Source organism: Ovis aries, chromosome 14 (assembly GCF_016772045.2).
Source record: "Ovis aries strain OAR_USU_Benz2616 breed Rambouillet chromosome 14, ARS-UI_Ramb_v3.0, whole genome shotgun sequence".
Classification (NCBI taxonomy): Eukaryota; Metazoa; Chordata; class Mammalia; order Artiodactyla; family Bovidae; genus Ovis; species Ovis aries.
In genome coordinates this window covers 35,079,738-35,534,294 of record NC_056067.1, presented here as the reverse complement: position 1 = coordinate 35,534,294, position 454,557 = coordinate 35,079,738, and the positions used below count along the sequence as shown (strand labels likewise).

The window sequence follows — 454,557 nt, the reverse complement described above, 5'->3', positions numbered from 1 at the left end:
AATGGAGGCTGGGAGAGAAGATTCCAGAGTTCGAAGCCGTGGTGACACCAAAAGGTGCGAGGCAGAGGTGGTTGTTAACCCCATCATCTCAGGCAACCTCCCCACAACCCCCCTCCCCGTCACATACATAATTAATTTCTCAACTTGTGAAAACGCAAATAAAGGTATTTTAAAAATCGCGACTGTTTTTGTTGGTCTGCTGTATTGAGTATAATCTAAGTTAAAAGTGTTGGCTGCGCGGAGCAGCCTTTCCGTGAACCTCCCTTCAAAACAGCTCTTCTGCATCCTTCCCGCGAGCAGACGGCGGAGCTGGGCGGGACTCGTCTCTCTACTGCACACCCCAAGTGCCCTCCCCCTGGCGACACGCAAATGGGCCATGGGCCCTGAAACGGTCCTGACTCAGTCGCTCCACAGTGCACGCCGTCTCCGCACCGAGCTGAGCTTTCCCGGCCAGTCCCAGCCTCTTGTTCCCGGAGGCCTTCCCACTTTCCTTAGCTGTCTTGAGAATTTCAGGCTGACTCCTCATCCCTTTTCTCCTCCCCATCTCACATTCAGAGGTTTGAAGAAGAGAGACTGGAGTCTCTAAGTATAGATTTTTTAATTTTTTTTTTTGGCCCTCGAAGGCTAATCTGGAAACCTGCCTGTCTTTACCACCAAGCCTGCAGCGAAGAGGAGGTCGTTTTGCGTTGTGACGGTGGGAGTTCTCTTTCAAAACGATCTTTGGCTCTGGGGGCGCACCGTCTGCGCTTAAGCCGGGATTCCACCACTTACTAGCGCGGTGGCCTCAGGGTAGTGAAAAAACACCTCTGAGCCTCAGTTTTGCATGCCTCTAGTGGGGCTATTGTGCTAACTGCTCTCTAAAGTACTAGGATTGAATGAATTAATGCAAATAGAAGAGGATTAAGTTAAGTAACACGTTTAAAATGCTAGACTCAGCACTTGGCATAGAGCAAGTGCCCAAATATTGCCTGATATTATAGCTTTAGGATCCAGCTCACTGGTCCCCTTCCTTTGCCTCACGAGCCGTTTATCTCTGTAGTACCCTCAAGTTCCCCAAACTAAGAGAATAAGAAACGCTGCAATCCTTCAAGTTCACGACTGACGGTAAAGCGAGCCATTGCATCTGGTATCAGGGGAGCGCTCGGTTATCCAGCCTGTGGACCCGGCAGCTGGTGGTTGGGGAGAGACCACGCGCTGTTAAAACCCAAATCCATTTGCTGAGCACCAGCCCCCCTTGCCTCGCGCCTCTCTCTCCCGCAGGGGTCGCTTTCCGTGCCCGAGGGGAGGTTAGATACCTGAGCAGAGGCTTTTCCAGGCGGCGCCAGCCCGAGACCGTACCCGGGGGGCTTCGCCTACCCTCGCCTCGCAGGTTCCCCCGCGCCCGCCCGGAACCAGATGAAGCCATTAGGCGGACAGTTAAACACCAACGAGCGTCGGGATACAGGCCCTAATTAAGTAAACACCCGACTGGAGGGCTGTTGAGCGCGCTCATTTCCGTCTCCTTCCAGAGCACTCAGCATTCCGGGCGGGGAGAAGGGGGGCAGCGGGGAAGCTGAGAGTCAGCTCTTCTGCCTGCACCATGGACCGCACTGCTGGCTTCCCTGTAGCTCCCCTAGTCGTCCGTTCGTTCATTCATTCAATTAGGAGATACTTGCTGACGGCCTGCTGTGGGCCAAGCACTGGAGATACAACACTGAATGAAACAAACACACCTGCAACCTTGGAGCTTCCATTCCAAACTGTGAGGAAAATAAGTAAATATATATATATATATTTATATACTTATATAGGAAAATAAGTATAAACCTATAGGGAGGAAAGTAATATAAGCAAAATAAGTAAATATATAGCATGTTAGTCAATATGTGCTATGCAGTAAAGAACAGAATGGGAAGTGCCAATTCACAGGACAGAAGGCAGAGTTGAAAACTAGGAAGGTTGTGATCCAGAAGGTGGTTTTAGGTCAGGATCTAGCGGGAGACAGAATCCAGCTACATGTTGATTGAAGGCTTAGTGAAGGGACTAGAGGAATGGGCAGGGTTCAGGGGTGCTGGAGGTCCGGAGATAGCAGCAGCAGAAAGGCAGCTACAACTTGGAGGGCTGGATGGCAAAGGGAGGAAATGCTGTCACTGGGAGTAGGGGGTTGGGGAAGGGGGAGCTGGAGTGCAGAGGACCACCCCTCTCAAGTGGAGCTGCAGTCTGGGAGGCACAGGACACTTGCTCAGAACAGAGCAGGGAGGATGTGTGTGTGGTGGGGGAAACAACCCAAAGTGTCTCTCCTTTCACCTTTCATCTTCTGACATTGCCTCCCATGAACTAAACTGATGCAGGAGCCTGAGGGCAAGAAAGCAAGAGAAAGGCAGAAAATGGAGAAGGGGCTGATTAGCAATGGGGAAAGCCCAGAGTCCTCCTTGAGGAATACAAACTTTAAGGCAGTGGGGAGCAAATTATACTAGGATAGCTGAAGTACGAGGATTGAATGAATTAATACATACAGATGAGAATTAATTAATATTTTTAAAACACTAAATTCAGCACTTGGCACAGAGCAAGTGCCCAGATATTGCTTAGTAGTATTTCCAAGCAGAGAAAATAAGGTGAAAGGACCTGAGGCAGATTACTTTGGACAGGGTTAAAAAAACACACACAAAAAAACAGTGTGGCTGGATTGGAGTGAGCTAGTAGGAAATGAGTCAGATTTGGGAGAATGAGGAGCAAATCTTGTAGAGCCTCCTAGGCTGTTGTAAGAATTTTAGCTTTTCTCTGAGAAGGAAAAGAGGAAGGCCCAGGAGGGTGTGAGCGGAACAGAGGTATTGTAAAGACTATAGGAGATGAGGGCAGAAGCAGTGAGGTCAGATGGGATTCCACTGCAGTCAGTCAGGCAAAAACTGAAATGGCCTGGTTCAGAGTGCTCCTTGTGGAAAGGGTAAAAAATGATCAGATTCTTAAAAATTAATTAATTTTTAATTGAAGGATAATTGCTTTACAGAATTTTGTTGTGTACTGTCTTTTAAAAAAAAGAAAAAGAAAAAACAAAATAAAAAGTACTGGTGAAGAAGTGAAGAAACTGAAACACTTGTGCACTGTCATAGGAATGCAAAATGGTAGAACCACCATGAAAAATAGTAAAGCAGTGACTAAAAAAAATTAAAAATTGAATTACTGGGACTTCCCTGGTGGTCCAGTGGCTAAGACGCTGCACTTCCAATTCAGGGGGCCTGGGTTTGATCCCTGATCAGGGAACTAGATCCCATGTTACATGTCACAACTAAGACCTGACACAGGCAAATAAAAAATAAAAATTTTAAAAGCACAACTGCTGTAATGATCAAGCAATTCCATGTCTAGCTGCTACTGCTTAGTCGCTTCAGTCATGTCCAACTCTGTGCTACCCTATGGACTGTAGCCCGCCAGGCTCCTCTCTGTCCATGAAATTCTGCAGGCAAGAATACTGGAGTAGGTTGCCATGCCCTGCTCCAGGAGATCTTCCCAACCGGGATTGAACCAGGGTCTCCTGCATTGCAGGTGGATTCTTTACCAGTCATTCACTAGGGAAGCCCTTCCACGTCTAGGTATAACCCCAAAAGAATTGAGTGCAGGGACTGTAACAGATATTTGTACATTCATACTCATAGCAGCATTAGTTACAACAGTCAAGAGGCAAAGGCAACCCAAGCGTCCATCAACAGATGAATGGACAAACAAAATGCTTAACAGGTACAGAGTTTCAGCTTTGCAAGATGGAAAGAGTTCTGTGGATGGATGATAGTGATGGGCACCCCAAAATGTGAATGTACTTAATGCCAATGAACTGTATGTTATGTGTAGTTTACCACAATTTTCAAAAGTTACTTTAAAAAAAAGTGATCAGACTCCGCATGTATCTTGAAGGTATTGCCAACGAGATTGGCTAAAGGATTGGATGGGGGTGTGAGACAGAGCAGGTCAAGGATGACTCCCAGGTCTGGGGCCTGAGCAACCAGCAGGATGCCAATGCCATTTCCTGAGATGGGTAAGGCATGTGTAGTGGACACTGTCAGGGTGCTGCCAGGTCCCCTGGGATCCCTTTGATGGCTTCTGAATGCCCCGTTTGGCTTCTGTATGCTGATGCTCCCAGAAGCCTGCACATGTGAAGAGCTAGAGGCTTGGCCTTTAGTTACTGGGATCCCTTTTCCCTTGCAATGAAGTGCCCAGGAGTTCACTTTCCCAGCCCTTAGCCAATAACCAACTGGTGCTGGAGTGTGGAAGCTGAGTGCCCCCACCCCTAAACTCCCAGGGGTGACTTACATCCAGCGTTCATTCCCCTGCTGGATCAGGATGAAGCTACTCTCCAGGGGCTTGGTCTGAAATCATACCCTTACTTGGCTTCTTGCCCTCTTTATCCTGTTCCTCCACTCCTTCACCAGTTCCTCCTGGGAGCCCTTCCATATTTAATAAGTCCTTCAGGGTTGGCTTCTCAGAATCTCATTGTAGGCAGAGCAAGTTCGGGACTGGGGGAAGAAGATCAGGACTTCAGATTGGGGCATGTTTAGAGGTGCCCAGTGGTGGCATGTTGAGGAGGCTTGTGGTGGGAGACACAGGTCCAGGGGAGACATCTGGCCCAGGATATACCTTTGTCACAATGAAAAAGCATCAATTTGTGGAGAAAGACTTGCCCAAGTGGAACCCTGAACCTCAGGAGCGTCCCATCCTGGCCAGAGCACAGCCTTCCTCGACACAGATACTTGCTCTGTCCCTGATGCCCTCCACCCAAACAGGGCTGAGATTCTCACTCATTTTGCTCTTTCATAAAGAAGTACACTTTCCCTGTGCTTTTTGTCTGCATTTCACATTTAAATACATGCTACATGCTACTTACTGCCTTGTGCGATCTCTGGCATTATTCCTTTCCTTTACTCAGACACTCTTCTTCTGCCTCACTGTCCACTATCTCTTTCCCCCTCCTTGAAAGCTCCTGAGGTCAGGGATCAGGACACGCAGAATATCACTTCTGTAGATTTCTCCACAGCACACTACCAGCCAACAGGCTGTGGCATTTAAGTTAGGGTTGGAAGACATACATCTGAACCTTGCCTCTGAAAACGACTGTTTGGGCGATCTGGGGTGAGCTGTTTAATCTCTCGAAGTCCTCTGGAATGAGTAATTTCTACTTGGTGGGTGATGGTGAGAATTATCCCAAACTGAACTGGCCTTCCCCTGCAAACCTGCCCCTCCCACAATCTTTCCATCTCAGCAATTGCATCCTTCCAGCGGCTCAGCATGAGCTGTCTTTCAGGTTCTGACTCATCTTCTATCACTTGGCCTCCCTGTGGTTCTCTGAACACACCAAGTGTGGGCCTTTGCATGGTGCTTCTCTCTGCCTGGATCACCCTTCCCCAGATGTCCACCTGCCTCTCTCCCTCATCCCTTCAGGCCCCTCAGAGAAGCCTTCCCTGACCTCCCTGCATAGAGAGCCCTCTCCCATTATCCTCCTCCATTTTTACCCTGCTTTATTATTTTTTTCATAGCACTTACCACACCCTAATCTATAGGGTGTGATAATCTATTAGTACATATATAATTTTTTTAAGAGGTAACAGTAATGATTAAGAGCAAGGACTCTGGAGTGATGCTGTCTGGCTTTGAATCATTAATTCAGCTCTTCTGAGTTGTGAGACCTTGGCCAAGTGACTCTCAACTCCCTTGTGCCTCAGTACCCTCATCTGTAAAATGGGATAAGCAAAATAATACCCTCCTCACAGATTATGAGTCAATATTTGTAAAGCAAGTTGGAAGACAGTAAACCTAAGAATTCATTCATGTATTGATTGCCACTCTCCCCCTCACTTAGTGTATCCTCCCGAGGCAGGGATTTTTGTATTTGTTCATTGCTGTACCTCCAGGACACAAAACAGGCTGGCATAAAACAGATACTAAAATATGTATGGACTGAGTGAAATCAACAAGATAATAACTGTTAGGCATCTGGCAGGGTGCTGGATGCAAAGTAGATGCAAAATCAATATGGGTTCCCTGACCTGCCTCACAGAGCTGATGTGAAATCCAATGAGCTAACAGAGGGGAGAGTGTTTTGCAAAGTGTCATACAAATAATACAAGCCATAATAAAATGAACTACTACCATTTCCTGAGCACGCTCTGGATTCAGATGTTAAGTATTTTCATGCATTATCTCATTCTCATCCTCCCAACTCTACACACTATTTCATATTACATATTCCCTTTTCACAGCTGGGGGGGGGGTGGCGGGGGGTGGGGAACTGAGGTGAAATCCCTTGCCCAGGGCCACACAGCTAGGACAGAGGCAAAGCCACGGTGCAATCCAGTTCTGTCTCACTCTAAAACTCATTGCCTGAATCACTTGCCAACCTGCTATCCATCAGTGTTTGCTGAAAGAATGAATCTGAGGAGCAGGTCTTTGGTATATTAGGAAGAATCCCACGATATACAATCTTTTCTCTTAAGAAGCTCTTAAAATAAACATATTTGCCTCCGGTCCAAGGTTAAATTCTGAGTCCTCCAAGAAATATTTAGAAGGAGCTTTTCTGCCCATTTTTGGTAGCAAAATTCCCAGAGCTCCACTCCCACATAGCACACTTACAGGGATATGTCCCAAAGACAAGCGGGTGTTCTGCAGTCTTTTCTAGGAAGTATCCTTAAAATCGGGTGAGGTCCTATTTCCTGCTCCTCCCCTCCCCTGCCCAGTGCCCCGTACAAATGCTTCCACAGTCTTACTTCTTTGTGTCTCTTCTGGAGCTTTCTGGTACCCTCTTTCTTCCTAGTGATATCTCTGGCCAGCTTCCCCATTTATCACTTCTGAATCCTTAAAGGTGCTGAGGCAGCTAATGCCCAGCCAGAAACCTGATCCACATACCTTCCCTTTCCCTGAATCTCTGGCAGGGCTCTGCTGCCTTCGGCACTGGTGAATGATCGTCAAGACCTGAGTTGTCAGTTTCCAGAAATCAGAGGCCAAGCATTTATGTATGTGTGTACATTGAAGGCATGGAATTGATTAATCAATAAGCACTCATGAAGCCCTGAATCTCTGTGGTTGGCTAAGGTCTAGAGACTTTAAGATCTTTTCAGTTCAGTTCAGTTCAGTCCCTCAGTCATGCCCAACTCTTTGCGACCCCGTAGACTGCAGCACGCCAGGCCTCCCTGCCCAGCACCAACTCCCGGAGTTTACTCAAACTCAAGTCCATCGAGTCGGTGATGCCATCCAACCATCTCATTCTTTGTTGTCCCCTTCTCCTTCTGCCTTCAATCCTTCCCAGCATCAGGGTCTTTTCCAAGGAGTCAGTTCTTTACATCAGGTGGCCAAAGTATTGGAGTATTAGGAGGCCCCAAAAGACCTTAGAGAAAATATTAACAACAAGATAATGACAATCTGTTCTCAGAGTCATGCTTCATTCTTCCCTTGAAAGGCAGGGGTGACTTCTGCAGATGGGGTTTCCCAGGCTCACGTGAGAGATATTGGTTCAGCCAATAGGAGGCACTAGAGGGGGACTGGAGGGTGGGACAAAGGGAAAAGCCAGGGTATTCCTGCTCCTTCAGCTGTCTTAACATGGCTGTGTCTAAGCTACAGCTACACTTCCTGCTGTGGGTCCAGGTCCAGCCAGACTCTGGGCTCCAGAAACACCACCATTTCCCTCTCTTCTCCCTGTTAAGGGGTCGAAGACTTCTTGCTGCCTAATCTCTACGTTGTCTCACTGCCTCCTGTTTGGCTTCTCAGCCTCTCCGTCACCTCTGCACTAAGTTCCCTCTGCTTTAAATATGAACAGTGGTTTGTCTTCCAGACCTTCACTGACAGAATAGTTAAAACTTACCCAGTACTTACACTGCCTGGAGCACAGACACTGCTCCAAATGCATGATGTAAATTAACTTATTTAACTGTCTAAGGAATCAGAGGAGAAAATTGAGGCACAGAGAGTTTGACCTACCCTAAAGAGGTCGGCTTCCCTGGTGGCTCCTTGCCAATGCAGGAGACACAGGTTCGATCCCTGATCTGGGAAGATCCCACATGCTGTGGACCAACTAAGCCCGTGCACCGCAACTTCTGAGTCTGTGCTCTAGAGCCCAGAGCCGCAGCTACTGAAGCCCGAGCACCTAGAGCCCGTGCTCTGCAACAAGAGAAGCCTCCGCAGTGAGAGGCCCACACACCGCATAGAGCAGCCCCAACTGCTGCAACTAGAGGAGCCCTACGCAGCAACGGAGACCCAGCACAGCCAAAAGCACATAAATGAATACATTTTTTTAGAAAACAGAGGGAGGTGACAGTTGCCATTCCAGCCCCACTGAACTGGATCCGTCAGGCCGTGAGGCCCAGGAGCCTGGAGGCTTAATAAGCTCCCTAAGAGATTCTGATTACACTAACCCGGCACCCCTCCGCGAACTGGCACTTAGGAAACCCTGACCTCACCTGTTGATGAGGACACCAAGATCCAGATCAGTCGTACAGCAAGCTCTGTGGCAAACAAAAACACCGCCAAGGACAGCGCTTTCTGCTACTTCCACTGCCTTCTCCTTCAAGGTCACATGGCTGGTCCTGATGTTTGCACTTGCTCTCCCCGGAGCCATCTGAAGGCACTTCTTATTAGAAATGTTTTGGAAAATTCAGTATACAAACAGATGTGTATGCAGGACTGCTGAGTGGTTAATCAGTATTTGGGAAGATAAATAGGGAGGTGGTTTAATTCACTTAATCTCTTATTTTCAGTTTTTTCTGAATCACTTCAGGGAGATAGTTACCCCTCCCTTCATTCTACCTCCCCTATTCTGACTAAGACTGTGGTCAGGCCAATGATCTGTATTTTTCAGCAGGGGCCCAAAGTGATCTGCCAATTAGAAAAATACAGTCAAAATCCAAAATGTTCAGGGACTTCCCTGGTGGTTCAGTGGTTAAGAATCTGCCACGCAATACAGGGGAAGTGGGTTTAATCCCTGGTTGGGGAACTAAGATCCCACATGCCACAGAGCAACTAAGCCCAAGCACTACAACTACGGAGCCTCAGCGCTGCAACTGCTGGCACTACTGAGCCTAAGCACTGCAACAAAACATCCTGCATGCTACAACTAAGAGCCAGTGCAGCAAATAAATACTAAAAAAAAAAAAAATCAAATCCCTAACGCCCAGAATCTGAATGGACTTCTTCAATAGCATCAGCCCCACAGGGTTGAATTGTTGCTTTTCCCCCTGTGCCACTGCCATAGTCCCAGCACCATCAACAGTGCCTGTCACACAGCAGGTACTTAATAAATATTTACTGAATGATATTTTTCTTGCATTTAAAAAATATTTTCTGTACAGCTATTCACTGATCTTCACGATGGACAGAACAGATATCAGAGTCCTCATTTTATAGAAAATGAAACTGAGTTCAGAGAGATGAGCTGACTTTCCAGGCCACACAGTTAATGCAAGGTGTCAGAAGCTCTCTCCATGAAATTCTTTCTTCCCAGCCAATGGTGGCGAGAAGGGACACAGGCGGAAGAATGCAAATATGAACACAGAATGAGTTACCATTCACTGATAGAGGTTAAATTAACTCAGTAAGAAGTTCTATCACTTATCACTGTAAAAGGTGATTAGAGATTCAAAGATTCCAGGGGATACACAAGTCCCTCTATCATTGGACTCAACTTTCCTGTCATTAAATTCAAGCAGTCCTCACTTATCTGCTATATTGGTAAAAGTAACCTGACCACCCCCATTCCTTATGGTTAAATGCTAAGCACTCTATACATCTTATTCCATTCAACCCTGTCATCTCTCTCACCTGGACCATTGTAGTAGCTTTCCTTGGTTACCCTCCCATCTCTTTTCACCACTAAGGTCAGACTGATCGTTTACTACTGCCAAGCCTGATCACTTTGCATCTATGATTAAAATCCCAAAATGCCTCTCCATGCTGCTCTGTCAAGGGCCTGTTTGGTCTAGTCTCCACCTACCTTTCCATTCGTTACATTCAAGAAATATTTACTATGTGTCAGACACCATTCTGAGCACTGAGGATGCAATGGTGAATTAAATAGACAAAATCTTTTATTTTCATGGACTCTAATAAAAATGTAGAAAAGTAAACAAACAAGATAATTACAGACTATTGAAAGTGCTAAGAAAGAAAAAAACAATAACATAGCCACTGCTGCTGCTGCTGCTGCTAAGTCACTTCAGTCGTGTCCGACTCTGTGCGACCCCATAGATGGCAGCCCACCAGGCTCCCCCGTCCCTGGGATTCTCCAGGCACTAGGGAAGCTCATTTTTGATAGAATAGTCAAAGTAGATAGTATGAGGAAGCAGCAGTGAAGCTAAGACCAAGACTGAGAAAGAGTTAGTCATAGAGAAGCTGAGAGAAAGTACTCCAGGTGGAGGGAACAGCATGTGCAAAGGCAGGCAACTGCTAGAAACCAGGAACACAGAAGTCAGTGTGGCTGGAGCAGAGTGAGTCTTCAGGGAAGGGGAGATGAGGTTGGAAACAGGTGAGAGTCACAGATCATATAGGGTTCTAGAGCCATGAGTAGTCTGACTTTTACTCCAGAATAAAAAGAAAGCTACTGAAGAATCTTAAGCAGCAGAGGGATATGGCCTGATTCATATTTTATAACAATCCTCTTGGCTGCTGTATGAAAATGAGAACTGGGGCAGGGGGAATGGAAGTAAAAGACAATTGAGGGGGCTGGTGCTATGTCCAGATGAGAGATGGCAGACCGGGCAAGAACTACTGCTGAGGAGACGAAGGAAAATGGTCAGATTCTCAACAGAGCGTGGAGTAAAAGTCACAAGACTTGGTGATAGACTGATTCTGAGGCTGAAGGAAGGAGGAACCAAGGCCTTCTCTTAGGTTTGGGGCTTGGATAGATAATAGTGGAATTATTGGAGAAGAATCAGGTGCTGGAGGAATCAAGAGTTCCATCTGGAACATGAAGTTGGAGGAGCTGTGAGCTAGCTGGGTGCAGACATTAACTTGGTCATGGGCTATTTGTATCTGGTGCTAAGAGGTTAGGCTGGGTCAGAGATACAAATGTGGGTATCTCCAAACATGATGCTTAAATTTATTGGATGAGCCCCGAGACACTCTGACATTTGAGGGCTGAGTGGAGGAGGAGGCACTAAGACTAATCAAAGGAAAACCAGAAGATTGAAATCAACAGAAGAAAGATTCAGAAAAGAAGTGGTAGGCTGGGTCAAATGCTGCTAAGAGGCTATGAAGGATGTGGTCAGAGATGTGTCCATTAAATTTAGCTCTTTGAGGTCATTGGGAGAAGAGTTTCACTGGAGAATCAACCCAGAAACCAGGCTGGATTAAATAGAAGAGGTGGGAAAGCATGTACAGTCTTGACAATTCTTTTCAAATTTTCTTTTAACAGGAGTAAGGAAGTGGGGTGTAGCTGCAGGTGTGCATGGAGTCAAGTGAGGGTGGCTGTTGTTTTAAGATTTTTTTATGTGGACCATTTTTAAAGTCTTTATAGAATTTGTTACAATACTGCTTCTGTTTTAAGTTTTTTTTTTCTTTGGATGTGAGGCATGTGGGATCTTAGCTCCTCCACCAGGGTTGAACCCACAGCCCCCACACTGGTAGGTGAAGCCTCAACCACTGGACCACCAGGGAGTCCCTGTTGTTGTTTTTAATGGAATTTACTAGAGCCATTTTCTCCAAACTTCAGTCATTGAAGAACCCTCTGTTTTGGTCCCATCCTTATACCATGGGTACTCTATACTTAAAATTTTTCTTAAAATCAACTCACTTTTAATTTAAACAAATTTACCTAGAACACCTTTAAGAAGCAATTACTACAGTACATCAAATGGGAAACCAATATCTCTTGCCATGAACAAAAGGTAACTGATTTGAAAATCAGTAAAATGAAAATAAAGCACAATGTCAGTAAACTAAGTGGTTATTATTGCTTGCTGAGGACTGATCCTGGGACCAGCTCTGTTTGAAAAGGGAAATCATGAAGTGTTAGACATTAAAGACATATCGACATCAAAGGGAAACTTTCTCCTCAAAGGACTGAGAGAGAATTGAAAGGAAAATAATTGTTTCTCTGTGTGATTTAAAATCACCTACTACCAGACCTAACCTCTGGGAAACACCTCTTAGAACACTTCCTTTTTAAATTAAGATATAACCTGGACTTAGTTGAGTGCACAAATCTTAAATGTACATCTTGATGAATTTTTACATACATATATACCAATGTAGTCACCACTCAGCTCAAGACATAGAACTGTCCAGCAAGGCCAGGGCCAGGCTTAAAGCATAACAGACAAACGCTGTGTCCTCGTGGCATTGACAGTTTGCTCCTCCTGGTACACCTGGTGCCTAGTACAGTGCAATACAGTACATAGGAGGTGGTCTGTCTCTTTTTAGCTTATTTATCTTTTTTTTTTTTTTTCTGTAAGCATTCTATAGTGAAAGTGAAAGTTGCTTACTCACATCCAATTCTTTGTGACCCCGTGGACTATACAGTCCATGGAATTCTCCAGCCAGAATACTGGAGTGGGTAGCCTTTCCCCTTCTCCAGGGGATCTTCCCAATCCAGGGATAGAACCCAGGTCTCCCGCATTGCAGGCAGATTCTTTACCAGCTGAGCCACAAGGGAAGCCCAAGAGTACTGGAGTGGGAAGCTTATCCCTTCTCCAGTGGATCTTCCCGACCCAGGAACTGAACCAGGGTCTCCTGCATCGGAGGCAGATTCTTTACCAACTGAACTATGAGGGAATGCTGCAAGTATTCTATAAAAAAAAATATGTATTATTCGTGAGTTAAAAACCAGCCTTATCTGAACTCTAATTTTCCAGAGGGTCTAATCCAGAATCTGAACTCCAGTTTGCAAGAGGGTTTAATGTAGAATCTGAACTCTAATTTTCTAGAGGGTCTAATCCAGAACCTATCAGTCAAAATCTATCAGAGCAACATCGGGATCTCCCTCTGGATATAAAACCCAGAATGAGGAGACAGAAGTGTCCAAACATAAAGATCCAGGAACAATTCTGTTTGCGATGTAAACGATTTCTCTTGCTACTCCATTTCCACCTGGTCCCCCACTAACCTGTTTTTGCTTTCACACCCTCATACACAATAGCTGAGAACACCAAAGCCGATTTGTCTGCTCTCCTCAATAAAATAGTGACAGCAAGACAAGTCAGTCTTTAAAAATTTAAAGAGCCTGCTAAGTCCTCCATTCGGCATCTGCCGCAGAAGGAAACGGCCTCTGGCATATGCCTCTCGTGCTCCCCCCTTCCCCAGACGCCTCCTGTCCAAACACCTCTCTCCATGGCTTATCCTCAGCTGCGTGCAGGAGGGTGCTAGGGCCCCTTGCTGGGGGAGTTGGAGGAAGGGGAACCCCCTTAAATTCAGAGGAGTGAAACTAAGAGTTGTTCTTCAAGCATGTTAGGGATCAAAGCCTGAGATCTGAAGCTTTGGCAAGAAGACAGCCATCTGTGGGCCTGGGTGGGCCCCAGCTGGGGGGCCCTGGATAGCAGTGCCAGGTGCTATCCACACCCAGCTAAGCCTGCTTGTGGCAAGGCGGGTGTCAGGACTGGCCCAGGAAGGCCACAGCCTGAGCAGATGCTGCAGGAAAGGAAGTATTCAGAACCATTGTGATTAAATTAATACAGGAATTGGGGCAGGGGGTCGGGTAGTAAAGAAAGAGGATGAGGAAAACAGTTACCAAACCAAATTAACCCACGTTGCCATTTTAACTTCTTTGCTTCTAGTGTTTTTCCTATGCATAAGGTTAAAAAAAAAATGATACAACTAGTATCCTTTTAGCATAATAAGTAAGAAGAACATTGTAATTAGAACCAAGATCCTTTTTGATTCCTACTTAGGCATTCCCATCTCCACCTTCAAAGAGGCAAAGACTCTGAGGTGCCTTCCTCTGCACATTTAAAAAATACTTTTATATAAGTGTCATAGTCCTATAACTTGCTTTTTCCAGATGATCATATCTTTTTCAGTATTATCCAAGTTGTCATTGTTGTTCAGTCACTCAGCCTTGCCTGACTCTTTGCGACCCCATGGACTGCAGCACGCCAGGCTTCCCTGTCCTTCACCATCTCCCAGAGCTTGCTCAAACTCATGTCCATTGAATCAGTGATGCCATCCAACCATCTCATCCTCTGTTATCCCCTTCTCCTGCTCTCAATCTTTCCTAGCACAGGGTCTTTTCTAGTGAGTTGGCTCTTCGCATCAGGTGGCCAAGGTATATCCAAGTTGATACACATGAAATTTACTCCTTTGTTGCCTTCAGCATGTATATAACCCTCATGTTGCTGGTAAGCATACCAACAGCCAACACTTAATAGCATTCCTCTCTACCAGAAACTATTCCAAGTATATTAACTCCTTGAATTCTTTTGAGACCTAGGAGGACAGAGGGATAAGTCAAATAAATTTCTTGTCACACAGCTGCTAAGTGGCAGGGTGGGATCTGATGCCCAAGTCTGAGGTCGAAGTTGACTCTTACCCACTACACCATCCAACCTGTATCTGCGTCGCTTCCTAGTTTTTGATTGTGCAAATGAGGTCCCAGTGTTGGATCAGTTAGGCACTGCTGGGTAGCCAACCATTCCTAAAATGTAGTCTCCTAAAGCAGTAACAGTTTGCTATTTCTCATGAATCCATGAGTGGATAAGATGGTTCTTCTGATCTTACCTGACTCACTCAGTGGCTGCGGTCAGCTGGCAGCTTGGCAGGCTGGCCCACAGTGGCCTCACTCTCATGTCTGGAGCCTCAGGCCGGATGCCTGGCCCTCTCCTTCCAGCCAGACTATATCATGTTGGTAGAAATGTTCCAAGAAAGTAAGGGCAGAACGTCCCTGAGATCTAGCTCAGAACCTGGCAATAATCACTTCTGTTGCATTCTGTTGATTAAAGTGAGTCATGAGACCAGCTCAAATTCAAAAGATGGGAAAAGATACCCCACCTTTTGATAGGAGGGACTGCAGAGAATTCATGGCCATTTTTAATCCATTAAAGCAACCATCTTTATATGTATTCCCGGTGCACAGGGAGTATGTATCTCTAGGTTGTGTGCCAAGAAGAAGTAGTGCTGGAACAACATTATTCAACTTCAGTTCTTTAACTAGTCAAAGAGATTTTTTTTTTTTACTGATACATAATTCATATACCATAATATTCACCATTTTTAAGTGCAGAATTCAAGAGTTTCTATGTTGTGCAACCATCACTATTATATAATACCAGAATATTTTTATTAACCAAAAAAGAAATCCCTAACTCATTTGCAGTCAGTCCCCATACCTCCCTCCTCAGCCTCTGGCAAGCATCTAAGCATTTAACTGTTTTGGACATTTCATAGAAATAGAATTATACAATATGTAACCTTTCATGTCTGGCTTCTTTAACTGAGCAAAATGGTTTCAAATGTCATTCACACTGTAGCATGTATCAGGATGTCATTCCTTTTTTTGGCTGAATAATATTCCACTGTGTTGATTAACTACATTCTATTCAACCATTCATCAGTTGATGGACATCTCTGTTGTTTCTATTTTTACGCTACCATGAATAACCCTGCTAAGAACATTGATATACAAGTTTTTGCACAAGCGCATTTTCAATTCTCTTAGATATATATACCTCAAAATGGAATTCCTGGGTCATACTGTAATTCTTTCTATGTTTAACTTTGTGATGAAGTGCAAAACCTTTGTCCACAATGGCTGGACTATTTTACATTTCTACCAGAATGAATGAAGTTTCCATTTTCTCCATATCTTTGCCAACACTTGTTATTTTCCATGTTAAAAAATTAGTCATTTTAAAAAACAGCCATCCTAGTTGATGTGAAGTGGTATCTCATCGTGATTTCAATGTGTGGTTCCAGCTGGATGGCATCACCAACTTGATGGACGTGAGTTTAAGTGAACTCCGGGAGCCAGTGATGGACCAGGGAGGCCTGGCATGCTGCAATTCATGGGGTCGCAAAGAGTCGGACAGGACTGAGCGACTGAACTGAACTGAACTGAATGACAAAAAAGATCTTCATGATCAAGATAATCATGATGGTGTGATCGCTCACCTAGAGCCAGACATCCTGGAATGTGAAGTCAAGTGGGCCTTAGAAAGCATCACTACGAACAAAGCTAGTGGAAGTGATGGAATTCCAGTTGAGCGATTTCAAATCCTGGAAGATGATGCTGTGAAAGTGCTGCACTCAATATGCCAGCAAATTTGGAAAACTCAGCAGTGGCCACAGGACTGGAAAAGGTCTGTTTTCATTCCAATCCCAAAGAAAGGCAATGCCAAAGAATGCTCAAACTACAGCACAATTGCACTCATCTCACATGCTAGCAGAGTAATGCTCAAAATTCTCCAAGTCAGGCTTCAGCAACACATGAACTGTGAACTTCCAGATGTTCAAGCTGGTTTCAGAAAAGGCAGAGGAACCAGAGATCAAATTGCTAACATCTGCTGGATCATCGAAAAAGCAAGAGAGTTCCAGAAAAACATCTGCTTCTGCTTTATTGAGTATGCCAAAGCCTTTGACTGTGTGGATCACAATAAACTGTGGAAAATTCTCCAAGAGATGGGAATACCAGACCACCTGACCTGCCTCTTGAGAAACCTATAGGCAGATCAGGAAGCAACAGTTAGAACTGGACATGGAACAACAGACTGGTTCCAAATAGGAAAAGGAGTACATCAAGGCTGTATGTTGTCACCCTGCTTATTTAACTTCTATGCAGAGTATATCATGAGAAACGCTGGGCTGGAAGAAGCACAAGCTGGAATCAAGATTGCCAAGAGAAATACCAATAACCTCAGATATGCAGATGACACCACCCTTATGGCAGAAAGTGAAGAGGAACTAAAGAGCCTCTTGATGAAAGTGAAAGAGAGTGAAAAGGTTGGCTTAAAGCTCAACATTCAGAAAACTAAGATCATGGCATCTGGTCCCATCACTTCATGGCAAATAGATGGGGAAACAGTGGAAACAGTGTCAGACTTTATTTTTTGGGGCTCCAAAATCACTGCAGATGGTGACTGCAGCCATGAAATTAAAAGATGTTTACTTCTTGGAAGGAAAGTTATGACCAACCTAGATAGCATATTCAAAAGCAGAGACATTACTTTGCTAACAAAGGTCCGTCTAGTCAAGGCTATGGTTTTCCAGTAGTCATGTATGGATATGGAAGTTGGACTGTGAAGAAAGCTGAGCACCGAAGAATTGATGCTTTTGAACTGTGGTGTTGGAGAAGACTCTTAAGAGTTCCTTGGACTGCAAGGAGATCCAACCAGTCCATCCTAAAGGAGATCAGTCCTGGGCGTTCTTTGGAAGGAATGATGCTAAAACTGAAACTCCAGTACTTTGTCCACTTCATGCGAAGAGTTGACTCGTTGGAAAAGACTCTGATGCTGGGAGGGATTGGGGGCAGGAGGAGAAGGGGACGACAGAGGATGAGATGGCTGGATGGCATCACTGACTCGATGGATGTGAGTTTGAGTGAACTCCGGGTGTTGGTGATGGACAGGGAGGCCTGGCGTGCTGCAGTTCATGGGGTCGCAAAGAGTCGGACACGACTGAGCAACTGAACTGAACTGAACCAAACTGAATGACTAGTGATGGTAAGCATTTTTTCATGTGTTTGTTGGCCATTTGAATGTCTTAGAGACAGATCTATTAAAATCCTTTGTCCATTTTTAAAATGGGTGCTTGTCTTTTCATTGTTGAGTTGTAAAAGTTTTCTATATATTCTGGATGCTGCTGCTAAGTCACTTCAGTCGTGTCCGACTCTGTGTGACCCCATAGACGGCAGCCCACCAGGCTCCCCCATCCCTGGGATCCTCCAGGCAAGAACACTGGAGTGGGTTGCCATTTCCTTCTCCAGTGCATGAAAGTGAAAAGCGAAAGTGAAGTTGCTCAGTCGTGTCCGACTCTTAGCGACCCCATGGACTGCAGCCCACCAGGCTCCTCCGTCCATGGGATTTTCTAGGCAACAGTACTGGAGTGGGGTGCCATTGCCTTCTCTGATATTCTGGATACTAGACCCTAATCTAAATACTTGAATTATTTGATGTTCAAATACTTTCTCTGTGGGATGTATGTTCATTTTCACAATAGTGTCCTTTAAAGAACAAAAGTTTTTATTTTGATGAAATCCAATTTATCTATTGTTTCTTTGGTTGCTCATGCTTTTGGTCTTCCGTCTAAAAAATTGTTGCCTAATCCAAGATTATGAAGATTTACACCTATGTCTTCTAAGAGTTTTATAGTTTTAGCTCTTACATTTAGGCATTCAATTCAGTTTGATTTTGCTTTTGAGGATGGTGTGAGGTAAGAGCTCAGCTTCATTCTTTTAGATATCCTGTTGTCCCAGTACCATTTGTGGAAAAGATTATTCTTTCTCCATTGGGGCCCTTGTTGAAAATCAGCTGCTACCATTACAATATCAAGTAGTAAGAATCACAGCATCCGTGCCTTGTTCCTGGTTTGGGAATAGTTCTATTGTTTCATCATTAAGTTTGGTTTCATGTCAGTAGGGAGATATGTCAAGAAGAGGAATTTCCCTTTAATTCTGATTTACTAATGTTTAATCATAAACAAGAATTTTATCACCTACTTTTTCATGCAGGTATTGAGATGATCACATTTTTCTCCTTTAATCATACAGTGTAGTATATTACATAAACAGTTTTTTTTTTTTTTTTTTTGGCTGTTGAAATGCCCCTGCATTCTTGGAATAACCATTTGTGATTATTTTCTGCCCTGAATTCCTTTTCTAGCTCTATGTCTTAGATTATGCTTTGGAGGGGCAATGGCATTTCCTGTCTGGGTCCTCATCAAAAACTCCAGTTTCTTAGTTGAATGTTCTTCCAGGAGCTTCTGGAAGCTTGGATTTGCTCACTAGTAATGTGGTGGGGGTGGCCAAGAGGCTCCAGGGCAAAGCCAGTGCTTTCAGCTGTGTGAGTATTTGCTGCAGAGGAATCAGGTGAAAGTTAGGTGGGAGGCAAGTAGCAGTCTCCCAAAGTCACCTACTTTTGTCCTTAAGCAATGGAATTTAAATTCTCTGTCCTTGTCTCTAAAGTTTATCCTGTCTCATGAACATTTTCTTCCTCTGAAAAGTATAATTGAATCATTCTGTGTTCTGAGCGCTTTCTATATGCCAGACACGGTGCTTAGGGCTCTCATATTAAGACATTATTAATAATAATTCCAGCTACCATTGGCTGAGACTTTACCTGTTTCTAGGTAATTGTTTTACAAAAGTATTGCATTTAGGGACTTCCCTGGCAGTTCATTGGTTAAGACACCGTGGTCCCAATGCAAGGGGCATGGGTTCAATCCCTGGTTGGGGAACTAAGATCCCCTATGCCCCACAGTGTGGCCAAAATAGAAAACAAATTAAAAAAAATTTCTAAACAAAGTATCATCTCTAATTTATAGATGAGGAAGCTGAGACTGAGAGAAGCTAACTTGCAGAGGTTAGGTTCAAAATCAGACAGAGCTGAGGTTCAAAATCAGGTTTGTCTCACTGCAGAACCCATGCCTTTAACCACTGCTGGACACACTGTGGGTAATTAATTAGCTCTGTCAGCCCAAACTCCCATGATCAGTATTAAGCATCAAGAGTGCCCTGTGACCAGCGCATGACTGAGCAGTGCCACACGTGATAGGCTGGAATCATCTGTGGTCTAACTGGTCTCAGTGTCAAGCAATGACACTTGCTCACATGAGGTGTTCTGCAGTAACATCTCCCTTAGGGAAATTAGTGTGCATATTTTCATAAAAGCTTTTACAAAGTAACAGCTTTGAAATGTAATGTATCTACCACACAATCCCCCAATTTAAAGTGTACAATTCAGGGGCTTCCATGGCAGTCCAGTGGTTGGGAAATGAAGCTTTCATTGCTGGGGCCTGGGTTTGATTCCTGGCCCAGGAACTAGGATCCTACAAGTTGCATGGCATGGCCAATAAAATAAAAGATTTTGAAATAAATTAATTAAGTGCACAATCCAATATTTTTTGTATAGTTACAGACTTGAACAACCATCACCATGATCAATTTTAGAATAGTTTCATCACCCCAAAAATAAGTTTTAAATTCTTTAATAGTTATTCCTAATTTTCTCCCAAAGTCCCCACTACTGGGTAACTGCCAATCTGCTTCTGTCTCTACAGATTTGCCTTTTCTGAGTATTTCACCTAAATGGAATTATACAGTATGTGGTCTTTAGTGACCGGCTTCTGTCACTTTGAATAATGTTTTCAAGGTTCATCCATGCTGTAGCATGTGCCAGTAACTAATTACTTTTTATTTTCAAGTAATATTCCATTGTGTGGATATACCACATTTTGTTTATACACTCATCATTTGATGGACACTTTTCGGCTATTGTGAATAATGCTGCTATGAATATACAGAGAAGTTTTTAGGTGGACATATGTTATCAATTCTCATGCTTCATTTTTTGCATGGCATTACTTATTTTAATACAATCTTTGTCCATGTCCAATTCAACCTCTTACAACTTAAAATGCTCAAAAACATGGATAAAGAAATGGCAACCCACTCCAATTTTCTTGCCTGGAAGATCCCATCGACAGAGGAGCTTGGTGGGCTACAGTCCATGGGATTGCAAAGAGTCAGACAACAACTGCAATTCCCTGGTGGCTCAGACGGTAAAGCGTCTGCCTGCAATGCAGGAGACAGGGGTTCGATCCCTGGGTTGGGGAGATTCCCTGGAGAAAGAAATGGCAACCCACTACAGTACTCTTGCCTAGAAAATTCCATGGATGGAGGAGCCTGGTGGGCTACAGTCCATGGGGTCATGAAGAGTCGGACACGACTGAGCGACTTCACGACAGACAGCAACTGAACAACTGAGCCTGCATGAAAGGTGTTAACAGCCTAATCCCTGGAACTAGTAACTATGTTACTTTTCAAGGAACAAAGGATTTTGCAGATGTGATTAAATTAAGGATATTAATTTAAGAGAAGGCAAGATTATCCTTCACTCAGCAGTGGCCACAGGACTGGAAAAGGTCAGTTTTCATTCCAATCCCAAAGAAAGGCAATGCCAAAGAATGCTCAAACTACTGCACTATTGCACTCATCTCACACTCTAGCAAAGTAATGCTCAAAATTCTCCAAGCCAGGCTTCAACAGTCATGAATGGTGAACTTCCAGATGTTTAAGCTGGATTTAGAAAAGGCAGAGGAACCAGAGCAGAAAAGGCAGAGGAACCAGAGCTCACACTGCCAACATCTGTTGGATCATCAAAAAAAGGAAGAGAGTTCCAGAAAAACATCTACTTCTGCTTTATTGACTATGCCAAAGCCTTTGACTGTGTGGAACACAACAAACTCTGGTAAATTCTTCAAGAGATGGGAATACCAGACCACCCGATCTGCCTCCTGAGAAATCTGTATGCAGGTCAGGAAACAACAGTTAGAACTGGACATGGAACAACAGACTGGTTCCAAATAGGGAAAGAAGAACATCAAAGATGTATATTGTCACCCTGCTCATTTAACTTCTATGCAGAGTACATCATGAGAAACGCTGGGCTGGAAGAAGCACAAGCTGGAATCAAGATTGCCAAGAGAAATATCAATAACCTCAGCTATGCAGATGACACCACCCTTATGGCAGAAAGTGAAGAGGAACTAAAGAGCCTCTTGATGAAAGTGAAACAGAGAGAAAAAGTCGGCTTAAAACTCAACATTCAGAAAACTAAGATCATGGCACCTGGTCCCATCACTTCATGGCAAATAGATGGGGAAACAGTGGAAACAGTGTCAGACTTTATTTTGGGGGGCTCCAAAATCACTGCAGATGGTGACTGCAGCCATGAAATTAAAAGACACTTGCTCCTTGGAGAAAAGTTATGACCAACCTAGACAGCATATTCAAAAGCAGAGACATTACTTTGCCAACAAAGGTCCATCTAGTCAAAGCTATGGTTTTTCCAGTAGTTATGTATGGATGTGAGAGTTGGACTATAAAGAAAGCTGAGCACCAAAGAATTGAGGCTTTTGAACTGTGATGTTGGAGAAGACTCTTGAGAGTTCCTTGGACTGCAAGGAGAACCAACTAGTCTATCCTAAAGGAAATCAGTCCTGAATATTCATGGGAAGGGCTGATGCTGAAGCTGAAACTCCAATACTTTGGCCACCTCATGTGAAGAACTAACTCATTGGAAAAGACCCTGATGCTGGGAAAGATTGAAGGCAGGAGAAGAAGGGGATGACAGAGGATGAGATGGTTGGATGCCATCACCAACTCAATGGACATGAGTTTGGGTAAACTCCAGGAGCTGGTGATGGACAGGGAGGTCTGGCGTGCTGCAGTCCATGGGGTCGCAAAGAATCGAACACGACTAAGTGACTGAACTGAACTGAACTGAAGATTATTCTGGATTATCTGAGTCAGCCCAATGTCATCAAAAAGTCTGTTCATGAGAGAGGGAAGGCAAGGGATGGAGAAGGAGATATGATGTAGAAGCCCTGTGATGCCCCGTGAGGAAGGCTCAATCAATCATTGCTTGCTTTGAGGATGGAAGGATGTCATCCTCAGAGAACATGGGCAGCCTCCAGATGCTGGACAAAGTAAGGGGATGTGTTCTCCCTGTCAGCTTCCCTGTCAAGAAGGCGGCCCTGTCAACACCTTGATTTTAGCCCAGTGACACGTTTTGGGACTTCAGATCTCCTGAACTGTAAGAAAATACATTTGTTCTAAGTCACCAGGTTTGTAGTCATTTGTTACAGCAGCAATAGAAAAGTAAGACAATACACTTCTGCTTTCATTCATTCAACAAAACTGTTATCAAACACCTTCTATGTGATAGGTAATAGGCACAGGAGATGCTGGAGTGAACAACCAGATGATGTCCCTGTCCTCATGGAGTTTATGTTCTAGTGGGAGAAAGTAGATACAAAACAAACAAATAACAATGTAGTATGTCAGGTGGTGTTAAATGCTGTGGAGGAGGGTGAGAGCTTTAGAAACTGACAGAGCTCAGGGTTGGGTGGAGATGGAGGAGTGGGCAATAAAGGAACATCTGAGCAGACATAGGAAGTGAGTCCATTAAGTCTCTGGGGGAGACCATTTTACACAGGGGGGAGCAAGTGCAAAGGCCTGGAGATAGGAAGGCACTTGGTGTGTTTAAGGGACAGCAAAGAGACCACAGTGGCTGAAAATGAGTGAACCAGGGGCAGAGATGCAGAGTGAGATTATAGACATGGGCGAGAGAAGAGGGCCAAATCATGTGGGGTCTTGAAGCCTTAGTAAGGATTTTAACTTTTACTCTGACCAAAATGTGAAGTCCCTGGAGGCTTCTGAGCAGAAGAGTGATGGGATGCGACTTAAAACTCTAAAAGGATCGCTCACTGCCGACTGGAGAACACAGTGGGGCCAGGAAGGCAGCAGAGGGACCAACACCGAGGCCCTGGCAGTAATCCAGGAAAGAGATGACGCAGTTTGGCCCAGTGTGATAGCAATGGAGTTGGTAAGAAGTCAGAACATATTTTGGAGGTGATGATACATAATTTGCTGAAAGAGCAGATGTGAGTGTGAAAAAAAGGAGGAGTCAAGGAACTCCACATTTTTTGGCCTAAGCAACTGGAAGAATAGAGGTAATATCTAGAGAGATGAAGGCTGTGAAGAAGAAGGTACAATGGGAAGACTGGTGTTTCAGTTACCTATTGGAACAAAAATAAATCGCCCAAATGTATTAGTTTAACAATGATTTATGATCTCTCTTGACTACATGGGTTGGCTGCCTGGCTGTTCTTTGGCTGATCTAGCCTGGGTTGAGTCAAGTGGTTATCTGATAGCCCATCTGGGGCTAGAAGGTCCAAGACGCCTCCCCGACATGGCTGGATCCATGGCCAGCTGCTGCATGGGCTCTCATTTCTAGTGAGGTGAGTCTGGATTCTTTTCCATAGTGGCCGCAGGATTCCAGAATGAGAGAGTAAAAGCTGCAAAGCCTCTTATGTCCTAGGTTCTGAAATTTCTAATCCATCACTTTCTACTGATAAAAGCAAAATACAAGGCCAGCCCAGGTTTGGGGACAGGGTAGGGATGTGTGTGAAGAAATTAATGCTCACATTGCAAACAGGAATGGACACAAGGGTGGGGTGATTCACCAGGACAATTCTTATACCAGTTACTACAATGAGGAATTGGTTTGTGGGCACATTAAGTCTGAGATACCTCATAGACATCTGGGTGGAGATGTTGAGTAGGCTGTTGGATACATGAGTCTGGAGTAGAGGAGAAGAGTTTAGGGAGAGTGTACATTTGGGAATAATCCTATAGTAATTAAATCCACAAAACTGTAGGAGAAAACCAAGAGAGAGAGAGAGTACAGACAGAGAAAATGGTTTAAAAATAGAGTCCTAAAAAAAAAAAAAAATCGAGTCCTGATGCATTTCAGCATTAAGAGGCTGGGTTGACAAGGAGACATCAACAAAATTGACTAAAAAGGTAAGAAGAAATGGAGGAGACAGTGCCATTCTGGAATTAAGGAAAGAAAGTTTTGTAAGGAGCAAGGAGGAGTCAAATTCTGCAGCTGACAGATTGAGCAAGGCTAGGGACTGATACATGACTGTTCAGTTTCCTACAGTGGAAATCACTGGCAAGCTTTATGAGAGACATTCTGGTTTTCCACTGAGGCAAAAACTTGATCAGTTCAGTTCAGTTCAGTTGCTCAGTCGTGTCCGACTCTTTGCGATCCCATGAATTGCAGCACGCCAGGCCTCCCTGTCCATCACCAATACCTGGAGTTCACTCAAACTCACATCCATCAAGTTAGTGATGCCATCCAGCCATCTCATCCTCTGTTGTCCCCTTCTCCTCCTGCCCCCAATCCCTCCCAGCATCAGAGTCTTTTCCAATGAGTCAACTCTTCGCATGAGGTGGACAAAGTACTAGAGTTTCAGTTTTAGCATCATTCCTTCCAAAGAACGCCCAGGACTGATCTCCTTTAGAATGGACTGGTTGGATCTCCTTGCAGTCCAAGGGACTCTCAAGAGTCTTCTCCAACATTACAGTTCAAAAGCATCAATTCTTCGGTGCTCAGCTTTCTTCACAGTCCAACTTCCATATCCATACATGACTACTGGAAAAACCATAGCCTTGACTAGACGGACCTTTGTTAGCAAAGTAATGTCTCTGCTTTTGAATATGCTATCTAGGTTGGTCATAACTTTCCTTCCAAGAAGTAAGCATCTTTTAATTTCATGGCTGCAGTCACCATCTGCAGTGATTTTGGAGCCCCAAAAAATAAAGTCTGACACTGTTTCCACTGTTTCCCCATCTATTTGCCATGAAGTGATGGGACCAGATGCCATGATCTTAGTTTTCTGAATGTTGAGCTTTAAGCCAACCTTTTCACTCTCCTCTTTCACTTTCATCAAGAGGCTCTTTAGTTCCTCTTCACTTTCTGCCATAAGGGTGGTGTCATCTGCATAGCTGAGGTTATTGATATTTCTCCCGGCAATCTTGATTCCAGCTTGTGCTTCTTCCAGCCCAGCGTTTCTCATGATGTACTCTGCATAGAAGTTAAATAAGCAGGGTGACAATATACAGCCTTCGTGTACTCCTTTTCCTATTTGGAGTTGTTCCATGTCCAGTTCTAACTGTTGCTTCCTGATCTGCCTATAGGTTTCTCAAGAGGCAGGTCAGGTGGTCTGTATTCCAATCTCTTTCAGAACTTGATAGGAGTTGGTAAAAGAAAAGATGGGACACATGGAGACAGATGTTCAGACCAGTTTTTCAGGACTTCCACTGGGAAAGGGAGCAGAGAAATGAGGTAACAGCAAGAGGGAGATATAGGTCAAGATAGAATTTTTCCCCCAATATTTTATTAATGAAAAATTTCAAACACCAAGGCTTGAAAGAATTTTACACTGAACACATAGAGCCACCACTTGCATTCTTCTGCCCACATTTTCCTAGACTTGCTTTATCACATTATGTCCATCTATCTACCCATCCCCAAGATAGGCTTTTAATTTTTTTTTTTAACACTGATACATTATAGCAAGACTGAAGGTTTCTGGGAAAATCCAGTAGGTGGAACAAATTGACGAGGCAAGAGCAAGTCGGGGGAAAGATTATTAGTACAATGGGCTGGGTGGGAAAGAGAGGCTGCAACTGAGTGCTAAGGAAGGGGTTGGCTTTCAAAAAAGAGCACAGACAGAAGAGCCATGGTTACAGGAATGAAGGTGAGGCACGGATGCCAGAAGGTAGGTGCATGCAAGTGTGGGAGCTTGTGGAAGTTCTCTCCTAATGAAGTCATCCACTGAGAGTGAGCACCGGGGGTGGAGGAAGTGTTGTAAATTAGAAGAGAAAGGAAAGAGGTGTGCAATAATCTTCTAGAAGAGTGGGAGGGTGATTTGTCTCAGAAATACAGGAAGAATGCCAAGCAACCCCACGGGTCCATCTGAAGTTAATGGGCAGGCATTTGAAACGAGACAACACGGCTTTAAGTTTTCCTCAGCCTTGTTCAGCTGCATGGGTGTAGGTACAGCAAACGAGTTAGAGGTAATAAATTTTTTTCCCAAGTGAGTAGAGCAGAGGGGCAGAGAAATTGAGGATGTACGCGAAAGTATGACAATAATACTGGAACATGGACTTAAAGCCACACAAAGAGGGCAGTGAGGAAATGATAAGGGTAATAGATAAGGGAAGAGTGGTGGGATCAATGGACTTCAGGTCCCAAAAGGGTCAGAAAATAGATAGAGTTTTGGGTGGCAATTAGTGAGCAGGATGCTGGAAATTGAGATTATGGAGGGGCTGAAATTATTGGAATGATAAGGTCAAGGGCATATTTACGGGAGTGAGTGACTGAGGTGAGGTGTAGCGGACAGAGTATTGGGGGAAAAGAGATCAGGGAACTGAGCAGTTTTCAAAAACAGCTTTCCTGAGATAAACCTCTCATACACTTTGCCCATTGAAAGTGTAAAATTCAATGGTTTTTAGCATACTCACAGAGTGGTGAGAATCCATCACTAAAATCAATCTTAAAAACATTTCTTAATACTTCCTAAAGAAACCTATACCTTTTTGCCATCAACTCCTATCTCTTCACATTTCCCAGCCCTAGGCAACCACTACTCTACCTACAGTATCTATGGATTTGCCTCTGGACATTTTACACCAATGGAATCTTATTTGGGGAGCAATTTCTGGCTGTCCCACACCTCCCCAACCATCCCGGCAATAAAACCTCACTGCTCAGCAGACAGGAGTCAGCCCTGCTGCTGGAGGAAGCCTGACTAACACACTCTCTTCTCAAAAACCAGCGCTGGGGATTTGCTGAGGCTTCTTCCTCACATTTCACAGAAACTTCAGGAGAAAGAAATTTCATCAAAAGAGGTCAGTGCAACCACAACCCTGCCAATGCCCTGAGCTGATCTGCATGGAAGAGATAGAAAGGAAAATAAGAACAAAGGAAAGAACTCTCTGAATTTGAGGGGGAGAGGAGTTGAAGGTTATTTTATTTTTAGAAAGTATTATGATTAAAATAAATAAACATACAGAGACAAACAACACAATTACTGAAAATAAAAATACTCTAGAAGAAATCAATAGCAGAATATCTGAAGCAGAAGAACAAATCAGTGAGCTGGAAGATAAAATGGTGGAAATAAATTCTGAAGAGCAGAATAAAGTAAAAAGAATGAAAAGAACTGAGGATAGTCTCAGAGACCTCTGGGACAATATCAAATGCACCAACATTTGAACTATAGGGGTCCCAGAAGAAGGGAAAAAGAAAGGGTATGAGAAAATTTATGAAGAGATTATAGTTGAAAATTTCCTCAACATGGAGAAGGAAATAGTCCATCAAGTCCAAGAGGTACAAAGAGTCCCACACAGGATAAACCCAAGGAGAAGCACGCCAAAACTCGAACTAAGCAAACTAACAAAGACTAAACATAAGAAACAATATTAAAAGCAGCAAGGGAGGAGCAACAAGTAACAAAGAAGGGAAACCCCATATGCTTAACAGCTGATCTTTCAGCAGAAACTCTTCAGGCCAGAAGGGAATGGCAGGATATATTTAAAGTACTGAAAGGGAAAAATCTACAGCCAAGAATACTATACCTGGCAAGGATCTCATTCAAAATTGATGGAGAAATAAAAAGCTTTTCAGACAAGCAAAGTTAAGAGAATTCAGTACCACCAAACTAGCTTTACAACAAATGTTAAAGGGACTTATATAGTCAAGAAATACAACAGAAGAAAAAAGATCTACAAAATCAACCCCAAATAATTAAGAAAATGACAATAGGAACATATATATCAATGATTACTTTAAATGTAAATAGATTAAATGCTCCAACCAAAAGACACAGATTGGCTGAATGGATACAAAAACAAGACATGCTGTCTACAAGAAACCCACTTCAGACCTCAAGACACATATAGGCTGAAAGTGAGAGGATGGAAAAATATATTCCATGCAAATGGGAAGCAAAAGAAAGCTGGAGTAGCAATCTTCATATCAGACAAAATAGACCTTAAAATAAAGAAGATTATAAGAGATAAGGAAGGATACTACATAATCATCAAGGGATCAATCCAAGAGGAAGACATAACAATTATAAATATCTATGTACCCAACCTCAATACATAAGACAAACACTAACAGACATAAAAGGAGAAATTGACGGTAACACAATAATAGTAGGAGACTTTAACACCCCACTCACACCAATGGATAGATCATCAAAACAGAAAATTAATAAGGAAACACAAGCGTTAAATGATACATTAGATGAGATGGATTTCACTGATAACTTCAGGACATTTCATCCAAATGCAGAGGAATACACCTTCTTCTCAAGTGCACATGTAACATTCTCCAGGATAGACTACATCTTGGGTCACAAATCAAACCTCAGTAAATTTAAGAAAATTGAAATTGTATCAAGCATCTTCTCTGACCACAATACTATGAGACTATATATCAATTACAAGACAAAAAGTGTAAGAAACACAAACACATGGAGATTAAACAACATGTTTCTAAATAACCAACAGGTTACTGAATAAATCAAAAGGGAAATAAAAAGATTTCTAGAAAAAAATGGCAATGAAAACATGACAACTCAAAACCTATGGGATGCAGCAAAAGCAGTTCTAAGAGGGAAGTTTATAGCAATACAATCCTACAAGAAGCAAGAAAAACATCAAATAGACAACCTAACTTTACACCTGAAACAACTGGAAAAAGAAGAATAAAAAAACCCCAAAATTAGTAGAAGGAAAGAAATCATAAGGATCTGAGCAAAAATAAATGAAAAAGAAATAAAAGAAACAATAGTAAAGATTAATGAAACTAAAAGCTGGTTCTTTGAGAAGATAAACAAAATTGACAAGCCTTTAGCCAGACTCATCAAGAGAAAAATCAAATCAACAAAATTAGAAATGAAAAAGGAGAGGTTACAACAGACAATGCAGGAATACAAAGGATTATCAGAGACTATTATGAACAACCATATGGCAATAAAATGGATAACCTGGAAGAAATGGACAGATTCTTAGAAAAGGTCAATCTTCCAAGACTGAACCAGGAAGAAACAGAAATTATCAACAACCCAATTACAAGCACTGAAATTGAAGCTGTGATCAAAAATCTCCCAAAAACCAAAAGCCCAGGACCAGATGGCTTCACAGGAGAATTCTATCAAACATCTAGAGAAGAGCTAATGCCTATCCTTCTAAAACTCTTTCAAAAAATTTCAGAGGAAGGAACACTTCCAAACTCATTCTACAAGGCCACCATCACCCTGATACCAAAACCAGAAAAAGACAACACAAAAAATAAAACTACAGGCCAATATCACTGATGAACATAGATGCAAAAATCCTCAACAGAATTTTAGCAAACAATTCAGCAACACATCATAAAGCTCATACACCATGATCAAGTTGGGTTTATTCCAGGAATGAAAGGATTCTTCAATATACACAAATCAATCAATGTGATACACCATTTTAACAAACTGAAAGATAAAATCATATTATAATCTTAATAGATGCAGAAAAAGACTTTGACAAAATTCAGCACCCATTTCTGATTCAAACTCTTCAAAAAATGGGCACAGAGGAATCTACCTCAACATAGTAAAGGCCATATATGATAAGCCTACAGCAAACATTATACTCAATGGTGAAAAACTGAAAGTATTCCCCCTAAGATCAGGAACAAGACAAGGGTGTCCACTTTCACCACTATTATTCAACATAGTTCTGTAAGTCCTAGCTACAGAAATCAGAGAAGGAAAAAAAAAATAAATAAAAGGAGTCCAGATCAGAAAAGAAGTAAAGCTGTCACTGTTTGCAGATGACATGATACGGTACATAGAAACCCCTAAAGATATCAGAAAATTACTAGAGCTAATCAGTGAATTTAGCAAAGTTTCAGGATACAAAATCAATCCACAGAAATCACTTGCATTTCTACATACTAACAATGAAAAATCGGAAAGAGAAATCAAGGAATCAGTCCCATTCACCACTGCAACAAAAAGAATTAAATATCCAAGAATAAACTTACCTAAGTAGACAAAAGAACTGCACACAGAAAATTATAAGACTCTAATGAAAGAAATCAAAAGTGACATAAACAGATGGAGAGATATTCCATGTTCTTGAGTAGGAAGAATCAATATTGTGAAAAAGACTATACTACCAAATGCAGTCTACAGATTCAATGCAATTCCTATAAGACTACCAAAGGCATTTTTCACAGAACTAGAACAAAAAATTTCACAATTCATATGGAAACACAAAAGATCCCAAATAGCCAAAGCAGTCTTGAGAAAGAAGAATGGAGCTGGAGGAATCAACCTTCCTGACTTCAGATTATACTATAAAGCTACAGCCATCAAGACAGTATGGCACTGGCACAAAAACAGAAATATACACCAATAGAACAAGATAGAAAGCCCAGAAATAAACCCATGCACCTATGGGTACCTTATTTTTGACAAAGGAGGGCAAGAATATACAATGGGGCAAAGACAGCCTCTTCAATAAATGGTGCTGGGAAAACTGGATAGCTATATGTAAAAGAATGAAATTAGAACACTTCCTAACACCATACACGAACATAAACTCAAAATGAATTCAAGACCTAAATGGAAGACCAGAAACTTTAGAACTCTTAGAGGAAAACATAGGCAGAACACTCAATGACATAAATCAAAGTAAGATCCTCTTTTACCCACCTCCTAGAGTAATGGAAATAAAAACAAAAGTAAACAAGTGGGACCTGATTAAACTTAAAAGCTTTTGTATAGCAAAGGAAACTATAAGCAAGGTAAAAAAACAACCCTCAGAATGGAAGAAAATAATAGCAATGGAAACAACTGACAAAGGATTAATTTACAAAATATACAAGCAACTGATACAACTCAATGTCAGAAAAACAAACAACCCAATTAAAAAGTGGCAAAAAGACCTAAACAGACATCTCTCCAAAGCAGGCATACAGATGGCTAACAAACACATGAAAAGATGCTCAACATCGCTCATTATTAGAGAAATGCAAATCAAAACTAAAATGAGCTATCACCTCACACAGCTCAGAATGGACATCATCAAAAAGTCTACAAACAATAAATGCTGGAGAGGGTGTGGAAAAAAGGAACACTCTTGCACTGTTGGTGGGAATGTAAATTGATACAGTCACTACAGAAGATGGTATGGAGATTCCTTAAAAAGGCAAAAATACAATTTAATGAGACAAAGCAAGCATCAGAGCCGGATTCAGACTCAGACATGATAGGGATGTTGCAATTATCAGACCAGGAATTTAAAACAATTATGCTAAGGGCTCATGGATAAAGTAAACAGCATGTGAGAAAGACGGGCAACATAAACAGAGAGCTGGAAATTCTAAGAAAGAATGAAACAGAAATGCAAGAGATCAAAAACACTGCAACAAAAATGAAGAATGCCTTTGGTGGGCTTATTAGTAGGCTGGACACAGTTGAGGAAAGAATCCCTGAGCCTGAAGATATTTCAGTAGTAACCTCCAAAACTGAAAAATCAAACAATGAGAAAACAGAATGTAATAATGAAGAACTGAGAAGGCAATGGCCCCCCACTCCAGTACTCTTACCTGGAAAATCCCATGGGCAGAGGAGCCTGGTGGGCAGTCCATGGGGTCGTGAAGAGTTGGACACGACTGAACGACTCCACTTTCACTTTTCACTTTCATGCACTGGAGAAGGAAATGGCAACCCACTCCAGTGTTCTTGCCTGGAGAATCCCGGGGACAAGGGAGCCTGGTGGGCTGCCATTTATGGGGTCGCACAGAGTTGGACACAACTGAAGTGACTTAGCAGTAGCAGTAGCAGTGGGACAGTTACAAAAGGTGTCACATATGTGTAATGGGAATATCAGAAAGAGATGAGAAAAAATGAACAGAAAATATTTGAAACAATAATGATGGAGAATTCCCCCAAATTAATGTCAAGACATCAAACCACAGTGCCAGTAAGCTCACATAACATCAAATAGGATAAATGTTGCCCTACTCCCACACTTCACTAGGTATATCATTTTCAAACTATGGGAAGTCAAAAATAGAAAAATCCTGAAAGAACAAAGAAGGAGGAAAATTACCTATAGAGGATCAATTAGAAACCATTTAAACAAGAAAAAAAGTGGAGTGAAATTGCTGAAGTGTTGAGAGAGAAATTCCACCAACTCAGAATTCTATACCTTGTAAAATTATCCTTTAAAAGGAAAGGAGAAATACAGATTTTCTCAGACAAAAATCTAGAGAATTTGTTGCCAATACATCTAACTATATGTTGTCTATAAGAAACCCACTTTAAATGTAAAGACATATATAGATTAAAAGTAAATGGATGGAGAAAGATATACCATACTGACACTAATCAAAAGAAAGCAGTGGCAGCTATACTGATTTTGGACTTCAGAGCAAGGAAAGTTATCAGGGATAAAGAGGGGCATTGACAAAAGGGTCAATTCTCCAAGAAGACATAACAGTCCTTACCATGTAGATGCCTAACAACAGAGCATCAAAATATGTGAGGCAAAAACTTATAGAACTGTAAGGAGAAATAGATGAATCCACTATTACAGCTGGAAACTTCAACGATCCTCTATCAGAAATAGACAGATCCAGCAGGCAGAAAATCAGTAAGGACATAAACTCAACAACACTATCAATCACCATCAATAGAGACTACTTCACCCTCACAAAGCAGAATATACATTCTTCTCAAGCCCATATGAAACATTCACCAAGACAAATCACATTCCAGGCTATAAAATATATCTTACTAAAATTAAAAGGACAGAAATCATACAATGTCTGCTTTCAGACTTCATGGAACTAAACACAAAATCAATAACAGAGAGATAGCTGGAAAATCCCTAAGTACTTGAAGAAAAAACAATACACTTCTAAATAACACACAGGTCAAAATTCAAGATAAATTTTAAAACATTTTGAACTAAATGAGAATACAACTTATCAAAAGGTGTGGGATGCAGCAAAATTCATGCTTAAAGGGAACTTGGAGCACTGAATCATGAATTAGGAACTTGGAGCACTGAATCATCCATTAGAAAAGAAGATTTCACTTCAATCATCTAAGCTTTCACCATAGGAAACCAGAAAAATGAGAGAAAATTATTTTCTTTTGTCTCAGCCATGCCATGCTACATGTGGGATCTTAGTTTCCCAACCTGGGATTGAACATGTGTCCCCTGCAATGGAAGTGTGGAGTCTTAACACTGGACCACCAGGTAACTCCCTAAGAGAAAATTAAACCCAAAATCAGCACGAGAAAAGAAATAGTAATTAGGGCAGAAATCAATGAAATTAAAAACTGAAAACCAATAAAGAAAATCAACAAAACTAAAAGCTGGTACTTTGAAAAGATCAATAAAATCAGTAAACTTTTAGCTAGACTAAGAAAAAAAAAGAGAGAGAAATTTCTAATATTAGAAATGAAAGAGGGAATATCACTATAGATCCCCAGGACATTAAAAATAATCAAGGTATGCTATGAACAACTCAACGTCCACAAATATGATAACCCAAATGAAATGGGCCAATTTTCTGAAAGAAACAATCAAAACTCACACAAGAAGTAGACAATCTAAATAGACCTGTATCAGTTTAAAAAATTGAGTAAATGATGAATAACCTTTCAAAACAAAAAGCATCAGACCCAGATGGATTCACTACTGAACTCTATCAAATGTTTAAGGAAAAAATTATACCAGTTCACTACAATCTCCCTCAGAAGATCGAAGCAAAGCAAATACTTCCTAACTCATTCTATGAAAACAGTATTAATCTAATACCAAAACCAAACAAAGACATTAAAGAAAAGTACAGAACAATATCTCTTATGAACACAGATGCAAAAATCCTCAACAGAACAATACCAAATTGTATCAAATAATGTATAAAAATTATACATCATGACCAATTGGGATTTATCTCAGGTATACAAGGCTGTTTCAACATTTGAAAATCAATGTAATCCATCACATCAACAGGTTAAAGAAGAAAAATCATATGATAATATCAATAGATGCTGAAAAAGCATTTGGCAAAATTCAACACAAATTCATGATAAAAGTTCTCTGTAAACTAGGAATAGTGGGTAACTTTTTCAACTGAATAAATAATTATCTACAAACCTCCTGAAGTTAACATCATGCTTCATGGTAAGAAACTTGAGGTTTTCCCACTAAGATCAGGGACAAGGTAAATGTCCCCTCTTACCACTGCTTTTCAACATCATAGTAGAAGCCCTGAATAATGGACTAAGGTCAAAAAAAGGAAATAAAAAGGATTCATACTGAAAAGAAAGAAATAAAACTGTCTTTGTTTACAGATGACATTATCATCTATGTAGAAAATTAGAAAGAATCAAGAAAAAATTCTGGAAATAATAAGTGATAATAGCAAGGCTGCAGGGCACATGGTTATTACTTTTTTTTAAAGAAAATCACTTTCCAATATATTAGCAATAAACAAGTGGAATTTGAAATTAAAATCACAATACAACTTACATTAGTATCCCTCAAAATGAAATACTTAGGTATGAGTCTAACAAAATAGTACAAGGTCTAAATGAAGAAAACTACTTTGAAGGAAATCAAAGAAGTTAATAAATGGAGAGAAATTACATGTCCATGGATAGAAAGATTCAATACTGTCAAAGTGTCAGTTCTTCACAACTTGATCACTAGATTCAATGCAACCCTTATCAAAATCCCAGCAGCTTATTTTGTGAACACTAACAAACCTCTCTAGAGTTTATATGGGGAAGCAAAAGACCCAGAATGGCCAACACAATACTGAAGGAGAAGAACAAAGTTAGAGGACTGACACTACCCTACTTAAAGGTTTATTATTAACCTACTGTTATCAAGACAGTGTGGTACTAGCAAAAGCACAGACAAATAGGTCAATAGAATAGAACAGAGAGCCCAGAAATACACCCACATAAATATAGTCAACCAATCTTTGACAGAAGAGGAAAAAAAAATACAATGGAGAGTAATAGTCTTTTCAACAAATAATGCTAGAACAACTGAACATTCACATGAAAAAAAAAAAAAGCATATAGACACAGACCTGACACTGCTCACAAAAATTAACTCAAAATAGATCACAGACCGTAAGATAAAACACAAAACTCTAAAAACTAGTAGAAGATAACATATGAGAAAATCTAGATGACCTTGGGTTCGGCAATGACTTTTTAGATACAACACCAAAAGCACAATCTCTGAAAGAGAACTAATTAGTTGGAGACTTCATTAAGATTAAAAACTTCTGCTCTGTAAAAGACACCTTTAAGAAAATGAAGACAAGTCACAGACTGTATTTGCAAAAGATGTCTCTGATAAAGGACTATTAATGAAAACACACTTAAAATTCAACAACAAGAAAACAAATAACCCAATTAAGAAATGCACAAAAGATCTGAGAAGACAGAAAGTAAGCATATGAAAAGATGCTCCACATCATATGTCATGAGGGAAACGCAAGTTAAAACAATGAAATACACACCTATTAGAATGGCCAAAATCCAGAATGCTGTAACACTAACCGCTGACAAGGAGCAACAGGAATTCTCATTCATTGCATGTGGAACCCTATGGGCAGGGAAGTCTGCAAAGTGTAGGATTTAGCTTTCTTACATCAATAATTAGAAGAGGGTGAATGACCCAGGTGGAGAGGGCCAATCCATAGTATTCACTTCACCCTCCACAGAGGCGTTACCAAATTTCACTCTCAGCGACACAGGATCTTAACAATACTTTGAGCTTTGCCAATTCAGCAAACGAAAAACATCACCTTATTGTTTCAATTAGCACTTCTTCCCAGGTGGCTTACTGGTAAATAATCTGCCTGCCAATGCAGGAGACGCAGGAGACAGCTGGTTCGATCCCTGGGTCGGGAAGATTCCTTGGAGGAGGAAATGGCAACCCACTCCATTCTTGCCTGGATAATCCCATGGACAGAGAAGCCCGGTGGGCTACAGCCCATGGGATCTCAAAGAGCCGGACATGACTGAGTACATCTCTTCCTTTGGAAGAAGGTGAGGATCCTCTCACAGACCACTACAACGTGCACCTCTGTGAATAGAATTCAATGGGAGTACTGCCCTCTGCTGCTGTGCAACAAGGTGAGCCTGTAATATAGTTACATACAACTTTAATTTCCTTTTGTGAATTCTTTAGATCCTATGCCCACAAGCTGGCTTCCCGCCACCACCCCCCCAAGATATATTTAACTGAAAACATACATTAGGGCCTGAACATATGGCATCTTTAGTGTCACAGATTTCCAAACCTACACCTCAGTGTAGGTTAATTTTGTGTCAACGTGCCTAGGCTAAGGGATGCCCAGATAGCTGGCAAAACATTACATCTAAGTGTTTCTGGAATAGATTAGTATTTATACCAGAATGAGTGAAAAAGACTGCCTTCATCAATACTGGTGGACATTATCAAATCCATTGAGGGCCTAAATAGAACAAACAGGCAGAAAAAAAGTGAATTTGCTTTCTGCTTGAGCTGGGACATCCATCTTCTCCTGCCCAGGAATACCTGTACTCCTGGTTCTCGGCCTTTGGACTTGGACTGCCTTCTACCACTACCCCTCCTCCTCCGCCAGGCCTCTGGGTTTGGGCCAGTACTACATCTCCAGCTTTCCTGAGCTGAATTCTCAGTCTCCATAAGTATATGAGCCAATCCCTCACAGTAAGTCTCGTTCTATATGCCCATATCCATCCTATTGGTTTTGTTTCTCTAGAGAACCCTGACTAATACACCAAATGACCACACAACTTTTCTCCCTTTGTGTCTTCTCCCTCCCCAGGGATGGTTCTGGTGAAGGGTAAGGGAGGAATAACCTCAACTTGAAATGTCACAAGCATTTCAACGTCTGGAGCTCTCAGAACTTTAAGTTGCATTCAAAGTGCTTCTCCCAAACAGTTTACATGAAATTCCCTTTCACCTCCTGCCTGCTGCAGATTTAGTAATGAATCATGCTGGACGGACCCATGAGGACACAGTGTGCCTAGTAAGCTGGGTGGCCTTTCCTGCCTGCTGGGCTTGCGTTCTTGAGGTGTATAATGTCTTCTCGGTGAATAACAGCCTTGTGTTCATGCCAAGGCCTTTTCGTCTTTGCTGACCAAAGAAGATGGAAGCCTGAGATCTCAAATTCATCAGCAGGCCTTTTAAAACTGGTCAATCAGGCCACATGGAGCCATAGAAAGTACAAACTGCTGATGCAGAAGGACCCAAGCACTCAGGAGAACACACCATTTGCCTGGAAGTGTGGGGCTGAAATTTTTTTCTCTGTAAAATGTCCAGTTGCTAAGGGGCTTCAGGTGCTCAGTGGCAGGGCCAGCTAGCAAGGAATGTACTTAACGGACTTCCCTCTAAGCTCTGATCTGATGCACCAGATTCCATCGTTAGATATTCATTTCTTTGGCCTAAATCTTCCCACAGTAACCCAGCAGTCTCTCCTGACTTGCTGATTATTTTTCACTTGATCAGTCTCAAAGCATCCTAGTCATTTTTAACCCCTTCCTCTTGGTCCCGTCCTCGCATCCTCCATCCAATTAATGATGGAGGTGCCTTGATTATTCCTTCAGTGTGTCACTGGGGAAAGTCTACTGGAGTGGGAAAAGTATTGGTTGTGTGACCTTGAGCAAGCGATTCAAACTCTCTCTGAGCTTCAGTTTCTCCATCTGTAAAGTGGCACTAATAACATCCTACCTCATAGGGCTTTTTGTAAAGATGAAGAATAATTCATGACTTTGTTAAAATACACACACACACAATGCCATTTCCCCAGAAGCCTCTTCGGTTGGCTAGTGTCAAGCCTAGTGATTTATAAGTCCCTTTGCATATATTATAGGACACACAAATAATACATGGTTTTATAAAAATGAGATCAGAGGTCATCTTTTGAAAAGAGAAATGTGGCCCACGTTGTTTTTCTCCTTTCTGTTCCCTGCTCTATGACCCTAATTCTGGTCATTACTACTTTCTGCAAAAGCTTCTTAATGGTCCTTTCTATAACCATCTCACCCAAACCTGCCCCATGTGAAGATTCCCTCTCTCTAAAACATCCTCTTCCTCACTGATGCTGCTCAGGTAATTTTTCTAAAACAATCTATAGATTAGAACCTCCTCATGCTCAGACACCTTCAATAGCTCCCACTGCCTTTGAGTGTTGAGTCTAAACTCTTTAGCCTGGCAGTGAGGGTCTCTCCTGAACTGACCTAAATCTCATCCAGTTCAGCAAGCATTTCCCCAGGGCCCATTGTGTGTCAGCCTCAAGCTTAGCACAGGGATGGGGATTTGAGGCTTAGATATAAGCCTCAAATTGCCTACATTTGTTGGATCATGGAGAAAGCAAGGGAGTTCCAGAAAAACATCTACTTCTGCTTCATTGACTATGCTCAAGCCTTCGATTGTGTGAATCACAAAAAACTGTGGAAGATTCTTCAAGAGCTGGGAGTACCAGACCACCTTACCTGTCTCCTGAGAAACCTCTATGCAGGTCAAGAAGTGACAGTAAGAACCAAACATGGAAGAACTGACTGGTTCTTTTCCAAGTTGGGAAAAGAGTATGACAAAGCTGTATATTGTCACCCTGCTTATTTAACTTCTATGCAGAGTACACCATGTGAAATGCCAGGCTGGATGAATCACAGGCTGGAATCAAGATTACCAGGAGGAATATCAACAACCTCAGATATGCAGATACTCTGATGGCAGAAAATGAAGAGGGTGAAAGAGGAGAGTGAAAAAGCTGGCTTAAAACTCAATATTCAAGAAACTAAGATCATGGCATCTGGTCCCATCACTTCATAGCATATACAAGGGAAAAAGTTGAATCACTGATAGATTTTCTTTTCTTGGGCTCCAATCACTGCAGACGGTAACTACAGCCATGAAATTAAAAGACATTTACTCCTCAGAAGGAAAGCTATGACAAACCTAGATAGTGTATTAAAAAGCAGAGACATCACTTTGCCAGCAAAGGTCTGTATAGTCAAAGTATGGTTTTTACAGTAGTCATTTTCAGATGTGAGAGTTGTATAATAAAGAAAGCTTAGCACCAAAGAATTGATGCTTTGAATTGTGATGCTGGACAAGACTCTTGAGAGTCCCTTGGACTCCAAGGAGATCCAATCAGTCCTAAAAGAAATCAACCCTGAATATTAATTGGAAGGACTGATGCTGAAGCTGAAGTTCCAATACTTTGGCCACCTGAGATAAAGAGCCAACTCACTGGAAAAGACCCTGATGCTGGGAAAGATTGAAGGCAAAAAGAGAGATGGTTAGATAGCATCACCAACTCAACGGACACAAATTTGAGCAAACTCCGGGAGATACTTATTGTAGAGGAGCCTGGTGTGCTGCAGTCCATGACTTAGCAATGAACAAGATTTACTCAGCTCCACCACCTAGTGGGGAGGGAGACAACCAACAGGTATTTTCTGTAAGGTAACAGTAGGATAAAGGTAATCAATCCCAAGGAGCTCTGAAAACTTGGGAAAGCACCTGACTACCTGGTCATGTTCTCATCTCTCATCTAAACCCTCCCTATTCTGAGTCCAACACATATCAAGGCAATGTTTCACCCTCCAGGTGGGCAGGGCCTGGTGACTCAGATAATAACACTGAAAAAGCATCTGCTGTCCATTATTGCTTTCATTGATTGCACTACTGCCAAGACTGCATACTCTTCAAGGACATCAACATTAGAACAGACAAATCAACTGATAGGCTCACCCAGCAGAACACTAAACGGTAACGGGAATGAATAGGCTGGAATGACACAGCCAACATGGATGAATCTCATGGACATAATGTTGAGTGAAAGCATCCAGACACAGGGACCTCCTCGAAGTCCACTGGTTAAGAATCTGCCTGCCAACGCAGAGGACATGGGTTTGATCCCTGGTCCGAGACGATCCCACATGCCACGGTGCAATTAAGCCCACGCACCACAACTACTGAGCCTGCACTCTGCAACAAAGAGTAGCCCCCACTCGCCATAACTACAGGAAGTCTGTGCGCAGCAATGAAGACCAAGCGTAGCCAAAAATAAGTAAATAAATAAATTTTAAAATGCTTAGCACATAGTAAATGTTGAATACATGTTTGCTAAGTCAGGATTCTTTCCTCTAGGATACTGGAGTCACCTCAACAGCCTCCCACTTCATTTCCACTTTAAAGGGCTGTATTAGTTAACTGTTACTATATAGTAAACCATCATGAAACTCAGTGGCTTGAAAAACAATTGCTCATGTAGGCCAGATGGGTGGTTCTGCTGCTCTGAGCAGGCTTGGCTCATCTCACCTGGGCTCATTCATGTATCTGTAGTCAGTTAGCTGGCAAGTCAGCAGGTGGCTGGCGGGGCTAGGACGGTCTCATTCATGTCTGGAGTTGGCTGGCTTCTGTCTGGGCAGCAGGGGTGACTGGGCCATGATGATCCAGCAGTCTAGCCTGGGCTTGCTGTCATGCATGCAAGGCTTCTTGGGGCCTGAGTGTGATCCACCATCACTTCTGCAGCACTCTATTGGCCAAAGCAAGGCTGGTCCCTATTCAAGGCCTGGGGAACTAGACCCTACCTTTTAGATGGAAGAGCAGCAAGGTCATATTATAAAGGGTATGGAGATGGGAGGGCTGAGTGTGGCTAGTTTTGATATAAAACTAGCACTAGAGCATTGATGCCTGGTGTGGGGAGTTCAGAATATACTTGGCAGTTGAGGAAGTAGGAGTGTCGCCTCCCAGTTTTAAGGCCAGATCAGAGTGGATTCAAATGCCAGCTCCAGCAACCATCTGAGAGGCCTTTGGGTGACTTACTCCACTTCCCCGAGCTTCAGTTTCCTCATAGGATTGTTGTGAAGGTCAATCAAGGGAACGCAGGGAAGGTGCTGAGCACAGGCCAGTGTACCTGACGCTCACAGAGTGAACAGTCAACAACTAGAGCTCATCTCATCCTTCAAACACAGGGTTCATCCTGGGCTCTGCTGACTCCTGCCTCGGCTTCCCAAGGCTGAGAAGGAGATGGAAACCAGGCCATATGGGAGCATGATTTCATATTGAGAACCATGAAATGTCAGTTACAGAGTAAGAGTTTCATTATAGTTCTTTGGGAAAAGAAGTAAGGAATGTGATCTGGTGGGCAGAAGGGAGGGGGCTGAGGAGGAGGATGGGGGCAGGAGAGATAGATGGAGGTCCAAGAGGGAAATGCTGAGCCATCGGAAAGGAGTCTCCCCTCATCCCCTAAAAAATAACGTGAATGACATTTTTACTTGATGTTTTGTTTTTGCTCTGATTACAAAATTACTGTGTGTTGACTTGACAGTTTTAAAAATGCACAGACCGAGAGCATTACGCTAAGTGAAGTAAGTCCAACACAGAACATGTGTGCTCACTTAGATATGAAATCTAAAATCAAAACAAAGAACCCAAATTCACAGATACAGAGAACAGATGGATGATTGCCAGAGGTGGGGGGTGGGTAAAATGGGTGAAAGGGGTCAAAAGGAGGAAACTTCCAATGATAAATAACTCATGGGATGTAATATACAACACGGGGACTATAGCTAATTATACTATAGTGCATATCTGAATGTTGGTAAGAATAGATCTTAAAACTTCTCATCAAATGTGTAACTATGTGTTGAATATGTGATGAATATCAACTAGACATACTGTAGTGATCATTTAACAATATATGAAAGTGAAAGTCACTCAGTCTTGTCTGATTCTTTGAGACCCCATGGACTGTACAGTACATGGAATTCTCCAGGCCAGAACAGTGGAGTGGGTAGCCTTTCCCTTCTCCAGGGGATCTTCCCAACCCAGGTCTCCCCCATTGCAGACAGATTCTTTACCAGCTGAGCCACAAGGGAAGCCCAATATATACAATATAACAATATATATATAGTTATATATATATATATACAAACAGCAAATCATTATGTTGTATAGCTTGAAGTAATATAATGTTAATGTCAATAAAAACAAAACAGAACCAGGTATCAGTGGCTGATATTTACAAGAGCCTCAGTGTGTGTGCCAACACTGTCACAAATGCTTCATACTCCCATGACTCTTGTGGCAACTCTAGGAGCTGGATGTGCTGGCCCCATTGCACAGGGGAGGGCGGATGGGAGCACAGAGAATGTAAATCACTCACCCAGGCCATCAGCTCTGGTGAACAGCAGAGCCTGGATTCCAATCCAAGCTACCTAGGGGCTGAAGTCTTGCATGCCCCCACAGGGCAAGGCACCACCTGGGCACGGCTGACACTTGGTATATTTCCCTCTATTTTCTTTCACTTTCTGGAAATTGTACCACTACTTTATTACTTTTTCAAAGGCTATTTGAAAAATGAGTACTTGTTAGATATGGCTGTCTTCCCCTTCCCTTTTTTTTTTTTTTTTGTAATTTGTAATTTTGATATATAGTCATCCCTCTATATCCATGGGTTCTCTAATGAAGGATTCAACCAACCACGGATTGAGAATATTTGGGGAAAAAAAAGTCCAGAAAGTTCCAAAAGCAAAACCTGAATTTGCCACGTGCCCAGCAACTACTTATATGGCATTTACATTGTATTAGGTATGACAGGTAACCTAGAAATGACTTAGCATATAGGAGGATGTGAGAATGGTGTTATATGTAAATACTGTGCCATTTTCTACAAGGAACTTGAACATTTGTGGATTTCAGTACCTACAGTGGTGGGGAGGGCAGGGGGTGATACTGGGACCAATCCCCTGTGAATACCAAGGGACAACTGCGACTTCAAACTTACAGAAGGGTTGAAAGACTAGTATAAAACACTCTAAATCAACCAGTTGTTTACCACATATTTTCTCATTTTCTCTCTTCACATAATTATTTATATGTGTGTATGCATTTTTCTGAACAATCTGACATTAAATTGGAGACATCATGGTCTTTAACCCCTAAATGCTTCAGTATGCATTTCCTAAAAACAAAGACATGTCCATTCATAACCACAGTACAAAGAGCAAACTCAGGACATTTAACACTGTAGCAATGCTATCATCTGATTTATGGTCTGTATTTAAACTTATCAATCAGCTGTGTGTGTGTGTCTATGTGTGTAATTTTTTTCCCCAGTCCAGGATCTAAACCAGGATCCCGTATTGCAAGTAGCAGTCCTGTCACTTTAGCCTCCTTTAAACTGGAATACAGTCTCAATCTTTGTCTTTTTTCTTTTCTTTTAAATGAAGTATATTTGATTTACAATATTGTGTTACTTTTAGATGTACAACAGAGCGAGTCAATATTTTTGCAGGTCTATGCCATTACAGGTTATTTCAAGATAATGGGCATAATTCCCTGTGCTGCACAGTATATTTTGGCTGTTTTGAATAATGCTGCTAGGAATGTCTGTGTGCAGATTTTATAAGGACACATTCTCCTTCCTCTGGGGCATACACATGAGAATGGAGTTGCTGGGTCACATGGTAACTCTACATCTAGTCATTTGAGGGACTGGGAGAGTCCCTCCGTGGCTGTTCCATTTTATCTTCCCACCAGCAGTGTAGGAGGATTCCTTTCAAAACACTTCTACAAACAGAAACATCCCCAGAGATGGGCATCACTACTCTCATCTTCCCAACAAAGACTGAGGGGCAGAAAGGGGATGTGACTTCTCAGAAGACACCCTGCCACAAGAACTGGGCTCCAATCCTGGGACTGCCCTCCTTCCTTCAGGAAACCTGGCTTTCAGGCCAAAACAGTAGGTCTTTGAGAGGTGATGGGGTAATGGACAGAGAAAAGGAATCTGTAGGTACCAAGCCTCACAATGGCGATGGAAGTTTCTGGTTTTAGGAATGGAGATATCAAAGTCACTTTTGTTTTTGTTTTATTAGGTGATAGCCAGAGCCAGGTTCTGACTAATTAATGATGATCAAAGTGCTCTGGTAAGATGGAGTGCTCTGCAAACACCAGCCATGAATTATTCACAACTGGGTCTTCTTAGCTGGAGGGGAGGAGGCTGCCAAGGAGTAGATAAAATCAAGGTCCTCACTTCCCCCTCAGCTTGCATGAGCCTGAGCCCTCCTACAGGACTCAGTTTCTCAATCTAGAAAATGGGTCTAGGTATGAGCTCTCATTCCTTTACATTCCTAGGCCAGGATTTGGCAACCTGAGTCCTGTTCCCATCGAGGCAGTACATACCAAGCTACCTCCACCAAATAATAATTAATAATACCACACAAAGTTCAGGGGTAGACAAACATTTTCTATAAAGACCAGGTTTTTATTAGGTCTTTGGGCTAATTAAACACTTGGGGTCTGTCACAGCACTCAATCCTGCTTTTGCAATGCAAAGGCACCACAGGCAATATATAAATGAATGAAACCAGCTGTCCTATGAAATTTTCTTTGTACACTGAAATTTGACTTCTGTATAATTTTCACGTTATAAAATATTATTCTTCTTTTTATTTCTCCCTACTATTTAAGAATATAAAAACCATTCCTAGCTCTTGGACTATATAATAACAGGTGTTGCCTCAAAATGTTAAACATAATTGCTGTTTAACTCAACAATTCTACTCCTAAGTATATACCGAAAATAAATGAACATATAAGGGACTTCCCTGGCAGTCCAGTGGTTAAGACTCCACACTTCCACTGCAGGGGATGCAGGTTCGATCCCTGGTCAGGGAACTAAGATCCCATATTCTACGTGGCCAAAAAAACCAAGTAGAAGAAAAACACAAATGTCCATCAACTGATGAATGGATAAACAAAATGTGGTATATCCAGTGAAATATTGTTCAACCATAAAAAGGCCCAAAGTTTTATATACATATGTTACAATATGGATTAGCCCTGAAAACAGTCAGGCTTTCAAGAAAGCCAAGGCTCAGAGAAAGAACGGACAAGGACACAGGTAACCAGTGGTGAGGTGTGAGCAGAACCAGGTCTTTGAAATCCCTGTCCAGTGCTTGCTGCAGCAGATTTTCCCAGAGTTACATTCAGAAACCAGTACGCCACTCCTCAAAGCCCCAGGGGAGAAGAGATCTAGGGAGGGGACGCCTCTCTAGACCTGTCCCTCCCTCCTATGCCTCGCATCACCCTGCCTGTTCCTCATGCCACCTTCCTCCTCTCTGCCCCTGGGCTCCTCCCAGTCCTTTTCTCTCCTTTCCTTCCCAGAACCACTAAGCAAGGCTGTCCCTCCCTACTTCTTACTCAGGGTGCTGGGGAGGGGGGCAGTGGGAAGACTACAGGGAAGCTTCTCCAGAAATCCAGCCCATGTGACGCATCTGGAAAAAGGCTCCATAAGGGTGAGAAACAAGTCCAGGTCACACAGCAGATAGGGAACATTTGAGTTCCTTGATATTTTTGAGAATGGAGAGAGAGGGTTTGGGGCAAGGATAGGGTTTGCCATGAGCCAAGCTCCATCCCATTCCTGATTTTTTTCCACACAACACATACCCCCATAACTTCCCCCCACCCCTGCCCTGCTTCACACTTTCAAAGGCACTAACTACTACAAGAAGGGCTTTTAAAAATAATAAAATACCAAGTGTAGAAAAAACCCAGCACCTGGATTCAAATCCTGGCTTCTTCACTCACCATATGTGTGAGCTCTGGCAGCTCATTTCATATCTCTGACCTCATTTCTTTACCTATAATATGGGAATGATAACAGTACCGATTCAAAGAGTTGTGTGACAAGTAAACGAGGCTATAAAAAGCACTAAAAACAAGCGCATGGCCCTAGCAAGCACTTAATACATCATTGCATTTTCCCAGTGATTTCCTTCATACATTTTTTTCCCTACAAAAATGAAATCATTCTGTATTCACTATTTTATAATGGAACTGAATTAACATCTTTCCATAGCATTACAAATTTTCCTATAGAACATCTTTCTTTTTCCTTTTTTTTGGCCTCACCATGCATGGCTTTTGGGGATCTTAGTTTTCTGAACAGGGATCGAACCCAGGCCTTTAGCAGTGAGAGTCCTAACCACTAGACCACCCGGGAATTACCTAGAACATCTTTCTTAAGATAGCATATGCATATGTGGTATTCCATTTCCTGAAGTGGGATCCTTAGTATGATCTTTGTTTTTCCATGACCAAACATGTTCTTCCTTGTCTTTGACCAATTACTGCTTCAGGGTAAATTCCTAGGGGATTGGCTGAGTCAAAGGGTGTGCAGGTGTTTTAGGCTTTTGGCCCATAATTGTCAAACTGCTCCTAAGAAAAGTTCACAACTAGTTTCACTTCCACCAACTTGGAAAAGGCGGCTCCATGCTCTCCAAGGCCTTGTCTCCTCTTACCATTTAGAAACATCATTTCTAACTTGACCCAAGAGAAGTGCTATTTGCTGCCATATTTTGATCTGCAGCCCCAACTCTTCCTAAAGGAACTCAATTCTGGCATCTGCTTAACCTTATGATTCTCTGGATGGCTCTGGGCTGGTCATCAACTTCTCTGAACCCAGAAGTCTCAGCTATAATTCACAAATAAGTCCTTAGTTTCTCTCTCACACTCTTTTTTTTTTTTTTCCTACACCAGGTCTTACTTGCAGCATGTAGGTCCTCAGTTGCGGCGTTATGGATCTAGTTCCCTGACCAGGGGTCGAACCTGGGCCCCTGCTGAGTCTTAACCACTGGATCACCAGGGAAGTCCCCTAAGTTTCCTACATAGCATATGTAAAAACTCAACCCCAAGTCACATTCCAATTATTTGAAACATGGCTGTAGCAGAAACAAGGATGGCATCTCAGGACACCCCTGTAGATAACTGTGGTGCACATGGGGAAACTGAGGCCTGGGATGCGGAAGTTTTCCCAATAAGGAAAAATCGGAAATATCTTATAGAAAATGGGTGAAAACATGACTAGGCAATTTAGAGAGGAAATCTAAATGTGTGCTACTAGACAAAGAGATGTTCGAACTCATTAGTTATCAGGAAAATGCAAGCCAAACAAAGAGAAACCAAGTCACAGAGTAGCAAACATTAGGAAGTTGGGTAAAACCAAGTGTTGCTAGGGTATAGGGAAATGGGGCTTTATATACCACTGCAGAAGCAGACTAAGACCGTGAAACCCAGCAATTCCACTTCTGGACAAATATCCCAGGGACCTTCCCACCAGCCAAGGATGTTCACTGCAGTTGCTGTCTGTGGAAGCTAAATAGTGTAGAGTTAGTGGCTCAGTCATGTCCAACTCTTTGCAACCCCATGGGCTGTGGCCCATCAAGCTTCTCTGTCCATGGAATTCTCCAGGCAAGAATACTGGAATGGGTTGCCATTCCTTTCTCCAGATGATTTTCCCAACCCAGGGGTCAAATCTGGGTTTTCTGCACTGCAGGCAGATTCTTTACTGTCTGAGCCACCAGGGAAGGAGATAAATGCCCCTCACTGGGAGCAGATATGCAAAATAAGATAAAGGCATCTTATAGAATAATTATGCAGCAATTCAAAACAATGAAATAGACTTTGACTCAACAAACAAAGGCCTGTGGGCCAAATGTGACAAGTCACCTGTTTTCGTACAACTTCACTCAAGCTGAGAATGATTTACATTTTTAAATGGTGGAAGAAAAAATAATATGTTGTGACATATGAAAATGAGTAAACATATTATCTCCCTTGACTCCTGTGGGTCAAGAGTTTGGGAACGGCTTGACTGAGTGTTTCTGACTTGGGGTCTGTCACGAAGTTGCAGTTAAGATGTCGATGGGGCTATAATCATCTGAAGGTTTGCCTGGGGTGGGAGAATCACTCAAGATGGTTCACTTACATGCCTGGCAAGTTGGAACTGTTGGCAGGAGGCCTCAGTTCTTCTTAGACCACTCCATAGGGCTGCTTGAGTGTCCTCACAGCATGGCAGCCGGCTTCCCCTAGAGTTGGTAATCAAGGGCAGCAAAGAGGATACTGTGATGTCATCCATCCCCAAGCCCTGGAATCTGCATACTGATATCCTTGCCAATAGCCTATTTGTTGAGTAGGGTATGCACTTGCATAAATTGCATACAATTGCATACAACTGCAATGCAACTGCACTGTATTCAGTGCAATTCAGCAAATGTTCAGCTCTCTCCAGGGACTGCTCAAAGATATGAATACTGGGAGATCTCACTGGGGGCCATCTTGGAGGCTGGCTACCACAGTAAGAAACACAATGAGACCTACAGTAGATCCTTTTTAATTAAAAAATTAAATTCACAGTCACATAAGACAACACTACACACTTGACAAAGCTATGTACAAATTCAGAGGTATTTATTATAAACGGAATGGGGGAGGAGGGTAATGGGATTGGAGGGGAGGGATGACAAGAAATGAATGAAAGAGTGAATTAATAAAACCAGAGAAAAGCCTTTCACAAACCAAGAATGGGCTAGGAACTGAGATGATTAATTCAATTCTCTTTATTCAAGCCCCCATCCTACTCCATACTGCTCCCACAAAGGGAAGAGAGATGAAGAAAACAGTTTCCTTGATTTCTTAGATCACAAGAACCCAGCCTCCCTCATTAAGCTCCCCTTTCTCTGCCTGACACACATTATTCAATTCATGGTTGTCCTGCAGGGTCTCCAGAGTTCCAGTTCCTGGTTAAATAGAGAAGATTTTTGCCTGCAGGAAGGGGTGCGGGGACCAGCAGAACAAGCCTGGGAAGAAAAGCCCTAGCTATTAGCCAAATAGTGGTGCTGGTGCATTGCTCACCCACCCTTCTTGCCAGGGTTCTTCCTTCTCTGGAGACAAAGGGCTTTCAGAGTGCAGAGGTCTGCAAATGCCCTGAGGTCCAGCGTGTGGGTGGTGGGAGAATCGAAACTCTCATTTCTTTGAAAATATATCTTGTGGCTCTAGGCCTTGTGACTTATTTCTTTTAATCTTTGTAAGCTCACCAAGCAAGAATTGTTAAGATACGCAGAGAAGTTACATTGTTTTTAACTGTTTTACCTTCCTGTGATGTCATTCATTCATTCATCCAGCAAATACTTATGGAGAACCTACTGTGTGCCAGTACTAGCCATACAGCAGTGAACAAAGCAGGCAAAGGCCCCGTCCTCGTAAGGGGGTGGGGGAGTAGTGGGAACAGATATGAGGCAGTATACAAACAAAAAATACAGTACATAAACTAAAATCAGTTAAAGAGACAAAAAGCCATTGTGTTATTAGGGAATTCTTGTATTTTAACTGAGACCTGAAGGGTAATAAGGAGTTAGCCCAGTGAAGAGATGTTTTGGAGAAAAAATAGCAGGTGTGAAGGCCCTGAGGTAAGAATAAACTTGTGTTGGAGGTGATAAGGAAGGAAGGCAGGACTCATATCAGAGAGGTTATGGTAGTTCTTCGTCTAAAGAACTTGGGCTTTATTCTGAGAGGGTCAGATACAAATGACTCCACCATAATTAGCTACATGACCTTGGCCAAATTACTTCACTCCTCTGAGCTTAGTTTACCTATCTATAAAGTGGGTAATATTCAGTTAGCCAAAAAAGTTCCTTTGGTTTTAAAGTAAAAATAAAAGACACATTTTCCATTTTCACCAAGAACTTTATTGAACGTATTCACCATTTTGTTCTACTACCTTCTGCCATTTTTCAGGCAACTTCATAATCCCATCTTCCCAAAACTTTTTGTCTTTTTGAGCAAAGAACTGGTCCAGGTGCCTTCTACAGTCTTCCAAGGAATTGAAACTTTTTCCATTAAGAGAATTTTGTAAAGAACGAAATAAATGAAAATCCGAAGGTGCAATGTCTGGTGAATACGGTGGATGAATCAGAACTTCCCAGCCAAGCTGTAACAGTTTTTGCCTGGTCATCAAAGAAACATGTGGCCTCGCATTATCCTGATGGAAGATTATGCGCTCTCTGTTGACTAATTCTGGACGCTTTTCATCTAGTGCTGCTTTCAGTTGGTCTAACTGGGAGCAGTACTTGTTGGAATTAATCCTTTGGTTTTCTGGAAGGAGCTCATAATAAAGGACTCCCTTCCAATCCCACCATATACACAACATCACCTTCTTTGGATGAAGACTGGCCTTTGGTGTAGTTGGTGGTAGTTCATTTTGCTTGCCCCACGACCCCTTCTGTTCCACATTATTGTACAGTATCCACTTTTCATCGCCCGTCACAATTTGTTTTAAAAATGGAATGTTTTCATTACGTTTAAGTAGAGAATCACACGTAGAAATACGGTCAAGAAGGTTTTTTTCACTTAAGGTACGTGGGACCCAAACACCAAAGCGATTAACATAACCAAGCTGGTGCAGATGGTTTTCAACACTTGATTTAGACACTTTGAGTATGTCAGCTATCTCCCTTGTGGTATAACGTTGATTGTTCTCAATTAATGTCTCGATTTGACTGCTGTCAACTTCAACTGGTCTACCCAACCGAGGGGCATGGTCCAGCGAGAAATCTCCAGCACGAAACTTCGCAAACCACTTTTGACACGTTCGATCAGTCACAGCACCTTCTCCATACACTGTACAAATCTTCTTTTGTGTTTCAGTTGCGTTTTTTCCCTTCTTGAAATAATAAAGCATAATATGTGGGAAATGTTGCTTTTTTTCTTCCATCTTCAGTATTAAAATAGCTACACAAAAATTCACCAATTTTGGTAAGTTTTTTTTCTTTAATGCACGCTAATATGACAGCTATCGCAATACAATCTAACAAAATAGTTTCCAATGAAGTTAAAGACAACTAAGCACTACTAGATAAATCTTGCAGAAAAAACCAAATGAACTTTTTGGTCACCACATCTTAAGATTCCCATGATGGAGGGAATTAATTACTGGTATTTGCAGAAGGCAATGGCACCCCACTCCAGTACTCTTGCCTGGAGAATCCTACGGACGGGGGAGCCTGGTGGGCTGCCGTCTATGGGGTCTCACAGAGTCGAACACAACTGACGCGACTTAGCAGCAGCAGCAGCAGCAGACAAGGGGTAGAAAAAATGGCTTCAGTCGATCTGAGTTACTCCAGTTTTCTCCATCTTCTGCTACTCTGCGACCCCACCTACCCTTCCTCCACTTACTGCCCTGAGCACCAAAGGCCCTTTTTTCATAGCTCTGCTTGAGGTCTCCCTCTATACTGGATTTCCCTCCTACCAGCCCCCATCTTTTTCCACCCTCTCCCCTGAGACCCTCCTCCTCTCGCTTGAATTTGAGCTACAAACACTTCCTATTTCTAGCCCCGCCAACTTTCTGGGACACCTCTACCGACATCTCCTCTCTTTCCCATCCCTCCTCCAAACCACGCTCCCCTCAACCCCATACACACTTCTCTCGGACCTCTCACCAAGCTGTTTAACCCTTTCTCCTATCTTCCAAAGAAACTACTCTTTAAACTGCCTCCCTCCACCCCTCCACCAGTCCCGAAACAGTCTTTGCAAACTGTTCATTCCTCCAAAGTTTACTCGTGAAACGTTATTCCTTTACCACCCTCATCTTCCAAATCGTTCCCTATTTCCCCCAATTCTTAAGTACTTCGCTCCTCAGGACCCGACTCCACCCCACTCTTCTCCGGCCTCTCACTCCACCCACAAAAGAAGCTGGATCACTCTCCAGACAGTCTCTTCCTTCCAGTCACCGTCCCAACTACCTTTCCCAGCAGCCTCTCCCTCCACCACTTAAAACGTCCCCTCGAAGGAGCCTCACAGTCCTACCCTCCGCTAAGTCCCCTCTCTTGATGTTCCCGCTATTTCCTGAGTTCCAGGTCTCCCCCACTCTCGCAAGCATCACGCGCTGGGCTCCCTCCCCACCCAGGGAAGAGCCCCTTCCCGCACATACCTCGAGGTTCCGGCGCGCGCCGCCCCCTTCTCCGTCCTCCGCCCGCGCTTGGCCACTCTTTCCCGGTTTCTCCTGCTCCGTCCCGTTCGCCCCCTTCCATTTCTCTGCCTTCCGACTCAAAGCCACTCATTTCCCACTCCACAAAGGGGGGGGGGGCTCCCTACCCCAGGGGTCCCTCTGGGGCGCCCCTACTTCTGCGCACTTCCAGCCTTGCGCGAGCACTTCCGGGGCAAAGCACGCGAGGGCGTGCACGTGGGGCCGCGGCGCAGAGGATAGCGCCTAGTGTCAAATCTACCAGCTGTAGAGCTAGGGAAGGGGCGTGGGGAACTGGGATGCGCCGGGGATGGGGAGTGGTGGTGTGTGGAGTTCGAGCGGATGCAACTTGCAGTGGGGCTAGTGGTTGACAGATGCGGGACCAGTCGCGTCAGAAGCTCTGGGTTCTCCCTGCCCCATGAGTCCCACCGTCACTACCCACTACCGTAGTTGAGTCTGTGATCTGCAAACTTGGCATGCAATAGAGATAGAGATGTTTGCCAAAATGCAGGTTCCAAGCCCCCAGCCCCAAAAGATTGAAATTCTGGAGCCATGGAATAGGATCTAGAATCCTGCGTTTTTTTAAAAATCATTTTTTGACATTTTGATGCAGAAGTCTGCGAAACTGACTTTGAGACTCAAAAGACTGTCAACATTTCTTGTTTCCTTAGACTGGTCATAGTATTTATTCTCTTCAACAAACCCATCCCTACCCCTCAGAAACCTCACACACAAAAGGAGACCTTAGTTCTGCCTAGAATACAACTGGTCAGCTCCATGTGGGTCCACGCAAACGCGCACTCACAGTTAGAGAATGAGGTTATATTCAGTCTTCTGCTCCAAGATCGTTTTAGATTCTCGTCCTTCTTTTCCTAGACCACTTCCTTCAAGCAGTTGGCAGGACTGCTAGAAGTCTGGGTGATGCTCTATGTCTTGATATTTTAAATATTTTTTGCTGAATTTTGATAGAACCTGTGTGTGCCATGAAAGCAACATTAGTTGAATATTTAGAAATAAACTTCCGTTGGACTTCCCTGACTGTCCAGTGGTTAACGCTCTTTTCCCTTAATGCAGGGGCCCAAGGTTCCATCCCTGATCAGGGAACTAGATTTCACATGCCACAACTAAGGGTTTGCATGGATCTAAATAACCCGAAACTAGCTCTCAGGGCCCGGAGAAGGCAATGGCACCCACTCTAGTACTCTTGCCTGGAAAATCCCATGGACGGAGGAGCCTGGAAGGCTGCAGTCCATGGGGTCACTGAGGGTCGGATAAGACTGAGCGACTTCACTTTCACTTTTCACTTTCATGCATTGGAGAAGGAAATGGCAACCCACTCCAGTGTTCTTGCCTGGAGAACCCCAGGGACTGGGGAGCCTGGTGGGCTGCCGTTTATGGGGTCGCACAGAGTCGGACACGACTGAAGTGACTTAGCAGCAGCAGCAGTTCTCAGGGCCTCTATCCGCAAGGGATGCACCTGAGGGGAGGCGATCTGGAGTACCTGGCGTTAGGGCAGATCAGCGTCAGCGATGTTAAGACACATCCAGGCATCCCTGCAACAAGCTCACCTGGTGCAAGTTCTGCAGCCTCCAGGGCACCCTCTGCGATGTGACACCGCCCTCTGGTGGCCACAAGCATGCTTGCGACGTCCGGGAAGGGAGACGGACGGGACCCTGCAGCACTAGCTCTCATTGGGACCCGCTTTGGGAGAGTTCCCCACAAGGGCCGCGTCCCCGCAATCCCGACTTGTTCACCGGGGAACCAAACATTTTAAAGAACACCAAATATGAGCCGGCACAGGGCAAAGCGCGTTACAGATATTAACTCAATCCTCACATAAATCCTAACAGGTAGCTTCATTTAAGAGTTTGCTACAGGTCACTCAGAGAGCAAGTCTTGACTGTTTTTGCTACTGCTAAGTCGCTTCAGTCGTGTCCAACTCTGTGTGACCCCATAGACGGCCTCCCACCAAGCTCCCCCATCCCTGGGATTCTCCAGGCAAGAACACTAGAGTGGGTTGCCATTTCCTTCTCCAATGCATGAAAGTGAAAAGTGAAAGGGAAGTCGCTCAGTCCTGTTGGACTCTTAGCGACCCCATGGACTGCAGCCTACCAGGCTCCTCCATCTATGGGGTTTTCCAGGCAAGAGTACCGGAGTGGGGTGCCATTGACTGTTTTTAGTTGTATAAAATATATTTGTGTCTCCATTTCTGAAAGATTTTGCTATATACAGAGTTCTAGGTTGACAGATTCTTTAAGCACAATGAAAATTTCATTCCCCATTCATAGGGGTTCCACAGACGCTATTGAGAAGTCAGAAGTTGTTTTGTTTTTTTCCTCTAATGGCTTATTTACCTTTTATATACTACTTTTTCACCATGATGTATTTGTCATGGACTTACTTTTAGTTATCCTCTTTGAATTTCATTTGGTTTCCAGAATCTGTACCTTAGTACGTCTTTCATATACCTTTTTCTGTATTTTTCTTCTGGGAATCTGATTAAATCTATGTTGATCTTTCTGCCCAACAGCTTAAGGTGTTTGTCTTCTGTACTTCTCTATGCACTAGTTTCTGATTATCACCTATATTACTTTTAGTTATCCTCTTTGAATTTCACTGGGTTTCCTGAATCTGTACCTTGGTATGTTTTGCACATACCTTTTTCCATATTTTCCTTCTGGGAATATGATTAAACCTATTTTGATCTTTCTACCCAACAGCTTAAGGTGGTTGTCTTCTGTGCTTCTCTGTGCACTAGTTTCTGAACAATTTATTCTCACCTATATTTCAGTTCATTAATTCTTCTTTTATATTTAATTTTCTGTCAAACATATAGCTGTTGGAGTTTTTTTCTTTTTTTAGCTTTTTAAAAAAAATTCCATTTGGTTATTTTCTCAAAACTCCTATGTCAATTTTTTAAGGTTTGCCTTCATAGATGTTTTCAACATCTCTTTAAAAATACTAAGAAAAAATCAAGAAGTGCAATCTTATACTCTGTTAATCCCAATACCTGATGTGTTTGTGTATTTGTTGTCTATTATTTCTGCATGTTCTCTTTCACCATTTATTTCCTTGAGTGTCTGATTATCTTTGAGAATGTGTTGGATTTTATTTAAAAAAAGAAGGGTGTGTGTGAATACTTTAATGTCTGAGACGATAATGTCTTTCTCTAAAGGATCATTTTCATTTGCTTTTATCAGGCAACTGAGCGCACCACTAGGTCAGTTATAGTGTTTGAAGGCTGAGGATCTCTACACCTCCAAGACAAGCTGAATTTGGGAGTCTTGAGGGTGTCTTCATTTGGGGTCCCAGTTCAAATGTGGGACTCCCACATGGTGTTCATTCCCTTTTGAGAGAGTGCGGAGGGGGCAAGAGCTTGGGCACAGGAGCTGCTCCTCCTGTGGCCTCCCAGCTTTCAACATATTTACACTTGTATCTCTTATACTGTGGGACTCCCAGCTTTCAACATATTTACACTTGTATCTCTTATACTGCAAGTCCACCAACCTTACAGCTGGGTTTCAAAGGTGTCTCTTTCCACCAGCAAATGCCTTCAGGCAAAAGTAGCTTTGAGCATTGGGATTATGATTTAGTCTCTTGCTTCTCCTAGAGTTTGATCCTTAATTCTTTACTCTCCTCTTAGCTCTTTGGAAAGCTTTTTTTTTTTTCAACGTTTTATTCAGCTGAAGTTATTTTCCATGGAAGAGTCGGCCCTAATTAAGTAGACTACCATTACCATTAGTAACCCTTCAGTCAACGCTTCCTTACTCTCCCTCCGGCCTACCTGCACAGGACCCTTCCTGTCCCGAGGAAGGGAGCTGACTGGAAGAGAGAAGAGGAGATGGTGTTTTTAGTTTTATGGCTCTGTTTCAAAGTAGAAAATCACAGTTCTTCTGGAAAAGCCACATTTTTTCCAGAAAGTGGAGATAATACCTTAAATTTCTCCACTTACCTAGACTACCTCCTGTCATAGGGTAAGGGAGTTAGAGAAGGCGAGGTTCGGGAAAAGAAGTAGACCCGCAGTTTACAGGAACAGATCACCTGTAATGAGGCAAGAAGGGGCAACAGTATTAGTGAGCTGCTGCACTAACCCAAGAAAAGTGTAAGTATATATATACATATATATGGAAATCTACTGTCTTAAGGGGGCCAGCTCTTCTCCAAAGTAGTTCAGATTAGTTCTCTCTTAAAGGGCTGGGGCAATGAATTCTGGAGATCTGCCAGAGGCTGGGCCTGGCTGGGAGCTGGGCGTAATCAACCTTAAGGTCCATTTTTTTTCTTCGGGTGAGAGAGTTCTTTGTTTTGAATAGAATGGTGGGGAGGCTCCAGAGGGGAGTTTTAACTCCAGGCTATTTTGAGCGGTGTAACTTTCCTTCAGTGTGATTCAACGTCTCTCAAATTATCCAGATCAGGTGACAGAGATGGCAGTTTCCGGCCAATGGGCAGAGCGCGGGAAAACAGGACAAGGTCCCGGACTTGGGTGTTCTAGGATAGCCCTGGGACACGGGCGGTTGTTGGAGGCCACAGGAGGAGGGTAGCCTGGCTCTGGGCAAATATCATGCGCGCACCCAAGCTCTTGCCTCCTCCGCACTTTCTCAAAAGGGAATGAACACCAGATGCGCTGCAAACGTCCCCGCGCAGTTTGAAACTGGAGTCAGGCCGGGGTCAGACCCACGTTCCTCTCGTAACGAGCGCCCCCGTCGGCGGCGGAATACGTCAAACCGGAAGCAGAAGTACTCCACCGCCAAGGCTTTCGGGAAATGTAGTCTCCAGCCACGCGACGAGTCCCGGGCCGCTCCGTCCGCACGCTTGTGCCCGAATTCCGTGAACTACACTCCCAACCCAGAGCTGGTAAAATGTTCCGGGGTGGAAATGGGCTTCCTTTCTTTTTTCTGGCCTCGCAGCATGCGCGATTTTAGTTCCCCAACCAACACCAATGGAACCCGTGCCCCCTGCAGTGGCTTCCTCACAGGGAGATGCGCGCTGATTGGGGGGTTGCGTGCAGCTTCATCCCAGCCCACTGCATTCATAGAGGAGTGGTCTACTTCAGTCCTCACCTCCAACCCCTCTCCAGGTGGGTCACACGCGAGTTTGGTGAGGTAGCCCCTGGGACACAGTCCAATAATGGCTCCTGCCCACCGTCTAACTTCTTTCCTTGCATGAGCTCATGCACAAGATAAACACATGTCCCGGTGTGCCAGCACAATCCCAGCTTCCCATCTAGTTAGCTCCCCCTTGAGAATGAGCTCAATGGTCCTGGTTTAGTGGATCAATAACGCGTGAACACGCACTATATACAGTTACCCTACCCAAGATCCACTGAAATCCTGGTGGTGTAAACGCTGACGGCAAAGAAGTAGGAGAGAGCGGGCTTGTCTGACCCCTGACACTCAGTTTTGAACTCCGCCTAGGAACAACACAAAGGCGGGACGTCAGAGGGCTTCACACCTTCAGAAATCTCCAGACTGTTGCAGGCACCTATCGGTGTTAGATTACTCCCCACCGCCTTACCACCACATACACACGACATGAGTGCATGGCGAGCTCTCCTAAGAACTCGGGGTAGTAGCCGCGTAGTGGGCCTGTGGTTTAGCTGGGGATAAAGACATAAGCTCCAGCTATTTCAGATGCTCCTAATATCTCTTGGTGCCTGATATACCTAGTGCCATGCATGGGGAGGGATAGAGGCCTCACCCTATGACCAGAGGTACCATCTCCTCTGGATACGACTCTCTTCCGTGGTTACACGTCAGTGGGGCCCTAAGAGTGAAAGGCTGTGAATTCCCCACCTCCTAATGAATCCTGTGGGGAGCATCTGCCCAGTTCTTGTGGTGCCCTTTAGAATGTAGGGGAACATGACATTTTTCATCTTTCAAACTTTAGCAGCAATTCTAAGCTAACAGAAAAATCCATGCCAAAACCCTGTGACAACTCCTAACTTTTGAAAATGAATATTAAAATTTGAGAACTGGTAACTGCTAGTTTCTTAATGCACTTTTGTTTTAGTAAAACAAAAACCCCATTAATCATTACAGCTAATACTTATCTGGTCATACCAGAATAAAATACCATCAATGTTGGCTTCCATCTATGTTATCAGGTCCAAATTTCTTGGCTCCTTTATCCATTAAAATGTTTACCAAAAAAAAAAGTTTTTCCAAAATTATAGGGCTTTCACTAAAATTTGCTAGCAAAAATTAGCTCTTTCCTTCCACCAGCACCTGCCAATAATCATTTATGCTGCTTATCTATAGGAAGCCCTCTGCTCCCCTGTCCTCCCCTTCTTTTTAGTTATTCCCTCAAATGGCATTTCTAGAGAGTGGAACTGCTCTACTTGATTTTGACAGTAACGAGACATCCCTTTCTTGGGCCTGGATCAACTTCCCATCCTTGGAAACATGATTGCCCATTATTCTTTTTCCTAAATCTTTCAGGCATGCTGAATAGGTCAGCATAGGTTCATGATACCAAGGGGGAACCAAGCTTGATTCCCCACCCAGCTTGGCTGTGTGTGAGGAGGGACCAGATTAAGAGCAGGGAGACCAACTAACTATAAAAGAGTTTAAAATTCAGAGACACATATACAACAAATATGCATCACCTTCTTTTAACAAATATTTTGAGTTTTATTTTTAAAAAATGTAAAAGTTTGTCTGTCTTTATCCCTTCCCATCCCTTTCCCCTCTAGCTCGAGGAAACCACTACTCTAAAGCTGATATTTTAATACTTTGCTATATTTACTTCACAAGTTGATTTTTAAGAAGGTGATATGGACCTTTAATAAGTTTTATCACATTGTGTATAATCCCTCTGTAACTTTATTTTCAATTGTTTTTGATGTTAGCCTTGTTAGTACACGTACATGCAGTCCAACCATTCATTAAACATTTGCATTATCCTATACTGTGGAAAGGGCACTGAGCAAGATATGTAAGTTGCTGTTCTCAACCATCAAGCTGTTCACCTATTTTTGTACTTTAAGAATGTTATGTTTCAATAAAATTTACGAACACATCCCCCCCCCACACACACACACAAAATAGAAGGGCATATAAAAAGGAAGTAAAATGTTTACTATGTCAGGTGGTGGTAGGTATTGTAGAGAAAATGAAGCTGGGAAGGGAGATAGAAGTGTGCCATGAAGGGGGACTGGTTTTTTACTATTATTATTTTTGGCCACACCACACAGCTTGTGATATCTTAGTTTCCCTGAGCAGGGATTCAACCTGTATCTTCAGCAATAAAAACAGAGAGTCCTAACCACTGGACTGCCAGGGAATTCTCATGAATTGCTATTTGGGTACAATAGTCAAGAAAGGGTTCACTGAACAAATATCTGCTGAAGGTGAGGAACCAAACCAAGTGATATCTAGGGGAAGAGGATTCCAGAAAGAGTGAAAAGCAACAAGATATGGTCATCCTCATAGATCCTGCAAATTATCAAACAGAACTTAATGAACCTTGGATGTGGGATGTGAAAGAAAGGAATCAAAAATGGTTACCCAGTTTAGGGCTTGAGCAACTGGGGTTACCTTTTCTCAGATGGGAGGTTTGAGGGAGGAACTTGATAAAAGATGAGACTGGGATGGGGAGATCATGAGTTAGTTCATCTTTGGACATATTAAATTTGGGATGTCTGTTAGAAATCCAAGTGGAAATGTCAAGTAGGCAGTTGGTTATGAGTATGGAATCCTGGAATGAAGATAAAATTTTCAAGTGGGTATTTAAAGCCTTCAGTCTGGATGAGAGCCCCAGTGAGGGGGGCTGTAGAAAAAGAAGAGATCCAAAGACGGAGCCCTGTAAGTCCTATATCAAGAGCAAGGGAAGATATGGAACTTCTCTTATACTGCCAACAAAGTACAAGTTCTCATTTTCCCCCTGCCAGACTTCAAACTTTTTGCCAGCCTAATGAGTATGAAATATCATCTCACTGATTTCTTTTGCAGTATTCTGATTTCAAGATAGAACATCTTTTCATTTTGAAAAGCCAATCTTCTTTGAGTATCAACACATCTCCACTGTACTGTTAACAAGACTACATTAAGTACCTATTGTGTCCCTGGCATTGTGATAAGCAACGGGAACAAAAAAAGTTAGCCAAATGATGTGGACTCTGCCTTCCTCGAACTCACCATCTACTTCGGGGTGGGGAGAAAAACCAATCAATCAAAAGTGCAAATCATGGTAAGGTGAAGGACATCAACATAATCTATTAGAATTTAAAAGGAGACCAATTTAGCCGGCAGTCATTAAAACCTTCCCTGATGTGACATCTGCGTTTTTAACAAAAAGGAATTAGCCACAGTATCTATCAAGGCCCACTGTAGCTATACCTAAGCACCAGCATCAGTATACCTAATAACAGAATTGTTTTCTTATCCACGCTTGCACAGAGAAATGCAAGAGGCTTTGCAGGACATAAGGCCTGCCCTGGGGCCTTTCCCCACACATACCCAGGCAGCAGGAGTGGAAGATTGGTTTTTTCCTGTTTCTCTTTTGTAATTTTGGGACAATTATTCCTGCACTATTATATCTAGTTCACTCTTATATGAACCTCACACCATCTGGTTATACTTACCTATACATGCTGACACAGTAACCCCATTCTAGATATTTATCTCACTATGGGTATTTTAAGAAAGAAAATTCCATGGAAATAAAAAGGCAAGGGTGCTTCAAAAGGTATAAATATTCAATGTCATTATTATAAAACCAATGCCCCAAACTAACCAAATATTACTGCAATAGTAGTGGATTTCTTAAGGGGATCATGACACTATGTAGCAATATGAAAACATTTATAAGAAGGTTTTTTATTTAAGTATGATACAAGATTTTATCTACAGTACAGGCAAATACAAATAACTGATATATTAAGGGGTGAAGGTTGTGGGTGAATTGGAGGGACTTAATTTGCTGAAATAGTCAAGAAAAACCTTCCAAGGTCCTTCATTTTGTTTCCACTTGGGTCTCCAGTTTAAACTATCACCATATCCCTTCTTCCATTCACCCTCAAAAGCCTGTTATATGCAGCTCCTTGAACATAATATGGCTCTGAAGACATGATGAAGATTAGAGGTTAAGAGTTGTGCCTTTGCAGCCAGGCAGTTCTGGGCTCCAAGTCTGATATCTCTCTGGGTTTTTCTCCCCATTAGAAAATAAAGATATAATACATACACAAGAAACATTCAAGAAACAGAAATATAACAAAAGGGGAATCATTCCATTGGTCGTGGGAAGCCCACTGAATCCCAGGAAGAGCTTCAGAAATTGAATCCAGTCCAGGGACTTTAGGAATGAAAAATGAAAATATCATCATGTCGCCTCATCCTCTACAACAACAGAAGACCTGCCCTCTTTGGTAAGGAATAAGGTTCCAAGCAACTTTAGGCCTTCACCTTACCAGCCTAGCAACCTCAAATCAAAGTATCCTTGCTAAAGTCTGTTTTGAAAAAAAATTCTGTTCAAAGACTCTAATTGGCTCAACAGTCCCTGAAATTATCTTTGAGCTCCTGGATGTCCTGACTTGTGTTCTTGTCATGAGTACAGTAGGGATTATTACAAAAGGAAGAGGGGGGCAAAGGCTGGGCAAAGACAAGATACCACAAGATCTATTAGGGGAGCTGTAAGGATTAAATGAAATGATGGCTGTAACGTATTTAGCAGTGTCTTTCAAGAAGTAAGCATTCAGTAAATGCTATTATTAACTCACCTGGCTGTGATGAGTTTAGCAGTTAATCCCTCTTCCTTTGATGCACCACTCTTTAATCTTAGCCAAGTTCTGAAAATGGAAAAAGACAAACTGACTCCCATTCAACTAAGAAGGCTATTTATTGAAATAATACAATGACGTTCCAAGGATGTAATTCATATTGCCTAGAAAGCTCGGTGTTCGTAAATGCATGGTGTGTGGTTGCTGGGACAATCCTCCATTCATGCATACATCCTGGGTTCCCCCTGCCAATGACGATGTGCTGAGATTCAGGGACTGGTTGGATCTAGGCCAGACTCCACACACAAACCAGTGGTCTCCTTTAGGTATCCTGGAACCAAGTCTTTATAAACTTCCGTAACAGTTATGTTGCACTCAACTGGTTACAATCCATGACATTCTTGCAAACAGTCCACTATGGGGACCCCCAATCAAAAGCAAAAAAGAGTTTCTGATAGGCTTCCAGATAAGAAGCCAATCAGTGGAGGAGGTTCTGAGTAGAATTACTGACAATACAGGCACGGTCTTGGCATCATGTGTGCATGAAGGACTAAGTGGTGAACATCACAGAAGAGGTATTTTTGAACAGTTAAAAAGTCTTGGGAGGACAGATCTGCTACAGAATAACCCACCCTGCTTCACGTGTGATAAATGCACTGGGCTAGACATCCCACATTTCTGACCCCACACACATTTTTCCTGCAGAGGATTATGAAGAATGTTTCGGAGCTGCATCACATTATCCAGGATGAGACAAAAAGGATAGCTCCTGCTACCTGGCATGCAGAGAAGCCAGTAAGAAAGGATTACTATCAACACCAACCCTTATCACTCCTCCCCATGATTCATCATTAGGATGGAAAAATCTGCTTATCTTGGGGGCAGGGGCAGAGGCTTTCATGAAAGGTGTCAATTTCCACAGTTGCTCCCAAGTTTATCTGGCACTACAGGTACCAGTGAATGAACAAAGATTCTGGAAATTCCTTTAGAACAGCCCATGGGAGACTTTAAAGGATATTAATGACTAGAGTGGGCTCCTGACGCTTACCTCATGCTTTACTGATGGAAAAGCACCATAGAGCCAAAAATGTTAATTTTTTAATGGTGAAAATTTCCTTGGCACATAAAATGACCCGCTATATGCTGATTCCCCTAACTGATTTAAAGGCAAATTTTATGGCAAGAGATAACTGGATTCATACTTTAGAGTAAAATTAAGTTGGAGGATTTTTTTTTCCTCTATGGTTCTGTGTTGTTTTCCCATTGATCAAATCAATATAGGAAGCTTGGTGCAGTGCTTTCCCATGGGAGAATCATGAAAAGCACAGCAGGAAGACTTAATAAATTCTATGAAACTGACCTTATGTTTCCTGAAGTATGATACTTGGGAAAAGGAAAGAAGTCATTAGTACTTCTACTATTTACAACTTTGGTTGTAAGCTTCCAACAAGCTGCTTTAAATGACAAATTTGCATATGTCTTGCTGCCTCTTATATTCAACTCCTGAGTGCTTGTTAAATATCTGTGCATTTGTTTTAAAACTTATTTTAAAGCCCTGAATTCCAAAATATCTTTTCAGTGGCAAGACCACGGGGCCAAAGATCCAGAAGACCTGCATTTTCCACCCAGCTTTACTGTTATAAACTGTATCAGGCTTGCAAACCACTTCACATCTTTGGCTTTCAGTTTCATCTGTACAAGGAAGAGGCTGGACCAGCTGATTTAATTCTTTGAATGGTGACTTCCTGGAGGTGAAACTGGTTTCCATGGTAAATTTAATGTAAGAGCTGCAGTTGGATTCATTTGTCAAGCAATTTAAAAATGAGTTTTGGTCATCACTGTGGGAGTTTTATTTATTAAAAAAGGCTGTAAACACTGAGAGTTACAAATCAAATTGTTGAACGTTGGCGAGTCCCTGCATACATATATTCAAAACTTTACAAAGTCCAATATATAGGCATGTCATTTCTAACAGGTTATATAAGACGTCTGTAGTTGTTTTCACATGTATGTAATCAGATCTGAGAATGTGGCTTTTATTTAAAAAAAAAAAAAACACTGCTAGTACAGAGATTTCTCAACACACAATGCGCATAAGCATACACACCTGCAGGCATGTGTGCATGCACACACACACAATTCATTATATCCTCAAGCTTCCTCTCCTGTAAGAATCTTGATACTGAATATTTTAACTAAAGCTTTCTTCATATTTCTTAATGTCAAGGGTCCTAGAGTTTATTTCGTGTATGAATTCTCATATGTTTAGTAAGAGCTGAGCTTCGACTGAAGTTTTTCCCACATTCCTTACAAGCATAGGGTTTTTCTCCAGTATGGATCCTCTGATGATCATGCAGATTGGTTTTCTTTCGGAAAGCTCGCCCACATTCATTACATTCATAGGGTTTTTCTCCAGTATGAGTTCTCTCATGCTGAATGAGGGATGAACTCTGACTGAAGGCTTTCCCACAGTCGATACATTCATAGGGTTTCTCTCCAGTGTGGGTTCTCTCATGTTGAGTCAGTGATGAGCGTCGACTGAAAGCTTCTCCACATTCATTACATTCATAGGGTTTTTCCCCAGTATGAATTCTGTGATGCTCTATGAAACTCGTACTCCTTTTGAAAGCTTTTCCACATACATTACATTGATAGGGTTTCTCACCAGGATGAGAAATAGGTTGTTGACTGAAGGCCTGCTCACAATCATAGGGGTTCTTGTCTCCAGTGTGGATCCTCTGATGGTCAGAGAAGTCTGCAATGTGACTGAAGTCTTCCCCACAGGCATTGCAATGATAGGACTTCACTTCAGTGACATTGCTTTCATCTTGAGTAAGAGATGAGCTGTGCTTGAAATCTATGCTGTAGTTATTGCTTTGGTAAGGTTTGCCTCTCTTATGAATCCTCATGTGTTTGTAAAGGGATGGGCTCTGACCAAAAGCTCTCCCACATATGCTACATTCGAAAGGTTTCTCTCCCGTATGTGTCCTCTCGTGTTGGACAAGAGAAGAACATCGACTAAAAGCTTTCCCACATTCCTTACACTGGAAGGGTTTCTCTCCACTATGTGTAACCTCATGCTGAGTGAGGGATGTGCCATGCCTAAACGACCTCCCACACAAATTACATCGATAAGGTTTTTCTCCTGTGTGAATTCTCTGGTGCTGAACAAGAGAGGAGCTGCGCTGGAAGGCTTTCCCACAAAGACTACACTGATAGGGTTTCTCTCCGGTATGAGCATTCTCATGCTGACCTAGGGAGGAGCTATGCCTGAAGGCCTTCCCACACACATTACATTCAAAGGGTTTCTCTCCAGTGTGAATTCTCTGATGCTCAGTAAGTTGTGTCTTCCAGAGGAAGGTTTTCCCACAGTCAGTACATTCATGGTGCTTCTTTCCAGGATAAATTCCCTGATCTGTACCATTGGGGAAAGCTCCATCTCCTTTATGAGTTTTCTCATGTTTAGTCAGAGATGATCTGTGAATAAATGCTTTTCTACATTTATTGCATTTATAAGGTTTCTTTTTTGTAAGGATATTATTCTGATTAAGCAAGTCTGAATTATGTTCCAAACTGCTCCCAAGGGTATCACATTCACTAGAGCCTGGAGGAATGTTCAGTTGTGTAATCAGGTCTGTGTTCAATCTACAGTTTTCACCAAATGTATTTTGCTCACAAGTTTCCTCTGGTGTGATTATTTTCTTCTGGGTGGATGAATCTGGCCCCAGATGTCTCTTCCAGTTTTCCTTATGCCTTTCTAACTGGCCACTAAGGTCCCAAGCATCTTCTCCCGTGGTATGTGAGAGCTCATCTGTGCTAAGGGATACTTTAGATATACTCTGCTGCAGATGTGAAGATTTGGCTTCAGGCCTGGTCTTCCAGTCTGAAAGAAACCCAAAGTGCAAACATCCCCTATTCCCTTCTGTTAAAACAAACTGCTACAGTAGGAAGGAAAAGACAGCAATTATATATCATTTTGTTTTGAAATTAGTCCAATAACTTCAAAAGAAGACTCTGAATGGAGAAAGGAAGAGTGGAGAGAGATGACAGAGCTATCATTGCAGAGCTATCATGAAGGATAAGTCCATAATGAGAAAACCCACATAAGGGAGTAAGGGAACCAGTTAGCATGAGAGAGTTAGGCACAGATACAAACAGAATAGGATCACAGTCTTTCATGCAGAGTCCTATCTGCTATTCATGCTTCTTTGTCCATTTTACAAACTGCCATGGCATCTATCTTCCTAATACATTCATTTCATAATTTCTTTAAAGTCATTTCTGAGGCTTCAGATCTTCAAACCTTGCTGAGAAAATCTGTAGCCAGTGAATTAACTGAAATGATTCTTTGACATAACTGGAGATAGAGGGCTATAGTTCCCAAGCAGATAAAAAGTAATATTTCAAGAGGCAAATCATCCTTGCCCTTACAACTAGAGCTGTGGTTTTAGTCTATTTGAGTTCTGATTGTACATTAATCACCTCTCTTAACCAAAAACAATTTATTTTAATCTGCCTAAAAAATTGACCTTTAAACTTTTGTTTAACCCCTGAATACTAACAGCAGAAAATTAATTACTGTCTAGGTTTTAAGAATGGTAATCTTTTAAAAACTAAGGGGAGGGAGTTTTCTGGAATGCTGGAGATGTTCCATACCAATAGAAGTTTGGGTTAGACAGGAGAATGCAGTTGTCAAAGTCAAATAGATGGTGCTTATAAGAGGTGTAAATTTCACTGTAATGTTTTTTTAATAAAAAAAAAAACTATGAACAAATATTGAACTCCAGTCAACTATATACATGCTGAAGTATGCAGGGGTGAAATGTACTCATGTCTGCAACTCACTAGGAAAGGCATCAAAAGACAGACAGATTAATAGATGGATAAAGAGATATGTGATAAAGCAAATATAATAGGTTACTATATAACATAACAACAGGTCAACAATTATAGCATCATGGTGGTAGTATACGGTGTTCACTGTATAATTTTTTCAACTTCTCAAATGTTTGAAAATTTTCATATAAACATTAAAAGGGGGAAAAAACCCCAGCAACTAAAGAACCCTAAATTCCCAAATTCCTTACCCTGGAACAAAACTCAATTCTAAATTCTTGAAGACAGAGAATACTTTGTATTCCTTTTAGAATATTTCTCAGTGGGACATTCAAGAAATGTTTGGCGAAATTAATGAATGAGAAAGTTCTTTCCCCAGCAAAATTCCATAACACTCAATAATTTTCTGACTGCCTTCTATACGCTCTGCAACACAGAGGGAAGATATTTAGAAACATAATACATAGACACTCCAGGAGGTTAAAAATCTAAGAATAAAAACAAGACAATCTTTTGATGACTTAAAGAAAAACCCAACAGATGGTATGTAGTAAATTTGATTTTGTGTGGTAGAGATGATATAAATGGTATTTGTGACAAGGGAAGAAAGAAACAAGTATATTAGCATATATTAGGATTTATGAATTAGAGAGACCTTGACTTTACAGATGGCTTTGGACAGAGAGAAACTATTATCTAATGAGGGAAATTGTATACTTCTTACAGAGAACATCAGAAAGTATGTAAGGGTGAAATGTACTCAGGTCTGTAACTTCAAAAAGAAATTCAGCCTAGGTGGAGCTCTCTTTGGCAGGAACAGAAAGATATTACTGGAAGGTACGATGGGGACCTTTAAATCAAGGGAGTTTCTCCTTCCTATAATGAGGTAAAAGGTTCTTTCAGAGAATGGTAGTTTATGAGATAAAGCATTAAAATCCAACATGGTCCATGACGTGATGAATAAACAAAATGTGATATATCCATACAATGCAATATTACTCAGCAATACAAAGGAATGAAGTTCTGATACATGCTACAACATGAATGAACCTTAAGCTAAGTGAAAGAAGCCAATCACAAAGGGCTACATATTATGATTCCATTTATAGAAAATATCCAGAATACGCAAATCCATAGAGACAAAAAGTAGCTTAATGGTTGCCAGGAGCTGGGGGGAACAGAGGAGTAGAAAGTGACTGCTAATGGGTATAAGATTTCTTTTTGGAGATATTGAATATGTTCTGCTTAATTAGATAATGGTGATGGCTGCACAACTCTGTATTTATCCCAAAACCACCATTGAAGTGTACACTTTTAAAGGGAGAATTTTATGGTATTTCAATTATACCTCAATTAAACTATGATTTTAAAAACCCAATATGGATTACAAAAAGATAAGATAGAGTGAGCAATTTCAACCAGGAATTATAGTAATCTAAATCTGAGGTGTGGTTTAAGATGTCACCAGTCCAATTTAAAAGGCAGGAAAATCTAAGATACTTCTCAAAGGAGGAAAATAACTTGGATTGAAAGAAAAAGACTAGACTGACTGTGGTTTCTGGCCTGAGGGACTGGCAATCTGATAATTCCTAATGGGCAAGAGGAGAAATGGGTAATAGGTAAGGTAGCAAAATGGGCTGACTGGGGATGCAAGATGATTAACTTAGACTTTACATCTTTAATAAGAACTCTGTGGGACTTGCATTGGAGGCATCCTGTGGGAAGGGAAGAGAAAAAAGAAAAGTAACCAGGGTTACTAAGTAAGGACAGTTCTGAATCTATGGCACAGAATAAAGACCTGTGACTACCAGAAGGCAGGCACCCTTTTATAGGGAAGAAACTCCAGTACTTTGGCCACCTCATGAGAAGACTTGACTCACTGGAAAGGACTCTGATGCTGGGAGGGATTGGGGGCAGGAGGAGAAGGGGACGACCGAGGATGAGATGGCTGGATGGCATCACGGACTCGATGGATGTGAATCTGAGTGAACTCCAGGAGATGGTGATGAACAGGGAGGCCTGGCGTGCTGCGATTCATGGGGTCGCAAAGAGTCGGACATGACTGAGTGATTGAACTGAACTGAATATAGAATGGGCTTCCCAGGTAGCTCAGCTGGTAAAGAATCAACTTGCAATGCAGGAGACACCGGTTTGATTCTTGGGTCTGGAGAGTTCCCCTGGAGAAGGGATAAATTTACACACTCCAGTATTCTTGGACTTCCCTGGTGGCTCAGACAGTAAAGAATCTGCCATGCAATGTGGGAGACCTGGGTTCAATCCCTGGGTTGGGAAGATGCCCTGGAGGAGGGCATGGCAACCCATTCCAGTATTCTTGCCTGGAGAATCCCCATGAACAGAGGAGCCTGGCAGGCTATAGTCTATGGGTTAGGAAAGAGTCAGACATGACTGAACAACTAAGCACAATATAGAAAGAACGGAGAGGAAGCCAGAAGGCAGGCTCCTAATCCTAAAGACAGATTCACTAGGAGGGAAAAGCAAGAAAAGCCAAAGACCTAAAGCCAAGAAGCACTGAACAAGTGAGGAAGTCAGGAGAGGATACTCTAGGAACTTTGGAGGGTGGAAATGATCAGATGGGCAGGAGTGCAAGACAAGAGGAAGATAGCATCGCTCCCCAGACAGGTGGAACAGGAGTGCAGTCAGGGAAAGAACTCTGGAGGGAGGGAGAATCAAGATTATGGTTATTCCCTACAAGTCTGGGGCATTGACAGTGAAAGCAGCAAGACGAAACAAAGAGGAGACATGGGAGTTCAATTAATGTCTGAATGAGTAAGAAGAGAGATCTCCAAACAGTGCAGGGAGGCTGAGGATACTAGAGAAGAAAATGATCCAGAAGTAGGATTACAAGACAGGGAGAGATGGCATTCTGACTAAGACAAAGGGCTACTTTCAAAAAGGAAAAAGGGGTACTTTTCCTCTGAGACCTATCAACAGCAACACACCCTACTGGAGAAGGGAGACACACAAAGGTATCATCCAGGAGACGGTGCAGCTCTTCTACGGATGGAGGAGCTCCCAAGGCAGCAAAGTGAAGGTGCTTCCCTCTCCCTCAGCTGTGCCACATTCTGCACTGATTCTTGGATTCTCCCTCATTTACCTGGATAGACAGGTCTTTGGATTTCTCCCTCTGCTATCCACGGTTCTTCTCCTTGCTCCAATTTGAAGATCACCTCTGGCTTGGAAACTTGATATCCTGCTCAAAGGTAAACACATAAGATTTGGTTGTTTATGCAAATTGACAAAAGAACCCTCTACAAGTCAGAACTAGGACTTATCCTCAGCAACTCTGAAGTGAAAAAAATGGTGCAACTTGAGGAGTCATGCAATCAAATGGCCTATTTCTGGTTCCTATTTACCTAACAAGCAGGCTCAGAAACCCATAAAGCTGGGTCTCAACAAGATGAACAAACTCTAACCCTGAACACTCTGCTCACAGTCACCCAAACTGTGAGCCCCACAACCTGAGCTTCTGAGAAAGGGAAGACCTGCCAATACATAGACAAGAAAATGTGGTCCTTACCAAGAAAAACCAAGTGGCTATAGTTCTCCAGCATCACATCCCTGTATAAGCGCCTCTGAGCAGCATCCACGTGGTGCCATTCTTCCTGGGTGAAGTTCACAGCTACATCCTTAAATGTCAGTGATTCCTGTAGGAACACATTCTTGCTCAAGTAGGGATCAATCCCACAAATGTTCCCATGGCAATACTGGGAACCTACTATAGGGTCCATGAGAAAAGGTGATCACGTTTGATATCCTGAGGGGGCAAAGTGGGTTAAATACAGTAGTTGTTATATAATTTTATAGAGAATCTAATATGGCATGCAGGAAAGTCATGAGGGGCAATATACTCCACAATCCTGTACAACTACTTAGCTTTCTTCTTGTTCCCTTCAAAGCCTAGTCTGTATATATTATCACCAATTCCTCACTGCCCATACAGTGTCTTTGTTACAAAACCCAAATACAGCAGGGAGTAAAAAGTGACTGCATCCCTTCACCCCCATTGTCAATCCCACTAAACTCCCTACAAGTAACTACTATGAACAGTTTGGTGTATATACTAAGCTGTCCCTTTCCATGTTTCCTTCACCCCCTGCCCTCCCCCACACAGTCTTACTATCATTTATATTGTTCTACATCCTGCATTTTACATTTAGCTATGCATCTTGGAAGTCTTCCCTTAGTGCTTTGTATACTTTCACCTCATTACTTTCAATTGCTTCACAGCACTCCAGAGTACATTTGGAGTACCATCACACACCCATCACATAAAACTCACAGCACTCCACCGTGCTAAGAATAAGATTCAAGCTTGCCCATCCCTCACTGGGCTCTGGCCCTGCTGACCTTGCTAACCCCTGAACACATTAAGCTTCTTCCCACCCTGAGTGCTGGACTGGCTGACAACCAGTCACTAGTCCTTTAGGTCTCACATCCAGAATTGCCACCTGAGAAAAGGTGTCTCAGCACCTCCTTCTAATTTACCACATATCACATCACTATGCTTAATCTCCTCCGAGCACAGACAAGTATCTCTCACTGTCCAAATTCCTGCCACCTGAACTTTAACTCAGGAACCAAACAGATGCAGATTTAAAAGGATGCTTGTACTTCTAGTAATTATCTGGAATTTCTTATTAGCTTTTCTGTCTCCCTGACTGCATACTCTGTGAGAATAGGGACTTTACTATCTTATCCACAGTTATATCCCCTCAAGTGCCTAAAGTGATACCCAGCACATAGTGGATGCTGAAAAAAATACTTGGTGAATGAACAAATGGACCAATTCCTTTTGGATATTTGTATTAATTCCAATATTTTGCTATTACAAGCATCACTGCAATACACCCTTTGGGCAAATACGCTAGAATTTCTGTAGGCTGGCTAGCTAGAATTAGAATTGCCAGATCAGAGGAATTTTGCAAGCTATACTCCCCTTCAGTCACTCCTTCCTTACCCCTCACTGAAACCAGGCTGGCTAAGGACTCCCATGCCTCTGAATAGTCAAGTTCTGTTGTTCACGTGTTGATTTCTGTCTTGCCTCACCAAGCCTTGTTAAGACAACTGTCATCATGCTCAACATCAAATAAGTCCTTTGGTCTTGGTGAAACCGATTTCTACCTCAAGAAGTACATAATAAAGTATGTAAAGACGATCAGCAGGAAAGCAAAGCCATGAGATTGCTGGAGCAGTGAGGGAAAGTTACATGTTTTCTGCCTGATTTCATGCCCTCCTTGTGTGCTGAGCTATAACTGAACAAGAGTTCTTAGGTTCCTGGAAGACATCATCCTCTCCCCACCCTCCTGTCCATCTGTCCCTCGCTAATTACATTTCACACTTTGGAGGTAGATTAGCACATCTTCACAGAGGTCTTCTATCTCCCAACAGAGGGTCAATCCCCATATGATGTGCTTTAAGCCACTCTGCAAATCCACAACTATTTAAACAGATCTAGTAATCTATTTAATCCTTGTTACCACCCTTATGGCAGAAAGTGAAGAACTAAAGAGCCTCTTGACGAAAGTGAAAGTGGAGAGTGAAAAAGCTGGCTTAAAACTCAACATTCAGAAAACGAAGATCATGGCATCTGGTCCCATCACTTCATGCCAAATAGATGGGGAAACAATGGAAACAATGACAGACTTTATTTTTGGGGGCTCCAAAATCACTGCAGATGGTGACTGCAGCCATGAAATTAAAAGATGCTTGCTCCTTGGAAGAGAAGCTATGACCAACCTGCTGCTGCTGCTGCTGCTGCGTCGCTTCAGTCGTGTCCGACTCTGTGCGACCCCATAGACGGCAGCCCACCAGGCTCCCCCATCCCTGGGATTCTCCAGGCAAAAGTACTAGAGTGGGTTGCCATTGCCTTCTCCAATGCAGGAAAGTGAAAAGTGAAAGTGAAGTCGCTGTGTCTTGACTCTTAGCGACCCCATGGACTGCAGCCTGCCAGGCTCCTCCGTCCATGGGATTTTCCAGGCAAGAGTACTGGAGTGGGGTGCCATTGCCTTCTCCATGACCAACCTAGACAGCATATTAAAAAGCAGAGACATTACTTTACCAACAAAGGTCTGTCTAGTCAAAGCTATGGCTTTCCAGTAGTCATGTAGGGATGTAAGAGTCAGACTATAAAGAAAGCTGAGCACTGAAGAACTGATCCTTTTAAACTGTGGTGTTGGAGAAGCCTCTTGAGAGTCCCTTGGATTGCAAGGAGATCCAATCAGTCCATCCTAAAGGAAATCAGTTCTGAATATTCATTGAAAGGACTGATGCTGAAGCTGAAACTCCAATACGCTGGCCACCTGATGCGAAGAACCAACTCATTGGAAAAGACCCTGATGCTGGGAAAGACTGAAGGCAGGAGGAGAAGGGGACGACATGAGATGGTTGGATGGCATCACCGACGCAACAGACATGAGTCTGAGTAGGCTGTGGGAGTTGCTGATGCACAGGGAAGCCTTGCATGATGTAGTCCATGGGGTCGCAGAGTCACACATGACTGGGCGACTGAACTTCTTAATTAGATGGTGAGCATTATGAGGGCAGGGGCCATATTTTTTCTTTTTTTAACTCTAAAATACTAGTGTCCAGTAAGTATCTGATCCAACACTAAATATCTGTTTCCGGACTGAGCTGAGCCTTAAGGAGATGGCTGAGATCTGAATTTTAGAGAAAAGGGAGTGGCCCCCATCTCCTAGTGACTGCGTGCATGATCACATTCATAAACAACAATGGTTCCTCCCTAGCATATCTCTGCTCAACAGTGCAGCTGTGTCTCCACAAGAACAGTGAAGGGCTGAAAATGTGGTAGATTTTTCTGATAGAGGTCAGGAATCTGACTGTGCCAGGTAAGATGACGCTAGATTAAAAAAGAAAAGAAAGACAATAGATATGTATTAGGTGCCTGGCTTTACCATATGCACTGTGGTAGAATAAAAATGCAAATGAAAATCACTGCAGTCCTTGAATAGGTTTCAGTTTACTTTAAAATGTTATTTATTAAAGCATGGTATGAGACAATACACAGTAAAGTGAGGTGCTACCAATGTTCTGGGCACAGGAGAGAAACTTTAAGGAAGCTTATGTACTGGGCCTTAAGGGGTAAGTACTAGTAGGAGGGGAGAAGACAGAATGGGAATCCAGTCCTGGGACTGACCAATGAGAGAAGGGAGGCTGGTCTTGGGATGCAGATGACCAGCAGGGAAAAGGTTTGGACCAAAGCAGACATTTTAAGTTAGGTTGTGAGAAGTGACACCTTTCCATTCCTGCTCTGTCCTCTAAACATATAGCCCTCGTGGTTTAGGAACAGAGTTGCCAACCAACCTGTATTCCTTTGTTTAACTGGTTCCCTATGTTTAACACATGGACTCTTGACTTTTTTCTGCTTCCCCAAATAGGCTGAATGAATGGTAAAGTATTTGCTGACCAGTAAACACGTCTAGTCCATGCAACTCATCACTTCTTGCCGTGGTTGGACAGCTAACCTGTTCTATTACTCATGATCTCACCGATTCTTTCCTATGTACTATCAGAGTCACTTCTCCAAAACACACATTTGATCATACATACAAACCCTTCATTTCTTCCCACTTTTCCCAATACTTACTGCCCTCACTCAGCACACACCACCATCATCTCTTACCTGGATCACTGCTACAATCTCCTACCTTGTCCCTCCTTTTCCACTCACACCCCACCCCTCCCAAGTCTGTTTTCCATATAACAACTATACTCATCTTCTTAAAACCTTTCAGAGCAGGTCATTCCTTTGCTTAAAAGCCTCTGATGGCATCCCAATCCACCCCAAGTAAAAGTCAAAGTCTCTACAGTAGCTACACAGTCCTTCACAATGCCTTCATCCTAAACCTCACCTCCAACCTACTGCTCTCTTACCTTCACTCACCCCATCTTCCTAACAACTGGAACACAATGCACATGCTTCCACCTTCAGGTCTTTGCTTTGCCTGTTCCTTGACTTGGAAGTCTCTTCCTGCAGATATACACATGGCTCCCCACTCACTTTCTTCAGCTTTTTGTTCAAATGTCACTTCACCAGAGCAACCTTCCTTGACCACATCATATAAAATAGCACCCCCCCAACCCTCAACTGTCATTCTCTGTTCTTTTCCCTTTTCATAGTCCTTATACCTGATATGTGACATTTTCATTTGTTTACAGGCTGCATCCCACAGCAGAATATAAATTCCAGGAGAGTAGGAATATTACCTATTTTCTCTATAGCTAATAAATATTTAATAAACTTTCCTTGAGATTAAAAATTAGACTCCTTATTGTGAACTCCTGAGCCCTTCCTAATCTGCTACTGCTAAGTCACTTCAGTCGTGTCCGACTGTGTGTGACCCCATAGACGGCAGCACACCAGGCTCCGCCGTCCCTGGGATTCTCCAGGCAAGAACACTGGAGTGGGTTGCCACTTCCTTCTCCAGTGCATGGAAGTGAAAAGTGAAAGTGAAGTCGCTCAGTCGTGTCTGACCCTCAGCAACCCCATGGACTGCAGCCTACCAGGCTCCTCCGCCCATGGGTCCTCACCTAATCCCACAGCCTCAGCTCTGGCTTCTCTTCCCCTTGTACACCATGGTTCAGTGTGGAGAACATTTATACCTACCTCCTTGACACAAAACGATCTCTTTCTCTTCTACAAGTTCTGCTTTAAAAGGCTGGTCTCCCCTCCTCTGCCTAACACTCTCAAGTTCTCCCCTCAGGGCTCTATTCCTACCTACAGGTCTGGGCTAAGTCCACCCCCAACACAGCTCCCTCCCTGGGTTTCTCTTCAGCACAGCTCCTAAGACTACGTAAATTATGGTGACTGTTACCTATTGTTCAGTGGTCTTCTAGGGGGTCAAGTTCCTTGTCTTAGGAACCGTCAAATCTTCAGAGGCCAGAACCATTTCGGGACATAAGGACAGTCAAGAGTTTGCAAGATTAAATAGGTAAAAAGAGCCTTGGTGTGAGTTAGCCACTATGAATTAGATCACCTTTAGGGCATTCCAATGCAAGTCACACCTCAGACTGTAATGATCCAGTGATGTCTTACAAACACTGCTTATCCTTCTTCCAGATATAACTGGAACTCATAATCAATACCTTTTAAAAATTAACAAGGAGTATTAAATATTTCCCTCCCTCATGCTGACATGAAGAGGACCTTGGCCAAAAGATGGAGCCCAAAGCAAAGAACTGGAACAGTACATGCTAAGTTGAGAAGGCCCAATGTCATGGGCCCCTAAAAGGCTCCACAACTAATAAATGTGTAGTTTCCTTAGGCAAATCACACACATCTCCTGGAGATCCAATTTTCTCATCTATGACACAGACTCCCTGAACTGAAGAAATAAGAGTTTTACCAGTGAAAGGGTGAAAGAGTATATCCAGAAAGGACATTTACAACTGCAAAGCGACATGTTCCTCCAACTACACCCTATACCAACCCTGTGGGAGAACTCCCCTAAAGCTAATACTCAGGAAACTTTGTAGTTTTAAAACTTTGCAAAGCTGAAAACCAGAGTCTGGCAGCTAATGAGTAAAAATAATGTTAGTTATTTGTTATATATTTTAAAATATTGTATTTATACTATACATAATCTTTATTATATTTAATATAAAATGTATTTAGTTATGTATATTATATACAATTGGCTACCTAATGCCCTAACACTCTAGATCTATGCTGTCTAATACAGTATCCACTAGCCACATGTGAATACTGAATACTTGTAATGTGGCTAGCCCAAATTAGGACATGCAGTTAAGTGTGAAACAATGGATTTCAAAGACTTAGTACAAAAAAAAGTAAAACATGTCATTAACAATTTTAAAACGTTGATTCATGTAGAAATGGTAAGATTTTGGCTATATTAGTTTAAATAGTATACATTACTAAAATTAACCTCACCTGTTTTTTTTAACATTGTGGCTACTAGAAAATTTTAAATTATCCATGTAGCTTGTATTATGTTTGTTTTGGATAACACTGTTCTCAAATTGTTCTAGATCTCCACCTCAGGTCATTCTCTCTAGGTGACTGAATCATCTTTCTAATTTTGCATCCTGCCATACATCCCATGCTTTCCACAAGTGGACTCTTTGCCCTGACTATATTATTATTCTTTCACATTTCCTTGCCTTTGCACATCCTGTTCTGACCGTTGTTTATTTTCTTCCCTCAGCTCTAGACGAAAAATTCTGACTCATCCTTCTAGAACTAGTTCAACAGTCTCTTCCTTTCTGAAGCTTTTCCAGATCCTGCATCCTCCCCCTGCCACCTCTGGTATTTGGTCTCTATCTCTATTTCAGAACTGTAGCTATATTTTCATGTTTTTCTCCCTCAACAACTTCTCAGATTACTTTTCACTTCAGTATTTTCAAAACTATGTATGTTGGAATTTTCCAGAATCACACGGGCAAATTAGAAAAATTGGCCAAGCGTGAAGGGCCCTACCAGGCAACATTTAAAAGCCTCTCATGTGATACATCATAAAAAAGCAACAATTAACATTTATTGAGCATTCACCACAGCCCACACACCCTCTCACTCAATTTTCTCACTGACTCCTTACTGCCAGCCCACAGGAAGCAGGCACCTTCCCTTGACTGGTTCTGAAGGGCGACTCTGGCTAAGAATACCACCTGGCATAGAGCAGGCATTCCAAAAATGTCTGCTGAGTAAATGAATAGGGTCTGGGTAATTCTTACCAAAGGAAAATGAGGAGTCATTTTGAGGATTAAAAAATACAAAAATTAGCAAATTCTGATCTTGAATTATAAAAAGCAGGGGTAAATGGCAAAATGATGGCATTAATAGCTAAATCTAAAAGCTGGCTCCTCTGAAATACTGGCCAAACAGAAAAATCTCTGACAAATCTAGTGAAAGAAGAAATAAAAATAAATAAAATTTAAAATAAGGGGATACAAATGTCTATTGCTCAGGCATATACAAACTAAGGAAGATTTTTAGCAAGAAGACCCACCAGCAGGATTTTCCGATGTCCAAGTGGACAAAGAAAGATATCTTGGTTTTGGTGATATATATAGGACAGGAGCCTGCCAGCAGAATTTTTTTTGAATAATCCTGAGGCAGACTAATTTTGAGTGGCCTGTTCTGAAATGATGGACCAAAGGGGCAATGCAGGTTGCCTTGAATGCGACAACTAGGTATAGTGAAAATGAGTATGGAACACAGTTTCTGCAGTACCAGTGTTTAACACTTTGGCCAAATGCCATCCGGCTGTGAAGTGATTTCTATCACCCAACTTTACTTTTGCAGATAATTAACAGGTTTCATATGTGATACAATGTTTTGGTTTTTTTTTTGAAAAGCAGAATACTTATATACAAACATATACACTAGATGGAGCTTTAAAAACACAAATAGAGTCTACCATGGGGTAAGATATAGTAGTTTGCAGCAGACCAGAACAACAACAAAAGCATTCACAAAAAGCATCTAGTTAAATACAACCTATTGGTGTAGAAACAGAGAAGGCTAGAATGTTAAAATTCAGGAGAGAAGTAAATCACAGAAAGGATATGGGAAAATATAGTTGTTTTTCCTGGGGGCACTTGCTGATTTTGGCTACAGGAAAGAACCTAAATATTGAGCTTTTCTCAGGCAGAGGGCTACAGCTTGCAGGGGTCACAGATGGGGGTTAAGGGAGATCAGAAACCAGGGAATGGCAGAACTTTGGCAGTCAAGGCTAGAGTGAAAATTTTTTAAACATAAGTGGCTTCAAACACAGCCAGTTTCTTGAAATTTTCGGAATACTGACACAGGGCAGGAACTTGAAAAATCTAAGTTGAAAAACACAGTATTGGGGGGAAAAAATGAACAGAATTCACGAACTGCCAGTAGAACAGACTCTTGGAGAACACAGCATGCTATCAATAAAAGCACAAGGTCATCCCAGAGGTAGATTATATCTTATCAAAACTGCAAATAATCCATGACTCATATTTAAAAATCTACCTAGAAGGAAAACTCAGAAACAGATGTCTTCACTCACTATAGTTAATTCTAAATTTTTAAAAAAGAAAGAATAGCAAACCTTTATAAACTTTACAAGAGAAAGGAAGGTGGAACATCTCCTGTTCATTTTATGAGGCCAGTACAACCTCAACACCAAACCCTTTAAGACACTTCAGTAAACTAAAGTTATAGATCACTATCTTATGAATTTAGACGCAAAATCCTAAAATCAAAAAAAAAATTTCAGCCATATCAATGGACAATATACCTTGACTAGACTAAATGATGTTTATTAGAGGAATCAAAGGATGGATTTAATATTTAAAATTCAACTGACTTAGCCTTCTACTCCTCTTTATCTCAGATTCTCCTTTCTCCCTTTGCATTTTGTACATTTCTCTTTTGCCTTCCCTTCTTAGAGTTGAAGAGTCAGAACAGCCCTGCCTTGGGAGATGAGAAAGGTGGTGTGGCAATGTACCCACCTGCATCAAGAGTGCTGAGGGCAGGTGGAAGAAATGGTTAGCATGGCTGAGATACCAGCAACACTGAGCAGATAAGTAAATGTACTGAGGATGTTGAGAGCCTGGATTCTCACTGCTGGAAAAAATTATCTAATAAAATTGAAAGGAGAGAAGCTAGGAAAACCTCCTGGAATACTGGACTGGAATGTAACTCAAAAATTTAAATACACAGAAATAGTTATATTTAAAAAAAAATAAGGGGATAAACCAATAAAATATCCAACAGTGTGTTAAGAAATGTGAAAGATCTTAGTGAAGTGGGTAATTTTAAAATCCTAGGCCACCAATGTTGACAGAAAAAAGGAGAGACAGTAATTGAGGAAGAAATAGAGAAAATCATCCTTGCTATAAAAAGCCTGGATCCAAATATTTTATAGGTAAATTATTTCAAAAGACAGAACTGAAAAGCAATCAAAATATTTCTACAAATTACTGTGAGCATGCCACCAAAACCTGCCAAAGATCTACCTCTTGCTCTGAGGGTTGCTTTACTTAAGAACACAGATTCTTAAAAAAAATTGTTTTAATCATCTATTGTAACCAATAGGATTTTATCCCAGTATTAATAGTAGAAATGTTAGGAGCAATTTAAATGTTCTATGAGAAATGGTTAATTTTGGCATATCATACTAAGCAACATAAAACAGCCTTAAAAATGATTTTAAAAATGAAAGATTCTCTCAAAAATTATACTTAATGTTTAAAGGAAGTGTTTAAGGGAAAAACATGCATAGGGAGAAAAGAAGGAAATTCATGAGAATAAATAAAGAAGCGCTAAAAGATTTTTCTACTAAGAAGTCTGTATTAAATATATGTTCACATACTTTGATAAAATGTATTTTAATAAAGGTAGTAGAAGTCACAGAAAAATCAGGAAAAAAATTGTATGTTTGAAATATGTCTTAGAGGAATAGGTTTTGACATACTAACACTGTCATAACAACAAATTTCTTAAAACTGTTCAGTGAAAGTCACACTGTTTCATGCAGTTACTTTATCAAAAAATGAACATCACCACAACTGGAAAAATTACATTTTTGCTATGTGAGGAGAAGAAAATGCAGAAAGCATAAAATGATTTCTTAGGGTTAAGTGATTATTAATGTTCGTTCCCATAACAGCCACTTAAAGCATGTGTACTCTGGAGCAAAGGATGAAAGAAGTCAGGTGGCCCTGCTTCACAAAAGCAGGAAGCCCCGTACAGAGATAGATGGGTAAGCACATCACTCCGTGACCTAAGAGAGCACTGCGACAAGTACGCATAGTGCATAGGAGAGGCACTTGATCTTACCCAGGGGAAGCAGGGTCTGGATTGAAGCTTAAAGACCGGCACAGTCAGCTCAGGAAGAGGTTAAGAAAGGGGGCCTCCACACAGAGGGAGCCCGAATATCCCTGACCACAAATATCCTGACCTGGTTCAGCAAGTGGCTTGGTTTCCCTGGAGCATCGTGTCTGAGTTGCAGGGACCTGAGACAGCTTTTGCTGGGTCTGTTCATCCTGATGACCGAGCCACAGAGCTCTCGGGATCTAAAGTCAATAGACATCAGGCCCTGGTCCCTTTGCATTGCCTCCCCTTCAAGATACAACACCAAGAAACCTGGTCTCCACAAGCAGCTTTTGCTTATAAAACCTTCCTCATTTCTTACTTTTCTGGTGGCTTCAACTTTAAGAATGGTAAACAGCTTTTCAAAATCCTAACTAAAAACACAGTACACATATAATGGAAAAAAAAAAAGAATGCATAGTGTTTACACAGCTATGGTTACTAACATCTATACATAGATCTCCAAGATTTGGGGGTATCTCACTTGACCCATCTCTGCTCCCACTGCCCTCCCACCATAGGGCAACTTCAATTGTTTGTTAGCCAAGACCTGGGAGAAGGTCTTACCTGCAGGAGCCTCAACTTTCAAACTCTTGCTCTTGCACATCATTCACAGCAATCTTTAATTGTACAGTTCACTGCTTAAAAACATGGGCTCAAACTACAACAGTCTCCTCGCAGCTCCCTGAACACACCAGACACACATCCCACTGTTTCTCCTAACCAGAGCACTCTGCCCCAGACCTGAATGTTAACTCCCACACTTCCTTCCATTCATTCATTCATACAGTCATTGAGCAAATAGTTAATGAACCCCTATGATATGTTAGGACACTTCTAGGCAATTGGGAAACATTAGTAAACAAAAAGCAGAGACCATTACAAATTTTGTTCACTAATGTATCCCAACCACCTAGAAAAGTGTCTTGGGCTTCCCTCATGGCTCAGCTAGTCAAGAATCCACCTGCAATGCGGGAGACCTGGGTTTGATCCCTGGGTTGGGAAGATCTCCTAGAGAAGGGAAAGGCTCACTCCAGTATTCTGGCCTGGAGAATTCCATGGTCTGTATAGTCCATGGGGTTGCAAAGAGTAGGACAAGACTGAGCGACTTTCACTTCACTTCTTCAGAAAAGTGTCTTAACACAACATAGGGATTCAGTGACTATCTGCTGAATGAATGAATGGATTACCAAGGCCAAAAAGAAAAAAGCCCAAACTCCCTTGTATTCTCATCTTCCCACACCCACTGTCACACAGGACAACGGTTTCAGGTGTAGGCCCCTCATCCTCTTGCCTCCCAACCCGTGTGCCCAGATGCTCAGTTATGTCAGACTCTTTGCGACCCCATGAACTGTAGCCTGCCAGGCTCATCTGTCCACAGGATTCTACAGGCAAGAACACACTGGAGTGGGTTGCCATTTCCTTCTGCACGGATCTTCTCAACGCAGGGATAAAACCCACATCTCCTATATTGGCAGGTGGATTTTTTTTTTACTATGAGCCACCTGGGAAGCTCCTCAACCCCTGACCACAGTCAGTCAGCTCTACTCACACTCCCTTCATTTTCACTTGCTTTGACCCTGCTCCTATTCACACATACAATCTTCACTGACTCTTTCCCACAGGCACCCTTTCCTCCCCCTTCTGCACTTACAGCAGGCTCTGGATCTCTGCAGCAACACTTGATACCACCTTTCTAGTGCTATAGTTCTAAATGAGGCTGTCTTTCCCACTAAATCAACTTCCTGGATAAGTAGTCACATGACTCACTATTCAACTTTTGTACCCCTAACAGAAGCAGAAGATATTAAGAAGAGGTGGCAAACATACACAGAAGAGCTGTACAAAAAAGATCTTCATGACCAAGATAATCACGATGGTGTGATCACTCACCTAGAGCCAGACATCCTGGAATGTGAAGTCAAGTAGGCCTTAGGAAGCATCACTACGAACAAAGTTAGTGGAGGTGATAGAATTCCAGTTGAGCTATTTCAAATCCTGAAAGATGATGCTGTGAAAGTGCTACACTCAATATGCCAGCATATTTGGAAAACTCAGCAGTGGCCACAGGACTGGAAAAGGTCAGTTTTCATTCCAATCCCAAAGAAAGGCAATGCCAAAGAATGCTCAAACTACCGCACAATTGCACTCATCTCACATGCTAGTAAAGTAATGCTCAAAATTCTCCAAGCCAGGCTTCAGCAATACATGAACTGTGAACTTCCAGATGTTCAAGCTGGTTTTAGAAAAGGCAGAGGAACCAGAGATCAAATTGCCAACATCTGCTGGATCATCAAAAAAGCAAGAGAGTTCCAGAAAAACATTTATTTCTGCTTTATTGAGTATGCCAAAGCCTTTGACTGTGTGGACCACAACAAACTGTGGAAAATTCTTCAAGAGATGGGAATACCAGACCACCTGACCTGCCTCTTGAGAAACCTATATGCAGGTCAGGAAGCAACAGTTAGAACTGGACATGGAACAACAGACTGGTTCCAAATAGGAAAAGGAGTACATCAAGGCTGTATGTTGTCACCCTGCTTATTTAACTTCTATGCAGAGTACATCATGAGAAACGCTGGGCTGGAAGAATCACAAGCTGGAATCAAGATTGCCGGGAGAAATATCAATAACCTCAGATATGCAGATGATACCACCCTTATGGCAGAAAGTGAAGAGGAACTAAAAAGCCTCTTGATGAGAGTGAAAGTGGAGAGTGAAAAAGTTGGCTTAAAACTCCACATTCAGAAAACTAAGATCATGGCATCTGGTCCCAACACTTCATGGCAAATAGATGGGGAAACAATGGAAACAGTGTCAGGCTTTATTTTGGGGGGCTCCAAAATCACTGCAGATGGTGACTGCAGCCATGAAATTAAAAGACGCTTACTCCTTGGAAGGAGGGTTATGACCAACCTAGATAGCATATTCAAAAGCAGAGATATTACTTTGCCAACAAAGGTCCGTCTAGTCAAGGCTATGGTTTTTCCAGTAGTCATGTATGGATGTGAGAGTTGGACTGTGAGGAAAGCTGAGGGCCGAAGAATTGATGCTTTTGAACTGTGGTGTTGGAGAAGACTCTTGAGAGTCCCTTGGACTGCAAGGAGATCCAACCAGTCCATTCTAAAGGAGATCAGTCCTGGGTGTTCTTTGGAAGAAATGATGCTAAAACTGAAACTCCAGTACTTTGGCCACCTCATGCAAAGAGTTGACTCATTGGAAAAGACTCTGATGCTGGGAGGGATTGGGGGCAGGAGGGGAAGGGGACGACAGAGGATGAGATGGCTGGATGGCATCACCGACTCGATGGACGTGAGTTTGAATGAACTCCAGGAGTTGGTGATGGACAGGGCGGCCTGGCTTGCTGAGATTCATGGGGTCACAAAGAGCTGGACATGACTAAGCGACTGAACTGAACTGAAGGGCCATGCTCACAGAAAGAGAACCACTGACAAAGGGAAATTTCTGCCTAAAAAGCCCCATTTGTAGGGCGAGTGTTCTGTCATGTACTGTCCTCCATCCAGTCATCAAACTGCAGCCTGAGGAAGGTAACCCAAGTGAACACTGTCAGGCCATTCTAGGAGAATACAGCTGAACCAGAGTGCTTTAGGGAACACAGGCTTAAAAGTGAAGTTTAAAGAGGTCCCTAAGTTCACTGCTCAGAACACAGATCCATTTTCACCATCAAAATGTAATCCTACCCCCAACGTAGAAATGATCATCACCTCCATGATGTGTTAAGTATGTTAAGTCATCTGAATTCTCACAAGCTGCTGAGGAAACACTTTATATGGAAAGGTGCTGATGACAGTGATTTCCATGACAGTGATTTCCTCCAGCTCTCCTCAAACCAAGTAACTGTTTTGTTCTAGTTTTGTTACTTGTCTTACTCCTGAAGGCTCACTCATTAAAATGAAAACATATAACAAGAAGTAAAATAATATAAAGGCATGATACACTGTTTCAGTTCAGTTGCTCAGTCGTGTCCGACTCTTTGCGACCCCATGAATTATGGAGGCTGAAAAGTCCATAGCCTGCTATCTAATTTACTGTAAACTGCTTTTAAAGAACATCAGTAATTTTTATCTGATTCGACTGTCTCCTGCCCTAGCAACTAGAATTTGTGACTTTTTTCCCCCTTAACTGTAAGGAGAGTGTGGATTAAAACACCAACTGAACCTTGTTATATTTTCACGGATAGACTCTACGTAATTCAATGGGTAAGCTCAGAGTTAGGATGCTTCTAGGAAGTGCCTCCTCTCTCACAAGAATAAATAGGTTCACAAATCAGCATCATATTAATTAAGTTGAAGGCTGGATATCTTGGGACGTGCATTACTATAGCTGTTAAAGCAGAAAAGAACACGAAAAGCTACGGGACAATCTTCCTTTGTTGTTTCCCTCCTTGCCCGGGAAGAGACCATCTCCAGCCTCTTCCTAAGCAAGTCCAGACCAGGCTTCTCTGGCCCCTGGGTCAGAAGCTGGGGCTCCTCTCTCCTTCACTCACAGTCACTTTCTCCTTTACAGTTTTCTATCCTGTCACCTCACCCTCCAGATTCCTAATCGAAAGAGTTCAAGGAACTGGCTTGGCACTCGGGAGTCTCAACACTGGCACTCCCCAACACTCTCAACTCCTCCCACAAGACCACCCCTCGCTGGTCCCCTCCTTCCCACAATGCAGGCCCCCTTCGGAGAAGCCTGCTCCGCCCAGCTCTGGACACTCTGGTTTCGCAAGGCTAGGAGGCTCCGAGGGGGCGAAAGAGCCGGAAGCGGATTCGCTCCAGTAGGGAATAAAGACCGCTCCAAATACGCCCCGGGGTAGCTACGGGCTGCTCACCTGGTGCCTGGCCGTCGGAGGCCTCGGGGCCATCCCTGCGTCGCCGGGCAGGGCTCCCAGGGACAGGGTCTGGGGAGAGAGAAGAGGGCCCACTCAGCCGGCTGTGACCACCGAGCCCACCGCGGCCCGCCCGCCTCCGCCGCCCCCGACCCCAGCCACTTCTCCAGAGCAGAGAGGTGGGGAAGCGCGCGGGCCCCGCCAGGGCCTGCCTCCCAAATCTGAAAGACTCGTCGCGGCCAGACACCCTCCTCCGGCCACGCCCAGTCCCACCCGCGGGACCGTGGGCGCGGCGGCGCGCACGCACGCCAAGCCCGTGGGAGGAGCCGCCCCGACCCGCGCACTCGGAATCACCGCGTGCTGGGGCTCCCGACTTCGCGGCCTCGGGCCCACACGGGGCTCCGGCCGGCTCCTCCCGCCCCCGCTGCAGGCCTAGTTGTCGGCAATTCTGAAGCGCTCGGGGCGGCCCAAAGTGGCCTTAGCCGCACCGCGGCTGGACAATGGCCCCAGCGGCCCGGTAGAGCGGCAGGTGCGCCTGCGCACTCGGAGCCGGGCTCCCTCCACCCCCGGCCGTGGCGGGCGCGCGACTACACTTCCCAGAGGCGCCCGCGCCTGGGTCCCACCGAAGCTGCCGGGGAGGACGCGCGTTTTCCCGAGGCGCCCGGGCGGGGACTGCTGTCAGGGCCCAACAGGCCAGAGGGTGGAGCTTGAGTACTCCTGCGTCCGAGTAACAATCACCGAGGGTCTTCTCTGTGCCAGGGGCGTGTTGCTTGTGGCAGGATACTGCGATAAATCGGGCAGGAAAGATCCTGCTTTTGGAAAGCGAGCGTACCACACTCCTGTGACTAGGCAGTAAGACGTAAATATATCAACAAGACAATTTCACTTACTGACTTCAGCCATAGCAATGAGAAGGGCACGGGGCAACATCGTCTCTTCTATGCCGTTTTCACTCGTGGGTCAGTGCTGAAGGCTTGGACACGGACTCCCCAAACCACATATACTACGACTAAAATATCTGATGAAATAGTTGGTACTAGAGAAAGAACAGAAAGCCTTCAGATGAATCCCCTGGTAGCCTCCTGAACCGTATTAAAAAAAAACAAACTGTACTGTGGTTCTTGTGGTTTAGTCGCTAGTCCTGTCCGACTGTTGCCATCCCATAGACTGCAGCCCACAGGCTCCTCTGTCCATGGGATTTTCCAGGCAAGAATACTGGAGTGGATGGTCATTTCCTTCTCCAGGGGATCTTCCAGACCCAGGGATCCAACCGGGGTCTCCGACGTTGAAGGTGGCTCCTTTACTTGACTGAACCACCAGGGAATTACAATGTTCAATCAGTTCAGTCGCTCAGTCGTCTCCATCTCTTTAGGACTCCATGGACTGCGGCACGCCAGGCTTCCCTGTCCATCAACAACTCCTGGAGCTTACTCAAATTCATGTCCATTGAATTGGTGATGCCATCCAGCCATCTCATCCTCTGTGGTCCCCTTCGCCTCTTGCCTTCAATCTTTCCGAGCATCAGGGTCTTTTCAAATGAGTGAGTTCTTCACATCAGGTGGCCAAAGTATTGGCGTTTCAGCTTCAGCATCAGTCCTTCCAATGAATATTCAGGACTGATTTCCTTTAGGATGGACTGGTTGGATCTCCTTTCAGTCCAAGGGACTCTCAAGAGTCTTCCCCAGCACCACAGTTTGAAAGCATCAGTTCTTTGGTGCTCAGCCTTCTTCATGGTTCAACTCACATCTGTACATGACTACTGGAAAAACCATAGTTTAACTGTATGGACCTTTGTTGGCAAAGTGATGTCTCTGCTTTTTTAATACGCTAAGTTTGTCATAGCTTTTCTTCCAAGGAGCAAGCATCTTTTAATTTCATGGCTGCAGTCGCCATCTGCAGTGATTTTGGAGCCCCCAAAAATAAAGTCTGTCACTATTTCCACTGTTTCCCTATCTGTTTGCCATGAAGTGTTGGGACCAGATGCCATGATCTTAGTTTTCTGAATGTGGAGTTTCAAGGCAACTTTTTCACTCTCCACTTTCACTTTCATCAAGAGACTCTAGTTCTTTTTCCCTTTCTGCCATAAGGGTGGTGTTATCTGCATATCTGAAGTTATTGATATTTCTCCCAGCAATCTTGATTCCAGCTTGTGCTTCATCTAGCCCAGCGTTTCTCATGATGTACTCTGCATAGAAGTTAAATAAGCAGGGTGACAATATACAGCCTTGATGTACTCCTATTCCTATTTGGAACCAGTCTGTTGTTCCATGTCCAGTTCTAACTGTTGCTACCTGACCTGCATACAGATTTCTCAGGAGGTAGGTCAGGTGGTCTGTATTCCCATCTCTTGAAGAATTTTCCAGAGTTTGTTGTGGTCCACACAGTCAAAGGCTTTGGCATACTCAATAAAGCAGAAGTAGATGTTTTTCTGGAACTCTCTTGCTTTTTCGATGATCCAGCAGATGTTGGCAATTTGATCTCTGGTTCCTCTGCCTTTTTAAAATCCAGGTTGAACATCTAGAAGTTCATGGTTCATGTACTATTGACGCCTGGCTTGGAGAATTTTGAGCATTACTTTACTAGCACAAAGATGCGTGCAATCGTGTGGTAGTCTGAACATTCTTTGGCATTGCCTTTCTTTGGTATTGGAATGAAAACGGACCTTTTCCAGCCCTGTGGCCACTGCTGAGTTTTCCAAATTTGCTGGCTTATTGAGTGTAGCACTTTCACAGCATCACCTTTTAGGATTTGAAATAGCTCAACTGGAATTCTGTCACCTCCACTAGCTTTGTTCGTAGTGATGCTTCCTAAGGCCCACTTGACTTCTCATTCCAAGATGTCTGGCTCCAGGTGAGTGATCATACCATTGTGGTTATGCACAATGGTCGTGAAGATCTTTTTTATATAGTTCTGTGTATTTTTGCCACCTCTTCTTAATATCTTCTGGTTCTGTTAGGTCCATAGCATTTCTGTCCTTTATTGTGCCCATCTTTGCCTGAAATGTTCCCTTGTTATCTCTAATTTTCTTGAAAAGATCTCTAGACTTTCCCATTCTATAATTTTCCTCTATTTCTTTGCACTGATCGCTGAGGAAGACTTTCTTATTTCTCCTTGCTATTCTTTGGAACTCTTTCAAAGGAGTTCAAAGGAGTTCAAACTCTTTGAAAGGAGTTCTTTGGAACTCTTTCAAAGGAAAGGTATATCTTTCCTTTTCTCCTTTGTCTTTCACTTCTCTTCTATTCACACCTATTTGTAAGGCTTCCTCAGACAACCATTTTGCCTTTTTGCATTTCTTTTCCTTGGGGATGATCTTGATCCCTGACTCCTGTACAATGTCATGAACCTCTGTCCATAGTTCTTCAGGTACTTTGTCTATCAGATCTAATCCCTTGAATCTATTTGTCACTTTCAGTGTATAATCGTAAGGGATTTGATTTAGGTCATACCTGAATGGTCTAGTGGTTTTCCCTACTTTCTTCAATTTAAGCCTGAATTTGGCATAAGGAGTTCATGATCTGAGCCACAGTCAGCTCCTGGTCTTGTTTTTGTTGACTGTATAGAACTTCTCTGTCTTTGGCTGCAAAGAATATAATCAATCTGATTTCAGTATTGACCATCTGGTGATGTCCATGGGTAGAGTCTTCTCTTGTGTTGTTGAAAGAGGGTGTTTGCTCTGACCAGTGCATTCTCTTGGCCAAACTCTATTAGCCTTTGCCCTGCTTCATTCTGTACTCCAAGGCCAAATTTGCCTGTTACTCCAGGTATTTCTTGACTTCCTACTTTTGTGTTCCAGTCCCCTATAATGAAAAGGACATGTTTTTTGGGTGTTAGTTCTAAAAAGTCTTGTAGGTCTTCATAGAACTGTTCAACTTCAGCTTCTTCAGCATTACTGGTTGGGGCATAGACTTGGATTACTGTGATATTGAATGGTTTGCCTTGGAAATGAACAGAGATAATTCTATCGTTTTTGAGATTGCATCCAAGTACTGCATTTTGGACTCTTTTGTGGACTATGATGGCTACTCCATTTCTTCTATGGGATTCTTGCCCACAGTAGTAGATATAATGGTTATCTGAGCTGAATTCACCCATTCCAGTCCATTTTAGTTCGCTGATTCTTAGAATGTTGATGTTCACTCTTGCCATCTCCTGTTTGACCACTTCCAATTTGCCTTGATTCATGGACCTAACATTCCAGGTTCTTACGCACTATTGCTCTTTACAGCATCAGACTTTATTTCCATCACCAGTCAGATCCACAGCTGGGTGTTGTTTTGTTTTGGCTCTGTCTCTTCATTCTTTCTGGAGTTATTTCTCCACTGATCTCCATCCAGTAGCATATTGGGTACCTACTGACCTGGGGAGCTTATCTTTCAGTGTCCTATCTTTTTGCCTTTTCATACTGTTCACGGGGTTCTCAAGGCAAGAGTACTGAAGTGGCTTGCCATTCCCTTCTCCAGGGGACCACCTTTTGTCAGAACTCTCCACCATGACCCGCCTGTCTTGGGTGGCCCTACATGCGTGGCTCATAGTTTCATTGCTGTGGTCCATGTGATCAGATTACAATGCTATTTGATTACTTATGATAGTTCAGTTGGTAAAGAATCTGCCTGCAATGCAGGAGACCCCAGTTTGACTCCTGGGTCAGGAATATCCGCTGGGGAAGGGATAGGCTACCCACTCCAGTATTCTTGGTCTTCCCTGTGTGGTTCAGCTGGTAAAGAATCCACCTGTAATGTGGGAAACCTGGATTCAATCCCTGGGTTAGGAAGATCCACTGGAGAAGGGAAAGGCTACCCATTCCAGTACTCTGGCTTAGAGAATTCCACGGACTGTATAGTCCATGGGGTCATAAAGAGTTGGACACGACTGAGCGACTTTCACTTCATTTCTTGATTCCTTAGTATCAATAGCTTCGTATACCATTGCTTACTATCCCCATTTTGTACTTGGGGAAAGATATAAATGGTGGAAAATTTCGACACAAAGAATTAGGTTTACATAATTATGTTTTGTTGGGAAGATCCCCTGAAGAAGGAAATGGCAACCCACTCTAGTATTCTTGCCTGGAGAACCCCATGAACAGAGGAGCCTGGTAGGATACAGTCCATGGGGTTGCAAGAGTTGGACACGTCTTAGCAACTAAACCATCAATTATGTTTTAGATATCACAAATAATCTTAAAACTTACTAGAGACTTAGACTTGACTTTTTGACATTAGACAATCACACATTCATGTGGTAGAAAATAATTGCAAGTAAATGTTCCTTACATGCTTTATCAAGAGGATGAATATTAAAAAAAAAAAAACACTTTCCACCACTGCTGCAGGAATATAATGCTCTGGAACAAAGCAAGCATCATTCAGAAATATGAGTGGTCTAAGGAGGCTGCTGTGAGGCAGGGACTCAGTAGACTGAGACTTAAGGAGGCAAGTGCAGGGACATGAGAGAGAAAAGAATTTCAGGCTGAAGGAACTGAGGGTGCCCAAGTCCCACGGTGGAAACAAACTTGATGGGTTTTCGAAACTGATACCTAATGGAGCTGTAGCAGAGTGAAGGGGAGGGAGAGTGACACAGAGGTAAGACAGTTAGGCTGGGGTTTGATGAAGTAAAGTTTTAGACGCTATGATAAGGAGTGTGGATTTTACTTTACGTGTGATGGGAACCACTGAATTAGCAGCAGTGGAGTCACTTACTGCTATGAGGGGATAAGAGAAATATTTCCTGTTGTTCCAGAATTGGTAACCAGGCCTCAGAGCTGAGATTAAATTCTTTTGCATTGAAAAGAGAGACAAGGGACTTTTCTGTTGGTCCAGTTGTTAAGAATCTACCTGCCAATCCCAGGTCCTTCCCAGACCTGGTTCGATCCCTGGTCCGGGAAAATTCCACATGCCACGGAGCAACTAAGCCCATCCGCCACGACTACTGGGTACCCTGGAGCCCGTGCTCTGCAACAAAAGAAGCCATCGTAAGAAACCTGAGCACCTCAACTACAGAGTAGCCTTCCCTGCGGCAACTAGACAAAGCTCTTGCACAACAACGAAGACTCAGCACAGCCAAAAATTAATTAAAATAAATAAAAATAAATAAAAAAGAGAGGGACACATGGCGTTTTTCACGGAACTAAAACAAATTATTCTAAAATGTGTATGGGAACATTAAAAACCCCGAATAGCCAAAACAATTTTGAGAAAAGAAGAACAAAGTCGGAGGTATCACACTTCCTGATGTCAAGTTATCTGATGAAGCTGCAGTGATCTAAACGGTATTGGCACAAAAGCAGACACATACATCAAGGGAACAGAATAGAGAGCCCAGAAATGAAGCTACACTTATATGGGCAATTAATCTATGACAAAGAAGACAAGAATATACAATGGGGGGAAAAAGATAGTCTCTTTGATAAACAGTGTTGGGAAAACTGGACAGCTACAGACAAAAGAGTCAAACTGATACTCTCTCACACTGTGCCCCAAAATAAATTCAAATGGATTAAAGGCTCAAATGTAAAACCTGAAATCATAAAACTTCCAGAAGAAAACATAGGCAGTACTCTCCTTGACAGAGGTCTTAGTAATATATTTTTTGATATGCCTATCCAGGCAAGGGAAACAAAAGCAAAAATAAGCTAATGGGGCTACATCAAACAAAAAGCTTTTCCCCAGCAAAGGAAATATCAATAAAATAAAAAGACCACCTACTAATGAAACAGGACACCTACTAAAGAAAGAGGAAAAAAAAATCTACTGAATAGAAGATACTTGTAAATGATATACCCAGTAAGGGGTTAATATCCAAAATACTCAGAGAACTCATACAACTCAACATAAAAAAACAAACAACCCAATTTTTAAAATGGGCAGAAGATCTGGACAGACATTTTTCTAAAGAAGACATACAGACATATGCTCAACATCACTCATTATCAAGGAAGTGATCACTGCACACCTGTCAGAATGATTATTATAAAAAAGACAACAAATAAAAAATGTTAGTGAGGATACTGAGAAAAGGGAACCCTCATGCACTGTTGGTGGGAATGTAAAGTGCTACAGCTACTATGAAAAACAGTTGGAGATTTTTCAAAATATTAAAAATAGAACTACCATGAGCCAATAATTTCACTCCTGGGTATTTATCCAAGGAAAACAAAACCACATAATTACAAAAGATATATGTACCCCTATGTTCACTGCAGCATTATTTACAATAGCCAAGTGCCCATCAACCCATGATGGGCAACCCAAGTGCCCATCAACACACGAATGGATAAAGAAGATACGGTATATACACAATAGAATATTAGCCACAAAAAAGAATGAAATCTTAGCATTTTTGACAACATGGATGGACCTAGAGGGCACTATGCAAGGTGAAATATGTCACAGAAAGACAAATACTGTTTGGTTTAACTTGTATGTGGAATCTGAAAAACAAAACAAATGAAACATTAAAACAGAAACAGAGTTACAGATACAGAGAACAAACAGGTGGAGAAATAGATGAGGACGATTAAGAGGTACAAACTTCCAGTCCTGAAATGAGCCACTGGTATAAAATTACAGTGCGGCAAATATAGTCAGTGACAAAGTAGTGATGTACTGTAACTAGGTGATCATTTGATGTGTAGAGAAAAAACAATCACTGTGTGTGTAGCAGCACTAACAGTGTTGCAGGTCAGTTGTACTTTAAAACCAAATAAACAAACACACAAAGTCATAGAAAAAAAAAGATCATATTTGTACTTACCAGAGGCAGAGGGTAAGGGGGAGAGGAAACTGGATAAAGGCAGTCAGGAGATATAAATGTCCAGTTATAAATAAGTACTAGAGATGTAATGTACAACATGAGCCATATCATTAACACTGCTCTATGTTATACATGATGGCTTTCCATGGTGGCTCAGGGGTAATGAATCCACCTGACAATGTAGGACACTCAGGAGAAACAGGTTTGATCTCTGGGTTGGGAAGATCGCTTGTAAGAGTAAAAAGCAACCCGCTCCAGTAATGGCTGGGAAATCCCTTGGACAGAGGAGCCTGGCAGGCTACATACAGTCCATGGAGTTGCAAAGAGACACGATTTAAGAGATTGAGCACACCCACGTGAGACTAAAGGAAGAATTCTTCAGAAGAGCAAGCCCGCCACCTAGTGGGAAATATGAGGGCCTACACCTTCAGCCAGAAGAATGTGAGAAAGAAAACACTGAGAGCCCCTAGAAGGGGAGGGTTTATAAACTACCCCAAGGCCTCCCCAAAGCAAGGGAAAGGGGAATTGGAGATCAGGATGACGGAGTGCAAGGCGAGCAGGCTGAATTTCCATTATTCGTGTAGTAAGTGGATGCAGTGGAAAAACGACTGGGTTCATTCCCGGGGGCGGTGGGGCATGGGTGCAGCTCACAACAGTTAAGAGGCTGTGGAATTAATTGATTATGAGTAGAAGCTGAGGAGCTAGAAGAGGCCGAAGCAGAGTCGGAGCTCGCAAGCCTAGTATTAGCGGGTTTCCTCTAAAGAACTCACGAACACACGTCCATTTTATCGATGAAATATTTTTTAAATCTTTTAAAAGGCACTGGGGAATTACAAAATGGGTAAGGGACACATAGAGCCAAAATGAAGCAAAACTAACTCAGAGTGGTAGACAGACCACGGAAAACTAGTTTTCACCTGGAAGTCATTTGCCAACCGAGGCAATCCTGAAGTTTGTTTCATGGTCCCGTAAGTACTGAGGCCAGGTGATGAAACTCAAACCCCATCCAAGGATGAGTATCTAACAGAAGACACACAAACACACCCCAATTCAAACTGGGACCCCAAGGGTGAACACCCTCCTGGTAGAGACTAAAGGTAAATTGCTTGTTTCAAATCTTGGCAATGAGTGAAAGAAGTGGAAAATATCTCCCCTGAGAATTTGTAACAACAACAAGAGGGCGCCTATGTGGATTTGCAACCTGAATTCACAGTCCCCGCGTGCTCTAAAAAAATGCAAGCTAGGGGCTTCCCTGGTGGTGTAGGTGGTTAAGAATCTGCCTGCCAACGTGGAGGACACAGGTTCGATCCCTGGTCTGGGAAGATCTCCGACATGCCACACAGCGACCAAGCCTGTGCGCCAGAGCCCGTGAGCCACAGCGACGGAAGCCTAGGAGCCCAGAGCCTGTACTCTGCAACAAGAGAAGCCCGAGCGCTGCAACAAAGGGTAGCCTCTATTTACCCTGACCAGAGAAAGCCCGTGTGCAGCAACAAAGACCAATCACAGCCAAAAAAACCCTCGCAAGCTAAAACCTTAGTTTCTGTTGGTCCCAGGTTAATGGAGCATTGGCGGAAGTAAGCACAAATCCTACCTGGAGGAAACTACGTTCCCAAGAAATAGAAGCTCACAGTCTTGAATCACAAAATACATATAGGAAACAAGGAACAAAGAATGACAGACGGTAGGAAAAAACTGTATAGTCAGATTTATAACAATGTCGAATAGAGGGAGTTTGCAAACAGAATTAACAATAATATGTCTAGTATGTTTCAAAAATTATTTTAATAAATTCAAGTACGGGTTGAGTGTATGAACAGAGATCAAGATTTTTATAATCTTATAAAACAGAACTGAATAAGATCCAAGTAGAACTCTTATAAATGAAAAACCATAGTAGGTTATGGGCTTCCCTGATAGCTCAACTGGTAAAAAATCTGCAATGCCAGAGACCTCGGTTCAATTCTTGGGTCAAAAAGATCCGCTGGAGAAGGGAAAGGCTACCCACCCTAATATTCTTGGGCTTCCCTTGTGGCTCAGCTGGTAAAGAACCTGCCTGCAATGCAAGAGACCTGGGTTCAATCCCCTGGAGAAGGGAAAGGCTATCCACTCCAGTATTCTGGCCTGGAGAATTCCATGGACTGTATAGTCCGTGGGGTCGCAAAGAGGTGGACACAACTGAGTGACTTGCACTTCACTTTCATGTAGGTTACATTTAAAACTTCACACACAGAGTTAACAGCACATTAGGCATAGCTGGAGAGAAAACCAGTAAGCAGAATCTAGACCTCAGGAAATTATTCACAAAAGGACAAAGAGAAGGATAAGATGGAAAAAGCAGAGATCTATAATATATCTGATCTGAGTTTCACCAGTGGCTCAGCAGTAAAGAATCTGCCAACAAGGTAGGAGAACCAGGTTCGATCTCTAGGTCAGGAAGATCCCCTGGAGGAGGGCATGGCAATCCACTCCAGTATTCTTGCCTGGAGAATCCCATGGAGAGAGTAGGCTGGGAGGCTACAGTCCAAAGGCAGACAAAGAATTGGACATGACAAGTGACTGAGAATGCATAATGTATTTAACTGGGTTCCAAAAGAATAAAAGAAAGTAATGGGTCTGAGTAATATTTGAAAAGACGAAGGCTCAGAATTTTCAGAACCGATGAAAGCTACAAACTTACAGATTCTGGAATACCAACATCCCGAGCCAAATAAATAAAAAGACACTTACACTGAGACACATCTTAGTGAAATTAAAAAAAAAAAATCTTGAAAGTAGTGAGAAAAGACAGGTGATCTTTGAAAGAATCAGATGTCACTCATCGCAGTCTCTAGGGATCAGAAGGGATCTCTGAGAGGCAGGAGAGAGACGAGCTGGGCGGGAGCTGGGTGTGCTCAGCCTTCGGCGCTCTGTGGCAGTAGGATAGCACAATGGTGCAAAGATGTGTTTATTCATTTTTTAACCGAAGATTTAAAAGTCTTCAAATGTCCATTTCAAGGATTATTTATAAAACCTGAGAAGGGACCATTCGGAGATTTTAGAGGGCAAAGCCCCTTGATTCACATCGCTCTGGTGGCTGGCTTGGATTTCTGCATAGACAGATTCACAGACTGACGCACACACCCGGGAGGAATCTCTGATTCCTCATGTTCTGAAATCCTGCCCCAAACCCGAGTTACCCCTAACCATTCTCCCAAACCACTTCACCCAAGGTCTGGGTGGTAACTAGTGCCTGTCAGCTGACTGCTGCTCCGGATATCCCATAGGGCTTTGAGCCCTGGGGAGGAAGCCAAACCCACTGAGGAATGGGGGGATGGTCTGCGGGGAGTCCGAGAGCACCCTTCAGTAGCTCTAGATGGTGGCCCCTGGGTCCCAGGCACGGTCCCCTTCCTTCTGCTGGAGGTCTGCACTCTGGACGGGAGGGTAGGGGCACCTTGCAGGGAAAGTGAGGCCGTACCCCATCCGGCTCTGCTGCTGGAGGTCAGGGGACAGTTATAGACTGGCCACAAAGCACAGACATCCGAGTGGCCAGTTTCCTCGAACAGGTTCATACCTGCAGGTAGACTTCCACACCAGCTTGCAGTTACAAGCCCCCCAGCCAATCAAGAGTCACTTTCTTCTCTTTATCCTCCTGTCTCCATGACAACTACCTCAGCATCTGCTGCAGACTCACAGTTCTCCTGCTGAAAAGACCTTCCTGCAGGTCCAGTCCAGGTTCCCTGCACAGGGGTTGGGCTAGGGAGATTATGGGGGGGACTCTAAGAGTGCTAGTGGTACCCTAAAGCCTCTTCACACCCTGAAACCTGGTGGGAAGGGTGTTGTGGAGCAGAAGATGCTAGATTCAGTGGGACTCTGTCTCAGCCAGGGCAGAGGTAATGTGCTTTCTACGTCACCTGCTCTTTTACTGCCCACATAGATTTGACCGTTAACTCTTCACTCAGTCTGCCAAGAGTCTAGGTTTCTGGCTGGGGCCTCCCCTATAACACAAGCATATTCAAGTTCCAGTCATTTTGAAACATTCATTAAAATGTCCCACTCTCCAGTTTCCACGAGAGGATAAGGGTCCCGGAAAAAGTAGCTGGCCCAAATCCAACCCTGTTAAGTCAGAAAACCAGGGAACTCAGGTCCCCTGACTATCTTCCGTGTGCACACTTGAGCCAGAAAGACCAGACGGGGGCCCTGAGTCGGGGCTGTGTATCTTCAGCCCTCCACTGCAAGATCTTTGGCTGAGCTTTCAGTCGGACTCGAGGAAGCGAGTCTCAGCACCCGGGTCCTCTACTGCAGATAAGACCAAGCACTTGCATCAGTCTGCGGCTTCCAGAGCACCTTCGGCGGAGCGTGGGCTCGAGCGCCACCTGCCTACCACTGTGCATCTGTTGCTGTAAAGATATCCGCAGAGCGATAACGCAGCTATTGGAAGCTTCTGCCTGGCTAGGTGCCTCACATTCACTGCAGCAACTGAACTTAACAACCTATGAAATAGATATTCTCATCCCGATTTTACAGGTTCAGAGAATTTAAGAAACGTGTCAAGGCCACTTAGCTACCAAGTGTCAGATCCAGGATTCATCCTATCTCAGGCATGCTCTTGAAAAGTGAAATGTTAGTCGCTCAGTCATGTCCGACTCTTTGCAACCCCATGAACTGTAGTCCGCCAGGCTCCTCTGTCCATGGAATTCTCCAGGCAAGAATACTGTTGTGGGTAGTAGCTATTCTCTTCTCCAGGGGATCTTCCCAACCCAGGGATCAAACCTGGGTCTCCCACATTGCAGGCAGATTCTTTACCGTCTGAGCCACCAGGAAACCCTGTGCATATACTCTCCCATGTTACAATTGAGTCCCTGGTGATCCTGTTCTGAGGGCCCTCCAATGGGGTCTTCTGCCTGCCTCTGACCCTATAGGCTCAGCACAGTTTCTCCCCCAGAGCTCTCATGCCCCTCTGTGGATCACCACCCACTAGTCATCAGACCAGAGTCTGGCTGGCACTGAGACTCACCTGATGGTCACTGTGCATGTAAGCCACCACACCTGTACCTTAAACTGTACCACCGAATTTTTTCCCTATTGCCCGTAGATTCAGGGGCTAAGTTTTCATTCACTACTAGGTTAACCCATTTAATATGTTGTAATGGATATCTTTTTTTCCCTTTCTGCTCAACATCCCTTCTGTTCTGTCTCAGTAGCACCCCCCCCCTTCTTGAAGGAATTTCTTCTCCCTCCTCTATGAAGGGATGGGTGATGGGGGGTGGGGGTGGGAGAAGGGAATGGGAAAGGGGGATGCGAGAGAAAACATAGGAGTGAAAGGCCGTCTGAATGAGTCCTCACTAGCTGGATCTGTGTGTGCAGCTGTTGCCCAGCTGGTCCATAGTTTGATCACATGCACCAATAACTTCCTTTGTTCTATGCCAGTTTAAAATGACTTCTCCATCTCTTGCCCCTAGAGTCCTAGATACTACATTACATAAACCACCTCTCAACTTGAAATATGCAAAACAGATCAAAGCCACTCACTAGTCCTGTACCCAGTTAACTGGGCTGAGTCCATGAAATGAAGGCGTTGCTTAATTATAGACGGCAGTGGATTTTGAAATCAGCCAAGCCAGCTTCTTCATTTTATAAAAGCAATAGAAGCTCAGACAAGGAAAGACACTAACTGGAGAGGAAGAAAATGGTATAGGAAGGAAAAGATGCATGTGATCAGCTAAAGGAGATTCTTAAGTTACACTGTAGCATTGTATGTATGCATACACAGAAGTATATTTAAACGTGGGGTTTAAAAAATTCTAAACTAAAAAACGGACAATAAAAAATGACACGTTGCCGTGTTGGTCTTCCTCTTCAGCTCCATTTACAGGACTGCTGTTGTGTGGTCTCCTGCACGTGTCTTTCCCTCTCTGGGTTTCTATTTCATCTTTAAAAGGAAGGCTCTGGTTTGGCTGAGCCAAAACCGATTTTATATTTCTTCCACAACTGCTGTGCCTGGCTCAACCAGGAAAAGTATGACCTGAGTGGAGGTGAGGAAACAGGAAAGTGAAAGTCACCTGAGCCCCTCCTCCCTGCCTTTGCCTGGAGGCTGATGGCCACAGATGCGGGAGCTTGGGCGTTCTCTGCACCTCCCTGCCAGAGCAGGGATAAAGCAGCAGTGGGCTCTGCCGTTACCATGGCAACTGACGGCTGGCTTATCCTCTGTTGCCCTCTAGTGGACATCCAGGATACCTACAGCTCTGTCATTTTCCCCTTGGGCGGCCTGTTCCGCAGGCGGCTGTCCAGGGAGGAGGCTCTCCTACAGGCCCTCTTCTGCTACGCTGTTCTGAGCCCTGGCTTCAGTGGGCCCGGTACCCATCCCACCAGTTCAACCATTCCAGCTTTTCTCCTAACCTCTCACCCCTTCCAGCCAGAGTCCTGGGGTCTCAAGGGCTCTTACCCAGGGCACTTCCAGAATTCCCCTAGAAAGTGCAAAGTCCAATGTGACGTGAAATAAAACACTCTTCTTTCGGCCAGACCCCACCTCTCACCTCAACAACCCTTAATTAGAACTGCAGCTTCTGGAGCCACTTTTCCAGATGGACCTTGTCTTCCTTAGGATGGGGTCCCATAGACACAAGGGTCTGGCCAGGGTCCAGGAAGGGACCAGTGTGCTGTAGTCATTACCAGAGCTGTGTATGGCAGCCTCAGTTGGGAAACAGACAAGCCTACAGACAAACTAATCCAACATGGGACTTGGCTGCGGTGGCAGGGGGTGCAGATTTCCCTGGTGGTCCTGTGGCTAAGACTCTGAGCTCCCAATGCAGGGGGCCGGGGTTCGATATCACATGCTACAACCAAGAGTTGGCATGCCACAGCTGAAGATCCTACATGCAACTAAGACCCAGAGCATGGGTCTTTAAAAGCATGCTGCTTTAAAAGTATATGCATGAATCTTTTAAAAATGTGACTGGGGATGGCAGTGACAAGGCTGGTGGTGCAGGGTACACTGGGAGCAGGTGTGGGGAAGGAAGACTCTCCCCAGTCTGAGCCAGAAAGAAAAGCTTCTTGGTGGATGCAATGTCTGAGTTGAAGCTCCAAGGATGAACAGGCACATGGGCTAGGGTAGAGATATGAAGGACAGTTATTAGTGGACTGGGAGGTCTTTGGAGTTTGCCTTCCTGAGGATGCTGTTCCTCATCGGGGTCCATGGATCCTATGCTTGTCCTTTTCCTCTTCTCACCCTGCTCCCTCTCCCTGGGCAGTCTCCTCCAGCCCCAGGATTATAACCAGCATCCCTTTGCTATCTACCTCATCACATGCAATCCCTTCTACCTGGACTGCCCTTGACTTACATGGCTCGCTGGGGAACCCATCGCTCAAGACCCACCTTGATATTCCCTCCTTTTTGGTGCCTTTTCAAAACCAATCTTTCAATCATACATCCATTCTACAAACTGCTATTGAGCACCAAGCATTAGGTCCAGAATGGGTCCCTACATTGTAACTGTTCACCTGTCTCTCCCCAGCTGACCAGGATCTCTTGGGGGCGAAGGCCGGCTGGATTATGTTTTTTATTTTCCTAAACCTCAGCTTTCAAGATTCATTCCCTGTATGAATGGCTGGCTGGCTGAATGAATTTAGGTACAGCATCTCCTTGTAAAACCACAAGAAACACCCCAGCTACCAGAGCTGGAACCCTCTGACTCCCAGTTCTGTCTCCTGACACTGTCCCCAAAGAATGTGGCCATATGTTATTAAACTGAAGTGAATTAAAATTTGCTTGAAATAACCACAGACTCCCCCGCTCCCCTGAGCCTGCAGTGACCATATTACATCTCTTCCAGGCACAGAAGTTTGACATTTCATTGCAAAGTCATTTTCTTCTCATTTCCTTATGTTGCTAAAATATTCTATTTCTCTTCACTTCCCCTTTGTGTTCCCATTACTCACATTTAGTTAAATTTATCTGCTGCCATTTAATCATCTGAGATAGGCTTGCTGGTGGGGACATTCTTAGGGCACTGCCTAGTGCCAGACCATCTGTCTCCTCTGGGGCCACTCTGAAAACAGGACCCAGATCCCTGCCCCAGGGCTTCTAGGCTGACCCTCAGACCTCCAGTTTGTCCCCAAGGCAACTCTGACTTGAGTCCCCTCTCGCTCCCATACCTATAGCCTTCCTCACCCTAGCTTTCTCCTCTTCTGCTTCCTGGGGTCTGGTTTTCATTCTGCCTCTAAGCCTGGCATCTTCTAAAACCCCTTTGGCCACCCTGAGCAAGGGGCCTCATTACTGTTCTCTCATTGGGTTTCCTGAGTAAATCTTTAATGGTACAAGGTACCCAACAAGGCAGCCAGTGTGGGGGGTGTTTGGTGCCTGCTTGGGAGTCAGCCATATCCACCATGTTTCTGTGGCTGCTGGACACCTTTCTTCCTACCTGCCCACCTACCCACATCACGTAAGTGTGGGGAGTATTCTCCCTGGAGACAGTTGGCAAAGACCAGGAAGGCAACTTTGGCTTGGAGTGGAATTCCAGTTTTCCTTCTCAGTAACTGTCACTTAGGGAGCTGGGGTTGCCCTTGGGACTGAGGGCTTAGAACTGCTCAGGACAGGGGTGGTCAAGGCCCATGGCCACAGAGCCCCTGCCTGGGCCCTGGCAGAGGTCAGGACCAGGAGCCCAGGATGGCTGCCATTTCCTGGGCATTTGCAGTGTGCTGGTTGCTATGGGCACATCTGGAGAGCTGGGGCCATGGATCTCCTCTTCCCAGGGGGATAGTGAAGGATGCTCGCTCCCCACCTCAAGCTTGGGGAAAGATGCTTCTGGGAGACCACTGCAGAAAGCTCAAGACATGTTCTTTGGAGCCTCAGGGACACAGTGAACTGGGGCGACTCATGACAGAAAAATCCTGATGGCAGGAGACAGGCTGGCCAGATGGCTTCGCGGTGCAGCTAGGAGAGTAGTCATGTCGGGATCTGCCTGCCCGCCCAGAGATCAGGAGGGCAGAGGATGAACGAACATTTGCAGAGGATGAGAGGTGGCCGCTGACAGGAGAGAGCCAGCATGGGGCTGTCTCACGGCCTGATCAGAAAGCCTCCGGGAGGAACAAAAAGACATCAGCCAAGGGGTGAAGAAGGGGTCAGAAGGCGATTTAGCTTAGATTTCACCCAGGGGCTAGGGAAAAGGTAGCTTCATAAGTACGTTTAAAGGGCAAAGGGAGACAAAGATAAATTGTTTTATAGTTAGTTCTGTTTTATGAGTCATATCTGTAGGGCTACACATAAACTACTTTTTCCTTAATGAAATGTACGTCATTCTTGTGTCAATTCAAAACATCTTCATCTTTCTAGAACAAGGTCATATTTCCAGTCTTTACTCATCTATATTTTCTATGGTCTCCGGTTGCCCTGAGGTTAAAAACATCTATTATCTTTATTATATCTGAAATAGTTTATGCCCTAGAACTCTTATTTCAATTTTCACAACAACCCTGGAAGGGAAGGGCTCATGTTAGCCCTGTTCTGTTTTCGAGGGTCAGAAATTCAGAGCGGGGCTAAAGGGTACACAGCAGTGAGTGGCAGAGGTGAAGTTTAATTGGAAAAGTCAGGCCTGTATTGGGGTGAGGTTGCAGGCAATGGTGGTGCAACAGGGGACGAGGGGCAGCCCTCCCCCGAGCTCCATCCCCACCCTCATTATATATATATATATATATATATATATATATGCATATACATATTTATTTGGCTGGGTTGGGTCTTAATTGTGGCACACGGGAACTTCGTTGTGACATGTGGGCTTAGTTGCCTCGAGGCACGTGGGATCTTAGTTTCCTGACCAAGGATCGAACCCTCATCCCCTGCATCGCCAGGCAGATTCTTAGCCACTGCAGCACGAGGGAAGTCGCCCCACTTCCATCTTAAGTATGCACAGCTGTTGTTGAGATGCCCTCTGAGGATGTTCTGGGCGGGGCTTCCTGACAAACACCTATAGGACAGGGGCCCTGGCTGTTCAGGACTTTCGCAAGAGTGCGTGAACCACTCTGTCCCCTGGAGACCACCCCACGAAGGAGCCAGGAGGTCTCCTTAGCTGATAGCCGCTCTCACACTACTGGATCAAATGGGATGGCTAGAATTAGTGAGCCCAGAGTCATGCTTGTGTGAGTTCAGGTTTTAGGGGGAGTAGGACCCAGAGCTGGGAGATGGGTGAGCAGCCCCAGGTCCACACCGGGAGATGCTGCCTGTGACTGACAGTTCTGGGAGGCTTGGAGGGCTCCCACGTTTGGTTCCAGCCCAGGATCTCCCTGGATCCCTGCAGGGACACTCCCCCTTGTAACTTTGGCTATTGATGGTTCTATTCTCACATCAATAACCCCCCAAGTAAGAAACTAAAAAACTGGCTTTCACAAAAAACTTACAATTCCCTGCCTTCACTGACCCACACTAGATTCCTCCTTTCTTAATGCCACTTATTCATCAGCACTGTGTCTCTGAGAATGCTATGTGGTCCCAAGAAGGCCACTAGCCCTGCCTTGGTCCCCTAGCCTCTTTTCTGCCACTTTGTTTCCCTGGACTAGATGGAGAAAAATGGGAAGACTGGTCTAACACCTAGCCCTTTGTCCAGCATGTGGCTGTTGCTTGCAGGAGGTCCCATTGGTTTTTCTCAGCCCAATCTCACCTGCCTGGTAGGTCAGAGGGGATGTCTGCCAGAGGCTCAGATGAAGCTGGCATCAGACTGGTTCTGAGGCGGGGCAGGAGGTGGGGGGGTGGCGGGGGAAGGTGCGGGGTTGCGGGGAAGGTGCAGGGCAGGGGTATCTTGCCTTTCACTCTTTCCTGGAACTTCACAAGCGATTTAAAGTGACTGTGGTGGAGGCCACACTGCGGGTATTTGGCAGGTGCTATTTTCAATCAGAAGCTCCTCTTTCATTTTTTCTGGTGAGGGGGTTTCAGCAGGTGTTGAAGAGTCTGAGGCAACAGAGGGTGAGCTGCAGTAAGCAGCGTGTCTGGCATCTAATTTGATTTGACTGTTTTCCTGGCCATGCGAACCTGGAGCCAGGAATAAAAAGCACAGGCTGTGGGGGTGACAGCTCCCTGCCTCGTGTCTCTGGCTCCCTCCAGCCCGAGGGCTCGCTCTATAGCTACAGGGCCATGCGAAGGGAGCACAGCCAAAGACTCCTGCTAGGCATACACAGCCTGGGAGATTGTTTTTGATTATGTTTGAAAAGCCCCAGAAAAATCTCTTCCCCAAACTTTCTGCAATTATGCAAGGAGGTGATTTATGAAGCATGGGTCAGACTGGGCCAGCTCTCCTGGTTGGCTAAAATTGGCCTAAAAAATAATGTGTGGTTGTCAGATCCTAAATTAAATGATTCAAATACTACTGCGGCTGATTAAAGGACTTTATTCAATTTCCTCTTGACCACATGCTCTTCTGTGAGGGCAAGAGAGATACCGTTTCTGGAAGAATTGCAATGTTCAGAGACCGTTGATCTAATGTAATGGATGATGCTTATTAAATATGGCTCCTCCTCCCTTCTTTGATGAAAGGTGAGACTAAAGAGGGAAGAGGAAATGACTTCTGTTTGTTTTACTATGAACGACCCTCCCTCTGCCAGGCATCTGGTTAGGAGCCTCCAGAGTGAACCAAGGCTGGGTGGCTGAGGAATTTTTAAGGATCCTTAAGAGACATCTAGGCAATAATAACAAAGGTCAACAAATGAAACTCAAGCATGAGTAAACAAATTAAAACAATGAATGCATCTGGGATGCTAGCAGACAGTCTTTAGTGGTACCTGCCGCAGGACTCTAAAGAGCACCCAGAGACTGGCGGGAGAGACAGCCTTGTGCTGGCCCGCCCGTGTCCTCCCTTCTTGACCCCGCTGACTGGACCAGGAGAGGACTGTGGCCCCAAGCAACCCATCCAGAGACACACAGCACGCTGTGGCAAACAGCAGGTGAGCGAGCTCGGGAGCGTGACGGCGGAAGTCCAGCACTGAGGCGGTGAGCGGCTGGTGCAGACATGGAGAGGAGGAAAGGCAGAGTCAGGAGTTGGGGTCGGCAGTATGTTCAGATGTGAGAAAGCATCTATCCGGAAGCGGAAGCTAGGAGATAGGAAAGGAAGCTCAGAGTGAAGGAGAAACCAAGGATCTGCTGGTCAGGAGAGAGAAGAGAGCAAAGCAAGCTCAGAGGCTATGTGAGCCTGAGAGAGACAAGGAGAAGCCCGCTGGCCCCGGAGTGGCCCTTCCCCCTGGCTGCCCTCTGTTCCGGGCTCTGGCCCAGTTTATGCTCGTCTTGAAAACCCCTTGGTAAGGTGGCCTAAGCAGGACTCTAAAGAGCCCAGGGGGACACAAGAATCAACAGAAGTTTTCAGCACTGAACAACAGGGCAGTTCACCATATGAAACACAGGCAATTTATAGAGAGTGAGTCATCTAATCTCAAAGGGATGTGATGAGGCGAAACCAGCAGGGAAAGGAATGGCCTTTCGGCCGCGGCAAGAAGGAGAGTGGCAGGCACTAGGCAAGAACTGGGTTCGCCTCCTCCGGGGCCACCCCTGACCCTCCTTTGGGCTTCTGTCTCTGGAGGAAAATAGGCCATGCAGACAACAGTCATGTCCTGGCCCTTCTACTCCAGGGCAACAGTCAGGGACCTCACTGAAGGGAAGTTCGCTTGTAAATCCCAGGTGCTGCCTAGATCTGGAGAGGCAGAGAGACCATGGAGGCCTGGGCACCCACGACCCTGAGGGGCCCATCAAGAGGTGCTCCCTGTGCGGGCCGCTCCCTCAGAGTCTGGGGTTTGGGTTGGATGGTCCCCTGGTCATCAAACCTCTCTCATCGCATTTCACAGGGCTGACTTTTGCTGCCATCCCAGCTGAGAAGGGCAGAATCTGGGTTAGTTATCTCCACCCAAATATTCGTGGGGGCTTCGCTTCCCCACATCACACCCTCCTCTGCTGAGACACATGGGGTCAGCTGTCACATGGGACATGCCCAGGGCATTTTCCTCACTTAATGGTTAGCAGGCAAGTCCTCCCTGAACACCTCCCATGGCCTGGGAACTGGTGATGGACCAGGGAGGCGGGACAGGAGCCCACCACCTCCTGTCCACGCAGACAGCGCCTTCAGCACTACCCTCAGGGACTTGACCAACACTCCTCCCGCTGACATCCACCAGGCTCCCTCCTTCTCTTTCTTTAGGTCTCAGCTCAAGTGTCACCTTCTCAAAGAGGTTCAGTTGATGCCTGATTTAAACAGGCCCCCTCCTCCCTACCCTGCTTTTGTCCCCCATGCCCTACCCCACGTGCCATAGAATACGATTTCATGTTCACTGTCTGTCTCTTCCCACTGGAGTGTAAGCTTAAAGTTTTGTATGTTTGGGCATCTATTCCCCTGCATCTGAAATAGGGCCTGGCTCACAATAGGCATCCAATAAATACTTGTAGAATAAATTAATTTACCAAATAGTTTTAATTTACACTTTACTTTTTAGCCAGAGTGTATGTTTTTCATATGCTGAGAAACAATCTGGTGCCGTGAGAAAGGTCCTAGACTCTGGTGCCAGGCTGCACGGTTAGATACTGGCCCTGCCACTTACTTTATAACCTTGAGCAAGTCACTTAGCCTCCTGTGCCTCAGTTTACTCATCTGTGGGATGGGAATACTCCCTAGTAACGCTTTTGAGATTTAAAGGAGTTGATGCATATAAGGGCTTGCAACAGATCCTGCCTATGTAAACATCACCTTAATGTTTTATTGGGCGTTTGTGTTTCATTTCAAATGTCTCTGTTCCTGTCCTTTGACCACATTTATGGGGGTACTTTTTCTAACTGATGGGCAGGCTCTTTAAGCCAGTGCCCTCCTGGGTGTGTGCTGCACATTCAGGCCTCGCACCGCCTCCAGAGGGCGCCCGGGTCCCACTGGCACTGGGACACAGAACTCCAGAAGGAGCTAAGACCTGTGGGTTCGTCCCCCTGGTCTCCACCCTCTTCCCGCTCCCCGACCCAGGGACAGGGAGCTGGCGAGGGGTCCAGCGTGGATGGCTGGATGCATCGTCTGGGGAGCACAGCCTCCCAGATCGGCCCCCACTTTGGGTGATATCACCACCCACCACCCCCACTGCACCCCGCAGAAGCAAGCAGGGATGCCCAAGGGTCTCGGAGGACGACCCTGCAGGTTGCCCACAACTCAAGCAAAAGGAAGCCCTGGTTATTTTCCTTGGAAGAATTTGTACATTAACATGTCTTCATGGGCGTCTCACCGTGATGGGAGAAACTAGGGACAGAAGCGGGGGTGGAATGGGGTCGGGGGAATGGGAGGGAACCAGGGTGGGGTTCCTGCCAGCCTGGCTAGTGGGGTCACCAGGCAGCGGCTCCCTGCCCAAGCAGGGGTCTTAGACCACAGCGCCTGGAGCCAGGGAGGCAGATGAGGGGCTTTAGGGGCCCCAGAGGGAGGTGATGGGATAGACACAGGGTCCCAGCTGGGAACGAGGGGACATGAAATCCTCAGGGCTGCTGGCCAGAGACCCCCTGAGAGACACAGGGTGAGGGCTGTGGCCAAGAGTGGGCGAGGTCCAGTGTGGCTCCGGCAGCCTGGAGGCTGCAGCACGCGGGGGTGGGGGGGGACGGGAGGCGGGGATCAGGGCAGCTTGTGACCTGAATGGGGGGAGGGGGCGATCACACCTCATAAAGGTTACCCAGGATGAAGATGGGTCTTTGAAGTGGGAAAGTGTGAGTCAGGGCCCAGAGTAAGCACTGGGAAGTGGAGGGAGAGCATGAAAGAGCCTCAGAGGTAGGTTTGGCGTTTTGTTGGTTTGGAGCTTTGTTTAAAGGCCCAGGAGCCATGGTCTTCAGGGGTGTTTGGGGAGGGGGGCTGGAGAATGAGCAACAACCCCCAGGGGTTGTGGGGAAGCTGTGGTGGGAGGGGGCAGGTTAACAAAGCAGGAGATGGTCAGAGAGGCGAGCACGCTTCCACGGGATGGGGCGTGTGGTGGGAGGACAGCAGAGGGGAGCAGGTGAGAAGACAGGAGACTTCGCCGGCTGGGGGTGGGGTGGAGACTGGGCAGGCCCCAAAGCACCCCAGGGCCTCTGGATAGAGGCCACGACAACAGAGCCCTCGCCAGTGCCCCGACCTCCCTCCACTGCTGCTGCTTCTTCGCAGGACCCCTCTCCTGCCAAGAACCCCCAGCACCATGACGGGGTCCTTTGGAAGGAGGGAGCCTTGGGCTCTCAGCACACACCCAGGAGCTGCACATGTGAGAAAGCTCCCGGAAGCCTTTAGTGCTTTAAACGGCCCCGGGCTTGGCGTGCTGGTCCCATTAGAGGGAACATTTTCTCACAATGGAGGCACAAGTAGGTTGTTTGATGGTAATTGCTTTTCTAACCCATAGAGAAAGTGCATCACAAACCCACCGCAATTAAGTGAAGTGGTCACAGTCCTCTTTCTTTTTTGATTTAGAGCTATTTAGAAATATAAGCAGCTGACTTTGCTTCCAGGGTTTTGTTTTTTTTTTTTCTTTCCCTCAACTGAATTTTTATTTTTTTTCTTTTGAATCCCATTAAATAATCTAAGTGCTCCAGGAGGGAAGAATGAAAAGATGTTTGCGTTTCCAGCTCTGCAGCCAACCACTGTTCAGATAATACCCTCAGTGCATAACCTGGGAGTTTAATATCCTCAAATATTTATAATTATGTAAAAATAGCCCTAAGAAACATTCAGCTTACTCACAGCTAGGTAATTATCTGTATCCAACGTTCACAGACTCAGAGCTGCTTCTCAAAGTTCAGGGGCATTCCTCTGCCACCTGAGGCATTCCGAGTACGTGGAATCAGTGGGCAGATCCCTAAAGGGGCAAGGAGATGGCTTGTGCAGGTCCCTCTCCCGGGCACACTGTGGCCCCCTCCCCTGATAGGTTTCAGATCCCTTTTCCTGGGTTGGGAAGATCCCCTGGAGAAGGGAACAGCTACCCACTCCAGTATTCTGGCCTGGAGAATTCCATGGAATGTATAGTCCATGGGGTAGCAGAGTCAGACATGACTGAGAAACTTTCACTTTTCCTTCGTCAGAGCAAGAAAAGTCCCAACGTGCAGAGCAAATGGCACTCAGCCCCTCTGGTCATGAGGAAGAGTCACTGCATTGTACAAACACGTACAAAAGGAGGACTCAGTCATTCCCAAGAAATCATTTAGTCAACCCAGAGATGAAGTCCCACACCAGGAGTATCCGCGGAGTCTCAGATGCCACCTGGAAAAGGATGCTCCGATTAGGTAAGCAGGGATAAGCACGCTCTACTCCGTGGTCCTTTGGAGAGGCACAGTGCACAGCCTCTATTAATACATTTCCCCTTTCCTGTCGTCTCTCCTGCTGTTCTCTCTGCTCCACGCACATTTCCAGAAGAATATCAAGAAAACTATTTTCCCTGCATAATTACCCGCCTCCTCCCCACCCACCTACACACATCTTTCCTGCTTTGAAGTGGCAGCTGCTCTGATATCTTTAAGTGGACTGCACTCTGCATTTACCAGTCAGGTAGAATTAAAGGAAGGGAGCCCCAGCCAGGCTGGAGGTTGAGGGACCTCAGCACCAGCCCTCCCCTCACCAGACCCGCTGCCCCTTGGTTCCTCTGTCTGATTAAGGGCACTTTCCCACCTCTCCTGGGCTGGTGGTGCAAGGCTACGGGTCCCTGAATGGGTCACCAACATCCTGAACCCAGGCAGCCCTAGTCCTGACCTTGCAACCGCATTGGAACTTCCTGTTTAATGAGATCAGCTAGCATGCTCTCAGCTGGAGGTGACAGATAACCCAGCCCAAACTAACACAACAGAGTGGGGTGGTTCACGCAGCCTCAGAGTCCAGAGGTAGCTGATGTTCCAGCTGAGCAGGGCAGTGTCTCCATCACCCCGCTCCTATCAAGCCTGCTTGCCTCTGGACCTCATCCCCAACCTGGCCACCCTCAAAACCGCAAATGGGACAAATTTGTTCCAAACCCATGCCCCCATGTCTGTGCTCTGACCACTCAGAAGAGTCAGTAGGTCTTTCTCCAGATGATTAAGATAACATGTGTCAGGGGCCCTTCAAAAGTTCCCCTGGTCTGGTAGACCCAGCTTGGGTCTGAGGTCCACCCCTTAGCCAATCACTGGGGCCAGGTGGACAGATGTGCTGACTCATTTCACTCAATCAAGGCCCACCATGCAGCTGGGGGTGGGTGGGAAGTCCACAGGCTGCCGGGGGAAGGATGGGCATCCCAGTAAAATGTGGAAAAGGGTACCAAGGGAAGGGAGAATGGATGCCAGAGGCCACAGTGGTGAATGTCCATTTCTCTGGGTAACTCACCTTATCTCTTTGAGAAGCAGAGGTGAACCTCTTTCTCTGTGCACCTCAATAATGAGATTTCCCAAGTAGGATCCTTGCCTCTCTTGTGTCTCTGGCGCCTGGTGCTCTAACCAGTATGAGTGGAGGAAGAGATCAAAGGGAGGGAGAAACAGGGAAGCCAACTCCCCGCTGGCTTGGTGTGGCTGGCTCTGGGCTCTGGGTGAGTTGATGGACTGTCAGCTGTGGGATCAATGGAGCTGGCTGGCTGGGGACCCACATGCCTTCTCCACAGGCCTCGCTTCTGAGGTGGCCAGGAGGAGGGAGAGCTTTCACCAACAGATCTGTGTGTGCCTGGCATGTAAATATTCCACGACCCAGGCTACAGGGGCAATTCAATAAAATTCTGGAAGCATCTGTGGAACATCTACTTAGGCCAGGTCCACGAATGGGTAGTGCAGAGCTCATAGCAAGTGGACAAGACACAGCAAGCCTGTGCCTTGTGGGTGTACAGCCTGGTGGATGCAGGCCACAATAAAGCTGGCATAGAATCAGGGGCACTCCATCACCAGAGGTGGGAGGGGCCCCTCAGGACCCCCTCTGTGTCACCTGAGGTCTGTCTCTCTGCAGCCAGGAGGAGCCCCTAGGTGCCCTCGTACAGATGCTGGGTGTGCTGGACATTTTCCTTTTATAAACACACGGTTTGTGAGAAATCAATCCAAACCTGCATGTTTTCACCTTAGATGCTAAGGCTTGAAGGGCAGAGCGCCTCTCCAACTTTCCTTATGAGGAAGTTGGTACCTTGGACATAATGTTCAGCTTCCTTGAGAGCTCTTCTTAGTAAGAGGAATACATTTATTTCTTCAGGAAAATAATCTGTTGCTCTAAATTTTTGAAAACTGCCTTAATTTCTATGCCTAATTCCAGAGTGGATGTGTGTTCAACGTCAGGTGTCAGGAGACAGCCCAGGTCAGGTGTTGGAGCAGTGGCGAGAAGGGATCCTGTGGCCTTGCAAATCCAGCTCCCATTTTCCAAGAAACAGAAAGAGGAATAAAATGAATAAGCGGCACATGCCAGCATGTAACATAAGGGATACGGTAGGGACTTTGTTAGTAACCTTTCTGGCAGCTCTTTCCTGGAGTGACCCCTTCACTGAGACCCCTGAGATCCCCCGGGTCTGGGAGTAGCTGGGTCACCTAAGAGGGGCACTCTTGGGGTTGGGATCCGTGGTGTGTTCAGTGGGAGTCCATGTTGGTCACCCCCAGCATGGGGGGGAGGGCACTGCTTCCCCCTCCCTGGCTATTCTGGTGCATTCACCAGACAAATGTGTCCATTCACCTTGCAGATAAATGTGTGTTGGGCATCGTCCATGTTTCAAGTTCTGTTCTAGATGCTGGGTCTGAAATGCTGGGTGACCTAATTCTCAGGACTGAAGAGGGTCTCCGTGTTCTCCCCGTTTTCTCAGCCCTAAGGAAGAGGCGTGGCTGAGAACAGGTGCCAAGGAAATTTCCAATCCAGGCTTCTCCCCGGGCAGACTGTTCCTAGAATACACGTGGGCTTTTCTCACTGACATGTCGAGCAGGCAAGTGCATACCTATGCCATCCACGTTCAAGGCTGCCTTACCAGACACTGGGAGAGCACCCCTGAATAAATCTCACAGGCTTTAGTGGGAATCCCCAGTGGATCTCAAGTTCTTCTCTCTTGTTTGATGGGTGAGCAAACTGAGGCCCAGGGAGGCTGGAGGTTTGCCCAGGAGCCCACTAAAGCAGGACGGGGATGGAGTGGTGAACCGAGTCCTGGACTCCTGATCCCCAGGGTAACATTTCTATCAGATGGATTAATCAGGAAAAAGCCCAGTATCTGCTGAGAATGAGGGGACTCAGGTGAACTGCCTGCACTGGGATAACTGCTTTCTGGGCATTATGTCATTTTCTAGGGTGTCCAGCTGTCCTGGTTTGTCCACTACTGAGAGACTTCCCTGAAAGTGGGACTTCCAGTGTAAAAATGGAAAAGTCCCAGGAACCTCCCTGGTGGTCCAGTGGCTACCACTGCACTCCCAGAGATGTAGGAGGTCTGGGTCAGACCCCACATGCCACAACCAAGAGTTTGCCTGCTGCAACTAAGAGTTCAACTAAACATCCCGCTTGCTGCAATGGAGGTCAAAGGTCCTGTGTGCTGCAGTTAGGACCCAGCACGTCAAATAAATAGATAAAAATAAACAGTTAACAATAATGAGAAGTCCCAAATGGGACGAGTTAGTCATCCTACATTTAACCCTCTCAAAACCTTATGAAGGAACCACCACTGCCGCTTCCATTTTTTCTTTTTTTTAATTAATTAATTTTTTATTGAAGGATTATTGCTTTACAGAAGTTTGTTGTTTTCTGTCAGACCTCAACATGAAGCAGCCATAGGTTTACATATAATGCCGTCCCTTTTGAACCTCCCTCCTATCTCCCTCCCCATCCCATCCCTCGAGGTTGATACAGAGTCCCTGTTTGAGTTTTCTAAGCCATGCAGCAAATTCCCATTGGCTATCTATTTTACACATGGTAATGTAAGTTTCCATGTTACTCTTTCCATACATCTCACCCTCTCCTCCCCTCTCCCCATGTCCATAATGCCGCTTCCATTTTAAAGATAAGAAAACCAAGGTTCAGAGATAGCACGTGACATGTTAAAGGTCTCACAGTCAGTAAATAAAAGCAGCAGCCTTGGAATCCAGAAAATTCAACTGCAGAGCCCACCAGCCTAATCACCAAGTCAAATCAGGGACCTTTCCTAAAGGAGGAGGAAACTTGCAAAGTTTGGCCTGTGAGCACATGTATTTGGGAGACTTTCTTTTCTGGAAGAAGAGTCTAAGGCACTGATCAGATGTTATAGGGGCTTAGGACCCCATAGAGGCTGAAGGGAAGGTCTGGCGGAGGCATCACAAAGATTCCTATGCCAAGTTCACTTCCCTTTTGCTCTGAAGACCAGAAAAGGACTCACGTGTAAGATCAGGCCTCTCACGGTTCATGTGCAACCACAGGAAAATACAGAAGATGTGGGCTGCACAGTTCTGGATGGGGCCTGAGGAGTTGTGAAACTGCCTTCCTTGGAAGTGTTTGCAGAGGGGAGCGGAGAAGGCAATGGCACCCCACTCCAGTACTCTTGCCTGGAATATCCCATGGACAGAGGAACCTGGTGGGCTGCAGTCCATGGGGTCGCACAGAGTCTGACACGACTGAAGCAACTTAGCAGCAGCAGCAGAGGGGAGAGTCCCTGCTCAGTGGCTATGACTCAAGCTTGACCTCCACCCAGCTCTGGGGGCTCTGGGGATGCTAGCCCTTGGGTGCCCAATCTGGGGAGGCAGGAAGGAGCTCCCAGCTTTTCCAGCTCAGCAAGTCTGCTTGCCACTTCCTGTCCTCCCTGCTTTGGTCAGGTCAGCAACTAGTAGGGGGCCTTAGGATTCCCCTGGGAAGGGCTTTTCTAGAATACACCATGTAAGCTAATATTGGTGCAGTGGGTATTTACAGTTTGAAGTACTGTGCTAAGTGCTTTACGTGAAAGAACTCATTCATTCCTCACCACAGCCTTATGAGGTAGATACTATTATCATCCTCATTTTACAGGGTAAACTGAGGCTCAAAGCTGGTGATGGACTTGCTGAGGTCACCTGGCTGGTAAGAACTGGCCCTGCGTTGGAATCCAGGCAGTCTGATGCCCTCTGACCACCCCTCTACCAAATGCCTGGCTGTTTGCTTCTGCTGCCATTACGGTCTCTGTGGCTTGTTCCTCCCCTGCTGGGTGCACAGGGGCACTCTGAATGTCCCTCCCCACAGCTTGGTGCTTAACCTGTTTACAGACCCCTGGGGAGACGCTATGGACATCAGCACAGTGACAGAGGTCAACACACCTGCGTCAAGGATGGAAAGTGAGAGGAGAGAGAATGAGGCTTCCTCACCCCGACCCGCGTGGCATTCCCCAGGATGAGCCCAGGGAAGACAGGAATGAGGGGCCCACAGCCACTCAGCCTGGCAGGGCAGCAGCGGGGCCTCACCTGCAGGACGAGAAGGAGAGCTCTGACCTGGAGAGGAAGGCTCTCATCCATGTAGGCACACCCCTGGTCCTTCTTCCCCACGTTGGCTGGGGAGTTTTTTCCCACCAGCATCCAAATAAGCATCCCATCAGCTGTGGCTCCTCCACAGCCCCACATGCTCCCCTGAACTCCAGGCCTGTGAGCTGCCTCCGGATGTGAGCTGTCGCACAGAGCTCTGGACTCTGTTTACTGCACAAGGGTGGGTGGGTGGCCAAGGGGACCCACGGGGCTGAGGTCCAGCTGTGCTCTGCTCACCCAGCCGTGTGCCCTGGCAGGAGGCCACCTTTGCCTGAAGGAAAGGATGCCCTTCCCTTCTCTGCACAAAGGCACCGTATGGGCTGGTGGAGGCCTTGCATTTATATCAGCCTCCTGATAGTTCCACTAGGTACCTGACAGGCCTCTCAAATGTTGCAGGATCAAGACTTGAGCCCTTGATGTCTGCCCCTTCAACCTGCTCCACTCTGGACTTCTTCTTTTCAATGACTGGCAGCTCCATTCACCCAGTTACTCACCCAAAACACTGGACTCTTCTCCTCTTGTTGCCCCTCACATGCAAACCAGTGGCAATTCTATCAGCTGCACCTTCAAGCTGGCCAGCTCTCCTGTCCTCCATAGCTCCGTCCAGGAGAAAGGCCACTGTCTTTGCCTAGACTGGTCTGTCATTTCACTGCCCCGCCTCAAACCCTCTGGGCGATTCCCCACATTCTTAGAATGCTAACATCCAAACCTCTCACAGTGGCTGACAGATGCCTAGAAAGTATGCACTCCATACTCCCAAATCCTCAACAGAAGGGAGCTGGCCTGGGCTCATCATAAAGGGATCTTGCCCAATAGAGCTTCCTTGCAGGTGAGGGGCAGTGACAGAAAGAGTCTGGCGTAGGTCACAAATGGCCACTGGAGGAGGTGAACGCCATTCCAGAGAGCTGCATCTGGAGGTTCCTAGTGGGGAGGGCATGAGGAGGAGCTCTGAGAAACCCATGCAAGCGCCCAGCTGAGAAAGATCCAGAAGTTACACATCAGTCACAGAGAAGGTCAGGATGTTGGATCCCAGCTGCAGCATCAAGAAAGACCTTCTTGGGACTTCCCAGCGGTTGAGAATCTCCCTGCCAAAGCAGAGGACACCAGTTTGATCCCTGGTACTGGAAGATCCCCCATACCATGGAGCAGCTAAGCCCTTTGCCCCAAATGCTGAAGCCAGCATGCCTGGAGTCCATTCTCCGCAACAACAGAAGTCCCTGCTTGCCACTACGGAAAGCCTGCATGCAGCAATGAAGACTCAGCACAGCCAAAACTAAAGAAATAAATAAAAATTTAAAAGAAAGTCCTTGCTTCTCTCTCCACCTCACACTCCCTCCCTAGTCCATCCCCAAAGAGATGGACTACACAGCATCGGCAAGTAGAGGGTGAGCTGGAGCAAGAAAGACAAGACAGGCCCCCCACAACCTCCTTGTCCCACTGCAGGGTTCTGTGGTGAGGCCAGACGAGGTCAAAGTAGGACAGATACTTGATTACATGAGTGTGGCTGGAAAAGATCTGGAGCATGCTTGAGAGGTTTTCCGACAGGTGGAGGTGAGACTAGGGAGAAGGCGGGGTTTGCAGAGGCCAAGTCCAGCTCGTTTAATAAACTCCATACAGGAAAGTTGAAGACAGAAAAGTGCCAGGCGGTGTCCAGGGAACAAGTCACTCCATGTAGCTCCTACGTGGCGCATGCTGAAGGCAGCTGTGGGAACGGTGGTGGGGAGCAGGCAGGGACAGGTCATGCTAGCCTAATAGATCAGGTCAAGTCCTCTGAACCTGCCCCTGAAGACAGTGGGGAGCCAGAGACAGTGGTAGGCAGGGAGTCCCAAGCTCTGATTCATATGTTATAAAGTTCATTCTGAGTGTGAAGGGTCGGAACTGACGTCTAAGGGGCCTGAACAAGGTCAAAGGAGATGGGATTGGCAGGGAGGGGGTGGACTGGTGAGAAATCAAGGAACTGAAACTGGCAGCCCATACTATCCTGGTCCTAGGGCCCTTTGCTACATTAATGAGTCACTGAGGCCTTGGGGGAGGAGCTGAGCATTGTAGCATGCCAGCCCCAGGCTGGGTCTTTCCCTCTATCTCCCACTCAGTCCTCAAATGACCCTGGAGATGGGGATCACCACCCCCACATGGCCAGTGTGGGCACTGGCTCAGAGAAGCCCAGTGATTTGTTAGAGGCCATACATTTGGGTAGTGAAGCAGCCAAGACTGGCCTCACTGCTAGCCCTGAGGCGGGGGTCCTTCCTTTCCTGCCACTCACAGGGGAAAGGGGGTCACAGAAGACCAACTGTCCTTGTCTGCTCACTGAGGGACAGAGCAGGGCTGCGACCAGTCTGAGCCACAGGGGTCTGCAAAGTGTCAGGTAGGGTTCTAAGTGTTTCCCACTTAATTCTTTTAACCTTCTCAGTGGTCCTTGGTGTAAGTTACTATTATGACCCACATTTTACAGGTGAGTAAATGGAAGAACAGAGAGATTCTCTAACATGCCCGAGGTCACACAACATCTGGTAATTGACCAGGCTGGGGCTTGAACCCAGGTGGTCTGGCTCAAGCCTAACAACAGGGTACGCCCCACCCGCATTCCTCCAAAGTCCCTCCTGGCCCTCTCACCCCCTGCATGTATCCTCTCCTGAGCTTTTCCATCTCACAAGATGTTCCTACTCCCTCGGCCCGAGTGACTTTGATCCAGCCTCAGCCTCTCATCATTACCATGGCTCCTGAGCCAACCCCTAAGCATCTGCCTTGACTTGCTCAAGTGCCTCAGGCCAGGACCTCTGGATGGACCTTCCCTGTCTGTTTGGCCTGAGGGGAGTCAGGCAGACCTTCGGGGTGGAGGAAGGACACCACCCCTGCAGGCATGACCCTCACAGGGTCAGATGAGGGCTGACAGCTGGGCCCACTGGCGTCCCTCCGACCACAGCCTCGCCATGTGCACAGGCCACAGGCCACAGAGACACCGAGTCCTTTGTTCCACCCAGTTTAAAATAAGTCCAGCCCTGCTCCACAGCGAGGGTGTCAGGCCACCCTCCTCAAAAGGACTTGTGCCTAGGGAGCTTTGGGACTGCAACTCAGTGACCACTATGACCATCTTAACCCCTTTCTCTCCATGGAGACAGTTTCCGGTCCAGACGGTAACCCTCTTGTCTCTACTCTGGGCTCCTCGCCCTCCAGCGGCAGTGGTAACTACAAAGAAGGAGGAGGGGCAGTGGTTCCCTGGACCCCAGAAGGCCTGGGGTCAGAGGTCCGGGGTCCAGGGCAGGCAGAACCAGGCCTCAGCCTCTCCTGATCCTTTGGTGTTTCTAGGGGGACTGTGCAGCCCAGCCTACCAGGAAGCTGAGCTGGCCTGTGACCCCATTTTAAAGATAAGGTAGTGAGGCCTGGCCCTGGAGAGGGGAATGGCAACTCAATCCAGTATTCTCGCCTGGAGAATTCCATGGACAGAGGAGCCTGGTGGGAAACAGGCCATGGGTTGCAAAGAGTCGGACACAACTGAGCGACTAACACAACCGCAGTGAGGCCTGGAGAGGTAGGAGCTACCTCAGGGCAGCCAGGGAGCCAATGGCAAAGCAACGGTTCAGGCTCCAGCCAGTTCCCATAGCTGTGGGCGCCCTGCCCCATGAACACTCCATAACCACGCCTGAGAAAGGCCGTGTCTTGTTCTGACGCCCTAGGACACCTCGGCCATGCCAACAAGGCAGTGACCTCAAAGCCTGTTCTCTCCAGTAGTTTTTCCTAACCACAACACCATGATTTTCCCTTTCATTTATTTTCTCACTCATCCACATGAAGAGAACATAAAGAAAACATAATAAAAGAGCTCCTTAATTAGAGATGGTCCATAATGGTAAAGAAGTCTAACTATAAATAGAAGAAATCTGACCTCTCCAAGCTGCCCCTGGGATTAGGCAGAGACCTGCACCCTCTCATTAAGCAGCCCCTCCATCCTACCTCGGGCCCTGGGAGGCAGCTGGGTGGGGCAGGGATGCGGGCGGGGGGCACCTATGGGCCGTGTTGCACACACTTCGAGTGTGGGGGCTTTGGCATCTGTTGTGCGCAGCGTTTCCTCTGCGGGGGCAGGAGGCCGGGGACAGATCTGGGGGTAGTTCATGAATGGCATCACCTGGGCTTGGACAAGACGCCTGGCCACTCTCTCAGGACACATTCTTAGACATGGATGATGGACGTTCAAGGAGATTCAGAAGCAGCTGGTTCAGCACCGCTGACGGCTAAACTTTCTTGAGTATTTAGTGCCAGGCCCAGCACTCCCCACACATGAGCTCATTTAACCCTCACAACAACCTTGTGCTGTAGTATTATGACTGCCTCATTATACAGAAGATGCACAGAGAGGTTAAGCAACTTGCCCAGGGTCACCCAGCAGATAAAAGTAGAGATGTTTGAACCAGGAAGCTGCCTCCAGTGCCTGTAGGTCTAACCACAACACGACCCTGCTTCTCGGAGAGGGCTGGGGAAGAGATCTATGTCAGCTTGGAGAGGAGTCTCTGATGCCTTAGCCCCATCTGGTTTGACCGGCCCCGGATAAGGAAAGAGCTAAGTAATAGACTGGCTATGATAGAGGATGACAAGGAGCCACGAGGGAGAGAGGAAGGGAGGGGCGGCTGACGTGAAGGAGGATGTTCCTGATCCTCAGAGTTACCTGGCAGGAGCTACACACCACCTCCATTAGAATGAAACATCCCTCAGGGGTCGTGGAGAGCCGGGAAACAGGTCCTCAGAAACAGGAACCCACGTGGAGGGTCATGTGCCATGTCCGAACAGCAGTGCATGCCGCAGGTACCCATCCAAGCAGGTGGTTAGAGAGGCCAACAGACTAGAAGCTGGCCCAGGGTCACAGGGCCCAGGGTCAGCAGTGACTAGGTGTATGGGGGCCCTAGGTCAAAGACAACTAGGGCCACAGTTACCCTAGGCAGCAAATCCTCAAGACCATGGGCCTCCAGGGTACCACGTCCCCAGGCCTTTGAAAGCACCCAGGGCCACAGATCCTGACCCATACCTCCCTCTACCTCCAACCTCCCTGGTCAGAGAATCATCCCAGTAATGGCAGATGGGTTTGTGGTCCCAGTGTCTGAGGGCAGCAAGGCTCTGAGAGGGGAGGACAGTTCTGCTCGGCATGAAGATGCCCAGCATAGACAGGGGCCCTGGAGGCTGGTGTGAGGTGCTCTTGGGTGGGCGGCCCAAAGGGTCAGGTAGTCTGAGGACCCACCCTTGGGAGGATAGCACCAGAACACAGGAGGAGAGAGGCTGTGCCATGTGGCTTTGGGAGAACTCACAGCCCGCTAGGGGAGGGTGCTTGAGGGGCCAGGAAGGAGCCACAGACGGGGAAGGCCTGAGCTAAGGCAATGCGGAACAGTTCCTCGCTCACAGGCTGCCCTGGGCTGAGGGCAGAGCCAGTCTTCCATTCAGGGCCCCAGAGCCCTGGCTATGTTCAGTCCTAGGAGGCATGCCAAACACAAAAAGCAGGCCATCCGGGAAGACGGCCAGGATCCTCACCAGGGCCCCAAGATTTATGGAAAATGAGATGCCAGATGCCACCTTCTGTAGGCCTTGAGGGACCCTCACCAAGACTGCTGGGGGCGGTCTGCCTGATTGTCCTCTGCAGACCCCCATCAGAAGCCTGGCCACAGCACTCAGGGTGGCCACCCGGGACCCCTGGCCCAGTCCAGACCACTCAAACCCTAGGTGTGGCCTGGAGAGCCAGACAAGGGGCCAGGAGAGAGCTTCGGCCTGGCCTTGACACTCTGGGACCAGTGTCTCCAGCAAAATAAGGCAGCGCTAAGAAGGCTGGCTTCTTTCTCTGGGGTAATACGCTGGCACTAATAAGGCCACTGCTGTGCACATTTACAGAACCTCTGATTTCACAATCACTGAGGGCTTTGCAAGTATTAATTAAGGCTCAAAGCCCCTGGAGCCTGGAGCAGATTCTCATTAACCTCATTCTGCAGAGGCTATGACTGCCTCTACCCCCCAGCCTCATGGATGTGGCAAGAGCTCCAGCCCTGGGAGCTGGGCTGGCAGGGCTTCCTCCCCGTGTCTCAGGGTGGCAGGGTGGACAAGGCTCTGGGCTCCTGATGACTTTGTGACACTCAATGTCAGAGCTGGGTCTAGATCAGGCAGATCGCAGCTTCCACTAGAGTAGCCGACACAGAAAGGATTTCTCTCCTTTTGGCTTTTTTTAAAAAACAACAGCTTTGGGAATTCCCTGGGGGGTCCAGTGATTAGGATTCTGTGCTTTCTCTGCCAGGGCCCAGGTTAGATCCCTGGTCTGGGAACTAGATCCCACAAGCTGCGTGGTGCAGTCAAAAAACAAAAAAACAGCTTTATTGAGATGTAAGTCAAACACCACATACTGTGCCCACTGAAAGCGTCCAATTCAATGTTTTCTAGTATATTTGCAGAGTTGTGCATCCATGACCACAATCAATTTTAGGGCAATTTCATGACCACATTCTCATGACCACAAGAGGAAACTCGCACCCCTTGGCCATGACCCCTATTTTCCCAGTATCCTCCCCAGCCCCAAGTAACCACTAATCTACTTTGTGTCTCATAGATTTGCCTCTTCTGGCTTGTACTTATCTATTTTTATTAGGGGAAAATATGCATAGCATAAAATTTACCAATTTAACCATCCTTAAGCATCCAGCTTAGTGGCCCGAGATGCATTCACGCTGTAGTGCAACCTTCACCACCATCCGTCTCTGGAACACTTTCATCCTTCCAAACAGAAACTCAACACCCATTAGACAATGGCTCCCCGTCCTCCTTCCTCCCAGCTCCACTGTAACCACTGTTTCTCTCTTTGACTCTGAATTTGTACCCTTGCTACCTTGTGGAACCATATACAATAACTGTCTTTTTGTGTCTTGCTTATTTCACTTAGCGTAATGTTTTCAAAGTTCATTCTGGCTTGTTTACTTATGAACTACTTAAGGCAAAGGTAGAGAAAACAATTTGCAGCACAGCTCCCTTATTTAAGTCACATATCTCTGATCTGTTAAATGTGTTTGTTAGCCTTTTGCTATATTTGCTGTTTTCATCTCTTTTTGCTATTGTCTTCCTCAGAGCTAATCCACTTGTATCTTTCTCGTTCATGTTTTCATATTTTCATGACCTAAATTTGTAACCATAACAACACATGGTACTATTCTGTGTCTTCACAACATACTTAAACGGTGTCAGATACTGTCCATCTTGCCATTTTCCCGCCACTCCACACTGTCTCTGAGACGGAGGGGTGTTGGTCTGGGCGGCTCTGGTTTGCTCATTTCTCCTCCTACACAGTGTTCCTGTGCACTGTGTACCCCACTCTGGCTTTCTTCAGGGGGTTCCCACGTTTAGATTCTCACAAGAGAAGCTAGGGCCGCTCCCATCTAAGCTGGGCAGACACAGACATGCTCCCAAGCAGTGGAGCAGCCACCCAGCAAGAAAGCTGAACATGGCAGTGGGCCCAGAGCCTCCACTATTCATACCAGTGCAGGCTCTGGGCGTGGAGCCATGAGGGCCCCGGCCTGCCCTCCTGTGCAGGGGCCCGCACCACAGAGATGGAGCAAGGGTCTCATTCTTTGTTCCATGACCTTGGTTTCTCTTTCTGGGTTGCAGACTCCCTTGAGAGGTTCACAACGCCAGGATTTTCTCTCCCCATGGAAATGCAACCACAGAGAACCTGCAAGCTCAATCACTGGCCCCCAGGGTTGGGCTCTGGTCACCTCTTCCCACTGGCTTCTCTACACAACTCAGGGAGCCGTGTGGCTTGAAGGTGTTAGGGAAGTTTGACTGGACCTTGTAGAGATGCTCGGTAACTGCTTGCTGATCAAGTGAATGGATGGATGAGAAAACACACAGAGCCTCTGGCACAGTGCCTAGTAGGTGCTCAGAAACAGTGGCTGTGATTAACATGTGTGTGTTTTTAAAGTTAGTTTTAATGAAGTATCTTTTACATAGAGTGGAATCTACCCCTTGTAGTAAACAGTTCTAGGAGTTTTGATAAATACATAGTCACATGATCACCATCATAGTCAATGTATAAAATATTTCCATCACCCCAAAACGTTCCCTTGTGCCACTCTGTAGTCAAGAGCCCCAGCCCACCCCACCCCAAGGCCCCAGAAACCACTAATCTGTTTTCTGTTCCTATAATTTTGCTTCCTCCAAAATGCAGATGACATCAATAGCATGAAGTCTTTGAGACTGGCTTCTTCCATTCAGCATAATACACTTGACATTGACCTCTAGTGCCACTCATATCTGTAGTTGCTTTCTTTTTATTGCTGAGTAGCATCCTGCTATGTGGATATACCACAGTTTGTTTATCCATTTGCCAGCTGAAGGACATGTGGGTTGTTGCCCGGTCTGGGACAATTAGGTCTAAGGCCACGATAAATGGTGGTATACAGGCTTCTGTGTTAGGTTTCTAACTTAATTTCCCTTGGCTAAATATCTAGGAATTAGGGTTTCTGGGTCATACAGTAAGGACATGCTTAACTTTATAAGAAGATACCAAAGGGTTTTCCAAATTGGTTGTGCCATTTTGCTTCTCTCGAGCTATGGCTCAGAGTTCCAACTGCTTCGCATCCTAACCAGTACTTGGTATCGCCAGCTTTTTTCTTTTGACCATTCTAGTAGGTGTGTGATGGTATCTCCTCATGACTTTAATCTTCTTTCTCCCCATGACTAATGATGATGAATCGATATGTTTTATTGCCAGTCAATCCTGTGGCCTGTGGTGTGTGGCTGACCAGCCTCCAGGTGTAGATATTGCAGGGGGAACGCAGGGAGCACCCCGGTCACCGTGAGGCCCAGGTGGGGACAAGTGGCAGGACTGGACCTGTGCCAAGAGCCCCATTTTGCTCAAAATGAGTGGGACGCCTGCTGTCTCACCACACTCAGCTCCTCACCTGGGATGGGCTGGCTGGCGGGCTGGTAACTTGGCTCAGGCTGTGACAGCTGGTGCTGAGAACACCTTCAGCTATCCACAGCGGCCCCACTTGGAGCACAAATGCACTTGTGGTACCAAGAGTGAGGGTGAAGGATGGGGCAGAGCTGCCCACGGCAAAGGCTCATTCAAAGGCCACACTTGCTTCCCATGAACTCCACTCCACACCTGTAAGGACCGAGGTGCTGCCCCATTTTATGGGTAGAGCTCCATGAATAGGGGTATCTAATTCTGTACCCAAATGAGCTCTCAGTGTCTCCCAATCAGATCCGGTCACCCTGCCCCATACCCAGTTTCTGCTGCCTGGAGTCCCAAGGGAGAGGCTGCAGGTAGTAGGGCCTCAGCTTCACCTCACCAGCCAGAGGTATACAGACCCAGGTCTCCTGGCCGCCCCCATTGTCCTGTCTTTTCCATTGACCACTCAGCCGCAGTTGGTTCCCTGAGTGAAGCACCTGCCTGGTGCCACCAGCCCAGCTCTCTGACCAGGCCTCCACTGTTCATCTACCCTACCCATCCTGGCAGACTCAAGAGAGATGCTTTCCCCCTCAGGCCTAGTTCCCTACGAGTCCCGGTGGCCTCCAACCTCCACTCTGGCCCCACCCAGCTGTAGATCTGCTGGTCTGGGTCTTGCTCACCTCCCACTTCCTTCTCTGGCAGCCTCCCTCACTGGCTCCGCACCCTGCCTGAGACCGGTAGTGGGACAGGAGTAGATAAGGCAGGAGGTCCACAAGGGCTGGGGCAGCAGGGAAAGCTTCCTGCAAGACCTGGGGGACAGAGCAGGCCTGGGAGGGAGCAGGGGAAGTTTGGAAGAGGGAGGAAGGGATGTCAAGGAGCAGGAGTCGAGGTGCTGCTGGGGGTGAAAAGGGCGTGTGGGAAAGGGTGGAGGAGGGTCTGCCACATCTGAAGGACTCTACGTTTGACTCTAGAGGAGCTTGGTGACCATCAGGAAGGCCAAGGTCAAGGGCTTACCCAGCCCGTTCATTTCTTCCCACCATCCCCCCATCCAGACCTGCTGGAGCCCCAGTCGCCCTCCCTCCCATGCTAACTGGTGGAAGGCCTAGAGGCTGAGGGCCCATCTGTCTGGCCACTTGCTCTTCCCCTTCCATCACTCACTCAGCAAGCAGCCAGGGACATCTCTTCTGCCCCTGAGCAGGCAAGGCCTGAAGGACACGGAGAAAAGCCCGGACGAGACTTTGTGGGGGTGACTTGTGCCTTAGGGCAGGGCCATGTCCCTCTGGACTGTGTACCCCACATCTGCAGTTCCCAGGTAGCACCAGGAGGCCTGGGGAAGTGTTTGCTGCACAAACACAGCACAGAGATCACAGTCCCCCTCCCCGGTGCATGCCCTGCCCAGTCCTTCCACATTCCTCCTCACTCACCCAAGGTGGGAGGGCAGCCACCCCAGGTGGGCCCCGCTGGCAGTGCTACAGAGATTTACAGAGTGCCCCTCCTCCAAGCTCCCCAGTCATCAGCAAGAATTCATGCCCTGGGTCCTGGGATGCCCAGCTTGTACCATCTGGCCTGGGGCCAAACACCTCATCACGGGCCTCCTTCTGGGGTTTCTCAGGCTGGCACCACCATCCAGTGGCTGACTCTGGCCTTTCCCATCAAACCAGGGGAGGGCCACCCTGGACTGAGAATAATAACACCTCTGGGCTCCTGCTCTGTGTGCCAAGCACCGCCCGCTCAGCACAAGCCTCATCTCCTGGCACTGGGCCTCTCCAGCTCCATCCCGCCCGGGGCTCCTCACCTGTGCTGTCCATGCCTGGACCACTTTCCCCACACCTACTGCTCTCATGGCAATTGTCTGGTGGACAGGAAGGCCCTATCCCCAGCAGGCCTGACTGGGTAGGCCCTGAGAGGAGTCTCAGTGGTTCAATGGGCAAGGGCAGGAAGGCCCTGCTGGTGGTGCTGCAGCACAGGGAACAGGCCAGTTGTGAGTCAGTGACCACTGGTATCCTGTACCCCACAATGCCAAACACGGAGGACCCTGGGGAGCCCTCAGGGCCCAAGTGAACAAGCGTGGCCATATCTGCCAGTGCCTGGACTCCTCTTCCAACCTCTCCAGGCCTCCATTTCACCTAACATCAAATAGAGGGTTGAGTGGCCACCTCTGAGTGCCCTCCCAGCTCTGATAAACTAAGGTTCACTCACTGTCAACCCTCAGCATCAGCTAGTCCACAAGTTGCATCCTGAGCAGAAGAAGCAGGAGTAAACATCTTGGACCCCCTCTTCCCAAACCCAATTCAGAGGGTCTGTGCCCAGTGTCTTGACCCTCACAGGGTCCAGATTGAGGCCGAGGGAATGCAGACACAAATACCAACTTGCAGACCCCGTGACTGGGGTCCGGATCATCTCAGAGAGGAGAAGGGACTGTCTCCCATGGTCACCCAGTGAGGGTGGTGCAAGGGATTGAACTCAGCAGTCTCAGCTTTTCCGGCATGACCCCCATGCCCTATCCTCTACACCAGACACACGCACCGCTCCTGCCCATGACCCCTCTCAGGTCTCCCACCTGACTCCACCCATGCACACATTTTGAAGATGAACTCTGGTTGTGGTGAATGCCATTCTGAGGTCACCTGGGGACTGAACTCTCTGCAGGTCAAAGTCACAGAAACATGCCAGGACAGTGCTGGACTCATGGTGAGTAACCAGAAAAAGGTCACGTGGCAGCAAGGCTCAGGGACTCCAGCAGAGACGCAGCCCCTCGGGGTCATCAAGCTGAGTCATCAACCTCCCCGCCAGGCTCGGGCTTCTCCTCCCTTCCCCTCCTGCCCCCAAGGATGGGGACTCCATGGGAAACTGAAGCCTTTCCTTCCAGAAGTTCAAAGTTATGGTCCTTGACTGCCTGAGGAATCCTGGCAAGAAAGGACAGCAGGGCTCTGTTTCACAGGTGACTGATAGCCTCCAGGAATCAGTTTATTTGCAAGCTATCAGATAGGAATCACTAATATCCTGCTGGGCCAGGGAGACACCTGCAGTCCCCACCTTTGTCTCACTGAAGGATGGCTGCCCAGGCAGGAGGTGATGGATGGGTGGGCAGGAGATGTGTGCCTTGACTCGCTCCTGAGCCAAATGACCATCCCTCTATCTCTCCAACCATCCTTCAATTTATTTTTTATGCATTCTGGGTTTTGGAGGGAGCCAGGCAAGAGAAGTGTCACTGAAGCAGAGACAAGAAAGGGCTGGTGGCCATGGGGAGTGAGGACTCGCCTCTCCCTACAAGAAAGTCCCTTCCTTGTCCTCTCACCACCACCACCCACTCAGATCCCCCGCCATCTCTTCCTAATGACCTTCCTGCCCAGGGTGCGTCCATACTCAAATCCATCCTCTGCTTTGGCTGCCAGGGTCCCTTTCTAAAACACAAGCCTGATCTAATCACCACTTGTGCCCCTCCCATAAGTACCATCCGCATCCCTTAGCAGGGACTGGAGGGTTTCACAACCTGACCCCAGCCTGCCTGAGTCATCTCTGATTCCGAAGAGGCCCTGATTAATGTTGACAAATGAACAAATGGACAAACAGAGAGCACACTCCAAAGTCTGGCGGGGCTCACTCACACCATACAGACATCAAGATTCAGAAAGGCCGGGCCCCCGCAGTGACCAAAGGGACATGGACGTCAGCCTTGCCTTCTAGGCCTGGATGCTGCTCCACAGCTCCTGCCTGCGGGGAATGGGCCAAGATCAGCAGCCTTGACCTAGGTGGTCCCCAGGGTTCTAGAGCCTTCGGTTCTATGGCTCTTCCTAGGGAAGTCTGTCCTGGAGGCTGCCTCCTTGGAATAGGGCCCTGAGCCAGGGGCCAGACCTCTCCCACAACTGACTGGGGCCCTGACACCAGCTGAAATCCCTTATTAACACAAAAATGAACTTCTGTGGAAACTGGGCTGTAACTGTTGGACTGTGGCTCTTTGGGCCCAGAGGAATTTTCTCAAGTGCTGAGCTAGAGATGCCTTAGCTCATTACCCTCAGGTCCTGTTCAATTCCTCCAGCCTCTGGGGCAGTATCATTGACAAACAAGCCTCTTAAGATGATGCCAAATCTGACACCATCTTCTGGAAGGATTTCCAGGAGACCTCTCCCTCCCTGTCTTGGGCCTGAGGGGTGCATGTCTCAGGGATTCAGTTGTACTCACCAGCTAGACAGATGCAATGGAGATTCTGTTCTAAGGGTCCACCCGACATTTCATAGCCAGTCAAGAAAGGGTATGTGAAAAAGTCATATATTGTTCACGGGAATGTGAAATCAAACAACCACTTGGAAAATAGTCTGGTAATTTCTTTAAAAGTTAAACATATACCTATCATACGACCCAGTCATTCCATTCCTAGCTGCTTACCCAAACATTCAGATGCAGATATTCATCAGCTCCAAACTAGAAACAACCCAAATGTCCATCAGCAGGTGAAGAAATAAACAAACTGTGGTATAACCCATGCAATGAAATACCACTAAGCAATGGAATTAATTATTAATATACACAACATGGATGAATTGCAAAACAAATATGCTGAGTGATAAGAACAAGCAAAAGTAGTACATACTGGATGAGTTCATTTCTACAAAATTCAGAAACATATAATCTAAGCTGTAGTGACAGAGAGCAGAGATGGGTGGTTGCCTGGAAACAGTGGGGATGGAATGGAGGGATAACAAAGGGACACAAGGAAACTTCCGGAGGAGATGGATGTATTCATTGGTGGTGGGGATGGTTTCACATGTGTACACATATATCTGTTATTTACACATATACACTAAAGCTCACTAGACTGTACACATTAAGTAAGTTCAGTTTATATATGTCAATTGTACCTTAATAAAGCTATTTTTGAAAAAGAATAAACAGGTGAGTCTCCGGACCTTCACTGCAGCCTTCAGGACAGAGTCCCCACTCAGCTTGGTCTCCAAGGCCTAGGTTCCTGCAGCCTGGCTGTTCTCTCCAGCCTCTTCCCGTGTTTCTCTACTGCATGGCAACCAATCAGCTGTGGCTCCCTGAAGGTGCCAGGCCCCTGTGGCTTTGTGCACACCATCCCCTCCAGCGGCTGGGTCATCTGCTGCCTCATCCACACAGAGGACTCCTCCTCCTGTGTCAAGCCCTGCTTATCTGTGCCCTCTCCGGGGAAGTGGGTCACAATGAACAGCTCCTTCCTCTGCATTTCACAGCCCAGGTACACAAGCTGTCACCAGCACTTGTCTGTCCCAGCCAGATTGGGGGCTCCTGGAGGCTAGGGACACCGACACGTCCATCCTTATCTTACCAGCGCTAGGCACATGGACAACCATGGCTTTACTCAGAAGATTCCGCTTGCCCAAGAAGGTGAGGTGGGTCAGCATGGGGGTTCAGAACTAAGGAGCTAAGAAATGGGGGAGCAGGGCAGAAGGAACAGCTCCAAGGAGAGGCAGGGTGTCTCCCTGGGAAGGGAAGTCTGCACTGCTCAGCCAGCACCTCAGGCAGGTGGGGATGGGTGGGTGCACCCCTTCCTCCCTTTCCAAGGGAGCACAAGCAGTCTTGACAGAGGAGAAGTACCGGCTCTGCCTCTTGGTCCTGGGATTCATCGAGAGCTTCCAAAGTCTGTTTGTGCCCCAAGTCGGGTGGGAAACACAAGAAATCCCATCTGCAGCGAGCAGCTCAGAGGAGCAGAGTGGGTGGCAGGCTCTACAGTGATTCCTGGACACAGTGAGAGAGAAACACCACAAAGGGACCCACAGGAGGGCCCCGCGCTACGGGTGACTGTCAGCCAGTCCTGACCTCATCCTCCATGGTGCAGGGGTCCTGAGCAAGTCTCTGGCTGGACACTGTGCCAGGGCGACCCCTTTGCCACACAGCCCTGCAGCCTTGACCTTCCCGTTTAGCGTCAACCTTAGCTAAGCTAGCTCATCTTTGTGTTGGGAGCCAGGCCACGCAGGCAGATGAGCGCTCCCACTCAGCCTCATCAATCAGGGAACAGTGCAGAGGCTGAGCACAGCAGGCCCGGGGGAACTCAGTCTTCAGGGTTCAAATCTGGGAGACTAAATACCCAGAAATGATGCCCCACAAGCTTCTAGGCTAGTAGCTAGAGACACAGGTGCGCTTGTGGCTAAAATTCCTGCACCTGAGCAGCATATTAGGGAGGAAGTACAGTCATGAGCCAGAGGCACTGCCCAGGGTAACAAGCCTGGGCTGGAGGCAGAATGTTGCTGTTCCAACCCTGGTCAGACTAACTCCTGACACCACAGGCAGACAATCATAAACATCACACTTCTCTCAGAACTCGAGTATCCCTGTGGGGAACTGCTCCCATTCGTTACCCCTCAGGAGAACCACCTGTGAGCTGGTTGTTCTTGGGTCCCATCCTAACTGGAGTAGTAACTGGTTTCCCACCAAAGGGCTCATTAAAGTTCAGTCTGTTCTTGAAGGTATTCTGTGACACATCCCTCAGAGATGGACCTTCTAATGTTGCATTGCTCAAAAGTTTCTCAAGCTGGTATCACCAGGTGAGGTCCTATAAACTCAATCTTAAGTCCACATACTTTGCTTTGGAAAGTTGCCAAGACTTTCAGCATCTTAGCATCTTCCATTTCAAAGGGCCTGCAACTCACTCCCTTTCTTTCATTTCACAAGTACTTTGAGCATGCCTGCTAACATGAAGCCCCATACTAGATGCCTCAGGGAAGACAGATGAACACCCTTTCATGGAGGTCGCAGCCTGCATTCAGAAGCTCAATGACCCATAAAGCCTACAGAGTCTGGTCCAGCTAGCCTGGACCTGGGGATGTGGAGAGTAGGAGTGAGGGGTAGGGGAGCACTTGGCCCTGTAGGGGCCTACAGCCCAGTGGGGGAACCAAGAAGCCAACACGATCCCAAGTGCTCTGTGAACTGATCAAAGAATGTTCCAAAACAGGTGTACCAGGAAGGAAGGTTGGGAGTAGCACTTGTTTTTTATATATTCTCATTCAGAGCTCACTCTCCAGCAGAATTAGATGAGCTGTATCTTTCGATTGGGAGTGTCAAGGGTCAGGGCCAGCTTGTGGGGAGGTGCTGCTTGAACAGTCTCTGAGTAATAAACAGAGGTTTGCCAAGTATGTGAAGGGTGAGAGGGCAGCCCAGGCCAAGGAAACAACACAAGTAAATCTCCGAAAAACATCTTATGATGTGAGATAAGAAGCATCTTGAAAGAATTATAAACTTTGCTATGGGAGTTCAAAGAATTCCAGAGAAATTCCCAGATTAAAAAAAAAAAAAATGCAGTTATGTTTGCCTCTCGATACAAGAATTGGTGCCTGAGTCTGGTGCTGGCCTGATTCTCCTCCCTCTGCTTCTGTAGGGAATGTCTTGGAGACAGCTCATGCTAAAAGCCCTTAGTAATGTTTTCCTCCGAAGACACACCGATTCCCCACTGGATAATTAGGATAGAGCTGACCCTTCCAGGAAGGTTCGAGAAGGATACTGCTTTCCCTAAAGGGCCTAAACTGCCGCAGCCCAGGGACCAGGGCTCCTTAATGATGCATTTTATCCTCATTTGAATCTCATTTTCCATTTTGTAAGGGCTTGTACCTTTTTTTAGCTAGATGAGCTTGTTTTAAAAGCTGTCTATTTTATGCATGTGAACAGGTAAAAATGGAAAAAAGGGCTGCACTTGATAAGACAGTGACTTCCTTCTATAAAGTATTCTATAATGAGTGAGGACGGTACGACTTTTCATTCTTACAGAGCTGGGCTGCTCTATAGCCAATGCAATTGTCTCTAACCTGCTCCCACTGCACCTGACCCTGAGATCAAGAAGGATCTCTCTGGGCTGGGATCCTGCAGTGTGCACCATCAGAGTGGATATCTGGGAACTGGTGCAAGGGCCATGGGGACCAAAATGACTGAGGTTAAGCTCAGGGAAGGACAGGAGGGTCCCCAACTAACACCAAATGGGGCTGAGAGGACAGGATACTGCAGTGTCATCTGACCCTGAGTTTCAGAAATTCTCTTTGGGAATTTTATGTTATCCATAGAAAGCAGTATCTATGACCTTGGAAACATGTTAAAACCCTCTGCAGTCAGGGAGAGCTGTGGTGACCCAGGCTAACACTGGTGGTGGGGTGGGTGTGGGTGGGAGAACTGTAATGGCAGTGGGTGGAGGGGTCAGAATTGACTCTGGGGAGAGCCTGCACAGCCTCCAGGGGACTCCTTTGTTCCAGCTCCTCAGGTTAGAGAGAAGCACTCTGATCTCCTGGCTCCAGAAACTGGTTCCTCTGGGAACGAACACTTCCCAGTGATCTTTTAGACCCAGGGGATTTTTTTTTTCACCGCCAGAGGCTAGGTTCACAAGCTAAGTGTGAACAAACCGTGTGCAGCCAAACATCCTTGGAGGCCTAATAGGTATCATTTCTGGGGATGCTGCTGAAGCTGTGGGTCCAGACTTCACCAGGGGCCCTTCATACTCCCCAGCACTGAAGCTGGTAGTCAGGGACCTCCTCTATCACTGGCACCCAGCCCAGCTTGGCTGTGCTATAGACCTTCATGTGTGGGTCAAAATTTAGCTGGTACCTCAGGGGTTGAAAGAGGATACACAACTTTGGGCTTTAGCCCCCCCAGAACCTTCGGCCTCAGACTTAATGACTGGGCTCCCGCTTTGTCCCAAGGATCCAGCCCCACCAAGACATAAGAGGAAAGGGAATAGCTGTTTACTATGCCAGGGACAAGCACTATGTGCAGAGTTCTGTCTTTACCTTCATTTTCTCATTTAATTCTCCCAGCCACCCTTTGAAGTAAATAAGACTGATGTCCAGAAAGGAAACCTGACCTACTCAAAATCACACAGCATGAATATATTGTATAGCACAGGGAAATACAAACATTATTTCGTAATAACTTTAAATGGAACATAATCTATAAAAATACTGAATCACTAGGTTGTACATCTGAGACTAATATTGTAAGTCAACTATACTTCAATCTTTAAAAATCAAACAGAATGAGAAGCCCCTCCAACTTCTGTTTCAGAGAAAACAGATGCTGAAAACAACCCCAAATACTAGATGAGACATGAAAAATCCTTTTTAAAAAGCATCAAAAAACGGGCAAGAGAGAAAGGAATAAGGTCAAAATCAAAGGAGAGGCAAGAACTGTGGAAAGTAAGGAACACCAAAGTCATTTTGGCTCTGTGGGTGTTGGCAGCTACAGGTATATGTGAATCTCAGTCTGACTGGCCTTGAGGCACAATGGGGACAAATGTTAAAACTTGGGGCCTGTCACAAGTCGGGGACCTACCAGGAGACCCTCTTAGATTAAGCCGGCACCCTAGAAAGCCTTACTTCCAGAGGAAGGCAAAAGAAGAGGGGAGGGTATGTCCCTGAGCACTTGTAACCACAACCTAGACTCCTTACAGAGTAGCTGCCCAAATTCATATCACTGAGTGGTTCAAAATGCCTCATGTCATGAATTTAGTTCAAAGCACTCCTGGACTGCTGCCTGGCAGAGGATAAATCCTCTCTGGAGGAAGGCAGCTCCACCCCAGGCTTCAGCAAATACCCATCAATAAAATTTCAAGTAACTCTGATCAGTACACAAGTTAAAAGTAACCAAGTTCACAAGGAAACAATAAACAACAACCAGCAGAGACCACAGACATGGATGTACAACAGCTTCAGATAGTGAACAGATTATAAGCCAATCATACCATGTTTAATGAAATAAAAGACAAGCTTGAAAATATCTGCAGGAAGTAGAAAACTATAAAATGTGACAAACCAATTTGAGAAAGAAGTGAATGGAACTTCCAGAAATACAAAATCACATAACTGAAATTTTAAAATGCAATGAAAAAAAAAATGTATGTATAACTGAATCACTGTGCGGTAACCTGAGACTAACCCAGCATTATTGATCAACTATATTTCAATACGAATTTTTAAAATAAAATGCAGCAGAAGATTAATTTACGAAAAAGGACCACTTGTGAACTGGCAGGTGGATTAGAAATAAACAATAGAAAACAGCACAGTTCAGTTCAGCCACTCAGTTGTGTCCCCATGAATCGCAGCATGCCAGGCCTCCCTGTCCATCATCAACTCCCGGAGTTCACTCAGACTCACGTCCATCGAGTCCATGATGCCACCCAGCCATCTCATCCTTGGTCGTCCCCTTCCCCTCCTGCCCCCAATCCCTCCCAGCATCAGAGTCTTTTCCAATGAGTCAACTCTTTGCATGAGGTGGCCAAAGTACTGGAGTTTCAGCTTTAGCATCATTCCTTCCAAAGAAATCCCAGGGCTGATCTTCAGAATGGACTGGTTGGATCTCCTTGCAGTCCAAGGGACTCTCCAGAGTCTTCTCCAACACCACAGTTCAAAAGCATAAATTCTTTGGTGCTCAGCCTTCTTCACAGTCCAACTCTCACATCCGTACATGACCACAGGAAAAACCATAGCCTTGACTAGATGGACCTTAGTTGGCAAAGTGATGTCTCTGCTTTTGAATATACTATCTAGGTTGGTTATAACTTTTCTTCCAAGGAGTAAGCGTCTTTTAATTTCATGGCTGCAATCACCATCTGCAGTGATTTTGGAGCCCCCAAAAATAAAGTCTGTCACTGTTTCCACTGTTTCCCCATCTATTTCCCACGAAGTGATGGGACCGGATGCCATGATCTTCGTTTTCTGAATGTTGAGTTTTAAGCCAACTTTTTCCCTCTCCTCTTTCACTTTCATCAAGAGGCTTTTAGCTCCTCTTCACTTTCTGCCATAAGGGTGGTGTCATCTGCATATCTGAGGTGATTGATATTTCTCCTGGCAATCTTGATTCCAGCTTGTGTTTCTTCCAGTCCAGCGTTTCTCATGATGGACTCTGCATAGAAGCTAAATAAGCAGGGTGACAATATACAGCCTTGACGTCCTCCTTTTCCTGTTTGGAACCAGTCTGTTGTTCCATGTCCAGTTCTAACTGTTGCTTCCTGACCTGCATACAGATTTCTCAAGAGGCAGGTCAGGTGGTCTGTATTCCCATCTCTTGAAGAATTTTCCACAGTTTATTGTCATCCACACAGTCAAAGGCTTTGGCATAGTCAATAAAGCAGAAATAAATGTTTTTCTGGAACTCTCTTGCTTTTTCCATGATCCAGCGGATGTTGGCAATTTGATCTCTGGTTCCTCTGCCTTTTCTAAAACCAGCTTGAACATCAGGGAGTTCATGGTTCACGTATTGCTGAAGCCTGGCTTGGAGAATTTTGAGCATTACTTTACTAGCATGTGAGATGAGTGCAATTGTGTGGTAGTTTGAGCATTCTTTTGCATTACCTTTCTTTGGGATTGGAATGAAAACTGATCTTTTCCAGTCCTGTGGCCACTGCTGAGTTTTCCAAATTTGCTGGCATATTGAGTGCAGCACTTTCACAGCATCATCTTTCAGGATTTGAAATAGCTCAACTGGAATTCCATCACCTCCACTAGCTTTGTTCGTAGTGATGCTTTCTAAGGCCCACTTGACTTCACATTCCAAGATGTCTGGCTCTAGATTAGTGATCACATCATCATGATTATCTGGGTCGTGAAGATCTTTTTTGTACAGTTCTTCACTGTATTCTTGCCACCTCTTCTTAATATCTTCTGCTTCTGTTAGGTCCAGACCATTTCTGTCCTTTATCGAGCCCATCTTTGCATGAAATGTTCCCCTGGTATCTCTAATTTTCTTGAAGAGATCTCTAGTCTTTCCCGTTCTGTTGTTTTCCTCTATTTCTTTGCATTGATCACTGAAGAAGGCTTTCTTATCTCTTCTTGCTATTCTTTGGAACTCTGCATTCAGATGCTTATATCTTTCCTTTTCTCCTCTGCTTTTCGCCTCTCTTCTTTTCACAGCTATTTGTAAGGCCTCCCAAGACAGCCATTTTGCTTTTTTGCATTTCTTTTCCATGGGGATGGTCTTGATCCCTGTCTCCTGTACAATGTCACAAACCTCATTCCATAGTTCATCAGGCACTCTATCTATCAAATCTAGGCCCTTAAATCTATTTCTCACTTCCACTGTATAATCATAAGGGGTTTGATGTAGGTCATACTTGAATGGTCTAGTGGTTTTCCCTATTTTCTTCAATTTGAGTCTGAATTTGGTAATAAGGAGTTCATGATCTGAGCCACAGTCAGCTCCTGGTCTCGTTTTTGTTGACTGTATAGAGCTTCTCCATCTTTGGCTTCAGAGAATATAATCAATCTGATTTCGGTGTTGACCATCTGGTGATGTCCATGTACAGAGTCTTCTCTTGTGTTGTTGGAAGAGGGTGTTTGCTATGACCAGTGCATTTTCTTGGCAGTCTTTGCCCTGCTTCACTCCGCATTCCAAGGCCAAATTTGCCTGTTACTCCAGGTGTTTCTTGACTTCGTACTTTTCCATTCCAGTCCCCTATAATGAAAAGGACATCTTTTTGGGTGTTAGTTCTAAAAGGTATTGTAGGTCGTCATAAAACCGTTCAACTTCAGTTTCTTCAGCATTACTGGTTGGGGCACAGACTTGGATAACTGTGATATTGAATGGGTTTGCCTTGGAGACAAACAGAGATCATTCTGTCGTTTTTGAGATTGCATCCAAGTACTGCATTTTGGACTCTTTTGTTGACCGTGATGGCTACTCCATTTCTTCTGAGGGATTCCTGCCTGCAGTAGTAGATATAATGGTTATCTGAGTTTAATTCACCCATTCCAGTCCATTTTAGTTCGCTGATTCCTAGAATGTCGACGTTCACCCTTGCCATCTCTTGTTTGACCACTTCCAATTTGCCTTGATTCATGGACCTGACATTCTAGGTTCCTATGCAATATTGCTCTTTACAGCATTGGATCTTACTTCTATCACCAGTCACATCCACAACTGGGTGTTGTTTTTGCTTTGGCTCCATCCCTTCATTCTTTCTGGAGTTATTTCTCCACTGATCTCCAGTAGCATATTGGGCACCTAATGACCTGGGGAGTTCCTCTTTCGGTATCCTATCATTTTGCCTTTTCATACTGTTCATGGGGTTCTCAAGGCAAGAATACTGAAGCGGCTTGTCAGAGAGACCAAAAGATAGAAAATACAGAATAAAAGCTTAAGAGACACGGAAAAAGAGTGGTGTATCATTAGTAGGAGTTCTGGCAAGAGAGGAGAAAGAAGAGAAGAGAGGCAATACTTGAAGACATACTGGGTGAGAATTTTCCAGAACTTGTAAGAGATGCCATTCACAGAGGTTAAGTATCCCAAGAAATTCCAAGCAGGATTGAAAACAGAAGAGGAAAAGAAAGAAATACACCCTTAAACACATACAGTAAACTGCAGAAAATACGGGCTAGAGAGGGAGAATCAAAGAAAAAGTCAGTGTGCTTAGATTACAGCTGATTTATCAATGGCAACAACAGAAGCTGAGAGTGGGAGAGACCTGACAAGCCAGAATTCTTTATTCAGTGAAAATAACTCATTCACTCTATGAAAGAGCACAAAACATTTTTCAGGCAAACAAAACCTGAGAGGATGTATAACCAAGGAATTCTCATGAAAGGATATTGTAAAGGATGTATATTAGACTAAAAAAAAAAGGCTACAAATGAACTTATCTATGAAATAGAAATAAGATTACAGGTGTAGAAAACAAACTTGTGGTTACCAGGTAGGAGGAGGGGAGGGGTAAACTGAAAGATTAAGATTGACATATACACATTACTATACATAAAATAGATAACTAATAAGAACCTACTGTAGAGTACAGAGAACTCTACTCAATACTCTGTAATGGCCTATGTGAAAAAAGAATCTAAAAAAGAGTGTGTGTATACATATACACACATATAAACTGATTCAGTTTGCTGTATACCTGTAACCAACACAACCGTATAAATCAACCATAACCCTAATAAAAACTGTAAATGGATGTACAGTAGGCAGAAAAAAAAATTACCCCAGATGGAAAATCTGAGATGATAAAGGTATGAAGAGCCAAGAAAAAAGTGGTAGATATATGGGTAAAGCCGAACAAACATTTGCTGTATAATATAATAGGAATTATAAGGTCCTGTGAGGTCACAGTGAAACCAGAGAGAATAAAGCACATTACAATAATGTAACAGTCAGGAGGGGGTGGACAGAGTTCAGATGTTTCAAGATTTTGCAAAGAGGAAGGTAAATTGATTAACCTTAGATCTTGATAGGTATGCATGTGGTAATGTCCAAGAAATCTAAAAGGAAAAAGAAATACAGTGTATAACTTTCAATTAATAGAGGAAAAAAGACAATAATAAAAATAATAAATTCAAAAGAAAAATAAACACAAAAAAATGAGAAAAATAAGAAGAGCACCAAATAGGATAGTGGATTCAAGATCACTGTGTGTGTGTGTGTGTGTGTGTGTGTGTGTGTGTGTGTGTGTGTGTGTGTGAAGCTGGCTTCATTTCTGGCTCCACGCAACCTTGGAAACTCATCCTCCATCCCAAGCATCACCACTGCCTCCTGACACAGGCCCCAGCATTACTTGCCTACGTGTCTACTGCCTGGGCTTCACATCCTGCCCCTTCAAATGATCCTCCATCAGGGTCGGGCTCCCTAAGGCTAGAGACTCAGCATGGCATTAACAGTGATCATCTGTTGAGTGCCTCCTGACTGACTGACTGTAGGCACACACCGTGCATGCCACAGCCATATCCTCATTTACTCCTCACAGCTACTTCGCATGTTGGTTGTGATATCATCTCAGTTCTACTGATGAGGAAACTGAGGCTTTGAGAAGTGAACTAACTTGCCCAAGGTTACCCAACTATGAAGCCAAGGTTACCCAACCTGGGCCTGTTTGTCTAATTCAGAGGTCATACCCCTGAAACTTTAAGCTGGCATTCAAGGATTCTGGCGGGAGGCAGAAGTATGGTAAAATACTTACAACATAAAATATACCATCTGACCATTTTTATATGCCCAATTCAGTGGTGTTAAAAACAGTCACACTATTGTGCAACCATCACCCATCCATCTCCAAAACACTTCATGTTACGAAGCTTAAAGTCTGTACCATTAAACAACTCCCTTCCACCTCCCCCAAGTCCCTGACAAACACCATTCTACCTTCCACCTCTTGGTTTTCCAGGAGTATATAGCAACTGGTCCCAAGCTCCCATCTAACCATCTCAGCCTATGCTCAGGCAACTCAGTCCTGTCCTCTGAGTGTGCTCTGCATGATCCTAACTCCTTGCCTTTGCTCACGCAGATTCCTCCTCCTGCAATTTCCTTCTGCAAGCCCTAGTCTTCCTAAAGGAAGGAAGTCTCATCCTAAATGTCTCCTCTCCAGGAAACAGCTCCTGCCTTTATCGACTGTCAGGGACTTGCATCATGCTCAAGTTATGTGTCCACGTGTCACCTGCCCTACTGGGCGGCGAGTTTACTAAGAGCCGGGACCATGCCTGATTTCTCCTTCAGCCCCCAAAGTACCCTCTGCAGTGCATGGTGTGCATGTTTTCTGAAACCTTTAAATCCAGTTCAAGCAGACCGATAAAGGCTGCACACAAGCAGATCTTTTCCCAAGAAGTGCAGCTTGAAGGACAGGGTGCATTCTCCTGGAGTTGGGCACCAAAAGCATTCCTGCCCTCCCCGTGGTGCAGCAATGGAGAAGTTTCTGTAGGCAGGGATGCTCCTGGTGGTGGAAGGGCTGCTTCTGAGCTCAGGACCCCTCTTCTATAGGCCCTCACCTTCAGGAATGAGCTGAAGCTCCTATTAAGCCCCAGCCTCCAGCCCTGAGGACAGTTGGCATCTCTGTGCCACCACAGCGTTTCCTTTCCAGAATTCACAGGAAAACTATAAACTACAGCTGGCAAACCTCTCAGCTTCCTTCTAAGACTCAGACCCAGGCAAATCAAATCGAAGCAATCACTGCCAATTTTGTGCTGCACCAATGAGGCCAAGGGCTGAGGAGATTCAATGGAATGAAGAAGGATCAGACCCGTTCCTACCCAGGAGAAGCTTACAATCTAGGTGGGGAGATAAGACACATGGGAAAGCTATGCAGAGGAAAATGAGATTAGGCCTAATTACCAGTTGCAGGCCATAGGGGAAGAGATTCCACAAGACTGAGCCTCAGAGACAGGCGTAGCACATGTGAGGGTAGCCAGGACTGAGGGAGCCAGGGCCAGAACAGGCCTGCTCAGCTGAGAGAATCTGGGACCCAAGCTGATCCTCAGGAGACTGAGTGCAGGGTCATTCCTATGTGCAAAATCGAGGGACCAGAAGAAGGGTGTAGACCAGGTAAGGGGTGTGACCTTGAGGTGACCAACCTAGATAGGTGGACAGAGGGCTGATGCAAGGGTCAGGGAAAGGAAGATGAGGATGGAAATGGGCCAAGCTGGGGACACCAGGCTGAGAAGCTTGGGTCTTGATAGGGACAGGGCTGAGGAAGCACTGAGGAAGTGCCCCCTGCCCCGTCCTGCCCCGCTTCTTTCTCCACAGACTCAGCGCAGTGAGCTGACCCCTGAACCCTGCAGAAGCACTCCCTTTCCAGACCCAAAAACAGTAGAAGAAAAAAATAAAGCATAGATCCACTCAGAAAAGGGTAAACCAGCCTCTCCCAAACTTTCCTTTGATTTGCCCCCAAGACCTTAAATACACCCTTTCAACCCCTTCATTCATCGCAGTTGCTTTTCTTTGAAACCATCAACAAATGTGGGGCTGTAGTTTGTCTTGCTGGCAGGAAAATTCCACACACAACTTGCAGCATTTAAAGGGTGGAATTGCTGGCCTGGGAGTAGAAGTCTGAGTGCGGTTCTTTTCTGGACCCGGGAGTTAAGTTGCATTGTGATGAGCTAGTTGGGCAATCCTGGGCAGGTCACTGAATCTTATGAAACCTCAGTTTGCTCACTTCTGATATGAAGATAACAATACCTGCTCCCACTCAGGAAGGCTGCCTACCTTCCAAGTACATGGGTTTCTGTAAGTGTCAACTAGGATGTCAGGCTAGTTGAGATTCCAGTTGTTTTTTAGAATTCTAAAATTTGCTGCTCTCTCCCAGCAGGGAGTTCCAGACCCTCTGGCTGTCACTATGAGTGAGTGAGTGAGTGAAGTCACTCAGTCATGCCCGACTCTCTGTGACCCCATGGGCAGTAGCCTGCACCAAGCTCCTCCGTCCATGGGATTTTCCAGGCAAGGAGTACTGGAGTGGGTTGCCATTTCTTTCTCCAGGGAATCTTCCTGACCCAGGGATTGAACCCAGGTCTCCTGCATTGTAGGCAGACGCTTTACCGTCTGAGCCACCAGTGAAGTCCTGGCTGTCCCTGTAAGAGATAAACATCCGGGAAGGCACATTGTCCCCAGTACTACTGTCCATCAAGGCTGGAATGGCTGCAAAAAGATGCCGTCCTGGTCTTTGCCTCTGTGATCAATGCCAGGTGGGCATGCTCCAGGACATCCAGAGCAGGGGGAAGGGGGACAGTGTCCCCACCAAGTGCTTGAGTGTGAGCAGGAGATCAGAGGCTGAACAGCTTAGGAGACATCAGAGACAGGACAGTGGCTTCGGGAAGAGGTGGAAATGTGCAAGTGTGGGGGTGGGGAGAGGACAGAATACGAACTAACCCAGAGCACCAGGAATCTTGGAAGAAAATGGCTGAACCTAGACCCTTACCTCACACTGTATACAAGCATTTCAATGGATCATTGACTTCAATGTCAGAACTAACATTATAAAATGACTAAAAACAAATACAGGAGAAATCTTTTATGGCCTTGGATTTGGCAAAGATTTCCTATATAATACTCAAAAAGCACAAGCTCTATACTGATCTAAAAGTCTTCATCAAGATTTAAAACTTTTGTGCTTCAGAATACATTGCTACAAAAGTGAAAAGGTCGCTAGGAGTCGGACACAACTGAGCGACTTCAGTTTCACTTTCCATTTTCATGCATTGGAGAAGGAAATGGCAACCCACTCCAGTGCTCTTGCCTGGAGAATCCCAGGGACAAGGGAGCCTGGTGGGCTGCCGTCTCTGGGGTCGCACAGAGTCGGACACGACTGAAGCAACTTAGCAGCAGCAGCAGCAGCAGCAGCAGCAAGCACAGACTAGGATAAAATATTTGCAAACTATGTATTCACCAAAAGGCATATTTTGGTGAATATATATATATATATATATAATATAAATTATATAAATGTTACAAATATATATTTAAATAAGCAAGTATAAACTTTAGTCTCCTTGATGTTTCAATATAGTTGTTACCTGATTCCATTTTACCACAGAAACTGTCAATAAGTTCCCAGGAAGAATATAATATATTTGAATAGATATTTGAAATACAAACCTTTTGATGGATATACAGTTTGTAAATATTTAAATATAATATATAATCTAAAAATATTTTATAAACCTAAGATATATTTTTTATTTTAATGTATAATATGTAACATATAAAATAAATTATAATTATTTTACCTATTATATTAATGTGAACAACCCAGCTTTAAAAATGGGCAAATAATTTGTAGGGACACTTCACCAAAGAAAATGTATGGATGGCAAATAAACACATGAAAAATGTTCAACATCACTAGTTATTTGGGAAATAACTAATGGTAAGTTAATAAGACACCATGACACATCCCCTAGAATGGCTAAAATTTAAAAGACCAATCAATTCTGAACGTTGATAGGGATAGGGAGAAACTGTAAGTGGAAATGTAAAATGATTCAGCTATTCTGGGGAGAAGTTTGGCAGGTTTTTTTTTTAAGTTAGACACATGAGCCAGCCATTTCATGCCCAAGAATCGTAAAAACATATACGCACACAAAGTTTTGTATTGATATATGAACATTCATTGAAGCTGTATTTCTAGTAGCTCCAAGCTAGAAACAATTCAAATGTCCATCAACATATTAATGGATAAACCAACTGTGGTATATTCATATGGTAGAATACTACTCAGCAACAAAAAGGAACAAAGTAATCATATATACAACAACATAAATAATAATGCTGAGTAAAAGAAGGCAGATTAAAAAAAATACACACACTGTATGGTTTCACACACATCCAATTCTAGAAAAAGTACACCAACCTATAGTGACTGACGGCAGATGGATGGGTGGCTGAGTGGGGCAGAAGGGGCAGGAAGGTGGGGCTTCAAAGGGGCACAAGGAAATGAGTGACGAATACGCTCAATGTCCAGGCAGTGGTGATGGCTTCACAGGGGAGACCTAGGTCAAACTAATCAAACTGTATTCTTCAAACGTGAGTTTACTATACATCAATTATACTTCAATAAAGCTGTTCAAAAGAAGGAGGAGGAGGGAATGTGGCAGCCTCCAGCCCCTTGGTGAGACCAGTCACTGCTCTCCTGGCTGGGCGCAGGCGTGGGTGTGGGGTGTATCTACAGAACTATTTCTCCGCTGCCATCCAGGTATTCTTCACCTATTTGGCTGTATCTCCCCCAGTTGTTTCAAGTTTCTCAAAGGCAGGGCAGTGCCTTCCATGTCCAGCCTCTCCCCCTGGGGAAGAGGAAGATGACAAGGATGGAGCAGCCTCCATGGGCAGCAGAAAAAGAGCTGGTCTTTCACTGAGATGAGTGGTGATGATGTGAGGATCCTAGAGAGTCCACCCAACCGAGCGGAGCATTCAGATGGCTGTCATTCCTGCCTTGTTTGTGAGATGTGTAGCAACGCACTTGGGGAATACTCCTAATACTGCTGCAGAACTGGATAAGGCAGAGCTGAGATGCTGGGCCCCATCTGATTCCCAAAGGAGCTCACCCTTCAGGTCAGGCCTGCTGGACAAGATGGTTATTACAAAACCTACAACGAGTTGTGAAATAATTCTGGAGCCAGGAAGACAACGCTGTGTGCAAAGTACTCCTCCAGCAATGGACAGAGCCCAAATTCCAATCTTTACCACGCTGACCTCGTTGAGATCTGTATGGTCCTCTGGACAGACTGTCATTCTGGCTGACTCACCCAGAGGTTGGTGACCTTGCAAAGCCAAATTCTTAGCTCTCTCCCTTCTAGCAGCCAGGCCAGCAATTCTTCATGTCATCAGGGCTTGGCTTCCTGAGGGCCAAATACTCGACTCTACATGAGGGAGTTAATTCCTATTGCCTTCAAGCACTACAAGGGACTACAGTGGCAATGGTTCCCATTGTTGCTATTTTGTCAATAAGTCATTTTCAACTCTTTTGTGACCCCATGGACTGCAGCACGCCTGTCCATGGCTTTTCCCAGGCAAGAACACTGGAGTGGGCTGCCATTTCCTTCTCCAGGGGATCTTCCTGACCCAGGGATCAAACCTGTGTTTCCTGCATTGGCAGGCGAATTCTTTACCACTGAGCCACCAGAGAAGCCCAACGGTTACCATAGATTTATATAAACTTAAGTATGAACAAGGCTGAGAATGCAATTCCCCACCCTGCTGTCAGCCCTGCCAACAACTATGACCCTCCGTCACCCCCTGTGGATTATCCTTTACAGCATCAGCCTCACTGAAGGAAAGCCTGATTCAAAATGTTGACCACAGAGTGGACATTTGGGACTACTTCTTTCATGACCAAAGGAAAAACTGTTTCCTCCACTCACAATACTGCTGATACCAAATGTGTGGGGTTTTTCCTTACATTCAGCAATTCTGACCTGGAATTAGAACACACCCCGAAGATAAAAGGCTCAGCCCCACAAGATTGCCCCTCTTCAGACAACCATCAGAAGTAGCGGGACTCCAGGTTACCCACACTTCCGACTCGGCTACAAATTGGAAGCTTCCATGACCCCCCTCTTCATATTCCATAGTTTGCTCACAGAACTCAGGGAAACACTATACTTACTATTATTGGTTTATTATAAAGGTTCCAAGCTGGGAACTGGCAAACAGAAGAGATCCAAGGAGCAAAGTATGGGGAAGGGGCACAGAGCTGCCATGTCCTCTGTGGGCACATCACCTGCCCAGCATGTTAAGAAAAGAAAGAAGAAAGCGTTAGTCACTCAGTCATGCTACCCATGGACTGGAGCCCACCAGGCTCCTCTGTTTATGGGACTTTCCAGGCAAGAATACTGAAGTGGGTTGCCATTTCCTCCTCCAGCAGATCTTCCCAACCCAGGGATCGAACCCACGTCTCCTGTGTCTCCTGCACTGCAGGCAGATTCTTTACCAGCTGAGCCACTGGGGAAGCCCCCACCAGCACCTTAACGTGGTCACTAACCTGGAAGCTCTCTGAAGCCCTTCATTTAAGAAGCCGAGATGCACATGAGCCTGAGACTGTTGCTGCAGCTGGCTTCCAGCCTCCGCTTTTCACTCGCCGCTTCCCCCCAAGCCACCTTCCTCAGGCTTTGGCCTTCTCAGCTGTGTCACTCGTGTCCAGTCTTCACTCACTCTGTGGACTCATACCAAAGCTGGACTTCCTTGGCCTGACTCCTGAGTATCCCCGTGTCCAGCAGCCCTCTCCCTCCTCTGGCTATTTTGTCTCCTCTCTGATCCAATCTGGCCTCACCCCACACCCACCTGCCAAAGTATCGAGTTGGCTGGTCGTGCCTTACAGGCATTCCCTGATCCCACTTGATGGAGGATGGTCTAGAAGGAATGAGGGGTATGACAAAGTATGGGGATTCAGGGTAAGAAACTAGGGGCTCCTCAGGAATTAGATGCGGACAGGCATGAGCTCGAGGCAGGTTCATTCAAGATTTGAGAGATATGCTTGAGGGGGCCGTCATGGCTGAGGGTGGAAGCCTCCTGGAGATCCCAGGAGCTGAGCTGAGGTGCTCAGAGGGGCTAAGCTGGGCTTGAGGCCAGGAATCAGAGAGACTGAGGGAACTCAGCAATTGGCTGGAGACAGCTCTCAAACTGGGCACCTTTGTCATCTGGACTCCCTATGTTCTTGTCTGCAGCATCTCAGAGACACTGTTGGGAAAAGCACACCAGAGACTGGAAAGGCCAGAAAAGGAACAGCCACAATGGCCAAGAGAGCTCCACCCTGGGGTGCTCTGCTGGGTGCTCCGGAGAGTGGTTGCGTGCTCATCTTGCAGACCCGGCTAGATAATCCCTAGGGCACGACACCACAGGTCTAGAACGTCAGAGTTCTCTTAGCTCCTTCAGGCCACAGAAATACAGTTAGTAAATCCTGCTCTAAGGAATTTCATATTAACTGCTCCCATCTGTTTATCATCCAAAATCTAGAGTGGAGCTGGGATGAGGCAGGAAACACATATTACAATTCAAGATGCCAGGATCTCAAATAAGAGTCAAGGAGTTAATTTGGAAACATATAATCAACTCCCAAGAAGAATGTGGCTCCAAGGCTTCTAAGAAATGAGAATGATGCTGAGATGCCAGCATCCACCTACAAGTGCCATCTCTAACCATCAGCAGCCGTGTGGCATGTGCTGACCCGAATCAAGGCAGTGAGAAGCCCAGCGCTGAGCCCAGTTCTGCCACGATTTGCTGCAGGATCCTGGGCAGATCACTTCTTTCCTGGCTTCAGATTCCTGGTCTTTATGACACTCCCTGCCCTGTGTCAGGCTGCACAGGGAGCCTCACCTCCTGAGTGCAGCTCAGTCTAACCGGCCTGATTCCCCAGTAAAGGCTCTCTGGGCTGTTGATCTTCCCCCATCAGAGAAACTGAACTTCTCTAAACCTCTATGGCTCTCAGACAGCCTTACTGGCACAGAGCACTTTGGGGCCAGTCCTCTGAAAGTGGCCATTTCTCTCCACGTGACCCTGACAGAGGACAGCCGAAAGGAGAACAGAGAAAGGAGAAGCAGACCAGAGGCGCGCGTACCCCAGAGAGCGCTCAGCTTCCTCCCGCAGACCACAGGGCTCACTGCTGGTCTTCAGAGGGACAGAGTGTTTGAGCTGGACGGCTCCTGTGGCTTCTCTGCCCTGTGGCCTTGCTGAGTGACTGTCCTGCTCCGTGCCTCGGTTTCCCTGTCTGCCAAAGGGCCCAGTCATGAGGATTAAGTAAGGATGTGTGTTAAACAAGTGTCATAAAACAAACACCTCACAAGTGTAACTTTCCTCCTTGCCCTCTTTCTAACCACCTCTCACTCATCTCCAGGCCTGGAAGCAGCTGCTCTGTAGCTCTCAGTTTGCCATAATTCAGAGCAGACCTCCAGGCTCTACATGAAACAGTTAATGAATGGCTGTAAAAATGTATAGTTACGTTACGAATAAATGGAATTTTCGGTGTTCCCTGTTGCTTTCTTTAAAATCTATTATTTTTTCCTAGCAAACTCTACCATCAGCTGAATTTTGGAAATCCGGTGTTTTTGATAATTTTAGTGGATAGGAATAGCAAAAAATTATGTTAGCCTAAACCACTTTTTTTTAAAAGGGAGAACAAAATTGAAACTGAATTTATTTTTAGAAATGTCTTTTGGAGGGAAAATATTTATTTTTAAAACAGCAAGAATATTAACACACATATGAAAAGGATTTCTCCTACCAAGTATTTGGCTGCTCAGGCTCAAGAAATCCCAGAACTCTTCAAATTTTTCCATTCTGATCCAGATCCAACTTCAGGGCTTTCTACTCATACTGAATGGAATATGAAATTAACTCTTCTATTCTAAATAATATTTGTTGAGAAAACAGTCTTACAATTTTAAAAGCAAATTTGTTCAGAAATATTTCAGAACCAGCTTTTATGCTGTTTCTTACCATGCCTTATTATTGTTTGCACTGGAGTGTAGTTCAGTTAGTCAAAATTGCCTAACTTCCACTGATGATTATCATGTTGACTTTATATTTCACTAGATTAGACAAAGAGCCACATACTGGAGAAGCCAATCACAGCTGTAGTTAACATAGTCTCTAGAAAGAGTTTCCATACTTTTCCATCATATAGTTAACACACACACACACACACACACACATTTATTTTTATTTGGCTGTGTTGGGTTTTAGTTGTGGCACACAGGCAAATGAATTAGAGTTACCTGTGTCAACATGGAAGATTCTGAGATGTAACATGGAGCTGCCAGCTCTATGGGCACAGAGCCTTCATGAGCCATGCTCTGTTTCACTGGGTCCTAGAGCCGGTAGGGGATGGCTTCCTAATGGTGAATGTGAGAATCATACACAAGACTGGTCTGCATCAAAGCAACCAAGGGTCCAATGCCCAAATTTCCATCATTAGAAATTTAATCTTCTGGGTTAAAGTTAATGGGCTGTTTTAGAAATCAAAGCAATCCAATTAGTTTCTGGTTCCACTGTACTCTGCTGGGCAGCCACCGGCCACAGCCAAACCCCTTCTCACTAAAAAGGTCATGGAAAGAAGCTGAGGCAGGAAGGCTGAGCAGCAGGGCCAAGGACAAAATTGGAGGCACACCAGTAGTTAAGCTTGATGAAAGGAGGTCAGAGCAAACAACTGGGAAACATTAGGAGACAAGAAAAGCCAATGAGGGACTTCCCTGGTGGCCCAGTGGTTAAGACTCCAAACTCCCAACACAGGGGGCTGGGGTTTGATCCCTGATCAGGGAACTATATCTCGCATGCTGCAACTAAAGATATCATGTACCGTGACAAAGATAGAAGATCCTACATGCAGCAACCATGAACTGGCACAGCCAAATAGATAAATATACTTTTTAAAAGCCAATGAAATCACAAGAGTTTAAGGGGGCATTACAGAAACTGATCACATATCACAGAGGTAAATCAGTTCACATGAAAAGATGTCATTAATCACTTAACTTGATAAAATGCCACTAGTGGCCTCAGCAAGGGCAGTCTTGTTAGAATGATGGGGGTAGAGTCCCAACTTGGTGGGGAGTAAAAGGAAATGGAGGCTCAAAATGTGGGTTACTTTCAAGACCTTTGTTCAAAAGACAGGGTGGGAAGTGCCCGGGAAGAGATAGTAAAGCTAAGATTTTCTAGAATGGGACAGAATTATACTTGTAGAGAAGGAAAGAAAAGGGAAGGATTAGGGAATTAGAGAAAGAGGGTAATTTATTGAACTGGGTCCTGGAAGAGGCAAGAGAGGGTAGGAGGGGGAGCCTAGGAGGAAGTTGCCCTTGGAAATGACGCATGAATCCTGTTGGCAGCCAGAAAGCAAGGAGCTGAGAACCTGATACACTCCATGCTCCCAGAGCAGCAGACATTACGGTCACTGGAGACAGAGACAGCAGTGGGGTGGACCATCTGAGGAGAGCTGGACAAGCAGGAAGCAGCCACCACAGGGAATGAAATTAGTGTCTGGCCAAGTGTAAATAAAAGGACTGACAAAGAGCCAGCTGAGGTGGAAACCACATCTCGGTTGTGGTGCTAATTTTCTTTTGTCCCAGTAGAGCTAGACAGACCTGAAGCCCCACAGAGACACTGGAAAGCTGGATTATTCCAGGATGGAGCAGGCAGAGAGGGTACAGCTGGACATGGGGCTTAAGGCCACCGAGAGTGCTGGTTAGGTGACAGCAGCTCTGGGGACAGATGGGATTGGGGAACAAAACAGACTTCTCCAGTTTTATTTTTCATAACAGACAACAGTGTATTGTTGTATCTTAAAAGCCATTATATAGAAAAGCCATCTGAATGACTGGAGTTGACGTTTTCAACATTGAAGTAGCAGGCTGCACCCCACCCTGCTTCTGGCTCACTCACCAGTCAAGGGACTGCTATGGGCACACAGTTTTCCTCGCCTGCGTCTCTGGGCCTCAGGTCCACTCCACAAACTCAGAGGTAACAACCAGAGGAGATTTCTGTCTTTACTTCCCACCCCTGCACCAGTGACTCGTACTTAAGGTGTTAAAAGGAGACGTTTACAAGTTTCTAAAATGTGGTATTTTAGTCAGCCTGATGAACCATTATTGACAGAATGCCTGGGTTGAAGCCTGTTGGGTCCAGTCTTTGCTTTTTGAATAGGGACTTGCTGCTGACCACTGCAGCAGTTTTATCACCTTCTTAAACATCTTTAAGCAATTTGTCAGTTTTTCAGAATTTAGAGATGTGTTCTACTTTTTCGCGCTTTACAATTTTTAACTCATTTTCTGGCAACTATTCCTGCTCTGCATTGTTTATACTCATGAAAAATCAGAATTACCTAAATATCCAACAGGACTTGTTTATAGCCCTCTTTTCTCATATTAGAAAAACAATGCATGTTCATGTCATACAAGGTAAAAGTGCAGACAGGAAAAAAGAACTGAAGGATGTGTGGACTCCCTCCCAGAGACAGTGCTAGTGAACACCCAGAATCAAGCCTTCCAGGTCCTTCTCTAAGCCTGTATATAGTGGGTTCACACCATATTTACTTTTTGCAACCACTTATAATTACCTTAAGGAATCCAGAACTCCAGGCTTAAGTCCCCAGTCTACGCCTCCCTTCCCAACACACACCCGCTACCTGGCTTTGCCCTAGGGAAGGGGTTTTGTAAGTGAGAGCTGAGGATGCTGTGAGGTAAACTTGAAGAGGAGGAGAAAGACACTGTGGGCTCTTGCTGGAAGGTGAAATGGCCACATCTACCTCAGGGACTGCAATGCCCTCACTGAATAATCATGTTTACCACCACTCCAGGACATCTGTAAATCATCTAGAACCTTGTAATTTGTGCTTTTGGAGAGTTCCTCAAAGCCGTGGGGAGCCCCTCAGCCAGGGACACTCAACTCATGGCCGAGAGGAGACAGCAAAACTTGAATTTGAGCCATAACAGACAAGGAACAAAGTTCAAAGGATTAAATGAACTACAAATGCCAACCACCACTCTGAATGGTTGTTGTCCTAAAATAACATAGAAAGAGTGCCCTTTTCAGCATGGAGCATCCCAGGGTGTGGAATGTGGAATGAGAAGATGTGCTCCAGACCGCCAGAGGTGCTGCCTTTCCCTGCCCACCATCAAATTCTATGACCTGGTTCTTGCAGCCTCCAGTACAGGAAGATAGAACATGAGGAGTTTCTTTCATGCCCCTAGGACACCGCAGTGGATGGCATTCTCCATGCAGTCTTCAGGAAATTGATGGGTGGATTGGCCTCAGTGGGCCACATGGTATATCATACTTGGTTCTGCCCCTTTCTAGACCTTGAGAAAGTTACCTAATTTCTCCAGTTCTCCAATTGCTACTGCTGCTGCTGCTGCTAAGTTGCTTCAGTCGTGTCCAATTGTGTGTGACCCCAGAGACGGCAGCCCACCAGGCTCCCCTGTCCCTGGGATTCTCCAGGCAAGAACACTGGAGTGGGTTGCCATTTCCTTCTCCAATGCAGGAAAGTGAAAAGTGAAAGTGAAGTCTCTCAGTCGTGTCTGACTCCTAGCGACCCCATGGACTGCAGCCTACCAGGCTCCTCCATCCAAGGGATTTGCCAGGCAAGAGTACTGGAGTGGGTTGCCATTGCCTTCTCCAGATTCTCCAATTACTTGCCCATAAAATAGGGACCCTGGTAGGATTATGAGGGCTAAACTGAGGCTGTGTATGAAAAACACATGGCACCTTACCTGGCATGTACGTGGTGCTCAGTGAGTATTAAATTCTCTTCCTCCCAGCCCAGTGGTCCCATCATGCCTTCTCAGACTTACCACAATCTGAGTAACAGCATCCCAGAGACGGGAGTGAACAGCATGTATTCATTCAAGTCACAAAGCGCCTGTGTGCCTAGCACCCTGGAACATGGACTTCACTTACAGATTTTTCAAAATATTATTTTAATATTCAGACAAATCTCATGGAGAAGAAAGCAAAATTTGCATTAACTTTAAAGAAAAATGTGAATCATCTGGCCCATGCCCCAGGCTTCCTAGGAATCCCATACAGAGAGGTTGAAGGTGCTAAGTTGACCAAGGACATGACCTGAGGCCCAGGTCACACAGATCGTCACATTTTCCTGCAGTGAGTCACAAACCAGAAGTGACTTGGTCCCTCCCTAGAAAATCAGGGTGGAAAAGAACTGGTCCAGAGAAAACCAGCCTCACTGTGTTCACTGTCCCCAGAGCCTTGCTTGCACAGCCTGTCTTTCTGAAAGTCATCCTTGGGCCAACTCTTTCAAGATTATCTCACCTTCAGTTCTCTGGAAAAGATACTCCCATTTCTAGGAAGATATCATGAAATTTGCTGTATGTCAAATCTGGGATGCTCAGTCAGGTCAAAATTGTTTTCCTCACTTACTTTCTAGTCTAGCCTCCAACACTTCCAGGGTCACCCTCCAAGATCAGATTCCGGGATGTAAACTGGATGTAAATCCATCCATTTACTTTTGTTCTCTGTGCCCTGATGGACTCAGATCTGTGGGGTCCTCTTAACACAGGTCAACCTGGGCTGGAAATCATATTTCCCACGTTTATCTTCTCATCATAAAAATGTAACTCCTTCACTGAATCAATCACCATGTCAGATGTCAGCTAATTTCATATTTGATATAAACAGAAAAATAATAGCCATAACCATCTCTGAGTGGTGGGAATATAAGTGATTTCTAATTTCATCATTTTGCTTACCTGTATTTTCTCAATTTCAACAATGAAATGTACCTTTTGTGTAAAGAGAAAGAGAAAAAAATGTAAAGACTAGCATTCCTCTCACTTAGCTGTTTCCCAGTAGATTTACATTCTGAATTCAAGCTTAAAATTCAAAACCGAAAGCAACAGAATATTTTTCCATTGGATAGGAGACTAGAAATGCAGTAAACCCTCCTTGCTCTTGACCAAGATGAACCAAATTCCAGTTTATACTTAGGTGTACCAGATCAAAGGAAATTGTTTTTGAGGCAGGATTATTTACCCAGTGTATTTTGCATATGGTTATGAGCCAAAATCACAACAAAAGCAGAAAACCTACTGGTGACATAATTCAAAGCCATGGGCTGGGAAGATCACATTATTCTCCAAAACAATGTAGTAACCTGAGGAGGTGACACCAGTTGTGCAACTAGATTTGTAACTCATTCAACAAATATTTGCATATTCACTGTGTTCTAGGCACATTCTAGCCACTGGGTATGCAGCAGTAAACAAAACTAGCAAAAATCCCTGGCCTTGGGAAGCCTGTATTCCGATCAGGGAGACTGAAACAGGAAAATCCTTAGCTTAGTATTAATACTGTTTTTATTGTTTTGACTGGTTTCTTGTCATTTTTCTCAGTGAAAGAGAACTTTCTACCAAGTCCCTACTACCTCCAGTGGCTGGGTATTTCTTGACACAGTCCTTTCAGGAGTGGGACAGACTGGATCCCAGTACCTTGTGTGGGGCCCTAAATGGGAAACCTTGAAAAAGAAGGGCTAGCTTTGCGGTGGGAAACTAAGATGGCACCTGGCGGAAGAGATACGGGCGTGGTCTATGTTAGTTTTTGATTGGCTCTCTTGATTTCCATGCAGTGGACAGTGTGATCACAATAGACTCCTGTTACAATGAAGTGCATGACGACTTGACCTTTAATGTGATTGGTGCAACTATGGTATATTAAGATTTGACCTTTAACGTGATTGGTGCAACTATGGCATATTACAATTTGACCTTTAACGTGATTGGTTCAACTATGGAAAGTCCCTCGCAAAACCCCCTTGCTTGCCTATATAAACCAAGAGTTTGTGGCAATAAAGCAGAACTGCTTAGACAGAACTCCTGTGGTGTCTGATTGTCTCTTGCTCCCTGAGGGGCTGAGTTGGCAGACAGCAGGCTCACCTCTCCTCGGGACCCCTCAGCTTTGCTGAGGGAAGTTCCACTGCCTCTCTCTTTCTGTGGAGCGCCCCCCGCAGAAACTGGCGCCCAACGTGGGGCGCGAAGCAGACGGATGGGGGTGGTGTCACCATGCAACTCTGAAAGAAGGAGTGACGAAGGACCCTAGGCTGGTCGCAGCGCGGAGCTCCCCTTTAGAGGAATATCGCCTGAGGTAATCTGGGTTTCAAGGTGGGCCCCCCTCTGTTTTGAGGGAAGTGGCAAAAAACTCTCATTTTGTTTCTTTTCTTCTTTTCTGATCTGTCCTTAACTCCTTTTTTGGGAGTTTCAGTGAACAGGCAAACAGTTGTGGAGGCAATTGATAAGTCCTGGCTAGGGCCACTCTCTGGTGGACGTTGAAGGCCCCACAACAAGTAAGCCTCAGTAACTAGAGCCCGACCAGGTGAAACTCTCCTTTAAGCACATAAACAGTTTCAAAAGCATACCACAAGCCCAAATTTCTGGCCGCCACCACTCCCGGTAGGATTTTTGGTGGCTGTCCTCAGTGACTTTTGTTTCTATTCTCCCTCGGCAGCATGGGAAATAACATTGGGAAATCTGATGAGCCCGCACTCAGGGCACTGAGATATATGCTCATAAGCAGGGGAGTTGAGATTTCTGACGCCCAGGCCATTGTACAGTTAGCCCCCTGGGTTGCCTTGGCCAGTCTGTTCTCTTGGGACACTTGGGATCGAGTACAAACACTTGCTAGGCAGTGAGAGGTTCAACATGGTGAGGAGCCCCCCTTTAGGGTTCTGTCTGACCATTTCGGCCCTCAAGCTCTGCTTTTCACGGAGCGAGGAGCATGTCACTGATACGGGTACCCCCAATTCAAAATCAGAAAAACAATGGGAAAAAGACGAGGAACGAGTCATGTCGGACCAAAATATAGTAAAAGAGACTGTAGGGAATAAAGACTCAAAAACGAATAGTGGACCATGGGAGCCTTTCGGGGATGATAAAGGGGCGGAAGACAATAGAGACCCCTCTGATGCCCTGAGACTGGGAGCCCAGGGGAGAGATCTGTGCCTTTCCCTGCCTCCCCCATTTGAGGAAGTTTTGGGAGCACCTTGGGTGGGAAAGACAATGAGGTCACCTTGGGAAAGGAGAACCTATCCCGGGGACCCTTGGAGATCCTCGCTGCCCTTTACCGGCCCAACTCAAGCCTTTCCTGTAAATGTTAACCTGGTGGGGGGAATAGGCCAGCAGCCTGGTACCCCTGGGAGGCCAATGATTTAAAAGGGCTCAAAAAGGCAGTGGCAGAGGATGGCCCAAACTCCCCGTGGGCAGAAACTATTCTCCAGGGCCTGGCTCATCAACCTTGTATGACCCAGGACTGGAAGATGCTATGTAAGGCAGTACTCCCCAGTAACACCTATATCAAATGGTGTGCCTTTCTCAAGGAAGAGTGTTATGCTCAGGCAGAAAGAAATCAAGCTGCCAACCCTGCTATCCCAGTAACTTTCGGGATGTTGTCAGGAACGGCAGATCAATGGAGTATGGGACCTCAACAGGCCACCATTCCTGGTCCTTACACAGATCAGGTATGGTCCATATGCTTGGCCACCTGGAAAAAGCTTGCAGAGGGCCCCAGTGAGTCCCCTATATCGGGCATCACTCAAAAAAATAATGAAGACCTCTCCACCTTCATAGATCGGGTGGAAAAGGGTATAAAGAGGAAATTCCCTCCGGGGCCCCTGAGAGATCAATTTGTTAAGCTATTAGTCTGGGAAGGGATGAACTCAGACCATAAGTTGGCTTGTGCAGGACAGAAAGACCGCTCTATGGAGCGATGGATTATAGCACCAAAGACGTGGGGATACAGAACCATCAGACCCGCTCTATTTTGACTGCCCTTCAGGCTCAGACTGAAGCCCTTACCGAGGCGATGACCAAGGTCCTCTCCGCTATGATGGCCTCTGGGGGGACCACATCCAAGGGACCCCAGCCCTATATGGGTGCCAGCAAGGAATCTTGAATTTACACCACAAGAAAGGGGTCAAATTTCAAAATCTGACACAGATTAAAGAGACATTCACATATTGAGCCCAAGAACAAAAAGTTCCTGAGGCGATCTTCTCTTCCCTTTCAGATCATCAATGCAGCAACCCTGGTGGACACTGCTCCTGGTGATCGTCGGATTACCTATCCTCTCCTTGCTGACCTTCGTCATTGCCACAGCTGTACAACAGTTTTTAGAATCTTTGAAGCCTGGGTTTAACGACACCTATATCAAACCATGAGGCCATCAACCATGAGGGTACAACAGTGTCAGCATCCGTACTGGGAGTTCAACAAGCTCAGACCATCGAGGTTATAAACAACATATCCACTGCCTCTGCTCAAGGATTTCAAACCAGCTCGAACACCTAAGATTTGCCATAACGGGACTCCAACAACAGCTTGATCTCCACACCAGAGTGATCGAGATGTTGAGCGTCTTGGCACACATAGACTGCGATGTGCGATCCCAGCTTTTGTCTGACAGCTTTTCCAGTGTTAAATGAGACTCTAACAGGTGAAAAAGAGAGCAACGGACCTATGGGACTGGGTACAAAGTCCATTTACCTGGTTTAAAAATGCCTTCTAGTTGCTTGTTTTTGTTATTCTGCTTGTTGTAATATTAAAGGTAAAATCTCACAGCCCGCAATAGGAGCTTACAGCAAAAAATAGTTATACTTGCCCAGGTCATGGAAAAGGAGCCCCACATTAGGCACCCACAAAACCCCTGGATTAATTTAGCCCTTCAAGAGATTAACCGAGACAGATAAGAGTTCTAGAGGCCCATCTAGAGAGAGTCCGCCTAGCCCCCAAGAGGTGGCTGGATAGCCAATGACGGGTAAGACCCTGAGAGGAGGGCAACCTAAGACAGGCACAGCCACGAGAGGGGCTGGCGAGGCTGGAGGTTGGCCGCCTACAGCTTTACGCCTTGTTCTACAGAACATCAATACAAATGTCTCGAGAGCTTAAATAAAATAAAAAAGGGGGAGATGTGAGGCCCTAAATGGGAAACCTTGAAAAAGAAGGGCTAGCTTTGTGGTCGGAAACTAAGATGGCGCCTGGCGGAAGAGATAGGGGCGTGGTCTATGTTAGTTTTTGATTGGCTCTCTTAATTTCCGTGCACGTGGACAGCTCGTGATCACCATAGACTCCTGTTACAATGAAGTGCATGACGACTTGACCTTTAATGTGATTGGTGCAACCATGGTATATTAAGATTTGACCTTTAACGTGATTGGTGCAACTATGGAAAGTCCTTCGCAAAACCCCCTTGCTTGCCTATATAAACCAAGAGTTTGTGGCAATAAAGCAGAACTGCTTAGATGGAACCCCTGTCGCGTCTGATTGTCTCTTGCTCGTCGAGGGGCTGAGTTGGCGAACAGCAGGCTCACCTCTCCTCGGGATCCCTCGGCTTTGCTGAGAGAAGTTCCACCGCCTCTCTCTTTCTGCAGAGCGCCCCCCGCACCTTTGGAGTCACAGTAATTAAAGAACTGGAGAGCTGCCCTGCCTTGATCTTGCTGCAGTGATTGTCACAAGGACTTACCTGATACCAAGTGGTTCCTTTATTCCTAGAGGAAGAGGATGAAGCACCCCAGCCATGAATGGAATTGTGAACTGAGCCAAAACACTGGAAGACCAGGAGCTGCCACAGCGGGCTACTGGGATAAGCTGAAACAGGAATAAGACTGACGTAGTGAGAAGATTTTAGCTCCAGGTAAGTGAAAATATTTCAACAGCCAGAGCTGTCCCACAGTGGAATGTGCTGAAGAAAAGGCAATTCCCAGGCGCTGCTGATGAATGACCAGCTCAGCTCTGCCACTTACTGACTGTTTGACTCTCAGCTACTACCATAACCTTGATGGGTCTCAGTGTCCTTGTTGGTAAAACAGGAATTGCAATGGTGCTTAGTTCATGGAACTGTGGTAAAGATTTAATAAGAGAAGCACGTACAGTTCCAGGGTACTGCCTGATACAAAGTAACTTAGACACTGAAAAACTCTACTTAGATGAAATGATGTTTGAGAACTTACATTCTATGCTGGCTTCATAGTGGATTTTATCTTATTTGATATCAAAATAATATATACAATCATATTTGGCAAGAGGATTAAAATTTGTAATTGCAGTATTAACATCACAAAGATCACTAGCTAGAGCAGGGATAGAACCTACAGTCACCTATGAGGATCACTCTGAACAATGTGAACACATTTCTGATACGCTATGGTTCAGGCCCAGCCCATGACCTCTGGCTCATTCGGACACACCGTGATCTTTGTCCTCCCTGGAGGTGCACCAGGGTACTGGACAAAGGCCAGGATCAGGCCAGTGCTAGTGTTCAGCACTCAGGGAGTACCCTAAGGCAGAAGTACCACCCCTGATACACGTCCCGGGCTGATTTGGGCATGATCTGGGGTTCAGAATAGAAAGTCCCCAGAGAGGCTGTACTCAATGTCACAAAACTCCCAAGGGCCCATTCATGGCACGGCAGCAGTGCCAGCCTCAGCCCCACTCTGGGTCATCCAGGGCTGATGGATTCAGATGGCAGCCTGTGAGGCAGGACTCTGGAGGCACAGCCAGGCAGGGCTGGAGAGCCCCAAGCCACAGCTCAGTCGGACAAAGGGCAGCCTGAAGGCAGCGCAGGGTAGAATCCCAACCTACTCATAATCCCTCCTGTGTTTCCTGTGGTGGGGGCCATTCTCAGAGAGGTTTCCTCTTCTGCCCCATGCCCAGGGGCAGCTGCACAGCCACAGGTGACCTGCTTAGCCCCGCCTCCGGCCCTGGCTGTTGGTAATGGTCCAAGGGTAGTAGAGGGCAAGCAGCTGGTCTGCCTGTGTGTGCCCAGCAGGCCCTCTGACAACTGCCATCTCCATTCCAACGGCCTTGGGGTCAGTGGTCAGTCTTTAAGTGTTGAGCCAGTTCTAACCCACAAGTTCCTGCCATCATACCCTCTCGCCAGCTTTCCAGGCATGCCTAGACCTGTCTGAACTCTCAGCAGGTACAGAGCTACCTGCTCTGACTCTCCTCATGCACACTACTTAAGTATCAAAATCCCAAACAATAATATCTTATATGTGTGTGGTGCTTGGCATTTTTCAATGCACTCTTCATATCCTGTGTATGTGATGAGTGTTGTGCTTAGTCACTCAGTCATGTCCAACTCTTTGTGACCCCATGGACTATAGCCCACCAGGCTCCTCTCTCCATGGGGATTCTCCAGGCAAGAATACTAGAGTGGGTTGCCATGCTCTCCAGAGGATCTCCCCAACCCAGGGATCAAACCCAGGTCTCCTGTATTGCAGGCAGATTCTTTACCATCTGAGCTACCAGGGAAGTCCAAGAATACTGGAGTGGGTAGCCTATCCCTTCTCCAGGGAATCTTCCTGACCCAAGAATCGAAGCAGGGTCTCCATTGCAGGCAGATTCTTTACCAGCTGAGCTACCAGGGAAGCTATCCCATGCATAGCTCACAAAATCTCTAGGAGACTTGAGACTCAATGTCCCAAACCCCAACTCAGCAATGGTCTAAGGAGGTACCACCATGACTACAGTCCAGCATACAGGCCCTGCCACCTGCACCACAGACACTCTTTTGCTGGATGGTGCCCATAACACTGCTCTCACTGGAAACTGAGACTGTACCCATCAAGTCCCTACAAGGGTTGTGAAGCAGATCCTGCTCCTTTGCTGTCACTGGCTTCTAACTCAAAACTGGTGAGGGGTGGCACGGGTTGTGGGTAGGGTTTGTCTGACTGGAGGAGCCCGAGCCTGAGACCAGTGTCTAGGTCTTAGCTGCAAAGGAAAATGGCTCTACCTCATGAGGCGTGGAATTCCTCAAGCACAGGAGGGAGGCTTAGCTGCCAAGCAACCAAAATGAGTGACAAATGTCCAGCCTTGCATCTCATTCCATCATCCCACCAACACTTGAAGTTGTCAGAGAGATTCTTATTATCCCCATTTTAGACAGCAGAAGCTCTACACGTTGAAATAAAACAAGGAGAAAAGCGAAGTCTTGTTTTCGGTCAGGTTTAAAAAGATTAGCTGCAGAAGTATGGAATAACAGGAACTAGGTTTGCCTTCAGGTCACGTAAAGACAGTCTTAGAATCTCAGCAGACCTTGAACTTCATATGAACCGGCTAAAGAGGCTGCTGACATGGCCACTGCAGACTTGTGAGTGTGACAAGGTCTCGGCCTCTGGGCCTGCCAGACTTACCTGGGGTTGACCATTCCAGTCTGACCACATATTTGCAGAGATGGGCAGCCAAGGTAGGGAGGTTCTGTAACAACTGGTGCGTGGGCTCTGCTGTTTCAGAGGGCAGAAATGGGGCCACACAGGAGCTACAAGGACCACATGCCAGATCAACACCTGTAGAACAGGGCAAAAACAAGACAGGCTTCTTTGTGAGGTGGAGAATACCTCATGTGTATATACCTTCATGCACAAAGAATACCTTCCTGTGTATACCCCACTGCCAGGAGAACACAAACTCTGGTACAGAAAGCCATCTATCAGAAATTTTAATTGAACTAGATGATAAATACAGTCCCTTCCAACTCTAAGAGACTATAAGTCAACAATGTGTTCTAAACATTGGGCATAATCTACAAGGTAGGACAATGACCCTCCAAGAACCTCCTAGGGACCCACAGAACTAAACAATGACAAAAACAAAAATGTGCACTCTTCCTAGACATCAATTACATGCAAAAATAAAAGGGAAGGTCATTTTATATGTTACATTAGCCCAAACTGAAAAGTAACATTCAATACTGGAGAGGTTGTGATAAAGCTGGAATATTCATGCTAGCAACTGGGTAAAATGGGTACCAGTCCTTTTTGAAATCAATGAGGCAGGTGGTATCAAAAAACCAAAAACATATTTAATTTTTGACCCCAGTAATTGTTCACTTGGGAATCTATCTTAAAGAATAATTTGTAAAGGGGAATTACTCTATACTTAGAGGTACTCATTACATCATTATTAACAACAAACAAGCAGTCTTAAACAGGAGAGAGAGATTAAGTATAGTATGGTGTTAGATGGCATATTAGGCAATTATTGTAGATGGTGTTTATAAAGAATCTCTATTCCTCAAGGGCAAGTCCTGCATCCTATTTACTGCTGTAGCCCCAGCACTGTCTGGATCATAGAAATGCCTCATTTGGTATTTGCTGAATGAGTGAATGAGCAACTGAGCAAGAGAATTCAATCTTAGCAAGGGAAAATGCTCATTATATGTTGGAAAAAAAAACAAGCAGAACTCAAAATTATATCTAATTTATGATTTCCAGAATATGACAGATTATATACATGTGTCCTACATGTGGACTGTGTGAAAGTGAAAGTGTTAGTAGCTTAGTCATGCCCAACTCTCTGTGACCCTATGGACTGCAGCCCATCAGGCTCCTCTGTCTATGGGATTTTCTAGACAAGGACACTGGAATAGTTTGCCATTTCCTTCACCAGGGAATATTCCCAACTCAGGGATCAAACCCAGGTCTCCTGAACTGCAGGCAGATTCTTTACCAACTGTGCTACCAGGGAAAAATAAAAACAGGTGTTAGGGTCATGTACTAGGGATGATGTGTTATTCATTCCCATGTTTTTCTGAGTATCTGTTATGAACCAGGTACTATGCTACATGCTGTGAGTAGAGCAGTAAACAAAATAAGACACAGTCTCTACCCTAAAGGGGAGTTAATTCTGGTGGGTTAGTGGAGTGAGAGTGGGGAAGAGACAGATAATAAACAAATAAGTAAGTGAATATATGTCAGGTGGTAGGTAGTAAGTGCTATCAGATAAAAAAGAAAGAAAGAAAAGCAGGAAAGGGGGATAGAGGGCTCCAGGAGAGGAAAGGCTGCCATTCTATATGTGATGTCCATGAGGATATTTAGGGAAGATCTTTCAAGCAGCTGGAACAGTAAGTGCAAAGGCCCTGAGGCCAGAGTGTACTTGATGCAATCAAGGAACAGCATGGAAGTCAATGAGCTGAAGCAGAAGATGCCTAGGAGATGAGGCGAGAAGCTACAGGAGTCAGAATAGATGAGGCCCTTAAGCCATCATCAACACTTGTAGGGCTTGCACTTGAAGAGACAAAGAGGCCACTAGAGGCATTTATATAGAGATGTGACATGTTTAAAAAGGAATCACTACTTTTATATCCTTTTATAAGAATATTTTATGAAATTTAAGATGAAAGGAAGAATTTTAAACAATGGACAGATTATCATTACATTCCTGAGTTGATTCACAAAATAATTTCTGAGCCCCCCTGCTTCAGAGGGGTGGAATAGCATGTCTATTTCAAGATTACAAAGATATATCAACCATACAAAAGTCTTTTTTTTTTCTTTTTTTTTTTGGCCTCACAGCACAGGATCTTAGTTCCTGGATCAAGGTTTGAACCCAGGCCCTTGAACAGTGAAAGAGCTGATTCCTAACCTGAGACTGCCAGGGAATTCCCCACACACAAAAGTATTTTTAAATAACACTGCTTTTTTCTTTAAGAAAAAAAAGAGAGATTATTCAAATTAATTAACTGATTTTGTCCTTTTTTCCTTCAGAAATTATGGAGGTAATTTTTTAAATTAACATTTAGATGCACATTTCATATTCTATACGAAGTCCCTTAATTGTAAACTAAGCTGCTGCTTGGGAAATCCTAAAGTTGGCTGCTTATTTGACTCCTCTTAAATATCTCATGCACAATTTCTATAGCATCACTCACAACCCATCATTACTGACAGGAGACCCTTGTGGGAAGTCTGTATGTGCTGGCAAGATTATCTGAAAGACTAATAAAATCCTTTTCAAGGATGCAGAAAGGAAAACGGCTACATTTCAAAATCATGATATTTCAAAGGCATGAATTAAGCTCTAAACTCTACATTTGAAAAAAAAACCAACACAAGTTCTCTAATTTATGTTTTAAACTGAGAAAACAAATCGTTGCTAAGAAATGAAATTTGCAAAATTCTTAAACACATTTTCTAGTTGATATGCATGTACTTAAAACTACAAACTATACCAAAATATAAATGCAGGAATCACTAGCATTGAACTTGGTTGATATGATTTCATCATGAAATCTGGAATTGTTGTTTGGTTTGGTTAAATTTATTCCTAGATATTCTGTCTTTTAGATATATATAAAACTGATCATGTGTAGATGATGTTGAGATGATACTTCTGTGAAAACATATGAGAGAGTTTATTCCTTCTCTTCCTACTTACCCCTCATGCTCTGAGTAAAAGGGCTCCTCCTTAGCTCTTCAACATCTTGATTACTATGATAATCATATCAGAGGGTTCTGCACCCTATCCCTTCTCCTTGCCCTCATCTGTTAACTTCTCACACAACGTACAGTTTGGCACAGGGCTACAAGACTTCCTCTCTCCTTCAAAGCAGTCATATTCTTGGAAGACTTCCCAATGACCCATCCAACAAACGCGCTTCTCAAACCCATGACCTCCTCTGAAGAATTGTCTCCCTTGTCCTGCAGAGCCCAGCCCTGGATCAGCCTCACCAGTAGCTTTCTCCCTGTGTATCTCAGGGCTGATGGGATGCTGAAGAAAGCCCATGCCTCACAGATTAGTGCTCCCACGAATCCATGGCCTCCAGCCTCATCAGTTCCTCACCACCAGCCCGCAGTCTCTGTGGGCTGCTCTTAGCTTTCCCTCCTCTTCTCCATAGCAGCCATCTTGAATATTTTCTTCTTTCTTCAAGCTTCCCACCACATCTCACTTCCTCACACTGAGCAGGTATTCTTGCCTCCCATCCCAAGAAAAGTAATAGCCATCAGGCATGAATTCCCTCCATTTCCTGAATCCACCTCCCGACTACCTACCAACCAATTTTTGATCTACCTGCATCTCCAAGTCCTCCTTCCCTTCTCCTGCCTGAGGCTCACTCTGAACCTCATCGCCCCACCTCCATCCTCTTGCTGATCTCACTTCATTCTTCAATCCTTCTCTTTCCTGTATCTTCAACTATTCATATACAGATTTTTCCCTACGAACATTTTTAAAGGTCCTAATCTCTTCCAACTTAAAACTGTCTCCCAACGCTATTTCCTTTCTGGTTTTCTCTCTCCTCCTCTTCAAAGCTGCTAACAAGTTATCTACATCTATCTCCCACACACTCAGACTTCCACCCTGCTGCTCCATTGAACCTGGTCTCTCCAGGATTGCCAGTGACCTCTTTGTTGCTAAATTTGGTGTTCATTTGTTCAGACGTTGGCTTACTAGACTGTTCTACAGCATGTCAACTCACATCCTCCAGGTGGCTTCTGTGCACACTATTCTTTGGTTTTCCTCCTATTTCTCTGTTCTAACCTTTTCTTCTGGGCTCTTCTTCCTCTATTTGTCCCTTAAATGTTGGCATATCTCAAGGGATTTTTGTTTTCTCTTTCACCCTCTCTACAGAAGGGTTCGGAGAAGGTAATGGCAACCCACTCCAGTACACTTGCCTGGCAAATCCCATGGACGGAGGAGCCTGGTAGGCTGCATGGGGTCGCTAGGACATGACTGAGCAACTTCACTTTCACTTTTCACTTTCATGCATTGGAGAAGGAAATGGCAACCCACTCCAGTGTTCTTGCCTGGAGAATCCCAGGGAGGGGGGAGCCTGGTGGGCTGCTGTCTATGGGGTTGCACAGAGTCGGACACAACTGAAGTGGCTTAGCAGCAGCAGCAGCAACAGAAGAGTTACATTCATTTCCATGGCTTCAGTTATCATGTATATGTTAAGAGCCTGATAACTTAAGGTGCTTTCTCCAGATCACATCTCTCAAGGATAACAGGCTCTGTCTTTTTGGTTTGAATTAGGTTCAGGATAATAGTATCCCTGATCGCTTCTTCTTTGGCCTGAATTCATTATTCCCATATATCTTTTCCCAAGATAAGCTCCAAATCACCCAATGGACATCTCACCTGATGTCCCACTCACCTCAGGATTATCTCCTCCTCTTCCTGCCTAAGCCTGCTCTTTTACTATTTCATACCCCACAGGAAAGCACCACCATCCACTCACCTTGTTACCCAACGCAGATACCTGGACATCATCCTTGACTCACCACTCTCCTCCTCACCCTCAGCTCATCACTCACAAAGTCCTCTTCATATTTCTTTCTCCTTTTTTTTTTTGTCCATGTTACACAACTTGTGGAATCTTAGGTCCTCGAGCAGAGATCGAACCCAGGTCCGATTGAGTCCTAACCACTGGACAGCCAAGGAATTCCTTGAATATTTACCTCCTTAATACAGCTCAGATACACCCTTTTTTTCATCTTCATGGACTCTGTGCTTGATAACTGCAGCAGCTTCCAACCTACATCTAAGCCTTATTCTCTCCTGGTCATTCTCCACACAGGCCCTGAAAGTGCAAGTATTAGTCACTCAGTCCTGTCAGACTCTTTGTGACCCCATGGACTATAGCCTATCAGGCTCCTCTGTCCATGGAATTCTCCAGGCAAGAATACTGGAGTGGGTAGCCATTCCCTTCTCCAGGGGATCTTCCTAATCCAGGGGATTGAACCCAGGTCTCCTGCAGGCAGATTCTTTAGTGTCTGAGCCACCAAGGAAGCCCCCACACAGGCCCTAGACCTTTTCAAAATGTACATCTTCTTAAAAATCTTCATTATTGTTAAAATAAAGTTATATTTCTGATATACTAGGCTCTTCGGGAGCCCGCCCTGATTAATCACTCCAGCCCCATGTCTGAGATTCAGCAGCCTAGTTAATCCCCTCATTATTGAATTAGAAGACATATGGAACTTCACCAAGACCTTTTGTCTCTCTAACAAGGTAGGAGGCTAGCTCAGGGTTCCCCTGGAATCCCTTGCAACTCCAGCTTATAAGCATCTAGAATTTTCCCTACAATTCTGTGCTCTAAAACCACCCCTCCTCCCTTAAAAAAGACAAAACAAGGGACTTCCCTGGTGGTCCAGTGGCTAGGACTCTGTGCTCCTGATGCAGGGGGCCTGGGTTTGATCCCTGGTCAGGGAACTGGATGCCACATGCTGCAACTAAGAGTTTGCAGACCATAACTAAAGATCCTGCATGCTGCAAATAATACACAGTGCAGCAAACAAAAAACAAAACAAATATGTGGGGCGCATGTCTGAGCAAAATCATACAATAATAGGAGAGGGAATGGGGATTTGAACTCAGATCACCCAGAACATTACCTCCTGTCTATTTATTCATAGTCAAACCAACTTCTGATTAATTCAAGATGAAGATTGTGGAAAGAGACAAACATTCATTCAGTGCTTAATATTTATGAAGTGTTTTACATAAGGCATTTCATTTCTCCCTTTCAACACTGTCAAATAAGCAAACTGTAGATGTTAGAAGGTGGTTTTACAAGGTCACACAGCTAGTAAATGGGTTTGAATGCCCCACTTCCACCTTATTAGCTGCTCCCTACCACTAATAAACAGCATTTTACAACTGAACAAACAGGTCCAGCCTGGGGTCATATACACCTAGTCAGAGGCAAAGTCAGAATTAGAATCTGGATTTTGCAACTCAGCTTGAATGAACAGATGCTATTTTAGTCCCTGCTTTCTGTGAGAATCATGGAACCCTGACTTTTACCCTGCAGATAACAATTTCCTGAAAACTAGCACTACTCCTGAAAGGCTAAGCTGACCTCTAGAGTTTCAACTGTTGCTCCAGGAGGTCTTCTTGGGCAGCCTCCTGTTGATACTCTGCTGCTGCTGGGCTGATGCCCACCCTGTGGTGTAATCCTCCCCTCTTCCCACTTTTCCAACAACCTCTGCTCTCGCTGCATCCACAGAACTAGGCACTCTGTGTCAGCACAAATCCCATTTTCCCCTGCCTCCTACACTTTCCTCATCCTCAGTAATAAGACACTCAACTGTCCATTTAGTTTCAAAGGCCTTTCCTCGTGGTTTAACCAGAATCAAAGCCTCTCTGCCATGCCCCATAGAAATCCTGTTAGTTCTTCTCTAACTGCAATCTATTTGACTCCTTCTCCCATTCTAGCCTTCCCTCTTTGCATGTCATCAACACAAGGACTGCGGGGTTGCTTTCTCGGGCTCTGTCCTTTTGGTTTGAATCAGAATCAGATTCAGATAAACCTCCTTGTTACTTCTTTGGCCAAAAATTAACTATTCCTGTTTATTAAAGCATTTTTCCAAGAATGCTTTAGCTAAAATATATCCAAAATGCCTGGACATAGTGATGTATGAAGCACTTGTGGGATTAATTGGACCATCTGGCCAATACCAGGATTCCAAATGGGGGAAAAAATCAGAAAAGATGTTACCTAGCAAGGTGGAATAGCACACCAGGGCCCTATGATGCTGAGAAGAGGGCTGAAAGAAGGGCAGGGATCTCAGACTGTCTTTACTTCATTACTGACAGGAGCAGGAGCTCTTTCCCAGAAAGGGAGTGGGAGGCAGAATGTTTAGGCACAGAAAGAAGAAGGGCCAACAGCTAGAAATAGAGGAACACGAAGAACTGATGACATTTAGGGGAGAATTCACAGGACTTCTAAAGAATAATAAGCATAAATCTATCACTCCCTGCGTCACAGGACTGAAAATGTCAAAGACCCTCTAAGCACTCAGGCAAAATTTCAATCCATTGTGTGAATAACATAAACATTTCTTCAAAGGGGTGGCATCTCTCGTTGAACACTTTCAGCAGTGGGAAATGTCTAATCTTAAGAGATTAAAATCATGGAGGTGGAAGGCAAATTCAATTACACTACATTCAGTTTCAATTCTACAAGTATCTACTGAGTACGTACTATGTGCCAGACACTATAGGCACTGGACTCTAAGTGTAAATAAAAGACACGGTTCCTGCTCTGTGGATCTTATCTGTGGAAGACAGATATTCAAACAAGTAGAATGAGGGAAGTAGAGAGTGCAGCTCGAACACAAGGTGAGGTACGTCATAAGTAGCCAGGCATCTGGGAAGGCTTCACTAAGGAGGCAGCGTCTAGGCTGGGGCTTGAAGAGCGTGAGGAGTTAGCTGAGCGTAAGGTGGAGGGACCCACGGGAGAGAACGGGTGCTTAAGGCGTCCCAGCTTCCAGAGAAGTTCAGAGTGTGGCAAGAAAGTGGAGTCTATATCTCGAGAGGCCTTTAGATTGATACTGAGGAATGTGGTTTAATTCCAGAGGCAATAGGAAGCCTGGTGGACGCTTTTTTAAAAAAGCAGGAGAAGCGCCCTCTCTCTACAATGTGAAAGACGTTGCGGTACGGGGAGGAAGGGCGTGAAGGAGGCCAGAAGCCAGGATGGGAAGGCCTTGATGACCCAAGGAAAATGACCAAAAGTAAAGCGCCTCTCTACGACAAGACAGGGCCAAAAACAAAGGGATAGAGTTCAGAACGCGCCCCTTCCATTCTCAAGCCGAAAGTCTCCGTCCTCTCTCACCGTTGCTGGGCAAAGCACGGAGGCTCGCTCTCGGTTTGCCCTAATACCGTGGGGTGTGGGCGGGGAGACAACTCCACGCCCTTCTTCCCAGATAAGAAAACTGAGGCCCACAGTCCTGGTGTGGGGACCAAGGCGAAGAAAGAATGCAAACGGCCTCCCAAGAGGGTGCCCAAAGTCACGCACAATCCGTCGAGGGTCCCGGGGCCTGCCCCATTTCTCCATCAGCCATTCCCAACTGGCCGCCTTTGCTATAGAAACAGTCCTCCCGCCCTCCTCAGCGCCTCGGTTTCGTCAATGCACCCTGGGAAATGCAGTCTATCTCTCGTTACCTGTCCGATGCATGAGCCCACTCTGCGTCCCTAAAGGACTACAAGTTCCAGAAGGCTATGCAAAAATTCTGGTGGTCTCTCGGGGATGTGGTCTTGGAGGAGAGACTGAGGAACCCCGCGGGCGGGGCCTAAGGGAGTGGGGATGGCGCCCCCCAATGGGCGGCCTCCTGGGCGGAGCCCAGGCCGCCATTGGCTACGGCGGCACGGAGGAGGCGGGGACAGCGGAATAGAGGCGCGGAGCTGTTCGCAGCTCCAGGTGCTGAGTCCGAGGGAGGCTCTGGACCGGAGAGCCGCGGTCGCAGCCGTCACCGCCGCTGCCGCCGCGAGAGCCATAGCCTGGAAGCTGAAGCCGTGAGGAGCCCAGAGGAGCCCAGAGGAGCTGGGTGCGCTGCCGGGCGGCGATAGCCCTCCCGCCACTCTGAGGTCGGTGCTGCTGGATTCGCTTTTGTTTTATTGGGGAAGGAAGGAACAGAGGCGTGAGGGGACCTGAGAGTTGATGGGACCAGTCCTCGCCGCCCCCAAGACCATCTGTCCCGGAGAGCTGCTGACCGGCTCCTCGTGAGTCTCCCTGTGGCCCCGTGCCTGGGATCGGAGCAGCTTTGGTTAGTTTTTGTCTTATGGTGAAGGAGGTTCTTGAGCGTGAGGGGCGAGGAGAGGACTGGGGACCTGCCCCACCGTCTCTCCTGAGGGAGCGTTGAGAGACCCGACTCTCTCAGCCTGTGCCTGAAGTCGAGGCTGCTTGGATTATTGAGGATGGGAGGGAGTGTTCCGGGACGAAAGATTCAGAAGCAGGAGGACCCTTCCCCACAATACCTCGGCTGCTTGACGTTACAAAGAGGGTCTGGATGTGATGGATAAAACTGCGGTGCTCCACCTCCTCTGCTCAGACCCTCCTGAGGAAGGGCTGTTTGGGGATGTCAGAAAGACCCTTCCTCGCACCCACCCCTCCCCCGAAGCCTAGGGTTTTTGTGAAAGAGGGGTGGGCGGGAACAGGATGAAGATGGAGACAGAGGACTCTTCCCCCTCCCAGTTGGACCCACCTAGATTATTGCGGGGGGATGGGAGGGGTAGGGGGAAATGCGATGTGAAGAGAAAAGGCTGAGAGACCCATCCCCACCCTGTTAGGAGTCGCTGAGACAGGAACGCACTGACGGATTCTCCGGGTCCCCTGCTATCTGGGCCCCGTGTCTAAGGTCGGAGTGGCCTGGGGGTGGGGTGTGTGGTGGGGAAAAGTAAGAGGGATTGAGGAACCCCCTCCCGACCTCTCCCCTCCCGGGCTTTATCGTCTTGTCGCTCTCTAACTGGATTCAGGCCGGGGGCCCTAAGTTGAGACGACCCTCCCCGCCCCGCCCCGCCTTCGGGCTCCTGAACCGCAGCGGGTAGCCAGACCTGGATGGGCACGTGCTGGGCGGGACGGGGCTGGTCCTCTCTCAAGCGCCTAGAGCTCCAGGCAGACGCTTCCCCGCCCCCCACCCCCGCACCCGCCCAGTCCCCATAGACCCTCGGGCTGTTCCGCTCAGCGAGGGGCGCGCCTCAGATCCGACTGCCGAGACCTGTGTCCCAGGCATGCGGCGGCCACTCGGGGCGCGGGGCTTTCGCCCTCGGCCCCCGAATCCACGCACGAGAGGACAAAGCCGCGGTCGCCGCACTGGCGGGCCTGCGCCACTGGCTGGGCGGGGGGCGCGGCCAGGAAAGGGGTGGGGGGACTTCGGGCGCGGCGCGGGGAGCTTCTGCGGAAACGTGCGAGAAAGCAGGCGGGAGACAAAGCGCCCTCGCTCCTTGCCGCGGGCCCGCGCGAGCCGGGATGGAAAATCCCGAGGGAGGAGGCTGCGCCGGGCAAGGCGCTATACCCCGCACCCTTCTTCCCCGCACACCACCACCCTCTCTGGTCCGGCACCCAGAAGTCGTGTGTGCGACGGTAGCCAGGGTCCCTTCTGCGGAGCGTTCAAGACCTGTGACCACGAGGACCTGGACAATTAACGGGCTCCTCCTCGTGAGGAGGGACCCGGGGTTCAGGATGCATGAGTGGGCCAGGGGTCGGTAGGGGCACCCTGACTGGACCCCCTAACCCCACTCTATCAGCCAGTGTTGGGTCAAATTTGGTTCCAGGATTCGAATGTGTGTGTATGTGTCACAGTGTGTTTGCAAGGGTGATGGTGTGGATCCGAGTGTGAGTGTGAATGTGTATGCCTGGGTGAGGTGCCAATGTGTGCTCCAGTGTCGTGTGTGTGTCATGGTGAGCTTGTGCATCTAGCTGGTTGTGTGTGAAAAGAATCAACTACTGCTGGCCTTGGATGGTGGGGGTGGGGGCAGAGTAGTCATCCCTTCAACTCTCAGGCCGCAGTAATGACCTAGGGTCCCAGTGCATGCCCTCAACGTGGAGGTAGCTTGAGAGCATGTGCATGTGGTGTGGCCCAGAAAGTGGGGCCTCACAAGTATGTGGAGCTCTTGTCAGCCCTTCTGGTGCTTTGGGTCTAACCCTGATATCCTCACCAGCGCCCTCCCCTTCCCATCCCTCAGAAACCTTATCCTGCTGTAATGGGCTGCCCTGAGGACCAGAACTCTGCTCCCCACCATCCTGGCTGACAAGTGGAGCTTGGGGAGCTCATCAGCAGAATCCTTCACGGGGCGGGTGCAAGATTGTGTGGCAAGACAATTTTCGTCACTTTGGCCTCTATCTGCAAGGGCCATGAGACCGGAGTTGCTGGTCAGTTGACAGGTGGGCTCTCAGTAATACCAAACACTTATGGTGAAGGCACGACCATGACAGAGATATCACTGTGGGTAGATATCCTACAGGATGAGGATAGTCCTCCCAAACCTGCCCACTCCCACCAAGTGACCTCAGTTATAGAGCACTTTGACAGCAAAGGTGCTGTCACCAAAGACTCTTGTCCCGTATGAGGGGTAGACAGTGGCCAATGGAACCACAGGAAGAACAGTTATGACAGAGCCGCCATACCCGGCGTCTCCACAAGTGTCCACAGCGACCTCTGCTGGGCAGAAGTGTAACCAAGCTGAAATTTGGCAACGAACACTCCCTCGCATTGTGAAAGCTCAGGTGGGTGTGGGCATTGTTAGGTAAAAACCATTTGTGGGCTACTTGTCTGCTTTTGGAATCATGAGTTGAAGTTCTTGTCTGCAGTTCCTTCAAGCAATGAAACAGCCACTATCCTCCCCCATATAGAAATATTTAAAGAGAGCCTAAAGACCTTTGTTCAAGGTTTCATCCAACTGAGGGTGGACATTAAATCTGCTCAAGAGAAAAATGCATGAAAAGCATTCATCAAGCTCAGGGAGGTTTAAGCATATTTCCTGTCTTTTCCTCTCTTTCTTCAATTCCTTTCTCCTTTTTCTTCCTATTCTACTTCTATCCTCCCCTCTTCCTCATTATTAATCAAAAGCATATTTTTCAAACGTATACTCTCTTTCTCATCAACAATACCGCCTAGAAAGTATCAGACTCAGGTATTGGGGTGCTATTTTTAAATGCAAAGAACTAGTAAACACTGGCTCCTCCAGGCCTAATGGTGGGAATAGTGGGGATGGATGGGATATGCTCAGTCTTAAATGCCCACCTGCTGACACACATCTCCTCTCCTGGAGTTGCTCTAATGTGATTTCAGGCAGCCACAAACTCTTCAGTGCTCCTTAAAGTAAAAGAGATATTTAAATACCTGTTATTGTTCTTACTTTGGCATCCATGTGATTTGCATTGAACTACATGACTCAGTATCATAAAGTAAAAATAGGACTTAATCTCTTCCTTGCCTGTTCAGAAGGTGACTGCATATGTGTGTTGTGTTCTGCACTGGAGAGTAAAAAGATTAATTATCGCATAAATTGAACTACCTGCATATCCTGATTAGAGATTGTCACTTAACATCACATACAGGCAATGACATTAATTTTTTTTTATTCATACATGAGTCTCTGTCTTATAAAGCCTTTCTTTATGCTCATACATTATTACTTTCACTCAAGGTTAATCAAGAAGGTTTAATCCTTGTACTGAAGCCAAACAAAGTAAATATCAGCGGATACAGGAAGATGTGGGTGGTATTTCTGTTCTTCTTGGGCTCAAAAAAGAAAAAAAAAATCCTTGGAGTTCTTAGGAGAGAAGGAAAGGCCCTGATGATTTGGTAACTCTTATGGATAGGGTTTCTGAGGAGGAGAGGCTCCTCAGAATTTTCCAGGAGGGCTGGTTGTGTTGAAGAATCTGAACATGCAGTCACTGGTACACTTCCTTGGAGTGAGACTGAGGCCCTTGGGATCCCTAAATCCCCACACTAATGCAGCCCTTCTGGGAAAATCCCCCAAGTCCTTCGTGTTTCTTCAGGGCGCTCAGCAGTCCCCAAGGAGTGGAGCTGTCCAAGGTTCTGGAGCGCTGGCCTCAGCCCGCCTAGAGAAAAAGCAGTTTTAGGGCATGGAGTAGGAGCAAACTCTGAGGACCAAGGCCTCTGTGAGGATTTCCCCACAGCTGGTCACAGAATGGAACAAGAGAAACAGCTGTAGATGACCTACTGCATCACTTTGAATGGACCCAGCAGCAGTCCCTATTTAAAGAATTGCAAGCTAATAATAAGAGGAAACATTTCTGAGTCGGGCTCTTCACATGTAAGAATGTATTTAATTCTCAGAGTCCTATGAGGTGGGTGGTGTTGTTATTCCCACTTTCAAGATGAGCAAATGAAGCTTCGAGAAGAAAGGGGTTTGCCCATGGTTATATAGATCAGAAGGAGCAACATTTATGTTCCAATCTGGATATCTTAAAACTCCAGAGACTCCTCTTTACCACTGGTTTTTTCCCTACTGCTATTGTAGAAGAAATATTGAAGTATTGTCATGTCCTCTCAGATATTCTAACCAAATTTTACAGGAATTAAATTGGGGCCCAACTAAGATTCAGACATAAATCACAAAGAGTCCTTTCAAACTGAGCAAGCCTATTGTCACATATGTATGACATTTTATCCTGACAAAGGGCTCCTAACCTGAACTTGATTACCAAAGAAGGAGAAAGGTATATGACCCTCATGGCCAGTGGTGCTGGGTTTTCTTTCCAGCATGGAACTGTTTCACAGGAAGCCAAGCATGCAAGAAGAGAGAGAGAACCATGAGGATGCTGTTATTATTCAACAGAGTTCATAGAGAGCTAAAAAAGTAGGGCTTATCTTTATTTGCTAGCATCCTGTTCCAGTGCTAAGAACACTTGGATATTGTTAAGAGGCTTCTTCCACCCATTCCCACTCTCAGATTTTTCGCAGCAAACTTTCTAACACAAAAATAAATTTTTCACTGTTTTAAGCCTCACCTAATCTCAGGGAAACATCACATTTCTGCCTTCATGTCATCACAACCAATGTTCCACTTCCATATGTGGCTACAGGAGTCCTGAAGGTGGGCAGGTTTGGGGCTTGACAGGCTTCAAGCCACATATCCTCCAGGTGGCAATGCCAATTGCCCTGGTCTTCCAACACACACACACAGGAGGCCTGTGCCTGAGGACTGCCCGTGCAGTTGCTGCAGGTTTGGGTGTCTAAAGAGAGAGAGAGAAACAGGCTTGTGCTTTTTCTCCTCTCCTTAGAGCTCAGTGTGCACAACACCCAGGCAGGGGGCCTGGCCTTTTAAGAAACTGTTTCACGTTATGCTGGGTCTCCAAGCCATTTTGAGCAACTCCTTCCCCTTCTAGGTTGGGGTTTTGCAAGGCTCTGACGTCTGGAGCAAAAGCTGCTATTGCTTCCCCCCAGGGCATTTGGAGGCCAAGGACTGGCTCCCCATCTGGGTCTGCTCTGACTCATATGACTGCAGACAGATTTGATTGTTTTCTTATTTAGAGTCATTAATTAACTCTCCTCAGCATCAGAACAGCATGTAATAAGAGGGAGACCATTTGCGGGGGTCTCTAGGCAGCCACGCCTATAGCTGAGCACCATCTCCTTGGCTAACAGGATCAGGAAATGGTTTCTAATCCTGGCTATTACCCTTCAGAAAACTTAGACTGTCAGGGTTTTAGGCTAATATGAGAAAGGAAATAAGAGTATAATTAATTGCTAAGGCTGCTATAGTCACTCCAGCAAAAACTGAGAGGCCCAGGGGTCCCTCAGAGAACTGGATTTTCCTTCATTCAACAAGCATTTCTTGTGCCTACAGCATGCCAGGCACAGAGCTGGGCACAGGGATCACATTTCTCCAGCTTGGGATAAGCCCTGTCACACAAAAATTGTGCCTGGAAAGAGGAAACGGCTGCAGAAACCCTGGAAAGGGTGTGTGCAGTAAGCAGAAAGAGATTTTTAGAAATGGAAAGAAACAGTAATCACAAACCATCATCTTTTTTTTTCTTGCCCACGCACACATGGCATGTGGAATCTTAGTTCTCCGACCAAGGACTGAACCTGCATGCCCTGCATTGGGAGCATGAAGTCTTAACCACTGGACTGCCAGGGAAATCCCCATCCCCTCTCTTTTAACATGAGGAAAGAGGCTGAGGGAAGTTGAGGGTTGCCACTGGCCACAGCCCCAATTAGTTGTGAGAACTGAAACCTAGATTTTAGAACTCCTGAGGTATGTTCCCTGGGTTGGGAAGATCCCCTGGGGAAGGGAAAGGCTACCCACTCCAGTATTCTGGCCTGGAGAATTCCATGGGCTGTATAGTCCATGGGGTCCCAGAGTTGGACACGACTGAGCAACTTTCACTTTCTTTCAAGGTATGGTCTTTCTGCTGTCCTAAACAGCTGCTATGTTTTATTACATTATCCAAGGGGCACATTTCCATTAAGGTAGCCTTTTATGGTCCAATCGTAATGCAAAACCTAAATTTAAAGTTGAAATAGAAACAAATAGGTGAAATAGGAAAAGGAGAATGCCTATTTATATCTGTGTTGTCCAGTATAATAGCCATATGTGGACTGAGCACTTGCGCTATGGCCAGTCTGAATTGAGACTGGTCTGAATTGAGACTAGTGCTTTAAGTATAAAATATACACCAGATTTTAAAAAGCTAGTATGAAAACATAAAATAGCTCAATAATGTTTTGGATAAAATATAGTAACATTTTGGATATATTCAGTTAAATAATGATATTAAAATTAATTTCATTTGTTTCTTTTTACTTAGCTGCTGTTATCAACAGAAGGGATTCATAGAATCTTACAAGACAGAAGCAGGAGAAAGAGAAACAATTTTCAGATAAATCAAGCGAAAGAGTTACTACTAGTTAAAACATGATTGAAAACATTTGCAAGTATAAGCTCATGAATTACCTTGATGTTGGCCCCATTTTCTTGCCAATAAGAATACTAGGGGAGAAAGAGAAAGACAAATACTGTATATTTTTAATGCATATATATGGAATCTAGAAAGATGGTACCAGTGTTCCTACGAAGGGGCAGCAAAGGAGACTCAGACATAAAGAACAGACCTTTGAACTCATTGGGAGGAGAGGGTGGGATGATTTGAGAAAATAGCATTGAAATATACACATTACCATACATAAAACAGATAGCCAGTGGGAGTTTGATGCTGACACAAGGTACCCAAGGTCAGTGCTCTGTGACAACCTGAAGGGATGGGGTGACAAGCAAGGCGGGAGGGAGGTTAAGGAGAGAGGGGACACATGTATGCCTATGGCCAATTCATGTTGATGTACGGCAAAAACCATCACAATATTGTAAAGTAATTATCCTCCATTCAAATAAATATTTTAAAAAGAATACTGGGGAAATATTTCAAGCCATTTACATAAGCATATGATGAATAGACAAATCAGCTAACTGAATTATGCACAGGGCTTGACTTCGGCTAATGAGTTGAGGAAGAGGATGATTAGAGGGTACGTATAACAGATGACCAAAGAGCTCTAAGTCTCTTGGACTCCAAGATTCCTCAGGGGAAATGAGAGCCTTGTGCTTTAGGAGAAATATGCTGGACAGGAGTCAGACATATGTGAGGTCAAAGCTGCTCTGCCACCCACTGGCCTTGATCAAGACACAGAGTTTTAAGCACTCAAAAAATGACAGCTATGACTAACTGGGATTTCAGGTGTTCTATAACAGAAAAGTTTCTATTCAGAACCTGCACGGTTTTCTCGATAATGCTACTGCTTCATTCCTCATCTTTGCCTGGTCCCTATGGAAGCTAAAAGGACAGTTTCATTTGATTGTGTCTACACCAAAACATTGGGTCTCAATAATGTGGGGCACACCTCCCCATCTTTCATGTTCTCATCTGTCCAATTAACTCACGTGAGGTTCTTTCTCTGGGATGGTGAGGCAAGCAGCAAAATGGGCATCATTCTGTGATACTTGAAGTTCTAACATTCTGATATTGGTATTTAGAGCACTTTACATGCAGTTTTACTTTAAAAATAAAGGGATGTAAATCCAGAAACCATAGCCCCAGGAGAATGTGGCCGTGGTCCCTTTACTGCACAGCTCTGAGCGAGTACATCATTGCTATCCTTTACCATCTCTTTTCCAAACGTTTGCTTTCCAGATCAAAGAAATACATGTTAAGCTCAGTGAAGACTTATGTTAACAGACCGTGTTGGAACCAAACTCCTTCCTATAGACTAGTCCCACGGGAAGTGCAGGAATTCCTGGAGGTGTTTTAGAAGGAGAGAGACACAGTCAGAAATCCTGGATCAGTGTGGTGGGTAGGCTGATGTGGAGAAGAGCCTGGAGGTGGGCTCACCCTGGTTCTGTTGAGAGGCCCCTGACTTCCATGGACTTTAAGTACCAGGGCTAGGTTCTTCGGGGATAGAGTCTGGTCTTGAAATGTATTTTCCCCATCCATTCACTTTTTTGTCCACTCAACAGATACTGAATGATACATAGCTGGGGTGAGGAGATTTGAGAAACCTTGCTTTGGAGGAATCCAGGTCTGGCTTGGGGTAGAAGGAAGGCCCACATGAAAGGTAAACTGAGGAATAAGGGCTGACCTAGCCATAGGAGGCCTATTGAGGTGGGTTGGCTATGGCAGTGCCAAAGCTGTGGATCTCAACCAGACAGGCCTGACTCTGCATCTCAGCTCCATGACCAAATATGTGATCTTGGGCAAGTGCTTTAACCTTTCTGAGCTTCATTTTCATCATCTGGGGCAAAGAAACCTACTTTTCCTGGGCTGTTACAACCTTACATGGCAACATATAAAGAAAATTCTTAGGATAATGCTAACTCTCCTTTACTGAGTGGCTACAGTGCATCAGGCATTGTGCTCAGCCCTTTAGATATAGAAAAGAGCTCCTGTTATTATCCTTATTTTATAGCTGAGGAAAGCAATGCCCAGGAACTTCCAGTAACTTGCCCAAGGTCACACAAGCAGTAAGAAGTGGGCAACCTGACTGCGGCGCCTCCTCTTAACCAGTGTGATTACTGCCTCCCTGGCTCAAGGTCAGCAGAAACACAAGAAGTTCTTTTGAAGGAGGGCAGGGTGTTTTGTGGGTCAGCTTGAGGCGAGGTCTTCTGCTTGGTCTTCAAGGGTGGGGACAACATGGAGAAGCTCTGAAGGGTAAGTAGGGTGGGGAGGGCAGGCAGGGAAGAGCTGTGACCAAAGAAACAGGGCTGGGGATGCTGGTGGTGTATTCTGGAGGCCCTGAAATGGAGAAGAGAGTTTCAGTAGGAAATGGATGTTTGGAAATAAGGGTTTAGAAGATCTATGGGTAACAAGTCTTGGCCAAAAAGAAGTTCATAGACAAAGAAAGGGTTGTAAAATCTGAAACTACCAATTTGGGGCATCTCACTGAAATGGGGCATTTTGTTGCAGTATGGAATGCGCTCATCAAGCATGCCCAAAGCCAGAGCTTGTGGAGGGTGTGGCCAGATAACACTTCATCCAGCATTCCTACCAGTGCTCTTTGCTTTTTAGAAAACGTGCATGGACTTGTCTTTCATTCAGTCTTCACAAAAGCTCTAGGTAGGAGAAGGGTGGGAGGTCTGCTACAAGGGTCACTGCCTATGTCAAGTGACAGGCAGCATGAGCTGCCAGGAAGCATATATTCCAAGCAGAGTGCCCAAGTCCAGGCATAAAGCTAAGGAGGGCTTTTTCTGTGAAGGAGGAGGCAGAAGGTTCGCCCCCTGGGCTGAGACCTTTTCTGTGTGCTCCAGGAGGCAGGCGTTATTATCCTTTGGTTCATGATTCTCCAGTGACAGCCCTGAAGGGCTGTCTCCCAGAGTGGCTGCTGTGCCAGCCTGCGTTGGGGTCACTGTAAACCCCACAGCCCATTCTGGATGCAGCACCTGTCAATCAGTAACCCCTCCCATGCAAAGAGTTTGTTTCACAAAAAGGGATTTTTGGGGGAGACTTGCCATCTTGAAATTGTTCAGCTTATTCTCTGCAAACTGCGGGGACTAGACACCAGACCCATTCTCCTTAGTCAGATGAGAAGGAAAATCTATCTTTTCTAATGGCTGCAGTCGCTTCTGACCACCAGATTTCTCTCCATGGCTATGCTTCTAATAACAATGGAAAACAAAGGCAGGAAGGGAGAGGGACATGGATGCGGCACTTCTTGCAAGAGGCACCTGCGGTTCTGTGAAGGGTGAGAGGCAGTGGGGAGGTAATACTCACAGCTATACAAGAGTCCCTTGATGAGTGGAGGGGGAGTTTTGATGTGCAAGATGATAGAAGATGAAAGAGATCATGGTGCTGCACTGCGTTTCCTCTGGAAAGTCATGCGAGTTCCAGATGCCCTCTACATTTCTGGAAGGATAAATCCACAGTTTGGCAAGGCCATGCAGATTTTGACAGGTTGTCCAGGGAGCAGTCCCTAGCGATTACAAACATAACGCTAATAAGAAATGACAAACACGTGGTAACGGAATGTTAAGGGCTCAGCTGGTCATTGACCCCAGTAGTGATTAATGTGTGTCCACACACACTGAGCGTGACAGAGTGGAATGGTGACTTCTGAAGAATAACATCAAAATGAGAAGTCAGAATAATAATAAAGCCATGGATGTTTGGAATGGCTGGGTATCAGAAAGCAGAGCTGTAGTTTCTTCAGAGCAGCTTTCCAGCCAGGTCTCTTTTACCTGATCATTCTGAGCCCCAGGCTCTGACATGCCAATTCTTAGACATTCCCAGCACAGCACCTGCACCCACTCTGTGTTAAGCCCTGAACTAAGCATTGGAGAGATGGAAGTGAATGAGACACAGTCCCTGTCCTTAGGGGGTTAACTGAATCTAAAGTAGAACATGGAGTACAGAGTAGGAGATGTGAAAATGAACATGGCTACTCTGTGTTGTTTACTTATGAGTGCTGCCTCACCTGTAGCCCAGCCGCCGAGCCAAACTGGTATCTTAGAAATATTGCTAACCAAATCGAAGCAGCTGGGATTCCAACTATGGACTCTAGGGTAGCAGAGTGAGGGCAAAGGAGGCATAGGCTGGTGTATTTCAGAAACCTGTTGCATACATTCAGCAAAAATGTTTTTTCTTTACACGTCTCCTTTGAAAGACCCATTCTTGAGACCCTTTGCCTGCAATTAGAGCATGCTGCCACAAGGGGCACCATGAAGCAGTGTGGCCCAAGCAGCTATGCCCCTCACAGGCACAGTCAGCTTAGCAGAGTTTTTCAGTTATTCACCTTCAGAAGAACATAATTTTAAGTTAATTGATCATAGAAAGATTGCATACTTAATAGAGCCAAGAAGTGATTACCTGTTTGTAGTGAGTAGACAGTGAATTCATCAACATTCATTTAACAAAATTCATGTGTGCCTACTGTATATAAAAAACAGCGAAAAGTACACTCACTCCTGTCAGGAGGACAAACACACAGATAATTCCCGTGCAGCTAGATAAATGGTATGATGGAGGGACGAGCAGAGAGCACTGGAACGACTATCACTGACAGCGGGAATCATACACACACACACACACACACACACACACACTTGTTGGGTCTGGACATCAACACCTGAGTCAGAGGGTTTACACCAATTCATATGAAGGAAAAAAGCAAACACGTCAAAATATTTTGAAATACTGTGAAGAATTGGAATCAGCCTGTTGAGTGACCTTGGATATGTCGTCTACATCTCTGGACCTCAGTTTCTTCATCTAGTGCTCCAAGAGCTGGACAGTAGCCATTGTGACCATGTGGGTCTTGAGCAGCAGGGAGATTAGAGTGATGACCTTGACTCCAGTGGCCAGGCGTGGCTTTGTCCCTCCTTGGCACCTGCTTGTCTAGACCCTGATGATGCTACCTCTTGATTCTGGCTTAATGTTCCAAGGCTTCCCAGAGGATTAGCTGAGGTACTGGTCCCAAAGAAACATGGTGTTTGTGATGTGTCAGCCTCTCGTGTCTGATGGAAATGGTCTAGCTCTCCTGAGTAGTTATTGGCTCACCACCCTCCCCAGGAGCCAGGCTGGCCCTGTCAAAGCTCTGACCAGTGCAGGCACCCCCCTTTGCACCAGCTGGTCTTCTGACTTCTCGCCACTCTGAGGAAAGCCTGGGTCCTGTCAGGCAGAGGATCCCTGGTGGTAGGATAGCCCCACCCTCGCCTCTCAGGTCCTACAGAAGATGAAGCCTTGTGATAATCATTTAACAACATATACATGTATCAAATCATCACACTGTTCATACACACACGTTAAAACCTACACATCACGTGTGATTACTTCTCTACAAAGCTGGGAAAAGCAAAAAACAGACAACGATGAAGTCCAGCCTGTCTTGTCTCTCTCTGGAGACCTTCTTGGCCTTAGCAGACTATCCTCCCCCAAGCAGCCCCATCTGCCTTTCCCAGACCCCAGCCCTCCCCCATCTGTGGCTGTGGTACTGTCATCTCTGGAACTGGCATCTCTGTGGTACAGGATACAGAGGAGCAACTTTCTTGCATAAATTTAAAAAATACCAGAGTGTTTAAATTCAAATAAGTCATTTAAAGCTGTTAATTACCCCATAGAGAGAATACCTGGGAGCAATACCTGGTTAAGAGAGAAGACAAATTGAGGCCCTGAGAAAGCCCTCACTGAAATTCCATTTACAAGTCTTAAAAAGCACACCCACCCCCGCCCTACATACACACACACACACACACACACACAATATTTTTTGGCATCTGGAATCTTAGTTCCCCAGTCAGAGACTGAACCTGTGTCCCCTGCAGTGGAAGCATGAGTCTTAACCACTGAACTGCCAGGGAATTCCCAAAACAAACATAATAATTTATGTGCCCACAACACTGTAAATCAACTATACTTCAATTTTAGGAAAAGAATATAAAAAAAAATTATGTGCCTGAGAATTTTCACGCTGGAGACTGACAGGCCCTGAACCACCTGTCTAGGCTGGACCCCGCCAGCTCCGGTCTGCCATTCCCCACCCACCCTCACTCTGGTCCCTCAGCCCTGGGACACTCTCTGCAGAGAGCTCACCCCTGCCAGCTGGGCCGGGTCTGCTCAGGCCACTTTTCTCACAGGCAGCAATAATGATACTTCCTGCCCTCTCTCATCACCATCATCGCCCCAACCCCCCGACCCCTGCTGGCTAGAGCCTGGATGGTCCCTCCATCTTGCTGGAAGCATGGGGCACCTTCTCTGGAGAGAAGCTCCTGCCCAGCTATGCGGGAACTCCCTTCCCAGAGTGAGCAAACAAAGAAATCAACAGAGGGCCTTTCAGCTATTCTGCAGAGGGTGTCACCTCCCAGAGGTGCTAAGGGCCAGGCTGAGATAAGCAGAGCTGCTTACAAACCAAACACAGAGACAAATTAAGACTTTGTTGGAGGCCATAGGATGCAGACCAGTGGAGTGAGAAACAAGATGTCTCCCTTCCAAATCACTGTGGAAGGTAAAAGAAAGCATCAGCTATGGCTCACGAAAGTCAGAAAAGAAATGAAATGCAGAAAACACAAGACAAGATGACAGAAGGCCACCCGAAATGATTGGACAATAAATGAAAAGTCTTTCCCATTCCCTTGTTAGAAGACAAAGGCTCTTGGATTAAATAAATACAAGAGACTCACCTAAAATAAAACGATTCCAGAGTAGGCAAAGCTATACCAGGTAAATGCAAACAAAAGAAAAAGCGTGAGAGGCTCTGTCAGACAAAGAACAATTTGAAGCAAAAAGCAGCGTCAAGCAGGATAAAAAGGGTAATTTTATATTCATAGGAGCAATTGTGAAAGCATAAATGTTCTGAACATTTGTACACTTGGTATTTTAGCATCAAAATACTTGAGGCAAAAACCTGTTACCATTAGAAATACAAGATGAAGACAGTTGTGGGCATAAATTTACATACTACTCTCAGTACCTGACATCAAGTAACCAAAATATATATAACAGAAAGGAGGAATTTAATGAAGATGATAGAATTGAAAGGTGGGTGCCGACCTTTGTAGCAGTATGAATGATGTTGGCCATGTTTTAAAAGACCAACCCTAGATTGATGCTTGTGGTATAAATGTTAAATTGTGTATAAATATATATATATGGTTGAATTATAATTGCAATTAAAAAAACTCTAAACCACTGACAACCTACAAAAGCTGCTGAAAGAAAATGTACCAAAATGTTAACATGTAGTGTGTTCAGAAAGGGTGGAAATTAAGTATTTAAAATTTTACTTTCTACTTTCTCTTCCAAATGTTCTTTAGTGATCATATCATATTCTAATGACTATGTAAAAACAATTGGAAAAAAAAAAACAAACTGTAAGACTGTCCCCACAACATAGGATTGATAATTTCCAAGATTTGGGTAAAATTTTAAAAACACAAGCAGCAAAGGGAGTCCCAGCAGGCTCCACACAGCCTGGGCCTCTTGCCCGCGGCCCTCCTGTTCACTCCCTCCTTGAAACCCTCTGCTTCTTTGCCCTGAGGCACTGTGTTTCCCCAGCCCATCTCTTCTACTGTGCCTTTCAACCCTTCCGCCCTCTACTGACAGCTCAAGCATGGCTGCCCCAAGACAGATCTCAGTCTTTCCCCCTCTGCCCACACCCCTGGTGACCTCACCTACTCTTTTTATTTTAAAATTATTTATTTGGCAGTGCCAGGTCTTTGACCTTCTGTTGTGGCATGTGAGATCTAGTTCCCTGACCAGGGATTGAACCCGGGCCCCCTGCCTTGCAGGCTCAGGGCCTTAGCCACGGGACAGCTAGGGAAGTCCCCTCACCTATTCTTATAGAGATGTCTAGCTCCCCTCCATATACCAAGGACTCCTAAATTCATCTCTAGCTCCAAGTTCATCAAAGTTCCAAGTACATCAACCTACAGACTGGATGTCACACTATATGTGGGGGTCAGGTGTGGTGGACATGACTTCAGAGGAAACTACCACTGAAGCCCCTCTGAACATATAACAAAGTGGGGCAGGACTGATTGAGTGTGAAGCAGGGATATTCCAAGGGGTGGTCATGACAGCATTTCATCATCCAATCAGATGTAGGTTTCATGACAGACTCAGAATAAATCATCATCATGAGCAAGGCCCATTTGAAAACAAAACCTATGGTTCTGATTTATAGGTCTATGAATATGTTGTTGCAGTAATCAAGAAAAACAACAGTCAAATTGTAAAAACTAGGTCCAGGCTCCCCTGCCCCTTGGAATGCTCACCCAGGGTCCCTCAAATCCCCTTCTGCTCACCACACACATCTAGCCGCCAGTTCAGTGCATAGACCTTGATCTAGCACCAAGATTTGCTGGGCAGTGGTTTCTGGTCGGGCCTCCTGACTTTTCAAAAGACAGAGTAGAAAGTCTGTAAATAGCCTAGTCTTTAATCTACTGGCAAAGGGAGTGAGATGAGATCAGGTTGTGTGCCCACTGATGTGGTATGGTAATTTAAAGGTACACTGTCTTTTGAAAATGACCAAAATAAACTTAAGTACTAATTCTAACCATACATGCTTATCAATTTCAGCTCTAAGTACATACTCTCATTGAAAAGTAAATGACTTTAAGAGAGCTTTCTAAAATTGTTCCATATAATTTCTCTTGCATTCCTAGGTCTAGATTGCTATCCAGTTACTGTTTTATTCTGAAAGGCAAAGATGCATGGGATCCCTCTTTCGAAAGGAGGTTACATGAAATACTATGCAGCTACCTGGTTTGGAGGAGAGAAGTCATTTCTAGGGAATCATTTCATGTCTGACTCTTTGGGCCCCCATGGACTGTAGCCTGCCAGGCTCCTCTGTCCATGGGATTTCCCAGGCAAGAATCCTGGAGGGGGTTGCCGTTTCCTTCTCCAGGGGATCTTCCCGATCCAGAGGTCAACCCTTGTCTCCTGCATTGGCAGGTGGATTCTTTACCACTAGCGCCACTTGAGAAGCCCTTTCTAATTCTCAAACTCTTCTTAATCATGAAAAGAATTATCTCTACCATAAAATACTGTTATAGAGTCATATTTGCTCATATAAAGTGCCTTATACAGTGTCTGTCATGAAGCAGGAGCTCTGCGAAAAGCAGTTACTATTCTCATATTAGTGGCTTGCAGCCTCCCTGCCCTAGCCCATGCACACGATGGAGGGGAGTCCCAGTTACCCCAGTTTCCCCACGTACAGCTCGACCTCCACATCTTTTCCCTTCCTACTCTAGAACCATCAGTAGGCACATGATTGAAATGGAAGTGAAGATAGGAAAAGCTCCTAGAATGTCTACCTGTTTGTTTTTTAGGTATTGGGTTGGCCAAAAAGTTTGCTCAGGTTTTTTCAGAAGATGGTATGAAAACCCAAACGAACTTTTTGGCCAACCCAATAAGATAGTTTCGAACTTTATTGCTTTTATCATCAGTAACAAATTGGTAGTGCTTCCCTGGTGGCTCAGTGGTGAAGAATCTGCCTGCCAGTGCAGGAGGCATGGGTTTGATCCTTGATCGAGTGAGACCTCACATGCCACAGGACAACCAAGACCATGTGCCGCAACTCCTGAGGCTGTGCTCTAGAGCCCACGAGCCACAGCTCCTGAGCCTGTGCACTGCAACTACTGAAGCCTGCATGCCTAGAGCCCACGCTCCACCGCAGAGGGATGCCCACACACTGCCACTAGAGAGTCACTCCTGCTCACTCCAACTAGAGAAAGCCCATGAGCAGCAGTGAAGACCCAGCACAGTCAAAAATAAACAAACCTTAAAAAAAACGAAAAAACTAGTTGCTTAAAAAAAAAAAAAACCTCAGTGAGGATGCATCAATGTTTAAAAGATAAGTCCCAATTATTTGAGAATCTAGTTTCTCAGAACCAGCTATAATATCACTTCCCTGGGGATCAGAAGCCCTAACATCCACCCCCTCATCCATCCATCATGTGAGACCTGGTGTTCTGTCTCCTTGCCCCAACCAGACTCTCAAGCCACTGGGTATCAAGGGCCACATTTCTTACTCCCCTAAACCTTGTTCTCTCCCCCGTGGCATGTTTTTAACTGACAATTAATAAATATTTCATGAATAAATGCATCTGAAATCTGGCCCCACTTTTGCACCTCCTTGCACTGGGACTGGCAAATGTGTGTTATGAGCCAAAATTAGGTCAGGTGACCTGGCTTCCAGCAATAATGTGCACAGAAGACAAGTGATTAAATAATGCATGTCTACCCACTCGACATGACATTCTGCAGCCAGTGGAAATGATGCTCTTGAAGACTCAAAAGCCACACAGAGTTGCATCTAACATTAACTGAATAAATAGACCATAAAGAGAATTCCCAGGTCCAGCCACCACACACATGGGTACAGATCGAAGGGGGAAACCTAATAGAATTTGTTGCTCTGAGACAGGCACAATTCCACATGACGTATTTTCAAATTCTCTTCTGTAATGTTTGGTTTTCATGCTGAACAGTAGGGGTGATAAGGGGGAAAGGCCCCCAAGGTTGGAAATTAACCCAGGGCTTCTACACAGGCACATGGCCAAACTCAAGTGTGTGAACTCAAAATGAAAGCTAAGGAGCTGAACCAGGGAAAGGAGGGGTAAGCCAGAGTCCATTCAGGAGTGAAATGTAGACTTGACCCAAAATAGCTGTCATGTTCAGAGTCCGGATTAATCCTCCTCTTAGTTTATTGACATCTATGAAATTGATTCTCGCCACAGAATCACAACCTGTGGCCCTGGCATTGCAGTCGATAAAAAGCGTGACTGGGGAGGCAGAAGAAAGCAGCTGCTCCAAATATTTGCAGAGGGACACTGTAGTGGGCTTTGCTGAGGTTTACGTGTTCTCTCTGGGAAATGTTTCTGTGCATTCCCAGAAAGTAAAAGAAAGGGAGAGAGGGGAAGGGGAAAGTGGGAGGTAGCATTATGTGGGTAGAGGAGCTGGCAGGAAGGCCAGGAGAGCAAGTATTGCCTCCTCTCACAATCACCCTGGAAGCCTGGCCCCACTTTATTTTTTTTTTTTTAAATCTTTAATTCTTACATGCATTCCCAAACATGAACCCCCCTCCCACCTCCCTCCCCATAACATCTTTCTGGGTCATCCCCATGCACCAGCCCCAAGCATGCTGCATCCTGCGTCAGACATAGACTGGCGATTCAATTCACATGATAGTATACATGTTAGAATGTCATTCTCCCAAATCATCCCACCCTCTCCCTCTCCCTCTGAGTCCAAAAGTCCGTTATACACATCTGTGTCTCTTTCCCTGTCTTGCATACAGGGTCGTCATTGCCATCTTCCTAAATTCCATATATATGTGTTAGTATACTGTATTGGTATTTTTCTTTCTGGCTTACTTCACTCTGTATAATCGGCTCCAGTTTCATCCATCTCATCAGAACTGATTCAAATGAATTCTTTTTAACGGCTGAGTAATACTCCATTGTGTATATGTACCACAGCTTTCTTATCCATTCATCTGCTGATGGACATCTAGGTTGTTTCCATGTCCTGGCTATTATAAACAGTCTGGCCCCACTTTAAATTCCTTTCCTCACTGCAAACCCAGAAATTACTCCACTCTCTTCAGATGAGGGGCTCTGTAGTAAAGAATCTGCCTCCCAAGCAGGAGACCTGGATTTGATCCCTAGGGAAGATCCTCTGGAGAAGGAAATGGTTCCCCACTCCAGTATTCTTGCCTGGAGAATTTCCTGGACAGAGGAGCCTGGCAGGCTACAATCCATGGGGGTCGCAAAAGAGTCAGACACAGCTTAGAGACTGAACAACAACTTCAGATGGGCCCCACTATTTGGTCTAGGAAGAGCTTCCTTCCTTGATCCTCAAGTTCTTCATTTGGTAAAAGAACTGGGAAGGGCACAGCCCAAGGGGCTGGTAGAGACTCATGTTGACAAGGAGAACTAGGATAGGCTTGTGTCCGCCTTGAGCTACACAGCTCTGCTCATCCCCAACCAGGCTGCAGTTGACCAGGCTTCACTGCAGGCCAGGAAGGAAGGGGCCATCACATGAGCACCAAGCTCCCACTGAGAGCAGAAATGACGGTTCTCCTGGACTCAGTGTTGTAGCCCCAAGGCCCAGCATCCCTCAACCCACCCAGAGCCTTCCCAGGAAGTCCAGCTGGGCACCAAGGTTGCCAGAGCAGTCAGAGTTCCCTGGTCCCCAGACACAGAGGCTGGTGGAGTTTTTAGAACAACCATGCTCCAGGACAGAGCATGAACCTGCCTGCATGTGGTTCTGACTGGTTGGTACCTGGCTCTGTAAGTGCAAGTGCAAGTGTTAGTTCAACTGTTTGTGACCCCAAGGAACCCATCAGTCTCCTGTGTCCATGGGATTCTCGAGGTAAGAATACTGGAGTGAGTTGCCATTTCCTTCTCCAGAGGATCTTCCCAACCCAGAGATAGAACCTGGGTCTTTCACACTGTAGGCAGAGTCTTTACCATCTGAGCCCCTATTACACTGAGTGTCACCCCAAAAGTGCAGGGTCTGGCAGGCAGATTGGACTGAACCTACTACATCCAGCAGTAAAGCAGACCGCCTTGGCTTTGCCACACAGGAGCCCAGATTTCCAATGACACAGCTCTTAGCTTCCTTATACCCTAGCCTCCGGGCACCTGGTGGGCCAGGACCAACTCCAGATCCATAACCCTGCAGGAGCCTAGACCCTCTCCCATGTCCGCCTCATCTTCAGCACCTGTTGTGCAGCCATCACAGAGGGATCACCTCTCATGGGGCAGCAAGTTTGGGCACATCATTGAGGCTCCCCTGGCTGGAACAGGCTAGCCTGCTCTGACTGTCCACTGGGATTTCTGACCTCACTGTAGTTCCCAGAATCAAGAGCCTGACTGATCACGGCCTGCTCTGGGTGATTTGTACATAGCACCGTGGCCACCTGTGTCCTCATCTGACCCTCTCCATCCCCTAGTCCAAGCTCAAGCGCAGATGGAAGGTTCCCGGGTGTGGGAACCTCAGGGAGGTCTTATAAACTTCCCAAACACTGCTTCTTCTTCTTCCATGATCAGAACATGGAAGGAGTTGAATGTCCCAAGTCTCAGCATCACACCCTGGGAAGGCCCTTTACTCCCTATGACTACTCCTGCAATCAACCTCCTGCCCTTTTGGTCCAGACGTCCAGGCTCAAGGCAGTATGAGGACAAAGGGTAAATCCATCCCAGCCCTTGAAGGCCCATGGGAAGGATGCCCCTCTGGAGCAAGTTGCTCAGGCCCTTCTGGCGTTGCATTACTACCCCCACATCTGCAGGGTGCAGCAGAAGCGGGCGGAGGGGCATATTCAGTTTGCAAAACCAAAAGCGGAGTGGCCAAGGCAGCCTGTAAGACTGTCCTATTCAGTGTTGCCTCTGATGCCTTGTCAGGGATCTTCCCAAGTCTTTCCGATCACAGGCAGTTTATTGCCCTCGGCTTCCAATATTTTTTCCACGGGCAATGCTTGGGCAAAGCTTCTAGGGCAATGTTCACAGAAGCAAAGGGCCTTTGAATTAGAAAATCACAGGCCGTCAGCCACTGTAAGTGGAGCCAAGTTAAGTATGTCTCCACGGTGATGTTTATTTTCCAGCTCCCAGGATGAGGCACAGGCTGCTTGGATGCTCCAAAGCAAACAAAGGAAAAGGTTGTGGACGGAGGCACACACAGCTCACAGGAAGTCTAGGGCACCTGGCAGAGGTTCTGCTTCCCCTCGGGGCAGAACCACTAGCTGACACTGAGAAGACTTCTTTCCTTTGCATTCATGGGGCGTTAGCTCAGAGAACAAGGGACTGGGTCCTCGGGTGAACTCATCTGATACCTGCCTCCACTCTCCAAGCCCCTCCTCTCGCCTCTCCCTGCCCACTCCTCCCTCCCTCCTTTCCGTGATTTAATGTCTCAGCTCCCACGTCTAGAGGTGACTGCAGAGGCCTCACCCACTGAGGCCCGGACTCACCCACTGAGGCCCAAGCTCATGGCAGGCCAGCTTGGGCCCCGGCCATTTTCAATTCCCTGTCCTCTTCCTATGACCCAATTCCAAGAGTTGCACAGGTCCTGATCTAGCGTCATCCTGCTGGTTTCTCCCCACAGCCCTTGGTATTAGTCCAACACAGTAGCCACTAGCCACATATGGCTGTTTAGCTTAAGTTAAAAACTCAGGGGACTTCCCTGGTGGTACAGTGGGTAAGAATCCACATGCCAATGTAAGGGACCCAGGTTTGGTCTCTGGTCTGGGAGGATTCCACAGGCCACAGAGCAACTAAGCCAATGTGCCGCAACTACTGAACCGACGCTTAGATCCCGCCAGCCACAACTACTGAAACCTGTGCCCCCAGAGCCTGTGCTCCACAACAAAAGCGGCAATGCAATGAGAATCCCATGCACTGCAACACAGAGTAGCCTCTGTTCACAGCAACGAGAGAAAGCCCATGGGCAGCAACAAAGACCCAGCGCAACCAAGAATAAATAAATAAATATTTTTAATATGCAATTTTTCAGTCACATTTCACGTTCCCTATAGCCATGTGTGGCTAGTGGCTGCCGAGGTGGATAGCCCAGACACAGAACACTTGCATCATCACAGAAAGCTCTATCGGACAGTGCTGCCCAGGGCCTCAGGATATCTTAGGGGCTTCTTTCACTAAATGCCTTCCCAGTTCTTCCCAGCTCTTCCCTGCCACCTGCAAGTCTGACAACCAGAGAGAAGTAGAAAGGCCATCTTGTTGGAATCAGACAGACTGAGTTTAAATCTCTGAAACTTGGGAGCTGAGCGACTCTCAGTGTCTATGAAATGGTAGAAATCATGGACCTAAGCAGATTGATGGGAGGATTGAATGAGCATGTTTAAAGCACCTGGCAGAGAGAAGTTCTCAAATGTATTGTTGTTGTTCTTATTAATAAGGCAGAGAGCATCACAGGGCCGAGGCCCAAGTCTGGCTGGTGGATGTAAATGCAGGCACAGCCACAACTGGGAAGCAAGGGCCGTGCCAGAAAGAGTCCTGAGGAGTGTAGATCTGTCTCGGCCTCTTGGGGATATTTCTATGTGGGGTGCTATTTCCTCATTGGATTGATTTTATATCAGTTGTTAGGAGCTTTCCATTGTTGCATGTTTTCTGAAGCCTGTCTCTCCCTCGGACACTCAGCAGCTGCCACTGGAAATGCCATCAGTGAGTCACTTCTGTAAGAACCATGGTGAGCTGCTAGGCCAGCTGGCTATCGAGGCGGCCATGGGGAAACCCAGAGGAACTTCCTGGTCTGATCATGAACTGCTTATCAGTTTGACCTTGGCCAACCTGCCCACTGTTCCCTCTTCTCCCAGTGCCCTGTCCCCATGGTGACAGGGTTGCCATAGACCAAATGAGGTTATCAAGTCAACATTCATTTCCTTGTGGGTGTACCTATATCTGGCCCCCCTGGAACCTGTTTCTGCATGAAACTTTAGACACTCAGCACACATGTTGCCTGAATGGCTGATCATAGTAAAATCCTGTTTAGAACTATGCTCTGCACTTTGCAAAAATGGGTCAGAATGATTAGTGCAATAGATAAGAGAGCCTAAAATAGACCCTCTTTTATTTTTAACTTTGTTCTACTCTCTGAACTCTAAAGATTTTCCTTAGAAAAATCCAGTCCATGGTCAGTACCAGGGGTCTCCATTCCTTTTTTGGTCAAGCCCACCCCCTTAGCACTCCTCTGGGAACCGCCAAGTGCCAAGTTCTGTGCTGGTGGTACATCCTCAACCTCAGGGACACATGTGCAGTTGCTGTCTTTGCAGCGTAAGACAAGAGAGGAGGGGCTGGCACCCCCAGGTGTGTCCCTTCTGGGTTGTGTGCATTGCCCTCACTCAGCAGGGCTGCCTGTTCTCCAAATCCCTGCCACTGGGCACTAGCTGGGGGTGGGCCTGGTCCAAACATCTTGTCTAGTATCCACCAGCCTCCCAGCATAGAGGAAGTCTTCTCACAGCTCCAACAATCCAAAGAGCTTAGGATCTGCTGCTTCCCACAGGGCCTCCAGCTTCCTGCCTCTGTCCACCCAGACTTTTGTTATGCCTTCTTCCCATCCTAGATCTGCTCCAGTGGCCTTAGGGGCCTCCCCTTGTTCCCCTGGCATCCAGCTGAGTTTCCTCTCATTCCTGCCATGTCCCCCAGATCCAAAGGTTCTCTTGGGGAGATGAGGAAGCTGGTCCCTGTCCCTCCCCACTGGGGGAAACCCAGCCACTGACTCATCACATGGAGTCTTTGAACCCTGTGGCTGGAAGGCACCCTCTTGGCCTGCAGGGCTCCTGCCTATACTACATCGGCCCCAAGCATCATTGTTGTTGTTCAGTTGCTAAGTAGTGTACAACTCTGTGATCCCACTGGCTGCAGCACTCCAGACTTCCGTCCTTCACTATATCCCAGAGTTTGCTCAAACTCATGCCCATTGACTTGGTGATGCCATCCAACCATCTCATCCTCTGTCATCCCCTTCTCCTGCCCTCAACCTCAACATCAGGGTCTTTTCCAATGAGTCAGCTCTTCGCATCAGGTGGCCAAAGTACTGAAGCTTCAGCTTCAGGATCAGTCCTTCCAATGAATATTGAGGATTGATTTCCTTTAGGATTGGTTGGTTTGATTTTCTTGCAGTCCAAGGGACTTTGAAGAGTCTTCTCCAGCACCACAGTTTGAAAGCATCAATTCTTTGGTGCTCAGCCTTCTTTATGGTCCAACTCTCACATCCATACACAAAACATCCAACTTCTTTACCATAGAGGAGGTTCCCCTCATCAGTTCCAGCCTTGACTGTGGGCCACCTCTAGTGACATCCATGAGGATTATCTTTTTGTTCTGTGTGCTGAGAATCTACAACCAAGAGTCTAAAGCCAGAGTTTCTGATTCTGCCCCTTTGAAGCCTATTATTGTCTGATGATGTGGGGGTGGTATGCCATGATGGACAGCATTCTATCAGTTGAGGCCCAGGCCTCTCTTCCACCCTGTCTTGTGAGATTTCTGTACCTTTTATTGGGGACTGTTTTTTTAAGGATCTCCTCTGGTTTACAACAGAGTCACCAGGGCCACAGTTTTGCAGGAGAACTACATAGCATATATTGAGCTTTTGGGTGCCTAGCACAGTGCTAAAACATTCTGTGAGAATTTTCTCATTTCTTCCTCTCAACCATCTTATAGACGAGAAAACTGGGGTTCAGAAGTGAAGTTACTTTACCCAGTCATGGCACACTTGGGTCCAACCCTACTTCCATGATGCCACACACCCCTGGCACCCACCGCCAATGCTCTCCACGTAGTGTCCAGGAGTCATAAGGGTCTCCAGAGAGGCCTACTCCTCTGCAGCCCCCATGACACCACCTGGAAGGGCGAGCGAAGTGGGCAGTAGAGCAGGGCTCATGCCCTGCAGGAAGGTGCAAGATTCAAAGCCTCCAGACAGCATCTGCAGGACAGTGATATTCTGTCATGTACACACAGAGTCGCTCTAGTGGTATAAGGACATGGAAGCACTCCCGGCCAGAGAGGGGGATCAGAGGAGACAGTTGTCCCAGTGGCAGGACAGGAGGGCGGTGATCACCCCCTGGCTCTGGGCACCGACCTGCCATGCTTCTGTGTGTGCTGGCCCAGCGTCTCCCCACCACCTCAAACCCACACCTGAATCCCTGAAGGGTGAAGCCAGGGCTCTGCAGGGGTTTCCTCTGATGGAGCAAAGGGAAGGGCTAGTAAGGAAGGCAACATCTGGAGAAGGTGAAACCAGATCATCTGACTTTGTGCAGGAAGGGCCTGCCTCCCTTTGAACAGCAGTGCTCCCCAGTCCCTGCTCACCTCGACCTCTTACCCTCATGCTTTTGGCCATGTCCACCCCAGTGTGGGCTGCCCCACCCTCTACTGAGGCCTCTGGGTGGTCCATCTTTCCAACGCCACTGAACAGCAGCCCCCACTCAGGCCCTGCTGGGCTCCAGGGCCGCCCACGCCAGCCTCCATGACTTGCTGCATGACTGTCAGCCTGTTCCTCCATGCTCAGGGCTCCCCAAGGCCTGGAACAGGGCCAAGCTCAGAAATATCTGATAGCAGGTAAACAGTGGGGTGGGCCAAAGGCCCCGTCCAGGCCTGAAGCAGAGGTATCCCAGGACAAGTTTGGAGCCCTGCCAGGTGTGGTCACAGAGCAGGCCTGAACAGGATGTTCTTCAAGCTCCCTGCTGTGTCATAAGGAGGCCAGAAAAGCTCAGTCAAGATTCTGGTTCTGAGGACTTCATGGGGGTCCAGTGGCTAAGACTCCATACTCCCAGTACAGGGGGCCCAGGCTCAATCCCTGCTCAGGGAACTAGATCTCACACGCCACAGCTAAAGATCCTGCATGCTGCAATCAACGCCTGAATAAATTTAAAAAAAAAATCCTGGCTCTGACAACTAACTTGACCCAAACACATCACCTCTCTGAGCCTCAGTTTCCTCAACTGCAAGATGGGACAATACCAGTTCCAGCCTCAGAGGCTGTGATCAATGAACTCTTAATTTTGCAAACAACCACAAGTCACCCCCCCAACCCCAGGACAGTGTGAATGTGATCAATCATAACCAAAGCCCTATAAACCAGGGCAGGTCCACGTATATGTACAATGGTAAAAGAAACTTCCTGTCAAGGAGAATCTGACATTTTTAGCTGGAAAGGGGCCTCAGAAATCCTAACTGTAACCCCCTCACTTTGATGAAGAACCAGTGTGGCTCCACCCAGGCGCTCCCACCTCTGCCTCCCTCACTGTGGCAGATTAGCCCACAGGAGGCAGAGATTCACTCTTCTCTCCCTGGAGGTTAAACTGAGGGGAAGCAATCTGCCTTCATCTCAGATCTGTGCCTCAGGGGACATTGCCCCCACCCGTCTCTGTAGATCCTTGGCATCATCCACCTATGGCAGAGACCCCCAGTAGCAACCGGAACTCCTCCCCACCGCGTCTCCTCTTGCCGGGCACTTCAAGCCACTGGGGCTCATACTTTTGTGACAATGGCGAAATTCTCGTTTTCCTCCTCCAAGTACCTTCCTATCTTCTGTCACCCACACTCTTCTGGCCCATTTCCAGGGGGCTCATCCCTCTGTTTTGCCCAGGTCCCAGCTCAAATGAGGGCCAGACCTGGAACCCATGGCTTCCCCCATTCTGGGCAAGGAAAGAGGCTGATTGTGATTTTGTGTCGGCCTGGGCAGAATCCAAACAAACCTCTTCTCTTGCCCAGATTAAACAATACCTCCTACTGGGAACTTCTGATGTAGTTGGACGATGCTGAGGAATTTATTATCTCACAGTTTCAGAGGTCAGAAGCCTGAAATAAGCTTCTCTGGGCTCAAATCAGTGTCAGCTGTTTGTCACTCCTTCTGGAAGCTCCAGGGGAGAATCCATTTCCTTGCTTTTCCTAACTTCTAGGGACTGCCTATATTCCTTGGCTGATGGTGCCCTCCTCCATCTTTAAAATACATCACTTCTGCTTTTATCTGCCTGTCTCCTTCTGCCACCTTTGGCGTTACTACTTCCTCTTACAAGGACTGTTGTAATTACATTGGGCCCCCTGGATAATGCAGGGTAATCTCTCCAGGTGAAAATCCTTGACTTAATCACATCTGCATAGTTTCCTCTACCACGTAAGGTAACGCAGTCACAGGTTTCAGGGATGAGGGCATGAACACCTTTCAGGGGCCACCACTCAGCCCAGGTAGGCAGGTCACTTAACCCCTGAGCCTTGGTTTCATCAAGTGGATGAACAAATGCCCACCCCCAGACTCATGTGAGTCAATTCAGAAGTGGCCTGGCATGTCCACGGCCCAGGAGTGGAGGCTGAGTGCTCAGTGCTGGGCCTCAATCCCTGGCCAAGCCAGAAAGGATGGTGCCTGGGAGACGGGAGGGAACTGCAAGGGGTTTGGGTCTGGTTGCTCCCTCTGACATGACTTCACTGGGGAAGCTGGGGAAGCCCATCTGCACTAACAATGCCAAGTTGGTCACAAGTTCCCTGAGCCCAGTGCTGGACACGGAGGGCATAACTGCCCAGTGGAGTGGGTCTGATAGCCCATAGGGGCGTCTAGGGATCCTCCTCCTTCCTCATGCTGCCTCCAGGTAGTCACGAAGTCCTGTCAGTCTCCTCTCTATCGACATGAACACACTGCTATATTTAACATGGATAACCAACAGGGACCTACTGTATAGCACAGGGAACTCTGTTCAATGTTATGCGGTAGCCCGGATGGGAAGGGAGTCTGGGGGACAATGGATACATGTATATGTATGGCTGAGTCTTTCTGCTGTCCACCTGAAACTGTCACTGTTAATTGGCTATACTCCATTATAAAATAAAAAGTTAAAAATCTTTCTAAATGCCTGTCAAGCTCCTTCCCTCCACTGACACAGCCCACTAGAGTCCCATCCCTGCTCCCCTGGCTCATCATCATGGCCTCCTCTTGGCCCCATGGCCTCTGGCCTCCCCCTCCCTCACCTCCCACACGTATCTCCCTGAACCGTCATCTCAAAGCATAAATCTGACCCTGCCCCTCCCTTTTGTGGTTCCCCCACATCCTTGGGTAGAAGCCCATGTTTTCTACCCTGAGTTACGTGGTCCCTTCCCACCTTCCCACCGGCTCCAGGTGTCAGAGCCACAGTAGGCAAGCAGCAGACACGTGAGGGTAGAACCGGGAGTGGAGGGTGGGGGCTGCTGCAGAGGTGGTGCAGGGCCAGGCCTGACCAGAAGGCCCCACGTACAGGCACAGTGGGTTTCAACACGCTGGAAGGTGCCAGCCGTGGGCTACATTGGCTCCCCGTTAACTGAGGTGGGCCAGGGGGTGGGCACCAGGTAGCACCCAGCCAGGGAGCTCTTGGCCTGGACCTAACTCAAATGGGAAATGGCTTCTGAGTACTGGCTATTATTTTGAAGTCTGGAACAACAAGCAGGAAGTCTTTTCTCTGCAAATGATTCTGGTCAAACCCCAGGGATGAGGAATGCCCACTGGGGCCTGGCCAGGCTGAAGGCCAGGGCTTGCTAGGGGAGAGACTTGGTGTCTTCTTGCATCAGCTAAAGACATGGAGAGTGAATCCAGGGCCCCCGCATACCTGAGCCGCAGCCATGAAGCTTAATTAATGCTTGCAAAGTACTCGGAGGCCTTGGCTGAGAGGCCTCCCGTGAATGCAGAATGTCCTTATTAATCACTGCCGCAGCGCCAAGTGGGATGGCTAGGGGGGCAGCTGCCTCCATGCCCAGAACAATGGACGCAGCAGAGCAGTTAAATTGTGATTCTGAAGAGCGGTCCTGATCAGCTGGCTCAAAAGCAGCTCAGCCAGGGGAGGCAGGCCTGTGTGGGCGCCACTTAACTCACCTGGCCGTTATCTCCACGCATTAAGTAGAAGCAGTAGAACCTCCTTTCCAGCTGGGCCGGGATCACGGTGAAGTGCCACTTATCCTGGTAACCAGGCTGTACACCTTTGCAAGGGTGAGACCAGCTCTGTACCAGGCTGGGTATCTTTGGGCAAGTCCATCAACCTCTCTGAGCCTCAGTTTCCTCATCTATAAGGAGTGATAATAATAATATCTTCTCCCTTATAGGATTGTGAGATTCAAATGATATAGTACATGAAAAGGCCTCGTGCCTAGAGCAGTGGTATCAATAAAATAAGAAGAGCCATAGCTGGTAAGGACACTATCACGTGTCAGGCACCCATCTAAACACATCCCATAATTAGGCACTGAGCCCCATTTTATAGATGAGGGAGCCGGGCACAAAGAAGTCAAGCGACCTCCACTTTCCCACAGCCAGTGAGAGGCGGAGCTGGCCTTCAGACCCAGGCAGTCTGACTCCAAAGTCTGTTCTCGCTCTGACGCTCTGCTGTCTTTATCATTGTCATCATCCTTGTTTGAGGAATAAGGCGGTGTGCTTCATTACCACCACCACCATCACCGTCATCATTGCTCGGGGCAAATGCACCAGCCACTGCTTGGAAACTGGACCCTGAGGCATCTGCTATGTCGAGCACGGGGGAGGGTCCCTGGTCATCTCTGACCCTCTACCTGCCATGGGAAGGGAAGAAACTTATTGAGATGGAGGTGAAGTATGTGGGTTTTCTCACTCATCAAAATTCTGGAGGTGCAAGGAAATGTGTAGGTAACAGGTTTTTAAGAAAAAAAGTCAATAGATGCTAAAGAGACTGAAAATGAAGCCCTGCCCCACCTGCTTCCTCAGGCTGTGCACTGAGGGGGACAGACAAGGGGCTGCCTGTGTGTGATAGAGTAGGACGTCCCTGGTTCCCCAGGCATCAACTGTCCCTCTGCACTGACTAATCCCAGAAAGGAAGGCTCTTGAAGCCTGACCTGAAGGGTCATCAACCCTCAGCCTCCCCCCTCACTAGTGGCCATAGCACCTCAGTGGCAGCTCCTCCCAGATTCACCTGGCCCCTCCCAAGCCAGCCTCAGGGGTGTGGCCTGCTACCCCTCACCCTGGAGTAAATGCCCAGCCAGGTACTTGCTGGGCCCCAGCCTCCCCCTACTTCTTTGATCCTCTCACCCTTCCTGAGGTCTGCTCCTACAAAAAGACCAACCGGGGCTTCCTCTGTGCCCACCTGCTCTCCATCCTGCTCTCACACCACCCCGTGTCCTCCCTAAGAGGATGCACCCAGGAGGCCTGTCCTAGACCTGCCTGCGGGTGGTTCCTGCTCCATACACCTCACCCCCAAGAAAAACTAGCATCTCCAGTTTCACACCCAGTTCTGGATGAGCTCCAGGCCAAGGGTCAGGTCCATGTGGCTTTTACGAGGGGAAGAGTCAGGGACCTGTTGACCTTAGGGACAAATAAAAGATTTTCCCAAGCCACCACCCTCTTGAAATGGGCTTTTCTGTTCCAATACAGGTTCCAAACTGGTTTGCAAGATGAATGAGTGGCACGCAGGGAGTGAGGACAGACTACAAAATGCTCAGAAACCCTCCCAAGCTGGCTGGGGGAGGGGAATGTGGTGGGGATGTTATTCTTTGCCTTTTCCACTTGCCTTTTGGGGAACGTGTCCCTGCAGGAAAGTAAGTCTCTCACCCGAGGGAAGATCTCAGCTTTAAAAAATTTAGTGCAATTTTTTTTTATATCAAGCAGTTATATTTAAAGTATTCAAAAGCCTAGATTTACATCGTCTTGGTTAAATTACTCATCACCAATCTCTCATCTACAACCTTTTTTTTTTTTTTTTCATTTTCTGAAGGTTCAGTTTACATGAAAAGGTTCTAGTTTTTCTCCAGTCAAGTATGTGCTCATTTATATCATGAGTGTTTTAATTGTGTATCCACCTGCCTGGATAAACAATCTGTGAACATCTCCACTGGCCCTGCTACTGGTCCACACAGTCTGCTGGGAGCTGTGGATGCCTGGGTGGGCATCCTTCTTCCACAAGGAAGTGTAAACTCAAGGGCCCAAAAATGCATCTTGGTTAACAACCAGCATGTGACAGGGAGTAATGAAGGAGATCAGATTACCTGGAAGGACAGGTTTGCAAGAGCAACACAATTTCATTTAAAAAGTGTTATTAATGTCTTCCATTTATTGAACAATTGATATGTATTAGCCATGTGTTTACTGTATGCATCTTCAAAATAACCTGATGATACAGGCATTAGGCCCACTCTCCTGCTGAAGAAACTATGGTTCAGAGAAGTTGTGACTTGGCAAATGTCCCACCTGATAACCAGCAGCCAGGTCTGTCTGACAACACAGCCCTATTGCTGTGTGTATGTGCTTACTCATTTACACCTCACCTCGTTCCAAACAGACATGAAGGCAACTCTGAGAGAGTTGCATGATATGGCAAAGCAACCCAAATAACAATACTGAGGAAGGTGTGTTAAGGGAACTCAGAAGGTACCAGGGTGTCTTGCAACACACAGAATGGGCTCCAAGCTTCCTGCAGCCAAAGCAGAGAAAGCCCGATCGTGAGCCCAGTTGTTGATGTTGGTAGCATAGCTACAAATCAAAGACAGACTAGGTCTTCCCTGACCTAGTGGCTCAGTGGTAAAGTATCTCGGGTTCGATCCCTGGTGTGGGAAAATCTCACATGCCTCAGAGCAGCTAAGTCCATGAGCCACAGCTGTACAGCCTGTGCTCTAGAGCCTAGGAACCCCAACTACTTAGTCCATGAGCTCCAGCTACAGAAGCCCTGTGCCCTGGAGCCCGTGCTCCTCAACAAGAGAAGCCACTGCAATGAGAAGCCTGCACACAGCAACTAGAGAGTAGCCCTTGCTCCCTGCAACTAGAGAAAAGCTTAGGACAGCAACAAAGAACCAGCACAGCCTAAATAATTTTTTTTTTTTTAAAGCCCAGACCAAGGGCCCAAAGCAGCACAATTTTTTCTGACTTCTAGTCCAAAACCATGTATCTCCCAAGCAACCTCTTAGGAAGGCTTGAGTGTAAGAACAGAACACCCGAGATGCCTCAGCAGCCCTGACGCAGCCCTGACACAGCCTGGCCAGGCAGGCGGCTCTGGATAGAGAGTTTGGGAGTGCGGTGTGTGCTGGGTCAGCCCTGCCTCTCTCTGAGCTCAGCCACGACAGCTCTCTTAGACTGGGTTCCCCGAGTTGTGTGCAGACTTGACAGAGAGTGCAAGGAAGAAAAAAAAGGCAGGACTGAGCAGAGGGAGAAACTGAGCTTGACTGCCGTTGCACCTGAGATTTCTACAGTTCTCCAGGGAACTCAGGAACTGAGATGGCCCCTCAGAGTTGTCCCAAACAGTGGCCTAAGGGCCTGGGCTTGGAGCCTCTCCCCCTCAGCTGGTCAAGGCCACAGGCCAACCTCTGGGAAGGGGCTTAACCTTGAGAGATATAAGTCACCTCCCCCAAGGGCAATTCTAGGAAGGGAAGTAGCTGAGAGACAGTCCCAGCTCCATCTAGGGGATGGTGGTGCCAACCCTGAAGACTTGGCTAGGCAGACCCCACAGCAGCCTCTGCACAAAGCCCCTGGGTACAGCCTTCGTGACTGAGTGCCCCAGCACTCCGTAGGGAGCTCTCCCGCCACAGAACTCTTGGAGGGGACTGATACATCCTCCAAGGACACAGGCCTCTCACCTGGGCTTGGACAAAGCGGACCCTGGGACCAGCCAAGGCGTCCTGGGAATATAGCATTGGCTGTGCTCTGACACACCAAGCAGACAGTGCTGGAGCCCCTGGGGCTGCTCGGGTTACGTGGGCAGCAATTAACTTCAGCCTGGAAACTGCTTAACACCCACCAAAGGTACACCTACCTACACATACGCAACTTCAAAAAGTAAAGGTCCATCAAGCACCCGCCTTTAGCAGTATTATTGTTTCCTGGTGAGCTTGCCAAGGTAAACTATTTGCTAAGCATACGAGGAGGCAGGGTGAGTTGGGTGGTGCCGGTGAGAGGAAACCTGCCAGGGCTGGGAGAAGGCAACAATGGCCTGAGGCTTTGCAGTTCGCTGGTGCCGTACTGCCTGAGAGAGTCAGGAGGGACTGGGGGCAAACCCTGCTGGGGCAACTGCAATGATTTGGGAGGCAAGAGTGGGGCGGGAATGTGGGCCTGGGCAGCTGAGGGTCCGAGGCCCCAGGGAGGGGTAGACGAGAAGGGCCTGGCAGGACACAAGGGAGAGATGAGGGCGGGGAGGAGCAAGGCAGAGCGAGAGAAAAGAGTTCAGCGAGGAGTCCTCCCTGATTGGGGTCCAGCAAGGCAAGAAGGGGATTGGGATCACCAGGCAAGAAGGCGACAGCAACCTGGAACCTGTCTTAATGGAGGTCTGCTCTTGGAGCCCCGCGGAAGGCAGAATCCACAGCTCCATTCAGGTTCCACTTGGTTCTGCCCAGCCTTGCATAGCTGCCCTTGCGGCGCAGCTGTTGTTGGTTTGAAGCCGATTCAATGAACTCTTTAAATAGCTGCCCTAATGGATAATCAATCATTTCAGAGCTTTAATACTAAATCGGGCTGTTGGACACATCTGGGGGCAAAGCTGCTGTATCCGAGCCAAAAACAGCCCTTTCTCTTTTACTTTGCAAAGCAGAGTGTGTCACGTTAAATACCTAATGGCCTAAGACAGGTCCCTGGTGACCTGAAATAAAGCTGAAGAGGTAGATTCTCTCTGAGAGCCTACAAATTACAAACATAATTTGCAGATCTTTTAAAATTAGGCTCTTCATTGAAGAGCCTAAAGGACAGTAAAATAGAACCTCATGTTAATGTTTAATATAAGCATTTGCTATAAACATTTTTTAAGTCAGATTAAAATAATATAAACACAGTAGCCCTGGTTACATTTTAATCTAAATTAAAAAGATTCTGTCAGGGAGATAATTTAAGATGTGGGATAAAGTTTCCACTGAGAGATATCCTGGAAACTCCCAAGGAGCCCACCTTGAATCTTCTCTCCAGGAAAACAGACCATCTACAGAGCTAGCTGAAACCACAACATGAACCTTAGCATTGCCGGCTGAGCCAAATCCACCTCTATCACCCACAGGTTAACCCAACCAGGAACCCAGTCTCTAAGGCAACCCTCTCCACGGCCCTGACCCCTGCAGACTCTCATCTCGGGGTTCCCTGGACACCACACTCTCCCAGTCACCCTTCTTTCCACTCCTTAGGCTTCTCCGTGGAGTCTGTTTCCTTATGCTTGATGTCCGTCATTCCTGGAGCTTGTCCTGGCCCTCTTTAGGCCTCACCCTATACCCTCCCTGTGAGATCTCGTCCACTCTTTGGCTTCAGTTACTGGCCACCTGTGAGCCGGCCTCATCCGCTTTTCCACCTCTCGCTTGACTCTCTCCCTTACTGTGCACGTCTATGTTCCATGGCACCTCAGTCACCGGGATAACCCTCAGGCACCTCGACTTCTACCTGCATGACTGACTCACGATAAACAGCCACATCCACACCACCTCTCCCCGTGCGCTCATCCCATGCTGAGCCCTCACATCTGTGCAAGTGGCCAGGCCTCCTCCCAGGCCCATCTGTCCCTTGCCCTCCATGTCACACCACCCCACCAGCTCTCCAGATTCATCATCTCTGCTTCCCCTGCCACCATGTCCCCGGGTGACTAAGGCGACTGGGTCCTGCTTCCTCTGAGTCCTTCCCCTCCCGCAGCCCGTGTGACCTTTGTAGAGCACAAAGGAGGCATGCCACTCTCTCCAGCTGATGGCTGTGGGATCTGGCTGTGGCCAGCCTCGTCTCCTGCCACACTCCAGTTGGCTGGAGCCGAGAGCCAGCACTCTCGCCTACAGATTTCGGCCCATGCCGTTTCTTCTATTTCTCTGTGTGTGCTCTGTCATGTCCAGCTCTTTGCAACCCCATGGACTGTAGCTTGCCAGTCTCCCCCATCCTTGGGATTTCCCAGGCAAGCATACTGGAGTGGGTTGCCATGCCCACCTCCAGGGGATCTTTTTCCCAACCCAGGAACTGATCCCACATCTCCTGTGTCTCCTGCACTGGCAGGCGGATTCTCTACCACTGCACCACCTGGGTTCCTACTTGGACACAAATCAAGAGACAAAAGTCAGCTCCCATATGTGGGAGCCTCCCACGTCTTGGAGGGTCTGCCACCAGGAAACCTGACTGCCATCTCCCAGATGCCATCAGTCAGGGTGCTAGTGTGGGAGAGAACAGGCTGGGCCTATTTCATGAGCAGGGCTGCACAAAATTGACCAGACATGGGGCCTTGACTTGATAAAGAGGGGACACAGCTGTTCCTTATCTTCCCAAAAAACACCCTTAAAGATCTTCTCCAAGTTTTTAATAAAGAGGAAAGCCAGGATTTTCCTGTCCAGGCTGAATTTTCAAGATACTCTATCATTCCCGCAACACTTGCTCAGCTTCACAAAAGCAGTTAAATTACCAAGTGCCCTTTAAAATGTCCTCGTGATGGGGATCTCATAGTTACTTGTTTATCTTCTAGCTGCAAGGCCTTCACAGGTCACCCAAGTCCATTTGGCAGAGCCCATCAGAATCTAGGAACGTCCGGGGGGCCAGAGGTGGGGAAGAAGGCCAGAGCAGGGGATTTGTCTCTGGGCCAGGCCGTGGTCCAGAAGCAGCCTCCATACTGCCAGAAAGCCAGGCCAGGACACACTTGTCTGCCTCTCAGGTGGAGAGCATGGACGGGCTAGTGGGAAGGTTCTCAAAGGCCCACAGGCCGCACCTTGCCAGGCAACACCCAGGCCACCAAGGACAGCACTGAGACCAGGGCTCTTCGCCATTCTGCAGGTGAGGAAAATGAGGTTCAAGGGGTGAGGGTACTCATTCCAGGCTTCTGGTGTGGAGCGGCTGGTCAGAGATTCTCAGCCAGGACCCCAGTCTGCACGGCCCAGGCTCCACCTATTCAGTCACTTGCATGTCCTTGAACTTAAAAACAGAAACTTAACACACATCGGGGAGAGTAAAGAGGGGGTTATTATTATGAGCTGTTTCTGAAGGAGGGTTAAATCCTTTTGGGGATCCATTTTAATACACCGCCACGTTTTCGTGACTAGCCTGGATTTCTCTGAGTCCACTTATCTTTTTATAGTTTGACCTTTACACAGGAAAAACCTCAGTGATTATGGAGATGGATGTATTTTTCTGAATGATTAGGGAATGAAAAACACAGCCTGTCAGCATTAGAGTCCTTCAGGAGTGATCTTCCCTGGAGGACGGGGTTCACAAAACCACCCCTTATGACAGGACTCTCGCAGCTGCGATTTGTCTTTCAACTGCAAATACCTCGCTGTTCATGGTCTGCCCGTGGAGAGGAGGCAGGAGGCTTTGTCCCGAATTCAGGGGCAGGAGCAAGACTGGTTCCTCCACCACCACCCCCCAGACTTTCCAAGGCTGTGGAGGCTGAGGCAGGAACATCGGGCCCCACGTTGAGCGGATGGGGCAGTGCCAGCATCAGCAGTGCCCCAGAGGGCATCACCTGGGCTCCAGCCCAGGAGGCCCACTTGTTGTCAGAGAGCAGGCTTTCCACACACGCCCCTGCCAGGAAACTGCAGGAAGCCAAGGGTGACGTGGAAAAAGCATTAGCAGTGTGTCTGGGACAAATCACTGCAGCTCTGTTTTCTTTTCTATAAAGTGGTAAAGATAATAATTACTTGCAGGATTGTTAGGAGGTAAACGTATTTAGGTTGGTGAATATACAGTCAGGTTTCCCTGGTGACTCAAGTCAGTAAAGAATCTGCCTGTAATGCAGGAGACCCAGGTTCGATCCCTGGACTGGGAAGATGCTCTGTGGAACGAAATGGCAACCCACTCCAGTATTCTTGCTTGGAAAATCCCATGGACGGAGGAGCCTGGCAGGCTATCGTCCATGGGATCACAGGAGTTGGACACGAATTAGTGACTGAACCAGCATACACAGCAAGCGCTCGATAAACGGGGTTTCATTCCCTGCTCAAGAGCCTAAACTTTTAAAAGCACTTCCTAACACGTACCATACACTGCCCTGCCTTCTTTTTAAAAAAAATTAATTTTTATTGGGGCATACATGATTTGCAAGGCTGTTAGTTTCTGCTGTATAGCAAAGTGAATCAATTATACATATATCCACTCTTTCTTAAATTCTTTTTCCATATAGGTCATTACAGAGAATTGAGTAGAGCTCCTGTACTATACAGTACGTTCTTATTAGTTATCTATTTTATATACAGTACTGCGTATATGTCAATCCTAGGCTTCCAATTTATCCCTCCCTTCCTCCATGGTAACCATAGGTTTATTTTCTACATCTGTGACTATATCTGTTCTGTAAATAGGTTCCCTTGTACCTTTTTTTTTAGATTTAGATTCCACAGCTAAGTAATATCATATGATATTTGTCTTTCTCTGTTTGACTCACCTCACTCAGAATGATAGTCTCTGTTGTCCACCCGCATCTCTGCAAATGGCATTTTCACCCTTCTCTATGGCCGGGCGATATTCCACTGTGTGTATGTGCCGCTTATTCTTTATCCATCCCTCCATCGGTGGACATCTGTGTTGCTCCCATGCCCTGGTTATCAGAAACAGTGCTGCAATGAACGCTGGGGCAATAATACATGTATCTTTTTGAGTTGCCCTGCCTTCTTAAGCAACGGAGATGGAATATTACTCCACGATGTCTTCATAACTCTAGGATCCTCTTTATGAAAATGTGGCAATCATACACTATCAGTCTTTAGTGGGAACCGAGAGCTTGGCCAGGCCAAGCCCTCCCCATCATGATCTCACACGTTAGAGATTTGCACTGCCATTTACCTTGTGCTTTTTTCTCTTGATTTTGATTTTTTTTTAAAATTGAAACCAGGTTACAATGTTGATCAGAACTGTGTGTTATATAAAAGCAAGTCAGCTCTGGGGGGGAAGGATGAGGGAAAGGATAGTTAGGGAGTTTGGAATGGACAGGTACACTCTGCTATTAAAAGGATAATCACTCTGTTAAATAAGGATAACCAACATGGACCTACTGTGTGGCACATGGAACTCTGCTCAACGTTATGTGGCAGCCTGGATGGGAGAGGGGTTTTGGGGAGAATGGATGCCTGTACATGTATGACTGAGTCTCTTTGCTGTTCACCTGAAACTATCACAGCATTTTTAATCTGCTATATCTCAATACAAAAGTTTAAAAAATAGTAAAATAAAATAGCCTGAATTGGAAAAAAAGCAAGCTGGCTCTGAGTGAGGGTTTCAGGGTCCTCCCCTCTTATCGGGGGGCAGTGGCAGCCATTATGACTGATTACTTCTGGATTCACAGCCATGTTTGGGGATTTCCAGCCACTGGAAATCTGTTGAATGTCCCGATCCTGACCTTTTATATGTTTGGTGTTAGGTGGTCTGATCACTTGTGGGACTTGAGGGCTGTCACCCAGGCGGTGGACTTTCTTCCCGCCCATGCCCAAGGGCTGTGTCTGGCAGCCAGGAATGGCAAATATCATGGCACTGGGGCACTGGGCTAGTGAGGACTCATGGTTCGATGAGGTGCTATGAGGGGAACCTTGACTGTCAGTAAAATGTTCCTCTATGTCCTCATCATCCCCTCATTCCTCACAATCTGCATGTCATCCCCATCCCTCTGCCATTCCTCTCCAGCGCAGCTCTGGCCCTGTCGCCCCAGCCTCCACGTGACGCACTTTCCCAGCGATCTCCTGCCTCATCTCCTCCCTCCTGTCACCTCTTCTAGATGCATCTCGATGCATCACTGCTTCGAGATGACCGCCCTCCCCACAGCACTACCTTGGCCTTGTTTCTCTGCTCAGCAAATGCCCCTTTAAGTCGCTCAGTCGTGTCTGACTCTGCGACCCCATGAACTGTAGCCCGCCAGGCTCCTCTGTCCATGGAATTCTCCAGGCACGAATACTGGAGTGGGTTACCATGCCCTTCTCCAGGGGATCTTCCCAATCCAGGGACTCCTGCACTAGAGGCAGATTCTTTACCATCTGAGCCAGCAGGGAAGCCCCTTGGCTCTTCATAAACTTCCTGTTGCAACCAACCCTCACCAGCCTCCTGCCTCTGTGGCTTCCTCGGTCCAGGCCCATATTTGCAGCTGCCAGTCACCTTGAATTCATCATGTCACAGAACACACTTCCTCCATACCCTTATTCCTACTCAAGGCACACTGGCCTCCCAGCCACCCTGTCTCCAAACCTGGTGATCAGACTCCCGAATTCCTTGGGTCTGCACATCACTTCCACTTCTACCCCTCAACTCCCACCCTCTGCACTTCCTGATAGCCATCCACCTGCCCTGGGGTCTCGGGGGTATCAAAGCCCCTTCCTGTGGGTACTACCAGGACAGAGCAGGGAGGGAGCTTCATTTCACAGAGTCAGAAGTGGAGATAAAGGTTGGGGCTCACTTTAGTCACCCAGCTGGTTTTAGAAGGATGCTCTGCATGTTGGCTGTGCCTTCCTCTACTGCTGCCTCCTCCTCATCTTTCATCTTTACCCACTGTCACTTCCACCTACCCCACCTTGATTCTTGTGGGTGGCCCAGCTGGCCATCAGCTCAGCCTCAGTCCAAACCCTGCCCTTTCCTCTCTCACCCATCGCTCCCCACACCTCCATCTGTGACTGCAGGGGAGGCAGAGGTGACTAAGCCAGGAGTCAAGACAGGGCCTTGACTGGGCCCCACAGGCCTCCATCCTGAACTTTAGCAGTCACACTGGCAGAGGATGGTGAAGGCTGTCAGGGAATTGCCCTCAGATTCCAACCCTTGGCCCCTATCTGGTCAGGTAGCATGACCCCTGTAACTGGAGCTCCCCACTCCAACCCCACAGCAATGCCCCAGTACCAAGTGCCCGAGGAGTTTGTGTGGCCTCTGGTCACTGGATTGAGGTGGTCCTGGCAGGAAGACAGGCCTCCAGGAGCAAGGGGACTGGGTTGACCCTCCCCACAGGTACAGCCAACCGAGGGATGGCACACCGGCTGGTGCTGTCTGGACACTGCCTGCACCACCCCCACCCCACCCTGCCCCATGACCTCAGGGGCATTCAGATCTTAGGCCAGTTCAGCCACATGGTCTCCTCCTGCCGCTTTCTCATTCTGGTCTCTCTTCACACCTTCATGCTGAGCAGCCCCCACTCTCTTGTGGTGGCCGCCAAGCTGGCCGGTGGAATCCTCACTTGGGCAGAACCCCAGCATCTGCTGCGGAGTCTGAGTGACTCCTGACAGCACACTTCAGATGCCGTGGTCCAGCTGTTAGGAGTCCTCACTCTGCCTAAACTCTCTCCATCCACTGCAGACTCAGGGCCCACCCTTACAACCAATACCGCTATCACTGTTTATTTTACCTGACTTACTTGTTGGCCCTTCCTCTGGCTTATAAGTTCTTTTCCATGTCTGGGCAACTTTGCAACTAACAAACAAAAAAACTAGGACCTACTCCAGTATTTCCATCCATGGTGGTAGAGAAACAGATAAAATGATTCTCAGTGGAACCCTGACCCTGAAATCTGCGCCCGGAGCCCTGTGGAGCAGGCCTAATGCCTGTGGAGCAACACTAACGCCAGCCCTCGTGGGGCATTTGTGTGTACGGCTCTGTTCTGTGAGCCTTCTCTGGGGGCCTTCACAGCACTCAATTCGCAGCCCTCAGGGGACAGGCAGGGCAGTCAGAGAGCCCCACTTCTCGCACAGGGTCAGCCAGGCCACAACGCTTCCCTGAGTGGCTGATAACCTCAGCGTCTCCTCCATCGAGGGAGTGAGGACTTGCAGGGACGGAACTGGAGGGTCCTTCAGCCTCCAGGGGACGGTCACCAGCACAGTAAACCACAGTTACGGGAGCCTGGGCTCCAAGCCAGACACTGCAACAGGACTTCGAGAGGCCTTTACCTTCTGGACCCCTTGATCCAGTGTTACTGAGCAACTATGCCAACCCCCACTTCAGAGATGCCCCCTGCCATCCTGCCCAGACCAGTGCTCCGACATCAGACGCAACTGCCCCCACAACACACACCCAGTGTGAGATCCAAGGGACCCACACAGCCTACCCCAGCCACAGGCCACGTCCTGCTGGCAGAGGCATCCCCCTTCCTGGGGGCTTGACATCCACATCATAGCCTCCCGAGTGGCGCCCCCAGCATTCCTGACCTCAGGGGCTTCCACGAGACCCTGCCCGTCTGAGCCCAGGGCTCCACCCTGTGGCAAAATCATTCTCTGCAGCGCCAAAACGAGCCCTCGAGGGACTCCTGAAAGAAAAGGGTGAAACAGAAAGGCTCTTCAGAGCGGCTCAGGAATCTGCACTGGGCGACTGAGGATAAAAGGCGGCTGCAAACTAGCTGGTGGAATGTGGCACCTGCTCGAATCTCACCCTAAAGCCTGCTGGGAAGACAGCTAGAGACAGGTCAGCGCTGTCACTGAGGGTCCCTCCCCCACCTCACCGCTGGCAGGGCCACAGGAGAACCGACACAGCCTGCAGAGCCCTGCAGTCAGCGTTCTGTCAGAAGGGCCACAACGGAGCTTTTGAAAAAGAAGTCCAACGTCACAACTGCACCCACTCATCCAACTCTTCATAACTACGTGCCCCCTGCCCCACCCCGGCAGGTCCATCCAGGAGTTCTCCACCACGAAAGCTGTCAGATTTGACCGCGGCCACTGAGAGTTGGGAAAATGCTCCCACTAAGTTGCTCCCATGAACAGCGGTTGGCATTTTATGATACGTTTCCCATTTTTAGTTTGTGAGCTATTAGCATCCAACTCCATCCAGCTGAGTGGCTGCTAGGAGCCACTATTAGGACTAGGCGTCCCGGCGTGTTGGGACTGTGTCCTTGCCCTCCTGGAGTTCTCAGCCCTGGAGAAACAGAGCCATGGTTGAGTTCTTTATGTGCACGATGTACCAGGCACTGGTACAGAGAAATAGGACACGGCCTCTTCCCAAGGACAGGCCAGGCACACCAAATGCCTGGGTCCTGGTTATGACCGTGGCTCGCTCACCACTGAATTGATTTATTCAACAATAAAGTGACTGCATCGGAGCCACCCCAGGTTCACCCACCCAGATCTTAGTGAATGCATCAGTCATTGTTGCCTAAGCTTTGCTTCTCACCCAAAAATTTCAAAATCCATCCTTCCTTTTCCAGATATTAAAAAAAAATATTTCCCCCCATTTTCACAGACGTTTCCTCTGCCTCTTACTTTTATAAATTCACAAATAATCAAATACTCGTGAGCTGACATGCTTTGTCCTAAACGTAGCTGAACCTATGTAATTGATTGCTTTCCCTCTTCACCTTGGATTCCAGGGAGTTCAGGATTAAATTTAGAGCTTGATCACAGAAGGTTAGTCGCTGGAGTTAGAAATTTTGTATTCTCTTTTCTGACTGGGTTTTAATTTCCCATTTCTATTTTAATAACTTCACTGTCATATCTTTTGTTATAAGCCTCCAAAACCCTTTTTTGATAAGAGGCGGAGAGTGAACAAAGTCAATTTCTAAAAGGCATATACCCTCCAGGTATTCTTTCAAGAGGTTATTGATCATTTAAATTATCCTTTTCTGAGGAAGATGGCTTTAATTTATACCTATAAGGAGCATTCTCTGTACTTCCAGCATGCTGTCTCAGATGTGAATTTTACGAATTGATGAGGACAGTTCTCATTGCCTACATTCTGTTTTCCCTAAATGCCTTTAGTAACCTGTGTGTGAATCAATGCAGCCTGCCAAGCTCCATTTATGATTAAGCATTAATTATAATATGCCTGGCCCTGTACCTCAAAGGTTAATCTCAAGCCAAAATGCGTGTCCCCTTTCATCTTTTCCTGACCAAGCCTCTGCCTCCTATCTGGCCCCCACATTCCATCCTCACTGGGAAGTAATCGGAAGACCATGTTAATGAACAAACAGCCTGGAACACCCATCTGATTTTAGAAGATTTCCCTCAGGCGAACATTAAATCCTGTCTCTACCACCAACCTCCCCCCACCACCACCACCCCGTGCTCTGCTGTGCTGCTTTGAGCGACTTTCATGCCTAACGGCTGATTCTGTTCAGCAAAATGTTTGTAAATGTCAGTGGCCGTGTCTCCTCCACGCTACGGTGAGCTCCCGCCCCCTGAAACTGTGTTTTCTGAGGCTTTTGTGTCTCCTAATGGCGCCTGGAACATTTTGAACATGATAAGGAACTCAAATAAAATGAACAATAAGCGTTCCCAACCAGCTAGAGCTTTTGACGAGGCCCTTAATGAAAACACTGAGCTGCATCAACGTGTGATAAAGGCAAACATCTGGAAATGCCAGTGGCAGATGTCCGATCCTGCTGAGGCTGATGAATGGGCACCAAGCTCTGTGGGGCTCAGCTGGGCCTGCTGCTACCTCAGCGACAGCCGTCCCCCTTCCCAGGACACCATCTGGGCTGGAGAGAGCTGAGAATGCCAGCGTGCCCACTCACTAGCCTGAGCCACCCCAGTCGACCACCGAGAGGGGATTGTGCCTAGTCTCCAAGGAAGAGGAGGGGCAGGTTAAACGTATCTTCTCTTTCACTTTTCCATTTCACGGAAATTTATTTTCTAGATGAAAGTGTTAACTATACCATAGGCACCATCAAATGGCACTAAGTGATAACTAAATGCTCAGAAGGCTGACGTGTATAGTGTTCCAAGTGGCTCTCTGATTTATTACCTAATTTAGATAAACGGCAAATAGTGGTATCGTAATAGCCCCCTTTTATTCTGGTTTACGCCTCATTGTCTCTGGGTGTAGAATAAGACATGAATCATCAGACAGGCCCCATGGGAAGAATGGCAGACGGGCTAAGAGCACAGGCTCCAGCATTAGACCCATGGGGCTTAAAACCCCAGCCCCACTGCTGAGCAAGGGCTAAAGCCATGACTGCTGAGGGCTTCTGGGATGGGACCAGGATTAAGTACAGAGTGAGGTGAACCCGTTGGCCCCATGTCCAGCATAAAGCATGGGCTCCACCTGTGTTGGCTGTTGTTAAGTCTTGGATTGAGGGCTGAGGGATGACTGGATCTCCACTCTCAGAGGTGAGGGGCACTTGAGCCCCCAAATTGTACACAGCGAGGAGAGGGTATGAACCAGGGGTTTTACTATGAAAGGGTAGCCCCTGTGGAGTGCCATCCTGTGGCTGAGGTGGCATCTCTCCAGGGCCCTGGCCATGTTTACTTACATTTCCGAAAGAGGAAAAGGCCTTTCAGGCTACATGTTTTGCTCCAAGTCACTATTTTCTTCAAGGAGTATAGCTTGGCTCCTCATGATGAGAGAGGAACATAAGGCCTCCCAGACAGAATGACTTTGTGTGTCTCCTTTCATGAAGGAGGCAGTCTTGGGAACCATGTGGTCCTGCCATGGGGACAGAAGACACAGGGCAGCCAGGAGTCCTAAGGATGTAACCCCAAACCTTTATCAAAACACCTGCCTTGGACAGTAACCTCGCTGTCTCTACCCATAGTGCCTCAGATGTAGGTCTCTACTAAAAGCTACAAATTCCAGAAATAAGTTAAAAATCAAATCATCAGAAGAGGGAAATCCCATTTTCTAAGAGTTACCAAGTGTCTGGGTAAGAGCCAGGGTCTCTCCCAGCCAGGCCCACAGGCCCTCACAAGTCTGCACACATGTGACCAAGGTCACAGCGATTGCCCCACTTCTGGTGTCGCCAAGAACAAGGTTTCCTGCAGAGTGTTCCAAGTCACTGGAGGGGCCCCGCCAAGTATCCGTGCCTTTTCATTTCCAATTCAGGCAGAGAGCTTTCTTGTCTATGCTCTATTCTTGGAAACAGTGTTTCAGGCTGTCATGATCCCCCTGATTCTGTACTGGGCTGGGCTGTGCACAGCCTCTGTGGGCAGGAACCTCATGACAGGTGGGCCAGAGACACAGGTGCTCGCCTCCTGCTCCTGAGGGACTAGACTCGTCCAGCAGTCCCACTACTAAAGGTTCCCCCCCACCCAGAGTCTCCTCGTGCCCCAGCCTTGCACACTCACCCTTGCATCTGCTGAGCTGTGATCATGGGTAGTCCAGGAGGAAACACGGTAACCAGGCCACGGATGGCCTGCTGCCCCTCATCCCAGGACTCTTCCCTGCAGAGTGAAGCCCTAGGTGTTCTGAGAGTTCCTCAAGGGCCTCGGCCCATTCAGTCACGAGCATTCTGTAAAAATGGGGATCTTCTCTCCTCCACTTAGGAGGATCCAGTGATGTATCCTTCAGGGTGCTGGCCCAGCCTTGGGGCTGAGGGAAGCCGGGGTGAATTATCCTGCAGACGATCAAACATCAGCAAATCCACTCTAATCCATTTCATTTAAAACTTTTGTTTTCCATAAAGAATTAAGCTAGGAAAGAATTTAATCATACCAAATCCACTTCCAAAATGGTTACAGATTCCATAATCAAGAGTAGTGATTAGGAAAAAAAAAAAGACTTAAAAAACTCAAAAACCCTGGATGTTGAGAACTCCTGTTTGGTACCTAACTGATCAAAGCAGCCTTCCTGACTCCAAGCAGTAGCCTTCCTCTGGGTTAGGAGGAGAAAGACAAATGGAGGGGAGATCAGGACACTTTTCTTTACACAGAAGGCAGTTCTGACCTGCAGCAAATTTGCACTGGTGTCTTCTATGAGCCTGATGACTCAGTGGTAAAGAATTCTCCTGCCAACGCAGAAGTCCTGGGTTGGATCCCTGGGTTGGGAAGATCCCCCAGAGAAGGAAATGGCAACCCACTCCAGTGTTCTTGCCTGGAAAATCCCATGGACAGAGCCTGACGGGCTACAGTCCACAGTGTCACAGAGTTGGACACGACTGAGTGACTAAACTGTCCTGGGTGATCATGGGGAACAAGACAGACACAGTCCCTGCCTTGATGGGCTTCACCTCCTGTTGGAGGAGGAAAGACAATACAGAACTGCATACTGTGTGAAATGGTGATATTCGGGAAAGGAAAGTGGAGCCAGGTAAGGGCATGGAGAGTGGTGGAAAGAATGTTATTTTATATAGGTGGTAGAGGCCATGTCAAGGAGATGATGTTTGAACAGGGACCTGAATATAGTGGACAGGTGTGCTGTGTGGATAGCCCCTGGGACAGAGGCGGTGGTTACAAATCTCATCTCCAGCTTCAAAGAGGCAAGACTAGCTCCTCATCATTCCAGGAACAAAGCCTCCTCACCAGCAAGTCAGCAGAGCTGGTCTCAGTCCCAGGGAGCCTGGTCTCAGTCCCAGGGAGCCATTCTTGCCCTTCTCAGCATCTTCCTGGAAGCCTCCTAATTCAGCACACACTGGCTTCCAGGGGAATGATGTGCCAACTTGGGGGTGAGTCCTGGACTGAGATACCAGCATCCGAAAGGAAAGGCTCTTCCCAGCCATTGCCTTTAACACTCAGTTACAGCACCCACTGGGCTGGGTAACCAGTCAGACCTTGGGAAGGCCACCCACACCATCCACCACCAGCATGACCACGTCTGCCGAGCTCACGTGAGCCCTGCTCTGTGGGGCTCCCACGACCAGAGCCAGAACACTACGGCCCAACTGAGAAGTGATTCCAGCCTAAGCTTGTCCTCTTACTCCTCGTGCTCAGTTGTATCTGACTCCTCGCGACCCTACGGACTGTAGCCCACCGGGCTCCTCTACCCGTGGGATTCTCCAGGAAAGAATACTGGAGTGGGTTGCCATTTCCTTCTCCAGGAGATCTTCCCTACCCAGGGATCGAACCTTGCATCTCCAGCATCTCCTGCACTGGCAGGTAGATTATTTACCACTGGCACCACCCGGGAAATCCTCAGCTTGTCCTCAGATGGTGACAAATGTACCCTCCAGGATCAATCCCAGGCCCACAGCCCTTAGCACCTGGATGCAGTCCTCGTCTAAGGCCTGGTATATCTCACACCACCCCCATTTGATGGGGGAGAGACACTAAGGGTGCTGTATCACTCAGGGCTCAATAGTGGTAGGCAGCACCATACAAGCATGATGGCATGAGATATTTATTATAGGAGTTAGACCTTACCAACTGTGAGAGCAGCTGGGGAAGCAAAGTCCTAAAGAGGGACTTGACAGATCAGAGGAAAGTCACTAGCTGGCCCCGGTGTGGGTGGGGAGTGTTCTTCCTTGCAGAGGGGTCTAGAAGGCAGGCTTCTGCAGCAAAGGGAGGCTGGGCTAGGAGTCTGTGGAACGTTGTTGGCTCTTAGTGGCCACCACCTCTGTGAGCTTGCAGAGAGGGTCTTGGATCACTCCCTGGTGGTCAGCTGGGCTGGCAGTTGGGAACAAAGTGGGGACCAAAATTTCAGTCTAATCTGGAAGTAACAGATCCAATCAATCCTCACTAATCTGATTATGATCTGGCCTATGTGAATCCCAAACCACCAGTTAGCAGAGATTTTCTTTCCCACTTAGAGCTGGTCAGACATTTTCTATGTCCACGAACTCCATGGCTGAGAATTTTATAATCCTCAGGCACAGAAAGGGAAGGGCCAGTCCCATTTACTGGCTGATCTCCCAGCTTCGGTTTTGAACAGGGCAGTGTTCCAGGGGTCTAGGCACCTCTGTCAGGACTGGAAAAATGAGACCATAGCAGGATGAGGCTGCAGGTGTGCACGTGGCCAGTCTGAAAGTCACCCCCATCTACGTTTGGGACACATGACTGTGTATATCTATAACGTATGGCACTGAGAAAGTTTCTCTTCCACTTAATCTTTTTTAAAGCTCTCAGAAAGTACTGGTTGGTTCTTCTTATGAGTCTAATCCAACCATCACTGTTGTCTAACTCACTGGACCAGCTTCTGTATCTTGATAAATGTTGATAGAGTCTCTCCATTGAATTAGCAGCTGATTATATCTGATTTACCCTTTAACAGGGTTAGGTCCATTTCCTGGCATGTAGCAGGAAGGCCTGATGGTCACCAAGCTGATCACAATTGCTTCTTAAATTGCAGTCCAGATGGATCACACTAACAGGTCCCCCAACTAAAAAGGACATCCAAGAGGACCTGGGCAAGACTTGACAAGAAGCACCATGGCTGCTAGTACCTCCATAGAGCCCTTGGCCCTCACCCAGGACCACATCTCCCCTGATGCTAACATCTGAGGGTGCCCCCTTCCAGAGACCACTTGCCAAAGGCAGGAGGTGAGACCAGGATGCTCTGTGACAGGATAGATTGAGAAGCTCTCTGGTTTCATAATCAGATGGACCTGGGTTCAAATCCCAACTCCTCCCTTGTGATCTCAGGCAGCATGCTTTACCTCTCTGGGCCTCAGTTTCCTCATCTGTAAAATGGTTAACAATAGTAGTTGACCTGCTACGATGTCAGATGGGGAGATGTGGTGATGTCAGGAACTCAGCCTCAGACCCACAAAGCCGACGGCTTTGCAATATCACAGGCTTCACCGACCTGCTGCGTTTGTAACAAGGCGCTCCTCTCTGGACGTGGTCATTTCAGAAGCGATGTTGATACCCGGCTGCTGGTCAAGTCCTCTGATCAGTAAGGACGGGGAACTGGGCAGCCTGGGCAAGAAGCAGCCAAGTGGGCTCTGAGTCATCCAGGAGCCACGGGGACCACCATCCTCCCCCTACAGTGCAGTCAGCTATGTCTGGGGGAGTCTGGGCCTGGAGGGTCCTGGTATGTCAGTGTCCCCAAGATGGAATGGATATCATTTAGCTCTTCTGACTCTGTGGGACTAGAAGGGGTCCCCTCCACTCCCCCTCCCCTCCATCCCATGTAGCAGCCATGGTGGGGAGAATTGGGGAGGGGGGGACTCCACTGTCATCCTGTTTACATACAAACCTGTGGGACCAGGGACCAATACCCATTCAGGGGGTGACATATGTATAGTGCAGCATCAGGCCACCGGGCAGCAGAAGCTGGCCCCTTCCACCTCACCCTCCCCACCTCCACCTTGAACCCAGAGTAGGAGCCCAGCTAGACAGAGAGGCCAGAAGTCCCCACCTGGGGAACACGAGCCTTACCCTGAAGCCCAGCCAGGCCTGATTTTGAATCCTGAAGTGACACCCCCCGACCCTGCAAACCCCCATCCAGGTAAATGAAAGCGTTAGTCACTCAGTCATGTCCAACTCTTTCTGATCCCATGGACTATATATATAGCCCGCCAGGCTCCTCTGTCCATAGAATTCTCCAGGCAAGAATACTAGAGTGGGTAGCCATTCTCTTCTCCAGGGGATTTTCCTGACCCAGGGATCAAACCCAGGTCTCCCACGCTGGAGGCAGATTCTTTCATCTGAGCCACCAGGGAAGCCAGAGGGACAGGTTTCTTCCTTCAGTGGTCAAATGAGAGGCCAAGAGCCCAGGCAACTGGGGAGAAGCTTCGAGGCCTAAGGAGGCCTGGAGGATCTGTTCTGTCTGTTCTGAGCCAGAAGCTACAGGCTCGGTGTTTAAAAACATTTGAATCAACAGAGGAACTGTTTATCAATATTTAAAAAAAGAAATGTAATTAGAGGTTGGCGCACCCTGAGGGCTCCAGGCCATATATGTCAGGGTTCCTTGATCTGGAGCCTGGGGGCGGGGGGGGGGGGGGAGGACAGGGTGAAAAGAGACCACAGACATGGGCTGCTATACCGCAAACTCCACTGGGCAGGGCTCCCAGTCGAGGCTGATGAAAGCCGCCGTGGTTGATGAAATGGCATTTCACATGCGTCCACATTTTTCTCTTCTAGGTGGTTTTTCTTTCTAAACTTGGGAATATGGACATTCTATTTTAAAGACATTAATTACTGTCCAATTTTAATGTAACTAGTACGAGCAAAAAACCCCAACTTTGAACCAAGGAAAGGAAACAAAAGTAAATTTATGGGGTGATTCCATGTTCACATCCCTCAAGACTGCCTGTGGACATTTGTCTAACGCATTTATTTCTGGTCAAGAAAAGTGAATACCTGGCATTTTGGTAGTGGTTTCTGGAGAACCAGCTGAGGGCTGGCTGAATCTGCCTCAGAGACGCCAGCTCGGGCCACCTCAGGCCAAGATGCCTCCTCCAGGCTCAAAGAGGTAGTGTGAGGAAGGTAAAAATAGAGAGGGACTCGGCAGCAGCTTTGACACACGGTTTTCTCATCCCAGGGACTGCCACGTAGGGCCCTCCTGTTTCAGTTATTCTAAGGGAAACAAAAAAAATTAAGACTATCTGAGAACTAAATAAAAACAGTGCTATATCTTAGCTTCCCTTTTTTTTTTTTCCTTCTGCATTCTTCTGCCTTTTCCCAAGTGCTCTTTTTGGCTCCTCTTTCCTCACTAAGCCAAAAATGGGATAAGTCTCCAGGTCTGTCCTTGACCTCTTTCTTTCCTCCCACTGCCTTCCTCAAGAATGGTGTCTACAGCTGTGGCTTCAGCTTGGGGTCCACATGGCCACAGCCCTGCACGTTCCAGGCACTACCTGCCTCTTCAACAATCCCCTCCCACCATAAGACCCCAACATCCTGCAACCAGATTTGGCATCTCCCTCTGGAGGGTCACACTTGGGGTTCATTGCTGCCCCCGTGTGTCAGTCCCCTTGGCCTTATCAGTATGCAGGTGGCTAGGTCCCAGCCCCTTCCAAGCTCACCTGGGAGGCAGGGCTGGGAGCTTCAACAGGAGGCCCTAATACTGAACACTGGGGGAAATCAGGAGGGCTTCCCTGAGGAGGAGACTTTTCAGCTGAGGAGCTACCAGCCAAACAAGGTGGGGGGACTTCCAGCGCGAGGGGACAGAGTGAGGAAAGACCTGCCCTGAGAGAGACAGGGACCACAAAGGAAAGTCCTCCTCCACAAGCAGAGGAGGAGACTAGCAGAGAATGAATTGGGAAAGGACAGTGGGCCCAGGGCAGGGATTTTATTCTGGGGGCAATGAAAGTGTGTTAAGCTTGGAAGGTGCTCAGGTTTGCATGCAGAAAGATCACTTTGGTTTCTGGGTGAGAACAGATGGTGGGGGGCCAGGCTGAAGGAGCAGGTAAGATAAACTGAGCTTGGCCAGCACGTCCCCTCAACCCCTCCCTGGCCCCATGACTAGAGCTCTATCTGGCTCCTGCTGGCTCTATCCTTTCGAGCCTCACCAGCTGTCTGTCCAAGGCAACAGCCCCATCCACACTCTGGTGCTAAGTTCCCCAGGGACAGAGGATGAGGGCATCAGAGAGGGGAAGGTGGAGGCTACAAGGCTTCCCAGACTCCTGGAGTGTTCGTCCCTGGACTGCACATGCCTCTGTGGCATTAGGGAGTCCTGGGTGGGGGGTCAAAACCTGAGCCAGGAGGGGGCCATCGATAAGTCCTCCCCACAGAGTCTGGGCTCTGCCACTCTCTAGCTGTGTGACTTGGACATGTCACTTACCCTCCTCAAGCCTCTGTTTCCCTCTCCAAGTATGGGAACAATAATACCCAACCTTCCCAGGCTGTTCAGAGAATTAAACAAGTGGTTCTGCATGCAATATCCTCAACACACTTTCCGGCTCACGGTGGGTGCCCCCTAAACGTGGGTGATGGTGATGGTGCGATCTCAGCCAGCTGCAGGCACTAGGCACTGCCACCACACACGGGAGTTCACATGGGTCCTTTCACCTTTAAGGCAGCCTAATCAATGCACTAGTTCAAACAGTGGGGAGTTTTCTCACAGCTCCTGCTGTGCCACCTGGAATATACAGAGGGAACTGAACCTTCTGGAACTTCCGGAACTGAACCTGGCTAGAAACCGTTTTATTATTTCAACCAAGGTTCCCTGAGTGCCTCTCAGAGACTGGCTCAGTGCTTGGTGCTTTGGGGGCTCTGGGCTGCCAGCACAAAGCCCAGTGGGGGTGCAACTGAAGGGAGGGGCTTGAGAGCTGCAGTGCTGAACCTTAGAGGCTGGGTGCCAGGTAGACCAGGCAGGGAGGGTGTTCCAGATACAGGGGACAACATGTGCAAAGGCACAGAGGCATGAAAGAGCATGGCATGTTCCAGGAAAGAGGAAAGCCACAGGTTGAGGCCATCCAAATGAATCATGGCAGAAGTGAGGCTGTGGAGGGCAGGGGAGGCAGATTTTCTGCCTAAATCAGGCAAGGGAGGCAGATTTTCTGGGTGTGGAGGGAGATTTGAGGTGCTGGCCAAGTGCAGGAGGAACTCAGATTGCTTGTGGTGGGGATCACGGGCTTGGACTTGGAGCATGAAGGCACCACACGTAGGCTTGGGGACTGTGCCACCATGCTGGCAAGATATGAGGAGGCCTAAGTGGAGATGACAGCCAGAGAAAGGGGAAGCAGGGACTGAAAATGGACCACAGAGCTGGGAGGGACTGCCTCCAGACGGGACAAGGTGAGGGAGAGGAAGAGGCCGAGGAACAAGTCTCTGCCCACAAGACTGCAGGGGCTAGGCCTGTGGGGCTGGGAGCAGGGAGGGCGGGGCGGGGGGTGTGGCGGTGGTCCCTGGAGGCAGGACTCTGGCCCCTGCCTTCTCTCCACTGCTTTCAATCTCCTCTCTTTCTCTCTTCTTTAAGCACCACCAATAGGAAAGCAAATACTTTTTAAATTTTTTAATATATTTCCTTGATTTTCAGTTCAGTTCAGTTCAGTCTCCCAGTCATGTCCGACTCTTTGAGACCCCATGAAATGCAACATGCCAGGCCTCCCTGTCCATCACCAACTCCCAGAGTTTACCCAAACTCATGTCCATTGAGTCAGAGATGCCATCCAACCATCTCATCCTCTGTCAACCCCTTCTCCTGCCCTCAATCTTTCCCAGCATCAGGGTCTTTTCATGTTTTTACTACGTTTTCTATTTCTTCCTCAAACAGAATAGCAAAATTACTCACACATGAGCATTCATGTGCATGAATCTCTTGATGTTTATATTCCCTTGATGTATTAAAATAAAAGTGAGGGGGGCATCATTTCAGGCACCAGGATGAGGTTTGCCAACATCCTTTGGTGCCCAGCTGGCCCTGGGTGCCCTCCCCTCACCACAAGAGAGCCCAGGCTGGGGGCCACAGCCAAGCTCATTACTCAAGGGCTCGAATGAGACCCTGACATTACAGCTCTTTACCTGTGGGATCTGCCAATCTTCCCTTGAAACCAGAGGGCAAGTTTTCAAATCCCAGGAGAATGACATTTTGATAAAGTTAAAAAAAAAAAAAAACTGATTTCACTTTGCAAGACAAACAGCTAATAAAACAAGATCTTTTTTGGTAACCACCCATACAGCAATCAATCTGTCACTCGGAAGGCTGTTTCCTGAGAGGTGTGAAATAAGGCCACCCTGGCGCGCTATGGGAACAGAAAGCCCCCACCCAGAAGACACCTGCCACCCCAAAACAGGGAAACAATCCAATTTAGAGCACAGGAAATACACAGCTAATTAGCTGCTCAATCAATACTGACTTTTGAAAGACGAGCAGGAGGTATCTTCCAGTGTTTACATGCAGCCACTCACACGTCATGAATATATCTCACCTCTGTTTCTTTTCAACTCCATTCCTATTGGGAACAAAGCAAAAAAGCATTTCCCACCCTGGGGGCTTGCAGACTGAGCTGCACCAGGGAGCTGTTCTGTGCTGCAGCCGTTCAAGTAAGAACTTGAAGGGTCAACACCAACAAATATCAAAAGGACAGGTTTTAGTCATAAAATGAATCCCCTCTGTGTCCATCTGAGGTCAGAATCAAGACCCTCTCATTCACTCCATCCTCCCATCTCTGCTTCATGTTTCTTCCACCTTTATTTTCCCTTAGCCCTAATTTTCTCACTCCTTAAAAAAATAAAATAAAAAAACCTTAGTACATTGCAGATAGAACATCTTTTCAAAAACAAGATGAGATAAGCCTTAATCAGAATCTCCCTCAAAGCAGCTCTAACCGCACAGTTCTGAGTTAAACTTGGAAGGCAAGCAGTTACCACAAGCTAGGTGCTGAGCAGCAGTGTCTCCACACAGTGGGCCCTCAAGAAACATCAATTAACTTGTTTTTTAGATGATGGAATCTGCAAAGCCTCTGGAGCAAGTAAGGCAAACTTAGTAGTAACTACTTTGAAAGAAATACATGACCAAAATACTATTAACGGGAATGGATCAGAACGACAACAACAAATGGCTGTAATTCCATGACTATAAAAGAACAGAAAACATCTGGATGTAGCAGTTTGCATAACTGAAACAACAGAACAAAGGCAACAGTGATGTTGAAGATAAAAGAAAACATCCAGCCAGAAATGGAGACACAGAAAACAAAGAGAGGCGTAAATAACTGATTTGAAAAATGGGAAATGGGGTCGAATCCCCCAAAATAGGAGACAGAGTGATGAATGGGGTGGGGTATATGATGAGGGAAACATCTGGAAAGAAATAATACAAGAAAAGTTTCCAAACATGAAAAAACAGTTCAGCCTAGAACTAAAGTACACACACTGTGCCTTTCAAGTTTGACTCTCAAGGAAAGAAGTAAACATTTGCCAGTTATATTTTTGAATGATAAATTATCTGGCAAGCTGAAATGGAGAGAGGGTCTTTTGAAATTAAAATGACAAAAGGACTAACATCTTGAGAGCTGAAGCTGAACCTAATGGGAAAATGTGCAATTCTACCCATATATTAGTTATGCTCTCAAACAAGATTTGCTCTGTTCAAGTGAAAAGAAGAAACAAACTCCTCTCACTAGCCACACCTAGTAGCTACTCTAGGATACGTCTGCATCCCCTCTAAGGTCCCAACCAAATGCACAGACCAGCCATCTCAGCTTGCCTGTCCAGCCATGCCTCTTCCCTTATCTCTGTTTTGGGTTTCTAGGGGTAACTCCTTTACCAGAGTTCAGTCAAGACATTTCCCCGAGGCCAGCAGTTGCTCCCTAACTTCACCTCAAGGGGTTTCTGCCAACCCAACTTAGTCTCAGGTCTGCACGAAGTCTGACTCTGACACTCAGCTAAAGGGTTGTGTGACTGTGTAAGTTACCAAACCTCTCTGGGCTTGAACCTTGTTGACAGTAACCTGACTCCATCATCATCATGTGGATAAATAAATCAGCCTCTTAGGTGCTAGAACCTTTGCAAACATTATTTCTGAACCTATGAAGTCAGTGTTATTATTCTCATTTTAAGAAAGTAGAAACCGAGACTTGGTGAGATGCCCTGCTTGATGCCCACTACTTACTGGTCTTGGGAGCAGGTCCATCCAACTCCACAGTTGGTTCTGCTGCCCAGGCAGCCTGTGTCTCAGGACAGGAAGAAGTATCCAGGAACCCGGACCAAGCTCCGTGTGTCTGGGCATGTGGTCTCACCTAGAGCAGCACGTCCATCAGGGGTCATCCCAGGTGCTGGTCTGTGGTCTAGGGGCCTGTGGGCTTGAGGCTCACGGTGGACAAGCAGGCAGGCGCGTGCTTAGGACCACTGCTGGCTCGGCAGACACTGCCTGGCTGTGCTGGGTAAATGGCCCACTTTCCATGCCCGCCCCCCCCCAGACCCTCCCACTGCCTATTTAAGCAACAGGCCCTGACTCCACTGGCCCCAGACACCGCCAGCCTCCGGAGCTAGGAGAGCAGTGCTGCAGGCTTCGCTCACTCAGGATGAAAGGTCCTTCTGTTTCACCATTTCCTACCGGTGCGTTCTGAATAATGATGCTGAGCTGGGTTGTAGTGGGAGCTGATTCTGCTCGCCTAGGAGTGTACTGAGATGTATAACTGGCAGAGGGAGGTTCTGATTGAATTTTTCCCATTTCTAATCCCTGATTTGATGTGATCTTATTTTCAAAGAGGGAGAAAGGCTGCAGTTTGTTAAAGGACAGAGGGGAGCATATTTCAAAACAAGGTCTGCCTCAGAATACTAGTGCTCTGACATGTTTTTCTTTTGAGAAAAGAAAAGGTTCTGTAATCTCAAGGTTGCAGAGTTTCCACTTCCCCTCAGGAAACCCTCCCTAAATAGTTAGTTCCTGTCAATTAATTTTATTAAACACACACACACACACACACACACACACACAGGGGATTTTTCAGAAGAGTCTGGTAGGGGAGAGATGCTATACAGCCTATGGGGGATAGTATGGGGAACATCTAAGGACAAAGACCCTCCTTAACAAATCTCTCATTGAGAGATGAGGTGGGAGCTCCTCACTGCTCGTGGAGAAGGCACAGGTTGGGAGAGCAGCACAGGCTGGGATGGCTCCGGAGAGGGATGCCTCTTTTATGTCCACTTCCAGATGTGTGCCAGCCTATTGTCTAGGGGCAGGTCAGCCCGATGAGAGGGTGAAAGAGAGAGGTGAGGGTGGGTTGTCAGCTTACTGAGGGTGAGGAGGCTGGCGTCCAGGGCACAGGGGACAAGGCATCCCCTGGAGGCCAAGACAGTAGGCCATCCTCTAACCTCTCGGCAGGGTGGACTCCTGACACCATAGGTGGAGAGGGAAGACTGGGAAGGAAATAAGCTCATCAGGAAACTCAGGAAAATAAGCCAGGAAATAAGCCAGGGTGTCCACATGGAAACAAGGGCTCCCTCCTTCACAGTGAGGACCTAGGGTTCCTCCGCTTCTTTCTTCCCATTCTGATCTGGTAACATCAGTCCCTGTGCTCACTTGGTCCCAGCCATGACCATCCAAGACTCTGTAGTGACCCCCAGTGTTACAGGGGAGGGGGCATCTGAGGCTCAGAAGTTAAATGACTTGTCCAAAACCTTTCAGCCGGCTACAATTCTTGTCTCACTGGAGCTTTTCGAGTGGAAACCTAATCAGGAGGTCGCCAACTATTTCCCAAGTGAGAAGACACACCTTCCAGCTTCACTCAGGCTTGAGGGCAGAGGGCTTGGGACACAAATTTCAGGTTCCTCTGAAACAATTTGGGTGATTTGCAAAGTAAGTGTAACTAAAGGACAGAGGCTGGTCCACAGGGACCCTGGGGAGTGAGTGACTTGCGCCGACGGGCAGCAGGACTGCCTTGAGAAAGTGGAAGACCAACGAGCTCCGCGCGGGGTGCGGGCTGGGCGGAGCCAAAAAGCAAGGGATTCAGCTGGAAAGTCGGGGGCGGGACTTGGGGTTGGAAGGAGGGACTAAAGAGCTAGGACTTTGCCTGAGGCCAGGGGGCGCGGCCAGAGAGCTCTTGCCTAGGGCCAGGTTTCAGGAGGCGGGGCCAGAGAGTCAGTCCAGGCAGTGTCCCAGGCCCAGAGGCCGGGACCAGAACCAGGGGCGGGTCCGGCACCTGAGGCCGGGCGGGACTAGAACGGCGGGGCGGGGCCAGAGAGCGAGCCGGGGGCCCAAGAGACCCTCCTGGGGAGTGAGTGTCAGCCCGCCCTATCCTCCGACTGGGTCAGCAGGGAATGCGGGGAGCCCGTGGCTTCGTGTCCAAAGGTCTCCGCGCACACGAGTGCCCTCCCAAACGGGCCCCCCTCCGAAGACCCCACTGGGTTCACGAAGTGTCCGCGCCGAGCCTTCCCTCTGCCGGTCTGTCTCCTCCACTCCTTATCTGCTGCCAAACGGCTTCCTCCTCCCACCCACCCCTGTCTCAGTAGCCACGGTCCTTCTTTTTCCGGGTCTGGGTTCAGCTCTCCACCCCTCCTCCCCCCGCCCTCAGGTATCTCGTCAGGCTGAGATTATACAAAGCTCCTGGGAAGAGCTCTGATTGTTCTAGCTTCAGTTATCAGATCAAACCCTGGCCCCACTGCTGACGCTCTGAATTTGCCTCTCCCCGCCCCTCACCCTGCACAGCTCTGGCCTGGTCTGGGTCCAGCTGTTCACATGGAAGCCTCATGCCTCCCACCCACAGAGTCCTCCCCACCTGTCAACCCGCATATCCCCAGCCTGTCTATCCCACAAACCTCCGCCTGCACCCCTTCTGGCCGAATTTCGTGGGGACCGCGGGGCCCACACCCTCTCCTTGGCGACGTGGAGGGTGTGGCTGTGCCTCCTGCACAGGTGCGGCCCCTAGGTCTTTGTACCTGGCTCACCTGTACTGGGCTGCTCGGTGACTGTTGAGTTCCGGGCACTTCTGTGAACCATTCATTTCTTTTCAGGTCCTTGACTACGAAGTGAGTGCTCCCTCTTCTGCCAGAAAAGACTAGAAGCTCCCAGCGGCGCCTCCTCAGGTATGAGGGGCTTCTGGAAGAGAGAGGGGGATGGGAGAGGACACTTTGGGCCTCCCTTCATAGATTACTTATTCACATTTTATATAAAGAGGTGCTGTCTGAGATTGAGATAAGGTTCTGCTTCTTGGATAAAAAGTTTGAAAACACAGCTCTAGGGTAAGCAGTATGGGGCAGTTTGCTCCCATTCTGAACCCATCCTCGTGGTTCAGTGCCTGCAGAAGGCGCATGTCTGACACACGCAAATCTATGGAGACTGAAAATGCAAACTCCTTCAATAAGGAGGAAAAAGATTGAGGCAGTATTTTGCAAAAATGAAGGAATACAATTTAAATATTCTGGAAAATATAATCAGGTATCATTTCCCACTGAACTATAAAAAAAAATTTTTTTTAATGCTAAAACCTGAAGCTGGCAAAGATACTGTGAAACAGGCACTCTCAAATGACCTTCAAGAAAAGCAGTGTGGCAATGTGTATCAGAAGTTTTGAACTTTACCTTGTAATTGTAGTCTTGAATCCATCTCAGAGAAATAATTCAAACCATTGGAATAAAAGTGGAAACCAGAAACACAGAGACCCCTGGAAAGTTCGGAACCTCAGTCCAGTAGCCAGGACAGCAAGATCATTTTAAGAACCTGCTCCCTCTCAAATACGCATGTTAGATGCTTTTCTGGCTTCTGGGGAGGTCACCAAGCTGGGGGAAGGGAAATATGGGGGTTCAAGGTGATGATGACTAGATGGAAAAACAAAAAGGGAGCTGGATGAGGCTGGCAGTTCACATGGAAGATTATTGCGGTCTTCACTAAGGGATCAGTGGGGGTAGGTGACAAATGTAACCTTCAGGAACTGGAGAAGGGAGGGGTAAGAACAGGCAGGACAAGGGGGATAGTGTGGTGAACTTGTCCCACAGGTAGAGGGGCTTGGTGCTGGACAGCGCTCACTTGCATATTTTGCATGTGTTTGCATATCGTTTGTATTTAATCTTGGTGGAAATGCAGAGAGGAAAGGAAAATTGAGATCCGGTGACCAGGTTACACCGCTCAGGGACTGTTTACTTTTCTGAGTTTCAGTTTTCTCGTCTGTAAATGGAACCAATAGATTCTGGTTGGGGTGGTTGTACCGTGTAGATGCACCATTCAGTGTCAAGAGCTCATTCTGGGAGGTGCGTTCTGTGCAGCATCAGCTCAAGTTGTCCCATGAGGTGGATCTGTTCTGCCTCTCTGAGGCTCATTTCTAGTATCCCTCATGTCTCTGCCATGGACAGGTTCATAGCCCCCGACCCCACCCCCTGCACAGAAAGAGAGCATGGAAGGGAGGGAGGGAGAGGATGAGTTTGAGGTCCTGATGGGCCACCCTAGATGAACTGGATTGCTGAAGCCACCCAGGCCTGCAGGGGGCAGGGCTGTCACCTGTCAAGTCAGTCATCAGGGGTTCTAAGTTGGCCTACTCTGTGCCCAACATACAGGTGATGGGATATAATACTGAGTGCCTACAAGGGGGAAAAGGAGCTCAAATTCCCCAGGACTGGAGGTTGAAGTGGGTGGCTGAGCTCCCAAGCAGGTGGGGTCACCATGTGGGCAGGGTCCCTGGCCCTGCAAAAGCCTCATTGGGCCACACACAATAAGCCCTCCCTCCCTTTGTGTGAGGGATGAGATTTGCCAATGTTGCTCAAGCCTCCCCTCTCTCAGTTCTGTGTCTAGTGTGGCAGATCTGAGCATGTGGGAGGCTGGTCATCCTTCTGGTGTGCAGCCAGCACATGGGCAATAAATGCACAGAAACTGCCAGCTGTCAGGAGAGAAACAGCTCATTTCAGCCTGGTCAAAGGTCTCTAGTTACCCCTGGGGCCGCAGAAGAGGGACTGGCTGGTTATATGATCATCGTGACTTCCAAACCCTGAGCGCCTCTGCTGAGGCTTTTGCACAGATAATAGCTGCAAGGAACCTGCCTCAGCAGAGGCATGGAGCACAGGAAGGGCTTGGGGGTAATTGCGCAGGTTGGGTGGTGGGGGGCATGCCCTGGGACTTCAGAAGTAGGCAGGGTCACTGAGCAATCAGGCTGCTGGGCCTGCCTGCTCTTTCCTGCCAGGTGCATCTCCCTGGGGTCAGCAAGGACCACTAAGAGTTTAGTGGGCAAGCAATGTGGTCCAATGTGTAGTTTAGAAAGATGCCACCAGCTGCCACAAGGACCAAGAAGGGAGGCCAGCTCCAAGACCAGGTGATGGCTGTCACAGGGTCTAGGTGGGACAAGGTGAGGCCTGAATTGGGTGTGGCCAATGGGAATGGATGCCAGGGATTAGGGAGGCAGAACCATGGGCTGGTGAGAAGCAGGGGTGGGTATGGAAGAGGTCCAGGGACCTAGGACTACTCAGGAGACAGAGCTGGTATTGGGGAAGTGGAGGAAGACAAATGATAAACTTTTAAGGGAAGATGGAGAGCTGGTCAACCACTTAAATTCATGGGATCAGAGATCAGGAGAGACACCTGGGAACAGGTGACCCACAAAAGATCAACCAAGAGAAGAAGAGGCAGGGGAAGGTACAGCATTTCCAGGGGGTGGGCCAGGGAGGAGGGAACAACAAAGGGCTCAGAGAAAGAGCAGTCCCAAGGGCAGGGAGGGAATGAGAAGAATAGAGGTCCAGGACCAGGGGGAAGGGCTGAGGGACAGATGAGGAGAAGCAGCTGAGGCGTCCTGTTGGGCCTGTATCTTAGAGCAAATCTGATTGAAACTGCATAGACTGTTTTCTCAGTGGTGCTGACCTCTGTTCTGGAAATTTTCTTTCTAAATCTCTACCAGAAAGGCCAGTAAGACACCCTGTCCACCTTCTGTCTAGCAGTGCAGGGAGGGTGCAGGTACCCTCAAGTTGGGGGCTGCCCAGACTCCCAGCGTACCAGAGGGTCACAGCCAGAGGGTCACTCAGTCCTCCCAGAGCACGGCCAGCACGCACAGTGTGGTCTCACTATTCTGAGACCCAGGATGGGATGCTAACCAGACATTCTAAGCACTTAAGTGAAACAAACCCAATGAGGGTAAACTGCAAGTGAATGCATTGGAGCCCCCTCTCAGAGCCAGTTTCCATGGCTGCCCCTCCCCTGGTGTCTCCTCCTGGCTTGTAACCTGGGTCACTGTGGCCAACAAGGTGCAGGCTGGCAGGCTGGACTCCTGAGTGTCCCTGTCTTCCTCGTGCCTACTCACAGTTCTCTCCACCTCACCTCCCTCCCTTGCTCACTGCTTGCTCCACCCACCACCCACCACTTTCCTCTCCATCTAGAAGGACACCCCCACACTCAAATATACATACCTAGAAAGCAAGGCTCTGCCCCCAGGAATTCTGGGGCAGAGTGAAATACCCCAAGCAGTAAGGGTGCTGCCTCTGACTCACAGGGATGGAAGCCAAGCACCCCCAGCCTCCCACCTTGACAGTTGCTGCCCTGTCCCTGCTCCTGCCCCTCCAGCCCTGGCAGGCACCATCAGCCAGCAAAACCTGACAGCGCCTGATCCCTGGGCTCTGACCCCACCAAGCTGCTGGCTTCATCTCCAAGCTCCCTCTTCCGATCCCCTGCAGGCCCAGTGTGGGCCCTGGGACCAAGCTGGCACACCTGCTGTGCAGTACTCTGGCCCCTCTGAGACACCCATCGCCTTCACTCACAGCTTGTGGGGCAGACCTAGTCACTCGATCCCAGCCAACTGCAAGGGGACCAGGAGATGCAGTCTTGCCTGTCGCCCACAAAGTAGGCCCAGAGGAAGTAAGGCAAGAGTCCTGTCCTAGGCTTGCAGGCAGGATACAGGCTAAAGGGAAGCAAAGCCTACCCAGATCTTCACAGAGTGCTTATCTTTTTAAGTCAGTCACTGTCTGCACTAGCACGTCTACACCAGCCAGCTGGGTACATGGGGTCTCCAGCCAAGAGTTCTTTTCTCCCTTTTCCGAAGTGTATGACTCAGCAGCAGGTGTAGACAGGGCACCACTACCAGAGAGGCAGGGGTTCATTGGAACCCAGAGGCTCAGAAGACCCTTGGAAGCAGGTTTGGTGGCAGCAAATAGAGGGGAATGGGGGGCTATAGACCCCCAAGACAGCTTCCCTGTTGGTCTTCGCTGTGGACAAATACTAATTCACAGCCTTATTCAAATGAAGCTCTAAGTCCCACTCCCTGGGGTAGCAGACAGCAGCCCGGAATCCCCTCCCATTATATCTTCTGGAGCAGGCCCAGGACAGCCCCACAGGCAGGTCAGAGACCTCCCTAAGCAAGTAGTCCATGGTTCAGCCCGAGCTGGGTCATCCTCCTTCAGGAGGTCTTCTGGTTGGTTCTCTCAGAGCCAAAGCCTCCTGTGGTACCCTGAGCAGAGGGAGGACCTGACGGGGGCAGTCACCAAGGGTCCAAGGTCTCTGAAGAGGCCCAGGACCAGGGCCTCAGCTCTCAGCGGTGAGTGAGATCCAGTCTCAGCCCAGAAACTCAGCCCTCGGGCCCAGCTGCCCAGGGCTATACTGGAAGGCTAGTGAGACACTGATGCCTGATTTTATTTACTCATCCGCACTGATTTGCTTTTTAATCTTTGCATGAATTCTCCTCTCTACGATTCAGTTTGTTAAATGTTCTCTGCATAGAAAACTTGAGGTTAAGTATGAAGTGATTCCCTTCAGAAGAATTTTAGCAAGTCCCTGCCATGTCAGGGAGGTGTATTGTCTTCATCTGTGTTCTCTGCTGCCTTGAAATGTCTGCATGCTGCTCAGCGGGCCAGTCCATTCCAGGAGGAAGCGCTGTACTTGAAATGCAGCTGAACACTGAGTCTGCATAAATCCTGCCATTTTTGTGGACTTGTATTTAAAGCTCTACTCCCACAGAAAGTATGCTGTCACTTGTTCTTAAGTGAAGTGTGTTTCCAGCCTTGTTCAGCTCAGGAAGCATTAACATCAGCTCTCGTGTCAGGGAAGCAGGGACTTTGCTGGGACGGAAGCCTCAACAGCAGAGCCTGAGAGAAAGCGAGGTTCCTCCTAGTGCTGGTCCCTGAGGAGGGCCTCTCCTGAGGGTGGAGGTGGTGCTGGGGAGCAGGGAGCTGGTTGGGGGCTGGTACTCAGTCAGTCAGGCAGCAGATACCCCAGGGTTCACCTGAGGCAGGTGACGTGACCTGCTGGGGAGTTCCAGGATCCCCAGCTTCTGGCCACTTGCCAGGTGAGGCTCAGGCGCAGACCTCAGCACACAGCAGGCTCAGAGCTCTTGAAATAAGAGGCTCAGGCCCATCCAGATGCTTGGCTGTTCGCATGTGGTCTCTCCAGTAGTCACAACTGCCTGCTCCAGTCCTGTCCAGTCAAAGCCAAGTGGAGCAGACCCTGTGAACGGGGCAATCTCAGAGCTGATATTCATCGTGCAGGAAGCCCTCACCCACCAACACGGCTACCCCAGGCTCAGCCACCATGAGGGCACAGGACTGGTGGGCACATATGAGATCCAGCCCTCAGCAGACTGTAGGCAGACAGATCTGGCTGCAGACAGATGCTTGAGCCTAAGACAAGGGTAAATGGGAAAAGAGAAGATGCCACTCAGGATGGCTCAGGTGTGGATTTAGATATCAGCCATCATCCAGCCTTCTCCTTAATGGCCCCCTTTTCAGTTACCAATAGATGAATCTGGAATGGCAGGCCATAGAGGGCTGAGTGGCCAGATCTTCAAACTCAGCCCCTTCCCACGATGGAGCCCACACTCCCAGGGCAACTGACCTATGACCTTGCAGCACAAGGTCTTGAACCCAGATGTACCACAATTTTAAACAGTAGGTGATATGGGGCACCCCAGTGCATCTACCTCCAACCTCCTTAAGATTTGCTTTCCAGTCATGCAGAAATTGGCTTTATCTGGGCTTTCTGAGCTCTGACTGATTGAAGGAGTGCCACAGAGCTGCTTGCAGCCTGTTCCTATTCTCAGAAACCACATGACGCATTAATAGCTCCCCTGGAAAGTTTCTTTTTGAAAATTTTATCACCCCTCTACCTGCATCTGGCTTCTGCAGAGGCCTGTGACTTGGGCTTGCACAAGCAGCCCACAACAGATAGTCCTGCCCGGAGATGGAGGCCCTGGCATCCCCTGCACCATCCCTGCCCCTCACATGGGAGAGCAGGGCATACTTTCTGTCAAGCAACTGACCACACAAGGAGGAAACTTTGAAGGTTCCAGCTGTATCTTCAGGGCCATTGCAACAAGGAAATTAACAGTAGTAGTAGTAATAAAATGGGCTTCCCTGGTGGCTCAGTTGGTAAAGAATCTGCCTGCAATGCAGGAGACTCAGGTTTGATCCCTGGGTCAGGAAGATTCCCTGGAGAAGGAAATGGTAACCCACTCCAGTATTCTTGCCTGGGAAATCCCATGGACAGAGGAGCCTGGTGGGCTACAGTCCCTGGGGTTGCAAAGTCAGACATGACTGAGACCACCACCACCACAGTAATAAAATATTACAGTCTTCCCTCAGTATCCACAGGGGATTGGTTCCAGGACCTCCCACAGATGCCAAAGTCCACAGATGCTCTAGTCCCTTAGGTCAGCTCTCTGTGACTGCAGGTTCCACATCCATGGATATGGAGAACTGAGGAACCACAGAAATGGACGGCTGACTAGTACTGTACTAGAGATGTGTGAGGCACTGTGCTAAGTGCTGCCCATCTGTCATCTCCAACTACTCTGAGATGTTACTATGTGCGCTTAACGGATGAGGAAACTGCAGCTCAGAGTCAGGCAAGCACCCTATCCAGTATCGGCAGCAGGACTTGAACCTGGCACAGCTGACAACAAAGTCTGTGCATGGCTGTCTCTTGAGGGATACTCATGGGGCACAAACCACAGATGCCAGGTCTTGCCAGGCCTTCAGGGACTCAGGAGAGAGACTCCCCCTTTGCCCAGCAGGCAGGCCAGGGGGAACCACAGGAGGTTTGCACAGGAAGGGAAATGATGAGAATTAAGTTTTAAAAAGCTCAAGTAGAAGGTTGATATTAGACCAGATCCTTTTAGTGGCAGAAACCCAACTGAAACTGTCTAGAGAGAAGAAAAGGGTATTTTGCCAACCCATTAATTAGAAATTCTGGGGGCTGTGTTAGCCTCAGGCACAGGGAAACTGAAGCTCAAAGGTGTCACCAGGACTCAGCCTCATTCTGCAGCCCTAAGGTCTATTTTCCTCTAAATTGGATTCACTCTCCAGGAAGGCTCTGGAAGCTTCAGGCTCTTAGTGCTTCCATCTCAGAGAAAATGCAGGCCTCTTGCCTGAGGGGTCCAGAAAAAGCTAGGGTTATGTGACCATGTAGTTGGGGGTCAAGAGGTTGTAGTGCTGAGTGGCCTGGTAGGGCTGACTGCCCCCTACCCAGATGGCTGCGGGGCAGACAAAAGTGGGTCTGTCACAGCCAGAGAGCTGGAGCCGGCTAAGATCTGGGCCTGTGCTGGTGCTTGAGACTCCACGAGGAGCTCTCAGGCTGGTGGGGGCTGATGTGCAAACTGGCATGTGCCTGATGAGATGGGCAGATGGGGGTTTACAAGGGAGGGCGAGTGTAGGAGGGGCAGGGAGGCAGGGGAAGGCCACAGGAAGGGGAGGCAGGAACTCTGGCTCTGGAGAGGTGAACAGATGTCTACCTGGCACCGCTGTGTCAGCAGAAGGCGTTGCTAAGCACATGTGTGGACACTGGACCCCAGTCCCCAGTTCTGCTTCTGGGACTTGGTTTGCAGGGATTAGCCCAGATTTGTCTGACCTGCTTCACTCGGAAAGGCATCCTCTTCCGTCGTTCTTTGTGTCCTCCCAGCCACGAGCTGACTCCAAGTTTCAGCAGCTCAGAGCTCATGTTGCCATGCCAACCCCTCTCAGCAGGCATCCAGGCAGAAATGGGCCGCCCCGATCTCAGCGCTGCCAGCTAGGCGAGCACATTCTGATAATTATATTGGAGCAGTCTTCTCCACCTTCCTTGAGGAAACCTGGGGCTTGGCCCAGCTCCTGCTAGATATGAGCCTGTGGACATGATGAGGATACGAGGAGATCCCACTGCTCCAGTACTCTCAGCCTTGCTGCCAGGAAGAGCGCTCAGCAGGCATGAGGACCAGATGGAAGTGAGCAAGGGCCTAGGTCCAGACTAGCCCTACGTGGGCAACACCTGACCCTCACTGAATCCCCAGAAGTTCCCAGAGCAAGGCTTAGAGATCCCAGAAGATGGCATGGGCTTCCTCAGAGGAGGCAGGGCTTGCCTTCACCAGCAGGACTGATCTGGCTTACTCACTTTCGCACTGCAGGAGAAATGTAATTCCAAGTCAGCACTCCTGGACCCTGTGGGCCTCTGTGCAGCTCACGGTGGGGGCCAGCACACATGCTAGGTCCATTTTCCAGGAAGCTGGAAGTGGGCTAGCATCTCGGTGCCAGTGCCAGAGCTGTCCACTGTGGCTCGCCCACAAGGGCTGTTGAGGACCTGTCTCTCTACCCCCCTATTCCCTGCATCTTCACCCAAACAGGACCAGGCCCTATTCCTGAGGATGCCCTCCCCAGGGGGATGGCAGATCAGTCAGCCCCGGAGCCCTGAGCACAGTGACTTTGATGGAGCTCAGGCCTCTGAGCAGTCTGAGGCCCTGTTCCTCATGCCGTGGTGGCTGCCAAGTCACAGGTTAGCAACCAGGGGTCTCCATGGTGACACATCACTGCAGAGCATCAGTCACCTGCAGGAGCAGCTGCTGACAGTCAATGGCCCAGGCGTTGCCTGCCTGGGAGTGGCTGGGCCTGTGACCTCCCAGGTCCTGCCCACTCACCTCTTCCTCTCTCACCTGCAAACTGTGGAGTTCTCTGTTCCTTTGTCCATCCTGGTTCCACAGCCCAGTCTCCTTGTCACAATCAGATCCAGTCCATTCCTCGCCGTGGTGGGAGGAACAAGTTAGTGAAGGCCACCTCTGAGGATCTGAAGGCACTGCAGGTCAGTGCGGGGCCTACAAGTTCAGCAGGTGAGTTCAGGCTTCCCACAGAACAGCACATAGAACCAGCTTGTCTTGTCTGCAAACTCCACTGAGTTCATAGGTCATGGAGAGCAAACAGGGCACACAGGGAACAGCGTAAGGGGAAGGGTGGTCAGGGAGATCCTACAAAGAGCAGGGGAAGGTAGGAAGGAAGCAGGGTCAGCCCTGTAGCCACGTGACCCCTCTAATCCTCAGGATGGTCCTGGGAGGCAGGTATCGTTACTCCCATGATGAGACAGAGCCTGATTCCAGTGCCAGGATTTCAATCAGGTCAGCCTGACCCTTGAGCCCGCGCTGAAAATTGAGCAATGCAGCCAGGGGTGAGGAAGCGAGTCAGGGGGTCTCTGCTTCTAGAACAGAGTCTTTGAGTCCTGGGAGCCCTCACTTGGGCGCTGTGTAGACCCCTTCCTGAGCCCAGAGCTCAGAAGTGACTCTGAGGACCTGAGGGTGTCTGGGACACCAGGTGAGTTCTGGAAACACTAATTTTAGGGAAGAGGTCATCCCAAGCTACCTTGGAAGCCACACACCAGGATTCACAATAGGGATAAGCCTGGGAGTGACTGTTGGCTTTAAAACAGAAACCTCAAAAAAGCAACCCTGCCCGTGGGCTTGGATGGCCACAGCTCAGCACACAGGGCCTTTAAAGGACCCATCAACTCCATCAGAAATGGCCACAGTAGACTTTGCTTGGCAGAGGTGCCAACCCCAGGACAAAGAAGCAGAGACTTGGGCAGGGAGGAGGGACGGGTATTCTCCCTGAGAGAAAGAACTCTGGCTGGGTTGGGCCAGGGGCACAGGCTGGATACCCGTGCCCCACCATCCTGCCCTCCAGCCTGCCGAGGACTCTCCGGCTCCCTGAGAAGCTGCCAGCCTCCAGTGTTTAACTTCGCTCTTCTCTTTGGTGGGGAAAGTGTAGATCAGACTAATTAATGTGTTGTTGTTTGTTTACCCTCCTTTCATTTCACTGAGACAAAATAATTAACCACAAAGCTTTAGGAACTGGCTCCATTGGTGGCAATCCCTTCTGTGTCAACTGTGTCAGCAGCTCTCGTGCCTGGAGGCAGAGACTGCGAGAGGCCACAGGGCAGGGGGCAGCACCTGAGGTCCCCTCCGTTCCGGACACTGTGGGAGGGGGAGGTGGGAGCGTTCTTAGACGGGACCCAGGGGAGCCGTGAAGGGCGGGGTGCTTGGATCTACCCCATCTTGGAGAAGCACCGTAGTTCTCTGGGCTGCCAGCCCATCGATGCCTGAATGGGGACAAAACACATTCCTATGACCAATCCAGGGGAGGCAGAAAGGTCACACCTACCACTCAAGCAAGGCTGGGGAGGGAACTTGCCCAGAAGGGTTCCTGGGGCCACAGCAGGAGGAGGACCCAAGGAAGCTGCAGGGGGACACCCACCCCCCACCCAATAGCCCTGTCCCAGCCAGTGTTGGGGATGAGCCACACAGAACAGAAGGCTAAACAATTTCTCTCAGGAATTCTTTTCTGAAGTGAGGCTGCATTTACCTGGCCAGGGAGGGCAGGGGCATAGAGGACCCCTAGACAGAGACTGGGAGACTGGACTTTGTCCCCCAAGACAATGAGACCACCACTGGGAGAACATAATCAGATTGTTTCCAAAGCTCCACTGACTACTGTGCAGACTGTGGGTCTGGGGCTTGCGGTCTGAGACTGATGGTACCAGATGGGGCGGTGCTCAGGGGAAGATGGTGTTGGTTGGGTTGGGCTGATGACCTCAGGCTACAGAGGAGGAAAGAGGGGAGGGAGACGGGGGAGGAGGCCTGCTCTGTGACACTGGGGCAACGTCCTGGGGTCCCCAGGTGTCTGGCCTGGACCCTTACCCTCAGCGCCTTGGTACCAACCACAGGTGCTGCTGGCAGCTGGGGCATCTCTGGACAACCCACACCCTCGCCAGCCATAGGAACAGGACCTGCAGGCTCCTCCTCTGGGCTATGTCCTCTCCTGTAGCTCTCGCTCCAGCCAGCCTGAAGTTGGCAGACTCCACACAGTGACGTGTGCCAGTCTGTGTACACACTGTGCACCAGAGGTGGCAGGGGCAAACCCATCAGGCTACATGGGCATGTAAGCGGGCTGTCAACCAACTCCAGGTTAAACTCACATGAAACTGCTGGGATTTAAATAAAGAACAAGTGAGTGTGTCAGATGGCAGGTGTGGCCTCCCTGGGCCACCAGCCCCTCCAAGCCTGAGCCACAGAGGTAACACTGTTCTGCTAGGGGGTGGGAGGAGATCACGGCACAGAGGGTCAGCAGTCTTGCAGCAAACCCTCCAATTTCAACCACTGTCGTTACAAAGTTGGTCTTGGGGCTCTAAGCCCACCAGTCTGGTCCAAGTTCACAGGACCCCTGAAATAGCTGAGGTCATCAGGGTGAGGACATCCCCCAACCCGGGGTCTGGCCTATAGAGGCCAGGATTTGGGCTGGATGTGGGGGAGGTGGTGAAAGCCACTGGCTGAGTCCGAGGCTCCAGGCCCCACAGCAGCTGGCAGGGGGTGGGGATATGGCAGGGGCTGGAGGGTGGGGGGCACTTGGGACACTGAGGCCAGCTCTCTGGCCTCACCACAGGGAGCCCCGTTGCTCACACCTGAGTGAAGGGCTCCTAGTCAGATGGCTGTGGTCTGGATAGACAAACCCGCTTTGAAATGTAACCTTCCAGTGTTTGCTTCAAAGGGATTTTCTCTAAAGGAAGTAAAGATCTTTGTGAAACGCATTCTATAGAACCAGCTTAAGTTTATCTTTCGACATGAAACTCTGTTCTGGGGAGAGCGCCTCACCCTCATGTCAGACGGTGGCTGCAGGACAGCAAGTGGGTGACAGAAACTCCCCCTCCTTAGACCGCAAGGCAGGTTGACCTGCATTTACTCACCCGTTTCCTGAGCTCCTGCTGGCACAGCTTCAGGGGCCCCGGCGCCCTCAGTGCGGCTCTGTCTCTCAAGGAGCCCCCAGTTCTGCAAGGTGGCAATCTCATCTTATGCACAGTTATGATCTAGAACTGCAGAGAACAGGCCATGCACAGGGGGCACGGGAGCCCCCAGTGGAGGTAACAGAGCCACCCGGCCGGGGGGACAGAAGGACCTGAGGAGGTGATCTTGAAGCCGAGTCTTAGAAGACAGGAGATGAACTAGATGACGGGCAGCGGAAACAGCCAGGCATGGGCAGGAAATCACATCTGGAGGCTGGGAGGCGAATACGAAGAGGGCTGGGGCCGCAGATAAGGGTGGGCCTGGCTGGGGAGATGCAGTGCCCAACAAGGCCTGAGTGAGGCTTCTGTCGGGCTGAGGTGTCTGCAACCTGATCAGATCAGAGTCCCTCCAGCCATCCTGTGGACGATGGCCTGATGGGGAAGAGGCTGAAAATGTGGGTGGCATGTGATGCAGTCCTGGAGCAGCAGGGGGCTCCGCAGGGGCTTGGGTGGGCAGCGGGGACTGATGGGATGTGGGAACTGAGAGAGAGGGCAGAGTCCAGATGACATCCAACTCCCAGCTGAGGTGAGCCAATAAGGCAGGAGGAAGAGAGGGCATGGGGCCAGGATGGATGGCATCGGGGACACAGACCCCCCAAGGGGCCACGGCAGCAGCCCAGCTGGGCCAGTGAGATGATGAACAGGAAATGATTTCCCCAGCTGATCTGGCCATGGAAACTCTGGGTTATGTTTGTACCAGCTGCACAGCAGAATGATCACCCTGGGTCCCTGGAGGCTGGGTAAACACTCCAGAATCTTGTCTTTATTGATTCTACGTTTAGCACAATGAATGCACCTGTGGCCTCTCCCAGGCGGGGCCCTGGGCCAGTTCTAAAACCCATGGCAGCTCCCATATAGGCTGCGGTGGACTTTCTCTGGCAGTTCTGGGCCTCAGTTGGGCCCTGGGGCTTATCTCAGGGACTTAAGGGGGAAGTCACCGGACCATCAGGGTCCCCTGTAACTGGGTGACTCTGAGCATTCTGGAGCTTGGGAAGAGCCATGCTGTGTGCTTGGGTCCCCATCAGGCAGGGGTTTCGGCAGGAATGGGAAGGCAGAGGGTCTGATGCTGCAGGCTGGGGCACAGTGAGAGCCTGGTTATGGGGGGCCCTCCTCTCAGGGGTCCTGCCAGCCACACTGCCCTCTGCCCCAGAACCTGCTAGCCCCGTTTCTCTGCAGTTTGTTCCCTCACCATCCTGATCCAGTGGGCACCTGGTGACAGCTCCTGACTCAGGCTCACCCCTCGTCTCTTTTAAACACACCCCTGGCTCCCGATGGGCTTCAGGCTGCTCCAGGCCAGCGTTCTGCATACCCACAGCCTGTGCTCAAATCCTGGGCCAATTTCTAAGCAATTAGGTCACAAGGTCAAAATGGTCACCTAGGGAATTACCTGGCAGTCCAGGGGTTAGGACTCTGAACTTCCAATGCCTGAGATCCAGATTTGATCCCTAGTCGGGGAACTAAGATCCTGCAAGCCACAAGGCATAGCCAAAAACAAACAAACAAACAAACAAACAAACAAAAACCAACCACCATGAACTAGAGGCAGTCACATCATTAGTCAGTTTCCTCCAAGAGAACCAACAAACACTTTTGCCTGTGTTTGCAAAGGCAAAGAGTGCCAGGCTGCCTTCTGGCCCCAAACACCCTCATGTGAGCCTGCTGGCTCCAGCCTGGTCCTCGGAGCAGTCCTGCTGGGGTCAGAGGAGGCAGGAACAGGGCAAGCGGGGCAATGACCCAGCATCTGATCTACCCCACTAAAGATGAATAACAGCCCCTCACTTTCTGTGTTGGGCTTTCCTGATGGTTCAGTGGTAAAGAATCCACTTGCCAATGGAGGAGACGCAGGTTTGATCCCTGGGTTGGGAAGATCCCTGGAGAAGAGAATGGCAACCCACTCCAGTATTCTTGTCTAGGAAATCCCATGGACAGAGGAGCCTGGCGGGCTATAGTCCAAGGGGTTGCAAAGAATCAGACATGACATAGTGACTAAACAGCAACCACACTTTCTGTCTTGCAGGTTCTCCAGCAGGCCTTGGTGGCCTAGCATGGCCCACTGAAGGAACCATGACTGGCTGGCCGGCACACACCTCTGACCACCCAGAGTTGTGTCTCACCAGGAGGTGACCCTCCTCCAGCTGCTCCCCTACTCACCCGCCCCACCCAGGAAAGTGCTCTCGCTGCCAGGGACACCATGTAGTAGGGCTGGCCGTGGTGCCCAATGAGCTGCGATGGTTTTGTACACGACCCCCTTTCCCAACAGCTGTCTGTCCGCCCTGCACGCTGTGTCCTGGGCCCTTATCTTCCCGTGCTACTGGCTGGCGGACCGGCTCCTGGCCTCCTTCATACCCACCACCTACGAGAAGCGCCAGCGGGCGGACGACCCTTGCTACCTCCAGCTGCTCTGCACCGTGCTCTTCACGCCCGTCTACCTGGCCCTCCTGGTTGCCTCGCTGCCCTTCGCGTTCCTTGGCTTCCTCCTCTGGTCCCCACTGCAGTCTGCCCGCCGGCCCTACATCTACTCCCGTCTGGAGGACAAGGGCCCCACGGGTGGGGCGGCCCTGCTAAGCGAATGGAAGGGTACAGGTCCTGGCAAAAGCTTCTGCTTCGCCACCGCCAACCTCTGCCTCCTCCCGGACTCGCTGGCCAGGCTCAACAATGTGTTCAACACCCAAGCCCGTGCCAAAGAAATCGGGCAGAGAATCCGCAATGGGGCCAGTAGACCCCAGATCAAAATCTACATCGACTCTCCCACCAACACCTCCATCAGCGCCGCCAGCTTCAGCAGCCTGGTGTCACCGCAGGGCAGTGATGGTGTGCCACGGGCTGTCCCCGGAAGCATCAAGAGGACGGCCTCTGTGGAGTACAAGGGCGACAGCGGGCGTCATCCTAGTGATGAGGCTGCCAACGGCCTGGCCTCTGGGGACCCAGGTGACGGAGGCAACCTTGAGGATGCCTGCATCGTGCGCATCAGTGGTGACGAGGGGGGTCGGCCCCCCGAAGCCGTCGATCCCCCCAATGGGGGCCAGGCCAGGAACGGGGCTGGTGGGGGCCCACGGGGCCAGACACCCAACCACAGTCAGCGAGATGGGGACTCGGGGAGCCTGGGCAGCCCCTCGGCCTCCAGGGAGTCCCTGGTGAAGGGCCGGGCCGGGGCTGATGGTGGCAGCGGGGAGCCAGGCGCCAACAGCAAGCTTCCGAACAAGGCCTCGGTGGTGAAGAAGGCGGCTGCGCGCAGGAGGCGCCACCCAGATGAGGCCTTCGACCACGAGGTCTCAGCTTTCTTCCCTGCCAACCTGGACTTCCTGTGCCTGCAGGAGGTATTTGACAAGCGGGCAGCCGCCAAGTTGAAAGACCAGCTGCACGGCTACTTCGAGTACATCCTCTACGACGTCGGGGTGTACGGCTGCCACGGCTGCTGCAGCTTCAAGTGTCTCAACAGCGGCCTCTTCTTTGCCAGCCGCTACCCCATCATGGATGTGGCCTATCACTGTTACCCCAACGGGCGGTTCTCTGACAGCCTGGCCTCAAAGGGAGCGCTGTATCTCAAGGTAGGGGGGCCTCCACCAGCAGGCCTCAGAGTTTGGAGGGTAGGGGGGAGGCGGGCTGCAGCTGGTTAGGGGCGGGCCTCACTCTCTGGGAGGGCAAGGGGCAGACAAGGCCTTTTATGGAGCTAAATCGAGGGGCCCCTGGCTCAGAGACAAGGGAAATCATGCACGAACAGGAGCCAAGATTCCAGACCGGGTAATCTCTGTACCACCATTTCCCTGTCTGTAAAGCGGGGGCAACGTAGAGCCTACTGACATGGTGGGAGCCATGTGGGAGGGACAAGGCCTGGGAGCTTCTCAGGTGCCGGTGGTGAAGGTGGCAGACGGTGCTAAGAGGAGGTGGCAGGGAGACCCTGCTCTGAATCACTGCAGACAAGCGGGTGCAGCTTGAAGACAGAGTTCTCAGGCCCGGCTGTTACCAAAGCTGCTCCCTCAGGCTACCAGCCCTCCTGGCTGGGATGTCCTCTCCCCCTTGGCTGTCATGCAGCTGCCATGCCAGGCACTCTGCCCACCAGCTCCAGGCTTCACTTCCGGAGTCACTAATTAAAGTGAATCATAATTATTTCTGCTAATTTGGATGCAATTGCAGGAGTTTTTAGACCATGGTAATTTGGTCATTATACATTATCTTCTCCTGAGCCTGACATGCTCAGCATGTCGACTTTCTGCTCCCTATCCAAAAGCTGCTCTTGGTGACTCCAGAGTTTTCTAAAGCCCCGTCTGGCCAGCTGTTACAGAACAGGCGTTTCTGCCCCTAGAGGCAGCAACTGCTTCAGGTGTGGATTCTCTCCACACTCCCCTTGAGACTTCTCAGTTCCTCTAGCAGGGGTCCATGATGGAGGTGGCTGGTGAGGCTACCGGGGAGGCCCAGTGTGGGGGTGCTCATCCCCAGGCCTCAGCTCTGACCTGTCCAGGAAGCTGCTGCCTTTCAGCCAAGGTCCTGCCAGGAGTGAGGGCCCAAACGGATCATCTGCACGGAGCCTGCCAGGGCCCCAGCCCAGCACCCAGACCCCCAACTCCTGTGCTCAGGCCTCTTGTGTGGCTCAGCAAGTGCAGAGCTGGGGTACCCGGCTCTCCATTCATAGCCTGAGATGCTGAAATTGAAGACACTCCTCTTACAGGAGACCAACGTCCCCATTCTGGCATGTGGTTCGTCAGTGTTTCATTCCACAGATGTATTTTTGTCTCAGCAGCCGAAGTGACTTTCTGGGAAAGGAGGCGGCATGCTGTCAGTTCGGGGGTTGGGAGAATGTACCCTTTCCCTTGCACCTGCCCTACTACAGATGGCTCAAAGGCCAGGGTCCCCCTTAACCCTGCTCCCAGCCCACACACCACCTCCTCCTCTTCTCTCCCCTCAGGCCAGCACCCCAACTATCATGCACACCAGGGCCAGCCCCTCTGCCACGGAATTTCCTCCCAGCCCCTAGCTCTCTGGCTGTTCCTTCCAGGCCTCTTCTCACCTGCTCATCCTTTAAACACTTGTGCCTCTACCTTCCGGATCTAAAACTAGTCTGCAGATATGTTTAATTTGGTTCCTGCCATTAAAAAATTTTTCATGTTGGCCAACATTTTAAAATCAAGCTATTTTACATAGAGCCCAGTTTGCAGCTCCTCTTCCCACCCTGGTAAATCTGGCAGCACCAGGCCTGCTGCATTCTGCCCAGCTCCCAGCCTGAGTTGGGGGTTGGCAGCTCCCAGAGCAGACAACCCCACTTAGCCAGCACTCTTCACTGCTGAGTCGTTACCACGGGCAATCAGCCCCAGGAACCTGCCCTGGGGTGCCTCTGCAGCTCCCATTTCCAGACTTGCTGGGGACTGTCTAACCCTGAGCCCAGTGAATCCACCCAGGCTCCCAATTTCACTTCCCAGATACCTCTGGGTCCACCCTGTATGTCCAGCTGCAATGTCACGGCTCAGGCCACCATTCCTCTGAGATTTAGGACTGTCCTCCCTCATCTACCATCCTTCTGGTGTCAGGTCTGACTCTTGTCTCCCTCTTCCCATGCCTCGGGGAGAAGCCAGCCTCCACCTGCCACCCTCCCTGAGCTCTATTCCAGCCGCAGTCTTAGGGGCCTCCATGTGTCATCCTATGTCAGTGGAACTTTCCTTGGTGGTGTCCAGCACAAGCCAGTTTTCTTTTGCCGGTTCCTTAGCCCTGGCCCCAGGGCCTTGCAGCTCACCTCTCCTGTCAGGCAGAACTCAAGAGCGGAGTGGCGGTGCCTGGCACACCAGAGCCAGCTCATCTCTGTGGGCGACAGTGTACCTCTCTCTCCACGTGGAGGAGTGAAATAAGCGGGATTTCAGGAGCCAGCCCCAGCAGGGCCTGGCTGCTCCCTTCACCTGGGGTTCCCCACCCATCCCCACCTCCCCTTTCACTCCTTGAGCTTCTCATCCTTGAAGGGGGTCTGAGAGATGCCTGAGAAGGGAGGGAGGGACTGGACCAGCTTCTGCCTCCTGAGCAAGAGCCTGGTTCTGGGTCCTGCTCTGTTGACGGTCTCTGCCCACCAGGACTAAAGGCACAGCCTCTCAGAGTGATTGTTTGTTTTTGCAAGTGAAACACGAGCCTCTGCGGCTCCCCAGGACTCAAGCCAGGGAATCAGTAAGTCCCAGCACATAATAAAGCAGAACTTGGACTGACTGGAGGACGGGGGTAGGGGGGCTGCCATACCTTCTGCTGGGTGCCTCCCCTCCAGGAGGGATCTCCTCCTCAGTAGCAGGGCCTCCCTGCACTTGTCTCTGTCCCCACCCAGGGCTCAGCACAGGGAGGTGACTCCAAGCGCTAAGTGCTAGGCTCCTGCACTAGGAACAACACATGGCTGGCGGCTGAAAAGCTTGGCTCAGTCACCAGCTCAGAGAGTAGCTTAGGGCAGCAAGAGGAGCTGGGTGTGAGGATCAGATTTCAACCTGCCTCAGTCACCAGAGCCTCACGACCCCAGCCACCCGACAGTGTTAACTTTAGTGTAATCCTCATAGTTGCAAGGCTCCAGAAAGGCCGCATCCATGAAGCAGCAGGGCATGAGTATTACTACTGAGAAGGGAACAGGCTCTTGGCCAGAGGATGCAGAGAGCACCATCGTGTGGCCCTTGGGGGCACTGTGGTTTTAAACTGTGTTGGTTTTGCAACAAGGGGCACCAACGGTGTGTGATTTCCAAGGGATTCAGAGGCAGGGGTACCACTGTGCTGAACTGTGGGTTTGGACTATGGGCAAGAAGTGAATGGTGAACATATGAACTTATCAACAGTCCCAAATCTGGGCCCATTATCAAGTAACCAGACATCCATCCGCCTGGGCACTGGAAGATGAAAGATGTACACCTTGCCAGGCTGGGAAATGAGATGAAGAGCTGTGGAAAGCTCAAGGTGTTTAATAAAGAGAAAGTCCTCATGGAGGGGAATGCCAATCTGACTTCAGCAATAGAAGGATGGACGCCTCCCGAGGCTCTCAGAGCAGAGGGCCTGTGCTGAGTCCCGGCCACTGTCAGCTAGAGGACAGGCAGAACCGTGCTCAGTAGAAGCCAGGGCACCTGCCCTGCTGCTGCCACACCTCAGCTAAGAACTGGCCTTTACGGTCACGCTCCCCAGAGACTTCCCAGGGCTCAGGGTCTCGTCACAGAAAACCCAGGCCAGAATAGATTAGCAAAATTTGGGGAAGACAGCTGAGACTCAGAGGGAGGAAAGCCCAGAGAGGACGTGGGTGAGGATCCAATCAGAAGCCTCTGGTCTGGATGCCCCAAGATGGAGCCTCCAGCAGAGGGCCTGAGAACCCGAGGCTGGGTTGTCAACCCTCGCCTCCCAACCACAGCCTGACTGGGGCTCAGGCTTGCACCACACTCACCACTGGGGGCCAAGTTGTCTGTGCTGTACAATTGAGGTGCTCGTTTTCATTACGCCAACCTGTGGAGACGGTCTGCCAGGGTCACCTGTGGTTGGGCAGGGAGTCAGTGAGGAGCTCTCAGCCCCACTCCACCTGCCAGGGACTCTGTCTCCAGTGGAGAACAAGAGGCAAGGATGGGTTGGGCAAGTAGAATGAAGAGGCCCCTGTGGAGGAAGGGCTAGGCGTGGGGTGGTGGTCACAGGGGGGCCTGGGGTCAGCCATGACAGGTGCCATGGAGACACCAGCCACAGCTGTCATCCCAGATCTGGGGACTAATGGGGACCATGGCCAAGAAGCAGATAAAATAATTGCTCATGAAGTCAGAGAGGCAAAGACTGGGATGAGAAGACAGAAAGCAAGGTCCAAGGCCTCTCACGGGGACAAGGGTATTGAGCTACGTGGCTGGGCCACATCCTAGAGGGAGTCTGACTTACACTTCAGAGGAACAGGTTCCACACCATCAGGTCCAGGGTGTGACTGAGGAGAGGAGGAAGGAGCCCCCGCGAGTGGACAAGGCAGCGAGGAACATTTGTGTGGACACTCTGTGGTCATCAGGAGATGGCAGGGGTTTGGGGAGGTCTGTGGTGGTTTCTGCATCTCTCCCCCACAAAGTGCTGCATGAACTGTTGGTGGCATTCACCCTGCCATAAAGCGGGTATTTCTTGAAGCATCTGCCTCCCACACTGGAGCAGAAGCTCCTAGAAGCAGGCGATGTGCTGTTCTTCTCAGGCCCCAGGCTAGCCCGAAGTCGACAGAGCTGGGTTTCTGAGGGTTAGACCTGGCTGGGGTCGGACATCACCAGCATCCCTTTGTGCTCAGAGCAACGGTAACTCTAGGTCTCATCACCAACACTTCCTCCCCATCACAGGTGCAGGTGGGAAGCACACCTCAGGACCAAAGAATCGTCGGGTACATCTCCTGCACACACCTGCACGCCCTGTCAGGTAGGGCCCAGGGGCCCAAGCTTCAGTGGGTGGGATCCTCAGAGGGGTAGGATTCGCCTGGCAGGGGTCCTGGCAGCACCTCTCTGTGCTTCCGCCCCACAGAGGACAGTGACATCCGGTGTGAGCAGCTGAACATGCTTCAGGACTGGCTGGCTGATTTCCGAAAATCTACCTCCTCGTCCAGCGCAGCCAACCCCGAGGAGCTGGTGGCGTTTGACATCATCTGCGGAGATTTTAACTTTGACAACTGCTCCTCTGGTGAGGCGGGCTCCTTCCCATTAAGGTCGACCACGGAGGAGGCATGGGCTCTGCTCCTCGGGAGCACAAAAGTGGGACATTTAGCAAGACTATGATTTCTCTGCCCTCAAGAAATCCTAGAATAAGAACCCCTGCTCTGCCTAGAAAGCTTAGAGGCCACCTTGCTGGAGGTCAGGAGATACCCTGCAAATAAACCTCTGGCAGTGAAGGCAGGGAGCCTCTGAAATCCAGATTAATGCGGTTAGCTCATGATACTCACCACGTCTGTATTCAGCTCTTACTTTGTACCAGCCACAGTTCTGACGGCTGTTAGAGGGGGCATTCTCAAGGGCACAGAAAGCCAGTGACAGATGAACCACAGCTCCATCTGTCCGGGAACACAGACCCTACCCAGAAGCAGCTACCCGAGGGACAGGGATCTGGTGACTCTGGTCAAACCGGAACCAGAGGCAGGTAGCCCTCCAGGGCATGCCAGACACCCTGAGCCCCATAGCATTCCTTCCCTCCCTGCACAGATGACAAGCTGGAGCAACAGCACTCCCTGTTTACACGCTACAAGGACCCCTGCCGCCTGGGGCCTGGGGAGGAGAAGCCATGGGCAATTGGTGAGCTGGGGCTGGGGGCAGGCACAGGGGTGGGAGGGGCACTGCTGAGGCCTGACACCCCATGGACTTCCTGAAGAGACCGCACCATTGTGGGGAGGGGGGCACTGAGCTGCCCAGCCGGCAGAAGCTCTGGGCTTGCCCCTCCTGCCCACAGTAACCTCTCACCCCCTTGTCCCCAGGAACTCTGCTGGACCAGGATGGTCTCTATGATGAGGAAGTGTGCACCCCTGACAATCTGCAAAAGTAAGTGGCCAGCATCCACAGTGCCATGGTCAGGTGGGTAGGCAGACCCAGGTGGCTCTCAGGTCTGGGATGAGCACTGACCCAGACTAGGTGTGGAGAGGTGGGCTGTGTGGGCCGATGAGAGCCCACAGCTCCCCAGGACAAGACGCCTGTTAAGAGCATCAGGGATGCAAGTTTGGGGTGGGTAGAGGCTGTGGTGGGGACCTCATGCCCCAGGGGTGTCCTTACCAAGAGGATCCCGAGGAGGCCTGGGGTCTCAAGGTGGTTTTTCCTACACCAGCACCCCAAGTCTGGGCTCATTCTACCAGAGCCTGGCCTGCTCTGAGCCCCAGCCTGCCTCAGGCACAGGAAAAAGGACCATAATCTCCCAGGGCGAGGCCGGGCGCCGCAGAGATCCCTGTCAAAGGGCCCTGGGGATGGCATCTGTGGCAGGGGACCAGCAGCCAGCAGCCACCAATCAGACAAATAAAAACACAGAGCTAACACAAGCCAGTCAAAGTAAAGACAGATCCACCCCAGCCAAACTGTATTCTTCAATCTGAGACTTCTGAAAAGGACACATTTGAGAGGCCAGCAGCAGAGCCAATTTATAATTCACAGCCCGAGACAGCCCAGAGCCCCAGCGATGGCTCCTTGAAGCTAATTTGAGCCAATTAATTAGATTATAGACTAAATTTGAAACATCATCCCAGGCCGAGAAAATTATCTTTTTATGAGATGACGATTTAAAAATGACTTATCAGTAACTCTTAGATCACTGATGCTAGAATTAATTATCAAAGGCAAAGGACAGGAATGGATTACATTTCTGAGATGGAATGATGTTCTGTGTGTCATCAGTGTATATATCTCAAGGCTGATAAAGACCTTGCAAAAACTTGTTTGCTGCCAAGTCTGTCCAGGTGCCCTGTTCATGTGTCCAGGCGTTAGTTGGGCGGGTGGGCCTTTGCAGTGTCTCTTGGTGGCTGTGGCTCTCGCCCCAACACTGCCCTCTGAGATGGGGTGTCCCTTGAAGGCTCATTCCCAATGGTGCTTGGACTCTGGAGGAAACTTGGCAGGAAGCAAAAGGTAGACAAGGAGTCAGAAGAGACCTGGACTCAGGGCATAATGTTCCACCTGAGCGCCCTGTCCTCCCTGTAGAATTCTGACCAGCAACTGTATCAGTTTCCTTCCTCTGAAAAATGGGGCGACAGCCGCATCCCACCTTGTTCCTTTCTTAACACACCTGGTCCTCAAAGTGTCCTGAGGTCTTGGGGACAGACTGACACAGGAGTCCGGTCCTGGGATGGGGCCTGTGTGCTTTCCTGGCTCCCCTGCTGACCTGAAATGGGAGTCATGGGGGGGTCTGGGGACTTTCAGAAGAGAAGGGTCTCTGGGGTTCACTGCAAAGATCAAGTTCCCCCCAAACAGGATCCTATTAGCTCAGAGCACAACACTACCCTGGAGAGGGGGTGGGCAGTTCTGTCCCCAGCTTGGTTACAGGTTTTGGGTGGTGCCAGCGTTCTAGTTCAGAAAGGGAATATGAGTGCTGCTGATCCCAGGTGGGCATGGGACACTCCGGGGCAGTGGCTCAGTCAGACAGGAACTCACAGGCTCAGACCCAGTCTCTATCCACCCCAGTCCCTTTCTGGGCTCACGGGGAAGACAGATCTTAAATGTAGGGGTTTGGTCTGACTTTGGGGACAGAACGTGGCTCCACCCTCAGGATCTGGGGCTGACTCACCTTGCCTTTCTGTGCCTTCTGTGTGAGCAGGGTCTTGGAGAGTGAGGAAGGTCGCCGGGAGTACCTCGCCTTCCCCACCAGCAAGAGCCCCGGGGGAGGCCAGAAGGGACGCAAAGAGCTTCTGAAAGGCAACGGCAGGCGCATCGACTACATGCTGCACGGGGAGGAGGGGCTATGCCCGGACTGGAAGGCCGTGAGTCTGGGCTGGGCTGGGCTGGGCAGCCAGGCTGTGCCCATAGCAGGATATTCTTGCTCTACACCCCTTGGCAGCACCTAGCTCTCCTCTGAAAGTGGAATGTGTCAGTCCAGGAGGCATTTGAGGGCCCCAGGGACGCTCCCACTCTCTGCCTTCAGGAAGGTCCAAGCCAGGCCCCTGCTTTATAGGATGCCCTCTGGGTCTAACAAGGGTATTTCTTCTTTCTCCCCTCCCCACTCCCGTAGGAGGTGGAAGAATTCAGTTTTATCACCCAGCTGTCAGGCCTGACGGACCACCTCCCGGTGGCCATGCGACTGATGGTGTCTGTAGGGGACGACGAGGCATAGACCAGCCCAGTCACCACGAGCAGCGGGGCCTCCACCAGCCCTTGAGTCGCAGTCCCTCCCTGGCCATGTCCCCTCCAGCGAGCACCGCTGGTGCTGGCGGAGGAGGGCAGCGGCCCGGGGGAGCCGCGGCCAGTACTAGGTGAGCTGGAACCAGCGCTGCCCGGCACCTCTGGGCACTCGCCATGGACAGGAGTCAGGCCGGCCTGGGGAGTCCTGGCTGCCCAACCAGTGCCATTCTTTCAAATCGTTGATTTTCTACAAATCTACAGCACAACCTAGTTTATAACCCGTGGGTTAGTATGAGATCCGGGTTTCTGTACTCTTTGTATCTCTTCTCAAGCTTCGTCCAGGGTTCATTATTTCTGTCTGCTGCCATGTTGTCTCGCATGCCTGCACCCTCGCATGCACGCTGCCCGCATGCCACGTGCCACACCTTAGCCACAGACCCCTCACTCGGGCCTCACCCAAGGCCAAACTCCAAACACAATCAGAACCAGCCAAAGAAGCATTCCTGGACACGGGATCGCCAGCTCGCCGCCTCCAGCCTGGACAGCTCACGAGCAGGGACCATGAAGGCTGTGTCCAGTTACCAGCGAGCCCGGGCTCTTTCCCAGGGTCTTGCATTCAAGGGCGATTACATTTTAAAAAGAAAAACAGAAAAAGAACAAAAATAACCCTTAAAGGGTCTGCAAGCCACAAGGGAGAATGCTGTTCTTCCTGAAAGGGGCTCCCTTCCCTGGCACAGCAGAGCCTGGGGCCTCCCTTGGAGGCTCCAACGTGGGCCATGGAGCCATAGACAGGATTCTAAGGAGAGAGCATCCTTTTAACAGGAAGAAAGGCCACACACGGTTTAAGGGGGGAGGGGGACTTCTTGTTTTGAAAACGGTAAGATTTGTAGCTTCTGTTCTGTCAGAACCAACACATTCTCTTTCTGCCTGATCCTGTCTCCCCTCCGGACACCCTTCTGGTTCAGGACCAATCCTCCCTTGGTGACTGTCCCTATCCACGTGCTGGCTGAGCTCAGGAACCATCCCCCTGCATCTGGGGTTGGTGGGCGGGGTGGGGGGGTTGCAGCTCTGTCCTCCTAGGCCCATCCTCCACAGTGACCCCAGCCCTGGATGAAGGGACTTGGGGGTCAAGGCGCAGAGCAGCCTGTCACCTCACCAGTGTGCAGGCTGAGGGTGGCAAGGCTGATGGCCACTGCTCGTCCCACATAGGAAGCAGTACTGGTTGGTGTTCAGGTGCACAGGCATCCAGTCTGCCACCATGCAACCAGGGCCAGCCCCAGTACCTGCACAGTGTGGCAGAGCCTGCAGGGGAAGCCCATAGCTCCTCATCCCATGGCAGCACTGCCTCTGCCCACCTGCCTTTTTAAACACACCTGGGGACACCCCCCACCCCCACACAGGGAGGGCTTTGTCTATTTTCAGGTGCAAGGCCTCTCCAATTCAGGGGGTTACTAACAACCCCCGACTGATCTCCCCTCCTCACAGCGTCCCAACCAACGTGCCACCTGGCTTGAAGCCAGTTTTGCCCAACGAGGCTGGGGACATACCAGGACTCTGCCACCAGGAGCCTCCTGGTGCCAATATGCTGACGCTGTGCCTTGTCACACACTGAGCTGCAAGAGGGACCAAGAGGGGCAAGGTCAGAGGCCAGGCCCTGTACTGGAGGAGGACACTCCCAAGAGCTGCACTCAAGGCGGTGCGGGCTGGTCTGAAGCCCCCTGGCCAGGGTAGCAGCTGGGCAGAGGGCTTCACTGCCTGGAGCACTCCCCTGGCCAGGCCCCCAGCCCCACCCTCTACATCAAGCCAAGAGGGCAGCTCACCATCCAGGGTCCAGTCCTCCCTGGCTCTCCACTGCACCCCTCCTCCAGGACTGTGGCTCCTGGGGCCCTGGCTAGGCTTCCCTGGGTCAGAGGCCTCCAATCCTAGGAGCAGCCAGCAATCTGCTCGCAAGTGGAACTCAACGGGGCAGATGTGATACCCAGACGTCTGGGCCTGAGCCAAGGCTCCAAGCTGTGGGCCAGCTGTGTGCCCAGGAGAGCCGTGGAGGCAGGGCCTGGCTCCTGAAGTGGAGTGACTCTAGCACAGCTTCCAGCCCTCAGAGGGGCTGCTGGCCTCCAGGGCCAGCTGGAGGGGAGCCAGGGCATGGGGCACATGCTTCTCTCCCTACTCATGGGGCGGCCTTAGGCAAGTCATACCTCCCTGTGCCTCAGTCATTCTCCCGTCCAAACAAAGTCGCCTCTGCCCAGCCTGCCTGGTCTCCAGAGAAGGGCCTGCCTGCCTCCCCACTCCCCTCGCGCTGCCCTCTGGGGCCTCAGTGCTGAGGCCGTCATCGCTCAGCCACGAGTTTCATCAAACCTGTGTACCCCCAGGGCTGTGTACAAGCTAGACTTTTCCATTTGGATTTTTAAAAAAGGAACATCTCAGATGTTTCTGTGGCATCTAGGCCTGGAAGGATGGACACAGGTTGTCACTTAAATCCCCAAGGCCCTGCACCTGCCCCGGGCCCAGCCTCCTCCACAGAAGCCAGGAGGCAGAGGTCAGCTTCAGAGAAAAATGGTCACTTCATCTGTCCAAACCACCTTCAGTTTTAAGTATGGGTATTAATCTTGATGCTTTTTAACTATTGTATTAACTTGCTGAAATTTAGAAATACTGTTTTAAAAAAGAAAAAAAAAAACACTTTTTTTATTTCTGTATTTTTTTCTGTATTGTATCCTCATGGGACATTAGGGGTTTTCTATGGTAAGCACACCTAAGGTTTTGGTAAAAATGTTATCAAATATATTATCCAAACGATTCTTCCCTAGAAGAAAAACAATCTTTACACCTGATAAAGTATTTTGAAAAGAGAAGTGTTTTTTTTTCCTTTACTGGTGCTGAAAAGAAGGATGGATAATGAGGAAAAAAAAAATAAAACTGTGAGGCTCAAGGCTGGTGTTCTGCACTTATTTGAGTGAAAAGCTGGTCTGGACCCTGTTCTGACTCCAGCAGGCGAGGTGGCCAGGTGGGGCTATGGGGAGCCCGCCGTGGAGGGCCTACCTTTCCTGCCCTTCCCCATGGGATGAGCACAGTCTGAGTCTGCCCTGAACCACTCAAACACCAGGCCACTTGGGTTCTCTTACTTACTCCCTGTGGAACTAGAGTAAACAGCAGAACAAGACCTTGTGTGTGGGAAGAAACCAGGCTGGGCCTCCTTGGGACTCCCTGCCCTTCTCTGGCAAGGTGAAGCTGGGGTGCCTGCACTAGTACCTACCCATCTGTTCAGACTGCTGTGGGATAAGGTCCTTTTGCTAGAAGGGGGCACGTGGGAAAGGGCTGTACCTTCGGGCTCCCTCCTCCTGCCGGCTGGTATCCTGGATCTGCGTCTGAACTGCTCTGGGACAGCCTCCTCCCTGACTTCAGAAGAGCAGCATGGTGTCCAGGTGCTGGTCTTGGTCACCTGCTGCTGCTGCACACGGAGGCCAAACCTTTACAAATGTGGATTGGGGCCATTACCTAGCAAACAAAAAGAGTCTGAACTTGGTCCTCAGTCTGGCCCTACCAGGGTCTTCAAGACCCAGAGCCCAGCCACACATCAGTAACTCTCCCCATAGTAGCCTCTCTGAGCTGGAGTGGGCAGGTGGACTCAAAGGTCCCCAGAGCGCAAGGCCAGGCTGGCCCAGCTCCAGAAGAATAGCAGACCCACCCAGCCCAGTCAGCCCTGGCTCCCTCCCAGGGAGCACAGGAGCGACACTGTGGCCAGGAAGCTCTCTGAGCACTTTAAAAGCCACTGCGGGTAGGCTCCTTGGCGCCTTCTCAGTTCCAAAGTAATCCCCACTTCCTGCCATTTCTGGAGCAAGGACCCAGCAGTGCAAAAACACAAAACGGGAAGTGGTCTCCTCCAATCCCCGAGGCCAAGACGGATCCTGAAAGGCAAGGTGTCTTCACTTTTCTCCACGGAAAGCCACCATTCAGAGCCCAGAGCCCTCCTCCACTTTATTTCTCAACAAGTGAGGGTCAGCACCCACGGTCCAACGCATCTGAGAGTGTGAAATCCATGGTGATATCTCCAGCATGGGGGCGGAACTCCACAGTGTAGGTGACGGTCTGTGGACCACCCAGCGGCACTCTGAGGTCGAGTGTGGTGTTGAAGAAGTACACGGCCTGCTTACAGTGGGGGTTCCAGCAGCAGTCCCCCTGCAGAGAAAGCAGCAAGAAGGCAGTGAGGCTTCTGATGTCCCAGCCAGCCCCCTCCTGGCAAGCCTCCAGCCCAGACAGCTCGCAGTGAGAAGCTGCTATTTGGAGCTGGACAACCCAGGACCCCTGAGGAGTCACTACCCGGAACACCCAGAGCACATGCGAGTGGCGTGATGGCCCCTGCTCTCAGGGTCCGCCAACTCGGGGCCTGAGCACAGCACTACCTCATCCTCTGCAGGCTTCAGGAGGCCGGTGCTGACTGTGCTGTCCGTGGTCAGGTGATATTCCATCCACAGGACAGCTCCGTGGCTCCTCCCGCGCCTAGAGACGGGCCAGGGGGTGGAAAGGGACCAGAAACAAATAGCTGCACGAAAAACTGGCATGGCCATGGCTGCCCTCTGCTTTTCAGAAACCTCTCATTCTCCCTACTTCCATCCTGCCCTGTCAGGAGGCTTCTAAGACTCCACCTGAATGAAGGCCACTCAGTAAAAGTGGCCTTCTTGCTGAGCAACCAAAGTGCCCACTCACTCCCCACAGTCTGGCCAAGTATTCAGAGTAACCCTGCTCAGCTGGCTGCCAGCCTGGCCTCCTCCGCCTGAGATCATGGAAAGGTTGGCCCAGAAGGCTGAGAGAGCAGTCCAGGCATCGAAGTCTAGATCACTCCCAGATAACTCTGGGCATCAGGCACAGACAGGCAGCTGCCTTGGCTCCTCGTCAGAGGAGCCCCAAGGGGCTCTGGGCTCACGCCTTCCACCCAGTTATAAGACGAAGCTTCCTCCAGTAAGCAGCCACCCCTCCCCGTGAAGGGAGCTGGAGCTGGATGGGCCTGACCATGTTGCACAACGACAGCCCCTGCCAATTCCTAAGCTGCTTCAATTCCCAGGAGGGTTCAGGAAAGAATATGGCCCAATGGGTAACCATAGCAACCAAATTCACATTTCTCTGCAGCTGTGTGTAACATACTGCTGAGCTCAAAGGGAGCCTCAGATGTAGGAGGATGAGCAAGCCCACTCTGGCTTTTCCCCCCACCCAGAAGCTATGGGGACCCCCACACATTTCAGGGTCACTTGAAGAAGGGCAAGGCTGAGATAAGGACAGCCATCCCACCCACATCAAAGTGACCAAAGTGAGTGCTTATAGCCATTCAGGCAATAACTATCAGAAAGCAAGCCCTGCCACTTCCTTCCTCACTCCCTGACCCTGGAGCCTCCACTCACCTTCTCAGCTCGATGGTGCCCTCAGCATGGACAGGCTGTAGGGGGACTGGCTGCCGAAAATCAAAGGTCAGGATCTGCTGGGGCTTGGAGAGGCTGCGGCACGGGTACTCCCACAGTGGGTGAGGCTCAGCCTCCTTGCTCTCTCTGAAGTCCAGGGCGCGCTGAGAAGGGAAGAGGAGAGGTTCTGCAGAGATAGAGCCAGGTGGCCAGGAAACAAGGGGCTCTTGTCCCCATCTCCAGAGTTTATCTATGCCAGTGGTCCCTTATCACCATGGCCCTGGTCCCTCAGGGTAATTGCTATGGTCATGTGGGGCAAGTGAGTCCCCATAAAAGACCACAGGCGCCTGGCCAGACCAGCTGGCTTCTGGTACCACTCACAAGCAATCTCCTCAGCAAGGCACTCTAAGCTTCATCTTCTGCCTTTTAAAACTCAAAGCCATTGCCCATCTCACAAGCTACCTTGACCAACTGCCTATACTGGTGAAATCACCTATCACTTGGACACTTGCCCATTCAGTGACCCTTACTGATCACTACAGCTGCCAGATCACCACCCTACAAGGATCCCAGTCTAGAAGGAGACAATTGGGGAGCAACTGCAGTGTCCAGGGGACATTGACTGGCTAAGAACAGGGTTGGGCAGGAAAGCTGCCCGGAGGGGTGACCTCTAGGCTGCCTCTTGAAGGTTACCCAGGAGCTGTTAGCAAAGAGTAGAGTGTACACAGCCCAGCAGGGAATGGTCAGAGAGCAGAGCAGAGCCAGCAGAGTGGCGAGGGCTGGCTGCAGGGGTGAAGGTGGGGGCTCAGGGTTTTCCCGCAGAGGACAGACAGGGCCAGACTTCAGATCTACAGATTCACTTGAGCTCCCTGTGGAGAAAGGCTGACGGGAGAAGCAGCAGGGCACACGGTCAGACACGAGATGCAAGTGGCCCAGACGAGTAACAGCAGGGAAAGAAAACTTGTTCACAGCGGACCTGATGGTTGTGGAACCCAACAACCAACTGAATGAGAAGGCGAAGGCTTGTCTGGGAGGCTGCCGGGGCCCTGAGCCCAGCTGGCAGGTATGAAGTAACAGCAGGTCTAGAAAAGCAGCACTGGGAGGGCCAGACTAGAGGAGGGGGAAGAGCAGGTGGATTCTGGAGGCAGCGGGTAGGAGCGCCTGAAGACATCCCAGTGGAGTCACTGCTCTCAGCTATCTGGTCAGAGCTCAGGAGAGAGGCAGGCAATGGCCAGCAAATAGAGAATGGAGACAGCCACAGGGGTCTGGGCAGAGACCTAGGGGAGCTCTAGAGCACAGGACACCTCAAGGGATACGAAGAGGGGAGGAATCCAAGAAGGAGCCTGAGACGTGGCCAGAGAGAGCTAGAGTGTGTGGTGTTCCCAGGGGCATGGAACAGTCAGTGGTCTGCTGTGGAGAGGCAGGTAAGACGAAAAACTGCAATGTCCCCTGGATGTTTTTTACTTAAAAAATGTTTACACAAGGAATCCACAATCACTGTAGAAAATATAAACAGAAAGAAGCAAAAGGGAGGAAAAAACTAACCACTTCCGAACATAGAACTAACATTTTGGTGTCTGCAATCCACTCCTTTTTCACTGTATGTGTAATTTTTTTATAATTAAAAAAAATGTTTAATGTTGTATTGTACAGGTCACTTTCCATTTACAGTTATTACATGTGTGAATTTTCTTAATACATAAAAATGTGATGGTGTCCTGCCCTTCTCACAGGGTTCGTGACTCTTCACATCTATCCTGGCCAAGTATCGTTGGCACTTTCATGAATGCCCTCATTTCTGGGAGCTGCAGACCCTGGTGGCTGACTGGATCCCCTACTAATATACAGATAACCCTGCAGGAACCCTCCTTCTACATCCCACCCACCTCCATCCTCAAGCACCTTCCCCTGAAATTGAGTCCCCAGAATGAAAACAGCTGGCTCAGGTTGCCAAAATCGCTTTCTAGAGAGGCCATCCCAAACAAGAACTAGCTGCTGACACTGGCAGGAGTATTTCCAGTGGTCTGGTGACAGATGGGCCCCAGCCCAAAATTCTGATTCAGGGATTACAGCCCCAGGCTGAGGATGGCCTAACACCAGCCAGACTTGGAGATGCAGTGGCTCTCAGGTCATGCTCACGGTGAACCAAGCGGGACAGATATGGCTGCCCCTGCTGCCCCCAGTAGAGGAGCTCTCTGCATACTGCCCACATTGCCCAACCCTGGTCCCTCCATGGAAGCCAGACATCCCCTTCAGAAGCCTGTGGCCCGATGGAGTGTGGATGGAACACTGTGGCAGAAGCTGCGGCCCTGCATACCTTAATCATGTCATCCATGATGCGCACATCGAAGCCTTCACAGTTACCACAGGGGCTCCGGATCTGCCACAGGTCCTGAAAAGAAGGCACAGTCTTGACACCCACCCACCAGGGCGCGCCAACCCCTACATCCACCCAATGGGGATGGGTGGGCAGGCACGGCCACGGTTCTCTGGGACAGCACACAGATGTCGACACACACTCAGGCACACGCAAGTGTGGTGGCAAGAGTAGGAAGGGTAAGAGGCTGGGGCTGCCCCAACTCCAAACCTGAGGCACATCTTGCTGCTCCCACAGGCCTGGAAGAGACTCCCACAGCTGAAGGGACCCAAAGACAACAAAGACCCAGGATGGTTTCTCAGACCTGCAAAGCCTCTCATGATCCCAAGCCCTCTCCACTGAGGGACAGCTGACCAGAGCTACTCAGACAGGCTCTCTAACCCCTTCCTGTCCATCCTGAACACTGATTCATTGGGAAGAACTCAGTCAACCACTTCTTGAGCCTCTATGCCCATAGAGAGTGTGAGGACAACAGGATCCTAGGAGGAGACCAGAGGTTACTCAAGCCAGTCAACTCAGTATCCTCTGTCTTTTGGACATATACCTGGGAACAGCATTGTTCTCCACAGTCACTCACTGGCCATGAAAACCAGAATTCCCGTGGAAATCTGGTCAAGTAAATAAGTAATGCAGAAGAAATGGCCAAAAAATTAAGTGACAGAACCACTAAGCTACCAAGGGATAAAGCCATCCTTATCAAAGAAACATCAAATGAAGTTCACTCTGTATTTCAGGTTAAAAGCATTTCAAAATCCTTTTAATAAAAAATATCTTTCCCAAAATGACTTTTTGACTATGGTTCTGCTTTGATGAGAAAATGAAAATGAAGCTTTTCAATTTTTCTTGCATAAGGAAGCTGACTTGCCCATCTCAAAATGCTTTTAACAACTGGAGCCTCAGCTCTTAATGAGAGCAGAGCAAGCTGCACAGCTTGTCTTCTGAAATTCTTAATTTATATTTTAAAATTATTCTGATAAGCCGTAATTGTAAAATGACAACACACAACCATTTCCATTTCATGTGCTAAATTACTTTATTTTTACAAAGGCGAGCCTCTTCTATTCAGCCCTGAGGTGTGCTGATACAGAAAAACAGAGCTTCAAACCATTAAGACCCTAGGTGCTCCACCTGCATCCAAGGTCCACACAAGAAAACAATCCCCCACCCCCTGCCAAGAAAACCTCTGGGTGGCCCTACCCTGAACTCCACGACCATCACGTGCAGCGAGGCGGCCTGGGGCATCACCACAGCGCCAGGCCCCAGGTGTTGGTCCACAGCAGTCCGCACATACCAGAAGTACAAGTTGTGCCACGGAAGCAGGCTGGTGGTGAAGAATGGCTCACCCAGGAGGAGAGAAACCTGCCAATCAGAGAGAGAAGCAGGCCCAGGTATCAGAAGGATTCAGCTGAGTAATAAAGGACAAATCTCACAGGCACATTCATTCTTTCATTCACTTACTCCCTTGGTCGGTCAATCAGTCCACACGCACGTCAAGGCCTGTGCCTACCCTTGAGGGTACAAAGATGAGAAACAGACATGAGCCCTGCCCTCAGGAGTGCAGAGTGGGAAAAGGGAGCAGATGAGGCTAGGCGCCGTCCTCAGAGTGTGGTAGGAGCAAGGAAGGGGCTCACAGAGGGACCCTAGAAGTAAGAGCTTCAGCAAGAGCTTCCAGGATGGCATCTTGGAAATGCTACTCAAAGCTTTATCCTGACAATTTATTGTCAGTGCTAGTCCGTCTCCCTCACCAGGCTCGGAGCCCAGAGAAGCGGGGACACTGGCAGACACAGTATTCCCAGCACAGTGCCTGGCCCAGAGCAGATGTCAATGAAGGTTTGTTGATCAGATGAATAAATGCGTGAACAGGAGACAGAAAAGCAAAAGAGTGGGGAGTCCAGGCAGAGGTGTGGGCAGAGGCCAAGGCAGGAGTGTGAATGACAGTGAGAGCAAGGCCCTTCTGGGAGCTCGCCAGACGAGCAGGTAGGAGAGGATGGTAAAGGATGAGGCCAGAGCAGTGGAGAGGAGCCAGGTCACCCAAAGGCAGCTGATGACAGGAAAAGGAGACTGAACTATGCTTTGGAGGCAAGGGGGGATCACTAAAAGCTTTAAACAGGGCTTAATATGAGAAGGAATGTGCTTTCCAAAGATTCTCATGAGTTCCCTGGTGGCCTAGTGGTTGGGACTCCGGGTTCTCACCACAACCTGGGTTCAGGAGCAGTGCTGTGACAGAAAAAGGGAGGGAACACTATGTGTCTCTGTCCATCCCAGCAGAGCCATTCTGCTCTTGCTGAAGGAGCAGCGATTGGAGAGCAATGCAAGTATTCATTCATCAAGCATCTCTGCAAACCTCATCACACCCTCAACAGTGGGAGACCCATGGTGAGGACCAGAGAAGGGGGCAGTCAGGCCATCTCAGAGCTGTGCCATCTAGAGCAAATGCACAGCACTCTCTACTCACCTTTTTACCCTCCAAGTCTGCAGGTGTTAATAATTCAGGCCGTTTCTCTATTATATTAATTTTGTCTTCCAAGTGGTTGGCCCTGAAGATCTTAAAGAGAAAACAAAAGTGTTGGTTTCGTTGAGAAAAAGAACACATCTCAGAGTTGCTTTATCTGTGTGCAGTTCTCTGGCCAAACGGTTCTGGAGCACCACTTTCAGCTACTCTGCTGAACTTCTCCCCTCCAAGGGCCTCCTACAGACTGCAGGTGACATCATAAGCAAAATGTCTTAAGAGCAATAGAAATTTCTCTTGCAGGCACACTGAAAAGGCTCAGAAGTAGGCTTGTAGTCCTGTTGGGGTGGGTTATCCTTCAGAAAGGAAATCAAAACCAGTCATTGGCCAGGATGTGAAACACCATCACAGAACCAAGCAGTCAGGACAGCTTGTGAGCAGTGACTCCCTGGGTGCTGGTGCCCCAGAAACAAAACTTAACTTTAGTTCTATCACTGCAAGGAGTTTTGGTTTTTCAGTTTTAAGTGAAGTGAGGAGAAAAGGCTACACTTCTTCAGCCACAAAACACAAAGTAGAGTCTAAACTTTGCTCGCTGCTATTCAACAACAGCTCCAGAAGACTTCCAGGCCAGCTCTCGACTCAGGAGTCATGAGAGTCACTGGCAGCTGCTACTCCCCCCAGTTCCCTCGGCACTGACACTGATTCAAAGCATTCGATCCCAGACTCAGGAAGGCAAGCCCCACAGGTCCCCACATTATTTCAGTAACAATAATCATTACTTACTTTTTTCATCAGTCTATGAGAAGCTGCTGAATTCTCTACTGTAAATACCTAAAGGGAATATCATATTAGTTCTAAGAGATGCACTTAACAGAGAAAGTAAATACAGATTAAAATGCAACTCCAGGGACTTCGCTGGTGGTCCAGGGGTTAAGACTCCACACTTTCAATGCAGGGGGTACGGGTGCCATTGCTGGTTGGGAAACCACAATCCCACATAAAAAGCAACTCCAAAGCAAAGGACAATACCTAACCAACTACATCTGTGCTCACGATCCCCCCGGATAGTACAACATTCTGTGCTGACCCCAGATTCAGACTCAGGAGCTGCAGCTACATGGCAACAGCTATAGCCTGACTCCTGCCTACACCTGAGGCAACAACCCCTCAGACACCAACCCAAGCACACCCACAACGTATGTGGCAGCTGCACTTGCAAAGAGTTTTAGTCACAAAACTGTGACTAAAGAGTGCCATCAGGAAGCCGGCAGAAGGCACATGGCCAGTACCTGCTCCGCCCCAAGGTGATAGGCCAGCATGGACAGCAGACTGCCATCACTGACGCACAGGCAGACACTATCCGGCTTCAGCACCTGCAGGAAAAGAGCAACCTCAGCACAGATTTTCTTACAATGTTGAGAAAATTCTTGTTGACAACTGACAGGCACATTTTCCATCTGACCCCTTAACCCACTCTGTGATCATTCAATCCCATCTCCTCCTCACTCCATTGCCCACATGGCCTGGCTGCATTTTCCTATGCCCTAACAACAGTCAAACCTGCCTTCCAGGCCCTGGTGGCAACTAGCCTCACCCTCCAACACACCCCCTGCCTCACCTCTCCCCACTCAGACCCCACTGTCAGGAGACTCTCCTCAAGCCATCCTAGAAGGCCCCACAGAAAGCCTGCCCTGTTTATCGGAGGCCACCCCTCAGTCACAACTACAGGCCTCTTCCCTGTGAAGTCACAGCACAGACAGCCACAGGCATGTCGAATGACTCCTCACATCAGGGAAGCCTTTGAGGGTCACAGATCCCTCTGAGAGAAACTCAGAATGTCTGGGATCCTCCTCCCCCCTCCCCAAAATGCAGGCATGTGCATACAAACATACATATTTTTGCATACAACTCCAAGGGGTCCAGAGACCCCCATCCAAACCTTGTGGTCCCCAGGCTGAGACCTCTTCTATAGGCAGCAGGGAGCAAAGGTTTTTCAGAAGAGCTATATGACCAGATTTATAATCTAGAACATTTTAGAAAGAAAACAGCAAATGAGAGGAATAATGAGGTGGCTGAACCCACAAGGATCACCAAAGGAATTGCTGGTGACCATAAAGGAAAAGTGTCCAGAGGGACAATAGCAAGGGTCAGAGAGAGGCTCCTATAGAAGAGCAGAGGACAAGCCCCTACTGATCCAGAAACAAGCTCCCAGCCTCGGCTCAAATGCCCACCCAGTAGGAGCTGGTTGAAGCCACTCGTGGACAGACAGGAGAGCACAGAAGACAAAACCAACTGATTGTAAGTGAGCAGCGGGCTGGGGTCCACAGGACAAACCCCTTCTGGCCTGTGACCACCCAAAGGGCTAGACACTTACCGTCCTCAGGGCCTGGATGTATTGCTCAGTTCTGTTCCGATCATTGATCTCTCCAAACCGAGGCCGGTTCCAGAGCAGGTGAGCCTGGCAGTCACACACAGGGCGCACTGGGTGGACTCTCTCATTCTTTTCAGGACTGGATCAGAAAACGAACAGATACAGGGTGATGACTTGCTAGGCAACGGCGAGCATGAAGGCACAGCACAGGGACCTGCACCAGGGAAATCGAGGTGGACAGGGGACACATCCATGGTCCTCTAGGGGACATGAGTCTAGGCACTGGCTTTCGAGTGGGCCTTAGAGGTCAGAGGCCCTCCAATTCAAGACTTCTCATATATATATCTGCCCCAAATGGGGGTCCTACCACCAGGGTAGCCTCTTCTCAGTACACACAAACAGGCACCTAGCCACAAACTTTTGCCCTTACTTGGTTCAGATACAAATGTGCCCACTCAAAACCTCTACAGGGTCCGTGGAGGGAATTTACACAAACGCACAAGCCTAGTGTCCCACCCCACAAGGCTGGAGGCACACCTGGTCTTCTGGAGGCTGTACCACACACAGTAGTCGTCGTGGTGGGCTACCAGGCAGAGGGCTGAGCCCTGGACAACGGGCTCCTCCTGTGGCAGGAAGTACACACACTGCATCCAGTGGTCCCGCCACTGAAACAGGAAGAGAATCAGCTGTCACCAAGCTGCAACAAGAGCAATGCAACAAATCCAGGGGCTGAAACCCAGGCCAAAACCCAATTTGCTGGGAGACCACTGTGTGAACTACACATAGCTACTGTGGCCAAAGAGGTAAAGAAAATTTTCAAGTTAGAAATGCTAAAAGCCCGAAAACTTCATGCAACACTGCTGGCTTTAGGAAGACAGAATGTAGCTGATAGCAGTGGTCTTTAGGGTGGGCTCAGATGAGGGGACTCCAGCCCCTGCCCTGTGTGTGTTGGGGGGGGGGAGGGGGAAGGGGTGGAATTGGAAGGAGGGAGGGAGAATGCAAACATGGTAAACACTGACAACTGGTCAACTGAAGTAGAGGGCATACTGATGTTCGTTTTCACTTATTTTATGGACTCAAAATTTTCAAAATAAAAAATTGAAAAAATAGCCAGCACCACTTCTCAGGAGGGCATTTAGCAACTAAATATTGTTTGTTTACCACTGGTTCTATAAGAACGAAGTAACTAGCCATGCAGTCCCTACTTTCAACATATCTTGAAAGGAGTTTAGGGTAGAAATCAGGAATGAGAGAGCCAGAGCTCTGGGAAAAACTCGCAGAACAGGGTTTCAGACAGTTATTTTCAGAAAATCTTCTGAACCCAATTTCTTGTATATTCTCATATCCAGCAAAGCACTAAATTCATTAACAGAGATACTTGCACCTGATGACTAACAACCACCCTCTGCCAGAATGTGTACTTAACTGCAAGTATCTCCCTTTCATTAAAATCACATATATACTGATCTTCACACACACACACTCCTCCTCCTCCTTCAAGGCAGCTCCTCAGAGCTATCTTAGAGGCTATAATCCTCACTTGGCTTCAAATGAAACTTAACTTACAACTCTCTTGCTGCATCCCCCCCCCTCACCCCCGTTTATCCTACCCAGTCTTGAATTTAATGTAAAGTTCAGTGAATGCCATTCCTATCTCTCTAAGATGTCTATTTGAAGGTGAAAGTCGCTCAGTGTGTCTGACTCTTCAGTCATGTCTGACTCTTTGCAACCCCATACAGTCCATGGAATCCTCCAGGCCAGAAAACCGGAGTGGGTAGCCTTTCCTTTCTCCAGGGGATCTTTCCAACTCAGGGATGGAACCCAGGTCTCCTGCATTGCAGGAGGATTCCTTATGAGCTGAGCCACAAGGGAAACCCCTGAAGGTAAAAGCTAGCAATCAAATCTAACCAGATACACTCTGGGGATAATAAACAGTAACAAGGAGGGGAAAAAAAGATTCTCTAAAACTTGTTATTTATCCTTTACTATGCCCTTCCTGACCCCTCCCGGGCTCCCGCGATACTTCCCTGTCACCATGTCCTTCCTACACACCAGACTCCCAGGTCGGAATGCTTAAGAGCTGTGACAGAAGCCACTGTCTGAGGCTGATCAAGGGCAGCTCAGTGAAGTCCTGAGGGAGATTCATTAGCATCTCTTCAAACTCTAAACAGTCCAAAAGTCACCACTGGCAGAGGGAGGACACAAGCCTCACAGCCAGGAGACCTGGGGACAAGCACCTACCACTGCAGCCTAGACAGGAGGTCCTGCTCCCCGCACTGGGCCAGGCTCTCTGTGCTTACCCAAGGGGTCTTATATGAGGATTCAAGGAGAAACTACACATAGGAACACTCTGAAGATATGCAAATGAGAATCGTTAACATTTTTATGAAATTCTTATGCTAGTATTGCAACTACCACAGTCCTGGAGAAGAAGAAAGCTGATCTGAATTCCCAGTGCTGATCTGAATTCTGTGGGAGAATTCTCCCCCACCCCCAACCCGTACCACACACACACACAGAGACTCAGCCTGCAGTAGACTGCGGCTGTGAAGAATCGAGCGGGGGCAGCTCAGGGCCCAAGAGGACTGACTGAAATCCCGCAGCAGTCATGACCCTGTGGCCTAAGCAGGAACTCAGGAACTTGGGGAGATGCTAAGGCCTTCCACGAAGTCACCATGTGTATACCCAGAACCATCAGCTGAGCAATCAAAACAAAGCCAGTGCCCAGCAAGTGGTAACTGAAATCAGAATACACGGAGGATGGTGCCCAAGGCCTCCCAGGTAGAGGGAAGATTTGATTCCTTGGCTCTAAAGCATCTTTCCCACTTTCTTCCCCATGTGTATAACACTCAGTCGCTCAGTCGTCTCTGACTCTTTGTAGCCCCAGGGACTGCAGCCCACCAGGCTTCTCTGTCCATGGTATTTTCCAGGCAAGAATACTGACATGGGTTGCCACTTCCTACTCCAGGGGATCTTCCTGACCCAGGGATCAAACTCAAGTCTGTTGTGTCTTCTGCACTGGCAAGAAGTACCACTAGTACTAGTACCACTAGTGCCACCTGGGAAGCTCCAATGTGTATAGAGGGGTGGATAACATGCACATGAAGGAAAACTCAAAAGATATAAAAGGCTCATGGAGTGAAAAGTAAGCCTCCTTTCCATCAAGCAACCTTTTTTTTTTTTTTACCAATTTCTGTGAATTCCTCCAAAGATACCCTCACATACACACACCACACATATATACTCAGAAACACATACATTTTTTCCCCATGATCTCACTACATACACTATTCTGTACCTCTCATTGTTTCACTTGATCTGTCCTTGAGACAGTTCCACACCAGGGCAGAGAGAGCCACCTTGCCCTCTGAGCATGCAGGAAAATTTACTTAGCTAGTCCCTGCTGGTGGCCTCTAGGCTGTTCCAGTCTTTTGCATTAGAGTAGGGCTGCAGTGAGCATCCCAGTACACATGCCATGCTAAACAAATGCAGATTCAACCAGAGCCTAAATATTTAGAAGTGGCGTCACTTTCCATCCTGCCACACTGTGGGCCTCACTGCACTCTGACGCTCTGACCATCATTTTCCTGCTCTGCCCTACGGCTCCACCAATAGTCTGCAGACTCTGAACTTTATTCACTAACAGGTGAAAAATGGTATTTCATTGCATTTTAAATCTGCATGGTTCTTATGAGTGAGGCTGAACATCTTTCCACACATTAAAGAGGAATAAAACATGGAATAAAATATGTATTTCCTTTTCTGTACGTCATATCCTCTCCACTTTCCATTGAACTGAAGGTAGATTTTAAGGTCACAGAAAATGAGGCTGCAGACAGGCTGTTGTTCTCTGCTGTTCAGCTGCTAAGTCGGTTCTGATTCTTTGCAACCCCAAGGACTGCAGCATGCCAGGCTCCTCTGTCCTTCACTATCTCCCTGAGTTTGTATCTCCCAGAGTAGTTCTCTACTGCAAGCTAATCTGAGGTCCCCTGGGATTACTCTAGGGGCCAGGCCTAACAGAGGCTGTGCCAAGACACAGGAGAGCCAGCCCACAAAAGCTGCCCTGTGGTTCACTGTGACCACTGGTGCTGGCCATGAACTCAGTCCCTTCTGTCTCTAAATGTCTGTGAATCTAAGACCCAACATGCTCCTTTCCCAGGACCAAAAGTGGACCACAACTTGCTGATTTCCATGAAAATGTGTTCAGTTCCTGCCTCTTACCTGGAGCTCCTCTGGATTTGAGTGTGCCCAGAAGGGGGCCATGGTGCACTTGATCTTCCCCTCAGGGTCCATTTCAATGTCCCACCAGGAGAGAACCACCTGAGCTCGGCCAGACACTAGCGGTTCAAACTGCCTGCTATGGCAGGCTGCTGAGCTACTGACTTGCTTGCTGAAGTCCACACTGTAAAGAACATTCGGGAACTGAGGCAGATTTTAAGCACACACAGTCCATTTTTAAGCTTTTCTGGTGACCTCATCTGCCATGAGACCTGTTTTCAATGGACTCCTGATGTCAAAATGAATACAAAAACGACTGCCAAAGACCCAATTCCACCAAGTGTCTCCAAGCGCCATGACCCTAGGTGGTTCCTTGGTACCTGAACATAGGCAGCACGTCACTGAGGATGGTGAAGTCAGCAGGTGACACCTGGTTTAGCTGAATGTCGCAGACAGAGGGCGCACCAGGGCACCTCTCCAGTTCCAAGGGGGGGATGATGACCCGCTCTCCTCGGCTGGTCTGAACACGGATGGGAAACAGCTTATTCCACGACCACATCCTCCTGGACTCTACCAGCTGGGCATAGACGGTTGCTCTGTGAGGCACTGCTTCACAATTTGCCTAAGTTTATATTCAAAAAGTATAACAAAAGAACAAAAAAATAACCAATTACACTGACCCACAGCAATTCTCATTGAGCAAAAGAGATTTATTGCCTAATATGAGGCAAGTTTAGTAACATCTACTGCCTTATCACTATTAGGACTGTGAACTGTTTTCAGCCCAAAGCCCTTGGGATAGGAAGAAACTAGACTGCAGAAAGAATACACATTATTTCTAAGATGTCAGCTAAGTTCCTAGTTACCTGACACTCTTGAATATTTCAAAAATAAACCTTAATTGTCATCATGCTGATTAACTCCCACACAGACTTAGAAGAAAGAGTCTAAGTCTTCCTGTTAAACAGAAATCCTAGCACTAGGCTCAGAGCTTCCCTTCAGCGCAGCTCTCACCCAGACACTAGAACCTTCTTATGGCACAGCCCAGTAGCCAAGTGTCCATCCTCAACCGACCTGACCTCCTGGCCTCACTGGGCAATACCGACTTGGCTGTGGCTGCAGTCCCTCATCCAGTTTCCCTCCAACACATTCATCTGACACCCTCTACACACCAAGCAATAGGGGGTCTCCCCACCCTCCCCGACCAGGGTGGGCAAGACCTCACCCCACCACCCACCATCAGAACGGACCTCAAACCGTACTGTGACCATCTGCCCACCTATCTGCCTTGCCAGGAGCTCACCTTCATATTCTTGGTACCTAAAAAGGGCCCAGCAAAACCAAGGCACCAATAAAGGTGTCTTCTGAGACCAATTCCTAGACCACTGCAACACCACATGGCCTGTCAGACACCCCAGTGCCCGTTTCATGACCTCCAATGTGGCAGGAAGAGGAACAAGGTACTGGAGACCATGATGCCATAGCTCCTTCAAGTTCAGGCTGGGCAGATAGGGACAATGATTAGAGTGGATAGCAAACACCTGGCTGCTATGGGCCAACTGGGAGAGGAGGCTGAGGATAGCTGCTAGTGCACCTTTTAATTATGAGATGAATCAGAGAAAGACAAACTGGACAACATTAATATAACTCTAAATATCCTTGTTCTCTATTTCAGGGATTCATCTAATTGATGGCTTTAATGTAGAGAAAAAATAATTTCAAACACAGAATTCTGTATTTTGGAAATGATGAGACATCTCACACAGTATGGGAAACTGCAGGACAATTACCTCACATGCTGACTGTGTGAGCAATGTGAACTCTGGCCCCAACTGCATTGGGAGGAGCCTCCTTCCTCTCTTCAGGGGCCCTAAGCACCCCTAAAGAGAGTTCCAGCCTAGGACAGTTACAGGTTCATGATAGAATGCTGCCCATATGCAGGTGTTGGCAGAAGCAGCAGACAACCATGACTTCCCAGCTGGCCTCTGCCTCAGTCTCTACCTCCCCGTTTATGTTCATAAAAAAACAAGGCCAACGTCTCTGAACTAACATGTTCAGTATATCTTTCCCTTCTCAAAACAACTGTCAAAGGCTATCACCACTCAAGGTTATCAACAGCCCGGCATTCAAGGCCTTCTACCCTCTACCCATTCTCCACTGTGAGCTTACAAGCACCACAGACCGGTGCTCTCACTGCCCACTAAACAGGTCCTCTGCCTGGGACATCTGTCCTTTTCCTCAGCGCCTTCCCAGATTCCACCCTCCCCACGCAGGCCCTCATCTTGCTCCTGACCCTTGACTTTTTCCACTGGCCTTAAACCAAACATCAGCAGTGCTTTTGCCTACCTCTCCATTTGGCCCATCAAGTCCTCACCACTGTTGACTGGTGTGGATCTCAGAAGCAAGAAGGACATCTTATACTTCTCCCTGGATGCTAGAAGACCTTACACACAGTATAAGAATGCTTGTTGAACGGAATATTAAGATAGTTTCTAGTCTTTTGACCCTAACCTACTAAGACTCGGCATTCAAGAGGAAGTCATGACTGAGAACCAAAATCTCGTAGGAATCAAAGGGTGCCCTGGGGGATACAGAGAGGTGCTGGGGCTGGGGCTGTGCAGAGTATTGTGCAGTGATAAGAGCCGTGTGAGGTCACACCAATTTGCCCAAGGGAGGCCGTCAATCCCCCACCTGCACGAGGTGCCTGTGTGCATGCTCATAGGAGGGCAGGGCTCCCTCCCCAATCAGTTCCGTGTCAAACAGTTCCGTGATCAGGATGTTGGCACGGCATGGCAAGTCACCATCTGAGAAACACAAGGGAAGAGTCAGAAGCAAGCAACAGGTTAGAGCAAATATTTACAACAAATACGTAAAAAAAAAAAAAAAAAAAAGGTTAACAGGTCATTATAACTGAAAGCGCACACATATGCTAAAGTGTTTAGAAGTGTCATCATGTCTGCAACTGACTTTCCAACAGTTCAGAAAAAAAAAAAATCCACCTTGGTATGCATGTACATGTCAAAATGCCAACAACTGATTAAGAGAACATGGGTGTTCACTGTACTACTCTTTCAATTTTTCTATTTAATATTGCAAGGGGCTCATAAAACTGATTTAAAACAGACAAACAAACAAAAAAGCCTACAAACATTCCAAAAGAACACCAAGCAAAAATAGACAATTCAAAATAGAAAGCAAATCAATCAACTATATGAAAATGTTTTCATTTTTATTAGCAAATTGGAGAGATACAAACAGTTAAACTATTAACTATTAAATTAGCAAAAATGATTTGAAAAGCAAAGACTGAATGCTGGTACTTCAAATATTTCTAGGCTGCAGAGAAGGAGAAAAAATCAAAGTAAGAGAGAGGTTGATTCCATTGATACCCAAAGATACAACTGAGATCTAGAACTCAGAGGCCCCAGTTCATTATATTAAATCTCCCTGAATCAAGTTAGTTTCTTGCTGCCAAACAATCCCCTAAATAAGTTTTTTTGGATAGCAGGATTATGGAAGGTCTTTCTGCTTTTCTACTTTTTAAACCTTCATAATACAATGTAATGTTACTTCTACAATTACAATTTTTAATGAGCCGAAACAAAACCTGACTTTGGAAGGGGTATTCATCATGGAGAATTAACTGTAAATACTCCTAATGGCTCATGAATTATAATTTGACAAAGCCCACTCATCTTCCCTACACAGAGGACAAGGACGGGTGATGCGAGAAAAGAACAGCATTAAGAGTTCAAAGGCAAGTATAACAGAGAGAGCATGAGCCTTGAGTCATAGAGACCTGGGCCTGGATCCCACTTTCTAACCTTGAACCTCAGTCCTGACCATCAGTCACCTCATCTGTAAAAGAGGGGTTGGTCATGAGATCTACTTCACATGGTGGTGGTAATTAGATAACAAAGGTAAGCCTGTCCAGTTCCTATGAAGTACATGTGTACAGCACGACATGAAAAGAGGCTGAGAAGAAATTTCTATCTCCAGGCACACAGACCACCCTCCAAGTCACTACCCATTCTCTCTGATATCAAGGGAGATTCCAAGTGAAATACACTGTCCCAAACTAAGCTGACCAACCCACTTGCACACACGTGCTTCTCTGTCCAATGTTTCTGCTCAATGAATGGCACCACCAATCACACAGTCCTGAAACGGGCATCACTGGCCAGCTCCAGGATGGTTCCCTGACTGGCCTGGTGACCTCTGCACCCCAGGGCCTAGAACAATGCCTAGCAGCACCCCAAAACAGTCAACAAACGTCAGCTAAATGCTTGAACCCTACCTCTTTGTCACCCTACATTCCAATCAATCACCAAGCCCTGACAATTCTACCTTCTGAATACTTTTTAAGCCAATTATGTAATTTAAAATGATTCACTGTCCAAATCTGCTTCAAAGATAAAGCTCTATGATCCAATGGATTTCAAGAAATACTTCTTGAGAGCCTGTGAATGCTACTATAGAAGGGGACAGACATGCAAGGGGAGCCTGAGTGGGGGCAGTTACCCCCACCCAGACATTTTCACCAAATGACTAGATGGACGAACAAATGCCGCCCCAAGTCAGCCACTACACATCTTGGTGTGTAATCCATCTCGGGGGAACAGGTAACAAACCCAGATGCCAGTTTTTAAAAGAGATCAGAACAGAAGCTTGGAAATAAGCATTTGGGAGTAGGAAGGAAGCTGCAAAGGAGAACAAAGACTGGGAGACATCCCTGAGACCTGGCAAGAGAGAGTTTTCGGAACCGCAGCAGTATCGAAGCTGCAATGTTTCCCATTTACCACTGGTTAAGGACCAAGCCAAGTTGACAGTCTACTCACTAAACAAATATGACTGAATTCTTCCATGTGCCAGGCCCTGTGCCAAGTCATGGAATAGAATAATTAGTAAGATCACACAGCCCATGAGCTCAGGATGCTTCAGCTGTGTGGCAACAGAAACGTTAAATACATAATTACATAATTATTTCATTATTGAGGTTAAAATCACTACCTAGAAAGATATTAAGCAAGCTGTGTGTGTGAACACCACACAGCCTGGAGGTAGCACAGGACAGGGCACAGAATAAGTGACATGGCACACGTTCTCCACCTCAGGTCAAAATGGAGTAACTGGGTTCAGACTTATCTATCATCATAATCAACTAGAAAACACGGCAAAATTTATAAAACAAGTGTTTTGGGACAGTGAACAGCAGGAAACCAAGTGAATCCCTACTGCCCTGGCTCCCAGCCGGCGGGCACTTTCCAGACCTTTGTTCACATAGAGAGAAGCCAAGCAAAGTGTCTTGCTGGCTGAGACAGCAGATACAAGTTCAGGGGGGTGGGGGCGGCTGGAATATGCAAAGGAGAGAGTCAGACAGGAAGCTACATAGGAAAAGGGCTTCAGAAATCTGCACAACGCTCCCCTCATGTCTCTTGCTCACACACACACACACAGACACACACACACAGACAGACACATACACACACACACAGACACACACACCCACCCACCCACCCACCCAGAAGGCTGGGCAAAGGATGACCATGTAGCTATAAGCTGAACAACTGTCAGAGGTCAGAGGACTGAGCAACATTCTGATCAGCCATGACCCAGGCACTCAGCAGAGACCCCAGAAAGGTCACGCTGTACTAGTATAGCCGAAGCAGCTCTAGAGCAGGGGTTCTCAATAGGGTGAGATTTTGCACACACACACCCTACACCTGGCACTTTCGGCAATACCTGGAGACATTTCTGATAGGCACAAATGGTGCTGAGGAAGGAGATGCTATGAGCTTCCACCAGTTAAGAGGCCAGGAGTAAACATTCCACAATGCACAGGACAACTTTCCCAGCAAAGAATTACTAAACCCACAATGTCAACAGTGCTCCAAGTAAGAAACCCTGTCTTAAAGCTATCCTAAGCCTGTACCAACAAAGCTTAAAAATAAGCCTTGTAAGGATCAACCTGATCTGCAAGAAACCCAACTGCATGCCAGACAAAGCTTTTAAGGGAAGACAACAAAACTCAGCACTTACCAATGTAAATCTCCCAATATACACAACATCTGAATAAAAATTACTAGACAGGCAAAGAAGGAAAACAGGACCCAGAACCAGGGTAAAAATGAGTCAAAACAAGAAACCCAGAAAAGACAAAGGCAGTGGAATAGAAGGGATGTTAAAACAGCTAATATAAATCTGCTAACTATTTAAAGGAACACACGAACACGTAAGAACAACAGAAGTTATAAAACAAAATCACAAAGGGAATTTTAAAGATGAAAAATACAGTATCAGAAATGAAAAGTTCACTAGATGTGCTTGACAGCGGATCAGACACTGTAGAAAAAGCGATCAGTGAACCAAAAGACCCATCCAGGAAACTACCCATGTCCATCAGTAGGTAAAGGAATGAACAGATTATGGAATGTATCCACATGAAGTGATGCTCACTAACAGAAAGAAATGAATACTTCACACATAAAACACTGGAAAAAACTCAAAAACACTGTACTACAGAAAAGAAAGCAGACACAGAAAAGTACACACTACGATTTCACTCAAAATTCTAGAAGAGGTGAATCTACTCTACAATGGAGAAAGCAGATCAGTGAGTGCCTAGGGCCACAGATATGGGTGGAATGCCTGTAAAGGGTCATGAGGAATCCCTTTGGGCACGATGGAAACATTCTAGTATCTTGATGGTAGAAGTGGTGACAACTGTGTTTACATTTGTTAAAACTGAAACTATATACTTCAAATGGGTGAATCCACTTTATATAAATTATACCTCAATAGGAAATTCCCTAGCAGCCAGTGGTTAAGACTCTGTACTTTCACTGCTGAGGGCCCGTGTTCAATCCCTGGTCAGGGAACTAAGATCCCACAAGCCATGTGGTGTGGCCAAATAAATCAATCAAAGAATCGTACCTCAGTAATGATGATTAAAAATGGGATGATCTGTGCACTCTTTTGTATGTATGGTACACTTTAAAATAAAGGAAATATCAATCCCTTCTTTTGTGCACATTCCAGATCTTCCATAAAGAAATGCTTTTCAAATGCGAGAAAAATGCTGAATTTAGGTAGATGCTTCTTTTAAAATACTGCATGTTAATATCCATAACCTCATGCTAGAAGTTTCTCTTGTAAATCTTTTTCACTGTGCTCTGCCAGTATCAGTAGCATGCGAAATGTCAAAAGTCTGATTCAAATTCCCAGACTATAAAAAATATTCTGAAAATCTGAAGACCAAGCTACACAGGCAAATATCTTACACTGGCTACTGAGACCAGATACTGGAACTAAGAGAACCTCTCATTGTCAACCTTTTACTGTTTTGCTTCTGTCTAATAAAACTCAAAACCAGGTAAATTGAGCCAGACAAGTATTTCAACTTGCTTAAGCAACAGGTTTCATTTGTTTACATCAACACTTGTATACTTGATTAGCTCTGGTTTATTTATTCCTCGTTTATTTTAATTAGTGGAGAAATAAACTAAGAGAGAAGTGCTTATCTTCAGACCAGCACATGGAGAAGTCTCAATTCTGTGCAATTACCTGGGTATGTCTCTCCCAGAAATCGGAATAAACCTTTTCCTCTCTCCCACAAGAGCAAGCAAAGCTTTTGTCACAAGATGTGTTGCTCTCACCTGGTCCTACAGTCACCTCAGTGGAATGCTTATTGATAACCTTAATCTTATCACTGAAGCCGTTTTTCTCCACAATCTTCACAGCAGCATCAGCCATAGGCTTGAAAACCTAGAAATTAGTGAAAACCCAAATAAAAATAAGCAGTAAGTTAAAGAATATCCTAACACCCCATTTTTCCAGTAGTCATGTATGGATGTGAGAGTTGGACTATAAAGAAAGCTGAGTGCTGAAGAATTGATGCTTTTGAACTGTGGTGTTGGAAGACTCTTGAGAGTCCCTTTGACAGCAAGGAGATCCAACCAGTCCATCCTAAAGGAGATAGTCCTGGGTGTTCACTGGAAGGACTGCTGTTGAAGCTGAAACTCCAATACTGTGGCCACCTGATGCAAAGAGCTGACTCATTTGAAAAGACCCTGATGCTGGGAAAGATGGAGGGCAGGAGGAGAAGGGGACGACAGAGGGTGAGATGGTTAGATGGCATCAACGACTTGATGGACTTGGGTTTGGGTGGACTCTGGGAGTTGGTGATGGACAGGGAGGCCTGACGTGCTGCGGTTCACGGGGTCACAAAGAGTCGGACACGACTGAGCAACTGAACTGAACTGTAGTTTAATGTTCTTGACTTCTTGCTGGACTCAGGGGCCTCTGAGCCTCTCTGATTTTTAGTGTCATCTCCAGAGAGGGTCCTTTTTGACCCAGCTTCCAGAGGGCTGAGCAATTGAACTGAACACCTGGTTAGCAACATTTACCTTCATTCTGGTCCTATGATTTGAAGTAAAAGAGGTCTCCATTATGGAATTTCTTCCTGAATACAAAAAATGTACCTTTGTTACCATTTGATACAGGTAAAATATTTTGTTGGGCTGTTTTGATCTAAATACACAAGATTTCACCTATGTAATTTAAATGCATCTCCAAATGTATGTCATGGAAATGAATACAAAAGGATGAGATTCTGTTAGGTTTAACTTGCAGCTGGGTGTTCCCATTACATGTCAGGCAAAGGAGGGATGCAGGGGACTTCCAAGGAGACTGCACCACCTAGCAAGGATGGCAGGTATCAGTGCTATGCTAGAGGGAGATGCAAAGGGGATGTGCCTCACAAAACCATGACTGGGGACCTGGGATGTGAAGTGATGTGCTCTCTAGAGGAAGGTGAGACTATAACTATAGTAGATATGAAGTGTGAGCACGTCACCCTCCTGCTCAAAACTGTCTCAAATCCCCACTGCTAGTGGAACACAGCCTATATTCTCTTATGGTATCTAAGGCCCTTCATACTATGGACCACCTTACTTTTACCCAGCGTTCCTCCCCTCCCACCACCACCCCCATTACACACATGCACTACCAATGCTACAGCCACACTCATCTCCTCATTGTACAGGTAGGACGCAAGCCTGAGCCTTCTCTGCCCTACTACCACCTGCCAAAGCAAACCCAACTTTTCAGGGCAGCACAAATCCCCTCCTGAAGGAAGTCTTCCCTGAACCCTTCATGTGTCCCTAAACATAAGCTTCTCTATCTCTAAATTTCCCACCTGCCCAATTTAGATTGCATAGCTCCAACCACATCACTGCATGAAACATACAGATGCAGATGCAGCCATACGCACATAGAGGAAATTTTCACCTCAGGTGGTCAGTCGTGTCTGACTCTTTGCAACCCCATGAACAGCAGCATGCCAGGCTTCCCTGTCCATCACTAACTCCCAGAGCTTGCTCTAACTCATGTCCATCAAGTTGGTGATGCCATCCAACCATCTTATCCTCTGTTGTCCCCTTCTCCTCCTGCCTTCAATCTTTCCCAGCATCAGAGTCTTTTCCAGTGAGTCAATTCTTCACATCAGATGATCAAAGTATTGGAGTTTCAGCTTCAGCATCATTCCTTCCAATGAATATTCAGGACTCATTTCCTGAATATTCAGGAAATTGACTGATTTGATCTTCTTGCAGTCCAAGGAACTCTCAAGAGTCTTCTCCAACACCACAGTTCAAAAGCATCAATTCTTTGGCACTCAGCTTTCTTTATAGTCCAACTCTGACATCCATACGTGACTACTGGAAAAACCATAGCTTTGACTAGACAGACCTTTGTCAGCAATGTCTCTGCTTTTTAATATGCTGTCTAGGTTGGTCATAGCTTTTCTTTCAAGGAGCAAGTGTCTTTTTAATTTCATGGCTGCAGTCACCATCTGCAGTGATTTTGGAGCCCCCCAAAATAGTCAGCCACTGTTTCTCCATCTATTTGTCATGAAGTGATGGGACCAGATGCCATGATCTTAGCTTTCTGAATGTTGAGTTTTAAGGCGACTTTTTCACTCTCCTCTTTCACTTTCATCAAGAGGCGCTTTAGTTCTTCTTCACTTTCTGCCATAAGGGTGGTGTCATCTGCACATTTGAGGTTATTGATATTTCTCCCAGCAATCTTGATTCCAGCTTGTGCTTCATCCAGCCCTGCATTTCACATGATGTTCTCTGCATATACGTTAAATAAGCAGGGTGACAATAAACAGCCTTGACATACTCCTTTCCCGATTTGGAACCAGTATGTTGTTCTAACTGTTGTGGCATACAGATTTCTCAGGTGGAAGGTAAGGTGGTCTGGTATTCCCATCTCTTGAAGAATGTTCCAGTTTGTTGTGATCCACACAGTCAAACACTTGGTGTAGTCACAAAGCAGAAGTAGATGTTTTTCTGTAACTCTCTTGCCTTTTCAAAGATGCAGCGAATGCTGGCAATTTGATCTCTGGTTCCTCTGTCTTTTCTAAATCCATCTTGAACATCTGGAAGTTCTTGGTTCACATACTGTTGAAACCTGGCTTGGAATATTTTGAGCACTACTTTGCTAGAGTGTGAGATGAGTGCAACTGTGTGGTAGTTTGAACATTCTTTGGCATTGCCCTTCTTTGGGATTGGAATGAAAACTGACCTTTTCCAGTCCTGTGGCCACTGCTGAGTTTTCCAAATTTGCTGGCATATGGAGTGCAGTACTTTCACAGCATCATCTTTTAGGATTTGAAACAACGCAACTGGAATTCCATCACCTCCACTAGCTTTGCTCATAGTGATGCTTCCTAAGGCCCATTTGACTTCACATTCCAGGATGTCTGGCTCAAGGTGGATGATCACGCCATCATGGTCTTCTGGGTCACGAAGATCTTTTTTTGCATAGTTCTATGTATTCTTGCCATCTCTTCTTAATGTCTTCTGCTTCTGTTAAGTCCATACCATTTCTGTCCTTTATTGTGCCCATCTGTGCATGAAATGTTCCCTTGGTATCTAATTCCTTGAAGAGATCTCTAGTCTTTCCCATTCTGTTGTTTTCCTCTATTTTCTTTGCATTGTTCACTTAGGAAGGCTCTCTTATTCTTTGGAACTTTGTATTCAGATGGGTATATCTTTCCTTTTCTCCTTTGCCTTTCACGTCTCTTCTTTTCCAAGCTATTTGTAAGGCCTCCTCAGACAACCATTTTGCCTTTTCGCATTTTAGAAATGATTCTGATTTTAGAAAATGATAAAGTGACCAGTCAAAATGACAAGATTTTCATTTTTTTCTAAGACCTTTTCTGCATCCACCTATATTTTCTGCCACAAAAGCATATTTCTATTACAATCAAGCGGAAAATGCTATATACTTCTACAAAGAATATGTGCTCAGGTAGGGTAACAAAACCTTCACAATCTGTTTCAAATTATCTCAAGGCTCTAGTTTGATGGTTTTGATGTTGTTGGAGGGCCTCAGACCCTCAATTCTCACCAATCAGTCTGCCTCCACCCCAGAAGTATCACGTGCTCTTACCATCCTCTCAGCCCTCCTGCCCCTTATCATTCATGTCCTCTGCTGACTCTGCAGAGTCTGTCCTTCACAGCCTCTTCCTCAGCCACCAAGAACTCAAGAACTCACCTCAAACACTATCGAATGAAGCCCGAAGCTGATTTCTCAACATCATCATCCTGTATTCTCCCCTAGCCCTCAAATCAGTTTGGAGAACTAATCTTCTTTCAAGGGATGCACTGTCTGGTCTAAGAGCAAGTGAATCTTTCTTGCCAGGTAAATGAAATAAATTAAACAGCATTTAACCTCATTTTGGTCAATGATATATCCAAGGAGAGGTTTGCTTGAGATTCCTAGGAATGTTCTTTTTGCCCTTAAAAAAGAGAAAGAAAATGAGGAAGCCAGGATCATGCTTGGTTTTCAAGGCGTTTTGCCATAGAAATCACTATAACCAATACACCTTCCCCAGCACTCCTTCCTTTTCAAATGTACTAAAAGAGAAGCCTGCAGACAATGCCTGTGATTTCTTATATTCCATCCAACCCTCAACCCTACTCTCCTGAAAATATTGCCTAAAGGGGGTCACCAATAACCTCTTGGCTGCCAACCCACAGCTTTCTTAGTCCCCATTCTGCTTAATTTCCATACCTGTACTAATACAGTAGCCACATGTAGTTATTTAAACGTAAATGGATTAAAATTAAGTAGTATTTAAAATTTCAGCTCCTCAGGCCTACTAGTCACATTTCAAGTACTTAGCCACATGTGGCTAGGGACCACGATACTGGACAGCACAGTCGTAGATTTTCACCATCACAAAGTTCTAATAGTGCTGCTCTAGTAACATCCACACTTGCTGATCACTCCCTTTCTCATGGCTTCCACGCCATCTGCCCCTGCCTTCTAGGGTCTCTTCATTTCTGTCTGGACTTGACTTCATGGCCACTCTTGTTCCCTCAGCCCCTGAACACATCCCGCCTTTGCTCTTTTCAGTCTACTCTCTCTCCCTGGACAACCCCCTAATACTGCCAGCTTTACCTGTCATATCTTTAGCAAGTGAGTCCCGAATCCACTATACATGCCACCCTCAAAAGGTTCAGATTCCCGTCTCTAGGGACCATCAGGTTCTCTCTCACTCATTCTTCTGGACCTGTCTTTCCTGTTGCCATGCAGTTCAGGCAGAGCTGCAAACCACAGGGCAATTCAAAGACAGGAAGACCAAAGAATCAACCAGGTAGTCACTAGAGCAAAAACTGGGAGGCTACCATAAAGATCTGAAGAGTCAAATGGAAGAGGTCTGAGAATCACAAGCCAGAACAGCAAGAGAATTAGAAATCCAGGTAAATGAGATGAAAATATGGAAAAACCTAAGAAAACTGTTCTACCAATTCTACCATGAAGTATGTTCTCATCCTATATTTTTCATTAGCAGTCCACAAAGGTACCGGCTCCTGCCCCACCAGCTGTCTCATATGTAACATGTCCAAAATGAAATGCAGGGTCTTTCCCATAAAATAAGTTACTGGAAAGAGGAACTCCTCTTACCAGTCAATGGCATCCTTGCCTCTACCCTAGACACCCACACTAGCACTCTCTCTCTCACACACATACACTGTCCTATCAAAGCTACCAATGTGGAGTGAGCACCAAATTAGGAACCAAAAGACCAAGATCCAGGTCTAGCCCTCCTACTTATTAACTGTGGGACTTAAGACTTAAACGTCTGCGTCTTGACTTCTTCATTTACGAAGATAAAATCTACTTAAGGCTATCAAGGCAACTATCCGCAAATACTGATTTCTCTGTATCAGCTCAGAGCCTTGATGACGCCCCCAAAGGCAAAGAATGACCCTTAATCATTTTAATGAAATCCTGAGACAAGTGTACAGAATTGCAAGTGCGTGCACGCACACACACACAACCTTATCACTATCGTTGGACTATCACAGAAACTTGAAGCCCATTAACACCTAACTCACGATATTAAAGTGTTTAATGTGACACTCAGGTCTTCCAGAGTCTGGCTACAATCTACCTTTCTGGGTTTTTCTACCATGACACCATTTGCCACAACTCTGGACAACACTGTTCCCAAATACACCATGGTATTCCCTCAGCCTGAACTGTCACCCTTCTAGACCATAAGCTCGAGGGCCACCCTGTAGACATGGGGGTGGGCAGCAGGTGCTGGAAGGAGTCTAGGCAGAACACCCTAGAGTGCTGACCCCTATACTTTAAGGAAGAAAGCAAAAAACTTCTGTTTAAGCCACTGATATTTTGGGACTTTGTCATCTGCAACTTAATCACCATATGAAACAAATATTGTAGGGCAAAATACACCAAAACTTTAACAATGGTTAGTTATATATGGAGTCAATACACTTCTTTCTATTTACCAAATTTCCTATAGTGGCACGCATTCACATTGCATGCAAGCATGCATGTGTGCTAAGCTGTTTCAATCTCGTCTGACTCCTTGCAATCCTATGGACTGTAACCCACCAAGATCCTCTGTCCGTGGGATTCTCCATGCAAGAATACTGGAGTGGGTTGCCGTGCCCTCCTCCAGCTCCAGGGTATCTCCGATCAAGGAATCCAACCTGTGTCTCTTGCATCTCCTGCATTGGCAGGCAGGTTCTTTACCACTAATGCCACCTGAGAAGTTTATTATTTGCATTACCAGAAAAATAATTTTAATTTTTATTAAAGGAGTGAAATGGCAGATTACCAAACTATGGGTAAATGCAGTAAGATAGCTAGCTCTGTCAGGACATTTAAGGCAGTAGAGTTCAACCTTGATGCACTTTAAAAAATCCCAATGCTCAGGTCACATCCCAGAACTATTAATTAAAATCGGGGGCAGGGGAGTGCAGGACGACTGACTAGGCGTTAGAATTTTTTAAAGCTCCTTGGTGATTCTGACACTCAGTCAAGGCTGAGAATCACTGTTTTCACGGAAGAAAACGAGCTCTTGGAGGAAAGAATGGTGTCTGACTCATCTCTGTGTTCTCGGAACCTGGCACTGCACTTGGCATGGAGCAAACACTCCATGTATGTCTGTGAAGAAATGGACGGGGAGAGTGCAAGGGACACAAGAGACTTTCCACACAGGACACAGAACATACACATGAAGAGTGTGGCTCACCTCAATGGCATAGCAGAAGTCGGCACCAGCTGTGACCGCCATCATTGACAAGAGTCCTGTGCCAGTGCCAATGTCAAGAACCAAGGCCTTCTGTCCTCTGTCCTTCACCCGGCTCACAGCAGCCCGGATGCCCTGGTAGTATTTCATGTTCTAAGAGAAAGGGAGAAAACAACTGTTACTTCATACCAGTTATTTTAAGTGCTTTGTGAAGTTCTAGAGTCACGGTTGGCACAGCAGAGTTAAGTCCCGACCCTGTGGCCTCTGTGGCTTGCACTAGTTGAGCTGGACAGCCCTCCCGAGGCTCTGGGAGCACTGGGTCAGCCTCTTAAATTTATAAAGTAATTGCCTCTCCCCTCCACACCCACTCTTCCATACTCTGCTCAGAGATACTGAGGCTCACGCTCTGCAAACCACATTTTCCTTTTTCCAGCTTTTAGATGACTGGACAACAGGGGAACTAGAGGATGGAGAAAGCTTGTTCCTTCCCACATGCGTACTCTCTTCAGGCCCTTCAGAGCTAGGAGAAGCACTCAAGCAGCGATTCCCTTCAGAGATCTAGCATCAGCTCCACAGGACCTTTCCTCCACACGTCTAGGTTCTGGGAACTCCAGTCTTCCCCCTTTGTATCTCCAGGTAAAGGAACTGCTTCCTGCAATTACTTCCACAAGGTTACCCTGGTGCTTCCCAGTCCTTCCATACCTCTATAACCAACTCCTTCTCTTGAAACAGATGCATATGCTTGTGTGCCCAGTGGTGTCTGACTCTTTGCAACCCCCTGGACTATAGCCCACCAGACTCCTCTGTTGATGTAATGTTCCAGGAAAGAACACTGGAGTGGGTTGCCATTTCCTCCTCCAGGATATCTTCAGGACCCAGGAACTGAACTCATGTCTCCTGCATTGGCATGGGGATTCTTTACCATTAAGCCACCAGGGAAGCCCATTGAAACATATAATGTGGCTTTTGGTTTCCTCACTAGACTCTTAATTCATACGGCTTCCTGGGCTAAAAAATATTTTCTTCTCAGGAAATTGTTTCTTTGTTTTTAGTTCAGATCCTTAGTAATTTAATCAGATATATATATTTTTTTCCCTCTGTAACACTTTGACTAATTAAGTACCTGGCCCTAGGATCTCACAGGCTGTACGGTGCAGCCAAAAAAAAAGAATAGTACTATATTTCAAAATAGCAACACTGAACTCTAAAAGCAAATGGAGTGATATTGTCAAAATTATGAAGTGAAGTGATTTCCAAACTAGAATCCAGCCCTTAGTGTGAGGAACAGAATAAAGAAGTTTTTGGATAAGCCAAGCCTCAAAAAGCTTCCTCTCCATGAACCCTCTCAGAGTAATGTGATAAAGGATGAGCTTCACTAAAGAGGGAGGGAACCAAAGAGGAACACAGGGGACCCAGGAAACAGAGGACTCAATACAAAAAGAGGAGCAAAGAAAATCTATAGACAACAAGAATCGCAGGTCTAAAATGCACCTAGTCCAGACTGAGGCCGGGGAAAATGACCCCAGAAACAATCTCTAAGATGAAACTGACAAAACAGCCGACTGTTTTGACCTTCCTTTGGAAAGAAATTTTAGACTACTGAGAGAAAGTCTGGGCATAAAAGGATGACTACATAAAACACAAAGCAAAAATAAGTTAATTATTAACAAAGAATAATGCAAGAAAGGAAAAGCAATCAAAATTATCACATAGCTCAACTGTGAACAGTGTTTACACATGCCTAATAATAGTCGACATGATTTTAACACACGTTTATATAAGCGTTTACCTCATCACAAAAGGAGGTATTATTCTTATCCCTATTTTACAGATGAGAAAACAGAGGCATAAAGATTTAAGTGATTTGCCTACTGAAACACTGAATATTAATTTTGCAAAAATTATAACTGTGCTGGGAGGAAAGGAGAATGAGTGGGAAGGAGGAGCTGAAAGAATATCAAATTTTTAGCTCTTACAGTGGGGAAGTCAATAGATAATAGTTATTTAGGTCTGGAAGTAAACATAAAACAAACAGCTCAAAGAGAAGAAAGGAGGTTGCCTCTGAGTATAAGCATAAAAATGTTCTGTCTGGGGGAAATGATACACCAGGGGACTGTTATTTTTCACAACAAGCCTCACAGAAATATTTGACTCCTAAAGTAATTACATTTCTGTCTTGGATAAAATCAGTATGGTATTTTACGTTATGTGCTTTTTATGGTGAAGAAAGAAAAAAAGTTAAAAAAAAAAATCAGGATGGCAACTGATAGAATTGTTGAACTAGGAAAATGAACATCAAATATACTATCTCCACAAAAAGCAGGAGGGTGCAGATTTCTCTGTGTAGCTGTGGCTGTCAGGTAATGGAAAGAGAGCAGGTCTAAGAGCTGGTTCAGGAGCTTCAGTTCAATCTGTGAGCTGATCACCTGAGAACCCTCATCAGCAGCATCCTCAACAGGAAAACAAGGGTTGGGAGATGTGTCAAATAAACAGAATCCATTAAATGAGCTATCACTTTAAAAATTTTTTTAATTTAAAAAAGTTATATTTTCTATACAACAAATACTAAAACACCTGCAATACTTTTTCAATTTTCTTAACATACAAAACCATCACACAACGCAAAAAAATACCAAATGTAACTTGGAAGTTATTGACTGTTGTCTGAAGGTGACTGACAGCAATGACTAAATTAGTCATGCTGCTAATTTACCTCCACATGTTTATTTAGCACATCAGAAATATCTTTTCTCCTGACATAAAGAAAAAAGACAATGAAATGTGCACAGCTCTCACTTTTTAATTATCCAACTTTGAAGCTACTACTGGAGCCTCTTAAAAGACAACTGGCAGTATCCATAGAGTCCTATGTGAGTTCATAATCCTAGACTACACTAAAGATGACATTTGGATGGCAAATCAGCACAAAAAATGATGTTTGACACTATTAGTCATTAGAAAAAATCATTTCATGTGCTTATTTGCCTTCCAAATATATTAAAACTACAAAGCTAAATAACATACACTCAACATATAGACCCATATATATGTACTGATATATAGACCCATATATATGTACTGATATGAAAGAAATGAAAACATGTCCACACAAAGACTTACATGTGAATGTTCAAAGCAGGACTATTCCAAACAGCCAAAAACTGGAAACAATCCAAATGTCTATCAATTGGTAAATGGATAAAATACAGTATATCCATATAATGGAGTATTACTCAGCAATACAAAGGAATGGATACTAACACACTCAACATGAATGACCCTCAAATGATAAATGAAGGGAAAAAGACACATAGACTACATATTACATGATTTCATTTCGATGAAATTTCCAAAAAAGGCAAAAACTATACAGACAGAAAATCTATCAGTGGTTGCCTTGTGGGAGGGGGAGCAACCAGAAGGTTGAGTACCAGGACTGATTTTATGGGATAATAGAAGTGTTTTAAAACAACAAAATGTAAGGAACCATACAAAAGTACAGAGAAACATGTTTTTCTTGACTGTCACTAACCAGCAACTTCTGACTCCATTTCCTCATGTGTAGAACTGGGAACGGGAGAACAGAAGTTAAGAGTTAAATAATGAAGACTCAGGAATATTCCATCAAGGAATTTGAAGTTTATCTCGAAGGCAGCAAGAGGGAGGACACTGAAGGGTTTTAGGGCTGCTGTACAGAGGAAGCAAAACAGGGGCCGACACCAGTCAATGAGGGCTGCACAGGCAGTGGGGTTGAAAGAACAATGGAATTTGGTGGTCAATCAACTACAGGCTTAGATAAGGGAAAGACATCATCTTTCTGGCTTGGCTGACCGGATGGATGACAATGCCATTTGTCCAAATCCTCTGGAAGCTGGGTCAAAAAGGACCCTCTCTGGAGACAACACTAAAAATCAGAGAGGCTCACAGGCCCATGAGTCCAACAAGAAGTCAAGAATATTAAACTACAGAGGATTAGTCAAAAGCCAACAATGTTTGTTCCCCATTCTGTAATTCCTCAGCAGATCAGCAAAGGCACTCAGATATTTGACAAAAATGAGGGAGGCACCTAGCCCCTGTGGTGTAGTCTGAACACTAATGGTGTTTAAGGAGGCCCTTCTGTCACAGTGTTGCCAAGAAGCAGGCAGTTAATCCAAGCTGGGTGAAAGAGACACTGCCACCGACACAGCCTCATGACCAGACCTACCATGTGCCCTGATCCTTCTGCCAAGCACTGCTCAGTTTTTAAGCCTGGCCCTGCATCCCTCTCCTTCAAGCCTCCCAATTTCTGAACGATCTGGATGAGGCTGACTAGTTAAGCACTCTGGGAGACCAGGAAATCCTGGGTTGCTAACCATGATAAGATCAGAATTGTAACATAATTCAAACAAAGAGAACTCAGATGAAACAAAAACAAAGGAGAAAAGCTGAAATGTAATTCTGCAGTGAAAGCCAAATATACTTTACAAAATACAGTCTGCAGTGACCTCTAGAGATTCTATTTTAAAATTACAAAGTAAATATTCTAAGTAAAACTGTATTTTTTATCCAGAGATCATGGAAATCAGCTAGTATGGCCCACTCATTATACATTCTAATAAGTGAGGTCTGCAGAGGTCTCATGTTTTCTCCAAGGTCATGCTCAAGTCAGTAACAGACGAGCAAGAAGGACCCAGACTCCTGCTTTCCTAAGCAGTGCTCCCTACTGCTGCCTCTCTACATCATTCTAACAGCGTGGCTCTGGGGGCAGTTTTTAAAACGCATAGTGGAAGGTTTCAAACACTACTTTAAGATAACAGTTTCAAAAAGATAAATAAATAACAGTTTCCTTTTACACTTACCCTATCTTTGTCATGCAACATATCAGCATAGGATGACCTTAAAAAAAAAAAAAAAGACAGGTTAGAAACCTCTGCTAATAATGATAAACATCAATGTATGAGAATATTCACATACATAAATGCATTCCTACATCAGATAGAACAAACATCTGGTCCATTTTAAACTATTTTAACAGAGCTATAAGCTGTCATTCTCTCATACTGCAGGAAAAAAAATCTTAGAGAAACAGTTTTATTTTTAGTAAAGAATCTTGGATTGAAACTCCTGTGATAGTTGGCCCTGTCACAGTAATTCCACAGTCCTACCATACTGATCATGTTATACATCATATAATTTTTTTCCTCAGGAACAACTCAGATGTGTCTAACACTTCACATAGTCTTACATACATTTGTATACAGGGATAACCAAAGATGGAAGGAACACCGAGGAGAACAATCAGGGAAAGAGAATCTATATGCCTGCTGTGTATGTGAAGGCACTTTCCCTTATGTTATCAGGAACAACTAAGAAGAGCTCATCAAACTACAGAGAAGAGGGCTGCTTATCTGTATGTTCTGCCATAGTAATACAGAAATCTGAAAAATCTCTGGCAGGGTTAGGATAATCCCCAGAACTCAGCAGATTCAGCCCACAGATGCTTTCTGAGAGTTCCAGGTGAGAATTAAGGCACTCTCACAAAAGAGGGGGCCTCCAGCTTACAATCAACATCAGAATTAATGGAGAGGTGTTTTTTTTTTTTTTACATGTGGCTTCCCACAATGCAAAGAACTTCTGATCCAGAAGATGGAGCTGGAGTTTGGAAATCTGCACTTGAACTGGTGCTCCAGACAACTGTGACACAGGCATTTCCTACTCCACATTTTGAGGAGCACTGCACCAAAAACAAACAGTTCTGCTGCTTCTTTTTTTAAATGACATACCAAGGTTTTTAACATGTGAACCTACCTATGAGTGTTTAGTTGAAATCTGGTCCTTTCTACTTTCCTTCACCTCAAAAGGGACATTTTCATACCCCATCTTCCCTGCCTCATCAGCCATCCACTCCTCCCACTCCACTGACATCACTGTCCCTAAGCACCACCAGCTCATTCCCATCACTTAACAGCTAGGATTTCTCTGACCCTGCTGGACATTCCCCTTTCTGAAATGTTCTCTTCCTTTCTACTCTCTGGCCATCCCCTGCTGGTTGTCTTGCCTCACCAGATATTCCAGGATTCTTTCTTCAACCCTCTACCTTTCTCATCCCACACGATCTCTGAAAGCCTGCAATCTCTTCCAGCTTCAACTCTCACTAATAACTGCAAACTGTCCAGATCCATAATTTATGTGCCCACTGGCACTTCCATCTGGATGGTCAAACCCGATACTAATCTTCATCTCCCAACAACATTCATTCCTCCTGTGTTCTCCTTGTGATGGAACTGTTTTCCATCCACTTACTCAAATCAGAAATCTTGGTGCTTCTTCAATTTTTTCTCTCTTTCCATCACTGCACCCAAGAGTTACCAAACTTAGGCTCCCTCAAAGCTTTCTCCTCCTCTCTCCACCTCTGCTGTCTCAGCCATGGGGCTGCAATATCTATCCAAATGCCCAGAAGTTGTTTGCTCCCTCCAACACTCTTTCCACACTGCTCTCAGGGAATGTTCCAAAATGCAACCTCATCTATTTTCTTCCCTATTTAACATCTCAATCACTCAGAAAATAACATCCAAAATACTTAGAAAGTAATGTGTTTGAGCTCTTATTCTGTACCAAACATTGTACTTCATTCAATCATCAAATGATGGTAAGAAAAGGGTATCATACTATGGGATAAATGTTATTATACTGAGGCATGTACTGTTATACTGTACACGGGGCATATATTACTACTTCAAGGCTCAGAGAAGTTTAGAAGCTTGGCTGATGTCACAGACTTAAGTGGCAAAGCTAGAACTTAAGACAACCGTGCTCCTCTTAGAGCATTTTGCTCCCACCAACTACAACATGACCCCACCTACCTTTTCAGCAGCCTCCCTCACCACAGCGCTACTTTTGCACCATACTCCAGTCACACTGACCTGCTAGTCATTTCCCAAACTAGCTCATCTGCAAGTCTGCACATAATCCCTGCTGCCTGGAAAGCAATCACCCTCTCTTTAGATTTGGGAAATCATTCAAATTATCACTCTCCCAGCACAGCTGGTTCTTGATGCTTCCATGCACTTTTGTGCCCATTTCCACTGACCTTCATGTCATGGTGTCATAATTTTTTATATATCTGTCTCTTCCACAAATCTGCATGTTCTTTGAGAACCAGAACCTCATCTTCTTCATTTTGATATTCACAGTCTTCACACAGTGTTGTATACACTTAATGATTGCTTAATAACAGTAACTCACTGACATACTTTTAAATATCCCTCCAAAGGGAAAAAAAAAATCCACTTTCCCCCACGTTTTCCATTAAAGAGAACTTAACCATATGATAAATGTGTCATCATTTCATGACACAATAATTAAATTTCATAAGCTCGTCTACTGCTGTTACTACTACTGAACCCTGGGTCCTCTTTGATCCACTAGACAAATCCTCTGGGGCTCTGGTAGGGCTGCTACACAACATCTGACTCTCCACACAGATGAGACTTTGTGGAACTCCCACACATACCTACCCGGCTGAGCAGACCTGCTGGTGAGCAACACTGCCCCCATCAGCAGCACTTGGTGACAATCTATTCCCCACTCAGACTGGATTCCAAGGCATCTGCTTTGAGATCAATGGCCCTACCCAGCTACACTGAACTGCGGGGGAAAAAAAACAAACAAACAAAAAAAAGCCGTTACCTTGCAATCTCCTGGTGGTAGTCATAATGCTCATCCTCCTCCAGCCACTCCACAGATCCTGTGGTCGGATTGGCCCGCCCGCAGAAGACTTTCATGATGTCAATTAGCTTCTCAGCTTTAGCAGAGAAAAGCAGCCTTGCCAGCTGACTTCTTGTAGACAAGTCTGATCGTCAGAAATCTATTCAAATCATAATGCCCCAAAATATAGAGGAAAATGAATTTTTAAGACAAGGGGGGGCGGGGAAAGAACTCATGAAATGGATGGAAATGTCAAGACACTGAAAATATTTGTTCATCAGAATTTCGATCTTCCCATCAAGAGTTACTTAGTTTTATATTCAGCACACAACATCAAAAATCATTAAGACAAAAATTCAGAAAGCTATCTGGAAACTTCAGCAGGCCTCCATGGTTTCAATGGGGTCAAATGAGCCTCAGAGTTGCACCTGAGTACAGCATCAGGTGAAGGCAGGTGAGAAGAGAAATAAAGCAGAAGAAAGGGCTAGAAGGAAAAGGGAGAACACAAAGAGACTGAGGTGGTGGTAAAGGAGTGTCAGCAATACTGTCTTAGAATAGTAAACATTTAGTTTAAGGAAATATGCAAAGAAATAGTAATTCAAATCACCTAAGTAAACCTCACCTGAGCAAATAAATCATAGCTAATATTCAAACATGAACAATCCCCAAAATATAACACCAAGCCAAAGAATAAGCAAACCACAGAGTATACACGATTGTATTCACATGAAATTCATAATTATGCAACAGAAAATATAGTCTTCAGGGATCACACCAAAAGCGTAATAGGGAATGATGACAGTGGTTACCTATAGGAATGAAGGGAAAAGAATGGAATCCACAAAGGCCAGTAACAGTAATTGTCCTTTTTGTAATTATACTGTCATTCTTAGTGCCTCACTATTGTTATATTATTATGTTATTATATTACTGTTATGTCAATTACTTATCTACTCAGTACTGAATTTTAAAAGCAATTTTAACTTTCTTCATCTAAAATAAAAGGCTTTGAATAAATGAAATGTCACCAGATAAATGTCTTATATGGCCTGTTTCCCGCCAAAGATCTATTTCTGAGAGCAATACCGCAGCTCAAAGTCTGAAGGTACTTCTTAGCAGACATGGCCTCTCACAGTGCCCTCTGTCTTACTATTCAAAAAACAGCAAGTGTTCCACACTTTCCTTCATTCCTTGATAAGCACTGATCCATCATCTGTAAACATTAGAAAGAATGCCTACTCCGCAAGACCCTAAACATTTGTAAGGCATTTTACTGGCCAGAGTTATTGACTTTCTTCTGAAGTCATCTAAACTAAGTAAACTCTGAATTCTTATACTAGAGGATGGGGAACAATCTTTTCTGAAAAGACTCAGTCACTAGCCTGGTTGAAAGTAGTCAATTAGTCCTTCAGCAAAACTCTACTTTAGTATATCTACTCTCTAATTTAGTGGTTATCAAGCTTTCTGACAACCCAGTAAGAAATATATTTTACCTTGAGACACAACACACACACGCAATATAAAGTTTCACAAAACAATTACTTAGTCTTCATGTAGGCAAGACCCTCTGATATAGTCCACTATATTTAATTTTTATTTGTCATGCAGGTCATAATCCACTAAATGGTTTTAATAACTCACCAAAGGGTTTCAACCTACAGCTTGAAAAGCACTGCTAGAATCAGCTCTGCATATCTCATAAGCTAATGTCATTAAAAGGGAGAGTATCTAGAACTACCATAATCTGTAATATGCTTTAGAAAACACTTCCAACAAATGCTGTAGTAGAAAGAAGTTTAAAAGATGGGTAGGATTTAGACGGGGGAAGGGAGAAAGTACTTTACCAGATGAGATAGGCTTAAAAAATCATGCACAATGAACCTTTAATAAATTAACCTGAAGTTCCATTGAACAAGAAGTCAAACACGTTGATGGGGTCCATATTGTGGAGACTCCTAAAACCCTTATCCTCTGGTCCATGTGTAATCAATCGTGAAGTCACTTAAAGGCTAAAGGGAAGTAAAGTACTGTAATTTACGGAATTCTCTTTGCAGCTATGATGTTGCAGAGGCTGTAACTAGGACCACAGTGTCTTTTCAGAACTTTAAAGAAGTCACTGGTTTTATATAAATCTAAATAAATGCTTGAGGACAGAAACTATGTCCTGTAACCTCTCTGGGTGAACACTACGTATCTTCCACACATGAATCCCCTCATGTATTACTATGACTTGTCCTCTCTCCCAGAAGTAGCCCACAGTCTGGAGTCAGGATAAGGATACTCTAATCTCCTCCTCATTCTCCAAGAGCTGTGTAATCACATGGTTATTACGAGGAGGGGATGGAAATCAACTGCCAAGCCTTAATTGCTTTACTAGTCAGATTTCAGAGTAGACCTCTGGTTCAGTCACTCAGAATTTACTAGGCACCTTCTGTATGCCAGGTACTGTATTAGGACTGGAGGACTACCATAAAGAGAAAGGAGGTTCTTGTCCTCCAAGAATTTATAGATCCTAATGAGAGAAAAAGAGTAAATAAAATAATTAGACTACCTGAGGGCAAAAAAGGAAATGCACAGGGTGCTATGAAAGAGAACAACAAAGTTATGGAAAAGCTTTCTGAGAAAAACAGTATCTAAGTTGAGGCCTGAAAGATAAGCCGGGTTAAAAGCTATGATAGTGTAGTGCTCATATTTCAGGAATCCTTACCCCAACTTTTCCAAGAACACGACGTAAAATGTCAAGAATTAGGTGCAGAGTTACAAAAGTCTGAGTGACTGAAGCACTTTGAACAGAGGAAATGATGGGAGATTAGGCATGTGGGCTTCTGCAAACCGTTGTGCCATGCTGACTTTCGAAAGGTGTTTTGATTTTGTTCTAGATGCACTCAACGGTTTTAAGCAAAGGAGTATGTACGGCGGGTGTCGCAAAGAGTCGGACACGACTGAGCGACTGAACAACAAACGATGGGTGTACGCTTTTACAGGGACTCTCTGACCAATGTGTGGTAAACAGACTGGTTTCCAACTACTGAGAACACTGTGACTGGGTCCCCTTGAACCAGGGGACCGTGGACCAGTCAGGGTGCGATAGCCGAAGCTCCCAAAGACTGAGGCGCGGGTCTCTGTCGCTGAAGGGAGACGCCAGGTATTCCCCGCGAAGGTGCTCAGTCACAAGCCAAGCCAGAAGCAATTACCCGACTGAATGGCAGAGGCGGGGACCCCCTAGAAACCCGCACTACCGCCGGTTCGGGAGCTCTGAGCCTCCCCACGAGGACTCTAGAAGTTCCTTCGGAGTCCCGAAGAGGTGTGTACCTCAGTGTTCAAGTACGACCGAGGCCGTGGGCTGAGTACGTTTCTGGCTGCATTCGAGCCTTCAACCGCGACCCCACCTTCCCAACCCGTCCAGCGTCTCACCCGACGCGGGAACAGCTCCATTCACTTCGTGCGCCACCGCCATCCTGCCGCGACAGGCGTGGGAAGCCAGGACCTCCCTAGCCTCGCTGTGTGCCGGGGGCGGGGCCCGGAAGCGGAACTGAAAAGCTTTTCCGTCACACCCAACACATTCCCACAATGCTTCACGGCAGCCGCTATGGAGGCTGGAAGTACAGCTGTCCTCCGGGTGAAGCGGAAGCTCGGCGCAGAGCCCGCCGAGGCTTTGGTCCTCGCTTGTAAACGCCTCCGCTCCAGCGCAGTTGAATTGGAAACTCCAAAGACGTCTCCAGAGGATCTGGAGAGAGCAGCAGAAAATAATATCTTCCAGTTGGTGGCCACCGTGCGCTCACAGGTATTGGGCCGGGAAGGAGCCGCTGTGAAGGGGATCTTAGGGTACAGCTGGGTTGCATCCTTATCCGTGACCCTTTCACCAACCCCTGTTTATGCCGCCCCACACCTCTGCTTCTCCCCCCACCCTAGGAGGAGCCAGTCCAGCCGCTCCTGCGGGCCGCCCTGCGCCCGTCCCAGGGCAGCCAGCAACGTATCCGCCATCATCTCCGCGCCTCTGCTCGGGAGATCCGACAGGAAGGCCGCTACAGAGTAGTCTCTAGCCACCGATCCTCGGGAATTCCCTCGGACAGCTTGGAGTCCGAGGATGCGTCAGGAACCCCCAAAGCCGCCGACGACGCAAGCTTTCAGCTATTAGACCTGGTCCACGAAGAAGATGCAGAGGTCGCCGCCGCCGCCGCGATCTCCTGCAAAGTGAGTACAGCCCCGGAGTCGAGCTCTGGGCTTCTCTGGACAAATAGTGTCCAAAGTCAGCACACAGTTGAAGAGGGTACACGTGGCCTCACTTCAGAGATGGATGATCCATCCAGCTTGATAGCCACAATTTTCAGGTTAGGTTATCCATTCGACATTTACTCAGCGCCAGGTTTGATTCTTAGGTTCTGTGGGTACAGCAATGAGGACCCAGCATTCAGGTAGAGAAGAGAAACATCAAACATATAATTTCAGTATCACATGGTGATATGGGCCATAAAAGGGGCAAAGAAAAGAGGAAAAGGGTGGTCCTATTTCAGTGTCATTTTCACTGAAATAACTTTTGAGTGAAGACTTGAAGGAGGTGAATGGCTAGGCACTGCAGATGTCTTGGGGAAGGGGATTCCATACTGAGGAGCTGTAAGTGCAGAGACCCAGAAGCCAAATTTGTCCGGTGTTTGCAAGGTCAATGTGCCTGGAGCCCAGTGAGTTGGGAGAAGATAGGAATCTTGGAAGAGGGTATCTGCTAGATCCTTTCAAGTCAGTACTTGAAAGGACACCTTGCCTTTCACCCTGAGATGGGGAATCCCTGGAGATTTTGACCAATGTAAAAATAAAGCCGATGGGAAAACTCATGAAAGAAAGATTAAAGGTCCAGGCCTGGGTAGCATACCAAGTTTGAGGCAGATTTAGGATTAGAATGCACGTCTTCCTCACATTTAATTGTGTTACTTTCTACTAATTACATTTTCTAAATTAGTACCTCACTTGCAAAAAACAAAGTCAACTACATGCAATAAGATCAGAGAAATAGAAAATTCTCAATAAGGTATGCCTTCTCTTAATAAACATTTTCAAATATCATTCCTTTTAATGGTTTTTGAAGTTTAAAAAATGAAAAACAAAACAGTTTTTGGCTATGTTGGGTCTTTGTTGCTGCCTGGGCTTTTCTCTCGTTGCGGTGAGTGGGGGCCACCCCCTAGTTGCAGTGCACGATCTTCTCATTGTGGTGGCTTGTTTTGTTGCAGAGCACAGGCTCTAGGGCACACGGCCTTCAGTAGTTGCAACACGTGGACTCAGAAGTTGCAGCTCCCAGGCTCTAGAGCACGAGCTCAGCAGTTGTGGCTCATAGGCTTAGTTACTCCAAGGCATGTGTGATCTTCATGGAACAGGGATTGAACCCATGCCTGCCAATGCAGGCAGGTTCTTTACCACTGAGTCACCAGGGAAGCCCCCCAAAATGAAATTTGTATTCAAAATATATCAAGCAAAAAATGTATAATTGTATTACTAGTATACCTGGACATGACAGTCATCTGTTTTACCAAAACTAATTCCAGACTGTGTCATAAGTTAACACATTTTAAAAGTGAACCCATGTTCAGTGGAATCAAGTCAGTTAAATAGCCCATTAAATAATCTAAGAAAAATTAGTAGATAAGCTAGGAAGGATCTGAACACAGGTGTTCCCGACAATGCAGTACACACTGTAAACCCATCAAAAATGTTTGCAGATTATTAAAAAACATAAATTTAAACTGAAAGCACACTTGAGGTTTTATGCTTACTAGATGACTGGGAAAAGCGTTGCTGATAACACTGTTGGCGAGGCTCTGATTAAAACTGTACATGATTGTAGTGCTTAAAATTGATGCATTACAGTAATATCAGGCATCCTAAAAATACACTGGAGCCTATTTTTCAAACTATTTTTATTGTTTGCACGCTAAAGCCATCCAAAAATCTAAAGAAACTTTAAAATTAGTGATAGCAACCTCACCCCCAGGATTTATCCTAGGAAAATAATTCCACAGAAGCAAATAGCTATGGTATTAACAAAAGCTACTGTTCGTATACTAAGTAATGTGTCCAGTACTATGCTAGATTTTTTTTTTTACTTTAACTCATTTTTTCCTCACAAAACCCATACTCTTATCTCCATTTTTCAAATGCAAGAAATGACACGTTCATCACAGTGCTGTGTATGTAAGCTAACGATTATATATAGAAACTGACATATACAACAGGTTAGACCATTAAATTGGTAACCAGGACTGGCAAGATGGAAAAATAACAACAGTATGTAGCATAATTGAAAATATAGGTAAAGAAACAGACTAGATCTAAAATTTTTTTTCTTTTATGAAGAAAGCAAAATAAAGGGAGGGGCAGGTAACTTCCTTAGCAGTGCAGTGTTAAGGCTCCTTGCTTCTACTGCAGGGGGTGTGGGTTCAATCCCTGGTCAGGTGTAGCCTCAAAAAATAAAGTGGGAGAAAATACATTCATTTTACCCCCGTCCCAAAGATAACTGGAATAAAACTGGTTTATTTTCTATGTCTAGCATTTTTGTTTTGCTAACTTCTGTAAATTTTTTTTTAATATTTAATGGCTGCATAATTTGAACTGAGGTCTGTGGACTTGTGAGTTACAGTCAGAACTTTTCTTGTAAACAGCTTTGAGGTTGCTCAAGAGTCTTCACAAAACCTGACATGTCTAGTTCTTAACTTTGGAACAAGGAAGAATTCTGTTTAGCTTGTAAAAGATGAGAACATTGCTCTCCCTCTATCTCCCTTGACCATGGGACACACCCTCTTCCCCCCATATGGTGTTTGGTTTGAGCTGTACAACTTTCAGTGATAAACCTGTCAAGAGTGACTTGCAGCATGTCCCTCTCGTTTCCAAATTAACCCATGCTACCCTGGATAACACAGCCTCTTGCCACTGGAGCACATCTTACCTGGGCAAGTTCTGTTCTGGGGCAGTACATCTCAAACTATCAGAAAAAGGATTATCGAGTCCCCTCCTAGTTTGTGAGCAAAAGCAGCATGTCAGTGTGAGCAAGCTAGTGGTGGGTGATGGCTGGTACTAGGCACCAGGTATTAGTCCAAGAAACGCCCTTAGGGCCCTAGAGGTGGCCACACAAAATACAGACCCATTTGATTGTCAACTAGGGGTGCTGCAGTGGGCCTGTGGATCTCCAAAGGGAGAACATCATATCAAAGGAACTCAGAGAAGACCTGCAGAAGCAGAGCCTGGGTTGAGATGAACCACTTGTGCTGGCTCTCCCCTTCCTCTAGTGTTCCTGTGGGCTCTCTTGTGTCAACCCGCAGAAGAGTAGGACGCTTATCTTGTAAGCTTCTCCTGTAAAAGTACTACTACATGTTAATTTTATAGACTGTTGTTTTATTTCATAGATAAATGAAAAGAGACTAGTTGGCCATGGGGATAAGAATCTTGAATTCCACATAGAACTGCAGGAAGGCTTCCTTCACCAAGCTCTTAGGTTCTTCTTCTTGGAACATCCATATTTTAGGTTATGCACGTGTCATCTGCTGTTCACTTTACAGAAATCTGACCCAGATGTGATCCTCTGCAACTGTGTAGAGTTGATCCGTGAGGGGTTGAATGTCTCTCAATATGGACCAAGTTCTGGGCATCAGAAGGAACAAAAGGACGACTTTGTGTATGACATTTACTATTTGGAAAGGGCGACTCCAAGATGGATTGAGAACATCCTCTCTGTGCAGCCCTACAGCCACGAGTGGGAGTTGGTAAGGGGCCCCATGAAGCAGCCTAAGCTTATGACCCAATCCCTTGCTTTGCCTCCCTAGGTTCTATTCATAATCATTGTTCTTACCCTTGCTTAAAAGGAAAAAATTATTATAAATGCCTGAGGTTACTATAGCCACTAGCAGACTGCTCCGTTTTCTCTTTTTCACACATCACCCTTAAATGATGTCTCTCCAAGTTGGTCTGCTAATAGCTTCCCTCAGAGCATACCTTTAGAGGTTTTGACTTACACTCACATTTGTGTTGAGATGTGCAGGTGAATGACGACCAACAACCAGAGGACATTTATGATGATGAAGATGACGAAAACAGTGAGAATAACTGGCGCAATGAGTACCCAGAGGAGGAGAACAGTGACGAAGATTCCAGAGGTAGGTAATAGCAGCCCTGGTTGGGGAGGGATTGATGGGATCTGGGACTGAGGTGTGAGCAAGATTGGCAGGTATATCTTAGCTGGTTTTCCTTTTCTGCCATTTGAGCTCCACTAGCTCAACCACTGGAGAAGGCAATGGCACCCCACTCCAGTACTCTCGCCTGGAAAATTCCACGGACTGAGGAGCCTGGTGGGCTGCAGTCCGTAGGGTCGCTAAGAGTCAGACACGACTGAGCGACTTCACTTTCACTTTTCACTTTCATGCATTGGAGAAGGAAATGGCAACCCACTCCAGTGTTCTTGCCTGGAGAATCCCAGGGATGGGGGAGCCTGGTGGGCTGCCGTCAATAGGGTCACACAGAGTCGGACACGACTGAAGCAACTTAACAGCAGCAGCAGCAGCTCAACCACTAGCTGTTGGAGTGGTAGGAGATGCAAGGACCAGTGTTTCCATGGGGGCTGCTGGAGGTATAATGTCAGTCAGGCCTGGGTTCAAATCCTTAGTTCTGTCATTGCCTACCAACAGTCCTTTTCCCTTCTCTGAATGAAGTGCTGGAGAGATTCATCAGTAGGAGTAGTCCCAGGGTTTTCTCAGGTACTTGTAAATTGGTGCATTTACAAATATAACAACACAGACTAGGTACCTCAGGGAAGAGAAAGGAAGGATGCGCTGGCACCACCCTTGAATTGCTTGGTGTTTGGTAACAGAGGAACAATTCAACTATGGAATATTCTACTGGGGAAGTGGCAGGGAACAAAATTAGATGTGCAATATGACTACAACTGTTATAATAAAAAAAAAAGTCCCATACTTAGGGGAGAAATGATGAAACACTCTATTGTTAAAGGGCTTGGTTTACATGGTAAGAATTTTATTGCTTTTTTAATTGTTCTATATTCTAGCAAGTATTTTATAATACAAAACACTTTTTTGAGAAGGGAAGGGACTTTTGTGGTCATTTAGAAAACCATACAATTAGAGCCCATTCCTATTATCTTATTCTAGGCTCTGACAATTACAGCAGCGTCAGCGAAGAGGAAAGAGACAACAGCAGACCACCAATGTGGAGCAAATACCCTTTGGATGTGCAGAAGGAGTTTGACTATGACAGCCCCCATGACCTCGATTCAGACTGATGATCCTGTGATAACCACGAGGTTCTACAAGCCCCTGGGGGATCTGTGACTGCAGGGTCCACCACAGTAGTCAGCATCCTCCTACTCTAATATAGGGAAAGAAAAAGCATATCCACCAGCACCATTCCACCACAGGGAAAACATGCACTAAGGGAATGTCCTTTCTACTATCTGTAGGGCCTGTTTATCTTGATCAAAAATCAACCCTTAAAAAAAAAAAAAAAAATTAAAAAAATCAACCCTACAGTCCACAGGGGGAAATGCTATAAAAGCGAAGCTTCCTGGCCCAGGCGTTTTCCCAGCATTCCCATTCTCCTGCTACGCTGAAACCAGTTAAGTGGAAGAGAGTCTCATTTTATCAGCACTAAGACTGGGCTTTTCCAGGTTACCTGCCTCTAGTAAAAGCCAGTTTCTCTTGATAGAGGGACTCTAGAAAGGCTGCAGTGAGTCCCTTGAAGTGGCACAGACTGGACAGTAATGGCCATTAGGAAAGGAAGTAGAATCTGCCTGTGATGTGAGGTTTTAAACAGCTATCCCTACCTCCCTGCTTCCTACTCTGATAACATGTGTAAAGATTGCTTGTTTCCTCCGGCAGTGGTGCCAAGGAACAAGGTATATATAAATGTATTTAATAAAAGCTTTGAACATTGGGAGCAAGTAAAATCTGTCTTACATGTTTTCCTGCCATATTCCCTGCTCCCCCTAACATCTGCCAAAAGGGAGTGAGAAGTTTCAAACACTGAGGACTTAAAGCAAGTGGCTTTAAACTTGGCTTTCCACTGAGAAATGTTTTAACTAGTCACAGCAGTCACCGAAAACAAACTGCTGTCAAAAGGACCAATATTGTTACCAAAACTGGTATCTCTTGTAAGCAAACTCTGTCCCTACTCCTTTCCAAACCACAAATGCCTTAACTCTGACTAAGATGGCATTTATTCTGTAATGACGAATATGTTCTCTATCTGCACTGTGCAGTAGAACCCATTAGCCACATATGGCTGTTGAGCATGTGAAATGTGATTACTGCAATGGAGGAACTGAATACTTTAGCTCTTTTTGAATACTTTAGCTCTTTATGGCTGGTAGCTACCATGTTGCACAGGTCTAGGGAAACAGTACACAGAACCTTCAATTCAAGGTGTGCCCCCTTGCCCTGGGGCACAGACTCATTCTCACAGGGAAGATAAACAAGGAAATGTCTTCCTGCCCATTCTAAGATTGCCTAAGCATTTCTGCTTTTCTATCCTACCTCTACCCATTTCACTTTATGTGTATCTTTGCCTATATTCTTAACTACATGAAGTTGTTAAACCTCCTAAAGTTACTCACTTCTGTCCTACTCCTGCAGTTATAAAACCAACAGACAGACTTGGTTTCCTATCCTAAGTATCCACTAAGGTGCAGTTCAGTCCTGCAAGTAACAGGCAACAACTTCCAGGTTTAATACCAGTCATCTCAGTCTTCTGCAGGCACAGAAGCAAAGGATTGAAAACCACTCTGCTATTATAATGTGCACACTGCTCTTATGAACTCATTAAAGTTTGCCAATATTAAAGGGCTGATAGCTTCACAAACTACCCACTGCAGAAGGATTAGCACACCATGAGAAGAACTGAAAGATCAACAACAAAGACCTCGAAGAAATTAATTATACTACAAAGCTGTAGTGCTCTAGGGAGTCTCTGGCCTCCCTCCCTCAGAAGGGTTCCTGGGAGAAGTCTGTATCCAACACAGGGGAAGAACATGGTCACCATCCGGTAATGGGGTGACCTGGCTCACTAAGCAAGTATGAGGGAACCTAGAGCATGAGGCCCTTGCTTCCCTGGCAGCCACTGGGAGACAAGTTCCTGAGATAAGCTGGTCATTTACTTCAGTGAAGAAAAGTATGGGTGGGGGATCCTTCAAGACAAGTGTAGTCAAAGGATTAGCTCCAGAGGATCCCTGGGAAGGTGCCAGCTTGGGTCAGACAGGAGTAATGTTTACATAGTCCGGGCAAGTCAGCCATTGCAAAAGACTCCCTGTTGTCAGGCAAATCCACAACCCGTGACAGGAGGAATGTACTCCTGTGTTCTCACAGAGGCATACCCAGAACCAAGGGCAGCTGTGAGCATGCTCCCCTCAATTGCCTTAATTGAGCAAGCATGACCAAGGTCACTCCCTTGTCTGCAGCTAGGGCCAGCATGGTGGAGAAGAATGCTCGGAAAGGTAGATTGCCTCAGTTCTTGCCTTTATCATTGATTGATTTCAAAATCTAAGGACAAGAACCCCATGGGGACATACCAAGCCAGGAGGTTCTTCTGGGTCCAGGATGGGCTTCTGGAAGCAACACTGGACGGCTGTCCAATCCAGTGCAGCCTGGCGGCCCATAAAGGAACATCCATTATGTCAGATGTACCACTGGCCACACCTGGGTGCTAAAGCGCAGCCTGAGCACCAGAATTAGTTGCTTCTGATTTTGAGTCTGCTGAAGAGCCAGGTGGAGGTGGAAGCAGCTTTATTCCAGAGTCGTCACTGATGTCCACAGGGAGAAAACAAGTTCCCACAAGTACCAAGCTCTTCTTGAGACTGCAGCCCCCGCAAACCTCAGGCAAGGGGAGGCAGGCAGAAGAGGAGTGCACTGTCCCGATGACCCACACCAAGGTGGCTCAGAATGTAAACAAAGCCTGGTGTCGGGGACAAGGAGGAGGATGCAGCCTGATGTGAGGTTTCCAGGAAAATGACCGCTTCTAGCACCACAATGGGCTTGCATGGGTCTGCACAGCAGCCCCTCATAGCAGCCCTTACAGAGAGGAACAACTTACTTGTCAGCTTGGGTCCCAGAAATTGTCTCTAAGCCATTGACAGCTGAAAGAATTCAAGTGATTCATCGAATCCTAGGACAGTTTCTGCCTTCTTAGACTTCATACCAGAAACCAGGGATTTGCCAACTAGAGCAAAGAACTAAGGTCTCAAGTAAAATAAAGATTAGCCTTCAAAGTAGCAGTTTTACCAGGCTTCTGACTCTTGCATTTGTTCATCTGTCCTTGCTGGACTTGAGCCAGGTGATTGTTAACATGTGGCCTATCTACATACTAAAGTGTAACTGGTACAGGAGTAAAAAAAAAAAATCTTTACAGAAAACTGTGCTAAAACTAAGCAAAAAAATCTGTGGTCAGAGTCTCACCAACCACCACATAGATACCTCTAAGGTTAGAGGGACTCACTTTGGGGTACTTTCAATTTTTAAATACAACCAGCCTATTACATCCTGTAAATTAATGAAGACAAACGCTTTGCTGGAACTGGTATTCTGGATTAAATAATATCAATAAATAATGGAAGACAACCCTCTCCCCAAGGAAGGATTCTGAGCCAGAGGAAGAAATGGTAGCATTTCAGACCTCTAAAGTCAGGTGCTTGGACCTGGTCAGAGGAAAACTTCCCATAGAGCAGCCCCTTCAGAGAAACTCCTGGTTCAAATGTCAAATTCAGAAACCAACAGCCCCAGCTGTTAACCTAGCACTCCCTCCTCCCCCAGTGCAACTCACCAAGTAAGTGTTTGGAAGGGCTGTACCTACTCACCAGAACAAAACTGAACCACCCTTTCCCTACTGCCCAAGTCCTCTTCCCACCACCACCCTCTGAAGTCCCCACCTTCAGGCTGGCCCCAAACCCTGAGATTCCTCCCAAAGCTTACCGATGAGAGTGAACACCTGAGCAGGCCATCAGCCCTGAGCCCCCTTACATAATGTGGGCCAACAGCCCTCCTTTAGCACAAAAGGGTTGGGTCCACACAGTCTTGTAATCTGGACTTTGGTGGCTGTGGCCACAGGTAGCAGCCTTCCAGGCCTTGGGGGATATCACCTCTGGCCTCTACTCAGTTTTCCTCTCAACCTGTCTCTCTTCAGCTACATCTAGCTCAGTCAGGACGCAAAAGCAAAGCTTCTGGGTGACTTTGGTGATAGCAGCTAAATGAAAATAGAGAAGAGAATTTAGCAAACTGATATTCAGTGACAGAATGACAGCCCCAATCTAAACAACACAAGGCTGACTGAAGTACGTGGTTCCTCCCACCTGTCCCTTGGGCACCCTGTGCCAGGCTCACCCCCAGCAAATCTCACTGTTCTCTACTCCATACCCAACCAGAGGGTCTGATGCGTGACTCGTTGTCTTGCTACATGGACTGCACTTTCAGGGAGGGGGTGTTTAACCACAAAATAGGACTCTAAAGTTAGAATTAAAGTGATCTTGTCAAGATCAAAAGGGGCAGCCAGGTCTCCAGCATATCACTAGTAAGGGGAAGCCATTAGCCATCACACCCACCTATGCACACATCTTTGTATACACACACACACACACACACACACACACAGAGCCAGTGTGTAATAGGCAAAGAGAAGCTCACATCTTTGTACACACACAGAGCCAGTGTGTAATAGGCAAAGAGAAGCTCACATCTTTGTACACACACACACACACACACACACAGTGTGTAATAGGCAAAGAGAAGCTCACATCTTTGTACACACACACACACACACACACACACACACAGTGTGTAATAGGCAAAGAGAAGCTCACCAAGGACATTCCGAATAAAGAGTGGCCTCCGAGACTCTGGCAGATAAACACCCAGGAAGTAGACAGGGACCCCAGAGAGGGTGATTCCAATGCCAATGAGGGAATTGATGGTGTCACTGAAGAGGGGCACGATCACCAGAAACAAGGAGCATATGCAGAACACGATGGGAAAAAACAGGCTCAGCTGAAATGAAGAGAGGTGAGATGTTAGGTAAAGTGTGATGAGGGAATGGGGGAATGGGAGAGGGGCAAGACCTTGGAGAGATGGCCCACCCCTCCTGGTCTGCCCAGAGTCACTGACCTTGAGAGGTCGTGGCCGATCAGGCTCCTTCCAGCGAAGGTAGAGCTGTCCAGCGACAGAAAGGCCCACAAAGAACCAGTAGCTGAAACTGAAGTAGTTGATGAGCAGGAAAACATCCTCCACAGTGAGGTAGATGAGTGTCATGGTGCACTGGAAGGGGAGAGCAGAGGAAAAAGGAGCGGGCACTGTTACCACCGCCACCCGGAGACTCTGTCACTCAACAGTCAGCACCAGATCGGCTGAGAGCTGACTCAGCTTCACCAATGACCTCCGGCTCTTTTCAGTGACCCCCTTGGCATCAGATAGGTTCATTCTCCAGACTGGCCTTCCCTCCTGTCTCTGTGGGGGCTCTTCCTGCATTCAATGCCTCCCTTCTTTTCGCAAGCACTTCAGTAACAAGCTAGACTCCTTTCCCCTTCCTTTTTTTTTTTTAATTTAAATTTAATTGGAGGCTAATTACTTTACAATATTGTATTGGTTTTGCCATACATCAACATGAATCCACCACAGGTGTACACATGTTCCCCATCCTGAACACCCCTCCCCTCCTTTCCCCTTCTGATGGCAGACAGTGAGGCCCTCATCACTGTGATACACAAGCCTCAGTGTGAATCACCCAGTGCCCTCTGAGACTGTCATACATGGGTCCCAACTACCTGGCTGAAAAAGGAGGGAGTGTCTCCAGAACCATCTCACTATCCTGGAGCCTTAAAAATGCAGATTACCAAACAGACCCATACCCCTGGGAAGAAGTATAATAGGATTTGCCCTCTGGAACAAGAGTTCTGGAAGACAGGAGTAAGGGGCTATAGAGTCTGAGGAGAAGGTTAGATTTGCTTTAACTTCAAGGATATGGAGTTCCCTCTACCCGTCTTTTCAGATTATCAACAAAGGATTGAAAACAAAAAGAGCCCATTCTAGAGAGAGAAGGAGACCCAATACTGAGAGGAGAAAAGTAGGGTGCAAGGTGATTAATTTAAAAGCTATGATGTCAGACTGCCCTAAATTTATACATTTAGTGCTATTCCAATAAATATATTAAGGATATTTTTTATTTTGATAAAATGATACCACAGTTTATCAAGACAAATAAACAGGTGAGAACTGTCATGAAAATTTCAGGGGGAGAGGGGAACTGAAGAAGTACCCTCAGCCCCGCTTTAGTTCTCAAATATTCAGTATAAAGCTAAATAAGAAAGCTTGGTGCTGATGGAAGGAGAAATTGAGATGATTATACATTTAAGGGGCAAATCACTGTACATGGCACATAAGCACACTAAAAAATTATCATATGATAAAAATTTGAAAACTGTGGGGACTTCCCTGGCAGCCCAGTGGTTAAGATGCTGCACTTCCACTGCAGGAGGCACAGCTTTGATTCCTGGTCCGGGAACTAAGATCCCGTATGCTACAAGGCACAGCAAAAAAAATCCTAAAAAAAAATGTTTTAATTTGTTTGGAAAATGTAGAAAAATGGACTATTCAATAAGTGATATTGGTATAGTTGGCTAGTCATGTAAAAAAAAAAAAAAAAACTAAGTAAATCTCTTCCTCATTCCATTCACCAGATATAAACTCCAGATGAATACCAAAAAAAAAGTAATAAAACCATAAAAAAAAAAGAAACTAAATGATAAAAACAATGAACTACATTTCAGATCTTGGAGTAAGGCTTTCCTCAGGGTCCTTGCTATCCTTTACATCTAATAACACCTCAGTGCAAATTAGCAAATGACAGTTCTTCTTCAGGACTCCTTCCATCCGTCAGAATACTTCATCATTTACTAATTTTGTTGAAAGAAAACACTGTAATGCCATCTACTATATAGAAATCTATGATGCCTACAATATGAACAGAGGCTCCTAGGGTAGCTGGTATACACTGGCCCGGATTTCTAAGTATGATTTAAAAAATAAAAATGAGGAGCTAGAAGGAGCAGGAGGAGAAAAAAGAAGCCACTGAAAGAAGAGATAGATAAATCTGACTGATTAACTTTTATATTCTTTTGTAGCATTTACCTTCTCTATGTTTTACTTTTACGTTTTTAAAAATTGTGGGTAAAAGAAACACTGAGAGGCTGAGGAAGTATCCCAAGAAGCTAGTATACCTCGCCCCAACCAGTCCTGTCATAGACTCAGCAGGAGTACAACACAGATATGTCCAATTCCCACACTCCCCAGCACAGCTTACGTTAAACAGTAAAGCAGGGATAGGTGTGAAACGCTCAACGTGGATCATGGACAGGAGATCCGGGAGGTGGCCCTCACGGGAGCCCACAAAGAACAACCTGGAAGAACAAGAAATGTGTCAGGAGGATCCCTATACTCAGTCATGCAGCCACACTCCTCATTCAAACTAGGCTCAGGCAGACCCAGAAGCCTGCAGGGGCAGTCTCTCAGGATCCTCCCATGTTCTCTATGCATGACCAAGCCAACCTTCACCTCTTTTATCCATGGATATCTCCACCATAAGCCATGACCCACTCTTAGCCACTGACACCCCCATGCCTCTGCAATGCAACTCACCATCACCCAACTGATACCTCACCCTGCCATCACCCACTGGCACCCCAATCCACTCCCCTGGGGTACCCTACTCTGGCACCCCACAGACTTCCTACTTAACATAATGGCTTTTTAAAGAAGGGCACCCAGACTTCTGATTGTCTGACCTCTGTTCATCTCCCCTGAGCTCTAGATACATAAAAGGTCAGGGAGAGCCTGGGGCTCAAAGAGACAACTCAAGCTTCCTCTCTGCATTTGAAGAGCTCTACTGACTGGAAACAAAGCAGCAGAGGCGTGAAAGCATCCAGGTAGTCAGCAGCATCATGGTACACATAGCACCTGGCTCGGGGTGGGCTGGGAAACAAAAAACTCCTTAGATGATCACAGCTGCGCTGGGAAGATGAGCTGGGGTTTTCCAGAGGATGAGTGTTGGATGGGGACACAATATAGGCAAAGGCAAAAGAGGTTTGAGACAATGAAAGGGTGTAGCCTCTTTGAAGGTTGATACTAGAATGCCCATAGTTCCAGGATAAGGTATGTGAGAAGTGTGTTGGGAAGAACTTGCTTATGAGGCCATGCTGTGGACACTGAACTAACACCAAGAGCCAGCAGTGGCTCTAAAGTAAAGGGCCACTTGACTGGAGGAGTAAGGGTCTTGACTGGACTTGACACAGAAACTCTGGTTGCATCACTGAGGCCAGCTAACACAGGGAGGGGCCAGGGTGTGGGGGAAGGCCAGACAAGAAGGGTCATCTGGGACAACAGTCCCATAAGAAAGGGGGCCTGAATGAGGGCGGACACCCTGGTGGAGGACACATCTGGTGGTCTTCTGTGCCTGCGCATGTATTTGAGGCTGGGAAATGAGGGTGGACACCAAGGGAAAAACCAAGAGGCCAAGAGGCTAGGAATTCCCTGTGGTCCAGTGATTAGGACTTTGGGTTTCCCTGCTGAGGGCCCAGGTTCAATCTCTGGGTAGGGAACTAAGATCCCACAAGCTGTGTGATATGCTCCCTCCACTGAAAAGAAAAAAAAGAGGCCAAGTAAGGAGGGCTGATGGATCACAACTGGAGACAAGAACAGGTAGAGTGCATGTTAAGTTTGAGATATTTATGGGCCATCCAGGTGGAGCCACAGGAGTTGCTGCTATCATGTGGAAGGGTGTCAGAGGTTCACAAGGCTAGTAGCTGTACTAAAGTAGAGAAGCAGTAGAGCAGGTGGAATGCTGGAGAGGATGTGTAAGTGAGGCAAAGGTAGCTAGTACAGAGCCAAAGACAGCAGAATGGGTAATAAAGAGAAAGTGAAGAAGGTAACACAGGCGGAAACAGCTGTGCATTATCTTGACATGGCTGCAGTCCACTTTATGTGCAGGTCCACACTCTGAGTCCCCTACCTTCATCCTGTCAATGCCACAAGATAGCTCAGGATGTACCTACTACCTAAGTATTTGGGGGCAACTGGCAGAGCCAGAACCTGGGAATCCTGGGATCAGGTAGCAGAATCAGCCTGGAAAGGCAGAAACAGTCCTCTCTCTGAAACAACAGGGCTCTATCAGGTAAGTCCCTGTGTGGGGAAGAGAGCTGGAGCCTACCTGTTGGCCTCAGTGTTTTCCATGACATGAGGGGCAGAGTTGTCCTGTACCAGTACAGGTACACAGCAAATGCTCAATAATAATTCATCACAAGAAATGAATCCTGTGCTAGGCCTGCAGCATAATCCACAGGAACATAGAGTCTGGTCCCCAAGAGGATGGCTACTGTCCAAGCTACTGCTTTCCTCCCTTAACCTCTTACCAATCTGTCCTCACCTCAGGCGAAAATGTGAGCTCCCAGCATACAAATGTTTGCACAAAGACAAGCACACATGTGCACACCCGAATACACAACACAGAGTACTAACCACTACATGATCGCATATACACTCTGCAAGTCCCAGAGACAGAGAAGGGAAAGGGGCTCTGATGGACTCACCTAGACCCTCAGAGAGTTAGATACTGTGGTGTGTTATCGGTGAAGGAGAAACACAGTACCTTGATGAAGCGAAGATAGATGCGTTGAGGCCCCCAAAACAGGACAGGGCAACAGCAATGGGAATGGTCCAGCTAAACATACCAAACGTCTGGTCAGCAAATGTCTGGGGACAGAGCACAGAAGGGCACTCAGCACAGGACAGTGTCCACAGCTTCCTGAAATGCCATCACTGCTGCAAAGTTTACCCTCAGGCCCAGACCCACCACATGGAGTGGCTGCAGAAACAGAAGGTTTAGCCATTCAGTATCAGAAGATGACGAGCAAATGGGATCCCAAGAGACTCACCACAGCCACAGCATCACTGCCAAGGACATCAGAAATGCTCAGCACTGTGTAATAGGCCACGTTGGTCAGGATGTAGATGAGCGTCACAATTGGCATAGAAATCCCAATGGCCAGGGGCAAATTTCTGTCAGAACAAATGAGACAGGACTACCTGGAACCAACCTCTCCTTGAGGGTCAGAGCTACCCAGGAATTCCCTGGCCTCTGGATCTTTGAGACTGACTCCTCCTTCCCACATGGCTTAAGGGCAGGATGTGTCCCATGCCCCGGGCTCTTTCTACTGAGAGAGAGAGGAAGAAAGCCCCTTCTCTGTGAAGATGACTCAGGATGAACATTTGATCCTTGTCCCAGTGGGACCACTGGGTCCCTCTGAAGGAACAGCAGTGTCCTTTAAGAACTGGAGGACAGGCTGGGGACCTGGCTGCTTAGAGTAAGCTTCTGGTTCCCCAGGCTTCAGTGTCGGCACCAGTGCAAGGTCTTAACATCTCAGCCCCAGCTGGGTTGGCTGTGGCCCACCAAAGGACTTCTCCAGGAAGGACCTTGGGGATCCTCCAACATTAACGTGAGGGTGAGGAGCCAGGGGTTTCCCTCCTTACTCCCATCCTAGCCCCTCATTCCTCCGAGCTGGAAAAGGGGGGAGTAGGGAGAAGTGATGAGAGATGAAGGAGGAAGGGTGGGAGGGGGCAAGTGTACCCACTATCAGCAGGAGTTTCAGCCAAGTTGAGGAGAATGGGATCTCGCCTTTACCTTTCTGGGTTTTTGATTTCTTCTGTTACAAAATTAAGGGTGTCCCAACCTGAGTAAGAGAAGAGGGCAGAGTAGAGGGCAAGAGAGAGGTTTCCCACATCCCAGGAGGAACCCTTAAAGGCATCCTGAAAGTGCTCAGAGTGACCTGTGGGGGCAAAGGCAGGTGGGGGTGCAGAGAGGAGAAAGAGGAAGGAGGAGGAGGCCAGGAGAGATGGAAGGTGTAAAGAAAAAAAGGAGGGGGCACAGGGCAGTGAGAAAGAGGAAGGGTAGATGGGGAAAAAAGGAGAAAGGAGGAGCATCAAGAAAAGAAGGAAAAGCAAGCAGGCAGGGAAAAGAAAAAAAAAAAAAAGAAAAACAATTTAGTACCAAAAGAACCACCACCTCCAGCTCCCTGTACTTCACCATCCCACCCACTCCTTGTGAATCTTTCATTTTCCTTCAGTAGAACCTGACAATCTCAGAAAAAAAAAAAAAAAAAGGCATTCCTGGCTGCCTTCTGAAGTGATAACCCCTCTTTGAAAGCCCTAAGGAATTTCCATTTCCTGCAAGAGACCATGCGGTCAGCCACAGCTCTTCCTCCTAAAAGAACCCTCTTTCACGTAAAGGAATCATTTTTTCATTAACAATTAGATCTTCCTGTGGAACTACTTCTCTTGGCCCAGACCACTGCCTATTTTGGTTCAATGGGTTTCTCAGTCTCACGGAAAGAACTCTGTTGCTCTATTCGCAGTGGTTATTTTACAGGAAATGGTAGGCTTTGTAGGAACTGAGATCTTATTTTTCATGGGGTCTGGGGTTAGGTTTGGGCCACCTCCACCTTTGGAGAGCCTCCTTGAGGCCTTCAGAGACTGCACACTTGCAAGCCAAGGGAATAGCACCCCACTGTCCAAGAGACAGATCTTCTAGACTCTCTAGTCTTATCTTTCAACAAGACCCAGACTTCTAAGGAAGCCTGCTGTGACCTCCTCAGAAGGCCTAGACCCATCCCTCAATGTGGCCAAAAGGGTTGGGTGTGCAACAAAGAGGAAGGAAAACAGAGACCAGCGAGCCCCTGGCATGCCAGTCATCATGCATGGCAGTTATTCCCTAGGGCACAGATCTTAGGGGCAGAATTACTCAACTACCCAATTTGGCCCCAAGATGTTTCAGAGACTAGAACATCCAGATACCTGGCTATACTAACTTGCACACAGGCACAAAGGTTCTAGGTCAGCTGCCTAAGATTCACCCAGGGCACTTCTTAAAAACGTACCTTTTTCTCTGTTTGATCTTTTTAGCTGAACCATGAAGGGTCTTAGTTCTCTGACCAGGGATTGAATCTGGGCCCTCAGCTGTGAAAGCACGAAGTCCTAACCACTGGACCACCAGAGAATTCCCCAAAACACACTTTTTTCAACTCCAAACCAACCAGAGTTGGATGAGTTGAGATGGGAGCCTCAGCTCTTCAGGTGACTGTAAACACAGCCAAGTTTAGTGAAAGACGCCCTAGAGAACTGGACTGTCTAATGATCAAGACATCCTTGGCCAAAGACACCTCAAGGCTTCTCTAAGGGGTCAGGGAATCTTAGGAGGCCTGTAACCCTCATTACCAACCTGCTGTGGTCTAGGAATGAAAAGCTCTCTAAAGTCAACAGGCACAAAAGTCAGTGCCATCTTCGCAATGTTTTAATTTTTGCTGAGAGCTGACTCTGGGAGGGAATGCTAAATAAGAGCAACTCCAGATGAAAAGTAAAGGCTGTAAAATAACCACTCATTTCCAGACCCCATCTCCCCACCACATACACCTCTCACCCCTCTCAAGAAGGGCTGAGCCCTCCTCCCCACTGCCTGCGGTCACACCACCGAAAACAGGAACCAGGACTCACTTTATCTTGATCACTTTTATGACCCAATTACAACCCAAGTTTCAAAAGCTCCTAGGCCCTTGGCTCACATCTTGCAATACTCCCCACCTCCACAAAGGGGTGGAGGCCCAAGAAACCGGAGAACAGATTTCTTGTTCTCACTGACACAGTCTAGCAGGTACACAGAAAGAGGTGAGCAGTAAAGTTAATGGAGTCCCCATATTCCATGTTTTTCTCAAGGAACCCAGGGGAACTCCCAGAGTCACCCACCCTCCTTCCCACCTGAGAGTCTCCTTACCCTGGCACAGTTTAACAAGGCCCATGACAATGATGGCAATGAGTGCCAGGACCTTGGCGTAAGTGAACATGTCCTGCACACGTGTGCCCCACTTGACATAGGCACAGTTCACAAATGTCAGCAGACCTAGGAAGAAAACCACAAAGTCAGTGGCAGGTGTGAGATGAGGGCACCGAAGCCCAATCTCTCTTTACAAAGCACATCATTTGTATCCTGTCTGCCTAAGGCAAAGAGGCCAAAGGACTGGTCAGAACGAGGAGAATAGGCAAACGAGGTACATCTTCTATCTGCCCCAGCTGAGAGGAGAACATCCCACCACTGTGGACAAGATACAAAGGCATGTACTACCGAATATTCATACATTCTGACAGCCAGCACCATTTTTGGAAATTACCCCAGGCCCAGGAATGGTGAACTTTACCCACTCTTTCCCACTGAGACTCCCAAAGTTTCAAACCCCCTGGGGCATTAGAGAATGGGGACAAGAGAGGTTCAACAACAACAAATGAGGTCAATTTAAATGCAGGTGGCAGGTCACCAAGGAATTAGGCAATGTTTTCATTTTTAAAAAGTTTGTCATGTGCCTGACAATTTCATATACATCCTCTCAATTAATTCTCACAACCACAACAGACATTCCTATTCCCATTTTCTGGATGAGGAAACTGAGATTGAGAGAGGCCAGCTACCATTTCCAAGCTTACATGGCGCCCCCACTGATCTCCCCCACCACCATTCCTATCCAAACATCCTAATTCTCAGATAAGCCCATGGAGACGTGGACTCGCGTCGGCACTGCTGGCTTTATGTTCCAGCTCCTCACGTACCGCAGTGATACCTGGTCCTGTTAGGGCTCCTACCACCTCACCCCAGCTATACAGGGACTGCTCTAATTCAAGGAGAGAATATGAGAACAATATCAAAGGGGCTCCACAGTGACACCTCTAAGTAATGCCTCTAGCCTCCAAAAGTGACTTTCATGAGAACCTCAAATGTTATTACAAAATTTGGGGACCCATCCTCCTGGCCGTATCTGCCTACTTCTACCCTCGCTGTGCACTCTCCTTCAGCAGACCCTCTCTGTACTAATGCTGTATGTACACATAAAAGAAATGTCCTCCCCTCCTCCTCTTGCCTTAACCAACAGCAAGCCCCACTTTCAAGGTCTAACTCAGCCCCCACTCCCTCTGCAAAACCTTGCCGAAACACATCAGCCCGCTCCTGCCTGAGCTCTCTCCCTGAACCTACCACGTCCTCACTTCACAGCATAGCTTAGAACTGCGTGCTATGGCCATAGGGCCACCTGTCACAGCAAGGTTTTTCTCTCTTCCTCAGGCATTTGGGTGGTACTTCCAAGGATATCACAAATTCTTAGTGGGAAACAAAAGCATATGGTTTTCTTAAGCTTATTGCCAAGCAAATATAGGAACTGATGAACCATGGTTGGAATCAAGATGGTGACGACTTTAACTGCCAATCCCCTGGAGCAAGGCAACTTTCAGAAAGTTGGACATTCCTCCACGCAAATGGAGAGGAGAGCCATCAGCCAATGTATGGTTATAAACATGAGTGGCTGAACAGCCTTCACAGGGCACTTCAAGAGCTTTCACGCAGTAGTCTGGCAAATGACACAGGTGCTTACTAGTCAGTCATAAAGATGTGTGGCAGCAGGGGGTCAAATAATGGCCAAAAGGGAGGGGAGAAGACCAAAAGAATGCACACTGCCAGGCAGGTCTTTCCAAGGACCTGCCCTGCTAATCCAAGTTCATTGTGGGTAGCTAAGCCTGGATCAACTACTGAGGATTAAACTAGTTCACAGCCACCAGTAATCCAGACTCCTGTGCAATAGAGTCAGCATATTTTGAAGTACCTGCCAGGCCCCTTCTTGGGAACTGCTCCCCCTACCCTATTCATGGCTGGTAGAGCCCAACTGCGGACCCAAGCTGAGCCTATTTGATCATCTCTGCCAAAAATATGAGTTCAGATGCCAAGAGACTGAACCTAGCAAATAGCAGCTGGGTCAGGAGCAAGTAAAAATCACATACAAGCCCTTGTAATAGACGAAGAAAAGCCACAAAAAGCAGAGGAAGGAAGTGGGACTACAAAAAGCAGCAGAAGTGACAGCAGTCTGTGAGGAGCTGGGCAGCTTGTGAGAAAAAAAAGACTGATGAAAAGATGCAGAAATATACACAAAACAGAGGTGGAGAAGAGACAATGAGGAGGAGGTAGAGACGAAGAGAAAGAGACAAAAAGAGAGACAGAGACAGAAAGATGGCCACACACATGGAGAACAAGGCTGTCTTACAACGTCCTGGCTGCGCTTACTGTGCTCTGGTTTCCACCACCAAGATGCGACTGCAGGATGGGGAGAGAAGCTCACACATTCCTTGGCCAGCTGACAGGCACTCTCTCCTCTGGCTTCTGCTCCTTCTCCTTCCCTCCATCCTGCTACAAACTGCCCCCATGGCTTGGGCCTCTGTGCACACAGTGGGAATTCAACAAGTAAAAGCATCGCCTCATGGCAGCACCTGCAGAGCCCCTACTCAAAGGCCAGCTGGAAGGACACAGAAGAGCCTGGTCATAGCAGTTGCCTCAGGGAGGAAAACTAAAGTTCAGAGGCAGATTTTTTCACCGAACACCCTTTTATACTTTGACCTATTTACCATGCACAGACACTTCTTTCTCAATAAAAGTACTTCATTTAAAACAATGTGTAGCCAGGGAGCAGGGCCAAGAGTAGAGTAAGGTGAGTAAGGTGAGTAAGGAGCCTATGACATAAAAGTGAAGGAGGCACTCACTGTCACGGGATGGCTTGGCAAACCTGTGAGTACTGGCCCCAGGAGCCTCGCTTGCTTCACCGGACCCTCAGCCCTGCCAGAGAACACAGAGCTCCAAGAATAGCATACCAAGCAAAAGCCAACTACCTCAAATGCTTTCCTGATTCTAATTGAGAAACAAAATTTCACCATCTGACCCCCACCCCTCCTGCCTCCCAGAACTCCCATTCCCATCCAACACCCAGGACCCTATCAGAGCTCAAGCACCAGACAACCAGGCTGAGCCTGGAGGCCACAATTCAACTACCACAATAAAAGCACCCAAGTCCTCGCTCTTCCCTGATCTCATTTCTTTGCTGAAAACCTGCACCAATGGCTGTGGGACCCATGTGAGGGTCTTTTCAGGCTCTCTAGGGGCTTGTTGCTGGGAAATACTCAAATAGCAGATACAGACCCAACCCCTGTGTGTGTGTGTTGGTCATTCAGTCGTGTTAGATTTTTTGTGATCCCATGGACTATAGCTCACCAGGCTTCTCTCTCTATAGAATCCTCCAGGCAAAAATGTTGGAGTGGGTTGCTATTCCCTTCTGCAGGGGATCTTCCCAACCAAGGGATCTAACCCAGGTCTCCCACATTGCAGGCGGATTCTTTACCACCTGAGCCACCAGGAAAGCCCCAGACCCAATCCCTAAGCAGAAACAATCCCCAAAAGCTTTGTGGCAAAGATGGCTATGTATCTTCTAATATCTGTTCTTCCATCTTCTCTTAGTAATAGAAATTTTAACTGGAGTCCGGTTGCCAAAAATAAAGATGACATTTCCCAGCCCCTTTTGCAGGCAGGTATGATGGGGAAACAGTGGAAACAGTGTCAGACTTTATTTGGGGGGGCTCCAAAATCACTGCAGGTGGTGACTGCAGCCATGAAATTAAAAGACGTTTATTCCTTGGAAGAAAAGTTATGACCAACCTAGATAGCATATTCAAAAGCAGAGATATTACTTTGCCAACAAAGGTCCGTCTAGTCAAGGCTATGGTTTTTCCTGTGGTCATGTATGGATGTGAGAGTTGGACTGTGAAGAAGGCTGAGCACCGAAGAATTGATGCTTTTGAACTGCAGTGTTGTAGAAGACTCTTGAGAGTCCCTTGGACTGCAAGGAGATCCAACCAGTCCATCCTGAAGGAGATCAGCCCTGGGATTTCTTTGGAAGGAATGATGCTAAACCTGAAGCTCCAGTACTTTGGCCACCTCATGCGAAGAGCTGACTCACTGGAAAAGACTCTGATGCTGGGAGGGATTGGGGGCAGGAGAAGGGGACGACAGAGGATGAGATGGCTGGATGGCATCACGGACTCGATGGACGTGAGTCTGAGTGAACTCTGGGAGTTGGTGATAGACAGGCAGGCCTGGCGTGCTGCAATTCATGGGGTCGCAAAGAGTCGGACACGACTGAGAGACTGAACTGAACTGAACTGAAGGCCAAGTAACTAAGTGGTTAACCCAGGGATACATGCAAAGTTTCACATAAATAAGACCTTAGAGGAGTATCTTTGATGGGTGAGAGGTTCCTTTTCTTGTGCTTCCCATTGGCCACAAGCAGACATGATTTGAGCTTGAGCATCCATCCTTGACTACCAGCCAAAAGTCACATGTTGAGAATGGCAGAGCCATAAAATAGAAAGAAGGAACCTGACTCCCTGAAATAAGAAGTCATTCTACCGGCCCCTCACTGCCTACTTTTAACATGTGAGAGAAATAAATTTCAATATGTCCTGAGCCATGTTCCTTTTGGCTTTCAGTTGTTTGAAACCCAAACTAATCCTGATTAATCCATGTGCCCTCAGACAAAACTGCACCTCTTGCTGATAAGGAGATGGCCTAGCATCTGAAGCTGTAGTTCTAGTTATGCTGATTATCACAGCTTCTTTCTCCTATAAGCACTGGAAGGAGAGGGAACCTCCCAATTCCTCCCACAAACAAGCTGGGTATGACAAAGCGGCGTTCAAGGATAGAGGAGTACAGCCCTGAACAACAATGACAAAGTGGGAAAAGAAAAAGAAGCAGAAACAAACATCTGAGAAATGTTCTACAAGAGTCCAGGAGAAGTAAACCCTTCCAAATGGAGCTCCCAGAATCAGAAGCTGCCTCTGGGCATGTGTACAGATATGTACCTACCTGCCTTCTAAAAAAAAAAAAAAAAAAAAAAAGCCTCCTTTTTTTTTAATTACACAAGAATACACATTGAGTCTTATTATCAAAACATTCAAACTGTATATAGAGTTAGAGTCCAGGACCTTTGAGCAACTGTTGTCAAGACCAGTCCTCCTCAGGCCTGTAACTGTGAGAATATGAAAGCTGTCTATGTATAACAACAGCTGACCAAAATAGGAGAGAGCAGCCTTCCCGCTCAGAGTAGAACCTTGCCCAGAAGAAAAAAAAAAAAGAACCCTGCCCAGGCACGAGTCCAAGGCAGCAAAAGGCAATAGGAAGCCATTCAGACACCACACAGTGCTTCCTCACTGCAGTCTCACCCTTGACTATCTCTCTTTCCTTCTTCTTTCCCCTCCTCCTCCTCCTTCCTTGTCAGCCTTACCAAATAAACCCTTGGGAACAATGGAGTCTCAGCTGTGAGCAGACCTCTGCTGATGCCATGGTGTCAGTACTGAACTGACTTCCATGTCAGTTCATGGCAAATACTCTTCAATGATGTATTTGAGTTTACATAACAGGATCCCACAAAGATAAATGCACCAAGACCTAAGCCAGAAACACACACTTCCATAGGCAAATCAAGTACTCCTACAATGCTGAGCAGCTGGGTTACTAAGGATACTGCTGGTCACCTGGCCAGAAAAAGGAACTATGAAACCTCAAGAAGTGCCATTTGCCCCCGCAGTCCCATAAGTGAATTAGAGCCCCAAGCATACTGAGTTCAGTGGGCAGCCTGAGGTCCCACTAACCACAGAAGAGCCCAAGATCCCAGAATATATATGATGAGAATGACAGTTTCTAAATTTCAGCACAATTGACATTTTGGGCCACAGAAGTCTCTTGTGCGGGGCTGTCCTGTGCGTTATAGGATGTTCAGCAGCAGCATCCTTGGCCTCTACCCATTAGATGCCAGCAGCATCCCTTCCCAGAAGTTGTGACAATGAAAACTGTCTCCAGACCAAATGGCTCCTGGGGAGCAAACTCACTTCCAATTGAGAACCACTGTTCTGATATAATGAGTAGCTAAGACAACCTGAAATTTAAAAAAAAAAAAAAGCTGCTTGGATCTATCTCCCTGCCAGTGTAACCTGGGACTGGGGTCGGGGGTTGATGGAAGACACGATCTAAAATAGCAGTGCCTCCAGGACCCAAGAAGGTAATATAAATGAGCAAAGACAAGTATGTCTGGATATAAAATAAGAGGGAGTGGAGGACTGGGGTGAACGAGAGACTATATGCTTCATTTAGAGGAGTAACCACTATTCAAATGCAACTGATGGTGTCAGGATATAGGTCCAAGTTTGCCAAAACTCTAGATTTTTCAAGAGAAAGGGCAAGTCCTGATGTTTAAATGTTGGCAAGTAATTCAAAATTATTTAGAACACTGTATAGGCCCAATACATGTGTGGACCAAGTCTGGTCTGTGAGCCATAGGCTTGCAGCTTCAACCTAGAGTTAGCTACATGGAGACTGCCTGGACCCCTTCTTCTAGGATGGAACCTTTATTGTCTACCCTGGCATGGATATAACTTCTTTAGGCAATCTTCCAATAAACAACCTGGATCCCTGTCATGTCTGTTTCAAGACTGACTTAATTCTACCCAAGCCTCACAGTGGATTCAGTGCAGATCTTTGTTTTTCGCCCTAATTATGACATAATCGGTTTCTTGCCATGTATGTCTCTTGAGACCAGGCTGCTTTCAGTGCCACCCCTGCCCAAGGAGGCTCCTTCCAGCACACCCCAGCTTAGCTGGATGATACCTCAACCTGATTCTACACCCTAATTTCCAAAGAGAAAAGTAAACTGAGCCCTAAAATCTAGTCTGTTAGGATGGGTCAAGGTTTTAACAACTTGGCCGCAGCTTTGACAGGTTCCTACCCTCTGGCCTGCTTTATGGAAAAGCCTTAGTTTCTAGAAAGCAAGTTTTCAGGAATTCAAATACTGAGTAATTTGAGTAAAGGTACATTTGAATGGAAGAAGTTATATAACCACATTTTCTAACAGGTAAAGACTCTTCTCCAATCAAAAAATTAGCTCCTAGTGTGGAGACAGACTTCCTAAGCACAAAAAACAATGGGAAAAATGATAAAGGAAAACAATATTTAACAAATAAAAATCTTCTTTATATGAAAAATGATGTACAGAAGTGCCCTTTGACTTAGGGCTTCCCAGGTGGCACTATGTAAAGAATCCTCTTGCCAATGCAGGAGATGTGGGTTTGACTCCTGGGTTGGGAAGATCCCCTGGAGAAGGAAATGGCAACCCACTCCAGTATTCTTGCCTGAAGAATCCCATGGACAGAGGAGCCTGGCAGTCTACAGTCCATGGGGCTGCAAAGAGTCAGACACGACTGACCTCTCTGATTTAGCTATTCTTGGAATTCATCCTAAGGCCATTACCAAACCAATGCACAGACACTTACAGGTGCTCAGAAAGAGTACGGATTCATAAAACCTTCTAAAAACCAACATAAAGAAACTTAAAACAGTTTAATTCTTTAGACACAGGGTTTTCTCTTATATAATTCTACCCTATTAGAATATGAAAAAACTCTGAAAATGATTTCTACACAAACATTTCCCATAGTAGGATTATTTTTAATAATAATATTATAAGGCACTCATTACATGCCAGGCAGAGAGAAGTATTATATGTGTACTGATTCATTTATTCCTCACAACAATCTTTTCAGATAGATACTATCAACAAACTGAAAAAAAAAAACCTGCCTGCCCTATCAGCCAAACAACGGATGCTGCAGCCATCAAGCCATTACAGCTGCCCCTCGGAGAGCCCCAAGGGAACTCAGGATGAAACAGGATGCCCACCAACTAGCAGGCAGCCACTCCCTGACAGAGTACCCTGAGGAGACTCAGGATGAGAAAGCAGAGGTATATATCAAAGGAAGGATGTCAATGACCCCTGACTTTTCTCATAAATAGAAAAGCACTGAATTCTTTAACCTGGGATATCTGGTTTTCTTTAATTAACAGTAATCTTTCGGGACTTCTCTGGTGATCGAGTAGATAAGACTCTGAGCTTCCACTGCAGTGAGCATGGGTTCAATCCCTGGTCAGAGAACTAAGATCCCACATGCCTCAGAGCAAAAAAACAAACAAACAGTAATCTTTTGATGTTCCAACTACTGGTCTTTGCTGCAAAAATTCCTATATATCCTGGCTCCTCCCTTACCTCTTCAGAAGCTATCTTGAGATGCTGTGCCCCAGGCTTAAGTCCTCAGTTTTGTCTGCCAAATAAAACCTAACTCTCAACATTTAGTTTGTGTGTTTTTTTCCAGTCAACAGTACAATCAATATTCCCATTTTACAAACAAGAAAATTAAGGCAATAATTATATCTCCTCCAAGGTCAATAGCTACTCAATGGTAAAGCTGGAATCAAACCCAGTCTAGCATGGGAGCCTATGATTCCCCAGCCCCCAACCCATAATTCCCCCAACCCACTCCCCTCCCCATGGCATGCAGGATCTTAGATCCTAGTTTCCTGATCAGGGAGCAAACCATGCTCCCTGCAGTGGAAGTGAGGCACCTCACTGGACCACCGGGGAAGCACTCCCTCCACCACCACCAGTGCCGCCTTTTCTCGGCCAGGCAGAGCAGCTTGCAACATCTCAGCTCCCCAACCAGGGACTGAACCCAGGCCAGGGCAGCAAAAGCCTAGAATCCTAACCACTAGGCCACCACCAGGGAACTCCTAGGGAGTCTATGATTTTAACCATTACACTACCTGGAAACTACTTCTGTGTCCCAAATCACGTTTTCTAGCAATATTTGATGAAAGGAATTTAATATTAAAAATTTTTTAACACAGTATACAAATCACAAAGAGTATGATCATAAGGGTCGCTGTGTTCAGCTCTTTGCCACCCCATGGGCCATAGCCTGCCAGGTTCCTCTGTCCATGGGATTCTCCAGGCAAGAATACTGGAGTAGGTTGTCATTTCCTTTCTGACCCAGGGACTGAATCTATGTCTGCGGCATTGCAGGCTGCATTGCAGCCACCAGGGAAGCTCTGATCTCAAGGGTACTCTTTTAAAATGATGAATAAACAGAAAAAGAAAAAATACTGGGAGGTATTTCACACAATATTTATAGTTCTCTCAGAGGTAAAATCATGGGTGATTTTAATTTTCTTTTTTCTTTTTGCATTTTTCTAATTGTCTGTAGGGCCTATGCATTATCTTTTAATAAAAATAATATATATATATAACAGAAGATATATATATATACTACTTAAAAAATGTTTCTTTTGAACATTTCACAAAAGGGAGGGAAATTCATGATATACTAAGTTTAAAAAGTAGAATATAAAGTTATGTACAAAATATGGTTCCAATTCTATAACAGAAAGAAATGTGACTGAACTATTAAAAGTACTCCTGTCTTAGGGTAGATTACAGGTGATTTGAGGCTAATTTAACTTTCTCCTTAACAAAGATGTTTTATAATCAGAAAATTACTGCCTTTTTTAGAGATCTCAGTCAGGCTAGAGACCCCTGGTGAAACCCTATCAGATACATAGCTGAGTAACCACCTTCTCTCCTCCCACAGGTATCTATAGAAAAGTTTCCTTTAATATCTGTCTTTAATAAATTCCTTAAAGTCAGGAAACACAGCATATTGTACAATCCTTTACTGCTAACTCCAAGGTACTGTCAGTCTATTTTTAACACTGGATAAACCACATATACTGCCAAAGTTTTGCAAACAAAGATATGGAAAAAACAGTATAATTAAGTGCCTCTGGCAGCACCAGGCTAAGAGACACAGTGATTTCTGGGTCACTTCTCAGCTAAAACACTAGCTTTCCTGGACTAAGTTCACAATAATCTTCTCTCCCGTCCAGTGATTTCACACAAAATTCCTCCTTACTACCTCATAAGAAAAAGGAAGATAGAGATCCACTGGGATCTCTCAGGTTCTGTCCTCAGAAATCCAAATACAGGGAAGAAGCCACCTTCCTTACTGGCTGCAGAAGGAGCTTGTTTACACAGTCTGCATAAAAGAAATCTGAAACACCAACAGGAAAAAGCCATTTTGGTGTGGTGCCTGCTGCTTAGATCAGCCTGCAGAGAGTAGAAGTTGCAAGAAGGAGTGGTTTCACCATGTGCCTACAGGATAGAAAGTCTTGGGACCCCCATAGTCTAAAGAAGACCATTTCCTCACTGATGGCTTTAAACTGGTTTAAGATTAAAAGAGGGGAAGCAAAATAACTTTTTTTGGGGCGGGGGGTGGGGGTAGCAGAATAAAAGCCTCAGCACTGAGGGATTTTTCCTGGGTCAAGTTTCAACTAGCCATATTGACACCAATCTAAACATCTGACAAGATAAATATAAGACATTCACCAACCTATCACGTAGACTAAGGAACAGAACTCAGGGACAGCCAGAAGTGGAAGGAAAGGGAGGCACCAAAAGTCACAGACAGGTTCAAACTTCCCCCATCCCTATCATTTACCCTCACTGATCTCAGGAACAAATGACTTCGGTAAAACTGCTTCTTCAAAAAAGTTAAGATGCCTCTCTTCCCAATACATACACAAAAAAGCAAAATAGGCTGTTCAAATTACCATTAGCATTATAAAAATCACCCCCCATACACACTCCCCCACCCAGCCCTCAGACTTACACATGCAGGCTGCAGCGAGGAGACGGCAGGCCAGGTACGGGGGCTCACAGGTGGGAAAGGAAGGCTGGATGATGTAGTTGGCAAAGGTGATAGCGATGATGGCCTGACCGGTGGGCTCAACAATTAGCAGTGAGGCCCAGAGGCGGATAAAAGCAATGAAGCCCCCAAAGGCCTCAAGAATATAAGCGTAGCTGGCTCCAGATTTGGTGATGGTGGTCCCCAGTTCTGCATAGCAAAGGGCACCCACAACGGAAAAAAGCCCACCAATAGCCCAGATGACCAGTGACAACCCATAGGAGGCAGTGTAGACCAGCACGCCCTTGGGTGAGACGAAGATTCCTGAGCCGATCATGTTGCCCACCACCAAGCTGACGCCATTCAGCAGAGAGATCTCCTTCTTCAGCTGCATAGTTTCTGTGGCCTGCTGAGGCAGCATGTGGTCACCTTCTTCCTCCCTAGGCTGGCTGGCCTCAGGAACGAGATGGTATGCGGGTGTGGGACTCTCCAGCTCCCTGGCTTCCATGGCATCTGCTTCTTTCACCTGTGTTTACTACAGCCTGCAAAGAATGTAAGTACTGTCAGTCTAGGGTAACGTCTGATAATGCTCTAGTTTAGACCTGCAAAGCAGGCCGATTTTCCTGCCCACCTCTTATGTAGGGACCGTGTGACTCATATACAGACCTACATACAATGAGCCTGTCTCAGTTCCCACCACAGGATACAGAGAAATGGAGGCAGGCTAACCTCCACTGCTCTAAGACAGACACCAAAAGGACTCAGGCACCATATGCTGGTGACTTCAAACAGGATGCCCAGGGTAGGCTAACATTAGGTTTATCCACAGCATAAATTCTCCCTGAGATTTAGGTTTTGCTCTGTTTTTTGGCTTATTTTTTTTTTTGCTGTACTGCCCAGCTTGTAGAATTTTGGTTCTCTGACCAGGGACTGAAACTGTGCCCTCAGCACTGAGAGCCTACAGTCTGCACCACTGGACTGTCAGGAAATTCTCTATTTTGCTCTGTTCTTGCCAACTTAAAACCTGCAAACTTGCCCTGCAGAGAAGACCAAAGTCCCAGCACTAGCCAGCCTGCCAGGGCTCTCACTTTCCATGCCCACTTACCTCTGCCCAAACATAAACAGGCACTTCTGCAGTCTCTAGCCACATGTGGAGAGGTCTATAGCTACTCTCAGGCCAGTAAAGAACATGAAGATGTGATGGGAAGGGCTAGGAAGATGCTAAAGATAGGGCATAATGCTATTGCAGAGACTGGACCAAGGAGAGAAACTCCATGAAAATATACACCCATGTGTCGCTATGTCCACACCACTTACCTTACTTCCCACACTGCTGCTTGCCTGTTCAACCTTTCTTTTTCACAAGTGCCCTAAAGAGAGGGATAACATAGTTAAGACCAGATGGAGAAAGAGCATCCAGGGGGCACCCTAACGTGAGACTCATCTGCTATTGGCTTATTTGCTTTCCTCCTCAGCACACCCCTCACTACCACCTGGGGGTGCAAAAAGATTCCCCCATAACAGGACCCAGAACTTTGATAGGCAAACAATAACTGTAAGGCTCCTCTTATCCACAGATATGGCATTGGCAGGCAACCTGTAGGGAGATGGTGTGCACATGCATGCATGCACACACGCACGCACGCACGCTCGCTCACTCACTCACTCCTACTTTTGGATAACGACTGGGCCAGTCCAGAAACCTCAAGGAAGTTGGATCCCACACCAACCTACGGATGAAAAACCCAGAATCTGCCAGAGGAAGGCAAGCACCTTCCTGACCTTGCACTCAGCAGGGCCTTCTCGCTCCCTCAATTCCTGTGCCCCAGGAACTGGGAATTCAGATCCCCAACCCCTAGTTCATCTTCCTCATCTTCAGAAGGAAAGAATCTGATAGGCCACTTGATTCCACCCAGGAGGAGTCAGTCCTTTAAGGTCACAGAGATAACTTCCAGGAATAAGAATGGGAACAGTACATCATCTTCCCAGAAGCTTCTCATCTAGTCACAAAAATGGGTATGCTGGAGTCCTACCTCATGGAGCTCAGAGCAAGTGAACCACAGCCACTCAAGAGTGAGTAGAAAACTCCAATCTCCACAGGCCCCACTCAAAACTCCTGCCTTACCTGCCCAGCCCTGCTCCAAAGTCCAGACCTCAGCCCAAGTGAAAAAGCTTCTCTGGGGCCATTAATGACCCTTCCCCCACTCCCAGAGGAGCTGAGCCAGCCTACTTCTGCTTATTATGAGGCCTGGCTTTAAGGCAGCACCACTTTGCCTTTCATTCCTGGCACCAAGCCATGAAGGTGACTCTCTGCAAGCATGTGGGAAAATATTTGTTTTGTCAGGTGAGCTCAGATATGCTTGAAAACAAAACTAGGAAACACCAGAGGAGCCTACCGACTCACATAAGAGTCAGGTGAAGGGTCTTCATTCATCAGTGAGTGCTTTCATGTGTATGCTCTATGCATATTAATAAACTTGATTGTTTTTCTCGTCAGTCTGTCTTTTACCAGTGTAATTTACAACACCTCACCCAAGGAACCTAAAGTGGGTGAAGGGAAAAGGTCTTTTTCTCCCCTCCCTTACATTCCTTAAAGAAAAAAAAAGTGCAAAGATACTTAGGTGGCACTTTTTCACTCACCCCAACATGGAGGCAAGCAGAGAACCTGGCCTTCCCCTATTTATCACCCTAGCTGGCAGAGAGGGCTGGGGCTTAGACTTCTGATACAAGATGTGTATGTTTTCCACCAAACAGTTCTGCAACACCAAGTAGATCTGGTGTCTGCCACAGTTTAATCAACTCTTACACCATCTACCTGAAGGCAGCAATAGATTCCCCAGGTTAAGTGCTCAATCCTACTAAACAGCCCTTTTCCACCCAACTTGCGAGGCCAAATTCCAACTCCAGGTGTTCCTTTGCTTCTGATCAATTAGCTATGAATCAGAAGTTCTTACTACTCCCTCCTCAGGTTCAATTAATTTGATAGAGCAACCCACAGAACTCAGGAAAAGTTTATTTACTAGGTTACCAGTTTATTGTAAAGGCTGTAACTCAGGAACAGCCAGATGGAAGAGATGCAGGTGGCAAGGTAAGAAGAAAGAGGCATGGGAAGATCTCCAAAACTTGCCCCTTTGGTTTCCTTTTGGATGCTTCATTACAAAGGCAATACTAATCAAATCATTGACCATTGGTGATTGATTCAACCTCCAGACCCTCTTCCTTCCCAGGAGGTCAGACCTTAACTAAAACTTCCAACCCTCTAATCACAGGGTAGGTTCCTGGAGCAAGCAACCCCCATCCTCAGAGATCTAGATGCTTCCAAAAATCACTTCATTGACATAGACTCATGAGTGTTGAAAGAAGCTTGTTATATAAATAATAAAAGACATTCACTTAACCTTTATTGATCTGGAGCTATTTGAGGAACTGGGAACAAAACTAATATTATAACAAAAGATGCCTCTATCTATGGCTCTTATGAGGAAATTTCAGGAGGTGTGTAACAGGAACAGTGGACAAAGACCAAATAAATATTTTATCACAGGGTCGGGGGAGAAAGAGAGATAAGCTCATTTCACTGGAAAATTTTAAAACAATATGAAATGTAATTGCCTTGACTTTTAACTTTCACTTAAGATATAGCAAGCTGAGAAAAGCATCGCTCCCACTCCAATGTCAAGAAAAAACAGATAATCTACGGAACTATAACTTTTCTTGAAGTCATTAGCGAGATGAGGATACAGGCCAACCAACGAGACTGAAATTTAAGGAAAAACGAGTATCCCCAGAGAGATGCAAGCTCTGGCTTACCTGTGGCAGAAGGAGAACGATGGAACCACTATACAGGCAGGAAAGAAGAATTCAAGTACAATTTTTAATAAATTACTAAAGGTCAAGTTTAGAAATTTATTACTAATAAAAGTCAATTAAAAGCCATAGACACTCCAAGGGTTTTCTCCAGTGAGACCTCCGTGGGTGCTCATGGGAAATACAGTGCCAGAGAAAGCCTCTCAGGCGGGCTGGCCTGGAGAAGGAAAGGAGCGGCTGCTCTGGGAAAAATACAGAGGTCCACCTGCTCCCTCCTCTAAAGAATACAATCTTAAACCCCTGGGAAATGGGCAAACTCTGTCATTCCCAAAGCAGCTGAGACCAAGTGAAAGAAAAATAAAACCACCCTCTTTGGCTGGGGAAGAGGCAGGAAATTCTGGTCCAGACCATAGGAAGATCCACTTCCCAGTCCCAGGGCAACGGGGCCTGCCTAAGGCTGAGGCTGATCCAAAACAACAGAGAAGCCTTCTACTCCCCACCACCCGGTGAGCAAGCATCCAGCAACAAGGCTGTGGGAGAGTGTGCACTGAGGCACAGGTGCACAAAGAAGACCTAAAGCTGAGGGTGGAGCATAAACACCGAAAAATCCACTCTCAGGGCCAGGCGGCACTTCCCAGGTGGCTCAGCGGTAAAGAATCCACCTGCCAATGCAGGAGGCACAAGAGACGCAGGTTTGATCCCTGGGTCGGGAAGATCCCCTGGAGTAGGAAATGGCAACCTGCTCCAGTATTCTTGCCTGGAAAATTCCGTGGACAGAGGAGCCTGGTGGCTGACAGTCCATGGGGTCCCAAAGAGTCGGAGGTGACTAAACACACACACACACACACAGGGCAAGGAAACAGCAGAGCAATTTGAAGCCGCTAGTGCGCCTAAGGTAACCACAGCAATAAAACCCAAACCCAACTCATTTCTGACTCAAACTTCCACATTAACAGGCTAGCAAAAGAAGAGCTGTACCCTCTGCCCAGAATAAAGTATATACTTCAGTCTCTGCTTTCCCACATATTTTATCTGCCAATCAGTAACAAATCACAAGCCACCTAAAAAAAGCAAGAAAAACAACCCACTATCAAAAGGCAAATTAATCAACAGGACAAGACTTAGAAATGATCCAGATACTGGAACTATGAGACAGGGAATGCATGTACACCTGTGGCGGATTCATGTCAATGTATGGCAAAACCAATACAGTATTGTAAAGTAAAATAAAGTGAAAATAAAAATTTAAATAAAGAAAAAAAAAGAATTAAAAACAAACAAACAAACAAACAAAAAGAAAATAACTATGATTAATACATGAAAAGCTTTAATGAAAACATTAGCCAACATGTACGAACAGAGGTGGAATTTCAGCAGAGAAAAGAAAACCTTAAGAATCAGAAGGAGGGGGGAAAAAAAGAGCACCTAAGAGTTGTATGACAGGGATTTCCCTGACAGTCCAGTGATTAGGGTTCTGCACTTCCACTGCAAGGGACATGGGTTTGATCCTTGGTCAGAGAACTAAAATCCCACATGCCTCCAGGCACAACCAAAAAAAAAAAAAAAAAAAAAAACCCAAAGAACAGAAAGAGAGAGAATTCTACGACAATATCAAATGGCCTGAGATAAATATTAAAAATATAATTTTTGCTTATTTTAATTGCTTTAGAATATATCTAACTACCTAAAGCAAAAACAGTAGCAGTACAGTGTTAATGCATTTGTAAAAGTAAAATGTATGACAACAGTACAAAGATAGAAAAAAAGAACTGGGAGTTAAACTATTGTAAGGTTCATATATGTGAAAATGATGTAATATTATATAAGGTATATGTTGAGATATTACATATAAACTACAAAGTGGACAAATTCTACCTGCATAACTTAATAAATACTTATACATATGTACTATGGGAAAATATTATTTAAGACAGACTGTAATTAATTAAAGATGTACATTGAGAAACTAGGGCACCCACTAAAAAAATAAGTATAAATAGTAAGCCAACAGTACAGCTAAAACAGCTCAAAGAAATACTCAGTCCAAAAGTAGGTAGAAAACAGAAGCAAAGAACATATGAAATAAATAGAAAACAGAAAACAACTAGCAAAGCAGCACATTTTAATCCAACCACATCAGTAACAACACAAAATGTAAATGATCTAGACCCATCAATTATAAGACAGACATTGTTGGATTAGATAAAAATGCAAAATCCAATATGCAACTTATAGGAAGCCCACTAGAAATATAAAGACACAAATAAATCACAGATAAAAAGATGGTGAAAAACCATATAAACAGTAATCAAAACAAACGGGGAGTTAACTATAGTAACATCAGACAAAAGACTTCAGAGTAAGAAGATAAGAAGAGATGATAAAGAGGTCAATTCACCAAGAAGAAAATTCTGAAAGTGTATCTCCTCCAACAGGATAGCTTCAAAATACATGAAGCAAAAACTGATAGATCTGAAAGGAAAAACAGATAAATCCATAATTATAGTTGGAAATGTCGAGACACCTGTCATCAATAGAACAAGTTAACATAAAATCAGCAAGGATCTAGAACACCTGAAAATGGAAGGCTAAAATTATGTGAATTCTGAGAGGAAAAAAAAAGGGCCACCTCCATGAAAGAGATGGATGTAGCTCAGGAGTAGGAGACAGACTTACAACAGGAAAAAACTGCTTTGGCTCCTCAGTTTCACCACAGAATAACCTTATTATCTACTGAGCTGGTTGGTATCAAAGCACAGTTAGAAACCCTCCCTCAGTTGCTGCCTGAGAGGTTTAGGATCAATTTCAACCTTCTTAGCAGGGCCTTATCACTAGACCCCCTGCTGCAGACTAGTCCCTCCGATGGTCCAGTCACAGTGAATCATTTGCAGTTTCCAGAAACCAAAGGAGTCCAGGGCTTTCAGAGCTCATCAAACAAACGTCTTCAGAGGTTAGAGCGTCTGCCTGCAATGTGGGAGACCTGGGTTCGATCCCTGGGTCGGGAAGATCCCCTGGAGAAGGAAATGGCAACCCACTCCAGTATTCTTGCGCGGAGAATCCCATGGACGGAGGAGCCTGGTAGGCTGCAGTCCACGGGGTCACAAAGAGTCAGACATGACTAAGCGACTTCACTTTCTTTCTTTCTCTAACATACACCTTTGTCTCTAACACCATTCTCCCACCTTTTTCCTCAGCATTCTGGCTGACATCTTTCTCCACACATTTCCTTGTGTCCCTGAGTGTGTATGTCTCAGTTTCCCTTTCTCTAAAAGTCTCTAAAATCATTGTTACAGATAAATTCCATTAAACAATTCCACGCACCCGTTCTTGTCTTGAGAAACTAGTGTTAAACCCCACTTGTAAGGACACAGATATAGCTTTCTGATAGCTTTTATCCTATTTCCCAAGTTCCTGAGGCAAATAATAAAGCAATTCATCAGACCACTAAAATTTCATGAAAATTTAACCATGAAAATAATATATGCAATTTTGGGGGGGGAAAAAGTGGATCTTTCACAGTTCAATTATGAAGAATATTTTACAAGCTAGATTTGAAAACTTTTATAATTGATGACTATGCCAAAAAAATTGCTGTCAAAAAAGATAAAATCTTAAATGCAGTGATAACACAAAAGACTTTTTTAAAATTCTTTGAGTTTTACAAAACTTCACGATGAAAATGCATTGCTTTTTTTAATGCTTAAACTTAAATTATATGTGTATATATTTATTATTTATGTATATTTACTACTGTACTTTATTATTTCATAAATAATGAAAATTATGTGACTGTTTATGTTTGAGTTTTCATCTAGGATACCAGGAAACTCAAGATCAAACTCATTTCCCAGTCACAATGAACAGATGTCTTCACTTTTCAACAGTATTTGATATCTAGTCTTTTTCATGGCTTCGGTTTCCTATTTTTACTTGCTCATTGCAAGTACCATTAATTATGGGTCTTTCCTGGTGGCTCAGAGGATAACGCATCTGCCTGCAATGCAGAAGACCCAGGTTCTAATCCCTGGGTTAGGAAAATCCCCTGGAGAAGGAAATGGCAACCCACTCCAGTATTCTTGCCTGGAGAATCCCATGGTCAGAGAAGCCTGGCAAGCTACAGCCTACAGGGTTGCAAAGAGTCGGAAACCACCACAATTATTCTTTAGAAAGAGATATAATAAATATATAATTTATCTAATAAATTTTAGTGTTACATAATTGTTAATTATGTGTGAGCCATTCTCTTTATTACTATTGTACCCACATTGTACTCAAGTAACTAAAACTCTTTACAACTCACAAAGATCCAAGAAAGTTAACAAAGAGCAGAGCAATTTTATTCACCTGTGAGGAAATAAGCAACCATTACACTTTCACAAGCCACTTCATCATAAATGGTCAGGTACAAAGAAGAAAATGAAGTCTCCCCAGTCAGACCTAATTCCAAGTGTCTGTCTTGTCGAATTAATCTCTGCAACAAAAAGTGAGAGGTAACTTAGCCAAACATGAACCTAGTAAGCAGCAAGACCCTATTTCCTTTTGTAAAATCTAATTTTGACATGCCCAGCAGGGGTAGCACTCAATTTCTGAGAAGTCCCATTACACCCACAGTGGGGTGTAACTGAACACCTGTCTTGAAAACTAGCCTGGTCACTTCAGATCATGCATGTCTAGACAACTGCAGCTCCCTCTGTCCCGGGTCCCATGAGCACCACTTCAGTCACTTTTATAGAAAAGTATCCACACATCCTGGAGACTACAACAGGAAGCAGAGGGCATAGGTCAGGAAATTTCCTGTACCAAGAAATGCCAGGGAAATCAGCCATATAACTAGTATTTACTTTTAGGCGGTAATAAAAATACCTTGATAGACAGGGAAGGAGGCAGATAGGAGAACATCAGGCTTGTGGTTTCCCACATATTTGTCATGATAGAAAACTCAAATATAAAGAACTTTAAATGATAATCTGAGGCCAAAGTTGGCAAGCAAAAGCCAGCAATACACAGCAGGGCTTCAGCAATGCAAGCAGCCTGGGTGGGTCGTTTACTCAAGGGCCTCCCAGCAAGAAAAGAAAAGAGAGTTGAAAATGATTTCAGGAAGCACTCACAGGTTTTCAAAAGTCTGTTCCTCCCAGATCTTCAAAATCAGGCATCAGTCCTGAGAGATAAGCAGCAGTTGGCTGAACTTTCTGCCACCGGGCGCTAGATTTGTTGGCAGTATTTTTTTTTTTTTCGCCCCCATCAAGGGCAGACAGAGATTGAATTCTTTTTACCAAGCACAGATCAGTGCACACAGAGGTATTCAAAAACAAATGTTAAATTAAATATTGATTCCTGCTTATCACTGCCTATAACACAAGTGGTGCCCAGACAGTTTGCTCAGTGCTTAGTGAAGAGTTCTCTGAATGCTTCACAAATATCGTCTTCCATTTAACATGAGATGATCAAACAAGATGACGGGATATGAAGACAATAAGCCGAGCACACCGTCCTCCCTTCAACAGGCTAGACTCCAAGTCCAACAGGAGCCGGTCCGCCCCCCAGGGCCTCCCAGAGAGCTCGGCTCAGGCGCTCACATGCTCAGTCTTGCCCCGTGAGCCTTGCTCAGTTTGAGTCTCTCCCACGCAGCACAGGTTCTTTCACAGAATGAGACCCACATGCGCTCTCTCTCGTGTTCCCAGGGCCACACTCGGGGCCACTCTGACCGCGGTCTCTCTCACACTCACGGCCTCTCACCATCTCCTCTCTCCGTCTCTCGCCCACTCATGGGAGTCATGCTCACGCCCAGGGTCTCTCTCACACACAGCGTCACCTTCACACTCCGCGTCTCGCACACTCTGAGTCACCCTCAGACCAACTCTCTTTCTCTCACACACACACACACGCGGCGTCTTTCCTCACACACTCAGCCCTTACACTTCTGCAATTCCCCTCACGCTCAAGGTACCGCTCACACGCACGGCTTTCCCCTCAGAAGGGAGCGCGCTCACGCGCAGGGTCTCTCACGTGCCCGCGGCCTGCGTGGCCCGCGCGGGGTTCCCGGGACTGCATCCCGCACGCGGCGCCGGCGCGGCCCGGGCCTGGCTCCCCGGGGCCCGCTCCCCTCGCCCGGCCCCCTACTCCCCGGCCGCGCTCTTCCAGCCCCGCTCGCCCGGCGCGCCCGCCCGCGGCCCGTTACCTCGCGGTGGCCCGGCGCCTCCGGGATGCTCGGTCGTGCTGCCGCCGCCCCCGCCGCGACCGCTCAGGCCCCGCCCCCGCCACGTCACCCGCAGCCGGATCGCGATAGCGCGCGCCGCGTCGGGACAGAGCGCGCGGCTCAGCGCAGGGCTCGCGGGAGGCGGTGCTTCCGGCCAGCGGGAGGCCGCGGCTGCTTCAGGGATTCGGCGGGCTGCGCTGCGGCGCCCGTCCGTGCGGTCCCGGTTCCCAGGACCCGGGCCCAGTCACGCTTGCCGACTGGATGGCCGCTCCCCGACTCTGGAGACTCTCTGGGCCTCTGAGAGGACGCATCCGCGGGGGAACTCTAAGTGACCCCACATGCGTTTCCTCTGTGGTTCTTGGCCTGGGCCACATTCCCGGTGCGGGGGTTGGGGGGGACCCCATACAGCTCACACGAGGAACTCTGAAGAGCCTCCCTACTTTGTTCGCCGCCAACACTGCTACTAGAGACCCTGCGGAGACACAGACCCCGGACGCGACCTCCGACTACCGCACATCCTTTATAGTCCCCACAGACACATGGACACAGCTGGGCTTCAAGAGCAAACTCCAGGCCTCCCTGGGGCCCAGGCATGAGGAGCGTTTTCAGTCTTCATCCTGCCTGACTCCTCTTGGAACTGCATCCTCCTTTCTTCCTCTCTCTGGTTCCTCCTCCTCTGCTTTCTTCTAAGGATCCTTTTCCTCTGGTAGCTCCGGGGCTGTGTTTAGGGCCTCCTGTTCTCACGGAAAGCTGAGCTTAGCCCCTAGCTTCCACACCTCAAGCCATGATTCTTTTCTAGGCCATAGAGGCATTTCCCCCAGACACTTGTTCACAGCTGCGCATCCTCTCCTTTCAGGGTGACTACACAAAAAACCCCCCCACCAGGCAGTGATCCTGCAGAAGATGACCCCTTCTGGCCCCTAGGCTCTGCATCTCATGGTTTTCTTCTCCCCAGCCAGAAGAGCCTTCCAATTCCTATCTTTCTGTCTCTAATCCATTCCCCACAGAGTAAGCTGTGCTCCTAAAATAGAGATTGGAATGATTTCATATATAAATGCCTAAAAGCCCTTCCATCTCCTCCCTATAGACCTGAAATGATGATCCTTGAAAAGCTTTCACTGGTGCTGCCCTCCTTGCTTTCTCTGCTTGGATTATTTTCCCTAAATGTGAATGAGAGTACAGGCATAAGGTGTCATTGCTCTTGGCTTTATTGTGATTTGCAGATATTGCATCTTTTACAATTAGAAGGTTTGTGGCAATCTGATTTTGTCAAATGATGGTTATCATTCTTTGGCAATAAAGTATTTTTAACGTAAGGTATGTACATTTTTTTAGACATAATGCACACTTAATAGGCTATAGTGTAAACAGCTTTTAGATGCACCAGAAAAATTCATGGGACTCAATTTACTGCGATACTCACTTTATTGCAGTTGTCTGGAAATGAACTCGCAGTATGTCTGAGGTATGTCTGCTTGTATATATTTGGAATCATTAGAGTCTGACCCTTTGCCCCCTGGATCAATCCCTCCTGCCTCTCTGGCCTGGAGAGGAAGGGCTCTGGATACTTGTGTCACTCAATGGCAGCCAGTCCACTTGTTCCTGTATCAGCAACATACATGACCTGCAAACTCCCAGAACCTCCGACTTCACTGTCTCACACCCTGCCAGCATCCTGCCACCTGAAAGCTATTATGAACCAAGTGCTGAATCAGATGTTCTGTAACACCATCAGTGTTCCTCAGGTCTACCGTGGAAGGTACATTTATTCATACCCACTCTTCAAATGAACAAACTGAGGCTCAGGGAGTCAGACTGCTTAGCTGGAGCTGATAAAGCTCAGGTTTGAACCCGTGTCTGCCAGTCCTGAAGCGTGCTCTGACTCCATATCCTTTCTCTGCAGCTGTGAAACCGAGGGTAGAAGTGGGATTGAAATAGGCCAGGGGTGAAGGTGGCTATAAGGCAGTGAGTATCAGATAAGATATCAGGGCATAGCTAACAGGCTGGGCAGGACCTGGGGGTAAGGCCAGAGATGCAGCTGGATTTCTAGACATCCAGCTGTATTTCTATATCTAGAAATACATCCAATGTACTTCTAGACCTCCTAACCCTCAGGGCAACACATTTTTCCATGCTGGGCCAGTAACTGGTGTAGTGAGAGGGTTCAGATCGCCCTCTACTGGCCCAGGATGTATTGACGCCTAAAACCTAGGCTAGCCAGGCTCCTACTCAAGGAGGCAGGAATTGGGGTTCCCACCACCCACACTGGCCCTCAGCTCTGCACAACAAAATTCAGGCCTGAATACCATCCCTATGCCTGATTTCCTGTCTCAGACATTCTGTTTCTCTGCCCTTATCCATCTCCGTTTGCTCCCCAGTCTCTCAGTCCCTGTCTCTGCCCATCTTGGTCTCTCCCCCTTCCTCAGTCTTACCCTGTCCCCAGAGACAGACAGATGGTGGGCAGATGAGCTTATGAAGCTAAGTAGAAGGGTGGCATTCTAAAAAAATTCAAAGGGTGCTGAGACCTGTAAGTTGAGGGCGGGTAGAGGCTGGGAAGGGGAGTCCAGTCCTGCCAGTGACAGGCAGAATTGTCCTTGGCTGCCAGCTCTCAGGTGGCATTTGGGGTCTGTTGACCAGATAGGCGCAGGGAGAGGACAGGAGCTTCTCTCCAACAGGAATGTTTCACATCCTGGTTCTCAGTCCCAGGACGGGAACTAGATGCCCGGAGAGAGGGCAGGAGGATAAAGCCCAAAGAGGAGCACAGGAGCCACAGTTTGGTGCTGAGAAACCCCATCAAGCCCCCACAAAAGGTCAGGGTCTAACCCCCTGATTACCTGCCTCTCTAGCCCCCTCACCTTCCACTGCCTCCCTCCTCTCATGCTCAGAGCAGAGGCTAGGCCAGGGCATTTTACAGCATCCAGAATACTTTTATTGCCAGAATCGAGGTACAACCTGCTCAGAGTCCCGTATGGGGCCCCCCACTAAGGAACGAAGGGAAAAATTGATGCTGGGTATGAATGTGACAGAGAAAATCCCACTTTACAGAAACCTTGTAGGAGCGAAGCACAGTCCATCCTGACTGTGGCTTTAGGGCCCCACCCTAGAGGCCAAGTCTTGGCCGTCACCCACTTGGAGATCACCAAGGCAGATCCTGATCCTCTATCCCTCCTGTCACAGAGAGAGTCATGCAGCGCCTCTGGAGGGGACCCTCAAGGCACCTGGCTCTCTCAGGGGCCCACTTGAGTTTCTGGGCTCATCCCTGCTGACTAAACACCACTGAGCTACTTGCTAGAGACAGGTGCTGGGCAGAGTGAGCAAGAGTCCCACCTCCTCTCAGTCCCATGCCAGCCTACGTGGGTGCTACAGAGACCCTAGGGCAGGGCAGCTAGCTATGTGGCAGGTTAGCAAGAGGGCAGCTCTGGGTGGCTCTGATTGGCCTTGGCTGCTTCCTTGAGTTCTGTTTCTTCATAAGTACCTAAAGGGTGAGGCACCAGGCCCACTCTCATCCTTGACCCACAGCCCCAGGGTGAAGGGAGATAGCATCAATACTGTGTACACAGACCAACCATGGAGATCAAGGCTCCTGGGACCCAGTCCCCAGCCCTGAGCTAGGCTGTTCTTAGAGGTAAGAGAGGTAGGAGTGAATGCCCCAGGCCCTGGGAACACTGGGAACACATGGAGAAGACAACAACCCACCCCTGCCTGCAGGGGGAACTGGGCAGCTCCTAGAAAGCCACAGTTGGACTGAGTGAGCAGTTAGGCCACAGGGAATCCAGCAGCTCCAGCCACTCATGGCCAGTAGCAGGCCAACGTGTGGCCAGTGTGTGAGAAGGTGCACCCTAGCGACCAGGAGCCCATCCTAGGGACCACAGGCCAGTAAGATCCCTCATCAGAAGGCCGAGGAGTCAGGGCCTGGTGGGCAAGTGTGAAAAGGCCACAGGGGTAGGAAGAACACATGGTTCTGGCACTGGCGAGTGGGGCCAGGTGCCAGTCAGTCCCCTTATGAAGCTATCCTGAGGTCACAATTCCACCAGCAGTAGCACTCTTGCCATCAAGGGTCCCTCAAGTCCAGACTATGTCTTCCTCAATTCCAGAGAGGAAGGATAAGAAAACACCATTTCCCCATTTCACAATCCAAGATCTAGGAGTTTAGATGATCAGTCACAAACCGCTAAACTTGCGGGCCATGGTAGAAGAAGCCAGAAGAAGCAGCGGTGGCTGGGTCACCCCATGGCCCTGCCCGCCACGGGCATCAGGGCCCGAGAAGCACATGTTTCAGGTAGGCCAGGGTAGTGGTGTTGGCCAGCATAGCGATGTGCTCATTGCCGGGCAGCGCCTGCAATGACACTTCTTGCTTCTGGAGGCCACGCCAGGTCTGGCAGTGCAGGGCGCTCTGCAAGTTCACAGTGCCATCACCGCTGCCATAGCGGATTTTCGGGTCACGGTCTGGGAAGCTCTCGTAGTCGTAGGACTCTGGCGTGGGGACCCCCGTACCATAGAGGCAGTGCAGTCGCACGCCAGGCGGCACTGTGGCCTCAATCAGCCCCTCCGTGTCCTGCCGCATGGACCAGCCGTCTTTGAAGCCGATGTCCTGGAAGAACTGGTGGTAGTCCTGCAGCGTGTAGTTGGCCTTAGGTGTGTGCACGAACACCTTCTGCGGTGACCAGGTATAGTTGTAGGGCAGCAGCCAAGTGGTGGAGACAGCAGACCGCTGCTGTGCCCGGATCTTCAGGGACTTGATGACTGGGATCCGGTTGTTGTCTCCTGTGGGGTTAGGTCAGTCTTTGCTAAGGAATGCCAACTAGCTGGGCAGCATACTAACCACCAGGCCCCCTGCCAGCCCCCAGCCAGTGCCCAGCCAGCATTCCACCACTGCTACACTGTGGACATCATTGACAACTCCCCTATTTCCCTGTATTTTCGCTCCACCTGGGAAGCACATGACCAAGACTTGTTCCTTTCCTTTTGCATTTTGTCACTAGAGGTTCAAGAGCACATACCCATAGGGTGATTTGTGGTTAAAAACAATACCTTCCTCAGAGTACTTATCACCTGGCCGGTATGCACTGACCCTGTCGAAGGTGAATCAGCAGGTTGGCAGCCCAGAGACCCATTCTTCTGAATCTTTATTACATTGAGCTTTATAAACCTTTTTTCCCTTCCTATGCTCAGACCTACAGCCAAGCCAGCCCTGGTCTCATCCCACCCACCTACCTGGCACCTGGGCACCCGGGCCTCCAGGAGACAGGGCAGGAGGGGAGGCAGCGGACAGAGAAATGCCAACACCACAAACACACCACCGGCCAGTGAGATCTCCAGAGGAGAAGCAGGAAACACGGACCCCATGTCCTACTCAGAATCCAGGGCCGCCCATCACCCCCACTCTGACTGCAGACCTTCAGTTCTGCCTGACAGGGCCTGGCTCCAGGACCCCTCAGGAAAGGGAATCCCTAGCTAGGGGTCCATAACTGCCACCCTTCCTGCCCCACCCCCACTCCCAGACTGCCAAGGCCTGGCAGCAGTTTCCCAGTGTCTGAAGCAAAGCTCTAAGGGGGCTCATGGGGAAGCTTTGAAATTCAGGGCCAGCTCTGAATTCCCCCATAGCAACTTGTCTCAAACTCAGAAGATGCCCACATCTTTCCTTTCAAGTTCAGGCTGGACAGAGTAGACAGTGTGATGAGTCCTCACTACAACTGGATCCACTGTCCAACTAATTCAGGGTCACTATGGACAGAAGCCTGATCACAGTGATCATGTGACCAATAGGCAGGTCAGGCAGTGCTGGTCATTTGAGGAAGAACGCTCGTCAGATGCTTGGCCCAGCCCTGGCTCACGGCTCCCACAGTGAGGGGCCATGGGGCTCATATCCAGTCCTAGCAGAGGGAGGAAAGCCCTCTGGCTCCAGCTGGCAGGTTCTAACAGTTGTGAAAAGGCAGGTGGATTGGAAAGGAACAGGGAAGGAGGTGGTTTTCCCAACTGCCAACCAAGCGGGCCCAGATAAATCTGCACCTGCTTCCTCTTTGTGTTGCCCACAGAGGCTGCCTGTGGCTGCAGAGTGAGGTGTAACTCATAAACAGGAAGCCGAAGCCCAGCCTTCCTTCTCTGGGGTGAAGGTGGGGATGAAGAAATGAGGAGGGGGGTCAAAGAGAGGGAGAAGTCTCCTGCAGATAACTTAAAAAAATTTTTTTTTTATTGTTTGGCAGTGACATCTTAGTTTCCTGACCAGGGATTGAACCTGCACCCCTGGGAAGTCCTTCCTCCAGAAAATTCTGGATCAATCCAAGTTAGACCAGCCAGGCCCACACAGTGTGTGTGTGTATGTGTGTGTGTGTGTGTCTGTGCGTGTGTACATGTGTGCCCTATATGACCAACAGTTATGTCCCTCTATGCACATGCTGCAAGCAACTTACACAGATAACAAGGGTCATCGACTACAGAGGTGAATTTAGAAGTAGTGTTATATTCTCTTTTAGAAAGAGATGTCTGGAAAAGAATACCACTCTGGAGAGGGAAGGCTCTGGACCCAAGAGAAGAGACATGAGGGTAGCCCAGGAAGACTCAAGAGAGGGAAAGAGACTGTGTCACCCCCAGCACCAGCCCTCCTGACGCTGGGCCAGGTGGGATCTTACCTGAGGCCAGGACACGCAGGGTCTTGGCCACGCCCCCCCAGGGCGGACCCAGTGCCACGAAGGCAAGGATGTACTTGTCCTTCCAGTCCTGTGGCTGCTGCTGCAGAAAGTAGAGCATGTACATGTTGCCCATACTATGGGCCACCAGCACCACAGGGCCCTTGTACAGCTGGTACATCTCCTCGATCATCTTGCGGAGGGCCAGGAAGTAGGGCCCGTTTTCATCTGCAGGCCAAAGCCAGGCGGGGGTCAGGTAGGAAGGGTCCTTGGGCCTGAACCATAAACCATGTGTCAGGCCAGACCCAGGACTACACGGGTGGGGAGGTGTGAAAATTCCAAGGGGAGGGGTCTGGTTTCCCCTCAATTTCCACAAAGGGAGCAAACAGAGGCGCTCCTTTCCCCTTCCTCTGCCTCATTTGCTATTCCCAGGGCTCAGAGGCCTGGAAATCTTGGGCTGAGGGTGGGGGAAAGACAGGACAGGGTGATCAGGGATGGGAGCAGTGACAGCTGGGCTGGATGCCAGAGACTCGGATGTAGGGGAAGGCCCAGGGCCTGTGGTGGCTGTGATGTCCTCCTTCCCACCTCCCATGGCCTCCAGGGGGAAACCAGAGCAGCCACTTACTTGGAGCTCGGCGCCAGTCATAGGGGGCCCCCCGGAGATCCTTGCCTCGTTCGTAGCCCCAGCTCACAAGGCCTTCCACCATGGTATGCAAATAGGAACCTATAGACAGAAATGCTTAGGTTTAGACAGAGTACAGTCGCTGTCAGCCAACCACACCACGCCTACCAAGGAGATTGTGACATCTACAGCTAGGAGATCCCCAGGAGAGCACTCTACAGCTCTGTGCCTACATGGATCAGAGATGGTTCACGAGCCACCCCTTCAAACCAGCAGGGTTCTTCCCACTCTAGGAACCCCTCAGAACCTCCATCCCCATTCCCTAGGGGGCATGAGGAAGGGCTACATACCCACGCTGCTTTTGCTGGGGTCCAGGAACTCCAGTGAGAAGGTGTCCCCAAAGCCAGGGACACGCACATCCACACCTTCGGGAAACTGGGTGGTGTGGGACGTTTGGTTGTAGACCAGCCTGCCAGGAAGGGATACTGAGCCAGTGACCCAGAGGCAACACCAAAGTTGACATGTCCCAATACTGTCCTGGGCCCTGAGCCATATTCCCTTCCCATCCTCAGGTCTGGTCAGATGTATAGAGACCAAAAAAGTAACAAAGCAAGTTCGTAAAGCATAGATCCAAGTTGTTGCTGTTTAGTTGCTAAATCATGTCTGACTCTTTTGCAACCCCATAGACTGTAGCCTGCCATGCTCCTCTGTCCATGGAATTTTTCAGGCAAGAATACTGGAGTGGGTTGCAATTTCCTTCTCCAGGAGATCTTCTTAACCCAGGGATCGAACCTGCATCTCCTGCATTGGCAGGCAGATTCTTTACCACTGAGCCACCAGGGAAGCCCACAGATCTGAGTAAGCCCATCTAAAGGAGGACCCCATCAAGGCTCACTCCAGAGACTGGCTCCAGAACCCACAGGCAATATTCCCTTCTCCTCACTGTCACCCACATGAGAACGCACATTTTAGATCTTGTGGGGAGAGGGACCTGGCTGCCAGGCCTGGCTCTGCAATGAACATCACACTCTACCCCAAAACTCGAGCAGCCTAACTTTGCAGGCTCCCACCACTTCCTCTCCGTGGATTCAGTTCCCGCCATCCACCCTAACATGACCCAGGGCAAGGCAGATGATGAATGCAACACACAAAGAAACCAGACAGAGAAACCCTGAGCACCAGTGGCTGCTGTGTGAGCTGGAGGGCAAGGCCTGGAGAAATGATGGGGCCAGGGTGGTAGGAGACAGAAGGAGAGCCTTGTGCCAGGTCAGGACTTCTGCTCTAGCCTCCCCTGATAATAAGGAGGCAAAGGTGCCCGAAGAAACACAGGCTAGACCCGCAGTCCCCAGAGGTCCTGAGTCCCACCCACCCTTAGGGATCAGCCACAGAAAGCTGATAAGTACCCAACACTGGCCCAAATAAAAGTCCTGGGACCCACTCTCTCCAGGGCGATCTGGAGATCATCCCAATGGCCACTCAACAAAGTTCTAGAAGGCCAAAGCACTCTGGTCTGGATGCAAGTCCCAACAGGTCAGAGGCCCAAGAAAGGTAGACAAGCCCCTCTCAGGGTCAGTCTGCCCCTCCAGCTGGCATTACCTGAGACCATTACGCCTCCACCACAAAAATAGAAATGCAGATCAACATCCCAGAAATAGCCCTGATCACACAAGGAGGAGGAAAAGAGTCAAGAAAGTTGGTGAAATAAACAACAGGGAAAGGCAGGACACCCAGAGAATTGGCTGGAACCAGGCAGTGTGCCTCCAAGGAAAACATTTTAATTTGTAAGATTCCATTCAGTTCAAATACTTACTGAACACCAATTATGTTTCAGGTTCTATAGCTTTAAAGATAAAAGAGACACAGTCCCTGCCTTCAGGGAGTTCCGTGTGCTCAGAATATGCTCAGGAACCCTGAGCTCAGAGATACACAACTCTGGGTTGAATTCCAGTTTGCCATTTATTAGCTGAGTAACCCCAAACAATTTTGTAACCATTTTGAGCTTCCAGATTTCCTCATCTGTAACACAAGTTACAGCACTGTTTCACAGGGTTGCTGTAAGACTCAATGAAAAAAAGTGGGGGAGGTATTCTCTGGTGGTCTAGCGGCTAGGACTTAGCACTTTTACAGCTGGGGTCCGGGTTCAAGCCATGACTGGGGAAATGAGATCACGCAAGCCGCACAATGCGGCCAAAAAACAAAGAAAGAAGAAAATACGTAAAATACATAGTGTCTATGTTCAATAATGAGTAATTCTCATCAGTGACTATCTTATAATGGGAGAAACATCCTAGAAAACTATGTTTGGCAGGCCAGGAATACAAGTTAGAAGAGGCAGAAAGAGAGATTAAGAGCTCTGAGGGGTGGCAGGGAGACTTTACAAAGGTATCAGTCTGGGGAGAGGGACGGTGGAGATTTGTTTGTTTGGCTGCACCACGTGGCATGTGAAATCTAGTTCTCTGACCACAGATCGAACTTGAGACCCCTGCACTGGAAGTGCAGAGTCTTAACTACTGGACCACCAGGGAAGTCCCAGGCTTGGGTTTTAAAGAGTGAATGGGAGAGAGTTGATCAGGCAAAGGGTGGCCCAGAGTGAAAGCAAGTGGAAAGGAATCCCAGGAAAAACAAGCAGCTGGAGAAGCAGGCATGACCAAGGCAGAGGCAAGGGAAGGTATTGGGGTAGGGGGAGGTGGTAGCGCAAAGCAAGGCTGTGAATAGCAACTGGGGCCTAGAAACCACAAACAGGGCAAGAAGCACTGGAGAAGGGAAGGGGAGAAAGTTCTGGCTGGGAGGGCACAAGAGGCAGTGCAGACCAGATTGGGGAAGGGAGAAAGGTCAGTGACCTGGAGGTCCTTTGAGGCACAGATGAGCTAGAAACAGGCTCTGGAGGCCTCTTTGGACTAGGTCAGGGGGCAGCACCCTGCTGTGCCCCAGCCCTCACCGGATATTGTCGATCCAGCAGTCAATGATGAAGGGCAGCAGCAGCTCCAGGTTCAGCCACAGTGTGAAGTAGTGATCCGTCTTCTTTGAGCAGACGTAGTGCACGACGGATGGCTTGTCCAGCTTTGCCTCCAGCTGGTTGCCCATGTCACCGGGCACTGCAGGGGGACACAGAGCATGAATGAGGCCCTGGGCCTGGCTGGATACCCAGCGGCCTTCTCCCCACAGCTGTCCCAGGCTGTAGAGCAGGTGATACTCAGCAGGGCCGTGTGGGGCTCCTAGACACAAAAGCCTTTCTGTGTCCACCATTTCTTTGATTACAGGAAATAGGCTTCTTTCTGCCTCATGACTTCCCTGAGTTCCACGGGGCAGATTCAAGCAGTGGTTAATTAGCAAAGGCAGGGGATGGGAGACCTGGGAGAAAAGTTAGTCAGAAGATAACCATGCAGCCTTGGGGCAAGGCCCTGTTGTTCTCCACACACAATATAGCTTTGAGCCATTTTTCAGATTTCAAAACCCCCTCCAGGTAGGAGAAGTTAACATGTTATGGATGGTATGCTGCCCACATCAGAAGTGACAAGCAAATTCAAGGGATTAAATCTGTTAGAGTGCCTGAAGAACTATGGACAGAGGTTCGTGACATTGTACAGGAGGCAGTGATCAAGACCACCTCCAAGAAAAAGAAATGCAAAAAGGCAAAATGGTTGTCTGAGGAGGCCTTACAAATAGCTGAGAAAGGAAAAGACGTGAAAGGCAAAGAAGAAAAGGAAAGATATACCCATCTGACTGCAGAATTCCAAAGAATAGCAAGGAGAGATAAGAAAGGCTTCCTCAGTGATCAATGCAAAGAAATAGAGGAAAATAATAGAATGGGAAAGACTAGAAGCACAAGCTGAAATCAAGATTATTGGGAGAAATATCAATAACCTCAGATATGCAGATGACACCACCCTTATGGCAGAAAGTGAAGAGGAACTGAAGAGCCTCTTGATGAAAGTGAAAGAGGAGAGTGAAAAAGCTGGCTTAAAACTCAACATACAAATAGCTGAGAAAGGAAAAGACGTGAAAGGCAAAGAAGAAAAGGAAAGATATACCCATCTGACTGCAGAATTCCAAAGAATAGCAAGGAGAGATAAGAAAGGCTTCCTCAGTGATCAATGCAAAGAAATAGAGGAAAATAATAGAATGGGAAAGACTAGAAGCACAAGCTGAAATCAAGATTATTGGGAGAAATATCAATAACCTCAGATATGCAGATGACACCACCCTTATGGCAGAAATGAAGAGGAACTGAAGAGCCTCTTGATGAAAGTGAAAGAGGAGAGTGAAAAGCTGGCTTAAAACTCAACATACAAATAGCTGAGAAAGGAAAAGACGTGAAAGGCAAAGAAGAAAAGGAAAGATATACCCATCTGACTGCAGAATTCCAAAGAATAGCAAGGAGAGATAAGAAAGGCTTCCTCAGTGATCAATGCAAAGAAATAGAGGAAAATAATAGAATGGGAAAGACTAGAAGCACAAGCTGAAATCAAGATTATTGGGAGAAATATCAATAACCTCAGATATGCAGATGACACCACCCTTATGGCAGAAAGTGAAGAGGAACTGAAGAGCCTCTTGATGAAAGTGAAAGAGGAGAGTGAAAAAGCTGGCTTAAAACTCAACATTCAGAAAACGAAGATCATGGCATCCGGTTCCATCACCTCATGGCGGATAGATGGGGAAACAATGGAAACAGTGACAGACTTTCTTTTCTTGGGCTCCAAAATCACTGCAGATGGTGACTGCAGCCAGGAAATTAAAAGACACTTGCTCCTTGGAAGAAAAGCTAGGACCTAGACAGCATATTAAAAAGCTGAGACATTACTTTGTCAACAAAGGCCCGTCCAGTCTTTCTGAAGAACTGACAAGACGATGGAAGTGGAACAGAAGAGGAAGCGGACATTCTGCCAGTTCACCTGCTGCGGCGGCGTGGACCTCAACCAGCTGCTGGACATGGCCTATGAGCAGCTGATGCAGTTACACAGTGTGTGCCAGCGGCGGCAGCTAAACCACGGTCTGCGGAGGAAGCAGAACTGCTGCTGAAGCGGCTACGCCAAGCCAAGAAGGATGTGCCGCCCATGGAGAAACTCCAGGTGGTGAAGACAAACCTGCCACATGATGATCCTGCCCGCCATGGCGGGCGTCTGCAACTGCAAGACCTTCAACCAGGTGAAAATCAAGCCTGAGATGATCGGCCACTACCTAGGAGAGTTTTCCATCACCTACAAACCTGTGAAGCATGGCCAGCACAGTATCGGGGCTACCCATTGCTCCCGCTTCATCCCCCTTGAGCAACCTGCCAGCCAATTAAGGCAACAGCTGCGGCTGCTGCTGCTAAATCGCTTCAGTCGAGTCCTACTCTATGCAACCCCATAGACGGGAGGCCACCAGGCTCCCCCGTCCCTGGGATTCTCCAGGCAAGAACACTGGAGTGGGTTGCCATTTCCTTCTCCAATGCATGAAAGGGAAAAGTGAAAGCGAAGACGCTCAGTCGTGTCCGACTCCTAGCGACCCCAAGGAGTGCAGCCTACCAGGCTCCTCCATCCATGGGATTTTCCAGGCAAAAGTACTGGAGTGGGTTGCCATTGCCTTCTACAGGGGATCTTCCCGACCCAGGGATCGAACTCAGGTCTCCTGCATTGCAGGCAGATGCTATAACCTCTGAGCCACCAGGGAAGCCCTCAATAAAGGCAGGGACTTCACAAAAAAAAAAAAAAAAGGTCCCTCTAGTCAAAGCTATAATTTTTCCAGTAGTCATGTATGGATGTGAGAGTTGGACTACAAAGAAAGCTGAGCACTGAAGAATTGATGTTTTTGAACTGTGGTATTGGAGAAGACTCTTGAGAGTCCCTTGGATTGCAAGGAGATCCAACCAGTCCACCCTAAAGGAAATCAGTCCTGAATATTCATTGGAAGGACTGACGCTGAAGCTGAAACTCCTAATACTTTGGCCACCTGATGTGAAGAACTGACTCACTGGAAAAGACTCCGATGCTGGGCAAGATTGAAGGCAGGAGAAGGGGACGACAGAGGATGAGATGGTTGGATGTCATCACAGACTCAAAGGACATGAGTTTGAGCAAGCTCTGGGAGTTGGTGACGGACAGGGAAGCCTGGGTTGCTGCAGTCCATGGGGTTGCAAAGAGTCAGACACGGCTGAGCGACAGAACTGAACTGAACCGATGCTGTCCACAAGCATGTAGATGCCCAAAGACTGGCTGGAACCAGAAGGTTGATGATCCTCCTTATCTCACCACCAACCCATCAGAAGAATACCTTGAAGAATGTTCACAAGCTGATTACACTCTCTTGGAATCTTAACTATAAAACGTATCACCCTCTCCAAGTTGGGACACACAGTTCTGAGGGCATGAGCCCACTGTGGCCCCCTTTGCCTGGCAAAGCAATAAAGCTATTCTTTTCTACTTCACCCAAACTTCTGTCTCCGAGATTTAATTCGGTGTCAGGGTACAGAGGCCAGTTACAGCTTCACAGGCAAGGTCTTATACTCTGAAAGCAGGATCAAGAAACAGGACAGCGCTTACGGCCACTTAACCAGTCAAAGCTAAATCCAAAGAAGGCACTCTGGGACAGGCTTGCGGAAGGGGACAATGAACAAAAAAGGTTGAGAGAAACTGCCACCGGCCAGCCTACCAAGGCCCTCAGACCTTACTAAAGGTCAGAGCCCAGCTGCTAAATCCTGCTAAAGATCCCGGAGGGCAACTGATCTGGGGACCCCAGCACCTTGGCACACCTGGACCCTGGGTTGGAAATGGCTCTCCAGAAGCTACATACGGTTCCAGCCACAGCCCCATGGGGATGGGTGTGGCCAGGCTCCACTGATGACTTCTCTCTACCTGTTCAGTCTATATAGAGTCCTGCTTTACTGCTATACCAGGCAAAGGGGGCCACAGTGGGCTCCTGCCCTCAAAACTGGGTGTCCCAACTTGAAGAGGGTGATAAGAAGTTTCATAGTAAAGGTTGAAAGAGAGCGTGATCAGCTGGTGGACATTCTTCTGATGGCTTGGTGGTAAGATAGGAAGATCGTCAACCTGCTGGCTCCAGGCATCTGCAGGTGTCTACATGCTTGTGGGCAGCATGCTGCTGCTGCTGCTAAGTCGCTTCAGTCATGTCTGACTCTGTGCAGCCTCAGAGATGGCAGCCCACCAGGCACCCCCGTCCCTGGGACTCTCCAGGCAAGAACACTGGAGTGGGTTGCCATTTCCTTTACCAATGCATGAAAGTGAAAAGTGAAAGAGAAGTCGCTCAGTCCTGTCTGACTCCTAGTGACCGCATGGAGTGCAGCCTACCAGGCTCCTCCGTGCATGGGATTTTCCAGGCAAGAGTACTGGAGTGGGCTGCCACTGCCTTCTCCGTGTGGGCCGCATACTCTCCATTAACTGTTAACTTCTTGTGACACTCAAACCCACCCACTTCCATTCCTTCACTGTCCCACCTTCAAGGCCCTTCTCAGTCCCAGTGACCTTTACCTTTTCTCCCAGTGACCTTTGAGACCTCATTGCTCCCACATGCCACAAACATAGCCCCATGTAGGGTCCATGATCACTAATAGGACAACCAGTGTTTGGCTCTCCTGGGCATTCACTGGACTCCAGCTGTGAACCCAGCCCTGCAGAGGACAAGCCCTCCTTGGGCACCAACCTACAGTGTCCTCAGGGCAGACACGAGAGGGAGGTATGGCCCCGGCTCTCATCTCCCTTTGTGATGTGGTGCAGAAGTGGGGAGCATGACAGGCCCTAGATGACACACCTGTGGACTAGACAGTGCAGTGGCGAAACCTTGGTCACTGTGTCCACCACAGAGGAAATATCTGAAGGAGGAAGTCACCAGATCTGCTCTGCCTGGATACCCTTTGCCTTGGTCAGGGCATGTGGTCTCTAAAAGGGTCACTTCCTAGAACTAGGGAAAGAGCCATCCACGTGCCTTTCTCCTCAAGTAATACAGGAAGAGGTGGAAATAGCTTGCTACAGTTCCATCCCACTGCCCAGGGCCTTCTGTATTCCTCCTCTGGCCTCTACTTCCTCTACCACCAACTGGAGACCCACTCACGAAGACTTGTCACCCTTGGATGCTGATCCTCTGATGGCCAAGGTCAGGTCCCTGCTTTGTGCCCAGAAACAGCTTGTCTGCTGCCCACCATGGGGTTTCCCAGAACTAATGTCAATAGCCTCATTCTCTGAGAAGCTAGGCAGGTTAGAATTCCAGTTGCTCTGTGTCTCTAGATACACCCTGAGGCTCCTCTGCTGTGATGGAGGATAACTAAGAACTGAATGAATAAATGAGTCCATTTAGCACCAATCCAGGAGAAAAGGCCTAGGATCTGTCCGATCAGAGACCACATACTTCCCAACGCCACATTCTTCATACTCAGTACTCCTTAGGTCCACACTATGCTCCTGGCAGGCCCCCAGGGTGATGTCCAGGTGACCCAACCAGTCTCGAGCCCTGACCATCCACTCCTACCCCCACTCCATTACAGACAGCCTGCACTGCTCAGCTTCCTCCCTCTGATACATAGTTCCCGCTGCCTGGAACTCTCCTGGCCTCAGGCTCCAGCTGCGCACTCCAGGAAACGTCTCCTGACCCCTGATGTGATGGATGGATTCTCTGTGTTTGCCTAGCACAGACCTTACCTCTGGAGATCATCCTGCAAACTTACAGAAGGCAAGGCCATATATGCCCAAACTCCATGGTGAACCTGGGCCCAGCATCCCCCATGGAGCATGTCCTGGCCCAGAGTTCCTGGTGAAGGACCCCTGGGATCACACTGCCTGCCAACCCCAGCTCTTCGTGGGAATGATGGCTTGTATGAGGCATCCAAAGCCCCCAAGACAGAGATCTCATCCCTGCCATACCCACCACAAGGAAATACTGCTGGCTTCTGTACAGCTCCCTGGGCTAGAAGCGAGAAGGAGATAAGACTGGGAGGTTGCCTAGCCCCAACACAGCACAGTCCAAGTAGGTCTGACAGGGGTAAGGGTGCCATACAACATCTGTTCATAGCAAGGGTCTCAATCCTTCCCTCCACCTGTATCCATCCTCAGATTCCCTTGAGCCTCCTCCCTCAGGCCCAAGGCCACATATTTGATAAGTTAGGGGAAAGCCCTGGTGGCAGGCTAGGAGAGTATTCCTTCCTCAAAGAGCTTACTTTCAGTAATGCCCCTCCTAAATGTGTCGGGCTGGAAGGGTGGAGGGAGACAGCCTACTAGCCAAGCCCAAGTCAACACTGAAGCCCCTGGGGGCCAACTTCGAGGGCACTCTACCGCCTACCCTCAGGAGTAGGGTCAAAAAGCCTCGGTCTTTCCAGCTAAAAAATGGGGATAAGGAGAGGCGAAGCTTGGAAATGAGACGACCCCGCGGACCGATGCATAAACGCGCGATGCATAAACCCTCCCACTTAGTCCCACGTTCTACAGGGAAAGGTGACAAGAGTTTGACCACACCCGCGCCCAGCATAGCGGGAAGTGGACGGACCGACCCAGGTGACAAGTCATACGCTCCTCCACCTCGTGCTTAGAGGAGATGCAGACAGCCCCGCCTGCACCCCATCCAGCCGGACGCACGAACGAACGGACCCACAACTGGACGCGCGCCTCACCCAGCACCACCGGTGGCCGACTTCCAGCCGGGAGCGCAGGATCTGCGAGCATCAGGAGGAACAGGAGGCCATCCATGAGCAGGGTGGAGCGGTAGAGGCAGAGGAGACCCATGGCAGGGACCGCAGCTCCGGGCGAGAGGGGAGGACTCAGCTCGGGTCTCGTGCCTAGGCCCGGCAGGCAGCGACGCTCTTAACCCCGCCGCTCGCAGCCTTCACAGCAGCCGGGCCAATCAGGACCCGCCTCCTGCAAACAGCCAGCCAATAGGAACTAGCCTCTAGGGTAGTCCTTCCCAGTCGGAGCTCACCGCCCCGCCCCTACCCATCCCTGGCCCACTCCATTAACCGCGCTGCACGCCGAGCGCATCGATCGATAAAAGCTCAGCCCTGCTTTCGCGCACGGTCTCAGCGGTTCTCACCCAACCCGCCTCTGCTGGGTACCCAGCTCAGCCCTCCGCATCTTAAGTCCACGATGAGCAGCTCTTATCCCTGATTCCTGGCGCTTCCCTCATCTAGGATGCTCCGGGCCGAGTGGGAATTCAGGGTACAAAGCTCAGTAACTCGCCGCTGCTGAGCTACCCGGGTCAAGCCTGAGGAAGAAGAGGATAAGTGAGCCTCGGGCTGTTCTTGAGCCGGAGGAAACTAACCAAGACCTTTGTTCAACTCCCAAACCGATTCTTGGCACCATTCCCCGAGAGCACCTGAGTTCAGGCAACATTGACCCAAGGACCCACCTGCCATCTGCCTAGGGTAAGGCCAGGTCAGCGTGTTTCGCTTCCCAGTGAGAGTTCAGCCCACCTGTTTCTGGAGTGTGGAATCACCCTCTCACCCGTATCCCTGGCCAGTTTGTTCGCCAGGTTAAGAGTGGGCTTGAGCCTCAACCCTGCGCCAGCCCAAAGGCGAGTTTCCCTGATGTTCCTCCACCATTGCCACCCCACTCAAACCGGACATCCAGAGAGGACACAAGTTCTCTATGCATGGAATGTTGGGGGGTGGGGCGGGGAGGCGGCAGGGACGGGTAGCAAAGAGAGTGGGCAAAGGTTTGACAGCCAGTAATATTCTGGGACCAGGCATCACTTTGGAATAGAGAACCAGCATGTTTGGAGAGGAGCTCTTGACCCTTCACACATCCCTTTCTTGAGAGCCAGTCAACACCCTGGTCATCCCTGGCTGATTCTGTGACCTTTTCCTGCCCCTTCCTCCCTCTCTCCCTCCCTTTCTTTCTCTTAGTCAGTGGCTGATAGTTTCTAACCTCCTGGAGTGACCCTCAATGAATCTACTCACCACCTTGGCCTGCCCCTCCCATGTGCTTTTAGTGAAACACATTTGTGGTTGGGATACTCTCCTCTCTTAAGGTCCAACTATCTTCCACCTCAGACCCTGACCCAGGGACCCCCTTCCAAAACCCTTCTTCACCTCCATCCCAGACCATAGCAGAGTGGCTGCTGAGGACTGATCTGGTGTAGACCCAGTATGGGTGACCATACTAGGCAGATGTCTAGAGCCAAGGGTTAAGTGGGGACAGGGTGGAGATCAGGACAGCCTGGGCTGCCTTGGACTCTGATCACAGTCTAAATGCCTTGTCAGCCCAGCGGCCTCAGGTGCCTATGGGCCCCTCAGAAGGTGGCCCTGTCCTTGAGAGTGTTTCCCTGCTGGCCCCCTCCCATAGGCCCTGAAGATGATAGAGCCATGACCACTGGAGGAGGGGGTGCCAAGGTCTAGTCAGTAATAAACCAGTGCAGGCACTGTAGAGAGGGGCCAGAGGGTGAGGGTCCCCCATTTTTAACATGATCCCCTGGGCTGCAGACCTCTAGATACCTCCTTGACTTTCAGACGCATAACTACGTGGTCACCAAATTTTCCCAGCTCTACTCTCCCAAAGCCAGATTACCCGCATCTCCCTAGCAGCCTCCTCACTTATGTCCCAGTTTATGCCCTTATTCCTGTGTCATTAAACATTAAATCAGATCATTGAGACTTCCCTGGCAGTCTGGTAGTTAAGATTCTGTGCTTCCACTGCAGGGGGCACAGGTTCGATCCCTGGTCTGGGAACTAAGAATTCTCAGGGGAGGTAAGTGACTTGGGAGGCTATGTTAAGGGCTTCTCCTTTCACTTAGGCTATTTTAGGGTGAAGTCTCCAATGCCAGCAGCTCCTCCCTGCTCCGCAACACCAGGTTCCGTCGATGGAATCAGTGCGCCCTCTGGTGGGTACTTAGCGGCTATTCGCGGAGCAAATACATGGAAATGGAAACTCCAGGGAACCCAGTGCGCTAGCTATTCTGGAGGCTTGCTAGAATAGGTAAGAAAGGGTCGAAGCTGGCCCAGCTGGGGGCCGCTGGCCGCTGAGGGTGGGGATAGGCCTGGGCTGGCGACTTTGGATCGCTGCGATGGACCCCAAGCAAGCGCTCAGCCTCAAATCCTCCGACAACGGAATTATTTCCTGGGAGTGAGGAGAGTGAGTTTACACCATTCCTCGTTTTGGAGTGCCACGAGAAAAGCCACACTCCTCAGGTGAGGAAGCCCACCATCTGCTCAGACATTCATGTACCTGCAGCTGGAGCGCCCACTGCCTTAGTGGCAGGCTTCCAAGCGCTGCTTTGAGGACGGGATTCCGCTAGCTTGCGGGCAGGCTAACCGCACCACGTTGCTTTTTCCTGAATACCCAAAGTACTGTTTGGAAAAGGAATCTGTCTGTGCCGTTGGAGTCTCGCTGACGGCTCTCGCGTATCTTATCTCTGATTCATTCATTCGTGACTTGTGAACACTAGCTAGTAGCAGGGTGAGGATGGGGGACATTTATCAGTGAAATACAGAAATTTCAAACCGCAGTGGCTACCCTTGCTACAGAGGGAGGTGCCTTGAGGGGAAAATCTGGAGGGAGAGCAGGGGTTAACTAGGGCAAGGGCGGGTTGGAAGGAGAGGCACAGATGACACTCTAGTACAAAGCTCCTGTGGCCACAGGGAAGGTTACTTTTGATGGAATACGGGAAGAGCGCCTAGTCAACCATTCATTCATTCTTGAGATACTACTATGTGCCCGGCAGGTCCAGTGATAAACTTTGGATAAGCCTTTCCTCAGGCAACGGCAACCGACTCCAGTACTCTTGCCTGGAAAATCCCATGGACAGAGGAGCCTGGTACGCTGCAGTCCATGGGGTCTCGAAGTTGGACACGACTGAGCGACTTCACTTTCACTTTTCACTTTCATGCACTGGAGAAGGAAATGGCAACCCACTCCAGTGTTCTTGCCTGGAGAATCCCAGGGATGGGGGAGCCTGGTGGGCTGCCGTCTATGGGGTCACACAGAGTCGGACACGACTGAAGTGACTTAGCAGTTCCTCAAGGATATTCTCACGGGGCTGGGTTAGAGTTGGGGGTGGGTAGGGGATGGATGGTGGGGTAGGGAGACAATAAACGATTTATCGTGTTAGGAGTTGTTTTAGTGGTGGCAGAAGACATGAGAGCCGGTTGGGGGACAGGAATCCGGGTTGTTTAGTATTAATGGGGTGATCTGGGAGGACCATCTGAAAATAAGTAAGGGAGCTCAGCAAAGCAGGGGGACCAACGTAGTTTTAACAAATTTAGTTTTTCAAGAGTCCTAACATCAGGAATTATCATGTGGGGGGCAGGGGGCGGACAGGTGCGCAGGTATCTGGGGGAGCCGTCCCACGCTTGGGTTTACTACTCGGCAAGGACCTGTACACTCATGAATGCGTCTCCAGTGCAAATGCGCTCAGGACAGCTAGAGGTACCAAGGGGTTACCTCGAGCGGGAGGATTCCCTGGGAACCTGACGTTGAGACCTACCTGTGCTGAATGATGAATAAAAAAGGACCTAGCGCAAAGGGAATACCAGACCACCTGACCTGCCTCTTGAGAAACCTATATGCAGGTCAGGAAGCAACAGTTAGAACTGGACATGGAACAACAGACTGGTTCCAAATAGGAAAAGGAGTATGTCAAGGCTGTATATTGTCACCCTGCTTATTTAACTTATATGCAGAATACATCATGAGAAACTCTGGGCTGGAAGAAGCACAAGCTGGAATCAAGATTGCCCAGAGAAATATCAATAACCTCAGATATGCAGATGACACCACCCTTATGGCAGAAAGTGAGGAGGAACTAAAAAGTCTCTTGATGAAAGTGAAAGAGGAGAGTGAAAAAGTTGGCTTAAAGCTCAACATTCAGAAAATGAAGATCATGGCATCTGGTCCCATCACTTCATGGCAAATAGATAGGGAAACAGTGGAAACAGTGTCAGACTTTATTTTTGGGGGGCTCCAAAATCACTGCAGATGGTGATTGCAGCCATGAAATTAAAAGACGCTTACTCCTTGGAAGGAGGGTTATGACCAACCTAGATAGCATATTCAAAAGCAGAGTCATTACTTTGCCAACAAAGGTCCGTCTAGTCAAGGCTATGGTTTTCCCTGTAGTCATGTATGGATGTGAGAGTTGGACTGTGAAGAAAGCTGAGCACTGAAGAATTGATGCTTTTGAACTGTGGTGTTGGAGAAGACTCTTGAGAGTCCCTTGGACTGCAAGGAGATCCAACCAGTCCATTCTAAAGATCAGTCCTGGGTGTTTGGAAGGAATGATGCTAAAGCTAAAACTCCAGTACTTTGGCCACCTCATGCGAAGAGCTGACTCATTGGAAACGACTCTGATGCTGGGAGGGATTGGGGGCAGGAGGAAAAGGGGGCGACAGAGGATGAGATGGCTGGATGGCATCACCGACTCGATGGACGTGAGTCTGAGTGAACTCCGGGAGTTGGTGATGGACAGGGAGGCCTGGCGTGCTGCAATTCATGGAGTCGCAAAGAGTCGGACACGACTGAGCGACTGAACTGAACTGAGCGTGAAGGTCTAGTGGTTGAATGGATGGGGATGCCAGGAAGGGTGAGACTTAAATCAGGTAACCGCCAGGATGGCCCGGGGCTCTGTTGTCTAGGAGTAGAGCCCAGACTGGAGCCTGGCGAGGGGCGATACACGCCAGCGAAGTTTTAGGAGAGGATGGAGTGCTGTTGGGGTGAACTGCAATCAGCTGCAAGGGCGTGGCCGGGAGGAAGACTGGACTCCTCCTGCGCATGCGCTCTCCTGGTCGGGTGAGGGAGGGGCTTTACCTCCCTGTTGCGTCCCGCCCACCGGACAAATATTTGACATTCCAGGCTTATCTAGAGGAGGGTGGTGCCCGAAGAGCGCTTTTCCTCCTCCCCCGGGGCCTAACTGGCTCAGTGAGTCCAGGGGTGGGGTCAGCGGGCTGGCAGTTGGGTGACGGTCTAACCTAGGACAGCGAAGCGCGGACACTCGCCTGCAATCAAAGAGAAAGCGCGGGTCGCCAGCAGCTGCTGGAAGGCCAGTGTGCTTTCCCTTTGCTTCCCAGCCGCCGTGTCCCGGGCGCCTCAGTCTCTTCATCCGCCTAGTGGGGACGCAGTGCAGCGTATACTAGAGGGTAAGGCCTCGGAGGCGCCTCCTCTACGCCGGGCTCTTTAGCTCTCATTCGTCCGAAAGTCAGAACGCAGCGCCCAGCCTCTCTGAAAGCGTGAAATGCGGCTCGCGCCCCAGTTCCAGATCGGGCTTCACAACCCAGTGTGTCTACTCTCTCTGGGCTGGAGTCCCTTCTCACCGGATTCTTCTTCAGTTTCTCAGTCACATAAACGGGAGAATTTGGGGAAGTCCGGGACGGCCTGGAAACTCACCATAAAGGATCTTCACCAAGCCCGACGGGACGAAAGGGTGCTGGGAGCCCTCCACGAGATTCTGTCCAAAGAGAAGAGATGGAGGATCTGCGGCCTCCTTGAGCACCTTGCACTTCCGCCGCTAGCCCTCATCGGGTAGCGCGCTCTCAACTCAGCAACAGGCCTGTTATCCAGGCGGAAGGACGAAAGCATACCGCAGCTCTAACGTCGGGTTGGGGCGAGGCTCCTTGCTGGGGCAGTCCGGCTCAGCGCCGTCTAGAGACCCGCTCTCGGGAGCTGGGGCGGGGGATGTGGGAGACGCGCTTCTTCCTTCCCTAGAAACGAGGCCTGCGCACGTCCGACCGCGCTTTGGCATCGCAGGCACTTCCAGGAGCCCGGCTAAGGCCCAGCCTTCGCACCTGTGTTCACAAACCCTGCCCACTGACCTCTGGTGAATCCCCCAATGGTTCTAATGCTCTCTTGTGCTTCCGGCCACTCTCCTCCCACCCCAGTCGACCTCTGGCAATCACCCTACAAGCCTTGGGGTGATACCTGGTAACACTTACCGCCCCTTTGACTTTACCCCTCCAGACCGGCCGTCGTGACCCCCCACAGCCTCTGGGCTGCCGCTTACGGACTGAAGAAGACCCCCAGTTTTGCACTTTCCTTGGTAGAGCCCTGGTGGGAGAAGGGAGTGGGAGGGGATGGGGGGGTCGCCCCAGAAGTCAGGCAGGGTCGGCTGCGGGAGTGGAGTCTGGGTCTTGAGCGCGACCCCAGGCCGGGAGAGCGAGTGTGAGCGTCCAGGGCTGGATTCTAGCCGCCCTCCCCCACCTTTCCCGGGCCCTCGATCACGTGGCCGGCGGGGCCGACAGGTAACACGCCCGGAGAGGGCGGGGGCCGGTAGCCGCCCCGCCCCGCGGGGCGCCGCGGGCGGGTCTCAGCAGCGCCCACTGCGCCAGCCGGGCCGCAGGTGCCGCCCCCAACACACGGTGTCCCGCCCCAGCCGGGCCGCGTCTGCCATCGGTCGGTGCGTGCGTGCGCTTCGTCGATCCGCGTGTGTCTGGCCGAGCGCCCCTCTCCTCTGCGGCCATGACTCCGCCGCCACCCCAGCCGCCGCCCCCAGGCCCGAACCCCACTGCAGACTCCGCTGCCGACCCCCGACCGGGGCCTGGACCCCTGGTCGTACTGTTCGGGGCCACGGCCGGTGCGTTGGGGCCGGACCTGGGTTCCGACGAGACCGACTTAATCCTCCTAGTCTGGCAAGTGGTGGAGCCGCGGAGCCGCCAGGTAGGGTGGGAAGGGGGCGCTGAGATCTCCTGAGAGCTTCGGGATCCCAGGAGCGCAGTGGCTGATCGGTTTTCCACGACGTTCGCAGGTGGGGACATTGCATAAGTCACTGGTTCGCGCCGAGGCGGCCGCGCTGAGCCCGCAGTGCCGCGAGGCGAGCGGCCTGAGCTCCGACAGCCTGGCGCGGGCCGAGCCGCTGGACAAAGTGCTGCAGCAGGTGAGCGCGGGGGCCGGGGTGAATGTAGGCACGGCCGGGCTGCAGGGACATTTCTCGGCGGGAGAGGCGGCAGGAGGCGAGGCCTGGCGCACCACAGCCAAGTGGCCAGGGTGGTAGGACGGGTTCCTGTTGTTTGAAACTTTCAGCTACTCCCTAATGTGCGTGTGTCCGCGTGTGTCGGCCGTTCCAGGGGGGCGTCTTTTCAGACTTTACAGTGATCCACTCCTGCTGAGGGGGTGGAGATGGAGGCTGCGAGACCCCTCCCAGAGTCCCAGGCCTGCGAGGGGAGGTAGGTGAGACGCCTTTGGGAACCTGCCTGGCCAGGTCGTCCAAAACAGCAGCCGGAAGCTGAAAGGGCCCAGGGGCCCAGACTTGGCCACAGGTCACGGTCCGTGCCGCTTGTGTCCTCGGCCCACCCACCCGCCTGGGAGACGCTGCAGCGGGGCGTAGGGCGGTGTCTGCCCCGGAGGTAGACGCCGCCAGGTGTAAGCTGCTCGTCCAGGCCTGTCTCGGTCGGCTGGCCAGGCATGGGCGCTGTCCGGACCCCGCCTGGGGGGCTACCTGGCTCCTGAGTGCAAAGGCCTGGCTGAAGTGGAAGGCGGTTCCCTTTGCTGTTTTTCTTGTCTTCTTCACTGCGCTCACCCCTGTGCCTGACTCTTGGGTGAAATGACTGAAAATGCTTTACTAGCACAAATTCTTTTATCCTCCGACAACTTTGGTGGTTCCTGATGAGGAAACAGGCACAATGATGTGAAACATGAGTCTGTTCCAGGACTGCCAAACTAGCCCCCACTTGGGATGCGTGGGCTGGGTCGCCTTGCTCTGCTAGCCTCAGATGGGAAAGCTCGGGCTAGGGAAGGCTCTTGGGCCTGTGGTTTGTGCTCATACGTGTTCGCCGGCGGGGATGAGAATGGGGGAGGGGCTGGGCCGCTTCCCGCCCCCTCTATGAGCAAACACCTCAGTGCCAGCCGGTCGATCGGGTCTGGGTCAAAGCTCATGCTGCCCCTGGCGTTCAGGTGTGGAGCTCTGTCCTTGAAGTTTTTCGGCCCCCGGGTTGGTCAGGCCTAGGGGCGGGGCTGCCATTGACCATGAGCAGGCTGGGCCTCCGACAGGACTGGGCCTCCCTCACCTGTCTGAGGGTGGTGCCTGGTCTGGGACAGGTTTAACCTGCTTTGTCCCGCCCCTCCCCACCTGCTTGTCCCACTCCACCAGGTGTTTGCTCTGGCCCCATTCCAGACTCCTGGAGTGTGTGTGATGGGGGCTCGGGTGATCTGTGACTACTCCCATTTGGCCTGGAGGTGACAGTGGAGGGAGCGGGTGGGACACAGAGCCAGGCCCAGCAGGCGTGGCAGCCTCCTCCCCAGGCAGGGAAGGGCTGAACATCTGGCTGAACCAGCTTTGCAAGCCTGCACCCTCCCTCCCCCTGCCCACCTGGCTGTTAGTCCGTCTGTCTCTCTCTTCACTCCCTATTCCCAGTTCTCACAGCTGGTGAGCGGGGATGTGGCTCTGCTGGGCGGGGGCCCCTACATGCTCTGCACTGATGGGCAGCAACTGCTGCGACAGGTCCTGCACCCTGAGGCCTCCAGGAAGGTATGCCACCACTGAGGGTGCAACAGGGGGCACAGTTCCCAGAATGCCCACTCTCACAGGGCGGGGGGCAGCGGGAGGCCAGGGCAGCTCAGTTCCCTCATTCATCCCCATTCCCATGTGCCCCCAGAACCTGGTGCTCCCCGACACCTTCTTCTCCTTCTACGACCTCCGCAGAGAGTTCCACAAGCAGCACCCGAGTGCCCGCTCTGCCAGGGACCTCACCGTGGCCACCATGGCACAGGGTATCTGTGGCCCAGCAGAGTGAGGGTGGAAGGGTGGCTGCAGGCTGGATGTGTCTTGAGTATGCACATGCTGGCAGGTTGGATGGACACATGTAGGTTTACATGAACTGCTCAGCCCCCGACTGCAAGTCTGTGTGTCTGTGCTGGGGCACATTTGGAATGTGGGCATATGTCTCCATTTATCTAGGCTGCGGGTCTGTCATGGCACAGATGAGCCAAGCCAAAACAAATGTGTTTGCTGGGATTCTGCGTGTTTATGTAGGGGCTGTGAGCTTCAATGGGACATGTCAGTTGCCCTCTTGTGCTGGGATTTCCTCATTGTTATTCTCTGCTCATAGACTTGGGGCTGGAGACAGATGCCACAGAGGATGATTTTGGGGTGTGGGAAGTGAAGACAATGGTAGCCATCATCCTCCACCTGCTTGAAAGTCCCAGCGGTAAGGTTCCCCTCACCACCTTTCACCTGTTCTCACGGCTGGGTGAATGCCTGCCTCTTACTTCCTCCAAGTTCCCCTCCCCACGTGTCACCTTTTCTGAGAGGCCACAGGTGAAAGCCCCTTTGTTGCCTCCTCATCCCACTCAAACTGTCCTTTTTGCAGAGCTTGGTGGGGAGACACCCCTCCCCCACCAGACCCTGCTGACCCACATGCCATCTCCTCTCAGGTCAACTGTTTTTGAAGCCTGAAGTGGTGAAGCAGAAATATGAGACAGGGCCTTGGTAAGTGAGGGGGCAGGGTTGGGGGTGACAGCAGCTGGACAGCTCTGATTGTGCCTTGCCCCCACAGCAGCAAGGCCGACGTGGTGGACAGCGAGACTGTGGTTCGGGCCCGTGGGCTGCCATGGCAGTCATCAGACCAGGACGTGGCTCGATTCTTCAAAGGGCTCAATATTGCCAGGTGGATACAGCAGGGTGGGTGGCACCGGAGGGCAGGCCCACCCAGGAGGGACTAATGCAGTGCTGGCTCTGCAGGGGTGGTGTAGCACTGTGCCTCAACGCCCAGGGCCGCAGAAATGGTGAGGCCCTCATCCGTTTTGTGGACAGCGAACAGCGGGACCTAGCGCTGCAGAGACACAAGCACCACATGGGCGTCCGCTATATCGAGGTGGGGCTCTAGGGCTGGGAGCAGAACAGGGCAGAGCTGAGGCTGGGCAGGCATGAGACCCACGAGCTGTCCCCACAGGTGTATAAAGCAACAGGAGAGGAGTTTGTGAAGATCGCAGGGGGTGAGTGTGCTCCCAACGGTGCCTAGTGCCCCCGGCTCTTGACACATCCTGTTTTCTCATGCCTCTTGCCTTCCTGTTCCCCTGGGTGCCAGTGTGGGTGGGTATTTGGAAGGGCACAGATGAAGTCAGTAGGTGACTCCCACGGCCTCCCCCAAGGCACATCGCTAGAGGTGGCGCGTTTCCTGTCACGGGAAGACCAAGTGATCCTGCGGCTGCGGGGACTGCCCTTCTCGGCTGGGCCAGCAGATGTGCTAGGCTTCCTGGGGCCAGAGTGCCCCGTAACGGGGGGCGCTGATGGGCTGCTCTTTGTGCGCCATCCTGATGGCCGGCCCACGGGTGATGCCTTTGCCCTCTTCGCCTGTGAGGAGCTGGCACAGGCTGCGTTACGCAGGCATAAAGGCATGCTGGGTAAGCGATACATTGAACTCTTCCGGAGCACTGCAGCTGAGGTGCAGCAGGTGAGCCCCCCAGGCCCCACCCCCCACGCCCATGTACCTCTCCAGGGTGCCCCTTCTCTCTGGCCTTGCCCTCCTTGGCATAATCAGCCTGCTGCTTCCTTTCCTTCTAGGTCCTGAACCGCTACGCCTCCAGCCCACTCCTTCCCACCCTGACTGCTCCACTGCTGCCCATCCCCTTCCCACTGGCAGCTGGGAGTGGGAGAGACTGTGTACGCCTGCGAGGCCTGCCCTACACAGCCACCATTGAAGACATCCTTAGCTTTCTGGGGGAGGCAGCGGCTGACATTCGGCCTCATGGTGTGCACATGGTACTCAACCAGCAGGTAAAGCTGCTGCCCAGGGGGACCAGGGGAGCCCGCATGGTTAGGAGTAAGGGATTCTTGCACATGACGGACAGCTCACAAGGTGGTGTGCACAGGGCCGGCCTTCAGGTGATGCCTTCATCCAGATGACATCAGCAGAGCGGGCCCTAGCTGCTGCTCAGCGCTGCCATAAGAAAGCAATGAAGGAACGCTATGTGGAGGTGGTCCCCTGCTCCACAGAGGAGATGAGCCGTGTCCTGATGGGGGGCACCTTGGGCCGCAGTGGCATGTCCCCTCCACCCTGCAAGCTGCCCTGTGAGTGTCCCAGGGGCTGGGGAAGTGGCATGTGGGAGCCAGGCTGTTATCACCCTCACTTTCTATGTGGGGGGACTCCTCTCTGGCTGCCCCACCCAGGGCAGTGCTGGGCTCCCTGCAGATACACTCTCTGCTTCTGCCTCTAGGCCTCTCACCACCCGCCTACGCCACCTTCCAGGCCACCCCGACCCTCATTCCCACTGAGACAGCAGCTCTGTATCCCTCTTCAGCACTGCTCCCAGCTGCCAGGGTGCCTGCTGCTCCCACCCCAGTCGCCTACTACCCAGGGCCAGCCACTCAACTCTACATGAACTACACAGCGTACTACCCCAGGTACGCTCAAAGAACTTCAGTCTTGCCCTCTTGTCTTGGTTTGTGGGAGGCTCATGATCCATGATCCCCTTCCTGGGCCACATAACTAAAGGTCTCTTGGAGCTCCCTTATTCTGAGACAGTGTGGGAGTGACAACTGTGGGCTGATTGATGCCACCTACATGCTGGAATAGGGAGGACTCTGTGCAGGCAGGGGTTTCAGGGAGGAGGAAATGAACCAAGCACAAGGCAGAGGCAAGGGAGGAAGTGGGTAGGGCTCGGTCTAGGCCATAACGGGGACTACACTACTAAATCCCTGCCTTTTCCCCCCAGCCCCCCTGTTTCCCCCACCACTGTGGGCTACCTCACCACACCCCCTGCAGCCCTGGCCTCTGCTCCCACCTCTGTGTTGTCCCAGCCAGGAGCCCTGGTCCGTATGCAGGGTGTCCCATACACAGCTGGTATGAAGGATCTGCTCAGCGTCTTCCAGGCCTACCAGGTGAGGTGTGGCTGGAGTGCTGGGGAAGCTGGCTGAGCCTGGGGCTCCCTGCCTAAACCTCTGTCCCTCCTACAGCTAGCCCCTGATGACTACACCAGCCTGATTCCTGTTGGTGACCCAGCTCGCACTGTGCTACAGGCCCCCAAAGAATGGGTGTGTTTGTAGGTGAGGGAGCCAGGAGATAAGAGCTGACTGATGTCCTCAGCTAATGGGACTCTACTGTCTCCAGAGAACCAGCGCCCTCAACCTGGTGGCTTCTTTCTGGCTTTTCAAAATCCTCAGAAGGCCCCCAGAGGAGATCAAGCTCCAGCTCCATCCCCCAACTTACTGCTCTGCCTGTCCACCTCAGAGATGATGGCTGGACCCTGCATGCAGGGCTGGGGGTGGAATGGCGCTATCCTGCTCCCAGTGGTCGGATCTGGGCTGCTTAAGTAGCACCCAGAGAGCCTTTGTTCTGTTCTGGCTATGTCCTGTGCCTACAGATTCTGGGGGGCTGATGTCCACAGCAGGCTTGGTTTCTTTTTAAAAAATGTAAGCCCTGGTGCTTTCAGTGTATGACTCCAGGGAGCTTCTTTCTGAGTAAAGATACCAGTGTCCTACCTTCCCGTCTCTTCTGACGGGGTGCAGGGCAGCAGAGTGTGCTGGTTCCACTCCCCAGGATACTTGGACCTCTGTGACTACACTGTGCCAGGGGTGGTCCCACCTAAGGATGCTGGCCTCCCTGGAGCTTGGCACAAGGAATAGCAGATGGCAAAAATCAGTTTTGATGGACTCTACTGCAGTATCCCCAGAGGACACTAGGGGGCAGGAGGCCCCCACAGAAAAACTCAGGCTTGACTTGTAAAGGGACTTCTGCCTACTTTTCATGCACATCTTGGGCAGGTCAGTTTTCCTGAACTCAACAGACACCTTGGAATGTCCTTTGCACCCACTGCAGGGTGCCCAACTGAAGCTTCAGAAGGAATTTGGAATTCTACCCTCTCCTCTGTAAAATAAAGGTTCCTAGCCAAATGGACTTTTTAAAAGCCCAAGTGCCCTTCCCTTTGGCACACAGTGAGGGGCTCCACACCAGCCCCATGCAGAGGAACACTCAGGCAGATTTCAAGGAGACTGTTGACCTGTCACCGTTTATTATTTCAGCACTGTAACTGAGGAGCCTGAATTGCTGGCTTCTTCCCTTTGTATTTGTGTAAGGAGCACTGTACTCCTATAAAAGGTTTTAAAATACAAAATGTACAAGAAAACACAATCTCAAGTGCTGTAAACATAACTGAGAACCAGTTCCTTAACTGAACATCATCCATTTTATAAAATACAAGGTTTAACTTGAACCCACCTGAGCCATACAGATGACCATCTGTTCTGAGTATCAACAACAGGGCTTTACAGCCGGAGTCAGCAGAGCTCTGTTGATAGGGGCTAGCCCTGGGGAGGGGTGGGATGCACCCTGGGCAGCAGCACCACACTCGAACTCAAAGACATCTGTTCCTCTAAAAGCTGTTTTCAGCCAAGCTTCTTAGTGCATCTCCAGTAAGCAGAAGGCTGCTCATCCCCTTCCTCAACCCAAGGCCTAGCAGGGCTGGAGAGGAAAGGGGTGGGCGCTAGCGCGTGCCCAGCTGCTCAGTGCTGTTACTGGAATTCAATTTGCATAGGCCAGTGGATGTGTGCTGTAACACCCCTATGTTGCACAAAAAGTAAGGTCTCTGTCTACAAAGGCAAAAAATACTGTCTTTTACACCAAAGCTTTTACAAAGCTGATACAAAACTGCTTATGTAGTATACAAAGCTCTATTTTAAAATTTAACTTTTATTTTAAATAGGAAAGCATTTCTAGTGCTACAGGCATCAAGGTATTTAAAAGGCATCAAATTTTGGTGCATAGCAACTCTGGATCATAGAGGCTTTTATTCTTGAGGGCAACAGAGCAACCCCCAAAGGGTCTTCCAAGGGAAGCTCTTGTAAGGACCCCACGTGAGGTGGCCACACCAGGGGCATGAGGGCGGAGGAAAGTCTGGCCATCTCAAGAGGGTCAGCCCCCCAAAACCCTCCAGAGGAAGCTCTGGGCTTCCAACCACAGGCCCCGAAGCAAATCTCGCTATCTACACTCCGTGACACAAAACTCACTTTCAAAGAAAATGTGAAAACACTGGGCTCCAAGAAGGACTAGAGTGATTTGCTGAAAGACAGACATTTTTTTCTAACTAACTTTAGGGAGAAACTGAAAACATTGTGGCTTAAAGGAAAAAAAAAGACCATACTTCCTCATTGTAGGTCAACAGTTCCTATCTGGCTGACTAAGAGATGGTGGACATTGAGCTGGCTCTCTCCACCCAGGCCTCACTTGGCCTCAATAGAGAGTCCTGGCATCTGGGACCTACAATCCCCTGAAGTAACAGCAATGGAGCCTGTGACCAGCCCACCACACTGTCTCTCCTATGTAGGCACTCAGAAAATTTGCTTCCTGAATAGAAGTACATCATTTCATTTGAAAACGTACGGCAAGCTTCAGGGGCCTTGAAATAGGCCCAAGCCTTGGAACAGGAAACTAACCCCACTAAGGGGATGGCTAAGGGCAGGGTTTGAAGAGAACCCAGGTTGGGCACCTCCTTTGGTAGACAGCAGGCTGGAGTTTCTTGCTGGCTCCTGTTTGGGCACCAGCCTTACCAGCAGCAGCACCAGGGCATCTTTGGTGTGGAGGGTCAGGTTTACAGTGGTATCTCATTTTTGGATCTGCCTCAAAGCCTTTTAGGGAAAGGTTGCTTTCTAGGCCATGTGGATGGGGCAGGATAGGCCAGGATCATTTTAGGCTGTAAACAATGAGGGAAAAGCCTCCCATGCCAGTGCAGATCTTAAGAGCTTCCCATCTGGAATCCTGCAGGTCCTCTGCCCTGGTGTTGAAGCATAGCTCATTTGTGCTTGGCTTCTGACACAGCCTGGCCTCTAGAGATGAGCTAGAAGCAACAAAGTTGCCTAAACAAACCATCAAGAGACTGTGGCAGCCAAATGCTGATGCTTCCATGTGGAAAAGGTCTGGGACCAGAGGACACAAAAAGGAAAAATGCTCCACAGCCTACCTGTTAGTAGGATGGCAGGAATTAAAGATAGCAAGCTAAAAAAAAAAACCCCATCATTCAAAGCTCCCTTACATGTAGTTAATTTACCCAAGGCCCTGAGGGAAAAAAAGTAATTTCAACATGGAGATGGTATGGAGAGACAGCAGGAAGATTACCTAAAAAGTTACAAAAATGCTATGCTCTGGAATGTCATTTTGTATTCCAACACTTCAGTGATTGGAATGGTCTCTTCTCATTTTACCTAAGAGTTTACTTTTATAAAGAAGTATGAGCTACATTTGGCTTTACTTCCTATGAATCTATGAAAGGCTTCCAGGACACATGCTGAGTTTCTGAGGCATAGGTGTGGGCTTGGGGTAATTTTTTTTTTTCTTTTACCTCTGGAAAGTTTTATCAAAAGTTTCTACTTTAAAAATATCATCAAAGCTAAAGAGTCCTTCAAATGACCTAAAGCAGTACAAATCACCAATCCTAGCTAAGCAATCAGGTCACCTGCAGAAGCAGCGCCTCTGAAATGGACAGACTGCTGCATTCACACTCAAAGCACCCATCATATAAAAGTATCCTATTTAAATATAAAAAGCAAAGCTCATTTCTCCAAAGATCAAACAGCCTGTACTGCTCCTGTTCTCTTACAAAATCTTCCCAAGGCCTGAGTTGGAGGAATGCTGCTTTCCCCACGTTCGGTGATCCCAACTCCTGGCTCCATCCTGAAGGTTGCAGAGTTGGAAACCCAAGGTCCAAGGAGAGAAACATGCTGAGAAGTACATGATGGTGGACACAAGGCTGTAGTGAGCAATGTCAGAGCCCGTCGGATCTTCCTAAATCCAGGGAACTGGGACCCGGGAGGGGAGTCTGCCTGCTCGCCCCTGTCCCTTGGGAAACGGAAATCTGGGACATGTCTCTCCCAATTACCTCGTTCACTGAAAAACAAGAAAGGGAAGAGTAATTAGTGACCTCTGTGTGACTAACCATATGATGCTCGAAGCCGAGCTCTTATTTCAAAGATGTTTTTTCCCTTTCTGTGGCTTTCTAAAAAAGTGAAGGCAGTGCTTGAAGCCAACTCTTGAACTGGATGGAAACATCGTTCCCAAAGTTCTTCCAGGCCCCTCTTTCTCTATCTTTCAGGTCAGTTTTATTGGGAAGGGAAACGGATCAGAGAAAAGGGAAATGTTCCTACCCTCACTGTGAAGGCTCAGGCTGCAGAGCAGAAGACAGGATTCTTATTCACCTTAACCTAACTTTTCCTTAATCTGCATCCCTTTAGGAGAGTTTTCCTTTTTTGATTCCTGCAGTGCACCTTGGACATAAAGTGAATGAAAATAAATACTTTGATGAGAGTTGAGATCTGGGGATTACTTTGTTACACTATGCTAATACAAACATCCTTTATTATGTAGCGGCATTTGTATTATTGCTGATCCTTTCAGAAAAGGCTCTTCATTTTGTTGATTTATAGTCTTCTGTGAGGTCCAGTGCAAAGAATTTTAATCTTAGGAATCAATATAGAAGGAAACATCCCAAATAAGAACTTTTAGTTCTCTCACCATTAGAATTCTTTGCTTTGAAATGAAAATTCTTTTGCTTCATCAACTAAAAATTCTATACTAAGACCACTACTAAGCATATACTCAAGGGATCTGAAAACTACTTCCACATAAAAACCTGTACTCAAATGTTCATACCAGCATTATTCTTAATAGCCCCAAAGTGGAAACAACTCAGTTGTCTACCATTGATGAGTGGATATACAAAATGTGGTCTGTTCCATACAATGAAATATTATTCAGCCTTAGAAAAGAATGAGGTTCTAAATACATGTTGCAACATGGATTGAACTTTGGGAACATTATACTAAGTGAAAGAAGTCAAACACAAAAGGTCCTATCTTGTCTGATTCTATTTATATAAAATGGTCAGAACTAACAGAAAATAAACAGGTGGCTGCCAGGTGTTACAGGGACGAAGAAACGGAGCGACTGCAAAGTGGTAGGGGGTTTCTTTCTGGAGTAATGAAAATGTTTTAAAATTAGATACTGATGATGGTTGTACAACTTTATGAATATACTAAAAACCACTGAACTGTATTATTTTCAAAGATGAATTCTAAAGTAACGAATGAATAATGAATCTCAGTACAGCTTTTATAAATAAAAACAGACCAAGAGAAAAAAAACTCCATAATTAGCATCTGAAGTGATCACAGAGCAAAGGAGACACTATTGATCATTAAAAAACACTTCAAGTATTAGTATCTAATCTATTGTTTAGGTAGTTAAGAAAAAAAATTTTCAAACTCATATACTCATTACGGCTATAAGGAAAAGGGAAGTAACATTCACTTCACAAATATTTACTGAGCATCTACGAGTTAAACTTTATAACTGAAAATTTGTATCTTGTTTCAGCTAATCTTGACAACAATTTAGGATCAGTATTATCCCACTTTACAGACAGATAACAGAGGTTGTGTCACACAGTTTGCTTAGTAAATGGTAGAATCAGTTTCAAAACACCCTTTCAACTTTTTGAAAGCTAAAAGAAGATGGAAATCATTTAGACAAAGAAAATGCAAAGGTCTTGGACAAAAATAATTCTAGGAGTGAGTGTGGTAACTGTAAGAGGAGGAAAGGATTGATTCATTACCACCACCAAGGCTCTGAGTCTAGGAAGAATAGTGCTGTCACTACTGGAGATAAGCTGAGGAGGAATTTAGAGGAGGAAGGTGGTAGGTCAGCTCTGGAACTGAATTTGGAAATTAGAACATCCAAAAGGAAAAGTCCTATGGGTAAGAAACTATAGTGAACGATCAAGAGGATTTATGCACCTTCTTACTAGAGACTTGGAAGTTTGGGAGCAGTTTCACAGTCCCACTGAAGAGCAAAAGACTGAGAAAATAATGAGTGGGAGTAGCCTTGTGACCTGAGGAGAAAATAAGACCTGGGAAAGCAAAATATGTAATCAAAGGAATGGCCTGGAAATTAGGTTTGGTTTGAATGAAGGCTTTGCCACTAATTCCAGTGTATCCTTGACAAATTATTTCACATATCCAAGATTCCCATTTCCTTGGCTAATGGTGTTATAAACTCATAAGGTCTCTTTAACCATAAAAGTCTGTGATTCTCAACAAATTTTCAAATAGCATTCAGAAAGGCAAAGAAGAGAAGGATGAAAATTTGGCTTGACTGGCATTAGTAATCACACTGACTGTAATTAGTTCAATAGTATGTGAACCGTGAATTTCCAGATGTTCAAGCTGGATTTAGAAAAGGCAGAGGAACCAGAGATCAAATTGCCAGCATTCATTGCATCTTTGAAAAAGCAACAGAGTTACAGAAAAACATCTACTTCTGCCTTATGACTATGCCAAAGCCTTTGACTGTGAGGATCACAACAAACTGTGGAACATTCTTAAAGAGATACAAATACCAGACCACCTTACCTGCCTCCTGAGAAATCTGTATGTAGGTCAAGAAGCAACAGTTAGAACCGGACATGGAACAACAGATTGGTTCCAAATTGGGAATGGAGTACATCAAGGCTGTATATTCTCACCCTGCTTAGTTAACTTATATGCAGAGTATATCATGCAAAATAATGGACTGGATGAAGCACAACCTGGAATCAAGACTGCAAGGAGAAATATCGATAACCTCAGATACGCAGATGACACCACCCTTATGGCACAAAGTGAAGAGGAACTAAAAAGCCTCTTGATGAAAGTGAAAGAGGAGAGTGAAAAAGTTGGCTTAAAACTCAAAAAACTAAGATCATGGCATCTGCTCCCATCACTCCATGGCAAAGAGATGGAAAAACAATGGAAACAGTGACAGACTTTTCTTTTCTTGGGCTCCAGTATCACTGCAGATGGTGACTGCAGCCATGAACTTGAAAAATGCTTGCTCCTTGGAAGAAAAGCTATGACCAACCTAGACAGCATATTAAAAATCAGAGATATTACTTTGCCAACAAAGGTCCATTTAGTCAAAGCTATGTTTTTTCCAGTAGTCATGTATGGACGTGAGAGTTGGACCATAAAGAAAGCTGAGAGCTGAAGAATTGATGCTTTTGAACTGTGGTGTTGGAGAAGACTCTTTAGTCTCTTGGACTGCGAGGAGACCCAACCAGTCTATCCTAAAGGAAATCAGTCCTGAATGTTCATTGGAAAGGACTGATGCTGAAGCTGAAACTCCTAATACTTTGCCCACCTGATGGGAAGAACTGACTCATTGGAAAAGACCCTGATGCTAGGAAAGACTGAAGCCAAGAGAAGGGGATGACAGAGGATGAGATGGTTGGATGGCATCACCGACTTGATGGACATGGGTTTGAACAAGCTCTGGGAGCTGGTGATGGACAGGGAGGCCTGGCATGCTGCAGTCCATGGGGTCTCAAAGAGTCAGAAATGACTAAGCGACTGAACTAAACTGTGATTGGTATTTAATGCAGAAGAGTAAAGAAACAGAACTATAAGCTAAAGGAATTAAGTACAAAAGGGTGAAGATTAAGTAGTGCTGGCTAGCTCCAATAATCATTAATTGAGATCAATTTTTGAAGGTCACTGGTATACAGACTTACGAAGGCCTGTGCCAAATAGATGGTGCTTTTTAAATAAATTTTCCAGGCTAGGACTTACTGACCATTCTTGATGGTCTGCATAGAACCATGGAATTAATCTAAACTGACTGTTGACTGCTAGAAATAACTCACTGAAATAGTATGTAAATGAAGTTATGGGGATGTATGTCAGTACATTTTCTCTTCAGTTTCCTCGTAAGTATAATGAAGATATTTTAAAAATCTTATATAGTATATATATGTATGTATATGTGTATATATATAGATTCCCTGGTGGCTCAGCTGGTAAAGAAATCGCCTGCAATGGGAGAGACCTGGGTTCGATCCCTGGGTTGGGAAGATCCCCTGGAGAAGGGAACGGCTACCCACTCCAGTATTCTGGCCTGGAGAATTCCACGGACTGTATATTGTCCATATATATAGTAAATAAAGGGATATAAATCGACAAGGCAGCCTTTGGCACCTCTGTCATAACAACAGAGAACAGTGTTTTCAGTGTGGATTCTACACGTGGGTCTATGGGTTAGTTTTGTGCCGAGAGAGAGCCCAAGGATGGCTGTGATCTCTGTGCATGGCCTCTAATGTTATTCATCTCATTAGACTATCAGTAGGTATCAGTATTATCTGTCACTCAAACAGCTTATGAGCTCCCAAAGGACAAGGACCTTACTACCAAGGAAACATCAATTTCTGATAACTGAATAAATGGATCCTAATTGACTATGCCAGGACTTCCCTGGTGGCTCAGATGGTAAAGCGTCTGTCTACAATGTGGGAGACCTGGGTTCAATCCCTGGGTCGGGAAGATTCCCTGGAGAAGGAAATGGCAACCCACTCCAGTACTCTTGCCTGAAAAATCCCATGGACGGTGGAGCTTGGTGCAGGCCACTGTCCACGGGGTCGCAAAGAGTCAGGCACGACTGAGCGACTTCACTTTCATTGACTATGCCAAAGCTTTTGACTGTGTGGATCACAATAAACTGTGGAAAATTCTGAAAGAGATGGGAATACAGACCACCTGACCTGCCTCTCGAGAAACCTATATGCAGGTCAGGAAGCAACAGTTAGAACTGGACATGGAACAACAGACTGGTTCCAAATAGGAAAAGGAGTACGTCAAAGCTGTATATTGTCACCCTGCTTATTTAACTTCTATGCAGAGTACATCATGAGAAACGCTGGGCTGGAAGAAGCACAAGCTGGAATCAAGATTGCCCAGAGAAATATCAATAACCTCAGATATGCAGATGACACCACCCTTAGGGCAGAAAGTGAAGAGGAGCTAAAAAGCCTCTTGATGAAAGTGAAAGAGGAGAGTGAAAAAGTTGGCTTAAAGCTCAACCTTCAGAAAACGAAGATCATGGCATCTGGTCCCATCACTTCATGGCAAATTGATGGAGAAACAGTGGAAACAGTGTCAGACTTTATTTTTGGGGGCTCCAAAATCACTGCAGATGGTGATTGTAGCCATGAAATTAAAAAACGCTTACTCCTTGGAAGGAAAGTTATGACCAACCTAGATAGCATATTCAAAAATAGAGACATTACTTTGCCAACAAAGGTCCGTCTAGTCAAGGCTATGGTTTTCCTGTGGTCATGTATGGATGTGAGAGCTGGACTGTGAAGAAGGCTGAGCTCCGAAGAATTGATGTTTTTGAACTGTCGTGTTGGAGAAGACTCTTGAGAGTTCCCTGGACTGCAATGAGATCCAACCAGTCCATTCTAAAGGAGATCAGTCCTGGGTGTTCATTGGAAGGACTGATGCTAAAGCTGAAACTCCAATACTTTGGCCACCTCATGCGAAGAGTTGACTCATTGGGAAAGACTCTGATGCTGGGAGGGATTGGGGGCAGGAGGAGAAGGGGACGACAGAGGATAAGATGGCTGGATGGCATCACCGACTCAATGGACATGAGTTTGGGTGAACTCCAGGAGTTAGTGATGGACAGGGAGGCCTGGCGTGCTGCAATTCATGGGGTCGCAAAGAGTTGGACACAACTGAGCGACTGAATTGAATTCAATACAATTACTGGGAAGCTATTTGGACTTGTACCCTGAAAGTTCATTAGGTGGTATGGTAGGAAAGGGACCAGAGAATGTCATTAAAATTCACACACGGCATCTGATTTTGACTTTGACAGTGTCTATTTTAAACAGGTCTCACAGCAGTGGCGAAAAGCCAAATACAGAATATACTCAGCTCACAGTCATCTTTTCTGTTGCTTATTCCTTCCAAAGATGATAACTTCAGAGATATTATAGGCTGCCATAAAACCACAGCTTTTTCAACTCTTATCTCACTGTTCAAGTTTTAAAACAAGATGATTAAAAATGGTGCTCTATCATCATAAAAAACCACATAATACAGTTTTCGTGTGTCTTTATGAGGAAGTCAATGCTTACATCTTGTGGATGACAGTCTATAACCAGCACTATCCACCCACTCACCAAGTACATTTTAATGATAAACCCATGATTTCCTGAAAAAGTCAGGCGATAACCTTTATAGCAAAAGCCTGATCCAAGCTGTGTTATTTCTGCTCCCCTTCACCAAAGTTCTGCTCTCCTTTTGCCTAGTGTGCTTAACTTCATTTTGCTAAAACAACCTGGAAGGTTCTTGACAGTTCAGGATTTTAAGACTAGGATAAATCCAAGATTTTTCACAAAGAAGCACTCAAGCTGACTATACACAAAAATACTTTGATATATAATATTAATACATAATAATTAGCTAGTAGATTTAATTTCCAATGGAGCAGAGAACTTGTCTATTTTGGTCTCCACTGACTCCTTTAGTTCATTTCAGTTCTGTCGCTCAGTCGTGTCCGACTCTTTTGTGACCCCATGAATCGCAGGACGCTAGGCCTCCCTGTCCATCACCAACTCTTGGAGTTCACTCAGACTCACGTCCATCAAGTCCGTGATGCCATCCAGCCATCTCATCCTCTGTCATCCCCTTCTCCTCCTGCCCCCAATCCCTCCCAGCATCAAAGTCTTTTCCAATGAGTCAACTCTTCGCATGAGGTGGCCAAAGTACTGCTTTCAGCTTTAGCATCATTCCTTCCAAAGAAATCCCAGGGCTGATCTCCTTCAGAATGGACTGGTTGGATCTCCTTGCAGTCCAAGGGACTCTCAAGAGTCTTCTCCAACACCACAGTTCAAAAGCATCAATTCTTTGGCGCTCAGCCTTCTTCACAGTCCAACTCTCATATCCATACATGACCACTGGAAAAACCATAGCCTTGACTCCTCAGTGCTTGGTAAATACTGAGTGCCGGAGAAAATTACATCCCACTGAATCTTTAATGGCATGCTGGCAAAACAACAACAAAAATTATGCTCAAATAATAGCTACTGAATATGAATTTTAGGCCAGGGAGTCAGTACTCCAACAAAGCAGTCTTTTCACCATTCTTCAGCAACAACTTGAGAGCAGTGTGGTATACAAATCCACTGCTGTCCCTTGCCCCTCACTTCTCTCTCAGATTGGGAGCTCTAGGCTCTGGCTCCCTGAGATAGCCTTCTAATGTGGCCAAAATTTGTCAACTTAAGCAAATCAAAACTATTACTGATAAACAAATCTATAATGTAAGTTATAGGTAAATCACTAGCAATCTTGATAAATATAGTACTTCTTAAAAACATTAATGCTTACAATTTCATTTTTACTTCCTTTTGAATGTACATATGCATGTGTTTATTGATTTAAATCCTACTCCATAAAGCATGTGAGTTGGCTTTATATTTTTCACCAATTTAAGGTAAAAACAAAGAGTTATTTATACCCCTCCTATACAACATTCTCACTTTCTCTCTATAAAGAGTAAAGTGCATTAAAAGCCTAGAACAACAGTCGACAGCCCTCAACACCCGTGCTAACAGGTTATGTAGGTCACAGCATTTGGCCCACTTGTGGCATCCACCGTCCTTGACTCCCATTACCACAACACCTGGATTGCCTGTGTCACCACAACAGTAGTAGTCAGAGCCATCAGCAATATTTGCTATAAGAAAAAACTTTTTTTTTAAATCCAGGAAATGTTCAAATTTTGTCCACTGAAATACTATCTACACACAAGAATGAGGTGTCTGAGTAACAACAGGTCTCTTCTTTAGAGCTATTTCCAATGCTTACGAATTCAGAGTCAGAGCTGGCAAGCATGGTATGGTATGAAATCTCACCACCAGGTGGAGGGGCAGGGTAACCTAGAGCCCTGCCTCTGAAGTAGGCACACACACACTGTCAAACACACAACAGTTTAAAGGGTCTTCATAACCAGCATTTGAGCATCTTGATCATTTCTGTAAACTATTTTTAGGTCTAATTAGTCTCCATTTATGTATACTACTTCATTTTATGCTCCAATCAATGAACATTCATAAAAGTTTGGCAAGTTCATCTTTTCTTTCTTTCCTTACACCCCAAGATTAAAGGTACAGTTCATTCTCTGGCTGAACAATTTTGTGGAGATATTATTTTTTAATAAAATGAAGGTACAATCATTTTCTAGATTTCCCTTGAAGAAACAAGAGATATTTGGAAGTAAAAGAATAGAAATTATTTTAAATGGATGAGAAACTAGTACTACTTTATGGTTTATTACTCTAAAGCAGAGTTTTCCTAAGATTTACTTCCAGGTTATTAGGTAAGTTATAAGAATAATCTCTAAATGAAATACATAAAATACTGAACTCAACTATTAATTATTTTGCATTTATCAAAATCAGACTAATTTGCCTTTTCAAGCTAAAGACAGAAAAACATTCCTGAAAATTTAGAAGTCGACCCATGGTAGACTGCTACTGTCCTAATTCATTCTTCTCTAGTAACTGAGCTCACACTGAACTCTAGATAGTTTCCAACTCTAGAACAGATTCAATTTATAGGCACAATGATCAGAGATATCCTTCACTTTTAACATTAGGTTAACACTACTAGTAAAGGGAAATTATGACACTTTTTGTTTTCACAGCTGACTGAGGGGGAGGTCAGTCCTGCCATTATAGGTCCTAAGAAACCTTTTATATATGTGATACTATACTGTCATACAGACCTTTCCTCTAGAAGGAGTTGTGACTCAAAACATTCTACAAAGACAAACACGGAATCTCCAGCTAAGTAAGTACTTTCAAGTACAGAGTTACTTGAAAGTATTTTCAAGTAACAGCACGTATGTTTTTGTATCAGCAAAAGAAATGAAATGTAGGGGGAGGACCCAAAGACAAAAAACTTCTTTTCAATTTGGGTTAAGATGCGGGATTCTGAATTTTAGGCTTATCAGAAGATTGTCCTTTTCCTTTTTTAAAATTTGAACATTTTCTCTGAGTAATCTTGTTCATTTCTATATACTGTTGACTCCTAAATCTACTGTCTCCAGATCCCAAACCTGAGCTCCAGAGTTGTAAACCCACACAACTTATTCCATACCTATGCTATGAATCCCACACGTTTGCCTCTTCAAGACCTTGCTCCATCAAATTTCCTCACTCTTCCATCTCTTTAATCAAGCTACCCACCCACCCTCTCCTAAGATTCTTCTCATCACTTCTTAAATATGGGTAAGTCTCCATCTCAAGCCAGGTAGCAAATAAAAACCCTAGACCCACATGGCCCTCTATCTCTATTTTTTTTTTTTCATTGTTTTATATCTTAAAGGAGTTATCTACCCTGCCTGCTATTTCTCTGTTCTTACCTCCTGCTCATTCCTTAGCCATCCCTTCACTCCACAGAAACACTTCTCAAGATCACAAGTGACCGACCTGTTGGCTTCATACATGGGAAAGACAATGGGGTAAACACTGGAAGAAATAAACTTTAATTTTGGTTCAGCTGTGATGTGACTAGGGCAACCTAAACTTTCTTCAACTGATTTTTCTCCACTATAATACTAGGAAATTCATTTAAATCCTAGTTATAACTCTCCGGAGAGTTTTAATTTTTCTTTTTTACTATTTTTTAAATATTTATTTATTTTTTGACCATGCTGTGTGCTGTATGGGATCTTAGTTTCCCAACCAGAGGTCAAACCCTCCGCCCTTTTATTGGGAGCAGAGTCTTAACCACTGGACCACGAGGGAAGTCCCTATAATTTCTATCACAGACTTTCTCAGATGGCTTTGAGAGTCTTTGAAGAAAGGAGCTGTATGAGGGAAAGGGAGGGTTATGGTTGCTTGCCGAGGTAGAAAAGGCTTGAGGCCCAGCCGGCTCCCTCAAAAGCATAGACTCCTCCCAACTTGAGTCCCAGAAGAAACTATCAGAAATGGAAAGATGGGCCTAAAGGGCAGGTTCGAGGGTAAATGATCCAAGTTGCCTCTGGCAAATGGCTAACATTTCCTGCTTCATTTCCATTCCATACTGCCTTACGTCAAAACTTAAAACGGTACTTGATCAGAAATGAGTAGGCTCATATGCCTGAGCAGCAACTACATTTATTCAGCACGCAAGCCAGAGAATTCATATAGATAGGCCTCCCTCTGCTTTGGTTTAATAAATCCAATCAAACACTCATTTTCCTTTTATTCAAACCCAGACTAAAATTGTTAAGTACAAGTGTGAGAGCCTGAGTGTGGTTAAATTTACAAAGCGGAGTGTTAAAGTTTAGCTCCAAAGATGATAAGTGGGCCCCTACCAGAAGATGCCTATGGATACCCCCTCCTCTGTAGCACATGCAAATCCTGCCACCGCATGCAAAAATCAGACTTGGGCACAAAAATAATTGAACATTTCAATCAACACTCACCCTCTAGATTCTCCAGAAGGGAGGTGGACATGAGAGCTCACTGTGGTTAGGCCATTTCTCTGCTGAACCTGATGGCTGGTGTTCCAAGTCAGACATAAACTGGTCTGTGTCAAAGAAGACAACATCACTACTGAATGGAACAAACCAGAGGGTAACAATCTACTACATGCCCAGCTTGTTTTTTTCTATAATCAAGAGGAATTTAGTTTTCCTTTACCTGCCAGTCATGGCATAAAATAGCTCCCCACATTTTACTGGATAATTTAAATACTAGAGTCCAGAGAGTTCAGGTAATGTTGATTTATTTTCTAAATTTAAAAGGGCAGTAATTTTTAACAGTTACAGTGATGGTTTTCAGTGATTGTCAAGGATAGATTTAATTTTCAATAAACTAGTTTCCAAATACTTGTCTGTGGCTATATCTTTTTTTTGGCCGAGATGCGTGTCATGCAGAACCTTAGTTCCCTGACCAGGGATCGAACCTGTGGCTCCTGCAGCAGAAGCATTGGAAGCATGAAGTCTTAACCACTGGACCACCAGGGATGTCCCTCTGTGGCCACATCAGAGTTATTTGGGCACTTAATAAAAAATAAACTTCTGGGCTCTAGAGCACAGAATCAAAATGTCTAACGGTAGGGGCCCAGAACACTATAGGGCCCCTATAGGCAAATTTGCAGGTCATGAAGGAATGTTTTTAAACTAAAGTTCACATCTATTAGCATGTTATGTAATCAAGAGTAAGCTGAAATCAATATTAAAAAAATAGAACAAAATAGAAGATGGGCTACATTTTCTTTAATAAAGGTTAAGAATTAATTGGCTTGTCAGACTTTCACATTAGTTGTATGTTTTTTGTTATGTAATGGATCCATGCTATAAAACTTACTTATTGTTAGAAGTAGTCAAAATGTTTGAAAGTCACTGTACTCAAGAAGAGTCACTATTGTCAGTTTTGTGCTAATGGATAACACACTCAGATGCCCAGCTAAAGAGTTCACTATACAATGAGGCAGCCTCCTCCTTTGGCCGATAAAAAATTATTTTTGGCCTTTGCTGTATGAATTCAAATAAACGGACATAACCTTCTATTAGATTCTAGAAGAATGCTTATTTTATCACGGAAGAGAAGAAACTGTACATAATCTCTGTGAATTAGCTGATACCATACCCTCCTCTTAGGCAGATAAAAGAGGGAAAACCAAGGAGCAACCAATCTCCTTGCATTCTACTGAGTGCAAAATGCAGCCTCACTAAATGGGTCAAAACAAAACACAAAAGCCAGGAACTCTTCATGCTTAGGCAAAATTTTTCTGCCTGAAGCTTTTTTATTACTAAATTTGAGATCACTCACCTAGCTTCAGGGGTGACTTAAGCATTATAGTACCTTCAAAGGTCTCCTTTATGAGGCTGCCCAATCTTCACAACTGAATCCTTCAAAACAGACTCTATGGTACAGAACATGGGATTCCAGGTAAATCAGCACATAAGTTAGAAGAAAGAAAAGTCCAGGCCAAGATACACTGGGGGCTTTTGTGAGTTGGCTGATACAGTGGCAATTTCAGATTGCACTTATGGAAACTTGCAGCCCTCAAGACACTCTTCTAGTTCCCTGAAACTCTGCTGCCAGCTCCAAAGAACAACTGATTTATCTCTTTCACAAAAACTTTGGCCAGACATTTGAAGAATTAATACAAATCCTTAAATTCTTCCAGAAGATTGAAGAGAAGGGGACACTTCCTCTCATTCTAAGGCCAGTATTACCCTGATTATCAAGGCCAGACAGACACTACAAGAAAAGAAAACTACAGAATATAAATGGGAAAACATCCCATGTTCAAGAGCTGCAAGACTTCTATTGTGAAAATGATAATACTACTTAGAGCAATGTATAGATTCAATGCAATCAAAATCCCAACAGTGTTTTTGCAGAAACAGGAAAACCCATTCTGAAATTCACATGGAGTCTCCAAGGACCCTCAAGAGCCAGAACAGTCTTGAGAAAGAATAAAGATGGAAGACCAACACTTCCTGATTTCAAAACTTACTACAAAGCTACAGTAATCAAAACAGTATTACGCTGGCCTCAGGACAGACATACAGATCAAAGGAATAAAACAGCCCAGAAACAGTGCTCACTTCAGCAACACGTATACTAAAACTGGAATGATTACAGAGGAGATTAACATGGCCCCTGTGCAAGTATGACATACAAATTTGTGAAGCATTCTGTATTTCTAAATAATTTTAAAAGAGTGGCTATATATACACGTATAACTGGTTCACTGTGTTGTATAGCAGAAACTAACACAACACTGTAAACCAACTACACCCCAATTAAAAAAAAACAGCCCAGAAATAAACCCTCACAATACATGGTCAATTAATTTTCACTTTCAAACAAGGGTTCTGTTGGATATACACAGGCCAAAGAATGAAAGCTGGACTCATCCCTCACGCAAAATTAATACAAAATTAACTCAAAACAGATCAAAGGCCTAAACATAAGAGCTAAAATTGTAAAACTCTTAGAAGAAGAAAACATAGGGCAAATCTTTATGATCATGGATTGGGCAATGATTCCTTAGGTATGACACTAAAAACACAGGCAATAAAATAAAAGAATAGATAAACTGTACTTCATCAAAATTAAAAACATCAAAGAATCATATCAAGAAAGTAAAAAGACAATCCACAGAATGGGAGAAAATATACGCAAATAATTTATCTGATAAGAATTTTTTTTAACTAATTTATTTTTAACTGAAGGGTAACTGCTCTACAATACTGCATTGGCTTCTGCCATACATCAACATGATGGTACGGATTTAATATGTGAAATATATAAAGAACTCCCATAACTTAACAACAACAACAAAAATCTAAACAACCAAAAAAAATAGGTGAAAGATCTCACTAGCCAGGTCTCCAGAAAAGATAAACAAATGACCAATTAGCTCATGAAAACGATATGCAACATCATTAGTCACTAGGGAAATGCAAATTAAAACTGCCATGATACCACTTCACACCCATTTAGGATGCCTACTTTTTTTTTTAATAACTGTGGGCAAGAATTTGGAGATACTGGAACCCTCATGCACTATAAACGTAAAATGTTACAGGCACTGTGAGAAAAATACTAGTTTGGCAGTTCCTCAAAAAGTTGAACAAACAATTCTACATAATCTAACAATTCTACTTCTAGAAAACCCAATGGAATTGAAAATAAAGACTCAGATACCTATACTCCAATATTTATAGCATCATTATTCACAACAGCCAAAAGGTGAAAACAAACCAAGTATCTTTCAACAGATATATGGACCAAAAAAATACGGCATACACATACAATGTAATATTATTCAACCATAAAAAGGAATGAAGTTCTGATATATGCTTTTAACATGCTGAACCTTGGAACCATTACACTATGTGAAATAAGCCAGACACAAGAGGACAACTGTCATATTCTACTTGCATGAGGTATCTTGAGTAAGGAAAGTTATAGAAATAGAAAGCTGAACAGAGGTGACCACAGGCTGGACTAGGATGAGATAATGAGGAATTATTGCTTAATGCCTATAGAGCTGTTGCTTAGGGTGATGAAAAGGTTCTCTAAATAGACAGCAGTGATGACTACACCCTACTGTGAATGTACTTAATGTCACTGGACTGTACGCTTAAAATGGTTAAGCTTTAAGTTATACATATTTTACTGAATTCTTAAAATTTCAAAAACAAACTGGGTTTTCTCATGGGAAAACACTGTATGAAGTGACTGAATGAGTTTTTCACAGCTCTATCATTAACTCAAAAGCAACACCCAGAGGATTTTTAGTGTCAAGTTGTTCAAACAGAGTAGCTACATGGTGGGTATTATTTATGGGAACTTTCTGCCTCTGGAATTATTCATCATAAATGTTTAAGGCTGGATGGCACATATACACCTCCCAGCAGAGTATTCATGAGAATCGTTGAATCCTAGTTAAAAAAGAACGTTCAGTATTATCTACCTTCCTCCACTTCTGAGTCCCTAAGTGACTAAACACTTCATTTGTGACCCATCCTCATCATTGGTGATGCGTTTATTTATTTAAATACAACAAACACCAGTAAAATGAGCATCCAACAGGTGGACTAGAATACTGACAATATTAGCTGTGCTGCTCCTCCATACCAGCATCCTGATTCTCCCATCCAAGTTAATCACCTGAATCTTGCACTTATCTTTCCCTACGAACTTGAAAGCAGGTTCATCTGCTTGTCACCTATACCGAACCACAACAGCTGAGGTCACATTAGAGTCCCTGTTTACAGTCAACTTAGCAATTGCCCTACATTCAAGATCAGCATGTTACTGCAGAGCCTGCAAGTGGCGGTGTCAGTTTTCACCACAACAGCAGGTCAGGCTATATTTAACGTCTACCCTCTTCTCTGCTGAAGAGCTGCAGCTGCGATTCTGTTAGTTTGTGAACAGAGGAGAACAAGAGGGAACTGAGGGATTCTAATGGAAAGTTCTCACTGGTTTCAGCTCAATCACAAATTAGAAGAACCTTCATTTAAAGGTCTAAGACTAGTTTAACAATATTATAATCTTAATTTAAAATGCTTAAAACACAGCTGTGACAATTTCTACATTTTTGTACTGTTTTAATGTATATCACTTGGTCCAAATCTGGGACATACACATGATAAAGCACAGAAATGTTTAGGAAAAATCACAGTTCCAGGCACATAAACACTGGAGTAAAAACTCAAATGTAACACATGCTTGTCAAGCAGGGACAATGGTATTAATTCATCTAGGTAGCAAGGAAAAAAGAAAGTAGCAAAGGAGTTTTGAACAATATTCTAACTGGTTGAATAAGTATATATTACAAGCCTTCCAAGGAGACTGCTTGAAAGAGAACATCAATTAGTAAAGGTTGGTATTCTGCTGTTGCTATTATCACAAGGAATAAACCCCTCTGAGGAGGGAGCCACATTACTCTGAAAATGTTTCTGAGACTCACCTGAGCCTGGAAGATCGATGTGAGGAGCCCAAACTCACCTCAATGATACCAAACAAGGATAACTGCAAAGTTTAGTCTTGGGTTCCAAAAACAATACATGGAAAAATCCACGGAGGAGGGGCAGGGGGTGGGGATACAAAATGGACATGATTCAGTTATGACTAATGACTAGTACTTATGATTCACTAAATTAACAGCAAGATGGAACTAAGAAAATCCCCTAACACCAAACTGATAAAAGTTTTCTGAACAAGGAAGGTGACAGCCCCAACCCACTTCTGAGCTGGCTAGAGTGCTGCCTACTGGATACAGCACTATGAAAAGGAACTAAACCCCAGGGTTCAAACAGAAGGGAATAAGCATGTTAGCAAGGCTGAGGGAAGGATGAAATTGCTCAAGTGTTTTTAACACTTAGGAAAGAGATAAAGATTTCACACACATGAAGGATTATTACAGAAGAACGATTAGATTTGTTCTGTGTGATTCCAGACACATCAGAGTCCACACAAAACAAGGGCAGCTGGAACTTAAAAGGCCCTGAGAAGTTCCAAAGAGCTGGAGAGGAAGAGACTAACAGGAATATAATATTACTAGGGACACCAGATAGTGAACTCCAGTGTGAAAAAGGAGGATGGAATAGAGAGGCTTTAAGACTTCATCTCTAATGAGAATCTAAAATTTTAAGATTGCCCTGGTCCCTCTCACAAACGAAAGCTCTACTGAGAAAACAGCATTTTCTCGCGTCTATTCTGCTGAACAGATGCTACTCTGCGGATGCTCTACATCCACAGTTTCAGACTACAGACTGATGAGAAACATGACTGCAAATACTGAAAAAACTCCTAGAGTCCTGAATTAGGTGCTCTGATTTGGTTTTTTTTTATTTGTTTTTCTGACTTGGGTTTTACTCTGCTATTAAATCAGTGTTAACCTGGATGAATACCTTAAGCTCTGTAAAACTCAGATCCTCTACCTATAAAACGAAGGAGCTGTATTATTTTCAATTCTGTAAGTCTTGAATTTCCAAGCTGAAGTGCACTAATATCTTCTCTATTAACTGTCACTGAATTTATAATAAAAAATTAAGGTGTTAATGGCTGCATATCTAAAGGTAACAGACAAGTTTGAAAGAGTCTTGACAAATTCTATTTTAATTAGAAATCTCAAAAATAAAAAGCATATTTTATTTGCTTTAATCTTTGATTAAAAGTTCAATCCCTGGGTCGGGAAGATTCCTTGGAGAAGGAAATGGCAACCCACTCCAGTATTCTTACCTGGAGAATCCCATAGACAGAGGAGCCTGGTAGGCTACAGTCCACGGGGTCGCAAAGAGTTGGACACGACTGAGCGACTTCATTTACTTCACTATTTAACTAGTATAACACAAATTTTTAAAAAATTACTCATGTCCTCTAGTTGTAGAGTGGAAAATTACTCTGTACTTAATGCTTAGCACAATATAGAAAAGTTCACTTTAAGTAGTATACTTCCAATCATTTTTGGTATGTTTCATAGCTTACTTTTTTAAAATTACTCTATTTTATTAACTGTTATTGTTAATCTCCTACTGCACCTAATTTATAAATTAAATTTTATATGTATGTATACGTGTATAGGATGCTCAGGAGCTCAGTCATGTCTGTTTACAACTCCATGGATTGTAGCCCACCAGGCTCCTCTGTCCATGGGATTTCCCAGGCAAGAATACTGGGTGGGTTTTTATGACTTACTTTTAAAGCTTATCAGAAAGCAGACATTCAAGTACTATAGAGTTCAAGGACTATGAAATACATAACTGTCATTTTTAAATGAATTTATATTAAAACTGCAGAACCGTAGGATTTTCTAAGCATCTAGAAGCTTACCTTCAATGGCAAATCTAAATAACATAATCCATCAGTCAGTTGGCAAATATCAAAAATTCATTTTAGAGTTCATGTTAAGCACCAAAATGCAAAAATTATACATCTAAGATGTATAATCCAAGATATACAACCCATCCAAGATATACAATCCAAGATGTGCAGGAGTGTGTTTTAATCCCCCAAACCCCTCTTTGATTATGGCTAGCGCCACTGAGCTCCTGTCAAGTCTCCTGATGGGTGGGAATGAGGGAATTCTGCAGCCAGTCCTTGTCCTCTGTGGGGCTGCAATCTGGGAACCTTGCTTAATTGTGAATGGGACAAAATGGAAACTGCTTTTTTACTTGCCCTCATAGATCTCATTTTTCCAGATTCTCTGTTTCTGCAATACATTTTCACATATTCAAAAGATGAAATAAAATCTTCATAAAACCTTTCTAAAAGTTCCAATTTGCTGTGCCCCCAAATCACTGAGTCTGTAGTAAATTATAGAGAGTAAATTCCAGTTTTGGTGTGTTTTTAGAAGAAAAAAAGTCTTCACTTGGAAAGAAAATGAGCTGGAATATCCCATGAGACCTGCTTAATAAATCTTCTATCTTCAGTGCCATTACTGAAGAGGTAGGTTATCATACTCCAGGTCTCACCCTATGTTTCAGGGACTAAAATTTTAAACACGAACCCTGCAAGCAACACTAGTGTGACGAATCAGATGCAGTTGTGTACACACGTTCATGCAGTGAAATTCTATACATGCATTCTGGATAATGCTCCACTATTCTCAAGGAATGAAAAAAAGCATGAGGTATCCCATTAAGCACTCAGTTAGTTCTAACCATCATGGCCTGCTACTGGACGGGGCAGCTGTAGTGCTGCAAAAGAAAAAAAAAAAGACTAGACTGAAAAGATCTGATTCCAGTCTCAGCTCTACAACTTACCAGCTATGTGACCTTCAGAAAGCCTAATTCTCTAAATGCAGCTATCTAGAGGATTCAGACAGAGCATGAGGTGACTGAATGGCATCACCAGCTCAATGGACATGAGTTTGAGCAAGCTCCGGAGTTGGTGATGGGCAGGGAAGCCTGGCATGCTGCAGTCCATAGCGCTGCAAAGAGTTGGACATGCCTGAGCAACTGAACTGAACTGAGAGGATTTAGTAAGAGTTTAATTAGATAACAATGCTACGAAAATTGTAGGTTTTGCTTTAGTTTATTATACCTTTTGTTTACACACAAATGACCTGGCCAATCCCCTTGGCTCTTTGAAAGCCATCCTCTACTTGCCATCTGCCCTCCAGCCACAGATAATCATGCTTTCCCAGACACAGCTTTATGTTTCTGCTTCTGTTGTCTGATTTTCCCTTTGATTCTCATTTACTGATACTACACTTGATCTTAGCCAAAAGGTTAAGAAGTGATCGATCCTCATTTACTGAAAAATATACTCATCCTCCAAGACTGGCTTAAATGTCATCTCCTCAAGGAAGCCTCCCTGAATCCTTCCTATAGAATCTTTCACATCTTTTTGCTGATCTCCTGATGTGCTTCTTTTATATCTTGGTTGTAAGTAACTAAGACCTACTGTATCACTGTATCCTCATGTACTAATATGACAGTAAAGCCATGGTGTCAAGTTGGGGATGGGGGTAGGGGCTCCCACATTTTATCATTTTATTTATCTTCCTTTTCTCTTTTGCTTAGAATTTGGAATTTAACACCAGCTTTGCAAACAAGGAGTAAATAGCCTCTCCAGATGTATAAAGGAGAAGACTGACCTAGAGTTAACTTTTCAATAGATTACAGAATGAGAAATAAAATTCTATTTCCGTATTTCATACTGAAAAAATGTTACAGCTAGCTTTCACTGCACTCCTATTTAGACAGTTTTTCACTACCATATAAATGACAAAGCCAAGAATAAACTCTAAAATTATTACCTGAAAATTCTATCTTGGGGGAATTTTCAACTATTAATACCACAGAATCTGCTGTCCAATTTATGATTTCATAAAAACAGAGGTCTACACACCAACTTGTTACATTTATATAAAGAGCTTCTTTTTATCATGGTGCCAACAGTTGTACCAGCAGCAGCAAACCAGTCTGGACTTGCACCATCATCACTATCTGACTCAGCAAGCTGGCAGGGCCACAAAGAAACAGGTTCTTTACTTGTGAAGAATCTCAAGGACAGGAACTCTACCCTGATACATTTCTAGTATTTCTAGCATCTAACTATGTGTCTTGCAAAGGGATGGGATTCTGCAATGTTTGCTGAATTAACATTTCTGAATTCCATTCTCTAGACTCTGCAACCTCACTGTATGTTCTGGAAGAAAAACTGCCCAATAAAGCTCACATCTTCAGTTCCATCACAAATAGGTGGTAGGTTATTACTCAAGGTCTTAGCCTTCACAACAGATATAAGTGGTAAAATAGACTTTAAAGCATGTATGTTCATGCTTATCTCTCCAGAGTCATATATTCACATATTTCTAGTAACAGCCCAACCATATGCAAAAAACAATCGATGGTAACTTTCTCAAGACTCTTAAGAGAAGGAAGTTCCTGAATCATCACTGCTTCAAGAACATAAAGATGAACTTACCATCATCTAAAGTGATGTCCTGCAGACCAATTGTAGAAAAATTAGGTTCCTGCTCTTCAGGCTCAGGTTTAACGTTCACAGTTGCCTCATCAGGTGGAAATGAAGCTGGATCACACAAACTGTGACATAATAAGGATGAAGGTGCAGAAATACGTCCCTGGCCTGTACTTTGTGCTTGAGCTGAGTGCTGTCCAGAATGCATTCTGGTGGCTAGAGACGGTGACGAGGCAGTTCCTGAGCTAGGAGACTGGTAAGGCATAGGCTGCAGCTGAGGAGATGGTGGCCCAGAAAGTGGCGAACTGGCCAGGGGATGAGAGGCTGCTGGGGAAGCGGTTATAGCAGTCCCTGAATGTGAAGGACCATACGTAATGGTTTGTAACTGAGAGGAAGGCTGACCTGTGACCTGATCGGCCACTGGAGAAGAAAGAGATCTTTGTCCTGTGTTTGAACAATGGTATCCCATTGTCTGCAGATGAGGCAGGGTCTGCACAGAATGAGGTGCGTGGGCTAAGAGATGTCCTGTTGAGCCTGAATTTGAAGAATTAAAAGGTATAGATGACGGTGTTTGACAGCCAAGATTTATTAAATTAGGAAGAGCTGCATCCTGTTGAAACAAAACTGGATCAAATTCTTGACTAGAGGCAGCATTAATAGGAAGACACGTTGGTCCATTGAATACAATATTAGTTTGCATAGGCTGATAGGAAGACCCCACAGGAGGTGTTGGTGTGACTTGAAAAGGCTGGTGCACGACTGAAGAAGATATCATATGCTGTTCTTTACCAGCACTCTCATCCCTACACTGCAGCTGTGGCAGATGGGATGCGGTTACCATGGATGCATATGTTTGCTGGATGGGACAAACCAAGCTTCTCTGTGCAGACAGTACGCTGTCATGCAGGTGTCCTGTATCTGAAGAAGTCCTCTGAGTCTGGGCAGGATGAGGCAACGATGGAACTGAAGACAAGTCAATCTCTTCTCTGTGTTCTTGCTTCATCAAAACTGAAAAGGAAGAGATTAAAGCAAGTGTTATTACATAATACGTAAAATAATTATGAACAGCCTTCATTCTAGGCTATACAACTATATCATACATTCAATTCAGGGGTTAAAAACTCAAAAGGCTTCAGGGAAGCCAGATAATTGAACCATATGTTTTTGCTTATACATGTATGGCTGTCTCTGGAAAGATGCACAAGAAACTGATAACTGTTGGGTTTACTACTGGGAAGGGAAATTAGGTGAACAGGAGAAGACTTACTTTTTACTGCAAAAAGTTTTGGGGCCTTTTGAATGTTTCTCACCATGTGTATATATATATTACCTATTTAAAAATAAATAATTTTTTAAAAACCCAAAGATCTTTATAAGGTAGAGATTATTATTACCCTGCCTCACAGTTGGCTATACTGAAGAGGAGATTAAAGACACTAAGATCTCACAGCAGCTAAGTGATATCATAAGGTCTTGAACACAGGTTTTTCTGCCTTCTGCTTCTTGTTCAGGTATTTCAAGTTTGGTTCACTGTGTCTACTGGCTCCTGACCTCTTTAATGTCTTTTTTCTTCTCCCCTTAATGTCTTGATGTACTTACTTTTCTTCTGACTTTGGCAGAACTAGAACTCTGTCCCTGGACTACTGGATTTTTTTCATCTTTTACTTTGCCTCCAACTCTGGTCTCAGGAAAGCCACAGTGAATCCTATACCCATATTTCTACATAAGGAGGGAGAATATCCAAGAAAGCCTATTCTCATCCTTTAATCCTGAATGGAACAGCTGGCATCCTTGGTTACATAAATGGTTGGTTATCATGTACTAAAAAGGACACAGAGGGACTGAAAACTACAGCATAACATCCACCTTTTTTGTGTGTGATCTTAATCCTTATTTCGACATTCCTGACCAATATCTGGGTATCCAGTCTGAGAACTCTGCTTCACTAAATCAAGTGCATGTTCACTCTGCCACATCAAGAATTATTCTTTTGGTCTATAAGGGATTCAGACTCCAACACGACGTCCTCAACACTCGTCTATGGTAATTTATTCTTGTTTGGAGAGAAATACAGTTAAAGATATCTTACAATATCTACAATGAGATGAGTTTTGGAAACAGATTAATTCTACCTTTTGTATTATACAATCTATTTCTCAAATTTAGGATGCTAAAGAACAGAGGAATCCAGGGGAAAAAAAAAGATCACCTGGTCTAGTGGTTTTCAAACTATGAGAAATCTCACACTCTTCAAGTGATAGATATAGAATAAGATCCAAAGAGTAAAAGCTCTGGACTTCCCTTTCCAGTGCTAAAAGAGCAACCAAGCCAGCTTTATTCTCATAAAATTGCTTTTTGCATAAGATTTTATTTGAAGAATGTGTGCTGTGCTCAGTCGCACCTGACTATTTGTGACCCCCATGGTCTGTAGCCTGCCAGGCTTCTCTGTCCATGGAATTTCCCAGGCAAGAATACTGGAGTGGGTTGCCATTTCCTCCTCCAGGGTATCTTCCCAACAACCAAGGCATCAAACCCGAGTCTCCTACATTGGCAGACAGATTCTTTACCACTGAGCCTCCTGGGAAGCCCTTATTTGAAGAATAAAACAATCTAAACAATTTGAAAATCACTATTTAGTATTATACCCTCTTTTACAGAGGTTAGCCAGTAGATACAGTCTGTGGCAGAACTGAGATTTATCTTCTGACTGTAAGGCATGCTTTTCCTCCCAATCAAAACAACCACAATATAAAAGTCAGTTTACCCAGTCAACTATTTAGAATACAGACTATACCCTCCCATGAGCAAAATATTATATATCAGAGTTTGGCTCTAACGCTGTCTGAAAAATCCCCATGATTCCAAAAACCAGAGCTCAGATGGTATCCCCATGTACAAATAACTTCTGCTGGACTTCAGAGGGAGATACACTTTCTCTGGGGTGGGGGTAGGGTCCCCCACTTTGGAAGTTCTGAAGCTATTGAATACAATCTGGGCAGAAGTTCAAGTAGCTGAACCCCAGGGAAGGGCTGTGTGCTCTATTACTGCCTGTGGTAAGGTTAATGTGTAAATCATACACATATGCTGAGAACTGTCTTCATTCTAGAAAGCAAATGAATTGTGGGACAAATAATACTAAAAATAATCCCTAATTAAAAACAATTTGTTTTTAAATTAGCCACTTGTAGTTAATGATTAGTCCCCCACTGGATACTGATACTGGTCAGATCCCTACTGTGAGGAAGTTGCCAAAAAGGAGGCAAATGAACAAATCCTTTAATTAAAAATAAGCAACTTACAAAAAAAAATAAAAAAATAAATTTAAAAAATTAAAAAATTAAAAAGTAAAAATAAGCAGCTTACAAATATATAGTTTTTATACGTAAAAATTTAAAAGGAATTATTGTTACACATAAAATGGCTAAAATCTCTACTATAAATTAATAAGACAAACGTAATAACTCTACCACAACAAAGGGTCATACAGTAGAATACTAAAAACTATTAAGATTCTGTAGAATTATCTGCTGTTAAGAAAAAATAAAAATGTTCAGGTTATAAAATTAGTATATATAAGATAGTATGGTCTCATTTCTATTTTTAAAATTATATAGTTATATATGGAATTAAAGGATCTAAAGAAGACAATGATAGAGTGAAAGAGAATATGGATGCTTTAAAAAATTTTTTCAACTTGTCCTTTAAAAACATTCACAGTAACATATTCGCCTTTGTAAAAACTTTATTCAAAACTTCATTTTAGAAAAAAAGTGAAAAAAGTCAAATGTGACAGACAAAAGGTAATAATCAAGCAGAATAAGGACTGTCCAAACACTTGTGTGTCCATTCTTCCTTCACTAGTGTGTGCCACCTGATTTGTATTCTGTCAACCACAAGGCCAGTGATGACAGCTCCAGTCCAATCCAATGTTCTCTCTGCACTCCAGGGCCCCATTGATTTCCATTCTCATACGTAATGCCCTCTAGGACTCTGCTTTTATACTGTCCTCTCAATTCAAGAGTTGATAATGTAGAGGCATGATATTTGCTCCTTTCTGTCTGCCTGCCACCACCACTGTGACTGTAGTAATCAACACCTCTAACATGCTGACACTATTGCCTTTTTCCCTCAACCCCAGAAGCTCTCTTCCTTCTTATCAGGTTAGATTCTATAGTCCCTCATCTCAAAAGAATTTAGTAACATTCTTGGACCCCGGATGAGCCCTATTATTCATATTTCACCACCTGCCCTGAAGAATCTGAGTGCTGCTTAAGAAATTTACACAGGAGAGCTAATTCATATCCATAAATTCACTAATAACAACATCAAAGGTGTCCTTTGATTATCCTATTAGGTTTTGGTGGTAACTTACTCTCCCCTCTCTTTACAATAACTTTTTCATATTTTTCCACACCATTAAACTGCCAAATCACCCACATTCTCCCCTCTCTGATCACAGAAGGAGGCCGTATGTCATTCTTTATAGAAACAAAACTGAAGCTATCATTTAGAAACACCCTAAACTCTCCACTACTAAGTCTGTAAACGTTCCTAATGTGCATCCATCTTGTTTATCTCCTTTACCTTCCCTCCTTTTCTTTTCCCATTTAATGTCCATGCCAATTGGGATATTTTAAATCCTATCCTTTCCCACTCTTCTCAGAAACCTGATATTCTTTATCATCACTGATGCTCTCGCCTTTGTATACTCAAAATACGCTAGCCGTTTGAATCATGTTTTATTTTTCCTGGGTCTCTCCTATATAAATTTCACACTCTACAGTTAGTTAATTTGAGGAAAGACTAAACTGGTCATTGACATCTTATAAACTGACAGAACCACCATGGGAAAAAGTCACAGATCTGATCATGTCACCTACCTGTTAAAGTTCACTTCTTACAACTCTTTTAATACTCTCTGATCCAATCAACTGTAAGGCCTTTGCATATGCTACAGCCTTTATGTGGAATGTTCTCCCACTCTTTATCTAATAGTAATTAACAGTATAGACTATTCAGCCATACTGCAAATATTCATATCTCACATTTGCCTTTATTAGCTATGGGATCTCAGTTCATTCACTTGCCAAATGGGGAGGGCAACACTATCTACCTTATAGCATTATGGGAGAATAAATGAGTTTGTATGTATAAACTGGTTAAAATAGCACCTGGCACAGAAAAAATACTCTGTTTGCTAAATAAATGAACAAATGGATGTAGTCTAGGTTAAGTTAGGAGCCCAGACTCTGGAACCTGACTATATATGATATTTGGCTCTAGAATATATGCTGTGGGACGTTGGGCACATTACTTAGCCACTCAGTGTCCTCATTTGTAAAATAAGGCAACAATCTACCCCACAGGTTTATTAAGAGGATTACATGAATACAGAAAGGGCTGAGAACAGTACTAAAACATAGTAAATGTTATGTAATTATAAACTACTACTGTTATTTTTCAGTTATTAACTCAAGCATCACTTCACAACCAGTTAGCCTAGCAAGAGTCCCTCTGTTATTTCCACCCACAGCATTGCTTCCCTTTCCTTAACAGTTCTTATATGTTTCTAACTACAAATTTATAAATTATTTATTTAGAGATTTATTAGCTTGTTTGTTCCACTAGATTATAAGCACCATGAGAGAGAAGCTAAGAAAGGTTTTGCTCACTTAGTATGCACCCTTAAATACTCATTGAATTAATGAATAAATGAAATGGCTAACCAAAATCCTTAGTTTTCAAAGGTTTGAAAATTATCTGAAATATTTTATTTCCAAGTAATACATTAACATGATCAGATAATAATAATAATCAGATTCTGGAATATAAGCAGTCTTCAGAGGCTATAAATGAAATACAGCCAGGCTTTAAAAAGAATATGGTGACAAATGAGTGACTAATAGTCAGAACCCTCTCAAACTCAGTGTTAGTTCTTTTCATTTACAATAAACCCTTTAAAAGTTTTTATAAGTTTTGGAGAATAAGCTTCATTATAATTTTTTTATCATATGTTCTGATGACTAGTAATATAGCATCTAGCACAGAGAAGACCTCTATAAATGTTTGTTCTCTAAGAATGTAAACATCAGTATGAATTACTGCATATAGTATTTATGTGTCACAATCCAGACCTGGAAAATTATAGCGCTTGAGCTGCTGCAGAAAGAGGTGTGGAAGTCTTCTCTGTTACGGTGTCTCTATAAAATCAGGAATTCTGCCATCAATGTTATATCCCCCCAAAGCCAACACATGCTATAGTTGCTGCTTGCCAAATAAAAAAATTAAGGAGAAATTTTCCATTTTGATTGGAAATGGTTGAGATGAATACACTACAAACAGGCACACTGCTTTTTTGCAGTGTGAAGGGCAGAAGGAAAGTTCACACGTATTCAGACATTTATCCTTCCAACAGTGCTGGTGACCTTTGGTAACTCCTGAAAAATGGACTTCAAATCTACATTCAACCTTCTAATTTCCTTATGACAAATGACAACAAAAAATAATTGTTATCGGATCTAACATTTTAAGTAAATACAAACTTTACAGATAAGGCGTATGTTGGGATTTTTATTCATTATAAGCACCCTATCTTAAACATACTAACTAATACAGGATTCACTGAATAACTTTTTATGCATTATGAAAGAAAGCTCTATAGCAAAGCATCACAATAACTCCTCGTACCTGGTGTGTAAGTAAAACGTTGAGACTGGCTTTTTTTCCTCTTGCCATTGCAAAGATAAAAGTGCACCTGCACTGCAGCTGTAACTGCTGGGTTATGATATGGAGGGACTTCAAGGACAATGTGAGCCTAAGGAGCATGGAAAGCACGGAAAGCAAGATTGCGTTACACTCAGAACTAAAAATGAAATGCACCTGCTGAACTCAACACATCTCATGCACCTTAACTACTCGGGCTCATTATGCGCATTAACTGGTCATATAAGTCATCTGGGGATTTACTCTAAGGATACTTCAGTCTTAACAGAAAAGCTCTTTCAAGTAAACCATTAAAGGAGAAATTGCTTTTCACTCGCCTACTTGGGTTTCTAGTTGTAGCAGAAATCAAAAGTCTTATTACTTACTATGTAGTCAGATATTTTGCTCTAATAAATATTATATGTTACTATACATCTTAAGTGAAAGTTTGTTCTAATTTTTAATCAAAGTTTAATAGCTCCCACACTGTGTTATAGATTTCTTATCATTTTTTTTTCCAGACTCACTGCTTGGCCTGAGGGATTTCAGTTCCCTCACCAGGGATTGAACCTGGGCTACAGCAGGAAAAGCGTCAAATCCTAACCACTAGGGAACTCCTTTATCTTAAATTTTACATTGAAAATGTTCTAAATGGCAAAACACACAACCTGTATCTATATCAAGAATAATCTTACATAGGCATAGAGAAAATTTTTAGTCCCGTCAACCACAATCTTTAATCTAACTTCTCTAGGTCTTTGGAGAGCACTGTGGGAAGTGGTATTGTCTACCCCAGAGAAAATTCTGTCTCCATTCCAACCAGGATGAAGGGATCACAGCTTTCAGTGTTGAATCCTGGAAGGCTTAATGTGGTGGAGTTGGAAAGAGTGTGTTAAATACAAAACCCCTGAGGGGTTGTCCTCCTATTTTTTTGCCCATTGTTTAAAGTTCTTCACTGAATTTGATCTCTTCACTGAATTCAGAGAAATCAATGATAACTTCAGTAAGAACTTCTAATAATCTTTCATTTCTAATTTCTCCTTCCCTATACATAAAAAAGGGGACACCAACAGTTTATCTTTCCTAAACTTTATTTTAATACCAGGAAAGCAGTCTATCTCATGTCCAAACTTGTAAAAGACTCCTCATCTATACCACAAAGCAACATTATCTAATTTTCACATTAAGCATCTCAAATATTTCCAAAGAAATAAACTTCTTACCCCTTGACATTTTTCCTTGATTATTTTCCCTTCTACTTCCCACTGAGGTCGTCCATCTATTGAAAGAAACAATTTACAGTTAAAAGGAAGTCAAAAAGCATGCAGACAAAATCTACTTATTTAGTATCACAAGTTTATTAGCAAAAGGAATCTTTATCTCACTGACTTCTGTTATGAAAATGTCTACCCACGGGGAAAAAAATGTGAAGAAAGATCTTAGGCTACCTGAATTTTCAGGGCCTGAAGACTTTATTCTACTAAGTGATGTATGAAAATCTTCTGAGAACACCTCTACAAGGTGGTGGCCAACTTCTTTCTGCTTATGTGCATAAAGTAATGAGAAACTCATTTCCTAACCAAGTAACCTATTTCATCTTTGGATAATAACTGCTGCTAGAAAACTGCTCTGTCTTCCTCCTTCGAGTACCCAACCTCTGGCCTAAGCACTACTCCTTGTAGCCACCCCCTAAAAATCTTGAGTGTCTCTGTGAGACAGTATTTCATGTTTAAAAGCATCTGCGTCTTCCTGTGTCTCCTTTTCTGCTGCCTAGCACCTCTAGTTCCGCATCTATTCCCTAAACGATATTTTAGCCCTCCTGGTCACTCTCCTTTGAGCAGTCTTCCAGTGTGACCATCTCCCTCCAAATGCATCAGGCTGAGGACTGAACAGACCAGGTGAGAAATGATTTCGACATGACAGAGAATGACTGAGGCTCCTGTCGTCTTACATGGAGATGCTACGTCTCTGTGAATAAAAGTTATCCAAGGCAGCTACACTATAAAGAAAGTGTCTGACACTTCGCATGTGGCCAGCAAGTGTCCCTTAGTCTGCCCCATTTCCTACTGCCAAGCTCAAGCTCCCATACTGTGTACTCATGCAGCTGGGTTTTTTTTGTTTTTTTTTTTTTTTTTAACCTCCAGCCCTTGCTATGTTAGTTTCCCCCTACCAGACTTCATTTTCTAGGACTGCTTGGCTTGTCAAGATCTTCTTAGAAACAGATGGTCTTGTGAATAATTTGCTAGGCTTTCCAGATCTGGATCACCACAGATCTTTATTATCTGGTCAGCACATTTTGTGTCTCTTCATCACAAGTGACTTGTTTACCTGGGAAGCACCCCATCTGCTACTACTGCTCGCATTCCAGTCTAATGTGCAGCTATTCTAAAGCATTCTTTTTATGTCATGGGCATTCACCCAGTGATAAAACCAAAGAAGTATCTTCACTGCTAGCATGACTTCATCTGGTCTGTGAAGACTCAGTGAAATGCCTTCCAGACTGTGACTATCACTTTCTACTCCAACAACTAAGTATGAGCTACCCTTGTGCACAAATGCTATGCCTACTCAGAATTACAGCTCAGTTCAGCAATCATCTGCTGGGTCTCAACTTGCCAGGCACTTTGGGTCGCTGAAGAAAGAGACAGGATACCCTACCTTCTGTCTGTGGATGAAAGGCAAATATAAACAGTTCACTATAATGAGATGTGGTGGTTACAATAATTAATAAAGATGCATTCTGGATGTACTAGGAACACAAATGTCAGGGTCCTTATAACCGAGTCTTGGCTACTGTAAACACTGTGCAATGAACATGGGAGTGTGTATGTTTTTTTGAGACAGTATGTCTATTTTCTCCAGATAAATACCCAGAAGTGGAACTGCTGGATCATATGGTAATTCTACTTTAAATTTTTTGAGGAACCTCCAAAATATTTTCTGTAGTGACTGCATCAGTTCACATTCCCACAAACAGTATACAGTTCCCTTTTGTTCACAGACTTGCCAGCACTTGTTTTTTCTAGCTTTTTTTTAAAGTAGCCATTCTAAGAGGTGTGAGGTGGTATCTATGGTTTTATGTTTTTCTTTTTTGGGGGGGGCTTTGCTGGTCTTCACTGTGGCATGTGGGATCTAGTTCCCTGACCAGGGAAAGAACCCGAGACTCCTGCACTGAGAGAATGGAGTCTTAGCCACTGGACTACCAGGGAAGTCCCTCTCTATGGTTTTGACTTGCATTTCACTGATGATTAACAATGTAGAGAAAGAATCTTCGTACCTGTTGGCTCTCTATGTTCTTCTTTGGAAAAATGTCTACTGGGATCTTCTGCTTATTTCTTAACTGGGATTATCTAATTTTTTACTATTGAGCAGTATGAGCTCTTTATGTGCTTTGAGGATGTTTTCTCTCCTTCAGTAGGCTGCTTTCTCACTTTGTGGATAGTTTGTTTTGTTGTGCGGCTTTTTAAGTTTGATGTAGTCCGTTTTACTACTGCTGTTGCTGCTTTTGGTGTCAGATTCAAAAATTCACTGTCAAGACCTATGCCATGGCTTACTACCTAAGTTTTCTTCCAGTTTTACTGTTTCAAGTTTTACATTTAAGTCTTTAATCTATTTTGAGTTCATTTTTGTGTATGGTTTAAGAGAGTGGCCCAGTTCATCTATTTTATATACAGTAGTTTGTATCTTCTTATCTCAAACTCCTAATTTATCCCTTTTCTCTCCTATCCCCTTTGGTAACCATAAGTTTGTTTTCTATGTCTGTGTCAACTCAAATCTTTTATTATTTACCTTGTCCTTTTTCAAGAAAGATGATTTTGGATTCTGGAAGAAAATTAGATCCCGTAACAATCATTTCATGACCTCCATTTACAGAACAACTGTTGATACTGTACTTCTCAATATGCGGAAGTTCTTGGGCAGACCTCTGAGCTGTTTTTTTAAGAGTGGAGAAAAATAAATACTAGTTTACAGTCTTTCACATGTAAATGACAAATTCTAGCTATAAAAGAAGAAAATTCTGAGCTTTTATAAAAGGCAGGACAATAGTAACAATATCTACTAAATAACTATGCTATTTAGAAAACAAAATACTTATTAGTCATGTGATTTCTACATTATCATTAGACTGTGACTATAGAGAAACTAATAAAGAGAAATTAATCAATGCCCACAACTTATGTTGACTTCAACACATTTACCTCATCCACTTTTCTCTTTTTAGTTTAATACATATCTTCCCTACAATTTGCCTTTTAAAGTTGGCAAATTTAATATAAGAAGAAAACTAAGTCCAAAGATGCATAATTATATTACACACAATTAAAAGAAGACAAGTTTCTAAAGGACAAACACCAAGTAAACCTTTCATCAAGAAAATAGCCAGATCATCAAGACATCAGGATTACATTTTGGATGATCTTCTGAATAACTAAACAAAGTATACATGTAGACATTTCAACACAGAATTTTTAAAAATGAACATCAATATTTCTTAGTGTACTCTACCCTTCCTTCCCAGGATATGTGAACACAATTTGTCTTAAAGCCTATAAGTCCTTGGTGAAATCGTTTTCTGATATCAACTGATTTCAATTGTTGTATTTTCTGGAGATCCTATTTTTAGCCTTTCTTTTCTTTTTTTAAAAAATGCTTGAGTTTCAAGCTATACTTCTTTTGACTGCTTAGGTTCTCTAAGGGTTTATTCCCATCAAAGGACTCAATAACTACGTTTCTTTCTGGATTAAAATAAAGTGTGGACTATACTTTCTTCTTCATGTTTTGGAAACAGGTCTACTTTCAGTCCTACTACTTGGGTGGAAAATTGGTGGCTTTGAGGGTCAGCTGTGTTTTGTTTGGCCAAAACATTTTACAGAAATTTAAACAATTTGACTGCCTTTATGATGCATGCAGTCCCAGTTCACTATGTCTCTTCCAAGTATTTCATAGCAAGCCACAAAAGGTCTATGAACTGGGATCCTGGTCCCGTTCAAAGAGAATGTGTCATAGGGGATGGGTCTGGTTAGGATGAGCTACAACTTGGAAAGTACCAAGTACCAACCTAGATCTCAGAAAACATTTATGTCCCTATTTATGTTCTAAATGGCCCAACAGAGAAAGAGCATAAAAACAAGCACTGACCACCCTAGGGAGTAAGACTAATTATTTATAGTGGAAACTAACCATCACAAGTACACCTGCTGAACACATCAAACTGTATTCAGCAAATGGTATAGCCATAACAAAACATTATGCATGTGCTAAAAGTATTTTTGAATAATATTTAACAATATGAAAAAATGCCCATTATAAGTGAAAATACCAAATACTCTGTGTGTGCATGCGCGCACACACACACACCCCAAAAAAACCCAAAAAATGGTTAATAGTGACTATCTCAGAGAAGTGACATTACAAAAGATTTTAATGCTACTCTTTATACCATTCTGTGTTTTCTATATTCTCAACAGTCACACAGTAAGTTAATAAACTAAAAGAGAAAACAAAATAATTTTAGCATAAATTCATCTCAAAAACTCAAGCTACTCTATGAACTTAAAATTATTTAAATTATGTTGCTAAATATTAGAGACTTATTATATACTTATATACTTAATACATTATACTTATACATTATATACTTAAATGGGCACTTGTCCGGCAGAGTAACAAAAACTGTGGCAACAAAAGCTGTTTCCAAGAAGAGGAATTAGCTGACTTCAAAATTTACTTTTCATTCTATACTTTTTTTTAGGTAAGAAGTGGATTTATTCAGATTCAGAGAGACGCACACTCCACAGATAGCATGGGCCACCACAGAGGGCAAATGCAGGGGCCTCACTCTATACTTTTATTCATTTTAAATTCTGTACCATATACCTGTATTATCTATTAAAAGTTAATACAAAAATTATGCCCTAAAGGATCTAAACCACAATCTCAGTATTTCAGTACTAACAGCTAACCTGCCTAAGGTCCACAGTTCTCAATCCACAGCTTGAGTAGATATTGGGTTCTAGGGCCTTTTTCAATTTCTTGGCCTTGAAAATCTGGGTAAATGATACTCACTTTCTCAAGCTGGTGTAAATAAATTTACGATTAAAAGCCAAAAGACTGTGAGTCCATAGTTAGGTGAAGTGTCAGCTCGTAAAGATAGGCATCTTCCAACATTTTAATAAAACAAAGGTGACCAAGTAATAGTGACACTTAGCGTCAGACTCATAGCTTAATGATTTGGTCCTCAGGTGTCATCAAGCCCCCTTCCTCATTTACAGGTAAGAAAACTGTAGTCAAGGGAATAATGTCTATAGCCACCCAGGCTACCTAGGGTCAGATTATAATGCAAAGCCATTTCCTAACTCCAAGATCAGTACTTACTCCCACTACACATGTAGTTTATTTCTATATAATAAAATCACACCAGCTATCCAGACCCTGGGTTTCAGTTTACTTTTGATCTCAACATAATAAATAAAACAGAAAATGACCTTTTATAAACAAAATTTTAAAAACAGCATCACAAGCTGACTTACAGCATTCAACAGGTATAGAAGCTGTTTGCAGAGAAAGGACTTTTCCACTGGGCTGTGGGATGTGTACACGAAACACAAGTCGAACTCTAGTATTCTTTCTGCCAATATCAGTTTCTCCTTTTCGAAGTTCTATATCTGAATTTCGGAGTTTCAAAATACCGGCACAGTCAATACTAGCGGAAAAAAATATACAAGTATTATTGGCTTACTGAAATTAGTGGTTCCAAAAAACTCAGCTAAACAGTTATTGTTAACTTGCCAGGCACAACCTAAAATCAGGTCAAAAAAGAAAGATATGACTGCTATTTTCTGCTATTTAAATTAGAATAGGATTAAAAATATTTTGCATGACAAATAATACTAAGTGTAGCAACTGACTGTAAAGAGGGCTGTCAATAATTCCTCCCCATGCTTGTATTCCCCACTCTTCCCATTAAGAGGTAGAGTAACGATGTCCCCTCTCCTTGATAGCAGGCCTTATGACACTTTCCTCTGACAAACAGAATGTGGCCAAGTGATGCTTTGTAAGTTACAAATCTAGCCCTGAAGAAGCTCTGGAGCTTCCACTTTTGTTCTTTTGGAGCCCTGAGCCACAATGAAGAAGTCCAACTAGTATGCTGGAGAGAAAGGCCCAGATAATCCTCAACTACTCTGCACTACTCCAGCTGAGCTCCCAGCTGAAATCAGGTACACGAGTGATTCCAGCTAACACCACATGAATGGACCAGCTGAGTCCAGCCAACGAAAAGAATCATGAAAAATAATACACAGTTACTACTTTAAGCCACTAAATTTTGAGGTGGTTTGTTATAGAACTAGATAAGTGAAATATAAAGTGAAAGGCTCTAATTCTATACATATAACTTAGCCCAGAAAAGATTAATTTATAGGACCACAAATAAGTCATTAATAATATATTAAAACTTTTACATGTTTATTAATAAAAACAACTCATCAGGCTTGAACCAGTAAAGCTCAAGAAGAATTTGAAAAATATATTTTCACCTTCAGAAAGGAAAAGAAATTTCTAAAAAAGTAATATTTTTGAAAATAAACATTTTTATTTATAAATAAACTGTATTTAGCTAATATTGAAAAACTGTACCTTAGCTCAAAACAGTACTGATCAAATTTTATCAAGGTAGTATTCATGCTAATATGCCAAATGAGTATTTGGTGGGAAATACCAGAGATAATCCATTTTTATTGAGTTTCAAGGGAAGGTATTTTAGCAGAGAGTTAAGTTTCTAGCAGATGATGTGGAGTATCAGAAATGACCATCTTAAACTCTGACTAAGCAATGCGAAAAAAGAAAAAAGCAACCAAACCAACAAAACCTAAATTTATAGGAATGAAAGTGACTATTAATTTCTGCTTACAACACAATTATATTCTAGATCAGAATATAACACTGCCACATCCATATTCATCAAGTTCTAAATCAAGGAGGAGTTATGAGTAGGGTAAGGCAATGAATAACAGCATACTATATTTAAAGCATCTTGTTGAGTGGTTCTATGGTTTATGGGTTGAATATCAGTCTTAATTAAAGGATATTACCCATACAAGATAGATTAGGTTTGAAATGACCAAATTTATGGGAAAGCAGGCAGAAAAAAGGGGCTATTTCCCAATCTTCCCCCACACTACTGCTCTGAGAGAACAGTAGAGCTTTTTCTTTCTTTTGGCCGCATCACACAGGATACTAGATCCCTGACTAGGGATAAAACTGGCACACCCTGCAGTGGAAGTTGCTGTTCAGTCGCACAGTCGTATCAAACTGCAACACCATGGACTGCAGCACGCTAGGCTTCCCTGTCCTTCACCATTTCCCAGAGCTTGCTCAAACTCATGTCCACTGAGTTGGTGATGCCATCCAACCATCTCATCCTCTGTCGTCCCCTTCTCCTCTTGCCTTCAATCTTTCCCGGAATTAAGGTCTTTTCTAATAAGCTGGCTCTTCGCATCAGATGGCCAAAGTATTAGAACTTCAGCATTAGTCCTTCTAATGAATATTCAAGATTGATCTCCTTTAGAATGGACTGGTTTGATCTCCTTGCTGTCCAAGGGACTCTCAAGAGTCTTTTCCAACACCACAGTTCAAAATCATCAATTCTTTGGCACTCAGCCTTCTTTATGGTCCAACTCTCACATCCACACATGACTAATGGAAAAACCACAGCTCTGACTAGATGGACCTTTGTTGGCAATAATGTCTCTGCTTTTTAATATGCTGTCTAGGTTTGTCACAGCTTTTCTTCCAAGGAGCAAGGGTCTTTTAACTTCATGGCTGCAGTCACCATCTGCAGTGATACTGGAGACCAAGAAAAGAAAGTCTGTCACTGTTTCCGTTATTTCCCCATCTATTTGCCATGAAGTGATGGGACTGGACGCCATGAGCTCCATTTTTTAATGTTGAGTTTTAAGCTAACTTTTTCACTCTCCTCTTTCACTTTCATCAAGAGGTTCCTCAGTTTCTGTTCGCTTTCTGCCATAAGGGTGGTGTGTCATCTGTGTATCTGAGGTTATTGATATTTCTCCCAGCAATCTTGATTCCAGCCTGTGCTTCATCCAGCCCTGCATTTCGCATGATACACTCTGCATATAACTTAAATAAGCAGAGTGACAATATACAGCCTTGACATACTCCTTTCCCAATTTGGAACCAGTCTGTTGTTCCATGTCCTGTTCTAATTGTTGCTTCTTGACCTATATACAGGTTTCCCAGGAGGCAGGTAAGGTAGTCTGGTATTCCCATCTCTTTAAGAATGTTTCACAGTTTGTTATGACCCACACAGTCAAAGGCTTTGATTCCACTAGCTTTGTTCATAATGATGCTTCCTAAGGCCCACTTGACTTCACACTGCAGGATGTCTGGCTCTAGATACGTTATCACACCATGGGTCATTAAGATCTTTTGTGTATAGTTCTTCTGTGTATTCTTGCCATTTCTTCTTAATATCCTCTGCTTCTGTTAGGTCCATACTGTTTCTGTCCTTTATTGTTCCCATCTTTGCATGAAATGGTCCCTTGGTATCGCTAATTTTCTTGAAGAGATCTCTAGCCTTTCCCATTCTACTGTTTTCCTCTATTTCTTGCATTGTTCACTTAGGAGAGCTTTCTTATTTTTCCTTGCTATTCTTTGGAACTCTGGATTCAGATGGGTATACCTTTCCTTTTCACCTTTGCCTTTCACTTCTCTTCTTTTCTCAACTATTTGTAAGGCCTCCTCAGACAACCATTTTGCCTTTGTGCTTTTCTTTTTCTTGGGGATGGTTTTGATCACTGCTCCTATACAATGACATGAACCTCTGTCCACAGTTCTTCAGGCACTCTCTACCAGATCTAATCCATTGAATCTATTTGTCACTTCCACTGTATAATCATAAGGGATCTGATTTAGGTCATACTTGAATGGCTTAGTGGTTTTCCCTACTTTCTTCAATTTAAGTCTGAATTTGTTCCTTCTGATCTAGTCCAGGCAGGTAGAGTCTGTCACCTATGGTTGGGGAAGGGAACAAGAATCTTGACTACCACCTCTATTTCATGTTTGGATCCTACAGTTCTGATAATTTCACATTACTTGGTACATAAGGCTTTCTTAAATTCCTGAAAATCTGTCTTAGGAACTCATGTACTCTGTTTTCTTTAATTTATTGATTTATACATTATTAAAAAAAATGATTTGAGGCATTTTACAACATACAAATAACATCAAGAAGAAAGAAATAGAAAAAAAATTTAAATAGAAGAAACAGGAAATAAATATATCCCAAATCTACTGTTATGTGAATTACTATAATTACTATAATTGAGCTAGATCATGAACTTCCAGGAAGCTGAGGCAAAAAACAATGATGATAAAGTTTTTGTAGGTCTCTCCTTGTCTGGTAAAGTCTACTGCTTAAAATATCCAGAGGAATGAATGGAAACATGGCCTGCAAACTGTCACCTAAGAAGCAATTTTATGAATTCTTAGAAAAAGATAGTTCAAAGTTGATTTTCAAATTCCCCTCTGCATCTGAATAATAGTATTTTCATGTGTTTTTGATGCTAAATGAGAAAGATCCTAGGGAATTCCCTGGTCATCCTGTGGTTAGAACTCTGTGCTTCCACTGCCAAGGACCTGCATTTTATCCCTGGTTGGGGAACTAAGATCCCGTAAGTCTCATGGTGCAGCTAAAAAAAATTTTTTAAGTAAGATCCAAGAGTAAAAGGGAGGAAGGGAGGAAGCCTTCTTGCATTCTCATTAGAGACTGGCCACCTCACCTTATTTGAAAATGGGTCAAATAGGATGCCTGGAAACAGAGTCAACAAAAAGAGTTTTGCTCATGTACCTGAATAAGGATCAGCTGAGAATACAAAGTTCTTTTTATATACCGCAGAATACAAAAACATAAGAGTAGAGACTATCAGCTAACAGTGCCCCAGCCATGAAAAAACTCCTATTTTACCTATGTAGTGACTTGGTAGGACTGAGTTCTCAAGTACTATTGACTTGAACAAAGCAGGCAAAGATAAAGTTTTATTTAAATCTATATTGTCTTTTCTGCTAGTAAGTAGATAAAAAGCAATTCTTATTTTATAATTATACAGTTATATCATAAATTATCATGTCTTCAGGGGTATATTCAATTAAATAAAAATATAAATTTAAAAGAGGAGAGCCTGAGACTGAAATCTGATTTTAATAGGACTATTCTTCCAATAGCCTGGGACAGATATCAATGCCATCTTAAGAAAGACCTATATTATAGTTTGAAACAATTTCTCTAAAAAAGTCACTGTAAGTTTCACATACCTGGTTGTGGCAAAGTAATAGTTGCCTACTAAATATCCTTTTTCTGTTTTTCTTAGTAACAGACCCCTATCTTTTTAGGGGTGGCAATGTACTCAGGTTAAAACAAAACAAAACATATCCAGGTCTTCCCTATATACAAGGATGATCAATGAGATGCAATAAAAGTGTTGGGTAAGTTTCTGGGAAAAGCTCTTTAAAGAGGCCTGACTCAGATGAAAATTCTCTCCCACCCTTCCTCCTACCCCTTGTTCCTATTCCTTCTAGGATTACAGTTATGATGGTAAGAGCTCCAGCCGCCACTGTGGATCATGAGATAATCTTGAGGATGAAAACTACACCCTAAAAATAGCAAAGAAAAAACAGAAGGAGCTTGGGGCCCCAATGACTTATGAAGCCACTATGCCAGCCCTAAAATGCCTGTCTGTATATTTCTTTTGCAGAAAGAAAAATTAAACCTCTTGCTGTTTAAGCCACTGCGCTTCAGGTTTCTATTACAGGTACTATACATTCTTAACTAATCCACTTGAACAAAACTCTATTGCATTCTCATCCAGAATTTGGCAAAATCTCATTTTATTTGGATATGGATAAAATGGGACATCTGAAAGCAGTCAAAAGTTTTTTTTAGGGAAACTTATCAATCACAATTGTACTGCAATTATTTACTGCCGGCACGCCACTCCAGTACTCTTGCCTGGAAAATCCCATGGACGGAGGAGCCTGGTAGGCTGCAGTCCATGGGGTCTCGAAGAGTTGGACACGACTGAGCGACTTCACTTTGACTTTTCACTTTCATGCATTGGAGAAGGAAATGGCAACCCATTCCAGTGTTCTTGCCTAGAGAATCCCAGGGATGGGGGAGCCTGGTGGGCTGCCGTCTATGGGGTCGCACAGGGTTGGACACGACTGAAGCGACTTAGCAGCAGCAGCTATGAAATTTAAAGACACTTACTCCTTGGAAGGAAAGTTATGACCAACCTAGATAGCTATTCAAAAGCAGAGACATTACTTTGTCAACTAAGGTCCATCTAGTCAAGGCTATGGTTTTTCTGTTAGTCAGGTATGGATGTGAAAGTTGGACTATAAAGAAAGCTGAGAGCTGAAGAACTGATGTTTTTGAACTGTGGTGTTGGGGAGAAAACTCTTCAAAGTCCTTTGGACTGCAAGGAGATCCAACTAGTCCATCCTTAAGGAGATCAGTCCTGGGTGTTCATTGGAAGGACTGATGTTGAAGCTGAAACTCCAATACTTTGGCCACCTGATGTGAAGAGCTGACTCATCTGAAAAGACCCTGATGCTGGGAGGGATTGAGGGCAGGAGAAGGGGACGACAGAGGATGAGATGTTGGATGGCATCACCAACTCAATGGACATGGGTTTGGGTAAACTCCTGCAGTTGGTGATGGACAGGGAGGCCTGGTGTGCTGTGGCTCATGGGGTCTCAAAGAGTTGGACACGACTGAGCGACTGAAATGACTAGACTGTGGGCTACTGAAAAAAGTTCACATATTTGTGTCTCTATCAACTAGCATGATGCTTGGCTGGTAAATACATGGTCATAGACTTTTGCTGAATTGAATTTTCTTTATGGAAATATGATACCAACCTTAGCAAATATACTCTATTTATAAAATGTTATTCAGTTAATTCAGAATAGTGACTATTTTATTTTTGTGCCATAAATATAAAAATAAATATATTTTCTTCTGAAAATTATTTCAGGAAAAGAAAAAACAGTCCATTTCAGGATGTTTCAAGATACCTGGCTGACATATTGTTTTCAGGAAGAAGTGGAATTTCCAGAACCTTTGTGCTGGCAATTATTATCTCTTGGCTTGCAGTAGCAACTGTCTTCCCAGTGATTCGATGCACCTGGTAAAATGCATGAGGCCGTAAATATCGGTCGTCTGCTGTTCCAATAAACATCTGTAGATTTATTGGCTTTTCACTGTAGCCCAGGAGCTAATTTGGAAAAGCAAACACAGAAAAATAACAACTTGTTATCCATGCATTTTACAGTAAGTTTACGACAGTAAGTCTTATATCATATACTATTGATACATAAAATGTTATCTCAACAGTCAAAACAATAGGTGAACAACCCTCTAAACTACAGAAATATTTTAAGAGTTATAAAATGCTGGGATATATTACAAAGGGATGAGGGGGTTTCAGGGGATTAAAAGTTACATCAACCTAAATTCTGAAAAGCCTTGATAAAGCGCTATGTAGAATATAAAAGAAATGTTGATTCTGTGCTCTAGGCAACATTAACCATCCAGATCGGACTTAAACATCAGCGTATGTGGGAAGGTCCCCTATCAGGCTATTAAGATCAGAGACACTTTTAGTAGAAATGACCTAAAAAGTCCTTTTCCATGTTTCCAACTTAAGAATTTCAACTGACTTTAAAAGCTAGGCTACTTGACTTTCTTTGGTACTCTTCGGCTATTGCCTGGGTTAAAGAGCTACACAGGACGAAGAAGGGTGATGGCCAGGAGGTACTGGAGGTAAAAATCGTGACCACAGGAAAAGAAACAGCCTAAAGCACTCAGGGTGACTCCTGTGTTCAGTCTGATGGCTGAGTAGCACCCATTGGACCTGCTGTCGTGCAGACAGCAACTATGTGTGCTATGCTGTGCTGAGTCACTCAGTCGTGTCTGACTCTTTGCAACCCCATGGACTGTAGCACACCAGGCACCTCTGTCCATGAGGATTCTCCAGGCAAGAATACTGGAGAGGATTGCCATGCCCTCCTCCAGGGGATCTTCGCAACCCAGGGGTCGAACCCAGGTCTCCCACATTGCAGGCAGATTCTTTACCTTCTGAGCCACCAGAGAAGCCCAACAGCAACTATACAGTGCAACAAATATAAAGAATGACTTTGAAAGGAAGGAAAGTTCAAAGTAAAGATACTAGAAACAAACTGGCACATGTAAAAAGAAAATAAGGGAAGGTGTGTTTCCTGTTTTTAAGGCTTTAATCTGAGGGAAAGCCGCAGTCCATGCTTTAACAGTATGGCTGAAACTACCAAAGAAATCTGCCGTCTGAAGGGCTTGAATAAACAAGGACAGAGCCTGTCATAACCTCTGGAAAGTACAGGCAAATCCCAGAAAAGAGAGCCAGAGAGGGGGTGCTCCAAGTTACACACACACACACACACACACACACACACACACACACACACACACACACTCCACACACACACACACACACACACACACACACACACACTCCACACACACACTCCACACACACACTCTCCACACACACACACTCCACACACACACACACACACACACACACACTCCGCCCAGTTCTTTGACTGACCTGTAAACCATCCATAACAGGACAGACTCAAGCAGCCTAAGGCTAAAATAACTGAAATGAGATAATGAGCTACCACCAAGCACAGGGAGACAGGTTTTACAGGTTGACTCCAACCAAGGTAAGTGCCTGCTTAAACAAAAAATTCAACATTTGTTGGGAGTACATATGGGTGTGCATTTATATTTGATTTGATGTTTTTCATCAAAGTTGTATGAGTTCTTCACATAATCTGAATATTAATCCCTTGCAGATATGTGATCTACAAATACTATCTCCCATTCTGCAGGGTATTTTTTTCACTTTCTTGGTTGTGTCCTTTGACACACAGAAGTTTTTTAAATTTTACCTTCTGCCTTTGTACATGCTCAGTCATGTCCAACTCTGCATACCTGGACTGTAGCCCACCAGGCTCCTCTGCCCCTGATTTTCCCAGGCAAGAATACTAGACAGGGTTACCATTTCCTACTCCAGGGGATCTTCCCGATCCACGGATTGAACCCACGTCTCTTGTGTCTCCTGCATTGGCAGGTGGATTTTTAACCAACTGCACCACCTGGAAAGACCCTTTTTAATTTTGATGGAGTCTAATTTGTTTCTTTTGTTGCTTGTGCTTTAGCTATCATACTTAAGAAACCACTACCAAGTCCAATGTTGAGAAGATTTTCCTCAAGTTTTCTTCCAAGATTTTATAGTTTTAGGTCTTACATTAGGTCTCTGATCCACTGAGTTAATTTTTGTATATCATAAAAGGCAAGGATTCAACTACATTGTCTTGCTTGTGGATATCTAATTTTTCCAGCGCCATCTGTTGAAAAGACTCATTTCTCCCACTGAATGGTCTTGAAACCCCACCAAAAATTAATTCATCATATATGTTAGAACTTATTTCTGGGCTTTCTATTCTACTTCATTGGTCTTTATGCCAGCACCATACTGCTTAAAATACTGTAGTTTTGTAGTATGTTACAAGTCAGGGAGAGGAAACCCTCCAACTTTATTCTTCTTTTTCAGGATTGTTTCAGCTACTTGAGGCCCTTTGCAATTCGACATGAATTTGAGAATATGCTTTTCCATTCTGCAAAAAGGACTGTTGGAATCTGGCTAAGTACTGAATTAAATCTGTAGATTTCTTTGGGGAGCACTGATATCTTAATTAAGTCTCCTTCCCGTGAAAATGGGATGTCTATTTTTGTTCCAAGTATACTTAGATTTTATTTTTACTTTATATTTTGTAAACAATATTGTTTAAGTAGACCATTTTTTAAAGTCTTTATTGAATGTGTTGTAATATTGCTTTCTATCTTATGTTTTGTTTTTTTTGGCCTGGAGACTCATGGGATCTTAGCTCCTCAACCAGGGACTGAACTTGCACCCTCTGCACTGGAAAACGAAGTCTTAACCACTCAATTGCCAGGCAAGTCCCTATTTTTACTTTATATATATATTTTAAATTACTTCATATATTTCCATTTAGTTTTCTTTCAGCAATATTTTATAATTTTCAGCATACAAGTCTTATATATTTCTCCTTGATTACATTAATTCCTAACTATTTCTTTTAGATGCTACTGTAAGTGAAACTGCTTTCTTAATGTCCTCTTTGGGTTGTCTATCACCTATATGTGCTTCCCTGGTGGTTTATATAGTAAAGAATCTGCCTGCAATGTGGGGACCTGGGTTCGATCCCTGAGTTGGGAAGATCCCCTGGAAAAGGGAACTAGCTACCCACCCCAGTATTCTGGCCTGAAGAATTCCATGGACTGAAAATAGTCCATGGGGTCGCCAAGAGTCAGATACGACTGAGCAACTTTCACATAGAAATACACAGAAACACAGCTGCTTAAGTATGCGTTGATCTCCTGCCCAGAAACTTCCCTGAACTAATTTATTAGCTCTAGCAGCTTTCTTGGGGATTATTCAGGATTTTTAAAGTAGAAGAGCATGTCATCTGTTAATAGAGAGAATTTTACCTTTTCCTCTCCAATTTGGATGTCTTTTATTTTTCTTGCCTAATAACTCTGGCTAGAACTTCCAGCACAAATACTGCATTAGCAGTGACAAAAGCAAGCAACCTTGTCTTGTTCCTGATCTTAGGGGAAAAACTGGCAGTCTTTTACCAGGATGATGTCAGCTGTGGGCTTTTCATAAATGACCTTGATCATGTTAAGGACTTCCCCACTTTTCCTAGTTTGCTTGGGTGTTTTTGTTTTTTTAATGAAAGCTGTTGAATTTTATCAAATGCCTTTTCTGTGTCAACTGAGATGATCATGTGGTTTTTATGCCTTCATTCTATTAATATGATCATAACAACTGATTTTCATATGTTGAATCACCTTCTGCATTCTTGAGGTAAATCCCACTTGGTCATGCTGTATAATCCTTTATAAAAAAAAATTTATTCATTTGGCTGCATTGGGTCTTAGTGGTGGCTTGCAGGTGTACTTCCCCCGTAGTATGTGGGATCTCTGTTCTCTGGCCAGGGATCAAAAACACTCCCCTACATTACAAGGATTCTTAACCACTGCACCACCAGGGAAGTCCCTGTAAAATCCTTTTAACGTGTTGTTGGATTCGGTTTGCTAGCTTTTTGGTGAGGATTTTTGTCTTATATATTTTAGGGATATTGTTCTTGTAGTTTTCTTGTATCTTTGTCCTTATTATCCTTTCAATTAAAAGATTTTTTCCACATCTCTACTGGAATTCCTTCATCCCTTCACATATTTAGCCCACCTTTTCTACTAGCTAATTTAGCATTTTTATCACTGTTATGTCAAAGTCTCTTTCTGATAAGTCCAACCCAGATGTAGGGCCAGATTTGGGCCACCTCTGGGTCTGCTTCTACTGACTGTTTTCTCTTCACTGTAGTTCACAGTTTTGGTTTTTTTTTTAATATATAATTATGTATTTATTGAGTTTTGGCTTTGCTGGGTCTCTGCTGCTACACTGGCTTTTCTCTGGATGCAGTGAGTGGGGGCTACTCTCTAGTTGCAGCGCGCAGGCTTCTTACTACAGCAGCTTCTCACGGCAGAGCACAGCTCTAGGGAGTGCAGGCTTCAGTAACTGTGGCACACGGGCTCAGGAGCTGCAGCTCCCAGGCTCCAGAGCACAGGCTCAACAGCTGTGGCACACAGGCTTAGTTGCTCTGCAGCATGTGGGATCATCCCGGATCAGGTGCTGAACCCGTGTCTTCTGCATTGGCAGGCAGATTATTTACCACTAAACCACCAGGGAAGCCCTGGTTCACACTTTCTCGTGTGTGTATGCATTGTTTAACATATACTAGACATTTTGTATAAAAGAACTCTAGGAATTGAAGTAGAAAATATTTATCTCCAGAAAGAGGCATGCTATTTTTAAAAATTTTTGTATTTGATCAGGTCACAGTTCTTAAGCTGTCTCAGCTCTACTACCACAGCTTTAGTCAGATTCCTCTGCTTTGGAGTGGTGGTTTACATGGCACCTGGTGGGGAGGTCCATGCAATTTTCACTTCTACTTCTGGACCTAAGTGCCCCGGGAAGAAAATTTGCCAAGGGCACAGTATGATAACATAGACTGCATAAAGTTTATTTTTCAATAAGCACAGTGGAGAAGCTCTTCAAGGCAGTGGAGTTTCTGGTGCCCTGACCCCAAGCACTGTCTCTACAAGCTGTGAATGCTGAGTCAGAGTCAGTCATGTTTTCACTAGAGCAAAACTGAGAAGGGTGGCTGGACACTGTTTCAGGCCACATAGCTTTCAAACCTGAGATTTTACGAGCTACTTAATAACATTAAAAGAAATTCTCTTCTATTTGTATATTATGGTTTTGTAAAGTATCCTGACATATGATATCAACAGAGTGCCTAGTACAGTGCTTGGCATGTAGCCAACAAATGTTAGCTATCAGTGTGCATCTGGAGTCTAAGTATGGAATCTAGTCAGAGTTTCAAATTTATTTGATTATTACATTGTCCTTCAGGTGAGTGTTTTACTCCCTCAGGCTTACCTATCCCTGGCTTTACACTAGAGTCTGTAACCAAGCAACATGATAATTTATTGATTATCCTCCTCTACCCAGGAAAGGACATGAACTTTTTTGCCTATTATCAGAAAAAAAGGATTTGCTCAAGATGGTTTTCAGTCCTGTAACATTTAGAGAAGCAAATAAAGCCTGGACCATTGCAACAGCCTTATAACTGCTCTCCCTGTTCTTACTCTTGCTCGATAGCCTGTTTTCTGTCAAGGAGCCAGAACAAACTTGTAACATTAACCGGATAACTTTACCTCCCTGCTCAGAACTCTCTAGTGGCTTCCTTCCACACTGAGAACTAAATTCAAATGCCCTACAAATATTTACAAGTCCTATGTGATCTGGGCCCTAGATAATCTGCTGCCTTACCTTCTCCTACTCTCTCCCTTCCACAGTCTGTTCTGATCATCCTGGCCTTATTGCATGAACCACTTAAGCTCATTCGGACCCTCAGGAGCTTCACACTTAATATTTATCCCTTTGGAATATTCTTCCCTCTGATCGTCACATTACCTCATTGCTTCAGCTTGCACTCAAAGGTCAGCTCCTCAGAGAAAACCACCCTATCTGAAACATCGTATTTCACCCCTTTATCCTGTTTTATTATTTTTCATAGTATTTATTACGATTAAAAGTATTTTATATATTTGTTTATATCTGTTTGCCTCAGTACCACATAAGTTTCAAAAAGGCAAAAACTCTGTTTTGTTTACCATTCTATCTTTTCCTCTTTTTATTGAGGATGTGTTATGAAAATATCTATATCAAATGTCACTGCTTCAGCCAGTATTATACAGCTAACACTAAAATAAAGAACAAAGTGGCATGCATTAAATTTTAAGGAATTAGTGAAGACATTTAAAGGCAGAAATTTATTAATCATAATAATATAGGAAATAGGGAAGTACATGATAACAAGCAATTAACGCTCTGTTTAGGAAAGAAAAGACAAAATCATGGAAACCAGCTAAAAGGCTAGAGCACTAAAATCATGTGTACTCAAAATTTAAACAAGGATAGAAGTGAGAACATGAATAGAAAATAGGAATGAAGATGGATTAATGCAATAAATCTTTCTTATGAGACCCTGAAGAGATTTTTATAACTGACTACATATAGAACAATAAAGAGAAGGGAACAAAGAAATTAGAAGTTCTGAGCTTCAGTACGCAGGAGAATGACGGTATCCCTGGCAAATAAAGAAATAAAGTCACTTATTTAGAATAGGTTTGGAGAAAGATAAGGTCATGTCTTCAATGTTAGTCATGTTGTAGTCAAGGTAATGGTGAGATATCCAGATGGAAATATGAGGCTATGTAACACATATATTCTTTTAGCCTAGCCACAGCACTACTGCACAGTAACAAAATTATATACTCGACTGTGCTTTAAAAGGATGACTGAAATGCTTTCTGTTTCTTATTCTGACATGATGAGTAGAACGATGACATCATGACAACATGAGTATACACTGTGAAAGTTTCAGTACTCACAGCTCCTGAAACACTACTAAGTTTTAACTCTATCACCGATTTGTACCTCCCTGAGCAGCAGTATCAAATGATCAGAGTGCCAGTATACTCTCTATCTTAACTACTCTGCCACTGTTGCACAAAAAATAGCCACAGACGACTGAGGTGCACTATAGGTATTTAATGCAAAGAGGCCAGAAATCCAAATTCCTATCACTTCATGAGATACTCACTGTTCTTCAAATACCTATCAATGCATGAGATAATCATTGTTTTTCAAAGAGCAGAACTAGCCTGTGTTGCACAGAACTTCAGAATGTCCCATCATGTATATATATTTATACAGAAAAGTTTGTGAACTTGGAACTCAACTCCTTAGAATATATAAATATCACCCAAATCACAGGTTTAACACATAAGAATTTCTCATGAATATAACTGCTATGTAAATTGAAGAAACTTAAGCAAGAGTTGATCATTTCAGAAAATCATGTCATTGTCAGTAATGCCACTCACTTGTGGCATTCAGGCTGCTGATCAACACATTTGCCTTTGTGCCTGCAACACTGTAGTGATGCTGTAGGTACAAATATCTAACTACTTTATTATGTTTTATACAGTTGTTACCACTTCCTTTATGGCTCAGCTGGCAAAGAATCTGCCTGCAATGTGGGAATCCAGGGTTCGATTCCTGGTTTGGGAAGATACCCTAGAGAAGGGAAAGGCTACCCACTCCAGTATTCTGGCCTGGATAAGTCCATGGACTGTATAGTCCACGGGGTTGCAAGCTGACCACTGAAGAATTTATGCTTTTGAACTGCAGTGTTGGAGAAGACTCTTGAGAGTCCCTTGAACTGCAAGGAGATCAAACCAGTCAATCCTACAGGAAATCAGTCCTGAATATTCACTGGAAGGACTGATGCTGAAGCTTCAATACTTTGGCCACCTGATGCGAAGAAATGACTCACTGGTAAAGACCCTGATACTGGGAAAGATTGAAGGTGGGAGGAAAAGGGGACAACAGAGGATGAGGTGGTTGCATGGCATCACCAACTCAATGGACATGAGTTTGAGTAGACTCCGGGAGTTGGTGATGGACAGGGAGGCCTGGCATGCTGCAGTCCATGAGGTTGCAGAGTCGGACACAACTGAGAGATTGAACAGTTGTTACCAAGCCTTTTCATTTTGAAACATAACTTTTTGCTATAATTTAGTTTTCTAAATTTATTTCTTCAATATTAAATCATTATATTGATATTTCTAAAATTATATTATGTAGGCTGATTATATTATCTTTGCATTTCCATTTCAGATAAATAAAGTAGCATTATAAAATATTTGTTTAAAATTTTGAGAGTGAGGTTGGGTCTGATAAGAGTTGAGAACCACTGGTCTAGAATATTTGCAAGTCAAGAGGCACAAAGGTATTTTATCTTGCACCAGTTTGCCTAAAAGCAAATCCTCCAGTCTCCTGTCTAGGGAACATAAACCTTTAGAAGTCAAGAGGAATTAGAAGTCTCTCTATTCAAGACACAGATTTTCATCATGCCTCCTCTTTCAGCCCCATACCACTTTCTGTATAAAACCCCAAACCCTGCCTTCAGTTATTCTAGAACCTAGAACTTCTATTTCATGCTCTCTAAAGAATAAATTTCCAAAATTCTCCCAAGGTAAGCCAGTGGTTATTGCTTGGTTATATACCACATAAGAAAGGAAAAACTGTGACGTTTGCTTGTTTTGTAAATCTTCAACCAATTCTTCTGTTTTCAGCCTCACCTCACACCCCACTTTCAGAGATATCAGTGCTTCAACCCCTTGAGCCTTCCCAAAGTTCTTTAGTGTAAAATGATTTCTGGTTCTTATGTAAAATGATTTCTCCAACCAACAAGCTTAAGCTTTAACTGCTTAATGTCTAATGAAGGTAAATACATGTGTTTAATCTAGTATATTGAACTAGAAATTGCAGTTTCCTGTAAATACTTAAATATTGTGTATTTAAGAAATCTATTAATAGTAGCTGTGATATCTTTTTACATCTTGGTATAAACAAGTTAATAAATTTTAAAGCTTTAAATGAATGGAAAATATTCCATAAAATGATAAAATGTCAGTATGATTACAGTAGGAAAAAAAGCCTAAATAAATCACTAACTAAAGAAGAAATAGTAAAAATGAGGGCATAGATGTACATATGCACACAAATAAAGTTCGATCATTTTTCCCTTTTGGTTTGTATGGAGGCAGATGGGTTAAGTGACGATGCAGAAACAGATTCTTTCACATTTTGACCCAGAGGTGAAAAAATAAAGATAGAGAGTGGAGATACACTTTAACTAAATTAGATCATTTAATTCTAAACCTCCCATGGAATTTTTGCCATTTTCTTTATAGATGAAGAATCTGAAGCTAAGAAAGGTTAAGGAACTACCCCCAAATTCATGGTTAACCATCCTCTCTGCTATACTTCCTGCTTTTTCATGTTTAATCCTACATTAAACAAATTACTCTATGGAACCAAGTGTTCACATAGTGGAAGAAAAAGTAACAACTTTACCACTTGCCCCAAAGTACTGTGAAGAGGACCGCGTCCACTTTGTCATCTCCAGAGCCTAGTATAGCACCTAGCATGTTACAGGCCATCTAATCATTGCTGAATGAATGTATTTTGGAATGAGAGAGTACAATTTGGTGGAACAAAATGACACCAGGTTAGTCAACAGAATTATTTAAATAAGAATTACAGCCATTAAAGTGATTACTTTAAATGAAGTAGTAAAATCTAAAATAGAAAATATAAATTAAAAATTTTATTACTAACTATAAAGTTACCCAAATATCACATAACATACCAGTAAATACTATTCAACATATTCCAAAGTATGCCAGTCGTATTAGATGACTCATATTAATACCAGTTTGGCAAAGACATAAGCCACCTGTCCTTTATATTTGATAGTAAAATGAGCCAGTGATGGAGGAAGGTAATCAGGCATATAAAATTTCAAAGGGAACATATTTCAAAATACATAGTTCAGCCAACATCTGCTCCAAGCATATATACTACAGCATAGGAAAAACAGGGCATCTTGTTTGCATTTCAAGGATTTTAAAAGAACATCAAATTAATTAAGACTATTATCCGATCCCATCCCATTTGTTACAGGAAACAAATTATTGTTACTGTTAACACTACTCTAAAATCTTTCTTTTAGTATTAGGACACTTCTCTTCAGATCACCTTCTGGGCTGTAGAAGAAAGTAAGCTGTCTGTTATGATTCTGTACGTTTCCATAGCAAAGGTCTGTGTGTGCTTAATTTAACTAAAGCTGGAGGGTTAAAGCCTGAAGGTCACTATAGGACAGACTAGAGCAGCTTCAAAAACGGGAGTTCTATTATCAGTTCTGCTACATTACTTGGAGGGAGGGGATCTGAATATATTAATATTAGAAACATGATATACAATGTAGAGATGCTAAAAATTCAAAACTTCCATAATATCAACTGCTTAAAACTGTAAATGTGCATATACCAATATCATATAAAAAGTCATTACCTGGAAACGAATCTTAGTATACGATGAGTACAAAGTCTAGTTATGGAAAAAAATACTATAATCTCCATCTTAAATTTCAGTAACATTTAGGATAAGACTCAAAATATTTACTCCTTTATAAAATTTATCACTGTATAACAAAGTATGTGTCTAGTTTTAAGCAATTTTATCCCATATGTAGATTCAAGTAACCACTGTTAACAGTCAGGATCCAGAACTCCTCATTACCACAAAGGAACGCTCTTGTGCTACCCCTTTATATTCATAATCTTCAACCAGTTCCGGTGCCCTGGCAACCACTAATCTAGTCTCCATTTCTACTAACAGTGCCTCCATTTCTACTAACAGTGTCACATATACAAATGGAATCACAATATTGTAACCATTTGAGACTGCAGCCTGGCTTGCTGCAGTCCATGGAGTTGCAGAAAGTCAGACACAAGTAAGTGACTAAACAACAACAAATACTTACTGAGCATTTATTATGTTCTTTACATGCAACATTTCATTTGATCCCCTTTAACTCTTAACTAGGTGTATTATTATCCCCATTTTAAGAAAAAGGAACTGGAGGTAAGGTTCCATTCATAATTAACCTCTATCACATCACAGGTTAATCTTATCTACAGAAAGTGTTAGGCGCTCAGTCATGTCCGATTCTTTGTAACCCTATAGACTGTAGCCTGCCAGGCTTCTCTGTCCATGGGATTCTCCAGGCAAGAATACTAGAGTGGAAAGCCATTCCCTTCTCCAGGGGATCTTCCCGACCCAGGGATTGAACCCAGGTCTCCCACACTGCAGGCAGATTCTTTACCATCTGAACCACTAGGGAAGCCCCTTCTCTACAGAAAACTAACAATTCTACCCAAAAAAAACAAAAACTGCTGTAGATAATAAATGAATTCAACAAAGTAGCAGCACATAAAGTCAACACATGAAAATCAGCTGCATTTCTATACACAATGAACAACCTGAAAAGGAAATTACAAAAACAATTCCACTTACAATAGCACCAAAAAGAATAAAATACCCAGGAATTAACACAATGAAAACTATAAAATATTGCTGAAAAAAATTAAAGACATGAATAAATAGAAAAAAATCCTATGCTCAAGAACTGGAACAATACTACCTAAAGCAATCGACAGATTCAATGCAAGCAGCATAAAAATCTCAAAGTTATTTTTACAGAAATAGAAAAATCCATCCCAGAAGTCATATGGAACTTCAAGGGACCCTGAATAGCCAAAACAATTTTCAAAAACAAAGAACAAAGGTGAATACACCCATTCTTAGATTTCAAAACTGACTATAAAGCTACTGTAATCAAAACACTGCGGGACTATAGCATAAAGACAGACATCAAGACCAATGGGATAGAATAGAGAGCCGAGAAATAATCTGTTGCACATATGGTCAAATGATTTTTTTTCAGTTTTGTTTTTGGCCATGCCACACAGCTTGCAGGATCTTATTTTCTCCAAACAAGGACTGAACCTGGGCCCCAGCAGTGAAAGAGCTGAGCCTTAACCACTGGATCACTAGGTTTTAACATTCAATGAGGAAAGAACTCTTTTCAACAAATAATGCTGAGAAAACTAGGTACCTACATGCAAAAGAATATAGATGGATCCACACCTAACACCATATACAACAATTAACTCAAATTGAGAAAAGACCTAAATATTATAGGAATTAAACTATGAAATTCTTAGGGCATCTTTCTTCTTTCTTGGCTGCTGTCACATGGACTCTGGGATCTCAGCTCCCTGGCCAGGAATTGAACCTGGGGCCCTGGCAATGGAAATACTAAGTCCTAGCCACTGGACTGCCAGGGAATCGGCCCTTCCCTTATTTGGGGGTAGGAAATTCATATAAACACGTGTAAATAATTTTTCTCCTGGTAACAGAAGTCAATTTCTTGACTTTCTATGATGACCTACAAAGTTCTATGATGATCTATAAGACCTTCTAGAACTAACACCAAAAAAAGATGTCATTTTCATCATAGGAGACCGGGTGGCAAAAGTAGGAAGTCAAGAGATACCTGGAGTAACAGGCAAGTTTGGCCTTGGAGTACAAAATGAAACAGGGCAAAGGCTAACAGAGTTTTGCCAAGAGAACACACTAGTCATAGCAAACATCCTCTTGCAACAACACAAGAGATGACTCTACACATGGACATCACCAGATGGTCGATACTGAAATCAGAGTGATTATATTCTTTGCAGCGGAAGATGGAGAAGCTCTATACAGACATGAAAAACAAGACCGGGAACTGAACAGTGGCTCACATCATGAACTCCTTATTGTAAAATACAGACTTAAACTGAAGAAAGTAGGGAAAACCATCAGACCATTCAGGTATGACCTAAATCAAATCCCTTACAATTATACAGCAGAAGTGACAAATAAGACTCAAGGGATTAAATCTGATAAACAGAGTGCTTGAAGAACTATGGATGGAGGTTCATGACACTGTATAGGAGGCTGTGATTAAAACCATCCCCAAGAAAAAGAAATGCAAAAAGGCAAAATGGTTGTCTGCGGAGAATTTTCAAATAGCTGAGAAGTGAAAGGCAAAGGCGAAAAGGAAAGATATACCCATCTAAATGCAGAGTTCTAAAGAAGAGCAAGAAGAAATAAGAAAGCCTTCCTAAGTGAACAAGGCAAAAAAAAAAAAAAAAAAAAGAGGAAAACAATAGAATGGGCAAGACTAGAGATCTCTTTGAGAAAATTAGAGATACCAAGGGAATATTTCATGCAAAGATGGGCACAATAAACGACAGAAATGGGATGGACCTAACAGAAGCAGAAGATATTTAGAAGAGGTGGTAAGAATATACATTACGAACTATGCAAAAAAGATTTTAATGATCTAGATATCCATGATGTGATCACTCACCTAGAGCCAGACATTCTGGAATGCGAACTCAAGTGGGCCTTAGGAAGCATCACTACGAACAAAGCTAGCGGAGGTGATGAAATTCCAGTTCAGCTATTTCAAACCCTAACAGATGATGCTGTTAATGATGCATTCAGTATGCCAGCAAATATGGAAAACGCAGCAGTGGCCACAGGACTGGAAAAGGTCAGTTTTCATTCCAATCCCAAAGAGAGGCAATGCCAAAGAATGTTCAAGCTACCACACAATTGCACTCATCTCACACGCTAGCAAAGTAATGCTCAAAATTCTCCAAGCCAGACTTCAACAGTATGTGAACTGGGAACTTCCAGATGTTCAAGCTGGATTTAGAAAAGGCAGAGGAACCAGAGATCAAATTGCCAACATCCACTGGGTCACAGAAAAAGCAAGAGAGTTCCAGAAAAACATCTACTTCTGCTTTACTGACCATGCCAAAGCCTCTGACTGTGTGAATCACAACAAATTGTGGAAAATTCTTCAAGAGACAGGAATACCAAACCACCTGACCTGCCACCTGAGAAATCTGTATGCAGGTCAAGAAGCAACAGTTAGACCTGGACATGGAATAACAGACTGGTTCCAAATTGGGAAAGGAGTACATCAAAGCTGTATACTGTCACCTTGCTTTTTAACTCATATGCAGAGTACCTTGTGCGAAATGTGGGGCAGGATGAAGCACAAGGTGGAATCAAGATTGCTGGGAGAAATGTCAATAACCTCAGATACTCAGATGACACCACCATTATGGCACAAAACAAAGAGGAACTAAAGGGTCCTTTGATGAAGGTAGAAAAGGAGAGTGAAAAAGCTGGCTTAAAATTCAACATTCAAAGAACAAAGATCATAGTGTCCAGTCCCATCACTTCATGGCAAATAGATAAGGAAATAATAGAGACAGTGACAGACTTTCTTTTCGTGGGCTCTAAAATCACTGCAGATGGTGACTGCAGCCATGAAATTAAAAGATGCTTGCTTCTTGGAAGGAAAGCTATGACCATCCTAGACAGCATATTAAAAAGCAAAGGCATTACTCTGCCAACAAAGGTCCACCTAGTCAAAGCTATGGATTTTCCAGTAGTCATGTATGGATATGAGAGTTGGACTATAAAGAAAGCTGAGAGCCGAAGAACTGATGCTTTTGAATCGTGGTGTTGGAGAAGACTCTTGAGAGTCCCTTGGACTGCAAGGAGATCCAACCAGTCCATCCTAAAGGAGATCAGTCTGGGGTGTTCATTGGAAGGACTGATGCTAAAGCTGAAACTCCAATACTTTGGCCACCTGATGAGAAGAACTGATTTACTGGAAAAGACCTTGATACTGGGAAAAACTGAAGGTAGGCGAAGGGGACAACAGAGGATGAGATGTTGGATATCATCACCGACTTGATGGATGTAAGTTTGAGCAAGCTCTGGGAGTTGGTGATGGACAGGGAAGCCTGGCGTGCTGCAGTCCATGGGGTCGCAAAGAGTGGGACACAACTGAGTGACTGAACTGAAGAAAAGTCAAAGACACAGAAATGGGGAATTTCCTGGTGGTCTAGTGGCTAAGACTTAGTGTTTTCACTGCCGGGGCCCTGGTTCAATCCCTAGTCGGCGAACTAAGACTCCGAAAGCTGTGTGGTGTGGCTTAAAAAAAAAAAAAAAAAAGATAAAAAGAATGAACCAAAGACTCCTTCTCCTAAATTAAGCTCTCATTTAAGAGTAAACTAAAGTTCTAATAACAAATGGTAAAATTCCTATGTTGAGTTTTCCTGAGCTTTCTTTTTCTTTCAGTTTTATTGAGCTATAATTGGCATACAGTACTGAAATTTTAAGGTACACAGCATAATTGCTTGATTTACATGTATTTTTACATATATTGCAAACTTGCTATTATGATAAATTTCATTAATATCCATGACTTCTTATAGTTATATGGGGGTAGGGTGTTTCTCATGATGAGAACTTCACGACCTACTCTTCTAGCAACTCTCAAACACAGCATATAACAGTGTTAACTACATTCACCATATTGTACATTACATCCCCACTACTACTGTTTTAACTGACAGTTTGTATCTTTTGACTACCCTCATCCATTCCCCCTCTTCCAACCCCCTGCCTCTGGTAACCATAAATCTGATCTCTTTTTCTGGAACTGACATTTCTTTTTACAAGTCATTTAAAAACCCACCTAAAATGTAAAGGTTTGTTTGTCAAGAACTATAAATCATGTTTAGATAATGAAAATAAATCATAAAATATGGCTAGTATAGGAAATGATCAGCTATAAACTGTATTTGTTCAATTAATTTCTCCACTACAATACACAATGCCATAAGACAAGCACTAAGGGAAAAAAATAAGTGACAACATATTACAACTTAGCCGTTCTGATGTTTGAGTATATAAAAGCAGCAAATAATTTCAAATATGAAAGAATCCAGGAAATAAAGAATCCAAAGCCCTCCTTAAACATTTAAACAAAAAAAAGCACTTTAAAAAGAAATAAATAAGAAAGAATTAGTACTAAACCTGGAATCCAACTATATATAGAACTAAGCTAAGCAATAGGAGTGGTGGGACATCAGGCAGAGAGATGACTACAGATCTGAAAAGAAGATTAATTAATATAAGCAACAAAATTCAGGAGGTAGATGGCAATGCCAGGGGAAGAAGTTTAACAGAGACAATTACTTCATTTTTCAGAGTAGGGAGCAATTTGTGACATTTAAATCTAAGACAAAAATTTAATTTCTCAATAATTTATTTAATTTCTTTCGCCTTAGAAAGACTGTTCAGGATCGCTTAAAGTGAAGATCAATATCCAGAATTTAGCAGTTCATATAGTTTTGGTTCATTTTTTTAAATATTTCATTCAAGTAAAATTAAAGTTAATATTCAACTCTTGAAACTTATGTATGTATTGTATTTTATACACTCAGATATTATATAATTTTAATAATGTCACTTTAGTTTTATTTTCTAATAAATTAATGTAATTACAAAGATGTTCAATGTATAGTCCTATCATTTAAAAAAAAAATCCATTCATTCTTCTAGTCATCCATCTACTCTTCCACTAAACATACAAACAGAATTATCTGGACTGTTTATCAAATGCCAACGACTACTTATTTCTGACGGATTTAGACTTTAGGTAATTCATTGCTTTATTCTTTTTACTTTTCTGTATTATTTGGACCTTAAACAAACATGCATTGTACTTATAAATAGTCTTTTCTTTTAGTCAGAAAAACAATTATTTGACCATTATGATCTTTCCCTAGAGTTTTACTAGCTGAAGAGTCAGTCCAGTAAGAATATCTTTTAGCCTAGCCAAAAAAAAAAAAAAAAAAAACCCAAAATGCAAAAGTGCAACTGTATCAACAAGGACACAAAATCTCAATGGAAGCTTTTTAGGTTTGAAATGTTTCTCTCTTCAGGCTCAGCAGTACCTGACTGAATGGACCCTACCAACAACAGATGTATGGTATCTGCAAAACACACCCCTAAAATCTCTTACCTTCACCACAGGATGTCCCCCAGTAGATGCTTTTACTGCTCCTCGGCTACCTTCAGTTTCATAATGGGCTCGGTGATGAGTTTTAGGTTGCACTTCTATTTTCAGTTCACATTGTCCAAAATGAGTTGGTAAAGGCCAGTCTAGTGGAGGTAATGAAGATGTGCTATAAACAAAACACACAAAGACCCATTTCACCATGCTATTATTGCCAGCCAAGCAGTGATTCAAATTATTTCTTTGAAGGCACCAACAATTCTTCCTATGATCTTTGAAGTAAAGCATTTAAAAAATAAAATTTAAACAAAAAGAAAAAAAACACAAACCTTCACTTAATAAGTTGTAACCTGGATACAGAGGGTGTTTTAGAAATAATTAACCTGATAATAAAATCAATTTTATTTATTTTTGGTTTCTATTTTTTTTAAAAAAGGACAAATGCTAATATTTCATTAAAAATAAAAAATGTCATAAAACTATAACTATTTCTCAACTATGTGTATAACCACAAAAACAATCAAAACAATTTTTAAATAGCTTAAAGGGGACAGGTTCATTTAGATATGTTAACAATGAAAATATGAAATTAGAAAAGAAACAACTTCTAAGTCTATAGGTCAAATATTAATGGACCCCAAACTAGAATGATTTGTGTTAAAAAGTAATACCTTCTATTTAAAAAAAATCTTAATAATTGGTGAAATGAGACTTTAGACGTCTTTTCTACCTTTGAATGATACCATGCCTAGAGTAAATTTCTAAGTTATTTCATTGCTTCCCTTAATATCCTTGGCTTAGCATTACCAGCTACTCTGAAGCTCAAAGGCAGTAATTTTTATTAGTCTGAAACAAAAAATCAACTTCATCAACTCTCAGCAAGTTTCTGTACTTGTTTAAGCAAATCCCTAAAAAGATTAAGATAATTTTCAGCCCCAAAGTGATGGGTTCAAAGGAGTCGTCAATACCATAATTCCACATTATAATTTTCTAAATATCTAGATTCAGAAATAAACATTTGTACCAATAACAAAGCAAAAAATTTTTTAAAAAGTAAACAGACCCACATCTGTGTGAGGATTAACACACGATAACTTATATTCCCTAATCAATTATAGATTAGATTGATTCTAAAAATGGCACTGTGATAACTGATAAGCCATTTAGAAAACAGTCATTACAACAGTCGTTAGTCCGTAGCTGGATTCAAGATTCAAAATATATATATATATGTACAAATACAAACAGTATATAAGTTACATACACATATTGTAAAAATTATACATAAAAATTAGAAACGTGAAAGTTAGATTTTCTCTTTATTTGTAGTTATTTTAGAGTGGGATAGGCTTTCAAATATAACATAAAATCTAAAAGCTGTGAAGGAAAAGACAAATTTGAATACATAAAATTTAAAAATTCCTCTATACCAACAACAAAAATCACAAACTTATATGAAGTCCAGAGATAAAATAAATTATGGAAAAAAACACATTTGTCACAAATATAAAAAAGCCAAATTTCATTTGTATATTATTGAGTTCTTAAAAATATAAAAATTCAAAAATATATATATAATATAAACCTTATCCCTAAGTGGACATAATCAGTAATTTATACTATTATCTTTTACAAGAAGCTTTTGTGGATAAGAAAATTCATTCTGAAAAAAGAAAATTCATTCTAGGGCTTCTAATGCAATTTGTTATTATTTACAATTCATTATACACTTTTAAAATGATAACTTTAGCCTATTTAAAGACACTTTTAAGACTAAAAGGAAAATAAATGTGGTCTTTTTTAAGTTGTCTGGAAGAAACTAAAGAAAAGGAGGAGGAAAGATGGTCAAATTATTCTACATAGATAATGTAGTAATTACATGCCACCAATAAATATAAACATGAAAAATGACCATTAGTCATTTCCATCAACTCACCGAAATATAGGGGTGTGACCAGGCTTTGGTTTGCTCCAGGTAAAGGGTGAAGGAACTGAAAGAAATTGGTCACCAGATGAATCTTTCTTTAAAGGATACTGAGATCCAAGGCCATCATCTATTGAAGTTTCCCGAGACGGTGAAAGATTCCCTTGGTCATCTGAACAGAGTTCTAATTTTCCTGGTAGTATGAGAGCTTGATCTTCAGAAGTCTTCCTTGTTTTCAGAGGAATATCAGTTTCTGCACAGTACTGAAATGGAAAAATCGCAGAGCCAAGGCCTGATCCACCCTGGACAGAAGCATTGAGCCAGGTATCTTCTGTTACACTTCCCCTGGGGGAGTGACCAGGAGAAGGAACAGGCGAATGATGCGGTGAAAGGGACCCAGGGTAACAAACCTCAGCACTAGAGTGCCGCCGTTTCCCACAAGGGGAAGTAGGCCTTGATGAGGGTCCTGAGGCTGGCCTGGGGCTCAGCCAATTCTCATCAGTGATACTAGATCTAGGAGAGTGGCAAGGAGATTGCCTAGGTGACAAGGAATGTCCAAGTCCATACTGTTGATGCCAGGACTCTTCTCCAGGGCAGCCTCCTGGAGAGCCACCAGGAGAAGTCAGAGGGGATCCGAGAGTAAATCGGGCAGCAGCTTCATTCAACTCCGAATCCACATCATCATAAATATGTGAAAGAGATTCACAAGAAGACGCATCTGAGAACCAGCTCCTAGAAGAGATGCTACTGGCAGGACTAGGACTAAGGGAAGATTCCCGGTAGGATGGCTCAAGAGGAAGATAGAGATGATCTCTAGAAGGCCTTTCCAAATATTCCCTTTCTGGGTCATTTATGTGTAGGTCATCTTCATGAGCATCAATTTCTTGATGACAGTTAGGAGAGATGGATGTAATTTGAATACTTGGGCACTCAAAGGGTTTGGGACCACTTAATGGGTTGTATTTAGATTCAGGAATTTCACAAGTTCCTTCATAGTTTTTGTGACCTTGGAGCTGAAACGATGGTGACAAAACAGAAGAGTGAGACGGTAATCCATGATGTGGTAAGCAAAGTGGTGAGTTTAAAGTAGATGGAGGTGGATCTACATTAAAGATGTAAATGGATGCACAATCATCTGGCTCAAGATCTATGGGGGTTGGGGGGAGCAAAAAAGAAAAATAATTAACAAAACAAGAAATTAGAAACTTTAGATGTATAAATTACTAGATGAGAACGTAAATAATAATAATCTTGAGAGAAGAGAGTGGAACAAAAAATGTACATCATTAGCTCCACTAAAGAGTGGCATGTCTGTGTGTTTTAATGTATCTGTGGATACATGCAATTATCATTTTTTATGCAATTTTTTCTTATTTCCACATTTTTCTAAAATTGAGAATCTGAAAACAATAAATGCTTTTATAAAAGAAATAATCACATCCATAATTCTAAAAATATCCACAAAACTACATAAGGATACAATCATATAAATTCAGCCTCATCTGGAGTCAGCAGGTTAAAATGAAGTAAATAAATGATAAAGCAGAGTTTTTGAAAAGTTTTTAATTGCAAGTATACACACTAGTTTATTAATGGAAAGGATCTGTTATTGTTGTTTAGTCGCCAAGTCATGTCTGACTCCTTGTGACCCCCTGGACTGCAACACAGCAGGCTTCCCTGTCTTTCACTATTTTCTGGAGTTTACTCAAATTCATGCCTATTGAATAGGTGATGCTATCTAACCATCTCATCCTCTGCCACCCTCTTCTCCTTTTGCCTACAATTTTTCCCAGCATCAGGGTCTTTTCCAATGAGTCAGCTCTGGGTATCAGGTGGCCAAAGTACCGAAGCTTCAGCTTCACCATCAGCCCTTTCAATGAATATTCAAGGTTGATTTCCTTAAGGATTGACTGGTTTATTCTCCTTACAGACCATGGGACTCTCAAGAGTCTTCTCAAGCACTACAGTTCACAAGCAGCAATTCTTTGGTGCTCAGCCTCTCTTATGGTCCAACTCTCACATCCATACATGACTACTGGCGAAACGAGTAGCTTTGACTATACGGACCTTTTCGGGCAAAGCAATGTCTTCGGTTTTTAATACAATGTCTAGGTTTGTCATAGCTTTCCTTCCAAGGAGCAAGCGTCTTTTAATTTCATGACTGCAGTCACCATCCACAGTGATTTTGGAGCCCAAGAGAATAAAATCTGTCACTGCCTCCACTTCTGCCCTTCTATTCACCAGATGGGACCGGATGCCATGATCTCAGTTTTTTGATTGCTGAGTTTTAAGCCAATTTTTTCACTCTCCTCTTTCACCTTCATCAATAGGCTCTTTAGTTCCTCTTTGCTTTCTGCGATTAGAGTGGTATAATCTGCATATCTGAGGTTTTTGACACTTTTCCCAGCATTCCTGATTCCAGCTTGTGATTTATCCAGCCTGGCATTTCGTATCATGTATTTCACATGTAAGTTAAATAAGCAGGGTGATAATATATAGCCTTGATATATTCCTTTCCCAATGTCAAACCAGTCAGCTGTCCCATGTAAGTTTCTAACTGCTGCTTCTGTACCCACATACAGGTTTCTCAGGAGACTGGTAAGGTAGTCTGGTGTTTCCATCCCTTCAAGAATATTACAGTTTGTTGTGATCCACACAGTCAAAGGCTTTCTTGTAGTCAATGAAGCACATGTTTTTATGGAATTCCCTTGCTTTCTCTATGATCTAATGAATGTTGGCAATTTGCAACACTGGAGGGACAGAAGAATCAGTTTCTTCAATCAAGATGTTATTTTTAAATTCAGTGTAATTTAGGGACTTCCCTGGAGGTCCAGGGTTAAAACTCCATACTTCCAATGCAGGGAGTATGGGTTCGATCTCTGGTTGGCTGCATGGTGTGGACAATAAATATAGTTTGTTTTTTTTTAATTTAGTGCTATTTAGGATTGAAATGATTCTGTATGAAATATGATGTCTGCAGGCTGCAAAGGACAGAAAACTGAACTCAAAAATAGCTGAAGGGGACGTGATATTTATCATTCAACAATAACACAAAATCCAAAGGTAGAACAGCTCCAGTATTGGTTATTTCTTCAGTTCAACAAGTTTCTTTCCATATTCCCATTTTGCCAGTCCTAACTTTGTTGTATTCACTTTTCAATCATATATGTGTATTTTGCCCTAAAGCCAAAAATAATGTGATCATTCAGTTAAATATTTTTTGAGTAGGTACTATATAGCAGATATGTTGTAGACACTGAAAACATATGAGTAAACAAAATAAAGTCCCCATCCTCTTAGAACTTACATTCTAGTAAAATGTCAGACGGCTATATTTGCTATAAGGAAAAATTAAAAAGAGTAAGGAGAATGGAGTTAAGTAGGAGGGGAAGTTAATCTGGACAGGTTAGGAGATTGACAAAAACAAAAATTTTAAGTATTACTAAGTAGGGGGAAACAGTCTAAAGAAGGAACCTATTTTACAGAGAGTACTGGGATGGCCTTTCTGAGAAGAGAGCACAGGAACCAGCAAGCAAAGAAAAGGGAGGTGGTGGTGGGGGGGAGGACTGGGTATACAAGCTTCAACACCGGGGCAGCTCCAGCACCATGGGGCAGACAAGAAAACGGTGAGTCAGATAAGACCTTGGCTTCTCTGAGGAAATGAAAGGCCCAACTATGCCAGAGCCAGCTAACAGCTGAAAGGGGAAAACCGAAAGAGGCAAAGCCTGGAAGGATCAGGTAAAGAGCTTAAATATTATTCTAAGGGTGATATAAACCAGCGAAGCTTTACAAAGGCAATGACATGATCTCTACTATATTTGAGGATAATTTCATTCCTAGTTACTACAGTAAACCTAGGATTGACCAGAACAGGAGGGTTTCATTTTTTTGGATCAAGAGTTTAAAATGGCAGATTAAAAATACTCACCCCTGTAGTTGTACAAAAATGGGACTATACTTAATGCTACTAAACTATATACTTATAAAGGGATAAGATGCTAGATTTTATGCTATGTATAGTTTACTAAAATTTCAAAAACAAAAATACAAAAAACTGCTGGTACCCTACTTCAAAGCAAGATAGCAGCACCCAACTATACAAAATCACTGAATTCTTTACTACCATACTCTCATAGTTAAAACCCAGTTTTACTTAGAAATGTACTTAATAAAGTAGCAAAAATTATCAATACATTAAACTTGAAGACTTTGAGTGGGAAAAAAAGGGTGGGTGAAAAGAGAATAAAGTTACCCTTGGAAGATATGGGTTCATTCAAATGTAATTACTGTACCAGTGCCATTTTGTGTTGAATAATGCTGAAATTCACACCCTTCACACAAATGAATTGCAGATGAAGAGACATATTTTATATCAGAATGATGTCTTAAAGCACTGTAGAGATTTGCATACAAAATTTCGGGGAGTGCTGTTTTATCTTTCTTCCTAAGTGTCACCAAAGCCCACATTCTGGAAATGATGAGTGGCCACTACAATCTCCCTATGATAAATAGTCCTACATCTAGATTTCCAATTGTAGTATTCTCAGATTCATGGTGCTTCAGAACTTTGACCATCTCAAGACTTATTTACTCCCTTCAGCCACCAGGGGGCCCCAGGCAAGCATGCAGTAATCTGGGCAACACAGGTTGCCTACCAACGTACTTAAACTGTAAAGCAGGCACTGGCAGAATACAGCCCACAGGCCAAACCTGGCCTACCACCTGTTTCTGCATGGGCTACAAGCTAAGAATGGCTTTCAAATGGTTGGAAGAAAATCAAAATAATACTGTTTAATGACACAAAATAATATGAAATTTGAATTCTGGTATCCACAAATAAAGTTTTATTGGAATATAACCATGCTCATTCATTTACGTACAGCCTATGGTTAATCTCACAGAACAACGGTAGAGTCGAGGAGCTGTGAGAGATGTTTCCCACTGTTACTTGGTGCACTAACAAATTGCAGTGACAAACTGGACAGTATTCTGAGTACAATGCATACTGATGTTAACATTGCAACATTTTAAAAAACGTACCAGTCCAAGGACATCCTGGTGGTCCAATGGTTAAGAAAACACCTTTTAATGCAGGGGATACAGGTTTGATCCCTGGTGAGGGAACTGAGATCCCACCTGCTGCAGAGCGACTAAGCATGAACGGGTCACAACTACTGAGCCTGAGCTCTCTGGAGCCCGTGCACCACAACTAGAGAGTCAGTGCCCCACAACGAAAGATCCTGCATGTCATAACTAAGACCCAACACAACCAAATAAATAAATACTAAAAAAAAAAAAAAATTCAGGTGGGTGGACGGGAAGTAAAAAAGAAACAAAAAACTTGTCAGTGCATAGATATCACTAAAAAAGAGGAAAGACAAGAGTGGACTTCAAATTGAATGCCATGCTTCTAAGACACAACGGAGTGTGGGCTATCTCCTTATCAAATTAGAGGGCAAAGCCTTATGTTTATTGTGCAACAACATTATGGCTGTGCTGTAAGAATACCTTATACATCAGCATTACCAGTAACATTCATCACAATACCTCCAACTTACAGGAAAACAAAAGGAAAAACAAATCAGAAAAACAGAATATCTTATCACAGCAAGATTTCTTCACAAGAAGAAAAGGTTAAAATGAGGCTGTAACTAAAGAAAGTTTCTGAATGGTTCACTTGTCAGGTAGGCAAAGAAAGCCATTTACTAATGGTGAAACTTAAACTGTGTCTGATTGCTGTGACTGAAGAAATGTCAGAGAAAATAAACTGGTAAAGACCATCAGCAAGAATGACTGAAAGACCGAAAACACTGGCAGCAACAAGAAGCAATTATAAAACAAGGCAAAAAGTTTCAAGGTTTTCCTTGGCTCCCGATGTGTAACCAAATGTTACTGATTCTACTTATTTATTATTTACTTGAAGACTCAATGCAGAGTTTATTGAAGAACTATTAGCCTCCTAGCTCAGTGGTAAAGAATCTGCCTGTCAATGCAAGGAGATGTTGGAGACACAGGTTATATTCCCTGGGTCAGGAAGATCCCTTGGAGAAGCAAATGGCAACCCATGCCAGTAATTCTTGCCTGCAAAGTCCCATGGACACAGGAGCCTAGTGGGCTACAGAGTCCATGGGGTCGCAAAGAGTTGGACATAACTTAGTGACTGAACATGCATGCATGAATAGTTTGTATGGAACAACTTCAAGCAACAATGTTTTCAAAATTGAGAAAATAGTTTAGTACCGCCTAAGTGGACTCTATTAGGATGTTATCATAACTGGTACTGGTAGAAATATATGTGAGAATACGATGATAACAAGAATACTGTGAACAACTGCACACCAGCAACTTAGGCAATATACAAGAAACAGGCAAATTCTTACAAGCACACAAATTACCGAAAGTGACTCAGAAGAAACAAAAGTTCTCAAGAGACTGATATCAATTAAAGAGATTGAATCACTAGCGAAAAAATTTCCCAACAAAATTAGTCCAAGACAACGTGGTTTCATTGGCAACTTCTACCAAACATTTAGAGGAGAGTTAACAGCAATCCTTTTCAAACTCTTCCAAAATATAGACGAGTAGATATCACTTCCTAAACATTCTATGAGGCCAGTTTTACCCCGATGCCAAAGCAAGACAAAAATACCACAAGAAAACTACAGGCCAATATCCCTTATAAATATAGAAGGAAAAATTCTCAACAAAACACTAAACAAATCCCACAGCACATTAAAAGGATCGAGTGGAATTTATCCCAAGAACGTAAGGATAGTTCAACATACAAAAATCATTTGCCTCATTACCAGAATGAAAGAAAAAAAACACATGATCATCTGAATTGACACAGAAAATATATGTGACAGATTTCAATAACCAATCATGATGGCAGGGGAGGGGGAGGGAATATTCAGCAAACTAAGAACAGAAATAAAGTCCTTAAAATGAACAGCGGTGTTTACAAAAAACCCACAGGTAGTATCATACTTAACAGTGAAAAACTGGAGGCTTTCTCCCCCAAATCAGGAACAAGACAAAGGCGCCAGCTTTCACCCACTGCTATTCAACATTGTACTAGAAGTCCTAGTCAACAATTAGGCAATAAAAGAAAATAGAAAGCATCCAATTTGGAAAGGAAGAAGCAAACTATCTCTATTTGCCAATGACATGATTCTACATATAGAAACTCTCACAGAATCCACAAAACACAACTAAAGCTAATAAACAAATTCAGGGAAGTTGCCGGTTAAAATATCAACACCTACAATTCAGCTGTCCTTCTATATGCTGCAAAGAACAATCCAAAAAGGAAATTAAGAGAATTCTATGTATAACAACCTCCAAAATTAATATTTAGGAATAAATTTAACTAAAGAGATGATACTTGCACACTAAAAACAACAAAATATTGCTGAAAGAAATGAAGGAAAACCTAAATAAATGGTAAGAGACTTCCTTGTTCATGAACTGGAAGACTTTTAAATCAAAGCAGGAGAACTCAAACGTCACATTTCAAAACTTACTACAAACAGTGCACAAGGAAAGACACACAAACTAATGGAACAAACAGAACTGAGAGTGGGATATGGGATATAGTTCTCTGTGTTATATAGTAGGTCCTTGTTTATTTTTTTATATAGTAGTGTCTGTCTGTTAATCCCAAACTCCTAACATATCCCTCCCTCCCCACTCCTTCCCCTTTGGTAACCATAAATTTGTTTTCATGTCTGAGAGTCTACTTAGGAAATAAGTTGATTTCTCTAATTTTTTTAGATTCCACATATAAGTGATATCATATTATACTTTGTGTCTGACTTAGTTCATTATACATGATTATCTCTAGGTCCATCCACGTTGCTGCAAATGGCATTATTTCCTTCTTTTTTATAGCTGAGTAACATTCCATTATTTAAACATACTCCATCTTCTTTATCCACACATCTGTTGATGGACATTTCTATTGCTTCCATGTCTTGACTATTGTAAACAGAACTACTATGAACATACGGGCGCATATACCTTTTTGAATGTGAGCTTCCATCTTTTCTGGATGTATGTCCAGTAATCGGATTGCTAGATCATATGGTAACTCTATTTTTAGTTCTTTAAAGAATCTTCATACTGTTCTCCATAGTGGCTGCACCAATCTACATTCCCACAAACAGTATAGTATGCTTCCCTTTTTCCCATACCATTTTCAGTATTTGTTATCTGTAGACTTTTTGATGATGGCCATTCTAACTGGTGTGAAGTGATATCTCACTATAATTTTGATTTGCATTTCTCTAATAATTAGCAATGCTGACAATCTGACCAAATGAATTTTTAAAACTTTATTTCTTTATTTTTGGCTGTCCTGGGTCTTCACTGCTGCATGTGAGCTTTCTCCAGTTGTGGCAAGTGGGGGCTACTCTCTAACTGCAATGTGCAGGCTTCTCACTGCAGCAGCTCCTCTTGTTGCAGAACACGGCCTCTAGGGTGAGCGGGCTTCCACAGTTGGGGCATGAGGGTTTAGTTGTCCCACAGCTTATCGAATCCTCCCAGACCAGGGATTGAACCTGTGTCCCCTGCACTGGGAGGCAGCTTCTTAACCACTGAACCACCAGAAGACATTCTGGCCAATTAATTTTTGACAAGGATCCTAAGACAATTCAACGGGGAAAGAACAGCCCTTCAACAGATGGTGCTGGGACAACTAAATAATCACATACAAAAGAATGACGTTGAACCCCACCTCACATCATACACAAAAATTAACTCAAAATGGATCAATGACCTAACTATAACAGCTAAACCCATTAAACTCTTAGAAGAAAACACAGGTGCATACTTTCATGACCTCAGATTTGGCATGGATTCTTAGATTTTACACTAAAAGCATGAAGAACAAAAGAAAAACTAGGTGAAATGGATTTCATAAAAATTAGAAACTTCTGTTCTTCAAAAGATACTATCAATAAAGTGAAGAAAATCCAGAGTATGGAAGAAAATATCTGCAAATCATATCTCTAATAAGGGTTTAGTATCCAGAAGATATAAATAACTCTTTACAACTCAACAACCAAAAGACAACCGTTAATTTTTTAAATGGGCAAAGGACCTGACCAGACATTTCTCCAAATAAGATACATAAATTGTCAACAAGCATGTGAAAAGATGTTCAACATCACTGGTCAGTAAGAAATGCAAATAAAAACCACGATACCACTTCAGACCCACTAGAATGGTTTTAATTTTAAAAGAAAAGACAAACAAAAAAACCCTAGAAAATAATAAGTGTTGTATTGGTGAGGATGCGGAAAAATAGGAATCATTATACATTAATGGTGGCCAAGTATAATGGTGCAGAGACTATGGAAAACAATCTGACATTCAGATTGCTTCAAAAAGGTAAACATAAAATTACCACAGGATCCAACAATTCTATCTCTAGGTATATACCCTAGAGAATGCAAACATATGTCTTGAAAGAAGCTTATACACAAATATTTATAGCAACATTAGTCATAACAGTCGCTAAGTTGTGTCTGACTCTTCTCGACCCCTATGGACTGCAGCACACCAGGCTCCTCTGTCCTCCACTATCTCCCAGAGTTTGCTCAAATTCATGTCCACTTAGTAGATGAGGCTAACCATCTCATCATCTGCCACCCCTTTCTCCTCTTGCCTTCAATCTTTCCCAGTGTCATGAAAAAAACTGCCAACATTCATTGGATCATGGAGAAACCAAGGGAATTCCAGAAAAATATCTACTTCTGCTTCATTGACTACAGTAAAGCCTTTGACAGTGCGGATCACAACAAACTGTGGAAAATTCTTAAGGAGATGGGAATACCAGGTCACCTTACTGGTCTCCTGAGAAACTTGTATGTGGGTCAAGAAGCAACAACAACTAACTGGATCAGCAAATGAATAGGGCAGCAAATTATGGTGTATACATACAATGGAATACTATTCAACCATTAAAAGAGGCAAAATATTAACAGATGCCGCAACCTGCATGAACCTGAGAAACATTATAGCAAGGAAAAAAAGCCAGACTAAAAAGGTCACAAATTGTATGATGCCTTTTATATGACAGTTTCAGAACATGCAAAAGAGGATTACAGGTTACCGAGGCTGGGGGAGGAGAGGAAATGGGGAGTGATTACTTAATGGTATGGGGTGTTTTCAAGAGGTGATGAAAAAGTTTTGAAACTAGAGAACTGATAGTTGCACAACACTGTGAATACACCAAACACCACTTGACAGTAATCTTCAAAATGTTTAACTGTGTGTTATATAAAATTACCTCAATAAAAAAACAAAAACAATCGAAAGAACTTTCACAGAGAACTGAAAACACAAGTTCACCCATTCCTTACTGAAACTCCGTTAAAGGATAGTAAAAGGATTTTTTTAAAGGGTGTAAACTCACAAGAGAAACAACAACAAAACAGGACATGAAACCATGGCAACAAAACTTTTAGCATCTGGAATGCAAGACACATGGTAACTGATTTAGCACCTGAAAAAGCTAAATCTTAAGCCAACAGTGAAAAGAAAACTTATTTCCAATAAAGAAATCCAAACATTCAGGCAATACACTACCAGGTACATTTGGAAGTAGACATGAAGGCAAAGTTGAAAACAAGATTGACACAAAGTTTACTTATTTCATGAGTCACTAATCACCTCCCCAGTTTCACATACCTCCTAACTCTGCACTACTGGACAACTATCCCTCTAGGCAGAAGCCTAGAGATTTTCTGAAGAAGTAAAACAAGATAACTGAGAGCCAGTTACCATACCGAAAACAGAGTGATAAACTAAAAAGTCTCTCTAAAAACGTGTATATTGAAATGCCCAGGACTTTTTCCTCCCTTGTCATAGTACAATGGACTTATACTCTGCAGGCAACACACTGACAGCACAGGAGACCTAGCAAAAATCCTATAATGAGGCCTGCAGTTAGCAAGTGCCACTTGTGATCATGGAACTGCCATTAAGACTTTGGTGTTCCATTAAAAAATAATAATAACAAACAAATAGCCAAAGATCATCAAAGATCCAAGAAAAGCTTCAACATTAAAGACAGAGGCAAGTAGAGAAGAAAATAAATATGGGGGGGAAAGACTATGCAGTAAGATGGAAATCTCAACAACAAAACGCATCAACAACCTCAGAGAAAAAAGAAGATATTGCAACCCCAAAACAAGAACATATGCTTGCTTAAAAAGATAAAAGAAAGAGCCCCTAGAAATTAAAAGTAACAAATAAAAGGCTCAAAGAAAAACTGGAAGATCAAGTTGAAGAAATTCACCCAAAGAGTTCAGCAAAAAGACAAATAGGAAATGGGAGAGAATATCAGAACTGGTCCAGGAGTTCCAGCTAAAACTTTTTTAAGTTCCAGAAGAAGAGAACAGAAAAATGAAGAGGAATAAAGATCACTGAAGAGTCCAGCACAATGGGTGAAAAACAGATCCTAACTGATCCACATCATCATTAAATTTCAGAATACAAGGAACTAAGAGGAAAAACTCTAAAAATGGAAGGTGAGAAACAGGTTACACATGAAGAACACAGAAATGAGAATGTCATCAGACTTCTCAAAAGCAACTCTGGAAGCTAGAAGAAAAATGGAGAGCTACACCTTCAAAAACTTGAGAAAAAATTATATCTAATCTAGATATCTCAAACCAAGAATAATGAGGTGTGAGGAGAAAATATAGACATTTAAAAACATTGGGTTTGGCCAAAAAGTTCCATAGCATCGTACAGAAAAACCCAAACAAACTTTCTGGCCAACCCATATGTAAGCTCTTGAATATTTACTTCCCATTACCTCTCATATGCTCCTGGAGTAAATACTGCACCAAAATGAGTGTGAAGTAACCAAGCAAAAGGAGGATATATGATATATAGCCAAGAAACATGCAAGAAGCAGGTGATGCAACAAAAGGCAAAGGGACTCCTTAAGATGATGGAGAAGAGAGATCTCAGAATGACAGACGTAGAACTGCCTAAGCTGTACAACCAGTCCAGGTTTGAGAAATTTAGAAGGCTCTAAGAGAGAAATTTCCAAGAAAATAAAATTGATAGACCAACTAATGTGTCTGAAAGTGTTGAGAAGAGATTCAGGTACTTGGAGGAGACCTTAGGAATGAATTAGTTTAAGTACACAGAACAGTACTTGAACCGTGAACTTCCAGATGTTCAAACTGGTTTTAGAAAAGGCAAAGGAACCAGAGATCAAATTGTCAACATCCGCTGGATCATGGAAAAAGCAAGAGAGTTCCAGAAAAACATCTACTTCTGCTTTATTGACTATGCCAAAGCCTTTGACTGTGTGGATCACAACAAACTGTGGAAAATTCTGAAAGAGATGGGAATACCAGGCCACCTGACCTGCCTCTTGAGAAATCTGTATGCAGGTCAAGAAGCAACAGTTAGAACTGGACATGGAACAATGGACTGGTTCCAAATTGGGAAAGGAGTACGTCAAAGCTGTATATTGTCACCCTGCTTATTTAACTTATATGCAGAGGAAATCATGAGAAACGCTGACTGAATGAAGCATAAGCTGCAATCAGGATTGCCAAGAGAAATATCAATAACCTCAGATATGCAGATAACACCACACTTTTTGCAGAAAGCGAAGAAGAACTAAAGAGCCTCTTGATGAAAATGAAAGAAGAGAGTGAAAAAGTTGGCTTAAAACTCAACAATCAGAAAACAAAGATCATGGCATCTGGTCCCATTCACTTCATGGCAAATAAATGGGGAAACAGTGGAAACAGTGACAGAGATAATTTTTTCAGGCTCCAAAATCACTGCAGATGGTGACTACAGCCATGAAATTAAAAGACGCTTGCTCCTTGAAAGGAAAGCTATGACCAATCTAGACAGCATATTAAAAAGCAGAGACGTTACTTTGCCAACAAAGGTCTATCTACTTAAAGCTTTGGTTTTTCCAGTAGTCACGTATGGATGTGAGAACTGGACTATAAACAAAGAAAGCTGAGCGTCAAAGAATTGATCCTTTTGAACTGTGGTGTTGGAGAAGACTCCTGAGAGTCCCTTGAACACCAAGGAGAACCAACCAGTCCATCCTAAAGGAAATCAGTCCTGAATATTCATTGGAAGGACCGATGCTGAAGCTGAAACTCCAATACTTTAGCCACCTGATGCAAAGGACTGACTCACTGGAAAAGACCCTGATGATGGGAAAGATTGAAGGCAGGAGGAGAAGGGGACGACAGAGGATGAGATGGTCGGATGGCATCACCGACTCAATGGACATGGGTTTGAGTAAGCACTGGGAGCTGGTGATGGACAAGGAAGCCTGGCGTACTGCAGTCCATGGGGTTGCAGAGACTCGGACACGACTGGGCAACTGAACTGAAGTACGTAGAACAGTAATGACAACAGGGCTTCCCTGGTGGTCCAGTGGTTAAGAGTCTGCCTACCAACACAGGGGGCAACGGGTTTAATCCCTGGTCTGAGAGGATGTCACATACCATGAAGTAACTAGGCCCATTACCACAACTATTCAGCCACGGCTCTACAGCTGCAACTACTGAAGCCTGCATGCCCTAGAGCTGGCGCTCTGCAACAAGAAGAAGCCATCACAATGAGAAGCCCACGCACCTAAGCTAGAGAAAACCCGAGTGCAGCAATGAAGATCCAGCAGAGCCAAAAACTAATAATTTTTAAAAAGCCTAAATGGGGGACTTAAAGGAGAAAACTACAACGGAGAACACTGCCTTAAAGTCAAATCTACCACTTACTAGCTGTCTTATCTTCATCAGTTTTTTTCTGCTCAGCTCCCTTCCTTATTTTCCATATCCCAAACCTCTCATCTCTTCAGTCATCTTCTCCATAGTGACACCTCATTTAGCAAGGGATCTTGACCCTACTTGACAAAGGCAGCAGAAAGCGAGTATCTTCCATATCACCCTCAAAAAAATATGTATCTATACAAATTCTACGATCACCTTCTCATTTCCTTCCTCATAAAAAAAGTGCCTTGTCTCAGATGTAAACCTACTCTCTCCACCTCTGATCTAAACTCCTACCTAAGTTCCATTAGCTATCTTCTCTTTTATAACTTCAACCTTCTCTTTTTCTTACTCGCTACTTCCCTCAATCTTTCACTTCCTTTAAAAAGCTTCCCTAAGGGCTTCCCTGATGGCTCAGTGGTAAAGAATCCTCCTGCTAATGTAGCAGAGGTAGGCTTGATCCCTGGTCCAGGAGGATCCCACATACCGAGGAGCAACTAACCCCTCAAGTCACAACTACTAAGCCTGTGCTCTAGAGTCCAGAAACCACAACTACTGAGCCCATGCGCCGCAATTATTGAAAACTGTGTGCCCTAGAGCCCAGGCTCCACAAGAAGCCACCACAATGAGACACCTGTGCAATGCAACTAGAAAGTAGCCCTCATTCTCCACAACTAGAGAAAAGCTGGAGCAGCAATGAAGACCCAGCACAGCTAAATAAAAATAATAAATAAGTAATTTTTTAAAAAAAGCTTCCTTGATATGAGTTCTTCTTTCGGGTCTTCTCTCTCCTCCTTTCTCTAAAACAACAGCTTCTCATAATGAGCATAATGCCCTCCTGGAACACTTGATAATGTCTAGAATCATTTTTGATTGTCACAACTAGAGGGCTACAACTTGCATACAGGGACCAAAGATGCTACTAAAGAACTTACAATACACAACTCAGCACCTCTACTTATTATTTTGGCTGCACCATGCAACTCATGGGATGTTAGTTCCCCAACCAGGGATCGAACCCGGGCCTCCTACAATGGAAGCGTAAGTACCAAACACTGGACCACCAGGGAATTTCCTCAGCCCCCTTTAAAACAAAGAATTATCTAGTCCAAAATGTCAGTAATGCCGAAGCTGAAAGACTTTGCTCCAGAAACTAAGTTTTTAAAAAGAGTAATGTACCATCACTGTCACCACTTCTTCACTCTTCAGCGTCATCTGGCTTCAAGTCTCATCCATTCACTGCACCTATACTGATCTCCTTGAAGAAACAGATACATCAACCACTTCTCTTTCTTAAAATTCTGTTTGAAAAGCAATGATGAAGATGAAAGCAGAGAATAGAGAAAAATTAATGAAACCGAAACATGACTGTAAGAGAAGACCAAGTGAATTAAAAATTTACGGTCACACAAAATCCTGTATGTGACTCTTTACAGAAGATTTATTCATAACTGCCAAACATCAAGAAGAACCAAAATATCTTTCAACAGGTAAGTGGATAAACTAACTGTGATACATCCATACAGTGGAATACTTTACAGTGATAAAAAGGAACTAGATATTTCTTCATACAATGACATGAATGAATCTTAAATGCATTTTGCAAAGTGAATGAAACCAGACAGAAAGGAAAGGAGTGGGTGAATTTTTAAAATAATGCATCTGTTCTTTATGGTATTCAGGTAAGGAATAAGTAACTCTATGCATTTGCCAAACCCCAAAGAACTGTACATCACAAAGAATGAAACTTTAACCTATGCAAGTTTTTAAAAATCAACAAGGAGTTTGGGGAATTCCAGGATGGAATGCACACAATGCAAAAGAATGTACTGTTTTATAAGCATATGATATCATCTCAAAAAGTATCCAGAATACATAAAGAATTCTTAAGACTCAACAACAAGTAGACAAACAACCCTATTTAAAAATGGAAATGTATTTAGGACTTGAATATACATTTCAGCAAAGAAGATGTAAAAATAGCCAGTAAACACATGAAAAGATGCTCAACATAATTAGTAATCAGAGAAATGAAAATCAAAAGCACATTGAGAAAACACAATGGAAAAATAACAAGTATTAGCAAGGATGTAGAGAAACTGGAACTCTCATATACTGCTAACAGGAATATAAAATGGTGCAGCTCTTTTAGAAAATAGTTTGGTGTTCCTCAAAAGGTTAAACATAGAATTAATTTATGATCCAGCATTTCCACTCTCAGGTATATGCCCAAGAGAAAGGAAAACAAAGGTCTCACACAAACTCTGTATATGAATATTCATAAAAACACTTACAATAGCATCAAAAAATATTAACTACATAAGGATAAATCAGACAAAAGATGTATAAGCTTGCACATGAGAAACTCCAGACTATTGCTGAAATTAAGTAATAATAGCAATATAATAAAATGATAAAGATATTTAATAAAATAAATGAAGAGAGACATTTCTGGATTTAAAGACTCAATACTGATATTTGTTCTCCTGAAACTGGTCTATAGATTCAACACAATCCTAGTTGAAATTTGACTAGGCATTTTTGTAGAAGATGGCAAACAGATTCTAAAATTTATACGGACAGGTAGAAGATTTAGAATAGCCAAAACAATCTGGAAAAGAACAAATTTGGAAAAAATGACACTATCTGATTTCAAGAGTATTATAAAGGTACAGATGACAGTATAGTAATGGTAAAGGACAGACACACAGCTTAACACAGAACAGAGTCCAAAAATAAGCTCATACATATATGGTCAATTGAGTTTTCAAAAAGTTCAAAGGCAATGCAGTGGGGAAAAGGATAGCTTTATCAAGAAATAGGGCTGGAAGAACTGGACATCCACATGTAAAAACAGTGAGCTTCGGTCCATACCTCACACCATACACACAAAAAATTAATAGATAGATCAAAATAGATCACAGACCTCAATTCGATACCCCAACTACAAAACTTCCAAAAGAAAACCTTGGAGAGAATCTTTGTGAACTCAGGTTAGACAAAGATTTCTTTTTTCCTTGCAATTTATTTTATTTCAAGATTGAACTTAATTTATAGTTGTTATAAAATGTAGGCTACAGTCCCCATGTTGTACAATATGTAATTGTAGCTTATTTTCTATCTAATATTTTTTACCTCTCAATGCTCTACCCTTCTATTGCCCCTCTTCCTTTCCCTCTATCCACTGTTAACTACTAGTTTCTTCTCTATGAGGTCTGCTTCTTTTTTGTTATATAGGTTGGCACAATTTCTCAGCTATAATATCAAAAGCATAATCCATAAAGGAACAAACGTCATCAAAACTAAAAACCTCTGCAAAGGACAGTTAATGAAAAGACAAGCCACAGATTAGGAGAAACTCTTGTAAAACATACATCTGATAAAGACTTGTGCTTAAAAAAATACTTCTCAAAACTCAACAATAAAAAACAATTTAAAGGATGCAAAGACTTGAACAGACTTTTGACCAAAAAATTATACATGGATGATTTTAAAAGATGCTTAATAGTGTAGTCCTTTAGGGGAATATCAATTAAAACCACACTGAGATGTCCTTACACATACATCAGAATGGCTCGAAAGGTTAAACACTGTATGACTCAATTTATATAACATTTTATACACACATACACACACAGACAGTGTGCGTAAAAATGGGAACAAGTGAATAAGTCTGGTGGATTGCAGCAATGTCATTTTCCTGGTCTTAATATTAAACTATAGTTTTGCAAGTTTATCATTAGAAGAGACTAAGTAAAGGATACTCAGAAACTCCCTCTCTATATTTTTTGCAACACTCTGTGAATCTACAATTATTTTGAAATAAAAAGCTTTTTTAAATATGCAAAAGATTTAAATGACACTTCACCAAAAAAGACATACAGATGGCGAAAAAGCACATAAAAAGATGTTCAACAGCATTAGTCATTAGGGAAATATAAAACGACAAGGAAATATTACTATGCACCTATTAGAACTAAAACTACAATTCAAACATTGGTGAAAATGTAGAAATGTACATTTCCACTGCTAGTAAGGTATGTGAAATGATACATCCACTTTGGAAAACAGTTTATCAGTTTCTCAAAAAGTTAAACTTATACCTACGATATGACCAACCACAGATTTAAGGGTAAAGGAAGTAAGTGCCCACACAAAGACTTACACATAACGTTCATAACAGTTTTATTTGTAAGCCAAAACAATCCAGAAGTCCATCAAGAGGTGAATGGATAAACAAATTGTGGGATATGCATACAATGGAAACTATTCTTCAGTAAGAATGAATGACCTATTGATATACTCACTAACATGTATGAATCTCAAAGTAACAATGCCAAATGAAAGAAACTAGAACAACAACAAAAAAGACCGAAACTATATACTTCATGATTCCATTTATATGTTTTCTATAGTGATTTCAGTGGCTGTCTGGGAAAAGGGGAAAGGTGAGTGTGTGGGAATGATGACAAAGCATACAAGGAAATTTCCGGAAGTGATGGATATGTTCACCATCTTTAATGTGATGAAATTTTCATAGATACACATGTGAGCACAATTCAAATAAATAGTTTATTATTGAAGGAGATCAGAATATGCTATTCCAAAATATGCTACTATGGCATAAGGATTATTTGAGCTGAAGTCAACTGAAAAACAGCAAACAGGAAAACCTCTCTATCCTCTCTCTCCATTTCTGCCCAAAAGCTGGGCATAAATTTCCCTTTGTAAAGGTGTTCCCCTCTCCCATACTAGGAAGAGAACTACTCTTAACTGCATAACAAATCTTACAAAAACAACCTTTATTTATAATACATTTCCTAGTCACCTTCCCACAACGTAAACCCCACCAAAAGCCCAAACCCCCTTTTCACTTTGTCTAGTCTCTTCTCCATATTTTTCCACTCTTTGATAAGACTTTTCACAGTGCCTGTTACATTTTATTAAAATAAATCACTTTCCCCCTTCCTGCTTCCAAATCTGCTTCTCCTATTACAACTGACCCAAATTAGAAAAAAAGAAATAATCCTAGTCTCTTTCCTCTCTTTACTCAGCTGATACCAGGTCCTTTTGATTGCTTTCCCCTAAATCTATCTCAGCATCATTCCCAACTTGCCATCTCTACACCTCTGCCCATTATCATTTCTCAGACACAACACTGCTTTTGCCTCCATTCCTGCCTTACTCAGTCCATTATCCGCAGTGTAGCAGAGAGATCTAAGTCATAAATCTGACATTCTTGTCCAGCTTGGAATTCTTTGACAGTTCCCTGTCTTCAGTCTAAAATCCAACTCCTTAATACAGCACAACAGGCTCTCCTTTTCCAGTCACATCTGGATACTACAGCCTTGTCTTCCAACAAGAAAAGGACTACACTAACTTGTGCTTTTGAAAGTGGGCCTGAAATGTATTTCCTACCCTATCTAGGCAAATAATCCTAATGGATTCAGCTCAAATATAACTTCTGTGACCTCTCCAAGTTAAACTGTCATCTATGCTCTCAGAGGGCCTTCTCTATACCTGTATTACTACTGTATTTAGTATACATCCACTCCAATTAACTGAATCATACTCATATGTAATAATGTTGACACAGTAAGCTATATTAAAAGACTGAACATTTTAGTATATTCACTCAGCTAACGATCTAGAGGTCCCTTCCCACTCAGTTACTCGGAGCTCTTATACAACGTCCCTGTCTGGTTTCTACTTTCTCTTCCCCATGCATATCCTTCTGTTTTATCTTTTAACAAGTGTTAGTTATTTTTAGACTAGCTTTAAAGATAAAGGGTGAAATAAAATACTTTAAAAAGCATTTACAAAGAATTCCCTTGGGCTCCAGTGGTTAGAACTCCGCACTTTCACTGCCAGGACCAAGGTTCAATCCCTGGTCAAGGAACTAAGATCCTGCAACATATAAAGCATGTAAAAAATGCTTTGCTATGTCTATTTTTAAAAATTGGGATTGGTTTAGAAAGACAGTTCTGATGAATTTATTTGCAAGGCAGCAATGGAGAAACAGACAGACAGAACAGACTTATAGACATGAGGAGAGGAGAGGGTGAGATGTATGGAGAGAGTAACATGAAAATTTACACTTATCATATATAAAATAGAGAGCCAATGGGAATTTGCTGTACGTCTCAAGGAACTCAAACAGGGGCTCTGTATCAACCTAAAGGGGTGGGATGGGAAGGGAGGCTCAAGAGGGAGGGGACATACATACATCTATAGCTGATTCATGCTGATGTTTGACAGAAAACAACAAAATTTTGTAAGGCAATTATCCTTCAATTTAAAAATAAATAAAAAAATTTTTACACTGGGATTGGTTTAACTAGAAGGTTCTTTCCTTATGTTTCTGTATGTCTGCAAGACCATCTGATTCCATTTGAACCATACAAGGAACATGATTTGGTGCCTCATATACGCCATCTACCAAGCCCACTAGAAACCTACTAACCATACTTCATCCTCTTTCCCTGAACTTATATAGGCTCCCCTGTCTACCCGAAGAACTTTGACAAAGCAAGAAACTCAAGTGCCAGTAAAAGTAATTGCAAAGGAAAAGTCACATCTACATTTTAAAGTTCCTCAACTGCTAGCATACTGTGGATAGAAAAAACAGATAATTATTTTGGAGGATCTCAAACCTCCTGCCCCCAGCATCCGTTTCCTCCTAACAGGTTTTCTCTTCTGTGCAGCCTTGTACCTCAGGGAAAGCCAATCACCTCCTCAGACCAAGGGATGGGCCTGGTTGGCTAAGAATAATTCCATTTGTCTTTACTAGTTACTAATTTAGGAAAGGGAATGTAACCCAATTTTGGTCAATGAAATGAGAGGTTATATTTGCTTTAGGCTTCTGGAAAAATCAGTCCTCATGCTTAAAAAGAAACGAGTGAAGTCAGTGTTTGTGTCTCTTCCCCTGCCCTCACCAAATGCCAACCCCAAACATACCTATTTTGCATATGTTTAAACTAGAAAATAAAAAGCACTACTATTTCCTTTAAACAGTCATCAGATGATAAAAAGTCAAAGCAAGTTTCAAAACAATGATCAGTCAACATGTACCAGGTAACATAACAAAAGAACCTTCTCGCTTTTGCTCTGAAAGGAGAGTTCTGGTTAGAGTCATAAGAGTTGTATGTAAAAAGAAATAGGTAGTAGACAAAGAGAAGCCCAAAGGCAGTGCTGATCTTGGGAGATAAGAACAAGTGGCAGATGGCATACTGATCAAAATATCAAGGAAAAAAATGTGTGTCAGCACTAGCGGCTATAGAAGGTAGAGCAGTTTTACTTCAGTTCTAAATTGAACCAAAGAAATAAGTAGTACTTATGTATCTGCTGAAGCATTTGAAAGCAAAATGTTTAAATTTAAAAAAAAAAAAAAAACTATCTTAACTAGTAATTTAGCATTTTTAAAATTTTGAACTTTTGCCTTATTTAGGTTTAGGATAATTTTCATGGCAAATCTAAAAGTGCTTTAAATTTTAAGAAGCGCATAATTGGCCTGCAAAGGCCACAAGCCAGACCCCTAATTAGGACAACTTGGGAGAGAGTTACCAAAGAGAAAGACGAAATCCTCACTACTTAAAACCTAGAAAGTATGACTTCTCGACCTCCAGATCCATAAGGAACCAAAGAAATCCAAAAGAGCCAAATTTTGGCCGAGCATGGTTAGCTGCATGGTACCCTTTATTGGTCTGGCTGTACTACAGCTACCATTTAAAAATGTCTAGAGCAGGCAGGAGTAAGAGGCATTCCTCAAGCGGCCACTCTGAGCCCAAAGCAGAAAGTCTAGTCATAGGAACACGGGTAACTGCCTCAGGTATGTTTGATTCCATGTGCTCATCATGAGTCTTGGTTTTACCAAAGGAAAAACTATTTCTGTACTTGAACTCTTTCTGGGAGTAGAGAGACAAGAGGAATACCAGAAAGAGCCAAAGTCAGAAAACCAGGATTCAAATCCCAACCCTTCTATTTTCTAGCTGATCAAATCTACCTTCGTTTATGCTTCCTCGGGCAAAATGGAAACAGTACCTACCTCTTCAGGTTATCATAAGACTTAGAAATAATATATATATATATATATATATATAAATAATTTGCATATAATAGTACTCAATAATGTTGGGTTAAGTATTTACTTAACACCACACACACAAAAACAGAAGTTACAAAACTGATGAAAATTACAGGCTAGGCAAAAAAAGTTCAGGATTTTCAAGTAGAAATTAAGCAATTTACTAACGAAAAACAAAAACTAGGAGCCAGAGATCCCGGGCCTCTGTTTTGTAACTAACTAGTTAAATGACCCTGGGCAAGCCAACTTGAACCTACATTTTCTCTCTTATAAAATGAAAGAATAAAATGAGCCTGAAATTATTCTGTGCTTTTTGGCAGTGTCACTCAACTAGCAATGGATATGAATTTAGAACCCAGACCTAGTTCAATACTACCTCAAAATAATGTTTCTAAACTGTCTCATGAAAGAGACTATGAAACAATATGTGGCTGGCAGAGGCAGTTCGGATAAATGGGTAGAAAGATTTCATACTGGTCCTGAAACGAGATGATATAATTTTTAAAATAAATATTAATAAAGAAAATGTTATATTAATGTATAGAGTAAGGGATATAAAAAAGGTAAAAGCACAGTGAGGAAAACCAGTTTAGAGGCAAGTTATAGACAGAAGGGAGCAGGAATCAAAGATAAAGATAAAGCTGTGACTTTTAAAATTGAATTAGGGAATAAAATATGAAGAGAAAACTACATAAATCCAAACAGAAGCTGACCAAGACTTGAGTTAGAACAAAGAGCGAAGAGAAAGGGGGAGACATAACTCATTTTCAAGAAGTGGCAAAATTCAGCAGTAAAAACACAGCAATATGCTGTATAAAATACAGCAATAAAATAAAAAGGCAGCAATATGCTAATTCAACGAAAAAATAATGTAAATCAGTAGAGCTGATTTACAATGCTGTGCCAATCTTACACCAAAATGACTCAGTGTTACATACATATACATTCTTTTTTAAATGTTCTTTTCCATTATGATTGTTCCGAGGAGACTGAATATAGTTATATAGTACGGCCTTGTAGTTTATCCATTCTAAATATAATAGTTTGCATCTACCAACCCCAAATCCCCAGTCCATCCTTCTCCCTCCTCTCCCCCCTTGACAACCATGACAACCACAATAAAAAATATTTTTTGTATTGTATTAAAGAACTACAGACACAGGAAATACGGCTTGAATAATAACAACTTGTCAATGACCTACCAGTTTTAATATAATCAGAAATATGAAACCATCTTTTAGAGCTCAGGTTTTCAAACTGAAGGTAGTTATCTATTAGTGAGACATGACCAACAATGTTTTAAAATAATGAAAAACAAAAAAAAATAATGAAAAAGAAAATATGAAAGTAATGCCAGAATAAAGGTAAATGCTACTTAATTAACACTTCTATCTCAGTTTTCTCTGTTTAAACATGTATCTGTTTGCTGGCTCAAAACAAAATTTCTTACTCTGCATCATGGCCTAAAGGTTTTGAAACTCTCTATTATAGAAAATTTCAAACATAAAGTAATGAATACAGTAATTAGTCCCCATACCTTTATCATGTAACTTCAACAATTTCTGAACATCATCCTTCACTGAACCTTTACTGAAAGGAAGTGAAAACTATAAGGAAATGTTGCTGGCAGAGGAAAATATCAAGTTTCCTTAAAATGCTTATACAACAATAAAAAATTAAAAAGTAACTTTTTAAAAATAATTTATTTATTTAGGTTACGCTGGGTCTTCACTATGGTGTGCAGAGCACGCATGGGCTTCCGTAGTTGTCGTGCATAGGCTTAGTTGCCCAGTGGCATGTGGAATCTTCCTGTCCCCTGCATTGGCAGGTGGATTGTTAACCACTGGATTACCAGGGAAGTCCCTAAAAAGTAACATTTAGATACAACTTTCTATATTTTCCCCAAAGACTTTCCTTATATAAAGGACAAGGTTAAAACTTATATTCCTTTAGAATTCAGTATGATTCATAAATGGCAAAACATAAGATATAAATTTCAAATCTTCTTTGCTCTGAAAGGTACACAATCAAAAGAATTTATATGTGCATTATTTTTGTGAATTAATCTCCACTAATTACGTATAGGGCTTCCCTTGTGGCTCAGATGGTAAAGAATCGCCTGCAATGTGGGAGACCTGGGTTCAATCCCTGGGTTGGGAAGATCCCCTGGAAAAGGGATACCCACTAAGATTTAAAATCTAGTCTTAAAATTAAGATCAAGTTCTCTAGTTTCATTTCATGATAAATTTAAAACTTTAAGAGATTAACAATACTTAATAAATATTACACTGATGGATATAAGCAACATGGTCAAACATTAAAACTTTTCAAACATGAAAAATTTTTTTAATAATTTCAAGCCATTAAATCATTAAACAGTAAGTGAATTTTTCTGATCTCATGTAGTTACTTAGAAAATATTTTAGAAAAACTTAGAAAAACTAAAAAATACCTACTCAAACGCACATCACAAGATCAGTTTCCTTCCTATTTATGTACACCACCAACATCCCACTGCTAATTCTACCCAAAGAGAGAAATGGGTTTTGGAAATCAGACATACCACAACTAGCTTTTGCTAAAGCAGTTTTCAAAAAAAGTACATGCCACAGCAAATTCTATCAACTTCACAATGCTACTTTTTAAGTGAATATTTTTCTTATCCTAAGAGAGAGCCTTGAAGAGTTTGTCATTTTAAAACTTTCTATTATGGAAATTTTAAAACATACATAAAAATACAGAATATTACAATGAATTCCCATATATCCATCATCTAGCTTCAACAATTTCTGAATGTCATATTTTTCCTGAATGCTATTTAATTTAAAAATATTTTTAAACTAATATTGAAAAATATTTGCATTTAAGTATGACTCACAAACTGTCCAATAAAAGTGTTCTGGCCAATGATGGAAAAAATGTTTTTAGAAATATTTTTATGTGTGACATAAATCAACATTATTTTAAAAAGTTATAATTTCTAAGCTCACATAATCCTACCTATTTTCTAATTAAACAGCAAAGGTGATACGAATTTAATACAAAATTAAGAAATATAAAAATTTTAAGACACTGAAAATAGATTTTAAAACAGTAAAAATCTCACCCACTTCTGAAACATAAGATAAACAGAAACTGTACATTTTGTAAGAAAATGAAACTGTCAAGTGACTTTTCCAGTGTACCTGAGATTTTTAGGTTCTCATAAAGATGCATTTCCCTTACACACAGGATTATCAATGTGCTAATTAGAACTGTCCCAACAACTAAAGTTCAGCTATCAATTCATAGACGATTCATAGAATATTCTGCTCAAATCTTACAGATCCAATTGTTCCTGTCTTTTTAAATCCACTGAATTCATGCAAACAGGCGAGACTCATGCTATATAATTTATAAACATTACCAGAAATATTGAAATTTATGCAGACTCATGCTATGTATGAGCTAAAATTATGGCTGTTAAAAAAGCTTGCTACTGCTTGTGACTCTCCTAAGCCTCCCTGCACAAATTCACTCCTCTTAAATTCCACTGTTACTTGAACCTCATACAGCATGCCTGGGCAAATTTGATGACTTGGATTTTGTTTTAGAAGCCAGGCTTACTGCCAAGTCTGCTATGTCTACTCCCCTGACCCACCAGAACAGCTTTAGACAACACCTTCCTTATTTATGTTACTGCTGTGAGCAGTCAAACCACTGCTTTCTATCAAATGAGGCTCAACCAACTCAGGTTTCCTATCTCTTAGGAGTAATGCAATTGACTTCAATGTATTCTGGCTTCCTCAATCCTACCTCTTATTTAATATAAAACATCACCATACTGAATCACATACTAAGAAGGAAAGTAAAAGATACATTAAACTTCACAATCAATAACACAACTCATTATCTTCTCTTAAAATGTTTCCATTTTATATATTAATATTTATCATTTTTTCTAAAGAACAATGAACTCCATCCACATTTTCTTACCAAGAATGTCTTCATGATCACACTTCACTGAAAAAAATAAACACAGAGCAAGACTCAAAAGCAAAGTCTGGGATATAATTCAGTAAATATATATACAATAATTTTAGGCAAAGTTCACTGGTTGCTACCAAAGGCAAGTCATAATAATAAGTTAATTCTACAACTTATCTTAATATTTCAAATGCCCTTAAATACTTAAGTTTCAGGCCTTACTAGACCCTCCCCGCAGTGTCTTGGCAATATGCATAATACCCAAGTTTTAATTTTTATATCATCTAATAAAATTACTATAGTATTATCTCTGGTAATAGTTTAGAATATATGCCAAAATAACCTTTCTGTACTGGCAAATCCCACTGACAGAGGAACCTGACAGGTTATAGTCCATGGGGTAGTAAAAGAGTTGGACACAACTGAGCAACTAAAGACTTTTCAGAGTCCCTTGGGCTGCAAGGTGATCTAACCAGTCCATCCTAAAGGAGATCAGTCCTGAGTGTTTATTGGAAGGACTGATTTGAAGCTGAAACTCCAATACTTTGGCCATCTGATGCGAAGAGCTGACTCATTGGAAAAGATCCTGATGCTGGGAAAGATTGAACGCAGGAGGAGAAGCAGACAACAGAGGATGAGATGGTTGGATGGCATCACCGACTCAATGGACACGAGTTTGGGTAAACTCCAGGAGTTGGTGATGGACAGGGAGGCCTGGCGTGCTGCAGTCCATGGGGTCACAAAGAGTCGGATACAACTGAGCAACTGAACTGAGCAACTATAAACAACAACAAAAATAATTAGCAAATGGGAAAATCTAAGAAAGCACAGATATAGCAATGCTCTTACAATGATAAAGTTTTAACAAAACAACTAAAATGTTTTCCTTAATTTTCCCTCATACTCACTAAAACACAGTTAGTCACTAATCTCCATCATAAAATTCTGCTAATACCCTCAGGAGTATTGTCTACGACTATCAGGAAAAATGTCAAGGAAACAGAATATTATTTTTCCAAGTGAAATGGTGAAACATTTATCATTGACTCAATCACCAAATATATATTCTCACTGCATTCAAGTCTAAGGAAAAAGCTGACCGATGGTATGAAAGTAAGGTTCAGCAGTAATCAAATCTTCCCTTATAGTATCTAATGTGCTATATAAACACACCATTAATTTCTACAGGAAACCATACATGCAACTTCCCTTTTTCATACTGATTTAAATATCCAATTATACTTAGTATGGTTAGTAAAGCAACCATCCACACCATTCTGAGTTAGTAACAACCTAATTCAAGTAAGTAGAAAAATGTAATTAAAAGCAAGTGACCTTCAGTGCGTATATTTAGAAAGATATGAGAAAGGAGGTAACACTGAAAACTGGAATAGAATTAAAAGGAAAAAATAAAAATATTTAAGACAAATATTCCAACACATTTAGTAAGGTTTAAAAGACTAGATCTCTCATCTGCCCTTATTCTCTCTCTCAATATCTTAGTTTACTATAGAAAAAAAAGGTCTAGGAAATGGGAGGAAATAAAATAATCAATCATCAATTTTCAGGTGTTTTTTAAAAATCTTACCATTTTGAAAAAAAATTACCACCACTTACTGAGTATCACTGGGCCAAGGACTGTGCTAAGACCTTTAAATACATTATCTCATTTAAAACAAGAGAAACAAAACTAGAGTACAAATTTTAATAAAAACAAGAAAGTGAGAAAATGAAATTATCTAAAAGACAGTAAATTATAAAGAATACATGAATCAGATGTCCAAGCACTAAACAAAGTCAAACACTACAGATTAAAGATTAGGACAATGATCTAGAAAAAGTTCCTCAAATTCACTGTTTAATTTTTATTTAAAAAAAATTTCCCCTCAACTTTATGTGTGAAAAAGCTGCATATTAAAGTGGTATCTGACAAGACTACACTTATCATAAAGTAAATTTCTAGTAAAAATACCTATTCCATCTATTTCTCTCCTTTTAAAAACGAACAACAGATAGAATACAACACACCTACAGCACACCCTCCTCCCAGTGACTCTCCTCCGGGACTAGAAAGTCAAAGTTTAGTAATGAACAAATCCTAAGAATGAAACTTTAAATCTGAAACATTATTACAACATCTAACTAATATATATCAATACACTAAAATATAGCACCAGAAGCTACCCTTCATGGTGGCAAATAATATTAGCGAAATACATTAAACACCAATTTAAAATTCTCTATTTACTCATGAGGTGTATCTTCATTTTCAAACTAGGTATTAAGTAAAGGAAATGTAAACATAGCATTTTGATTCACTTTTAACTGGAAAAAATGTCAAAGTTAACACTGTCCTCATATTAAAAAAAAAAAGCTAAAGACTCTAGAATCTTAAATTTTCTTTAATGGAAAAAAATCTCAAAATACCTTGGTAAGTAATAAACTTAAGTCAGTCACAATGTATTGACTTTCTCAAGTGTCAAATCATCTAATTTGTATTTTATAAGCTTGCTTAGGATATTCACTAAATTCAGCTTCTTGCCTTGTCCTCAGTCTTCATCCACTATACTCTCCAACTCCAAATATTTTTTAAAATCTGTATGGAAATTTAGATATGACACAAGTACTCTCAAGCCTTTAGAGAAGGAAAAGCTGGAACTCAAAATGACTGTCTTATGGTATTGACCAATAAAAGTCAAAGAACTAAGACAAGTCTCATAAACTTCCCTTATGACAAAAAAAAGAAAAAACAACTGACTCAAAACTTAAGTGGTACTTTTTCATTAACTGAACAAATATTGGGTGCCTACTATGTTAAAGGCACTGTGCTAGGCATCTATAAACAAGATATCTATATTATCCCTGCCCTCGTGCAATGTTCCACTTCACTGAGGAAGAGAACTCAGACACAAGCAAACTCACTGATATGACCCAATACTGATCTGAATTCTAGTAAGCAATTTTACTCTCATGGCCCACCTTTACTGCATATTATCATCCTAAAAGCATGTTAGTTAATCCACTTAGTCCTTCAAACTACACACTCTTAATTATGCTTAATAAAATGAAAATTTATTTTGAACTTCCCTGGTGCTCCAGTGACTAAGACTGTACTCCCCATGCAGGGGCCTGAGTTAAATCCTGAGCTAAAGAGCTAGAATCCCACATGCATCAACTAACATGCAGCACAGCCTAATAAATAAATATTTTTTAATGAAAATTAATATGACAAATAACTTTGAAACCTTAATTTTGAACATTTAACACATTATTTTCAAAAGAATTTTAAAATTAGCTAGTAGGTGTTCATAGCAGCACTATTTACAACTGCCAAAAGGTAGAAAACACTCATGTCCATCAATGGATGAATAGATAAAGAAATCGCAGTAAATATACGACAGAATATAATTCAGTCATAAAAAGGAACAAAATACTGCTATCTTCTATAGCATGGATGAACCACAAAAACACTGCATTCAGTCAAAGAAGCCAGACACTAAAGGTCATATATGTATGATTCCATTTATGTGAAATATCCAGAATAGGTAAATCCATAGAGACAGATCCCAGATTAGAGACTGGGCTGCCAGGGACTGGGAGGGGGCAAGGGAGAAAGAAAAGCAACTGCTTAATGGGTTTGGGGTTTCCTTTTAGGGTGATGAAAATGTTTTGAAACTAGATAGATGTGGTTGCACAATGCTGTGACTGCACTAAATGCCACTGAATCATTCAATTAAAAACGGTTTGTGTCATGTGTATTTTACCCTCAGTTTTTGAGACTTAAATAGCTACTAGACTACTTTAAAAGGGACGTTTCGTCACAAAACTGCTCAAGTTTAACTTTGGGAAAACCAGTTATAAATCAAGTTTCAAATCTTAACTTCTTCTAGACCCATTTTGATTTTGACCCATATCAAAATGTTTTTTAGAAGACTTATGGCAAAAATCATTCCTTAAAAAGCTGTTTTCATAGCTTGTAAATGTTACTTAATGTTTGAGATGTACATACAATTCCAACTACATGATGATTCTCCTTTATTAATGTTTGATTAACATCCTTATGGATCATCTGTTTGGTATATCATGTTCTCAATCAAGTTTGTGTCCAATAAAAGTTTGCTGACATCATTAACTGTTTATCTTCTCTATAATGAAAATACTCATTCAAACGATGTATTTTTTTGTTAAACCCCAATGATCTAAGTACAATTCAATGCAACCCTCCACAAAAGCCACTTTTCCCATTTCTACCTCTATCATAACCTGCACCATTCAGTTAGCCTAGTAGCACAGTTATTTGGGTTATGTGCCTCCATCCCATTTCCCAAGTTCCTTGAGGGGCCTCTCAGTTCTTTCTTCGCCCATCATAACACTACCAAACACAATCCTGAGAATAACAGGTGCTCAAACGATGTCAATGGAATTGAAAGAGACATCTAACATAAAAAAAGCTAAGAGAACTGATAATACAGTACAAATACTTCGCAGAGAATTTTTATATAATACGTTCTGATATGTTTTTCAGTGCAAGCCTACAGAACAGTCTGTTGAACATCATATGAACATTAAGTAATTCACCTAACACCCGGAAAAAATAAAGGGGGGATTGATTTTATCCATTTTCCTTTTGAAATTCGCTTGCATAAGTAATAGGGAAACTGAACTTAATGAACCACAGTATTCCAAACCAGGTCACAGGAGAGTTCCAAGTCCCCAGCCATCCTGTTCCTATTTCCTGATTGGTCTGACCTCCAAGCATTATGGTGCCCAGCCTTTCATGATCTCCTTTAAACTCAATACAGGATCTCCTTCAAAACATCTTCCGAGGTGAGCTTTTTCTGAAAATAAAAACTGACTTCCAGAACTTTCTAGGAGAATTATGGACAAGGCACCCCACTTTTAAAAATGTTCCGAAACACTCTGCTGCAAAGAAAAAAAAAAGAAACCTATTTTTCAGAAAAGTCCCGTTATAGTTACACTTCTAACTAAATGTGAGCCATTAACTTGCACAAGTGGAAATTTAACACTGCAGCATTACTCTCCTAGCGAAGTATATTTAAATAGACATGAGCACGAATTTTAGAGATCTCCTGCACTTTCAGAATGCGCATCTTTCAAATGGAGATTGTTTTTAACACCTAGAATAGATGAAAAACCAAGCCTGCTTACACTTCACAGGGACATTTCCTTCACACCACGCTGGCAAAGCAGCGACAACCCGACGCCACTTGGGCAGCGGCCCCGACCCTCGGCCTCCAAACTCCCGGAGTCCAGGTCCCCACTAGTTCGCTTCCAGCCAAGCCCGCAGCCACTTCCAAGTCGCTGCGACTCACACGCCTCCTCAGTGGTTTAAATCCGCTCTTTACTCACCACACACACACACCCACACCCACACCCACACGACGATACCAGACTCGGGACGACCAGGGGACCAGGGAGGGGGCGAGCTCGTGCGAGCGAGAAGAGCTGACGCTCCTCATTCCCGCCCCGCCCGGCACCCACCTGCAGGCCGCGAGCCCGGGGGCGGCGGCGCCGGCGCCCCGTCCTCGCCAAAGACGAGTTTAAAGTCGAGCTCGTCGGGGGCGCCACAGTTTGCAGTAGTCATCGGCGTGGCCCGGGGTGCTGCGGCTCCTCCTCAGGCGGCTGCGGCGGCGGCGGCGGCGGCGGCTCCTTAGCGCCGCTTCATGCCGGGCCGCGCCGGCCAGGAGTTCGCGGCTCCGCACCAAACTTTCCGGGCGGGGACCGCGACGCCGAGCTTTTCGTTCCGAACTCGAAAACTGGCCGCGCGCCGAGCCGCACCACGAGCCGCCGCCACTGGCAGTCGTCGGTGCCCAAGCTGCCACGGTCGCCTTAGACGATATTCCCCGCCCCCCAACAGCCGCCGCCACCGGCGCGCTCCCGCGCCGTAACGCGCGCCAGGCCCCGCCCCCTACCGCGCGCCCGTCTGACCCGGCAGCCCATAGGCCACTGGCGCCGCGGGCTAGCCCGACGGCCCCGCCTTCTCAACCGGCCTACCGCGTGACTCCCTCTCCCGGAGAAGGAAGCCATGTGATCATGGAGAGTCGGGTAGCCCTGCTACCTCCTGGGAGTTGTAGTTTCGCCTCTACTCCATCACCTCCAGACCCGGTACCAGACTGTGGGGTCCATGGCCCTCTAATTAGATTGAGGAGCCCACTACCGGCCAATCAGAGATCCCCTTCCTTCTTGGGTGGACCCCTAGCTGGGGAAGGGGCGCTAAGAGCCTTGGGGTTAAGGGTGCGGTGACTGGTGGCTGCAGAGTTAACTACAGCGCTCGGGAGGGTTATGTGG

At 45.5% G+C, this 454,557-nt stretch overlaps 8 protein-coding genes, 2 long non-coding RNA genes, 4 other non-coding genes and 1 pseudogene across 59 annotated transcripts; 6 read left to right on the top strand and 9 right to left on the bottom strand.

The window, feature by feature from the left end:
• Positions 1-62,176: 62,176 nt before the first annotated feature.
• ZFP90 (ZFP90 zinc finger protein) lies at positions 62,177-86,129 on the bottom strand. Of its 6 annotated transcripts, none has more exons than XM_060398444.1 (6): positions 85,937-86,129; positions 85,596-85,664; positions 72,670-72,954; positions 70,451-70,577; positions 70,028-70,123; positions 62,177-65,959 (listed from the first exon to the last, which is right to left on the bottom strand). In XM_060398444.1, exons 2-6 carry the CDS (start codon positions 85,626-85,628, stop codon positions 64,308-64,310), a joined length of 2,193 nt encoding a protein of 730 aa, XP_060254427.1. In that variant the 5' UTR covers positions 85,629-85,664; positions 85,937-86,129; the 3' UTR covers positions 62,177-64,307. The 6 variants fall into 6 exon arrangements, with proteins under 6 accessions (XP_060254427.1, XP_060254426.1, XP_027833917.2 ...); XM_060398443.1 differs by having other exon boundaries at positions 85,947-86,129; XM_027978116.2 differs by lacking the exon at positions 72,670-72,954.
• A 66,973-nt stretch (positions 86,130-153,102) lies between these two features.
• SMPD3 (sphingomyelin phosphodiesterase 3) lies at positions 153,103-252,235 on the top strand. Of its 8 annotated transcripts, none has more exons than XM_042231835.1 (11): positions 153,103-153,394; positions 155,312-155,737; positions 156,672-156,934; positions 225,547-225,618; positions 239,580-241,110; positions 245,851-245,926; positions 246,029-246,184; positions 246,700-246,789; positions 246,969-247,032; positions 248,786-248,948; positions 249,197-252,235. In XM_042231835.1, the coding sequence occupies exons 5-11, from the start codon at positions 239,791-239,793 to the stop codon at positions 249,296-249,298; spliced, it is 1,971 nt and encodes a 656-aa protein (XP_042087769.1). In that variant the 5' UTR covers positions 153,103-153,394; positions 155,312-155,737; positions 156,672-156,934; positions 225,547-225,618; positions 239,580-239,790; the 3' UTR covers positions 249,299-252,235. The 8 variants fall into 8 exon arrangements, with proteins under 8 accessions (XP_042087769.1, XP_042087770.1, XP_042087768.1 ...); XM_042231836.1 differs by having other exon boundaries at positions 155,267-155,737; XM_042231834.1 differs by having other exon boundaries at positions 153,103-155,737; positions 156,793-156,934.
• On the bottom strand, positions 155,704-168,285 carry LOC132657744 (uncharacterized). Its single transcript, XR_009596311.1, has 3 exons — positions 167,962-168,285; positions 159,435-159,587; positions 155,704-156,888 (listed from the first exon to the last, which is right to left on the bottom strand). It is a non-coding gene; the product is annotated as an uncharacterized LOC132657744 (long non-coding RNA).
• TRNAR-CCU (transfer RNA arginine (anticodon CCU)) lies at positions 165,156-165,228 on the top strand. Its single transcript has one exon. It is a non-coding gene; the product is annotated as a tRNA-Arg (tRNA).
• LOC106991596 (uncharacterized) lies at positions 171,861-237,723 on the bottom strand. Of its 5 annotated transcripts, none has more exons than XR_009596305.1 (11): positions 237,467-237,723; positions 234,393-234,551; positions 225,481-231,114; positions 217,513-217,728; positions 216,014-216,126; positions 214,633-214,875; positions 212,623-212,891; positions 205,056-205,208; positions 196,598-197,286; positions 178,529-178,727; positions 171,861-177,553 (listed from the first exon to the last, which is right to left on the bottom strand). It is a non-coding gene; the product is annotated as an uncharacterized LOC106991596 (long non-coding RNA). The 5 variants fall into 5 exon arrangements; XR_009596308.1 differs by having other exon boundaries at positions 171,861-175,260; XR_009596306.1 differs by having other exon boundaries at positions 178,529-178,660.
• Positions 252,236-253,255: 1,020 nt separating the features above from the next.
• Positions 253,256-291,881, bottom strand: PRMT7 (protein arginine methyltransferase 7). 3 transcript variants are annotated; one of them, XM_060398415.1, is made up of 19 exons: positions 291,787-291,881; positions 290,269-290,381; positions 288,355-288,856; positions 285,525-285,561; positions 280,690-280,839; positions 273,767-273,875; positions 268,803-268,915; positions 266,492-266,733; positions 266,115-266,295; positions 262,431-262,558; positions 261,897-262,032; positions 260,812-260,895; positions 260,306-260,353; positions 259,529-259,618; positions 258,271-258,432; positions 257,014-257,088; positions 254,700-254,860; positions 253,707-253,803; positions 253,256-253,482 (listed from the first exon to the last, which is right to left on the bottom strand). In XM_060398415.1, exons 3-19 carry the CDS (start codon positions 288,447-288,449, stop codon positions 253,303-253,305), a joined length of 2,088 nt encoding a protein of 695 aa, XP_060254398.1. In that variant the 5' UTR covers positions 288,450-288,856; positions 290,269-290,381; positions 291,787-291,881; the 3' UTR covers positions 253,256-253,302. The 3 variants fall into 3 exon arrangements, with proteins under 3 accessions (XP_060254398.1, XP_027833913.1, XP_004015140.1); XM_027978112.2 differs by having other exon boundaries at positions 288,355-288,532; XM_004015091.5 differs by lacking the exon at positions 290,269-290,381 and having other exon boundaries at positions 288,355-288,532.
• On the bottom strand, positions 283,345-283,473 carry LOC114118117 (small nucleolar RNA SNORA19). The gene has a single exon (XR_003591664.2). It is a non-coding gene; the product is annotated as a small nucleolar RNA SNORA19 (small nucleolar RNA).
• A 60-nt stretch (positions 291,882-291,941) lies between the features above and the next one.
• On the top strand, positions 291,942-298,309 carry SLC7A6OS (solute carrier family 7 member 6 opposite strand). Its single transcript, XM_004015090.6, has 5 exons — positions 291,942-292,156; positions 292,285-292,566; positions 295,914-296,117; positions 296,393-296,507; positions 297,516-298,309. Exons 1-5 carry the CDS (start codon positions 291,962-291,964, stop codon positions 297,644-297,646), a joined length of 927 nt encoding a protein of 308 aa, XP_004015139.3. The 5' UTR covers positions 291,942-291,961; the 3' UTR covers positions 297,647-298,309.
• SLC7A6 (solute carrier family 7 member 6) lies at positions 295,729-330,903 on the bottom strand. Of its 16 annotated transcripts, XM_060398425.1 has the most exons (14): positions 330,847-330,903; positions 329,777-329,826; positions 329,013-329,139; positions 327,067-327,140; positions 322,179-322,231; positions 320,847-321,403; positions 310,213-310,338; positions 308,071-308,215; positions 307,325-307,448; positions 307,039-307,142; positions 304,699-304,795; positions 302,508-302,657; positions 302,207-302,390; positions 297,361-301,593 (listed from the first exon to the last, which is right to left on the bottom strand). In XM_060398425.1, exons 6-14 carry the CDS (start codon positions 321,367-321,369, stop codon positions 301,499-301,501), a joined length of 1,548 nt encoding a protein of 515 aa, XP_060254408.1. In that variant the 5' UTR covers positions 321,370-321,403; positions 322,179-322,231; positions 327,067-327,140; positions 329,013-329,139; positions 329,777-329,826; positions 330,847-330,903; the 3' UTR covers positions 297,361-301,498. The 16 variants fall into 16 exon arrangements, 15 of the variants coding, with proteins under 15 accessions (XP_042087773.1, XP_060254408.1, XP_060254409.1 ...); XM_060398426.1 differs by lacking the exon at positions 327,067-327,140; XM_060398428.1 differs by lacking the exon at positions 329,777-329,826.
• A 1,146-nt stretch (positions 330,904-332,049) lies between these two features.
• PLA2G15 (phospholipase A2 group XV) lies at positions 332,050-347,899 on the bottom strand. Of its 2 annotated transcripts, none has more exons than XM_015100502.3 (6): positions 347,711-347,899; positions 341,051-341,207; positions 338,463-338,581; positions 338,116-338,214; positions 337,494-337,718; positions 332,050-335,628 (listed from the first exon to the last, which is right to left on the bottom strand). In XM_015100502.3, exons 1-6 carry the CDS (start codon positions 347,820-347,822, stop codon positions 335,117-335,119), a joined length of 1,224 nt encoding a protein of 407 aa, XP_014955988.2. In that variant the 5' UTR covers positions 347,823-347,899; the 3' UTR covers positions 332,050-335,116. The 2 variants fall into 2 exon arrangements, with proteins under 2 accessions (XP_014955988.2, XP_042087774.1); XM_042231840.2 differs by having other exon boundaries at positions 337,494-337,593.
• LOC114117796 (small ribosomal subunit protein uS19-like) lies at positions 342,793-345,603 on the top strand (annotated as a pseudogene).
• Positions 347,900-354,371: 6,472 nt separating the features above from the next.
• On the top strand, positions 354,372-364,246 carry ESRP2 (epithelial splicing regulatory protein 2). Of its 5 annotated transcripts, none has more exons than XM_027978108.3 (15): positions 354,372-354,674; positions 354,763-354,891; positions 356,368-356,481; positions 356,609-356,723; positions 357,062-357,160; positions 357,387-357,441; positions 357,512-357,619; positions 357,694-357,826; positions 357,905-357,947; positions 358,104-358,405; positions 358,516-358,728; positions 358,824-359,022; positions 359,169-359,355; positions 359,667-359,832; positions 359,908-364,246. In XM_027978108.3, the coding sequence occupies exons 1-15, from the start codon at positions 354,477-354,479 to the stop codon at positions 359,995-359,997; spliced, it is 2,151 nt and encodes a 716-aa protein (XP_027833909.1). In that variant the 5' UTR covers positions 354,372-354,476; the 3' UTR covers positions 359,998-364,246. The 5 variants fall into 5 exon arrangements, with proteins under 5 accessions (XP_027833909.1, XP_027833910.1, XP_027833908.1 ...); XM_027978109.3 differs by having other exon boundaries at positions 357,509-357,619; positions 359,253-359,355; XM_027978107.3 differs by having other exon boundaries at positions 357,509-357,619.
• Positions 360,941-454,158, bottom strand: NFATC3 (nuclear factor of activated T cells 3). 8 transcript variants are annotated; one of them, XM_060398409.1, is made up of 12 exons: positions 453,751-454,158; positions 448,258-448,284; positions 422,452-423,586; positions 420,522-420,684; positions 403,491-403,690; positions 396,929-397,101; positions 394,188-394,328; positions 391,622-391,677; positions 390,384-390,510; positions 383,703-384,704; positions 374,225-374,328; positions 363,810-363,829 (listed from the first exon to the last, which is right to left on the bottom strand). In XM_060398409.1, the coding sequence occupies exons 1-11, from the start codon at positions 453,851-453,853 to the stop codon at positions 374,228-374,230; spliced, it is 3,228 nt and encodes a 1,075-aa protein (XP_060254392.1). In that variant the 5' UTR covers positions 453,854-454,158; the 3' UTR covers positions 363,810-363,829; positions 374,225-374,227. The 8 variants fall into 8 exon arrangements, with proteins under 8 accessions (XP_060254390.1, XP_004015134.3, XP_060254396.1 ...); XM_060398408.1 differs by lacking the exon at positions 363,810-363,829 and adding an exon at positions 369,848-370,797; XM_060398407.1 differs by lacking the exon at positions 374,225-374,328 and having other exon boundaries at positions 360,941-363,829.
• LOC114118165 (U6 spliceosomal RNA) lies at positions 376,353-376,460 on the top strand. Its single transcript, XR_003591708.1, has one exon. It is a non-coding gene; the product is annotated as a U6 spliceosomal RNA (small nuclear RNA).
• Positions 415,857-415,929, bottom strand: TRNAG-UCC (transfer RNA glycine (anticodon UCC)). The gene has a single exon. It is a non-coding gene; the product is annotated as a tRNA-Gly (tRNA).
• Positions 454,159-454,557: the final 399 nt, after the last annotated feature.

Coding starts and splice junctions, on each gene's coding strand:
- ZFP90 (XM_060398444.1), bottom strand. CDS start 85,628: ATGGCCCCGAGGCCTCCGACGGCCAGGCACCAG. Junction 70,578..72,669: donor AGCAGCAGCAGCAGCAGCAG/GTTGGTCATAGC, acceptor GTGTTCCTACAG/GAATCACTGACATTTAAGGA. Junction 70,124..70,450: donor TAGCCACTTGGTTTTTCTTG/GTAAGGACCACA, acceptor ACCTTTGAGCAG/GATATCAAGTTTCCAAGCCA.
- SMPD3 (XM_042231835.1), top strand. CDS start 239,791: ATGGTTTTGTACACGACCCCCTTTCCCAACAGCTGTCTGTCCGCCCTG. Junction 246,790..246,968: donor GGAGAAGCCATGGGCAATTG/GTGAGCTGGGGC, acceptor CCTTGTCCCCAG/GAACTCTGCTGGACCAGGAT. Junction 248,949..249,196: donor TATGCCCGGACTGGAAGGCC/GTGAGTCTGGGC, acceptor CCACTCCCGTAG/GAGGTGGAAGAATTCAGTTT.
- PRMT7 (XM_060398415.1), bottom strand. CDS start 288,449: ATGAAAGTCTTCTGCGGGCGGGCCAATCCGACCACAGGATCTGTGGAG. Junction 280,840..285,524: donor TGTTGCATGACAAAGATAGG/GTAAGTGTAAAA, acceptor CCTTTCTCTTAG/AACATGAAATACTACCAGGG. Junction 266,296..266,491: donor GACGTGCTGCCTATGTTCAG/GTACCAAGGAAC, acceptor TGTTCTTTACAG/TGTGGACTTCAGCAAGCAAG.
- SLC7A6OS (XM_004015090.6), top strand. CDS start 291,962: ATGGAGGCTGGAAGTACAGCTGTCCTCCGGGTGAAGCGGAAGCTCGGC. Junction 292,157..292,284: donor TGGCCACCGTGCGCTCACAG/GTATTGGGCCGG, acceptor CCCCCACCCTAG/GAGGAGCCAGTCCAGCCGCT. Junction 296,118..296,392: donor ACAGCCACGAGTGGGAGTTG/GTAAGGGGCCCC, acceptor TGAGATGTGCAG/GTGAATGACGACCAACAACC.
- SLC7A6 (XM_060398420.1), bottom strand. CDS start 321,369: ATGGAAGCCAGGGAGCTGGAGAGTCCCACACCCGCATACCATCTCGTT. Junction 308,216..310,212: donor CCTTGTTAAACTGTGCCAGG/GTAAGGAGACTC, acceptor TTGCCCCCACAG/GTCACTCTGAGCACTTTCAG. Junction 302,658..304,698: donor TCCCTGCTTTACTGTTTAAC/GTAAGCTGTGCT, acceptor CTCCCCTTCCAG/TGCACCATGACACTCATCTA.
- PLA2G15 (XM_015100502.3), bottom strand. CDS start 347,822: ATGGGTCTCCTCTGCCTCTACCGCTCCACCCTGCTCATGGATGGCCTC. Junction 341,208..347,710: donor TCGGCCACCGGTGGTGCTGG/GTGAGGCGCGCG, acceptor GTCCCCCTGCAG/TGCCCGGTGACATGGGCAAC. Junction 335,629..337,493: donor CCTGCGTGTCCTGGCCTCAG/GTAAGATCCCAC, acceptor CTAACCCCACAG/GAGACAACAACCGGATCCCA.
- ESRP2 (XM_027978107.3), top strand. CDS start 354,477: ATGACTCCGCCGCCACCCCAGCCGCCGCCCCCAGGCCCGAACCCCACT. Junction 358,406..358,515: donor CTGCAGCTGAGGTGCAGCAG/GTGAGCCCCCCA, acceptor CTTTCCTTCTAG/GTCCTGAACCGCTACGCCTC. Junction 358,729..358,823: donor ACATGGTACTCAACCAGCAG/GTAAAGCTGCTG, acceptor TGGTGTGCACAG/GGCCGGCCTTCAGGTGATGC.
- NFATC3 (XM_060398407.1), bottom strand. CDS start 453,853: ATGACTACTGCAAACTGTGGCGCCCCCGACGAGCTCGACTTTAAACTC. Junction 397,102..403,490: donor GAAAACAATATGTCAGCCAG/GTATCTTGAAAC, acceptor TTTTTCCGCTAG/TATTGACTGTGCCGGTATTT. Junction 391,678..394,187: donor CTTTCTTGAAAAAGGACAAG/GTAAATAATAAA, acceptor TTCTTTCAATAG/ATGGACGACCTCAGTGGGAA.